At 46.5% G+C, this 576,716-nt stretch overlaps 1 protein-coding gene and 1 long non-coding RNA gene across 3 annotated transcripts; both read right to left on the bottom strand.

Moving 5' to 3' along the window:
* Nucleotides 1–112,440: 112,440 nt before the first annotated feature.
* Nucleotides 112,441–562,885, bottom strand: EPHB1 (EPH receptor B1). 2 transcript variants are annotated; one of them, XM_021069481.2, is made up of 16 exons: nucleotides 562,510–562,885; nucleotides 425,734–425,798; nucleotides 401,296–401,977; nucleotides 270,595–270,750; nucleotides 245,259–245,594; nucleotides 213,652–213,776; nucleotides 205,477–205,639; nucleotides 201,402–201,510; nucleotides 200,493–200,557; nucleotides 186,959–187,081; nucleotides 173,961–174,208; nucleotides 164,592–164,807; nucleotides 126,543–126,692; nucleotides 119,046–119,239; nucleotides 117,783–117,938; nucleotides 112,441–113,923 (listed from the first exon to the last, which is right to left on the bottom strand). In XM_021069481.2, the coding sequence occupies exons 1-16, from the start codon at nucleotides 562,565–562,567 to the stop codon at nucleotides 113,815–113,817; spliced, it is 2,955 nt and encodes a 984-aa protein (XP_020925140.1). In that variant the 5' UTR covers nucleotides 562,568–562,885; the 3' UTR covers nucleotides 112,441–113,814. The 2 variants fall into 2 exon arrangements, with proteins under 2 accessions (XP_020925140.1, XP_084843407.1); XM_084987281.1 differs by lacking the exon at nucleotides 562,510–562,885 and adding an exon at nucleotides 506,234–506,310.
* LOC146397463 (uncharacterized) lies at nucleotides 446,308–453,209 on the bottom strand. Its single transcript, XR_014822537.1, has 2 exons — nucleotides 452,487–453,209; nucleotides 446,308–450,848 (listed from the first exon to the last, which is right to left on the bottom strand). It is a non-coding gene; the product is annotated as an uncharacterized LOC146397463 (long non-coding RNA).
* Nucleotides 562,886–576,716: the final 13,831 nt, after the last annotated feature.

Here is a 576,716-nt window from a genome sequence, read left to right as displayed (position 1 = left end):
CAGGGACATTTTACCTAGGAGGAAAAATTGAGGGTATGCTTAGTCCTGAAATGCCACAATTCCTTTTTCGACTTGAGGCATCGTCTCCTTTCAGTTGCAAAGGTTCCGAGGAGGAGTAATACACTAAGCCGTGGGAATCATTTACTCTTTGGAATAAATGCGTTTCTCAGTAGTCTACAGAGAATACTTTTTGGCCAGGAAAGCTAAAAAGGCATATGGAGTGAGAGGAAATGGCTAAGCCTAGAAAATGTCATCACAGTCAATCCCAGGAACCAACACAGGGCAACTGGCTCAGCGCACCAGGAAAGTTGTAATCGGGCAGGTGGAATTCCATTGGCTCACAACAGCCCTTGTGGGAAAGCAGGGAGACCCATGAGACTTGGCTTAAGGCTTCCCAACTCCTTGGCTGGTTTGAACGAAATTGGAACAAAAATCAGAACCCTGGACAACTCAGAGGGACCACAACATGCCCCAATAAAGACCATTTCCAGGCTGCTGGCTACTGACCTCAGACATGTAGACTTTCTAATTAGAAAGGAAGGAGTGTATAAACTTGGTAACTATAGGGCCCCTCTCCTTAATGGGAAGCAGATAACATTCACATATTTTGAGAAACAGATCATGCTGTACTTGTCTGTTCATCTATACATCCCAAAGCATACATCTACTAATCAATTTCTACATGTAGATCTTTTGATGAGGACAATGCAAAGATGCACATAAGACATGATCCCACTCTTCAAAAAGATCATCTGGGCAGGAGAGAGAAAGATAATTTTAGGCAAATAATTAAAATGCTATTTGAAAATTCCATAATAGTAAATTATATGAAATAGCTGGAGAACATAGCAGAAGGAATAAAAAATTTTGTACACAATTTTTTTATTCTATATCAGGATACAGGCAAACTGAAACATTGGTGACAAGTGTTCTAAAATCAGTGCATTTTTGGGTGAGGAATAAGTGCCTTCTTTCTCACATGTGCTTTTTAAAAATTGCTAGAAGTAAAGAAGGTTTCAGAAGGGCTTGGCATCTGCACAAATGTCCTGATGTTGGTGTGAAGGAGATGTGTTTTGCTGTGGTTTTGAGATGAAAGAATATTCCACATTAACATAAAAAATATTTTGTGAATTAGACTACCTATACAAAGAAGAGAATGCCAACAAAATCATATGAATATGATTTCTCTTCTGCTTGGGAACTTGTCAAAGTGTCATTGATGCTGATGAGGAAGGGATCCCAGTAGTATCCCTGCATTCTCTCACTTGGGGACATGGAGCCTGAGACCTCAATAGGACCTGTTTCATTTACCTACAACCATGATTCCGGCTGACATTTGTAGCACGAGGATGTGTGACCACATCTGTAATAATTTGTGTGCCCCCCATAATAGTTTCCAAGTTCTTTCTTTCTTTTTTTTCTTTGCTTTTTTAGGGCTACACCCATGGCATATGGAGGTTCCCAGGCTAGGGTTCACATTGGAGATACAGCTGCCAGCCTATGCCACAGCCACAGCAATGCAAGATCTGAGCCATGCCTGTGACCTACACCACAGCTCACGGCAATGGTGAGCTCATGACCTGGGTTAAGGAGTGAGGCCCAGTGAGCGAGGCCAGGGATCAAACCTGCAACCTCAAGGTTACTAGTTGGATTCATTTCTGCTGAGCCACAAGAAGAACTCCTCAAGTTATTTCTGTAACAACATTACTCTCACTCATTCAGATTTGAGTTTTTCCCCAGGGGCCTGGAAGGGGGTGAGTTTACATCTCCAGAAGGGATTTTGCATAGGCTGCCACCTTTCTTATATCTGCCATATCTTTCCTACTATGAAGACCATTGTGACTGAGCAGCTAATTGTCATGGCTCACACAGGGAAGGTTCTGCTGGAGATGGATGGTACTGTGCTGCTTCTTCTCCGGGTGTAAATAGTTGACATCTCAATGATAGTGCTTAGATTCAGTCAGTCAGGATTCTTCTATTAAAAGAATTTTTTAAAATGTTAGGCATTAATTAACTTACTCCATAGGAGGTGAATAAGTTTGAGGTTTTGATGGGGTGTCGAGAGAAGTAGAATGGTGAGGCACAGATTGGTGCCTTTGAACGGGAGTTGTCATTAATTGTTACTTGACCTAAGGTTTTCCTCTCATCCTCTAGGAATCCCTTCTACACTCTTTTCAGCTCCTGCCTTTCAGCTTTCAACTCCATGAACCTCTGGCCCATGTTCTTTCTGGCTTGGCTTTTTCTTGGGTTGGGGTCTCTGTTTCCTTGTCTCTCCCTGAGTTTCTTTGCTTGTTTTTTTTTAATTTCTGCTTTTGTTTTTTGTTTTGTTTTGTTTTGTTTTTTGGCCATGCCCATGGCCTGTGGAAGTTCCTGGCCTAGGGATCAAACCCAAGGCATAGAAGTGACCCGAGCCACTGAAGTGGCAAAGCTGGATCTTTAACCTCCCTGAGCCCAGGGAACTCCTCCCGAGTCCTGGTTTTTACTTTTTACAGCTGCACCTGTGGCTTATGGATTTTCCTGGGCTAGGGGTCAAATCAGAGCTGCAGCTGCACCCTACAACACCATAGCCATGGCAGTGCCATGTCAAAGCCACATCTGTGAATTATACCACAGCTTGTGGCAATGCTGGATACTTAACCCACTGAGCAAGGCCAGGGGTTGAACCCACATCCTCACAGAGACAACTTTGGGTCCTTAACTTGCTGAACTACAATGGGAACTCCCTGACTCCTTTTAACAGACAACTGACTTCTTGTTTCCTTTCCTCTTGTGGTCAGAGCACAAAGAAAAATCTCGTGGCTCACAGTCTGGTCTCCTTCTAATGGTTGTGGTTCCCTGATGACTGGGTCCTGAGACCCAGAAGGCTCTGCTCTCTGCCCTCTGCCCCACTCCCTCCACTCGCCTGCCCTGCCTTTTCTGATGAGCAGACTCCTCACACCCACTAAAGGCTCAGCCTCGGAGCAGGCAGCCTGCAGGATTGTACAGCCTTCCTCTGACAGCCCTTTTCTTAAAGAAGCCAAACTCTTTTGGCCTTTCCAAAATTTAAAAGATATCTTAAATATGCCAGAGCATGTGTTAAACAGGGCTACAGAGTAGTTTTCATATATCCAAGTTACTCTCTTTCCTGGGCCTGCCAACATTTCCATTTCAGGCTTGTGCGATTAAAAAGAATAATTTGAAAATATGTCAAAACGTTACCTTTTCCATCCTGGCTCTGCGTGCCGATCACTTAGGGGTGGACTCTGTGATTCCTGGGCCAGTTCTCTTCTCGCATGGATTACACCCTTTGTATACTCACTGGAGGTGGGGGGTGTTCAGGACACACTCAGGGCAGTCTCTGTGATTTTAGTAAAGGACTAGAGTCAGAATTGAATACAGGAAGAATATGAACCATGGACTAAAATCAGGTTTTCCTTATAATCCATGAAGGAGGCATGATGGCTGCTAAAGGGAATTGAGGGAGAGAAGTCCGGCTTTTGAGTGCTGGGTACCCCCTATGCCTATTCTCCCTTTAGACCTTCATTCATGATGATGCTTTCCCATCACACACACACTCACAGCCCCTCACACACCAAGACACACCCTCACCTCCTCTCACCCCACTCCTGACACAGATGCACCCACAAATTTACCCACAATCACACACAGATGTACATGCAAACATACAACTCTCTCTCCCTCTCACACACGCACAAGACATACACACACATTTATACACATAATCCTTCTTAAAGAGTGATCCAGAGGGCAAGGTATAGTTCTTGAGTAGAAGGGAGTGGCAGGGACCCTTGACTGAGCATAAGAAGACTTGGTGCACTGCTTGACCTTGAAAGACTTTTCACTCCATTGGGGCCTCAGTTTCCCACCTGGACCACATGATGCAGGAGTTTGTGCCAGCCCCAGGGCAGGCAGGAGGAGAATTGCTCTTTCTCAGGATGTGCTCCCACCACTCCTACACGGAGGGCTTCTTGGAAACCAAAGAATGATGCTGAACTGATTAATGAGGGGACAGAGATGAATCCGGCTCAGCTTTCTCAAGTTAATGATTTTGTAACCTGCTGTGCTGGTCTGGCACCTTCAGACCAGTACTCAGGTTGGCTTTCTGTTGGTCTTTTCCAGGTGTCTGAATAATTCCCTTTGACAAGGTGTCCATCCCTTTTTTCATTCCCTGGGCCTCCAGGGGTGGCACAGGGGGCCAGGTTCACACTGACGCAAGGCTGCCACTGGGGCTGCAAACACCAGAGAAGCAAATCACCTTGGGGCACTGACTTTAGAGCAAGAGATGATCTCTCAAGGCCCAAGATGCACGCAGTCGCTCCCCTTTTCACATCACTTTGCCACAAGCGATGCGCATTCACACCTATTAATTACTTCATTTGGTTCTACAAGAGCTCTAAAAAGAAGAGGGTTCGAATATTCTTATTGCAATTTTTGATAAAAGGTTAAGTGACTTGCCTTACGGTCATGGCTAATGAGGAGCAGAGGTGAGACTGCACATGGGTTCTTCTGATTGACAGATTTGGGCCTTTCCTGGAGCTTTTTATCATCTCTTAAGAATGTAGTTGTCTGGGGAGTTCCTGTCGTGGCACAGTGGTTAATGAATCCGACTAGGAACCTTGAGGTTGCGGGTTCGGTCCCCGCCCTTGCTCAGTGGGTTAACATCCGGCATTGCCGTGAGCTGTGGTGTAGTTTGCAGATGCGGCTCGGATCCAGCGTTGCTGTGGCTCTGGTGTAGGCCGGTGGCTGCAGCTCCAATTCAGCCCCTAGCCGGGGAACCTCCATATGCCGCGGGAGTGGCCCAAGAAATAGCAAAAAAAAAAAAAAAAAAAAAAAATGTAGTTGTCTGGGATCACCTTGCGTGGTGAAGGGACTCGTATTGTCAGGATGGGGGATGGGAATCTAGCTTGTTGGCTGGATCCCCAGGGGGATGTGTGGTCTGGGGACCCCCAAGTTTTGTCATTCTGAGGATGGAGCAGGCTTGGTGGGGTAAGGAAGCTGGGAGGAAGGGAAGCAAATTGTTTTGTGATGCTGAGGGCTGATGGAATTCTATTATTTTTTCTCTCTCTCCTTTGGCTTCTTCATGGCATATGGAGTTCCCAGGCCAGGGATCAGACCAGAGCCTAAGTTGCACAATGCAGGATCCTTAATGCACTGTGTCAAGCTGGGGATCAAACCTGTGTCCTAGAGCTCTAGAGGCTCTACTGATCTTGTTGGGCCACAGCAGGAACTCCTTAGCTTGGAATTCTGTGTGATGCTAGATTCAGCCTCTAATCACTCTCAATCTTGGTCTCTTCACTTGCTCATGAGGCAAATGAAGCCTGGACTAGCCATTCCCCCATGCATGTTCATGAACACATGTGTGTGCACATATGCACACGTATTAGCTGAGAAGGTACTGTTTGGGAAAACCCTCATAATGCTTATGAGTGGTTGTGTTAATTAGCTTTGCTTTTGTTGTTGTTGTTTTTTTTTTTTTGTCTTCTTGCCTTTTCTAGGGCCGTTTTCCGCGGCATAAGGAGGTTCCCAGGCTAGGGGTCTAATCAGAGCTGCCGGCCTATGCCAGAGCCACAGCAATGAGGGATCCGAGCCGCGTCTGCAACCTACACCACAGCTCACAGCAATGCCGGATCTTTAACCCACTGAGAAAGGCCAGGGATCGAACCTGTAATCTCATGGTTCCTAGTTGGATTTGTTAACCACTGCGCCACAATGGGAACTCCAGCTTTCATTTTGAAGACAAATAGCCCTGATTTATCAGGCGCTTGCAACTATCAAGCACTTTTTTCTTACTGACTTTCCATATGGGGCTGCACTTGGGGTAGCTCTGTTGGCTTCTGAGGGTTGGACTGAGCTGGGCTCTGCATTCAGTCTGCAGGGCAGCCACTCTCTGGGACAGGCAGTTCTCGGGGGTGGGGAGAGTCAGAACAAAAAGGGCAGAGCCAAATCCCAAGTGTATTGAAAACATGCTCAGATATGAGCTATATCCTCATCCACACTTGCATTTCGTTAGCAAGTCTCTTGGGGTGGGGATTATATACTCTGCCTTCAGCAAACCATGGCCTGGGTGGAGAGGGAGTGAATAACTGTCAACACGTAAGACAGTTTAGCACCGGGGTCATGATTCTGCCCATGGTTGCAGGACCCAGAGGTTGAATCAAGCTCTCCATTGTCTGGTCCAGTGATGATCTTTTAGTCTGAGTGGCTTCAGTGCCATCCTGGCACTTTTGCAGCTGCCTCTGTCTCAGTGTATCTTTCAGACTTTCCCTGTTTTCCATTTTCTGCTCAAGTCTCAAAGGATGGCTGTTCCTCCAGGGCCCATGCAATATGAATGTAGATAGGGAGAGACAGCCCTAAATCTCAGCAGCTTTCTTGAGTGCCTATCACTCAGCATGGCCTGGATCAAGGCACTCATGCTTCTCTCCTGCAAGAGGGACCCCTTCAAGGTGAGAGACCATAGACAGAAGAAAGGGGACCAGCAAAGGGAAAGGGGACCAGACAGGGAAATGGCAAGACTTCAGAGACTTTTAAGGATTCCAGTAAGAGGAAGGAAAATGGGGTCAGTGTGAGTTCTCTTGCCCCCTCTTTCAGGGACATGGTCCTTCAGGATAGGAGGAGGCCCCATGGCCTGACCCCCACTGCATGTGGTTATGGAAGGAGGCCTGAGCTGGCCCATGTCCAGAGCACAGTGAGAGATCATGGGTTGGAGGCTCAGAATTTTGTAACCAGCCTCACCCTTGGGTGGCCCTTGTGATCCCTTCAGTGGACTCCATCATTACCATTGTCACCATCTTATCATCATCACTGTCATCACTAGGCATGTCACTGAACAAACCTTTACCCCATACCCAACACTGTCATTTCAAGAGCATGTATTGAGGGCTTCCTGTGGGCTGGACCCATGTCTGAGAATATGTTGAGGGATAAGCCCCAGGTCCTGACCTGAAGAACTCACTGTCCGCAACATAAGGCAGATGTATGAACCAAACCTTATGTACCAACAGAGGCCCCTCAGAGATGTACCTGCATCATCTTGGGGGTGCAGACAACAGGCTCTCTTCTTTAGCTGCCTTGTTTTTTTTTTTTTTTTTTCAATAATGATAACAACAACAAGAATATCTGGAGCACTCTAGTCCCTATAAACAACCCTTATGATAACAGTCTGGACAGTGGAGCAGCTTGAGAGAGAGAGTCTTGGAAGTCTGGCTCTGCTACTGTTTGAACCCACATGAGTTATTTAACTTTGCTGAGCCTCACTTCATCAATCAGGACAATAATACCTTCTTTTCAGGAGTTTTGTAAGGATTAGGCCAAAATGTTCCCATTGCCTTGTTCAGTCTCTGGATGATCTTTGGATAGTATCTACCTTCAAAGTGCTATTGATTCTAAATTTGATCACTTCACACCAACCTCCTGGTGGCATCCTTTGCTAGTTAGGTGAATACTAGGTGCTTCAACAAACAAACCTCTTGATTATAGTCATTTAATACAATAAAAGAGGATGTGCCCCCTCCTACTAGAGTTTAACACAAGTGGTCACGATTGGCAAGAAGCTTTCTTTGTGGAGGCCTCAGGAACCCACACCACCTCCATCCTGCGGCCCTCCCCTCCCCTCCCCAGACTCTTCATTGCTTACGAAAGGTGGACAAAGAGATGGAGGAGACAGTGCATTGCCTCCTAACTGCCTTGCCCAGGAGCAAAACACATCACCTCTATGTATATTTCATTGACAAAAAAAGTCAATGGGCAGCCCAATCTGTGAAGGAAGCTGGGAAATACAGTTTCTGTGAACCAAGGATGGACAAGGTCCATCCTTGTGCCACACACCAAGGTTGTGCCGCACACCATTTCTCCCTCAGCCTACTGCAAACGGTCCCCCCGAGCATTCTCTCACCCCAGGGAAGGTGATCTCCATTCAATAATCAGAGGGATCTTTTAAAACTGTGAGTGATGTTAATGCTATGTACCCATGTAAATCCCTTCAAGTCTAGACCCCTGGTCTCACCTCCTATTACTCTGCTTTTCATGGCACTTCAGCCCCACAGGTCTTTCTGTACCCAGAGCTTGATGGAATTATAATAACTCAGGGCATTTGCACTTGTGGTCCCCTTGGCCTGTGACAAACTTCCCACTTCCTCTTTCAGTCAGTTCTCTGATAAAACACTCCCCCCTCAGAGCACCTGGTTTGACCACTCAACTATCCCTCATTTAAAATAAATTATATTAGAAAATATTAAAAACAAAAAAAGTTTCAGAAAACAGTAGGATTATACTACCATCCAGCTTTATGAAGCCTTACTATATATAGGAGTTTATTAAAATGAGGATTTCTGTGACTCAATTTTGACCCAAAGACCAATATCTTGAGTGCCAAGTGGCCGCATATTCTAAAACAATTTGATAGCATTAACTGGTCAGCTGCCTCCAGTTTCTAGAATGAGCTGATGCTGGAGAGGCCAAAAGGGAGAATTCCTTTGGAGGGGGTGGGTGGAGTGGCGTGGCATGTCCCCTCCCCTGTCTGAGGAAGAAGAGAGGGACTGTCTTTCTCCCTTTCACCTAAGAGATGGAACCTTAGAAGAACTGACCAGAGAGTCTGTCCAATGTCCACTGGAGTGAGGAACCCCAGGAATGGAGAAGCCTGAGGAGAAAGAACAAAGGGATGAGGCCTGTGAGTGGAGAGAGCTCCAGAGCCAGGTGTAGGGCAGGTGCAGTGGGTGAGGGTGAGGTCCTCTTGGTCAGAGGTTGGTCTGAGGAAGGGAGCAGGTGTGGGCCCCACTCAAGAGGGTCGCTGTGGAAGCTCATGCTTCCTGGCACTGAGCTGGGACAGAGGCTTGCTGCAGGACTGGGGAGCATGGCTTCCTCCACTGCTAAAATCTAATGGGATTGGGTACTCTGGCCACAGCAGCCAGAGTAATGCTGGATCCAAGCTGCATCTGTGACCTACACCACAGCTCATGGCAATACCAGATCCCCAACCCACTGAGCGAGGCCACAGATTGAACCATGTCCTCACGGATACTAGTCAGCTTTATTACCACTGAGCCACTATGGGGACTCCCAGGCCCACATTTTAAAGGGTTGTATAGCAGTGGGATGGGCTGCCTCCACTAGAACATGCCCCCCCACCCCAGCCATGTGCACACAGCTGGTCCCCACATGTGTCTCTGCAGGATGCTGAGAGAATGAGTGACCCAAGCCCTTCTGCTCCTGATTTCTGCCCCTGTGGCAGTGTATTTCTGCTCAGTGCAGAGTATTTCCTTTCCCCACACCGACGCCACACTCCACCTCCGGAAGAGTATACTTACTCAATCCATTAACACTGGACTTGGCCTACCTTTGGCCAATAGAATGTGAGCAGACTTCCAGCATGCTAGTTCTAAACAGAAGCTTTTAGAGAGATTGTCAGTCTGCTTTTTCTGCCTCAAGAATATTGACTGTGGTTATGGGGGTGCCCTTTATCTTGGGTCCTAGAATGAAAAGACATGGACACAGTCACAGCTCATGACCACAGCTATGAACATACAACACAAGGAAGATATGATAGTTGCTATAAGTGCCAACTAAAAACTGGTGCTCACTATGTGGTTCTATAAGAACAAAGTTACTAGCCAGTGCAGTTGCTGGCCTACAATACAACTTTGAAAGGAATTTAGGGCAGGGATTAGGAATGAAGCACCCTATACTCTGGGGGGAAAAATGGCAGAATAGACCTTTAGATAAATATTTTGAAGAGAAGAATTTTATGAACCCGGTTTCTTGCATCTCCTCATATCTAGAAAAGCACAAAAATGATTAATGGAGACATCTGCTCCTTGAGACTAGCAGCCACCTTCTGCCAAAATGTACGCTTGATTGCATGCATCCCCCCACTTCCTCAAATCACATATATACTGACCTCCTCCTTTACCTACTCAGAGCAGTTTCTCAGAACTATCTGAGAGGCCATCTCCCAGGTTATAGTCCTCATTTGGCCCCAAATAAAACTTAACTCACACTGTGCAATTTTTTTTTCAGTTGATATAAACCTCTGAGATTTTAAGGTTGTTTCACAGTTTCATCTGTGTTTCACTGCTTCAACCAAAAGCCGATACTAGCCTTCTACAAATGATATTTTTTGATGTTCACCTGAGCCTCCTGCATGACCTGTAGTATATAGGGTCAGGGCATAAGGAAACTGATATGGACTGAGGGTTTATATCTTCTCAGAATTTGTATGCCGAACCTCTAATTCCCAGTGTGAGAATATCTGGAGGTGAGACCTTTTGGAGGTAATAGGTTTAGATTAGGTCATGAGGTCAGGACCCCCACAATGGGATTGGTGCCCTTTTAAGAAGAGGAATAGATTTCCCTCTCTTGATTTCCCCCATCCCCTCCCCACACATGCACACAGGAAAAACTATGTGAGTACATAGAGAGAAAGTAGCAGCCTTATAAGCCAGGAAGCAAGTTCTCATCAGAAACCAAATATGCTTATATCCGTATCTTGGACTTCTCAGACTCCACACTGAGAAATACGTATCTATTGTGACTTTTAGCCCTCCTGCCTATGGTACTTTGCTATGGAAGTCCAGCAGAAGAAGACAATAATTGGACTGAAAAGTGAGGTGCTGCTGTAACAGATTCCCTGCAAAGTGGAAGCAGCTTTGGAACAGGGTAATGGATGGAAACTGGAAGAGCTTTGAAGTGCATGCTAGAAAAACCCAATAGTGCTAGGAAGGGATTTTAATGATGACTCTGGCGAGAATGCATAAAGAAAAGAGGAGAGCTATAGAGAAAGCTTCCACTTTCTTAGAGAATCCATAAGGAATCATGTATAGAATGTTGGAAAAAACATGGACAATAAAGGCCTTTCCGATGAGGCCTCAAACGGAAATGAGGAACACGTTATTGAACAGTGGGCAAAAGGTGATCCTTATTATAAAGTGGCAAAAACCCCACCAAATTGTGTTTGTGTCCTAGTGTTTTGTGGAAGGTAGAACTTGTGAGCAACAAAATTGGGTAGTAAGCTGAAGACGTTTCTAAACAAAGCATTGAAGGAGAGGCTTGGTGCCTTCTGACAGCTTATAGTAAAGTGCAAGAAGAGAGAAGTGAAAGGAAGAAGGAATTGTTGAACAGAAAGGAAACCAGGACTTAAATATTTGGGAAATTCCCGGCCTACGCGTATTGAAACAAAACAAAACAAAAAAGAGAAATCACGTCTGGAAGAGAATGCTAAGGTGTAGCTCACCAATAAAGAGGTTAGTGTGGGTGTGAACCAGTGACCCAGTCAGCCATTTCCACAGAAGCCAGGAATAGACATGGAATTATAACTGTAGAAATATTGCAGGCTGGGACTAAAAGGAACAGAGACAATAGGAGAGAACAAAGAAGGGTGCAAACATGCTATTTCTCAAGAGAAGGGAAGAAAGACATCCAGGGTGATTCAGAGATGCTCAGAGTTGCCACTCCCAACAAAGTAGGGGGTTGGGGGTGGGCAGGGCTACTTCTTCCCTGGTGTAAAATGGGAGGCACCTCTCCGGTTTGGAGGGCCAGTACCTCAGGAGCAGAGACATCCCCAAGAACCACATGTACAGCAGCCCACTGAACTGAAGGGATGGGACCACCTGCCAAGCTGTGGGGGTGATGCTGTTACTCCTGCGGGCCAGGAGGGCAGAACATCAAACAAAAGAGAGTTATTCTTGAGCCTTGAGATCTCATGGAACCCATTTGCCTTGTTAAGTTTAGGACTTGCTTGGGACCTATCATCCCCTTTCTCCTTCAGATTTTTCCCTTTTGGACCAAGAATGGCTATCCTATACCTGTCTCATCATTGCAATTTGGAAATACATAGCTGGAAATACATAACTGGTCTGGCTTTGCGGGTTCACGGCTTGAGAATGTTTTGCCTCAGGATGAATTGTACCTCAAGTCTAATTCATATCTGATTTAGATGATTTTTTAAATTAAAGTATAACTGATTTATAGTGCTGTGTCAATTTCTGCTGTACAGCATAGTGACTCAGTAATACATACATATACATATTCTTTTTTTCATACTCTCTTCCATCATGTTCTAATCTCTTGGGATAGAATATGATTTAGATAATATTTAGACAGAATTTTGGACTTATTTATTTATTTTTATCTTTTGGTCTTTTTGTCTTTGTGTGTGTGTGTGTGTGTGTGTGTGTGTGTTTAGGGCCGCACCCGTGGCATATGGAGGTTCCCAGGCTAGGGGTCCCATCAGAGCTGTAGCTAGTGGCCTATGCCACAGCCACAGCAATGTGGGATCCGAACCATGTCTGCAACCTACACCACAGCTCATGGCAATGCTAGATCCTTAACCCACTGAGCAATGCCAGGGATCAAACCTGTGTCCTCATGGATGCTAGTCAGGTTTGCTAACTGCTGAGCCACGACAGGAACTCCAAGATAGAACTTTGGACTTTAGACTTTGGAGTTGGTAGTGGAACAAGTTAAGACTTTTGAGGCTGATTAGATAGAAAAAAAAATTTTTTTTGCATGCAAGAAAGACGTGCATTTGGGAAGACCAGGAGCAGGATGTTATAGATTGAATATTTATGTCTTTCCATTTTCATATGTTGAAGCCCTACCCCCAATGTTATGATATTAGGAGGTGAGGACTTTGGTGGGTAATTACATTTAGATGAGGCCATGAGGGCAGGTTCCTTATAATGGGATCAGTGGTCTTATGAGGAGAAACCAGACAGCCAGCTCCTCTCTCCCTCATGTGAAGATATAGCAAGAAGATGGTGATCTGCAAGCCAGGAAGAGGTATCCTCCAGAAAATGAATTGGCCAGATTCCCTGCCTGTGGGAATTCCAAGCCTCCAGAACTGTGTTATTTAAGCTACTGAGTCTATGGTATTTTGTTGTAATAACCTAAAAATACTAATACATAACCTAAGGGCTAGATAAGGGAGGACATTTTAGTTATAGAGTTTCCACAAATACGCTTTAACAGATAGAAGAAATTCCTTTCATTTTTGGAGTGTGCCAAGAGTGTTTATCATGACTAGGAAAATGAATAAACAAACTGTGGTATTTTCACACAATAGAATGCTACTCAGCAAATACAAAAATAAATAAATAAATAAATCTCAAAAGCATACTGAGGAAAAGAAAACAAATTCAAAAAATACCTACTGTATGATGTTATTTTTATGTAGTTTAAGAATAGTTCAAGCTAATCTCTGATAATAGAAACTGAATAGCTGTTGCCACTGGGTGTGGGGATTGACCGGAAAGGGGCATGAAGAAAATTTCTGGAGTGATGGAAATGTTCTCTATTCTGTTCTGGATGTTGGTTAGCTACATCGTTGTCAGATATTATTGATAAATTATTATTTGTATGCATGTTTGCAGTTTGATTACCATGTTGTTCAGCTTTGGTTTTCTTTGTAGTTAATTCTATTTGCAATTTACAGTGCTTCTTTCATTGAAGCTTGATGTCAGTTGCCACGTTTGAAAACTCTCAGTCCTTATATTCTCAAATAGTTGTTTCTGTCCCATTTTCTTTCTCTTCTTCTGAAACCACAATTACACACAGGTTAGGGTGGAGCAGGCCAAAGGTGGACTCCCTCAGGAAAAGCTGTCTTGGTGTATTTTCAGCCCAATTCCTCCTGTGTCCTTGGTAAGCTCACATACCTTCAGCTCTCCATCCCACTGCTGCAGAGCCTTGTTTCCAGATAGCCTCTCAAAATTTGTTTCAAGTGTAAAGACTCAAAATATGAGTCTCTCCTCCCTGTCCCATGGAAATTCTGCCTTCTGCATTGTAGTAAGAAGTCCTTATGCCTCAGAGACATTGTGACCCTGAGAGGTGTAAGTACACTGGCAGACTTTCAGACACTCTGACCCAAGAAAAAAGCTTGCAGGCAATTCGCCTTTCTCCTTTAAAATCTAGTTTAACTGGGGTCAATAAAAAATATTTATACACATTTCTATAGTTTAAGAAGTAGACCCCTATATAGTTTGAATAAGTCAATGCTTAGAGAACATAAACATAAGTATCCCTATTTTGCAGATGTGGAAGTTTAGGTTCAGATTGCCTGCCATGGGCTGAGTGCCTTGGAAACATTATCTCATTGACTTATCACAAGACCTGCGGGATGAAAATCATCCTCAACCCGCTCACTTGGTGGAGAGCTGAGTTCGTTCTGGGAGCTAATGCAGAAATCATGACTTTCCATCACACCTCTTTTCCTTAGCGTTGTAGGGTTGGTGAATGATTCTAGTCAAGACATAGAGTAAGAGTTTTCTAACACAAATATTCCTTCCTTCCTTTTCTGCATTTTGTCCAGTTATATATTTATTAAAATTATTACTTTATTATAATTTAAATAAAATTCCTCCAGTATTTATTTATTAAAATAGCAGTATAAGAATAAAGAAAAGAAAACAAAGAGAAAGAAAGGAAAAGAAAAGAAATTTATACACTATAAATCAACTATTTTAACTTTCCTATGTCTCCTTTTGGTCTTTATCCACATTCCTTCATATTTTATGTTGCTGTGATCCTACCCCAGTTATCACCTTGGATTCTGCTCTCTTCATCTGGTGTCATGTCATGGGCATTTCTCCAGGTTGTTATGCGGTCCTTGATATAACCATGCTCGATATAACCAAGGATGTAGGTTGTGTTGGTATGGTCCCCGAACATTCTCTGCTCCTCTCCCCCCATTCCACTTCTCCATAGCCTCTCGACAGCAGAACCTCAGACTTCAAGATGAAGGCTCTATGCCCCTCCACATGTTTTGAAGGGAGTGAGATGCGAAGAAGTCTCTTTTATTAAAAATTCAAACTTGAGCATCAAATAAGAAATGAAATGCATGCTGTTAAAGCAGTGATTTTTAAGGGCTGCTCATCAACAGGTGAGTCTGTGTAAATCCCTGCTTAAAACTGCTGTATTGAAGTCCAAGAGGAAATAGAAGGTAACGACTTTCTAATGCTGTCATTTGCCTGGACATTCAGCAGGGATGCCAATTTCTTTTAAGAGAAAATTTCAGCAGGAATCAATTTTTCTAAATCAAATTCAAGGGTCACTGATTGTTAAGGCAACCATAGGTACACTAATGATGCTATTTATAGTTTGCTTAATATGTATGCATAATAAGAGAAAATTATTTATAGAGATGATGAATTTAATATTGGGAGTGAAGCAGATTTACAGCCTGGAAAATGTAATTGCTTTTTGATATCAATTAAAGGACTATTTCCAAAATCAATAAGAATTTTAAAGAATAGCATGAGCCTGAATGAATGATAAGTAACTTGGAAGCAATTTTAAAACCTTACAGTGAACAATTCTCTTGAGCCCCATGAAGGGCTTTATGGGCCTTTGAGGAATAAGGTAAGATTTTTTTTAAAAACTTCCATTGATTCGAAATGAAAGCAAAGCTTGCACACACCACTGAACTGCCACTTTTGTCGCTACATAAAGCCATGTTGGACATGGAGCTCTGGGAGTGATGAATCAGAGGGAGTGAGAAAACCTGGGAGTTGGTGCCTTATGGGCTGGAGCCAGACGAAGAAACATCTGCCAACCCTGGGGCAGGGATCAAGGTCTGCCCTGGGGGGAGCCCCAAAGCTCCAGAGCTGAGCATTGGAAGATGGGAAGTCTAAGAGATGCCAAAGGATCAAAGGCATCCAATTTTATCACTCCACAGACATCTATCGTGCATCTACTGATCTACTGATGCGTGGAAGGAGGAGACACCTTGAAAAGCTTTGCAGAGACAGTGATGAATCAGAAAAGGTTTTGATCTAGAGGGGTTCATGGACTAGGCCGATGTGCAGACAGCAGCAGGATGATATAATGTTTGTTTCCATTGGTGGAGAACTTTGTGATGGGCAGTGCACCAAGCACTTGGCATCCACTGTCTTATTCAGTCCTCACAAGAAGACCCCACTTTACAGACTAAAAAACAGAGACAACAAGGTTATATAACTTTCCCAAAGTCACCTAGTTGGCAAGTTGCAAGAGCTGGAAATCGAACCCAAGAATTCTGCTTTGGTTAAAGGTACTAGCACTGTTTCCAGTAAAGTTTGAGTCCTGGACTTGCTCTTAAAGGGCTCCCTCATAGATTCACTCAAACTGATAACCAGTACAAAGCTCCAGACTTAAAAGCACATGAGTAGGTGAATGGGACCCACTTACTAATCATGAAGTATCTGCTAGAGAGGAGAGAGCCAACACTTTGGGTTCTCCCTGGGGACTGAGACACTAGTGGAAGCCAGTTTTGCAATCTCAGGCTACATTGCTGATTCCAGTGCCAGAAACTGCTATTTTGGAATCTCCCTCTAACTCTTTAGTGCCAGTGGGCCTGCCCTGTTGAGAGACCACCCATCTCTGTGCCTCAGCTGGGCCTCACAGCCAGTTGGGGTGATAGTCCCACCTATCAGCACACTGAAGTTATCTCAGGTGCTCCTCAAAGCCAGGCTGGGGGCCACTCCTGCCCACCAGTGCCTCTCAGCAGCCACAATAAGGCCCTGCACTAAGTCTGGGGCTAACCCCATCCACCATCATGCTGCAGAGCAGCCTCAGCCCTGCCACAAGAGGATGCATGCAGCCTACAAAGGGGTGCTCCTTGAACACCTGGCTCTTGTGATTCCATACAAATTTTAGAATTATTTGTTCTACTTCTGAAAAATATGCTATTAATATTTTGATAGAAATTGCATTAAATCTGTAGATTTCTTTGGGTATTATGCATATTTTAATAATATTAATTCTTCTAATCTATAAGCATGGAATATCTTTTCATTTGTCTGCATCTTAATTTATTTCATCAATGTCTTACAGTTTTGGCTGTACAGGTCTTTCACCACCTTGGTTAAATTTATTTTTAAGTATTTTATTCTTTTTGATACAGTTCTCAATAGAATTGTTTTCTTAATTTATCTCTCTAGTTCATTACTAGTTTTTACAAATGCCACAGATTTCTACATACTGATATTCTATCCAGTGACTTTACTGATTCATTTATTAGTTGTAAGAGTTTTTGGTAGACTCTTTAGAGTTTTCTATATGTAGTATCCTGTCATCTGCAAATAGTGAGAAATTTTCTTCCTTTTTTTTTTTTCAATTCAGATGCATTTTATTTCTTTATTTTCTTTTCTTGCCTAATTGCTATGGCTAGGACTTCCCATACTATGTTGAATAAAAGTGGTGAGAAAGAGCATCCTCGTCTTGTTCCTGATCTTAGAGGAAAACTTTTCAGTTTTTTACTGTTGGAACATGATGTTAACTGTGGGTTTGTCTTATATGGCTTTTAACATTTTACTGTACATTATCTCTTGAAATTTTTAAAATCATAAATGGATGTTTAATTTTTGTCAAGTGCCTTTTTCTGTATATATTTTCTTAATCATATGATTTTTATTCTTCATTTTGTTAATATAACAGGTTGATTAATTTGTGGATGTTGAGCCATCTTTGCATTCTGGAATAAATCCCAATTTATTGTGTTGTGTGATTCTTTAAATGTATTTTTGGATTTGGTTTTCTACATTTTGTTGAGGATTTTTTCATCTATGTCTATCAAGGATATTGACCTATAATTTTCTCTCCCCTCCTCCCTTTTTTTGTGATGTCCTTGTCTGGTTTTGTGCCAGGGTAATAATGGCCTTGTAAAGTGTGTTTGGAAGGTTTCCATCCTCTTCAATTTTTTGAAAGAGTTTTAAAAGAATAGGTATTAAATGCTCTTTGAATGTTTTGTAGAATTTGCTGGTGAAGCTGCTTGGTCCTGGGCTTTTGTTTGTTCACTTCAGTATTATTTACATTAGTCAACATATGGACATGACCTAAGGGTTCATCAATGAGTAAATGGATAAAAGAAAATATGGTATATATACACAATGAGATAGAACTCAGCCACAAAAATATGAAGTTTTGTTGTTTGCAAAAACACTACTCGACCTTGAAGATATTATGCGACGCGAATAAGTCAGATGGAGAAAGAAAAATACCATATGATTTCATTCATTTGTGGAACCTCAGAAAAAAAACAAATGAATAAACAAAGTGAAATAAAAACAAACTCATAGATACAGAGATCAGAATAGTGGTTGCTAGAGAGGAAGATGGTTGAAGAATGAGCAAGAGTGAAGAAGACTAACAATGGCAACGGGCGATAACTAGATTTGTAGTGATCAATTTGTAGTGCTTATAAGTTTCAAATTAAAATTCTGTACCCCTAAAAGTACTATTTTTTTCAAATTGCCTGATTCTCAGTTGGGCACTAGGTCAGGAATCTGAAGGTAGGTTATTAGTTCTGCTACTTCCTCTCTGTGTAACTAACAATGGGAAAATTTCTCAACCTTGCTGAAAATTAGTTTCCCTATTTGTCAAATGAGGATGTAATACCTATGTATAATGTTTGTTGTGAGGTTTAATAGGCAATACTGAATTTAAAGTGACTGGTATGGGGCTTCACATAAAATTAGGCTAAATAGTTCTAAGTATCTATATCTATATTAGTATCTATGTCCATATGTACATTTATCTTTATCTTTTGATATTTGTCCTCACAACATGTGAATCCTAGTTGCCATGACAAAAACAAGTACATGGATACTTCTTAAAAAAAAAAACAAAAGATTTGTGGCAACCCTACATGGAGCAAGTCCCTCAGTGCCATTTTTTTCCAACAGCATTTGCTCACTTTGTGTTTCTGCATCATATTTTGGTAAGTCGTGCACAATTTCAAACTTTTTCATTATTATTATATTTGTTCTTGTGATCTGTGATCAGTAGTCTTTGGTGTTACTGCTGTAATTGATTTCCAGTGCCACAAACTATGTCCACATAAGATGGCTAACTCCATAGATATTGTGTGTGTTCTGCCTGCTCTCTCTTCCTCTCCTCAGGGTTTCCTACTCCCTGAGACATAAAAATATTAAAATTTGGCCAATTAACTACCCTACAGTGGCCTCTAAGTGTTCAAGTGAAAGGAAGAGTGCACATCTCTCACTTTAAATCAAAGGCTAGATGTGATTAAGTTTAGTGAGGAGAGCATGTTGAAAGCCCAGGTGGATGGAAAACTAGCCCTTTTGTACCAAACAGCCAAGTTGTTAATATAAAGGAAAGGTTTTTTAAGAAAATTAAAAGTGCTATACTAGTGAACACAAAAATGATAAGAAAATGAAAAGTCATATTGCTGATATGGTGAGTTTTAGTCTAGATAGAAGAGCAAATCAGCCACAACATTCCCTGAGCCAAAGCTTAATCCAGAGCAAGGCTTTAATTTTCTTCAACTCTATGAAGGCTGAGAGACATGAGGAAACTGCAGAAGAAAAGTTTGAAGCTAGCAGAGCTTGGTTCATGAGGTTTAAGGAAATAAACCATAACATAAAAAATGCAAGGAAGTAGCAAGTGCTGATATAGAAGCTGCAGCAAATTATTCAGAAGATCTAACTAAGATCATTAATGAATGTGGCTACAATAAATAATGGATTTTAAATGTAGACCAAATAGCCTTCTATTGGAAGAAGATGTCATCCAGGACTTTCATAACTGGAGAGAAGTCAATGCTTGATGCCAAAATTTCAAAGAATTGGCTGACTCTCTTAGGGGATAATGAAGCCGGTGGCTTTAACTTGAAGCCAATGTTATTTTAACATTCCAAAAATCTAGGGCCCTTAAGAATTATGCTACATCTATTCTTCTTGTGTTTTAGAAATGGAATAACAAAGCCTGGATGACAGCACATCTGTTTACAACATGGTTTAGTGAATATTTTAAGCCAACTGGTGAGACCTGCTGCTCAGAAAAAAAAAAAAAAAAAAAGTCTTTTCAAAATGTTACTGCCCATTGACAATGCACCTGGTCACTTAAGAGTTCTATGGAGACTGACAACAAGAATCATGTTGTTTTCATGCTTGCTAATGCAATATTCATTCCACAGATCATGGATCAAGTACTCATTTTGACTTTCAAGTTTTGCTATTTAAGAAATACATTTTATAAGGCTATAGCTACCATAAATAGTGATTTCTCTGATGGGTTCGGGCAAAGGCAATTAAAAACCTCTTGGAAAGGATTCACCATTTAGCTGTCATTAAGAACATTGGTGATTCAAACAGAAATTTAGAGCAAGCTGAGTCCAACTCTCATGAATGACTTTGAGGGGTTCAGGACTTTGGTGGAAAAAGTAGTTGAGGGATGTGGTGGAAATAGCAAGAGAACTAGAATTAGAAGTGGAGTCTGTAGATGTAATTGAATTGCTACCATCTCATGATAAAACTTGAACAGATGAGGAGTTGCTTCTTATGGATGAGCAAAGAGAGTGGTTTCTTGAAATGGAATCTACTCCTGGTGATGGTGCTGTGAGGATTGCTGAAAAGACAACAAAGTATTTAGAATGGACATAAACTTAGTTTATAAAGGAGCAGTGTTTGTGAGGATTGACTCCAATTTTGAAAGACGTTGTACTGTGGGTAAAATGCTATCAGATAGCAATGCAGTCTACAGAAAAATCATTCATGTGGCAAACTTAACGGTCATCTTATTTTAAGACATTTCCATAGCCACCCCAACCTTCAGCAACCACTATTATCAACTGAGGTAGAGAATCATAAGGTCAAACAGACTTGTAACCAGGGGACCCCCAAGAGAGTATCTGGTTCAGGATACTGAATGGTATTTGATTCTCAGTTAAGCATGTTTCCTAGCACACCACATTTTAGTGTGTGGCATCGAATCCATTTCCAATGAAAAATTTTTTAAAAAATATTAAGAAAGTAGACATGTGTCCTGATTAGGTAATTGATCGTGGAATAAGTATGCCAAAGCCTGAATCTTAGCTCCATTACCAACTACCTATGAGAGTTTGCTCAGCTTAGTAGACTTGGCTGTGCCTTCGTTGTTTCAACTTTAAAATAGAAATAATAATTACACCTAAAAATTCTTGGGATTAAATGGGAGAATATATGTACATCTCATGCTTGTTCCATAGGAAGTGCTTCCCCCTCAAAATGTCCATTAATATTGACATCAAAGCATTGCTAAGTTGCAACAGGCAGCTTACATCTTCCAATAGGTCATCAACACAATCAGTATGGCCACTAGCCCAGCCAAAAAGTGTGTGGACAACAGTCTGGAATTTCCAGCTAGAGGGTTTGGTCTATATTCTGTTTTCCTTGTGGGCTTTCAGAACAGAACTCCCATTGATTTGCAACAAATTTAGATAAATTATATTGGTTCAGACATCGATCATATGTGAGTGCTGGCTTGTCTTCCATTACAATGTTGCCAGGAAGAAATCAGCATCATCTTGGGAAGGAGGAGGTACAGAAGGATCAATCTCAACATAGCTGCAAAGAAAACCTAAGAAACAAGCTAGGCTGTAGAGAGCCTCACTGATCTGAGAGTCGATATAGCAAAGTGATTGGATTCTGGAGGCACTGTCGGAAAGTCATCTTGCTTTTCTGCATCAGATACCTCATTTGTGAAATGGGGACAATTATAATACCTAATACACGGGTTTGTTGTGAAGATAAAATACATGTGCATATAAAGCATTTAGAAGCTAATAAATGCTAAATACTCTTCAGATATTATTGGTAATACATGGATCAAGCATAGTAAGTGTAAAACCAGCTCCAGAGAGGTAGGGGTGCGAGAGGAGAGAATGAGAATTTTTGCTTCTTCATCTCTGATTTCTCTCACCATTCTAGTAACATCCCTTTATGTTAGTTCATTTCCTTGCAGAAAGCATTTCCTGAGGGCCAGCTATGTGCCAAGCAGTGTGCACGATTCTGCAGAAGACCCACAAGGAAGAGCAGGGGGTATCAGGCCTCATTTCCAGGAGCTCTAGGGAACTCTGCATCTGAAAGAAGACACTTTATGCAGTGTGTCTTTGTTTTACACTTGGTTTTGCACTAGCTCAGGCAAGGAGAAAGCAGAGGCTGGATATACATGCTGCTCTAAGCAACAATCCAGGATGATGTGAGGGCATTTCAAGTTATCAGAAGCAAAGTCAAGGTGTTTGTCCTAGTGTGATAAATGGAGGTGTGTGTATGTGTGTGAGGAGACCAATCTGGCTAGAAATGGAAGGTTCAATTTAAGGGGCTGCTATAGTAACTATGTGGGTTGGGCAGAGATTCAGCCAGTGCCCAAAGTAAAATCATACTGGTCATTAAAGTACTGAAATCTGCCCATGCACTGTCAACAGCCTGGGAAAGCCTGTCCCCCCAAGAAGTTCCCCAAACTCAGAACTAAAAATTAATGCCCCACACTACAGGGCTTCCTCTAGGGCCAGCCTGCTCTAGCACAATGGCCAGTGACCAACTTTGATTGGTCAATGGAAGATTACCCTAATTTTCAGTTTACAGAGGATTTCAAGGGCCAGGCTGGGAAGATTGTGCTTTATTCTAGAGACCACAGAGACACACTGCCAGTCTTCTGTCCTTAAAATTCCCTTTGTCCTGCAAAGACTCAGCAGAAAAATGCCTCCTGCTGCAAAGGAATGTGCCTAATCCACACTCAGCAAAATATATTTGCTCTTTCCAGTTGGTTTCCTATCTGGGCCTGATAGCCACACCGTTGATGCCCACAACTGAGGTCCCCACACCAGCACAGGACAACACAGATGCTCAGTTCTCTTCATCATGATCCTGACTTTGCCACCATGGTTGCTGAGATCCATCCTTTGCCCAATCCATTTGTTGTCACTTTGGATCTGCCTCTGCTTTTTGCTTTCCCTGTACAAATAGTTTGTCTTGCTAATTCTTTTTCAAAAATGTCTGTTGTGTGTTTCTTTGTCTCCCCATCCTAAGGGCTGCCCATCTCCCTGTCTGGTGCCCTTCAAAACTCTTGACCAGTTAGCCCATTCCCTGCGGCTCCATATGCCGCGGGAGCGGCCCAAAGAAATAGCAAAAAAAAAAAAAAAAAAACTCTTGACCAGTTAGCCCATTCCCTGCGGCTGAAAGCTCTCTTAGCATCTGCCAGTTTGATCCTGTCTTCTAACCTCCCTCTGTGGGCAGAGACAGTGTGTCTGTGTTGGGGGCTGTGGGCTCATAGGGAGGGAGTGCAGATACTTGTTTGTCCTAAGGTGACACACCTGTTGGTGAGAAGGACATCTCCAGGGAAGCGCTGATGCACCAGAGAATGGCTTGGGCCAATTGGGAAAGCTTCCTTGAGGACAAATTGGAAATTGATTTCTAATACTTTTAAATTAAGAAAGGAAAGTGCTCCTTGTTTTCTTTAAATAAGTCTGGGTAATTTCATCAAGGAGGATGATTATATTGGAAATTTTGATTGATTCAGAAACATCATTATTTCAGTTCAGAAATATACAAAATTACATTGGTTAAAACAATCATTTTCGTATCTTGCATTTAAACAGATTATAGGATTCTTTGTTCTCTTCTCTGTAGATGGTTATTGAGCAAAACCTGGATCTCCCAGCTGCTTGATTTGCTTCTTTTCAGATTCAAGGCACACAAATGGTTGTATTTTTTTTCTCCTCAGCATTTCAGGGCCAAGGGGGTTGAAGAAGTCCAAAGTAGAGATTTCTGGCAAATCCTCTGAAGAACCACAGAAAGGATGATCAGAAACCATCTTCCAGATAAACAGAGGATCCAGGAAGAAGATGAGGATGTATCACAAGTTTGCCTTTTTATTGACCAAGCCTGAAGTTTTGTGATTGTATACTGATGGCCTCTGAATCCCCCCACCCCCCACAACCCAGTTCTCATCATCTGAATTCTGTTTGAGCCTCTTACAAGCATTTTAAGCTAGTCTTCCTATATTGGCTCTTGTTTTTTCCTATATGCTAACCATGTTACCTCAACCTTACAAACTCCTTGAGGTCTTAGATGCTCTATTCAATCTAGATACCCAAAGAAGAGGTCCACAGGCTCCCCCATGACCATTTATTCATTGGCATTTACACTAATGGGAAATGACCCTTTTTGAAGGGACTCAATCCAAAGAAATTTGTTCTATGGGTTGAACCACCATGGGCAACAAATAAAATGACTGCCTGCTTTGCTGCAATTATATTGTTGTCTTTGCATAAATGGATGACTGAGGGTATGACACCACATGTCCATCACCTTGGAAAGTCAGCATTGGTAATCTGGATAAGGTGCCAAGGAGACATAACTGGGTGCTCCAGGGGAGAGACTGCTCAGGGCAGAGGAAGGGAGGCAGGATAGCATTTCTGTTAAGCACTCAAGACTTCAGGCTGCTGGCATTTGAATCTTGATTCTGCCCTGGATTTTCTGCATGAAATTGGCAAAGTTTTTATACATACTTTTGCCTTATATTAAGCAATCAAAAATGGTGCTGAGAACAGAGAATGCAAAATATGGAAGTTATTGCTGGAATGTCCCCCTTGCAGAAGGTAACTGTGATCAAATCTGCTAGCTTGCAGAAACTGGTTTTTCTGTTACTTTTGTGAAACCACTTCATATCCCTTTTAACAAGCCCCACTAAAGTCTGTTTTGATGTGTTGAAACATGAGTTTTAGCAGAAGCCCTGTTTTTAGAGGTGTGGTGGTACAGGAAAGGGCTGTAGATTGGGAGCCAGGAGGCAGACATGCCTCTGGAGCCCTGGGCACCCTTTCCTGGCAACCACAGTTCTCTAAGATCCAATTGCCTTCACCTGTTAAACCATCACCACAATTAAAGTAACAACAAGGAGTTCCCCTCATGGCTCAGTGGTTAATGAATCTGACCAACATCCATGAGGACGTAGGTTGGATCCCTGGCCTCACTCAGTGAGTTAAAGATCTGGCCTTACTGTGAGCTGTGGTGTAGATCGCAGGTATGGCTTGGATCCTGTGTTGCTGTGGCTATGGTATAGGCCAGCATCCACAGCTCCAATTTGATCCCTAGCCCGGGAACCTCCATATGCCCCAGGTGCAGCCCTAAACTAAAGAGCAAGAACAAACAAACAAACAAAAACCCAACAAAATTTGCATCATCACCAAAATTTATTTTCTCCCTCTTTATAATCTATTTCTTCCTCTGTTCTTATCCCTCAGGCAACTACAAATCTGCTTCATGTCACTAGATGTAGATTATTTTGCATTGTCTAGGATTTTATATAAGTGAAATTATCCATATTCACTCTTCTTTTAATCTGGCTTCTTTCATTCAACATAATTATTTTGTGATTTCAGCCCTGTTGTTGTGTGTATGAACAATTTATTAGTTTTTATTGCTGAATAGTATTTCATTGTGTGGGTGTATTACATTTGTTTAACAACTATTCGTGGATAGACATTTGGGTTGTTTCCAGTTTTTTGGTTATTTTATTTTATTTATTTATTTATTTATTTGGCTTTTGTCTTTTTGAGGGCCGCACCCTCCGCATATGGAGGTTCCCAGGCTAAGGGTCAAATCGGAGCTGTAGCTGCCCGCCTACGCCACAGCCACAGCAATGTGGGATCCAAGCCACACCTGCGATCTATACCACAGCTCACGGCAATGCCGGATCCTTAACCCATGTCTGGCGAGGCCAGACATCAAACCCTTGTCCTCATAGATATTAGTCAGGTTTGTTAACCACTGAGCCACAATGGGAACTCCCTTGGTTATTTTAAATAAAGCTACCATGAACATTTATATATAAGTCTATGTATATTTTCATTTCTCTTGGGTAAATACCGAGGGATAGGAAGACTGGGTCGTATGGTATCAGTACATTTAACTTTTTAAGAAACTGCCAAACTATTTTATTCCCACACATGGTGCATGAGACTTTCAGTTCCTCCACATTGTGTCCAACACTGGCATGGTCAGTCTTTCAATTTCAGCCCTTTTAATGAGTGGCTAGTGGTATTTCACTGAGAATTTGATTTGCATTTCCTTGATGATTAATGATGTTTAGCATCTTCTCATATGCTTATTGTCCATTTGCATATCTTCTTTGTTGAAGTGACTTCACATTTTTGCCCTTTTTCTTATTGGTTTGTAAGAGCTCTTTATGTAATCTGGATTCAAGTTCTTTGTTATATGTGTTGTGAATATTTTCTCCCAGTAAGTGGCTTGGCTTTTTGTTTTCTTGATGTCTTTCAGAGGGTAGAAAGTTTTGATTTTGCTTAGTCTGATTTTGTCACTTTTTCTTTTATGGGTCATGAATTTTATCCTTTAAATATCATTTGCATATCCCACGATCATAAAGATATCTTATATTTTCTTCTAGAAATGTTGTACTTTTGGGCTTTACACTCAGGTCTTTGATTTTTTTTTTAAGGATTTTTATTTTTTTCCATTATAGTTGGTTTACAGTGTTGTGTCAATTTCTACTGTACAGCAAAGTGACCCAGTCACACACACACATATATATATATATATACATTCTTTTTCTCACATTATCCTCCATCACGTTCCATTGTAAGTGATTAGATATAGTTTCCTATGCTACCCAGCAGGATCTCATTGTTTCAAATTAATTATTTTGTATAGTGTGAGGGTAAGATAAACATTTAATACACTTTTTACCACATAACTCTCTGGACATCATTTCCAAAATGCTTTCCTTTCCCAACTGAATTGCCTTAACAACTTGTCATAAATCAGTTTGATCAAATATGTATATTGTATTTCTATGCTATCTATTCTGTTCCTTTGAACTATATATCTATCTTTCCACCAATATCAAACTGTCTTGATGACTGAATCTTGATCATTGAAATGAGGTAAGTCCTCCAATGTTGTTCTTTTAAAAAATTGCTTTAGTTATACTATGTATTTTGCATTTCCATACAAATTTTAGAGTTTATATGAATTTATATAGAATTTCCATATACATTTTAGCTTGCCAACTTCTACAAAAATGCCTGTTGGATTTCAATTGAGATTACATTGAATATGGGGAGAACAGTCTTGCAATGATATTGAATCTTCTAATTCACAGAATAAAGCTATATCTTTTTCTATTTATTTAGGTCTCTTAATTTCTCTTAGCAATGTTTTGTAGTTTCAGGGTAGAGTTTTTGGACCACTTTGTTAGACTTATTCCTACATATTCAATATTTTTTTATGTCACTCTAAATGGATTTTTAATGAACATTGTTCATTGCAGCGCTGTTTACAATAGTCCAAGATATGTAAACAACCTAAATGTCCATAGACACAGGATTGGATAAAGAAGATGTTGTACATATATACAATGGGAAATTACTTGCCATAAAAAAGATAGAAATAATGCCATTTGCAGCAGCATGGATGGACCTAGAGATTATCACATTAAGTGAAGTAAGCCAGACAAAGATGAATATTATGAGATCACAAATATGTGGAATCTAGTAAAAATAATACAAAAGAATTTATTTATAAAACAGAAAAAAACTCATAGATTTTGAAATTAAATTAAGGTATACTAAAGGGAAAACCATGTGGTATAAATTGGGAGGAAGGTATTAATAAACACACAGTATTATATATAAAATTGGAATTTACATTTTGGCTCAGTGGGTTAAGAATCCAACTAGTATCCATAAGGATGCAGGCTGGATCCCTGGCCTTGCTCAGTGGGTTAAGGATCTGGTGTTGCCCTGAGATACGGTGTAGGTTGCAGATGAGGCTCAGATTCCGCATTGCTGTAGCTGTGGTGAAGGCTGGTGGCTGTAACTCTGATTTGACCCCCTAGCCTGGGAACTTCCATATGAAGGGGGTGTGGCCCTAAAAAAAAAATCAACAAAACTACTCTTTGCCCATTAACCTTATAGCCTTACAAGCTTGCTAGATTCATTAATTAATTTTAGTACTCATTTTTTTAGCTTCCCTGGTATTTTCTACATGAACAATATCATTTGCAAATAGGGAGAGTCCTACTTCTTTCTTTCCAGTCCTTCCAGTATTGGTTTTATTTGCCTGCCTTAGTACAATAGCTAGAACCTCCAGAGAAATGTGAGTAGATGTGTTGAGGGTGGGAATTCTTGCCTTGTCCCTTGCTTAGGAGGTAAAATATTCAAACTTTTACCATTAAGTATGATCATTAGCTGTTAGTTGTCTGTTTTTGCTTTGTTTTTAGATATAGAAGCCTAGGTTGAAAAGGTTCTTTTTTAGTCCTAGTTTGATAAGAGTTGTTTTTTAAATCATGAATGGGTGTTTAATTTTGTCAAATTCTTTTTCACACTAATAAATTAACTTTGTATTTTTCTCCTTTTATTTGATTAATATGGTACATCTTGTCACTTAATTTGCACAAGTTAAACTAAACTAGCATTCTTGGAATAAGTCCTACTTGGTTATAATGCATTTTCCTTTTTATATATCATTGGCTTCGGCTTGCTACTATTTTGCTAAGCATCTTTGCTATCTCAATATTCATGAGAGATATTGGTCTGCAATTTTCTTTTCTTTGTCACATATTTGTTAGGTTTTGGAATTGAAGTTGTGCTGACCTAAGAAGAGGAGTTAGGCATCAATCCTTTTTTCCCTATTTTTTAAAAAACTTGCATAATATTAGTATTACTTCTTTTCTTCATTGTTTTGTAGAATTTATCAGGGAAACTGTCTGCATTAGTTTCTTGTTGCTATTGTAGCAAATAACCACAAACTTAATGACTTAAAATTACACAAATCTATTATCTTACAGTTTTGGAGGCCAGAGCCTGAAATGGCTCTCACTGGGTTACATTCAAGCTTTCTGGAGACAGATTCTAAGGAAGAATTTATTTTCTTGCCTTTTCCTGCTTTTAGATGCTGCCTGCATCCTTTGGCTCATGGCCTTTTCCATTTTCAATATCTACAGTGGCCAGTTGAGTCTTTCTAGGTTGACTCTCTCTGACTCAGCCTACCTTATTCACATTTAAGGACCCTGTGATTACATTGGGCCCATCGGACTGATCCAGGCTACTCTCTACCTTAAGGTCAGCTGATTAGAAACATTAATACCATCTACTGTCTTTTGCTATAAAATACTCACAAATTATAGAGATTAGGTTATATACATCTTTGGAAAGTCATTGTTCTGTTTACTGTACCATACCATCTCAACCTGGAGTTTTCTTTGTGAGATGGATTTAATTTTTTTTTCAATTTCTTTAATAGGTATAGCAATATTCAGCTTTTCTGAAAGTCAAAAGTCAATTTTGGTAAGTTGTCTTTTTCAAAAAAATTCTCTGTTAACACCTAAATTGTCAGATATAGGCCTAAATTTGTTCATAGTATTCTCTTGTTATTCTTTTCATGTATGTGGCATCTATGATGATAAATCCTTTTCATCTTGGTGATGTATGTTCTTTCTCTTTTTTGCTTGATCTATTTAGAGCTTGTTAATTTTTTAAAAAAATTTCTAAGAACCAGGAGTTCCTGTCGTGGCGCAGTGGTTAACGAATCCGACTGGGAATCATGAGGTTGTGGGTTCGGTCCCTGCCCTTGCTCAGTGGGTTAAGGATCCGGCATTGCCGTGAGCTGTGGTGTAGGTTGCAGACACGGCTCGGATCCCTCGTTGCTGTGGCTCTGGCGTAGGCCAGTGGCTACAGCTCCGATTCGACCCCTAGCCTGGGAACCTCCATATGCCGCGGGAGCGGCCCAAAGAAATAGCAAAAAAAAAAAAAAAAAAAGACAAAAAAGAAAAATTTCTAAGAACCAGCTTTTTGCTATGTTAATTTTCTTTACTGTCTGCCTGCATTTTATTCCATTAATTTCTACTCTAAGACTTTATTCTCTTCCTTTTACTAACTTTAAGTTTACCTTGCTCTTCTTTCTCTAGTTTCTTAAGTGGAAATACTAGAGAATTAATGTTAAGTCTTTCTTTCCAAGTACAGTTTTACTACATGTGACAAATTTTGATGTGTTTTATTTCTGTTGTTTTTCAGAAAGATCATTGCATTCATTGGATGCTATAAATCCCCTGTCTCCTTAAGATACTTCTTAAAAAAGAATTTGAGACAAGGGTATTGCTGCACCCCAAAGTGATTTTGGAATGCAACCACTCCCTTGACCTTGAAAAAGAATACTGCTCTAGACCAGAATCCTTAGATCAGCTATTTCTATTTTCTTACCCCCAATATCTCTTTTTCGAGGGAAAGAATTGTGTAATTGTTTCAAGTCTCCTCCAGTTACTGAACCTCTAAGCTCAAGTTGGCCAGAAATAACATCTTGAATAAACTGTTACCTCTCTTCTAACTGGGAAGAATTATCCGAATCAGCTTTACTGGCGTCTCCTGCACACATATGTCTCCGGCTCAGCTGGGACTGACTGTTTCTCCTGGTACCTATTCGGACTGTTTCACTGTGCTAAATTGGGATGCACATGGGCTTCTAGAGTATGCATGTACTGGGAGAAGATGATGCAAAATAGAATCCACAGGGGGCGGAACTTGCTAAGTAGGTAAGGTAGAAAGAAGGAGAAAACATGTAGGGCCAGAAGTAAGTTTCTGGGTTTTATCACAACTCCTCATAGTAAGGAGAAGATAGAACAAGTCCTTTCTTCTCTCTGAGTCTGTCCTGCCAAGAGTGTGGGTGTTGTGATCCATAGAGCAGAGTGTGGACGTGAAAGTCCCTTACAGGCTATAATGTGCTGGGGTGACTGTGGTCTGGCATTGCTCTCTGCTTTAAGCACCCCACTCCTTGGCCCTTATTTCTCCAGCAGCTCTTGCTTTTTTCTTTCCTTCAGGCTGGTTTCATGAGTTTGTGATCCATCCAGCTGCCCAGGGCCCCACACTCAGAATGACCTGCATGTGGTTTAATACTCTGTGTCACTGTCTTGAAATTCTTAATGATTTGCAGTAAAGGGTCCCCAATTTTTATTTTGTACAGAGCTGTGCGAATTCTGTAGCTGATCCTGTTTACCTAGAAAGTACCTTGAAGACAAGGTAGTCACCTGGCAAGTAAAAGGGCCATGGCAAGACTCTGGAGGCAGATCTCCTCAATAGTTACAGACACAGCCAGGTGCAATGGTGGGTGGTGTGTCACATTTCCCTGTCTCACTAAAACAATTTTCAGCAGATCCTCCCCCACCCCCCCACATCCTTGTAAGGAGAAAATTTTGAAGGCTAAATCATATTTACCCGAATATTCCTCACCATACACCTGTCCCACCAGCTCCCCCAGTACTCATTCACATCCAGCAACCCAAGAATCAATAGCATCCATATGGTGCATCCTCTATAAATGAAAGCTCTTTTAATTAGTGATGGGACACCTCAAATAATTTCAGCAGATGCTTCCATTTCATGCAAACAGGCACATGTCTTTGCAATTGGGCAATATTGTTCTAATTATATCATAGCCTGCAGCCCAACTGGGCATGTCTCTGAGACAGGCTTTCTGAGGAAGATTACGTGGGTGGGGGGAGATCTATTTTGTTCACTCTCCCACACATACACACACACTGTGATATCTCCTTTCAATATTTAATGTTTGTTAACTGTTTTTTGTTTTGTTGTGTTTTTCACTATTTTGCTTTCCAAGTACTTTCCACAGTCAGGAGGAATGGGAAGGACATAATTATTTGGCACTAGAATGGATGAGGGGAGGAGGCGCTAGGATTTTCCTTATTTTTATAATTTTCCTAAAAAGCCTGGGTCTACTTCAAGGAGGTTGCAGAATAGGCACTGTGATGCAGAGGTTCCTTTTGTTCTCCCTGATCCTGGGATTCTTGTGGCAGAGATGGCAGAGCTGTTTGCTATCATTAAAATTCCCCTAAGAGGGATGGAAGAGCATGTGGTCTCTGAGCAGACCGGGTTTCTATCTGGAGGCATCAGCATGGTGTGTGTAGTTCTTGGCATCCAGCACAAGAGGGACCAGTAGGCTTGTCATGCTTGGGAAGGGGCACTGTCTGACTGTGAGATGCTGGTGGCAGTTGTTCACTAAATATTTTCAGCTCACCATCCACCTTCTGAGCACATAGTAGAACCATGCTTCTGTCTTTCTTTGAGGGATTCTCTGTGCTGTGCTTCTATATATCCTTCCATATGGGGCTGTGTTGTTGACCTTAGCCAATGAAATATAGGCTTGTGTTCCTTACAAGGGGAAGGCTTCAAGAGCCAGACATTCTCAGTGGTCACAGAAGCACATGTCAAGATGAAGCTGTCACCCTGAGTCCCTGAGTGTCTAATCAAAGCAAAACCCTCCTGTGAGCCTAAGACACTTGTGTTACACCACTGAGATTTTGAATTTTTTTTTTGATTTAGCAAAATTTGGTCTGTTCTGACTAATAAAATAGTGACTAGATAATAGGGCTAACCCAGGTTCACTCTCTGGGATGAGGAAAAGAGGGATTCTTGGAGGAACAATCTGGAGGTTGGCAGTCCAGAAACAAGCAAGAGAGGATCTACTGATGTATACCCATCTTGGGAGCACTTTTCTCTTGTTCTGGTACATAGGCATAGCCGACCATGAGACTCAGGCTATTTCAGGTGCAAGAAAGAGCAGCTAAACTCTGGCACATTGAGGAGCAGGCTGAATGAACTATGGGTGAGGCTATCTCAGGAGATCTTGATGTCTCCAGGCAGACCTGTTAACTTCATCCCTCCCGGTGACCTATTGTCCTATCACCAGGACTTATCCTTTGCACTTTGGCCCAGCACTCAGGCCAGCCTGTGTTGAGGTGCCCCCAAGGACAGATGGAGGAGGCACCCAGATGTCTCCATCTGGTAGTGGTGTCCTGAGGATGGCTTAGCTTTTTTCCCCTTCCTCTCTATTGTATAGGTCCAGGATTTCTCAATGAAGAGTCTACCATAGGCTAACTGGCTTTCCTGGACAACCTCTGAAGACCCCCCCAGGGCCCAAGGAAAGCTCAAGGTTAAACTTTCCCACTCCTGCCTGCCTCACCTGATGTTTCTCTGGGAACCACCATTAGTGAAGGCTCTGCTTATAGAAAACACGATCTGGGCCTCAAACAACCAAATGAACAAGAGACTATTTTGAGCATCTCTCCATCTGTAAGATGGGGAGCCTTGTGGTTTTTTAAAATCAAAGCAGGATGTAAACAAAAATGAAAAAAAAAGAAGGAAAGGCAAGTTTCTTTATTCAAACTTCTTCAACCACATACTTCAATCTGTTTTATTACCAAGATAGTAAAATAATGGGGTTAAATTTAGATAAAAGTAAAGAGACAGAGTGACTTTTATTTTTAGTAGTGCATAATACATTTAAAATGCTGTTTCTGGGTAAATACTTTAGGCTGGGTCTCACCTCACCCAAAGGGCTTCATGTTCTGTCCACTCACCATGTTGAGAGAATAGGTCTTCTGAAGTCTGGGTACCACCCATCAGCATCTGATCGGTATCTTCTCCACTCTCACTTAGGTGTACTGAGAGTTGCTGTAAAAAGGAGCCCAGAAGCCGCCTTCAGTCTTGCTCAGAGGCAGAGGGCTGGATGAGATGACTTCCCAGTGTATCTTCTAGCCTCAATGTATAATGCATTGTTAGGATAAAAAGCAGGAAACTATAGGATTTGAACTTCCACACCTTTTCTCTCTCCTACCTGAGGTGGCATTCAAAGGAGATAAGTTGGGCAATAACACAAGTGATTAAAAATATTTGGCAGCTGTAGAGTGTGGACACACAAAAATACTAATGGTTTCAGGACAGCATGGACACATTTTGCACTCACTTTCTCACTGTCTGGTGTAGGAGACAGACAAATATATTTCAAAACAGTGATCAGGGCTGTGTAAGACGTGTGTAGCTGCTATGTGTGTGCTGATGGAGCAAGGGGTTCTGCTTTATTGGATGAATGGACTTCAATCTGAATATTGGAAGAAAGTGGAAATTAAGTGACGAGAGTGAGAGGGGGCAACATTCTTGGTATCTGCAAGTGATTTCCACTGCCAGGTTGGGGTCCTGGCAGGAAAATGGCAGGAGGGGAAGCTGGAGTGAGCCAGAAGTCAGGTACAAAGGCTCGCTATGCCAGGGAGGGAAACAGATTTCCTTATGAAATAGTGGGAGGCTGGGGAAAGATTTTAAGCAGGGGAGAGAGGCATGCAAGACGAGAGATCTCTCTCACCAGCTCTGGATGGAGAATGGCTGGAGGACAGCAGCACTGGAAGAGGCAATCCTGTGGGAAGCTCCTTAACTAGACCAGATGAGAGATGGCTACGCCTGGGGGTGGGGCAGGGAAGCAGGACAGAATCTGGGGATCTAGGGTAAAGGATAAGCCCATTCTTATGCCTTTTCCATTTCTCAGGGAGGAAACACACCCAAGTAGTAAGCCTGCCTGTGTTGAGCTGGGTTTGCTTGAGATTCAGTTCAGTTGGACTTAATTGGTTTTTTTAATGTTTTAAAAAATATATTGAGGTATAGTTGATTTACAATGTTGTGTTAATTTCTGCTATACAGCAAAGTGATTCAGTTGTACGTGTGTGTGTGTGTGTGTGTATATATATATATATATATATATATATATATATATATATATTCTTTTTCACATTCTTTTCTATTATGGTTTATCACAGGATATTGAATATAGTTCCCTCCACTGGCGGAATGTTAAATGCCCCACTCCCACTCACTCTCTGAGCAGTGAGTTACCCTCAACTGAAAGGGCCTCCTACTGTCTGTGGCTATTCCCAGTGCCCTCAAGAGTGTCTCCCAGAGATGGCTGCTATGCTGCTCTGATGCTCTGGGCTTCAGCTCTGCATCACAGCTGCCACTCTTCGGTCCTGTCCATAGGATCACCCTTCCCAGCTCCAGGATGCCTGGTCAGCCACCTGGAGGAAGCAGCAAAGGGTGGCGCCACATGAATGAGTCTAAGCTTCCTGAAGGAAGCTGGATTCCCATCCTGATGTACCACAACTCTTCCTCACCCTGGGCCCTGCTTTTCATTGCAGGGTGATGGGGAGCTCATGCTCTCTCAATGTCTTCTAGTAGAGTGATTCTGATGTCTTCTAGTAGAGTGCATCTGAATTTTCTTGGGCTTGTTAAAACACAGATGGCTGGGCCCCACCCCTAGAGAGAGAAAGACTCTGATCCATTAGGTCTGGAGGTGGGGTGGTGGTAGCAAGGACTGAGAATCTGCCTTTCTAACAAGTTCCCGGGTTATGCTGATGCTGCTGGTGTGGGACCAGATTTTGAGAACCATGTTTTTCCTCCCCAGTCCTCTGGGTTGCTCAGCCCTTTAAAACAGAGAAAATAGAACTGCCCTATTTCAGCTGGTGCATGCGGGATCCAGGTGGACTTTTGCACAAGGAGGCTCAGATGCATGCTCCTGGCTAGAGGCCTCTCTGGGAGAGGCTGGAGAGGCTGGGAAATCGGTGTGCAGTCAGTGCAGACGTGAGCCCTAGGATCCCTGGGGCCAACCTGCAGAGCTGTGTGGCCACTCTGCCTTTTCCCACTCCTCCATTCCCTATTCAGTCTCCTCTCTCCTGATATGTGGGGAAATCAATGCCTGCAATGTATAAGAAAAGCCATCGAATTGCCCTTACCTGCCACCAGGTGACACCTGATATTGATTGAGCTTATGAAAGTGATTCACAGGTTTGCTGAAGCCTGGAAAAGATCAAATGTTATGAGCCTCATGATCCCATCTTCCTTCTCTGCTCTCAGCTAGCACTAGAGGAGGTAATTGGGAAATAATAGACCGAAGGAGCTTTTTTGGTGTGCTCACAAGGAGAACAAAATACGGGAGAATCATTTCATTGGGAGAGAAGGGATTCTAGTATCATTCGTTTTTATTTAGGGCAGTTATCTCTTTAAGTGCAGCATCCCCCAGACTTGACCATTATAGAACAGCATTTTTAACACAGCCAGTAAATCAAAGAAAAAATGACTGTGGATGGAAGCTTTCTATGGATGTTCTGATGCTAATGCACCAGGCAGGTCTCTGAAGGCTGGAAGTGCTGGTGTCTGCCAAGGGTTTATGTTGGGACAGCCCAGCCCCATGGAGGGCACTCTCTCTTTTCAGTTGGGTAATAAGACAAATATAGACTAGCTTGTAACTTAAGTCAATTTCAACATCTCTGTGTCTTTATTCACAATAATAATTATAAACTTAACTTTAAGAGTTGCTGTGCAGACTGAAACAATGAAAAGCAGCTAGTGCCAGGCAACAAGTGTTGGGTGTTATTGTTGTATTGTTAGGGCATTAAAAGTAATAGCACTGGAAATAGCTGTGATAGCGAAAGGTCAGGATATCCATTTATTGAATGCTGTGGCACCACAGTGATCTGTCATCTCCACACCATTTTGTCTTCTTGGATACACCAGGACACCACATGTCCCAGGTCCCTCTGCAATTAATTGAGAATAATGTGCCAGAATTCTGACCAGTGGGATGCAGGTGGAAATGATGTCATTAGCTTGTTCCCAGCTCGCATTTTCAAACATTTTACAAAATCCTTCCAGCCTTTCTTTCCTTGCTGTATTGAACTTGAGATCACATATTCTGTGTGTTTTAGCTACAAGATGGATGAGGGTTACTGGACCTGTGTTAAAATTTATCTACGTAATAAATAATGTCTTTTCATGTTAAGACCCTTGGACTTGTGACTTTGTTACTGCAGCATTGCTTATACTATCCTGACAAACACAAATGTCTATTATGTATGCAACTGTAAATTAGACACAAGAGTACTATGACCTTATCGAATCTTCACAAAAGCACTGCAAGTCTGCTGGTCCCACTCACCTCTCAGCTTACTGCCTCAATTCTGCAATGCAAAAAGTATATACTATACTATAGTGAGCTGCAATCGTTGAGAAAGAAGAATTTCTAAAACTGGCCCCTGTCTTGTCTAGAATTTCTATTTTTTTATTTGTACAAGATGGGTCTGTCTTCATTTAACCATTATGGAATTTCATGCTCATAATCATGCAGGTTCCATAATAGGATCTCTGTTGATACTTCATGATTGTTGTATCTTATTTCTAGACTGTTCTTTTTATCATTTTGTGTAATTATTCTTCACTCCTATTGTTACAATATACAATATCTTGAGTGAAGTTACTATTGCAACATTAACTTTCTTTTGTTTATAATTTGATTACATGCTGTTATTGGATAGGCCTTCGCTAACTAACAATAAAATAGTATTCGCAGTTAGTCCATAGTACCCATATCTTGTATTTATATATTATATGGGTTTATTTGTTCATTGTTTATGGCCAATTTCTCCTCACCATAAGAATATAGGTAAATACAAGTGAGGTTTTCATAGATTCATATGCAGCTTAAATTGTAGAGAGATCTCTTACATTTTGCCCAGTTTTCCCCAACATTTTGCAGTTCTGTGGGATCATATCACAATCAAAATATTTACATTGATACAATACACAAATTTTATTCAGATTTCCCTGGTTTTACTTGTACTCATGTATGTGCATGTGTGTGTGTGCAAGTGTATGTGTGTATTTGTGAATTGAGTTCAATAGAATTTTATCATTTGTGTAGGCTTGTATATCTACCACCACAATTGAGATTCTAAACTGTTCCAACACCACAGGGATTCCTCTGTAGCCCTTTAATAAATACCTGTTTTCCATCTATACCCCTCCCCCTACAACCTATAATCTATGATCCATTTCTAAAATTTTGTGATTTCAAAAATGTTATAGGAGTTCCCGTCATGGCTCAGTGGTTAACGAATCTGACTAGGAACCATGAGGTTGCAGGTTCGATCCCTGGCCTCGCTCAGTGGGTTAAGGATCTGGCGTTGCCGTGAGCTGTGGTGTAGGTCGCAGACTCGGCTCGGATCCAGAGTTGCTGTGGCTCTGGCGTAGGTCAGCAGCTACAGTCTGATTAGACCCCTAGCCTGGGAACCTCCATGTGCGGCAGTTGCGGCCCTTTTAGAAAAGACAAAAGACAAAAAAAAAAAAAAAAGATGTTATAGAAACAGAATCATACCATGTAACCACACAGTATGAGGTTACTTTTTCCTTAAAGTGACACTCACATAGCATAACATAAAATTATCCATTTTAAAGTGCACAATCCAGTTGTATTAATAAACTTACAATGTGCAACCATTATCTCCACAAGATTCAAAACATTTTCGTTATTCCAAAAGGAAACACAACCCTACTGAGCAGTGACTACCCAAAGCCTCTCCCCAGAGCCCCTGGCAACCACTAATCCACTTCATGTCTCTCTATATTTACCTATTTTGGATATTTTGTATAAATGAAATCATACAATATGTGACATTTTGTATCTGGCTTCTTTCACTTAGCATAATGTTTTTGAGGTTCATTCATGTTGTAACATGTATTCTTCATTCCTTTTAATGGTGACAGATCATATTTTTATTCATCCATTTATCAGTTGTTGGATATTTGTGTTATTTCCACCTTTTGGTTATTGTGGATAATGCTGCCTGTGGCTATCCATGCCCAAGTTTTTGTTTGAATACCTTTTTTTCTCTTCTTTGGGGTATATATCCAGGTGTGGAGCTGCAGGGTGATATGATAATTCTACATTTAACTCTTTGAGGACGTGTAAAATTATTTTGATTAGCAGCTGTACCATTTCCACCAGCAATATACATTCTCTACATCTTCACCAGCACTTGCTATTTCTGCTTTTTGATTATAGTCACTTTAGTGGGTGTGAAGTGGTACCTCATTGCGGTGTTGATTTGCATTTCTCTAATGACTAATGATGATGAGCATTTTTTCATGTACATGTTGGCCATCTGTATATCTTTTTTGGAGAGACATGATGTCTAATTCAAGTCACTTGCCCATTTTTTAACTGAGTTTTTTTTTATCATTTTCTTTGTATATTTTATGTAGTAGAAACTTATCATATATATGATTTGAAAATATGTTCTTCCATTATGTAGATTTTCTTTTCATTTTCTTGACAATGTCTTTTGCGTCATAAAAATTTTTAATTCTGCTGATGTCCAATTTATTTATTTTTCTTTTGTTGCTTGTTCTTTTGGTGTCATATCTAATTATTCATTGCCAAATCTGAGATTGTAAAGATTTATCCCTTAAATGTGCCTACATTACTTGGCCTGGCACCTTTTGCCACATTCAAAGCCAGCAATGTAACATCTTCTTTCCTCTCTGGCCTCTGCTTCTATCCTTACATCTTATCTCTCTGATTGTGATCACCCTACCTCCTTATAATGAGGACCCTTTCCAGAAACTCCAAGAATCCTTCTTTTTTTTTTTTAATTTTCTTTCAGTTTAAGAAAATTTCTTCAGTCAGTCTCTAAAGATATGTCTGCTAACGACAAATTTAAAAAATTTCCTTTGAGAATATTTTTGTTTCTTTTTTATTTCTGAAGGATAATTTCAACAGATATTACATTTGCAGTAACAATTCTTTTTCTTCAGTACTTCAAAAGTACTGTGCTACTTCTTTCTGATATCCATGGTTTCAGATGAAAAATCTACTGTCGTTCAAATGGGTGTTCTCTTGCAGATAATATTTTCTTTCCCTCTGACAGTTTTCAAGGTTTTTTCCCTTTATCTTTACTTTTAGAATGTTTAATTATGATGCATCTTGGCATAGATTTATTTGGGTTTATCCTTTTTCAGCTTTACTTAGCATCTTGATCTGTAGGTTTGTGTCTGTCACCAAATTAGAAAAGTTTTCAGCCATGATTTCTTCAAAAACTCAGCCTCTCTCTCTCTCTACACCTGGGGTGGCAGTCACCAAGTTTTGGGTTTAGTATGCAGGTCTTGGCTTACCTTTGTTGGCTGTGGTTCCAAAAACAAACTAATGAGTTAAAGCCTTTGTAGTGTTATTTTGGTCTGCAGAGTGTATCTAGTCTCACTGATCTTCCCACTGGTCCTTGATGGTGCTGCCTTAGAGGGGAAGAAGGAGATTTCTCAGGTAGATCACCATGTGGCTCTGGGTCAGGGAGGGAGGGATATAATGGAATCCCCTACAAATTTCCCCCTCACCCTTCACTTTCTCACTCACTTTCCATTCCCAGGTGTCTATGGGTTGATGAGGAAAGTCTTGGGCTCAAGGGGACAAAGAATCTTCCTAGATCAAGATGCCTCCTGCAACTGTGTCTCTCTTGCTGGCTCTACTGGTCCACTTCTCATAGCTCTTCATGGAAAAGAGGAAACTCGGGCCTGGGGAGGAAAAAGAATGCCCAATAAATTTCCCTTGTAAGTTGTGTTGGGCTCACCTGACATTATCAGAGAGATTCCTGTTGGATCCAGGGGAAGAATGAACTTACTTGGGTTGCCTTCTACTACAGGGTGGGGGACTTGGAAATGCCTGGTCTGGATAGCCTTCCTATGTTGTGTGGGGGGATGTAAGATGCTCTGTGTTGTTCTTCTAGTCTTAAAGCCTCAAACCAATTCACATTTTTCTTACCATCTTTCAGAGTTCTTCTTTGGTGGTCTTGTGCTCCGTTTCCAGGGTTAATAGCTGTGCTTAGCATGTAGGAGATAGGAAAACAGGTTTATATCATTATGTCTTGACTGGAAATGACTTCACCATTTTTCTTTGAAGATTTCCTCATCTTCATTGACTTTGCCCTCTCCTACTGGAAGTCCTAGTAAATGCATTTGGAACTCTGTTTTCTTCTTTCACTTTAAAAAAAAAAATACTTTTTTATTCTCCATCTCTGTCTTTTTGCCGTGGTAGACTTCTTTATCTTCATCCACTATTTTGGTTTTCATTTATGTTCATTCATTTTTTTCAGCCCTGCTATTTAGTTTTTATTTCAGTTTTCAGAATTCTAATTTTCAGTAGTTCTTTCCCCCCCATTACTCTTTTTAAATGTTTCCTCAAATGATTCTAAGTATTCGAGTAAGAAGTACAATATTTAAATTGCATTCTTTCCATTGATTTCTTTAATGTTCTTTTGGTTCATTTTGACTTCTTCTTTCATGTTGTTGATTTTCTGTAAAGTCCTTAAAGGCCTTGTGATCCCTGGCTGAATTTTCATGTTTATGAGTCTAAATAAGACAAAGATATTTGGTACAGATGGTGCACAGGGGGCACTTTGCCACATATACAAGGCCTTTGCAGGGGGAGGGGAGGATGCTGATGTTGATCTTGAGCAAACAAGCAGGCTCATGATTCCCATCACTACCTGAATACATTGTTTTTGACCCTTGTCACAGCACTTGACTGTATTTTGCTCTGCCTCCATTTCTTTTTCTTTTTTGCCTTAATTTTTGGCCACCCCATGGCATACAGAGTTCCTGGGCCAGGGATCAGATCTGAGCTTCAGTTGAGACCTATGCCACTGCTCCTACAATGCTAAGTCTTTTAACCCACTGTGCTGGGCCCGCATTGAACCTGCACCCCAGGGCTCCAGAGATACCGGGGACCCTATTGCATCACAGAGGGAATTTCTCTGCCTCCATTTCTGTTTGTTGGTCTGCCCAGGAGGTTGGGAGATGCCCATTCTCTCCTCTCCACTTCCTCCAACACCCACACTGTGGCAGCAGGTCAACCAGGTACAGATCTTCTTTGTGACTCAGGAAGGCATAGGGCCAACTAACCTGGGAATCATACCCGAGCCGGTGCTAGTGGAGAGAGGGGTGAAGTTATGCAGATAGATCCATTGGGTGTGCAAAGAAAAGTTAGAACTTTTACTGACAAGAATTTTATCTCAAATATGAAAGACAATAAAGCTTATTAATGTTAACATGTGAATTGTCATTCCTGAGTAAGCCTAAGAGTTCCTTAATCCACTTATTTGCTTGTTTGATTGTCTTGTGATGAATTGCAGTTTATATCTTCTTGGTTAAGGAGATTTATGGATAATACATTCCATTTAAAAAAATCTAATCCTTTCAAAATGGTTAAGTGATTAGAAATTCTGGTATAGGAAATGTGAATCAAAACCAATCTTAAAAAATGCCAATGCTAGTAAACAACTTGAGAATAGCAAAGATGATACAACTAACTTTTATTGACTACATTATCTGATGAAAATGATGATGATTTTTATGAGATCTGATGGGAATTTTATCCCCAAAGTTCAAACTGTCATGAAGACCACTTGGGAGATGAATTGTCACTCAGGATCACTAGTGATTAATCTCATCTAAATATAAATTGTGCTGAGATATTCGCTAATGATATAGTATATGCATATAGTTTATAAATAAATAAATTCACATAAACTGTGGATGTGTGCTTAAGTTTTTTTAAGTGAAAAGAGTATGTGGCTCAAGACAATTCGGAAACCATTACTGTAGATAGTCCTCCACCTAATGATTCTGATTATCATGCCACAGCCAAATGCAAGCTGGGAGACCCTCTGGGGCTTCCCTAGGAGGTGCAGCACTTGCTACTGCTAGAGTCTTCCCCTAATGGTTTTGAGTTGCAACCATCCAGTCACATCTGTTTTTCCATTGCCCATAAATTTTTTATCATTTCTGTTCCATCAATGACATTCTTCCTTATAATTAAGGCACCCATGGATTTATTCTTTTTTGTCAAATTTTTTGACAGTTTTGTAGGATCCTGATGGAGGAGAGGACAATACATATGTATCAACCACTGTCCCAAATCTGAAGCCAAAATGTTGCTATTGAACTCAGAGAATAAGATATTCCCTATTGAATGAGTTTCTTTTTATTTCCTGTTGGTCTTTATTAAAACAAAAGTAAAAACAAACCAAGCAGCCTGACTCAGGAATTAGGGGATAGAGCATGCAAGCTTAGATTTTGTAATGCCGTGGGGGACTCTTAGGGCTTGATGTGCCTTCAGCATGTTGTCCAAGGGGAAGGTGAGATTGGAGGAAGGAAGAACAGGTTGTTATTATCATGGGGTGTTTTACTTAAAGGGAAATAGAAAGGACTGTTTCTTTCCATCTAGGAAAACTTCTACCAGCATGGAGCTAACCTCAGAATCAGAATCAAGCATCCACCACCCACCCCTATGCAGAATGCAACGTGCCACCTCCTGGTGCCCTTCCCTGCTTAGGTCCTTGGGGGCTCCTAGATTTGCTTTAAATGGGGGAGGATGTTTCTTTACAAGACCTTCCTATTGCTTAACTTTATGATGCACACACTCTTTTCTAAATATGTCATGTTGCACATTCAACATGAAAATGAATTTAAATTAATTGGGTTTGAGATTCCTTTTTGGAGAATTTCATGAGGCCCTTTGAAATAACAGAAGTGTCACAAACATGAGTTGGGAAGCAGATATCAGGTACAAAGAGTATCTTCCAGAGGAAGATACACTTGTCAAAAAGGTATTTTTTTCCCCCTGCAGTGACAGGTGGCTCTGACAGCTCTGGTTTGTCAGCAGGCAGACACATGAGGATGAGGGGATCAAAAATGAAAGACGCCAGTGAAAATAATTCCTTCTGTGGCTGTGAAGTGATCATGACATTGCTGTATCATAACGCAGCACCGAAGACAGAATCAAATTGAGATCTCTCAAACTGTAGAAGAAAATGTTACCTGATAATGCCCTTTCTCCAGCCCTTTCTATATTTACTGGTGTCCCCTGAGGGTGAATGGGAAGGGCAGGTCTGAGTTGACTTGTCCATGTCCATGGATTTCTGGAGATTGGAGGCAGACAGGGTGTGGTTGTCAGGTTTGTGTCTTGGAGAGAATTGTCCTGGGATGCTGGATGACGAAGCACGCAATGGGGCTGGGGGTGGAGGGGTGGGGTGGGGTGGGGAGTGGAGGGGAGGGTAAGGTAAGCTGTAGGGAGTACCTGGGGCCCAGCACCAGGGGGAGACCTACTTTCCAAATCAGAAGGCACCAATACCTCCATAGGATGGTCCATCTGTACTAAGGCCCTTTCCTATCTTCTAAGGGTTGCAGATGATAGGAAATGTGTTCATTTTCTTAGGAAAGAAGGTCTTAGAGAAATATTTTCTCCTCAAGTGTTCTGGAAATAGCTGATGGCTACTCCAGTTACTTTCCCAAATGAATAGAGGCTGAGGGTATAGCTGAGAACATAGCCAGCCACAGAGTCCTGAATGAGTTAACCTAGATGCTGGGTGCTTCTTTCATCAACAAGCTGTAATGATGAAAAAGCAACTTCCTGCTAGGTCTGAGCTGAGGTAGCTGTGACCAAGGGCCAAAGAGGGCCTTTGCAGGGTCAAGCTCAGAATGTGGGTGAGCAGAGGAGGCAAGGGTTATGGTGGAAATAGATGGGTTCCTGGATGGATCCCAAATGCCTGCTCCTTTATGTGATCTACTAAGGCTCTGCTTCCGAAGATTTTCAGAACATTTGGAAAAAACAACTGTGCATAAATTGTACTAGTTCATGTGGCAATGAGTGTCCTAAACTCTCCATCTACAGTGGGTGGACATTCTTTTTTTTTTAATACCTTCAAATTTAAGGCTTGCTCTACTAGTCTCCTGCTGTGGAGTTTGGGGGGAATTTTATATTCACCCAAACAGTGAATATTTTTGGAAAACCTGTCATGTTTGCATGCTTGCTGCCTATTAGTAACTGTGGGCTACCACATCTGGCCTCAGCTATCAAGTCATCATTTTACCTGTCAATTGAAAAATATAGGGTTTTCTCCAAAGCCCTGCTAAACTGATACTTTAAAAAATAATAGATATACACCTTCAAGGACAAAGAGATTGTAAAAGGAGTAGCACCAACTACTTTGGAAGCTGGATTGCAGATGTGCAAGTTACATTTGACTTAGCATAAAGAAAGCTGAATCTGAAGGCCGCCATGGGGAGAGCGGCAAAGCAAACCAGTTTCCAACCCCAAGCTCTCAAAAGGTTCAGGGCTTTCTTGGTCCTGGTAAACCTAGGAGTGGGAATGAAAATGATCCTAGGGAGTTCCCCTCGTGGCTTAGCAGGAATGAATCTGACTAGTATCCATGAGGATGCGGGTTTGATCCCTGGCTTCGCTCAGTGAGTTAAGGATCTCATGTTGCCATGAGCTGTACAGTAGTTCCAAGACATGGCTCAGATCCCATGTTGCTGTGTGCTGTGGCTGTGTGTAGGCTGGCAGCTGCAGCTCTGATTCAAACCCTAGCCTGGGAACTTCCATATGCGATGGATGCAGCTGAAAAAAAAGAAAGAAAGAAGAAAATATTACTAAAATCAGGACTCATATGGTTCTAGATCTTATCACCTCCAGGAAGGTGGGCAACTGCCCCTCTCCACCCTTCCAGAATACTTACTGGAGGCTTGTTTTCTGGAGAGAGAAGAGAGGGTCTCTGCCTTGGAGGCATCAGACATATATGAAGGCAAAGCCACCATAAGGAAAGATAAGGGAGGGCTTCCATGCAAGCTTGTATACTGAAAATGTTGAGATTGCCCACCCCTGCTCACTCTCGGGTCCCAGGAATCTGGCAGCCAGATTTGAACTTCCGGGAAAGAGATCAGAAGAATTTCTTTGAGGAATATGACCAGTCTAAGAGGACAGACATAAAGATAGTGCAATTGAAGCTTCCCCAAGAAAATTTCAACCAGCACATATGCCTACATGCAACATTCACAACAGGGAAGGACTAATCACTTACACAGAGCTTCCAACTGGACTTTTCAATTTGCTAACCTTAAACATAGGTGGACAATTAAGGATCACTGGAAAACTAAAGAGGTCCTCGACTTAAAACATAGACATCAAAACAAGTGTGAGAAAAAGCAACTTGGATGAAATGCAGGAATAAGACAAGTTTACTCAGCCATAAAAAAGAATGAAATAATGCCATGTGCAGCAACATAGATGAACCACTACTTATCATGCTAAGCAAAGTTAGACAATGAAAGACAAATATCATGTGATATCACTTATGTATGGAATCTTAAGAAAGGGATACAAATGAACTTATTTGCAGAACAGAAATAGACTCACAGACTGAAAACAAACTTATGGTTACCAAAAGGGACAGGTTGGGGAGAGAGACGGACTTGGGGTTTGGGATTGGCGTATACACACTGTGGTATATGGAATGATTGGCCAATGGAAACCTACTATATAGCACAGGGAACTCTACCCAATATTCTGTAATAATCTGAAGAAAGAATCTGAACAAGAATGATTATATGTATATATATAATTGAATCACTTTGCTGTATAGCAGAAATTATCACAATATTGTAAGTCAAATATGCTTCAATAAAACTTTAAAAAATATGAAAAAAGAAAGGCTTAAAAAAGATCTATCATTAATATCATATGATAATAAATATATTATATCCATGAAACAAAGAAGAGAAGGCTGTAAGCATTAAATTCAGGGAGCAAAAACATAACCTAAATATATAAAATATGATGATAAGTGTGAAAAACCCAATAGGAGGATTGGAAGTTAAAGATATCTCCCAGAAAGTACACACAAGATGAAAACAAAATGAAAAAAGAGAGACGTAGTCAAGGAGAAAAAATGGGACATTTGGGGGATGTTTCAGACATCCAAAATCTATATAATAGGAATTCCTAAAAGAAAGAACAGAGAAAATGGAAGGAAGGTACTTATCAACAATGAAATTAAGGACACTTCCCAGAATTGAAGGGCCTGTGTTTCCCAATTAAAAAGACCAACTGAGTGACCAGCAAAAAATAGAGCCACATCTCATCATCATGGCCACCATTGTTATCTATAATAATGAACAAATACATGTGATTATTTGTAGCAAAGGATAATAGGCAGAGCAGAACTTTAATCCCTGAGAGAAGAGCTGGCCCAAGTTCACTGGTTTTCTCTCTGGGGATACTTTCCCTACAACAGTGGGGAGAGGCAGAGGGACCATTATGTCACTGACCTGAGGAGGCAGACATGGAGGCTTGAAGCTGCTGACATGCTTGGAAGGGTGGCTATGAACACACAGAGACCTGAAATGCTCAGCAGGGAATAGATGCTTCAGGACAAAAGCTGAACAGATGTGCCTGAGACCCCACCGTGCTGTGAGACATTCAAATTTCAACTGAATCAGTATGAAGAGTCTTTATTATAACTTTAGAATGTTCCAGAAACCCGTAAAAAGCCACATCTTAGCTATAAATACCACACACATTGTAAGAAAGAAAAAAATACATTAATAAAAACATAGAAATCCATAACAAAATATTAGCAAATTGGATACAGCCCTATATAAAAACAGTGATGCACTTTAGCCAAGTGAGACTTATCCCAGGAATGCAAGTTGGGTTAACATTTCAAAAATTATGTAATTTAACACATTAACAAAATAAAGGGGATGTGATTACTTCCATAGATACAGAAAGCATATTTAACAAAATCCAACAACTATTCATGATAAAAATTCTCAGAAACTAGGAAAAGAAAATTGTCCCAATCAAATGAGGGGCATCTGGTAAAAATATCCCACAACCAAACATTGTACTTGATGAAGTTTTCAACACTTTCTGGCTAAGATTTATGTCAAGGCAAGGACAGTCTCTCTCATTACTTGTATTCAACATTTTATTGGAGGTTCTTCCATTGTAATAAGACAAGACATAGAAATAAAGTTACAAGGATGTGAACCAAGAAGCAAAACTGCCTTTATCCACAGATAATGTTATTGTTCAGGTATAAATCTTATAGAATCCACACGCCAAGAAAACCTACAGAATCTAGTTTATGAAGTTGGCAAAGTACAAAGTATAAAGTCAATACAGGATGCAAATGAACATCTACATAATAGTAGTGAACAATTAAAAAGTGAAATCATTAGCATAATGCATACACAATAGTCTAAACTTCAAGACATGATAGACAAATGACAAATAAATCGAGAATAGATACATAGGTGATAGATAATAGGTTGCTTACACAGATAGAAGGTATTACAGGATAGGGAAAAATAGATTGCAGGGATGCATGTGAATGTTTCTCCTGTGAACAGAACAACATCTGTTCCACCCTACTTTTGTCATCCTAATAAAAGTCACCTCTATCTACCCAGTGGTGATGCCTGGACGTCATTCCTGATCGTGCTTCTCTTTCATGCACCACACCCAAATAGGCACCAAGCTCTGGTAATGCTTCCTTCAAAGGCAACTTTAACCTGTCCACTTCTCTCTGTCCCAGCTGCAATCACTGCAGTCCCAGCCATTGTCATTTCTCACTGAGACTTCCTCCAGAGTCGTTTTCCCAAATCCAATACATTTTCCAGAGGGTAATCATAGTGATCTTGTTAAAAAGTAAATGGATGATGCCCCCCACTCTGCTGAACATCCTTTAAAGGCTTCCAGTTGCCTTGAAACCATCCAAACTACCAGATATACTACCTGAGGTGGAGAGAAAGTCATGTTCCATGCTCCAGCAGCCATTCCATACCTCCCATTGGGTAAGCCCTGCCATAGGCCACTGGACACTGAGGATGGGAAACACCACCTGCAGAAGGCAGAATCCCTCTGCCTCCACCTCCATGATGCAAAATATCAGGGGAAAGGTAGGAATGGATCTGCCAGTACCCAGGCCCAGGATCAACTTGAACTAGACAGGTCAGGGGATGACTTCAGACTGAGCCCTGAAGGATGAGAAAAAGTAACAATGTGAATAACGAGGGGGCACAGGCTTGGGGCCGGGAGAACAGCACTGGCAACTACTCAGGTGCAGAAAAGATGAACTGTGCTGTGTTTGGAAAATTAAAAGAAAGGCTGCATATGTGAGATGTGGTGAGTGAGGGGCAGAAAGACTAGAATGAGGCCATAGGGAAAGGCACGGGGGCTGATGATACAGGGCCTCACCAACCATGGTGTAGCATCCGTGCTTGCTTTTTGCAGCACCGTCTGATGGACATCCATCTAGGCAGAAGAAAGATTCTTTCTGGCTGTTGTGTGAGAGGAATTGAACGGGGTCACACCAGGAGGCAGGGAGACCCAGGGGAGGCTGTCGCAGCTATACCAGCAGGTGGCAGTGGGGATGCAGGGAACTGGGTGGAGTCCAGGTACATTTACTTTCCCCCTTTGCCAAATGACGGCTGGAGGGGCCAACACTTCCAGGCATCTTAGTCTAAGACACCTTCTCTCCAGGCAGTGTTCCTTGATTGCTGAGACTCTTTCCTCCTCTTCCTGAGAGCTGTGGGATTGGAGTTGGGGTAGCTGTTGGCCCTAAAAATCCTTATGATTCATTCCTCCTTCCTTGGAATTTCCTGCCTGCCTGAGCCTCTTCTTCCAAAAACTGGAGCAAAATTCACCCCAAGCCAGAGACCACCCAAGCTGATTGTGCACAAAGTAAGTAGACTTAGGGGAGGGAAACAGAGACAAGGACTGGGTCTCCAGTAATTTGGATGGCTTTTGAGGCAATTGGAAGCCTGGACCATGATTCACTCATCTCCTTAAATTCCAGCCTGTGCTGCCTGTTTTCCAGCCCATTTCCTCTTCTCTGTGAGGAACTGGTAGAGGTAATGGCCCCTTCCAGCCCCCTTCTGGGCATGTGTAATTCACACACAAAGGGCAAAGTCAGGGAGAGCAGCCCTTCTGCCTCTTGTGTCTGTCGGTGCAGCTCAGTCTTGACCCAGCTCTGACTAGGCACCTTTTCATCCATTCAGCCTTCCCAGCCCCCCGGAAGGGCAAAGGCAATCTACTCATCAGGCTCACTGACCCATTTCTTGAGCCGGGTTCTACATCTGCTCTGTTTTTCCAGGTCCAGGCTTCTTCTCTGGGAAGAGCATCTACTGGGTTTTAAGGGAAGTGACTTCTAAAGTCAGGGGAAGTTCCAGGTGCATCACAGAAGACTTGCGACAGAGTTGGGTTATTACAGCTGAGGAATTAGGCCAATTTGAGCTCACAAAGGGCTCAACTCATTTGCATATTCTGTTTGCATACCAAGCATATACTGGTCATCTTTGTGCCTGTCTCTGTTCTAAGTACGTAGGGAACAGAAATTAATCTCAAGGCAGGTCCTCATCTTCACACTTTATCTGGAAGAATAAGCCCCTCATTCATTCAGCAACAAGCAAGGTCTTTCCCGCTTAGAAAGGCATCCTGCACTGCCTATGCCTCATCCTAACTTCTTGGTGGCTCTACCAGCAATAAGGATTTAGAGGAACTTCGGGAAACTGCCAAAGCTATTTTGGGTGGGTGAGTGAAGAGGCAAATCTTCGTCAGGCAAAAATTAGGCTCCTACCCTAATCTGACAGAATTCTCCCATGAGAAGCTCCTTACAACATTCCCAAGAAATGTCTGGCCATGTACCCTCAACTCTTCCACCTGTAGCATCAGATTTACTCTCGTCCAGATTTTTCCATTCTGTGCTTGGGCAGTTCTGTCATAAAGTTCTGTCTTTCTTTTTTTTAATTGGTCATGCCCATAGCATATGGATGGTCCCTGGCCAGGGGTGTGACATAACAGCAAGAAGAGCCACTGCAGTGACAAAATCGGATCTTTAATCCATTGTGCCACAGAATTCCATAAAGTTCTGTCTCGTACTGAGCACAGACTTGCCTCCACATACCATGATAGTTCTGTCTTCCTAGCTGACTCAGAATAAACTACCTCCTCCTCTGCATGTGGTGCTGAGGGGAAGGCTTGTCTCAGGAGCCTTCTGAATGTTTTCTGGGCTCAGCCACCCCTTTCTTCCAATTCTCCTTCTTAAGGCTTGATGATGCTTTCCCTCATCATCCTGGGGTTTCCTATGTCCATGTGCTCTGTGATGGGGTCAGAGCCCAGAAGCAAACCCAGCACCCTAGGTTGAGGAAGAGTTCTCATCTGAGTTCACTGGGGTCATCAACCCCCCCACCCCACCACCCATGGCAGGCATTCTGTTATTTCACCTCTCTGTATCTCACTTTCCTGATCCATCAGAGGAAGATAAAATTAGTACTAACCTCATAGGGTTACTTGAGGGTTAAAGCAGATAATCCATGTAAAGCACTGAACACACTGACTAAATGTGGTTCATTAACCTAGCTTGGGTCACCTCTGGAGCCTGAGAGAAAGATCTGAGGTCAAGGAACATATTTTGGGAAGAGGTGGCAGGAAATAGGAATGGGGGAATGGGAGGTCCACCTGCAGGTCCTGGTTAAGATTGAAACAAGAGGGAGGTAGGGCCCATACATGGGTATGTCCTTGAGTTGGTCACCACTATTGCTAACTAGGACTCAGTCCTGTTGGAATCCTCTGCAAAGCCGTTTATCTTGTCATCGTCCATCTGAGAGATGGAAGAGAGGAGAATTCAAGGTTGCCCATTGGCCAAAGATGGCCTTCTTGTGTGCTAATTTCCTCACACTTTCTGATTGCATGTGGAAGTGCCACCAGGTTCCCCAAATGTCTTTCACTGAGGAATCTGAGAATCCCTCCAAAACAACAGGGACAATGTGCAGGGGAACCAAGGTACTATCAGGTTAGACTTACATAAAAGCGCTTGCAGGAAGTGTCCAATATCTGGTGCTCAATAAACCTGTGTTCTTTTCCTACTGATTACCCTCATCACAATTAATGCAAGCCCAAGGTCACACTCACTCTTTGTCAGCCACATGCTGGTCTTGGTCATAGCGTTAGCACAGAACCAGGTTTCCCTAATAACAGAGCTCCACAAAATGACCTCTACTGTCACTTGGCACCAACCTCACACAAATTGCACACTCAGCACAGCAATCTGAGTCCCTCTCCTGTAGACTTTCTTCCTGACCCCAAGGTCTCCTGAAGGTCTCTTTCTAAATCTGAGTTTCCTAATCTACAAAATGGGTGGTCGGGGGTGTATCTCAGAGCTTTTTCCCTAGTTGGAGGAAAGGGCTTTTCTGAGGTGCCAGCAACTGTCTGCCCTCAAAGATGGAGCAGTGGTCCTCATTTGCAAGTGGTCGCCAGAGGACACAGAAGAGGTCCTTGATAGCCTTTCTGAAATGTGGGGAGAATGAATAATAAGCATCAGCCCTGTAGCTGCATAGGTGCACACCAAGGGAATACTACAGAGATAAGGATTTCAGGAAGGGGTTATGGCCCCAAGGCAGGCCACTCCCTCCTCAATGTGGGTGAGAAAGATGGCGGCCAGTGGGAGGATGGACTATGCCCTCCCCTCCCTATTTCAAGTCCCCCACACACACACACCTTGGGGCCTAAGCCAGGCTTACCATGATGAAGGGCAAATCTAAAGTTGAAATCTAAACTGGTGACCAGAAAGCCCCAAAGTGTCCAAGATACTTGAAAGATGGAGGGAAAAAATTCAAAAGGAATTTCCCAGTGGCCCAGTGGGTTAAGAATTTGCTGTGGCTGCTGTGGCTTGGGTTGCAGCTGTGGCATGAGTTAGATCCTTGGCTTGGGAACTTCTGCATGCTGCCGGCACAGCCAAATACATGTATATATTTGCTTTGCCCAATCTCCCCTTCCCATATATATATGAGGAAGATTGAAAGGGGAGATTGGGCAAAGCACAACTGGAGATAGGAGGAAAACCTCTTCTTGTATGTGCCCTGCAGAGTTCAGACAGTTCAATTAGCCAGTTACATTTGTGGAACTGGGTAGCAGAGTGGACCATTGCAGGGCCAGTTCACAGCACGCCTCTGACTCTGACTTACTTTCCTACAAAATGGTCCACAGAGAGGAGATGTTCAGGGCTGCCTTCCTGCCCATATCAGAATGTCCTGTTTGACTGTCTTCATTCCTTCCCTGGAAATGATGCTGAATAAGAATCAGATAGAGCCTCTGTCTCCAACTTTTCTGTAATTTCACCCAGGAAGGCGACTGGCCAGGGTGGGGTAATTACCCCTGGCCTTCCCATCTGTGCTGGAGAGGAAGCCTGGCACTCAGCCATGGGTGCTCTGATCTGTGCTCCAGGCAAAGGAGCTCCTGACAAGCATGCTGACACTTCCATTGCTCTCATGCCAGCAAGAGGCACAACTTTAATTAAACGAGGTTGCTTAAAACTGCAGCAGAAGAGCTGGGGTTCAGACTGCCTCTTCTCTCCTATGATATCACCCTGCTTGCGGCCCCTCTTTTTCCTCTGCTCCAGGCTAATCTTCTCTTGGCAGGCAGCTGCCCTTCTTCACTGCGGACCACTGAAATTTCTTTCTTTTTTCTCTCTTTCTTTTTTTATTTTACATTTTTTATTAAAGTATAGTTGATTTACAATGTAGTGCCAATTTCTACTCTCCAGCAAAGTGACCCAGTCATACACACACACACACACACACACACTCTTCGAAATTTCTCTGACTTCTGCTTTCAAAGGCCTTTGCAAAAATAAACTCTGGGACCAAATCCGGTGGTGGGGGGAGGCAGAAAGAACTTCCTGCCTGTGGGTTGCCCCTTTGGGAAGAGGGATTTCTTTCTGTACCTTTTCTGGTTTGCCCCCTACCTCTGTCTGATTGCGTATAATAAGAGTAGGAAATGTGACAATCCAACTGAGCTTTGCATGTTGTCTAAGAGGTATTGAATTTGGGCATATTCTGTAGACATGGGGACAACCTAGGGGGAAAATAAGCCAGGTCTCCCAGCAGCCATATTGCTATGATGTGGGCCTGAAGGGGCTCCTCCAAGGTTGAATTTAGGGGAAAGCTTGTTTCTTCAGGGCTTTGGGGACCTCAGGCTCAAGCTGCTTCCTCATCACAATTACTGGGAATGGGAAGGGACAGAGGGCTGGGAGGAGGGCATGGTCATATTTCCATATAAGTCTGGCCAAGTTCCAGTTGGTTGACCTCCTGGGCATTACAACCAAGCACTCCTTCTACATGGCCATTCGCTGGCCATTGGCATTAAGACCGGAGCTTTCCGTATTGAGTTGTTTTAAAAGAGGGGTCTCTCTTTGCTTGGAGGTGCAGGTGTCCTTTTCCCTTTAAGTAGGAGATTGTTATTCTGCTCTGGCTTCTTGAAGTTGATCTTCTGTAGGCTGCCATATTTAAAGGAAGGAGAAAGAAAAACCGAATAAATAATCTCACCGTACTTGATAGCTAGGTGTCAGAGATGGATAGAGGGAGATAAGGGCCTATTCCTGGTGACTTATTCTTGGTACGAAATTTATCAGGACGGGGAGGAAAGCCTTGGAGAGAATGTTTAATCAGAGGGAGCAGTGAACGATGGACAGTCTCATTACATCCGCCTTCTGCAGTGTGATCCTCAGGAACAGAGAACACAGTGCCTTCGTCTGCCCCTCTTAACGGTTTTTAATTTTTCAATGCATTAAAATTCTTTTTAAATAAGTGACGAGTTCTGAAGGTTTTTTTTTTTTTTTTTTTTAATAACTCTGACTTGACTAAAAGTTGGATTGAGAATGTCTCTCTCTCTCTCTTTTTTTCTGGAAATTTTCTCCAGCCTTTGAAGTACTCCCAACTATATTCTCCCTTCAGAGAGAAAATGGTTGTTTTGAAAGTTGCCTTTTAAGCAGCAATGCTGTTTTTTCTCTGCTGAGAGCTGCTCTTGTGCACTTCAAAAGCAGAGCATGTCAGCCTTCTCCACCCTGTTTCTCTCCTTTGAAGTAAGTGTGGGGGCAGCCACTGTCTCTTAATCACACTCTCTGGCATTTCCATGGCACTTTACAGTTTCCAAAGCTCTCTCACAGCCATTTTCTTATTTGATCGTCACCACAACCCCTGAGGTAGGCAGGGCAGGTGTCTTTATCCCCATTTTACAGATGAGAAACCTAGGGCTTAGAGGGATGGAGATTTGTCCCAATGTGACGTGAATCACAAAATAGAGGAGACTGGACCAGTGTTGAGCCTTTGGTGGCTACATCAGGGCTCTTTCTTTCTTTCAAGGGCCATGCCTGTAGCATATGGAAGTTCCCAGGCTAGGCATTGAATTGGAGCTGTAGCTGCCAGTCTACACCACAGGCACAGCCATGCCAGACCTGAGACACCTCTGTGACCTATACTGCAGCTCACAGCAAAGCTGGATACTTAACCCACTGAATGGGGCCAAGGACCAAACCTACATCCTCATGGATACTAGTCAGGTTCATTACCACTGAGCCACAATGGGAACTCCTACATTAGGGGTCTTTCTCCCAAACTACCCCACCTTGCCCTGTTGGCATTTGGGGGACCAGGGGCTGAGAAGCTGGGGGTGATGGAGATATCTGACATTGGCTCTGCCCAGCATAGGAGAGGTGTGTGTTCCCTGAGGATTTCTGTGCCCAGTTCTGGAGACTGTGTAGGAACAGAGCCCCATGAAGCCTTCTCCTGCTGCAATAGAGCAAAACGAAGTCAGGAATAAAGCTGAGCATTGGCAGATCTTGCCCCCAGCTCCCACGCTCCATAAATTCCCACAGCTGTGGCTCCTTCTCCCCAACCTCTGGATTCAGCCCAAGCCTGGCCCTGGGAGTAGGAACATCGGATGCTCTGGCTCAGAAGCTGCTGCTCTGACCAGCGCGTGATGACTTCGTCTTTCAGTGACTGAACTGCAGCTCATTTTGAAACTACTCAGTATATCACTAGTTTTTGTTCACAGCTTAAATCCTATGTCTCAGGCAGAATTTAAGTCAGAAATCAAGCTTCCACAGCAAGGAGGCATCTCTTTTACTTGTACATCCAGTACACTGAGACTGATGGAAATGTCTTTGAATGTAGACGCTCCAAACTCAAGACTCTTCTTTTGTTAATTTCATGGACTGGTTTGCCCAACAAACACTGTGTATGCAGCGCCTCCCTGAGACTTGGCAGAGAAAGGAGTGAGTCCATTTGCATTGGACTTTGGCTTGGGGCGGCAGGCGGGGGGGAGATGCCAGGATGGGCACGAGCCCAGGTGCTGTGGTCATCCTCCATCCAGAACTGAGAGTCAGTAAAGGCTTCTCAGGGAAGGAAAGGCCAGATCTGGCTCCTGAAATGTGAGTAGATGTAAGCCAGGCAAGATGGCATAGGAAAGGGCGAAGGGAGGGAGCAGTCAGGGAGGACATTCTTGGAGGAAGAAACAGCACAGAGAAATGTCAGGAGGTGCGGCAAAGGTGCACTCGGGGCTGAGAGTAGCTCAGGGTGACTAGAGCATAGAGTTTGGGGAAGAAGTGAGAGGTAATACGTGTGAGGGCTTAGTCATCAAGGAGCACATTAAAAATCTTGGACTTCATCCCAAAGTCAATGTGCAGCTTTAATATGGACTTTTAAACAGGATAACGTCATGCTCAAATTTGCATTTTGGAAAGATCATTCTAGTTGCAGTCTGGAGAATCTAGCACAGACATACAGAGACACAAACTTTCCCATAGGCCTGCTCAAGACATAGGCAATTTGAAAGAGACCATCGGAACAGCCCGTGAGTTTCTCATTTTCCTGGATCCCCCTAAGTTCTGTACTCTATCCAGCAAGATCATCAAAAACCAAAATGCTTGGCTTGGGCTGTTTTAGTTCCCCCATGACATGCTATTGCAGACCTGGAATTTACTGATATTGTCTTTAGACAAGAACTATCCATCTGGAAAAATGCTCTGTGTTTTTGTCAGACTGAAGTTGACATTATCCATCAAGTAATCAATATCGTTTATTTGAGGATCCTCCCTTTTATTTATTAAAATTTTTTCACATCTTTTTTTTATTGAATGAAAGATTCTTTAAATATCTCTATAGTGCTTTACAGTTTTCTAAGTTTCACACACATGATTTCATATAATAACCCTCCCTTTCGGGAGTGTCCTTTTTAGAATGTTGTTTTGTTCAGCATCAAGAAAAATGTTCAACATGGCTTTCCTATATAATACAGGGTCATAAAATTACCTCTGGACTGTTGGGAAGGTTGACTGTGGCCACACATGTGATGATCCTTGGATTCTCTTCAGTAATAAATAGCATGTCATAATTTCTCATGTTTTATACACAACCTTTAATTCTAGGCAGTGGTAGATAGATGTGGGTTAGGAGCAAGGTACCAAATCTGAGCTCAAATTCTGGCTCAGCTGAGACAATGGACCAGGTATTTATTTAATTGCTACGAACCACTGCTCTTTTATGTCTAAATCTTGGAGACTAACACTCATTCCATTGAATTATTGAGATAAGTAAATGAAATAATACATGGAGAGTGTCTGCCACATAGGAGGTGCTGACTGAATATTGAAGGAATGAATATCTTTACGCAAACAGACCTGTGGACTTCATTTCACCTGAGTGTGAGGACCATGTAAATCAGCTTCTTTCCCTTTCCTTCTTTACTGCCAGGAAACTCAGAGTTCATTCAGGCTTCAACTACAGACTTATGCCAGCATTTATTCTTATTTTTTTTTTCAGATTTCTATTTGTTTTCATTTTGCATCATTCTACTTTGTATGTCTTTATGCTTTATATCCACCTCAAATACACTTTTGAAGCTTGCATATTTAGGTATATTACAGGTTAACTAAATAAATTTATTTTTTTATCAGCACCATGTTAGTAAGAGGGGGCACCTGGATTTTATCCCTCTATGGAGAATTGATTTATGCCCTGGTTTTTGACTGCAAGCTCAAAATCCAGCCTTGGCTAGAAATGTAATGTAGAAAGAGACATCCATCTTATAACAGATCCTACTCTTTGGTGTAATTCTCTGGAATAATGTGTTAAGTAAATACCAAAAGCAATGGCACACACTTTCTAACAAAAAGGGAGGATATGGTTGATGACATGGAAGTATTCAGCGATAATTCTGGTTTCAGGCAAAGCTTGATCAGGGTTCGTATAATGTCACAAGGACAGAGACTATCTCTGTCTTAGCTCTGCCCTCCATGTGTTGACATTGTGCTTTAGCAGAAACAGACCAACTGAACAGACCAATCACTAGAAATGAAATTGAAGAGGTCATAAAATCACTCCCTACAAATAAAAGCCCAGGACCAGATGGCTTCACAGGTGAATTCTATCAAACATATAAAGAGGAATTGGTGCCCATCCTCCTTAAACTCTTTCAAAAGGTTGAAGAAGAAGGAATACTCCCAAAGACATTCTATGAGGCCACCATCACCCTCATTCCAAAACCAGGCAGAGATACCACCAAAAAAGAAAACTATCGCCCAATATCATTGATGAATATAGATGCAAAACTTCTCAACAAAATCTTAGCCAACCGAATCCAACAACATATCAAAAAAATTATACACCATGACCAGGTTGGGTTCATCCCAGGTTCACAAGGATGGTTCAACATACGCAAATCAATCAACATCATACACCACATTAACAAAAAAAAAGTCAAAAATCATATGATCATCTCAATAGATGCAGAAAAAGCATTTGACAAAGTTCAACATCCATTCATGATCAAGACCCTCGCCAAAGTGGGTATAGAGGGAACATTCCTGAATATAATCAAAGCCATTTATGATAAACCCACAGCAAATATAATCCTCAATGGGGAAAAACTGAAAGCCTTCTCACTCAAATCTGGAACAAGACAGGGATGCCCACTCTCACCACTGCTCTTCAACATCGTTTTGGAAGTCTTAGCCACAGCAATTAGACAAACAAAAGAAATCAAAGGCATCCATATAGGAAGAGAAGAGATCAAACTGTCACTGTATGCAGATGACATGATTCTATACATAGAAAACCCTAAGGACTCAACCCCAAAACTCCTTGAACTGATTAATAAATTCAGCAAAGTGGCAGGATATAAGATTAACATTCAGAAGTCAGTTGCATTTCTGTATACCAGCAATGAAACATTAGAAAAGGAATACAAAAAAATGATACCTTTTAAAATTGTACCTCACAAAATCAAATACCTCGGAATACACCTAACCAAAGAGGTAAAGGACCTATATGCCGAGAACTATAAAACCTTAATCAAAGAAATCAAAGAAGATGTAAAAAAATGGAAAGACATTGTGCTTTGACTCAGGATGTGCTTTGTGCTTTATGCAAGATGCACCAGGGGCTCCACTGCACAAATTTTCAGGATCAGTTTTAAGCTTCTTTCCACCCTTGTTCCAGAAAACTTAGGAATGTCTTCAAGCATCTCATTCACTCTGATAGATTTTGTTGTGTTGCCTTTTAGTTTTTTTGTTCTTTCTCATTGTGACCAGTGTGATGTGATACTCTGATTGGCTTATGCCCTTCTATGCCTCACCTCTAGATCTGGAAGTGGATCATTTTCTCTAACTGGCATGGATTGAGAATGAGAAAAAATGTGGATTCCAGAAAATTTAATGTTGCTTTTTTTCTAGGAGAAAGTGGAAGGCTGCTGTGTGATAAAAGGGATAAAGGAAAATAAGCTGGGACCAGACCAGGATCAGCTGCTCATCTGCTGTACCTCACCTACAGGACAATTTCTTCATACTTTGCTCTGTGATGCTGGGGCTGAGACCCTGAAAATTCTACTTCCCAGGTTTCCTTGGTAATGGGTTTCCTATTAAGTTTCTGCCAGTGGGAGGCCCTAGCAGAAGACTGGAAAAGAGAAGAGTGAAAAGAGAACATCTTTTGGTTTTCAAGTTTCCTTCATCTTCCCTCAAATAACAGCAGAAGGTTGGCTCCAGCCCCAGCTCCTTTTGGCCCTTCCAGAATCATTCTTGCCTGAGCCATTGCCTCTAGTTATTCACCTTCATTGTTTCTGGACATATATCTAGAGGCAGATTACATGTTCCAGAGTTCAGGTGCAAAGTCTGTCCCAGAGGGAAATAGCTGATATGCCCAGATAACTGCACCATTTTGATAATTTACATAAGCAGAGACCTGGAAAATAGTCTGAGGATGATATATAAGGTGATAGAGCAAGAAGGATTGTCTGTAATAGTGGATCAGGCTGAATTTATCTATATGGTTCTTGGTTAGTCGACTGAAACCTGAACTTAGTGATGCTGAGATGCTCAAACTTCCCTGGCATAATAGAGAGGAAAGTCAAAATGCATAAGAAATAAGAATATTAAGGTGGATTTATCTTGTGCAGACTCACTCCTAGCCTCACTAAGTCCACTGAAAGGTCCAGGTTGTACTTCCTTTACTAAAGTATTGAGAATAGCATTAGTGAGGGGACATCCAAAATCTTGAATAGCTCTGTTGTGGCCATCTGCAGGCTGGGAGGTGCTACCTCTGAGGTGGTTTTCCTGATTTCTAGAAGTAGCAGAAACCACGTGATAACACCAAATTTCCAGAGACAAAGTGGACAGAATGACCATAAAGGAGCAACAAGGATGAAATGCTTATCATCATTTGAACAGTTTTAAACCTGCAGGTATTTTTGGCAGTGGCTAGTTGATCACAATGCCCCAAGGAATGAAATATATAGGCAGTCTTGGAGTTTCCATTGTGGCTCAGTGGTAATGAACCTGACTAGTATCTACGAGGACTCGGGTTTGATCCCTGGCTTTGCTCAGTGCATTAAGGACCTGGCATTACCGTGAGCTGTGGTGTAGGCTGCAGATGCAGCTCGGATCCTGCCTTGCTAGGGCTGTAGTGGAGGCTGGCAGCTATAGCCTGATTTGATCCCTAGCTTGGGAACTTCTATGTGCCATGGGTGTGGCACTATACAGACAAAAAAAAAAAAAGAAAAAAAGAAAGGAAGGAAGGAAGACAGATATGAGCAGCCTAGTAGAATGTTACTTAGTTGATGAAATAGGAAAAATGACCATGTGCTGGTCAGAAATTTGGCGAGAGATGCCAGGATGGAGGATACAGGTTTCCCACCCAGCTTCAAAGCCTAAGTCAAGTCACAGACCAGAGCCCTTGATGGCAAGGAAGACTGAGTTTTCTGGAGACAAGTCCCTGCAACCACCATGTCTGCCTCCACAAATTCTCCAAAGGGATAGGAAGCCATTTCCTAGGATGACTGTACACAGGTTAATGGGTAAGATCAAGATCTTTCAGGAATTTCAGACCTGGGTCTGATTAAATATTAATCATTAGGTACTAATATTAAAGTGGAGCCTATGGAGGTTTGGTGACAAATTGAGCCCAATTCTATCTTGTAGTAATCAGATGATCTGTAGAGCCTCCTTGTGTTTATTTTCCTGGTTCTTCTACATAAAATTGGAATAGTCATATTCAGCAGCCACTCAAATTGAAAATGAGCAGGGCCCTGTGGGGCTCCTTGGCACAAAAACCTTTCTGTATACCCTGTTTCTTGTTTTTAGGAAATAGACCCCACTCAGCCTCCATGACCTTCCCTGAGTTCCAAAGGGCAGGTGCAAACAGTTGTTAATCAAGGAAGGAGGGGGATGCAGAGACAAGGAAGGAGCAGTCAAGAAACAGTAGTGTAGCCTTGGGGCAGGGTCCTGGTTTTTCCTCGAGGAATGCACATGACAGTATCTTTGAGTTCTTCTGAAGACCTAAACCCCCAACAAATTAACTACCTGATGAAGCATTCTTCACTCCCAGACCACCAGAACCAGTCCCAGGGACACTAAACACCAATACAAGCTTGGTCCACCCTGATGCTTATCTGCAACCCAATTTTCCACTCCAAGAAAATTTAAAAATATTTCCTATTCTCTCCCAGAGGTGGGCACTGGCTTTAGGGCATTAGCCTGCTGTGGCCTCCTTTGCCTGGCAAAAAAATAGAACTAATTTTTTTCTTCCTTCACCCAGAACTCTGTCTTGGAGTTTCTATTGAGCACCAGTGGACAGGAGCCAAGTTTTGGCAACAAAATCCCCTCAATGACCACTGATCCAAGAAAAAAAACTCTTTTTGTAGGAAAGGCCAAACAGAAGCCTCTGGAACCTACCCCCTCCATTCGGATAGTAAACCCAAGGCAAAACCATACATCAAGGTAAACTGCAAAGATAAGTACCACTGTTAAAAGACCTGAAAGATGCAGGGGGGGTGATTTTTCTCAGATCTCATCAAATTTGGTCACAGGGCTTGTGCAGGAGGTAGATGGATCTTGGGGAGAGACTGCAGAGGATTGTAAACTTAATTATGTGCTGACACCAATTACGGCAGCTGTTCCAGATGTGGAATCTCTCCTGGAACAAATCAACACAACCCCTGGAAGCTATTACACAGCTATTCATATAGCAAATGCTTTTAGCACCGTATCGGTTTACATGGGCTGCAAGAAGTGGTTCTCTTTCACCTGGCTGGGGCCGCATTACACCTTCCTGGATGCCCTCAGACTATGCCAATGCTCCTATTCTTTGCCATCTAATCCAGAGAGATTAGTCATCTTGGCGTTCTACAGAATGGTCACTGCCTAATATCAGAAAGTACCTGGGAAGTTTTAGTAAGATACACTGGTTCCAGAGGATAAGAGATAAATCCCATACCATTTCAAAGGCCTATAACTTCAGGGACCAGTCTAGATCTCCTATGATCTAAGTCATCTCCAACAGAGCCTTCAATGTAGAGGACAAGTATTTGCACCTTATACCACCTACCACTAAGAAGAGCAACATTTTTCAGACTTCTTTGAATATTGGAGGGAACATGGACCTCATTTGAGTATGATGTTCAGACTTATTTATCAAGTGAATTGAAAGTTTTTAAGAGGGTCTCAGAGAAAGACGAAACTCTGCATAAAGTCCAGGCTTCAGGGCAAATTACTCTGATACTTGGTCCCTATGACCCATCAGATCCTACGTCACACAAATTTTCTGAAGCTCTCTGTGTCTATTGGCAAAAATCATTGTGGAGAACCTTAGGATTTTGCAAAAAAACTCATCTGTTTTCTATAGACAAGTATTCCTTTGAAAAATAGTGCTGGGCCCTGGGAGTGCTTGAATGTGTGACTCCAAGTGATCTGAGCTTCTCATTTTAAGTTGAATATTAATGGACCTGTCAAGTCATAAGGTTAGGCATGCATACACTTAGGTCTCCTTGGTTGTAACTGTGCAGTGTGACCTCCTCTACCTGTGGTAGCTGATGGCAGAGTATTTAACCTATCGTATTCTGGAAGTGATAAGCAGCAAGGGGGGAGGGGGAGGGGACTGGCTTCAGGGCACACCAATCAGCAGTGTCTGCCACTGGCAAAACTAGTCATCGTCTGTTTCTGGTGACAGAAACTGCCTCGTGAGACCCACCCCCGCTGGGAATACTACACTATGTTTAGACAAAAGATGGTGGCCATCTTTTTCTGCTTCCAGAGACAAAAATAAGTTCACATCATCTAAAAGCTATCAGAATGGGTACAGAGCACAGATAATTTTTAGGTTATTGGTAATTTTGTGAGGCATTGGGACATTTCTTACAGTCTGATTCTTGTGTTAAAGTCTCTGAAAGAGAGTTAAGTAGGCTTGGGTCAATAAAGAGGTTGTACAACTTGGGCCAAGTTTGATTTCTGTCTGTGGTGTAAACAGATGATGACAAGATCAATAAATTCTCCCAGGTCTTAGGTTATCTTTCCTTGTGTTTCCAATTAGAGGAAACGAACCTCACAGAGTATTTCCAATTGAAGTATCCAGGCCTCTGGTTTTTCTAAGACAGAGCTGGCACAAAATTGATGTGCTGATGTTGCTAAAATTTGGGGGAGCCAAGGATTACCCTCTTAAGATTTATTAAATAGACCTGGGGCCAAACTTACCCAATTATCTGGATTAAAGTGTTTTGCAAGAATCATGGTCTACAACCCAGTGAAATTTTAAGGAAATCCGAGATTCAGAATTCATCTTAAAAGCTTTCCTCTTTGGCTCCGGGCAGTTCATTGGATGTTGTGTCATCACTGGGAGAATTCTGTATCCCATTTGACATGGCATGGGTATCACATTGCTGCAGATGTGGAAACTACTGCTCACCCAGACATCCTACATGACCACTTCTTCAGAGGCCTTGCCATAGGCTACCTTTTTTGTGTGCATGTGTGGCAATATTTTAGTAATTTTTAAAAAGTAATTAGAGTATAATATATGTATACTAAAAATCAATAATGATAAATGTCCAGTTTGGTGAATTTTTTATCATCTGGACATGTGCATGTAACCTGCACCCAGATCAAGAATGAAAATGCTTCCTTCCTATCAACACTTCCTCTTCCAAAAGTGACAAGTCTCTTGATTTTTTTCAATGTTTATTGAGATACAATTGACATATAACAATGGATAAGTTTAAGGTGTACAACATGATGATTTGATATATGTACCCATTGCAAAACATCACCGCACTAAGTTTTAACATCCATCACCTCATGTAGTAACAGTTTTTTCCTTATGATGAGAACTTTTAAGATCTACTCTCTAGAAATTCCCATTGTGGCTCATTGAGTTAAGAACCTAATATAGTGTCCATGAGGATGCTGGTTCAATCCCTGGCCTCACTCAGTAGGTTAAGGATTCAACATTACCACAAGCTGCTGCCATAGGTTGCAGATGTGGCTTAGATGTGGCATTGCTCCGGCCATGGCATAAGCCTACTGCTGCAACTCTAATTCACCCCCATCCCAGAAACTTCCATATGCTGCAGGTGCAGCTCTAAAATAGAAAAAAAAAAATATCTTCTCTCAGAAATTTTCAAATATGCAATATAGTATTTTTAACAATAGTGATTATGCTGTACATTATATCCCCAGAATTATCTATCTTATGACTGGAGGTTTGTTCCTTTTGACCACCTTCACCCATTTCCTCTACCACCTACTTCCTGCCTCTGGCATCTCTCAATCTGATCTCTGTTTTTATGAATTTTATTATTTTAAAATTCCATCTATAAATGAGATCACACAGTATTTGTCTTCATCTGTCTGACTTATTTCACGTAGCATAATGCCCTCAGGACCCATCTATGTTGGCACAAGTGTCAGGGTTTCCTTTTCTATGGCTGAGTAGTATTTCATTGTATATATAGATACCACATCTTCTTCATCCATTCATCTGTTGATGGACACTCTCATGACTTTTAACAACATACATGCGATCCGCCTGCTTTTGAAATTTATGTAAATAGAATCATAGAGCATGTTGTCCTTTGTGCCTGATGTGGTATTTCACTCAGTGTTACGAGCTGGGATTCATCCGTGTCGACACACTTAGTTGGAGTTCATTCATTCTCATTGAAGTGCAGTATTCCATTGAATGCCTACACCACTATTACTCTCTATTCTTCTGTTAATGGTCCTGGAGGTAGTTTCAAGTTTCAGGCTATCATGCACAGTGTTGCTATGAATAATGTACGTGGTCTTGATGAATTTATGGATGTTTCTGTTGGATGAAATTGCTGTGTCATGGAGTAGACGTCTGTTCTGTTTTAGCAGACACAAGCTGCTTCTTTCCCAGAATTGACCGGCTAGGCCTCCCTCTGAAAGCGGTTGGATCTCTGGCTTTTTCAGGGGAAAAAGAGCTTCTGATACAATGTGTAATGAGTTCATGGCATCCTCTGACAAGCCTCTCCAAAGGTTCCATGTTGCTGATTTTCCTTGAGATATATATATATCTATCTCCTAGAAATTCTCATTTAACCAATATTTTACCAATTATGTTTGGGACAGTCACAGTGCAGTAGAAGCCAAGCACTACTAAGTGCTTAACCTATTTTCCTCCATTACAGTTCTTATCTAGGCTCTGCGGAAGATTTGCTTGCTTTATAGGTTGAAAAACCCATGACTGGGGAGGGGAATGGTGGAGCAAGTAGGGAGACCCGAGACAGTTAACTTGCCCCTCTCTGTCAGCTGATATTGTTTCTGAACTTGTTCTCATACCTGGCTTCCACAAATTTAGAATTTACTAAAAATGGAAAGATGCATTTCATAACTCTTCTCCCAACCTGCTGTTCTCTGTCACCAGAGACAGCGTGAGAAGGCTGCTGCTGGAGATTTAAAGCCTAAAACTATTTGAAGAGCTACAAAGTGTCATCAAAAGAGTAAACCAGCGAGTTCCCGCTGTGGTGCCTTGGAAATGAATCTGACTAGTAACCATGAGGATGTGGGTTTGATCCCTGGCTTCACTCAGTGGATTAAGGATCTGGCATTACCGTGAGCTGTGGTGCAGGTTGCAGATGTGGCTCAGATCCCACATCGCTGTGCCTGTGGCATAGGCCTGCGACTGCAGGCCTGATTTGACCCCTAGCCTGGAGACTTCCATGTGCTGCAGGTGTGGCATAAAAAAGAAAAAAGAAACGAAAAAAAAAGTTGGGGTTGATGTGAGGCCCTACCCTGTAGTAAGATGGGCATTTGGTCATGATGAGATGTGGCTTCTGGTCACACAAACAGATCTCTGGAGACTCACAGGCCTGTTACCAAGAACAGTTGTCAATATTCTTTCAGGCTGAAATGTGGAGTTGTATGGGCACTTGCCTTTCAAAGTATAGCGCTCCCTAGAGCACCATCCTCCTTATGCTGTGTCGAGGGGGAGGGTGCATATCATCTGTGGAGCAAGCTTTCACACTCACAGGGGGCAGATTGGATCCTGTCAGTGAACTTGGGGGCTGGGGGGTGGGGTTCAGTGCTCCCAAGAGAGGCTACTGCTGGTAAAGTGTTGAAAGGGTTTCTTGAGTGAAACCCTCTTGCCAAGTTGTGCTCAGGGGGTTCATCCAGGGAGGTTGTTAATTCTACCTGGTACAAATAGAGAATGATATCTTTCCTGACTATGACCTTCCAGCAGGGATGGAAAAGAGAAAAACAATTGGTGCCCCTTCATCTAGGGAAGAATCCCACCTGGCCTGTGTCCCTTCTCTGTGCTCCTGTAATGCTTGAGAAACCTGTCCCCGAGTGATGGCAGGAGAATCTGGAATGCTGATGAAGGGAAGCTCAGAGGACTTCCTTCTGGGCAGGGCCAGAATGAGTGGTCCAGCGGTCCCCATGTCTAAGGCCGCAGAGATGCAAACCTCTCCTCCTCTAGACAGAGGGCCACCTCATTGCCAGGCAGCCTTGCCCCCCATCTCCCTCTATCACTGGCCCAGTGGGAGGAGTCCTTGGGAGAAAGGGCTGCATGGCCTTAAGCTGGGTTAGTGGTCAAGACCACTCTATATGGACAATTGTTTCTTCCCCTTCTGCTGCTAACAAATTCTGACTCTTCCCAGGATTGGACACATGCTCAAGCTGGATCAATATTGTATCCTATCCTGGGAAATATAATTGTGGGGCAAAGGAAGAAGGGTGTCAGATGTCATCTGAGAAGGACCCCTAGTTCCTGCTGCTGCCAAGATGCATAGAACAGCCCCATTCCTGAAATCCCAAGTTCCAAGGCCAGCTTTTCTCTCCTCAGGATCCTTCCAATTAATCACTCACATAGACTCCCTTCTTTCTTTTTTTTTTCCCCCTAATAAGTCAGTCAGAATTGGTTTCTGTTGTTGCAGCAAAATCCTGGCCGATACAGAAATTGGTTCCAGAAATTAGTTGTTGGCAGCAGACACTCAGGGCATGTGGAATCAGTCATGGGCCTGAATGGAAGGCGTAAGTATACAGAGAAGGAGCAGCTATTAGGTCACCTGTTGAGCTCACCTGAGATACAATGAGCTCAGTGAGGGTGCAAGCATTAGGTACCAATGCCCCTTCCATAGAGCATGTAAGGGATGGGACACAGACATGATGGGTCCTTGGCAGGGCATCTGATGGCATAAGCAAGTGTCCTAACATGAGCTCCTCAGAAATAGGTCCTTAAAATAAATCATTTCCCATCCATGGATGTTGGGCTGAAGCACCTTTAAAAATTCCAAATATTGAGTCTTCCTGTGAATGAGTTTCCCTTAGTTCACCATTTCATGAACCAGGGGCATGGAGGAGGGGGCTTGTGACACTGGCATGGGGACCTCTGAGCACTGGAGGACTTGAAGACTCTGCCTCTGCAAACCCTTCTGAAATACTAGTCCACTCTGCCCCCACCCTTGCCTGTAGTTGTGGCTAACACTCTGCCCCCACCTCACTGTTGCTCTCTGGATAGGTAGGAGTTGGACTCAACATGGCCTGGGGTAGGGGTAGGGGATGAAATGAGTAATCAGAACACAAAAGAAAAGGTTATGCCTGGAAGTAATTGTAGCTCCATCATCTGGGGTAACTTGGGGCATACATTTTGAGAGTTAACTAATGAGAGTAAAATATAATTTGAAATGTGGCAGACTCTATTGTCATAGGTGAGCCCATCAGACGCTGTACCTGCTGTGTGCCTGCTTGGACAGCCAGCTGGATTCCTGCAATTGGATGCTCTCATTAGTGAAAATTTCTCCAGAAGACCAGCCCATGCTGGGTGGAACCAGAAGGCCAGAAATCTCTGCAGTGATGCAGAGAAGGAAATTCAAAGATTCACTCTCTTGCTCTCTCCCTTGACAGGGCCCCAAAGACTCTTATATTGCCTCTGCCTTGAGGAAGAGATGGCAAGGGAAATGCCAAAACCTTTTTTAAATGCTCTGCTTATAGTTCCCTCTGGGCTAAGAATCCTGTGGATAGGGCTCACTCAAGGTGGGTCCTTTGTATCCTTGGGGATGGAAAAATCTTAGAATAGCATGGCCCAGGGCATAGCTAGAGGCAAAACAGTTTGGGTTCTCATAATAGACAGTTTGTGAGTGAGGAGTTGGAACTCAGCGCAGGATCTTACACACAGTGATAACTAGCTGTGATCAGTCAATGATGCACCCCAGTGTCTGTATTGCTCAGGTCAGGCTAGGCTGTGCTGCAGTAACAAATAGCTCCTGTAACCTCCATTGCTGGGATAACAAAGATTTAAATCTCTCACTCAACACCATTTTCCACTGGGGCTCCTCTGAGGAGGGGCCTGGGAAGGGGTGCACTCCTCATGGTTTTATATGGGCCCAAGTGGATGCAGTAGCCACTATGTCAAATGATGCTGGTCACACCCAGGAGAGAGAGATCTGGAGGGTCTCGCACAGCCTCAAAGGAGGGATGAATATGATTTCTCACTGAGTAGAAGTAGTCACACTGTCCCACCCAACCAATAGGAAGCCAGGAAATGCAGACTACTGCATACTTCAAAGTGGCTAGCAGAAAATAATTGGGAAACAAAATTAATTCTGACTACCCTCCTATCCACTTGACTATCACATACCACCTATGACACCATGAGAATGTTCTCTGTGGACTTTACATAACAATGGGAAAAAAAATGAGAGCTTGACCCTCTGGTGACCAATAGTATCTGTCAGTACCACCAAGAAGTGAGTGTATCTCCAACTCAGAGAAATGAAACACCACCAGAAAATGTAAGTCTTCCCTGCAAGCCAGCTCTGTCTGAAGGGTCGATGAGCTGAGGTGAGGGTCTGCATGGCTCCTGACAGTAGCTGCAGGCTTGTGTGGGTGGTTAGAGTGTGTGATTTTGTTCATACCCTTTAAGAGGGGAGTTTCTGTGTCCACGGCCCTCTAACTCTCCCATGCACGGTTTCGCTGGCTTCCCAGAAGGAGCTTCAGAGTCCCATTTTCCTGGTACAGAATTCCCAGGCCTGGGAAGCCTGATGTGAGGCTTGGACCCCTCGTTCTTTGGGGTGAACCTCTGTGATTATGATAGTCCTCCCATTTGTGGGCACCTACCTGGGTGTGTGGGTCTGGACTATATTGAGTCTCTGTCCCTCTTACCCAGCTCATTATGGTTCCTTCTTTACATCTTAAGTTGTGGGAAATATTTTCTGCTAGTTTTCAGATGGTTCTAAGTGTTGCTCTGTAAATAGCTCGTGGGCCAATGGGAGGAGGTGAGCTCAGGGTCTTCCTACTCTGTCATCTTCTGTACCTCCCTTCTTTCATCAGGGCACACCTATACTCTATCAAGGTCTGGGTACTGGCAGAAAAAAAAGACAAAAACAAAAACCATCTTCCCTGGATACAACTTCTCAGCAAAGGTTTCATGGATAAGGATGATTCCTATTCATGCATTTCTTAGTTTACCCCTCACTCATTAGTTGACCCTCAGCCTGTGGGGCCCCTTCCCAGTGCCAGGCCCTCACTACTTTTATATGACTATGAATATTCCTTGCCTTCCTGAACCATGGTCACCTTTAGTTGTTACAGCAGAGGTCTGCTCTCAGGGAAGAAGTCTGATGAGAATCAGGCCCCATGTCCAGGCCAGGGGTCCCAACTCATGGTAGCAAAGGTGGCTTCTCTGTCTCCTGGATGGATATATTGGGATTATCTCAGAGCCAGGCAGGGTGGAGGAGGGCATCAGGACCAATGCTGGGATTCAGACTTCTAATTTCCTGCCCAGGGGATGGGGAGCCATTAGAGATTTTTGAAGAAGGAGCAGAGAGATCTAGATTGGTGACTTGACTCCTGATGGCCAAATCCTGGGTTGCTTGCTCTTGGTAGTGAGGTAATTGTCCTCTGAGCCTGCTAAGGACTTTGGCGTGACATGGCATGGAGCATGTTTTCTGGCCTGAAGGTCCCCTTGATAAGGCTCAGACTGCTGTCACACCATTCATACTCCAGACCTAGGGAGAAGAGCCTGGCACAGTGAATGTAGAGCTCAGGGCAGCCTGCAGGAAGGTCATGACATTGTGGCATGTGCTGTCAGCCAGCTCTTGAGTGGCACCCACTCAGGGTAAGAAACAGAAATGGCTGTTCCAGGTCAATTGGAGATTGATTTACTTGGCATGTCCGTGTTATATGTCTATTGGATTTCCACAGATGGCTGATCTTCAGTTGATATCACACTGGACAGAAGGAGAGTGATGAGATGGGCTGCCTGCTCAAATCCTGGCTCCTGCAGCCCTCCTTCATAACTGGACTGTTTAACCCTTGCAGGTAGGCACTGCCCTGCCAGTCTCAGGGACCACATTATTCTCCAGGCAGGTGCCCTGTAAGGAGCTGGGGATCTGTGGCCTGTTGGTTTGGGATTCCAACAATCTGGTTGTGGTACTGTCTCAAGTGTCCTGAATTACAAAGCAGAGGCATTCATCCCTTTTCTAGGATCAGATTGTCTCTTTATCTTCTTTTGACCCCAGAGTCACTAAACTTATCCTGTATGGTACACCCCTACCTCTGGGATCCAGCTCCTCCTGACCTATGGCAGGCCCTGTTTGACCTCAAGTCTCCCAGAGATTTGTCCTTCTTTGAGTCTACGTGTGGGACACTTAGATTTCTCAGATTTTGTCTTCTCATCCTTTGCCTTCCTCTGACCCCCACTGGCAAGTTCCATTCCATCCCTGGACCTAGCCATTAATATCCCTAAATGCCTTTCACACCTTCTAGGGTCCCTTATTGCTCCATACCTGAACACCCATTCCCTATCTTCATGTTAAATGTCTATCCAGACTACATCTTAGAATGCTATACCTACTGGACATAAGCTTATCCCTCTCCGCCCTCAGGATCTAGGCTCCCAGATCCTACTGGGTGGGTTCAGTGCTACCTTCTGGTCTCTTTCCACTGTATACTTTCTGGCAGATATCGAAGAGACCTCCTCCTACCCAATGTTGCCTGCATTGACTCCATGCTCTACTGGGCTTGTGCTGTGCTCTGTGTCTGTGGGTTGGGACTGAATGATATGGCCAGCCCTCTAGACAATTAAGATGCCAGCTTTATATGGGCCAGCTGGGGAAGGGCACCATTTACTGCTCTGAAGGTACCAAGAGGGACCATATTTTATGCTGAAAGAGCTGGGCATGTGCTTCTGGGTTGTAAGGGGTACTTTGATGGTATCCCAGAAGGGTGAAGACCATCCGGTAGGAAGGGCTAGAGCAACAAGTTCTCAAATATTGACTCTTATTTTGTAACTGACTACCTAATGTCATGTTACAAACATTTATAGAACATCTACTGTGTTAAAAACAAACAAGACTGTCCTGACCATGGGGAGGGTTGTGGTGACATCCTGAGCATCACGAAGCAAGCCTCATTCCAAACTTATGGCCTGGTTTTAGCAACATGAAGTAGAACTCAGGATTTATGTTTGGGCTGGAAGTAGACATTGGAAATCAGATCACCTGAAACCAGGTGGAGGTGGTGTCAACTATAAGAGATATTGAAAAGAGAAGCAGAACCTTGGGGGTGAGAATCTGAGTGGACTGCTTTCACTAGCCCTCCCACTGGAGACTCACCATCTCTAGGAGGCTGGCAGTGGTAGAGCAGTGACAAGTATGGCTTTTGAATGCAGATGGACCTGAGTTACAGACCCACCTCCATCACTTACTAGGTTTATGATTTGGGCAATTTATCTAATCTCTCTATCCCGTAGTTTCCTCACTCGTAAAGTAAAAACTCAAATACTTGGATTATAGGAATTAATTGAGAAAATATATGCAAAAAGCTAGAGTGCCTAGAACACAATAAATTCTCAGTCAATAGTATCCATTCAGTTTACTATGTTTTCCACCTTAGGTGATTGATATTTGTTTTATTCAAGAAAGAGGTAATTTCCTTTGACTATCCTGCCAGGTCAATCTTCTGTTGCTGGATACTTGGACAGGATCCATCCTAGGGCCTGAGGATGGATCCAGTCTCTGGGTCCTGGTCAACCTACTGTTTGATCCTTCCCTTCATCCAGCAGGCCTCAGCTCTAGAAGATACCAGAGACCAAACCATGCACACAGAGTATGCAAGATCTTATTTTTATCCTGTCTTTCCCTTGAAGATGTCTTGATAATGCAGGTGAACTCTGCCAGAAGAGTTATATGATCTAAAGAGCTATGTGAATTTCTAGTTAAAGAAAACAATAATGTAAATGAATGTGTGGGTTGAGAGGGGTAGGGACACAGTGAAATAAAGTCTCTAGCAAACAGTGGAAAGATCAGTCTGGTCTCTATCTCCCTCCCAATGTCAACAAAGAGTTTGGTTTTACAGGTCCAGCTTCATTCTCTTTATGCATCCAAGTTGGACCTTATGTAATCTATCCCAATCAATACTAATTAGATGTACATGTGAACCATCATTTTCACACCCTCTCTTCTTTTATCCAGATTAAGTATTTAATTGTCTGATAAGGGTGTTTGTAAGATAATCAAAGGGAGGGAGATCAGAGGGAGGCCAGAAAGGGCTGAGAACCTGACAATGAGTGAGGACAAGGGAAGGCCAGCTGGCGAGCCCCCAAACCCCTCCATCCCCCATGGCTGTGAGTCCACCACCAAGATTCAAGGCACAGTTCCACCTGGCCAAGTTCAGCTCCAGATCCCTTCAGGTTGAATTGGGGATCCCTCTCCTCTCCTTTCTTTTTTCTCTTCTCCTTCCCCTTGTGAAATAAACTGAATAGAAGTCTTCCACGGTATGTCCCACTGCTACAGGTGCCTCATGTTCATTCATTGACTAAATGTTCTTCAGGAGCCAAGGATATTGGTTGTGTCAAGGTGAGTAGCTTTGAGCTGAGGTCTTTGTATGTTATGATCATATTGAGCACAGGGGAGGATACAAGGTATGCTCAAGAAATGTCTTCCATTGATTTACTTAATGTTCCTGACTTTGGCCTTGAGAAAATGGTCATCATTTCTCACATCTTCATGAAAAAGAAGGCCTGCCCCATGAGTTGGTGTCCTGTTATGATGGCTGGGTGCACACCATGTGCCAGGCCCTGTGCTGGGGTGTCCACACTGCTATTTTCCTTTCTCCTTCCTGATCATTCATTGCCCTCCACTTTCATCCAGAGACACGGTCGTTCAACAGGATTTCTTTTTTTTTTTTTTTTTTTTTTTTTTTGACTGAGAACCAGCTCTCACTGTGGGGCACTGGGAATACAAGACAAACAGATAAAAATCAAATATCCTCTCTCAGACTCACAACCAGAAGATAAACATGTGAAAGACAGGCCACCTTACCCACCCCCACCCCAGGGCAAGGCAGATAGTGTGGGGTACTGGCTTCCTGTCTTCATGTCTCTGTCATTCACAGCAGCATCTGTCAACCATTAGTAGTGTGGTCTCTTGCTTTCCTGATACCATCTTCTCATTCTAGCATCTCAGGTGTCACAGGGAAGGATATTTGTCTCCAGCTCTAATTCTTCAAAGCATCTCACTTACCTTGCACCCAGTTTGTCTTGTAGCAAATGTGATGGACAGAAGAGGAAAAGGCTCTGCCTGGTAGGTTTTGTTTGGTGCTGAGAAGAAGGGGGATGGGTCTCACTGGAGAGAGTGCTGTCTCTCTGGACAAAAGTGGTCCTGCTGTCAGATGGCATTGACAGAGGGTCTCTCCTAAAACAATCCCTCTTCCAGGACAGACTCTGAGACTCTCGACCCTCCTCCCACTCTGGCTTCCTGGGGTTGGCTCCAATCAGAGTTTGGGCTGTCCTGCTTATCCCCTGATGGCCTTCCCCCTCTTTCCTTTGCCCTTCAGAAGTCGCCTCAGGACCCCAACGATGTGCGGCTTCCAGGCAGAACAGGGACAGGAAATCTGGTGCTCTTCCGCTCCCACAGAAGTACAGCTGTTCCTGCTCAGTGGTTAGAGAGCCAGGCCCACCACCTCGGGAGAGGAGAGAACTTAGGCACCACTGACTTCTGCCAGCGGGACGATGAGATGTCTATATCCCACTGAAGGACAAGCCCAGATCTTTCCCGGCCACGTGGTGAGCAAAAATCTGTCACTGAAGTCTGCTGCCTTGGCAGTCTCCAGGCTGCAAGTTCATGGACAGACCAAGAGCCAGGAAACGAGTTAGCAAGCAGCACGGCAGCAGGCTGACTTGAAGAGTCTGGCACCTAGAAGAATGAGGAGGCAGAACCATCCAGCCACAAGGCAGGGCCTCACTACACACATTCAGGGCAGAAAGCTCAGCAAGACCTGGGAACCAGAGGGACATGAAGGATAGAGCGGGGACTCCAGGGTTCCTCTGTGATGGCATTCAGAGGCTTGTCTCCTCTGGATGTGCCCTTCAAGCTGCCACTGCATGTGAGGACATCATCCCTGCCATGCCTATGCTTTGCTGAAGGGTGCCAGCTTTGTCACTGTGGTCACTGGCCAAGCCAGTGTTAGTCCCCAGACCACCAGAGCTGCAGAGATCAGCAGAAAGTTCTTCTTTATATTGATGGAAATTTTTCCTCCCCACGAACTCTACCTCTTAGTCTGAATTCTAAAGTTCCAGAAAATTGGGCTTCTCCCTTATGTGACACTCTTCCAAGTATTTGAAGGCTTTCAAGAGTTATAGCAAGAGTTTCTGTTGTAGCTCAGCAGGTTAAGAACCCAATCCAGTGTTCACGAGGTTGTAGTTTGATCCCTGGCATCGCTCAGTGGGTCAAGGATTTAGCAATGCCCTGAGCTGTAGCTTATCCCTAAGACGTGCCTCTGAGCTGATGTCACTCTGGCTGTGGTGTAGGCAGACTGCTGCAGCTCCAGTTCTACCCTAGCCCATGAAGGACCATATGCTTCAGGAGAAGCCCTAAATGGAAAAAAAAAGGTCACGGCATCCATAGGATCCAGGCATGTTACCCCCTTGTTTCTCTGAAGACTGTTTTTAAACCCCTCATAATCCTCCTATTTTCACTGGATGTTCACAACTTGATACTCAAAGTGCAGTCCACAGACCAATAATTTCACATCCCCTGGGGGCCTATAAGACAGGCTGGATCTTGGATCACAGCCTAGGCTTCCTGAATTAGAAACTGCCTCTGAACAGGTTTTCCAGGTAGTTTACATACACATTAAACTTCGAGAAATACAGGAAACACTGACTAAGAGCATCTTCAGAGCAACACATAAGGTTCGTACGTAAGCTCTATGGCAAATGACAGAAGAAAGATTAATTACATTGTAACGTTTAGCCTATGAGATATGATGCATAGAAAATATGTAGAAACTACAAGGATGTGTTAATAATAATAATCGGCCTTGCTCAGTGGGTTAAGGATCCGGCGTTGCCGTGAGCTGTGGCGTATGTCGCAGACGCGGCTCAGATCCTGTGTTGCTGTGGCTGTGGTTCAGGCTGGCCGCGACGGCTCTGATTAGACCCCTAGCCTGGGAACCTCCATATGCCACAGGAGCAGCTGAAGAAAAGGCAAAAAGACAAATAATAATAATAACAATGATAACATTGAAAGAGAGAGTTGACTACATACACCTCCGATCCGATTCTGTTTAAAGCATACTAGTGGCTACCTTCTTGAATTGTCATTAAAACCCCACAAGGTAGACAACATAGTTATTTCCATTTGAAAAGTGATGAAAGAGGTCCAGAGAGGCTAACTTGCCCACAGACATACAGCTAGAGCCCAGACAGTTTAGTTCCAAAGGAACTGTGCCTGACCACTGCTAAAGTTGAATGATAAAGCCACATATATAGAGTTGGGTAGAAGCTATGGCCACAACTATGCACATATAGCCTGAGTATGCTCTAGTGCTGTGACCTCGTGTTACCGTAATAAAGCAGTGTGTGCCAAAAAGAACACGGTTTTGTCCAGGCCCAGCAGTATTTCTATCATCTCACTGACATTTTCTTTCAATTTAAACAATGTTTACAATACAAAAATAATATAGTCATGGTATAAAAAAAAATCATACACATAAAAGGATAGAAAATAAAAAGTAAAGCGCTCCTCCCCCATAGCCTTTCTTTACTTAGAGATAATCACTCTTAGCAGTTTCTTGTATATCTTTCCAGAAAATGTGTTCTTCAGTTAAAATAATGAATACACACACACACACACACAAACACACACACACACAGGTACATATATAACATGCACACAATCTACTCTTAGCTTGGCTACATTTGTTAAACAGCCTTGCAATTGGCTCCTGTTTTATTTATGATGAATTGGAACACTCATATCTTTCGCACATGAAGTGTTACTAAGTTTTCATCTCTCCATCTTGTACAGTTTTTTTTTCTCACCTAAATGTAGGATATTTTATGTCTTTTAACTGAGTTTCATGTAGCTGGTTGTGTTCTAGCATCCCAGCAAATTAAATCCTTTTTTTTTTTTTACTTCTGAATCTAAAGCATGGAAGCTTTCTCCTTCATAAGTCTAGTAAGTATACCCTGATTTTCCTGGTCTGAGAAAACAACTGCATGGCTGCAGGGCGAGGGGAGCAAAGGGATGGTTTATGAGGGTCACTATATTGACAATGAAATGTACCAAAAAGGCACCAAATGTTAGCAATGGATATTTCCAGATGGTGGGTATTTTTCTATAGTTTCCAAATGTTTAATGATGAGCATGGGTTATTCTGTCATTAAAAAAATAAATAAAAGCTGCAATTTTATAGATTCTACCTTTTGTTTTATTGTCTTTATCATTTTATTGTTTCTACCTTTTCACTGTCTTCCTGAAAGAGCTGCTAGACCCATTCCTTCTCCTGGGACACTTTGTTGTGGCTCCAGTTGACACTGGGCTTGACCACATGACTTGCTATGGCTGATAGGATGTTACCTAGTGTGATATGAGCAGAGGTATCAACTTGTCTCTGCGGTTTGTTTGCCACTTGTGCTTCTGCAGCCCACCATCCACCATGAGAAGAGCATGCCCTAGGTAGCTGCTAGTCCCAGATTTGAGAGCACATGGGGCAGATGTCAACCTGGTCCATAACCTAAGGCAGAAATCCTCATTCCCCCATCAACCGAGAGAACATTGATTGAGAAAAATAAATATAACTGGGGGAGTTTTTAAAATATATAGCACAATTACAGTAATAAATGACCAGGAGGGACAATCAGCTCCTCCAGATAGTGGGTGTGTCCTGACAATAGTTACCCACCCCCTCCAGCTGTTTTGACTATGCCCTCCTTACTTTGTGCCTCCCACTAGCCACTTCAACTTATGCTCACCCATTCTTAGCTTTAAGTCACCTGCCTCCAACCATCACCTGCATGGCAGGTAAGGAGGTGGAAGCCATGCTTCCTGGCTTGTCCTAACATTCTTTTCTACAAAAGTTTCTGTTCTGTAGAGTAGAAAGGGCTCTGGTCTACACCTTAATTATGAGTTGTTGTGAGGTCTACAGCTTAATTATTGCTATGAGTCTAATGGTGTCCCTTCAAAATTCACTTGTTGAAGTCCTATTCCCCCCGCCCTGCACCTCAGAATGTGACCTTATTTGAAAATAGAGTCATTGCATTTGTTAGTTAAGATGAGGTCATAGTGAAGCAGGGAGGTTCCCTGAACCATTATGACTAGAGCCCTTAAAAAAGGAGAATTTAGACATTGAGATAGAGACACGCAGGGAGAATGCCACGTAAACCTGAAGGCAGAGATCAGGGTGATGCTTCTAAAAGCTAAGGACTGTCAACCATCGCCAGCAGACCATCAGAAGAGGAGACAATTACAAAACAGATCCTTCCTCACAGCCTCAGGATGAAGCTACCCTGCCAAAATCTTGATCTCAGACTCCCAGCCTCTAGAAATGTGAGACAATAAATTTCCATTGTTTAAGCCTCCCAGTTTGAGGTACTTTCTATGGCAGCACCAGGAAACTAATACATGAGGACACCTCATATTCTGCACCGGATTACAATGTGCAGGTTTTTCTTTATCATTCAGCAATTCTCCTACACCAGCGGGGTGTCCTACAATTCAATCCAACTCTGTCACTATCTGTCTGGAGATAAGGGCTTATCTTATAAGACTGTCCCATCCCCCAACTTCAGACACCAGTCATAACTCCAGGGTGTCACCTGGGCTTCCTGGGGACATGTGAGGTCTCAAGAGCCCCCTCCTTGTGTTCCCTTCATTTGCTAGAGCAGCTCACAGAACTCAGAGAAACATTTAACTTACTGGATTGCTGGTTTATTATAAAAGGTTATATTTCAGGCACAGCCAGAAGGAAGAAATACGTAGCACAAATGAGGAAAGGCACGGCCCTCCCATGCCCTCTCAAAACTCATCACTCTCCCAGCACCTCCATGTGTTCACCAAACCAGAAGTTCTCCAAACCCCATCTTCTTTGTTTTTATGGAGACTTTATTACATGGGCATGACTGATTAAATCATTGGCCTGTGGTGATTGATTCAACCCCCAGCCTATCTCCCCTCCCAGAGGGGCTCCTGTCAACCCTCCCCACCTTGGGAAGTGTTTTCTGAAAGTCACCTCATTAACATGGCAAAAGATGTCTTTATTACTCTCATCATAGGAAAATTCCTAGAGTTTTAGGCATTCTGTGCCAGGCATGGCAATAAAGACTAAATATACATCTCTTATTATAAATTACATGTCACACCGCAGTCAAGCTCTCTGTTCCTTTCAACACCCTTGGAAGTAAAATGTTGCACTCCAATCCCTGCCCCTAGCATCTGGGTCTGGCTGACCTGGAGGGTGAGTGAGCAGATGAGATGTCCTCTCTCTTCTCCTCCTCCTTCAGAACCAGTCCTTTCCCCACACAGGATGCAGGGCCAAAGCCACCCTCACCCCTACCCTGCTCCTTACACTCAGGAACTCAATGCTGGAGTCCAGCATCTATTGCCAACTCCCTCACTGTGCTTCTAGTGACTGTCTTTCTGCTAAATGAATCCTAATATCTCTCCGCAGGCCCCATGTGGATACATTGATAACCCTGTCAATAAAGACAGGGCTAACTACCCCTCCTGTCTACTGTGTTGCCATATAAGCCCATGACCCTACCCATTAGAAGTGACCATTCAACCAGAAGCTGGCCTGCCTTCCAGCTCAGTACTCCATCCACCACATGGCTAATCATGAAGGAACAATCAGATAGAGATACCTGACAGCCCCCAAATACAAGTACCTGTGGGATGCCCTTAATCTGTCAGTGAGCTTATCAAATGTAAAATAAATGAAGTTCAAATCTGAACGTCAGAAAATTAGCACTGAAAAGAACCTAGACCTCGTCAAGCTCAAACTTCCATTTCATTGGTGAGGAACTTGAAGCCCCGGGGGGAAGTGACTCAGACAAAGTGAGTTCTTGGCAAAGCCAGGACTAGCATACTGATTTTCCACTTCAGTTTTCATAAAACCACATTAAGGAGGTTTGTTTTTTGTTTGTTTGTTTGTTTGTTTGTTTTTAATCTGCGAGGGCTCTAATTGATCGCAGTTTCCCTTACTAATTTTCCCTGATCATCGGTTTAATAAACTATTTCACATTTTTTATTACAGAAGCAAACATGCACATTGTGAAACAATTTCACATTGTACAGTAGAGCCGGCTATGGAAAACGATTACCCTTGTTCTCCTTCACTTCCAACACACATGTCTCTCTCCCCTGGGTTAGCCACTCATAACCTCTCCTGCCTTTAGTATGTCAGATGGTTATTTATCCCTGTGTCACTAAATAACCTGCTTATCCTCTTGCAATTGTCCAAACTTCAGTCAGTGTTAATTTTAGATTCTATTTTTTTTAATCTCAACTTCAGATGTTATCTACTAGCCACAATATATGGAGAAGAAATTAACATCCATTTCCTCCCTGTGCCATTTACATGGACAAAGTTGGTAACATTTATTTTTATTCTGTAAACATAATTCAGTCCTTTTAGCATTTATCCATAAGTTAATTCCAAAAGTAAATACATATATCACTTAACATACACGAATGTGTAAATAGTATTCAATGCAGATCCCAATATTGTATTTTTCCTCTTCTTAATTATTAAGGAAGCCTCATCAGAATGTAAAAGCTAAGTGCTTTATCTTCCCTGACACCCCCTTCAATGCATAATCATACTTCATTTCTTTCTTTTTTTTTTTAATCTTTTTAAGGCCACACCCAAGACATATGGAGTTTCCCAGGTTAGTGGTCGAATCGGAGCTGTAGCCACTGGCCTACCCCACAGCCACAGCAACACGGGATCCAAGCTGTATCTGCGAACTATACCATGCTGACCGCAAGGCAGGATCCTTAACTCACTGAGCGAGGCCAGGGATCAAACCTGCGTCATCATAGATGCTAGTCAGATTCATTTCCACTGAGCCATGTGGGGAACTCTGTCCCTCTTTTTAATGTGTATTAGAGACAGAACCATGTTTTCCTTAGGTACACTTTCAGTCTTCCTAGATATCATAACTGAGATTCTTTTCACGTTTGAAGATCTTTAAGAGCCTTAGTCATGCTATTGATTGAATAAAATCTTCCTTTTTCTTCAGAACATTCTTTGTGGAAATCCTCGATGCTCCTGTTTTTATGTGACTGGTTAGGTTCTAGGATGGCCGTTATCTCATTTTGGGAATCCATGTTTTCCTTTTATTTCCCTTTTGGTATCTGGAATACATCCTTGAGTTTTTGTTTCAGAAAATACATGTGGGTGGAATTTAAAATTTTTGAGTTTTGGAATGCCTGAATTGTCTTTATTTCACTCTCATACTTGATTGGTCATAGAGATTGGCATGGGATTTTAGATTCCAATTATTCCCCTCAGAATTTTGAAGGAGTGTCTCCTTTGTCTTCTAGAACCCGTTGTTGCATATGAGATGTCTGGATCAGTTTAATTTTTCTCCTTTTGAGGTCATCTCTTTGTTTCCTTCTTGGAAGTTTTAGGATTTTCTCTTCTGTTTGGAGTTCAGAAATATCACTAAGATTTCTCTCAACATGAGCTTTTTTTTGCAGTAATCCCTGTTGGGATTTGGTCATGTCTTCCAATTGGAAGAATTGCTTCTTTAGTTTCAGGACATTTTCTACTAATACTTCCTTGATAATTTGCTATTATCATTTTCCCCCAGTTTTCTCTTTTAAATATTTTCTTTCTGAATATTAGAACAGCTACATCTGTCTTCCAGTGCCTGAACTTTCAATTAATATTTTTCACTTTATTCTATGTTTTGTGATATTAACATAACTTTATTTGCCAGAGGACCAACTTCGTCTTCAGCTGTGCACTTAATATTCAGAACGCAATTTAATTTGTTATTTTTGCAATTGTATTTGACTACTAAGAACATTTTTGTTTTCTGATTGCACTTTTTAAATTATCCAATTCTTCTTCTAGAGATATAATTTCTATTAAATTGCTGTTAAGTATACTAATAAGCGTTATTATTAGGCACACAATATTCTGAACTTTGCTCTTTTTCACCTCGTATTTTATTTTGGCAATTGTTGTATGTCAGCCCCCACAGGGTTATTTCAATTCTTTTTCATAACTACATTGTATCTCACTTTATATGTTATATTTGTGTAACTCATTAACTAGTGTCCCAATATGGGATATCTGGCTTTAAAATAAAGAATTGATATTACACAAACAATTTTGCTGTTATTTTCTTTGTATGAATGTCTTCATGCATATGGAGTATTATATTGGTGGAATAAATTCCAAGTTATAACAAGTGCTGATATATAGTATGTAAAGCATGGTGACTATAGTTAATAATGCTGTATTACATAGTTGAAAGTAGCTAGGAAAGTGATTTTTGAGAGTTCTCATCACAAGAAAAAAATGGTTGTAAATAAGTATGGTGATGGATAGTAACTGGATTTAATGCAGTGATCATTTTGCCGTGTACACTAATGTTGAATCATTACACTGTAACCTGAAATAAATATAATTCTGGGTCAACTATATCTCAATTTAAAATAAGAATTGGCACCTAAACAGCATGCTAAGTAAATAAACAGTGCTAAGCTGAAGTGTATATGCACTGCTCATTTTGATTTGAATTGTCAAAACTTCATCCACTGAATTTACCTAATAGAGTCCACCAAAGAGTGAAGAGAGTTCTGTGTCCTACCCCTTTCCCAACAAAGTATGCTGTCAGACTTGACCCACTTCATCCATGAAAAATGGTATCTTAGCATAATTTAATTTTGATTTTTATTATTATGAGTGATATAGATCAAATTCTTGTATGCTCAAAGTCTTACAATTTAATTTCTATTAACTGTTTATTTAAACCTGGACTGTAGAAGTTCCCACTGTGGCACAGTGGAAATAAATCTGACTAGTATCCATGAGGATGAGGGTTCAATCCCTGGCCCCAGTCAGTGGGTCAGGGATCCAGCATTGCTGTGAGCTGTGGTATAGGTTACAGATGTGGCTCGTATCCCACGTTGCTTTGGCTGTGTAGCTGTAGCTCCAATTTGGCCCCTAGCCTGGGAACTTTCATATGCTGCAGGTGCAGCCCTGAAAAGCGAACAAAACCAACACAACCAACAAAAACACATGGACTGTATATCTATTAAGTTATTGATATTTTAAAGTTTAATGTGTTGCAGGAATTTGTATTTTGCTATCATGTGATTTAAAAGCATTTATTTAGATAATATTTGTGGAGTTTTTCCATCCTAAAATTCCAATAAACTTTTCAAATTTAAAATAGTTTCAGGAGTTCCCGTCATGGCTCAGCAGAAATGAATCCAACTAGGAACCATGAGGTTGCCAGTTTGATCCTTGCCCTCACTCAGTGTGTTAAGGATCCAGTGTTGCCATGAGCTGTGGTGTAGGTTGCAGATGAGGCATTGTGTGGCTCTGGTTTAGGCTGGCAGCTATAGCTCCGATTAGACCCCTAGCCTGGGAACCTCCATATGCTGTGGGTATGCCCCCCCCCCAAAAAAGAGTGGTTTCAGATTAAAAAAATAAAAACTCCTGAAGGTAGTATAGTTTCCACATATCCCATCCTAGCTTCTCCTATTATTATCATCTTAGGTTAGCATGGTTTAATTGTAGCAATTGATTAATCAATATTAACATATTATTATTAACTAAAGTCCATACTTCACTACTCAGATTTTCCTTAGTTTTTATCTAATGTCCTTTTCCTGTTCCAGGATCCTATCACGTTACATTTAGTCATCTCACCTCCCTACTCTCCTCTTAGTCAGTTTCTCAGACTTTCCTTATTTCTGATGACCTTGACAGTTTTGAGGAGTGCTGGTCTAGTACTTTATATAACATCCTTAAGTTAAGATTTGCCTGATGTTTTTCTCAGAATTAGACTGAGAGGAAGACCAAAAAGGTTAAGTACCATTCTCCTCACATCATGTAGAGTGAACATACTGTAAACATGACTTATTCCTGTTGATGTTCACCTTGATCACCTGACAGAGGCAGTCAGCTTTCTCCGATGTCTACTTACTCTTTCTTCTCCTTTCTATCCTTTACCCTTTGGAAGGAAGTCGCTATGTGCAACCCACACCTAAGGAGTTGGGACTTAAGGCACTTTCTTGAAACTGAGTATCTCCATGAATTATTGAGAATTCTGCATGGCAGATTTGTCTCTTCTCCCACTATTTATAATTTATGTAGGCATGTACATAGTTGTTTATTTATTTAGTCATTTATTTATTTATGTCCATATGGACTCATGAATATCTATTTTATACTTTGGTTTATAACCCAATACTACTTTATTTTGTTGCTCCAATTGTTTTGCTTTGGCTATTGGGAGTTTTTTAGCTGCCTCCTGTGTCCCTTTGGCACACACACATCATTGTGCGTATATGATTTTTTAAGCACATCCGTACTACAAGATGCTCCTGGCTCATCTTGTATATTTCTAGTCCCAGTTCTAGAAGAAACCATTTATCTAAAGAGCCCTATTCCTTTCACTGGAGAATAATATCACAAACCAAGGTGTGGTTTCTCAGTGTACTCATTTTTATTGAAATGTCATTGCTTCTAGGCCAGATAGAGCAAGGAACATACTAACCCATATATATACCTATAGCGATAAATATTTCCATATATAACCTTCTGAATCTATATTAAGCTAAACATGAGTTGACATCGATACCTTCAGCTATAACCCAGCACCACCTGGATCTTTCTAGCGTCCTTTCTTGCCTATCAGTAAAATCCTACTCTAACAGCGAGAACCCTGGCTCCTACCATCTGTCATCCAATTAATTAATTGTTCAATTCCAATATTCACGTATATAGTGTACCCAGAATTATTTAATAGTACTCCATGGGGAAACAACTTTATCAGAGTGCAGTGTTGAGGTGCATGTCCTTTTGCTTTTAGTCTTACAGATTCTACTCCTTTCCAAAATTCCTTAGTTTAGCACCTTTCCCCTCACCCTCCTCAGTGAAGATGTTCCATGCATTTGTAATACAGCTGGCTTCTTTCATCACATTCTACTATTCATCCTCACGCCTCCCTCCAAACTCCTAAATGATTTAAAAAAATTTTGCATATGTTAAGTTTTACTCTTTGTGTTTTAGAATTCTACGGGTTTTGGCAAATGTATAGTGTCATATAGCTGCTATTATAATATGTTTTTTGGGGGCACCAGCAAATTATGCTCAGAGCTTGAGATTGTCTTTGCCAATATTTTATTTAACACAGGTTCACTGTGAGAATTATAATAATTTCACAGGCCAATAGCATGCAGAATAATATCTCTTAATAAGCCAATAAATAAGATGCTCCAAGCAAATGTTAGCTTAATTACTATTGTTCCAAGCAAGGGAAAATGAAAGGAATAAAGTCCAAATTAAGTGAAGGTTTGCCTTTTCTAGAGTTTTAGTTTCTCAGGAGAAAAGGTTTTGCTGAAGTCCAGCCCAGTACAAAAATAAAAGTCCCTTGTTGCTAGAGCATGTTGCTAGGGAACAGCAGTTTTGATGGCTCGCCTGATCTTTGAGAGCTGCTGTGAGCTTTGCTGCACTGCCAATAAAGAAGTAACCCTTATGAGAACATAAGAAAATGCCCCTTCTGTTTCTGAGGCCACTGCACAGTTTAACACCACTGCCAACCAAAAAGAGAGTTGTTTGGCCATGGCAGGAGCAAGTGTCTCTAGATCTTCAGAGAGCAGATCAGTAAAAGGTAGTTTTCCTCTGACTGAAACTCTAGGATATTCTGTAAAAACTCTCAGTATTTATCATCTAAATGTCCCCTCTTCATAGTGCTTCTTTATCTGCTAAACCCCATGTAGGGCCCCTCAGTAGCTGAGCTACTAAAAGCTTACCAAGGATAACAGATTACTTGACGAAATCCTGATGCAACTTTATTCATTTTTATATCAAAACAACTTTACTCTTAAAAACTGCTCTTTTTAGTTTTTATCATAAACAAGTGGATTAAAACAACTTTACTTAAATCATAAACAAGTGGATTTGAAATCATGCCAAGCCAATACACAACACAGTGTCATACACAATAGTTTCACTAAAGAAGATGAGTAAAACAAAAATGGTGGCATCAGCACTTTCATCCTTGGTGAAACTGCCACAAGACCCGTGTCCAAAAACCTCTGGCACGTGCTTTAAATTAGACCATGAATCTCTTTCTCATAAGAGCTGAGTGCTTTCCAAGCTTCTGCCACTGTAATGGGACTCAGAGAGAATGAATTTGTGTGTGAACCCTTCAAGACTGAAGTCTTGATTTTCCCACAGATCTCTGGTTCCCCCAGATGTCATCCCCACTGGTTTTCAAAGCTAGATGTTATGGGGACTCCTCTTCTTGATCTAAGTCCCTCAGGCTTATGGCCCATATGTGGGGCTTGGACCCCTGGCTCCTCAGGGGAGAACATCTGAAATTTTTATAATTTTCTGGCCTGTGGGACTCCACACCAAGGGTGAGGGTTCTGACAAGACTGCATCTCTGCCCCACCTACCTGTCTTAAAGTGATCTTTTCTTTGCATCCTTAGTTGCAGAAAATCTGTTCTGCTTGTATTCAGATCATTCTCAGATAGTTGTTCTATATATAGTTGTGGTTTTGGTGTGACCATGGGAAGAGATGAACTTAGGCTCTTTCTACTTTGGCATCTTGATCCAGACTTCTCATATACAAAATTTTTACATGAATTCTGTGACTATTTCACCATTCTCTTTTCTGTTCCACTCATAGATGTTCCAGTCATGTCAACGGCATGCTATTTAATTACCCCTATATTTATAAAATATTTTACCATATAGAAGACTGAGTTTTCCTCACTTTTATCTTTCACAATTTTCTTAGAGATGCTCACATGATTATTTTCCCTCAACATATGATTCAACTTATTCTCCTTCAAAAATAATCTACTGTTTTTATAGGGATCAAAATTAAATATATATATTAAATTAAGGCTAAGTGAACTCTTTGTAATATTGATTTCTCTCTTCAGAATATGATAGACTTTCATTATGAAAATCTTATCTTGTGTCTTTCAATGGTATTTTTAAAGTAACCCTCATGTTATTCAATAATCACATTAAATGCAAATGGTGTACTACCCTAATTACACAGTGGAATTGTCAAATTGGATAAGAAATAAGGCCCAAGTATTTGCTGCCTCTAAGACATGCACTTTAAATATAAAGACACGAAAGATGGAAAAAAATGAAAAGATGGAAAATGATATAGTATGCTAACATTAATTAGAATAAGAACATTACCAGAGATAAAGAAGGGCATTTCACAATAATAAAGGTATCAATGCATCAAAAGAACATAACAAACCTAAATGTTTATGCCCCAGTAACAGAGCTTCAAAATACACAAACAAAATCTGACAAATTACACAGAGAAATAGATAAGCCCAGCCCTTATTGCTGGAAATTTCAATACTCCTCGCTTAATAATTGATGGAAGAAGCAAATAGAAAACTAGATATAGGAGATTTGCCCAACACTGTCAACCAACTTGGCCTACTTGGCATTCATTGTTCACTCACCCAACAACAGCATAATACAACTTTTGTTCAAATACACACGAACTTTTAACAATGATAGATGGTATTATGGACCACAAAATAAGTCTCAATAGATTTAAAAAGATTGAAATGATTAAAATTTCGCCTTTGACCAAAACCAAAGTTACATTAGGAATCAGTAAAAGGACAATATCTAAAAAATTCCCAAATATTTGAAAGTAAATAGCATACTTTCAAAAACTCATGGATCAAAGAAAAAAAATCTAAAAAAGAAAAGAAAATATCCCAAATTAGCTTCCATCTCTAGAAATTAGAAAAAAAGAGCAAATTAAATTTAAGTAGAAGAAACAAAATAATAAAGATCAAAGTGGAAGTCAATAAAAGAGAAAGCAGAAAAACAGAAATCAATAACAACAAAAGTTTTTTCAGAAGATCAAAAAAATTGATAGACCTTTAACCAGACAGATTATAAAACAGAGAAGACCCTAATTATCAATGCCAGAAAGAAATATTCAACAAAACAGATTCTATAGCTATAAAAAAAGTTTTTTGTTTTGTTTTTTGTCTTTTTGCCATTTCTTGGGCTGCTTGCTCCCTCGGGGCACATGGAGGTTCCCAGGCTAGGGGTCGAATTGGAGCTGTAGCCACAGGCCTATGCCAGAGCCACGGCAACGCGGGATTCGAGCTGCGCCTGCGACCTACACCACAGCTCACAGCAACACTGGATCCTTAACCCACTGAGCAAGGGCAGGGATCGAACCCGCAACCTCATGGTTCCTAGTCAGATTCGTTAACCACTGAGCCACCATGGGAACTCCTAAAAAAAGTTTTTAAAGGAATATTATAGAGAATTTTATAGCAATAAAAAATTTTAAAACATTTGAAATGGCAAATTTCCTTTAAATACACAAACTGCCAAAGCTTTCTCAAGAAGTAGATAACCTGAATATCCCTTTATTATTAAAGAATTGAATATATAACTAAATCCCTTCCCACAAAGTACCCCAGGCCTAGTTCACATCAATAGGGAATTCCACCAAACCTCATGAAGAAAAATACCAACTCTGTACAAATGCTTTTTGAATATTTTAGGTGAAGAAAAACTTTCTAACAAATTCTATGTGGCCAGCATTACACTAATACCAAAACGAGACAAGGACATTATAAGAAGAATAACAGCAGACTAATATTTCTTATGGACATTCATGCAAAAATCCTTAACTAAGCTTTAGCAACATGTATACATAAAAATGATAATACACTCTGACCAAATTGTATTTATGTGAAGCTAGTTTAATACTAGCATATTGGAGTTCCCGTCGTGGTGCAGTGGTTAACGAATCCGACTAGGAACCATGAGGTTGCGGGTTCAATCCCTGCCCTTGCTCAGTGGGTTAACGATCCGGCGTTGCCGTGAGCTGTGGTGTAGGTTGCAGACGCGGCTCGGATCCCGCGTTGCTGTGGCTCTGGCGTAGGCCAGTGGCTCCAACTCCGATTCGACCCCTAGCCTGGGAACCTCCATATGCCGCGGGAGCGGCCCAAGAAATAGCAACAATAACAACAACAACAACAACAATAACAAAGAAAGACAAAAGACAAAAAAAAAAAATACTAGCATATTAATTGATACAATTGACCATATAACAATCTAAATAAAAAAGGGAAAAACATGGTCATCTCAATGGATGCAGAAAAAGCATTTGACAAAACTCAGTTATCTGTTCATCAAACTAGAAAAAGATGTGAACTCCCTAATCTAAGAAAAGGTGTCTAGAAAAACACCACAGTGAATACCATATATAGTGTGAAAGATTGACTGCTTTTCCCCCAAGATCAGGAACAAGGCAAGGAGTTCTGCTCTCTTCTCATCACCTTTATTTAACATTTTTCTGAGGTTCCAGTCAGGCCAATAAGAAAAAAAAAAATGAATGAAAGAAAAGCATCTAGATTGGAATGGAAGGAATAAAATTGTCTTTATTTGCAGATAACATGAATGTTTATGTAAGACATTCTAAAAGATGTACAAAGAAGCTCCTAGAAATAAAAAATAAATTTAGCAAGTTCAGTATTTAAAAAAATTCTATTTCTATGTACCAGAGATAAACACTTGAACATATAAATTAAATAGTTTCACTTACAATAGCATCATCAACACAAAATATTAATAAAATAGGAAGTTCCCACTGTGGCACAGTGGATTAAGAATCCAACTGCAATGGCTTGGGTCACTGCAGAGGCATGGGTTCAATACCTGGCCTAGGGCAGTGGGTTAATGGATCCAGCATTGCTGCTTGGATTCAGTCCCTGGCCTGGAAACTTATACATGCCATGGGTGCATCCATAAAATACATACTCACACACATATGTGTATATATACACACACACATATATATATCCCAATATTTGTATGTAGAAACTATATAACATTCATAAAAGCTATCAAATAAGTGAGACAGGCTAGGTCCTGGGACATAGGACAATTTGCTGCAGTGGCTGTAGTGCTTGTACCTAGATAAATACCTCCTTGAGCAACAAAATACAAAAAAAAAAAAAAAACCTGTAAGGGACTAAAAATAACTCTGTGCATGTACAGTTGGGGCAAATTATAGACAAGATACAAAAAAACCCCTAAAAACCCAACTCCTACTTCTGAAGTACAAGGAGAAAAAGCAGGGAACTGTATATGCCCCCTGCAGACCCCCTAACCCACCCCTCTGACCAGACCCTGGACCCACCCCTATCCCCACTCCATATAAGGAACCAGCTCACCACCCCCTCTTAAGGAGCTAGAAAGCAAGCAATCAAAGGTGCAAGGGAAACATTTTCTTGTTTTCACCCCCTCTCTGCTGCAGCAGGGGCCCCAAAAAGCCTTGTCTGAATTTCTCGCCTGGACTCTTATCAATTTTTTTTGATTAAGGAAGGCCAATAACCCAGATTGGTAACAGAAGCACTAAATAAATGGAGAGATATACTTATAAAACTGTAAATTGATTGCAACCCCATTCAAAATATCAAAAGGCATTTTTGTAGAAATCAGAAATCTGATTCTAAAATATATATGGGAAAGTAAAGAAATTTTAAAACAATTTTCAAAAGAACATGGAGAATACTACTGCATCATTTTCACACTTGCCACTAAATACAACAATTGAGTGACATATTTGTGAAAGATTTGTCATACTGATTAATGAAACAGAATAGAGATAGCAGAATTAGGTTCAAATAAACACAATCAATTAATTTTCACTGAAGTTCCCATTGTAACTTAATAGATAAAAGATGGTGTTTTCAGCAAATATTGATGGAACGTTTAGCTATCCACATGTAAAAAGAAAAAAAAACTACACTCATACAAAGACAACACAAAATGGATCATAAGCCTAAATATAAAATGATAAACTATAACTATAACAGGGAACACATTAAAGATAATTTTTTTTACTTTCAGTTAAGCAAATCTTTACTAAAGAACACACAAAAATACAAACTATAAAACTAAAAAAAGATAAATTGAATTTAATTAAAATTTAAAATTTAGTTTCTTTGGATGTTAAGAAAATGAGAAGCCTTGGACTGGAGGAAAACAGGTGGGAAAAAAAAGTAAAAGTCTGATAAAAGAAGTCTACTCAGAATATAAAAGAATTCTCTTAACAAGAAAAAAAATTTTAAGAATGAAAAAATATTTAAACATTTGCTTCACTGAATAAGACATACAAAATGATAAATAAGCACATGAAAATGTGCTTGATGTCATTAATCATTAGAGAAATGTAAGTGAAATGTATAATGGAATATTACTGAACAATTATTAGAATAACTAAAACACAAAAAAATCCATGTCAAGTGTGAGGATGTGAAGTAATATTTTCATCCATTGCCTCTAGAAATGAAAAAATGATACAAATCACTTAGGGAAACCATAGTCAGTTTTTGAATAAAGTAAAGCTTGAATGTACTTTATGGCCCAAGAATCTTCTTCAAACTAATTACTCAAAAGGAATGAAAACATATTTTCACACAAGGACCTGTATGTGGAGGTTTATAGCATATTTATTCACAATAGTAAAAAACTGGAAACAGTCCAAATTTCCATCAACTGGTGAATGGATAAAGAAATCAGTGTCCATACAATGGAATGCTACTCGGCATTAAAAATAAATAGAATACTGATACATGCAATGCCATGGGCAAATCTCAAAAGCATTGTGCTAAGCGAAAGAAACCAGACCCAAATGACTATATTTTTTATGATTCCATTTATATAGCACTCTGGAAAAGGCAAAATGATAGAGACCCAAGTCTGATCAGTGGTTGCTGGGGGCTGTGGATGGAGGGAAGAAATTGATGACAAAGAAGTGTAAGGGAACTCTGGGGCGGTGATAAAATATTCTGTACTGATTGTGGTGGTCATTACATGACCTATATATTTTTCACAACTCATAGGACTGTACACCTCAAAAAGGTGAATATTATGTAAATTATACTTATTGAGACATTCTTCTCCATGGATTTCTTGCAGGTCTTATGGGTAGGGCAATGTCGCCCTTTGTTCTGGACTATTTTTTTCAAGAATGTTTCCATAGCAAATAGCCTTGGGAGAGCCTCTAGAGCAATATGCAGGCATGCTTACTGTCTGGTATAATAAAAATATCTCCCTCTGGAGCAAAAAGAAAACTTATTGTTGAGTAAGTTTAGGGTTTTTCTTGTGCATTGCAACACTCTGCATGTGTTAGTGTCATCCGGCCCAAGTCATGCCTCCCTGTGGGAACTGGGAACCAAGGAACAATTCCAAAAATTACGATATTCTAGTTACCACTATTTCTATGGTAATACCCTGTCCTTCATTTCTGACCCAGGATTCTGGTTAGAATAGCATTCATGAAACAGTGGCAGGGTAACTTGTTAGCTTACAAATAGAGTAAAATTTCTGACCCTTCACAGTTTTGACACTTTCAGAAAACCAAAGTGTATGTTCAACCAAAGCGAGTGTTCAACCAGGCAATAAATTGTCCTCCACTTCATTGCCTATTAATGAGATGGGACTGGGGAGGAATTGCAGATCAAATACTAGGAAATAGGTTCAAAGATAGCAGCATGAACTAGGCCTTGGATGTTACAAGTCTCCTCCAGAGGGGGGACTTTGCTAGTCCAGTGGTCAGCTTCAAGTTCACCCTATTGTCATAACAGATACTAAGATTTTTCCTGAGGGCAGCTGGCTGAAGGTTCAGTCTCTAGTAGATAACAGTTACAAAAACACCTACATACACTGAGAATGAAAGGAGAGAAATTTGTGACCACGATGTGCAGCAAACTAGACCTTTGGCTTATTCATTTGGGAGATGTGGGATGTAGGATACTTATTAAGGACAAATGGGAACAGCTGGTTCATCTTAGGGCTCAGGCCTCTACTGCAGTCTGTTATGTCAATTGCAGGTCCATTTCAAGGTAGCAATAAAAGGTTCAGAGTTGGGTTTTGTTGTTGTTGTCTGTTTCTTTGTTTTGCAGAAGGTACCAGTTGCCATAAGGGAATTTTCCTTAAATCAGACAAACTCCCCTGGAAAATTCTAAATGAGGTATTGACTAATATTCAGAGTTTTAGTGCCCTGGATTGGGTTTACAATAATGAAAGCGATCCAATGCAGAATGAGAAACTGAACCCAAAAAATCTAGATAAATGCTTGCTGTCAGCCCTACCGCCCTGGAAAATCCCCCAGCCCTTATGTGGAGATTGAATAAGAACTTAGGAGGTGTTAGTAATGGGAAATGATGCCCCAGATTAATGTAGGCTCCCCAGTGAAGGGTACCACTGTGGGAGCCAAGCCCAAGCCAGCCAGATGGCACACACCCCATGGCCCCAGTGGGAAATCATTGTGACTGTAACTGCTGAGTCAAGAGCTTCCCAAGGATGAAATAGAGGGTGTTAGCCATGAGGACTTCACCATTCCATGTAGTTTTGAAAAGGCTGAAACCAATGGAAGTTTGTTTGTTGGAGCTGAGCACAGCTGCTACATTGCTCAAAATGGAAAGTAAATGTGCCTTGCTTACTGGTGTGGAGTCACACTCTCCCCAGTGCACTAGTTTCATCTGTACTGCTCTATCTCAGTTATTTAAGTAGAAAGATGATCAGACATGAGGCTGAGATCTCCTGTACCCAGAAATCCTGAAGGCAATATGCCCCTGTCTGCACATGTAGGGAACTTCAGGGGGGGAAAAGATTCAAATTTGCATGGCTCTGTTGCCCATGTCAACATCATGCCCATTGTCAGGATGTAGTTAATGGAGTTTGAGCAAGGTTCAGAGTAGAGGAAGGTAGTTAATGTGATTTTTGTGGTTGGAACCATCAGGCCATTAAATGTACTGTGGTAGTGGAATCCACTGCTGAATGTGTAATTGACATTGATGTTTTACATGCATATATGTGAATGCTCATCAAGTCCAGAGGAGAGTCTCCTGGTCAGAAGAGAAGTGCTCACTGAACGCTTAGTATTCCCCATGGGTGCCTAAAGTGCACTGTGATTTGCCAGAGGTGAATGAGTCAAATTTTAGCAAGAGTGTCTCTGCTTCCTGATGTCCAAATCTCTCATTACGTAAATAATGTCCTGTTCATTGCCAGGACAGAAGCCTGGATCTCTGTGATTCCGACTGAAATATGATCACTCTCTGAGATGGTCAGTAAACCCTGTGACAAAATTAAAACACTGCTCTCTGAGTAAAGTTTCTTGGGACTATGTGGATGGATACACAATGTTCAAGTGCACCCCTTTTGAAAAGTATCTATTAGCTTGCCTTTGTGAAAAGTGAATCATTGATCATGAAGTCCTTGTGACCCCGATCAAAGATTAACAAATCCAGGAGTGCCCAACAAACCTCACTTGTCAAATGGAAAGAGTATATTCAAGTCCTCAGCCAGGTTGGCCCAACAGCATCTTGGATTTACATGAAAAATGTCAGCTAGCTCTTTGGCAGAACTTCATCTCCTATTCTACTACTTTGGAAAACTACTTGAAAGTATGTACATATACCATGACCCATGATCTAGCAATCTAGATTCATACTAACAGAAATGCATACATGTGATGTTGAAAGACATGAACACCAAAACACATATGTGAGATATTAATAGCACAATTATAATAATCAGAAACTGGAAATAGCAATGGAGTAAATAAGCCAATGGAGATAATGGAGTAAATAAGAAAATTGTGATATATTCATACAAAGGAATATCATACAGCTATTAAAATGAACAAATTAAATTATGAAAACATGCATGAATTTCACAAGTATGGTTTGAGCTAAACAAATCAGACACAGAATAATATACACTATTATTCCATTTATATAAGGTTTAAAATGCAAAACAGTCTTTGGTTTCACAAGTCAGGAGATGGCTACCTGCTTTTTAATTTTGTTTTTGTTTTTTTGAAAAGCTGGGGGCATAGTGACTGGGAGGGAACTTGATGCTAGTGACTTCTTTATTTCCTCATCTGGGTGGTAGTTACATGGGTGAGTTTGCTTTATGAAAATTAATCAGGCTGCTGACTTATAATTTGGACAATTTTTCTTCTATATTATACCTTCACAAAAATAAATACTAAATAATCAGAGTTTTGAAAATAAAATGCTGAAAATCCTATCACAAATAGGCAACTATGTGAAATTATAACACACCAGATCACCAGTAAATTAAAAGCAAAACATGCCATGATGAAGTAGAGTTTACTTCAGGAAATCAAGTCTGGTTCAATATATTATCTCCTCTATAGATGCTAAAATGCATTTTAAGAAATAAAATATCTACTTAAAATAATAATTCTTAGTAAAACAAAGAAAGAAACTCCATTATTTGAATATCTATATAGTAGCAGCAACCAATATCACACTCCTTATTAAACAATAAAGACATTTCTATTCAAATGAGGGAAAAGATAAATACATCTGCCAATAGTATCACTGAATATTTTTCTAGAAGTTTCAGACAGTGCAATAAGGCAGGAAAACAAATTAAATTTAAAACATTGATAACATGTAATTAAACTCTCTTTTATTATAGAATGTATAAAAAACAAATGAAATACTAAATTCCATTGAAGAAATATCAAATAATAATGATACTTAGCATGCCAGGTAGATATAAAATATATATTAAAATTTGCAAGCATAATGAAAAAGAAAATTCCCTTGACTACAGCAAAACATAAATTATAGGAATTTTTAGCAAGAAATACATAGCATCTGTAAAAAAAATGTATAACACTTTGCTGAGGATTATAAAAGAACTTGATGAAAAGGAGATAAATGCCATATTTGTAAATTGGAAGATATATCTGGTAAAGGTGTCTACTCTTCCACATTAATTTAATATTTAGAACTATACCAATGAAAATACCAGTATTTTGGAACTTTACAGAATTACCTCATAATTCAACTGGAAAAATATACAGGTGAAAATAGTTATGAGAATTATGAATGTGAATAAGGATGGATGACCCATGTCACACAACATTAAAATGTGTAATGAGGCTGAGATAATTAAGATAGTGCTTTCCTGGAATAAGAGTTGGCAGACTAATAAAGCATCTCAGATGCCCAGAAACAGATATGTATATATGCATCTATACATACACACATGTGTATAGATCCAGTTTAAAGACAGGAGGGGAAATAAATGGGGAATAGGTTGGTTATCTCCATTGTTCCCAACCATAGGCAACCATTCTATTGTGCTCAATACAGATACTTTATCTATGCATGCTCTTGTAAAATAGGTATTACATTATATATCCATCCTAATTCTTGCTTTGCCTACTGAGTCCTATGATCTTAAAAATCTGTGCAGGGTGCTATATGAAGATCTAGTAGTCCATTACCTGGAACACAAGAAGTCCATGCTGTGCATTTAATACATTTTGGCTATCGGCTACTCAGCAATGGGCACCCAGATTGTCTTGATTTCTTACCATAAGACAGCTTCTGATAGAGCCCTTTGATGTTAGTCAACCAAGCGGGGAGATTTGAAATCATTTAGAATGGCTGTCTTCCCCTTGACTTCTTCATTACTGTTAAGGACTTGCATCTTCTCTTGGCCATGAGTTTTCTTTTTTCCAATGTGAGATCATTCTTCTTGGCAGAGATGCATATGTCCTTTCTGGAAACTGGTTAATACTTGGTGGGGATGGCTTTACTGTGCAGTCTGTACCTACTGGCTGTGGCAATGCTTTCATCTCCAGGGCTTGGCTCTGTGTCCCATATTTGATCAGCATTCCAACATCTAACTTTACCCACAGGGAGATACATAGGTTTTAGAAAACAATGTGTGTTTTAGGATCATTTCAGTAAGGATTTAGTCCCAGGTTTACAACCCACTTCCTTAACGAAACCATGCAGCCTTCCTAAGTTTCATCAGTTTTTACATCTAACTTTTTACAACAGTTAAATGCTAATAACAATACTGGGATGCATTAGGGCACAGTGAGGCATAAATGAGATTGCATATGGAAAGTCTATTTACTGTTCTAGAAGACATCAGACTGTTTTATTTTTTAACTCACCAAACCATAGATGCTGCAGTGGCATTGGCTTGCAGGACATCCGTCCTGGCTCACTTCCTTACCTCCTCAAGTATTTGCCCAAATCCCACCTTCTCAATGAATTCTGTCCTGATCACCATAATGAAAATTGCAAACTGCTCTTCTACTCTCCAACTTTTCCTTTTTCCACAGCACTTTCAACCTCAAAGGTGTCAGGTAATTTATTTATGTTTATGTTTATTGTTAATTGTCTGTCTCCCCTTGCTGGATTCTGTTGAAGACACAGATTTGTGTTGCTCATGGGCCCTAAGCACTTGGAAGTAGTGCCTGTTAGGAGTCCCTACTAAGTAAACATTCGATGAATGGTTACACTTAGCACTGCTAATTCAGAATAGTCCTGAGAGCCTACCTAAGGTGTTTTCATGGTGCCAGAACAGATGCTTGAGAAAGTCAGTCTTTGGAGAAGATAAACACATGACTGAGGTTGGGGTGGGGTCGAGGTTTCATAGTAGGAGTCTTTTTCGTAATCTCTACCTAGGAGATCAGAGATCCTTGCAGGGAGCAGCCAGGCAGAGTCACCTTTGCATGGAAAATGCATCTGATAACTGTCTATTGGCTGTTGTCTATTTGAGTTGTCTATTTGGAGTTGGCATGAACTTGTTAACTTTGAACATGGGGACATTCATGCCTTAGGCACAAAGAGCTCCCTGACCAAATGGGAAATATATTTGCTCTTTGTCCATTGCCCTGACAACTTGGAAAAAAGTTCAACTTTTACCTAAAATTCAGCCTAGAAGCTGATCCTTCTGATAACTGAAATGAAATGCTCATTGGAAGGCATTGTCAGAAATCCACGTGATCAAAGAAGACACACCATCCCCATTTTTCAGACCAGCGAAATGGCATTGCATCCCCCACCATGGTGTCAGAAGACTGGTACAGCTGTGGGTCAGAGTGACTTGGGGGGCAAGCTCCACTCAGGAACCACTGGGAAAGAGAGGTCCCAGGTATGAAGGCAGGTGTTGGTATCTGTGGAACCATCCATGGAACCATCACCTGTGGGCTATTTGAAAATGACAAGGAGCATATGAGTGGAGGGACAGACTCACTCCCACATTTCTCTTCTCTCTTAGGTGCTTCCTCCTTGTCCTTTACCGCCGTCGACTCCTCTTCCTTCCTCTCACCCCTCTTCACTGCTCTCCTCCCTTCCTTCCTCTGCCTAAGTTTCTCTGCTCTAGATCCATGGCCTCACAGCACCAGGACCACTTGGAAGCCTTATGAAAACACAGGTGATGGGGCCCATTCCTCAGAACTTCTAATCCATCACTTCTGAGCTAAAGCCTAAGAGCTCACATTTCTAATAAGTTCCCAGGTGTTGCAGCTGCTTCTGGTCTAGGGGCCACACTGTGAGAAGCTCTGACCTATTGCTTGTTTCCTCCTTACTCAACTTCTCACTGGGTTTCTCCATCTACCTCTACCTCCATCTCTTCTTTCTTATTGTCTTGGTCTCTCCTTTAATTCCTCACTATTCTCTCTGTCTGATGTTCTGAGGTCACTGAATTCTCTTTAGGAAAGTTAGAATCAGGAGAAGAGTAGAGAAGGAAGCCTCAGGTCCCATTACCCAGCACCCTGTATCTCAGGCTGGAACTCTCTCTCTTTCCTCTTCTCTCTGATGCTCTTTGCAAGCGCATGTGCTAAAGCCTCCCTCCCGGGGACACTCTGAGCGCCCTGGTTGGAACTAAAGCCCAGGTTCTTCCATATGGCAGACCTGTGCCTCTGTTCCTTTCTCCCACGGAGAATGCCTGGGAATCTTCAAAGAGCACAGACGTGGGGAAAGAGATGAGAGAAAGTGAATCCATTAAAAGGCGTAGAAGCTGACAGTTTCAAAAATAATGATCTGAGTTTCCTCTTATTTAAAACTACCCAGGTGCCCTGCTGCTTCCATTGCTGCTACAACTGACACTCAGCTACATTTGGAATTAAAAATACATAAGTGCTTTTTGAAAGAGCTGCTAATTTGAAGGTCATTAGCAGCCAAAACCATATTTCTTTGATTTATAAAGAAGGCATGTAATAAAGCTATTAATATTTACTCTCCTCCCAAACTCTGGCATACCAACTCACTCTAGTTTATGCTGCCTGCCTCACCTTGGCCCCATCAATGTACTCCCAGGTGGCCTTTGTATCCCCACACCTGCCCTGTACCTGACACCTGCCTGGTGGCCTCCAGCACTCAGAGGAGCCTGTGACTTGCAGTTGACTGGGATGGATGTAAATTGCCATTAGAGTTGGTGAAATGGCCCTGTCTTCCAGAAAGAGGGTACTTGCAGCTGTTAAACACTGATGGGTTCAGAGGCACTTGCTTCCATAATGAGGGTACTGGGGATAATTTCCCCTGCGGTCTGCAGCTTGTGTCCTCACTTGCCCTGGTCTATGTCACAGCAACCAGGCAGACATGCCTCCCCTGTGGATGCTGTGATGGGCAATAGTCATCTTAGCACTTGGGCCACCATCCCTGCACGTCTGGAGGGAGCCTTCCACACCTCAGGCAGCCCCCGCTAGGCTGGGGTGGTCCCAAATCCACATTGCTGTGACCCACTGTTCCCTGGACTCTTTTTTTTTTTTTTTTTTGCGTGCACTCCACTCTCCTGTGTTTCTCCGTCCCCTTGTGGCTTCAGAGGCACAGCTGGCCCCACTCCACCACCCTGCCTCCCAACTCCCTCTCCTCAGCTGTTTGTTTTATGAGAGAAATTACTAGAAGACCAGCCTGTCGGCAGTTTCCCTGCAAATCCTACTTGCAAAAGGAGGAGGGAGGTGGGGAGAAAAGCAGGTGGAGGGGGGAGGCAATGAGGCTGGGGGTTGTGGTTGCCATAGTGATGTAGAAATGGAACTGACAACTGAGAAGCTTCTACAGAGCAAAGGAGAAGGAGGGGAGGGTGACTAACGGGGCAAGGGGAGCAGCTGATCGATAGGCAGCTGCATAATGCAGGTTTGGAGGAAGGACGATGTGGAGAGAGGTCCCCGCCTAGGAGATCCTGCCAGAGCGCAGGGCTGAGATTAGAACACAGTTGCCAGGCCTAGAGCCAGAGAAGCAAGCAACACAGGGTCTGCAGAAATGCACCATTGTCACAGAGATCGCCTGGATGCCCTCCATCCTCAGGCAGCAGTGGGATGGCTCACCAGCCTTCTGTTGTGGATGAGGCGGAGCACTGGGTGGGCCAGGGGACCTCGCGATGCCTTCTAAAAAATCTGACATGTGGCAAATGAAAACACAGTGGTGCACTCTGCCTTAACTTTGCTTCTTTTCCCTAAGATTTATTCTTTCTCTCTCTCTCTCTTTTTTTTTAAAGTCATTTTGCACTTACTTACCCAATTTTCTCTCACTGCTCTTATTTCTTCTAATTACATGTGTAAAGCAGCTGGTTACGCCTGCCGCTCTGTGCGGACTGGGAAAAGGATGGTTTCCCCAGGGTGTATGAAGAGCTGTGAGTCTTAGTGAGCCCCGAGGAACACTCTCCAGGGGCACAGAGGCCACAGAGTGGGCTGATGGCTCTGAGAGTGGGACAGAGCACCCAGCCTCTGGGCCACCAGGGCCCTTTCCATCACCGCCAGTGACAGGGACCCAGCAGCGTGGGGCCGAGCTCCTCCAGCCGGCCTTTCTCTGGAACACATCTGCTGCCCTTTGCATGTCTGGAAGAGACCACTCTGTCTCCTGCCAGATTCCTCACCCAGGAGGGCAAACCTTCAGGCCTCCCCTACCCTCCTTCAGGATTCCTGCCCCAATGGAAGCACGTCTCACATCATTTGTGCCATTAGAGCAAAGACTGCCTGGCATTTATAGGGATTCTATACAGATGTGTGAGTCAATGAAGGTATGAATACATAAATAAATATGTATTGTTTTTACCTCGTAGAGGTTAGGGTTAGGGTTAGTCTAGCCATGAGTCTTCACGGCCACCACCCTCTCCCGCGTCATCAGCTTGGATGTCTCTCATGTGACTCCCTGATGGTTGCCTGGAGAAGATCTCATCATTTCATCATTTGCCTTAATCCCTAAAGAGACAGAGCCCAAGGTGGCCAACTGTTCCCTTTCTTGGTGCTTTAGTCTAGGACCACAATCACTTTAATACTGATCATGAGCATCTGCTTTTCACTACTCACAAGAATCTTCTGAGGAATGTGCTTTTTTTCCATCTTGCTGTACTGGGGGTGGCAACAAGCTGGGTTGCTGTAGGCCTGTAATATTCTACTGAAATGGGCTTTCAAGAACAACTTTAGCAGACCACCGATAAGATGGTCCCAGAATCAGGATTTAGTCGGTGAGGCTTTTACAAGTATTTTGGATTCCTGAACTTTGCCACAGCTTCTCTGATTCCAGCCACTACCCCTCCATTCACCTGAGGCAGGTTTCATCTAGGTTGGCCTGATTACAAAGTGAACTCTTTGTTATTTATTTATTTATTTATTTATTTATTTATTTATTTATTTGTTTTTGTCTTTTTAGGGCCACACTCAAGGCATATGGATGTTCCCAGGCTAGGAGTTGAATCAGAACCACAGCTGCTGGCCTGTGCCACAGCCACAGCAACATGGGATCCAAGCCGTGTCTGCAACCTACACCACAGCTCACGGCAACACCGGATCCTTAACCCACTAAGTGAGGCTGGGGATCAAACCCACGTCCTCATGGATGCTAGTCAGGTTCATTACCACTGAGCCACAATGGGAAGTCCCCCAAAACAAGAACTCTTAACTGCTAGTTAGACCAGGCTGGCCAAACTAAGGTCTGTGTACTACATGTGGTCCTCTACCTGCTTTTATAAATAAAGTTTTATTAGGACACAGTCACGCCCATTCATCTAAATATCACCTATGTGCTTTCACAATACAAGGGCAGAGTTGAACAGTTGTGAAAGACACCATATGAGCCTAAAATTGAAGTCAGTCAGACAATGAGATGCCAGTATCAAATGCTATCACTTACATGTGGAATCTAAAAAAAGGACACAATGAACTTCTTTGCAGAACAGCTACTGACTCACAGATTTTGAGAAACTTACATTTCCAAATAAGACAAGTTGGGGGTGGGAGATGCACTGAGGGTTTGGGATGGAAATGCTGTACACTTTGGGTGTGATGATTGTTGTACACCTATAAATGTAATAAAATTCATTAAAAAAAGGGAAAAAATTTACTCTCGGGCCCATTATGGAAAAATTCTATTATCTCCTGGATTAGATTTACTGCACTAGATTCTAGAAGAGATGCTGGATAATCTTGCTCTCTGGTTATCCTCAGGACTCAGAACACAAACAGTTAACTCAATCTCAGTGCCGTATGACAGTTTGCAAATAAGACCAAAGGAATGATGTTCATTCAAATGAAATCAGCTGTGCAGTTATGCCCCCTGGGCCAGACAAGTTAATGCTTGGCAAACTGCCCTCTCTGCGAAACATCCCAGCAGGAGCTGAGCCCCATGGTGGGAAAAAAACAATAAAAAAAAATTGTTAATTGTTAAATTGGATGTCAGAGAGAATATCTTTCAAAGTTGCAGTAGGCAGTTTGCATTTGGGAAATATCAGATTGCGAGTGAGACTGGAGGTCACCAGTAGGCAAAGGAGCCCTTCCCCCACTGAGCAGAGTGGATGCAAGGCTTGGTGCCATCTGCCCTGTTCTGCAGGGAGACCCATCACCAGGTGCCCTGCTTGGCTGCTGCATTTTCCTTTAGTGAAAGCACAAATAAAACTCTGGGAGCAGGGTGGTGTAAATATGGTTCTAAAGAGTTGTAGTCAACGTGGCCCAACCTTGAGCCTGCGGTGAAGTAACTTCAAGAATAATCAATGTAATCAATGAGTATCGTTGGTCCTTTAGTTTCCTTGGTTGGAAGCAACTGACGGCAAAAGTGCATGGATTCAATTATTAGTTCATTCATTCAACAGATTTACTGCGTGAGGACTTTGCCCCAGGCCTGCAGATTCAGCCATGAATAAGACATGCTCCCCAGTTTGGCAAAGTTCCCAGTCTGGGAGGGTGGGATACAGATGCATAGACAGGCCATGATACCACAGGGAGTGAACTTTATGATGGTGAGAAGCATGGGGAGCTGAGGATCCCCAGAAGGGAAGCCTCTGACCAGGCGGCAGGATTTGGGGATGCCTGGGCTGAGCCTCAAAGCATGGCCAGGATAGCCAGGTGAGAAGAGGCGGGCCAGGACATCGATCCAGCTTGGAATCCCAAAACAAGTGGCAGGGCCATGGGAATCAAGGAATGAGTATGATTGGAGGTGCCGGAGCAGGGGTTGGGAAATGTGAAGAAAAAAAAAAAAAATGAGGAGGATTCATAGGTTTCCAAAGTTCCATTTTTCTTTACTTTTCTTTCTTTCTTTTTCTTTTCTTTTCTTTCTTTTTTTTTTTTTCTTTTTTGACTACCCCATAGCGTACAGAATTCCTGGGCCAGGGATCAGATCCAGTTGCAGTCTCGACCCAAGCTGCAGCCTCAGCAATGCCGGATTCTTAATCCACTGTGCCGGGCCAGGGATTCAACCTGTGTCTCAGGTCTCCCAAGAGACTTCGGATCCCATTATGCCACAGCAGGAAACCCCAAATCTTCCATTTTTCAAGTCCCTCCTTTAATTTTTTTTTTTTACATAGCTACATATTAATTGTACTACCATTTTGTTACTATTTCTTCTTAAAACCAAGGCATGGTTTTACTTGAATAAATGTATTTTAAAAGGGAACTTCATGATATCTATGGAACAATGTAGTATGTATTTTATGCACTAGATACATTTTTCTTTTGTGTATGTTAAAATAAATGTATAACTATTATGATTTTAAAGAATCTGGACACATACAGCCTAAAACCCTCTTGCCTATTGAGGCACTCCTGGAAACCCAGCAAATTGACCCCCTGCAGATGGTGTTTCAGTCACAAGAAAATCTATGTATAGTTATTAACTGAAGAAAGCCTCTCAAGTGTATGGAAAGACCCAGAAATTGGGTTTTAATCCAAAGAAAATGTTCAGTTTAGCACAAGGAAGAGCAGGCCCCTGGCCTGTGAGAGAAGGCAACGTGCCTATGCAACATATTGAAGATGTTTCCAGAATTCAAACCTTGGTCCAGTATGACAGGCACCCTGGGAACCCACCCAGGAGCAAGGCAAAGCTCAGTTCCAACCTCAGCAAATACGCAAGGTGAAGGGCAGAAATGATGAAGATGACAGATACACGCAACTGTGAAGTTCACACAAACCTCACATCCACAAAGGGTAAGGATTGACCTTATCAGAGGCAAGAAACCTCTTTTACAGCAAATCTTGGGCACTGATTTGCTTTCTATTTTTAGGTTATAGAAATCTCTAGAAGCAAAATAAACTGCTAATAGGCAACATTTATGGCGCACTCCCTAAAAACCAGGAGTTGGATTGTATGATTTATAAGGGGGTCCTTCATTTCTTCCTTGTGAAAACCTCATGGGGTAAGTAACATGCTCCCCATTTTACAAACACAAAGGCTCATTGTGAAAATAAGCCACCTTTGTTGAGTGACAGGGCTGAACAATCAGAAGGAATTCCAGGAAGACTCCTAGCTCAAGTGGAAGTACACCTGTGATTCAGAGAACAACTCAGACATAACCTGGTTCAAATCCTGGTTCTTCATCGTGATCTTGAACAAGCTGCTTGAGCCTCACTAGTAAATGTATTTTCAAAATGGGTATAATAATAATACTGGTTGTATAAATACTTGGTGTGCCTGGCTCATGGTAAGTGCTCCAAAAAAAGTAGCAATTGCTATTACCAATTATGTAATTGAATTTGTGATTATTATTTTAGAGAACTTCTCAAGTGGCCATAATTCCGGCCTCACCCCAGGATTATCTCCTCTAATTAGCCGATTGAAAAATGCACTTTAAATTGTAAATGTAGGATACTCTCAGCTCTGACCCAGACCAAAACCTGGTATGGGAGCCCTAATCAGCTTATCTGCCTCTAAAAATCTCTTGGCAGTGGTCAGAGATCCCGGAGATGTCTAGGGTCACACGGGAAGCCCAGCTGGCGCGCCAGACTCTACTGGACTTAAGCATTGGGCACATGCGGTCTCTCCCTGCAGATCTCTCCTATAGCGGGCTGGGGTGCAGGGTTGGGCTGTCCTCAAGCCCTATTGCTGCAGTACAGCAGGTGGGGGTGGTGGGGATGACTCAGTCATCACAGAACCACAGGAATCCAGCCAAAGGTGGCTAATCGCTCAGAATTGGAAGCAGTGTGTCCGGTGTGTACAGCTTAGACATGGGACACTTTCTGAGGAGGTCTTCATTTCCTGGCCATGCCCCTAACATGGACAGATAGAGCCCTGAGCTCACACGCCACCACCCACCTGCTCATTCAACAGAGGCCATAGCACCTGAACAGGTAGAGATGGCTGTTCATACTGTGGATCTTGTCCCATGGTAGGAAAGCTCCTTAGAGGACAGCCTCGCCTCCCTGCCTAGTTTCATTGTTTCCCTCCCATGTGAATGCTGGGGAGGCCACCAATGAAGAGCCCCCAAACACAGGCCAAGCTTGAGTGGAAAAACCAAGGGTCCTCCCCGACCCATCTGACCAGTCTTCCTAGCTACTCTGCTAATGGGCAGCGCTGCCTCCTGCCTTCCCTTGTCTGCTGGCTGCCTGTCTCTCCATGGGGTCCCCAAGCAGACTTCTCTTTGACCTGCTGAACTGTGATTTTCCCCTTTGCATAGTTTACAAAGGCTCTGCTCACTTTCTGACTTCATGGTATCTACCCAGCCCTCTGCAAAGCCCCCAGAGCCCAGCAGCAGTCTCATGCAGGTTGGTTGAATAAATGAGTAGAATCCTGCTTTGATATTACCTGGCTCTGCCCCCATCCCCCATTCTAGTTCCTGGGAGTCTGGGGTCTTGACCCTGGGCTCTGCCCTGTGACTGAGACCCTAACCCTGAAGTATAGATATCCCAATCCCTCTGCCTGCCCATCTGTCCAGTTGTCTGGCCCTTCTACTTATTAGGATGTTCGTGAACTTCCCCTAGACCTCCCAGTGCTGATCTCTGCATGCCAGGGTGACTACCTGTAGCATCTCACTACCATCCTAGCTGAGCCTGTCTCCCTGGGCACCCCTTCCATTCTCTGTTGCTAACACTCTCTTATCCAATGCCCAGAGCTTATCTATTTCTTGACCTCAATCACCCCAAATTCTCCTTCCTTCAAGTGGGTTTAGTCCCCCTGAGCCTGGCCATGCCCTGCCTCCCATAAGTACGTATTATATGCTGGCCCAAGGCAGGGTGCTGGAGACACACAGATGAATACAACCCATTCCCTGCTCCCTGGGAGCCCACAGACTAGGAAATGAGTTAGTTGGGTTGAATATGACAGAAGTGAGGACAGTTGTTTAGAAGATGAGAAGGAGGTGAGTGACTATGAAGTCTCCACCACCCTCACAAGACCTGTGACAGACGTCGGAGGTGGGGGCCTGGTGGGCTCACAGGCTGGGGAGGGGAAGGGATTCTAGCACAGGCACGGCCGTGAGTGCAGACGTAGAGGTGGAAGGGGCACAGCAGAAAGCAGGCGCTGTGGTGGGAAGCTTGGCTGGAGAGTTGGTCACGGGCCTCCCAGCCGCGATCAGGAATTTGGGCTTTATCCCTTTGGTGGTGGGGTGCCCCTGAGGGGTATTAAGAGGGGCCTGGGATGATCCATGTGCATTGCCCACCAGATCTTCTCATTGGCCCATCATCTATTTCATCTGCAAGGACGTGCTGGCCTTGTCGCTCTAGCATCACGACTGCGAGGCCCATGGGTTCAATCCTGGCTCTTTGGCGGTCTGCACAAGAGGCTGCAGGGACTGTTACATGATTAGATTGGGAGGAGATGGGAAGGTGAGCTGGAGTTCTGCTAGGAATTCACATCATTTCTCATTTCATTCAACTTCTAATCTGAATTAGAGTGGCTGCATTTGCAGCCACAGCCCCCGTCCAGCTGTACCCCTGTCTTCTTGGGCCTGATCATTTTCACGAGCCTCCTTCTCATCTTCTCTCCCCATGGATTTCTTTTCATCAGCTTTTAAATGTGCTCGAAAATTTCCCACTAAAAAATAACAGCCAAAGGGAGCCTCGTCCAGCTACTTCCTTATTTTTCTTCTCCCTTTCAAAGTCAAGCTTCTTAGAAGATTGTGATGACTCTCTTTTCAAGCCAGCCAGCATCTTCTGCTACCAGCTCTGCTGATGCTACCTTTACCAAGGTCACCCCTGACCTCCTGCAGCCAAACTCATAGGCAGTTTTCAACCCTGGCCTTACATTAGCCTCCTTGGCAGCACTGGGCACTGGGGCTGCTCTTTTCTCCCTGAGAGATTCCTTTGGCTCCACAGACTTTCCCTCATGTTCTGGTTTTTATTTTGGCTCCTGGAGGGGCTTCATCCAGACCCTTGTGAGCCTCCCTTTGCTGGGACAGATTTATTTTATTTTATTTATTTTATTTTATTTTATTTTATTTTATTTTATTTTATTTTATTTTATTTTATTTTATTTTATTTTATTTTATTTTATTTTATTATCTTTGCTTTTTTAGGGCCGCACCCGCTGGATATGGAGGTTCCCAAGCTAGGGGTCAAATCAGAGCTACAGCTGCCACCTACACCACAGCCACAGCAACTCAGGATCTGAGCTGCTTTGGTGACCTAAACCACAGTTCACGGCAATGCTGGATTCTTAACCCACTGAGCAAGGCCAGGGATTGAACCTGCATCCTCATGGATACTAGTTGGATTGATTTCCACTGCACCATGATGAGAACTATTTTATTTTATTATTTTATTTTATTTTATTACTTTATTTTATTTTTTTTTTTTGCATTTTTATGGCTGCACCTAAAATCTTTTAAATAGCACCATTCCACATTCACCTACTCTTCTTCCCACTCTCACATTCTCATGCAGGAGGCTCTTACTTCCCGTGCCTTTGATGACCATCTAGCCAAAGGATGGCTCCCAAACTCCATCTTCATCCTAGATCTCTTTGCTGAATTATGAATTCCTGTGTCCAGTGGCCCACCAGGAACCGATATTTATATTGTTACCTTCCTCCCCATATCTTCTTCCTTTTGAATCCCTTATTTCAATATCAAAATCCACTCAGATGCCCAAACCATAAACTTGGTGTCATCCTCAACTCCTCCTTCCCTGCCCTGCTGACAGACAATCCACCTCCACCTTCTGCTGGTTGAATCGATCCACTTCTCTCCATCCCTAATGCTAATCCACACCCCCAGCCAGGCCCCCATCATCTCTTGCCTATGTTGTTACACCAGCCTCCTAGCCAGGCTCCCAGAGTTGAATCTATTTCCTTAACTCCATTCTCCATTTTGTGCCCAAAGTGATTATTGAAAACAGAGTTCCCTTGCCTCAACCCACTTTCCACCAATGGTATTCAGAACAGATTCCTATGTCCTATAAGACCTTTCATGATCTAGCCCTTGCCTACTCCTCCAGGCACCCACACCCAGCATCTTGTTCTCCAGCCCTGTGGAACCGCCTGTGATCCCACATACTTTAATCCTCGCTGCTCCCTCCTCCTACAACACTAGTTCCATCACTAACATCTTCCTCTTCCCAATTTGAGAAGTCCTTTCACTCCTCGGGGAACCTTTAGCAGATCCCCCTCAAGAATGCCTTCTCTGACCCCCTAGGACAATGGCAGTGCCCTTCTCTGGGACCCGATAGCCATGTTTATTCATTTCCCCACCGACATTATTTACAAAGATGAGTTCTGCACTAGAGGTGGTAGCTGGAATTTGTCGTCCTATTTTATGTCAGAAAGCCATTTCCACAGCTACGGTAGTTCATAATGTACATGCCAAGATGAGTTTGCAGATCAGAAAAGGCAATTGAAGCCATATTAGAGTGAAGAGAACCTCTCTCTTTTAGGAGAACAGCATAGCATGGCTCAGCATCTCAGTAGCTTAGAAGTGGCTTATCTGCCCATCATGTTGTTTAGTTTTCTTATTTCAATGTATTTTCTCCTGGTGAATGGGGGGCGGGGTGTAGAAAATCTTGGAGCAAGCGTGGCTTTAGAAAGATAAAACAGCTCTTGGAAGAAGGTCTCAGTGTGCAGAGAGTGGCAATGATGCAAATAAAGTTTCCCTGGCCCAGAAGTCCTGTCCTTTCTCTCTGCCCAGCTGGACATCATCCTGGAGGAAGCGCAGCCTTGTTCTGCTTTCAGAAGGATGTGCTGCTCACTGTGCTTCACTGCCCTTCTGATTTGCCTCTCCTGTCCCGGGGAAGGTGCCGCTTTCATTTCTGCATCTCGGGAACTTTGCACAGTGACTGACACTCGGTGGGAGGCTGCTTTCCCGGCTGGTGCTCTGGGAAAGTTCATGACATCACATTAAAGATGCAGAGTTGAAAAGAAGTGTGTTAAACTTTAAGAAACTAAAATTAGAAGAGCCTACAATTGATCACAGTTAAGCGTGAGGAAGATTCCAACCAAATATCTAGGGATTAATTTCTTTTAAAAGCACATTGTTTAAGGTCATGCACCTCTGTAGGTGACGTATGACATGTTAGACTTTCTCAACTCCAACTTACTTAAGTCATCAAATAGGTTTTGGGCAACTTCTTTGTGTGAGGCAGCGTGTTGGGTGCCGGGCACAGAGGTGAATAGGATGAGCCCTGTGTCCCCTCTCACGCTGGGGACCACTGGAAGATTCTCTCTGGGAATGCCATGTGCCAATCATGACTCCCAGCAACAGAGCCTGTGATGACATGGTCAGCCCAGGAAGGTACAGGTGTGGCAGGGAAGGCGTGAAGGGCTCTTCTTTTCTCTCAGGTGCATGGTCCAGGTCTACCTGCTATTGCCCATGGGGCTGTCCATCCCACCCACCCCAAATCAGGGTCTGCAGAACACATTGTCCCCCACAGTCACCCCCAGGTGCTCTCTGTGAGGGACCAGGAGTTTGTTCTCAAACTTCAGTGCACCTCTTCTGTTCTCTGGAAAATTGCGTCTCAAGAGACCCCTTGCTGGTGAATACTTTGCCATTTGACCCGATCAACTTGAATGACCTTCCAGTGTGAACTTCCTCCATCTGATGACCGTTATGTGACCTCAGTCATTCCCCCCCACCACCATCCCCCAGGCCCATCGATCTTTTAGACAATACAAAACCTCTGGCTCTTTTTGAAAATGACCCTGTGACTCCTCTATGAACTGAAAGGTGTGGCAGTGAACGAAGGGCCCCCTTTGACAGGGATCTTAAGTGCCCTCAGAGCCTTCCTGCTGGCAGTGAGCACTGGATGGTGCCTGCTTGCTGCTGGGGCCCCGTCACACAGCACTTCTCCCTTGCTTCACTTTCTGGGGAATTAATCATGCTGAGTCGCGTGAAACCAGAGCCGCCATCATTTCAAAAATGATAATGAGGGCCCCAGGCCAGCTCACAAAGGCCTTCATAGACCAGACATAGCTGTTAACATCGTTGTTAATTGATGCTTCATGGGTTCTCACTCTCCGGCCTGTCTTGTTCTTCCTGCCCCCCATCATTCCTGGAGTCCTAGTTCTCAATCCTCACTGGTTTCAGTTCTCTTCAGAAATGGATAGTCAAGGGAAACTTTGAATCCTCATTTGATTTAAATTCTCCTAGGAGTTCTTGATGTGAAGCAAGTGACTGGCACTGCACATAACTTGAGGAGAGATACAGGGAGGTGGAAGGAGGCCTATGATCTTCGTAGTATGGGCGCCTGTTCAAATCTCAGAACTTCAGTTATTTTCAGATGATGCCGCAAGCACATACTCTATAGATTTATCTACTCTTTATCCATCATCCCTATATCCCAGTACAGGAGAGGAGCGGGGAGAGGGCACAGGGAGGTAAGTCATAGTCTCCAAAGCTTTTCCCCAAATCGCCTTCATTCCTATTATTCCTGATCAGAAACACTAATTAAGCATCTCCCACCTGCCTCCTATGTTGTCCCCACCCCCATGACACTTGGTGGCTGCAGGTGTGCCTGGCAGAGGTCCCCTGAGAGCCCTAGCCTGGGCTGCACAGCACAGCTGTAGATTCTATCTCTTCAGCCTGGCTCTCAGGGCCCCAGGCCACTGACCACCATGCAAAGTGCACCTTTGAGAAAGGGTCTGAGGAGTTCCCTGGTAGCACAGTGAGTTAAGAATTGGCATTCTCACTGCTGTGTCCAGGGTTGCTGCTGTGGCATGGGTTCGACCTCTGGCTCAGGAACTTGCACATGAGTGGCCAAAAAGAAAAAAAAAAAACTTTACAAGAAGAGAAAAGATCTGAATTAGAACTAATTCTCGGCAAGATGATGAGGCAGCCTGTCTAACTGAAATTCAGGGGGTGGGATCTTGCTGCTAGCAGCCTTTTCCCCAGAGTGCTCTTTTGAGGGTGTGAGTGAAGTCCCCTGGGGCCAAAGCGCCCATGGGCACAGATGCCTCATGCAGGAGACCAGTCTCTCCCATCCCTCAAGCCCATGAGTGTGAGTGAGTGTCCATTCCCTTCTTCCCGGGTAGCTCGAGAACCTCGCTGCCTATACCTGAGTCAAGGGTTTTATGTCACTAACTGTTAGGAAGTTAGGTTAGCACAGATGCGGTCCCTGGACCAGCAGCATCAGCACCACCAGACACAGGAGAGAATGTCAGCACCACGAGACATTCTTGGGTTCCCCTCCTGAGATCTACTGAACTGGCAAGAGTGGGATGTATGTTTCAACACACCCTCCAGATGATGCTGACACACAACCCAGTGTAAGCCCTGCTGGAATGAAAGTTAAGAGCACGAGTCACAGAGCCTGAGCCAGGCTCCACCACCGTGTGATCTAGGATAGGTCTTTCTCTTTCAGTTTCCTCACCTGGGAACAGGGGACCATAAAGCATCTGCTAAGAGTTCATACAGGTAAAACACTCAGAAACGTCCCTGGCACGGACAGTCTGCCCTGGAGTAGCCACCACCCACTGACTATACACATGTGGAAACTGAGGTCCACCCCGTGCTCAGAGGGAATGCACAGGGTCTCACTCATCACAAACACACTGCACTGGGGGCGGTGGAGGGGACCAGCCTGGCCTGTGAAGCCTTGCTCGGCATCTCCAAGGAAGAGGGGTGTCCAGACTTGATGATGAAGACCTAGCCTTAAAGCACCCTGGCCTTTAGGCTTTCTCCTTGTGTACTTTGAGTTCTTTCTCTCTTTTGTGGACAAACCTAACCAAAGGATGTGACATGGCCTTAGCTTAACCTTGCTTTGTCCATAGCCAGAAGGTGGACTGGCCTTGGTGGAGGCACAGTGAGGATTTCAAGGCTGCCTGAGGAATTTGGTGACCAATTAGAATTCATTCCCATGGAAAACTTATAGTAGATTTGCTGAATTGCCTAGGTTTGTAAAACATGGCATGGATTGAGGTCTTTGGGGTATTTAGCAAATTGTGCATGGAACTGGGAAGCTGTTAATAAGGGAAGTTTTCTCTTCTACATGCTACATGGCTGGAGGGGGGCCCTTTGCCACCATATACCAACCTGCCAACAGTTCTGTCCCTCTTCTCTCGCCCCCTCTAAGCAAAGAGTGGGGCTTTAAGATGGGGCTCCCCTGCATCAGAGCTGTACCTGCAAACCTATGAGCCTCTTTGAAGGGGCCTCAGAAGGTAAGAATCTGGCCAAGTACAAAGTCACCTGGGTATAGGGAAAAAGCCTCCTTTCACCTTAAATACTTGTGAAAAAAGCAACATAACTACTTTCCCTGCCTCACACACCCTCCTCTGACTGTGTGTTCGAAGACCCTCCCAGCACGCAGCCTAGAATAGTCTTGAGTTGTGTTCACAAAATCAGCCTGGATATGACCTTCCCAATGCAATGTGTAAACTGGGCTCAGGGCAGACCATGTACCTGTATTACTGGTGATTATATTTATTTGCCAGTGACTTCCTATGCCACTTATTTGAAGCCTGGGAGCCTGCTATTTATTTAGTTCTTCCTTTGGGTGACAGCGGGGAGGGTGAGCGCACATACGCTGCTTCTCAGGAGCCCCGAGGTCCAGGATGTACTCCCTCCGTTCCCTATCAGGGGACGAAGGGTGGTTGTTAAGGATTCTCCCATCGAGGAGGGGTGGTGGTGGGACTCACTGGCGTCTGGGAACACACACTCTGACACCGTTCTATGTAAACCCGGACATGCTTCTGCTCATTTTAATTAGACAGATAAAATTAGCAAGGAGATTAAGGTCAAAGGAGAAATTAAAAATATTTAAATGTTAGGTGGAATTTACAAAAGTGAATTGAACGATGAGGTACAGGAAGGAATGCAGAGAAACACAGACATATCTGAAACATTCCTCGGATGCCACGCGGCTTCAGCCAGTCCCCAGACTGGGAGGAAGAACTCTCCGCCGCAACCTCTTGCCTTGCAGATTCCAGGGATGTGGAAGAACATTATCCAGAAACACCTTCCTTCTCCTTCTCTTCAGATGTTACCACGAATAATAATGATCAGTCAGTGTCATTCTACAATGGCCCACACTGCATCCAATTCAAATGACTCACCTGTTTCCTGTCTGAACTCACAAGCTCTCCAGAGTTTTTTTTTTCCCCCTTTTCATTTGATTTTTCTCCCTACTCTCTCTCTCGCCATGAAGCCAATAGGCCAATTGGGCCAACCGGAAAACCAAACCAACAACTCGCCCGGGCCCCTTTGAATTTTCCAGGGGCAATGACCTCCCAATTCTTTCTTGTTTGCATCTGTTATGGACAAGCAGTCATTTTATAACACAGACATACATAGGCGTGCCCTTGCACACGGAAACAGGTTTTTCTTTTTTTTTTCTTTTTTCTTTTTTTTTCCAATTTGTGGTTTCTTTCTCCTTTTTGCAGAAAATGCAAACAAAAGAAAAACAAGGTTTTCAATTGAAGGTACATCTCTTCTTCAATATGAAGACATTAATTGAATTGGTTGGATCCCCCATGCAGTGGTCAGCAAAGTCCTTTGGCAACTGACAGAACATCTGGAGACGCAGGAGCTGGGGTTTGTTTGAAGAAACTTCCCTACACGAGTCATGAGCAAAGGGAAATGGATGTGGGAGAAGGGAGCGGACTCTTGGGGAGGAGGACAGAAGGAGAAAAGAAAAGAACGTCATTGGTGAGGAAGAAAATGGGAAACTGCCTCTGTTTCTTCCCTTTACCTCCTTTCCTTTCTTCCTGTCGGTGCATGACTCCAGCCCGCTGAGGGTGCAGGCTGAGTTCACTCTTGGTCCCCCGATGCATATTGTTTTCTCTTCACTTCCTCTGAGCATATCGCCTTTTCATATTTTTATTATTACATAGTTGGTTTCCCATGGCGTCTTAAATGTGTGTCTGTCGCTGAGAAACAAAGACTGCCTCTTAGGAACAGGTCCAGTTTATTCTTCATGGATGAGAATGCATTTCTCAGCTGAGAGGCCAGTCTCTCCCAAACATTCCACGGTGGTCCATCTCTGGTTTTCCCTTGAGCCTGGTCCTTTTCCTTCCTCTCCTCCCCACGGGAAACAAGAGTTCTCAGGCCATTGCCGTTGGCGACTGACTCATCTGGACCCTCATAGACAGAATGCTGTTCAAGATCTTCTTCTGATGACCTGCCAAGGTGACCCCTATTCTCAGGAGGTCTCTAGGAGGGAAAAGCCACAAAAGAAGGCATTTTAGTGCTTTTCACAGATCAAAACTCATCTTTGAAGGCAAGCTTCTGATAATAGTGAGGTAGGCAAATAAAAGTGTGTTTAAAATCTGATGCACCCAAATTTACCTGAGTCTGGCAAACAACTAAATAGATAGTCTCTCTCTCTTTTTCTTTTTGGTCTTTTTGTCTTTTCTAGGGCTATACCTGCAGTATATGGAGGTTCCCAGACTAGGGGTCGAATCGGAGCTGTAGCTTCTGGCCTACGCCAGAGCCACAGCAACACAGGATCCGAGCCATGTCTGTGACCTACACCACAGCTCACAGCAATGCCGGATCCTTAACCCACGAGCGAGGCCAGGGATTGAACCTTTAACCTCACGGATACCAATCGGGGTTTGCTCACCACTAAGCCACAATGGGAACTCTCTTGTTCAATTTTACTTTCTTCAAGTAGTGGCCTCATCTCCAGGGCCCCCTCCAGCTTAGAGAACCCTGGAGGCACTGCACCTTGTTCCTTACCAGGGGGTTCTGGAGCAACCCTTTTATTGTTTCCATGACCCTTAGGTGGACTAGAACTTTCCTCTATCCTTTGTTAACACTGCATGCACACACTGTATGGGGCTTTGGTTAGTCTGTGAAGTTTCTGCCTAAATCAGTGATTGCCCACTGTGATTGAAAGATGTGGGGCTTGCCTAGTTTTCTGATGTTTTCCCCTGAGTTTCCATCTTCTGCCCTGTTTGAATTTTAATGTCATAAATTTTTAAGAAGGGTGATCTCAAAATAACTTTCAAATATCTGCCCAAGGAGGAATCCAAGGAGTATGTTTCAGATAGGGATTTGGACTGATTCATCTTTGAGCTCTGAGTCTTAATATGAACAAGTTCATGGCTTCTATTTGACTTTGGGAAGACCATGCATCTTTCTTTAGTTAATAATATAACGTTTCTTGAGTGATTCCCATGTGTCATATACTAACTCATTTATTTTCATGGAAGCATTTCATAAAAACTGCCAAACCACTCAAAGTCAATGACAACAATTTACCAGCAATCATTTCTCATGTGCGTTCTTCAGGTAGACAATAGACCAAGAGCTTCACATGGACTATTCCATTTACCTCTCACCACAAACCAGTGAGATGGGCACATTTAGAGACAAGGCAGGTAGGGCACAGAGAAGTTAAGTGACATACTCAAGATCACACAGCTAGTGGGCAGTGTGGAAACGGGGTTCACTTTCAGGATGGTCTGGTTCTCAGCATCCTTGAGGGCCGCTTTCAGAATTCTTCTAACTTCCTGACTGTATTCCCTCCAGAACCCCCATCCCAGGACAGCAGACCACTCTGCACACTGTGCAAGAGATCTGAGGGGAGGCCCCTTGTTGGACCTCCAATCACAATGTCTGGGCCCTCCTGACCCCCTCCTTTCAGCTGGCGATCATTCCCCTGAAGGCTGGAGCTGGTCTAGATTGTTAAATTGCGCACATCTTTTCTGCACTTTTGAAACGTATTCTTGGATTTTGAATTCACAAATTGCCCCACAATCTATTTAGTTACACATGTTCTTTTTCTGTCTTTTATCTCTCAAGAAGCAAATGAAATTGCTCCAGTAGTGTGTGGCCATCTTTTTTTTTTTTTTTTACTTTGAACTAAATCCCTTAATTTTCAGTTTCACTTTCCTTTTATTCTTGCCCTAGCTCTTTTTCGCATGGCTGTCCCTGGACTGAGGGAATTACTTCACTTGATTCCTTCAGTTTCTGGGGGATCAGGCAATGACCATCCCCATACTCAGCCACATGACAATGGGAAGCAGGTGCAGCCCTGCCTTCAGGAACCCCCACTCTGTCCTTTAATCCAGGCATTCATTTTAGCTCTGCAAGATGGGGAAGCTGGTTTCTCCACCAGTAAAGGCTTATTTTTAAATTTTTTTTTTTTTTTTTTTTTTTGCTTTTTAGGGCTGCACCGAAGGCATATGGAGGTTCCCAGGCTAGGGGTCAAATCGGAGCTACAGCTGCCAGCCTACACGACAGCCACAGCAACTCGAGATCTGAACCTCGTCTTCAACTTACACCATAGCTCATGGCAACACCGGATCCTTAACCCACTGAGCAAGGCCAGGGATTGAACCCACGTCCTCATGGATTGGTTTCCACGCACCACAGTGGGAATTCCTTATTTTTTTTATTTTTGATGTTTAATAATAATTCTAAATGTCAAGGACTTTCTTAGGCATCACCAGGAAATGAACTTAGGTTTGGAAAAATGAATTCTGCTATTTAGCAGGTCCAAGGCTAGAGGCTCATTCAAGCCATTTCCCTGGAGCAAGTGAGTTTCCATGATTCTGGCAAGAATATGCCTGACAGAAGCAAAGCTGGACTCCAGGAATATTGACTGCTGAGCAGGAGCCCCAGACAGATGCCAAGTATCAATAAACTGCCCCTCTGTGGCTCAACTGCTGGAGTGAATGATCCCCCCTCCCCTGAGACTCCCAATTGGCCCACCCCAGGACGGAGTCCCAGCACCTGGGACCGAGCCTGACATAGAACCGGTGGCAGTGTTTGTCAACTACCAGGCGGACTGACCGATGTGCTACCAGGCAAAGTGTGTGCCACAGGCCACAGGCCACCAGCCTCAGTACTGTTGGTATACACGGCAGCTGGGCAGCTGGTGAGGTCCCTGCTGGTGTGGGTTTGTGTGTGTGTGTGTGTGTGTGTGTGTTCAAAACTGGACCTTGCCAACTCTGGTTTAGTGGTTCTCAAACTTTGCTGCACATTCGAATCATCTGGGGAGTTTTAACTCCCTGTGTCCAGGTCTGACCACACACTAAATAAATCAGAAGATGTGACCATAGCAATCAGACCTCACTAGTTTAACGACTCCCAGATGACTCCGTGTGTGTGCAGCAAACTTCAGCCCCGGGTGGCCCTGGGAGGACAGGTGGGAGCCTATGGAGCCAGCAGTCAGGAAAGCAGGCTTCAGCCCCCACTTTGTCACCTCCTTTCTCCATCATTGACAGGAAGAAGTGGCACTAGATAGAGATTTCCCCAACTGCAGTTCCAAAAAACCCTGCCCTTCTGAACTATGGTTCCATGGCATTTAAGAATTTTACATGGGTTTCTTTATTTCAGGCTTTCTCCTGGCCTTTACAATGCTAATACTTGGAGGGAATCTCCAAGAGAGTGATAAAGTGCTCCGTGTTTCCCAAATTTATTTGACCAGGGATCTTTTTTTTCCAAGGAGAACCTATTAACATTTCTCGGAACCGGTGCTACCAGAACATTCTTGGGGAGATGATGGACTATCTGGGTCTTTAAGATCCTTTCTGGCTCTCCTCTTCTTCGAATAATTTTAGTTTTTTTATTCCTCTATGCTCCTGGGGTAGGGGCTGCAGATTGGAAAATAATCTGTGGGGGATGGAGACATAAGGCTTATTTACAAGTGCTATCGAAGTGCGGATGCAGGCTCCCCGAGCTTCGGAGCTCACTGCTGAATCAGGGCACCGCCTCTTCCTGCTATGTGGTTTAAAGTGCTGGCTGGCTGTGTTCTTTCCATCTGGATGCTCTCTTTGATGGGCTGAGTTTAAAAACTTAAATGGAGGAGAGACTCTCGGTGATTAGGCAGATGACATATGGCTGTGACTTTGAAGAACTCTCATTTGGGTCCCAGAGTGGAGCTGGGCCTCCCCTCCCCCGCTCCTCTGACTTTCCAAGTCACTTCCCCACCACGCCTGGTTCTATATTGAGGTAGTGCTCTGGGGATGAGGCCAGAAGGTGGAATTCGCACTGAGGGCCATCGCAGGGAGGGAGCCTCCAGCCCCCACCCTGACTGAACGAGGTGATTTCCATCACTTACTCGGATGTCATCTGGGTGACCAGCTGGAGGGAGGTGAAGCCGGCGGTGAGGAAGCTGTCCCTGTACTGGACCATTTTGATGGCACTAAGCCAGTCATCCACGGTGGTGAAGGCCGTGAAGTCTGGAATGGAGCGGTCGAGCAGGGGCTGGGAAGGCCTGTAAGACAGAAGGGAGCAGCTGACCCCACAGCTTCAGGGGGGCATGGGCAGAGCTGCATTCTGGGTGAATGGCAGACTTCACAGATCAGCAGCCCCAACGGGATGAGGATTAGGGGGGGAAACTTGGCCTGACCCTTCCTACCCTACACAATCCCGAGCTGGCATGGTTCTCAAGGCCAGGTGGCCAGTCCCCCCTGCCTCTGGGCTCTGTCCCTTGCCAGTCAGTGCAGAGAGGCAGACCGCACTCTGAAGGAGAGAGACGGACCACAACTCCTTTGTAAGCTGCAAACTAAGAGCTTCACAACACAGCAACACCAGATCTGAGCCACGTCTGCAACCTACACTGCAACTCACAGCAATGCTGGATCCTTAACCCACTGAGGGAGGCCAGGGATCGAACCCACATCCTCATGGATACTAGTTGGGTTCTTAACCTGCTGAGCCACAACAGAATCTCCTATCTTGTTTACTCTATATGGCCAGCAAGGGCACAGTGCTTAGTCCATAAGCACCCAATAAACTTTAATCAAAAGGATGAATTTACAAATGAGTTAACACTGCAGATGTAGATGAGTGATGTACAGCTGACAGTTGCTGACAGTAGCTGACAGTTCTGTGCATTTGCTCGTAACAAATCCAATTGCTGTGAATTTCTTTGTCCCACGGCAGTTAGGACCACTACCTGCTAATAGGTTGGCGGAGGTTCCAAGTCTGCAGCTCCATCTGCCTCATGCACTGGTGTGGTTAACTGAAAGGGTGGCTTCTGGGAACAGGACTGCCCAGAAGTGGGGTCTCATACCAATCAGATCAGATACACTCAACTACCACAAAGCCCAGTGCTCAGCCCAGCTGAGGCCAATGGAAGATAGAGACCCAGACAGGTATCTCAGTGTCTGGCTACAGCCCATGCTGGAGGGAGGGAATATTTCAGAGAGACAGAAAGAGGAAAAGGAAGGGAAGAGTCTTGAAACTCCTTCCATCAGTGGATAAGCTCAGCCGCCTCTTCCTTGCTCTCAGTTAGACTGAAGGCTGGTAGCATCCCTGTGGGCCCTGATTAACCGTGAGACCACCCACCCCTAGGACCCACCCTGCTCGCTAGACTCACACTGCGGTGATGGTTGCCACAGTCTTGAGACTTGCCGGGTTCCGGATCATCTTGTCCAGGGTGTTGACAATCTCTGCGAAGCGGGGCCGGCTGTTCCGGTCCTTCTGCCAACAGTCCAGCATGAGCTGGTGTAGAGCAGCTGGGCAGTCCATGGGTGGGGGCAGCCGGTAGTCCTGCTCAATAGCATTGATGACCTGCAGTGACACACATGGGAACGGGTGTGACTGGGTGAGAGTAACTGGCGGGTCATTCACAAATTAGACTCTGAGAATGGAGCCTCCTCCACCCGGGTGCGCTCATTCTGTGTGCCTGTATCTCAAACTATAATAGATCTTTCCCCCCTAGTCCGTGGGCTCCCAGAAGCAGGGTCTGCATCTTATTGCTCCTGTGTGTCCCAAGCACCTGGTGCAGGGCCTGACACACACTGGATCTCTGTAAATGTGTACTGAAGAATGAGCTGGTAGGAGTTCCCACTGTGGCTCAGTGGGTTAAGAACCTGACTAGCATCCAAGAGAACAAGGGTTAGATCCCTAGTCTCACTCAGTGGGTTAAGGATCTGGTGTTGCTCCAAGCTGCAGTGTAGGTCACAGATGTGGCTCAGATCTGGCAGTGTTGTGGCTGTGGCTGTGGCTGGCAGCTGTAGCTCTGATTCGACTCCTAGCCTTGGAATTGCCATATGCTGCAGGTGTGGCCCTAAAATGAAAAAAAGCAAAAAGAAAAGAAAAAAAAATGAGCTAGTGAATGGCTTGAGCCTTTCCTTCTTTGAGAGGCTTCTGGGCCCAACTCTGTTGCACTGGCAGCTAGTGGCACGAAACAATGGACGTGGGAAGCCTAGTGAACCTAGAGTTACAAAGGATGCTCACCAAAGCCCACTGTGGCCTCATCCTTTCATCCCTACAGGAAGAGGAAGGAAGGAAGGATTGGCATTTGTGGAGAGCCAACCTCATGCCAGAGGTATCTGTTTACTAAGCAGTATCTGTTTTCAGCATCATGAGGCAGCAAGAGGAATCAGGTTGAAGAGAATTTAGTCAAACAAACTGGTTCAGTACAACGATGACTGACAAAAGTGGAAGTAACAAGGTGATCCAACATGAATATCTCCAATCAGGTTTCGTTAATGTTTGCAGACTCCAGGGGATCATTTTGTAAAAATTTTTGGATCTTTAAGTACTTTTTCTGTTTCTCAGATTGTTGTACTTTTTTTTTTTATCTTTTACTTCTTAGTTTCCAATTCACTTAAGTCAACTATGCCTCCTCTGTGCTTTTTGTAATAGCACAAATAATTGTTAACGACCCAGTGCTAAACATAAATTTATTATGGAACATTCATAACACAATGGAAGGCCTGGAATACAATGCAGGCCTTAAGATGTTGCAAAAATGTACCTATTGAAATGGAAATATGCTCACATTGTAGTATTAGGCAAAAGAGCAGGCTGCCTAAGTGCAGGTATGCTGTACTCTTGCTTTCGTTAAAAAAAAAAAAAAAACAGGAATCAAAACAAAAACCAATAATTACATACATGCATAGAAAAGGCTTGGGATGGATATATACCAAGGAGCTAATGGTGGTTGCCTCTCAGCAGATAGAAACATGAATGCCCTTTGTGTTTTGCTTTTTGTTTGTTTGTATGTTTATTTTCTGTAATAATTAGGCATTTATTTTACATTAGAATGAACAGTTAAAGCACCTTTAGTAGCAAAGGAAATCATTGCGAGCTCAGGGATTTTCAAATATTTTTGCCTCTACTTAAAAAAATGTCAGATTTATTTCAACTGATTATTCTTTTTTTAACTTTGTAAATTGGTCAGAAAGTGAATATTCTCAATCGCTTTACATTTGTACAATTTCTGTGCACAGGATACAGGGCATGATATGGGGCATGAGATAATATAATAACCTGAGGTCATTAGAGATAATCAAGGTGTATTATTCCTTCTATTCGAAGTGGCAGAAAAACAACCATACAAACTGTATCAATATTAGCTACTTTATAAAAAAAATAAACGGCCCCTGAGAACATGTACTTTGGAATAATACGTTGTACCACCAACAAATGTTGATCTTGGCCAGACTGCTGTCAATCAAATTACCTGCTGTCCTCTAAGGAGGGTATTTTAGCCCTATTTTCCCCGGGAGGAAATGGATGCACAAGCAGGGAAGTCATTGACCTGAGGGCACACAGCTAGTAAGGGACAGCTGAGAAATCACAGAGATACCTGAGTTTATGAGCTTAAGTTCGGAATACCCTGAAGCCCCCTTTTCCTAGGCTCTGTGGGGGTGTCGTGGGAACCTCAGCTTGGAGAGCAGTCTTTAGAGCTGTTGACTGCCTTTGCGGTAGGAAACAGGGGTGTGGAGCTAAACCCCATAATCCACGAGGATGAGTAGCTGAGTTTATAAACTGGCACCTTTTCTAGCTCCTTCCAGGCAGTCAGATTGAGGGGCCCTGTCACAGAGTCCCTACACAACATGGAGACAAGTGAGGTTACCTTTGACCTCTTTCTGGATTGCCTAAGGACACGTTAGGTGGGACCAGCAGGAGGGGCCGGTGTCCAAATTCACCTTCTCGTGGGGTTAGGGGTTCCCACAGTCTTCCAGTGCGGGGAAGCTCATGTTCCCCTAAACTTCTGCCATCGCTGCTCAAATTATCTGATGGCCAGAGCCCAAAATACTAATGCCCACCCCCCGACAAGATTCCTTTCCCCTCTGCCCATAAGAAGAAGAAGGAGCACTGGAGGCCGGGTCCTTCTGTGGGGACACAGTTCCGTGGTGGGACCAGCTCACCCAAGCATTTCTGACAGTTCCGTGGTGGGACCAGCTCACCCAAGCATTTCTGGCAGAGCCTCAAAACACAAGGAACCCAGGAAGGCATGGACTCTTCTGCCTGTGAGCTTTAGACTGGATACCACTTGGCCACTTTTCCCTCATCTCCTCTGCAAGCCACCTCACTGGAGTTTCTGCAAGACCATTCTGGCATTTTTTTTCTGTATTTCCTCATCTTTCTGGTGCACTGACTTTCTTTCTCTCTCTCTCTCTCTCTCTTTTTTTTTTTACTTTTTTTTTATAGTTGATTTACAATGTTCTGCCAATTTCTGTGACCCAGTTATATATACATATACATTCTTTTTCTCACAATTATCCTCCATCCTGATGACTTTCTTTTAAAAAGGACATCAAAGAGCCACTGATTCCTTCTCCCTGAAGGAGCACAACCCCATGCGATGTGCTGGTGACAGCGTGTCATTGCCACTGGGGGCACAGTCCTCGGAAGTCTAGTTTCAAATCCTAGTTCCATTTCATATTAGCTCCAGAAACTTGGGAAAGTCACTTGACTTTCTAAAACTGCACAGATGGGGTTGTTAAAAGGATTAAGTGACACAATGAGGCAATGAGGGGTGAACATCACCCATGTGAATCACAGGAAGAATTCCATTGTCACATGGAGGCTGTCACTGCTGCCAGGGGAGGTCTTCTCTGCAGAGTGTTGCTCTCCTGCTGCCACAGCCACTTGGAGGTTCAGGAAGATACTGTTTAAAAAGCACCAAGCATGTAGTGGGGACTTGTTGAATGCTACATCCCTAAAGTTCATCTTTCAGGACAGAGGCTAGGAGAATCTTCTCCCATAATCTTGTTTACAAAATGAGACTTGATTCCTTTTGCTATTTCTTCTACATAAATTGACTGCTATTACTCAAGTTGATACTTGGGGGCATTGATGCTTTTTGCACATTTGGAAAAAAAAAAAAAAAGGTTTACCCTCATACCAAGTCATTACTTGGTACAGGTAGCATTTACCTTCTCAGATCTTTCTTTGAAGCACTGTGCCTTTGGAGATGTTCATTCTCTCCTTAAGGATCTGGGTGATTTCTAAAGGTTCTAAGCATATATCACTTATAATCAAATTAAAACATCATTATTTCAAAAAAGCAATTGTGGTCCTCTAATGGGGCTTTGCTATCATTGCTTGTCTCTCCTGCTTGATGGGCAGGTGTGAAGAAAACAGGAAGGAGGTGGGAGAAACACTTTTCAGTCCAAACGCCAGTGAGTGCATCTAAATTTTGTGAAAAGACCCTGAGGTTGTGGGCAGAGGGTGTCCTAATGAGCAGAATTGAAAAAAATCAGAGCGAGGAGTTCCTGTTGTGGCTCAGTGGTAACGAACCCAATTAGTATCCATGAGGTTGCAGGTTCAATTCCTGGCTCTGCTCAGTGGGTTAAGGATTTGGCATTGCCATGAGCTGTGGTGTAGGTGGCAGAGGCAGCTCGGATATGGCATTGCTGCGACTGTGGTGCAGGCCAGCAGCTGCAGCTCTGAGTGGACCCCTTGTCTGGGAACATCCAAAAAAAGAAAAAGAAAAAAAGAAAGAAAAATCGGAGTGAGTCCTGGGTCCCTCTCCTTGGACCATGACAGGATGAGATAAATGGGTCTTGAAAAGACTGGAGATTAAATTGAGATCAGATGGTGTTTCCAGAGAGAAGGGGACATGGTGGTATTATCCAGGGTGAGGAACTGTCACGGGGCAGAATTGACTTACTTTGAAAGGTCTGCGGCACCTCTCTGGGCCATCTGAAGGCCAGTGTGAGCAAAGATCCTGGGGCCCCAGGAGACAGGGACAGGGTAGGGTGAGGCCTGCTCTCCCATACCTTGAGAAGGCAGGTGTGGGGCTGGGGGGAATCTAGGAGCAGGTGGTCTGATCCCAGTTGCCTCCCCAGAGCTGGGGGGGAGGGTGGGGAAAGGCCGGAACTCCTCCAGGAAAGGAGCAGAGGCCCTCCCTTTTTTTCCCTCCTGTCCCCAGCAGGGCTCCTGGCTGTTCCCAGACAAGTGCTTCCCATTAGTGAGATGGGCGGTGGGCGGGCTTCCTTGACCTTCTGCGAGGAGAGTGAAGTGGAGGAGCTCAGAGCTGTGGAGGAACCAGGGCAGAGGGGGTTAAGCTGAGCTCTGATGTTTCAATAAAACCACAGCTCCTCTCCACAGACACTGCCACTCTCATTATCTCTGTCAATCAGATCCAAGCAGTAGAACTTCCAAGTTCTCTCTCTGGCTGACAAACTCTCTGTACATGTTCAAAGACCTTCCTGGGCTCCGGAAGCCCAATTACCAGCACTCTGACTTGTCTCTGCAATTCTCTTTCTTAAAGCCTTTCAATTGTCATCTGTAAAATCCTTTACTGCCACCACCTCAGTGGTTTCTGATGAGTCGGGCTATAGCCTGAGCTGCTGGGAGCCCCTCCTGTCGCTCTGCCAGGCCAGGTCATAAGATGCCTTCTGAATGGGCAAAAATCACCCTCTGCCTTCCACAGAGAGAGAAATGGTACTCGGGACACACTGACTGGCTTTATTTTAGAGAAATCCAACAAAATTCAAATAAGCTGCTACTTTGCAGATGTTCTTATTCCCTCTGAGTCCCAGCTCAAGCAATAAATATCTGCAAGATGTCCTTACCTGCCCCCCCCAAATATTCCCACAGCCCCATGCCTGTGCCACTGGGCTGTAAACCCCCCAAGAATAAAGCCAGCAAGCACAATGCTTAGTCACAGTTAACGGATACTGAGTGTTTGTTGAATAAATGATTTGGGAATTCTGAAAGTCTAATATCAGAAACTGCATTTGTTTTCAGCATAGGTGAATGCCTTTGCGGAGAATATCTTGAATGTCAAAGCTTGCCTGTCAGACAGTTTCATAATCCATTCTATGTGTGCGGAATTGTTCTTAATCGGATTACAGTCTCTGGGCAGGACAAAATGGATCTGCTGTTTCCAGCTAACGTTTGTCCCTCATCTAGCTGGTGGTACAGACGGAACCAGGGTGCACTTGATTCTGTGAAAGCAGTCTCGGCATCAATTCTGACACTTACAGATTTGACATGCTATAGGAGCAGAGGCAAAGCATGGATAATCAGAGAAAATAGGGGATCTAGACGCCACACATGGTTGGCATCGGGACCTGGTTATGGATGCAGCCATTTCACCTGCTCTGGGCTGAAGCCGTTCTGCCCACGGGAGCAGGAGGCACTCATACCAGGACCCAGCTCCTCTCTCCTCTCCCAGGTCTCCAACTTTCTCAACCTTCTGAGCCAACAGCCATGGCTGGAAACCTCTGGCTTGATAGAAGGGCTGGGGACAGACTTCTTCAGTTTACTGGTGTCTCAGAGCCTACCCACCATAGAAATGCTTACAAGTGGCTGCTTTCCCCATCTGGGCTGGGCCAGCCCTGCTTCTTCTTGCTTGGAAGTTGGGAAAGATAATAACTTCCCCCTACCCAAGATGAAGGAAGGAGCAAGCTGAGAACAGAGGTTTTGCAGGCATTGCAAACTGTAATCCTCTCAGCTCCAAGAGAAGGTCATATAGTCAGATAACAAAAGAGGAGTGGGAATTCCCACTATGGCTTGGCAGGTTAAGAACCTGACTGGTATCCATGCAGATGTGGGTTCCATCCCTGGCCTCACTCAGTGGGTTAAGGATCCAGCGTTGCCGTGAGCTGTGGTGTAGGTAGCAGATGTGGCTCAGATCCTGTGTTGCTGTGGCTGTGGTGTAGGCTGGAAGCTACAGATCCAATTCAACCCTTAGCCTGGGAACTTCCATATGCCACAAGTGTAGCCCTAAAAAGACAAAAAAAAAAAAACCCAAAAACCACAGAAAAGAAAAAAAAAAAGGAGTGGTCCTGGGGGAACAGCCCAGGGTGCAAGGCAGGGGTGAAATTCCAGGTAGTACTGGACCTTATCAAAGCAAATCATCCTCTAAAGGCTTTCCACCTTTTAGTAATTATGGAGCAAAGGGTCCCATCTGGAACACTCCCAAAACACCTCTGTTTAAAGCATCTCAGAGGACCCTTCTCTTTCCTTTCTGCCTTTCTCTTGTGGGTCGCTGAAAGGGTGTTGATGACCTCCGTTGCGACAGGTCCCCTCCTGAGGCCCGTCTGTATCTGCCTGGCTTTGGGACTCTCCCTCAGCACCTCCTTCACTGACAGGTGACACGGGCTCCCAGAAGAGCAGATTCTCAGGAAAGAAGCACCCCTTACAATTAACTCCTCTCTTGAAAGCTGAAAGGTGCGAGTCCCCAGAAGCTGCAGCTGACTCAACACAGCTCATCGGTCAGAGCAGAGCAGCTAGAAGCCAGGTTCTGACCAGGGCTGCTTCCCCTCCATCACACACAGTGACAGAGGGCACATAGGCTGGTGCTCTGGAGAGGGGCAGAATTCCCTGATTAACTTCGGGCCTGATCTATTCATGGTTCATGGCCATTCAGAACCAGCCCATTGTCTCCTGGGTTGGCCTGGGCACCTTACAGGCTTTGGGGTCATGGGGAGCATCGCATCTCCCTGCTGGGCTCTTTGATTAGCTCAACCATTGGTGCCATGGGATCCCTGTATCCCCTGCCCTGGACACCTCACATTCACATTCTGAAGCCTCGAGAAGAAAACAGAGAGATGGGTTTGGAAGGCCACGGGCCATGGGACCCCTAGGGTGGGGCTTGTGGTAGCCAGGTGCCGCTGACACTCACATCTTGGTTGGACATATCCCAGTAGGGTCTCTCTCCAAACGACATGACTTCCCACATGACGATCCCGTAGCTCCAGACATCGCTGGCGGACGTGAACTTGCGGTAGGCGATGGCCTCTGGAGCCGTCCATCTCACCGGGATCTTGCCTCCCTGGAGGAAGGAGAAGACTGGTCAGCCCAATAGTTGGGTTCCTAGTCGACGGTGGTGAGAATAAACTGGGCACACGTGTCCTTCCAGCCCCACCCCCATGTCTCGTGAATTAGGATAGTCAGCAGGGCAGTCAGTGTCCCCGTGCAGGGCGATCTGCGGGGCTGAGCCGTCTCAGGTCAGGTGTGGTCACAGGGCACCACATGAGAAGTGGTGCCTGGGGCTGCAGCTGCATTTGCCCCCTGGCTCCCTACATCCTGGTTCTAATGTCACTGTGGGTGGGAGAAGTAAGTGAAACCAGCATAAAAGCACTGCCACAGGGAAGTCCATGAGATCAGCCACGTGAGCCTGACAGGTGGGTGTGGCAATACCGTCCCCCAGTGTTGCACACATCATGAAGCAAAACAAGTAAAAAAAGAAGGCAGTGACCAGTGACGAGCAATACCTCCTGGAACCACCCCCCCCCCCCCGACTGCAGGATCACACTGTATCGCTCCCTCTGCCCCCCTTGCCTGTGCCCCACCCCGGGGAACAGTTTTCCGTATTCTGCAGCCTGCAGGCAGCCCTGGCTGCCTGGGTTTAACAGTTTCAGTGCTGAGAGATGCAAGCTCTCCTCCCAGCCCTTCTGTGCAGGTCGGCATTGGAGCTGCAGATACGCTTTTCCAAAGAGCCGCTCTTAGGTTTGTTTCTCGGTCTGTCTTGCCCTCCGACCCTACACTGGCGGTTTCCAACTTGGCTCTCTGCTTGGCCCTTGGTTTGTCTGCCAGACCTTGACCTGTTTTGTTCACCTAAGGGATTGATGTCCAGCCATCCATTCATTCATTCATCCGCCCTGTTAACAAACAGGCCCTGAGCACCACTTTGTGCCAGGCCCCCTCTCTGAGAAGCTGGTGTCCCAGAGCCGAGCTGGCCAGGGGCCCTGCCTTCAAGCTGCACAGGGTGTGGGGAGGCAGACCAGAAAACAGAAACTTAAGACGTATTGTTAGCAAGACGGAAAGTGATGAGGGTGAGGCCAAAGGGGATCCAGGGTGTTCTGAGAGCCAGAAGAGACTCCTTAACACAGGAAGGGGTTAGGGAAGATGGCCAGCAGCAGTCAGAGGCGGCAGTTTCCCTTTGGCCAGGTATGGATACCTGTACTATCCTTTTCTACCTGTGTGACCTCTCTGTGCCTCCATTTCTCATTGGAAAAATGGGGGTAAAGGATTGCACTTCCATAGTGGGTTGTGGTGAGGATAAGTGGATTACTACCAATCTAGTGTGGGAGAAAGGCCTGGCATACTGGGTCCATGATGTACACGTGGTAACTAGTTAATCAGGCAGAGTGCGGGGAGGAGGGACGCCCAGGCCGCAAGGAGCATGTGCGGATGCTGGGGTAATGGAGAGAATGGCAACTGCCAGCAAAGTGGGCCCAGGACTGCAGGAGCACAGAATTTTGAAGGAGGAAGTAAAGAGAGGCCGACAGAGAGCAGGGCATGCTCTGCAGTACACTGATGCCACTCCTGGGGGTAGAGTTCATCCTTCTCCAGAGTAAATATCATCCTCATTTTCAATTCTTCACGCCAAATACCGGACTTCACTCCCAATGCCTGGGCTCTGCCTCCATAATGCATGAGACCTGCGGCTCCCTTCCTCCCTCCCCTTCTCAGCTGCCTCCTGCCTTGGCTGAAGGAGGCTATTTTTACACTGACCGTCCTCACGATCTGTTCAAATCACCAGAGATACATGTTGGACTTTAGCAAAAATACCTTAAAAATGTACAAGTGGTTAATCTGAGCACAAGTGAGAGAAACAGGAGCCAAGTGCAAAGTGTATTTTTATCTGGTTTCCTACCCGGGGTCTGGGAGGAAGAAAGGCGATCTGGCCCCGACCTCCCCAGGCACACATCCAGCTTTCTGCAAAGAAGACAGCCCTGATTTCCCCGGGGACGGTGGCAGGCTTTTGTGGTGGGAGACATCCTTAGCTCAAATGCCAGCAACGTGACAAATGCCTGGAGGGCAGGCTGGGGCTGCGGAGGCAACAGGATACTCTGTTCTCACCATCCCCCAGAACATGAATGAATTGACTGGTTTTATCTCCTCAGTACCATGGCTGGGAAGAGAGGTGGAAAATTCAGCCAGTGAACCAGGAGCTGCCAAACACCTGAGGCCAGTGTCCGACAGCTCAGGGACCCCATGCTGTGTGTCCCCCATGAGGGGAAGGGGAGTTGCCACACATGGGGCTTCCCTAGAGGAGAGGGGTTTCTGGTCTCTCAGTATACCTGGGTTATGAGGCAGGAGAGGATAGGATTTTAATTAGTGTGAGAGTGTGTGTGTGGGGGGGGCGGGCAGACAGAAAACTTGGCCATGTGGGTCTGTCAGTAAGAGTTAGGATTTATCTTTTGTGTCTGTTTGTGTCAGAGAGAGGGGCAGGGGAGGCAAAAGTGTGTGGTTCTTCTGCATCTCAAAGAGGCGATCTGGGAGTCTGAAGGTGTCCTCTCTGCCAAGTCTCGAGCAGACCCCAGGGGCTGCCAGTGACAGCTGTTGAGCCCTCCCTCCTGGATGTCAAGCGGCGGTGCCAGGCCCGCTGGCGAGGCGCCTGGGCCCTCCTGCCACCTTGCGCTGTTGGGCCTCGCTGAACACAGAGTTTGGCCTGTCACCACCCTGCCTCCATCCCAGCAGGTGGCAGAGCATTTGAGAAGAGCAGCCCCAGACAGGCAGGTGACAGCTTGTCATGAGCGGCTCTCCACCAAGAGAGCAGGGGACGCTGACCTCTGAGGCAGCCAGGGGGGCACAGGGATGGGTGCTTCCTTCCTGGCAGTTTTAGTTTCCTCTCAGCTTTTCAAACATCCTATCATCGGCATTGTCTTCTGACCATCAGAGGTAATTATGGTGACGATCATTTAACCCGTTTTCAATTATGTGAAAGGAAATCTACTAACGGAGAGCATGGTGACCAGCCCCACGCAGGGGATTCAAAGAAAAGGAAGTGGGAGGGTGTTGCAGCCACCAGGGCTTCTGCTAGTCTGGACCGGAAAGCCCAAGGTCAAGGTATTCCTGTGACAGCAGAGGGTTCTGAGGGTCCTGGCTCTCACCAATGCAGGTGTGAGGAAGCGGCACAGGGAAGGAGCGAGCAGTTTGCTCTGTTGGATGGGAGGAAGCCTTGGGGGAGAATTCCCAGGGGGTGGAGAACAGGTGAGGCTCCCTGGAAGGAACCTCCACCCATGTGGGAAGAGGGGCTGACACTGGGCCTGAGGAGAGCATTGTCCTCTGCACTGGTTTCTTCAAGCACCAGATGACTTGATGCCCTGAGGGATGCTGAGGGCATAGGTCTGCCTTCTGCGGGAACCAGGTTCCCCCAGAGCTGCGGCAGGGGTCACTGGTGGGATGCGGGGAAGGGAGAAGGGGAGAGGAGGGAGGAGAATCCCATGGACATCAGTGTACCTCAGACACCGACCTTTCAGGTAAAGCTTGTCAGTCTTCGAAAGTCTGGCATCTCCAAAAGTTTACTTCAGAACAGTCGTGCCTTAACTCAGGTGTGAGACAAACCACAGAGATTGTGTGTGCAAGTGTGTAATTCAATAAATTAGGAGACAATGTCTGGCAGCAGATTAATTCTAACCCAGTCATCTTCAAGGTCACCTGCTAAGAACCCCCACCCACACCTGCCGCAAGGAGTGATACCAACATGTAGAAGGTTTCAGCATAGAGGTACTTTAGACCCTCAGCCTTAGCCAGCCTGCAACACGCATCTCTGCAGCCCCCATTCTGCTGGAAACCCTGCTGGAAACCTGGCAGAGATAAGACAGCCCCACTGTCAAGGAGCAATGGAAACCTCCAATGCCACCTGGACAACTCACTGCCTTGTCACTGTCACATTAGACAGGTACAGCTCATAGCATTGGTTCTAGAACCCACCCATGTATGGAGCTTTCCAGGCTGAAGCCTGAGCATAGGACTGATTTCCTTTGCTAGTTACTTATCCTAGAGATGCCCATAAGGGTGACACTTCTGTGAGTCTGCATTGTGACAGACTCTTCTTCACCATCATGCGTGAGATGAAGCCTCAGCGGAGATATAACAGGAATCCAGACACTCATGAATATTGAATATTGTGATCATGGAATCACTGGAATCATGCCGCATGAGGAATCCCCTTGAAGGGATAGGTTTATGACTGAGAATATCATACGATGGCTCTGAATTTCATAATGTCCACTGTCAAACAGGTTTATAATATATAAAACATACTGGGGTTGTTTTTTTTTCTTTTCTCTCTCTCTTTTTTTTTTTTTTGTCTTTTTGCCATTTCTTGGGCCGCTCCCACAGCAGATGGAGGTTCCCAGGCTAGGGGTCTAATCAGAGCTGTAGCCGCTGGCCTACGCCACAGCCACAGCAATGCGAGATCCTGGCCACGTCTGCAACCTACACCACAGCTCATGGCAACGCCGGATCCTTAACCCGCTGAGCAAGGCCATGGATAGAACCCGAAACCTCATGGTTCCTAGTCTGATTTGTTAACCACTGTGCCATGACGGGAACTCCATACTGGGGTTGTTCTGAAGATCCAATATGAGATATGTGTAAATCACTCAGGATAGTATTACCATTAACCAGGAATTTATGTTTGTGAGTTGAATTGTCTCCCTGCAAAAGGTATGTTCAAGTTCTAGCCTCCTGTACCAGGACACGTGACCTTATTTGGAAATCTGGTCTTTGGGGATGTAACTGGAACTACAGAACCAGCCCCAAACTGGCCTGATCCTATTTCTAACAAGTTCCTGAGCTGTTCTGCAGAGACGACAGAACAAAACCACAAGTTGTGCTGCCAAAGCATACACAAGGAGAGAAGTTTGATCCTAAATAACACTTAGAACCAAAGTTTCTCCATGCCCACAGAACAAAAGCATCAGAACATAACCCGAACCTAAATGCCAGAACATTTTCAGAAGCTAAGGCTTCGATGCCCAGGAGACCCAGTGCTGAGCCCCCATTACCACACCTTACCATCAAATGCTAAGTTCCAAAGTCCTCCAATCAAACCCTGCCCTGCCAGCACTTCCAGATACCATCCCTCCTTCCCTAACTCATAAAACTGTAACAGAATCCCAGATCAGGGAGACAGATTGGAGAGCCTTGTCTTCTACCTCCTTGCCAGTCAACCCTACAATCAAGCATTTTCTTTTCTTAAATGCTGGTGCCACAGTATTGGCTTCTACGCATTTCAGGCAGTAAGCCCTTTGCTCAGTAACATAACCAAGTAAGATGAGGTCATTACTGGATTAAAGAAGGACCTAAATCCAATCACTGATGTCTTTAGAAGAAGGTCATAAAGACATGGAGACATGGAGAGACTATCAGGTAGGAAAAAGTACCAAGTGAAAATGGGGGCAAAGATTGGATAGATGTATCTACAAGCCAAGGAATGGTACAGATTGACAGCAGCCACCAGAAATGAGGAGAGAGGCATGGACCAGATTCTTTCCTGGGGTCCTTGGAGAGAGCAGGACCCAGCCAACACCTTGATTTTTGGACTTCCAGCCTTAAGAACTGGGAGAGGAAAAAAAAAAAACAAAACCTGCTGTTTAAAATCACCTCTTTTGTGGTCCTTTGCTGCAGCAGCCCTAGGAAGCAAATATGTCAAGTACGTACAATTTTACCAGACACTAGTTTAAGAATACTGTTGTTAAATTCTCAGGTGGCAGACCCATAAGCTACTATTAGGAGGCAGTGGGATTTGAGAGTGAGAGAAACTTCTAATATTTAGGTAGAATCCTAGCAGGTAAACCACAGGGCTTCTGTAATATTTCCCCAGTGCTGTTGCTCAGACCCAGACCAATCTACTCCTTGAAGGACTGCCCTTTGCTTAGCAATGTGAGTGGTGTGTGTGTGTTGTGGGGGGATACTTTGAAGGACAAGAACATGGCACTTCCACTGATAGAACAATGAGGATGCCTGTCAGAAGGAATCTCTGATGATGATGCTGGGGCCATATCACAACTCCTACTGGAGAGGCACGACATTCCTGAAGGAGAATCAACCTTCACTCCACCAGCCATGTCCACACACAGACCCAGCTGGCCAGTCCAGGCCTGGGTAGCCATATCTGAATTGCACAATGCTAGCTGAAGGCATGTCAATATCCCTTTCTTTGGCATACCCAGAACACCTAGCCTATGTTGCTCAAGCTTGGCTATCCACTGGAATCACTCTAGGGAAGGGCATTATTATTATTATTATTATTATTATTATTAATGCAATGGGTGCTCTAACTTATTTAGAATTTGTGGGAGCAGTGCCCAAGCATCGGTAAGTTGGACCACGCTTCAGGTGATTCTAATGTGCAGTCATTCAAACCTAATGTTTTATTTATTACCATGCTAAGTCACAACCACTGGCCTGCAGCCCTGGTTCTCAAATTTGAGTGTGTATCCGAATCTCCTGAAACCTTGTTTAAACACATGTCACAGGGCCCTAACCCGGACCTTCCCATGTGCAAGTTCTGGGATTGGCTTGGAGAATTTACATTTCTAACAGATTCCCAGTGTGGTTCCTATACTTTAAGACCCATTGGCATAGATCAATCTGGCATAAGTCATGGATTGAGTGAGGTCTCATCTCAGATCCCAATTCTGGTCATTGCTAATGGTGGGGTTGAGAAGAATTCTGAGGCTTCATCTGAGGTCAGCAAAGGAGAATGCCGTGACTGGTAATGAATGATGCCTGCCACAGGTGAGAGGATGAGTGGCTGGATATATGACAAGTATTTGCCTCACTGCCCCAATCCCCAAAAGGTCTTAAAATGATGAGGAAAAAAAAAAAAAGCCATGAGCTGGCTTCTTCAAAGTTTCTGTCAAGTGGCCCAAAGGAAATGGAGGGAGAGTTGGGGTGAAGTTCACATCACATACAACAAGTGTCCTTCTGGAGTGGCAGGCTGAACACTCCCCTTGGAGCAGGGACCGTCCTGACCATGTGCTTGACCAGCCTTGGTGAGGCATCTGTCTGTGAAGGGCTCCACACAGCCCTCTGTGGTCAGTTCAGACACAGATGGCCCTGCTCTCAGGGTGCACCCATGGGACATCTGCTCCTCTGGTTCCCCAGTCACTGTCCACTGCCTTGGAGCCAGAGATCTAACATGATTCTAAGTGTTAAACTAAGAAGGTATTTTGGGAGGAATGTCTCTATTTAAAAGCCCTCTCAAAGTACGCTGACCCATTTTCCCCAACCTAATCAGCAAAGTGATTTTTCCACATAAGACCCATATCAGCTATACGAAGGAAAAGAAGTTTCTGCCTAAAAGGTTATCTTTCTCTGAGCACTACCAGCTTCTAACAGCCAGTGGAAATGGCTTCTGGCTGCTGGATTGCAACTGAGTCTATATAATAAAGAGGCTGTTCCTAGTTCCCCAGGATGCCAGGAATTTGCATGAAAACAGTCTCTCCATCTTCTGAGAGAGTTCATCTGGCCCCACTGCTTATTTCTTTCCAGAAGCCACAATCTTGATAGTGACACTGTGATTTATTACCATGCTAAGGATTATGATGCAACACACAGAGAATTAGAACTTTTAGGTGGGAAACAGACTGCGGGAACAGGTGAGCGTTTGGAAAGGTTGGTCTTATTTGTCATGCAAATGGCACAAGGAACAGAGAAAGGGGCTGAGAGAAAAGACAACCCAAAAAGACACACTGCCTTGGCTGCAGACAAAATTGTTTCTAAATAGAATGTTTTTCAAAGCTTTTCTTGAAGCATTAGCTGCTCCTCCAAAATGAATGACACAATGTATTTCGTACCAGTAATAAAATATGTGATTTGAATAGCTACAAATGGAGAGATTTACAGTCGGTGGGGTCCGCACTGCCTCTCCCCTGAGCTTTGTGAACGCTGAAACCCTTCTGTGAGATGCTGCGCAAGGTAATTGCAGCCCAAACATCATTTTCCAGCAGCGAGAGAAAGGCCTATTTGGACATAAATTAACTAAAAATATGCGGATGGTAGTGTGTGTTTCATGTGTGAAGAACAGAAAGGCCACTTGGTGACGTTTCCCAGCTGGGGAAAAAAAAAAAAAAGCCCTGTTCTTCAACCAAGCAGACGTTGTTTCTCTGTACAATACTGTCAGGGCAAACAGCTGTCTTTTACTACCCACCCCCAAAAGAGCCCCTGATGGCTGAGATGTGGGCATTTAATTATATTTTTTATCACACATTATTTCTCGAGTTTATAATTAAAAAGACAGGGTGAAGAGACAAGGGCTAAAAATTCACTGGCTGCCTTCATTCATTTGACAAGAGGTGGGGAGTGGGTACCTTCTGGGCAAAGGCCAGGGTCCCTAGAGGGAAAGGGAACAATACCACTTCTGGCCTGAAGAGGGCGCGGCACAGGCACTCTCGCCATGGTAATAGGCAGAGATGGTGAGGCTTGATCTCTCCTAGTGCAGTCCCAAAACTCAGGCCTAGTTTTCAATGCTGCTGAAACGTCTGTCCTGCAGAATGTTTGGATTAACTGGTCCAATGGGCTTTAGATTCTCTACACTTTGCCTACCCAGAGGGGGACTGTTGGTCCCCTGGGGAGGGAGCCAGTTCCTCTCAAGGATCCACTAAGCCAGGATGAGTCTGCCCTGCTGCTGAAACCAAAATACTCCCAATCCCAAGGAAGTGGGCAGGAGGGTGAACCCCTAGGCCCTCAGAATGGCCAGGTTGGCGGCGAGGACCGGGAAACAGGGGTGGGTGGGTTGAAGAGGAGGCTAGACGGTCACCCTGCTCTCTACCCTTCCTTTTCTGGGCCAGTCCAGTGTGCATCGATTGCTTCTCTGAACAGGGCAGGGATTGTGCTTTTTTCGGAGCTGCCACTGGAGCCACCATCACCACAGCTTCACTGCTGCCCCTCAGCCCCACGCCTACCCTCAGGGACCATAGTTCTCCTGCCCTTTTCTAGTCTGTTTGCCTCACCAGTGACCCCTGGGCTCTCCCAACTGTCTTCAAGTCTCTGTGGCTCCTGTCTCTGTCAACAGGCCGTGACAGCTCCCCCACCTTTGCCCCAAATGTCTCCCCCATGGCCCTCAGGCACCCACTCTTCTCCCATCCCATTCCCGCCCCGTGCTCAGTGACATTCAGGGCTTCCTGCCACTCTGAGGTAGGGCTGCACCTCCCACAGCAATGTGGCAGGGCTCCTGACAGTGAGCAGTGAGAGGTGGGGGTGCCCAGTCGAGTGGCTGCTCTGTCTGCACAGCCAACCTGGGGACCTCTACCAGCTCTGTGGGAACCTGGGGATTTGTTCCTTGTCCTCACTGAGCTGACTAAGGCCTTTGATGTTTGCCCACCTCTTCTGTGAGCATCTGACAGACTGTGGCAACCCATTTTCACAGGTTTCCTAGGTCTATTCCTTATTCGAAGGGTGATTTTTGGTGCCTCACCCATGTCCACTAGCCATGCTTCTAGACTCTCTTCCTGCCCCCACCCTCCAACAGCTATTTTAAAATAATCAGTCACATTAACTAGCTTAAGTTCTTCTGGCCTCCTGAACTGCACTCCCTTCTTGGCACGGCATCTCTCTCAAAGAATCCCAGCAGTTATAACCAAGTCACTTAACCACTCTGTCTTACCGTCTCCACCTGCCAATAGGGATAATAATGCTTAATTATCTCAGAGGGGCGTACAAGGCGCTGCTAGCTGATGCTGGCAGACGGTGAGATGTGTGAGCCAGCCTCCTCTGCCTGCCTCCCGGCGGGAGCCCTCTTTCCAGGCCGCCTGTCCTCTCCGGTAGCAGTGGATGGAGGTCAGGGAGGGCAGGGCCAGCCCCAAAGACCATTCGGGAAGGCCAGCTCCTTCCTGAGTCCCCTCTTCACTAGTCATGTGAACCAGGGGGAGTGAGGAGGGCGGCTGTGGGTTCTCACCTGATAGAAAGTGGAAGCAGCACTTGAAACTGGTCCTTCGATTTCCAGTCTCGTGCTACCTTTTCCTTATAGCAGATAATGGAAAAGAAGTTGGAAAGATAAATGAAGATAAATGTCCCTGTGTATGGCAAGCAGGGACATCTTTTCTTTCCCAAGGAGGGAGGGGAAGGACTGGCTTCTGTTTTCCTTTGATGGAGTGCGAGCCCCAAACTCTCAGCCAATGGTCCCATCCCACCTGTGCCATCATCACCCCCAGACTGTCTAAGTCCTTATCAAGTCTGGGGCTAAACAGGACCATGTGAGTCTACCTCATTTTTGATGTTTGGGGAAATTTGTTGAGACATAAGAATGCTAGAGTGTATCTCATAGTGAGATAAGGGGGAAGAAAGATATATTTAAAAAAAAAATAATAAAGTATTTGGAGTTCCTGTCGTGGCACAGTGGTTAACGAATCTGACTAGGAACCATGAGGATGCGGGTTCAGTCCCTGCCCTTGCTCAGTGGGTTAAGGATCCGGCGTTGCTGTGAGCTGTGGTGTCGGTTGCAGACACGGCTCGGATCCCACGTTGCTGTGGCTCTGGCGTAGGCCGGAGGCTACAACTCCGATTTGACCCCTAGCCTGGAAACCTCCATATGCCGCGGCAGCAGCCCAAAGAAATAGCAAAAAGACAAAATAAATAAATAAATAAATAAAATTAAAAAATAAAGTATTAACAAGCACAGTGTACTGTCTGGGATTATGTTAAGAAGATGAACGATCCTGTGTTGAGGGAGGGGCTGGGGATGTGGGAAAATCTCACAGACTGAGGGGGGAGCATACGTTGGCAAAAAGTTTGGAGAACTGAACTTTTTCTACCAATATTTAAATTGTGCAGTTCTTCACGTCACCATGAGGGGCAGGTGGACATCATGGGCTCAGCTGTGGTAGCCTGAGAAGGACACACCATCATTTATGTGATGCATAATGCATAATCGGGGTCTAATCATGAGGAGAGACCACACACCCCAAATAAGGAAGCTTCTTTTTTAAAAAGGGGGGCAATGTTCTTTAAAAATGTCAATGCTGTAAAACACAAAGAAAGGCTGTGAAAATGTTCCAGATTAAAAGAGACTTTATCAACATGACAGTGAAATGCAATATCTGATCCTGGATTGGATCTTCTACTAGAAAGAAAAAGTGCTAAAAAGGACATCTGGGGGTCAGTGAACAGTTAAAATACAGACAGTAGATCTGATAGTAGTATTTTATCCATGTTAAATTACTGAAGTTGATAACCGTACTGTTACAGTTATTAAGAGAATATCCCTATTCATAGGAAATTCATAGGAAATACAGAAATACACACTGAAGTATGTGGGATACTTCATGGGGCTAAAAAGCCATGATGTCTTCCAAGAGTTTACGAAGACATTTCTAAAATCTTGGAAAAAACCTTTTTTTTTTTTTTTTTTGCTTTTTAGGGCTGTACTTACGGCATATGGAGGTTTCCACGCTAGGGGTCAAATTGGAGCTGGAGCCATGGGCCTACACCACAGCCACAGCAACTCCAGATCTGAGCTGTGTTTGCAACCTACCCCACAGCTCATGGCAATGCCAGATCCTTAACCCTCTGAGCAAGGTCAGAGATAGAATCTGTGTCATCACGGATACTAGTCAGATTCATTTCTGCTGAGCCACAACGGGAACTCCCTGTATCATTCTTATTCTTGGAACTTTTCTTTATGTTTGACATTACTTTAAAAAAAGTTAAATGTGCAAATTCTTTGGCCCAGGAATTTCTTTTCCTGAAATTAATTATACAGATCTATACAAGTGTACAGAGGCATTTATATAAGAATATTCACTGAAGCATTGTTTGAAATAATACAACATCAGAAGCTGTCTAGATGGCTATCAAAGAGAGCTTGTTAGATAGTTTCTATAGTTCATTCATACAAAGGATGCTTGAGAAAGAATCAGAGAAACTTACAGGGGCAGCATCAAAAGGTTTTCAAAGGCAGGAAGTAAGGTACAAAGAGGGGAAAAGGTCATATTCATGATACATTGTTAAGTAACAAAGCAAAGTGATGAGCATATTGGTATGCATAGTATGAGAACATAAAAATATAGGTAAATACACACACACGCAGTAAAGCTGGGAAGGAAACCCCAACCTATTCATGACAGTGACTTCGGACATTTGGGAAGAAAGAGTCTGTTTCACTTTCTACTTTAAACACACTTTAATTTTTTAATGTTTTTAAACATTGCTTTTATAAATAAAACCAAAATACTTTAAAACAGTGGCATTCTACAGACTTCTCTGGGTGCCTGTCTTGGATTGGCTGATGTTTCAAGTTGGACCAATGAGCCCTTTCTCCCTACCTGAAATCCATCCATCTTCCCCTGGTATGAGGGGAGGGAGTGGGGGTTATGATGAACATAAGCCTGGTGAGTGGGGCTGGTGATAAAAGCCACTAAGAGCCACAGGGGAAGGGTCAAGTCTCAATTGGAAGAGCAGGAATTGAAGGGTATCTTTCTCCTGCTTTGAAGAGCCCACTGCTTTGGGCCAGTCATCTTGCTCCCTGGGCTCCTGCTACATTTAACATCGACCAGTCTCCTACGCGGCATTTCCACTCTTCAGAGACCTGTATGTCACTCATTAATTCATCTCTTAGTTCATTCCACAAACATTTATTGAGCCCCATGCAAAAGCTCAGGGATGCTATAATAAAAGAAGAAGGCAGGCCAGCTATTGGGAGTGGAGAATGCAGAGCTGGGTGAGACCATGAGGCAGGTAGCAGAGGCCTTGAAGAGCCACTGGGCAGCATGGAGGAGGACATTGATGTCAAAGCAGCTGTGAAATCAGGCTAGTAAGAGCCGCATTGAGAGCATGGTGGTGGCTGGACTGTGAGCTGAGCTGCCCATGCTTGTTCCTAACTTCTCATTCCTTTGGCCAAGTACTACAGAACTTGCTTGGGGTGTGCTGGGACCCCAGCTTGATTTAGACTTTATCAATACTCCTTGCATCTTATCTGTCCTCTCTCAGGACTAATCTATTTTCTGATCTACTTTAAGATTTAGGCTATATTTCCCCATTCCTTAGAAAACCAACTCCTAGAGATCCTCCCACACTGCAGACTTAGCTTTCTTCCACCTTGGTGGGTCTAGATGCCTGGTCTTTGCCTCCCTGCCTGTCCTGCTTGGGCCCAAAGGAGCCCAAGGATGGGCTGGCTGTATGGCAGTCCCAAAAAGGCAGCTGGATTCTTCAAAGTGGGAAGGCGAGACCCATCAGTGTTTGCCTCTTCAAGCCTGGATTTGACCCTTTCGCCATGGCACTTAGTGGCGGTTATCACCAGTTTCACTCACTAGACTTTGGACCTTCCTAATCTTGCCATAGTCTTGAAGCTCTGCCTAGAACTGCAGAGCCTTTGTTTCAGAATTATGAGTATGGGAGCATCTCCTGCTGAAGACTAAGAGTCTCTCTTTTCAGAGAGTTCAGAACTCATTGTATCTGGGTTTGGTGAATGCTAAGCCATTCTAAAACAGTTTTCATTTCCATTAAGTTCATGCTCTCCCAAGGCCATGGAACCCACTGTTTTGTAGAAGCCCCAAAGTTTCAGGAATAATCCTCAACTAGAAGTCAAGAGAAGCCCTGGCAGGTTGACCAGATTGGTGGCCTCTGCCCGTGGTAAGCAGAGCTTTCTCATTTGGGCTTGGTGGAGGGTGCCCTGGTGGTTCTACATCCTGCAGGAGTATTTCAGTATCTCCCAAGGCCTCTCATACATTCACATTTCTGACCCCTCCAGGGTTGTATTTTACTACCTGTGGCAAAGGCTGGGTGAGTTTAGGACAGGCGGAAGGCAGGGCATCCTAGCTTTGGAAGAGAGTAGGCAGGAGGCCAAGAAGCAGGAATTAACGAGCCAGCATATTTATGGGACAGACTGAAATTTGTCTGCTTCCCCCATCTTCTGCCCCTCCCCCCAAGTAAACTAGATGATTTAGATCAACGGTATGGGCAACGTGAAGAGTGATTGGGACAAGACCAGCCTGAAAGGTCACAGCCTAAAACAGGGATTGGCAACCTGGGAACAGATAAGAATCTTAATGTTTTGGGCAAAGGTCATTCCAAAATTTCCCTGGCAAAAATCATAGAGAACGTGATCTTCAGAAAGTTACTAGGTCAAGTTTCTAAGCAAGACAAAAGAACATTTGATTGTGTTATGGAACTATCATCCAAATGTTCCCATGTCAGTGATGACAAGCACTGGCCTGGTAGCTGGAGCTGGAAAAGGTCATTTTGCAGCCATGGTAATATAGACTGGTTCAGACAGGAATCATCAAAGGATGCTAAAACTGGGGGTAGGGGATTTCGATGAATAACAGGATATTTGCATGGTCTGACTGTCTTCCCCACAGGCTGCTTAACAGTTACAATAGAAAAAATACAATATATATATGCATGTAAATATACACTGGATAAGTTGGAGAAAAGCTTGAACAGGTGATCAAAATCAGTAAGTCCAGTCAAGGGGCAAATGGACATCAAGAATCTTGAGATATGACACCCCAGAAATCACTTACTACACTATATACCCACTATAGAACCTGAACCTAATTGTGAGGACCACCAGAAAACTCCAAAAGGAAGAATATTCCATCAATGAAAAAAAAGGGAAGGTATTCTTAAAAAAAAAAAAAAAAAAAGTGTCAGTGTCATCAAAGACAAAGACAGTGGAACTATTCCACATTGAAGGAGACTGAAAAAAACCACGAGGACTAAGACCTGACCCTAGATGGCATTTCCTGGAGGGTAGTCACTTCTCATAGAGACTGGTTTGGAAAAAAATTAAAAATATTGCGTTTGGAATGGATTAGCAATGAGATCCTGCTGTGTAGCACTGGGAACTACATCTAGTCACTTATGATGGAGCATGACAATGTGAGAAAAAAGAATGTGTACATGTATGTGTAACTGGGTCACCTTGCTGTATGGTAGAAAAAAAATTGTATTGGGGAAATAACAATAAAAAAAGAAAAGAAAAAATCTTAGCCATGGTATAAAGGTCTTCAATAAATTGGGGGGGGGAGATTTTATCCAAATAAAAATTTCTTAAGATGCTCCTTTTCAAATGACTGGGTAACCCAAAGGACCAAATAATGGCTTTGCCTTTTGAAGCTGTTCTTACAGAGAAGACAATGAGGAGAGTCCCAAGCATTTATATTATGGCTTCAAACAGAGGCAGTGAAGAAAATGCAATATGGACAATATTCTAGCTTTGAAGCTCCCAAAAATGTAAAAAAATTTCCCCAAATCTTCCTTAAAGACCAATACTTGGCATGATCTGTAGAGTCTCTTCTAGGCCTAGAAAAAGTACAGTGGTGGCACAGAAATATTGACCTCATAAAATGACCCACTGTCATCACACTTGATGACCTATAGTCCTTAAATATTGCCCTTGTAGTGGTAAAACCCTTGTTTGAAAGGAAACCTTGGTAAATGTTCAGCTTTAAGCAGAAAAGAGAGGAGCTGTTGTAGTTGGAATAGGATGAGGTCTGGAGCTGGGATGGGTCTCCCCATCTCCCCGGCGGTGCTCCAACCCAATTCCTATAAACTCTAGGATGTGAAGCTGATGTTATTGACCTCATGGGTTGAAATGCATTCCAGTGACTCTCATTTTTCCTTTCCTTTGATTCACATATATACTCTAATGTAATTACTTTAATTTTGATTTTATTAACAATTTAAAAAATAATCTCTGTCTCAAATCGTTAGGCCTAATACAGACTGGTTCAGACAGGAATCATCAATGGATGCTGAAACTGGGGGTAGGGGATTTTGATGAATAACAGGATATTTGCATAGCCAACTATTTATTACATGACCATCCTAATAAAAATAGCCAGCACTGGTAAATGAAAAGATGCATTTTCACCAGGATGTCAGTCATTCAATCTTTTGCAACCAAAACTCTGGATTTTGTGCTTCTTCCTCGCTATATAGGTTATACAAGTATATAGGTTCTAGGGAATACTCCCATCTTAAAGAGATCAGTTTCATTAACCTAAAAATATCTGACCCAGAGGATAGACTTCTTTGTCCAAAAAAATTATAATTTAACATAAAGGACATGCTTTCGCAGTATCCTTATCTTTATTCTCAGTTTCACCAGGAAATATAGTGGTTCTGGAAACCACTACACCAGCCACTATTTCCACTAATGAAAGGTCTTGCTGGCAATGTTCAACTTTTTTTCTTAAGGTCTTACGATGCTAAGGCTTTCTCTGTAATTTTAAGAAATCTTGCCCCTAATGCTTTATGATAGATACACCCCAGGAAAAGACCATATGAGAACCATAGGACTTACACATTATACAGATGTCATTCCCCCATTTACCAACCATATATTGAATGGGTTTGCATTGAGGAAATATGCACTATAAGACCAGGCTATATCTCTATTTCCATTTTTATGAAGAACCTCAGAGGAGGCAAGAGCAAATGGCCTTGTCTCAAGAATCCACTGGGTGCCAATTGCTTTGCTGGGCACTTTACGTATTTGATATCTTCAAATTTTCACAATCATTCTAAGAAGTAGGTTCTTATCCCCATTTTACAGATTAGAAAACTGAGGCTTATAAACCAAGTAAATACCTCACCTGGCTTATATAATGTATTAGTAGCAGAGCTTGGGTTTATATTTCAGGCTCATTGCCATCCAAGTTTGTGCTCTTTATGTTACATTGATTACATTTTAATGCAAGATCCTACCACGTGCATTATTAACTAATCCCATTCACTGCTAACTACATTTGGCATGTCATATATGGGAACAGATTTCCCTCCTCCTATCAGATAAAAGCATTTCACTGAGATCCAGGATGCTTTATTCTATTTCGTCAGCTTTTACAATAACTTTTATTTTGTTACATTTTACAGGACTTCAGAAAATTATTAAAGCACTTTCAATACAATATTTTTCCTTTGATCTCTACAATAGTCATGTGATATAGACCGAGTATAATATCCTATTCCTGTTCAATGAATAATGGAATGGAGCTTCAGAGAGGTAAAGTGAGTTTTACCCTAAGTTAGTAATTGGCAGTGCCAGGGCTCAAACCAAGCTTTCTGGCTAGAAATTCAGCCTTGTCCTTGTAAATGCTGAGGGAACCACCTTCAGAATTACCTACTGTGAAGTCCTACATTGAACTGTCTATCATTAGAGGTATTGGACCAAGTTATACTACATGTTTTGAAATGTGATGAAAACATTGAAAAATAAAGTAAGGAAGGAACAAGTTTACTGTGTTTGTCATTGAAGATAATGATTACTGGTAGGATAATGCAGATCAAAAGCCAATATAAATAACCAACAAAAAATGAATAATAGGTTTTAAACAATGTTGTCATTACTCACTAAAACAATTTTCTAATACTGAGAACAATTGTAGAATACTAATCAGTATTTTAGAATAATAGAACCATAGCATGTGTAATAGGGGGAAAAAAGTAATTTAGGAGGAACATAAAGCATTTTTTAAATAATTTACTTTATCACTTTTTTTGGTTTGTTTTTAGGGCCGCACCTGTGGCATGTAGAAGTTCCCAGGCTAGGGGTCAAACTGGAGCGGCACTGCTGGCCTACACCACAGCCACAGCCACGCGGGATCTGAGCTGTGCCTGCCTGCAACACCGGATGAGATCCTTAACCCATTGAATGAGGCCAGGGATCAAGTCTGCATCCACATGGATACTATTTGCGGTTTGGAACCCATTGAGCCACAACGTGAACTCCTACTTTTATCCTTTTTAAAAAATTTGTATTTATTTTCTAATAATGATTTGCTATCCTTTTTTAAAAATTAGAGTTGATTTACAAAAAATATCTTAAAGTGATACTTAAGGAATCGGCTCCTCCCCATGCCCAGGCCTTTGCGTCTCCCTCCCCTTTCCTATCCCACCCCTCCTGCCTCAACATTTCCTGGCCAAACCTCTGCCCTTCTAATTCCTCAGGGTAGAATATCTAACTACAAAGCCATTTTATACCATTTTATTGGGGATGTTTTTTTGAAAGCATACGAATTTACATTGCTTGGGAATTGGGGATAGGGTCTCCATGGACTTTCTGCCATCCTCTGATTCCTGAAGTGAGCCAAATGCCATTCAAAGGAGAAATTTTAAAAAATGGTGAGGCCTTGGGGAGATGGGAGGGAGTGAGATGGACTGGGAGTCTGGGGTTAGTATATGCAAACTATTACATTTAGAATGGATAAGCAATGAGGTTCTGCTATACAGCACAGGGAACTATATCCAATCTCTTGGGATAGACCAGGATGGGGGGTGATATGAGATAAAGAATGTTTATATATGTATGACTAGATACACTTTGCTGTCTAGCAGAAATTGGCAAAACATTGTAAATCATCTGTACTTTGAGAGAAAGAAAGAAAAGAAGGAAGGGAGGAAGAAAGGAAGGAAGGAAAGAAAGAAAGAAAGAAAGAAAGAAAGAAAGAAAGAAAGAAAGAAAGAAAGAAAGAAAGAAAGAAAGAAAGAAAGAAAGAAAGAAAGAAAGAAAGGAAGGAAGGAAGGAAGAAAAAAGGAAGGAAGGAAGAAAGAAAGAAAGGAAGGAAGGAAGGAAGAAAGAAGAAAGGAAGGAAGGAAGAAAGAAAGAAAGAAAGAAAAAGAAAGAAAGAAAGGAAGGAAGGAAGGAAGAAAAAAGGAAGGAAGGAAGAAAGAAAGAAAGGAAGGAAGGAAGGAAGAAAGAAGAAAGGAAGGAAGGAAGAAAGAAAGAAAGAAAGAAAGAAAAAGAAAGGGGAGTTCCTATCATGATGCAAAAGAAACGAATCCGACTAGGAACCATGAGGTTTCGGGTTGTCCCCTGGCCTCGCTCAGTGGGTTAAGGATCCAGCATTGCTATGGCTGTGATGTAGGCTGGCAGCTGTAGCTCCGATTAAATCCCTAGGCTGGGAGCCTCCATATGCTGCGGGTGTGGCCCTAAAAAGACCAAAAAAAAAAAAAAAAAAGAAAAAAAAAAGATATGATGAGGGCTAAAGTCAAGGCCTCATGGCCACTCCTGGCTAAGTCATGGGCCATAGCTCTGGGCTGTGTGCCTAAAACACGCACCTCTGATGGACATGAAGTAAGAAAATGTGTATGGACGAAAGCGTCTTGGCTAGTCTGGCATTGAGTGGCAGGATGTGAGGCTGCCAGGTCAGGCCCAGGCACAACTGGGCTGAGGCTTTGCATTTTGATAGAAAACTCTCAGAAGGTTAATGAATAGAAGGTCACCCTTGCTCTTGTCACCTGGGTCATTTCCCCTCACCTCTTCCCACTGCTCCGCTCCTTGGCCAACAAGAGATGAGAGGAACAAAGTCCTGACAGGTCACTTTGAAAAGAGAGTCATTGCTGACCAAGGAAAAAAATATCCGCCTCCAAGAAAGAAAAGAGCTGGCCAGGAAGAGAGACGAGCAGCTTGCAACTCAGGAGCATAATCCATGGGCTTTGAACTTCTCTTTATGCCATTTTTTCCCCTTGTATCAAACACCCAGATGGCATGTGTTTCTCTAAGTGAGCAATATTAGTAGAAGAAGTTCTACACGGATCTTTTCACTGAATCTTCTTTTCCTGTTTTGTACTCTCTCGCTTTCTCACAGGGAAAGGGTTTACTTGAATGCTTTTGTGGGAGGATTAAAATAAAATCTTCACCTCTCAAATCTGTTCCGCATACACCCCCTGCGGCTAGAGCATCTGCAAAAAAAGAGCGGGAGCAGAGTGGCCTTTGAGCAGTTCCCCGCCCCCTGCTCTTTGCCTTCCTCACTCTGCTCTCTTTCTCTTGCTTACACTCTGACTCACTCTTCCTTTTACCTCTGGAGCTGTAAATTCCACTGGAAGAGAGTTCCTTGGCTGCCTTCAGATTCTAAAATTCAGCTTTCCCAGAGGAGGTGTAATAGGATCAGCCATGATAAGGCTGCTTTTGAGCTCCTGGGGTCTTGAGAAAAATCACTCTTGTTTCGGGATGCTCCTCAGAGGGCTGGGTGGAAGGGCTTGGTTTCACTTCCTTGGATAAACAACTTGCCTTCTAGAGATTCACTAGACTCGGAAGCCTCTTTTCTTTTTCGGAGTTCCTGTCGTGGTGCAGTGGAAACAAATCCGACTAGGAACCATGAGGTTGTGGGTTCGATCCCTGGCCTCGCTCAGTGGGTTAAGGATCGGGCGTTGCCATGAGCTGTGGTGTAGGTCACAGAGGTGGCTTGGATCCTGAGTTGCTGTGGCTCTGGCATAGGCCAGTGACTACAGCTCCGATTAGACCCCTAGCCTGGGAACCCCCATATGCTGCAGGTGTGGCCCTGGAAAAAAAAAAAGAGAGAAGCCTCTTTTCACGAGGAGGGTCTGCTTTGTGCAGGGTTCACAGGTCAAGCTCTATTAGGTCCTGAAAGTTCTATTAAGCTGGGTGCAAGGAATGAGCCCCCCTACCCCCTGTATCAACTTCCAATGATGCAGAGGACTCCTGCAGAACCAGAGGGAGATTTGCAAAGACACTGGAATCTCCTTCTTATAAAAACACCAGTCATTGGATTTAGGGTCTACCCTAATCCAGTGTGATCCCATCTTAAATTGAGTATATCTGCAAAGACCCTTTTTCCAAATAAGGTCACACTCACAGGTATAGGAGTTAGAACTTCAGTGTGACTTCTGGGGGAGGATACAATTCAACTTGTAACAGGGTCCTTCAAGGGCGAATACACCATGGTTTCATTAGCCTTCACACCCTCTTCCCCAAACCAGTCAAATCAGCTTGTTTACAACCTGGAGCACCCCAGTGAGTACACTTCTTTCTGACCTCTTCCATTCTGATCAAAATGTTACCTTCCTTGGGGAACACCCTCAGCCTCTAAACCCTTATAACCTTATCCATTTACCCATCCATCCTCCTTCCTCCCATCCATCCTATCAACAATGACTAAGTACCCAGCTTTGCCACCTCGTTCACTCGCCTCCAACTTGTCCGGGAAGCTACTCCACCGTCTTCCTCCCTCTCAGCTAAAAGCCACCTCCCTTTTCTCTAAGCAATGGCTCCAAACTTCTTTACTATGCACCCAGTCTGGAAAGTAAGCTTACATCTCATTGAATGATTTACAGATACTACTGCCAATCAACATAGTAAATACAAATACTGTTTAACTTACTTCTCTGGCAGAGGCCCTTGGCTATTGCAAGGAATCAATGATTGATTGGTTCACTGGCTTCTTGACTGACCTTTTGGGACCTCAGTTGAGAAGATGAACTCTGGCTCACCACCCTCTGCTGGGGGGCGGGGGGAATCAATCCAGGTGCCCTCACGGTTCAACCCGCCATCGCTTCCCAGGGCCCCCCTCAGCCTGCACCCTGAGGACCTGGGTCAGGGTCTCATTTCTGGTTCCTCCCCTCTTCCTCCTTCCTGGAGCTCACAGGATGGAGCAAAGCTACTTTGGGCCCACTCTGCTGCTCACACAGTCCTAGCCCTCCATGCTGACTCACTTCTCTTGCCATTTCCTGCAACGTCCCCTTTGAAAGCTTTTTCTATGGGGCAGCTGCTTCTCCCGCATCCGTGCTTATGTTCCCTGACACCCTCCTCTCCTCCATGCCCCTAGATGAGGAAGGAGGCTCTGCGTCCAGCTCTGGGAAGGTTCCCATGGGGTCCTGGCAGCACTCTTTCCCAAATGAATGCTTTTCCATTCCTGAAGTTTAGCCCAGAGGTTCCTTCCTCGGGGTATGTTATACATGCTTGATATATGCTTCTCCTTGGCACCTAACACTTGTAATAACAGCACCTAACAATTGTAATTACATAGTTAAGAGTGTAGTTATTTGAAGTCCATCTTTTTTGCTAGGAAGGAAATTCAAGGAGCTCGGGAAGCATCTGTTTTGTTCGTTGCTGCACTTTGCACTGAGTAGATGCCTAATAAATGCATATTGGTTGAGAATGGCCAGTAGAAGCTTTGCATGAGCCTGCGCCCAGGTGGCAGACCCTCCTGTCTGATGACAGGCATGGTGAAAGGCACACAGGGAGGAGGGCTTTGCCTTCCTGACCCCACACACCAGGCACAGAGTGAAGAGAGGTACTGGCCGAGAAACCTGACCTGGGCCTTGCTCCCGTCCTCAGGGTATTAGCTGGCTCAGGCTCTGAAATCCCATCCTGATCCCACTCATGCTAATAATACACTGGCCTTACTAATAATAATTACACTGAGTCTTTTTCAAAAGGGCACTTCAGTCAGGGTTTGATATCCCTAACCGAGCATCTGGTGACAAAGTGATCCAGGGAGAGGTACTAGTGGAAGGGGAGGCAAGGCTGCTGGGAGAAGAATGATGTGAGCAGCAGAGCAGGGGCTAGAGCAGCGTCTGAATGATTCTTCTCTCAGCTTAATTAATGCTACAGGAGAATGTCCAGGGGATTGGGGCCTGGTTTTATTCTGGCTGCAATTAAAGGGTTCCCCCTCTTTTCTTTACTTTATTCCTGTGCACTTTCCCATCCACCCAAGAGAGAGTCTGTTCCTCCAGCTCAATGATTGAAAGAAGAGCGAGAAATCATAATTTGAAAACGGCCTCGTGAGGGAAGCTAGGGATCAGATAAGGAGGAGACTGTATGATTTAAATGTAAAAACCACCAAGAACGGTGGGGGGCGGGGAGAAGTGAAGCTGAGCCTGGGTCGCTGGACAGAAAGCCAGCAAACCTTTCTCACTCCGGAAAGACCAAGTTCCCAGCCTGAGCCCAAAGCCTCAGGCAGAGGGATCTTCCCAATAGCATCTCCTTTTAGTTCGTCTTAATTTTACTGAAGCAGAGTTGATCTACAATGTTGTGTTAATTTCTGCGGTACAGCAAAGTGATTCAGCCATACATATGCACACATCCATTCCCATGTAGGTTATCACAGAACATCGAGTAGACAGCTTCTGCACCTGAGGCTGCAAAGTGCAGACAGAGGGGACTCTCTTCGGAAGGCCTGCAGGAAGGATTATCTCTGAGATAATTTTATGCTTTCTTTGCACCTTGTGAATTTTAAGTACATTATAAAGGAAAAAAAAAAAACCAAAACCTAAAACGAGCACTCTAGCAGTGGAATTCACTTCTCTGTGGTAATGAAAGGAAATGAAAAGGAACAAAATAATGCCATTTGCAGCAACGTGCATGGAACTAGAGACTCTCATACTAAGCGAAGTAAGTCAGAAAGAGAAAGACAAATACCATATGATATCACTTATATCTGGAATCTAATATATGGCACAAATGAACCTTTCCACAGAAAAGAAAATCGTGGACATGGAGAAGAGAACTGTGGTTGCCAAGGGGAGGGGGAGGGAGTGGGATGAACTGGGAATTTGGGGTTAATAGATGCAAAGTATTGCCTTTGGAATGGGTGAGCAATGAGATCCTGTTGTATAGTACTGGGAACTATATCTAGTCACTTGTGATGGAGCATGATAATGGGAGAAAAAAGAATGTATACATGTATAGGTGACTGGGTCACCTTGCCATGCAGTAGAAAATTGACAGAACACTGTAAACCAGCTATAATGGAAAAAAATAAAAATCACTATAGAAGTAAGAAAAAAAAGAAAAGCCCAGCCCTTACTCCACGTGACTGGGAGGGTCTGTGTCCGCATGCACCGGTCTTAAGGAAGCCCTGGCTGCCCACATGTTCCTCTGTGTATCTCTGACCTTGCTTTTGTATCTATGTGTTTGGACTGCACTATACCTGCCCGTGCACACTAGGTGTTCGATGCTGGTGGGAGCCACTCACTGCAGGCTTTAGGGAAGGCTTGCAGAAGCTTTCCTGTCTTTACCATGGAGTCCACCTACCGTTTGTCACCCAGGAGGGCTAGAGTCAGCACTGCTGGCTCCTGATGGAACAGAACATCTGGGCAGCCCAGACAGGGAGATGGCTGTGCCCCCCCAGGCTCTGCCCTCAGTTCCCTGATGGCTCAAGGAACAGTGATGTAGGTTGGCTACTCCTCCAGGGTGTGTCAAAGCAGAGGGGGGTCTCCGACTGTGGCACCCACTTCTCCGGTGCAGGTGGGGCTCAGGACCTGGCATGGGGAGGGGGGAGGGTCCCCAAAAGTGAGGTAATGACCCCCTTGGTCTTCTCTCTGTGGATCTCCTCTTTGAACATTTTCCAAGCAACTTCCCCGAGGGGTTAAAAAAAAAAAGACTCTCCAGCCCAGACATGGGTGAGCCCCTCAGGCATCCTGAATGACCTTCTTTCCTTAAGCCCTTATTTACTCATAGAAGATGGAGGCTAAGCAAACATAATGAAAGAAGCCCCCTCTGAATTGAACTCCCGTTTACTGGGCAGCCAGTAACAGTGTCAATGAAGATGACTGAGGTGGTAATGCATCTGTGTTTGATGCTATGTCATAGAAGAATCTCAAGACGGAGGGTGATCATCCATCTGTCCCCGACTCCTTAACACCCAATCCCAGAATCTTCAGGGCTGATATAAGCTTTGCTTTTTTTTAACCAAGAGAGTTGATGGATAGGGAGGGGTGTTCAGGCTCTGGGCCATTGGGCTATTAAGGGGAGTGAAGTAGCAGAATCAGATGGAGGTTCCCAGATGCTGCTTTGGGGCTCTGTGGCAGGGACACAAACTGGTGCTGTGCCTTCCCTGCCTCCCCAGACATGGGTGACGCTGGGCCAGAGGCTTGGGGACTCCAGCCCCTGCAAAGACAAGTTGCCGAGTGTGGCCCCAGGACCTGCTCACTTCCCTGGGCTTGGGAAGGGAGAAGGAGTTCCAGGATGGCTGAAAATACGTTCTCTTCTCCAGTCTGAAAGGATGGGGACTTAGTGTCAGATTTACTTCAATTATTGAAAAATAACTGACATTTCTTGCAATGCAGGTTTATGAGGAAAGTTATGCTCCCTAAAATACTTGCAATGCAGTCATTCTACAAGTGAGGTCCAGGACTAGTGGGATCTGTACTATCTGGGTTCTCATGTAAAATACACATTCTTGGGCTTCACCTCAGACCTGCTGATCAGAAATTTGGGGGTGAGGCCCAGGAATCTGTGCTTTCCTAGACCTCTGGGGAATTCTGGGCCACAAGGAGGGGTGAGAACCCCAGGTTTCAACGGACACAATAATCTTAGTAGCCTTTTCCCCCTGCTTTTCTCCTGAGAAATTTTTTTTTTTAATTTTTTAAATTATAGTTGAGGAGTTTCCGTCGTGGTGCAGTGGTTAACGAATCCGACTAGGAACCATGAGGTTGCGGGTTCGGTCCCTGCCCTTGCTCAGTGGGTTAACGATCCAGCATTGCCGTGAGCTGTGGTGCAGGTTGCAGACACGGCTCGAATCCTGCGTTGCTGTGGCTCTGGCGTAGGCCGGTGGCTACAGCTCTGATTGGACCCCTAGCCTGGGAACCTCCATATGCCACGGGAGCGGCCCAAGAAACAGCAAAAAAAAAAAAAAAAGAAAGAAAAAGAAAACATAAAAAATTATAGTTGATTTACAATGCTCTGTCAATTTCTGCTGCACAGTAAAGTGACCCAGTTGTGTGTGTATGTGTGTGTGTATTTGTATATATATGAATATATACATTCTTTTTATCAAAGTGTGCTATACAGCAGGATCTCATTGCTTATCCACTCCAAATGCAATAGTTTGCATCGACTAACCCCAAATTCCCAGTCCTAAGACGTTTTCTTCAAAAGTCTCCCGTGGTGATCCTGTCATGAGGGCCTTAGGTTTTCCTTTGTGAATGAATATCAGCTTTTCCTGGGCTTCTGGAAGCTCTCTGCTTCATTGTTTTCTGTTTTGCAGTGACTCAGAAGAGGGAAAGTCATGATCTTTTTTCACCCATGCACCTGGCTGCCTCTTGCCCTGGGGTATGGACTCTGAGAGCCTAGAAATGCCAGTGGCAGCACCTATGACAATCACAGATGCTGTAACAAGGGCAGAACTCGGATTAGGGGTTGTTTTCAATTTATCATGGGGCGTCTTATGGATCTTAGAGTTCTTATATCTTAGAGCTGAGGAGACCAAAGGCCAAACTTATAGAGTTTACTTTGATCCAAATCCCGAGTCTGCCTGCCATGTTTGAAGAACAATTCTGCCACGCCTGGGAGGGAGAGAGCTCTAAAGAGGGTCTTTCTGCCTTCTTCCCAGCCCATGTTGCTGTAGACACAGGCAGCATGATATCATGGAGTAAAGGGCAAATTATTTTGTGAAAGGAAAGGCCCCACACACTACAGCCCAGATTCAGTTGTGGCTAGAATTGATGCTCTCTTCTTAAAGCGCAGTGAGGATTGGGGCTACCTCTGAGACAATAATTTGTGGGAGTAACAGAGGAGGGCAAGACCAGGGTCCTGCCTTCATGGTGATGGGGTGACTGAAATTCATCACAGGGGGATGAGAGCCCCTGCAGAATGTATGTGGAGCAGACCTGGTTTCCCCTGGCAGGTTCAGGAGGAGCCAGGGGGCCAGTTGCCCCCAGAGATCACCCTGGGGGACAGGCTGACCCTTGTCCCACAGGGAGAATGGACCCTCCATGTCCAGTGCCCCAGAGCAGCTCAGAAAATGAGTCTGATGCAGGTGGGGCAGATTCTTGAGGCAGGGGAGCAGCTGAGTGGTCCCTGAGCTGGTCCAGGCAGTCATTGTGGGAAGCGATGGTGGCAACAGGCAGCACCAGAGATCAAGAAAGGACGAGGTGCAGCTGGGGAGGGGCTGAGAAGATGAAGGCTGTTTCCTGCCAAGAGGGGCAGATGCCCAAGGTCTGTTTGCAGTTCGCAGAGGGGGACAGAGTGGGCAGAGAACATCAGCAGACTTTAGAAGAGAGAAACGAAGAGGAGGGAGGGACTGGCTGGCTCAGAAGGAAGTGAGCCTCAGAAGCAGCAGAAAAACAAAACAAAACAAAACAAAAAAACACTGGGTGTGAGAGGAGCCAGGGGCTGAGACAAGAGGGCTGAGAGGCAGGAGGAGCAAAGGGGAGGGGGCTGGAGGAGATCAGAGATGCATTGAGGACAGAGTGCACTTCCTGATGAAACAGGAAGGCCTGCAGGGAGCGGGGTGGAGGGAGGCATGGGCAAGGCCAGAGACTTCTTAGAGAGACAGCCTGGGGCTCCAAAGGATGGGAAAGTTGACACTACTTTAGCAGAAGGAACCTGGCTGAATACTAAGAAGCAAAGATTTTGCTCACAAAGGGACTGGATGAGGCCTCTTCCTACCGATCACAAAAGAAAGCAAGGCACGCTGGAGCAGAGCTTTGGTCTTAACGGGCAGAAAGAGGCCATGCAGAGGGTTTGTGAGACCCCACTGGGGCTCCGTCCATCTGTGTGAGCTGAGAAAGGGTGAAGGTCAGGTATGGGAATGTGTATGTGAGCCCCAAGTGCAAAGAGCCAGCCAAAGATGTGACACGTTCCCTGATATGGTGCCATTTTCCCTCTTGGTGACAGGAGACAGGACCAGCAATAACCAGAACGTGATCTGTGACATCAGACACTGAGAACTGGTCTGTGACACAGCATGGTGCTACGGACTAAATGTGTGTGTCCTTTTGAAATTCCTGTGTGGAAGCTCTAACCCCCAATGTGATGGTATTTTAAGGATCACTCCCCCCACCCCCTCCGAGGGGGTTAGTATCCCGAGAGGAAAAAGAGAGACCGAAGCTTGCTTGCTCTCTGTCTCTGTCTCCGCCTCTCACAGCCTCAAGAGCACCGAGCAAGGTGGTGGCCATCTGCAAACCAGCAAGAAGGCTCTCACCAGAAACTAAGTTTGCCGGCACCTTGATCTTGGACTTCCCAGCCTCCAGTTTCTCCAAAACTGTGAAAACGAAATGTCTGCTATTTAATCCACCACGTCTATGATATTTGGTCATAGCTGCCTGCGCAAACTAAGACACATGGAAGTGTTATTTGGATCACCCATAACGGTCCTCAGACATACACCTGCCAAAAAGGAAGTTGTGTAAACGGTACAGATGTTAGAGCCCAGCCGAGCCCAGAGATCTGTCTCTTTGCCATGTTAGCAGCAGTTCAGAACGCCTCTTATTTTAATGGGTTTATTCCAGTCATCAGAAAGCACAAAGAGCAAATTCTATCCGTTCATTATTCCAGGAGTCTGATGGGAAGGAAATGCTCCTGGGGCTAGAAATACCAATTTAAAACTGAGAAGGAAGACCTGGGGGGAAGCAGGGTAGAGAATTAAGACAGAATAAGAGACGAAGGCAGAGGGCCTAGTAGGAAAAACTAGAAAATTATAATAGCTATTACTGAGGTCTTCACTTATAAAGTCAAACAAGATGTATCATAAGATGATGATGTTTAAAAGATTTTGAAAGAACTGCATGAATAGAGGATTTAAGATGGAGGATTTAAGAGCTGTTTCGTGGTACGGCTGATTAAGGGTAATACGCTCAAGTTCCACTTGTGTGGAAGAGTATGCTTCTAACGGATAGACTCTCCCACAAATAACAAAAAAATACAAGAGAAGAGACAAAAGAAGAAGAGGAAAGAAAACAAAGTAGAAAATACCTGAAGGTTCCAGAAACTGAGCAGCCCAGATGTGAGTTTTACCTTTTGCAGTTTTTTTTTTTTTTTGTCTTTTTGCCATTTCTTGGGCTGCTCCTTCGGCATATGGAGGTTTCTAGGCTAGGGGTTGAATCAGAGCTGTAGCCACTGGCCTACACCAGAGCCACAGCAACGCAGGATCTGAGCCGAGTCTGCAAACTACACCACAGCTCACAGCAATGCCAGATCGTTAACCTACTGAGCAAGGGTAGGGATCGAACCTGCAACCTCATGGTTCCTAGTCGGATTCGTTAACCACTGCGCCACGACGGGAACTCCAACCTTTTGCAGTTTTGCCCTGGGCGCAGCTGTACTCACTGCAGTCCAGGCAGCAGCTAAAACTGAAAATCCTGCTGTGTAGCACTGGGAACTATGTCTGGTCACTTGTGATGGAGCATGATAATGTGAGAAAAATTAATGTACACATGTATGTGTAACTGGGTCACCATGGAGTACAATAAAAAAAAATAATGTATTGGGGAAATTTAAAAAAAAAATTAAAAAAAGAAAGAAAATCACACTATCTTTCTGATTGGAAAAACCAGATAATCAGGCCTGCCTGAAAGTTGAGGAAGAATCCCTGGACACAAGAGAACCAGAGAAATGGAATTCTAAGTTCTGAGTAGGAACTTTTCCCAGTTCTCTGGCTGCCTCCTGAATCCTGCAAGTATAAGAGAGACTGAAAACTACAGGAAGGGAAATCTGAGCTGGTGCTCATCGCAGACCTGACAGAGTCTGCAGTTTGAGTACAACGTGCAAATTTCCTGCTAAATCAAAAACATCAACACTGTTTGGATCAGCACAGCAGAATTCAGAATCTCTACGTCACATATATAACATTCACAACACATGAAATCCAAAACTGCTAGCCATACAAGGATCCAGAGAAATGTGATCTGTTCTTATGGGGGGAAGAAAAATGCCAAACTCAGGATGACCCAGACTTAAAATAGCAGCTATTATGGCTATTGTCAACAGGGTAAAGAAACATATGCTTATGAGGAATAAAAAGTAAGACATCTCAGCTGAGAATTAGAAATTATAAAAGAAAGATTAATAGCAAAGTATAGAGCTAAAAACCACAACATCAAAAAATAAAGTCTCTTGAGAGATTTTTTTTTTTTAGCAGAACGGAGATGGCAGATTAAATAACCGATGAATTTAAAAACAGATCTGAGGAAGGGAGAAGAAAAAAAAAGGGAAAATAATGAACCAAGCCTCCAAAGCCTGTGGGACAATTTCACAAGTTCTACACATTTGTAATTGTAGTCCTAGAAGGAGGGGAAAGGGATAGGAAATAATAGTTGAAGAATTGTAGCTGAAGTATTCCCAAATAATAGTGAAAGACATAAATTTACAGATTTAAGAAGCTTAGAGAGTCTCAAACAGAATAAATTGGGAGATAAAAACATGACCAGGCATATCATAGCCAAGCTGAAAACCACAGATAATGAGAAAATCTTGAAGGTCACTGTGTGTGTGTGTGTGTGTGTGTATCAGAACAATGGTTTAAATAACTGTGGGACTCCTCATCAGAAACCACGGCAACAGGAAGACAATGAAACAACATCTTTAAAGTGCTGAAAGAAAAAATTATAAACCTGGAATTATATATCCAGCAAAAAATATCTTTCAGCAATGAGTGCAAAATACAGACATTTCTCTGATAAAGAAAAACTTAGAGAATGTGTTGCCCAAAGACCTGCCTGACAAGAGATATTAAAGCAAGTTTTTCAGACTAAAGGAATCCTTGGGTCTTAAAGAATGAAGGAAGAGCAGGAGAGAGAGTAACTATTTTGAGTTACTATAAAACATTTTCCTCTTGATATCTTTAAAATATATATGAATGCCTAAAGAAATAACTATAAGATCATCTTATGGTTGATGTCAGTGGAGGTAACACATGCAACAGTTATAAAGGGCAGCATGGATGGGGTGGTCTATAGACCTGTACCTTTTGATTATATTGTTTCTGCATTTTACATAAAGGGGTACAATATCAATCCCAAGAAAACTGTGTAAAACTAAAAAATAAAAAGCATCATACATAATACATACATACATACATACATACCTAAATTCTAGAGTAACCACGAAAAAAAAATGTAAAGAAGTGGAGCTGCAAAAGGTCAACAGATAAATAAAAGTTAATAGCCTATCTACTTCTGCCTGAAGATGGGGTGGGGGATGCAATAGGGCCTGGCTTTGGTGTGCATAGCTGAAAGGCCAGTAGAGTCAATTGTCAAAGATGACAGCTAAGTTGGACTCTAAAAATCATCCTTTGCTGGGTCTTTGTGAGGAAAGGGGAAAAATGACAGAGAAACAGGCTTTCTGGGACAACCCAAATGACCCAAATTGGGTAGGAAGTCAGGGACACTATGGGGCCAGAGAGGGAGCCATGGTGTCCTGAGCACTGGACTCAGAGTCAGGAGACCCAGACTGGAGGGCCAAAGCTGCACAGACAAGCTAAGTGACCAAGTAACTCATGTGACCACTCTGGGCCTCAGACTCCTGTTCTGCAAAGTGAGGGGGTAGGATTTACAGCAAATTCTTAGTAAATACTTCTCTGGAGAAAAAGGTAGCTGGGTATAACCATGCTTCCTACTCAATTAATTTATATACATTGTATTGGTCAATGTTGGGCTGCTTCATGCTCATAATGAAGCCCTTTGTCCAATCTATCCTCCCCCAAGTCAAGTACACTTATGCCCCTTGTTTTTATTCTTATCTTTATGCTAATGACTCCTAAGTATACATCTTCATTTGGACTTCTCCTCCATGCTCCAAAGCCATACATCCAGCTGCCTATTCAGCAGCCCTACTTAGATATCCTACCAGCACATAAAAACCAAAATGTTCTATACTAGCGTCTTTCAAAATTTTGTATCAGAGTCACTTGGGAAATCTTGATAACAATCCAAAGGTCCAGATCCTCTTCTACTTCAATGAGTCTGTGCCTCTATGTTCCTTATTATCTCTCCAGGTAAATCTACACTCACTAAAATTTGAGAAAGACTACTTTAAATCCACAATTTACTCCCAACCCATCTATTTCTCCAATTGGTTCCTTTCCAACATCCCCATTTTCAGAGATTGGTACCAACATTCCTCCAGAGACGCAGGCCAGATACTGTGTGTCATCCTTATACCTCTCTCATCCTCACCCTTAAGCCTCACCCACTATCAAGTCTTTTCCATGTTTCTCCCCTGATCCCTCTGGGCTTCATTCACTTCCCACTGCCCATAGCTTCCTGATACATCCTGCTTCTACTGTTGCCTCTCCCATCTGTCTTCCATATTTCAGCCAGAGTAATTTTTTTTAATATTTTATTTTGGAGTTACCCCTATGGTGCAAAGGGATCTGCAGCATTTCTGTAGCACCAGGATGCAGATTCAATCCCCAGCCCGACACAGTGGGTTAAAGGATCTGGTGTTGCCACAGCTATAACACAGGTCATGACTGCAACTTGAATCTTATTCCTGGCCCGGGAAATCCATATGACATGGGGCAGCCAAAAAAGAAAAAAAGTTTTGTTTTTTTTTTACTTTGAGACAGTTTCAATCTCTAGAAAAATTTCAAGAATACTACAAAGAATGCCTATACACTCTTCACCCTGATACTCCATTCCAACTCTTAACAATTATCACAGAAATAACCCCTCAAGGACCATATACATTACCAAGTTATCATGCCTCTTAAAGTCCTTCAATCTGAAACAACTGCCAGGCTGTATAACTTCCCTGACCTTGGAATTTTTAGACCATAGGTTAAGTATTTGATAGAATGTATCTCAATTTTAGTTAGTCTGATGTTTCCTCAGGATAAGACCTAGGTTATACATTTTCAATAGAGTATCTGAAATGCTATGTTCTTTTACTGCATCCTCTCAAGCAGCACAGTGTCTACTGGGCCTACTATTGGTGGTGTAAACTCTAATCATTTGATTCAGACAGTGTTATAAAACTTCTCTCTAAGGTTACTTTTGTCCCTTTTGCCATAAATATTTTGGGGGAAATACGTTGAGGCTATGTAAAATCCCCATCTTTTCCCAGTATTGGTGTCTATTGATGTCTCTTAACTATTAACCTAATGGTCACCAAATAATGATTTTTTAGTTACATCATTCTTTACACTATGGGAAAAGCTTTATCATCTCTTCATTTATTTATCCATTTATATTCATATCAGTGTGGACTCCATAGTTCCTAACCTATTCAATAGGTTATAGTCTGTTACCATCATTAAATATTTTGAGGTTCAAATTATCCCTATTTGGACATTGAGAAGCCCTTCAAGCTGGGTATTTTTTTTTTTTTTGGACATATTCCCACCATTCGTGGAATGATTTATACTCCTGGAACAAAAAGATATATTAGGCTCATCTCACACTTTCCCTGCCCAAGGTCTGGAAGAGGCCATTTCTCCAATGAGTCCTAGTTGCTTTTAGTATAGAAGAGGATATAGAATCCAAGATCTGAATGCCAGGTGTACTCTTTGCTACACGGGTGTCATTGCTTTGAGGCACTCTCAGCTCATGTTTATTTCCCAATCCCTTTATATATTGAAAACCACAAGTCCACATCAATCCCTCCAGTTCCAGTTTAATACCACATAATTCCTTCTAGTTTTCATGCTTTCCATATTTGTACTTCCTTTCAAAAGTTCCTGTTATCTCCAACAGAGTTTTCAATATCCCTGTATATAGTCAATCGCCCAATCTCACTGGGTTTCCAGCCCCCTCCCATGTGGGTCTCAAGCTCTACTAGGGGCTTACCTCCATAGCTCAGGATGTCCTACCTCAGTTGGGTCTGCCATATAACTTTTTTGTGAAAGAAAGAAGGAAGAAAACCAACAAAAGTTTTTTATTTGTTTGTTTTGTTTATAAAGAAGGGAGGGATTGGAAAGGAAAAGCAAGAGAAAAAAAGAACTGGTTATTTTTAGAAAATCCAAGTCCATCACCTTTGGGTCATGTGTGTGCATCTGTGTGTATCTGCTACTGCACTCCCCCACCTCCAACCTGCTGAGTGATTTCCCATTGCTCTAAGGCTGTAAATTTCATCACAAAGGTCTTAGGAGGCCCTGCCTGATGTAACTACTGCTGAGTTCTTTGGTCACTTTCCCTTTCTTTCTCCAAATGCCAAGCACAGGGGTCCTCTCTCAGCTCCTCTAAAATTCCTCCTTCCCTCTTGCCACAGGACCTTTATATGTGCTGCTTATGTTTCTCAGTGCTCTAATTTGCCCCATTTGTTTGAGTGACTTACTCTTCAGATCTTCACTGGAGCACCTTCTCCTCCTCCAGAAGCCTCCTTAATTCCCCTAGATCTATTTAGAGCATTTTTCTTATTTATTATTTTCTTCATGTTCCCACAGAACACGGTGGCACTTATCTCAACTGGCAATTAAACACTTATTGGGGTATGTGTGCAATTAATCTTCCCTTTCCTATTCAATTGTGAGTCATGTCAGAACAGTAATGCTATCTCTTTTCAATCTTAATTGTGCCTCTAGCTTATGGTCCAGGGCTGGCACATCCTAGCTGATCCATAAGTATTTTCATGTAAATAAATTGCATTTTTAGAAACATAAATAGTTTAATCAGCAAACATGGTAATTTTCTTTATTTTGAATAAAAGGGAAAACATGGAATATTAATTTGATAAAATGTGGAGTATCCTGAAAGCTCTCGGGTTTAGGAGTTTATAAGTTTTATCATTTAGAAGAAACACTTACAAAATCACATCAAATGAGCTAAATAATATGTATAGGAAAATAATACAGGGAAATTTTCAACTATGAAATTGTCAATGGAAGGCATATACAGATTGCATATTTGGTTCAGATTATTATTTAGGTGACTCAGGGTCATTAGAATGTTAGTCCTTCCAAGTGTTGAAAAAAATTCCATTCAAAATCCATATGTGAATGTGTATGTATGTGTGCGTGTTTTGGAGCCAGAAAAAGCGATCTTAAATTGCACTTGTAAGAAAAGATATTTGAAAAGAGCCACGAATTTTTTTTTTTTTTGTCTTTTTGCTATTTCTTTGGGCCACTCCCGCGGCATATGGAGGTTCCCAGGCTAGGGGTCGAATCGGAGCTGTAGCCACTGGCCTATGCCAGAGCCACAGCGACGTGGGATCTGAGCCGTGTCTGCAACCTACACCACAGCTCACGGCAACGCCAGATCGTTAACCCACTGAGCAAGGGCAGGGACTGAACCCGCAACCTCATGGTTCCTAGTCAGATTCGTTAACCACTGCGCCACGACGGGAACTCCCAGAATTTTTTTTTTTTAAAAAAAGAAAAATAACTTATTTTACCCAAATAATAAAATTCTTGCTAAAATTATTATAATTGGAACAATACACATAGTAAAGTTTTTGATGAAGTTATAATCAGAACAATATAGTTGGGCATGAGAATAAATAAATAGATCAGTGGAGCAGAATTGAGAAGCAAAATATAGTTTATGTAAAGAACTTAATATGTGACAAGGATGACATGTGAATCACTAAAATATGGAAGATATCTTTAATAAATAATGCCAACATAATTATCTATTCACCTGTATAAAAACAAGGTAAGAAGATATGTCCAAGCCCATATTCAAAAGCATATTTGAGAACAGCTCTGGTGTCTATCAACAAGAGAATGGATAAACACTGGAATGCAACAATAAATAAGAAGGAACTACTTCTGCACACAGCAATATGAAAGAATCTCACCCACAGAATGCTAAGGAAAGCAGTCAAACATGAAGAGCATCTTGATTCCACAGGCCAAACTAATCTATGGTTGAAGAAAAAATCAGAAGAATAGATGCCTCTGGCTGTGGGGTGGGGGCAGGACATGAGGGAACTACCTGCTATGGTGACAATATTCTATATTTTGGTAGGATTTGAAGTTACACAGTTGTATGCATTTGTTAAAAGTCTGTAAATGTATAGAATATTTACGTACTTCTTTATATGCAAATTTTACCTAAATCAAGGAAAGAACTATAAACAAATATTTAACTCTCATTAAAGATATGTATGCTGAAGTATTTAGGGGTGATATGTGCTAACATCTGCAACTTACCTGAAAATGTATCAATAAACCAGGATGGAGTGACAAATAGAGGGAGGGGCTAGATGGATAGTTATATGATAAAGTCAACACAGCAGGATATTAATTCTAGAATCCATGTGATGAGAATAAGCTGTCTTTTGCAAAATTCTACGAGGTTCTCTGCACACTTGCAATTTTTTAAAATAAAAGCTTGGGAAAAATAAATTTCAAGTCTACTAAGTATGTAGATAAAGAACAAACACCCAAATAAAACAGTACAGAAAACTGGACAGTGTTTTTAACTTTGAAGTAAAGAGAACTCTTAGGATAAACCAGAAAATCCCATGAGTAGAGGAAAATATATAAAAGAATATTAACCACTTTTTGCAAGCCAAAAGATACCATAAACAATATCAAAAGGAAAACGGTATTCTTTTGAACACAAAAAGGGATTGTCAGGGAGTTTGGGGTTGGTAGATGCAAGCTATTACATTTAGAATGGACAAGCAATGAGGTCCTACTGTGTAGCACAGGGAACTATATCCAATCCCTTGGGATAGAGCATGATGGAAGATAGTATGAGAAAAAGAAAGTGTGTGTGTGTGTGTGTGTGTGTGTGTGTGTGTGTGTCTATGACTGGGTCACCACGCTGTACAGCAGAAATTGGCACAACACTGCAAATCAACTATAATAAAAAATAAATAAGTTTAAAAAGCTGACTAAAAGAGATTGAATTTTTTGTACAAAAAAAAGAGGAGGAATTAATTGTATCCTATATAGCAGATGAAGGGTTAAAATTTCTACTGTAAAAAAGAATTCCTGTAAATTTCTAAATAACCAGAAAATAACCCAACAGAAAAATAGCTAAAGACAGGTACAGTAATTAACAAAGGGGGAAACATGAATCCCAGTAACTGTATTAAAAGGTGGTAATATCTCTAGAAGTCAGTTGAAAGTGAAAATTAAAACAAGATGAGGTATGATTTTTCATCGTTGGATTGGCAAAGTTTTAAATATGGATTATTTCCAGTATTGGTGGGGATATTGGAAGAGGGGCACCACACATCTCTTCCAGGGTGTGAATGTTTGCAACCTTTCAGAATGTTTACAACCTGGAGTAAAAAATGCCCAAGAAACACACAAGACACTGAGTGTCTTGTGTAGACAAGTACTATAGACATAGTATTATCCCAGTTTTATAACATAAAAATGTTCAAATTTTTGAACAGAGAACAATATGAAAGCAGACACATCAACTGTTGAAGCTAATGCTTCAGGAGAGGGATTGGTAAATTATAGCCTAAGTACAAAATTGGGTTGGTCACCTGGTCTTTTACAGCTCATGGGCTAAAAATGGAGTTCATGAATTTTTAAGGGGTTACATTTTAAATGATTATATAATCATGTACCTAATATCCTCATTTGGCCTCTTAGCCAGCAAAGCCTAAAATATTTACTATATTGCCTTTTAGGGAAAGTTTACCAACCCTTGCTTCAAGGGACTTATAGTTTATTATTCTTTTCCTCTTCTCTGCATTGTTTTGATTTTTATAATAGTCACATATTGCTTTCGCAAGCTTAAGGAATGGAGGTAATTAGGTAGGCAGATCAATCAGTCTGGATGGTGTTGGGAATGGACATAAGGAGAGGAAGGGAAACCAGGGAGACTAATTAGGAAGCTAGTGTGTAACAGTCCAGGTAAAAGAGAATGATGCTTTGGAATAGGATGGGGACACAGTAGAGATGTAAAGAAAGGGACAGCCTTTATAGAAACCAATAGAAGTTGCTGAGGTATTGGACATGGATGACGAGGCACAGAGAAAAATCAAGACTGATTCCTAGGTTGCAGTCAGGAATTGAACGGTGCAACCACTGGGATGGAGAGATAAGGAAGGGGAAATTGGAGAGTAAACACAGAACTCTATCTTGGACCTGTGAAAGTTCTGAAGGGAATTGTGCAAACTAGGTTTTTGGACACAGATGTTTAGAGCTATTTGGGCTGTAGAGGAGAGGCTGAGCAAGCGATACACATTTAAGAGTACTCATCATGTAGGTGGAGCTTTTTGGAAGCTATGGAGAAGAGGAGATGAGGACTAGAAGTCTGCCTGGTGACTTCAGTGCTCAACCCAATCAGAACCTGCTCCCTGCGTACAGATGTCTCAGATGCTACTATTTAAAGGTTTGGATCCCCCCAAACCATTCTTTTCAAAAGGTCCTCTCCCATGCGCCAAGGAATAGAATGGCTTCAGAGGAGACACTGACCCTTACGCTATGCCCCACCGCTTGCCTAGACAACCAGCTACTATTGTTTCTCCTGGATGAGTGGTCTGCCAGGCACCTGGCTCCCCCAGGGGAGAGATGAGTTCTGGTCCCAGTCACTCCCAGAGTGCCCTGTGAAGGGTCCCACCGTCTACAGCCACCTCTCACTCATGTCATGGTTTGACCTGAGAAGACCCAGAAGGACTCACCAAGGAGCTGGTGTAGGTGGGGTCTGAGGTGTCATCCTGGAGGTAGCGGGAAAGGCCAAAGTCAGACACTTTGCACACCAGGTTACTGTTGACCAGAATGTTCCTCGCAGCCAGGTCCCGGTGCACGTAGTTCATCTCAGCCAGGTACTTCATGCCCGCAGCGATGCCCCTGAGCATCCCCACCAGCTGGATCACCGTGAACTGTCCATCATTTTGCTGTCAGAAGACACCAAGGGCATCCAGATCAAGACGGGGTTGTAGTGCTTCAAAGCCCAGGTACTGGGGCCCCACCACCTGTCACCTCTTGGCCAAGCTGCTCCCTGCCTCCTCCCACTCCCATTCTCATCCCTCCCCTCGATTGCTCTTCTCTCTTCTCCTTGCCAAGCCTTGTGACTCTCATCTCCAAATTACCTCTCAAAGCCACCCACTTCTCTGCACCTCCACTGCCACCATTCTAACCAAGTCGTCATCCGGCACCTGTAACACTTCCCTCCATCTGCCCCCACAGTCCATGCTCTAACCTCAGAGCCACCCTTGTGAGACATAAATCAGGCCGTGTCGGTCGCTGGCTCAAAGCTCTCTAATGGCCTCCCATTGCATTAAGGGAGAGCTCCAAACTCCTCAGTGTGGCCCCCGAGGCCCCATGGGATCAGCTACCACCTCACCTTATGCCACTCTGTTCCTCACGCCTATGCTAAAGCCACAGTGACTGGGGACTTTGAAGTCCTCTCCCAGGCCAAGCCCTTCCTGCCTCAGGGCTCTTACACATGCCATTTCCTCTGCTCCCCCCGGCCCCCACAATCAATACCTCCTTGTTTCAGGTCTCCGCTTAAAGGTCACTTCCTCAGAGAGGGCGTCTCTGCAACCAGCCCCCTCCCCCAAACATAATTAGCACTTTCTTAGTACTATCTTTCAGTGCATGCTCTTATTTTCCTTCTTAGCATGTATCATAAGTTTTGGCTCTGTGTGTCTGTCTGTCTATCTCTGCTGCTTGACTCTAAGCTCTTTAAGAAAAGAACCCTCTGTCTTGCAGTCCTCACAGCAACCCCAGTGCTGAGAAAAAAAATCACATAGACAGAAAAGCTCCATAAACATATGCTGGATGAATGACTAGTACATCTCTTCCTGTCCCCAGAATTAAATGTTTAAGGCATCTTCCTCAACACCGGGATACCCACACCTGCCTCGGAAGGTTGGGTGGTCAGGAGGAGCGCATGCGCTGTGTCTGGCTCAAGGACCCTCTCAGGGTATGGAGGCTCTTGCTGCCCCTCCTCCTGCCAATCTGAAGTGCCACCTTCTCTCCAATCACAGTTTCTTACCTGGATGTCCTCCCTCTTCCATTGTTAGATGACAGGCTCTTCAGTGAATGAATCTGTGCCTTCCTTCACCTCCCACAAGCCCCCGAGTCTGGGCTCTGCACTCACTGATTATATCAGTGGACCCTGAACCATGATACCAAGAACACATTTCCAAACTGGTCCAGCCCCCATTCTCCCTACAGGGCTTTGAATTGAGCCTGGCCCAGGCATTGAGATGCTCTGAATGGGGGAGAGGAGGGAGGGGGTAGGACACTTTGGGCAAGTCTAGTAACTGCTGAGCACAGGCTTTGTGCAAGGCAGTTCTTCCCTGTGCTCTAGGGTCTTCCCATGAAGGGCAGGAAGCATAAACAGAGTGAGAAGCTCCTATTTATTGAACACATTCTGATTGTGAGATGGTACACAATGCACTCACATGCATTATCTCACCGATACAGATGAGACACATCATTTATGTATGTGCACCTGCAAAAGTATTTTCTAGGCAAAGATAAGTAAGGAAAAGTAGAAGAGCCATTATAAAAAATATACTACTTATTAAGGAAAGGCCCAAGATCTAACAATGATAGTGTGGATTGTTGAAGATTCTGTTTCTGGTACAAGATGGCAAGCCTGGGGGTTGGTTCTGCCCCCTGGTCAACTGAAAGAGTGGAGCAAACTGATACTCCCTCCACTCCTTCCTGAGTCCCGCCCCCAAACCCACTTCCTCTCAGGAGAATTTGACACACTCCAAGTTTCAAATTCTCACGCAAACCTTAACCACCTCTCAATCTGCCCAGAATGCTTCCTCTGCAATTTTTGCTTCTAACCAACTCCGAAAGCAAGTGCAGAGCTGCTTTTTGGAAAATGATTGGTTTTCAGCACATGGTGCCCATCTGCCAGAGCTGGATGTGCTGTGAAGGATGCAAATCTTTCTCACTAATGAACTTCACTCAACACCTCCTTGAGAAGCTAGTCCGGCTTTCCCCAGCACCGTCATTTCTCTAAGTAGGTCTCTGGGGACCTGCCTCCCCAGAAAGTTGTCATGCAACTTTCATGCATTAGAAAATGTATTTCAGCCACAAGTCACAAGAGTCGGATTTCTTCAATTCAGTTTGTTACTTCTCCTCTGTAAGTGGAGACAACGATGTGGTTAAAAACAAATGTCTCCCTAAAACGCCCACTTGTAGGTAGATGTTGGGGAGGGCACTGGTGGTGGCTGAAAACAGCTTTGCCAAGAGCAGGGTTGAAAGCATTTGCAAATTTGTATCTATGTTTCTACTTTAAGTCATTAAAGGCTTGGTTAGGTTGCTTCATTTTCTGCTTTATTTCAATATTTAGATCAGTCATCTTATAGTTTCCGGGGTCGACAAAGGACAAGATTTGGTTAAAAGTCCAGCCTTTGCAGCTAGATGGACCAGGGTGGATCTAATCTCCATCTCTTCCCAGCTGCATCCTCTTGGACACGTTATTTAACCTTCTGAGCAATGATTCCTACATCTGCCAAATAAGAACAGAGTGCCCATTCTTCCTGAGAGGTGGGACTCAAGGTTAAATGAGATAATAAAGGTGAAGGGCTTGGTTCAGTGTCCCGTGAATACTAAGACAGCAGTAATGATTGCTGGAATTATCAGCAAGGCCATAATGCCTCACAAATCAGATCTCGCATGAACCCCAGATGCCTGGTAAGAGATGGGGGCACTTTAGGCCAGGACTGTAGGTTCCTGCTGACTTCCTGGGTGTGTGGAGCAGACATCCTAGACTACTGCCCTGAGAGTCTAGTTCACAGGGCACTCTGAGCTCAACAGGTTGGCATCTGTAACCTAACCACCCCCATTCTAACTGTAATAGGACCTAGTGATGCAGGCCTGGAGTTTGGATCAATTAATTTACAGGCTTTGATTTCTTCCCTCACTTGGCTTTTGGATGGCAAGTCATACTTCATGGAATTTGTTTTCATCCTTAAAACTGGTTCTGTGGAGTAGGCAAGGTGAGCAATATTATATTATTTTCATAGAGAAGATAAAGGAACCCCAGACAATTTAAGTGGTCAACCTTAAATCACTCTGTGTGATTCTGATTTATAACACAAATCTTTGTCCAAACGGCAAATTGTTTCTCCACTGACATTCCATCTTTGATCAATTGGTAGTGGCTGTCTTAAATGCTATGTGGAGAATTTTGTGTATAAGCTTCAGAGGAAGAAATGCCATGATTGATTAATGATGTCTGCCATGGCCATAGAAATGGAAGGTAGAGGTGTGTCCCAGTGCCTTTTCTGCTGGAATATGCTGACTTTGCAACACATTTTCATTAGGGTCTGCAGGGGAATCACATGTCATGGTAAGAGAGAGTCATACCTGTTGAATTCACATCTTGCTGAAACTTAAAGATAGAAACATAATAAGATTTTCTCATATATTGAGCTGTTTCATATTCTGTTCATTGTCATAAACTCTTTAAAAAGAAATTTCAGAGATATATGCATCAGTGTACAAAGATAAACAAGATAGGGAAAAAAAAACTAGGAAGTTTCTTAGGGGAGAGGATGTGGTTTTGTGCTGAGCACATGGTAAAAACACAGTTCAGAGGCGTATAAGCTGGGTGAAGTGATTTAAACTTTCCTCCCTTCATGCAGTGCTTTCTGCTGAAATTGCTTTTCTGCAAATTCACTGAAGCCACTCGCTGGCCCTTTTATTAGACAGGAAGGATTTAGGTATTTCAACTTCCATTGACAAACCCACTTCAGGAAATGAAACCCTTATTTGATTTGTTTGAAGGGAATGAATCATAAGTTTTTTTTTTTTTTTTTTTAAAGAGCACTTTCAAGATTATCCAGCTCAGTGCCTTTAGTTTATAGATTGGGAATTTGAGTTAACAGATTTGCTCAAGACCACAGGGTGACTCATAGCAGAGCCCAAAGCAGGACCTTGGTCTCAGATCTTCCAACCTGGAGTTCTCTTCCAAAAAACTGGCTTGCAGTCCTCTGGCTCCAGCCCACGAAAGAGATCCCCAGGAATGATAAATGTCCCCATTTTACATTGCTCTGTGACTCCCAAGAGTCTTCCAGTTATGACCATCTATGATTTAATTGGGAGTAGCCACAAGGCCAAGCCTCAGCCACAAAGGCCTTATGGAGCATTTGACCTTGTTGGCCAAAGCGTAAAGCATTGAGGAGAGCTTCAGGGTTTATGCCTAAGATTATGTAAAAGCTACCAGATTGAATCCTCTGAATCTGAGTGCCAAGAAGGTTATATTTAATTATGGACTTGCATGCTACACAATCTATGGCACAGACCTTTTTTTTTTTTAATGGATAATAATGAACCTCCAGAATGTGTGGTGAAAGAACAGCAGTGTGTCTAATCCCTGCGGAATGTGAGAGATCCCAAGTCCTGCAACAGGAGAGACATATACTGTCTGATGTGCTCACCACACCAGATGCCCAGAGCCTCTAAGACACTGACCCAGAGCGGGTGTCGTGGCTGTGCTCCAAAGCTGCCATGTCCAGTGTGAAAGGACCAGTTGGGGGCGGGGAGGGAACAGGTGTGGAAACTGAGGACTAGCCCTTTTACCTTTCTCCTCTTAATGGTGATCTTAAAACTATACTACCTCCCAGAAGATGGACCCTGCAGAACTGAGCTGATGACCCACTTTTCAATTTTATCAAGCAGCAGATACATCAATTAATGCTGCTATGCTCCAGGGTTTGGTAGTAAGGCTGAAATTAAATTTATAGATTACCTGCCTCCATGTGGCGCAGGGAGTCAGACATGCTTCATTTCCACCCCCTCCTGGCGCTGCCTGCTCCAGCCGCTCCCTTCTTGTCATCCTTTACCCTCTCTTTCCCTGTGCTCCTCTCTCGCCCCTAGCTTTTCTCTCACCACCTGGGCCATGTCGTCATGAAAAATACTGGTGTCCAACCTGCCCCCATGGCCTGTTCTCTCCCAATGGAAATAGGTCCGTGCAGAGCAGCAGCCCAGGGTCTTGATATCCCCAGGCTCCTGAGAATGTGTCCCTGTTGCCCTGCACGTTCTAGGGAGAGAGTCGATCACAGTCCCCTCTATCACAGAGTCTCTGTGAAGCACAGAAGGTGGCCGGCAGCAAATAGATGACTCCTGAAAGGGTCTGAAGGCTGGCTCCAGGAAAGACTTTCTCTCCTAACATTGCTGCCTCTTCAAGCTTTTTGAAATTGTTTTATTAGAGTACAGCTGCTTTACAATGCTGTGTTTGTTTCAGGTGTGCAGCAGAGTGATTCAGTTGTACATATACATATATTCATTCTTTTTCAGATTCTTTTCCCATATAGGTTATTACCGAGTACTGAGTATAGTTCCCTGTGCTAAACAATACATCCTTGTTACTTACCTATTTTATATATAGTAGTGTATACCCCAATGTTTCCCCTTTGGGGAACCATAAGTTTGGTTTTGAAAACTTTGAGTCTGTTTCTATTTTGTAAATAAGTTCTTTCGTATCTTTTTTTAAACTAGATTCCACATATGTGATATCATGTGCTATTCGTCCTTCTCTGACTTTCTTCACCTAGTATGATCATCTCTCGGTCCATCCATGTAGCTGTAATGGCATTATTTCATTCCTTTTATGGCTGAGTAATATTCCTTTTGATTTCCCCTTTTGTAACCATAAGTTTGTTTTTTTTAATTTGTGAATCTATTCGGGTTTTATAAATAAGTTCATTTGGGCAGTCCTATTGTGGCACAGTGGAAACGAATCTGACTAGTACCCACGAGGACAGGGGTTTGATCCCTGAACTTGCTCAGTGGGTCGGGAATCCAGCATTGCCATGAGCTGTGGTGTAGGCTGCAGACACAGCTTGGATCCCATGTTGCTGTGGCTGTGGTGTAGGCCAACAGCTGTGGCTCTGATTCTTGGAACTTCCACATGCCATGGATGTGACCCTAAAAGGCCAAAAAAAAAAAAAAAAAGTTCATTGGTATCTTTTTTTTTTCTCTTTATGGCTACACCTGGTTGCATATGTAAGTTCCCAGGCTAACAGTATGCAGCTTCAGGCCTATGCCAAAACCATTGCAACACTAGATCTGAGCTGCAACTGTGACCTATGCCACAGTTATGGCAATGCCGGTGTATTAAGGATTAACATACTGAGCAAGGCCAGGATTGAACCCGCATCCTCACAAAGACAATGTTGGGTCCTTAACCTACTGAGCCACAACAGGAACTCCCATTTGTATCATTTTTATAAGAGTCCACACATAAGTGATATCATATGTTACTTGTCTTTCTCTGTCTGTCCTAGTCACATCTATCTGGCTGTCTGCATGATATCTGTGATCATAAAAGAATGCCCCCAAGAGGGCATGGTCCATGCGCTGCTCTGGTACGAGAGGTCTGGCTACAAGCACAAGAGACCATGTATGCTCAGGATATTCTGTCTCTCCTGCTATGCCCAAAAGCTTGAAGAAATGATTCCTCGAGTCTTTCATTCAGCTAGCATTTACCAGGTGCTCACTATGTTGGTGCTGGGGTTTCAAAATACAAAGCATAGGGAGTTCCTGTCATAGCTCAGTGGTAATGAACCTGACTGGTATCCATGAGGATGCAGGTTTGATCCCTGGCCTCACTCAGTGAGTTAAGGATACTGCATTGCTGTGGCTGTGGTGTAGGCTGGCAGCTGCAGCCCCAATTCAACCCCAGCCTGGGAACTTCCAAATGCTGCAGGTGAGGTCCTGAAAAGAAAAAAAAAATATATATATATATATATATACACACACACACATGTATAAAAGCTAACTGATGCCCTCAAGGAGGCTGTACCAGGCCAAGTACATGGTCCCCATAATATATATCCATTGCTCCTCCCCACCGAACAAAAGCTGGCTAACAACCCAGACGAAGCATCAAGTGTGCTCCCTCCACAAAGGTGGCTTCAGTATGTGCAGATGCAACTTCTAGACAAGTCCCCAGAAACCTTTCAGCACTGCAGCCCCCAAGCTCTGCTTCTGAGCACTGGAGCCACCAAGCAGCTGCTGACAGATTACCAAACAGTCCATACTGACCTTAGCCTCTGAATACAGTTCCACTGTTCTGTCAGCCTACCTGCCTGTTCCTGACCTGTCTAGCAAATTCCTCCTTCTCCAATATCAGGGAAATTCTCCCTCCTCTTTGAAGCCTTCCCTGGCTTGCTCGGGAAGGCTTCAGTTTTTCTTTATGTGAAACCTTTGTACTCCATGCAGGGAAACAAAGTCTGGTCTAGGCACATAATTGCTGGAAGCTTTGGGCACTGAGGAACCTGAGGGCAGGGGTGCCTATGCAGGCTGTATCCTCTAAGATGGATAGAATAGAACCACCTATGCCCTACATTTAAGAAGATGGGTTGCTGTTCCCCATCAAAATGTGGGGCATGTTTGTTCCCTTTAAATCTGGGCAGGTGATCACTGTGGTTGAAGGATGCTATGTGACTTCCAGGCTAGGTTACTACACTGACAGCCTCTGCCTTCTACTCTCGGGATGCTTATTCTGGGTACCCAAGAGGAGGCTGTAGCTGGCCAGGTACAGAGATGCCAGCTAATACCCAGCATCAACCATGAGACCAAGGAGTGAAGGAGCCTTTGGGCGATTCCCAGCTTAGCCCTGGAGCTGCTCTCGATGACTACTCATGGGACAGAGAGGTCCTCACAGAGCCCTGCCCAAACTGCAGATTTATGAGCAAGGCAAACTGTCACTGTGCTAAGCCACAGAAGTCTTGGGGTGATTTGTTCTGTAGCATTACAGCAGTGTCTCTCAGCTCTATAGGTCCAGCTCCCAGCACAGGACATGACCAGAGCAGTCACCTCATGAATGTTTCAATGACTGGCTCTATGAATGGTCCTTTGATCTGCAGCCACAGCTGGCTTTGGTAGCTTTGGTAACATGCATAGCCTGCTACTTGGTATTGCCAGGAAGCTCTTGCTCAGAAGGCCCCGCCGCATTCTGTGATGCTGCCCCCTACAACCTCTGCTCCCAGGCTCCCTCGCTGAGCCTTTGGTCCAAGGGAGACCTAGCTCCCCGGCCTTGCTCAGACAGCTCCCACTCCCAGACATGAGCACTGTGGGGGTGCTCACTCACCCCTTCTCTGAGTAGCTCTGTGATATCCCATAGGAATGAAAGTGCTTCCATTGTGGTTCCATCTTGGCATGTTCTGACCATAATCTTTTACAGATCTCCCAGCCATGGGCCTTCAGGGACCCCCACCTCTGCTGCATGTTGGTTGGAAGCTGCAGTCCTTCATCCACCCCAGGAAATACCTGTGGGCGCTTGTGACACACTCTTCCCCTGTCCTGCCCAGAAGTGCCTCCTCAGAGGCCAGGTGGCCCAGGCATCAGAAAAGGACAACCTGTTTCATCTCTGAACAGCAAACAAAGAGAGCTGGCTGGGATGGTGCCATGCTGGAGGAAAGGCTGTGATGGCCACTGGTGTCTGCATGAGCCACGCAAGACAGCATAGCAGCTGAAAATCTCACCGATCTCTGTGATCCGTGCAGATGCTGATGGCCATTCTTCATCCTCCTCTGCTCATTTCTACTCATCCAACAAGCACTTATCAAGGCCCTGCTCCATTCCAAGGTGTCCACAGGCTCTGCTTTGTTCTTTCCTTTTAGCAACGAGTCTGTTAACCTTGTTAACATCTCCCACGCCCTCCCACATGTCACTGGGGATTCCTTTTGTGTGTGTGTGTGTGTGTCTTTTTGCCATTTCTTGGGCCTCTCCCACAGCATATGGAGGGTCCCAGGATAGGGATCCAATCGGAGCTGTAGCCACCGGCCTATGCCAGAGCCACAGCAACGCCGGATCCGAGCCATGTCTGTGACCTACACCACAGCTCATGGCAACGCCGGATCCTTAACCCACTGAGCAAGGCCAGAAATCGAACCTGCAACCTCATGGTCCCTAGTTGGATTCGTTAACCACTGTGCCATGACGGGAACTCCTCACTGGGGATTCTTGAGCGGCAGGTTGTCCTCCCTCAGACACTTCTCCCCAGCCCCGCCACTGTTCCCCACAGCCACCAGCACCAGCATCATCCATGCCCCTCCCGTGCTCACTGCCCTTACCCTGAGGAAAGAATCCAAAGCGCCGTTTTCCATGAACTCCGTGATGATCATGACGGGCCGGCTCTTGGTGACCACACCCTCCAGGCGAATGATGTTGGGATGGTCAAACTGGCCCATGATGCTTGCCTCACTCAGAAAGTCCCGACGCTGCTTCTCCGAATACCCGGCCTTCAGCGTCTTAATGGCCACATAGATTTCCCTTTTGCCCGGAAGTTTCAAGCGCCCCTTGTACACCTCTCCGAACTCTCCTGCAACAAGAATGCAATTATTATCTGCTTCCTTCTCAGTCTATGGCACCATGAGGGGGAAGGGAGGCAGCTTTTTGAGAATAATCGTGTTTCAAGCAGAATGGTGATTAAAGTGGCAGAAAGGAAATAGGGTTCTCTAATTATAACTGTGATGTCTTGGCTCTGATCAGTTCATGGCAAACACAGAAAAGACACCCAAAGATGCTCTTTACCTGGGATCTTAGACGGCCTGGGTAACTAACGTGAAATTTCAGACTCTCTATGAGTTTGTTTTTCCCCATGTTTGGTTTTTCATCTGTGTCCCAGCTGAACAATTGAAATGAAATGGTCAGTTTCACTGTGGCAGAATCATAACTCAATTTTAGCAGAGCCTGGCGCAAGAATGTGCAGGGGCTTGGGGACATGCTCGGGTACTTTAGTCCTCTGAATGAGATGTATAGCGTTTATGTTCCTACATTACCCTGAAAGGCTTTGTGTCTGTTGGGTCCCTTGGAAGACAGACATGGAGGAGGCAGGAAGGGAAGTTAGCAGACACCGTGCAGAATAAAGGGGAGAAGAAGCAGGACTGCCAGAGCCCCAGATCATGGTGCAGATCTGACATTATGAAAAGAAAGGAGGAAGCAGGAATGGGAGAGGAGAGGCCCAGATGCAATGCAGATCTGGCTGATGCAGACCTGAAGTCTCATCCCATCCAGCAGGGAGCTCCAGAGTAAAGAGCGCCTGTTCCAGAAAGGCCCAGGCCCCAGCTTCCCACCGTGCTCAGTCACTGGCTGTTGCCAAAGAGCTAAGCCCCTGTGGGGAAGCGGAGACAGATCCCGAAGGTGCTGCAGCTGGAGGCTGGCAGCGACCTGCACTTCTGGCAGCAGAATAGCAAATGGTTTTTCCAAGCACACACGAGCCACACACCTCCACGGGTGCCACAGCACTGAAACATTTCTGCAGTGAAATCACCCAGCGTAAAAACAATTCTGGTGACACTATTTCACAGCTGCTTAAAAAATCTGTTGCATCCCGTTAAATGTGCTTTCAAAAGTTATCTTATGATTTAACTTGGTTTTGTAACTTTGGTTCTTTCGTGAAGCAGTTTCACATCTACTTGTAAGTGTATCACTGAAACGGGTGTCAAGGGCCTGATAGGAGAAACATGGCTTTCTGCTGGGAAAACTTTCTTTTTCACTTTCAGCTTCTGGAAGAAGATGATGGAGCAAACTGTGAGCGATCGGATAAATTACTGGCCACATTAGAAAAGCAAGATAACATCTGTGATTTGGTTGGGTGTTTCCTGTATTTTTCTACTACATGGATTGGACGGTAGTTGCAGGAAAGGGCTTTGGATGCAAAACTGCTCCAGAGTCAAGGGAGCTTGTTACAATCCAGGGCCAGAGTAGAAGTTGGCTTAAACACCATTAGGAAGATTTCAACATAGACCTACGATTGATAGCATGTGTGATATTGGGTTTTGACCTTTAATTACAACTGTTTGAGGTCAGACCAAGTCTCATTCACGTCTGTAGCTTGCACACCCCACTGCAGTATCTGGTATGAGGCAGGCATGACAATAAAAGCTGGGGCATCATATTTACTACTATTTGTTTGGCTTTCACTTTTCCCATCCTTGGGTTATAAATTGTTGGAGGCTCTAGCCCTGTTGTGTACAAAGGAAACAGAACTACCAGTATTTACTTTTTTACAAAAGGATATCCTTCTATAGCCAAACTCCCTATGACCATAACAGGGGGAGGGGGGGTGATGATTAGAAATGGGACATCCATCCTGTGGAAGGCCATAAGCTAATGAAAATTAAGAGAAGAGTGAAATGTATTGACTTCAAAAAATGTCCACATTACATTTCTCAGTGAAAAGGAAATGAAGAGCAAGTTATAGAATGTGATCCGTAGTATATGCCTATGTAGGAGGTGCATGTGTATGCCAAAAAAAATTATGGAAAAAATTCACAGCAACTTTATTTTCAGCTTCATATTTTTTAAAAATAGCTATAAGCTATACTAGAATGGCAGGGATAGAAGTGGGGAAGTACAGATTGGTAAACATAGTTACTTCTGTGTTGTTTAAATTGTTACAATAAGCATTGGTTTTGTAGCTGGAAGGAGTAAACTTTAAAGTACTAAATAACAATCACTTGTCCTCTATGTGTGTGCTTGTATATGTATATATATCTGTGTAAAGTATGTGTGTATGTATGCATACCTATATGTGTATATACATGTGTATATATGTCTATATGAATCTGTGCATGTACTGTATATATGTGTCTATATGCCTGTGTGTAAATACTGTATATGTGCATGTATCTACATGCATGAGTGCATATATTGTATATCTGCATGTCTATAGGCATGCGTGTATATACTGTATATCTGCATGAGTCTATAGGCATAAGTGCATATATTGTATATCTGCATGTCTATAGGCATGCGTGTATATACTGTATATCTGCATGAGTCTATAGGCATAAGTGCATATATTGTATATATGCATGTGCCTACATGATTGTGCATATGTTGTGTATATGCATGTCTCTATATGCATATGTCTATATACTATATATATGGGTATGTCTATATGCACATGTGCACATACTATGTATATGGATTTGTCTCTCTATATGTGTATGGACATATATATACATATGTGTGTGTGGATATATATGGAATCCATCTCTCTGACACCTCAACCTAGTAGGTATTCAATAACTATGAGCTGAATGAACAAAAATTGCATATTTAATAAGCATACTAATTGAAGAATATCAGTACATCTTTTTTGTTGTCATACTAATGAGTTCTATTTTCTTTTAGTAAAAAGACCCAATTGAGAGTTGGAGAAAGTATGCTAATATTTCTTCGTGGGGGAGATGATGCACTAATATGTATTGACCACTTACTATATGCCAGGCACTGTGTTGGGATCTTTGCGTGTCTTGTCTCATTAATCTTCACAACACCTTCATGAACAGGGCATTACTATGCCCATCTTACTAATAAGAGAGTGGAGGCACAAAGAAAACATAACTCCAAACCCTACTTCTGTGAGTCAGAGGCAGGGATGCCATCTGTGCCCATTGATTTTCCTGCCATGCAACCTCTCAGAAGGTATGTTTAGTTAGCCATGCCACAGGGAACAGAGGTGGGTGGGTGTGAAGTCACAATGCAGAGACTACTATGCCCCAACTGTGCAGGTCCTAATCGCTCATAGGCAGTTACTATCACAGCAACTCAGGAACTAGAGAATAGCAAACATGGTGGAACTACCTTACAAATGTCATATTCGTGGAAAGTTCCTGTCTAGCTAGTCAGGAGAATATTTAGAATACTTAGGAATCAGTATAGTTATCAATTTCTACATCAGTCTGGGGAGTTTGTAAAAGTGCTCTAGGTGAATATGCTATTCCCCCACCCCCCAACCCAAGCACTCTAGTTGAGGACTTCCATTCTATACCAGTGGTTCCCAAAGTTGGCTGCCCACTGCAGTGACCTGGGGGACTTCAAAGTACAGAAGCCTGGGTCCTACCTCCAGGAATTCTAATTAGTTGGTCAGGGTGCAGCCTGGGCATGGACATATTTAAAAGCTGCCTATAGGATCAGCTACATAATTTGCAGGCCCTGGTGCCAAATGAAAATGCAGGACTCCTTGTTCAAAATTTATTACAAATTCCAAGACTGTGATAACCGAGCATTAAACTAAGCCTGAACCTTCAGGAGCATGGGGCCCCTGTGCAATTGCACTGCTCACAGGCCCATGAAGCTAGGCCTGGCTGCCCCGGTGGTTCTGAGGGGCAGCCAAGGTGGAGAGCCATAGGTCTAAAGTACCCATGCGTATTTCAAATGGATTAGGGAACAGCCAAAGGCCCTGGAGAATCATGAATTCTACTCTCCACCCTTGAATTCTCTTGAAAGCAGTGCTTGCATACAAGCTGCCTCTCACTGCACAGGGCCTGACACATGTGGGCTTTGTAGACGTGAGCAGGGAGAAAGAAGAGAAGGAAGGAAGAAACAGGTGAAGATGTGGCTTTTTTCCATCTGCAAAGAACAGCTCAGGCCACATACATTCCTTTCCTAATTGACAGGTGTCATGTCATTGTTTAATCTTTGTGGTTGATTGGGCTTCAGGTGCAGTGCTCCTAGTTCTTTCGCTCTAAATTATATCCTCTGTAGGGGTCTTATCATATCGTTTTTAGAAATTATAAAATGGGAATTCCTGCTATGTGGCAGCGGGTTAAGGATCAGGTGTTGCTGCAGCTATGGCTCAGATTTGATCACTTGGCTCAAGGACTTCCATATGTCTAGGGTGTGGCCAAAAAAAAAAAAGAAGTTATAAAATAAAAATGTGCTCTCTTGACAGGATTTTTGGGGCAGTGAAATTACTCTATAGGAAACTATAATGGTGGATACACATCATTATTCATTTGTCCAAACCCACAAAATGTACGACATTAAGAGTGAACCTTAACTATGAACCGTGGGTGATAATTGTGTATCAATGTAGGTTCGTCATTTATAACACTGTGTTATTTGTTCCATTCTGCTGGGGGATGTTGATAATGGGGAGGAGGCTATGCCTGTGTGGGGAAGGGAGTATGTAGAAATCCCTTTACTTTCCACTCCATTTTGCCATGAACCTAAACCTTCCCTAAAAAAGAGAGTCTTTTTTTTCAAAAAGCGCCCTCCTTGTGTAGGGAGAGATGGGTTCTGTGTGTCACAGCTCTCGGAAATCTGTTCCATAATCATTGGAAAGCAGTGGCTTCAAGAATGGTGATCTGTAAAAATAGCTCCTTTTCTAGGTCTGACAAAGAAATGATTTCTTATTCTCCAAGTGCCGAAGTTTGTAAGCCACCACCTGCAAAGGAAGTCACTTAATCTACAGTCCTCACTTGGAGGCTGGGCTCCACCTGTGCAGCTGGGGCAAACTCTGGCCAGAAGAAGAAACCCTGGACAAGGAAGCTCAAGTCTATGCCAGCTCCCGCCCCCTGTCCCCCTACCCCACCCCTGCCCCTGACTTCAGGTGAGGCACTTCCCTGGTTCAGCCTCGTAGGACAAAAAGAAATGATCAACTGTAGGGCCTTCCTCATAGGGTGTGGGGTCTGTGAGAAAGTGTTTTGTAACTACACACTGTTGAAGACACGGGTGGGTGGTGGTTTTTTGTGTGGTTTTTTTTTTTTGTTTTTGTTTTTTTGTTTTTTGTTTTGGCTTTTTGCCTTTTCTAGGGCTGCTTCCCACGGCATATGGAAGTTCCCAGGCTCAGGGTCTAATCGGAGCTGTAGCCACCGGCCTAGGCTGGAACCACAGCAATGGGAGATCCGAGCCACATCTGCAATGTACACCACAGCTCATGGCCATGCCAGATCCCCAACCCACTGAGCAAGGGCAGGGATCGAACCCACAACCCCGTGGTTCCTAGTCGGATTGGTTAACCACTGCGCCACGATGGGAACTCTGGGTGGTGGTTTTAAAAAGACAAGCCAAGGATGGGGAGTGGGGATAGGGGTGGGCATAGAGAGTTCGGGGTAGACAGTGGGAGCAGGGGAGGGGGAGGAGCATGGGGTGGGAAGTGGGCAATGGGTACTAGAAAAAAGAGGAAAACTAGGCTTCTGCAGCCTAGTAGGACTTGAAGGAGGCTGATCCAAAACACAGCAGAACATCTTGTTGGGGGGGGGTCGTCCCCCTGCCAGGTGTCTGGGCATGGAGGTTTCTCCAGGTTGGCCCAGGGCACTAAAGTCTGGGGGCTCTAGCCCCCCAGCACCCTCACAGGCTCCTAGGGAATGGATGTCAATAGGCCATTATTAGTAACAAAAAGAAAACCAAGGCCTTGTGTCACTTGCAATCTGACTACTGTCACCTGTGATCTTTGACTTTGAGTTCAAATATTATGCTCTGGGAACTACTTTTGCTTTTTGGACACCTTTCCTATAATTAGGAACAGAACTTGAGGTCTGTGGTGCTTTGATTTGCTATCATCTGAACTCTAAAGAGATTCCTTTTACATGAGCTCCAAATCATGGCCATCCATTTTTGTCTTTTTTTTTTTTTCCTTTTTAGGGTTGGCTAGGGGTTGAATCGGAGCTACAGCTGCAGGCCTATACCACAGCCACAGCAACACTAGGTCTGAGCCACATCTGTGACCTATGCCACAGATTGAAGCAATGCCAGCTCCTTAACCCACTGAGTGAGGCTGGGGATCAAACCCACATCCTTATGGATACTAACTGGGTTCTTAACCCACTGAGCCACAATGGTAACTCCCATTTTTCATCTTTTTAATAGAATTCTTAATATTTAGAAAGTATTTTCAACAAATCAGGTATTCATATCATATGTAAAATAGATACTTATAGGAAATGACTGGGTAGTGGTAATGGTTGGTTCTTTCTATGCAGCTCCTTGACAGTAATTTCAGGCAACCTACTTTTGGTCTGGCTGGACTGTGATTGGCATGCATCTTTGCAGCTGAACTTGGACCCGCTCCTCTCGGCTAGGACCCAGCTCTAGTTTCGGGCCAGTTTAGTGCCAGGGGCTCTTTGCAGTGGTTCTCAAATTGTGGTTCCTGCCCAAGAGCATCAGCATCACCTGGGGACTTGTTAGTAAATGCAGATTTTGGAGCCCTTCCTATACCTACTCGATAGGAAGCTCAGTAGGTCAGGCCCACTGACTTGGGTTTTAACTGGCCCTAGGTGATTCTGATGGCTTGCTCCAGTTTGAGAACAGTGGCCCCCAAGGCTGTCAGGTGAGGGTTATTTAGCCAATTCCTGTTCTCGCCCTCCTAGACAGCTACTGAAATGATTAAATGATTCCCTACAAGTTTCAGCTCATTGCCAGGTGCTCTTTCCTACCTTCTTTGACAAAGTGAGGAAGAGAGAAAAATTGGTTCAGCAGCATTAAATGCCTCAACTATTATATATAAAATCAGAAGGAAAGAATTTTCAATTTTTGAAAATGAAACATTCAACCTGCCAGCAGGTATTTCAAGCAGTAGCTGTTGGCTATGTGCATCGTGGATCTACACACTACTTCACTCTTTTTTTTTAGCAGCAGCATTTTGAAGTCACAAACTGCCTTAGGGGTGGAAAAGGGAAAGCAGAGCTTCTCGTTACTAATTCAAGCTTCCACTAGAAGAGAAAATTTTAAAGAATTAATTTAAACTAGGTTTCAAAGTATGATTTCCAGCAAGTTTTAACACACTCGCCTGTGTGTGCAAGATAGGTTATGGCTAAACAAGGGTTAGTTAAAACCAAGACAGGCATTCCACCACCTCTTGACCCTGAACCCAGGACAGACATTACTAATGGATCATAAACCTATTTCTCCTTCTCAGAAAAACTCTGCACGTACCCATGCCCAGGCTGCTGGAGTTGGTAGAGTCAGGGAATCTAATTAATAGCCATGGTGCCTACAACACTTAATACCTTGATGGGATAGCAAACTAGTTTTCTCTTTTCCCAAAGCTTTTTTGCGGTCATTAGAAAACCACACACCTAGATATTACTTATTATTTTCTTAGCATAAGCAAGCGATGTAATTAAAAATGCTAAATATCTTGGCTCTCATTACTCTCCTTCTTAAGGTAATAACTGATCATATTAGAATAGGAGGACTGGAGAATGGGACAGAAATATTCTAAGAAGACCAGGCTCTTCCCAGGGAATTTGGGACATCTTTGTGGCACCGCTGTATGGGCATACTGAGTTCTAGGAGAGTATCATTCCCAGCCAAGAGGCTTGGGTATTCCAAACAGTTAGATACAGTTTGCAATGTCTCTATAAACTTAACTGCTCTCTTCCAGAACAGTAATGAAAATGGTAGATAGTGTGGGAGTGACATTTATCAGACTAAGATCAACCATATCTAGGTTTCAATTCTTGCTCTATGATTAATTCAACAGGCAATACGGCTTTTAGCAAGCTGATACCCTACCCGTTCACATATGCATGCAGGCATACATGCATGCACACACACACACATGCATGCACACACACACACAACTGCTAACTCACAGGGCTAAAATGGTTATTATGAGAGTTAAATTGGACAATACTTATAAAGTATGTACATGAAGACTCCAAAGAGTGCATGCCAGCTATACAAATTATAATTACTGATGACATCTGCTTAATTTGCTTTTCTAGAAATTCTCCTTGCTATGACTCATACCCTCATGCTGACCATCCTCACTCTGAAGGAGCCCAAGAGAGTCAGTCTGGCAGGTGACTTTCTACCAAATCATTCCCAAGAAACCCATCCTCTTCTTCAAAAAGAGGTGGTGGGCCTTGCTGGCCCCATTCCATATTCCATCTCTATACATCCCAAATTCCCTTTCCTTACCTAGTCCTCTCCCAGTAAACCTCCTTCTCCTTCACAATAAGCCAATGGTGGAAATGTTAAATTGGCAGCTGCTGGAGTCAGGAAAGGATGTGTTAATTCATTAAAATGCAGTTGGCATGTTTCCTCTTGGTGACATCTCCTGGTGACAACTCTACCTAGATTTTCATGCATATGTCATACTAGGAGCTGCTACATACAGTTGTGTAGGTTGCTCATTGCACAACCAAGGAGCACCATTAATGCTGTAGGGCTCTACTATACATGGAGGCTCTGGTTTATGCTCTGGGCATGTCTACAGATCAAACTGATCAGAATTAAGCAGTAGATTAGAACTTCATGAGTCAACTGATGTTGACTATGAATGACTCCTGTTAGTCAGATTCATGGTTAGAAAGAACTGACATTCTCCAAAGACAACAGATGGCCTCCTGCCCTCTCTAAAGAGACTTCAACAATTCCCATATGCAAAGAAAAGAGGAGGGGTCAGCCTTCCTCATTCCATTAGGCTTTTTTCAGAGCATTGAATGACTCATGATCTCATGTGACCTCTCTAGTTTCTCTCCATTCTCCCAGACTCAACCCCCTTCTCCTAATTCTTATACCTGATAAGGTTTTCCCTCAAGTACATTCAACTGTATGCAACAAATATTTATTTGAGCATCTGAGTACCACATACCAGGCTAGGCATGGGACTAACACAAGCACTAAAGTTTTACCACCCCCATGGAACTTTGAGCATGATGATAAAAGAGGGGCACTAAACAAATAATTACATAATGAGTAATGAGCTAATTATATAGTTGACCCCTAGATAACATGGGTTTAAACTGCATGGGTCCACTTACATGAAAACTTTTTTTTTTGATAAATAGGTAATATGTGTTTGGTTGAATCCAGAGATGTAGAACCATGGATATGGAGAACTGACTATAAAGTTAGGCTCAAATTTTCAACTGTGCAGGGGTGAGGGGTGGTGTTGGTGCCCCTAACCCCTATATTGTTCAAGGGTCATATATATATGCATTTACACACTGCAGAGTTTACTTCCTTACTGCCCTAGATCCCAGCATCTGCCACCCCAAGCCATCTCTACATTTCCAAGCTCCATAACTGATTTTCATGCCTTGGAGTTCCTATCCACCCTTTCCCATCAGCCCTTCCAGTCCAATCTAAACACTGCATCTATCAGATTCATCTCCCCCACCCCTCATTTCCACCATCAAGCCCTTATTCCTCCTGTCCAGGGCTGCATGGTCTCTGGCCCCTCCTCTTAGCTCTCGGTCACCTCCCCTCCTCTCTTGGGGTGGGACTGCATCTGTATTGGGTAATAACACATCAAACTGGTACTGTTAGGTGTTACGTGTGTTTTTCAGCAGCCGCCACAGTCGCAGGCATGAAATCAATGTTTGGTGAATGAGGATCTTTTTGAATTCTCAAACTAACCCTTCTTACAACAGACACAGCCCTCTCCTCTGGGTCTAAACTCAGCGAGAATGGGCCAGTTCCTCTGCAACCTCTTTGAAATTATCTTGCACATTCCGGAAGGCCAGAGTGTGCTGGTAAGCGTCCAACTACCAGCTCCAGAAAACAAAGATACAAGACCCTTGATTTGTAGAATGTGCCAAGTCTCATGGTGTAAACACTCCCCCTATGGCTGATGTCAAACCACCAACACGATATCACTGGAAAAAGATGCACATGACTGGCTCTCAAGAGGCAGCGTGAACTAGCTCCAGCACACCACTGCTGGGAGATCATGGTCATTTCTCTCCTTAAGTCATTTAATTTTTCCTCTTTGGTCTCATCCACTCATGAGTTTGACAAAAACTTACTTTTTCTATTAGTGTCCATCCTTGAAAGCTCAAGCCAAAGGTGGTTTCCTTTGTGAAGTCTTCCTGATCTCCCCCACTCACTCCCAGAACTCACTCTGTATTGACCCCACACATTAGACATGCCTGGGGGGTGGGCTGTGTGGAAGGGTGAGTGTGTTATGGGTCTGTTTCTCACCAAGACTGTCAGACCTCTGAGCGGGAGAGTGTCTGTTCATCTCTGGGACTCTACATACAGCACATGAAAAGTACACAAGAATAAGAGTTTGTTGAGGGAAGGAGGGAGGGAATAGAACGAAGGAAGGGGAATTGACTTTGAATCTTCTTCTCATGTTGTGTCACCATTTTGCCCCCTGCCGGAATCTGTCAGGTGGCTAAGGGAAATATTGCCAATTACGTTACATAAACATTAATGCATGAAATTCTTTTTTTTTTAACTCATTCTTTTTTTTTTTTTAACTTGACCTTCACACCAGCTCCTTGAGCACAAAGTGAAGTCAGTCTCAGTGAGGCAGGGTGTGGGAGAAGCTGGAGTGGTGACAGAGAGAAAGAATCGGAGGACAGGGAGAGATTAACTCCAGCCAGGAGTATCTCCTATTGAAACTGCATCAAGTTACACGTAGTGAATTCATAGCCACAGGGATTAGCTCTGTAATTTATGAATTGAGAATAGATGGGTGTCTGGTAGAGGATGGTCAGCAGCAACTTGGCAGAAGTCTTCATCCCAAGCTGATGGGCCTCTTAGAAACTGTGAAATGTCTCAATTCCTCCCCAGGACCAGGTGAGCCATGGTGAGGATGGAGCCCTCTCTGAGCAGAATGCACAAACAGGGCAGCATCGGCAAAGGCTACACAGAGATGGCGGGTGAAGGATGGAGCAGGGCCACAGACAGTCTCTTTATAGGCATCTGGCAGTTAGTTGCAATTCCCTGGCAGGATCATAAAGGGAAAAGGTTCTTTACTCCTCCTCTGACAAAGGTATGATGGGGGCTATGTACTCTCAGGGATGAAATACAGTTCAGAACTCATTGCTCTAAGCACATGACATGAATGACAACATTAAAATCACTAAAACCATCCCCACATGACATAACAGAAACGAACAATGTGGAGAAACAGGGTGAGGGGCTGAAAGCCCTCCCCGTAGCACGCTTCCAAGTTTACTGGAGAGATCTTAGCCCCTACGAGTGATCAAGTTTACCTGGGATCCAGCCTTCCAAGGCATGATCCTTAGGTCTGCCAGCAACTACAGGGGAAGAGAAAATTATCTGCACAGAAGTGAAAGCTGTGATTCAGTAACATATTTCATGAAAGTCAATAGGAAATCTGTATAGACTCATGTAGATTAGATTATGGTCAGCCAGCTGGAACTCATGAGGGGCTGATAGGAAAAGAGTGGTTTGTCCAGACCAGGAGAGTTCCAGCACCCACCACAGTGATGCCACAAGGTTGGAGCTCTTTAAGAGGAAACCCAGAGCATGAACACAGTGGCTTAATGGAGCAAGCTTTCAAATGTGACTTCCAATTTCACAGATGGTTTTTTGGCCCCTCAGTGTATTAAGAGAGGCAATGAATGGAAGAAGGGTGACTTTCCCCCTAAAGATTATATATGGAGTGGCTGTCTGGAAGATTTCATTAAACATATTTTATGGAGTTAAAATATTATTCAAAGAGGCAATCCCATAGCTCTCCAAATATTGACATGAAAAAGCATTTCCAGACGTAGGAACTACAAAGAAGAATAGAGCATATGAGTGAAGAGAGCCTGAACAATGGCTAATACAATTTAAAGAAGAGAAGACAAAGTTAGCAAGAGGACACAAAGCAAACACACCTTTTAAGAAGATACAGAAAAGACAGCAGAGGGGGCAGTAAAGAGATCACTTCCAAAGAAATGATATTTGGGGCTATTTTATTCATTTACATTAATAAGGTTGGAGCCATTGCCCAAATGACTCAATGACTGATCCTTCAAAGGAAGGTGAACATTTTAGATTAGTCTTTAAGTAAAATTTCCTGAGAGCATCTCAGGCAGTTACTTCTCTTTTGAGCTGGGTTTCTATTCCAATGCAGTGGGATGGATGATAGCACACATTTCTTGGGAGTGAAATTTGTCTCATGTTATCAACCATATCATAGATCTTTTGCAGAAAATGTGGCTACGGGTAGACTTTCTTTAGGGAACAGTGGTCCCTCTTCAGTCCATCATGGTCTGTCTCCAAACCCACTGAAAATGAGGGGAAAAGATCTTAACCCAAAGCTATGGAGAATTGGTGTCAGTGAGTGGGATGCTAGGTCCAGCCTCTAAAAATTTCTATTCTTATCAAAATCTTCTCAACTGATTCTTCTCATCTTTATGGTCCATTTCCAGAGCTACTTCTGCATCTTTTAAAACTAGAGCTGACTTCTCTGCACCACCAAATAAACTTGGACACCATGTAAAGATCTCCCAAAGATCCCTAGACACACACTGTAGATAGCTTAGATGCATCCTCTGGGGAAAAAGATGGTAGAGAAGACCCAGAGTGGTGGGCAGGGGATATTTGGACATAAAGAGAGCAGAAACAAGGGAGGGGAGAGCCATACCTGCTCCGATGACCTCTTCGATTTTCACAAAAGAGACATCAATCTCCTTGGCAAACTCCCGGACAGCTTCATTGGGGTCCTCATAAGTGAAGGGGTCAATGTAGATCTTCATCCCTGGGGAGCCTTTTTGGAGGAGATAAGCAGGGTTAACATCCCAAAGAGGACATGGTGGTCATTAAGTCCTGGCTGATGTCTCCAGCGGTAAGGCTGTGGCTGGGGGTGGGGTGGGGGGCGTCTCTCCTACACCTCAGGCTGCCTCTCTCCTTGCTTGACTTCCCCATCTCCCCTCCCTCTGGGCCACGCTAGCCTGGTTCTCTGTCCTCTAACTTCTCCTCCATATTTTCTTCTGTTTTTGAGCTCTTGATGAAATGTGGAGCAGATTACTTATAAGTGACAGATCGGGACCAGTTCCCACACCAGGCGCTCACAGAAGGCAAAGAAGCTGATTGATGCCAACCAAATGCATTAGTGGAAAAGTGGTGGTAAAATGGTAGGGTAGATATCAATATTTATCAACTTGACAACTTTCATGAGTGGAAGCCACCTTTAAGGTTATAACTGACGGCTGGGTCCAGGGCTGGAAGAGGGATGAGGGTGGATTATATCTTTTTTTTAAAAAAAAGGAATTGCTATTAGAAAAATCTCAAGATAGGAGTGCCAAGCCAGTATACCAGAAGAGAAAATGGGAAGAGAACAGCATAGAAAACACTGAGAGAGAAAAGAGCAAAGTCTGCATAGAAAAAAATGAGGTGGAAAGAAAAACGGTAATTGAACCCCCATGCCTTTAGACACACTGAAGTATGAAAAGTGAATAAAATGGTGAATGAGAAATACATAAAGGAATATGGACTTTGTCACTGATGTTTACAGTGGCAAGATAAATAGGTGTGCATGGGGACAAAACAGAGAATTGTCACTGCAGGAAATAATGCATGCAAAAAGTGGAGGAGAGGGGACACAAAAAGGAAATGGAAACCCAGAAACAAATGGATTCATCACGACGTCATTTTTCACCATGGTGGATGTGTCATTAAGGCAAGTATGGAGATTGTTTTCCTCGGGGGTGGTGTGCTGGGAGGTGGGCTTCTAAAGCTGAACAGCACAATCTTGCATTGCACCCATGTGGAGAGGAGCTCTTTTCCCTGTGGCTGATGCTGTCTGGTTCGTGGATGAGGCAGGTCAGCAGGGCAGGCAGGTGTGGAAAAGCGAAAGCACTGTGTCCACAGCTGGGAGGCTTGGGGCTGAACTTCAGGTTCCCCAAGCTCTGTCCTCTCAGAGCATACTCCCCACTGTGCTTCTTCTCCGTGATGCTCCCAGCCCTGAGTGAACGGCCTATTTTTGACGGTGACTCTACAACTCCCCCAAACAAATGCTGCCCTGCTCACCAATTCAGGCCAGAAGACAATCCAGAGGAAGAAGGCAGATGCAGCAAACAACTAAAGGGGGATGTGTTTTTAAAGCCAAAGAGAGCCAAGTGCCCCATCCAGAGGAATTGTTTTTTGTTTTTTATTTTTTGTTTTTTTTTCTGAAAGCTGGCTTATTCCCAGCCATGAAAGAAAACCATCCCAAGTGCACTAGGAGGCAGATTGCTCTATGGCAGTCTACATATCCTAGAATGCTCTCGGAAACCTTGGGGGTGACAATTTTGACTTTGGAACCTGCTGAGTGAATTTAGGACAAAGCTAATCCTAATCTTTATAACAGAAGGTGAATGGAGAGAGAATGAGAAGGGGGGAGGAGACTGTACTTTAATAACAATGGACAAAGGGGAAAATAGAGCTGGGGTTCATCTCTTTCTCTTTTGGTACAGATAAAAAGTCAACGGCTGAAACCAGATAGGAAGCCTACCAACTCAGGCCAGCATCTCCAGGCAATCTCACTTTGGATTTTCCCCAGATGCAACAACTTGAGACAAGGTTTAGAAAGAAGTGGTTTCCCTGAGAGGCGATCCCAAGGAGCACTGGCAGACGGGTGGGGAAGTGAATAGGAAAGGAAGGCAGCCTCTGAAAGGTGTGCCCTCAATGCTTTGGGGGATTGACACAGGCTTAACCCCCAGCTCCCCTGGAAAGCTCTGGTAGCCAGTGCAGGTACCACATGCTTCAGAGTTCACCCACCCTAGAGTGGAGGGAGCTAGAGGACCACCACACAATTCCCATCAGTCGTTGGTTGGGGGCCGCTTGGCCTGCTGTGCAGGTGGGCGGGGAAGCCCCAGGACCAGAGAGGCACTTCGGGGAAGAAAGGAAGATGCTGCAGATGGAAGCCGACCATGATGTAAGTGCAGGAAACAGAAGACCCACTCGAAAAGCCAAAAGGGAAGCTAGTGTCAACAACCTGTGACTTTTCCCCAATTCTTGGCTGAGACAAGGGAGGTTGAGAACACACAGGCTGAGATCCAGAGGTGAGAACAGAACCCTAAAGCCTCTTACTGGCTGGGCATTTCACAGCGAGAGCACATTCATCTCATAACAATTTCTCCTCCGCCAGCAGTGGAACAAACCGCTTCCTCCCCGGGTGGCTGTGATATTAAAGCCCGTACTGCAAGTGATATGCCTAACACAGTGCCTGCCTGACGTACAGGAAGGGTTCACAAGCTGATCCGCTCATGCGCATTATCAGTAAACTGTTCTAGGAAGTGTTGGGGGGGGGGGATAAGGAAGTGGGGGGTGGGGAAGGGGGCAGGGGGGAATGTAAGCCGCTTAAGGTTATATTAGTTACTTCACTACTACTTTGTTATTTTGGATCAAGGGCTTTTAAACGATGTATGCTAAGCTCTCCTACAGGAACTCTTCCATGGAAACTAATTAAACCATCTAGAATGTGCTGTAATGAATGGTGTGCAAGTAAAGACATATGTAAGGATGAATGAGGACGGATTCTGAGTTAATGAGCTCCACAGATATTGGGCTGATCAGTGCTGCAAAGGAGCTATTCCCGGAAGGGAGAGGCTCATCTCTCGATAGTGCCAGGATTCATGTAGGCCACTGGCATCCAAACAAGTGCGCCTACGTGGGAGAGAGCTCACACTCTAATGACCGCGGAGGTTGTTCATGGGCGGGTGTGCTACCTTGCTGGTTTGTGGAATTAAGGAGTGTGTGTGTAGGTATGAGTGTGTGTATGGATGGATGGATGTTAGCATGTGTATATGTGCCTATGTGCGCGAGTGTACAAATGTGTGACTGTGTATACGTGTGCATGTGTGTGTGTGCATATGTGTGAATGTACACATATGTCTATGTGTATCCGTGTGTGCACATGTATAAATGTGTGCATATAAGCATGGGTGTGTGTGCATGCGCATGTGCACACGTGATGTCTCGACTGCTACTCTGGGCTGAGGGCTTTGGTCATCATGGAAGCCTTTCACAGAAAGGCCAAGGATGCAGCACGGAGCCCAGGGGTGGTGATGCAATGCCAATTTAGAACATCCTGCATCTATGCAGCAGTAAGAATCTGAACTTGTCTTCTCTGAAATTGAGGATATCATTGTTAGACTGGGGAAGGGAAAGTGAAATCAGAAGTCTAACAAATGGCTCAAACCAAGTGCTTTTCCTCTGATGGGGGTCTGATAGGGCTGGCCTAGGAGTGGCCCTGGCCTTGACTCCTCTGCCTGGGTGCAGGTCCCTACATCCTGAGTCTGAAGAGTGACTTGGCCACACACGTACTCTAATACTCCCCCTGCATCCACCTCATCTCAAGCTGACACATTTCTCCAGATCTCTCTCCTGCATCACAGCTAGCCTTTTTCAAGTCCTAGAAGATGATGAGGAAAAAAAATGCCTTTAGCTAGGCAGAACAGGTCATTTGTCTTTTGGCTCATTTTGTGTTTCTGCATAAATCCTGCATCAGCCTGTTCCTGCTCCCACTTGCCAGTGAGCAGTTTTTAATTATCAGGGAAATGGTATTTAGTGCAATGAATCACCAGACAGTGAACAAGGAATTCTAGTCAGCTGTGGAGTCAGGCAGAGCCAAACATTTGGAGACAGGGCTCAGAAAATGTTCTCAGATTGTGAGTGTTGGGGAAATATTATTAATGGCAGTTATAATAATATCAGATGTAATATAGCTCTATAATGTAAGACATTTAATAATGTTCTGTACTATGCTTCATGTTATTATATGTTTATATATTTAGAATAGTTTCTTATTATTTTCATTATTTTTAACCTGAGTTACATTCTTTAGGCATAAGAGTGGTATGCACAGGTCTAAATTTTAACTGATGGTGCCAAGAGAAGGAGAAGAAATCTTGAATTTTATGATCTTCCAGTTTAGTAATTTCTATTGAAAGCTGATTTGCAGATATGTTTGTTCTCTGATCTCAAAACTCGTTTATGTTATGGCCAGGGTCACAGCCTGGACTGCTAAAGCTATAAAGGACCATAGTCCCAGGAGATTTGCAAAATCTTAAACATGAACCAAAGCTTTAAAGATAATAAATATGGGGAGAAATGACTTAGCCAATAGCCAGAGCCTTCCTGCATGGCATGGAGCAGTCCTTGAAACAGAAGATTCCCTGGCCATTGTCAGAGACTCTGGATTGGGAGATTAGGGTGCTTTTAAAAGGGAAAAGGCCTCGACAAATTCTGGGGATGCTGGCATACTGTGGGGTGTATCTAAAAAGTCAGCTTAGAGTTCCCATTGTGGCTCAGTGGGTTAGGAAACTGACATTGTGTCCATGAGGATGTGGGTTCCATCCCTGGCCTACTCAGTGGGTTAAGGATCCAGTGTTGCTGTGAGCTGTGGCATAGGCCTGCAGCTGCAGCTCTGACTTGATATCTAGGCTGGGAACTTCCATACATCGCAGGTGTGGCCTAAAACAAAGAATAAAAATAAAAATAAATAATAAAAAAGTCGGGTAGGAGTTCCCGCCATGGCATAGCACAAACGAATCTAAGAACCATGAGGTTGCGGGTTCAATCTCTGGCCTTGCTCAGTGGGTTAAGGATCCAGCGTTGCCATGAGCTGTGGTGTATGTCACAGGTGTGACTCGGATCTGGCATTGCTGTGGCTATGGTGTAGGCTGGCAGCTGCAGCTCCAATTTGACCCATAGCCTGGGAACCTCCATGTGCCGCAGGTGCAGCCCTAAAAAGCCAAAAAAAAAAAAAGTTGGGTAGACACGTTTCTAAGTGCCAGGGTCTCAAGGCAGACTAGAATGGGCCGGAGAAAGACCAGCTATGAACAGGAGGTGACATCTGGGTATTAAAAGCTGAAGGAGACGATGGAACGCTGCCATCTCAGCCCTCTCACGCATTCAGAAAGTGTGAAATCAGTACCATGGACAGCTTCTTGATCCCATGAGGGAGTCTTCAAGGTGCCTGGAAGAGCCCAGTGCCTTTCTGCTGGTGGAGGATTCCTAGAATCCCACAGCAGGGTCTGGAGAGCTAGTGCATTAATTAGGTTGTTTTCAGTCACTGACATCTCATGTTCCAGCAGGTCTGATGGAGCCCATGGGCAAGGGGGAAGGCTGCCTCTTCATTCCCCATTCTGGAGCCAAGGCAGCCTTCGTCATATTCATGACTCACCTAAATTTGGTCCAGATATCTAAGCACAAGAAGGAAGCTGTTTAGGGATACGCACGTAAATTCTGGTCCCTGGGAGGAACCTCATCTAGTCCTTTGCCTTAGATCATTGATTGCCCCTCGTTTTCTTAGTGCTAACCATACACCCAACTAGAACTGCACCAGGGACCATGGGAGCTACAGGGAAAATAAAGCTCGTGGGGTTCTCAGATCATTGAGACATGAAATAACTGTGGAACAATGCTGGAGAGTCCAGAATGAGGACCCCACAACCTGAAGCAAGCTGTAAGTGCTGTAGAAACCTTAGAAGGTAGAGAACTATGGATGTCAGGCTTCAAGGTCAGAGTCCTGGAAGGACAGGTCACGTGGTCCTCCACTGCACTGGGGGAAGCCTGGAGTGTCATGAGGCACAGCTCAGAGACAGACCTACCATTGGACAAGCAAGGAGAGAGTGGCCAGCTTGAGTGTGGAAAGAAGTAGAGTTTGAGGCAGAACAGTGCTGACACACTAGCACAGGAGGGCCTTGACTACCACCAAAGGCATTGGGATTGATGCCACTGGACACAGAGCTGCAACTATTCCAACAGCAGGGAAGGGACATGCTGGGAGCAAGGCATCAGGGAGTTCATTTTGCTGGCAGCCTGCAGCATTCCCGTGCATTGTTGTGAGGAAGGGCTTGGAGGCTGAGAAAATAGCTCTGAGGTCATTGCAGTCACTAAGGTGCAAGATGACCGTTTTCAACCAGAGTGCCACAATGACAATAGCAGAAGAGACAAGAGAAATTTCAAAGGAAGAAATGATGGCACCTGGTGAGCAGTTAAAGCTGAGAAATTAAGGCAGGACCAGAAGAATCTAAATCAATGCCAAGACTTCCAGAATCAAGTGGTACTATTAACCAGGTGATGGACTTTGGGAAGGAAACCTACAGTCAGGGAAGTTTGCACATGCAGTTTTAGACTCTGGTTGCATCCATGCAATGTGCAAGTGTCTAGAAGTCAGTCCCCAGACTCAGAATGGAAGGAGTTGGAAGACTGGATCTGGCATTGCGGATGTGGGTTGGGCACATAGGAGTGGTAGCTGAGGCTGTTGATGAGAAGGCTGAAGACTGGGCAGTCTCTTAGGGCAAATCTACTAGACAGAGTTTGCTTCACCTGCTTCTTGGGGCCAAGGCCAGGACAGTGGGTTACTGTCTTTTTCCGTGAAAGAATGGAGTTCATGGGTGCCCAGCCAAGGCCAGAGGAAGAATCCAAGAAGGGGAGTCCTAGGGCAGGCAACAGGGCTGATGGAAAAGCACTGAACTGGAGGAAGCGCTCCTTTCAACATTTTGTTTGGAGGTTTCAAGATTTGTCCTTAAAACTACAGGTATTGCCAAATATGTGTCTCTATGACAAAGCAAGGGAACCACAGGTTACTTGCTTTGAGGAATGTATTTCAGGAAAAAGAGATAACATCTCCCTGCTTCTTGAGTATCAATGACCAGGGCAGGAAGGTTCTTCCAGGCAAGGCCCACTGTCAGGCAACCTGATGGCAACAGCCCAGGAGCTGGGAACTCAGAGAGTTAACCTGGTTTCTAGAGGTTCTGGCTTAGAGCCAGCAGCAGACACACGGGTGAAGCCAGCTCATTAAATTGATTTGACATTTAATAAGCACCCACTGAACACTCGGCCACCTTTTGCACCTGGGGGCCTGTCCTCTTCTTCCCATAGGCCCTCATTCACTCATGCTTAGTTATAAAGCTCCTGGTGCCTCCAGAAGAGGCAGCCCAAATGGCCACATTCTCTCTCCCTTCTCCAGGCACTCCTGTCTCTACCCTCATGTCCAAGGTGATTTAGATGGTCTTATGTAGTTTGGAGATGCCACCCACAGTCAAAAAAGCTGGGTGTAAAATCTAGCTGAGTTTCTGGGTTGAAGCAAGTCCAGCGTCCTACCTACAAGCAGGAATCTGCTCTACAACATCCTTTACTGATGTTGCAGGTGGGTCTGCAAGAGCAGAGAGCTCACCCCACTGTGCACAAAGCAGCCTGTCTCTGAGTTGGCAGGTCCAGTTGTAGGGGGTGTTCTTACTAGCACTGGGAACTATATCTAGTCACTTATTATGAAGCATGATAATGTGAGAAAAAAGAATGTATACATGTATGGGTGACTGGGTCACCTTGCTGTATAGTAGAAAATTGACAGAACACTGTAAACCAGCTATAATAGAAAAAATAAAAATCATTATAAAAAAAAAGTCTGCCTGCTCTGATCTCTCACTCACAAAACAGCATCTCCTTTCCTTGACACCATGATGGGCTCATGCTCATGACCCCTCTGGGTTCCTGTCTGCTTTTCTCCAGCACCAAATCAGCTGGTGTCTCTGAGGTGACACATCAGGACTTGGCACACTTCATGGTCAGGTGCTTGGCTGACAAAGTCCTTCACGAGATGGGGTCCTCAGAAGCAAGAATATCCCTTTAGATGTGTTCTCGCCAGCACAGAAGACAGCGTGTTGGTGTATTACCTCCTCTGATCTCAGCTTAATTGTGACCACAGAGTCAGACTAACCTGAGTTGAGAACCTTATTTGGCAAATCACTAATTCCAAGATTCCAGATAGGCTACTGGATTTCTCTGAGGCTTTGTTTCCTTACATGCAAAATCTACTTCTTGGGACAGTTATAAGGATTAAATTAATTTAAAGTTACTGTGCTTAGCACTATAAGTGCTCAAAATTGGAGGGTTTTGGTAGTATTATTCTGCATTAGTAACAGGGATTGGCTTTTTTTAACAGCTATTTATCACTCCTATTAAACATGTGATCCACTAAATACCTCAACTTTTTCAGACAAACAGACAGCAAGCCAAATCTCCTCCTCTTTGTGCTGCTTTATTTTTGTTTTAACCTAAACACTAGATTCTAGATTTATCCCTCTAACATTTTGTCTTGCAGATTTCAAATTAGCATTCAAAGCTGTTATATAGCCCTGAATTTTGCTTCTGTCTTCCATGGTATTACTTTTGCTACCCAACTGTTACGTACAAACTTGATAAGCATCCCTAGGCTTGCACCTGACTTCTGAATTTAAAAAACAATCAAACAAACAGGAGATTGAATAGGACAAGAACTAGAATAAAAAATGGTGACTTCCCTTCTGGCTGACAGAGTCACTTACCCTCTTTCTTTTGGAATGAAGACTGGCTTGAACGCACTTTGCAATGCTTTCCCTTAAGATTATCATTTTTTTTTCTTTTTAAATAGATAGTTTATTTACCCCAAAGTTTCAACCCTGATATTGAAGGCTGGAAATTATCAAATATTTTTGCCAAAATAAAAATCCATTACATATACAATTCCTCCTGAATTTACTAAATGCATAACTCTAGCAAGTGAGATGAGGTCCCTATAACTTTTCTTTCCTTCCTTCCTTCCTGCTTCCCCCTCTTCCTTCCTGTCTTTCTTTTTTTCTTTTTATGGCTGCACCTGCAATATATGGAAGTTCCTAGGCCAAGGGTCAAATCAGAGCTTCATTTGCCAGCCTACACCACAGACACAGTAGCACCAGATCCGAGCCACAGCTGTGATCTACGCCATGGCTTGCAGCAACACCAGATCCTTAGCCCACCAAGCGAGGCCAGGGATTGAACTCACATCCTCACAGATCCCATCCCATCCACAGTAGGAATTCTCCCCACAACTTTTCCTAATAAAACTGTGTTCATTCCCAATGATCACTGAGTTTATTAGTTTTAAATGCCCAGAACCCATCTGCTTTCCAGTCTCTTCAAGCATCTGGCTGGGATCAAGCTCACACTCCTATTCTGTAGTCCCCATGTTCTCTCCTCTTGTGCTATGTGAAAATTAGAGTGTTTTCCAGTCTTACAGTCTTTGGACACATCTCCCATTTGTTTTTGCTTTTCTCAAAGTTTAACAAAAGTAACTGTGATTGTATCTGCAGTTGCCTATAATATGGAGATAATTCTGTGGGGGATGCTTTCTGAAAGCCCTTGACCCCTCACCAAGCCCTTACCTTCTTCTCTCCCCACCCTGCACACTCCATCCAGCTCAGAAATCCATGCAGCATCAACTACCATCAAGTGCATAGTTATCCAAGCCCCATAAGAGCCTGGTAACATTTTCCAAATGTAGAATCAACTGGAACTTTTCTAAAGATAGATTCCCCAGCCTACCCTAGCCCACCTGGATCATCCCATCCAGGCAATTTTTAGTCAGCCAGCACCTTTTGAGAACAGCCCACAGAAACCACAAGAACACACCGTCTGTTTGCCTCTTCCTGGACATGGGAAACCCATACTCCCACCCATGAACATGAACCCCAGGCTCCCAGGCTCTTCATCCCCACATCTAGCACCACATCCATGCACTTTCTCTTTCCTACCTGCCTTCCCTCTGGTCTCTTTCATCCAAATCCAAATCCCCCTTAACAAGCCTGTTCTCTGTGCTCAAGGCTCAGAGTGAGGACATAAGCCAGTCCCCTAAAGAGGACCTGGCCTTCTCAAATTGACCACATCTGCCATGCATCAGGGCTAGAGAAAGTATTATATTTGCCAACATTTCTGTTATCACCTTCAGCCTTTGCATCAGCTTGAAAGGTGGGTCTGGGAAGGCAGGGGGCCGCCAGCCTCTGTATGGTACCCTATGTGCTTTCTGCATGGGCAGGTGTCGTCTCAGGCACAGATGAGTGAGGCTGGGAGCCAGTGCAGGTTTTCTATCCTTCCCAGGGCAGAAGGTACTTAGATCTCCAGCTTACCACCCACACCCCACTGTGAGGTACATGCATGTAGGTGGCCCAGGAATGGCAACTTGTACACATTCAGATCAGGCATTATCCATATTTCTGCCTCCTGCAGTAGATCCCAGAGTGGGGACTCAACAAACTGCCAACCAGGACTCCTGGCATCAGCCCTCACCCCGTTTTGACGTGCTCCTAACCTCCAGGCACCTTAAGCCTCTGTGATAGGGAAAGATCCCAGGTTCAGCAGTCAGGTTGAGAGGGAGTGCAGTCTACTTCCGCCACCCATGAGCTGTCAGGACATGGCAACATCATCTCACCTCTTAGATAAGTGCCTTCCACCTAGAGTGGTTCTCAGGCTCGGAGACGGTCAGATGAGCGGCCAGAATAAAGTTCCCAATGCAGGGCACAGAGGAGGCTTTCCCTAACTAACCACTCCTACCCTCCCTGTCTCAGGCCAGGTCGGTCCTCCAAGAGACCCTTGAGTTTCCTCTTCTGCTATACGTGTGCCGAGTCCTCCCCCAGCTCCATGGCCCCTTGACTGTGATTCTCCAGCAGTAATAGCTTTACTCAGAGTGACGGATGTCCACGGGAGAAAATGCACTAATGCAATCCGATGAGGGAGGCTGTGGGTTTAGAGAACCTGAGTGCAAAGAGGAGCCAGGTTTCAGGAAATGGATGAAAAGAAAACGGTTATGAATAGAAAGAAAGCGCATTTATAAAAGGAGAGGTGATTTTAAAAAGAAGGCAGACTTCTAAGGCTGTTGAGGGAGTCCACTCTGGTCCCTGAAGAACCCTGCAGCCCAGAGTCCCTGGGATGGAGATGGCACAGCCTGTCAACACTGGGTCCTCAGCCATCCTCTCTGGTTGCAGCAAGGCCACTGCTACTGCAGACTGGGTGGTAGGTGTTCTGTGGACCCTGAGAACCAGGGAAAACCTCCTTCTATTGGCCTTAGCGGTGACAGAGTCCCCCATAAGAAAGCTGTGAGCACCTTGTGAGCAAACCTCTGTGCATGTGGGTGCCATGTGGTGGCCCAGCAAAGCCAGCACCTCCAGAGCAGGAGAATGGTCAGATCTCAGGTTGAAGTGGCCAAAAAAGCAGCCATTTGCACTCCTACCTGATGCTTAGGTTCTCTATGTACCCAGACTAAGGGGTGGTCACGATGCTTAGCTTGCCTGCCTTTAAAAAAGGAAGCTTCCTCCTAGGGCATCCTGTCCTCACCTTTGGGCACCTCTACATTTCTAGTCTTCAAAATTGCAGTCCTTTTTTTTTATGGCCACACCTTTGGCATTTGGAAGTTCCCAGCCTACAGGCTGAATCAGAGCTGCAGCTGCCAGCCTATGCTACAGCCACAGCAATGCTGGATCCGAGCTGCATCTGCTATCTACACCAGATCCTTAGCCCACTGAACAAAGTCAGGGATTGAACCTGCATCCTCATGGACACTGTGTTGGGTTCTTAACCCGCTGAACCACAACAGGAATGCCAAATTCCTCCTTTTGAACCCAACATACAGTCTTCTGCTTTCAGGCTGGGCCATCTTTAAATGTTTCATTCAAAGAGTTCAGAGGATGCCAAATCCAAAATAGACCTATGGTGGCTCTCATCATGGGCAGGAGCAGGCCCAGAGCAGAATCCTGAGAGGTAGAGGCAGGGAAGCAGGGAAGTAGAGGAAAGCCCTCCAGGTAATTCTGATGCACCCTAGAGGGGGCACCTTAATTTAAGAATCATATGAAGATTGGAGTCTCTGTCTTCCAGCTCAGGAAGCCAAGGCCCTGGCTGGAAGAGCAAACGCACAGGTTGATAAAAGTGAAAGCACCTGTAAATTTTGCAGTGAGGCATAGAGTCAGGACACAGGAAAGGAGAGAGAACATATTAAGATTTCCCCTCTAAAAACAGTGATGTTCAAATGGGAGCCCAGGTGACACCACCCCTCCTCCGGCAAAAAGAAAGCAGGGGAAATGGGACTCTTACGTATTGCAAGAGCTGGGTCTGTAGCCTTACAAGAGGGCTGCTCTCTCAACACTCCCCATTTGGCTACTGCTGGGTAGAGGGGCTGCCTGGACCCCCTTGAGTGAGTCTCCACCCACAGCTCCTTCCCAGCAATGACTTCAGAACAGCTTAGAGCCCAGCTGCCAGGGGCTTGGGACTCTACAAACCCTTGGCAGGTTCTTCATCTTGAATTGATAGATCCTGAGCAACAAAGACTGATTTACAGGGTGGCCATTGTGCAGCCTCAGCCAGCACTGGCCTTGGCCATGTGAGAACAGGACAGGTTACTGAGTGAGCATCCTGGCATCGCTCTCTTGCTTTGGGGAACCTTGGATGAGAACTTTTGCCTTGGAGCCCATTTCTGCTCCCAGAACCGCCCATCCAGTGAAGGCCTGCTTAAGGTGTGTGTGGGCTCAGCCTGCTTTTCCTGCTCACCCACCCAGGGAACAGGAAGATGGGGCTGGCACAGCCACAGCAGGGCTAAGCTGGGATGTGGCTCATGGAAGAAGCCTGGGGCAGAGAGGGCACAGCATACAGTGTTGGGGAAGGTTTTTGAGGGCATCTGTGAAATTCAAAAGGACCTACATAGAAACAGGACACGTCTGCTGTAAGGATCCAAGCATTCTGCTTTCTGGAGGTAGGTGGCCTGACTGACCACCTGGGACCCTTTCGGATCCTGCAACGTTGTAATTACATAGATTGAAGAATAGCTCTGACACAGGACTGTACATTGGCGAGGGGACATTTTAGTTATGGAACTATTACATATGGGTTTTGGAGAAAAAGAGAATAGATAACAAGAGAGAAAAACTTTTAAAGGCACTGCTTAAAAGAAAACACTTGGGAGCAAACCCAACACTTGGGCCTCTTGGGCTCTGCTATCTTTTTAATTCCCTACATTCATGTTCTCTGGCTTATCTGTGAATTTGGTTAACACATCCCCCAGCTGCTCCATAGGATAAGATAAGGCAGAAGATGTTAATAGAGAACCCTCCATCTTTTCCCACTGAGTCTGATTTCAGGATTCATTGACTTGCTAAACTCAATCTTCTCCTTGCATGACATGTCCTCTACGGGCTTATCAATGCAGAAGATCATCTACCTGCCAGGCATCCAATGAGTGCCGATGATGGGCGGGCACAGATGGCTTTGGCCCCTGGGGACTGAGGGGCTGGGTTCTGGGGGCTGGGAGGGGGCTTGTGGTTGGGACCTGCCAGTCTGGCTATAAGGAGGACCCCGAGCACTCGCGTGGTTCTCCAGGGCTTGGGCAGTGGGCGTCTGCATCTACTCACCTCGGCCTGTGCTGTAATGCTGGAGTTTATCGCTGTACACAGCCTCTTTGCTGTAAGCCCGTTTCCTGTGGATACAAGGGAGAGACGGTCTCTTAGCCAGGGTGCTCCCCCATCTCTTTGCTCCTGGACCTCCACCCAGGCCTCCTGTCCTGACAGGGGCTCCCCTGGGCATCTCCTGGAACTGGGAATTGCAGCTCTCACTTTAAGTGGAGCTCCTGTCATGTCTGGCTTGACCACCACTCCGGGCAGCATTCAGATCAAGGTCTTTCAGAGGCCAGGCAGGGCTATGGGTCTCCATCAGAGCATGGTGCAGAGGCTCTGGAGGATGCCTATTAACACTCTGGGCCGCACTGCGGGACTTCTGGAGGGGAGGCGGGGGCGGGCAGCTACAGGGCTGTGCACAGCAGAAACTGGGCTAAGCACCCAAGGCAGCAGCAACAGTATTAAAAATTCACAAGGCCTTCAGGGCCTGCTCTCCTGCAGGACTCAGTGTTTCTCTTTCCTCCTCAGCTCCCCTCCCGCCCACCTGCCTTGTGCCCTGTGCCAAGCGCCCTGGATCCCTAGCGAGTGGATGGGCTGCTGCACAGGGCATGATGTTCTAGTGGATCAAATGCAATTTTGTCACTATCACTCCAAAAAAACCATCCCGTGGAGGGGGGCTAAACATCTTGGCTAAAATGAGCATTTCAGGAAGAATGCTCAGAGCTTTGCCCAGCTCTTAGAGAGGATTTTATCTGGGGCACAGAGAAAAATAAATGATTTGGAGAATTTGAGGCTGCCTGTGGATGGAGATGGCGTGATGACTGTGGTGACTTTGTCCCCAAATGGCCAGCCCTGTCCAGTCTGAAGGACCTGGGAGGGGTCCACGGGTGGGGCTTCCTGCAGGAAGGGGTGGTGCAGATGGCCTACCTGCTGCAAACGATGGAGATGGCCACCAAGGACACGACGAACACGACCCCGGCTGCAGCCGAGCCAGCAATCAGGGGCAACTGCTCCCGCAGCTCAGACTTGTAGTCCTCTAGGTGAGAAAGAGGCATGAGAACCTTCCTGTATTCCCTGTGCTGATTCTCAGGGATGACACCAAAGATATCAGATGGAGAGATTAGAGAGGGAGAGGGAGAGGGAGACTCTATGCTGCAGAGATGTAAGCCTGACCCAAACTAAATCCCAAATAAAAATAGCCCAAACCAGTAGTTGCAAACTATTACATTTAGAATGGATAAGCAATGAGGTCCTGCTGTATAGCACAGGGAACTATGTCTAATCATGTGCTAGAACTTGATAGAAGATAATATGAGAAAAGAATATATATATACATGTATATATATACGTATATATATACATGTATATATATACGTATATATATACATGTATATATATACGTATATATATACACACATATAAAACTAGGTCACTTTGCTATGCAGCAGTAATTGACAGAACATTGCGAATCAACTATAATAAACAATTTTTTAAAATAACCAAAACCAAATGACAATGACAACAATAAAAGCAAAATAGCAGTGACAGAGAGGATCTCAGAACTGAGAGCTCGTGACATTGGTCCCAGAGCAGAGGTGACTCTGGTCTACATGCCCTCATTCGCAAGGTCTCTCAAAGGTCTGTCAGCCACGCTAAGGACGTGTCTAAGAAGGGGAATGGAAACCACTGCTGAAGCATCTTCTCAAACACAGAGCTGCTGAGGTGCCGCACAGTCAACAGATGCACTGAGCAGATATTGAAGAGCATCTGCTGCCAGCCAGCACCACGCCCAGTGCTGCAGAGGATAAAGAAAGGCTGAGAAATGACCCAGCAACCTCAAACTCACATTCAAGAAGGATGGGGTCCAGGCTTCTGCCAGTGTTAGCCCCAGGCTGTATGATGAGGGAAGGGGGTGCCCACAGGCCAATGGCACTCACCCAAACCCTGGCTCTACGACAGGGGAGCTTGGTGAGTTTGGACAAAGCATTTAGTCCCTCTGACTCTCAGACTCCTTATCTGCTAAAATAAACACTTTTTAGTCAAATCTTGTAAGACATATTTCCCAGTGTCTGACCTACCATATTTGGTGCTCCGAATACAAATTCTTTTTTCCTAAATCCATATAAGCCATTTGGCCCAGAGAGCTATCACTGTGGTGATTCTCTCATTTGATGTCAAGGAGCCATTATCAAATATTCAAGACTGAGGCAGACGGAAGTCAAGCTTTGTATGTTGTGTTCTAAGTAGGGTCGCTGGGTATAGCAAATAAAAATACAGGATGGCCAGTTAAATGTGAATTCCAGAGAAACAAATAATATTTTAATCTGAGTATGGTGCAAATATTGCACAGGAGACAATGAGGCTAAAACATGACGTGTTGTTTATCCAAGATATCACTGGAGCTCCCTTATGAATTAGTGGGTTAAGGATCAGCTATTGCCACTGCAGTGGCTTGAGTCACTGCTGGGGTGTAGGTAGGATCCCTGGCCATAAACTTCCACGTGCCCTGGCTGTAGCCAAAACAAAAAAAGAGACTGACATTTAACCGGCCATCTTGTATTTTATCTGGCCATCTTAATGATAACTCCTCTTGAAGTGAAGCTCCCCGTGCCCTGCTTCAGAATCACTCGAGCCCGATTGTTAGACCTGACCTGGGCCCCTCCTCTGAATCAGAATCAGAATCTCAGAGTGAACAGCAGGATATCTGTGTGTTTGCCAGGCACCCCAGTGTTTGGGACCCATCCCTCAGCTCAGTGGGTGGGGGATAAGACTTCAAAAGACAAGGATGTTGTTCTCGAAGCTTCCCACTCTGAAGAAATCAATTTTAAAGACTGAAGGTAGAATTTTAGTTTCCCTCCACTGGAGTGCTTTTTGTAACATGCGTGTTTTTTAAAAAAAATTTAATTGGGAAAAACAATGCAAGGAACCATAGGGAAGAGAGTTCATATGAATTAAAAACTTCCTAAGCCATGTGACCTTCAGCCTGTCAAACTGATTTCTAGAGAGTCAGAGGGTCTGAGAATCAACATCCTTGAGTTTAGAAATCTGCTTCTCCACCCGCAGAGTTGAAGGATGGTTCTCAAACACCAGGGCTCGTAATCACCCAGAGTGCTTGGTAAACATGTAGATATTCTGCTGTAGGAACAGGGTAAAAAAGTGAGGCAGCCAAGTCAAAGGTTAGCAGGTGGCAGCTCCAAGCGGCCTGGGACCACAGCAGCTCTGCCCCATGTAGAGGTCACCTGCCCAAAGCATGGTCACTGACCCTGGACAGGATCCCACGGGTCCTCTATGGCCCAATGACCCAATCGTTAACCAACCTTCAGACTCACCTTTGTGCCGCAGGAAGGCCTAAAGCCTCAGTGAATATAATTACTACTGATGTGTGAACCTCACTCATTAAGACAAATACTCTGGAATTTGGCCACTTACCAGAACTCTCTTCCATCCAGCCCCTCTTGGGTTTACAAAACTTAACTGCCAAATGTAAAAGGAATCGCCTTCTTGGGAGAAATCTGTTACTTCTTGATTTGTCTAGCGGAATTGCCAAGAGACCAGCGCTCAGAGCATTGTAAGTTTGGAGCTTTTAATCCTGTGTACCTCCTGATGCCAAAATGCCCATAAATCTAGATTGGTAAGCGAGGTGCAAAGAAGGGAGCAGAGTCCTTCAGGAGCAGAATATAGCCTGTGTTCTTTTCACACCAGCAGTGTTATTAATTTGGATAAACTGGTCACCTTTCTACCCTAGCTCACCATCCTCAAAACATAAGCCCAAACTCACCTAAAATAAAAGCAGAACCGGCTGCAAACTCTAATCCTACAGAGAGGCCAGACCGCTCACATCAAAGCATCCAGGCATAGGTCACTGGGAAGTGGTGAGCTCTGCCCAGGGTGGCAAGCCCCCAGCTTAGGGCAGAGTTTTCACACTAGAATACCCACCAGAACTGGCTTCTCAGACATGTTTTCAGGAGAAAATGGATATTATAATTTTTATATGAATTCATAAGATTTTTAAATCTTACCGATGATGGTTCAAATTGTTTAAAAATAAAATATGAGTCAATACAAAACCTCGAGCCTCATCAAGTACCTCCGCAGAGAGCACTGGCCTAAAATAAAACATTATGTAAGGGCAGAGTGTTTTCTATGTAATTTAAGTACTAAAGGAAAAGTGAAAGGCTTTCAATTTGGGAAGCGGAGAATAGAATGACATTTGAGAACCTGTCAGGAAACAGCTCGTCAATGAACAAATAAATATAGGTAGGTAGATAGAGATTAGATAGATAGATAGATAGATAGATAGATAGATAGATAGATAGATAGATAGGGGAATCCATTCACTGTGTTAAGTGGCTAATGTAGAGACAGACACCCATACATCATGCTGAGTTTAAAGGGAAATAAGATTTTCATAACAATCGAGGGGGGTGGTCTCAGAGCAGGGGGATGGGAGGGACTTAATAAAGCCCAGAGATGGAAGTATTTTTGACAGATTGTATGACTTTGGGGATAAGCTGGAGAACAATGGCTGTGGTTCTATCTGGAGACACCTCAGGAGGACTCACTAGAGGTCACATATGAAGCTGCTTCAAATATTCTGAGAAGCCTGCTGCAGCCACTCCTCAAACTGGGTGTCTCCATTGTCTCCCTGAAGCCCTTGGCTCATGCAAAGAGCCTATGTGCTTGGTTCTCAGCTGGGGGAACAGAGGAGTGATGTGGGAGTGAGGGTGAACCGATGGCCTTGGTTTCTGTGGAGGTCTCACTGTTCTGCAAACGCAGGCGGCCATGTGGGGATCTCTCTGCGCATTCGCACTATAGAGATGCTTCCAAGGCAACTGCCTAGTGAATGGGGTCTACAGTGTCCCACTGGGCGCAAACCCTCCCGAGGGAATTCCAGGGGAATCCAGTTAGCGGTTGGCATTCTGGCTGCGACCACAGCCCCCTGGGGTATTTCTCTCCTCCCCCAATTGCCTGCCCTGCACCAGGTCCCCAGCCTGCCCCTTACCGTCCGTCAGAGTCTGGAAGCACATTTTGCCACTGAACTTGCCGTAGCCGGCCACGGTGCGGGCGCGCACCTGGACCACGTACACCATGCCGGGCCGCAGGCCATCAATCCGTGCGGTGTTGGTCTGGCTCCTGGCCATGGAGGAGTTGAACTCGTTGTGTTCCTGCAAAATAGCAAGGTGAAGGGGTCAGCAGCATGCTCCTGAGCACAAGGGCCCCCTAAGTTCTCCATCCTGCAGATCTGCTAAAAGCTGTCCAGAGCCCTAGGACATCCTGGGAATGAAGACATGTTAGCCTAGACCTAAGGAATGACAAACCAGCTCTGGGCCACCGGGTGATGACGCTCTTCAGAGAGGGGACTGAGGGAGCTCCAGGGCCTGGCAAGGGGGTGCATGGACATTTTCTACTCCTTGCCCCTCTGGGCTTCAAAGCCAGAAAAAAAAAGCACATCCAGCTTTGCAGAACCCCTCTCATCTCTGACCTCAGCATAAACAAAGGGGACCACATTCACAGCCGGCCTGCCTCTCTTTTTCTTGCTTCTGCTGAGCCCTGGTCTTGTCTTGCCTCGCCTCACTCAAGATCTTCCTGTCATTCCTCACAATGGCTGTTCTAGATCTCTCCTTAAGGGACCTCAAGTCCTTAGACAAATGACTGTATCCAGTCCGCTGAAGAGCTTGAAGCCATTCAGAACTACCTCCCACACTGTTTCTGCCTTCACCTTGGTGTGTGTCTGTCTGTGCCCCCATCGTCCAAGTTCCTCTCCACCAGCATCTAAGGAGGGCATGCCCCTTCTCCCTGGAGACCAGAGCCTGTGTCCCCAACCCTCCCACTGCTCAGTGGGCCAGCCCCGTCCTCCTGTGTGTCACTATCTCCAGTATCTTCTGCCCTGCCCTCAACAGTCCCCGCTTCGTGCACACATAGGTCCTCTAGTGGGCACAGACCTTGCTTGTGTCTCCCTTTCCTCCGACTCTCCCACCATCATGAGTGCCCTTAAGGTGTCCTTGCTTTCCACTCTTCGCTGCTGATCTTGTGTAATATATGGTTTGCGCCTGGACTTTTGTAGCCTCTCATCTTTTTTTTCTGCCACTTCCTCCCTACCAAATCCAAACTTCTTTTGTGAACAAAGATCTCTGATTCCCTAAAAGTATTGTCATAGAAAGACAAAGCTCCTGAATCTCACCTCATTGGCCTTTCATAACAAAGTCAATTCCAGTCTCTCATATCCCCCTAACTTGCCACCTTGCTGCCCCTCCAGGTACCGCAGCCCTGGCCACCAGACCTTGCTCAGGCTGTTTTCCAGTCTGAAACACTTCTCTCCAGGGCTCCTCTACATTCTCTGTGTTTCTTAAGCATCCTTTTCTAAGGAAGCATCCCTTACCATTCCAGCCCAGGGACTGCCTTCACTACTGCCCTCCATTCTTCACCTTGCCCTCAGCACCTCCACATACAGCATCCCAGTCTCTAGTCATTTCCACGTGAGCACTGTGGAGAGGGTAGCTTATCCCCCGGTGTGCAGGCACACAAGTTTAGAGTCTGGTTCTGCCCCTGTTTGCGCTAGGAATCTTAGAGAAAACTGGTGATAGTAGTGAAAATAAAGATCTTGGGTCACCAAGAGGAAGCCCCAGGTCCCATGTGCAGGCCTAGGTCACTGTGACCAGTTTAGCTACAACAGTCTAAGAGGCCTGATGACTAATGAGCAGAGAGCTGATGACAAGAGGTCTACAAGCCACATCCTTAGTCAAGGGACAGAAGAAACATGGGGAGTCAAACCAGGACAAAAGAACAAAGTACAGTGATAAGAAATTACCAGTGTCCTAAAATATGTAAAAGCTCCCTTGCAAAGGCAGAGACGATGTGATGTGTGAGCATTCATTCATTTGGCCTGGCACTATACACGGGCTGCAGGTACCAGGGAATGGTCCTTGCCCTTGGGTACCCAACATCTTGTGGCAGGGGGCTGAAAATAAACAGGATGACAGCAGTGCTGACAGATTGGCTTGGCAGAGGGCAGCTCAGGGGGTCATGGGGAGCAGCAGAGGGTCCCCGAGCCCAGACTGAGAAGGTGTTTGGGAGGGGCTCAGAAAAAGGATGACATGAGTGAGTCATAAAAGATGAAAGAAATTCGCCCCACGGATGAGCGAGGAGAGTGAGAATGAAATAGAATCACCCCTGAGAACAGAATAAAACCTGCAAAGGTAAGGCTTAAAGGAGTTTAAGAGCCTATAAGTAAGTAAGTGGGCATCTCTGAAGTGTAAGTAGCATAGAGGGTAGCCATCAATGACCTGGAAGCAGTTGGAAGGAACTGCAGTTTATAGGCCAGATCAAAGAGCTGAAAGTTACAAAGAGGTCCATGCTAACCCTAAATGGGGCAATAGCCAGAGTTCCCGTCATGGCGCAGAGGAAACGAATCCAAGACTAGGAACCATGAGGTTGCGGGTTTGATCCCTGGCCTCGCTCAGTGGGTTAAGGATCCAGTGTTTCCATGAGCTGTGGTGTAGGTCACAGACGCGGCTTGGATCTGGCATTGCTGTGGCTTTGGCGTAGGCTGGCAGCTACAGCTCCAATTAGACCCCTAGCCTGGGAACCTCCATATGCCGCAAGTGCTGCCTTCAAAAGACAAAAGACCAAAAAATAAAAATAAAAATAAAAATAAAAATAAAATAAATGGGGCGATAGCCATTGGCCTCTGTGAGGGATTAGCCATCCATCATTTGATCTATTCAAAAAGAAGGTGGATTCCCCCTCCCCTTTACCACCAGTCAAGATTCAGCAGAAAGAAGAAGGTGGCCCACTCTAGAACAGCTGTCGTCTAAAACTTCTGTCATCACCATCTTGACACACCGGAAGCCTAAAACCATGAAAATCATAGTCTACCTTGGGAATTGGGTCAAAATCCCATTGCTGCAAAATCCAGGTGGCTGCCTGAATTCTCTGGTTTTACTGGAATCAGATGCAAGTATTCACTGCTTGAAATAAGGGAAGCATCACCTGGGTAGCTCTTTTACTGAAAAATGTGTTTTGGTGTGTATTGGCATTTGGATTGTGAGGACCAGACATCAACCCATAATCACTTTATAGTCCATACATCCTTCAAGAAGTCCAGTGATTAAAATCCTTGATCCTCTCAAAACCATTAATCAACCTCAGGTGAATGAGTGAGAATGAAGAACAGGGGGGGTTTTCTTTTTTTTTTTTTTTTCTTGGTTGCTTATGACTGATTTGATAAGCATGTGGGAGACAGAGGACAGACAGGCTGTGGCTGTGGAGGGCAGAGACGACATCTCATTTCTCCATCTCCAACATGCTTCACAGGGCTCACCCTGCCTGGATGCCCCACACCTCGGTGCTAAATGAATGAATAAAAAGCACTATTCGGACCAGTTATCTGAACCCATCGATCCGATACAAGATAGCACCAAGGTCTGAAAGGGTTCCTATGAGAAAATGATCCTAAATTTGAAGGGTAGAAATTCCCAAGGCTAAAGCAGCCCATTCTAGCTCAGACAGTTATTATGAAGGGCGAGTGCACATCTCAACGCTTAATCATCGAGACAGCTGAGAGCAGATGTAGATGTTCCCGCCTCGGTTTGCCTACAAGCGCTGATGCCGGGAGTGAAAAGTGCTACAAGACAGTAAACAAGAGAGCATGATGAATGGAAACGTATTAAAATGGGGAAGGAGATGAACATGGGAGAGGCCCTGGGAGTGTCATCAGCTCGATGGCATCTGAGCTCTCTATTAATGAGCTGTTGGAGGAAGCAAAAGCCTCATTGATTCTATTCACAGCGCTGAAATTGAAAGGAGTCCCAAGCACAAACTGAGAGGATGATGTGGTCAGGAGACCCAGGGAGGGTTTTGGGGACTTGGAAAACTATACTCTATGGCCAGCTACCTGTTTTTATAAATAAAATTTTATTGGATCCCAGACATGCCCATCTATTGACATCTGTTGCCCATGGCTGCTTTCCTGCTACAAAGGCAGAGTTGAATTGTTGGGATCAACTATATGGCCTGCAGGCCTAAAATATTTACTACCTGGTCCTCTTCAAAGAATGGTGCTGACTCTTTAGAAGAAGTGGCACAGGATGGAGGAATGATGGGTTTTGTTTCTTTAGACTGATTCCAGGACATTTGCTGAGCTAAGTTCTATTTGTGTTTGCATCTTCTAAAGACCAGGATTCCACAGCCTTGTGGAATCAGGTAGGCAAATCATTCTGTTTACAAGCATTTGGATTGAAAATGAAGATATAATCTCTTACTTCAGGGAGCAAGCTAACTTTGAGATCCTCAGCATCAATACAATTGCATCCAGTCCTATACTGAGCTCAGAAATACACTGAAATATAATAGAAATAAATAAATCTCTATAGTTCTAGTTCTGTGCTTCCCTCATTGTGACTTGTGTGGTCAAAGGCAAGTCATTGAATCTTTCTGTGACTTAGCTAGTACCATCATCCATACATTGGTTACAGCGGGCTTTGAAGTATCTTTTATTTCTTTTGAGGATCAGAATGGATACATCTGTGAATATCTGGCATATAACAGGTACTCAATCTATGATGAATTATTATCATTGTGGTTATTATTTCAAAATACCCTCACAAGGTAATGTCTTTTCTTTGGAGAGACTGGAGATGGTCAAGGCAACATAATGGATTGTACAGTCAAGCACTTTCTAAGTGAGGGAGAGTCCTCTCATAATGTACTGAATGGTAACCAACACTTGGGCTTGGTTCCTAAGGGAAGCGTTCTATCCTCTGGGACGATGATATGCTTCACTGAGTTGTGAAAGCCTCCTCAGGCCCTGAGCTGCTCTGCATGTGTGTCTGTTAATAATTAGTGCAAATTACTGAGATGTAGGGACAGGGCCTAAAATGGGAGAATAAGTTCCTTCATGGCCTCAGAAGTTGAGGTTAATTACAGTTTGTCCAGGGGCTTGCAGGTACGAGGGAAAACCTGTAGAGGAGTCAGATATGGTTTAGGAAACAAGAAGCCAGGGACACAAGCAAGAGCTCACTGATGGGCTGAGAAGGGCTGACTGCCCTTGACTATAGAGCCAAGGGCAGGCACCCTGGGACAGAGGGAGAAGAGCTCCATGATGGGCTCAGAACTGAAACCATGAGATCCATCCCAGGGTGCCTGCCCTTGGCTCTATAGACAAGGAGGAGCCAGTGGTTTCTATGCATCCAGCCCCTTCCCAGCAGCCCCAGGCTGCAGGGCAAAGAGCCCAGACTATAGACTCCCTTGCTAGCTGTGTGACCTGGGCAAGTTGGTTTTGTTTGTTTTTTAACATATCTGTGTACCTGTTTCTTTAACCATAACAGCCATACCAATATTTAACACTCTGGGTTGTGAGGGGGAAAGAAGATGATGTTTAGAAAGCCCCTAGCACCCAACATGGGCACACTAGGGAGAAATGATTATTACTTTACTGATATGAGCTATAAGGCTTAAAGTTCATGTGCATGGGGGAAGGGGGCTGCGTGGGACATCACTGGTGATTCTGACATCACACTGTATACCAGCCACACATGCTAGTCTATTGAACTGCTAGGTCAACTTTGGTGATGAAATGAGGCTATGTGATCGATGGGTCAGATGGGTCCCAAACACTTTTTGCTTGGTCCAACATTTACCTTTTAACTGTTTTAAAAAAATATCTAGCAAATAAGGGCCCCTAATTCAAAGCTGGATGGATATAGTGGTTGCTTATGAATCCAGACAGTGTAAATTACCCCCAATTCCCTCAATTATCAGAATCAACTGTCTACAAAACCTAGCATCCTCTAAATGAGTAGAAAGTGGCCTAACCTTCACCTCGACTGCAAGTTCGGCTGTAATGGCGAAAGGGCACGCCTCCTTGCAGGCTAGATTGGTGTTCCATCTGGCTTCCCACTTTCAGGGAGGTCAACGGGTACCATTTTACAAATGTGAAAACTGACCCAGAGTGACTCAGTAATGGGCCCACGGCCATGTGGCCATCAGTTACAGAGGCTCCTGCATCCCAGAGGAGTCGTTATTTCACTGTTTAACACTTCCTCCGTGTTGGAGGCTGCAGGTCTCCATCCTTGAGCTTGTTCTTATTTCCACTAACCCACTGGATGATCCCACCCAGGCTCGGGGCTTTCACACCAAGGACACACAGACAACTTTCAAATGGTCATCTCTGGCATGGTCCTCTCCCTGGAACTCCAGGCGTGTACATCTGGCTGCCTCCTCTGCATCCCCATTTCAGACATGGGGGTGATAAACCATCTCAGACATGGGGCTGAACTGTGGCCCCTTCCCTCACCCCAGACATGCTCTGCCCATACTAATCCTCTTCTTAGTCAGGGGTAGGTCCAAATTTCCAGTGACTCAGGCCCAAACCCTCCTACATCCAAAATCTAATATGTCAGAAATCCTATTGGTTTTGTCTTGAGTTTATATATATAGAAATCAACTATGTGACACCAGCCCTCTGCTTCCACTCTGATTCAAGCCACCCTTGTCCTTGTCTTGGATGATTATAATCTAGCAGGTTGATTTTCAATGGAAAAGCCCAAATGATCCTTTTAAAAATGTGAGTCAGATTTTGTTCCTGCTCTGCTCCAAACCCTGCTATGGATTCCCATCTCACTCAGCAGAAAAGCTCAAGTTCTTAGGCCTAGCATGAGTGCCTCCTCTGATTACCTCTCCCCTGTCTACTATTTTCCCATGGCTTGTATGAGTCCAGTCATGCTGGTCTCCTTCCTGCTCCTTGAACCCACAGTCCTGATCCTGCCTCCAGGCCATTGCACAGGCTCTCTATTCCCCAGATACGGGCTTTGCAAGACCCTTACCTCCTTTAGGGCTTTACTTAGAACTTACCTTCTCCAAGAGCCTCACCTTACGATTCTAATTATTCCTGCAGCTCACTCTTCTCCCAAACCTGATCCTCTTGATCCCATTTACCTTGATCTCCTTTCTTCCTTTACACTCTTCATTTTCTTTTCTTTTTTTGTCTTTTCTAGGGCCATACTCATGGCATACAGAGGTTCCCAGGCTAGGGGTCCAATCGGAGCTGTAGCTGCCGGCCTACACCAGAGCCACAGCAACGTGAGATGCAAGCCGCGTCTGTGACCTACACCACAGCTCGCAGCAACACGGGATCCTTAACCCACTGAGCCAGGCCAACGATCGAACCCACAACCTCATGGTTCCTAGTTGGATTCATTTCCACCGTGCCATGATAGGAACTCCCTACACTCTTCATTTTCTAACATACAATAGGATAGCCTTATTTGTTATGTTCATTCTTCATTGCCTATCTCCTTCTATTGGAAAGTAAGCTTTTGGAGGACAGGAATCCTTATTTTGATCACTAATATATCCTAGAATAATACCTGCCAAATAGCAGGCATTTAAGAAATACTTGCTGAACAAATAAATCAATAGATCTGGTGTTTGCACAAATATTGTATTGGGTCAGTATAGAAAGCACCGTATTTTCCTGGGGTTGTGCAACTGCTACAGTTCACCATGGTGGAAGGAAGGCCCTGCTTTCCCCACAGCCAGGGGTCAGCTCCACAGGGCACCATTTCCCTTTTTTCTGGAAGAACATGGCCTGCAGTAGCCCCCAGAAGCAGCTGCAAAACAGCAGCCAAGGAAGATAATGTATAAATCTCTATTCCTATTCATTTTGATCTCATCCTTTTGCATTTCCATTTAAACATTTTAAACCACCATACATACATCACTGCAGAGGTCCATGCATATGATTTATAAATAAGCAATCTTATATTGGAGGTACCTGATGAAAAACCTTGACAAATACTAGTTTACAAAACCACAAATTCTTTAGAAAGTTCAGGGGACACCTGCGGGGTTGGTAGCAGCTGCATTAGTAGAGCAAGCACATGACTAAGAGAATGGGATTGGTCCTGTCCATCCGTGACAACCCAGCGAGCTGTCCAAAAAGCAGGATGAGGGGTTGGAAGGTTCTCTCCTGAGTTGGTACAGAACGTACCTGGACTTTGGAGGCCTTTACTGGGGCACACCTTGGGAGTTCTCTCAGGGAGACTCTGGCCTCCATCACTAGATCTCCTCACCCCGCAGGACCCCCTCCAGCCTGGCTCCTTGTGCCCTCAGCTGGTCACCACCCACAGAACAGTGATTGGCCCTGAGTCTTGCAAGCCTGCAGGCAGGGATGGCTCACCTTTTCGTAGTACCGAATCTCATAGTCCAGGATGATGCCATTGGGCTGCTCCGGCTGTGGCCATGACAAGGTGATGCTCCTCATGGTGGCGCTGACCTGGTGCATTATGGGAACAGTGGAAGGGGCTGCAGAGAGAGGAAGAGACAGGGCAGATGAACAGAGCTTTGACTGTACAAGAAATGCCGTCTCTCATCGGTAAGTAGGGAGAGAAACATCCTTGGGTTGGAGCCCTGCCCTTTCTTTCTCATCAACTGAACTGGACTTACAGAATATCCTGTGGGTTTTGCAGAATGAATGGGGTTTTGATACCAAAGGAGAGAAAAGGTGATGGTTTAGGACAAGTGAACATGTGAGAGGGCAGGGGCTGGAGTGGACAGGGTGTTTTCCAGGCAGGAAGGAGAAAGGCTTGACAGAAACAAGAGGAGGTTGGCAGAATCACAGAAAACAGTGTGGCTGGGGGAAGCCGCAGCCAGACATGGAGGGTGGGACCAGCACGACAAGTCCAGGCTTCAGGCAGTGGGACAGAGGAGCGATGGTTTTTGAGGTGATGGTGTTGAAGGAACCTCAGCCTTGCAGGAATGGGTTGAGCCATCACAGAGAAGAGAACCTGGAGGCAAAGGATGAGAGTGAGAGAGGGGAGCTGGCCAGGGCAGAATTGCTGAGTGGTGGAAAGGAACATTCTGGCAAACATCTCCTTCTGAGACTGTGTGGAAGTTGCTGCTGCATTGCAAAAGGAGGAGGGGAGACATCTTTCAAAAAGACAAGAAAACAGACTGACAGAGTTCTTTTAGACTTCTGTCAGAGTTTTCCAAATGAGGGCACTTGCTATCAAGATCTCCCCAATATAAATGGAGAAATGATACACAAACCAAACATTTGGAAACAGAATAATAATTTCAAAATCTGTGAAGTGCATCTGAAATCTCTGTTTAAAAGGAATATTATTTATTTCCCAATTCAACATTTTTCACACAGGGTAAGTAAAATGAAAACAGTCTGGAAATAATAAATGAGGGTTGTCTGTCTAGGGGAAGAGGCAGGTTAATGGATGAGGCTGCCGTCTGCGCTCTGGCTCAGGGGCTGTTCCCGTTTAGCCCTGGTACTTCTGCAGTGATGAAGGTCGTTTGCTCACACGAACTCCACTTCACAAGGCTTTCTCTGGGGACCGTGGCTGAGTGACATTTTCTCTCCTGGATTTAACTTAACAGATTCCCCTCCAAGAACTGAAATTACAGAGCATGGCTCTCAGGTCACAGAGGGTCCCGAATTCTCCATGTTCGTGGACTCTCAGATGAGTCGTGACTAGGTGAGCCACCAGGGTCAGGGTGAAGAGGCAGAGCACTTCTTCTGAAGATGCTCATTGTCCAGGGGAGCATAAGGAAAGCCCAATGTGAGAGGTGCTGTGATGAGCCCTTAGAAGCAGAGTGTCTGCTTGGGACTTTGCTCAGTTCTCATTAGAGACTTTGTGATGGCTGTGAAAATGCACCTCTCAGAGCTCCGATTCTGGGGAGCACAAATGACGAATGGCCCCAGATCTGCATTCTGTGATCCATCACTGCATCCACTCAGAGCCCGCTTCCCACATGCTGCTCCTAGCCAATGACTCAGAAAGGCAGTCCTGACGCTTCTGATGGGCAACTTCTGCTCAAACTTTGCCCATTGGACTTCCCAAGACATCCTTATAACTCACGGCAGTCTAAGACTCTTCCCATCCCATCCTTACTCCTTTTCTCTCTCCTTCAGAGGGATCAGACCTTCACTTGGGCTGTGGCTCCTCCTCTGGTGTCCATTTCCTTTGCACATATAATCCCATTGGCATCTGCTTCATGGAGGACCTGAACTGATGCAGTCCTGAATCCCCCATCAAGTATTCTCTTCCTGGTCCTGCTGCATCCCCAGGGATGGAAGGATCACTGACTCTAGAAACCGCTGCATCTCAGCTGATTAGCTCTCACCAATTTTCGCATCTTCCTTATCCATACCTGAAATATGTCTTCTTCCTACTGATCTCAGTTCTGCCAAGTGAGGTAACATAGACTGTTCCCTCTTCCACGGAATGGCTTGTCAAATAGCTAAGGAATCTAGTTAGGTCTCCCCTGAGTTTTTTCCCGCTGCAAAGAATGGCTGGCTACTATGAACATTTCTCCCATGATGTGCTGCTACCCGAGGTGGCTTTTTTCCAAATGAGGCTCATGTTATCTAAAGTTCTTTAGGCATGAGGCCCAGAGGTGAACCCTATCCTCTCACTGCTGTTTTAACAACAAAGATTAGAGTGAAACTGGAGTTCCTGTTGTGGCTCAGTGGAAATGAATCTGACTAGCATCCATGAGGATGCAGGTTCGATTTCTGGCCTCATGCAGTGGGTTAAGAATCCAGTGTTGCCATGAGCTAGAGTGTAGGTCACAGATGTGGCTTGGATCTGGTGTTGCTGTGGCACAGGCCAGTGGCTATAGCTCCAATTCAGCCCATAGCCTGGGAACCTTCATATGCCGCAGGTGTGGCCCTAAAAAGACAAGACGAAAAAAAAAAAAAAAGATGAGAGTGAAACTAATAACTACCATGATCTATGTACTATACAACTATTAATGTAAACATTAGCTGTTGCTTCCAGAACATGCCCCTGCTATTTGATTTTGAAGCCACAGTCAATATAACCTTAGGTTTTCCCATGGCATTTTTCTCATCTTTTTTCAATAGAGTTCACTTTGGGTTTTGACTACAGGGGTTGACATGGATCTATGTACCTCAATGGTATCAAATTTGGCTTATTCTAGTAAGTTTAAATCATTTTTGATGATGACTCAACCATCAAGTACATCTTCTCTTGCTCCCAATGTTCTACCATGGCTCAAATCCATTAACTAACTATTTAAATAAACATTTATTGAGTATCTGTCCTGTGCCAATCATCATTCTAAGTTCTAGAGATCCCATAGTGAACAGTGTAAAATTTCTTGCCTTTATAGAGGAATTCTAATGGAGGGATTAAAAGAGACTAGACATAATAAATAAACGAATTACAAGGTATGTTAAAAAATATTAGCTACAATGGGAAAAAATAGAGCAGAGGAGAAGGGATGCAGAACACCAAAATGTAAGAGGCCAGCTGTGGGGAGGTTGCAATTCTAAATCATATGGTCAGCTAGGCCTTTCCTGAGAAGTAGGTGCAGGAGCACAGCAGGGATGGAGCCAGGTGGATGGAGAAGAGCCTATAAGAGAGACAGAGATCCGAGCAAAGGTTCAGGGCCTTTGCAGGGCAATAGCAAAGAGCCAGTGGAACTGGTGCACAGATGAAGCCACAGATGGGAGGGCCTCAAAGGACCCTTGAGGACCCAAGAGGATGTTGGCTACTACTGAGTGAGATGGGGACCTGTGGGATGGTCACCAAGAGGGGCGTGACCTCATGTGAGTTACATGTTACCAGTATCACCCTCTGCTGTATCACGAATGGAGTGCAGGGGCTGTGAGAAAGCTGAAAGAACTGTCCTAATGCTGTGGCACTAATCTGGCTGGAAGATCATGGGAATGTATACCAGGCTCAGAGCAGTGGAGGTGGCGAGAGGGAAAGGGGGTCATATTCTGAAAATACTTAGAATATCTCAATGGATGTGGGATGAAATGAAAGTGCCAATTGGCTCCAAGTTTTCTGGTCTGAACAGCTGGAAAAGTGGGGCTGCCACCAGCTGAGATCAGGGGAGACATAGGTACCAGAAGTTTAAGAGGAAAGAACAGGTGTTCCACTTCGGACCTGCTCCTTTTCAGACGTCCTGGATGGCCCAGAGTAGAGGCTGAGTAGGCAAATGCGTGGAGAAGAGGTCCAGACTGGAGATATAAATTTTAAGTCTTTGAATGTATTTCAGAGATACTAAAATTCATATTTCATAGATCCTGAAAGCACCAAAAATGACCGAGATCACCAAGAGAAGGCACAGAAGGGAATATATAATATAAGATTCAGGAAATGAGGGGAAAGCCGCCAAGGGGCCCGAGAAAGAAAGGCCAGTGAGGTGGAAGGAGAACCAGAGTCTGATCGCCTAGAAATCTGGAGGCCATCAGCGCCTCCAGGAGGACAGAGTATGTGGGATGCCTGCCAATGCTGAGTCACTAAAAGGAAACTAGAAAAAGTGTGGATTTAGTACGGCTGGATGGGTAACTGGGTGGCAGGTTGGGGACTTATTTTTTTCCTGAGACCTGTGTGCACTGTGCAGAGCCCCGGGAGAGGATGAAGACACTTCAGGGAAGGTAATGCAGCGCTCTTGAGTCAGTTGGGATGGTTTGAGATCCTGCTGGGCCCATCAGGATGGGGAAGAATGGTCCCCCTTGATCATCGCTTCCCCACTGCCCCCGAGACTCCAGCGCACTGAAAGGACTGCCCTTTCAGGCCTGTGTGGAAACACGATTCTATTTACATGTTGTTAATCACGTCAGTGCTGTGTAGGTTTTCAGGATCCTTCTGTCTCGAAAGCTGAAGCATTATGTTTTAAAAATTGGAAAGATTAATCCCAACGGCCTGTGGCTTTTGATGGGCTTGGTTCTTTTCTTTGCCTCTAAAACTAGGAGAGCCATGATTCAAAACTCAATATATTTGCCAACCACTGTGCCAGGCCCCTGCTCTAATCGCAGGGGACAGAAGGACAAGTAAGAAAGTCACAGCCACACCTGAAGGTCTAGGTTGGGGTCAAATGGCAAAGAGGTAATCACAGGACAAGGTGATCCAGAGGCAATGGATCCACGAGAGGAAGGCTCCTGTTATATTGATGGCAAGGACCTCCCAGCGGCCAATCCTCAGCACACGGATCCAGGAGAAGCTGCCAGAGGGTGACAGTCACCACCACAACATTTCTCAGGCTTATGGCAGTGACACCTTAATCACAAGCCCCATGGCAGGCTGTTCATCCTCATACAGGTCACTCTACATGTCTTACATTTTCATTGAGATGGGATTTTGCACAGGGGGGAGAGCAAGAAAGTATTACTTTTCCTCCCTGAAGATCAAGCGAAGCTGCCGTTTGGTGCTCTGCCGTCGGCAATCACCTAACCTACAGTGACAAATTTGCTTTTCTTTTTCCTCCTCCAATGACAAATGCCACTTCTAAATCCAGTGTCTTCCATGCTATGAAACCCTCAGACAAAACAAAAGGAAAAAAAAAGGAGTTCTCTTGCGATGCAGCAGGTTAAGGACCCAATGATGTCACTGCAGCAGCTCAGGTGGCTGCTGTGGTGCGGGTTGAATCTCTGGCCTGGGAACTTCTGCATGTCATGAGTGTGCCCTCTCCCAAATATATATATATATATAGTCAAAATAAAAAAAGAGCTCAGGTATCCACTCAAACATCAACTTCTTCCAGCAAAACTAAAGTAGATTAAGGAGGAATGGAGCCCAAGACCCCAGGGGGTGCTGAGACCTAGTGGACCAGCTGCATAGGACTGCCAGCTCCAGGCAGGACCCCCTGCAGCCCAGAAAAGCTGCAACAAGCCTGGCCGAATCGGGAAAAGATCTCAAACGGTCTTTCTGAATCGGGCTGCCCTGGGGAGGAGCCTCTTGAGTCTCCAAGGGCCCTGCTACCCGCCCAAGACCCCAAGGGGTGCTGAGACCTAGTGGACCAGCTGCATAGGACTGCCAGCTCCAGGCAGGACCCCCTGCAGCCCAGAAAAGCTGCAACAAGCCTGGCCGACTTGGGAAAAGATCTCAGACGGTCTTTCTGAGTCGGGCTGTCCTGGGGAGGAGCCTCTTGAGTCTCCAAGGGCCCTGCTACCCGCCCAAGACCCCAAGGGGTGCTGAGACCTAGTGGACCAGCTGCATAGGACTGCCAGCTCCAGGCAGGACCCCCTGCAGCCCAGAAAAGCTGCAACAAGCCTGGAGGAATCGGGAAAAGATCTCAGACGGTCTTTCTGAGTCGGGCTGCCCTGGGGAGGAACCTCTTGAGTCTCCAAGGGCCCTGCTACCCGCCCAAGACCCCAGGGGGTGCTGAGAACCAAGTGAAATCTGCTACCATCGTGGGGTGGACCTCCCAGTCCTGTCTGCCCTCAGGAAGTCCTCCTTTGCTTCAAAGAAACACTGTTAGTCCCATCAACACTCCAGAAAAGCCACACTGCCTCAAAAAAAGATTGACCAACAACGACAGCCCTCAGGAAATATTCCAGGGCAGTGACAAGGCAAACACTACCCGATAACGGAGAGTACAACTCCCTCAGGAGAAAGAAGACAACAAGCAAGATGAAGAAGCTGAGAAACCACCCCCAGTCAAACCAACAGGAGAACTCACCTAAAACAGTCAACAATGAAACTGATCTCTGCAGTCTGACAGACCTGGAGTTCAAAAGAGAAATAGTGAAAATACTGAAGGAATTAAGAGAAGATATGAACAGCAATGCAGATACCCTCAGAAAGGAGCTAGAAAATATAAGGAGGAGCCAAGAAAAACTAGAACATTCATTTGCAGAGATGCAAACTGAACTAGGGGCAGTAAAAACCAGAATGAATAATGCAGAAGAACGAATCAGTGATATGGAAGATAGAATAATGGAAATCACTCAATCTGGTCAACAGACAGAAAACCGAATCAAAAAACTGGAAAGCAATATAAGAGACCTATGGGATAATATAAAACGGGCCAATCTACGCATAATAGGAATTCCAGAAGGAGTAGAAAAAGATAAGGGAATGGAAAATATATTTGAAGAAATTATCGCTGGAAACTTCCCAAATCTAAAGGATACTGGATTCAAGATACAAGAAGCACAGAGGGCCCCAAACAAACTGAACCCAAACAGACCCACACCAAGACACATCATAATAAAAATGGCAAAAGTTAGTGATAAAGAGAGGATCCTAAAGGCAGCAAGAGAAAAACAGAATGTTACCTACAAGGGAACCCCCATAAGAATATCAGCTGATTTCTCTACAGAAACACTACAGGCCAGGAGGGAATGGCAAGAGATATTTAAAGTGCTCAAAGGAAAAAATATGCAACCTAGAATACTTTATCCAGCAAGAATATCATTTAAAATAGAAGGGGAAATAAAAATTTTTCCCAACAAACAAAAACTTAAAGAATACAGCAACACAAAACCCAGGTTAAAGGAAATTTTGAAAGGGCTTCTCTAAACCAAAAAGAAAGGAAGGAAAGGGAAGAAAAAAGAAAAGAAAAAAAAAAAAAAAAAGAAGAAGAAGAAGAGGAAGAACTAGGATTGAGGAAACCGTAATCAGAGAGCAGTCACTCAAATAAGCCAGCATACAGATTTAATCATGAACATGCTTCAAACAAAATAAAATTAAAAAGAAAAAAATAAAAGAGTCATCAAAACCATAAAATGTGGGCAAGGGATGTTAGGAGGTAAATAATCCTTTTTGTTTGCATGTATGTCTCTCTTCTTAATTTTAATATAATAATGAAGTGTTTGAACTTACAGGACCATCAGGCTAAAACACACAATTATGGGAAGGGGTTAGCATACTTAAAAAACAGGGCAACCACAAGCCAAAACCAAATATTGCATTTGCAAAAAATGAAAAAAAAAATACACTCAAGCAGATAATAACAGGAGACCATCCAACCAAAAAAAAAAAAAAAAAAAAAAAAAAAAGAATGGAGAACCATAGAATCAACTGGAACACGAGGATCAAATGGCAATAAATAATCATCTATCAATTATCACCTTAAATGTCAATGGACTGAATGCCCCAATCAAAAGACACAGAGTGGCTGAGTGGATAAAAAGGCAAAAACCTTCAATATGCTGCCTACAAGAAACTCACCTTAGGACAAAAGATACATATAGATTGAAAGTGAAAGGCTGGGGAAAAGTATTTCATGCCAATAGACATGACAGAAAAGCAGGAGTTGCAACGCTCATATCAGACAAAATAGACTTTAAAACAAAAGACATAAAGAAAGACAAAGAAGGACACTATTTAATGATTAAGGGATCCATCCAAGGAGAGGATGTTACTATCGTCAACATATATGCCCCAAATACAGGAGCACCCAGATACACACAACAAATATTAACAGACATAAAGGGAGATATTGATGAGAATACAATCATAGTAGGAGACCTAAATACCCCCCTCACATCAATGGACAGATCCTCTAGACAGAAAACCAATAAAGCAACAGAGATCCTAAAGGAAACAATAGAAAAGTTAGATTTAATTGACATCTTCAGGACACTACATCCAAAAAAATCAGAATACACATTCTTCTCAAATGCTCATGGAACATTCTCAAGAATCGACCACATATTGGGACATAAAGCGAATCTCAATAAATTTAGGAGCATAGAAATTATCTCAAGTATCTTCTCTGACCACAATGCCATGAAATTAGAAATCAACCATGGGAAAAGGAAAGAGAAAAAACCTACTCCATGGAGACTAAACAACATGCTACTAAAAAACCAATGGGTCAATGAGGAAATCAAGAAGGAAATTAAAAACTATCTTGAAACAAATGATAATGAAGACACAACCTCTCAAAATCTATGGGATGCTGCGAAAGCAGTGCTCAGAGGGAAATTTATAGCAATCCAGGCCTTTCTCAAAAAAGAAGAAAGATCCCAAATTGACAACTTAACCCTCCACCTAAATGAATTAGAAAAAGAAGAACAAAGAAGTCCTAAAGTCAGCAGAAGGAAGGAAATTGTAAAGATCAAAGAAGAAATCAATAAAATAGAGACTCAAAAAACAATAGAGAAAATTAATAAAACCAAGAGCTGGTTCTTTGAAAAGGTGAACAAAATTGATAAACCCCTGGCCAGACTCACTAAAAAGAGGAGAGAAAGAACCCAAATCACCAAAATTATAAATGAAAAAGGAGAAATCACAACGGATACAGCAGAAATACAAAAAACCATAAGAGAATACTATGAACAACTATATGGCAATAAGTTTGACAATCTGGAAGAAATGGACAATTTTCTAGAATCTTACAGCCTGCCAAAACTGAATCAAGCAGAAACAGACCAACTGAACAGACCAATCACCAGAAATGAAATTGAAGAGGTCATAAAATCACTCCCTACAAATAAAAGCCCAGGACCAGATGGCTTCACAGGTGAATTTTATCAAACATATAAAGAGGAATTGGTGCCCATCCTCCTTAAACTCTTTCAAAAGGTTGAAGAAGAAGGAAAACTCCCAAAGACATTCTATGAGGCCACCATCACCCTCATTCCAAAACCAGGCAGAGATACCACCAAAAAAGAAAACTATCGCCCAATATCATTGATGAATATAGATGCAAAAATTCTCAACAAAATCTTAGCCAACCGAATCCAACAACATATCAAAAAAATTATACACCATGACCAGGTTGGGTTCATCCCAGGTTCACAAGGATGGTTCAACATACGCAAATCAATCAACATCATACACCACATTAACAAAAAAAAAGTCAAAAATCATATGATCATCTCAATAGATGCAGAAAAAGCATTTGACAAAGTTCAACATCCATTCATGATCAAGACCCTCGCTAAAGTGGGTATAGAGGGAACATTCCTGAATATAATCAAAGCCATTTATGATAAACCCACAGCAAATATAATCCTCAATGGGGAAAAACTGAAAGCCTTCTCACTCAAATCTGGAACAAGACAGGGATGCCCACTCTCACCACTGCTCTTCAACATCGTTTTGGAAGTCTTAGCCACAGCAATTAGACAAACAAAAGAAATCAAAGGCATCCATATAGGAAGAGAAGAGATCAAACTGTCACTGTATGCAGATGACATGATTCTATACCTAGAAAACCCTAAGGACTCAACCCCAAAACTCCTTGAACTGATTAATAAATTCAGCAAAGTGGCAGGATATAAGATTAACATTCAGAAGTCAGTTGCATTTCTGTATACCAGCAACGAAACATTAGAAAAGGAATACAAAAATACGATACCTTTTAAAATTGTACCTCACAAAATCAAATACCTTGGAATACACCTGACCAAGGAGGAAAAGGACCTATATGCCGAGAACTATAAAACTTTAATCAAAGAAATCAAAGAAGATGTAAAAAAATGGAAAGATATTCCATGTTCCTGGATTGGAAAAATCAATATTGTGAAAATGGCCATCCTACCCAAAGCAATCTACAGATTCAATGCAATCCCTATCAAATTACCCATGACATTGTTCACAGAACTAGAACAAACAATCCAAACATTTATATGGAACCACAAAAGACCCAGAATCGCCAAAGCAATCCTGAGAAACAAAAACCAAGCAGGAGGCATCACTCTCCCAGACTTCAAGAAATACTACAAAGCCACAGTCATCAAAACAGTGTGGTACTGGTATCAAAACAGACAGACAGACCAATGGAACAGAATAGAGAATCTGGAAATTAACCCTGACACCTATGGTCAATTAATCTTTGACAAGGGAGGCAAGAACATAAAATGGGAAAAGGAAAGTCTATTCAGCAAGCATTGCTGGGAAACCTGGACAGCTGTATGCAAAGCAATGAAACTAGAACACACCCTCACACCATGCACAAAAATAAACTCCAAATGGCTGAAAGACCTAAATATACGACAGGACACCATCAAACTCCTAGAAGAAAACATAGGCAAAACACTCTCTGACATCAACATCATGAATATTTTCTCAGGTCAGTCTCCCAAAGCAATAGAAATTAGAGCAAAAATAAACCCATGGGACCTCATCAAACTGAAAAGCTTTTGCACAGCAAAGGAAACCCAAAAGAAAACAAAAAGACAACTTACAGAATGGGAGAAAATAGTTTCAAATGATGCAACTGACAAGGGCTTAATCTCTAGAATATATAAACAACTTATACAACTCAACAGCAAAAAAACCAATCAATCAATGGAAAAATGGGCAAAAGACCTGAATAGACATTTCTCCAAAGAAGATATACAGATGGCCAGCAAACACATGAAAAAATGCTCAACATCGCTGATTATAAGAGAAATGCAAATCAAAACTACCATGAGATACCACCTCACACCAGTCAGAATGGCCATCATTAATAAATCCACAAATAACAAGTGCTGGAGGGGCTGTGGAGAAAAGGGAACCCTCCTGCACTGTTGGTGGGAATGTAAACTGGTACAGCCACTATGGAGAACAGTTTGGAGATACCTTAGAAATCTATACATAGAACTTCCATATGACCCTGCAATCCCACTCTTGGGCATCTATCCGGACAAAGCTCTACTTAAAAGAGACACATGCAGCCGCATGTTCATTGCAGCACTATTCACAATAGCCAGGACATGGAAACAATCCAAATGTCCATCGACAGAGGATTGGATTCGGAAGATGTGGTATATATACACGATGGAATACTACTCAGCCATAAAAAAGGATGACATCATGCCATTTGCAGCAACATGGATGGAACTAGAGAATCTCATCCTGAGTGAAATGAGCCAGAAAGACAAAGACAAATACCATATGACATCACTTATAACTGGAATCTAATATCCAGCACAAATGAACATCTCCTCAGAAAAGAAAATCATGAACTTGGAGAAGAGACTTGTGGTTGCCTGATGGGAGGGGGAGGGAGTGGGAGGGATCGGGAGCTTGGGCTTATCAGTCACAACGTAGAATAGATTTACAAGGAGATCCCGCTGAATAGCATTGAGAACTATGTCTAGATACTCATGTTGCAACAGAAGAAATGGTGGGGGAAAAACTGTAATTGTAATGTATACATGTAAGGATAACCTGACCCCCTTGCTGTACAGTGGGAAAATAAAATTAAAAAAAAAAAATAAAAAAAAAAAATAAAAAAAAAAAAAAAGGAGGAATGGAGAGGCTAATTGCAAGCAGCAGCCCCCTGAACACCAGGGCTGGAACAGGACGTTCTGGCCAGCTGTCCTTCCTCCATAAACCTGCATCCTCAGATGAATGGTTTCCCTGAATGCTTGAAGGAATCTCTCTCTCGTGAGCACACAGAAGAACAGTTTGACTAAATTAAACATGCTACAGAGAGAAGGAAAAGAAAATTATTGAAATTTTAGCAAATAAACAAATAGAGACCTTTCTTTAGAAAAAGTAAAGTTGAATTAGTTTCGAGGCTATTTGTTTGTTTGCTGTTGTTGTTTTTTGTCTTTTTAGGGCCGCACCCATGGCATATGGAAGTTCCCAGGCTGGGGGTTGAATCAGAGCTACAGCTGCCAGCCTATGCCACAGCCACAGCAATACCAGATCTGAGCTGCATCTGCGACCTACACCACATACAGCTCACGGCAATGCCGGATCCTTAACTCACTGAGTGAGACCAGGGATCAAACCTGTGGCCTCATGGATGTTAGCCGGGTTCATTACCACTGAGCCATGATAGGAACTCCTGTTTAGGAGCTATTTGGGATGAAGGTTCTGAAGGATCAGGAAAGATGCGTTTGGCCTAAAGAGGCGGTGCTCCAAAAACCCAAACATAATCAAAATTGTCCTGTACTCCTTGTTAGCAAAATAAGAGGCTGATACCACAGGAAGCCAGGATTCAAAGAGAAGAGAGAGGAAGCAATGTCAAGTGTCCTGTCAGGCACTGAGGAAAATCAACGAGGGTTCAAACAGAATCAGAACCAGGAGCGTCTGAAAGAGCATCGACAGCCAGTGATAAGAGGCCCTTTAAATGTGTCAGAAGCAGAGGCTTCAATGTCATTGGTCAAGGGTCTCAGGGATAGAGAGAATGCAAAGACAGGCTGAGCAAGTGAGTCCTTTGTCTCTGTTTTTCCCAAGGAAGACTTTGGGGAAAACTTAGTCCCAAATTGCTTTTGAAGCAGACAGATCTCAGATAGGATATCACATATAACAGAGAGAGCGCACGGAATGTTCTTGCCGGAGCTGACAAATGAGATGTGGATAAATTGCTGGGACAGGATGGCCCCAGCTGCAGGTTGCGAAAAGAACTCACAGGTGATATGGGACAAGCATCAGCCCAAACTGGTCACAGGTCACTGCCAGTGGCATCATGGATGGGGCCGGGTGGACGACTGGGCAGCCCTCCATTTGTAAGGTGGGCTCCAAAGGAGATCATCAGGCCTGCACCCCTGTGAGTCAGGCTAGGTCTGGGAGGGTGGGGTGCATCTTGGAAGTTAATATAATGACCCTAAATCTGGACCCTAGAATCTTAACTATGGAGCCTCGATTTCTTATCTCGGATTCTCCCGGACCATACATTTTATGTTTATGACATTCCTTGACCCTTTAATTTGATTACTGACTAAGTCAAGTTCAGAGGTTTCTCTTACCTATTCTGTTTTCCTTATTTGATGGGGGCATTTTCCCCTAGCAATTAAGCATCTCAGACTCCAAAATGTGTGAACAAATTGACGCTTTTTTCCCCAGGACAACGACTAAGTTCTAAAGCATTATCTTTGCTTATTAAAAATTACTTCCTAATATCTTCATTGATTTTTGTGTCAAAAAATTCTTTCAACAGCGATCACCGTAATCCATTGGGGGTTATAATAAATGATGTCAAAATCTTTTATTTAAGGCTTCAAAAATATTTATCTGTAATTTTGAAGAAAAATAATAGCAAAATGCATACATTCAAAATTAAGTTGATCTATCGGAGTAAAATGTTTGAAGAGGTTATAAAAATATGGCATCTGGATTTTCAGGGTCCAGCAAATCTCATTTAAAGGGGAAAACAGTGTTGCTTCTACAGGTGGAAATCATGTCAGGGATAGCTTTGCTATGGGGCCACCCTGCACCTTCCCTAGAGCAGGGGTGCAGGTCACAGCTGAGTCCCCTCTACCTGGGCTCAGGTAACAAGTCCAGTAAGTATCCTGGAAGACAAATGGCTTCTCCAGTTAGGGGCTTTCCTATCTGAACATCCCGAGGAGGCTTTATGGAAAGGGAAGCCCGTTGCCTCCCTCACGATAGCTCAAGCTGGGCAGTGTAGGGGAAAGGTTTACAGGGCGGGGTGGGGGAGGTCCTCACAGTGATCTCTCGGTGATGCAGCAGCCCCAGCCTAAACAGTGTGTATCTGAGGTTTATCCCCACTTCCACCATCGTGGCACTACTGTTTCTAAGACAAACACGCGTTACTTCATGGGTTGTGTCCACGTTTTGACTCTTGTGAATAATGCTGCCAAGGACATTCATGGACCCATGTTTGCATTTTTCTTGAATATATATGGAGGAACTGCTGGATCATATGAGCTTTTTTTTTTTTAGTTTTTTTTTAATGATTTTTATTTTTTCCATTATACTTGGTTTACCGTGTTCTGTCAATTTCTACTGTATAGCAAAGTGACCCAATCACTCTCTCTCTCACACACACACACACACACATTCTTTTTCTCACATTATTCCCCATCATGTTGCACCATAAGTGACTAGATATAGTTCCCTGTGCTATACAGCAGGATCTCATTGCTTATCCATGGATCATATGTTAAAGCTAACCTCTTCTATTCTTTCCAGAATAGTATTTCCCAGCCAAATCATCCTTGGACTTACCACCTTCAGTCTATATCGCAGACCCTAGCTATGAGGAAAACAGGCGGCTTGTGGTGGAAAAGAAGAGTAAGGAGCCTGGGGTCCTAGCCTAGGGTGGGAGGACTCAGCAAAAATGGAGAAGGGCTGTGCTCAGGGCCCTACAGATGCTGCAAAGAGACATGGGTTCCTAGTCTGGCTCTGCCATCTGTTTGTTGTATGATCTTGGGTTAAGATTACTTAACATCTTTGGACCTCAGATTCTTCCGCTGTAAAACAGGACTATGAACCCTGATGTTATGAGACTCTTGGGTGTTCTGAGGCTGTGTGGTCCATTGCTTCTTCCAATTAGATCCAGTCTGCCAGGCCATGGGACTTGGCAACCACCCCAATGTCTCCTTGTGGGTCCAACCCTGCTCATAGATGCAAATCCATCCCTGGACATAGTTCCCCAAGGTAAATATGAAAACCACAATCCAGTGACGAGCCTTGGGTATTTGTTTGATAAACTTGAGGGGATAAATAAACATGTAAACCCAGTCAGAGTGGAGCGGTGAATAACAATGGGCTTGGAGAAAGGGCAGGCTAAGAGCTGGGTTCCCCGGAGGTTGGTGTGATAAATGCTCCAGAAGAGAGATGGTTTCCGGCAACATCTCACAACGACCTCAAGTTTTTCTGGGAAGTAATCTAGGGAATAAATGATGGGTGCCTTGTCCTTGAAGACAAGGGGAGACTGTGACTGTGGGGAGGGGATCAGTCATGCCCTCTGATGGTGTGACTCAGGCCCACGCATCACGGATGTTCCCTGGGCTCTGTGTCCACCTTCCTCCTGGTCTGGCCACCTGCATCACCTTACACCTTATAGCTTGTCCCAACTCCCTTGTCCACCTCCAGGCCTTCTTTTTTTTTTTCTTTATAGGGCCGCACCTTAGGCATATGGAAATTCCCAGGCTAAGGGTTGAATTGGAGCTGCAGGTGCCAGCCTATGCCACAGCCATGGCAATACCGGATCCAAGCTGCACCTGTGACCTACACCACTGCTGTGGCAACACTGGATCCTTAATCCACTGAGCAAGGCCAGGGATCGAACCGACATCCTTATGGATACTGTGTAATGTTCTTAACCCACTGAGCCACAACGGGAACTCCCTGGGCCTCTTTAAAGTATACTGCAGCCAGACTAACCATCCCCAAGCTCATTTTACCCACTTCCCCTGATGCTCAACAACCTTCAATGGCTCCCCATTGGGAAATAATCTCAGCTCGTTCTCTAACATTTCACAATGTGGCAGCCACTGGCCAGTCCAGGCTACCTCCCACTGTTCCCTCTCAGGAACCCGCTGCTCTCATCTTGCCAGGTCCCAGCAGAACTCAGTTTTGGGGATCTCATCTTGCAGGACCACCCTCTATGGTCATCCTTCTCCATAACCCCACCAGCCTTCAAAGGTCATCAGGCCACAGGCTGCTCTGGCTTAGCTGCACCAGATCATGCCCATCAGAGTGCGCTTGCCCTCCTCCCCACTCAAAGTCCTTATTATAATTTTTTTTTTTTTTGGTCTTTTTTAGGACCATACACGGGGCATATGGAAGTTCCCAGGCTAGGGGTTGAATTGGAGCTCCAGCTGCTGGCCTACGCCACAGCCACAGTAATACCAGATCTGAGTTGCATCTGGGACCTACACCGCAGTTCACGGCAACGCCGGATCCTTAACCCACTGAGTGAGGCCAGGGATCAAACCTTCATCCTCATGGTTACTAGTCAGATTCGTTTCCACTGCACCACAACAGGAACTCCTCAAAGTCCTTATTTTTAATAACTCTCACTGGGCTATAACTGCCACCTTGGGACACGGTGTCTTGGGATCTAACTTTCTAGATGCTCATCTCTGCTCTCCATCACGAAATAAACTCTTTAGGGCATCAGTCCTATTTTTAGAGTCTTCCTACTGTTTTCAGTCAAAGTTTGCCCTTTCCTAGAATGATTTCGGGCTTTTCCCCAAAGGCGCTGCAAGTAAAAGGGGTCAGAAAATCACATAATTGCTCCAAACATGGGCATTGGCCTTTAAAGGAGAAAGATGTGGAGGTAGGGAAGGTGGGATTTTGTGATTCTGCAGCCTGTACCAGGGAAGGACTACAGAGTGGGTCTGAATATAGCAGTCCCAGGAGAATGGGGATGCGTGGGCTTCTAGAAGGTGGAGGCAGAAACTGGGGAGGCTGGGGCCCTTCCCATCTCACTGGGATGTTGCAGCTGAAATGTCAGCCTAATAGGAATGTTTTTCCAATTTCTTTTCTTCTTCTTTTTTGTCTTTTTAGGGCCACACCTGCAGCATATGGAAGTTCCCAGGCTAGGGGTCAAATCGGAGCTGCAGCTGCCAGCCTACGGCCACAACCATAGCAATACCAGACCCAAGATGCATCTGTGACCTACACCACAGCTCATGGCAAGGCCAGATCCTTAACCCACTAAGGGAGGCCAGGGATCGAAACTGCATCCTCATGGATACTAGTTGGGTTCGTTACCACTGAGCCATGATGGGAACTCCTAACTTCTTTTCTTTTTAAGTGGTGGAATCCTTTCTCCCAAGAAAAGATTCCTTGGAGCACCAAGTGTGAAACAGAACAAAGTGTACTGCTCTGGGTGAATCAGAAGCAGGGGTGTCAGAACCCCAGGGCCAGTCCATTCCCTGTCTCCCCAGCCCAGACTCTGCAATGTTCACCAAGAGATCCAAAACTGCTGGACAGCCTCCAGAAGTCCTCTTGAGTCCTCAGATGAATGTCTGTGAATTCTGTGAATTCCTAAAAGGCATGAAGGGTGATGAGGATGGGAGTGAGGAGTTGGTGGGGGGGGGTACTTTTTTCCTTACATGAAACACATCCTCAGAAAAATCCCCCAAATCAGTATTTAAATGTCAGCTAAAGATCAGGCCTAGTAATATTGATGACAAAGAAGAATTTGCACATGGGTGAATTGCGCAAATTATGGATTGTGCATAGAAGAATCCTGTTTCTTCTGACATTCCTATTCTAGGAAATAACTTTGTTGAGAAAATATTGCTTGGATAACAGGACGGGGAGTTTGAGGTTGGTAGGTGCAAACTATTACATTTAGAATGGATAAGCAATGAGGTCCTACTGTACAGCACAGGGAACTATATTCAGTCTCTTGGGATAGAACATGATGAAGATTGTATGAGAAAAAGAATGTGTGTGTGCATGTGTATGTATACACACACACGCATATATATATACGCACACACATGCATGAGACCGGTCACTAGGCTGTACAGCAGAAATTGGCACAACACTATAAATCAAGTATACTTTAATAAAAAAAAGTCATTTCATTGCACAAATATGCCTGAATTTTACATTAGGAAGCCTAACTCATTAAATATTTTTGGTGCAGTAACAATTCTGGTCAAAGTAGATTAAACAAATAAGCAATTAGTTTGGAGACTGGGTATGAATACAAAAGCAGAATTCATTACTTTTCTGTTTTCCCCTGGTGTGGACATTTGCTTCTTTGCTTTTGCTCTGGGCTATGCCTTGAGACGACCTTGACACCTGCTTCCAATCTCCCTCTCTACCTTGAGTAACCTGGGGACAGAGGATAGCTTTGGTGGGTGGCATCAGTTCAAGACTTATGTAGAATATTGGCTGAGACTCATCAATGGGCTCAATGGAGTGGGAGTGGGAGGGAGAGTGAGAGCTTCCAGCCTGGGTGGCCAGGTCAGCTCCACACTCCCAGAGAGGCACCTCTTTCCCTGGTCCATCCACTAAGGGTTTGGTTCTAAGCCAAGGGTAGGCATGTAACAGTGGGGACTGGAGGATGGGGCTGCTCTGGGCATGAGGGTTTACAGCAGATAAATATTACCTGTGATGTGGGGTAGGCTTTTTATTAGGATCTTCTACCTGACCTGGCTAGCTCTCAAAATGTGCTCCCAGATTAGCATCTCCTGGGAACTGGTAAGAAATGCAGAATCCTGAGCCCCACAGCCAACCTGCTAAATCAGAAACCCTGGAAGAGGGGCCCAACAATCCAAGTTTTAACAAGCTCTCTGGGGGATTGCGATGCCAGCTCAAGTTTGAAAACAGTTTGCCTAGAAATCTAAAACCAGAATGTTAAATTTTATTTTTTAATGGTTGCCTTGTGATTTTATTTCTCCAATGACATTAGATATCCATTAAATAATTTTTTTATTAAAGTATAGTTGACTTACAGTGTTGTACCAATTTCTGCTGTACAGCAAAGTGACCCAGTTATACATATATACACACACACACACACACACACACACACACACACACACACACACATTCTTTTTTTCATATTATCTTCCATCATGATCTTTTCCCAGAGATTGGATATAGTTCCCTGTGCTATACAGTAGGACCTCATTGCTTATCCATTCTAAATGTAATAGTTTGCACCTACCAACTCCAAAGTCCTAGTCCATCCCACTCCTTCCCCATTCCCTTTGGCAACCATAAGTCTGTTCTCCATGCCTGTCAGTCTTTTTCGGTTTTGTAGATACATTCATTAGTGCAATATTTTAGATTCCGCAGATAAGTGATATCATATGGTATTTGCCTTTGTATTTCTGACTTACTTTACTTAGTATGTTAATCTTGAGTTGCATCCATGTTGCTGCAAATAGAATTAGTTCATTCTTTTTTATGACTGAGTAGTATTCCATTAGTGTGTGTGTGTGTGTGTGTGTGTGTGTGTGTGTGTGTGTGTGTATCACATCTTGGTTTTTTTTTTTTCATTTTTTTTAATTGAAGTATAGTTGGTTCGCAGTGTCATGCCAATTTCTTCTGTACGGCAAAGTGACCCAGTTATACATAAATATATAAAATCCTCTTCTTATCTTCCATCATGCTCTATCTCCAGAAACTGGATATAGTTCTCTGTGCTGTACAGTAGGACTTCATTGCTTAGCCACAGAATGTCAAATTTTAAAAGGACATCCGAAGTTATTCAGTTTTCTGTCAATTCTTATAATTTATAGATTATAGCACTGAGGCCAGAGAGAGAAAGTGGCTTCCCTGTGTCCCCAGCAGGCTAGCGCAGAGAGTGCAATAGCCTGGATCCTATCCCTGAGACTGATGTGGGCTCCCTCTAACCCCCTCAACACTCAGCACCCAGGCTTTTCTGAGCCTATGGAGGATGCCTAGCTTGGGGAGGGTGTGCAGTCAAGGTCACAGCATTCATGGATGGACACTGCTCTCTGGGACTCCACAGAGGGGGACATATGCAGAGCCCTGGAGGAGGATGAGGCAGTCTGCCTTATGTGGTCCTGGGGTCCCTCTGCCCTTTAGGTCATGCTTGCCTGGCACTTTCCCACTGCTCCATCCTCCTGATCATGGAACCAGAAGGTACACCAGAATAAGGCAGTGAACCTGAATGCTGTAGGAGGCTGTGAAGGGGTGTGTGAGCAATGGGGGTTCCTGCCAGGTGGTGCCATCCTAGGCAGGGACACCAGGGTGGCCTTGAGGGCCATAGCTCTGCCTTTTACAGGCTTGTCAGCCTTCCTGGTGTGGGGCCAGAGTGCTGGCATCTCTGGTTTGTTGAATGTTTGTTCACAGAAGGCAGTTCCAGCTCTGAAGAGGCCACAGCAGAGAGCAAAGGACAGCTGGGGTGCCCAGTTACTCCCTGGCTCTCACCCACATGTGTTTTGCAGGGCACCTAGCACCACCACCCAAAGCCTGACATCATGGCCACCCACACCAGGCAGGGGAGCTATGCCAGCAGCCACTGTGACCAGCCTCCCTGGGTCTGGAGGTCTGTTTTCTGCCCTTAGGGCTGAGAGCCCTGCTCCTGCAGGCAGGTTTCCATGTGCAATGCCCAGCTGTGAGCCCCTCTGCACACCACCATCCCCAAAACCTTCCAGGCCTCCTTCCCCTTGACCCTGACTTCCTCCTCCACCAGCTTGAACACCCCAGCCCCAGGCCCTGCAAAACCACTGCTCAAGAATCAGGAAACCACCCGGCTCTTCCCAGAACCTCCATGCCTGCCTTGAGGAACAGCAGCATCCCCACAGATACCTTTGCCCTGCAGTTCTTTCAAGTGTGGCAGGTTGTGACTTTACACCCAGCACACCTCAGGGTCAGAAGGGGCCTGTGTCCTCCTCGTGCCCATCCACCACGGCTCAGCATCTCCTGAACTTTCAGTACCAATACCCTTCAACTGGGCTGTTGCTTCCTCCCTGAGCTTAGGGCGGCTATGTGCTCCCTTCCACCATCACGCCCTACCTTACTGACGCTTGGGCTTCTGTCTCTGTCTTCTCAGTCTGAGCCTTTCCCTCCCATGGGTGCCTCCAACGTCCACCTGAACAGCACACACTCACTTCCGCAGCCCCCACAATTCCTCCATGTCCGTCCCTTCCTGCCAGACAGGTGGACATGGTGGCCCCACCTGAATTTGCTCAATTTTCAAAACCACATAGTCAAGCACTTTTTTTGGCTGTGCCTGCAGCATGCAAAAATTCCCTGGTGAGGGATTGAACCTGCCCCACAGCAGTGACCTTAGCCACTGCAGTGCCAACACCAGATCCTTAATCCTCTGAGCCACCAGGAAACTCACCCAAGCACTCTTCTTGAAGGCAAGCATCCTGCCCACGGCAACCTTTGATGAATCCACTGCAACTCTTGGCCTCATGTGACCTTCTTGGCCTCTGCTTCCTCCCAGTGCAAAGCCCCCTCTAAATTTATACCCACATCATCCAGCTCAGGTTCTATTTTGCAATAGTGTCATTGACAATACTCCCCCTTAACCTCAGGCATGAGTTGCCTTTATCTTTCCAACCAGCAAAACTCAAATAGCGAGAGACCCACCATCCTCTTCCTCTAGGGTCTTCTCTGAGCAGCCAGGCACTGCTGAGAAGGCCACGGAGCAGGGCAAATGGGCGGTTTTGTAAATATAAGATCACCAACTTCAAATGAGCCTTCAAAACATTTTCTGGACATGCTGGATTTCTCTGGTCAATTCCATCTCCCATTCTCTGTAATGGACTGCCACATATTTTTTATCCTCCTGCAACCTTTAACCCCAATGCCTCCTCTGTCACTCTCAGCGACCAAGCTTATCTCTCACCTACAGAGAAGATAAAAGCCTGAGTGTCCAACTGCATATTTAATACCTCGATGTGGGTACTCAAAATCTTCACAAATCACACATGCGCAGAACCGAACCCAGCCTCCCCTGGGAACACCCCACTACCACCCGGCATGTTGCCCACGTATTTTCAAACCATCCGCTCATTCTCCTGCTTTGGTTTCTTTGTTTTCCATGTTAACTGTTTGTAAGAGAGCCCTAGGAAAGCTGCTTATCAAGCCAGACTTCCAGGGCCCCCACCGCAGAGCTGTGGGCCTGTGGGAACACGGTTCACCTATGCCTCTCAGGAGGCACCCACTCACCGTCCCTAAGCCCACCTCCCTGCTGAACTGCAGCATCTCCTTGGCAGCCTCAAGGCTGCCTGTCTGTGCCTTGAACCTCAATGACGCTCCTGCAAAGCCACTTGCCCTCCTGGTCCTCACTCCCTTCTAGGGCATCAGATGAGCCCGCAGACACCCGGAGGTCCTGTCTCCACCCAGCCCCCGACAGCCCCACTCCTCACAAGCTTCCCTCCCCACATGCAGACTTCTTCCTGCAAACAAATGCCAGCTGCTGGGTTACGGGTGCCACCAGACTGTGTACATTATATCAGGCTGGCTTGGGCATCCAGGGACAGAGGACACCATGCCCAGGTGCAGGTATTACTCAAGCAGTGAGACTTGGTCTTTTGCCTTGGGAGCCCTCAGTCTATCAGGAGAAATACAGCCTAAGCACACAAACAACTCGTGCGTATTCAAGAACTCCTTGTGCCGGCCTTATAGCTAGTACAGCTCAGAGAAGGACAATACACACATCAGGGTTTTCAATGGGGTGGATGAGGCCCCAGGGGCATGAATGGAGGCTTGTTCCCTGAGCTCTTCCAGAGAGATAAAGCATCTGCCCTGTCCAGAAGAAAGAAAGAAGGGAAGATAGGAAGAAAGAAGGAAGGGAGGGTAGGAGGAAGAAAGGAGAGAAAGAAAGAAGGAAGGAAAGAAAGGAAGGAAGGAAGGAAGAAGGGAGGGAGAAAGGAAGGGAAGAAGGAAGGAAGGGAGGAAAAAAAAGAAAGGAAGAAGAAACACACATTTCAAATGCCCAGGGCTCAATTCTATAGCTGATGTTGTCCTGAGACTCAGCTCTCAAGGGGAAACTGATCCCAAGGCCTGGGGGGCTGGCAAAGAGTCCCCCTTGCACTGGAAAATACTTGTAGTCCAGCATTGCTTTTATTTATCCAGAACATTTAATGTGCCTTTTTTCCCCATCTTTCACATCCGCTCAGAGAAGATGTTAATTTTCTGAAATTAAACACTTAGCTTGATTACTGTTTTGTTAATTGCTGCATTCAAAAACCCCTGGTGCTCCTGCCTGTTTAACATGGATGGTGCTGTGAAAATGATAGGCGCGGAGCTGGCGTGCAGGTGGACAGACAGCAGAGCTGGAATGCCACTCTGTTACCCCTACTTGTGCCTGCTCCAGCAGCTGGGGCCCCGCCTTCAGGGGAAGGGGAGCCCGAGCCTGAGCAGAGTGTCTCCCACAGGGCCGTGTTTTAGGAGGACAGTGCACCCAGGAAGTCCAGTCTCACCAACATCTGGGAGAACATCTGGGTGGTCTTAAGCACCTGCCCAGAGATGCCTGAGGAAGGGAAGACCACCGAGAGAGCACAAAGCCACACCAATGGCTGATGCCTGACATGAGTTTATTTAATAACTTAGTAACTCATTCATTTGAACATTTCTTTTTTATTTTTCTTTTTATGGCAGCATCTGCAGCATATAGAAGTTCCCAGGCTAGGGGTCAAATCAGAACTGCAGCTGCCAGCCTTCCCCACAACCACAGCCACACCAGATCTGAGATGCATCTGGGACCTGCTGCGATGTTGGATCTTTAACCCACTGACCAAGGCCAGGGATCGAACCCACATCTTCATAGAGACAACGTCAGGATCTTAACCTGCTTGAGCCACAATGGGCTCACAATGAACATTTCATAAATGCGGTGATTTCAGGCAGCCAGCTAGACACTAGGGAACATCAGCCTCTCAGATGGGTCCAGGACGCCCTCTCACAGACCTGACATTTGTCAGAGGAGCGAGGAGCAGACACTTCACTGGACTCCTCCCTCCCACCCCCTGTGCCTTGGCTGCGAGGCCAACAGAAACCATCTCGTAATCCAACAAGAGGTTCCCTCGGTAATGAGGGTGATAACAATCTCACTTGGACTTTGAACAGGGGAGGGAATTTAGTCCATCTCATTGCCAGCAGCCCTGTTTTCACTTAACAAGCCATGTACTTAGAATGTCTTGCCCAAGATGGAGTAAAATGAACAACTAGGTCCCCGGAGCCCACGGGGCCCTCCAGTCATCCTCAGAGCAACACAGCTGTTCTCAGGCTGCTAGCATCACCAGTCGCTGCTCAGGACCTGGAACAGGGAGCGTTCCTACGTCCAACTACTGGGTGGCCCAGCACGTGATGGCTATCCATGAGAAGTTCAAGTTGGTCAGGCAGGGAAGGTGAAGCTATCCCACCCAGTGTAGCAAAAACTGCCCTGGATTGAAATGCTCTGTGGCAATGGCATGTGGTCATACCCTAACTTTTGCAAAGTGAGAGCTGGCACCATAGCAGGTTGTGGTACCCAGAGCCCAGCTAAGGACTCCATGGGTGACTTTCTGGGCCTCTGATCCCAGTCTCAGTGAGTGCTAGGGAACAGAAGGTAAGCTCCCCCAGGCATAGGCTCTTGTCTGTGCTGTTTGCCCCGTGTTCCTTGTGCCTGGAGCCGTGAATAACACACAGAAGGTCTTGATAAATATTTGCTGAGTGAGTGGGAGCCCCTAGAAGCAGGAGCCAATGAGTCAGCATGTGGAAAACAGTCACAAAGACTGGTGAATGACTGAATACATTTCCAAAGTTAATGCGCTTAAACACACACACACACACACACACACACACACACATCCTTTGAATGGGGTTGAATCTCACTGTGTTTCCCCGAGTGCATCAGGGCTCATAGGAACATCCTAAGACCAAGCTTTCCTTCTAGGAGCCACAGAGGAGGAAGACTTGGTCCCCTGGCTGACCTGGAAGAATCACCTGCCCATCTGTGGACCACCAGGATGTATTCTGATCACTACACATCAAGCAAACATTTATATACCAAAGCTTATAGGCAGGGACTAAAGACCTGGCAAATATTTATCCAGGCTCAGCGCCTAGGGCTGTGTGTCCCATCCCTCATGAAGCTCAGGTAGGTTGGAAAGTCTGATTCTCTGCAGAGGCCACCATCTAGTGGAGAACCCAAAGCTGCCTGCAGTGGAAGGTCATGACTCTGGTGAAGGGCAATGCTACTGCTGACCTGCTCAGCTCATCAGACAACAATCCCTGTTTGCAAAGGGTGGGACCTCTCCGAGGCTGCTTGGAAGTTCCTTCTCAAGGCCGGGACTGAACAAACAATAAAAACAACACTTTGGGAATTAACAATGAGAAAAAAGCAATGAAGTAGACTATGAAACTGAATTAAGAGCAGTAAAATTTTCATTTACTTATGTTTTTTAACTTTTCCTTATTGACTTCAATGAAAGTTTTCTTTAAAGTCATTCCCATCTTTTTGAAGTTCTGACTTAATCTTTTCTCTGCTCTAGAGCGAATTTCACCTGCTAATTTCCAATGAGACCAGCCCTTAAAAATGAACTAGATTCAACATCTGGATCTTAACGCTCTAAATTTTTACAGGCAGTGGTGTAATATTGTTTTAATATTTAATTTTGAGATTTACATAATATCTTTCCTCCAAAGAGCTCAATATATTGCAATATCATAAAATTCCTTTTCCTCTTCAAAGATTATTCTTTATGCATGCAAATACTATATTTAACCAAGGAATAATGCAAATTAGGGGATTGTTCAGAGGAATTGGTGAGCTAGGTAATTCGTTTGTGGGAAAAGCACCGTCTCTGAGTGACTTTAATTGTGTAGGAACTTCAAGATGCCTTAAAAATGGACAAACGGCAGGGGCTTGTGACAATTAACACAGCAGTGAAGTATTTTTTAAACAAAATTAAGTAACGGCTTGTGCGTGGGTTGCGGGCGCAGTGGCTGTTTGCATTCCGCATGGATCGGCACAGCAGGCCATACATGAGCTGTGTGCAATATAAACGTCAAATATAAATGCTGCCGACGCGTCATGCAAGTAAGGTGCAAGCGCTGCTTCCCCAAACATACAATAAAGAGAGACCGCCAGGCTCCTTGGGAGGCAGCAAGAGCCTGTGCCGGTGCATACATTCTGTTCCATTCCTGCTCTCTTCATTAACTCCCCAGGACGCAGATTTCACTGCTCTCCTTTCTGCTGTCTACTTCCTCCGGGAAGAATGGGTCAACTGATATCTGCCATTTATCTGATCTAGATGACATCAGTCCCAAACAAAGAGCCCGGGGGCCTTGGAAGTAAACAGCCTAGGGGGAAAAAAAAAAAAAGTCCAGCAAATTGCTCTCAGGTTCAGGACACATTCTCAGCAATGATGCTTATCTCCCAGTCCATCACATGGTTTGCAAAGTGATTTTCTATCCCCTGTCTCATTTGCTGGTCACATAGCACTAGGAAGCAGGTGTCATTATTCCCACCTTACAGTTGAGAAAGGAGGGATCATGGCAATTCAAGACCCTTGCAGAAGTCACATGAGGAGCAGAAAGAGGAACCAACCCCAGGACTCCCCTCCCCCCTGCACTGCTGCCACCGGGAGTCAGGGAAGATGACTGCCCCATGGTGCAACACAGCACACGCACCATTCAAGCTTGGGTAAATCAGATTAGCCCTCTGAATCAGGGGTTGCGAACCACAGCCAAAAGGCCAAATGCAGAATTGGATTTGCCTGGCTCTCAAGTGTTTTGAAATTTTCTAATTAGTTGTCAACATTTTAAATCTGGATTTTCAGCTTTGAAGGTCTGGCAGCACTTGCTGGCGCTGAGTCGGGGGCAGCTCCAGGGGAGCACTTGCTGGCGTTGCCCAGGTTCACTTCCCTGTGGTCCCCACCACACCCGGTGGCCTGACTCCTGGCCCTGCTGTGCTCCTCTCCATTTACCTGCCTGGCCTCACGGGTCTTCGAGTATGTTCTCTTTGGCTTAGATGGTCCCGAATTTACTGACTTTATTTTATCACACTCCAAGTTGACTTTATAGATGGGCTGGGCTGATTTGTCTTATTTATTTTTTCCAAGATTTCCTCGGAGGTCCTCTTTCCCAGCTCTGACATTCTGAGTCTAGTTGGCAGAAAAGAGAGGTAAAGTTTGTCATTCACTTTAATGCTCCCTGACAGCCAGATGATCCGGCCATCAGTCTGAACCTGGGGCCAGGTGCCAGAGAGTGACTGCAGGAGTTAGTGGTGATAACAACCTCTCCGCAGATCTCTTGGCCACTGGAACAGAGAGAGTTCCACCTGATCTGGTCTATTTTAAACTCCAGGCAGCTGTATTCAGTGCAAGACTGCATCCCTAAGGACCTCACGTAAATCTGAGCTTGCATAATTCATGACCATCCCTGACCAAAGATGATGGACATTTTTTTGACAGCTAAAGTGGCCCAGCTATGTGGCAATAGCTTAGAGGGAGCTTATGACTTACACGGCTCACCATAATGCGATTTTTGATCAGTCTGAGGATAAAATGGCCACAAACCTGAGTATGAAACCCAGAAACATCATTTCGCAAATTGGGAGATGCTGAGTACATTCCAAAAGCACTCTGACCCTGGTTTCTTCAAATGACCCAAATCATTTTTGTAAAGAACTCTGAAGGGGGTTGGCACATGGGAAGTGCTCAAAAATGGTAGGACTTTGCCCCTGCCTACAGGCTGGGTGGGGATCCTATCCTGATACTCACCAAGTGATACAGGATCTTTGAGCAGTCTGACTGTATATCTGACTGGAGTCATCACAAAAGGAGATGAAAGCTCTCTGGAACTCGGGATTCAAAAGACCCTTTGGCATCCACCCCCATTGTGCTTATTTCTGAAGGAAGAACTATATGTAATGTGTGCCCAATGGACCACAAAATGACTACAAAATCTCCTTAGATCACAACCCTGGGGCCAAGAGAAGCCTACTGGTGACTTTCTCTGACAAACTAATGCCTACAACCATAAGCCTTTTTGTCGGGCACCAAATCAGCTAAGATGAGCTGCCGGCCTCCATGGGGCAGGACTCACAAGAGCAACATGATGCAGCATCAATGATGCACATCAGGAAAGAAGAAAGAAAAGCATGACATTCTGCCTCTGCTGCACAGTGAGGATGGTGCGCCCAGCCACAGATGTGGTCCAGAGCTCCTCAATAAAGGACGGACCAGTCCAGAGCACTGAGCAGCCTCCCAGCAAAGAGTCTGATGTTCAGATCAAGTCCAGAATCCTTGGCAGCCAATTTGTCCACCCGCCTCATGTGACCCTTACATCCGTTGTCAGGATCCAATTCACCTTGGGAACAACTTGTACCCCTGGACAAACGCACACCTATCTCCCATCTCCACTCAGAGAGAGAAGGAAGCCTTTAGTGTGTTAGTACTACAGAGAAAATTGTGGAAGGATAACCAGGCTGCATACTGGGGTCCCCTCCTCTCAGTAGGATGGCATTGGTTGGCTCTGAAAAACCTCTGTACCCAGAAGCTATGACATGGAGTGCCAGAGGGACTGGCCACCTCTTAGGGAAAGAAACAGAAGGCAGAAACAGAATGGATGTGTAACTGACCCTTTTCTAATCCTCAATTTCCCAAGCCCCTTTGAGTCTCTGCTTCTTTATCAGAAGAATGGGAGCAATAATGCACAATTCACAGGGTAATTACAAAGATCAAATGAGTCCGCACATTCCAAAATCTGCTATCAACTCAAAAGAAACACAAGCATGAGGTGTTAACTATAACTATAACTCACCTGCTCTTCCTTTGGGACCCAATCAATAGCCCTCCACTCTTTTCAGTTTGGGCTGCTCCAGACACAGAATAGATAATAAATGCTTAGCAGTTGACTTAATGATTGATTCCAGGACTGCTCTTGGTCAAATTCTTTACCTGCCATCTACCTACTCATGACCCAAACAGCAAGACAGGTGTGGCCACAGGAACTGAGAGGGGGCACACTATCCTGCCCTCAGGATGGGGGGCAGGGTCAACCTGGATCTCACCCAGAGGGAGATAGCTCAGGGGTGCCCTGGGAAGGGGACAGACATGTCCTGACTTCTTGGTGATACAGAGGTTCATTCCCCTTCATCCCTTAATGGACCTACCTGAGTCATTAAGGTTTTATGATGCCTCTCATTTAGTTTCCCTTTCAGTTCTGATAAAATGTGGAGCTTCCATTCATGTTTCTAAACTCTTCTTGCAGAGGTACAGGCCTAAGTGTTGCTTTGGAAAGTTCTCTTTTTAAACAAATGATCTCTTGATTGAAAGTAAATACTCAGGAGCTCCTGTTGTGTCTCAGTGGGTTAAGAATCTGACTAGTATCCAACCAAGGATGCATGTTCGACCCCCACCCTCACTCAGTGGGTTAAGATCCAGCATTGCTTCGAACTTCAGCGGAGGTCACAGATGTAGCTTGCACCTGGTGTTGCTGTGTCTGTGGCACAGGCCTGTACCTGCAGCTCCAATTCAACCCCTAGCCTGGGAATGTCCACATGTTGCAGGTGCAGCCTTAAAAGAATGGAAGGAAGGAAGGAAGGAAGGAAGAGAAAGAAAGAAAGAAAGAAAGAAAGAAAGAAAGAAAGAAAGAAAGAAAGAAAGAAAGAAAGAAAGAAAGAGAAAATATGTATTCACCTGTGACTCACCACAGCAGGACCATGGCACCATGCTCCTCAGAGATCCATAGTCCCCAGATGAGAAACCACTGGTTAACCTGACCTTGATTTTTATAATAATCTTGTGCCATCAAGAAGCAGCAGCAACCTTATCTCATTAACTGTAAACTTTCTGATACCCAAATTCCAGAATTTCCCAAGAGAAACCATAGACTGGATGGTGACAATGGGGCTGGGACCCCCAGATCAGGGAAGATTAAGAATAAAGGGCCCCTCAGAGGGGGAACAGTGGGCATGAGAGATGCTCCTGGAGTGGCAAATGGGTGAGGACAAAAAGAAATGTTTGTAATATTGGGAGTGCAGGGTCCCTGGTAGGAGCCCTGGTCCCTCGGCCCCACTACAGCCTGGGAAAGTGCAGATGGCAAGATGAGCAGATGGGCAGGTTCGGGAATAGCAGGGTGAGGAAAGGGAGGGGCAGAAATCAAAGCAAACCAATATAAGTGGCAGGTTTGTTCACACATGCTTCGAGAGGGAGAAAAGACAGCCAAGCCCAGTGTAACATGACAGCCTGGCAGGATTATTATTCCCAGAAGCTGGGACACTAAAATATTTCAGCCAGTTTTCTGCCTTAAACTCTCCAAGGGAAATACTGCTAACAAAGGCTGCCCATGTTCCGTGCTCACCATGAGACAAAAATTACCATTCTCTTCTCTTTGGCTAAGACAGGCTGTCACAACCTTTGTCTCCATGGCACCAGGGCTGTGGTCACCAGCTGGAGGCTTCCACACTTCCACTCTTATTTTCTCACCACACACGTATGCATGTAAACACGTGACCACACCGATACATACAAACAGGAACACACACACACACATATGCGCGCGCGCACACACACACTCACAGCAACAACGCAGCCATCTGGACAGCCACGCTCTCCTATGACACCTTTTTTTCTTCTCAGTTCTGACAGCTTAAACCTAAGAATCATCTGCCATCAAAGATGCCTGGTATTAAGAGAGGCAGGGCGAGTCTGAGGATGGGGAGGGGCGGGGTGGGAAAGGAGGGAGAAGGCTAGAAGAGGTCCAGAACTGGAAGCTACGTGGAGGGAGAGAATGCAAAGAAAAACGTGCAAGAGAAGCGCTTGACTCCTTCGAGCCCACTAACAAGCTGCCCTTTTAGAATTTGTTGATTGAGAAAAATCCACAATTCCAAAAAAGATCATGGTCCACTGCCCACAACCCCCATCACTGCCTACAGATCTCGTGAAGTCCACTTCCCCCCTGCACCCCCTTACATCTTCACCCCAGGAGAGAGATTGCTCATTTATCAGTAACTCCTTTGGTATTGACTGCACGTGGACAGCACGCGATCCTTAGAACACACCACCTTGCAGCTCTGTACTTTGTGTCTATGCCCTGGAAATCCATAAGCTAATGAGTTTCATGGGAAGAACCATGGCATTCAAGTATCACTGTAACCCTCCCCGTGTCCAAGCCACAGCTTCACCCACAGTAGATGCCAAATGACTGTCCCTTAATAATGAGTGCATAAATAAATAAATGAGTGAGTGCATGAATGGACTGGTTAAATGGACATAAAAAGAAATGGGTCGTTGCAAGAGGTGTGAAAAGTAATAAAGGGAAAAGGTCAGGAGAACAAAAGATATAGAGATAAAGACAGGAACATGTGTTCTGGGCTGTGCACGCCACAGGAGGTACTGGCCATCGGCGTGATCTATTACCAACTAGCTGAAGTCTCCGTAACCACGGAGCATTCATCTGAGCAAGCTGTAAAGAGAATGCATGCTTGAATCACATGAGTTTAATTGAAAAATAATATATGGAGGCAGTACTGACTATCACGTGATTTCCAGGAAGTTTCTTTCACTGGGTTTTCTACTAAAGAAGGCACTGGGGTTCTCAAGATGGTACATCCATCCCCTCATCCCCTGACCCACCCATCTCTCCATGTGACCATCCATTTACCACCCATCTGCCTATCTGTCCTTCCATCCCTCCAAGGACAGGTGTTGCATCCCAGCTGGATGTGCAGAGCACTGGGTCCTACTCTGGTTTGGAGCTACATCTTTGCTTTGGTACGGCGTCAAGATAATCCCTTAGAATCCAGTTCACTCTCGGAAGTGAAACTCCACACCCATTTCCTCCATGGTCACACATGCCCATCGCCTGATCCCTCCCCGCCAGGGAGGAGGTCCGAGGGCAGACGAACAGCATGGGTGCAGCTGCAGCTTGGTTCCTGCACAGAGACGGCAACGAGCCAGCCCAAAAGACCAGACGGCAGAGAGAGCGCTGAAGACTCCGGACTTACCAGCTTGGTTTGTGGTGATGTTGACAGAGACGTGCTGCGGGGGGAAGGGACTCTTGCTGGACACCCCATTGACGGCCTGGATGTCGAAGGTGTAGGGGGTGTGGGCCCACAGGCTGCTGATGGAGACGCGGCACTCGGTCAGGCCCAGCTGCCTGGGCACAAACTCCACATTGTCGTCACAGCGGGAGCAGCTCCGGCGGTCCGCCCGGCACTTTTTACAGATGATGTTGTAGGTCACATCATCCCTCCCACCGGTCTCCCGAGGAGGGTGCCACTCCAGAATGATGGATGTCTCGTTGACGATGGAGATGACGTTGCGGGGGCCGGAGGGGACACCTGAAGGGAGACCAGGACTCGGTGAGGTTAGGTGGAAGCTTTCTTGCCCAGCATTTCTCTATCTGCCTTTGGTATGTTCCCATCCTCATCACATACACCATCCCCTCTCGTCCCTCAACCCCAAATTTCCACGCTCCAATTCATTCTGAGAAAAAAAAAATAATAGAGATGAACACCCATCCCCAAATCCCCTTTTAGTCATCACCTCTTGGGCTTTCCTTCTTTGAATCATTATGTGCCAAGGGAGAGGGGGATGGAGGACCTGGGTGCAAGCCCTTTTGTTCTCAAGACCTAGCTGCATCCCCCAGCAGGCTTTAGCATCAATAACATGCATGTATAGCGGGCACTTCTTGGATTCCTTGTCTCTCCTTAATTGGTTTGGAACTCAAGAGTAAAGGGTTGGAATGACCCCCTTAAGCCCCAACATATCCCAGCATCCAGCATAAGATCTCACCCAATCTGGGATCTCTGTGGTGTGCGCACAGCAGTGGGAGCATTTCTCTGTAGGACAGGCTGCCAGAACATCTGGAGGGATGAATATTCACATTGCACAAGCCTGAGTGCATGAAGACCCAAGCCAGGTTAGGTGGGAGATTCCCTTGGCCACCATTTTTGACCCCATGACATGAGAAGAGCACAGGGGTTTCCCAAAAACTCTGCTAGCTCCTTTGCAGGCATTTAATCCCTCCAAGAACCCTATTGGGAAGATAGGATAATTAACTACATTTTAGAGCAACACTGAGAATGGGAACTGGCTGTAGATCATGTGGTCTCTGAGAATCAGAGTCAGTAAGGACACCACGCCTGCTTGATTCCAAAGTTCACAGTCTTCACTAGAGCCCTGTGATGCCTGCTAGTGAAGCTATCTTCTCCTACCATGTGAAAATCTGGCCTTACACTAATAAGGCACTCCAAATGTTGGTGGTCAGATGTGTTTGTGGATAACAGGAGATCTGAACAGACTGACTTTCTTACGAGCCAGCCAGGCTCACTGGAACTCAAGGAGGACGAGGCTGAAATACCTTTCTGGCAAAGGCTGAAATGTCTTGTTGCAAAGAAAGCCTGCTACCTAGTAGGAAGGCAAAATGTTGCTGAATTAATGGCCGCAGTCCTGAGCACCTGGAGATTAAATTGGAAGGTCTCCTTCCCAAGAACAGAACAGATCATAGAGTCAGGTGCCCAGGCTGAGCTCTGCTTATCCTCAGTATCTCCCTAATGGACATGCACCCTGCCTGGAAGCCCCACTTCTAAACGGCAGGTCTGCTGGAGCCGCTGCTCTGGATAGTAATGCATTCAGCATTAACGCACGTGACCGTCGCCAGATGAACGAAGACATGTGTAAAGCGGTTCATGCTGGGGACAGGAATCAAATGCCAACACACAAAACGAGGGAATAACAACAAGGTCGGGGGGCACCTGGGAAGGATTCTGTGTTGAATCAGTCAACAGCAAGCAGCTAGAGCAGAAAGCAAATACGAAATCGGATTCTATTAAAACATGAAAGAAAATCAGTACTGTACTATAGAAAGCCCATTAAGGCCTGAGCTAAAGCACGACTTTCATGCACGCCTGTGACAGGGCAGGATTCATGAAGCATTTTTACTCAAGTCTTGCAAACAGCATTCAAGAATTCCCCACCTATTTGCCCAGAAATAAACATCCATCTCTTTCCGAAACAGCACACAGCAAGTCCTGGGCAGGCAGTTGGGACTGCCCTAGGTGGGCTTTTACTGGGCCTGGCTAGTGTCATCTGACACAGCACTATTCATTAGTGTCCATATTGGCTGGTGCCTGGCTTAGACATGTCTGTTTTCTCAGAATGATGAGACTCAGACCACAAGTTCCCAGTGGTCAAGGCCATTGTTGCTTATCTCACTGTCACAGCAGAGAGCCCAGCCTCAGCCACAGCCCACTGTTTCTCATACTCATAATGATTATATTCACCGAGCACTTACTGTACACCAGGCATGGGGTAAATCCTTTAACCATGTTATCTGCCTGCATCCTCGGACATCTTAAGGTTATCACTCAGAATGCAGCTTTAGGAGTTCCCACTGTGGATCAGCAGTACCAAACCCGACCAGTATCCATGAGGATGCAATTCTGATCCCTGGCCCTGCTCAGTGGGTTAAGGATTGGGCATTGCCCTGAGCTGTGGTGTAGGCCAGCAGCTACATCTCTGATTGGACCCCTATCCTGAGAACCTCCATATGCTGCAGGTGCAGCCCTAAAAAGACAGACAGACAGACAGCAAACAGCTTTAGGTAAAGGGGCAGAGAGAGATGGGTGACCACCCACCTCTCCCATCCTTTGGAGACCTTCTCCACATCAATTACCTCCACTTTCCCTTGAACTTCAACTTCATCCTCTCCCCTGACTCCACCTTCTCCATATGAACTTGCATAAGTCATTGCCATTTTAAAACTAAAACGCAGTCGCCTGGTGTTTCTTTGTTCATATTATGTGTCCTCGCTTCATTCTCCAGCCAAGCTTTCTCAAAGTAGAGTCATCCTTGCGGGCTGTCCTCTCTCCCTATTCAGCCAACTGCAGCCTGATTATTCTCCCTCGCTCCTCTGCCACACTGGCTTTTTTTTTTTTTTGCCTCCTACTTGACAAATCCAGGGAACAAAATTAGGTCCTTACTCTCCTGAAACCCTGTGTTGTCACCAACCAGAACCATGTTGGGGAGCCCGACACATGGGCTGTCAGCTCATCTCCCTTTTCTTGGATCTTTTCCTTCCTCTCTCCCCTCCACCCCACATCAATGAGTCTTGCCTATTCAATTCTCCGACTTCTCTTTGCATCTCTCCCATCCATTCCCTTCTGCCAGGATGTGAGTTCCAAAATGGACAGGGGATCTTAGCACTTTCTGCTCTCACCCCAGTTATACAAAGCTTTACCCTCCTTTCTGTGACCTTTGAGTCCCCACGTGGTCTTGCTGTTCTTGATCTCATCTCTGGCCACTTGGCCCTTAATCCTCACATTGTGACCAACAAGAAGATTCCTGTGTTGCCCTGTGCATGCTAAATTCTCTTCACATCCTGGGCCTCTGCACTGCATTCTCTCTTCTGTCAGGAATTCTTTTCCGTCGATCAACTTGATGAGCTCCTACTCACCCTTCCAGATCCAGCACTCATTCCACCAGGAGTCTTCCCTGATGCTCACAGTCACAAACCACCTCCCCACCCCCGCCTTGGGGCTTCCATAAGCCCATTTCCAGACACCCAACTCAGAATCCACCATTGCACTGCAATGGGCTCTTCCTCTGTGTCCTCACCATGCTGTGGTCTCCTGGGTAACAGGGGCTGGTGGCTGCTTTATCTATGTGATTCTCATGGCCAACAGTTTGCCTGGGAGGCCCCAATCTACCAGTTCTCAACCTCTGCTCAGCGTGCAAGGTTTCAGGTCCTGTGTGTGCACTCTGTGCCAGCATGATGGAGGATGCCCTGTTGTGGGGCCGAGGGAGGATGCAGTAGCAGCAGCAGTAAGGACCCTGCTTGTTACTCTGGGTGGTAGAAGCTTTGGTGACAAAAAGGTGGCAGATGAAGAGCTGGTTTGGAGTGGTCTGAGCTCTGTCCTGAACCATCAGTGTCCATGGTAGCTGAAGAGACTCATTCTGGCCAATACTTTCTCCATGTTCATTTTCTTGCCACTCAAAAAGAAAAGCAGTGGGTTTCCAGGAAGAGTTTCTCATGTTTATTTAGAAATGGCCTTCATGTGAAGCTGCCACCTCTCATCTATGACTGTGCCCAGAGCTAATGCATCTGTGGAGCATGAACGGGGGTCGGTGGGAGCCTGGCTGCTGAACCCAGGGCTGCACACATCTGAATCCATTCCTCCCACGGAGCAGGAACTGACATTAATGGCCTTGCCTGGAGAGTGGACTCGCATAGCTAGGACAACCTGAGCATGTGCCTTGTCTCAGAAGCCAGCACAGAGCCTGGGCTCACAGCATGTATTTGTGGAGGTGGTGCAAGACTAAACCCCACTCATTATTCATTCATTCACTCGCTCGCTCCTTCAACAAACACTCCCTGCACTGTTTTGGGTACTTGAAAGATAGGAAAAAGCAGCCGAGCTCCTGCTCCCATAGAGCTTACATGATTTAAAAAAAAAAAAAAAAAACTGATAGGAAAGAAGGAAACACAGAGAAAGAAGATGGTTTCAGATGATAAGAATAAGTGCCAGGAAATAAAGCAGCCCCCAGGCTCAGATTACCTCCCTGCAATTACCTCCCTTTTCCCACGAGGCCTCTTCCAGGCCAGGCAAGCCAGGCCCAGTGTCTGGGTAGCTAAAACAATGATGGCCCCAAGTCTGTGCTCCATTGGCCTGATGACAAGGGTACATTCCTGCAGGTAGGCAGCTGGGACTCTCCTGTGCCTCAACAGAGTGATCAGAGCAGGGCTGGCCTCTGAATCAACCTCCCTAGAGGAAGTAACAGGGCCACTTGCTTCCCATCTAGGCTTCACTCCTGGGGTTTAGGGTACTGCCCCTGCAGAGAGCATTTGTTTACACCAGGGTCCCCAGCAACATCCTCAGGAAGGAGTCCCATGGAGATCAGTGAGCAAAAAGTTTAAAGGCGGAGTGGAGAGGGAAGCCACAGGGAGAAGAAAATCGGCTTTCTCTGTCCTCAGAAGCCCTTGGGAAGTACACTGGTAGGGCTCAGAGCCAGGGTCTCCTTGTCTAAGCTCCCTGCTCTCACGTCTGCGTCCTCGTTTTTCTTAATTATATACAGACAGGCTTTTTGAAGCCTCTCTGATCTGTTGCCACGGTTACTACTGATGAAAGCTTCCTGCTAAAAGGGCTAGGAAAACTCAGTCCTTTTAAAGGATGGGAAAACTGCTGAGCTGTGATTCTCTGTCTGGGTGGGAGGAACACAGTGGATTCTGGGTTATGGGGATGGGTCTCCAGTGTCTTTCAGGAGGTGCCTGAGAGGATGGGTCAGCCCACATGAAGCTGGGACTGCAAAGAATTAAGCAAAAATGATCTTTCTAGAGCCATGGGACTAGCCCAAGTGTTGTCATATTGAGAAAGAATCTCCTGCTTCTTAATGTGCTTTGGGCCAGATGATTTTTTTTTTTTTTTAAGAATCAAGATACTGGGTGGGAGGGAGAGAGGAGGTGAGTTTATTTGTAGGCATAAAGCTGAAAATAAGAGCACTCTTGAGTAATCAAAGGGAAAATCTGCTGAAGATAGGTAAGCCCTGAAAGCCAGTTCCTTTATCAGGAATCTTAATAAAGCCAATATCCTGGTTTCAGAATTTAGATGTGATTTTCTGGCTTGTCCAAGGTACAGAGCTGGCAGTGTCCAGCTAAGTGCACATGGCTGCAGCCAGGGTTTGTGTCCCTGGACCCCTCCCCACAAGGACCAGGTGAGGGTAACTACAACAATGAGGCAATGCTCTCCTGGGAGACCCCTCACGGAGGCTGGAACTGGCTGCTCTGCATCAGGCCAGAGGTGGGTTCCTCCCTTTTGTATGCATGACCCCTTGGAGAGTCTGATGAAAGCAACCAAGCTTTTCCTGAGAAAAAGGAACATGTACCTGAACATGTGCATGTTTTCAGAGACCCCCAGGGGCTCTCTGAAACCAACCAATGAACACTTTAAAGGTCACACCAGCTAAGGAAAAAATATTTCTTGTTGGAAAACCATTGGAAGGTGAATTTCTAAGACTTAATGGTCTCATCTAAAAGGAGGTAGTTTTGAGGATTTAATGAGATAATGAGTCCAAAGGGTTTATCTGTGTGGCTGGTATACAGAAAAACTCAGTTAAATGTCAGCTGCTATTATTAGTAGTATTGTTATTATTGGATGGTCTGGAACCCTGACTTGCTCATCCAACTAAGACTAATCTAATTCAGCCACTTGTTCCTTGAGCAGAGGCCCTGATGCCCAGAACTGTGCTGAGAGCCATGAAGATATAGAGGTTAGAGCCCATATGCTGGGGAACCTATATGCTTATCAATGAATCAAGACTCCTCATTAATGGAATACTGGGAATTGTGGACACATACAGTTGAGGGTCAAAGCAAGGGTTTCAGACATAGAGTTACAGATGGTAATGGAAAGTTAAGATTAATGCAGAAAAAAATATTCAGAGATGGTATCTGGTATCTTGCCCACAAGATTGGGGCTGTATTTATGGAAAACACCTTGAAGTTTATCTGCTCTAGTCTATACTCTTTAGGCCACCTAACCTGTGCAACTACACCCTAGTTAGAGCCCTAGTCTTGGATACGGGGTCGTGTCTCTAGGATGTTCCAGCTCTTTTTACCTCCTGGACTCAACGCCTGTATGCACTTCTACATCTGCTTCCTGGCCTCCTGAGAGGTGGTCTAGCTTTGACATGGTATCTGTTATTGCTTGTTCTCCTTCCCCTCCTTTGCTTCTACAGCAACCTCTGTCCTCTACTCAATCTTTATTTAGGAGAAAGCATTGAGATAGGGTCTACAAATGAGCCAGCAAGAACATTGGATACTCAAGACTCATGCCTATTATGGGACAAAAGAATGCAGAGGTAGTGTTCTCATTGTGGAGAAAAATCAGGATTTTAGTTTGGAGAACTAACCTCATCTTTCAAGGTGAGTTGAAGGTTAGGAGGGGATAGAGTAGGAGATCAGAAAATAGCATCAGGGATAGGGGATGGCCAAAAGAAAACTGTGTTGTGAGGGGCCAGAAGAACACATGAGGGGAGAGGTCCAGGACTGGTTATCAAAAATGACAGTACTATCAAGACATCTCTTTACACACTGCTCACCGTGACATAGATACTTAAAGGAACCATGTATGAGTTGACTGGAAGACTTCCTAGAGAAGGGAAAAGGTCTTTGAGGTTTTATGGAGAAATAGATAGGAGTCAAGGACAAGAGGCAAACACATAAACAGGGGCTGTGGAGATCTGAAGAGGTCTTCTATGAAGGCAAAATAGGCAGGAAACCAAGTCAGGCTTGTTGTAATGCCTTTGCCCTCAATATACCACATAGAGCTAAAAATAAGATGGGTTGAAGGGTTCACATAAGCCATAAAAGGAAAAGTTTGCAACTGTCAGAAAGATAGTTGAGTTGCCAAATAAACATGAGATAAGCTTCATGTTCTGTTGCAGTTCCTTCTTTGGTAATTTGTTAATGGAAAACAATGTCAAAACAAAAACCTCTGCTTATTCTCTCTGTCCGCCATGTGTAGCTTTGACATTCAGCCTACGTTGAGCGCGCTCTCTCTCTCTGCATTTGCTTTCCCTCCTGAGGCACCAATTCCTCTTCCACCATTCCTCCACTAGGTGTAGACTTCCTGGGAGATACTGGACAAGAATGACCACTGTGCTAGAGAAAAGGGTTGTGAGGCCATGCACTGTGCTTGTTCAGCACCTTGGAGAGGGGCATGAGCCAGAGAGCTCCTACCTCTTTCACTGGGGTTCCCTGGATAGGAGTGGACAGTTTCTAAAGATTCTCTGTCAGGCACCAATAACACCACAATAACAGTGGCTGGTGACAGAAGGGGTTGTAAGGTCTTATCATTCGGGAGTGGGGACCATATCAGAAAATCAAGAGTAAGTTATCAAGGACTTGGTAGAAAGCAGTGTCATCAAGTAGAAAGATTGCTGAGGCATCCTTTGCTCAACAGGGAAGCTTAAGAGGGGCTTGAGATCTTTTGGAAAAACAGACCAAGGGTTGTCCTTAATTTGTGAGTGATGAGCAACAGACAATTGGAACACTATTTTGCTCACTATGAGGATGGAAGTGCCTGAAGTTTTGAGGTGTCTTTTCAAAAGAGGGAGTTGTCCTCAAGGTCAGAGGCACAGGGCTAGAAATCTGAGTCATGTCTGTCCCACTGCAAGCTCAGGCATCCTTGCTACCCTCCTCAAGTGTAGGCTGTCCCCACTGAGACAAGGAGAAGGTCAGAAATGTGGGGAAATCATGTTGCTTACTTTTCCTTGCTGCCCTGGGATCCCAACATTCCCAGAGACAATATTATGTCACCTTTTGAAGCAGTTTAAAATGAACCCTAGGGACATAGCTTTCCTATGGACAGACACCTGTGCCATCTGCAGAGATGTTGGAAGGACAAGGCTTTGACTTGGTGGAACTTGTTTGCTTCCTGCCACTGAGTGAGTGATTAATTTTGGTAGTTTGCCTAGAATAGACTCCTACAAAGATCATCTGAAAGATCAGAGAAATGACTATGGTTTCCATTTTAGTGGGGTTCTGTATGGAATTTTATTTTTTACTTTTTTTTGTCTTTTTAGAGCCACACCCGAGGCATATGGAGATTCCCAGGCTAGGGGTCTAATTGGAGCTGTAGCTGTCAGCCTACACCACAGCCACAGAAACACCAGATCAAAGTTGTGTCTGCGACCTACACCACAGCTCATGGCAATGCCAGATCCTTAACCCACTGAGTGAAACCAGGGATCAAACCTGCATCCTTATGGATGCTAGTTGGGTTCATTACCCTGAGTCACAATAGGAACTCCTGCATGGAATTTTGAATTGCACTTTAAGAGCAAACCCTACATGCAAAGTACTATCTTAGGCATTTTCATACACTGCTTAATGAAATCTCATTTTCCTAATATCCTATGAGGTAGAAACTATTAGCCCCATTTTACACATAAGGAAACTGTAGCTCAGAGACAATAAATAACTTGCCTAAATCATGTGGAAGGTGAGTGCCAGAATCAAGACTTGAGCATGGACCTGGATGGTTCCAAAGCATAGCCTTAACAACTCTTCCACCCAAGGTACAGGCACCTAATGGTGCAAGGCACAGGTGAGATGCAAATGCAGCCAGGTGCTGGGGGATAGGAGGTAATCTCCCATGGAAGCAGGAGAGAACCTGCTTCTGAACCGTTTCAGTAGCTTCCCTGTAGAAACAAAGCGACAGTGGTTCCAGGGCTGTGCTGAGCACGTCTGTGTGTGTTACTCATTAGGGTCTTGGAAACACTGGGCCTGTACTCAGGCAATTCTCCTAATCATAACAGTTTAGGGATAAGAAGAAATGACTAGTCAAAACAAGGAGGGACCCTGCTGAGAGGGATTCCAGGAGCATCAAAGGACCCAGTGTTGCACGTTTCACCAAACACCAGTGTTTGTAGAAAGTACTTCTTGTTTTTCCTGCTTCAATGGAGCTAATTATCTGGGAGAGAAGGGCTGGGTTTAACTTTCTTGGAAAAAAGACAGCCCCTCTATCTGACCTAAGCGGAAGCCTGCGCATCTGGGTTTCCGAGGAACTGCAGGAAACCTGGAGCATGGCTGAGGTCCTGCACCCCAAGAAGGAAGCAGCGTGTCTCAATAGGAAAGGCTTATAGCCATCTTGCATGCTGCCTGTGCAAGGGAATGACAAGAGGTGGAATCTTCTATTTGTGGCCCAAGGCGAGGCCAGAGAAAGGGAGGCTTGGACTGACCCATACCCCACCCCCGCAGATTCCTTGGGGCCATTTCAAGACAAGGAGAGCAACAGGTCATGGCATCTTAAAGATATGATCTTCAAGACCTCCTTCCTGGGCCTGAAATGAGTCCTTGGAGCTTTCTGAATTGGTACAAGATTCAAAAAGAAAGAAATCGAGGCTGAGTGCTAGCTTTGTGACCTTAGGCAGGTCACTTACTCTCTCTGAGCCTAATCCTTCATGGATTCTTGACTGATCAATCCATCTGTGTTATTGAGACCTGTATGTAAGACACTGTGCTATGCCCCATATGTAAGATCATAGTCTTAAAAGTTCATTGGCATCTACCCTGAGGAGCTCAAAGTCTTCAGAGGAGGTGGGCACCTGCATAGCAGCCACACAAACCACTGACTGACAAGGCTGGTGGAGAGCCCACCCTCTTCCCACTGATGGTGGAATCAAACAGAATACATGATGAAGGAGTCAGTGTATCTTAGTGTACTCTAAAGGCATAAAAGACTGACTGCTATAGTTACCCAGGAATCTCTGCCTATCCATTCACCTTCTACCAGAGAAAGAGTGACCCCATGCACACCTGTACAGTGAATGGAAGACACTGTCCAGAACATTTGACCTGAAAGCCCCCTGAAGCAAGAAGACATTGTCCTGCCTAGCGATTCTGAGGCCCCATGCAGACCCTCGCTATGGGATCTACATTCCCAGGCCCTGCTCATGGCTCTCTGACTCAGGTGATCCCCTCAGAGAAACATTTCCCATAAGTCTTCCTGCTGAAAGATCCATACAAGAAGCCACATCCTGCCAAGGCAGGCTCCAAAGTGTCTGCTATCATTAGAGGCAACAGTCTAAGCCAGAGTCTTCTTGAAGTCAAAGAACACTGGGACATACTTCGGTCTTTGGCACCACAAAAGGATAAACCCTCCTTGGGCAGAGCCGCCCACAGAGCTACCTGTTCAGGCATGTCATTTCTAATTGATACAAACTTAGACCCTGAACCATCCCAAACCACTTGTTTGATTCCACATATCCTGACACAGTCCAGAGCCTGGTGATTCCCCCCAGGCTGGGGTGCGTGTGGAGATGGAGATCTGGATAGAAATCCAGGACAAAGAAACTGATGCTATGTCTCTTTAGATATGGTTGGCAGCCACTGGATCAAGGTCTGTCAAGCATGAGGGTCACATGAAGAATGGAAGCCTTACAGATAAAATACTGTCAGCACACAGCACACAGCTGACCATGAACTCTCAGATACTACGTACTTTGGACGGAAGGATGCAGATTTCCAAGGTAGATTCTAAAAGAAGATAACCATCTGGACCAGACAGGACAAGCCCCTGCTGTGTATGGGGAGTGGAGTAGGGCAGTGGTAGCTGGGATGTAGCCTCAAAGCTACTGCACAATCAGCAGTCTTATCTCTCCTCCGTCTGCAGAGAGTGGTACCCATGAAGGAGTCCTGCATCTTCACAGTGCTTCAGAAATGACCAAAAGTCCCCCCCCCCCAACTGTGTGACAAAATTTTTCCAGTTGTCATAATTCTTCATCATTTTTAGAAGGTGTACAGCAGAACGACATCAAGATAACAGCTGGGAAGGGACTATGAGTTACATAGTCATGGATTATTCATTTAATTTTCCCTGGAAATACACAGAAGAATCTTCCTGGCACTGTCATATGTGGTTCTAAAAGAGTCTTGTGCTGCTTCTTTCTAGGTACAGAGAAAATGCCCAGGTTCCAAAGGCAACAATTAAAGGTCAAGGGGAAAAAAAGAGAAATTGAAAAGGGCAGGTATACCTCCCAAAAAGGCTCAGGTCATCCCAAATCAAGCCCTGACTCTGACATCATAGACACACTCATTCTTGGCCTGGGAAGGAACCTTGCAGGTCACAACATGTCCCTAGTGGTGAATGCCCTTCATAGTCCCTACTTGATTGACCAGCCTCTGTTTGATTCCTCTAGTGATAGTAAGCTCACTATTCTCACCATCAGGGAGTCATCTGCTAACAATACTCATAACCGGTTTGAAAATGTAACAAAAAGAGTCACCTATTCACAATAGCTGCAAACCCCATAAAATTTGTAGAATTAAATCTCACAAGGCCTATGTAACCCTTGTAAGACAACTATAAACTTTATTTAAGCGCACAATAGAGGATTGAACACATGATCCTAAATGAACAGATACATATCATAAGGTGGCAGTTTTCTCCAAAGTAATCCATAGATTCAATGCTATCCCAACCCCAGTTTCACAGGATTGTTTAATGAGTTGTGCCAAGCTGATTTCAAAGTTCATCTTGAAGGCAAAAATGCTTAAGAATGGGCAACACCTTTTGACAACGAATAATATGTATAGACTTGGTTTACCAATTATTGAAACATACTATAAAGCTACTACCTCTGGAACAGCTTAGAAGTGGTGCCAGGAAAGACTAAACAATCAATGGGAAGGAATAAAGATGTATGGGCACTGAGTATGGAATAAAAGAGGCCAAATGTTAGTGAACATTTGGACAATTAAGGTGGAGTTGATGTGATGTTATTTTTAATAAGAGAAATAAGAATAACAATATCACATCTTATACAAAAATAAATTTTGGATGGAAGAAGGAGCTAAAAATAAACACTACACGAAGAATTAAAATAAAATATGAGAGTGTTTTTATACTATATAGTGGGAAGGACGTACACAAAATCCAGGCCAAAAGGCAATATGCAAATCCCCAACACCAGAAAGAAAAGGATTTGAGCTCAAAAATGAAAAACCTTGGAGTTCCCTGGTGGCCTAGGGATTAAGTATCAGGTGGTGTCACTGCTGTGGCTCAGGTTTGATTCCTGACCCGGGAACTTCTGCATGCCATGGGCATGGCCGAAAAATTGAAAAACCTTAATAATGAGGAAAAACTGTAATCATAAATAGAGTTAAAAATATGTGGAGGGCTGGGGGATGCAAATGTCATATATACTTAATAGGCATCTAGAAATCGATTTTTAAAAATAGAAAAAGGGCAAGAGTTATAAACTGTCAATTCCAGAAGACAAGATAAATTGGTCAAGAAATGTATGAAAAATACATACTAATTCAGAATGAGGAAAACACCAGTCGAAATTACTAGGCGGTCAGTCAAATTGCCAAAAGCCAGAAGTCTTGATAACTTCTAGCTGGGCCAGGGTGTGGAGAAGCAAGATATACATCACCAGTAGGGGTGCAACTTGGTTGGGTCCTCTGGGGAAGCACTTTGGTAGTATTGATTGGCTTTCGGAGTCTACGTGCCCAGCAGCCCAGCAGTTCTATTTAGAGGTGAATTTCCTCCACAAATACAGGCTTATGTGCCTCCAAGGTATGTCTGAGCATTTTCATGGCGGTTTTGCTTATACGAGCCCAAGTACCCACCAATGGAGGATGGCATGACAAAGCAGGTGGCTGTGGCTCCATGCCCCAACCCCCGACACCCCCATGCAATGTGGTGCACAGCCTTCCTTGTGCAGGCACAGGGGGTGCAGACACGGTGCAGGCTAACCTCGTCAGAGCTTCATGACACCCTTTCAGGGGCAGGAACATGAGCCTGCCCTTCACTTAGGTTCATGGAGAGAGTGAATTCTCACCCAACCCACAGGTCCTCCTCTTCTGGCCAGGAGACAGCATGCTCTGTAGGGGAACAGAGCAGCTCTCTGTCTCTGCTCACCGAGCACTGGCAGGGTTTGGTGATGGCCATGGCTTCCCACTGGCCACCTGCCACCCACTCCCCAACCACCCATCTTCTGCGCATGTCTGGTCCAGCAGAGCCAGCTAGCACCAAGCTGCATCTCACTACACAGCCGCCATGTGGGCCTCATTTGACTCCACACTGTTGAGCATCCTTTATTGTCATGTCCAAGGTGAGCAGAGCTTAGAGGTAACCCAGATGAGCTGCTCAAAAGGTCACCTTGGCAATCTCCTTGCATGTCTAAGCCCCCAGCCACGAGGGGCTGGGGGAAGCAACACACCATTACTACCACTGCCCTGACCTTCTCTCTATAGGATGGGGAGGGGGGACAGAGTGACCTTTGTGTCCAAGTGGCTTCTGGTCCTCTGCCTATCAATCTGTGAGACAAGCCATCCTTCTTAATGTGGCTTCAGAATCAGAGCACCTTGAATGAATGGGACAGAGTTGGTCTCTGGCACAAGCTGGAGGCAGTCCTGGCCCTTCCACAGCTGACTTCAAACTGCAGCCTTCTCTTCCTCTACAAAGCCATCCATGGTCATTTTATCCACTGGGGAGTCCAGCCTTTAAGCCCATAGCCTACACCCTATCATAACAGTTCCCAGGTGTCTGGCTCTGACTAGACACTTTACAGCCAATTGTGTGGAAAGTTTCTCAGAAGAACAATGTGGAGTTTCAAAATAAATCACTCAAAGTGCTGGTGTCCTGGTCCTATGCCACACATAATTCAGAGACTACAAGACCCATTTCTTTCCACTTCACCCAACTTCCCACACAGTTCAGAAGCCCTCTTGGCAGGCATCACTAGCACCTCTTTGTACATTTCCAGTTGAGGTAGATCACTAATTACTCAGGTGGCTTTGCTCTCCTGGACGGTGTTCAGAATTTACCTTTATGGTAAGTTGAGAGTGGCTCCCTTCTAAATCTTTGATGGGGATCAAAGACAGCTGGGACCCCTGGTCTTTGTCTCACCCAAGTGAAGCCAGCAGTGACATTTGTGGGTCTATGGCTCTAGGTGCCTTTCTGTGTCCACATATGTTACCATACTAGGAAATCTGGAAGATCACAGCCCTGGTTCAGGAAAAGGTTGGCTAGTACCAGATATCCAAGATGGTAATTGGAGGGTCAGGGAATAAAGATAGGGTGGAGCCGGGGACCCCGTCCAGTGTAATGGAGATGAGGGTGGGTTCTGAACCAAGCCACTGGACAGGGTGAATGATCAGTAATGGACATACAGTGGGTCCATAAGGGTTCTAGGACTGAGTGGAAGGGTGGCCTTGAAAGGTGATGGCAAAGAGGACACTGGCTGCAGGACTAAGAGTGAGTCCCAGACACAACCCCACTGTGGGTCCTGGGCTTGGCTTCTGGTATCAGAATTAGATCAGGATCTGATTCTGGGTTACACGGAGGAAAAGGTGGGGGGGGGCTAGAGATCCAGCTGTGACTATAGCCACAGCTGGAGACTGCCTATAAGGAGCTGGGGACCAGGATGGTCTTCACGGGTGATACCTGGATTTGTGATCACAACATGCGTGATGGGGGTGGAGACAGGGGTGAAGGTGTCCAGCCAGCCTAGGATGGCTCTCCAGGAGCAAATGCTCTAAAAATGGCCATTTCCCTCCAACCTGTTTTCTGTTCTTTCTGTGCAATTCAGATATGACTCAAAACAAAGACGACAATTTATTGAGTGCTTACCATATGTCTGACACTGAGTTAGGTATACACATCATCACAACTTGCACAATAAAAAAAAAAAAATACCTTCACGTTATGGAAAAGAAACAGAGGTTCAGTAACCAAGGCAATGGAGGAGTGGTGCCAAGGGTCAACTCTGGTCTACCTGCTCCCGATAGCAGGGTTCTCACCACCTGGCTGTGTTGGGCATCTACTGTGTAAGGCCACAGAGGGGATACAAAATCAGATCAGCACATCAGGAGCTTCCAGTCCAGTGGACAGAGAAAGCCCTACATATGAACAGATCTGAATAAAATATTCAGAGCATGCATCTTCTTTCCTGGGGATGAGGGAAGATGCTGGCAGAAGACAGAAGATGTACAGTCTTGTGCCTCTGACTTTCTTCTCCTCTGAGGAGGAGAATTGGAGCAGAGAAGATTTAAGAACCATGAGCTACAGTTGCCATCAAGTTCCAGCATCCATCCCAGACCAGCTCCGTCTGGGACCAGGGCCTGCAAATTAGACATCAGAGCCATCGCCTGAAGGCCACCACGGATTCTTCACAACAGAAGGTCCAAGAATCATGAAGAATACAGCTTTGTTCTGATTTTCAAAACAGAGAAGAAAGTAGATTAAATAAATAGATGTTACCTCACCCTCCTACACACACATTTCTGAAACTTCATAGTTAAATCAGTGCTTTGTGAGCCTCAAGGAAACAGTGACAAAAACCAGCATGGGTCTCAAATTTAAGTCAGGCCACATGACATTATTTCTTTGTTTAAAAGCTTATGAGCCTTTAGAGGGAAAGAGTATAGAGAGTATACCTAGATTTCAATAATGGTAACTGAAAAAAGTCCACAGACTCTTGGGTACCAAAGGAAGAAACGTTAGCTAGGCAATAATTCCAGTGCCTGAACTTTAGTTGCTTTGAAAATAGCACAAAAGTAGGATGGGCAACTCTAATAATAGTCATAAAATAAAAGAGCTTACTTTTACTGAATGCCAAACACAGTTCTCAATAGTATTACTACACTTATACCCTTGACGACACAGTCAGCAGACACTCATGCTATACCCACCTTATGAATGAGGAAAGGAAGTCACAGAGAGCCATGTCCTAAGCCCCACATCACACAGCTGGCAAGTGGCAGGGCAGTTCTTGGACCCAGACACTGGAGCACAAACATCAGAGCCCACACTCTTGACCAGTCATGCCAATGCTTACCACTTGAAATCAGTTTTCAAAATCATCTCTACTTGGAAGAGCATGGTGCCCAAATTCACAAGGCAAATGTCTGAAGTTACATGTTTAGGTACCAAAAAGGAAAGACTTGAGTGGGGCATTTTCTGATGGGACAGGAAAAAAAGCTTTGAATATTTAGGGGTCCAAAAAGGCTGGTTGGAGCCCAGGGTGTGAGAACCTGCAACCAAAGTGGACCATCAGCATATCCCAGCTACAGGAGAAAATCCATCAAGTATCCACTGGACATGGTGAGGGGGTGAGGATTACATGTTTCATTCTGTCTGCTGTATCTTGGGGGGTTTTTTTGGGTGTGTATCTTTTTAGGGCCACACTTGAGGCATATGCAGGTATCCAGGCTAGGGGTTCAATGAGAACTGTAGCCACTGGCCTAAGCCACAGCCACAGCAACACAGGATCCGAGCCATGTCTGTGACCTACACCACAGCTCACAGCAATGCCAGATCCTTAACCCACTGGGTGAGGCCAGGCATGGAACCTGTACCTTCATGGATGCTAGTCAGATCTGTTTCCACTGAGCCACGACAGGAACTCCTCTGACTGCTGTATTCTGAGTTGTATTGATAAATGTGAGAGATTCAGAAAAGGCCAGCCAGGACACTGAGGTTCAGGAATCATATGTGTTGGGGAGTAGATAACATAACAGATGTTTGTCCCCCAGTGGTTGATTAATGAAGATGAGAAGGTTGTTAAGCATTGGAACCCCTGGTTCCACCTGCCGGACCAGGTCCTCAATGATGGGCCAGCAGTGAGGAGGGGAGGGAGGCAGTGCCGATCCAAGGTCCAGAAGATCTCTCTTACATGACGGGTGATGGTGCCTAGCAGTGGGGGGGAGCCACCCTGCAAAGCCCATCAGCTGTCCATCACCACAAATATTCAGAAAACTAAAAATGGAATGACCACCCCTCAGGGTTGCTGGAGAGAGAAGGCTGACACTGAGGGGGTGTTTAGGTGGCAGGACCTGTGAAGCTGCTCTGAGTGTTAATCATCTGTGACTCCAAATGGCCCTTCAGATGAAAAGCTGAAAGGGAAACGTTTGCACCTGGGCCTGGCTATTAGCTTAAAACTTCAAGCTATATGATGCCCCCTAAGTGTTATCCCCACTTGGGTCGAATAACTGTGAAAATAAATTGTAAATTACAGAAGTGTGAAAGCCCATGTATACAGGCAGTGCTGACCCTTCTGGAAACAGCAGTGACAGTTATAAATAGCTTTCCACTTGCCGTCACACTCCCTCAATTCTGCGCCCAGGTGTATACACGATCCGAATCCAGGCACTCTGAGAAACCGCTCACTTCAGGACTCTTGTTCATCTGTGACCCCTGTTGGAATTTCACCTCCAAGAAAACACAGATTGTCTCCCCTTCCAAAAGCACAAATGATATATTTTTATTTATTTATTTATTTATGGTCTTTATTTGTCTTTTTAGGGCTTCACCCACAGCATATGGAGGGTCCCAGGATAGGGGTTTAACCAGAGCTGTAGTCACCGGCCTATGTCAGAGCCACAGCAACGTGGGATCTGAGCCACATCTGCAACCTACACCACAGCTCACAGCAACGCCAGATCCTTAACCCACTGAGCGAGGCCAGGGATCGAACCTGCAACCTCATGGTTCCTAGTTGGATTTGTTTCCACTGCGCCACAACGGGAACTCCACAAATGATATATTTTTAGTTGTAGTGTAGATCACAAACAGGGCAAAACCAAGCAGCTCCTTTGCGTACAGAAAGAGGCACACAGTGGATCTTTTGCTAAAGCCCTAGTCAGGAACCAGTGAGGCTAACCTTTAGTAAAGCAACTTCCTCTTTTAATAGGTTGCAACTCCCAGATGAAGATATGAATGCTTTTGAAAAGTATTTAAAATCATCCCCTAATATGTTGGCATGGATACTAGTGAGCAAGCAGTCCCCAGTTGATAACACTGGATTTCTGTGCCCTGCAGTGTGTTTGTCACCCCACACGGCTCGGCTCCAACCACTCAGGAGAGAAAATGGAATGAAACTGAGCCAGAGCAGATGGAAGAGGTTCTGAGAGCTAGTGAAATCTCCCTTTGAAACACTTGAACACAGACACACACTCACATATTCACACTCACATCTCACCGACCCCTCCTCTTCCTCAGGCGTGTGTTCACAGTCCCTCGCTGTCGCTCTGTCTCTCTCTCCCCAGCCTGGTACATAAGACATTGATGAGGAGGGGCAAGCCCTGTGGTTCCAGTCTGAAGGAATTCACTCAATGGCTTTTCTACCCAGGAGTCATAAAGCAGAGGACAAAGAAACATGACCTAATTCTAAAGCAATGCTCTCCAACTTTAGCAAGCTTCAGAATCACCTGGAGGGCTTGTTAAAACTCAGCTCTCTGCGTCCTCCCATGCCCCGCTCCCCATCCCCAGAGTTTCTCATTCAAACTCTGAGAATTTGTATTTCTAACAAGTTCCCTGGTGACACTCAGGCTGCTTGTCCAAGGACTGCATTTAAAAACCACTGCTATAAAGGAAACCATCACTGGCTATCTTGTCAAGCATGAGCCAGTAGGACCCCAAGGCTGGTGGGAGGAGATTCTGATCTGATGTCCTTACGGACTTTTCACAATGGCACAAATGCCATAAGACCCGGAAGCAGAGGACGTCCTTCTTTCTCTGTCATCCCAAGTCCCTTTCCATCCTCTGGGGTCTGGTACTGTCTTCCCCATTCCCTACCCCCCACCCCCACAGCCTGCCTGGAAAGATCAGGGTCTGGGCAATGCCACATTCCTGGGCAGATCATACAAGGAGCACATCCCCTGCATCATAGGGATCCTCCTGTTGCCCTGAGATGGTTGGGGTGAGGGAGGGGAAAAGCTGCAAGCCACTTTAAGGTTGAAACAGGAGCTTAAGGAGAGAAACGGGAGTAGGCAGAGATGGGAGAAGAAAGAATGGATTCTTATCCTTATCTGTGGGTGATGGCTTTAAGAGAGTAAGAGCAAATCACCATCATTGCCATGACCATCTGCAACATTCCCCTAAGAGCTTCCAAATCGCAGCCCTCCCTGCGTGTGAGGTCGCAGTCCTGGAGGCAGACACACCCAAGTTTCCATCGGGGCTTCCCTGACATCCCATCTTTTAATTCTCACAAGTTCCTCATTTGAGTTCCATCCTGTCCTGTTCTGCTGATGACAAGCCCCTGTTCACAGAGTCATCACATGCCCCAGGTCATACACCTTCGGGGTCCACACCCAAAGCACCTGCCTTGCTGCTCCGTGGCTTCCCGGCCACCTCTCTGAGTCAGAAGAAAGGTCAGGGGTGGTCTCTGGGGGACCCCAGAGGGCTGGCTGCCAACATGCCCCCTCATGGGAGGGGATGATAGGCAGGGCCAGGGACAAGGCAGTGACCTCCAGAGCCCCTTCTTCACTCCACTTCTACGATCAAAACTACAGAGAGAAACCCATTGTGTTTGAAGAAGAAATGAAGAAAGAAGACAAGCACTAGCTTGCCTTTGTGATCCATCAAAGTTCTCCCATGAGGGTGACAGGGGAAAAAAAGGGTTCCTGTGGTCAGACATGTAACAAGGTAATTATTTTTACACCAATCCTTTCACATAGTTTTTCACAGACAGCAATTTTATAAGGCATAATTATCTATTTTCACCTGCTTCATAAATTCCCCCTTTCCATCTCGTCGCCCCGTAAATAGAAATTATTTTAAACTAAAGACATGCCTTTTGGTTTCACATAGCTATGCATTTCCTCATGGATTCCTCGTTGCCATCTCTCTCTGGCCAGCCCTGCCTGTCACACTTCTAGGACCATCAGACCCTCCTGTGAAAAAGCATGTTTGACCCTGGGCAGTCACTGAGCCCCTGATCCCTGAGAACTGAGAGCCCATCTCTTGGCTGCCACTCCTGCCCAGCTTCTCAGCATCTCTCAGTCCTGGAGGACAGGGACCAGCAGCACCTGGAGTCTGTGATGCTCTATCTGCCTCTTCCTCCTTCTCCCACAGCACATCTGCTCCCAGTGGCCATCACCTTCTCATCTGTTTCCATCGGGATCTCCAGGCCAAAGTGAACAGTGACTGTGATCTGAGCCACACATGGATTCTGCTGTGACACTTGGGGCAGGCGTCAAACTTGTACTCCCCCTGAGGACGTCACTTTTATTTTCAGATCTCCTATCACACTGGAAGCCTCCATATCTGCTGCAATCTTCACACTTTCCAGGGATGTAACCAAAGCAAGTTCTAACACTGAGAATTTACTACAAACCAGGCACTGTGCCAAAGACTCCATGATACGATTTTGCTTAATCCTCATAACAACCAGAGAGGCATACATTAGTATGAGGTCAGGAGAGGAAAATAACAGCATGGAAGAAAGTTAAGAGATTAGCTCACGGTCACAGAGATGGTGAGAGACAGAGTCAAGGTCCGAACTTTTGTCTGTGACGCGCCAAGCCCACCTTCCCAATGCTACATGCAATTTGATGACTCGATCAGCTGTCACGGGACCCACTCAAGGCTGGGGTGGTTTGGGATGCCAGGACTCCCAGGGGGCCTCGGGGCCTCTGTGCAGTGGCCCAGCAGCAGGAGGAAGGTGGCAAGCTAAAGGTCAGAAAACCTGAAGTTCACAGTTGGCTCCTCAGCCCACACCTTCCCAACCACTCCCAGCTGGTGGGGCTGCACCTTCCCCTTGACCTCGCCTCCTGCTCGCTGCTATAAGTAGCCTTTTGGTGACTCCTCCTCATGAAAGGTGGTCCTCACTGTGTGTTCCACATAGCCTGGCTTCTTTCAGAGGGTTTCATTCTTATTAGCAGGGAGGAGTGGGGTCAACTGTGACCTGCCTCTAACGATCCCCCCAGCTTCCACCCATCCCACCCACGGCTTAGGCTGTCCCTCTGTCTCTGTGGGCAGCCCCGACATGCATTTTAAGTCCTTTCATCAGCCTTCTGTGTCTTCCCTTCCCTCCCTCCAGAGTGTGCCAGGGGACAAGGCCTCCTCCTGAACATGAGCCGGACAAGGGGGACAGTTGGTCAGGTACTTCTATGGCAGATCCAGAAAGCCAGGCCTGGCAGAGGTGTGAGGAGGAGGATGTAAGAGGCGAGCTGGGTGTCCACAGATCAGGAGCAATAACATTTCACACTCAAACCCAGAGCTCCCTCCACCCACCTCCTCTGGCTTTACTTGGCACCCATACCAGCCCCTTTGACCCGGCCTTGGGGTGCACCCAAGTCCTTGCTGAATCCCCAGACCTTGTCAAGGTTGAAGCTAGACACATAGGGCTGCCAGGGGCTCTCAGAGGTCAAGGAGATGCCAGGATCTCCCAGAAGGTGAAAAAGAAAATGAAGAAACACCCGCCCAGGGCTACAAAAGTTATCTGCATTCTAAATGTTTAGGTTAATTTAGAATAAATTAATGTTTTGAATGCTATTAAAAATACAATGAATATATATGTGCTCATTTCACAAGATTAGCATGATTCATTAAAAACATTAGTTTTTAGAGCACTATAGCTATTTTAGCTTTGTAAAGGAGCACATTTTAAATCATACGATTCATCATCAAATTTTCAATATAGCCTGTGAATGCTTACTGATAGATAGGGCCTCATTTAAAGTTGGTGGCAGCAGGCCACACCTGAGGCCCTTCCAGAATGAGGCATAGACTCTTGGATGCTTGCAATACTGTGTCCCCTTTTTCTGACACCCACAGGACCTAGACACTGTAGATCCTCACTGTCCTGTGCATTTCAGGACGGAGACCCCTTTGCCTGGGTCCTCCTGGGTCATCATTGTCTCCTGCTCAGATGGATAGAGGGATGCACTTGCAAAGCAGACAAGCGCACATGCCCTCCATCCGCAGCCTCTCTCAGCTGGCTGGACCCATGCTGACCGCTTGCTTGCTCCCCGTGCAGAACTAGTCAGGCCCCCAAACCACAGGGCAGGGCTCTGCCTGGCCTCAACAGCTCCAGATATGCTCCTTGTATTTGAAAAATTATTTACTGTGGTGATGTGTGATGCCTTTTTAAGAGAACAGATGGCACCTCCAATTAGAATGCTTTAAAAGGAAACCCTAATGAGATTATAAAAGCCAACAAATTGACTTTTTCATACAGTACTTCCCTGGCACGCAATAAATCAAATATATAATGAGGCTCAATAAAATAATGGGTTTATTTACACTTGTTTTGCCTAGCATTGTGCTGCCGCCCAGCCCGGCCTCCAGGTCCTCTCACTAAGTGCTTGTCCCTGCAAGCAGGGCCCAGGAGCTGGACAGTACATCCCCGAGCCATTCTTGGCCTGACTGCCACAGACAAGTGTGGCTCTGATTTGGCAATTTCAGGTCTGACCCTAGCGTTCTAGTTCTGGAGGTGAAAGAGCACAGGCTGTGTACGGAGTGTGGTGACAGCCCAGGTGAGTCTAGCATTCACCCCTACTCTTGGTAAGATGGGGAGACTGTGGTTGGACGTAGTGGGTGGGAAGGTGTGCTTAACTCAGAGCTGGCTGGACCAAGACAGGAGAGAAAAGCCTCAGAGGTTTGATTTCAATGAGGTAAACTCCAGATACGGGTAGGCAGAGCAGGTGCAGAGTGAAGGCTCTGGGACATTCCATTTTATACCAGGAACAGTCCTACTGGCTCAAGTGCATCAGGTGGGTGGTAGAGAGGTAGATGGGAGATATCAGGTGAAGGGTAGATGGAGAGGAGCTATACAGCAAGGAGCTCCACATCAGCATTCTGAGCCTCTGGCCATTGGCCTACCTTCTCTCTAGGTGACCTTATTCAGAGGCTGGATGGATTTACAGGGTGTGTCTGCTGAGGTGGAAAGCTGAGGGCTCAAACTTTTATCTGCATGAGTTTATCTGCACAGGGAGCCTGGCCAGTGAGACAGACTGCATGAGCAGCAGTCGAAGGGAATGTTTTCAAGAGGGAAGATGTGAGATCCTGAGTGTATGCTTTGGCAATTGTGGAAACTGGTCCTTGGTCTGGATATCTAGAGAGCAGAGATTCAGCATTCTCTTTTTTTAACCAGCCAAACCTGTGGCATGTGGAAGTTTCTAGGCTAGGGGTCAAATCGGAGCTATAGTTGAGGTCTACGTCACAGCCACGGCAACACAGGATCCAAGCCACATCCGAAACCTTTGCTGCATTTTGCTGCAACAGTGGATCCTGAACCCACTGAGCAAGGCCAGGGATTGAACCCACATCTTCATGGTCACTTTGTTGGGTTTTTAACCCACTAAGCTACAACAGGAACCCCTTCTAAAAAGTACATGAAATATTACTTCTTAGGCTCACAGAGATCCACAGGGGAAAAATTAGTAGAGGGATACCACGACACAAAGACAGGGACTCTAGTCAGCAGAAATAGCATCATTTCTGTTCATACCAATCCACCAGAAAGGGAAGCCTCAGAAAAAATCAGTTTACAAGATTTCCTCAGTTCAAATCTATAAGCATTGATTGACCTGAGGACCTTCATTTATAAGACACTTTCATTCTTCTTTATCCTGCAAAGTTTATACACACTGTGAGGCTAGAACTAAGAAATTCTTCTACCCAGAATTCAGTCATTTTTTTTCTGCCCAACAAATTGCAAGGGTGTATGAAATGTTCCCTCTGTACACTTCTATGCTGGCAGTGGGAGGAAGGAGTTTGGTCAGAGGAGGTGGAGGGAAACTCCTTGCTCGCAGGAATCCAGGCGATGGCATCCAACACAGAAGAAAGTTCTAGAATAATTAGAGGTTAACCTGGAGCACAGACTTCTGAATGCAAGAGGAATACTGGAAAGAAAAAGCATCCCTGTATCAGGGCTGCAGCACTTAGGAGAGGAGAGGCAAGTTCTCAAAAGTGCTGTGCAGGGAGAGTAGTCCTTCCCCCCCATCCCCTACCATGACTGTGGATTATGACGGAGAAGAGTGGGAGGAAATTCTCCCCTCCCCCATCCCCATCCTTCTCCAGGGAGTGGAACTGCCCCCCCTCCACTTTTGATAGGATGACTGCCCTTCCCTCTACTGCAAAGGGTGGGAGAGTGATGGAGCTGATGCACTAGCCCCAGACCCTAGAATCTCTGCCCCAGAGATGCATGCTGTGGCCAGGACTCTGGTCATGTCATTTGGCAGAGGTATGGATGCAGCCTACAAGGCATTGGAAGGGACACAGATAGATGAGTATATGGACCTGGCATACAAGAACCTTCATATGGTACCAAAAAGGCAAGTACAGAATGCTTTGACATTTTTTTCCTTTTTCCTTTTTTTTTTTTTTTTTTTTTTTTTTTTAGGGCTGCACCTGCAGCATATAAAAGTTCCCAGGCTAGGGGTCGAATCAGAGCTGTAGCTGCTGGCCTACCCCACAGCCACAGCAAGGTGGGATCCAAGCTACATCTGAGACATACACCACAGCTCATGGCTATGCCAGATCCTTAACCCACTGAGCAAGGCCAGGGATTGAACCCACATCTTCATGGATCCTAGATGGGTTCGTTACCACTGAGCCATGACGGGAACTCCCTGATTTGACAACTTAAACGATGATGAGAATACTGAGAGGATCTTGATCAGAGAGATACAGGAAGCCCAGTAAAAAGAGGATACCCTCAGCTGTCAGAACCAGAGGGCCTTCTTGGAGGAGGTGATTGGAAGAGTTACAAAGAGTTATTGCAACGTCCTGGTGCATCTTGATTCTGCACTCAAAAAACTCTCCAGTTGGCATTTTGAAGATGTTGTCTTGTTTGAGGGATGGGAGGGAAGGGCCTCCCATCTGGGAGGAGGGAGCAAAGAAAGAACATCATCTTGAGCCTGTAGTGCTCAGAGAGAGGCCCTGCCTGCCAAGCACGGGAGCTGTCCGTTTCAGCACCATAGCCAGCATTTCTGCCTTGTACCACTGCAACCGGAGGATGGGGTCTTAAGTCTCCCCTGCCCCAGGCCTACCACTTGCACTGTCAGGAAATCAAACTCCCCAACCCAGAGCCCCTACAACAACTTACTAGTGCATGCCACGTCCGGGGGGTCAAAATCCGCTCGGTAATAGCCAGTCCGGCAGGTGCAGATGGGAGATGCCTCCGAAGGGGATCGGCTGTTGGAGGGGCAGTGGGAACAGCCCTCAGCTTCTTGGCTGGCCTTGAACATCCCTGCAGGGCAGGCTGGAACACAAAAAGATCATCTTAGAATTCATGAAGGAGGAACATTCAGAGGCCCTTCCTTGGAACTGGCAAATGAAACATTCTACCCCTTAAAAAGGACACTGAGATAACCCCTTGCACAAAGTGAGCATTTCAGATTAAGAAAACCTGTACTTAACACTACCAAGTCTTCAAACATCCTTAGTGAAATGTACCTTCCAGGTACCAATGGCCTCTCTTCCTTTAAAAATATGAATAATGATTCTTCCCTTTCAGGTATCTCAAGAGATTTAATTGAGAAAATGAACCTAATGTGTAGCTCAGTGTCTGAGACATGAGTGCCCTATAAGTGGTTATTCCCTCCCTCTTCCACCTGGTTAACAGCCAGGGCCTTACTCTGAGCCAGTCACTGAAGGAATTTCACCCAGTCCAGACGCAAAGAGGTTCTGGTTGACAATCAACTGGACCCATAGTTCTTAAATGCCATTTTGCAAAAAACACATGAAGGACACTGTGAACTATGTTAACACTTGTTATGAATGATAGTAAGGGGCTGAAATTCATGAGTTATTCTTCAAGAAGAAATTAAAATGATTTCAAGGTTACTGGCTTAACAACATCATTCTCCCTTAATTGCATTTTGAAATGCTTCGGTGGGGTGGGGGGCATTTGCAAGCAGTGCACCAGGGAATGTGTCACGCACTTGGTGCTATTTATCATACACATGACAATGGAGAAGGCTGGAAATACCTGGAACAGTCCTATGCCCACTAGAGCTGCCCTGAGAGATGAGGCATTTATTCTCATTTTTCCATGGGGTCAGCCTGAGAAGAGCTATGCCCCTTCTAGGCCATCCCTCAAACTTTTACCTTGCCTTGTCTACAGAGAATCTTGACTCCAGACATCTGGTCTCCATCTTGCTGATACTTCTGAAAAAAAATGTCCCTGCCTGCCCTGTTTCCCTGAGGCCCTTCCTCACTATCTCAGCTCCTGACTCTTCTGGTCCCTGAGAAACCTGCTCTGGCTCATCCGCCTTTGAAACCAGGTAAAACTTACTGCATGGTCAGCTCACTTGGCTTCCTTATATACTTCACTAATTCATTCAACAAACATTTGCTGTGATCCTGCTGAGCACCTGATCCAGAGAATTTTGAGAACACAGCCTACACTCGAGGAGCTCTTAATCCAACGTAGTCATACAATTGCAGTACAGTGTAGAGAAGTACCACTATAAAGGTTTCTACTTATACAAAGCTCATCTTCCTAGACACACTGTTCCCTCCTGGAATGTGCAGAACACTCTTTAATAGTAGCAGTAGCCACCATCTGTTAGGATTCTTGTTAAGTGCTTTACATGAGTGACTCTATGGGGTAGCTGTTCTTAGCTCCACTTTGATAATGAGTAAATTGGGACACGGAGAGGTTAAAGAGTTGCCTGGGATCACACAATGGGAGAAATAATAGCGACAATATGCATATAAACTATATGAAAAATACCCACATCTTTTCTACCAAGACAAGAAGGAAGAATGGTTTCCTCTGCTGGGTAAGTTTTCTCACTCAGCAAAGGATCACTTGAAATGAAAGACAGGGTTTCAGTCACTCTGGAAGTGTCCTGGGGCAGTAGCTTGTCTTGAATAGGAGCCAGTTTTGGAAGTGGAATGTTCTGGAATGGCATACCTCAAGAGTGCTCCGTGGGGTCCCAGTCCTTCAGATTGTTAGCACCTGTTGCTTACAAAAGGGTTCTGTGGTCAGATATTTTGGAAATGTGATTTAAAAAGTTAATCTCATTTTTTAAATTACAGAATTTTTCAGAACTTCCAAAAATGGGATTAGAATGCCGGGGTTGTTCACTAAGAAGACCTATTTTGTAGGGCATCCTGGGATTCAAGCAGCATGGAAAACACTAGGGTAAATGTTATCTAGATCCCACAATCAGCTTCCTAAAGATTTCTGTTGCAACCTATGTAAAAACGGGCCATTTGCCACCCATTTCAACACATTCAAAAGAAACTTCTCAGTAGGAAGAAAAATTTATTAAAGGCTCAACAAATAAAACACCAAAAGGAAAACCCTGAATGCCACACCCAAAGAAAGTGTCCTAGACTTTGGCTTGCCGATCGGTCTTTCCAAGCCCACTCAGTAAAGTCTCTCCCTCCATTCCTTTCCTCCTCTCTCTCTTTCTTTCCATAGCTCTTCTTTATCGCCTGTGAGAAGCACCTGGCCCTTTTCTTTGTAAGTCACCCAGCCATGCCGGGCTCCAGTCCGTTCTAGAGCTGGAGATCACAGAGAAGTCCTAAGCCTGTGTTGCCCAAACCCAGCAGCAGCTCTTTCCCTGGAAGGTGGGGGAAGGGAATGTGGTGATTCTCAAACATTCACTGGAGCCCTGCCACGTGTAATTTTCTTAATGTACCAGCCCAAGAGAAACAAGGTGTTTTCACTTTCTTTCCAGCACCTAAAAGCCTCCTTGCTTTACATTTAATAAGTTAACAGCATAAACAACCCTCCTGATAGCCCCAAGTAGTAGAGAGATTTAGAAAGTGCCTCCTTCGGAGCTTTCTGATGGAGGAAGACAGAACTGGGTATCTCTAGACTCTGACAGCCACAAAGGGAGGGGATGAAGGAGGGCAGGGCCAAGCTGCATTCAAAGACAGAGAAGCTCAGAGAAAGACTGGTCTGAAAGATCCTGGGAGGGGGTAGACTCCATCCTCCCCAGGGTGCTGAGCACTGAGCAGTGATCAAAGAGTCCTGGGTCTGACTCCTGGCTCAGCTGGTGCCTAGCTGGGTGTCCATGGACAAATTACTTTAAGCTTCAACTTACTCATGTGCCTAAAGAATCCATAAAAAAGAAATTCAACACTTCTCAGGACAACTCCCAGACGTCATAAAAATGTACTAAGTTCAAATATGAAAATATACCCAAGCTCAGTGAGTGTTAAATGATGTTAATTCCTCTCTACCGCCACTTACCCAGTCCCTTTTGAAAAATAAGCTTTTTTTGTGTGCAGAAACTTTTTGAATTCAGGGTTAGAATATAAGTCTAGAGTCCCAAAGTGGGTAAATACATTTTGGAACCAAATGGAAGAATGTTTTCCTGCACAGATTATTTCTGTTTTACATAATGGACGAATCATTATATCTGTAAAACATATCTTACCAATAATTACGTAATGGATGAATGTCATTAATATTCAGATTTCATAAGTTAATATTTATTAAAATCTATGTCGAGGCATTCCTTAATTTATAAAGAAGCAATATTCCTAGGTTCATTTATTGAAGTGTCAGATTGTAAGCACACTTGGGCTATATTTTCTCATAGAACTAATGCTTTAAATAATGGTTTAAAGTGCCAGGCTAGGCCACAAAGCCTTTTTAACTCATCTTGTATCAGACACCACTAATAAGAAAGAGAAGTTAATAATATTGTTATTTTATTAGAAATTTAGCAGAGAAAAATAAATAAGAAAATTGTGCCACCCCCAGAGGAAAAGCAGCTGTAATTAGAGGTGATACATGGAGCTTCTGGGTAGGTTCTAACAAAGAATATTTAGACCAAGGGACGCAAAAGCAAGAGCCTCAGCCCAGAGAAGTCACCTGAGTATATAAAGCAGTTGGAAATAACAGTGGAGAATGGCAGGGGCTCTGGCAGCTTGGAGACCTCACACCTGCCTGAAGGCTCACAAAATAATAATTAAATACTGTGATCGCCTGAACAAGCACATAGCCATACTTTCAAGCAATTTAGAGGTGAATGACACAGTTATTTGCTTTAATATCATTAAAAAACTCAGAGACTATCTCTTGATTTAAAATCATGGTCTGCATTATCACTACAGTCATGACCCTCTCATTCAGCAAATGTTTGTAGGAGATCTAGGTGAGCTTTGGCGCCTTGCTAGAAGAATGGAGCAAAGCACAAGGGGTGGGGGGTACAGACTTTGGGAAGGAGGGAGGCAGACAATGGAATGCTGGCTGATTCCCATAAGGCATCATCTGTGTTATATGCATGTGTACCCAGGGTTGGGGCAGGGTGGGGGAACAGGTAAGGTGGGATGTGCATCATTTGGAGGATCCTTCATTAGGAGACAAGGAGCAGAAGAAACATTTTCTGTGGCCACTAGGAAGTGAGAGTCAGGAGAGGCAAAGACAAAGCTGGAAGGGAAGAGGTAGAAGAACAGGAGAGGTGGGAAGGGAAATTAGGGCAGAGTGCCCAGCCCCATCTCAGCTGGACGGTTCCATGACTATTCCCAGAGATGGGTGGGAAAGAAGGAGCTGTAGGCACTTTGCCATGTGCTCCCATTAGACCTTTGTCTGCGGGACACCTGTGACTTGGAGGGTTGCACATTTCTGACACCAGCGAAGCCCAGATTGCTTTGTTTCCTTAAGAAAAGGGGGTTTACTTCCCTCCATTGCAGGGGATCACAGTTCAGACAGGTGATACGTGGAACTTTCGGGTGGCAACCCCCCCCCCCCCACACACACACACATACCACTTTCCCTGCCCCTGACTTTGGCAGATAGGTAGAAACAAGACACAGGTACCAGGTCCCTAAGTGTGTGTGTATTTTCCATTTCCTAAGCAAAACACGTAGCATTTCTCTCCCCCTTCAAGTGACAAGGGACTGGTACACGTGACCTCTAGCTGATACCCAGAAGGTCACCTTGAAACGCCCACCCAACTTCTCAGAGCCTCAGAGACGTAACAAATTACCTAGTGCTTACAATGCTCTCGAGAACCCCCACCCCTCCCATCCCCGCACGCAGCCTTCCAGTGACACTAAATCCATCACCTACAGTACTATTACTTTATAAAGAAACAGATTAAGTGTCTCATAAACAGTGCAGTGATTGAGATAATGGAAAGCGCCTCTCGTCCCCATCTGCAGCATCAGGTTATGAAGCATTTCCAAGCAGCCAGGAAGAGGAAATTAATAGAAGCAAGAGGGAATAACCACTTTTATGCAATTTCCTCAGGAGATAGTGGACCATCTAATCTTTATTGGAGCCCTTTAACCTGTCACTCAGCACTCACCAGAGCCTCTTTAGCTCTCACAATTTTTCTTGATATCCAAGGGAGATAAAATGGAAACCTCATAACATTATTTTATAATTTTTGTACGTGGAGGGTGTGTACATTACCTCTGCCCCTCCCCCTCCCACTGAGGGCTCACAAAACAACATTTTTATGCAGCAGGAATGTGGGAGAGCTTAACTATTCCTGGTGCATGGTCCAGGGGGTCACAGCTTCCCTGCAGGAAGGAAATCTCTCCTTGCATTTTAAATGCGCTGCTTCTCTCCACCACCGCCTTCTGTCCTTGCTTTTTCTTTTTAATAATCTGATTACTTCTCCTGATCTAATTTTTTTCCCCCAAATGAGTTTGCAAAGGTTCATGCCAATGAATATTCATTCCTTGCTTAAGAACCTGGTGCCGCTTTCTCAAGGCAGGTGCAGCTCAGCAGCTGGCTCGGGAGGTGTGCCTACCTCATGGGGTGACAGCCAGAGGGGTGAGGTGCGTGCTCTTGGCTGGGAAGAAAGAGGTTCACAGCCCTGAGCTCACTGCCTCTCAACCTCCCCTTCATCTCCACACAATGCTTCTGCTCTGGACGACAGGCAAAGGAGCTGAGGGCTCTGGGCAGCTGCTGAGATGCCAGGGATAGGCGTGGTGGGCAGGGCGGGGCGGGGTGGGAATAAGAGCTTCCTGCCTGGCTTTCCAACAGCTCTGCCCATAGGTCTGTGGCCTCTCACTGAGCCAGGTATTTACAGTCAGGCCCGTGGCCCAGTGTCTCCCTCAAATTCACATTATGGGGGCCGACACCAGGGTTTCTTGACTCGGGAACTACAGGCTCGAAGCTCCCGGGAAAGAGGCATGCTGGGCTTCCCTCCCTATGCTCATCAGCATTCTCTGCTTTTCCCAGAAACAGGTCTCCCTGAACAACCCCATGACATCCTAGTGGAAGCCGGGGCCTTGTGAAACTTCCAGCTCCCCTCACACTCAGGGAAGTATGTTGAGAAAACTGACAGTGGAGAAGTAATTTCCAGGTTCGCATGCGTGCGTCCATCCTGGTATTGCACTAGTTTGAAAGTTCTCTGAAGGCTGGTGCTAGGTCTGGCCACCTTAGCACTTTCCTCTGCCTGGTACCGCACACGCCTTACGTGTAGACATATGCATTTCGTGGCTGGTTGAACTGAAAGTTCACAGAAGGCCTGCTTAGCGAGACCCAAAGATAAAAGCTGTGATTTAAAAAAATAACAACAATGATAATATGATGTTCATATTGCAGGGTAAGAGGTGACAAGCACTCTCACACAAAGTGTGGAGTCTTAAAGCTTTTCTGTATTAAGACCTTCAAGATGTCCAAAGCTTTGTTTCAACAATTCTACCTCTAAAGACTCATGCTAAAGAAAAAGCAAGGCCATGTGGAAAAAGATCTATGTTAATGGATGTTGACACCATTGTTATTTATAAGGCAGAGAAAGAAAGGAAGGAAGGAAAAAAGGAAAGAAGAAAAAAAAACTTAAAAGTCAAATAATAGGTTATTCATTAAATAAATTATGGAACATTCATATAATGTACTACTACACAGTCATTAAAATTATGTCATGTAACAACATTTTTTTGGAAAAAATTTTACAATAGATTTGAAACTATATAGAGTATGAACATCATTATACACATACATACACACACACATATGCACATATATACATATACACATTATATATATATATATATGTGTGTGTGTGTGTGTGTGTGTGCATATGTGTGTGTGTGTGTATATATGCACTGAAATAAACCATAAGCACCAAAATAAAAACCAAGCAGTGGTGGCATTACCGATGATGATTTTGTGCTTTTCTATAACTTCCCAATGTTTTGCATCGTGTATACAGGACTCCAGAAATCAAAGAAAATCTCAAGCACTACATTTTTAAATTTAGAGGAGGACATAAAAGCATGGATGCCACCTCCAACCCTGAGGTGCTGAGATGAGCAGGGCAGGTCAGAGTGGGCTGCTTACATCAGAGGTGGAGACGCCCTGCTCCAGAGGTCTTTGGAGGAAGGGAAGAGTAAAGGGGAGCTGGGAAGGCTACCGGGAGATGGGGGAACATGTACAGGCCTTGAAGGACAGACTGGTAAAAGTTGATGCAGAAAGGGGAGGGTGAGGCAAGTGGAAAAGAGTGCCCTAAACCTCAGAGAGGGAAAGCAGGACCCACGATGGCCTGGGGGACCTGTGGGGAGTTATAGAGGCTTCCAGGAACACGCAGCATCCATGGGGCCACGGCAGGAGATGAGCCGGGGCATTAACGTCTATGATGACCTGCACACATGAGGCCAGGTGGGTCTCCAGTCCCTTCCTCCACGGGGCCTGGTGCCAGCTGTAATGGCTGTGCAGAGGGAACACTTAGCTGTGTCATACACTCATATCACTCTTGGTGACACTTGCTGAAATTGATGAATGCTGCAGGCACCATGACACAGATGAGACTAACTTCCAGTGCTATTAGGCTGCTCACGCTGCAGCAGCAGCAGGAAGCCCAGAAGACATCAATCAGCGTGAAAGTCGTTAAAGATGTGGGGTCAGGGTCAGGGGCGTTTTGCTGTGGTGAAATGGGGAGATCGCTGGTCAGGATGGAAGGATGACAGACAAAAGGGCGGTGTCCCAAGGGGGAGGGGCAGACACTTAGGTCCTTGTCACTGATTACAGCTTATCCCTAGGCAACAGCCGGGCACAGCACAGCCTAGGCCAGATTCAGGGAGAGAGGCTGGGCTGGGCCTCGGAACCCCTCAGCAGGAAGTTCAAGGCTGCATCCTGCAAGTGTGGTCCAAGGTCATTGTGGTTGGAGAGCACAGAGCAGACCCAGGGATTTTCTAATGACCTAGGACAGTGATTCTCAAACTGTGGCCTCCAGACCAGCAGCAGCCGCATCACCCTGTGAAACTGCAGAAATGCAAAGTCTCAGACCCACTCCAAACCCACTGAACCAGAAATTCTGGGTAAGGGCAGTGATCCGAGTGTTAACAAGCCCTCCAGGAGATTCTCAGGCAGCTCTGATTTGAGAACTGCTGCTCTAGACCAGCTGGGAGAGTGGAAACATAAAGGCCATGGCCTCGAGGTCTGTGAAATTTGCCACCTCATGATTGTGTGATCTTATGCTGAGACCTCGGCACCTTCTTCTAGAAAAAGGGGTGCTAGGGTAACTTCCTTCTCATAGTTGGGGCAACCCCCAACCTCGGCACCTTCTTCTAGAAAAAGGGGTGCTAGGGTAACTTCCTTCTCATAGTCTTGTGAAGATCAGTGTAATATATGCAGACTTTCTGGAAGTAGCATCTCCTCAATAATTAGCAACTGGATGTTTTCTGCAAGGAGCCAGGCTGCAGATTTGCACCCATCATTCATTGTAAAGTATTTAAACTGGTCATTCAATATATACCTGGAAGTCACTGATGGATGTAACATTTGGGGGGAAAAATCAGATTCTTATTTCTGAAAGATCATACTGGCTGCTGGGAAGAGAATAAATTGGAGGAGAGGAGAGGGTTGGGGGTGACGCAGAGCCCAGAAAGAGGGATAAACATCAGGAGGGGATAGGAGCAGAGTCAAGAGTCCTTTAGAAGAGGATGATCTGGCCGTTGATTGGGGATCACTCATTCACTCCACAGGATATGGGGAACCCCTTAGGGGTGCCAGGCTCTGGGCAGGTGACCGGTTGTCTGGCTTGTACTGATGCCAGAAAGCCCACCCCCCATACTTCATCCACGAGGGCCGGGCATTTTCCTCTTCCTTGAGTTCTCTTCTAAACCCTATACCCTGGCAGTGGGTTCACTGTCCCTATATCTTTGAGGGCATTAAGAGTGACATTAGAAAAGGGAGGAGCGGGGGAGGTACGGTGGGAGCTCCTCCTGGAATTGGCTAGGTCTGCTCTCCAAGTCTGTCTCCTAACAGGGCTGGAGGAGCCCACATACCCAGAAGGATCCTTCAGACTCCGGGAATCCTTTAAGACTTTACAATGGGGTGGGAAGGGGCCTCTAGTCAGGGGTCCAGCCTCCATCTACTCGATGTCACTGGACCCAGAAGGAGCAGTGCTACCTGAGCGCCTTCCCAACAGGCCACCTGGACCACCAGCGGTTTCTGGGAGCCCCATGAAGCCACTTCCTAAGCTTTAGCCCAACAGAACCCTTTCCCTTTTCTGTGCATGTCTCATTCATCCAACAAGCATTTGGGAAGTGCTCTGAGTTAGGTATAAGACAATCATTTTCTTTATATTGGGAAGGAAGAGGGCTATTGCTGAGGAGTGAGGGCCAACATGCAGGGAATCAGAAGGGGAGGGGGTGCCTAGAAGAGCCTGCAAACCAGAGTAGCAAGTGACCAGTGGGGATAAAGTTTGTATATGTAGGGCTCCAGGGCCAGAGCAAGGCCTTTTGAAGAGCCCACGTCACGGCCAGTTGGTGAAGGAGGTGGGTGAGCCCATGCTGGGTCGGGAGTGGGGGAAGGTCTGTCCTCGAGAGAAGTATCCCACCAGCAGCAGGACAGGCTTCCCATTTCCCTCTTCACCAGAGAGATGCTTCTCAGGGACCCTGGGACTCAACAAAGAGGAAGTGAGAGGCAGATCACTTTGGCTGCTCCAAAGGGCCTCAAGGTCCTCTATCCTGATCTAGCCCATTGGGCCAGCAGGGCTGCCAGGCATAGGCTTCTACTGCTCTGCCAGGGGAAGGGGAGGGCAGGGAATCCCCAGCTGTCCCCTCCCCAGGCCCCAACTCCACCCACGTCAGAGCCTGGCTGCCAGTGTTCTAAAAACACCATCAATCTGGTAGCTCTGGGCAGCAGGCAAGGGGGACATATGCTCGCAGTCAGCCTGCTTCCCATATTTTCGAACTGAAGTGTTTACCCTTTGAGAAAAAAAAAAAAAAAAAAAAAAAAAAAAAAAAAAAAAAAAAAAAAAAAACCTTATTTTTAAGTACTCCCCTGATAAAGACCTTGATGGATTCCCTTAAAAAAGAATTTATAACCAAGTCTTTGAGATAAATGAAGGTGACTTCTTGCTGTGTTTCTCAAGGCTGAACAATGATGAGAAGCCACCCAGGGCTCCTGGCCCTTTCCCATGGCCGGGGCAGGGGCTGGCCACCTGCAGGCACACAGATAGCCAGGTCTGGCGAGTCTCCACGCCCAGAAAAAGCACTCATGTCCTCTGCTTTCTCTGCTTTTCACAGAGCCAATGTGAAAAAACCAAAAACAACCATGTTCAGATGCATGACACAAATCTCATTTCCTCTCCAAAACCTGACAAGGCAAATAGTATTCTTATCTTAGGCCAGGTTGTTACTGTTTCCCCTTTTCCAAGCTTCCTCACTCCAGGGCTTTTTCGAGTCCACAAATCACTTGTAGTCAGAGTGGAAAAAGACTCTAGAAATACCCTAGAACAGGGTTAGCCAGTATAGCAATGCTCACCACCTCCCACGCCGCCCATGGCAGACATAGCAAATCAATCACAGCACTCATTGCCACTCAGCCCAGACCAGCGCTCAGAATCCTTAACACAACGCCCCAGGAAGCTGCTACCCACAGATCAAAGTTGGCACCTCCCAGATCATTGATGGGGAAACTAAGGCCCAGAGAAGGCAACGGATAACTGGGCCAGAGGGGCATGGTCTGCGGGGGAACCAGAACAAGCCATAGAGTCCACTACGCCTGCCTCATCAGGACGAGACAGCTGCAGCCCTGGGGTGGGGGTGGGGCAGTGCTCATCCCCATCCCTGCCCCTGCCTGTTTCAACTCCTTCTCCTTTTCATCTTTGAGGTCAGCCCCACAGCACAGCCTCCTCTCCAGCTGGGATGCTAGGGCACCTAATTATTCTCTCTGTGTGCATCCGGGGAAGAGCTGCATTATGTTTAAGTAAGTGTAGCTAAGAGGTGCCGCATCTCAAGAGAAGGTCAAGTGCTGCATATGTATAATATAAGATTAAGATTTTCCTCTTCTCTGGTGTACTTGATAAAATAATTTTGCTGTGACCTTTATAGAAACCCAGGAGTGGAAATGGGCCCAGTAGAATTTCCAGCTTCTCCCCAGGTCACAAAGTCATAAACACCAGAAATCTATCACACTGCTACACATCACTCAAGTGGGACAAGTGAGCTAAATAAATGATTTTCATTTTTCCATAATGACAGAGCAAAAGCACCGAGGCTGAAATTCTCAAGCTGGATTACCAGGCCTGTCTTGATGGAAGGACAGGAATCCACCCCCCCGCCCCCCGAGGCTTCCCTGGCCTGGCCTGGTGGCACCAAGAGTATGTCCTAGGCCTCCTGTAGAATGTCCAAGAACTGGACCTGTCCAAGGTCCCAGAGCAGGTCAGTCAGGCCTGACTGGCTCTGTCACACTCTGGCCAGGAGGGTGCGCTGGGCCCGGTCTCAGCTCTTAAATTGCAGTGACAGTGGGTATACCACATGGCAAGTCCACGAGTCACCTCTGAAAAAGGGAAGTGGCTGTGAGTAATAATTAACATTGTAATAATAAGGTTATTTCGGTCCCAGAAGATTCTCCAAGCAGGAGCGAACATGACATTTATCCAAAAGGCTGAAGGCAGAGAGATTCGGCAGAATAGGTGTTGACCCCTGACCTTTGCTCAGGAACCTCACCAAATCTGAAGTAGCCTCTGACCAGGGAAATGGGGCCCACGGATTCTGGAATAAGGAGGATGCCAGCCAAGGCACTGGACCTCTGGAGGCCAGGGTGTGGCCCAGTGGCTGTTATAAATCAGAACAGTTGGAAGAGGGCTCCCCCAGCAGGAGGGGCAGAAAAAGGGTGAAGAGTTGTGTTCTCTTCAAGTGTCCATTTATTCCCAGGGGCTGAGAGGTCACTGCCAGAGTGCCCTGCATCCTCCCTGTTTGCAGTTCCAGCAAGTACATTAGCATCACCAACTGCCTTCAGGTTTGTCAGTGAAACACGACGAAGGGGGAAGCCTGCAGCCATGATCAGATGTGTGAAGGGTACACTGAGCACTGAGTCTAAGGGTACACTTAGATCTCAGGGCACAGCCAGGGGAAGCCGAGAGAGCTGGTCCTCTGACAGCATCACAAGAAAGTGGGAGGGCCCAGGGAAGGAGCAGCAGGGAGGACCCCAGGGAGGACCAGGAAGGAGGAGAGGGGAGAGTGGGGGCAGGCCCCACTGAGCCATTTGGGACAGCAGACTGGTTTCCTTCCCCAAGGACCACAGGAGCCCAGCTGGACAGGAGGCCAGTACCTGGCCCCTCTGCTGCAGAGGAAGGGGCCTGCTCTTACTTGCCCACCCTTTGCCTGCCAGCCTTTGGGACAAAAGGCCTATTATGAGATACCAGCCTGTCCTGCAGAGCACAGTCCAGGAGTGATACTGGGCGCTCTCCTCCCATCCCCGGTACCCTTCTAAGGCAAGGTCTGTGGGTCCTCAAGCTGAACTCCACTGGCTGAAATTGGCTACAAAGTTACATCAGTGTTAATAGTAATACTGTTAACAATACCAGTAATCAGTATTTTAATAGCATTTATTTAAGGCCAGGTATGCAGTTGTTCAGCGTGACCTCATTTCATACTCATATGTGTGAGTCTCTTAAGACATATGCTATTATTAGTCCCATTTTGCACATCAGGAAACTGAGGCTTTAACAGGGTCAGCAGCTTGTCCCAGGCCCCACAGCCAGTGGTGAGGCCAGGAACTGAACATGAGCTGCCTGACTCCAGAGACATGACAGCTCATTGATTGGAATGCTTTCAAATCAAGCAAATGTTCTTGCCATCAACAAAAACTAGTGCGTATCATGTTAAATACAAACTATACAAATGTGACCTCATGGAGAAAAAGTACCAGCTTCTCAGTTACAGGAGCCAAGCTCTATCATCTTTTTGAGGCTCAGTTTCCTCATCTGTAAAAATGGAAGAGCACTGGTCCCTATTTCATACAGTTGTTTTGGTCATTGAATGAGACCATGAATATAAAATGTTTGGTATAGTACCTAGCATGTAATAACTACTCAGTTAAAAGTCACTATTAATATTTTTTTTCAGGGCCGCGCCTGTGGCATATGGAGGTTTCCACACTAGAGGTCGAATGGGAGCTGTGGCTGCCAGCCTACAAATTCAGGATCCAAGCCATGTCTGCAACCTACACCACAGTGGATCCTCAACCCACTGAGCGAGTGGGTTGAGGACACAAACTTGTGTCTTCATGCATGCTAATCAGATTCATTTCCACAGAGCCACGAGAGGAACTCCTGAAAAGTCACTATTAATATAATTCTAGTATAAAATTATAATGTGTCATCACCTTGCTAATATTTTATATTTTTTCAAGGCAACATTTGTCCCATCACAGGGAACATTCCCATCAAGGGTTAATAATGCATGGGCCTTGGCTTGAATTGCTATAATAAAAAGAAGCATATGTGGCATCTGGGCAGTGACTGTCAAGATAGAAAGCTAGCTCTTCTTCCCTCATTCTTCATTCTTGCTGGCTGCAGAGTAGACATGATGGTTGAAACTCACGCAGCCATCCGGGGCTAAGAGGTACTACTAAGGACATCAGAGCAACACGTTTGAATACACCTGGGTCTCTAATACCAGGCCATGGAGTACCCTACCAGCCTGGATCTATTCTACATGATGGGAAACAAATCTCTGTATCTGAAAAACCAAATTACCTTACCTGTTTTCTTTCTCATAGACAAATGTAATCCAAACATACCATTTCCTTCAATGAAACTTTGGAAGAATAAGAATCACTCCCATTTCACTGGCAATGACATTGAGGCTCAGAGAGGTAAAACAACTTGCCTGATATTTCACAGCTAGTCTGTGGTGGGGCAGAATTCAAACCAGGGATGCCTGGCTTCAAAGTTGATGCCCTTCCCAATTATCCACCAAGGTAACTTATTCGTGGGGGTGGCAGCATTCTGTATCTGCAAGCATGAGCTCAGAGGCTTGAAAATGACATGTTCAAGTGCCCATGAGTTCAGATGAGATGCTTGGGAAAGGGACAAGATGTATTGCTTTTCTTCTCACTGAAGGCATCTTGCCCTACTTTCCCTGCCTCTAGAGGGAGGTGGAAAAACCCAGCTAAGGTCTACGTCAGTCTATGTCGAATGCTGGCTCTGAGCCCTCTGAGTCCCTGCCTGCCTGGATTCCTGACCAGATGCAAAAAAGGTGACGTAGGCATGTGGTTTGTTGGGCATTGTGCAGACACCGACACTGAAAGGCAAATTCACCCTCCCCGTGGCATCGGGTGGGCAGAGGGAAATGAAGGGAGCGTTAATGAAGGGACTGGCTGATTTTCCAGAGGATGAGCAGGCAGCTCAGCAGCAGGTTAGGGGGAAGGGCGTGGTGAGCATTCACTGGCACTACCTACTCCTACCTCTAGTGGGCGCCAACTTCCTAGAACATAAGTGGTTTGCTATGGACAGGACATATAAGGCACCTAGAATTATTGTTTACTACAACCCAGTTCAAAGACACCAAAGGAGACTTTCACCCTTATGCCCACTCCTGGATAACTTCAGGATGGAATAGAAGTACAGAAGCAGCTGGCCTGCTGTCCACCAGCATCAGGGGCACAGAACAGTGAGTGCCAAGGAAACTGCATGCATTGAAGGCTGGATTTCACCATCATCAGGCTAATAATCATTATAATCCTATGAAACTTCATTACTGAATTCCCCCTTTACCATTTCAAGACGTAACACTCATTTGTTAATAACCAAGATAAAGGGCCATAAAACAATATTGCTCCCATGTAACACGTCTTTCTCCTTGCTCTCAATAAGATTCTCGAATGTCATCAGAGGAATGTAAGCGCTTCACCAAGATGTGTCAATTATTTCAAGATGACAGATATTCGATTCCCAAATTCATCAGTGGGGGCTGAAAATGTATTGGTTCATCAAGCAAAGCACATTTCTGGAAGTGCTCTCACCATTTGGGAATCAGATAATCATTGCAATACCAACACCTTGACTTTCTAATGGAGTTTTTTCAAGGAGCTAAAGGGCTTCAACACATTCCCCACCAACCCACTCTCAAATTCATCTTCTTTGTAGGCTTCTGAAATAGTGAAAGCCCTGGTTTTATTCCTCCCAGTTTGCAGAAGAAAGAAACTCCAATTCTCAACTCAGAAGCTGAGTGACTTACATAAACAGGGCATATTGGAGGCAAAGGAAAGACAGGCAGCAGTTCTTTCACTTTGGGGCTCCAATCACTTGACTACACAGTTTGAGAAACATCACTCCTCAGATCCAGGCCCTGACCCGGCTGCTGAAGATACAGAGCAGAGTAAGCTAGAGTCCCCATTCTCAAGGAACGGTAGCCTAATGAAAGAACAAAATGCTAAGAGTGGTTATAAAATAGCATGATTAATGGAAAAAGAGAAGCATATATAGAAGTGGGGAGATAAGAGGCAATCCCCTCTCAATGTTAGCTGGAAGAGACAGGAGGGCTTTGGAGAAGATGAAAGCCAATCTGGGTTTTGATGCATGAATAGGAGTTTACTAGGTTGATAAAATTAAGGAAGGCATTCAGGCAAAGGCAATGGCATGTGCACAGGTATGATGGTGGGGAAAGAGTCAAGGATGTTTAGTAGCTTGCTAGTGTCCTTGTTGCAGGCCCATCACCAACCTAATGAATGAGAAGACTTTGTCTTCATGGGGAGAGAGATCAGTTGTTCCAGATAGGCTGGGATTTGTCTTGGGCAGGGAGAGAAGGTTGCCCTGAGTCTTGAAATAAGTAGGAATAATAGCTATGTTTCGGGACACCCCACCCTCATCCTCCAATACTTAGTCTCTCTTGATAAATGCCTGCCTGTTCCTCACTGCCTTCTTGTCCCGCCTCCTTCCAACCTAACAGAGCTAATCAAAGAACCTCTTGGACCTGGCTGACTCTGGCTAGTGGGGTATGGGTGTCTCAGCCCTGAACGGGGCTGCCCAGACTTGCTAATCCTGAGACAAGCACCTTTCTAATGCCCAGAACCCACCTGTCTGCATTCTCAGGGCCTTCTCTTGTCCAGAACAGAAAAACAAAAGGGCAAAAGGGCCCTTCTGAGGAAGGAGAATTAGTAGGTGCAGTGGACTTCCCTGTCAAATTCATATGTTGAAGACCTAACCCCCGATGCAATGAGAACTTGGAGGTCGGGCCTTTGGAAGGTAATGGGGATTGAACTAGGTCATGAGAGTGAGGCCCCCTTCATGTCTCTGTCTCTCTCTGTCTCTGTCTCTCTGCCAGCAACAAAGACAGGGCAAGTGAGGACTTAGCGGGAAAAAGGCCCACAAGCCAGAAAGCAGGTGCTCACCAGATCCTGAATCTGCCGGCACCTTGATCTTGGACTTCCCAGCCTCCAGAACTGGGAGTAACACATGTCTGTGGTTTAAGGTCCTGGATCTGTGGCATGGCATTATAGCAGTCCCTGCTCAGACAGCAGGAAGTGCCTCCCTTCTCTCCCAGGCCCTGGCCTTTCCTCCAGGCGCAGGCTGATTCCTGTCTCCTATGGAGGCCTCCTCTCTGCTCCAAATCAGTCTCCCCTCCCATCCTTCCCAGGCAGGGCCCAGTGTGGATTTATGATTTAATTTGTGTGTATGGCACTAAGGAATGATTTCTGGGCTGGTCACTTAAGAAATGATTAAAGACTGTCATTTCGAACCCACAGCACTCCCTGGGGGAGGGGAAGTGGCGTGAGTCAGAAGGAGGTGTCAGTAAAGTGCTGAGATGGACTTGTGACAGGGGAGGCCAGTGGCCCCAGGGAGAAGGAGGCAGGAGGGCGGGGGCCCAGATGCCTCGTTTCTGTTTCTGCAGTTTCTGCATTTCTGCTGTTGCGGGGGTGGGGGGGAGGATGTGCTGGGAAGCCCTGGACCATGCGCATAGGACCAGGTGAGCTCAGTCCCCCATCAGATACTCCTGATGCGATCTTGGTCCCAACCAGCAGATGCCATCCGAGGCAGGTGCAGCCCAAGCTCCCCTCCTCCTCAGCATCTTTACAACCTTGGAGCAATAAACCTGGGCCTAAAGGTGCCTGAGCGTGAAAGAAGAAAACAACTCATGAAGGTCTCCATCCTCCAGAAGCTTTCTGTGCACTGACACAAACCGGAAACCCGCATGCAGGAACTCTAAATCACCCTGACGTTTCTTCCTAGCGAACGGCCAAACGTCACACTGTACCAATTTATGAGGTGGGGCTGTAAAGTTCTGAGAGCAGGTAATAAGCTTGGGAAGACGCATTCCACTTCCCTCGAGGAATTCCTCAAAGTCAGGGCTGTTCTCAGCACCTCCTCGGGTTCATCAACCCGGCCAGCCACTTGAAAACACAACTGAGCCCTGGCCCCACTGCTCATGGCTGCACATTCAACATGGGGCCCAGGATGCCACAGGAGGAGGGAAAGGGCCAGCAAAATTCACCAAGTGTTGACCCTGAACCCCGAGGTTCCAGAACCTGTTCCTAAACTCTTGCTGCCTGTGAGATCATGGGCAAAACCCACTGTCGCTTCTCTGGGCCTCAGTGGCCTCATCTGTGAAATGGGGACATAGGGGATAAAAACAGCTCCTCATCTTTGCTGTTGATTAGCGAGGCTTGATTTCATGTGAATTACAGCTTCCCACAGCTGCTAACCTGAGCCTTTGGAACATTCATCACGGTAAATGCCTTTGATTTTCGTAAGCTCTTTGTATTCTGAATAGCAAAAAACAGCTCGGAGGGCACGTTCTCATTCATGTTTTACAGCATCTCTCAGCAGAAAGTGACAGGGACAAAGAGGTCTCTGGGGAGGAAAGGGAGGAATCTCAGGCCAGCTCTGTAGCTGATGAGTGAGTCTCCTCTCCGGACTGCACTGACCCCTTTGGTGAATGCAATGGTTAAAATGGATTCAGTGACCCACCGATTATTAAGCCGGGGGTCCCACATGATATGAAAGCAAGCAAGCAGCAGCCTCAGCCACAAGGAACTCATGCAAACCCTGATCTGGAGGACTTCTCCCATTTCTATGCAGCGAATCCAACCCCAAGCACGGTTGCTCCCGGCTGTACCCGTGGGTCAGCTAGGGGCAACCAGAAATTAAAGGCCGTGCTCACCCAGCATGTCGAAGGCGAGGTGGAGACTCAGCTCATCTGGATTCAGGCCTCCTCGAGAGATTTTCCCATTAGTCTGCAGGGCTTCTCCATCAATAATGATACCAACCGTAATGAAGATAAATATTTTGCAATGAACTGTCGCTTTTTCACATGGGAAAAAGCTATTCAAATTAAAGGCATTTTGCACTCTCCCTTTCCCTCTCTCTCCTTCCATTTTCTTGGCGTATCTCTGAGCCCAAAAAACAAACAAACAAACAAACAAACAAAAAAACAAAAACAAAAACAGAGAGAGAGAGAGAGAGAAGAAGAAAGAATATCTATTCCTGAAAAGGGAGAGAGAGGACCATCCAGCACAGATTTTACTCATCACCTAGACTCGCTATTTCACAGTTCTGCTGCCACAAATACGACCCTATGTGGGTGTTCATTGAATTGCCATCATCACCTGCTCCTCAGAGGTGAGGGGGCCCCAGGATGGGACTGGGGACCCTGGAGACCAGGGCTGCAAGGACTGCTCCGGGCTTCCTAGGAAGCAAGGGAAGGAGCCAGGAGGACAGACGTGATGGACACACTTGGCCTTTATCATCATTATTATTTTTCAATGCACCGTCTTTAATTAAACTGACCCATGTAGCGCTAACGTGCCTGCTACATACAATTATAAGCTCCAATTAAAGAAATAGGAGAACAGCATGGGGAAGCCTCATCACCAGCTGTGCCCTTCCCCAAGCTCCGGAGAAGATGCTCCTTGTGATGAAAATGAACCCCACTCCCATCCCGCACTCACTCTCAGCCCTCGTTCTACCGGGATCAGAACCTTGGTTTCTTCCTCTCTTCTGTATTTGCAACCCCTGTCTCTGGGACTCATCCTGTGGATTGCCCACAAGCAGATGTCCCATCGTCTGGTACCTCCCTAACCCCCCTTCCCTTTGCCCACGTCACTTGTCACCACATCCTGTCATCTCTACATTCCGAGCTATTGTCAAATCTCCCAATTTCTGTCGCTACCGTGGTTCAGGCCCTTGTCTTGTCATGAGCTCCCTGATTCTCCCAGGCTGCTGCTTGCCTCCCCTGTACACCTGCCAGAGAAAGCTTCCAGTACCAGGCATCCGAATTGATGCCACTTTCCAGTCTAAAACCTCCGAGGGCGCCTCTAACTTGGCAATAATGTCCTGTGCCTGGTGGTGGCTTTTCCACAGCCCCCCAAGATCAGTGGCCCTGCTTACTCTTCTAGGGATGGGGGCTGCTGGAGGAGCCCCCATCCCTGTGTCAGAGCTGCTCAGGGCCTCCTCCTCCTGAAAGCACCATATCCTCTGCCCTTGTTTAGACTTCTGTGTGCCCATCCCAGGTGTGATGGTTCACCTGCCCTCCTCTTTCACCGAGCTGCTCCCAATACTCTGTGTATCTTGGCCTGTCGCCACCTAAACAGCACTCACATACTCGTGCTGAATGGACAAAAACGTGGGTATAGGCAAGACAAACTTTAAAGAACTCAGACTATTTTTTTTACTTTTTCCTGCTACATGACTTTCTACCTTCCAAGGCATTGCTAACACAAACCCCACTTTCTGCAGGTTATTCTCACCCATCCCTGTACCTGAAACATTCCCGTTCCCTCCAGCTTAGCTCACATGCCACCCTATCCATGACAGGGCCCCTCATTTCCTAGCTGACATGAACATCTCCTCCCACAAGGCCTCCTTAGCATCATCTGTGCATGCGCGTCCTGTCTGTCTTGTGTTATAGTGCAGGATATGAAGTCAGGGGCTCCAGGGATCCCAGGGAGGGATCCCAGCCCCATCTCCTACCAGCTGTGTGACCACAGCCAAGTCACTACCTCTCTAAGGCCCGGGCTCCCCATTTGTAAATTAAAAAGAATAATAGTTCCTACCTGCTAGAATAATAATAGTATATAATGATAGTGCATAACAATAATGGTACCTACTTGTACTGTTAGCCAGTAAATGTGATGATCCATGTAGAATGGTTTGTGTTCTAAGCAATCAAAAGAGTTAGCTCATCACCATCTTCCTCCTCACTGCCACCACCATCACAACCATCATTTGGTCTCTCTCACTAAACAGTGCATTTCCGAGGGCACAGGCTATATGCAGGTCATCTTTCTGTATCCAAAGACCTGCACAGCCCAGACGGCAGCTTCAGATACTAGCTGAATAAGACTGTCCTTCTATCCCTATTGGCTCTTAGGCTCTCCTGTCTATTCATGGTGATCCTGCAGCCCTCCTCCTATGGAAATCCCTGGCTTTCTCCAAGCTCTTCTCTTGGCCCTGAGCCAGTCTTAGGGGTCCTCAGGGGGTGGTGTACGTTTTCCTGTAACTCTGAGTCCTGCCTCGGCTACAGTAGCCCATGCTGGGGAGAGCTTGCATTTAGCAGGCAGCACCTCCCCGACTGGGCCTCCTGCTCAGATCTCCCCAGTCCTGCTGCTGCTCCATCTGCCTGGAGGGGAGGCCCTCAGGCCTCACCTCTCCTCCCCTTCCCTCCCCCAGAAGCTGTGCAGCTCTGAGCTCTCTGCCCACAGCAAATTGTAGGTGCCTTCTGAGCCCCTGGCCCCCATCTCCCTGATGTTGGCCCTGCCTTTTTTTTTCTTTTATTGGCTGGGTCAGCTGGCATGTGGAAGTTGCTGGGCCAGGGATCAAACCCCTGCTACAGTAGTGACCTGAGCCACCGCAATGACAACACTGGATCCGTAACCTGTTGTTCCATGAGGGAACATGTGACCACTGCCTTTTAACTCTTAAAGGGGTCAGATCGTCAGATCCCCAACTTGATGGATGGTCTGATGGACAATCAGTCCCCACTCCACCTCCAACCTTCCCTGCTCCCCTCAGGCTCACAGGGGCTGGAAGCAGGGGAACTACATTTCCCAGAATGCTGTCCTGTGGGGTCCAGATTAGAGCCCACCAATGAGAGGCCCTCCTACCAGATATGGGATTTGGGTGGGAGGAAGCAGCTAGGATACAGCTCTTGGGCAGCGATGGGGAGCAGCCTATGGATTTTGACAGAGGTGAAGTTTTCTGGTAACCTCCAGGTGTTTTCCATGCACTTGCCTCTGCGCTAGGGGCAGCTGTGACGTTTGCCAACGTCATCTTCCAGGTACCGACTTCCTAGATGTTAGTGGCCAACCCAAGAGCACTCAATGGGCTGCCCGACTTCTGTCTCCCATCTCTTTCAAGGGTATTGTAAGCACCTATATTCCTATATCAAATCTGATTCTACTTGAAATACCTGGGGTACTTCTATATCAACTCCCTTCTCTTGCCCATACACAGCTTTCTTCTAAAATAGGTTGAAATCACTCTTCCCAAAGCCCTCCTTTTATGCCACACACTCTGAGAACTTGTGAGGAGCGTGTTCAAAGGTACTAGGAATACGCAATTCCTCAAAGGCTTCATGTGCTTTTCTGATGATGGTGGAGGGAGTGGCGTGGATCCCTGGGCACTCCTCCCTCTCCTCTACTCCTCCTGATTCTTCCCCTCACTTTTCTCATGGGAGAGAGGATGGAGATTTGGAGTAGAAGATGCCCGACTGAAGTGGAAGAGATTGGATGTAAGGCAAAGTCACCACCAAATACACAGTCATTATGTACCAGGCACTATCCTAGATACTGTACAGAAATCATCTGATTGTGTCATTTAATCCTCAGAACACTATAGCAACTGTGAACAATAATAACAGCCAGTGGCCATAGTGGGCAAGGACTCAATCTGGGTATCGCACTCAGGACTCAGCTGCCTTGTCATGTTCAGTTGTCCCCCCAGCCCATGAAGTAGGGGCTATCATTCCCCCTTTTAATAGATGTGGAAACCAAGCTGCAGTGAGGTTACATAGCTCCAGCCAGGAGCTGTAAATGACAGAATCAAAATTCAACCCAGGTCTGTGCTTCTGCTGCACCTGATCCAAGCTGAGGAAAGGTGAGGTTTGCAGCTTCAGACCATGACCTACCACTGGTTTTCACTGGCCCTAAAATTCTTAAGTGGCCAAGTTGTCCTGCTGGCACCCACCTCCCTGAGTTCTCACACTTGCTGCCCCCTCCCCTTTCCCAGACTGTCTAAACATGGCTTAACCTCTGAAGGCTCTGCCTCTGCCCCAGTCCAAGTGGCCCCAGGGCTAATTTGATTGAAGCAATTTACGTTTTCTTGCAAAGAAAGTTTGAGTTTTCCCAGAAACAATTTCCTTTAGAATCCAATTAACCCTGTAAGTACAAGCAACAGGAGTTTGGGGCAAGTGGTTTCGGCTCATCTTGCCCCCTGCCCTCTATGCTTTCTTCCTTGGCCCCAGATCCCCCCTTCTGAAGTCTGGCTGAGGGCTACTCTACTGTGAAGCCCTCCTCTGAGCCCAAGATCTCATCCCATTCACGACCCCACACCAGGACCAGGATTCGCAGTTAACACCTCATCTGTCATGAGCTTCCTCTCTCTCACCCCTCCCTTTCCCACCCTTGCAAGTAACTCCCCACCCTTCAAGGACAGTGCAAAGCAGTAGCCAGGGCTGCCTCAGTGATCAACTTCCACCAGCTCCCTAAAGCCACCCCCAATAAAGAGGATCTCTGTTAAAACAGTGTGCATGCCTCACAGATACAGAAATCAGGGGGCATCTCTCAACCTATTTTGTGCCCTGGACCCCTTTGGACATATGTAGGTGAGTGGGGGGTGGCCATTTCTACTCAGGTGCTCCTGTTGTCCCCCAAGCTTGAAGAAGATAGCTGGGGTGATGGTTGACAGGAGAGAGAGGCAAAGATGCAGTGAAAGTGACTTGTGTCGGATGCCACTGCACAGCCTCTGAGAGAGGGTACACAGTGATGGCAATTAGCATACACACAGCCACACATGCACAAATTGCAGAACCATTATTTTGTAATTTCCATAACGAGGCCTTTGGAATAACAATCAAACTGAAAGGAAAGGGAAGATGAACAGCCCTGAGGGAGCTCAAGACTGCTCTGCCAAGGGCCTCCCCACCCAGCTCTCCACCACCACTATCTAAATGAATGGCTGGTCTCCAGGAGGAGGGAAGCTGATTGAGGCCTTCTCTTTCATGGGGTTTGTGGGCAGAGTCTTTCAGAGGCCTTGCTCTAATGGGGTCATGGAATATGTGGCAGCAGCAGCAGGCAGAAGTCTCACATGGCACCAATTAATTAGAGGCTTGGCTGCCCTTTGGAGAGACACATGGGACTTTGGGTGGAAGTTTGGGTCCCCGTCGGATAGGGGAGCATGAATTTCACTTGATGGAGGCATGGGTCCCAATTGGTTGGAGGAATGGTTCCCGACTGGATGGAAGCACAGGTCCCAACCAGATGGGGAGGCCTGGGTCCCATCTGGATGGAAGCATGAGCCCATAAGCACGTTATCATCATTCTGCAGGGGAAGAGCTCAATCATCAACTCATTGCAGCCTTCTAGGCCATCACTGCCCAAGCACAAGAGAGACATCAATTTTCTTTTTTCTTTTCTTTCTTTTTTTTTTTTTCCTTTTTGTCTTTCTTTTTTTGCTCTTTTTAGGGCTGTATTTGCAGCATATGGAAGTTCCCAGGCTAGGGGCTGAATCAGAGCTGCAGCTGCCAGTCTACACCACAGCCACAGCAATGCTAGATCAGAGCTGCATCTGCGGCCTACACCACAGCTCAAAGCAACACTGGATCCTTAACTGACTGAGCAAGGCCAGGGGTAATACCTGCATCCTCATGAATGCTAGTTGAGTTAGTGAACTGCTGAGCCACAACGGAAGTCCTACCTTTCTAAGATGTCATAAAGGGTAACCCTTTAGTGGTTGGGTGGTTGGTTTTTAAGCTTATGCCTATGGCTCCCCACCTGGCAAAGTCAACCCCAAAAAGCCTTAGCTGTCCTAGAGCATCCTACCTCCAGTTCCAGGTTATAGCCCCGAGATGGGCCTCCTGGACTGTCCAGCCTCTCCTGTGTGCACCCATCATCCAAAGGTCTTTATGTTTGCCCATATCCCACACGCTGCTCCTTCAGCTCCCTCAGTCCAGTTCGCTCCTTCTACTACATCTTTCCCTTCTTTCGGTTTGGGATCATTTCACAAGTCTACACCCAGCCATCTCTTGCCCCATTGAGGTACAATGGAAAGCAAGCATGCCCGTCAGAGGAAATTCCTCCCAGGATGATGGAGAAGGAGGGAGGGATGGCTGATACCAGAACTGGGAGGGGGAAGGGCTGTGAAGGTTGAGGAGATGCGGAGAGCAGGAAGGCACTCATACTCCCTGCTGGAGGAAGGGATGGCACTTTTGAGAGAAGGGGTGGTAAGCTGAGTGACTCAGGGTTGGGCTGCAGAGTTGCCAAGGGCTGCCTCTCCTGCAGGGGGCAGTAGAAGGTCCTCAGGATTCAGCTCAGTGGGCTGGACCGGGTGGGGTCTGCACCTTCCCTGGGGGCTGCACCCACTCTCCCCTTCTCTACCCTCATGAGGTGGTCCTTTTTGCAAAGTACATTCTGGACATTCTGGAGTCTACCGCTCGCCTTTCTTCATTTTTTTTTTTCAAACAGCTCATAAAGCTGTTTGAAGTATTATTAACAAACCATAAAATTCACTGTAAGTGGACAGTTCAGTAATTTTTAGTGAACATCTAAAGTTGTGCAACAATCACCCCAATCTAATTTTAGAACTCTTTGGTCACCCCCAAAAGTTCCCTCATGCCCATATGCAGTTAATAACTGCTCCCCCCCCCCCCCCAACCCTGGGCAGCAATAGATCTAATTTCTATCTACAGATTGCTTTTTCTAGCTATATCATGAATTCAATCTATATTTTCCTTGCATCTGGCTTATTTCACTCAGCATAATGTTTTTGAAGTTTATCCATACTGTAGCATATATGAATACTTCATTCCTATATATTCATGAATAATGTTCCATCGTATGGATCTATCACAATTTGTCTATCTATTCACCAGTTAATAGGCATCTGCATAATTTCCACTATTTGGTGATTCATAAATAATGCTGCTATGAACATGTATACCCAAGTCATTGTTTCCATATGTTTCCATTCTCTTGGATAGAAATTAGGAATGGAATTTTTGGGTCATATGGTAAATTTATGTTTAACTTAAGGAATGGCCAAACTATTTTCCAAAGAGGCTGTGTAATTTACAACCCCACCAGTTATGTGCAAGGGGTTCATTCTGTAAATTTAAAATTTCAAATTACAGACATGCTAGTGGGTATGAAGTGGTAGCTTACTGAGGTTTTGATTTGAATTTCCCTTCTGACTGATGATGTTGAGCATCTTTTCACGTACATAATAGTCATTTTTATATATTCTTTTCTGAACTGCCTATTCAAATCTTTTGCTCATTTTTAATTGAGTTTTTGACTTATTGAGTTTTAAGAGTTCTATATATTCTGAATATGAGTCCTTTAACAGATATACAATACACAGATATTTTCTTCCAACCTGTGCATGATTGGTAATTATCTTTGTGGTATCTTTTGAAGAGCAAAAGTTTTAATCATGATGAAATCCAATTGATTGATTTTTCTCTCTTATAAATTGTACTTTCAGAATCAGATCAAAGAAATCTTTTAAGGTCACAAAATATTTTCCTAGAAGTTTTATAGTTCTGGTTTTTCCATTTAGGTCTATGATCCATTTTGAGTTGCTATTTGTGTATGGTGTGAGGTAAGGGTCTAAGTTCATTTTTCTTGAGTATGCATATAACTATCCCACCACTGTACCTTCTTTCTAAGTGGACATCAGGAGCCTACCTCTTGGGATGCTGTTCAACCACCAATGTGACTGTCCATCCATCATTACCAGATGCCTCAAATAGGAGGAAAGTAACACTGGCTATAAGGTGCCAAGGAGAAAGCCCCAGTACTCCTCAACAGGCAAGCCCCTTACAGGGTGAAGAGGATACCTCTCCCCTCCTAGTGACCTATCCACTGTTTACACTCAGGCTGATGACAATGATGGAGAAGAACTGTGAAGATGATGGGGGTGGAAGCAGGACAGCAGCCTTCCTACCATAGAGGGTAGCAAGAGTGCACTGGATATTGGCACTCACCATCTGCCTCTATAAGGACAAAATCATGAGCTGCTGCAACTCCTGACCTTCAACACCCCCTGAAAGAGTTCAGGGTGGAAATCAGGAGTGAGGCAATCTGTGCTCGGGGTAAACTGACAGGACAGACCTTCAAATACTTGGATATTTTCAGGAGAATTTATGAGTCCAATTCTTGCATCTCCTCATATCTAAAAAACACTAAAATCCTTCATGGTGATATCTGCTCCTCATGACTAGCAATAAACTTCATGAGACTAGCAGCAACTTTCTGCAAAATGTGTGCTTGATTGCATGTACCTCCCCTTTCACCAAAATCACAGATACACTAACATGCGCCCCACCTCTTGGAGTGATTTCTCAGAGCTATCTGAAATGCTAACTCCCAGGCTATAGTCCTCATTTTGCCTCAAATAAAACTAAACTCACAGCTCTCAAGTTGTGCATTTTATTTTTTAGTCAGCAGAAGCTGCCATACCCCCTAATTAGCCAAATCCTTGCCCTTGGCTAATAAAAAGCCCCTAGCTATTGGCAGCTAGTGTTGGGAAGCAGGAGAGAGTCTCTACATACCTCCTCAGGTCCATATGGGCATCAGATAAACTGATCTTCTCTCTGGGGGCCAGCGACACATGCTGCTGACCGAGATGGGAAAATGTGGGCCCTGCGATTGGAGGACAAGGACACAGACAACATCAGAAAGCTCACGGAATGCAGGCTATTGGGGCCCATACAAATGACCCCTGCAGCAGACTAAAGGAGAATTGCAGTGGACCCTCTGGCACTCCAGATGTCTGAATTCCAGATGAGTAGAGCCACCAGGGCAACTGGCAAGGCTGCCTCCTCTGGGAGGGCTGAGGGCCAGGGGACAGGGGAGATGGACTGAGGGTATGTATGTAGTGGCTCTGACAGCAAGTGCAGCATCGATGGGGGGATGGCTCAGGCATCAAATCACCATGCTCCAGGAACCATACTTTGAAAACAGCTTTCTTCATCCAGCACCTAGCCTTCCTTCCTTCAGAGACCCCCAAACATTCCCAGAAATCTCTGCTAACCTGCTAGGCACCCTGTGCTCCCCCCCTCCACCCCCCCCCCCCAATCTAGAAAGCTTTTAAAGAAAACAGCACATAGAGTGGCACCTGTATTCCAGCCATGGCTCCTTTTGAGCTGCCAGCTGAAATACACGTGATGGGCTCTCTCTCTTTATCTGTGGGTCCCACAAGACTCTGCTGCTGCCTCACTCGCCCTCTCTGATGCTGACATGCACTGAGGAAGACAGAGAGCCCTCAAAATGTAAGGGCTGGAAAGAGCCTTGGTAATGACTTGGTGCTCCCTCTACATGGTCAGATTCAGAAACTGAGACTCAGGGGAGAAGATTGGCCCAAGCCCCCAGCACAGGAGCCTGGACCAGGTCTGATCAGGGTCACGGCCCCTGGGCCAGCATCTTCCCAGGTGAGAAACACATCAGTGGGTTTTGATAATGAAGTGATTTAAGATCTAACTGAAAGCATTTTGTTCAGTAGTAGATGGATAAGCACATTTCTAAAGGCAGAGGCTGTGTAGTATGTATTTAGTTAAACCCTAAAGGACTAAGTAAATCATTAAGGAACAGAGTTACCCCTAAAGGAAAATCATCCAGTGGTTTTGCATATAAAACCTGGGACTAGAAAGTCTGGAAAGAAAGAACTGAAAACCTATAGAAAGCTCTAAATTTGCATTTGCTCAATTCATTAATTCAACAAATATCTGTTGATTGAAATGCATTATGCATGGTTAAATCTAAGAGCTCATGATAATATTTAAAATGAAAATCCTCATCAGTCAACTTTGGAGGATATAGGGACCAGCTCATTATTTTGAAAATTGACAAAGAGAAAGAATTTTATCTGCCTTTCCTATACAAACTACACCTCAGGGTAACCAAATCATAATGAGAGTAAGTTTCTTCTTATAAAGGTATTTCAGCTAATACATGCAGGAAGAAAGACAGAATAATATTCACATTTTGTCAAGTCTAATGAAATACTGGATCTGAGCAATGATAAACCCCACCTCGAACATCACGGGGAGACAGCCAGACTCAATGTGCCTCCTGACAGAAGAATATGAGGCTGAAATATCCTTTCCAAAAAAAGCAAACCTCAACCTTATCAAGCCTCAAGTACAGTTTACAGAAAACGCAGGGGCCAGAGCAATGTGTCAAACAACTTTAGGGAACGCAATCACAAACCTAGATCATGGGACACTGTACAGGACAAGCTACTTGGTGTCTTCAACAAATAGATTTCAAGAACAAGAGAGTTGGAGGGATTAAAATACACTAAAAGACATTATAAACAACTGCAATTTAAAGACCGTCTTTAGAGCTTAATTCAAACAACAACAGGAGTTCCTATTATGGCTCATCAGGTTAAAAACCCACCTACTGTCAATGAGGATGCCAGTTCGATCCCTAGTCTGCTCAGTGGGTTAAGGTTCTGGCATTGCCACCAGCTGTGGCGTAGGTCACAACAGATGTGGCTCAGATCCCTCGTTGCTGTGGTTATGGCTGTGGTGTAGGTCGGCAGCTGCAGCTCTGATTTGATCCCTAGCCTGGGAACTTCCATACCCTGTAGGTGTGGCCCTGAAAAAGAAAACAACAACAAAAACTTTTTTTTTTTTAAAAAAAAAAAAAAAAAAAAAAAGGAAGACATTCAGGGAACTTTCAAAACTTTCTGAATACGATATTAAGGAATTGTAAATTTCGTGAGATATGATATTGGTATTGTGGTTATTTTTGCTAAAGAACCCCTATCTTTTAGAGATACACACTGAAATATTTATAGATAAACTTGGATTTTTGCTTCAACATAGGGGGACAAATGAAAACAGATTGGCTCTGGGTTGATACTTGTTGAAGCTTGAGTGATGGGTAGAAGTGGGTTCATTATCCCATTATTTTTACTTTTGTGCATATTTAAAACTTTCTGTTACAAACATTCAAAACACATTCTCTACTAGGTGACAGTGCGGAGGACGCAACAGTGAACCAGTGAGAAAATAAAGCTGTTCTCATGGGATTCATGGGGCTTCCATTCTAGTGAGGGCAGAAGGGAAGGAAGAGACAGACAATAAATAAACACATGCATAAGACAATTTCATACAACAAGAAATGCCTTGAAGACAACAGGGAAAATTAAGGTTGAAGAGATGGAGCATGCAGGGTGCTTTAGACAGAACCAGGCACACAAAAGATCAGGGGACTTAGCTTTCTAAGCAAAAGGAGTGGAAAGTGCCAAAGGCCCTAGAATGGCTGAAGGCTGTTTGGGAGGTGGGAAGGCTTGGGTGGCTGCAGCACAGGGGGCCTGGATGGAGCAGAAGAGGACACATCAGAGAGTAGCGTGGGGTTAAGTCCCAGAGGGCTGGAAAGGAATTTGGTTTTATGACGAAAGACAATAATGGTTTTATGGGAGTTCCCTGGGGGCCTGGCAGTTAAGGATCTTGGCAGTGTCACTGCTGTGGCGTGGACTCAGTCCCTGGCCCAGGATTTCCTCATGCCTCGGATGTGGCCCAAAAAAGATAATGATGGTCTTATTAAGGAAAAGACAGCAATGATGGACCGGGCCGGGCTCTGCCGCAGAGACAGAGCAAAGCGAAGACTGCAGCACTTTCTCAAGGTAGAGCTGATAGACCCTACGGGCGGACTGGAAGCAGGACTGGGGAAGATGCTGAGGAGAGAAATCAAGAATGATCTACCTAACTTATTCGATTTCACCGCTGGATCTGAGGCGATGCCATCTATTGAGATGTTGAAAAGTAGAGAGCAATTGGTGTGAAGGAAAAAAGCAAAAGTTCTGTGTGGGCGGCATTGAGTTTGAAATGCCTCTTAGCCATCCAGGGGGAGATGTCAAGCCAGCAGGTGAATATATGATTCTCAAAGAGCGCAGGTCTGGCTAGAGATGTAAATTTGGGGGTCATTAGCATATAGATGGTATTTAGAGCTATGAGGCTTTTCACTCATTACCAAAATAAAGCACTAAGGGGAGCCCCCACTCGCTGCTTACTGAAGACATCTCTGGAACCCAGATGAAATGGTGTTAGAACAGAAAGAGGTGTCAAAGGGCTTTAAACTGTCAACCCCAGGGCCCAGCTTACAAGGCTCCACACATTCCAGTCCAGCACGTTATCTCTTCACATCCCCACAGCTCCCCTTCATAAACTCTGAAGAAGCCACACAAACCCTTCCTCTGTCTCAGCACATGCACCTCCTACCTCCTTTAAGGACTCCTTTTTTTTTTTTTTTTTAATTGCAGCACTCACAGCATATGGAAACTCCCCCAGGCGGGCCAGGACTGAATCCGAGCAGTCAGCTGCAACCTACAGCACAGCTGCAGCAACTGCAGCAACTTGAGATCCTCTAACCCACTGCACCGGGGATTGAACTGGTGCCTCTGCCTCAACCCGAGCCTCTGCAGTTGGATTCTTAACCCACTGAACCATGCAGGAATTCCCTTTAAGGACTCTTTTAAAAAAACCATTTCATTCTTAAAGGCCTTCTGTCCCTTCAGACCTGGCGGGAATGATCTTTCTTTCTCTGAATTGACGTTAGGCTGCACCTGCCTTTCTCTGAGATGCTTCCACTCTCAGCCCTCTACTGTGGTCAAGCGGGCAGCCTGCCTCAGCCAGACTGTGATGTCCACAGGAGCAGAGACTGTGTCGGCCTTACCTCTGTATCCCAGCACACAGGGGATAGATGTTTGGAACACGCATCTCCTTAGTGGTGCTTCCGATGAAGGACTGTCTATTGTTGAAGGTTTAAAACCTTGTGCCAGGGCAACAGAGAAAGCGGGGATGGGAGCAAATCTCCCTGGCCTTTGAGGAGGATCCTATGTAAGGAAGTAGCCCAGCTCACTCCCTAAATGCCCCCAGCTGTGTGGGAGGAAAGGCAACATGGACCAGGCAGACCACCCTCTGACCCTACTGGCCATACTTACGCTGTGGTACAATGCACACGTGGCCATGGGCAGCATTTTTGACTCTGTGCAGAATCAGAGCTGATGGTCTGATGTCTCTGTCCATCTACCTGTCTCAGGTAGAGAATCCCTCTCCCAAGCCCCAGACGTGCCTCTCACCTGTCATCTACACCATGATTCTCAATGCATACTTTAGGTGTACAAAACAATGCAAACATTCGTCTCAAACTGCCAAACCAGGGAGGTAAATAGAACGTAAAAGGGATCTAACATAAAATCATTACTGAATAAATAAGAATTCAGTTAACCACTGTATTGGGTATAGTTTTGCCTTCATTACTACCTCTACCTTCCCCATTGCGAATCCCTCACAAGAGTGAGCAAGTGACCTGGGCTGATGAAAAGAGGAAGGTCACCTGGAACCATGGCCTCACCAGTCTCTTCCTTACCTCCTAGGGCCCAGGGACTCTTTCTCAAACTCTAGGGCTCAGCCTCCCAGTGGCCTGGCCAGTTCTCCTGCCAGTAACGCTGGTGGCTGAGCCCAGAGATGCCTGGATTTCCACCTTGGACATGATAAAAGGTCAAAACCCCACTGATCTGGAACAGATCAGATGAATTATGGGGTTCCTTGACTGCCCAGGTCCAACAGAGGAATGCAGGCAGCCCTGAATGTCAGACCAGCCAGGAGTGAAGATCTGAATGCTTTATCTGCTGCCCAGATAAAGCTGGCCATAACCAGGCCAGCTTGAGCACTGTTTTGGGCACCCCAGAGGATAAAGCATCCTCTGGGAGGCAAAATACTAAGTGCCAGGTAGGACAGAGTGACATCTGACCCACATAGCATCACACACAGATAGAAGTCCAGCTCCATGACTGTCATTTAATTTTTATTATGTGAAACTGGCAGAATTCATTTTTCAAAAGCTCTTTCACAGTTAAACTAATTTGGGAAATCCTGCACAGCACATCTCCCTCCTACAGATTCAGGCTAGATGTTCCCAGAAAGACTCTGGAAAGTGCCATAGTAAAGAGACCTATTTGTGTTCAATCTAGTGTTTCTCAGTCATTCAACCACACAGCCATCATCTCTCATATTTCTACGGTATGCACTTGAGGAGATGTTATTCAATATCTCCATGATCAAACCATTCTAACTTTCTGAAAATATCACGTCAATGGGATTCGAGCAATCCTCAGAATCTTTAATACAAGGTCACCAATGTCATGTTTTGAGCAAAAACTGGAGGCTCAGAGTGGTTCACTGAGTGGCCTGGGATCACACAGCTGGTTAGAGTAGAACTACAAAGGGGACCCAGAGCTCCAAAACCAGGCCAGTGCTTGAGCTCCAGGAGGACAGACATGAGAAAGCACAGCAGGCCTGAGCCCACTGAACTTGAGTCAGCCTCAGTCTCACCTGCCAGGCCTTACCCAGCTCTGAGGCCCCCTCACTAGCACATCTGTGTCCATCTGGCCTTCCTCATCAGAAGAGTCAATGCACGTCCCTGCCCCAGGACAGCCCTATTGGCCTCTCACGCTGCTGGAGGTCCTACTCTGAATGGTCTTCCCTGGGCTTCTAGGTTCTTCTCCATTCACCCATAAGAGGCAGGACGCCTGACATATGAGTAGCAGAGATCCCTTAGAAAACCCTGTTCAGGAGTTCCTGTTGTGGTGCAGCAGAAATGAATCTGACTAGGATCCATGAGGATGCAGGTTCAATCCCTGGCCTCACTCAATGCACTAAGGATCCAGTGATGCTGTGAGCTGTAGCCCGCATATCTGCAGGTCGCAGATATGGCTTGGATCCAGCATTGCTATGGCTGTGGCATTGGTCGGCAGCTGTAGCTCCAATTCAACCCATAGCCTGAGAAAGTCCAGAAAAGAAAAGAAAAGAAAACCCTTGCTCAGGACTTGTAAAACTAGTGACTCACAAGAAGGCAAGAAGGCTCAGATTTGCCACCCCAGAACATAAGAAGGTTATTTATTTATTTTTTCAATTGAATTGATTGTCTTAAAAGAGTGTGCCATGAAAATTAACTCAAATGAAAGATCTAAATGAGCTGAAACTATAAAATTCTTATAAGAAAATATAGATATAAATCTTTAAGATTCTGGATTTAGGTAATGGTTTCTTAACTGTGACACCAAATACACAAACAGCAAAGAGAAATAATAAGTAAATTGGATTTCATCAAAATTAAGCTTTTGTATTTTAAAGGATACTATTTAAAAAGTGAAAAAAGAAAACATGGAATGGGAGAAAATATTTGCAAATTATATATCTGAGAAGGGACTAGTGTTCAGAATCTATAAATACTCTTACAATTCAACCATAAAGAGAAAAATAACCCAATTTTAAAATAGGCAGATGAATTTGAATAGACATGTCTCTGAACATGTACCAATAGCCCCAATAAACACATGAAAGATGCTCATTAAGATCAGTTAGTAGGGAAATATATCTTAAAACTACAGTGAGGTACCCCTTCATATCCACTAGGATGGCTACAATCAAAAAAGATGGGCAGTAACAAGCGTAGGTAAGGATGTAGAGAAACTGGAATCCTCATACATCGTTGGTGGGAACGTCAAATGGTGCAGCTATTTTGTAGAACAGTTCCGCAGCTGTTTCAAAAACTAAACAGAGAGTTAGCCCATGACCTAGAATTTTCAATCCCAAACCCAAGAGAACTGCAAGACCTATGTCCATGCAAAAACTTGTGCACGAATGCTTGTTGTTATTCATAACAGCTAAAAAATAGAAACAACCCAATATTCATCAATCGATGAACAGATAAAACATGGGGTAGCCATACAATGAAATATTATTGTCATAAAAAAAGAATGAAGTAGTGATACAGGCTATACCTGGAGAACCTTGAGAACATCATGCTGAGTGAAATAAGCCAGTTACAAAAGACCACCCATCACATGATCCTATTTACATGGAATGTCCTGAATAGGCAAGTCCACAGAGACAGAAAGTAAATTAGTGGTGGTCAGGGGCTGGGAGGAGGGGAGAATAACTGCTAATGGGTATGAACTTATTTAGGGAGTGGTGAAAATGTTATGGAATAAGATAGTGGTGATGGTTGCACAACTTTGATAATACACTAAAAATCATATTAAAGGGTGCATTTTATGGTACACGAACTACTTCAATATTAAGAGAGAGAGAGAAGAGTTCCCATTGTGGCTCAGCAGGTTAAGAACCTGACATAGTCTCTGCGAGGATGTGGGTTTGATCCCTGGCCTCACTCAGTGGGCTCAGGATCTGGCATTGCCACAAGCTGCGGCATAGGTCGCAGATTCAGCTGGATACGTTGTTGCTGTGGCTGTGGGGGAGGCCGGCAGCTACAGCTCCGATTCCTGGGACTTCCATATGCCACAGGTGTAACCCTAAAAAGAGAAAGAGAGAGAGAAGAGACGTGTACAGGTAGGCCCATCCTTCCCCATGGCCTTGTCCCTGGCTCTGCCGGCATAGGCACAAACTGGTTCTCATCTTATGCAGGAGACTACTGAAGCCCAAAGGACACAGGGACTGGCTGGCACAAGGTCACATGTCAGCAGTGGCAGGGCTGGAACCAGAGCCCCACATCTCAGAGCCTCTAAAGTCCTATTCAACTTCCCTAAGCATTTGAAGCCTTAGAATGCTATTTGCCATAAAATATATAGTCTGGGTTTTTTTTATATCTATATCATGATTTTTCTTTTTTTCTATTATAGTTGGTTTACAGTGTTCTGTCAATTTTCTACTGTACAGCAAGGTGACCCCGTTACACATACATGTGTAGATTCTTTCTTCTCACATTATCCTGCTTATAGTCTGTTGTTTTTAATGTCTGCATGATCATCACCCTCATCCATGCTCGTTAGGAAGCAAATGTCCATTACACCTAAAACAGGTACAACCCTTCCCACCCACATGACAGAAGCTGCCCAAACCCCCACGAGTGCTTCACCTCCTTCTCTCCCACCACCCTCCTCCTTTCCTCCCCTTTCCACCCCCTCCTCTCTCTTCTCTGCTCCCCTTTCGAGTTGTTTCAAGCAGGCAGGTGTTCGCTCCTCAAGTAGTGGCCAATTCGGAGACCTCCCTGGAATGGGGTGAGCTGGCAGGAATCAGCCCTATAAGGGAAGAGTGACCCGGGTCATCATCTCCAGATAACATGGGACTTCAGACACTCTCAGGTGACACCTGAATTCTAAATGTCAGCTTAGCTGTGATGCAGTAAATGACCGCGTGTACTCCAAGAGGCCACCTTCTGTAATAAACGTTTTCCTCCTTCAGAAGTAAACCTTGTAGAGAAGCGGAGCATCAGTCCCATAGTTTGATCTCAGAATGGAATTTAGACAGAAGAATCCACTGCCCTACGGACCAACCTGATTCACCACACATAGAAGGTACATGAAAAATATTTGCTGATACGATTTGCTTGATAATATCCATAAGGACCGGTGCAGGAACTTAAGTGAGGAGCCTCGCTTAAGAACAAATTGCTCCTCCCAAACTGCATTCTGGGAGGTGTCATCAGGTATGCTGAGAGAAGCTTCCTGCACTCAAATTAGTTGAGAAAGTTCATACTGCATCCCCCCTGTGAGAGACTAAAGAAGCTCAGGAATGTGAAAGCTCTCAGGAGCCTGCAGAGAAGAACCCTCCCATGTGCTCTGCATGGTTCTGACTGAGGACCCTGTTGCACAGAGCCCCGTGTCAGCAGAAGGAACGGGATGTAGGCAGGAGGTGCCATGGCTGAGCCAAGGGCACTGCAGGGCAGCCAGTGCAGAAGGGGCAACTTCCAGTGCTGGGGATGGGCGAGCAGTGGTAGCAGAGAAGGTATTTTTGGTCACTAGGCTGATGCATGAGGACAGGATGAGAAGGTTGGTGGGAGGAACTTCAGGGCTGTAGACTGACAGCTGCCCCCAGGAACTTCACGCAGGCAGAGGCCCAGAGATGCTGCACGGACTATGTTTATACATCAGCAGGAGAGCTGTACCCAGGAGATCTGGGACGGCAGTGAAGGAAGGCTAGCAAAGATGCCCCCTGTTGTGGCTGGGCCCTCCTCTCCAGGGTGTAGAGTAGCCACGGGCAGCAGGGGAGGGGGTGGGGGGAGAGGGGGGCAGAACCCACTACCTGGCCAGGTGGGCCACCCTACAATTCCCTCTCACAGCATGCTCCAGCAGCGGCAGGGGTGGATGTCACTGTTGCCACCAGGGCATTTCTTCATTTCATTCACCTTTTGCCATGTTCATCGAGTGAGATTAAGAGCAGAGGAATGAGGGAGACAGCCAGGCAAACAGAATGCACCAGCCCAAACCCAGAAGCTCGGGGCTCCAACGCTCAGCATGGAGTGGCTTTTTGGTGGCTTCATTCCTCTCCCCCGAGCATCCCCATCTGGGCTCATCCACCATCTCCCTGACTCCCATGCCCCCGACTTGGGCGTGATCCCCCTCAACACAAGCCCCGTCTCACCCCAGAGAACACGATCAGCTTTGGAGGGGCTGCCTCCTGGGCAGAATCCCAATGTTTCGCTATCTGATTGCTCTCTACAGCTGATCAAATGTGATTTTCCAGCTGAGAGAGAAAAATAAACTCATTCAAAGAAGGGAGATAAAAGTGAAGCATCCTAAAAGACAAAGCCTGCACACAATATCTGAGCAGGTGGGGCTCAGCCCCACAGCCAAGGATGTATGGGGTTTTCCATAAAGGTAGCCAAGGACATGATTTAGGCATCCCAACTGACATGTGTGTACTGACATATACAGTATCTGTGTATGTACAGACATACGCATGGTGCACGTATGTCAAGGAATCTGATTTGGAGTTTGGAAAATGTGGTCAACACACTCAGAAAACCTGCTAGGAAGAGAGTGACTCAAGCCCTTGGGGAGAGAGAAGCAGTGGATAGCACCTCTGAAGAGCTGGGCAAGGGAGCCAGCCAGGCTCAGACTCCCCAATCCCGTGGATAGAAGGCAGGATGGGGAGAGCAGGGATTGGGGCTGACAAGCATCTCTGATGAGATGACAGAGCAGAGAATGTGGTCCTCAGTGGGTCCAGGAGGGTGGTTTGAGGAATGTGTGGTTCTGGGGGTTGGAAGATTTGGGGTCTTGAGGACTTGCTGACCCCATTGGTAAGCCATTCCAGAGCCTCTTCAAAGGGGAAGAGAAGAGTAGAGTGGGAAGAGAGAGGGACAGGAGGAAGAAGATGGGAGAGACAATCGAACTGTCCCAGGGGCAGGGTGGGAACGAGCTGGCTGGCCTCAGCGCGTGATGCTGAGGGCTCACGGGCTTCCCCCATGGTTCCTGCTCTCCACCCTTCTGTCGGCCCCCAAGCCCCTCCAGCCTGTGACCTCTTGCTCTTTGGCCCCCTCTCCTATAAGCCTTCCTCATCCAGGGACTCTTGCTGGGAAGGACCGTCTCCCAAGATATCCTGGCTGCACGTGGCCCCTGGCACCCATCTGTGTGGTCAGGACACCTCTGAGCCTGCACCAGCTCCTTGTCCAACCCCTGCCTTACCTGCTCCTGGGATCAGAGGCAGCAGGAGGGATGTGGCAATGATGTGTGTGGAGTCTGATGACTTCCCCAAGGTACCCAGTAACTGCCCCCTTGGGGAGTGGGTGTCACTGAGCCAGTCCAGAGCGGACTTCCAATCTCACCACTCTGCAGAGTGGATGTCCTTTTCTTTGCCCATATGAGAGAGGCTGGTCCCTGGGGGGCTGGTACTTGGGTAGGAATCTTCTTGCAGCCCAGCCGCAGCGCTTGGGGCTCACATCCTCTCTTTCTGCCCAGGTTTCTCCTGTCCCCTGCTTGCCAGCAGCCCTGCTCCCAGGGCCCAGCCTCCACCACACACATAGCCCGCTCCTCACCCACAGCCCCCCTGCCAGCCTGCAAGGGCTCTGAGAAACCTCAAGCATCTCTGTGTGGCAAATGCATTTGGAAGCATGAAATCTGTTGGAAATCTAATGAGACCAGAGGAGAATAGAAAGATAGACGGGAACTTCTTCCTCCCAGTTCTGGATTTGATGCTGCCATCTCCTGTCTGCCTGGAGGTTGCCCTGCCTTTGTTCAGAAGTGCCTCAGGGCACCATCAGCACACCTGACTTAGTCTCCTTGCCAGCTCCGGCCCTTCTGAGGAGATCTGCTGCCTCAGGAGGTAGAACACAGAGCATCAAATACAGGGCGCACTCTGGGAAAAGCCGAGCAAGGCTGCTGTGTGTGAAGTGTCTGCAGAGCCTCTGTAGCCGGGGGGTGAGCAGGGCAGCCCTCCTGTGTTTCATGGTAGGTGCCTGCCCTGTGCAGGCTTTGGAGGCAAGGGGTCCAGCCCAATGCTCCACAGTGATGCGCAGGCTTCCTGGTACCATGGTCACCTGACCTGGGCTTGGAAGTGACACCACTCTTTCTCCAGGGAGTGAGCACCTGATGAGGTGGTTGTCAGCTCTGGGACAGAGGACACAAGGAAGAGCTGTGGGCTGGGCCAGGGGCCGTGTGAGAGACAGCCTGGGTGGAAGGGCCCTGGGAAGATGTTGTGTGGTTCCTGCTTCCCTGTCTTCCAGGCGCCCTGATGGAGAAGCAGGCAGCCCTTCTGTAGACCCGTGCTGAGGAGGCGTCACCATAGAGATGACAAGCACCGGCCAAGTCACCGACTGCATGACCTCGTCCACGTGGACAAGTCTCAGTCACCTCATCTCTTTGTACTTTAGTGTTCTCATCTTTAAAAAGTGCCAATTGAGATAGCAATTCCGTGAGGCTGCTTCAGAAGCAACCAGGCAGCGCTTAGCACAGGGGCTGGCCCGTGGGAATGTATGGGGGAGGTGAGCCAGTACTATGGTGGAGTCTTCCCTAAATATATGCCCCAAAAGACAGACAGAGAGCTAGGTGCAATATGTTCTTTGAAGTGTTATGCATCATCATTTTATGAAAAGCAGATACAAAACAAATGTCCGACATTACTGAAATTGTTTTCTATATGATATTATACCCAAAGGTAGACAGCCAAATGGACAGCCATTAAAAAGAAGGTTCATGATTTTTTTTTTTTTGTCAAATATTTGGACTAGACTGTTAGGTACAAAATGATCATAAACCAGATAATGAGGCTACAAATTAAACATACCAAAATTTTAACAGAATCATGGGTACTATTTTGCCTACTTTTTAGTATGCTTAACTTCTCAAATTTTTGACAGTAGGCATCTGTTAATTACAGAGTCATCGCTCAGTCTCTATGGGAGATCAGTTCCCGGACCCCCACAGATATAAGAATCTGTGGCTTCTCAAGTCCCTTATATAAAATGATGTAGTATTTGCATAACCAATGCACATCCTCCCGTATATTTTACATCACCTTTAGATTATGTATAACTCCTAGTACAATGTGAATGCTATGTAAATAGTTGTAAATACATTGTAAATGCTATGTAAATAGTTGCCTGTGAGTGGCAAATTCAAGTTTTGCTTTTTGAAACTTTCTGGAATTTTTGTTTTGTTTTATTTTGGATCCATGGTTGACTGAATCCATGGAGACAGAACCTGAGGAGGGCCAACTGCATATGGAAATATTTAATTTCCTTAAACAAAAAAATGAAAAGTGAGAGCCAGAGGAATATTCTGTAGGACGTAAGGCCTAAGGAGGCATAAGGGAAGGAGATGCACCAGGACAAATGGATGCGTTTGGAAGAAGCAACTCTAAAATCAGGAAAACACCCAGAAAGGAAAGGATGAAACTCATGCAGAGAAACAGAAAATTGAATCTACAAGAATTTGGAGTTTATGAGGAATAAATATGTAGTGTTTGTGGAAATTGTGTTGCATCTGGAAAAAAGAACAATAAATATGTATATAAGGTAAATCTGTTATAATAAATCTATGCAAGATCCAGTGAGCTAACGTCCATGACAGCTAGTATTGTGAGAGGTCTCAGGCTCCCCACGGGTGATCGGGGTCTACGACAATGGTGGGTCAAGCTGGCCATGCTCTGAGGCTGTCATCCTCCTTTACTTCATTCTCCCCAGGGCAGAGCGAAGCAAGAAGTACAGTGTACAGTACACCGCCCTGCACCCTTTCTAGCATCTACCTGAGCTCTCTGAATTTTCCTCTTCACACCTGGCTTCCCAGATCTCTGAAGACATTACATCCCATCTTTCAATTCACTCTTGTTCTGCTCCAGTTCTAATCCAAGCCCCACTCCTCTGGAACAGACCCCGAATTTAAGGGCACAAAAGGACAAGGATGATTATTTAATAGAAACACATGGTGTGCTAGGTACTGTGCAGAGAAATAGGGGCATAGCAGTGGATGAGACAGATGTAGTCTCCTGGATGTTAACTTAACATCAAGGTACCTTGTGCCAGATCAGACCCAGAGTAGATGCCTCAAGCCTTGAAAGAATAAGTGGGATAAGAGAAAGAGAACCAGAACCAATAAGGGGTGTGTGTGTGTGTGTGTGTGTGTGTGTAGGGAGAGATTTTAAGGAACTGGCTGATGCAACTGTGGATCTGGCAAGTCCAGAATATGCAGAATAGGTCAGCAGTCTGAACATCCAGGAAAGAGTTACAATTCAAGTCCAAAGGCAGTGTACTGGCAAAATTCCCTCCTCTTTAGGGGGTGTCAGTCTATTTTTTTCAAATGTGGGCTGTCAGTTGATTAGATGAGGCCCACCCACATTATGGAGAGTAATCTGTTTTACTCAAAGTCTACTGATTTAAATGTTAATAATTTCATCTAAAGAAATTCTTCACAGAGACATCTAGAATAATGTTTGACCAAGTATCTGGACACCATGGCCTAGCCAAGATGACACAGTAAATTAACCATCAGATTAAACTTACAATTTTATAGATGAGTAAAAAGCCAATCATGGGAGACACAATGGCTTGGCTACATAGCCGACAGAGCCTAAACCTAAGTCAGCCCACTGTCTAAGCAACTTCCCTCTTCCACTCCACACCTCTTAAGTCAAAAGCAATTTTTTTTTCCTTTTTCTCTTTTCCTACCTAGCTTTTTTCTCAAACCCAGAGAAGAGCTTATTCTAGAACTTATTCAAACTCCAAGGCCATCTTGGGAGTTCCCATCATGGCTCAGTGGTAACAAACCCAACTAGTATCCATGAGGATGGTGGTTTGATCCCTGGCCTCACTCAGTGGGTTAAAGGGTCCAGTGTTGCCTTGAGCTTCAGTGTAGGTCACAGACACAGCTCTGATCCTGCATTGCTGTGGCTGTGGTGTAGGCTGGCAGCTGTAGCTCCAATTCGACCCCTAACCAGGAAGGCTCCATATGCTGCAGGTGAGGCCCTAAAAAACAAACAAACAAACAAACAAAAAACTCCAAGGCCTTCCTGAAGGAGCTCCATATCATTCTGATAAGTTTCCCAGAATTTCCAAAAATATTCAATCAACACACACCAGAGATGTTCAGAGATGTTCAATTCAGCCTCTGACCTGTTATCTTTTTACATAACCCCAGTCTGATGTTTGCTGTGACCAGGGTTGAATACTGACCAGCTCTCTCTGCAAGGATCAGGAATTTTTTCCTAACTTCTTACCTAGGACCTAATCCTCCCTTCCCAAACAGACTAACTCTATCCCAGCAAAGCCATGTGTTAAACTATTAGATTGTTTCATATAAAATTTCTGATATTTGACCTAGGAAAGAGCATTTTCCTAGATTCAAGGGAAAATGAGCTCATCTTTTCTTAGTCGGGCCTCACCTTCCTCAGTGTCCTCTTCTCTGTGAAGAGAGACTCTCCCCTTCCTCGGTGGACAGGAATGAAAGATGCTGTTATTAAAAACAATCTAAAGCGATTTGAGAAGTGACAGCATCTCTTAGAGCAATGAGGTAATGCATCCAGCCAGCCTCCTCTGCCGTTTAACTTCCTGACAGGAGGCACGGAATGTGAACAAATTGATTGTCCTGTACAAAGTCAAGTAAATAAATAGCAATGCTTAATGCAATCATTTTCCATATTGCCTCATCAAAACCCACGCAGTCAAAGCCATTTATGAATTACGTAGGTCCCTCCCGTTGTCATCTCTTCAGTGCGTTGCTTTCAAAGACGCCTGCAGGTGGGGAGAAATAGGAGAGCAGGTGCTAATCAATCTTGAAGCTATGATCAGAAACCATTTAGAAAGATGACAGCTTTTGCTTGAGCCATTCCTAAATTTCTAAGAGGAAACCTCCAAGGGCTGAAGTCATTAATGGGATGATAGGAAAGAGGCTGGTGGGAGAGCAGTTCAGTTATTACTACAGAAGAACCACCTTGGTGCCTTTGTCTACCTTATTTTTCAAAGTAAAAGTAAATAAACTTTGGGAAGAGGCGAAGGTGGGAAGCACCCAGGCCCAGAGTAATGGTGGGTCAGAAGGAAAGGGGCCCCCCAGTCTAGCTTGTTGAACTTCCTCTTTTCTTTCCTTCTGGCCATTCTCAAAGTTAAGACAACAGAGCCCCAGAAAAATCAAGGATAAAAAGACCCAAACAAGTGTTCCCATTGTGGCTCAGAAGTAATGAACCCAACTAGTGTCCGTAAGGACATGAGTTGGAGCTGGCATTGCTGTGGCTGTGGTGTAGGCTGGAAGCTGCAGCTCTGATTCGACCCCTAATCAGGGAACTTCCTTATGCCACAGCTGTGGCCCTAAAAAGACCCCCGCCCCCCCAAAAAAGACCCAAACATGACCAGTAGTTGGATATTAAGAGTTATTCTATCAGCAATTATATGTGGATCAGAGCTTCTGAGGCAAATCCTCATGAATGAGGTGAGGCCCAAAGCTGCAAGAAGCAGAAACCATGCCCCAGTAAGCAAAAGCCACTCACTTCCCGATGCAGAAAGTTTGGGCCCCAGGAAGACAGTGCCCCCAGCACTGATTATTAATCTGCAGTATAAAGACAAAAATAGGAAAAGTGCAATACGTTTTAATAAAGATAAATTCATTTGAACTGAAAAGACTGTCCCTTATTATTATGTCCTTACCACTTTGAGGGGTGGGGTTAAAAGGTCTCCTTTTTGACAGGATTAACAATGGCTGTAGGTGGTCATTACGTTTTTGGTGGTTTCACAGGAAAACCACATCTAACTCAAAAGCTAGGCTATAAAGTCAGCACATAAGACAAAAGCCCTATAGTCTAATTCTCTTTTTTTTTTTTTGACTTTTCTTGAGCCGCTCCCAAGGCATATGGAGGTTCCCAGGCTAGGGGTTGAATCGGAGCTACATCCGCCAGCCTACACTACAGCCACAGCAACGCGGGATCCGAGCCGTGTCTGCAACCTACACCACAGCTCACGGCAATGTCAGATCCTTAATCCACTGAGCAAGGCCAGGGATTGAACCCACACTCTCATGGTTCCTAGTTGGATTCGTAAACCACTGCACCATGACGGGAACTCCCTATAGTCTAATTCTTGAAAGCCTCTCCATTCGCCTTCCCCGGTGGCCCCACATCCATGATGGCATGTGTGCGTCCTGCATTATTCCCTCCACTTCATTCTTAGTCAACACTCTGGATCAGCTTGACTGCAAGTAACACACACCCACTGCACAGGAGCTTAGACTGCAAAGGGAGCACGTTGGCTACAAAGATTAAAACAGAGGGGGGTGAGTCCCTTGGGGTACTTGTCCTGAGGGACTATGGGCTGCTCCCAGCAAAAAGACATTGCACACTCAGGGACCAGCCAGCTTTTGTCTCATCTCAGGTTTCCGAGCAGAAAGAGCCCTTAGAGCACAAAGTTCAGAAGTCCAGCAGTTAACCTGTGAGCCCTGAATCCCTCAAGGCAGGAGGCACGCCTTGCCTCTGTCCTCACAGAGAACCTGGCACAAAGCTGATGCTCAGCACCATTTGATCAATGAAAGAAGGGATGAAGGGCCTGTTCATGCTTCTCTAATGTTGTGAAAGACTTTAAAATACAGCTCCCCTTAAGTACCTGACACTCCTCCCATTCAGAGGTGGGGTCTATGTCCCCACCCTTAAATCTGGGTCTTATGACTTAGGAGCTGACAATGATGGAGGCTCTGCTATGCCAGTTTCCAAACAGAGGCATTAAGAAATTCCCAGCAGCTTTCAAGTCCTGTCTCTTGGGACACTTCCTCTTGGAACGCCGCCACCATGCTGTGAGGAAGCCCGGGCACATGAGGCAGAAAGGTGTTTTCTGGACAACAGCCCCAGGTGAGTTCTCAGTTGACAGCAGACCTGTAGGACCAGAAGCCTTTTCGATGATCCCAGCTCAACATCATCTAACTGTAACTGCACAAGAAAAGGTGAGGAAGACAGGCCCAGCGAAGCCCAGAAAACTCCTAGATCTGCGAGAAACAGTAATAAAATGGTTGTTGCTGGTTTTAGCCAAAACATTTGCTACACAATTGTCAAGGCACATTAAGTGGCTTAAAGATGTGGCCAAAGTTAAAGATTTATGCAAGGAGATGCTTTTCAAGATAGGCAAAGATCTCAAGGAGACGGCCCCTCTCTCATTCAGCTGCTAAAGGCTAAGTGTAGTCCAGTGGTGGGGTAGGAGGACTGGAAGGCAGTGCTTGTAGACCAGGCTGCTCCATTTAGATCCCAAAGGAGTCAATGGACCATGATGGTCAGAGGCACCTTCTCCAGAGTAATAAAAGATGGTCTGCAAGGAAGTATCTGCAGGGCTAGATCTCCAACTCGTTGGGTCCTCAAACGTAGAAACACGTGCTTAGCAACCAAACCCACAGAGGAAGGACGCAGGAGTGACCCGGCTATTTGGTTGGGCATGTGAGCTATTCCATCATCTCCTGAGAAAAGCGCTCACGTGAAGAGACACAAAGCTGGGAGAAGCAGATGCCAAAGTGGCCTCATAATCAAGGGGCCTATAGCCCCGGTGTGGAGCCCAGGAGCATAGTGCCCGCCACCCAACAAGTGTGACTAGATCCCTCCGTGTACATGGAGTGGTGGATGGGGTGACACATGTTAGCCATTCTGCTCCCTATGTTCCAAGGCAACAGCTCCAAACCCAAGGTCATGGGCCCTTGGCAAGAGGAGAGACTTCCTAAGACTCAAAGGGAGACTCAGAGGACAAATTAAAGGAGGCTTCTTTCCCTCCCTCCCTGAGACCTCCATCTGTAGACCTGCCCACCCTTCCTAGCACCTCTGACCTTGCCCTCCACTGACCCATACAGAGAACAATCTTCAGCTTCCCCAGGCTCCCTCTTCAAGCCTCACTCCACTGTCTACTTCTTCACCTCGACAGTGTAGGTTGCTATCTGCTGTCTCCACTGCCTAGTCACGCCCTGGGTAACCATGGAATAGCCATCTTCCATTTAGTGCTGGGTTCTCAGCACTATTGACATTGGGGGCCAAATAATTCTTTTTTTGGGGAGGGCCCCACCCTGCCCTGTGCATGATGGGATGTTTAACAGCATCATCTCTAGCCACTATTTGCCCACACACCCTCCAGCTGCAATAATCAAAAGCCAAATGTTCCCAAGGAGGCAAGAGGGAAAAAGATTATTGCCTCTTCCTTTTTTTGTTTGTTTGTTTGTTTTTGCCTTTTTAGGGCCACACCCACGGCATATGGAGGTTCCCAGGCTAGGGGTCCAATCAGAGCTGCAGCCTCCGGCCTATACCAGAGCCATAGCAACGCGGGATCCAAGCCATGTCTGCAACCTACACCATAGCTTATGGCAATACTGGATCCTTAACCCATTGAGCAAGGCCAGAGATCAAACCCGCAACCTCGTGGTTCCTAGTCGGATTCATTAACCACTGAGCCACGACAGGAACTCCTATTGCCTCTTCCATTTAAGAAGCACTGGACTAGAGTAAAAAGAGGCTTCCTTGAGGGTGTGAGGGAATGTTTGTTAAGAGAAGGAATAGGTGAACAGGGGATGAAGGGAAGGGAGGGAGGGAGGATGGGAGGGAGCGGGGAGGGAGGAAAGAGGGAGGAAGGAAGTTAATCAGTATACTGGAGAGGAAGGGAAAGTGCCCTGGAGAGCCCTCGGCACAGAAAACTGAGAGCTGTAGGCAGAGAAGAGTTAATAGGTCAGGCAGTCCTATTGAGGCCCTGAATCCTCAAGGAACTTCTGCTGGCTGCACAGTTTCCAATTAAGGAGAAGACTTGTAGATACCCATGGACCTTTAATAAGGGTCACAGGAATGGGGCCTCAGATAAGCCAGGATGAATTCAGAGTGGGGCACAGGAAGCTCAGATACCTGTCTGCCCAGGCGCTGATTCATTCCCTTTGTCAAACTGTGGTTTGGAATGACAGCTACTCACCTTCTGCTTCCCCAGCTGCCATCTGCAAAGGTTACCTGCTCTAATTTGCCCAGCTTTTCTCCTCACTCCTCATCTCTCTGAGCTGTCACTTCTCTCTCTCCCTTCATTGGGGCCTCTTTTGGAGTTCACTGGACTGCTGTGTGCAGGCCTTGGGGAAGACAGGACCAGGGGACCTATAGGGTTAAAGGTCAGCATACTTCTATCAAGAAGGGAGAAGCAGGCAGAAGGCCCAAAGCTGGTTGTACACCATCCTTCCTGGGCCTCCTGGGTCTCTCTGCTGTCTCTCCAACTCAGCCACACTCTCGACCCTGAGCTTGGGGCCCCAGCATGTGAACAAGGGCTGGGCTGTGGGCAAGGACATAGTCCAGTATGATGTGAAATAGTCTAGGCTTCCCTGTCTTCTAAAATGAGACTAGATCCCGCTTATCAAGTGTCTAGGCATTGCTGCGAAGCATCTTATGCATTATCATCTTCCATCATCTGCCAGCAACCCCAGCAGTGAGACTTCTCATTTCCATTTTACAGGGGAATGAAAACCCCAGAGGATGGGGCCCCCTTTCCAGACTTCCTGACTCAGGGGGTCTGGGCTGGGGCCCAGGAATTGGTATTTCTCAACTGGAGGATGAATGGCTTAGACTGGAAATCAAATAATCTTTTTTTTTTTTTTTTTTTGTCTTATGTCTTTTTAGGGCCGCACCCAAGGCACATGGAGGTTCCCAGGCTAGGGGTCCAATTGGAGCTGCAGCTGCCTGACTACACCACAGTCACAGCAACGTGGGATCTGAGCCGCATCTGCGACATATGCCAAGCTCACAGCAACACCTGATCCTTGACCCACCGAGCTAGGTCAGGGATCGAACCCATGTCTTCATAGATCTTAGCAGGGTTCATGAATGCTGAGCCATGACAGGAGCTCCCAGGACATTCTTAAGGGAAACTGGCATTTTCTGTTGGTTTGAGTGACTTAGTAAAAGACAGAATGATCACTAGTACACTTTGGTGCTACTGCTTTAATTCTTGCTAAGGCAAGAATTAAGACTCTCTGCTTCATAATCAGGTAGATCCAAATTTTACCCACCATCTGTGCAAATATCAAAACAGTGAAATAGATACAGGGCACATACGCTTTATTATCAAAACAGTTCTAACCTTGAAGACCCCCTAAAAGCATCCTCCGGGGGTCCACAGAGCACACTCTGAGACACTCTGTGCTGCAGAAGAATTCAATTCCACTTCTGAATCATCTCCTGGACAAACTACCTGTCCTATTCATGATCAGCCTTGCTTCTGGGATGCCTCAAGAGATTAGATACATCAAGAAAAGAAAACACAAAGGGTGAAAATGTAAAGGGAAAAACATAGTCTTTTCTATAATGCATGAGTTAAATATACAGTTGAATTAATCAGGCAGCTTAATTTAGCTTAAAAGCCATCACTTTTAAAACAACGAAATGTGTTAAGACACTACAGACCTAATTAATATGTTTTCTAATAATAATCAGTCCCATTTTTTAAACATTTACTAAGGGACAGGCATTGTGCTGAGACCTTTGCCTATGTTATACTGTTTGCTCTTTCCAACAGCCCTATGTAACAAATATAATGATCTCCATCTGCAGGCCAGGAAACTAAGGCTCAGGGAGGTGAAGCAGCGTGCCCGGTATTAAAGAGCAGTAAATAAGTAAGCAGAATTGTGATGATGAACTTGGTTCTATCGGACCAGGAAGCTAATGGTCTCAGCCTCTCTGAGCTGCAGCATGGCTACCAGTGGGCTGAGCTGATGTTGCTGTGCCGCTTGCCCAGGGCTAAATGCTGGCCTGCATCCACAGGGACTGCATCCACAGGACAGGCACAGCTGCTGTCCTCCAGGAAAGTACGGCTCTGCCACATCTGCAAACCCTCAGGAAGTGCTCCTGCCATCCCACCACCTCCATCGTCTTCTTTGTTATAGCAGCCATGGTGGCACCAAACACCATGCACAAACTCATGACATCTTGGGGAACTTACATAACTATAGCAGAACCCCCACCCCTTTTATTAAATGAGTGGTTTGAAAGCGAGACAAATCCGTTTGAGTTAGAATCCATTTCCTGATAAATTCACTGCTCAGGACATTCAATCTACTTGCTAATCTGTGACTGTCCTACCGTTCTCAGGACAAGCCCTGTCCTGACAGTCAGCCTGGAGAGAGTGGAGTGCTGGGGAGACTCCAGGGCAAGGCTAGATCATTGGGAAGCCAACCAACAAGCTGAGGCCTCAGTGCTCCCCCTCGCTGTCCTTCTCCCCACCCCCACCCCAGCTTCCAGGAATTTGCAGGTCAACCTCTCCCACTTCTTCTTCCCCAGGTACTAACTCGGGAAAGGACCTGTGGAGCACAGTCCGAGGTACCAGGGGCCAATCAGCCTCAAGGCACCATCAGTGCCAAAAGCAGCTTCATTTCTACAGATGCAAAAGCCTTCTGCCTAAGGAATGCATCTTGGGAATTCCTGGTATGGAGATAGAGCAGCACCTGACATGGGAGAGAGTGGGGAGTCTTTAGGACGTCCCCAAACAGCCATGGAGAAGATTCCTCCCCAGACAGGGGGGTCAGTGAGACCTTCTCCCAACAGGCCAGTCAAGGGAGACAGTGTGAAGGGGCTGGGAGAGGGAGATGGGAGAGCTGGTGCTGGAGAGGGTCTTTACTCTAGGCTCTGGCATCATGGAGGGGTTGACACTCTGAGATGGGTAACTGGGCACAACAAGAGCCCCGTTCTAGCCTTGATTAAGCCTGAGCCTGGTTAACTAACAGTTAAAAGACCAGAGAGAAAAGTGTTATGCTCTATTTAAGGGGCACAGATATTCCACATTCTCTTTGATATGAGAGTAGGATGTAAATAAGAAAATAAAATCCTAGGTGTTAACTTCTTTAACTGGAATTCAATGGCCCAGCATTTGCTGTTTGCTCACGTGCTTAAAGAAGAGCCATGAGTGGATGAGTCAGGAGGTTTTTAGTGATCAGCTGAAGAATACACTGGCTGTTTGGACAGACCAGATAATAAGGCAGCACCTTGCCTACCTGGGGCCACTGACCTTGGTCAAGTGAATTCCTCAAGAGCAAACAGTCAGCTCAAGCTGCCTTAAAATCTCAGCAAAATCAGCTCAGTATACAAGACTCAACCACCACCGCAGGACAGGCCATCTCCTCAGGCTGGCTGGCCTGCGGGATTGAGCAAGATGCCCACCCAACTGGCCCTGAATTTCAGACAAGTAACAAGTAATTTTTTCAGCATAATTATGTCCCAAATTTTGCATTGGATATACTTATCCTAAAAACTCTTTATTTGTGAGAAGGTCCCTTTGGGACATACTTACACTAAAAAGTTATTTATTCTTTATCTGAAATTTGAATGTACTGGGCATGGTATCTGGCCATCTTCATTCTCATGGTCTCAGATCTTGGGCTTCAGATTTTCACCTCTTTGCCCATGGAGTCTGGAGCTGCCTTTTTCCTTTTAGAGGGTAGACCTGCTTGGGCTGTGAGCAGGATAAGACCACGGGGTTCCTTATACAAGACAAGTTGGAATACCTGCATTTAAGAAACCCCACTGGAGGAACTAGTTCTATAGGAAGGCAAAGAGCTCCAGCATCACAGCCAGCATTTCTGCGGCTACAGAAGGTTCCCCAGGTATTTTGTGCTTCTCAACACGCCAGTGGTTCTGGGCCACACAGGTAAACTCTGAGGGACCGCATTATGGGGTGTGTGGTGGGGAGTAGAGGTGGGGGTGGGAATTGGGGAATGATATAGGGCCAGGAGCTCTTCTCTCCAGGGCAGAGACAAGGAGGGAAGCAATGGGAATTGAGGCTCCAGAGCTCTAAGCAATTCAACCAACACACCCATCATTACCTCCTGGGGGGTGGGTTGGTCCCTGCTCCCCTTGTGTTCAGAGACCCGGGAAGGGGCCCCAGGTTATGGAACACATCCCTTACCAGCAGGGACTGTCTCCATACAAAAGAAAATCCTTTCTGAGGGGAGTCATTACATAAAGTCCCGGCTGAGCCTTTCCTAAGGGGCTCCGGGCCTTCTGAGCTGGACGCTCACTAATCCCCATAAAATTCCAGTGTAGTAAGAAGGGGAAGGAATTATAGATGTAAAATTGTTATCAGGAGGGTTCAGGCGGATTTCTCCTCATCCACTTCCTCTATCTCCTCCTCCTCCTTGTCATGCTATTAAGAATAATGCCTGGTGCATGGAGAGTGCTTTACAGTTTAGGAAGAGCCTCCCATGCATTAGCTCAGAGCTGGGCAGACCAGTGCCGAGCTGGGCTGTGACATGATGCCCTGAGGCTCCCGCTTTGGGGCTCCACACAGCCATGCTTGAGGGACTGAACAATCAATTAGCTCTTTCTCCTCCCTTTGACACATGCTCACGTGTGCACAGGCATACAGGCATGCCTTGTAGATGCAAGTGTGTCTTATCCCTAAGCCCAATGTCATCCCTGCACTCCTGGCAGGTCGGGACATGGGCTTCCAGCTCAACAAATGCCCCCTGTACCCAGGGCTCAGCATCTCTGGGTGGCCCTTCCCTACCATTACCTCAGGTCCCCAAGAGGAAAAGCCAGGAAGTTCTTGGGACAACCCATGGTATGTGAGGGAGTTATTCTCCAAATGCCCCTGCCTAATGGAATTCTGATTTGCTGGTAAAGTATTCAAAGGAGAGCTTGGATTTATTGCACTCCTACTATAAGCCAGGCCCTGTGTACCATACTGTGGTGTATGCTTCGCAGTTCTTCTGAAGGAAAGCAGTGTCATCCAGTTTTACAGAGGTTGGAACTCAAGTTTCTGAGAGGATCAGTGTTTGTCTAAGGTTACACAGCCAGAAAGATGTCACAACTGGGATTCAAATCTAGGAAGTCAGACTCCGAATTCATATTTTTATGATCTGTTGAGTTTGGGGGGGTCAGGAATTTAGAGAGAGGTTGGTGGGGTCATTCTTGGGCTCCAAGTGGCATTAGGCAGGGTTCCTCATGATAGGGATGGAGTAGGCATAGGTAGTTATAGAAGTCCCGATAAAGGACCATATTTAGAGAGGGAAACTTAGGGGACATTAGGAGATCACTGTAAGTTAATAACTGCTCAAGAAAGCCATCAGCACAAGGCAGGCTTGCTGGACTAGTGGAAGCATGAGAATTGCCACGGGTCCTTGGGTGGGGGTGGGATGAGGCCTGCATTCAGATTCAGCCCAAGGGCAAGAGTTTGAGGACCACCTTTCTGAGGATTTGAATACACACCTTACCAGATACCAAGGAGGAGCTGCTACTCTCAGAAAGCAAGAGGCGGGCTTTTCCAACCCCCACTCCCCTTGGATGATAAAACTGTGGCCCACCGGATCCTGGGGCAGAGCTTCTGTGCCTGCCTGTTTGCATCTCTCATGAGTATCCTATCTTAATAAATCTATTTCTTGCCTATCACTTTGTCTCTTGCTGAATTCCTTCTGCGAGGAGACATGAAGAACCTGAACCTCAGTGAGTCCAGACACAGGGTGAGTGATTCTAATTTAAAACTGTTTAAGTCCCAATCTGGGTTTAAGTCTCAGTCTGCGTTTAGGCCAGGTTTGAGTCCCGGCACATGGGTTCAAGTTCCAATCTGGGTTTAGGCCGGGTTCAAGTCCTGGCATGTGGGTTCAAGTCCTAATCTGTGTTCTGGCTAGGTTCAGGCCATTAATCCTGTCAGTTTCACTTAGCGGTATTCAGCTGGTGATTGGGTGGGACAGGAGGGTCTGAGATGGCCTAACTGACATGTCTGGCACCAGGGCAGGGCTGGCTGGGCTCAGCTGGACCCATTTCTCACACCCTGAAGTATCTGGGCCTACCCATGCCCTCTCTCTCAGGGTGCTGAACTGTTACATGGCAGCTCACAGCACCAAGAAGCATGGAGAGAGAAACACACACTCTTAAAGGCAAGGCCTGGAAGTGTCAAAGGGTCACTTTTTCTGATCTCTATTGGTCAAAGTAGTCACAGCCCCTCCCAGCTTCCAGGGGAAGGTAAATGGGTCCCAGCTCTTCATGGAATGAGTGCCAGAGAATTCGCTGTCATCTCTCTTCCCCACAGTTGCTAAGTAAACCCACAGATGGACTTGGTCAGGCTGCCCCACAAAGCTACACCTGGCCAACTTGACCCTCACACCTTATGGTCAAGGTCATGGGAGGAGCATGCTTGCAGGAAGGGACAGCCTGAGATGGGAGTGAATGCTCTGGGGCTGGTAGGCTAGGAAATCTCAGACTAGTGGGCCTAAACAATGACTGTAATTTCTTTTTTTAAATAAAAGGGGTAAGAGTTGAAATGGGGCACAATACCAAAAAAGTATTCTAATGCTAACTGCAGAATTCCTGCAACTTTTCTTCATAAATCACTCAAGAGGTCATAGGTTAAGGAGGTAGAGCAAACCTGGCCTGATGAAACACACCATTCAAGCCACACAGATGAATCAGGACCCACTCCAGGCAGATACCATAGAACATCTAGGAAATATGAAATCCACATGGCAACCTCATACCTCTTGGCTTGCTCTGTGATGAGACTTTTATCTCAAGTGGACCTGAGATATAATGTAAATTTTTACCTTGTTCATTCACTCTTTTTTTGGCGGTGGGGTAGGGGGCCCACACTTGTGGCGTATGGAAGTTCCCAGGCTCGCGGTCAGATCAGAGCTACATCTGCTGGCCTATGTCACAGCCACAGCAATGTGGGATCCAAGCTGCATCTTCAACTTAAACCACAGTTCAGGGCAATGCCGGATCCTTAACCCACTGATCAAGGCCAGGGACTGAACCTGAGTCCTCATGATACTAGTCGGGTTCGTTGCTGCTGAGCCACATGGGAACTCCTGTTTGCTCTCGTTCAACAAAATCAGCATTGATGGGGGTTAGAGATGGAACTATCCCTGTCCCAAAGACAAGTCACCTAAACTCTCTGAACCTCAGTCTCTTATTAATAAAATGGACTTGGTCTACTTGTTTCTGAATCTCAATATTTTTATGTTGGCAGCTAGTGTCAATGACACTTATGGATTTAAAAGCCAAATCCATGCAAAACCAGTCATTTTCTCCCTTACAAATCCAACAAGAGCCGTTCCACACAAAACATTTATCCTCAAGGGGGCACCACCCTAGAGGTTGAACACTCTCCAGTTTTCAAGGCCAAGACCACAGAAAATTCTATCAAATCCTCCCCAGAGGCCAGATACTCATCCCACCAGGCCTCCTGTCTCATGCAGATTTGAAACAAAGAGCAGAGTTTTCATTTTCAGTATGCATCTGGGGTGAGGAGATTGAGTTCTGAGGGATTTGCTGCATCTCACTTCTGGGCCTGAGCAGCACCTCTGGGTCCTCAGCACATGCTAATTCCTATGCTATGGGTGTGAGCCTGGCTGTATCCCAGGTCAGGATGCTGCTTGTATCTTAGAGTGTCTGGCCCCAGAAGATCAACCTTCCATTTCTCCATGGTCTGGGTACCATCCCAGGTACCTGGGCCACTCACTCAGCCTGGTATTCCACTCCCCAGCACACTGTCTTTGTGGCTACTGCGCATCCAGCCCGGGTGCCCACCCCACAAACCCCCACGACCCTGGATCCCGGCCATGTCAGTCTATTGCTGTACCATGGGTAGATCTGAACCATGGCTTCCAAATTTGGGTTTCTTCACCTGACTGCCTGGCATCAGCACAACCTGCTATTTCTGAAGTTTGGGGGGACCTGCTGCATAGCACAGAGAATTCTACCCAGTATTCTGAAATAATCTATGTGGGAAAAGAATCTGAGAAAGAATAGATATGTGTATATATACAACTGGGTCACTTTGTTGCACAGAAGAAATTATCACAGCCTTGTAAATTAACTATACTTCAATGAAACTTAAAAAAACAACAAAAATATTTCTTTTGAAGTTTCCTAAATAGAAGCTCCCATCGTGGCGCAATGGAAACAAATCCGACTGGGAACCACGAGGTCGCGGGTCCTATCCCTGGCCTCACTCAGTGGGTTAAGGATCTGGCATTGCCATGAGCTGTGGTGCAGGTCGAAGGTGCAGCTCGGACCCCAAGTTGCTGTAGCTGTGGTGTAGGCCAGAGCTATAGCTCTGATTGGACTCCTAGGCTGGGAACCTAGCCTAAAAAAACTAAATAAATAAATAAATAAAGTTTCCTAAATAGACACCCTTTTGATCGGAGAGGTGAAGATACCTCTCCTAAGTTCAGATATGTCTTCAGGGCAAGGGGGGCTAGGACACCCCCCACCAGTTATACTGTCACAGTGGCTGTTAGGAGCACCCTGCACGGGTCTGAGGGGGGAAATCATGGTGAAGACAGCACCATCTGAGACGTGAAAGGCTGCAGGGCACACATCTCCCACAACCTCAGGGCATGGAGATCTGTGCGCTGCAGAGTCCCCACTGGTAAAAATGGTAAAAATGGCACAGAATGGCAAAGCGGTGAGGGGCCTGCAGCCTCACAGGCCATCAGGGCCTGCCCCCTCCATTCTGGCCAGTGTGGACACGTGTGTGCTGATTCCACCCTTTCCTGATTACAGCTCTCCCTGTCAAATTCAAGCACACCCTAGCAGCTAGGTCAGACTGGCCTCAGACACTCCCTGTCCCTTTTCTGTATGATGTGGGTCTGAGGCTCTGATCCTACAGGGGCCATGCTCCGCCAGCCTCGCCATGCTGTTTATGCTGCAAGCTTTGCCTGCCTTCCCCACCCACCAACTTTGGGCTCCCAGGGATCAGAAGAAGCTTCTCACCTGTCCTCAGCCTTTAGCCCATAGCCTGGCAGCAACTGGGGTGGGGTGCTCCTCAGTGGGCATACATGGCATCAGTGAATGGATGGAGACAGGGGTGGATAGAAGGAGGATAGATGGAGAGAGAGGTAAATAAATATTAACACTTAAGGGGAGTTCCACGCCTTCCTGGCCCTCCTTTCCTCACATTTGTGGACCTGCCCAGACTAGAAACTTTGACAAGTCCCATGAGCCAACCTCCCTAAGGACCAATTTTCTCTTCTTGATGGTACAGCAGAGTGCTGGCATGTTATACACAGGCCTCCAGGGGGCCAGTCACTGACCCCTGCCACCAGCTTATAGGCTTTGGATGGTCTATAGTTCATGCCTCATGGAGATGTCTGCCGTGGCAGGAGATTCTAAAATAACACCTCAAGGCCAATGGACATGAGGTGTCCATCCTGCTCAGCCTTCCCTAGCCACAGGAGCCAGATCCCTGTGATGGGGTATGAGAGGGGCTGCACTGGCCCATGGTGGGAGGGTCCCAAGTGAAGCCACACCCCACGCACAGAACCTGCTGGATTTTAACCTCCTTCTCTAATTACCCAAGGATGTGCTCCCTAGGATGTACTTTAAGAATACAAAACCCCTTAATTAAAGGTAATTCACTTCCCAATTCCATTTACAGCTGTGCATAATTATTGTAAATACTGGCCTGGAATAGGAGAAAGTTCTTCTCCTCCCTGTGCAATTCTAGCTTCAGCATCTGTGGAACCAGGTGGCAAAACCCAACTCCGCGGTAAGAAGCCAGGCCCTGTCACTGGGAAAGGGCAGCAGACAAGGGTTGTGGACAAGAGAAACCACAGACCCCTGCCAAGGGCAACCCAGGCATCCCTGAGCCTCCCCGAGGAGTGCAGGGGATGGATGCACAGCAAATGCCCACTCTGTGGGGGCAGCAAAAACCTAAGGCTCAGGCCACAGGGTTCCAAACCCTGGTGGAATTAGAAGAATGAGCCCAAAACGTGGCCCTGGTAACGGCCATGAGCAGGCAGCAGGTCGGGGCTGTGCCCACAGAAGATGGCTCCAGCCCATGGAACATGCAAGTGCTCGGCCTCCTTCTTGGGCTTCCATACTCAGGGGGCGGGGGGTGCTCCCTCTGTCCCTCCTTGGCTCTGCTCGGCAGCCTCCCCTTGTCCTGCTTTCTTCCTGCCCTAAGTCTATTTAGATCCTACAGGCAGGGTGCATCCCACAGAGCCACCTCCGTGACATTTTGAAGTGCCCCTGGTGATGAAAGGTAGCACTTACAAGCCAGCTACAGGGCTGGGATACCCCCCTCATCTGCTTGCATAGTCACAAGCCCCCCACCAACCTCCTCTAGTGACCTTCTAAAGCCGCTGCCAGGGGCCACAACAGCTGCCTTGACTGGATCACCTGGGCTTGCATGCAGAGCTCTCTGGGCAAAGCTACTTGGCAAGAGCCACGTGCCCAGGGATCCCTGTGGCCTTAACCGGGGGCTGAACCTTGTCCAGGCATTAAAGCTATGGCTTCAGGACAATGCACCTCCCCAGGTCGCCAGGTCTTGCACCAACTCCCAGCCTCCAGCTCTTCCCCAGGCAGACAGCGCCGGCCACTCACGGGTTCCAGGCTTGGCTGCAAACACAGCCAGGAGCCTTCAGTCCCTGCAACAGAAGTCCCAGATTGAGCCTTCGGTGCCAGGCCTCCCGTGTGAGCCCCTTCCAGGCAGACCTGGCTGTACTTCCCAGCCTGCCTGCCCCTTGCCCTCCCCAGACAGGAGGTACATATTTTATCTCCAGTGGACCATGAAGGTCTGTAAGAGGCAGGCTGATTTATCAAAGACACAGTCATACAGTTGAAATTGTGTCAATATATCTTTGCATAGTGGATTCTGAAGGATGCCCCCTATTTCTCTGGTAAATCATACACATTTAAAGTTCCCAAATGCCTAAATATATATTTATCCAGTAAATCAGCTCGGTTTTGAAGTGGCTCATTTCTTTCCTGCAGGAATACAGGATACAGTTGCTAACCTTGTTTTTCTTTCCTTCTCCAAGTTAAAAAAAAAAAAAAGAGGAGCAGAGAAATGAAATTCTGAATAATGAATGTTTAAATATTGACGAAGGTTTGACACTAATGGTGTGAGGGAGAGCATGCAGCACAACTGCTTCTCTGCAGCAGGATCTTCAAAGGGAGGCGTTCTGCCAAAACCTTTCAGGTCCCTTCCAGCAACTAAACTCAGAATCTGAGACACATTATTGAGTGCCGGGGTGGCGGGGGGGACAAGGCGGAGAGCACCCTGGACTTGGATGGAAACTTCTTGATGCAACAGGAAAGGACTGGTGATTTATTCGTCTTCATTTCCTGATTCCTTCTTTCAACTCACTTGAAAACAATTTATTCAGAAACAGCAGTTTCTTATATATATATATTTTTAAAGATACCACCCTAACTCTAGCTCACTCCTATCTCCCTACAAGGATGTGTGTGAAATCCTTAATGCTGGCCCCAGTGCAAAGCAAGTTCTTGATCAATGGTGGTTCCTCTCCTAGAACCTCCAGACCCTTGTGTAGATTGTGATTTTACAACCAGGTGCTCCATGAAGCTGGCAACAATCTCCTCACTGTATAGTTAAGAGAGTGGAAGCCGAGTGAGTCAAAGAAAGCAGCTGTCCCACGGGATTCCTGCAGAGTCAGGCAGCCTTTGATTCTCGGGACTCTAGTGGCCGTAATGATGGAAGGTCCTGAGAGCTGACCTTTCCCCAAGGGACACATACTGCCCTGCCCACAAACTGAGCTTTGACCTTGAGGTCTCTGAGTCTATCCCTCTACTTTTAAGCTAAATTCACAGCAAACAATCCCAGAATCTACCCTGATTGTCACATTGCAGGAAAGGAATTCCCCTGCAGTGCCCTATCCCAGCACAAACTGAACCCTGCAGCAAAGCCCGGGGCTCTTACTCCTTCCTGGTGTTCTCTTCAGTTTCTTCTCCCCTGTCCCAATGTGCTAGTCAGTCTTCAGGCATATGGACTTTGCTCCAAAGTCACCCACATTCAAATCTCTAATTCAAACAAACACATTTTCTCTTTGCTACCTCCTGGAGCCCCAGGAAATCACAATAAGCAGTAAAAAAGGGGTAATCTCTTCATGAACAGGGAGCTCTTGGAAAGATTCAGCACACAAAGGTCTATATATTTTTGGAGGGAGGAGTGGACATTGAATTCGAGGAATGGCCACAGTGTCCAGCCCTCAAGTGGGACCATGTGAGCTGTTGGGTCACTGGAATGTCTCAGAGGCACAGTTCCCTGAAGGTAGAAGTAAAGTATGAAGGCAGAGATGTCCCTGCTGCAACCAAACAGATAAATGACTGATCAGGGGACTGGAGAAATCATGTCTTGAGAAATTGAGGGCAGTTGAGGAAAGTTCTCTGGGAGTTCCTGTTGTGGCTTAGTGGTAACAAACCCAGCTAGTATCCACAAGGATTCGAGTTCGATCCCTGGCCCTATTCAGTGGGTTAAGAATCTGGTGTTGCTGTGAGCCGCGGTGTAGGTTGCAGACATGGCTCAGATCTGGTGTTGCTGTGGCTGTGGCATAGGCCGGCAGCTATAGCTCTGATTCAACCCCTAGCCTGGGAACTTCCATATGCTATGAGTGTAGCCCTAAAAAAAAAAAAGAGAGAGGAAAAAAAAAAAAAAAAGATCTCTGGATACTGACCCCAGTGAATTGATCATCTTCCAACAGACCACCTGACAGTTTTACCCATCCATCACAAGCCCCAGCCACCGACATGGAGCATCTGACCAGCTTTCAGTGCCACACACTAAAATATGAACAGATGGCCTAGATATTTAGATACAATTTTTGAGCCTTCAACACGAGATAGAAAAACCTACAAACAAAAAGGGCATTCAGAAGAAAAAGAAGCAAAGCAGAGAATTGGAAGAAAATGTCTAAAATTGAAATAAATATCCTCAGAAAGATGGGAAGATATACTCATGAAAAAAAAGGACAGGGTGTTATGAAAAGAAATAGGCCTTAGAAAATAAAAAGAAAAAAAAAACAGTAAAACGATTGTATAATGAAAATAAGGAAATCACCCACACAGGAAAGCAAAAAACTAGAGATAAAAAAATAGGAAAAAAAGATTATAAAAAGATGATCCATCAAGGATGTCTTCTTCATATCTAACTAATGAGAGTTTCAGTAAAAGATGACTGATAAAATGGATAGAAAGAAATGATCAAAAAACACTAGGATAAATTTTACCAGAACCAAAAAATCAGAATCCGAATTAAAATATTCATGGAGTTCCCATTGTGGCTCAGTGGTTAATGAACCTGGCTAGCATCCATGAGGATGTGGGTTTGATCCCTGACCTCGCTCAGTGGGTTAAGGATCCAGTGTTGCCGTGAGCTGCAGTGTAGGTCACAGATGCAGCTCAGATCCTGAGTTGCTGTGGCTGTGGCGTAGGCTGGCAGCTACAGCTCCAACTGGACCCCTAGCCTAGGAACCTCCATAGGCCGCCAGTGCAGCCCTAAAAGACAAAAAGACAAAATAAATAAATTAATTGATTGATTTAATTAAATTAAATATTTATGGAGCGCATAGGCAATGAATATTAAACAAAAAACAAACATGAAATTTCATAGTCCCAGAGATATAAGCAGATATTATAAGCTTCCAAGGAGGGAAAGCAAACAAAGCAAAATAAGGAAAATCAGAATGTTATTGGACATCTCAATAGCATCAGTGACACAAAGAGGCCAAATCAACATCTTCAAATGGTTTCTAACCTAGAATTCATACCCAGCCAATCCATCAAGTGCAAGAGTAGAATCATCTTTCAGACAAAACACTTGCCTCCCAAGCACACTTTTTCAATAGAAATTTCTGAAGGATGTACTCAAGCTAAACAAGAGAGTAAACCGATAAAGGTGAAGACATAAGACACTGGAAACAGGAGAGGCAGTGAATGAAAGTTGCAAAAAAAAGTCCTAAGATGCCAATTGCACAGTAGAACAGGAGAGCAAGCTTTAAGCCGGAGAATGGAGGATTTCAGGAAGGATTTGGGAGATCATCTGAATCTTCTGAACTTTGGGAAAGTAAAGTAGATTATTATTGGATCTATTTGATCTTGTGGGAAAAACATAGATAATATGTAGAAAATTCAATAAATGAAAAAAATGAGGTAATTATTAATCCCACATTTCATAAAAAGTGTATGAGAAAGAAAATAGCCATGTAACTAGGTTCAACATTGAAAAATGGTGGCATACATTGTAACTCAACTATACTTTCATAAAAATATAATAAAAGCTAAAAAAGAAAAAAAATGGTGGCCTAGCTGTGATAATGTAAACATGATACAGATTTAACCAAAAAGTTATCCAAATAGATTAACAAAATACACAACTATACATTCTGTTTACACACATATAGATACCTCAAAGTTAGATGTATACAACCAAAATATTATAGATATATAAAAGAGTGATGGATATTAACAAAATAAGACAAGGTGAAGGATGTAGAGAGGGACAAAATAAGCGAGGCAAGTCCTCAGCACACCCAGAGGGCAAGTCAAGAGACAATGTCTAAATTGATGTCAATAAATAGCATTATAATCATATAATTCAAAACGTGGACATTTATATAAGAACCAGATCAAAGCGTCAGAGAACAGGATGGGGTGGGGGATATGAGCAGAAGACTGGTATTTTCTCACTTTGGTACTAATTGAATTGTTTAATCCATTTACTTTGATAAAAATTTAAAAATTAATTTTTATAAAATAACCTATTTCCACAAGTAGACCAGATACAATGTGGGGGAGAAGGTGCCAGTCCACCCCCGCCTCCCAGTGTAGGATGGGGGGATGGGGCGGGGGGGCGGGTAAGTGACAAGGGAGCCCCTGAAACACATGTTCCACGCTGGTTGGGGCTGACACGCTTCTTAAATTCTGGCAACAACCATCCTTGTTTCTAAACCACGAGTTGAAAGGTTTCAAAGAAGGTGGCTTTAGCAGATTAGTTGGAACTTTCCCTCTCTGGGATTAAAATAGAAGTAAAAGTCGTATTTTCACAACTAGAGCCTCACCAGGGCCCTGTTTTCATTCCACTGCACAGTGTGTGACATGAAAATAAACAATCCTGGAAAGGAGGTGTTTCTGTGTTTTTCCTGAGTCTCCGGAGATGAAGTTGGGCAGAGGGTACACAGCCAAAGCATTTTCACACCAAGCCTCGACTGAATCTCACACGTCTTTGCATTTAGAGGGGATTTTCATCACTGCCTGATTTCAGAACCGACTAGGTATAGACCACAAGCTGATAACGCAGCCCAGCGATCTCAGCCAGCATGTGTGGCTTGAATCTAGGTGTCCTCGGGTCTGGAACTGCTGAGCATGGATTGAAGTTCACAGAGGGACCATTCTTCAATGTGGTCCTCAATAAAGGACTTCATCAGGCATCCCAAATGACAACCTGAACCAGTAACATAGTCCCCCCCAAACACCAACATATGTACTCAAAGCAATTCTCCTAAGAAACAAGAATTCTTTTTGAAAGAGTCTGAGTATAAAAACGCAGAGCGAGAAAATTCACAACAAGGGAGAATGGTGTAAAATAGTCACGGGCCAGCAATGCCTGACAGTTTCTCCCAAATTCCCGCCAAAAGACCAGTAAAAACTAGACAAGGAAAAACTCAAAAGCTACTACGTTAACCACAATTTGATACGGTGCTAAGACGGAGAGATTTCTACCAATTATAAAGCCACGGGGCAGTACTGAAAAAAACAAACCGAGGCACACACATATTTTTTGCTTGACTTAGGGCCCAATTAAAGTAAGATGGGAAAGACACTCTGTTCCTGTGCCTGAGTTCAAAACCCAAGTTCACAGCACCCTCAGCTCCAGAGAGTCTCACAGGGGTAATTTGGCCCCCTAGGGAACAGTCACAATGTCTGGTAACATTTGGGGCTCTTCCAACTTGAGGAGAGGGGACACTCCTGACATCTAGTGGGTAGAGGCCAAGGAGGCTGCTGAACATCTTATGATGTACTGGATGGCTCCCCAAACAAGGATTACATGGACCAATATGTCAAGAAAGAGAAAAACTACTGTACTGTATAGCATATATATATATATAGGGCTGCACCTACAGCATACAGAAGTTCCCCAGCCAGGAATCATGGCTCGACACAATGACAATGATCCTTAACCTACTGAGCCACTAGGGAACTACTGGGGGATATATCTTAAAGCAACAAGAATACCTATTTCCCCATCATACCTAACCTCACACACACACACACACACACACACATACGCAATACACACCTTAATACATTATGTTTGAAGGCCCTGATATTGCTATCTAAAAGGACATTTTGAAAAAAATCTACAAGTACTCAGGCAAGAGAAAAGCAAAAGAAAACAAAAATGAGATCATTATAAAGGACTAGCCTCAGACCACCTCTGCAATATCGCAAAGGCAAGAACTGAAAACTGGAAACAACACCATCCACTGAGTTTTGCAGAAAATGGTTGTGCCCGTGAAATTTTATACTCAACCAATACATCGTCTCAATGTGGAGCAACAGAGACATTTCAAGATAAGCATGAACTCTAAAATAATAACATGTAAGGTGTAGAAAAGAAAATATTACTTGAAAATACACTTCACCTGACTGAATGATGAATCAAGAATTTAGGAACGGGTGAGCTGGAGGTGAGTGATAAAACCCATTTAAATGCAAACTTCTCTGTATGATCATTGTAAATAATGAGAGTGAGAGAAAACAAATAACATAACTACTAAGAAAAGGGGCTATAACCACAAACACACAGTGGTTTCTTCTAGTACAAAATAATCTCTCTGGAGTTCCCATTGTGGCTCAGTGGGTTAAGAACCTGCCTAGCATCCATGAAGATGTGGGTTCACCATGGCCAACTAAGGTTTATTCTAAAAATTGAAAATAGAATTTTTACATTTTTATTAATATCAATCAAAACCTAATATCAATTGAGCAACAAGGAAAACAGTATGTTTATCTCAAAACATACTGGCTATATTCTTCTTTACTATTCTTTCACAAAAGTATACCCTATTTTTCTTCTTAGTTTTCTCCTTTAAACCTATACCATTCTAATAATGAAACAACTAAAGTCAGTTCCAGTAAAATTAAGAAGAAAATGAGTTTGTTCCCTCTCACTAATGCTTTACTTCTGGAAGATCAGGGCAAGGCCATAAGAAATGAAACAGATGGAGTTCCCATCGGGGCTCAGTGGTTAACGAACCCAACTAGCATCCATGAGGATGCGGGTTTGATCCCTGGCCTCACTCAGTGGGTTAAGGATCCAGCGTTGCCGTGAGCTGTGGCGTAGGTCGTAGGGGTGGCTCAGATCCCATGTTGCTGTGGCTCTGGTGTAGGCTGGAGGCTGCAGCTCTGATTCAACTTCCATATGCCACGGGTGCAGCCCTGAAAAGCAAATAATAATAATAACGCAGAAGTTTAAAACATGACTAATGAAGTTACTAGAAGCTGTCTGATGGGAAAATGGCATTGTTCCAGAGAAGAGAAGGAGATTTGATCCCAAAAAATTCTAAGATCTTCTGGTAAAATGAATGGGCAAAGGAATTAAGAAAATCTGTAAAAAGAAGAATAAAAAGAGGTGGATTTATCTAACTAGACTGTACCCTATTTTACAGCTGTTAGAACTGGAAAGCCCTGCTGTAATCTTGGATAAACAGAGCAATGCAACTGAACAGTATTGAAATAGACCTAAGTACATTTAAGGACTTAATAAATTACAAAGAAGCAGTACAAGTAAATGGGCTAGAAATGCACCGGGACAATTGGCTATTGGGAAAAAAAATTAAATTAGACTCTCACCCTATTACTATTTACTGAAATACATGCCAGGTGGATTGAAGAGTTGGTATAAAAACTAAAGCCATTTAAAACAGGACTACATCCATATATTACTTTGAGATTTAATTATTCTAATGCTTTAATGAAGCAGTTAAAAAAAAAAAAACCAAAACACTAACAGAAAATATAGTTGTAAATTTAGCTGAAGGATATTTTAAGTGTAAAAGTCCTAGAGACAAAGAAGGTAGATCACAGAAGGAAAGCTCCAACATTCACTACATAAAAATTTAAACCTCTATTAAAAATCATAAGCAAAATTGAACGGTACATTGAGTTACTGAGACATAGTACAATCTTGAAAACATTCGGCTAAATGAAAGAAGCTGGTTACAAAAGACCATGTACCGTACGTTTTCTTTTATATGAAATGTCCAGAATAGGCAAAGCCATAGAGACAGAAAGATTAGTGGTTGTTAGAGCGGGGGACAAAGGAAATGGAGGTGAAACAGGGAGTTTTTGCTGATGGGGGGATGGGGTTTCTTTTTAGGATGATGAAAATGTCCTGAAACTTATTGTGGTGATGGGTTACACAACTCTATGAATATTCTAAAAGCGATTGACTTGTATATTTTAATGGGGTGAACTGTACGGTATGTGAATTACATCTCAGTAAAGCTGTTATGAAAAAAATTAATGGCAAATAACCAACTGCAAGGAATATTTGGAATGTGTTTGGGAAAAGATTAATAATCTTGATATATATAGGGGACATTTTAATAAGTAAAATGGTGACAGCCTGTTGCACAATTGAGCAAAATCAATGAACAAACAATAAATGACTAAGAAACTAATGGACACTGTCTACTGCATCAACTTAGCAGAGATTTAAGGAATAGTAACGTTCTGTGTAGAAGAAGGTGCCAGAACAAAGACATTCTCATCTATCTCAGCAAAGCCTGGAGACCCTGTTAGAAAGCAACTTGAGCAAAAGCACTCAGCTCCATCAACCAAATCACATGCTCTTTAGTCCATGTCTAGGAATCTGTCCTCAAGAAATAAGCAGTGCCCAAGGATTTATGTATGAGGATGTTCACAGCATCAGTATTTGTGGATATTCATAACATCCACAAATTAGGATGATCATAAGTGCTCAAAAAGGGAGAAATGGTTAAATAAATTATGGATCAGCCACAAGACTGAATATTATGCAGCCATTAAAAATGATGTTTTCAAATAAATTTAATGACAGGGAAAATGATCACAATGTAATGTTCGGTGGATGAAGGATATAAAACTGCTTACAATATGACCCCATACACACACAATGCTGGAATGAAATACACCAAAAGGCTGGCATAAATGATCTCCGGATGGTGGCATTCCGGGTGATTTTCATTTTCCTTTTTATTTCCTGTATCTTCCACGTTTTCTACAATAGGCATATTTTATTACTATAATTCAAAAATCAAAAACGATATTTTTCGGGAATATCCAGCTACGGGCAAGTCTTGGGCCAGAAGAATGAATAACTGCAATGTAATTTCCTTAAAAGCTGGTGTCTGCTTTGCACCCACACCACCTCTGGGCAGGGGAGGCAGTTTTAAAGGCCCACCCACCTTCCTCCAGGCAGCTCCATCCTGCTAGACCAGCTTGGCTGTCTCAGACTGTACAGACTGCTATAACAAAACATCACAGACTTATAAACAACAGAACTTTATTTCTCACAGTCCTGGAGCCTAGAAATCTGAGATCAGGGTGCCAGCATGGCTGGGTAGGAGCGCTCTTCTGAGGTGGCCTTCTCATGGCATGCTCATGTAGCCAAAGGGGTGCAGGAACTCTCTGGATCCACTTTTTTTTTTTTTGTCTTTTTAGGGCCACACCGATGGCATACAGAAGTTCCCAGGCTAGAGGTCAAATCTGAGTTGAAGCTGCCCACCTACACCACAGCCACAGCCACGACGGATCTGAGCCACATCTGCAACCTACACCACAGCTCACGGCAATGCTAAATCCTTAATGCACCAAGCAAGGTCAGGAATTGAACCCACTTCCTCATGGATACTAGTCAGATTGCTTCTGCTGCACCACAACAGGAACTCCCTGGATCCACTTTTAAGCCACTCATTCCATTCATGAGGGTCCCACCCTCATGATCGAATCACCTCTCAAAGGCCCCACCTCCTAAGACCATTGCCTCAGGTGTCAGGATTTCAACACATGATTTTAGGGCGGAGGACGCAGACATTCAGACCACAGCACTGACTGTGGAGCTGTTCCCTGCTCCAGTCACCTAGGTTCTTATCTCTGGGGGGCTGAGTCTCTTAAAGAAGAAGAAAGCTGACGACATCAACAATGATGCCTCTGAAGGTCTTTTCATCCAAAGCGGTATTATTCTAACAAGAAACATATTAAAGGCTAAACTCCAGTGGAAGTAAATGTCTCATAATTAAAGAAAACATGAGATCTATATCCATATCTATTCCATTGTATATAACTGGGATGTGTGTGTGTGTGTGTGTGTGTGTGTGTGTGTGTGTGTGCGCGCGCGCACGCGTGTGTGTGTGTATTCATTCTATCATATGATGGAACATTATTCAACCGTAAAACAAAAAATAGATCCTGCCAGTTGAGGCGACATGGATGAACCTGGAGGACCTTATGCCAATGAGCCAGTCCCAGGAAGACAATATTGCATCATCTTATTTATGGTGGACCATCTACCTAAAAGCCAAACTCATAGTAACAGAGAGTAGAATGGTAGTCACCAGAGGTTGGGGCAGGGGGAATAGGGAGATAGAAGTAAAATGGTGGTTGCCAAGGGCTGGGAGATGGGGGTCATAGGAAGCTATTGTTTAATGGATGTAGAGTTTTAACTGCAAAATGAAAAGAGTTCTGGAGATGGAGGGTGTTGATGGTTGCACAACAGTATGAAATGAGCTTAGTTACACGGAACTACTTTAAATTAGTCACGATGGTAAAGTTTAAACTGTTAGTATTTTACCACAATTTTTAAAAGAATGTCTTTGGAGAACAGACTTGTGGTTGCCAAGGGGGACAGGAGAGGGAGGGGCATGGACTGGGAGTTTGGGGTTAGTAGGTGCAAACTAGTACATTTAGAATGGATAAGCAATGAGGTCCTGCTGTGCAGCACAGGGAACTCTATCCAGTCTCTTGGGAGAGACCATGATGGAAGATAGTATGAGAAAGGGAGTGAATATATAAGTATGACAGGGTCACTTTGCTGGACAAAAGAAATTGGCACAACACTATAAATCAACTATACTCTAATATTTTTTAAAATTTATGTTGAATATCATGTCTGTGGAAGAAATGGGGTGAAATCCCCACTCAGCACCCTCCCAAGCCTGCCGCTGTGGTCAACCCCTCAGATGCTAGAGTTGAAGGCTGGAATGCAGGGAGGGCCATCTGGGGTCTCTCTGTATTTTCCAACACTGTACACAACTCGTCTGGGCAGCCAGCAATGGTTAAGCCTTGGTAGAAAGGCAAGGTCACTCTGAACATACAGGTCTCAGGCAGACTTGCCCAAACCTGCCTCAGTCCCCCTGGCCCTGCTGCCTCTCCAGGGCATTGCTTCAGCCTGGAATTTCTTTTCTTTTTTTTCGTTTTGTCTTTTTAGGGTGCACCTGCACTATATGGAGATTCCCAGGCTAGGTGTCCAATTGGAGCTGTAGCTGCCAGCCTACACCACAGCCACAGCAATGCCAGATCCGAGCTGCATCTGTGACCTACACCACAGCTCATGGCAACGCCAGGTCCTTAACCCACTGAGAAAGGCCAGGATGGAAACTGCATCCTCATGGATACTAGTCAGATTCGTTTCTTCTAAGCCACGACAGGACCAACACCCTCAGCCCAGAATTTCTAACCCTCAGTCTCCATCAGCTGGCAAGACTCACTCCTGTCCAGCACTGAGGAGGAAATGAGATCATGACGCAAAGTGCTGTCACATGGTGTCACTCAAAAAGCATTAAGAAATTGGTCTGTCAAGGATATAATCCCTGCATTTATTCAGCAGCTATTAGGCAAACTCAATAAAATAGTACGCCGTTTGTTCCTGTGCAGCTCACGGACCAGCACGTCCTAGAAAAAGGCAGATCAGCAGTAGCAAGACATGGAGGGCAGAGTAGTCACAGTGCTAGCAGAGGTTTTAGGAATCTGCTAAATGGAGGAAGGTGACATCTGAGCCCAGTCACTGAAGAAGGGGAGGAAGGCTGCTACAGTGGGAACTCAAGTATCAGCAAGGTCCCCTAGGCAGGGAGAGTGTCAGATGGGCTGTCTAGGCCACACCCGCAGAGAGCCACCTGAGGAGATCAGAGCTTGCTCAGCACCCCAACAAGGCAGCTGAAAGGCCTTGCTGGTCACTCATCAGCACCATCTCTCAGAGGACCCACGCCTTCTGGATCTAAGTTGGGCAGAGTGTGGGGAGGATGGGGCTGATTACTGCCTGTCTGGAAGTGCCAGTGCCCTCGTGATGGGGGCTTCACAAAACCTGCTCATCTGTCCCGGCATGGTTTAAGCACATCTCCCACCTCACTGCTCCTCCTCCTTCTCTTGTCTCCTACCCTCCAGGACTCCCATCACACCCCATCTCATAGCCCAGACACCACGGATACCCCTGTCAAAGATGGCAGTCAGACAACCTTAATTTATCTAAGTGTATGAGGCTCCCTCCTGTGTCCATTCATTCATTCATTCATTCAACAAACACATACTGACTGACTCAGTAAGCCAGAGCTTGGGGTGCCACAGCAAAAGACTAAGTCCTTGACCCCAACCTAGTCAGCTTCTAGTAGAAGAGACAGACAAAAGCAAAGTCCAAGGTCCCTGAACTCGGGCAGGGAAGGCCAGTCCTGCAGAGATGTGACAGCAGGAGGCCACCTGGAAAGGCAGTGAATGGTGGTTCCTCCAACTCTGTGGGGAGCCCCCAGGAGCTGAGGACACCTGAACAGTTGGCAGCAGTCACACAAAGTCCCCACTTGGCCTCCCCGGCTGATGCCACCTGATAAGCACCGAATCTAAGATTAATCGGAAGGCTCTGCTGCCCGGGAAACAATAATTTATTCTCTCTCACTCTCTCTCTCTCACACACATTATTTGCAATCCTTTGTTCTGGGTTTCCTACACATTTAATTACCTCAGGATAAATCTGATTTCCCCTCTTGGCAAATCTGTCTTTTGTTTCCTTTTAATTTCCCTTCTTTTCACGTTACATTTGACAAAGTTAGGAGAGACGCTGAGAAGGATGCACATGGGATGGGGGCGGGGGCTGCTGCAAGAGCATCGTGGCCACGAAGAGCTCTGCACCAGAGCCATAAATTAGGAGAGGTGCCCTGGACTTTTATTTAATTCAATAACAAATACTTACATAAAAATAACTTATTTTCATTCTGAGAGGGGAAGGCCTAAATTGAAACAATCTTTCCCAGCCTGCCTGGGGAAAAAGTCTGCCAATTCTGCCCCCTCCACCCCTTCCAGCTCCAGGCCTTCGGCCGACGCTCAGAGAAAAGGGGAGTCAGGTGCTGGCCAAAGGCCAGGCCAGGGGAGAGCCGTCTGGGCATCTCTGGCATGAGAACATACTTGTGGCTGGAGTCCTGAGAAGGAAGCATGGCAGACATTCTGAAGGGAAAGAAACAGAATGGACAGGGAGATGGCCATGCTTATCTGGTGAAGTTCCTATTCTGACCTGAGAGAAGACAGGAAGAGCTATTGGCTCCCCTGGGAGGGAGGACGCTGCCCCCCAGGATTCTGGGCTGGGGCCCCCACCTGACTGTCAGGCCTTGGGCAGGGCGGGACTCTAGGCTTGATTCTGCCTGTCACTCCTGGGTTGGGTGGCCATGGGAGGGACAAAAGGCCTTTCTCAGCCTCAGTCCCCTAAGGGCTTCCCCTTCCAATGACTTGACAGCAACCAGCCCCCCACGCATACTGGCCAGGGTAGTGGTTGTCGTGGTTATAAGTATTATTATTTCACGTCATCTGCTCCCCCTCTCCAAACTCTCCAGTGCTTCTCCGCACTTAGAGGGGGAATCCACTTCAGCCCAAGCGCAGTTCTCTGCAAAGGCTGTTGCACTGGCAAGTCATGATCCAGAAGAAAGTCGGAAACCACCCGATCCACTGAGCCAGCTCCTTGGGTGAGAAGCCATGTGCACCAGCATTATGGGTGCTATTATTTTCATATCTGTGCTTTATTGGGAAACAGGGAAGGCTGACTGGAAGGATTTCAGGGGGACCAGGACCTCTCTTTTTCAGTATAGTTTTAAGCCATGGCAACAAGCCCACTTCAGAGTGAAGGCCCTTTGGTCTCCTAAATTGTCCCCACCTTGACTCATTTAGGATGGGACATGACTGTGCTAAACTGGAGAGGTGTCATTTCTGTTTGACAGAAAGGAAAGATGAGAACAATCTAGGAGCCCCGTACCACCTAACCTGGGCCTACTTCCCCGACCTCATCTCCATCACTCTCCCCTTCCCACTGCTGCAGCCACGCTGGCTGGTCCTTGACCTTGTCAAGAGTGTCCTACCCCAGGGCCTTTGTACTTGCTGAAATGCTCTTGCTGGAGCCTCTGCCTGGAAAGGTTGGCTTCTCATTTTTCTGTCCTCAGATTGTATATCACCTCCTCAGAGAGGCCTTCTAGGATTAACCATCTAAAGCAGCCTCAGACCCAAGCACTCTCTCTCCTTTCTTCCCAGGCTTTGTCTTTTTTGTCTTGAGCGACAATTTTTTTTTTCTTTTGCTTTTTAGGGCAGCACCCATGGCATCTGGGGGTTCCCAGGCTAGGGGTCAAATCAGAGCTGTAGCCCCTGGCCTACACCACAGCCACAGTAAGGTAGGGTCTGAGCCACGTCTGTGACCTGCACCACAGCTCACGGCAACACTAGATCCTTGACCCACTGAGCGAGGCCAGGGATCAAACCTGCATCCTTATGGATACTAGTCGGATTTGTTTCCACTGCCCACAAAGAGAATTCCTTGAGTTACAATTTTTGTGGATCTCGTGCTAAGCCCCTGCCCCTTCCCCAGAAAAGAGGTGGGCTGTAGGGGGATGGAATTGAGACTAAAAGGGCCTGCTTCCCCCACTGCTTTTCTCGGGGGCATGGCCAAAGGGCAGATCCATTAAAAACAAACAAAAAAAGCAAGAATAATTTATGCCATAAATAATTTATGCTCTTGCTGTAACATCTATCAAAGTTGTGACTATTTGGGGCAGAACTCAAGAGTCCAGGCCCCACTCCCAGGCTCTCAACTCAGCCCCACCAGTCACAGAACCACCAGCCAAGCTCACCACTTCTTGCTCATTTCTACTCTGACCTAAGCCTTCCTAACCTTTGGTGGTTCCATCTTGAGGGTTATCCCAGAAAAAAAGAGCTCCAATGGTGCTTTTTAACCTGGAAGCTCTTGGAATCACCTGGAAAGATTTTAAAAATACTATTGCCACCCCCAAGTGGGCCAATTCAGTCAGAATAGCAGGAGAGAGGCAGGGCTGAGGCCAGCATTGGAAAGCTCCCCAGGCTGCTCTCAAGTTCAACCAAATTAAGAACTCGCAGATCAGCGCTTAGGGACCAGTGCTACCTTTCACCAGGGAAAGGTCCCTGCTTGCCCTTGGGGGCTGGCAAAGGCCAGCACAGAAACTGGCAGATGCAAGCTATGGCCCTGCCCTCAGGGGAATGCTGTCAGGCTCCAGGCCCAAACAGGATGGCTACGCAAAAAAAATGAGAAGTCAGGAGTTCCCATCATGGCATAGTGGAAATGAATCTGACTAGGAACCATGAGGTTTCGGGTTCAATCCCTGGCCTGGCTCAGTGGGTTAAGGATCCAGTGTTGCCATGAGCTGTGGTGTAGGTCACAGACAGGACTCAGATCCGGCATTGCTGTGGCTGTGGCACCCCCAAACACATAAACACCTAGCAGCCCAGTGTGTCTTCACCCCTAAAGACAGAGGGTAAATCTGTAATTGGCTGTAACCAGCAAGTCTCCCCCTCTTGAGGTCTATTAAATAAGAAGAAAGGAAAATATAAACCAAAACTAGAAGAAATAGCCATAAGGACCCATGAAAGACTGGGTGATTTTTGCCTGTATGAAAGCTGGGCTCCGGGCGAGTTGCCACTGTTGAATGCCAGGACCTGACCTCACACTCCACAAAGGCTGGCCGGGCACCTGCTTGGTGCATGAATGGCACCACATGCTCCCACCAGGAAGGCAGTCTTCCAACAGGGCCCATCTGGAACGTGATCTGGGGGCTGGACAGGCATGTCTCCTCCACCAGTGCATAAGCTCCCTGAGGGCACATCTCCTAGTGTTTAGCACAGTGCCTGACACCAGCCCACATTTGTAGCCTTTTACTGAATTATGAATGGGCATTTCTCCATAAGTAGGGTCTTCCTGCTCAAAGCAGCATTCACCTAAGAAACACCGCCAGCTCGAAACTCAGCACCACTCTTGTATCAGTGAGGCTTTCCGGTTGCAAGCAACAGAGACCGAACATGGTTCAATGAAAGAAACAGCAAAGAGAGGCAACCTTTTGGAAAGTTATGAGTCAGTGCTCAGAATCATCAGAAAGGCTGGGCAGGAGACAAGGCAGGCTGGGAAGGTCTGGACCTGCCTAGACTTTCCCAATGCCCCCCACCCCGCCGCACCCACCCTCCCAACACCAGATACAAATGCATCTGCTGGGACTTAATGCTGTGGCAAATGTCCCAAGTCTCCTGAATCTCCAAGTTGCACTCTTAAAAGTCAAAGCTGGAGTTCCTATTGTGGCTCAGCAGGTTAAGAACCCAACATAATGTCTGTGAGGATGTACGTTCACTCCCTCACTCAGTGGGTTAAGGATCCAGTGTTGCCATGAGCTGCGCTGTAAGTTGCAGATGTGGGTCAAATCCAGCATTGCTATGGCTTTGGTGTAGGCCGGCAGTTGCTACTCTGATTTGCCCCCTAGCCTGGAAACTTACATATGCTGCAGGTGTGGCCATAAAAAGAAAAAAAGTCAATTCTTTAGCAAGAAGCATCTAGATTGCTAGGATGAAGTCTGGTGTCCATGTCCTAACTCCCCAGAGATGGAAGAAAGACCACCTGGCCCTTCAGATTTCCTAAGACTCTGAAAGTGTCACCACACCATCCCCCTTCAAGCAAGAAGGCATTCTGAGTCCCACCCCACCCCCACACCCCCACCAGACAGGTGTCCACCACAAGATGGAATCCCATATTCAATTTTCAGGATGACTTCAGTCCATCAGGTTTTTTTTTTTTTTTTGGTGGGGGGGGGGGTCATACCTGCAGCATTTGGACGTTCCCAGGCTAGGGGTCAAATCAGAGCTGCAGCCGCTAGCCACAGCCACAGCCACGCAGGATCCGAGTCACGCCTGCGACCTACACTTCAGCTCACAACAACACCAGATCCTTAATTCACTGAGCAGGGCTGGGGTCAAACCCACATCCTCATGGTTACTAGTCAGGTTCATGACTTTTGAGCCACAGTGGGAACTCCTTCCATCAGCCTTTTAAAACTAGCTGAATTGAAGTAGGAATAAGCTCTCTTGCTTGATGTGTAATTGAGTCAGTTTTACAATCTAATGTGTACACCATGCTTAATCTACAGCCAGGAGGAAACGGCGGCATCTGTAACTTTAGCCGCTGGTTACCTGGGGAGGCTGGGGACACTGTCTGGGGGAGACTTTGGGAAGAAGATTAAGAGAACTGGGATGTTTTCAAGCTAGAGGCTGGTGATGGGTGGTGGGAGGGATAGTCGAAATCTCAGTTGGAGGCTGAGGTCTGGACAAAGTTACTTTTCTTTCCTAGTGGAATTTAGCCTCAGGGTTCTCAGCCCGATGGCTGACACCTCCTCCTTTCCCCCTCCCTGCTCTCACCCTCAGGGTATCTAAATCTGCTGCCAGCTCTCCCAGATGTGTCCTCTGGTGCATGGATGCTGCAGCATGCTGTGGTGATTCAGTGGGTTGGGCTGCACTTCCCAGTGCCTGCCATCTGCGCATGGTCCATCCTCACCAAGGGCACGTGCTAATCTCACAGCCGTTCCAATAAGGAGGGTGAACATTGCATTCCTGGGGGGTGGGGACCACAGGGATGGACCATACATGCCTTTGCATCTGGGGTAAACCTTGGTACCTTCATCACTCCCCTAATAACTGTTACTAAGGTCCTAAGATGGCGGGGCGGGAGGGGGAGTTATCATCACCTGTTTCATAGTTTTACATAGAAACACGGTTGGGTCTGTGACTCCCACTTCTGTGCACGACCTTAATGGATACAGCTGAAGATGCTTTGGGGCTGAAGGGCCTTCACTCTGACACGGCCAGGTGCTGCACCTATTACAATGCCTATTACAGTCCACCTTGAGACTGTGCTGAAGAAAGAGGTTCTGGTCACCCTGAAGTCCTTCCAGCCAGCCTTCCCCATTTCCCAGTAAAGCAGATATGCAAACAATAGGGCACACAATGACAATGCATATGGCTTTCACTCAAGGAGCTGGGTCAGGGGATCCAGTTGTTTCAGACTTTCCCCTGGTTCACCGTTTGCCAATAAAACAGCCTTTGCAGAGAAATGAGTTGAGAAGCTTGGACCAAAGCTTACTCACCCTGTGAGGGAGCTGGTTTGGGGCAGCCCCAGAAATGAGCAGCTCCAGCTATGGGAACCAGGGCAGCAGGGACAGAGCGCCAGGCACCTGTTGGCCAGGTGTCCACCCATTAGCCATGTTAATTAGAAAAAAAAGAAGAAGAAAGCCAATTAAACGTGAAACAAATCGAACCTCATCCTGACCCCGGCTTAGGCAGAAAGGTAGAGGAAAGCGAAGCTGTTTCTGAAGCCTCTGTCCTCCCACGTATATTGAGCTAAATGCAGAAAGGAAAAGGGCTTTCCCTTGTAGGAAGAGAAGAAAGATCAGCCTTCATTAAAACTAAGAAACAACCACCACTACAAACTGCATAGTCAAAAATGCAGAGATTTGGAAGAATACTGAAAGCTCACACAAACCTCCTTAGACTTTGGGCAAGACCTTGAATTTTCCCAAGGAAATGTGACATCCTGAAAGATGTGCTCCAGTGACATGAGAGCAGAAGGTAAGGGAACCTGTGAAATAGCCTGAGGGGGTTCCTCTCTCTCTGTCTCTGCCTCTTCCCGGCCACATCTCCAGTGTTCTGGGCTAGGACTCCTGGTTGAGGGAAACTTCCAGAAGAAAGTGTGCAGGAGACAGGGGGAAGTGGCCTCAGTGGGTCACAGCGCACAGCCCCAAAGAAAAAAGGCACGTCCTATGCACCTACCAACAATGCTTCGGTGCAGTGGTACTCTGTAGAAGAGACTTCAGAGCAGAGCACAGACCACTCTAAAGCAGACAGGATAAAGGCCTCCTGAATTAAAGGCTTGATATTACCACCTGAAAAAGTCAAAATGCATGCCAGGATCAAAGCAAGACACATCCTGGTGTATCACCAGACCTCAAGGATAAAGAAGAAATCCTCTAGACATCCAGGTGGAAAAAGGCAAATCACCTTAAAAAGGTAAAAATCAGGAATTCCCATTATGGCTCAGTGGGTTAAAGACCACGACATTTTCTCTGTGATGATGCAGGTTCAATCCCTGGCCTCGATAGGTGGGTTAAGGAACCGGTGCTGCGGTGGCTGTGGTATAGGCCGCAGCAATTTGACCCCTGGCCTGAGAACGTCCATATGCCACAGGTGCAGCTGTAAAAAAATTAAATTAAATTAAAATAAAATTTAAATTAAAAAAAGGTAAAAATCAAGCTCACCCTAAACTGACCACAGTAATATTCAATGTCAAAAGACAGTGAATATGTCTACAATTCTGAGCAAAGGAATGTGTCACCCATATATTTTTAAAGCTTGGCAGCTTGCTCCCCACCCCATATACACAATTAGGCCAGAGGACCCAAGCATTTTCAACAATGCCACATTTCAGGGAACGCAGAACCAAGGAGCTATGGGGTGGAGGCAGGGGGCGGGGAGGGGTAATTAGAGATCACAAGATGGAATCTGGTCAGCTTCGAAGTAAATAAAACATTTTAGAACCTGTCCATCGAAGTGTGGTTCTTGCAACAGCAACATGAGTACCATAAGGGAGCTCGTTAGAAATACAGACCCCATGGGAGTTCCCGTCATGGCTCAGTGGAAACAAATCCGACTAGGAACCATGAAGTTGCGGGTTCCATCCCTGGCCCTGCTCAGTGGGTTAAGGATCCGGCGTTGCCGTGAGCTGTGGTGTAGGTCGCAGATGTGGCTTGGATCCTGTATTGCTGTGGCTGTGGCTGTGGCACAGGCCGGCAGCTGTAGCTCCCATTAGACCCCTAGCCTGGGAACCTCCATATGCTGTGGGTGCGGCCCTAAAAAAAAAAGAAAAAAAAAAAAGAAAGAAATACAGACCCCACCTCACACTTATAGCACCAGCATCTGCCTTTTAACCAAGTCCCCAAGTGATTCATATGCACTTTAAGGTTTGGAGGTCACTGCTCTGGAATACAGAATTGCCAATGAAGGTCAGGCAATGGCAGGCGAGCAGAGGAAAGTAAGGTAATGCACCTGGGCACGACAGCACAGAACAGAATGCAAATGCTACAAACCTTGTTTTTGTTTTTGTGTTTTTATGCTTTTCAGGGGTCCAATTAGAGCTACAGCTGCAGGCCTCCACCACAGCCACAGCAACATCAGATCTGAGCCGCGTCTGTGACCTACACCACAGTTCACGGCAACACCGGATCCTTCACCCACTGAGCAGGGCCAGGGATTGAACCTGAAACCACATGGATCTTAGTCGGATTCGTTTCTGCTGCACCAAGAGGGGAACTCCACTACAGATCTTGTTGATGTAAAAATAGTAACAAGAGAAATTCACAGTTGGGGGATTGGGGGGGAAGGTGGCAGGAGATCAAGAGACACTGCAAAATTTTAAAATTGGGAATAAATATCATCTTCCTCCCAAATAAATAAATAACTACAGAAAATTCTTTCAGCAATTGAAATAACTTGGACAGAAGGAAACTATTTCTCAACTTCAGTAATTTTTGAAGTTTCATTTTAATTTTTTGTCTATTAAATTCAAATCAAACATATTGCTTTTAATTTAAAAATGTGTACAGTAAGATTCTATTTTTGTAAAGGTGTTTCAATTTACCTAATTAGCTATCACTCTATCAGAGAGAGAGAGCTGTGATAATGTTCACCAAATGTTAATGGTGGAAATTGAAGTAATTTCTTTTTTCTTTTCTTTTCTTTTTTTTTTTTTTTGGTACTTTTGTATATTACTTGGTTGAAAAAACAAATAATGGGTTTGGATCAATTTCACAAAAAAAGTTCTTAAAAAACATAAAAACATAATCAGAAAGGCCTGTCTTTGTTTTAAATAGCAGATTTGTGATGTTCTAATTAGTACTTAGATTGTATAAATCCTAAGGAAAAAAATAATTAAAACGAGGCTAAAATAAGTCAAATTGGGAGATAAGCTGGCAAAAATTTAACTATTCCAGGTCCACAAAATACTGCTCTTTCATTACCAGGATGTTAGAAAAACCTTGCTGTCTGTTACAAAGCTTCTCTGGCAGTTTGCAAATGTTCTGAATCTCTCCATGGTTCTGGTCCCCAAGCCAAGCCAGTGCCTGCAGCTTTGTCTGTGGCCAATCCTAGGTGTGGTCAGTCCCTGACTGAGCTCCCTGAGGTCTGCCTTTGCTTCTCTGTCCTCTGCTGCTCTCTGCGCCTCTAACATTCAAATACAGGAGAGCTTGCAGGTTGCATCACCGTACCTGCACAATAAAACACCCAGAGCTTTAAGAAATGACTGTGAGCCATATCCTAGACCACTGGTTCTTAAATTCTGATGACGATCAAAATCAGCCCAAGAAAAGTGGGTAAAAATGTAACAGCCTGGGCCCTATCCTCTTTCAAGGCTTTTGGGGGTCCTGTGTGCTTTGGCAGCTCTGCAGGTGATCCTGATCCCCCCTCAAAAGAGACTGAATCAGGCTCTGCAGATGGGCTGGGGCACTGGCAAACATCCAAGGTCCCCAGGAGATTCTGAGGGCAGCTGGGGCTGAGACCCACTGCCCTCGCATCTGCTCCCAGATCTAATGAAGGATATGGGTTTACACTGCTTCCCTTCCCCAGGTAAACAGGGCTCTGTGACTCTGCAACAGAGCATGACAGAAAGCAAGTCCATCCCCTGTGGACCACGCCCATCCAGTGGAGAGGCTGCCACACTAAATGCACTTACCTTGTGGACACCCAGGCTGTGACTTAAGTGTCCCCATCTCAAGACGTCCTGAACATTTACATATAAAAGTAACTACACTGAAGTTATCTTTTAGATCATGGATGAAGCAACTAAAGACCAAGGCATCAGTTGATGCCAGAGCTCACCCTCTACCCGGATCTCCCACTGTCCCTGTACTATTCCCACTCAAGCTAGGAAATGCCACCACACATTCAGAACATGGTGAGATGCCTTTTGAGACAACTTGTCATAGCAGTCACTTTTACCTCTCATAGTTGGCTAAAAGAGGATTCCACAGGATCTGCTGAGCCTAGAGAGATTGCCCTGAGGTCTGGAGTTCCTGGAATTAGCAGTCCTCTTTCTAGAAATGCACCCTTTGGAACCCATTAAACAAGATGATGGAAGTTCCCACTGTGGGGCAACTCAGGTTGCTGCGGAGGCACAGGTTCAATCCCCGGCCTGGTGTGGCCATATAAAACAAAAACAAAAAACAAAAAACCATACAATATGATGGAGACTGAGCTTTCCAAGGCCATAGAGTGAAGCGGTTAAGAGCATAGACTCTAGAGCCAACATATATGGCTTTAATCCCTGGAAGTAGGACTCAGGATAAATTATTTAACCATTCTGTACAATGGGGATAATAATTACACCTGCCTCCTAAGATAAAAAATATACCTGGCTCCTAGGATTTCATGAGAATGAAATGAGCTCACCTGTGCATAGGACAGTGTCTGATGCACTGTAAGTACTGCATATACACTTGTTATTCCTCTTCTCACATCGTACCTACATGTCCGAATGCAACCACTCTTCTCTCCTCTTTCAGTTCCACATACTGAGCCAATGCTTTGGCCCAAGTGCCCTCCACTTCCACTGTACATCCTGCTTCTTCCTTGGTAGTCAGGACTCAGGTACTAATAGTAGCTTTCCCATTTTGTCCCCCACCTCTTCCCACTGTCCCACTTATCCTGCTATCAGTAGAGCATTTGAGGTCTTCATGATTTTGCCATAGACGTGATGCTTGGCAGAGACCTCGGCCATCCCATTAGTAATAATTCTGTTAAATGACTGTATCCCATCAGCCTTGAGAAATGGGATGCCATCACCTGACGCTGCCCTTGGTCCCGACCTAATCAACATTTTAATCCATAAAGTGGAAGGAAAATATTTAAGAGAATGTATATCAAATCAGGAAGTGACAGAAAGCTGGAAGAAATGACTAAAATGCTGGTGAGTGAGTTAAGATTCACTCAGATTGATCATGGGGGTTTGGAATTCTGGACTGAAGCCAAGAGAAGGTGCTCTGCAGACAGGACAAATGTACATTATAAATCAAGGAGCTTTGACTCTGGAGCTCAGTATGTGAAGAAGATCAAGGCATGCCAAGGAACTACATGCTTCCAGCACTGATCCAGGATAGGCTGCATGCCAGAAAGGACCAGCCCACTGGCCTCTGAATTGAGAAGTTTCCTTCCTAAGAACTCTACACTGTTGTGGGAGCCACAGAATAATAAGAATATTAACGACTAGAATTTGCAGATAATTCATGTATTCATGGATCCATTCGCCATCATTTATTTCAGGCTTTTCCTTTGCAAATACCTGGCCCAAGAGCTACTCAAAGAAGGACTACACTTGTCTGGTTCTTCAGAAGATCTAAGATTATGGGCTGGAAAACCAGGAAGTGCATTTGATGGAGTATGACCTTTCTAAGAATCAGAGAGAAAGAGCTTGTGGTCACTAGCTGGGTACAGAGACTCTCTCAAGGCTGGGAAGGGAGCATTACAAGGACTCTCTGTTTTGAGGAGCTGAACCTGCGAGATCCTCTTCCAAGGTGTCATTCCATGGTTCTGTGAATCACGTGATAGAGCTGAGACAGCAAGTAGAAGGAGACAGGGGATGGGGTAAAAGAGGCAGAAATTCTTCTTTCTCACCCAGTCAGGCCAGCCTCTCTTGTGCCTCCAGGCTGCTCCTGACCTGTTTCCTTCTTGACCTGGGACCAAGGTGACTCCTGACCTTTGGAGCCTCTGACACTCACCACATGTGTGGCATAACCCCCTGAGAGAAACGCCACTTAATCCACATGGGACACCATATTTCAGCTGTTCAGGTGGCAAAGATCAAACTGCTTGATATCAGACTGTGGCTGGGATCAAACCAACCTTGTATCTCATGAGTCAGAGCATGACCTAGTCCAGTCTTTTAAAAGAAAATTTGGCATCATATATCAAAATTTACAATGCCCACACTCCATCTGTATAACTCCATTTCTAGAACTGCATCATATAGATTTACTTGTGTTCCTACAGGGTCCCCTAGGATGTTCACTGCAGCACTTTTTTCTTTCTTTTTTGCTTTAGGCTTCAGTCACATAGTCCTATGTTTCCTAGCTTTCTATTTTTCTATGGTCATTTCTTTTTATGGTGACAAAGTATACATAACATGGTAATTTTCATTTGTACAACAAAAGTATAATTTAGTTGCATTAAAATACATTGACAATATTGCACAACCATCACTACTATCTCTACCTAAAACATCTGCATCATCCCCAACACAAAACTTTGTATCCATTACACAATAATGCCCCATTCACCTCTCCCCTCCCCCCCAAACCTCTATTCTCTTTTATCCTTATGAATTTGCCTATTCTATGTATCTCATATAAATGAAATCATAAACATTTGTCCTTCTGTGTGCAGCTTCTTTTACTTCACATACTGTTTTCAAGATCTATCCACACTGTAGTTTGTATCAACATTTTATTCCTTTTTATGAAAACAGTCCAGTATATGGATATACCACATTTTGTTTATCCATTCAGCTCCTAATGGACTCTTGGGTTGTTTCTACCTTTTGGCTATTGTGTCAGTGGAAAACAGTGCTCTAAGTGTTTTTGTACAAATATATGTTTGAGCCCCTGATTTCAATTCTTTTTTGCAGCATTCTTTTCAATGGTTAAAAAAAATGGAAATAGCCAGAATAACTCTCAGAATAACTATTAATAGGGGATTAGTTAAATAAATTATTATATATACACACAAGAACACTATGCGACCCTTTAGAATGAGGCAGGATTATGAGTCTTGGTATGGAATTATCTACAAGGTGTATTATTATATCAAAGAAGAAGAAGGATGATGGGGCGGGGCAGAGGAGGGAAAGGAAGCGGGGGAGGCAAAGGAGGAGCAGAAGCACAGGCAGCCATGTGGCAGAAGGAAATGAAGGCATGCCTGATTTACAGACTATCTCTGAAAGGGTCCATGGCATCAAGCAGAGCAGTACTTTGGGAGGCCACTGGGCCCGGGATCAGCAGTGAAGGAAGGCTTACCTTCTCTTTCCTGTATGCCTTCTGTCCTGTTGCAATAACAAACTGAATGTTTTGCCTTCTGAAAACTAATCAATATGGTTTTTTAATTGGCATGTGTTCAGAGCCCGAGTTTGGTCACGGGTCCAGCAGAAGCCGGGGAGGTGTGACGGGGGGAGGCTGTAGAACAGCCCTGGCAAATGTAAGAAAAGGACCATCTGACACCTGTCACTTCTAGCCCCAGAAACAAGGCAGCGGCTGCCCCATCTTCAAACACTGAGCTCCTATCAAAAGCCTCTCCAGAGCCTGTAGCCTCCCACATTCAATCCCTCTGTTGCTTCTTTTCTTTCTCCTCTCACTAGAAAAGTAACTTTGACAGCTGCAAGGTGAAGGATATGGGCTCACCTTGCCAGAAAGAGAGGCCATAGGGGTGAGGCTTCAAAGCTGCAGGGACACCCTGCCCTGAGGAGGGTGATGCTCCATCCAGAGAGCCTCTGCCACTCTCCTGCAGGCCACATGTGTCGAGAGGGTGTCTGCTCAGAGCCAGCAGAACAGACCTCACAGGATGATAATCAAATCATATTTGAAAATGAGATGAGGAGGGGAGTCAGAACAAAAGCCTGTGAAAAGAAAAATAAGGTGAAAGTTGCCAAAATTGGTGCTCTGTATTCTAAGGCCTTCCTGGCTCCTAGCAGGGTTTGAGATTAGTGTTGATAATAGCCTCACCATAGGACCACAAAAAATCAATGCAACTGGAACCGAGGCAGGATCCATTTATCTTCTTGGGGCAAAATAGAAGGTGTGATTTTTAAAAGACAAATTATCCCGAATGCGTGTAATTGATGTGCGTACACAGAACCATGCAAGGAAGGCCAAGTGCACACAACTGCACAATATCAGGCATTATTCTCATCAAGAGTTCCTTGTAACAATGCCAGCCCTAGGGCACGGTTCAAGTACTCTGGAGAGTAGTACTAGGAATTGCATTCTAGAATATGCTGCATTATTTTTACATGGCTAATTATTTGTTTGAAAGGGCATTGAAGAATACAAAAAGGAAAAGGCAATTTGCAGGTCCTGCTTTGTAATAAAAGGACTTGGTTGAGACAGGCCTCCATCCAACCCTCTGCTTCTCCCTTAAATGGACTGTCTACCCATCTGATGAAAAATCGTCCCCTTTAGTTTCAAGTCCTTTATTTCTGTGTTTCCTTCATTGAGTTATACATACACTCTCATGGGCAGGGATGGAGGCCTGATGGCCTCCATGGTACGAGTATCTGAGATTCTCAAACATGCTGAATTAATTAGTCAGTTAGATAGTTAATTGAGATCTTGTTTTTCAACCCAAGAAAGGCTATCATAAGCACAAGTCCAAGCTGTTCACAACCAGCTTTCTGGTCTAGCTGACAGTGCTAAGCCAGCCCAGTTGAAGGGTTCCAGTTACTCCTTGAGGAGGTACATTAGCAGAGAGGGCTCGGGGCAGGGGCACAGAGGGTATGAGGGGAACCACCACCCGGTGTCTGGAGATCAGGGGACCCAGACGGACACCTCTACAGAGGTGTTCCTATGTGTGTGCAGCCCACTTATTTGGACTTGTCATCTCTGGAGCTAAGTATGGAGCAATACCCCACAGCACTTGAAAGTTAAGGAAAAGAGGCTTGTGGTCCAGGGAGAGCCTCCCTCCTTGCTTAAAGCCACTTCCTGAAAGCTTTCCTCAAGCTTTCGAGAAAGGCAGTCAGTGCCAGCCCAGGGCACAAGGCCACCTGAAGCAAGATGCTTTCAAGGCTCTCTTGGGGTGCCCAAGAGCATGTCTAAAGGCTTCTTCTGCCCCTGGGCTGGGCCTACAGGCTGCCGGGGAACACTTTCATCTTCTTTTTTTCTACACCAGTCATGGCTGTGCCTTGCCCCTCCCCCTGTCCTAGGAGGTGGGAGAAGACAGCCTGGCCTCCTTAAGGGATCTCTTATCTCCATCCCAGCCCCACCCAAAAAGCCTCCTGCACCTCCCTTGCCCAGGAGCCTCCTGGCCACAGTCAAGGGCAGCCATGGCCTTGCCTCCCGGAGTTCTCAGACCAGCCTTCCCTCCACACATCTGACTCCCTCCTCTTCAACTCCATCTCAGACTAGCTTTTTCTCTTATTCCTCCTCTGTCTTGCAAATTGCTCTTTCTCATCACAAGCTCCTTCCCAGAGGATATCAAGCTGATCAGATCTTCCCCATTCCAACAACAGCAACAACAGTAACCAAAACAAAAAAACCCTTCTGGCATGCTGATTTCCCCTCAAGAAATTTCCCCCTTTTTCTCTGCTTCTTTTCCTTTTTTCTTTTCAAATCTGTCTGAACTGCTTCCACTTCCTCAACCTATGCAGCCTTCCATCTAGAGAAGGGCCTCTCTCCATCACGCTTGCTTACTTTTGCAACTAAAGGTTACCTGGCATCACCTCTTGCCCTCCATCCCTGACCAGCGCCCCCCCACCTGCCCCAAGCCTTCTCCCAACTGCCCTATGCTTCCTTTCTGGCTTATTTTCCCCTTCCTGCTGCTGCCCTGTCCCTCAAAGCCCAGGGTTCGGTCTCCCTCTCTCTCCAATCTCTTCCTTGGCAATCATAGCCCAGTTTAATTCAAAAAATATCTATTAAATACTACGCACAAGACTCTGTGTTAGACACTGTTGATGCAGTGGTGAATTTTAATTCTTTCCAAAAGCTGACAGACAAATGGGGCGGGGGTAGTGAGGGGAAAAGGGTGTAGACAGATAAATAAATGATTTCGCACACTATATTAAGACGACTTGCTGGTGCAAAGTGGGGATAGCAGCCCAAGGCATGTGCATTTTTTTCAGTAAAATGATTATGATGTCAGAGAAATGTTGAAAACTCACAACAACCTTTCTTCAATCTAATAACTGATGGATAATCCGGTGTCAGGAGTGGGGAGGGGAGGCTCTGCATCAGGGCTGGATTGAGAAAATGCACCAGGTTTAGGATGGGCTCATTGACTGACTCTACTGCCTGCAACAGGGCTGCCTGAGAAAAAATTTAAGGTCCACCACTGTCCCTGTCCAAGAGACCCAAGGATATGACCAGCAAGGAACTGGGCTATGCTGGGAGACAAGGAAGTTTTCATTTCACCCCTGACTCTCTTCCCTTTCCAGAAAACAGCCACACAAAGCATAGCTATCCAAGGCCTGGGAGTGACATCAAGTGTCTGAGTGCTGTGGTCTGAGGGGAAGAGCATTTGTGGGAAGGGGCAAGGAGATAATACCCAGAAGTGATGGAGGCAGGCAACTGTGCTTTTCCCCTATCACATCAGACTAGAAGAACCAAAACCAGATGCTGCAGGTCCAAGGAATTTGCAAACTGAGCAGAGCAGAGAAGCAACATGGGAAGCATTTTAGATGTGAGAAACTGACAGGGGCCCCCACACAACCATCTCCAGAGCTGATGCAGACACAGGAGGAGAATGAAGTCACCAGGAAGTGGGGGAACACAGAGTCCCAGGATGGGCCTCTCGCCCAGTCTACACAACCTCACCAAGTCGCACCAAAGCCCATCGTGTTTTAAAGTTCAAGGTAAAACACCGCATACCACAAGAATGGGAACCTCTTTCTGTAGAGTCAGAGGAAGAGTGTGCCTCTAAAAATGAGATGCTGCAGAATTCAGAAGAAAAATTCAGGAAACGATTTACTTTTTCAGGAGTTTATAAGAATGCTTGGCTTCTAAAAGAGAGGAGCAGAAAGTCACAAGAAAGGGGCAACAGCAGGATGAGATGAAAAGGAGGATGCATTCAAAATGAGAGACTAGCAAAGAAACTGAAAATGCAAAAGGAGAGTAGCAGTAAAGCTTCAGGATGTCAAGTCAGAAAACAAATGTGAGAGAAATTAAGACAATGTGGCAGAAGGTGAAAGATCTAGCAAATAGAGAATGAAGAACCACATGTAGATAATGAGGACTCTGAAAATAGAATCCACAACAAAGGAAGCAGAAGAGAAAGGAAAGATATAGTGTAATAAATTGTTACCAAGCTGAAGATAAAGGCCTGTGTGTACAGACAGATGGGCCTCACCAGGCAAAGCCAGTGAAAAGAGACCCTGTACACATCATGGAAAATAATAATGTTGAAAAGAGAAAGGCTGCTCATAGGTGAATAAGGTGGCTTCAGACATCTCAGTGACACGGGACAGACCTCAGGGCAGAGAAACACATGGGCCGTGATGGAGAGGACCTTTCCAATTGGGGGAAAAGAGTGAATTACTCAGGGAATGAGGCAGAGGCACAAGTTAGCTCTTCGAAAATAAGCCAAATTCCTCCTTTATGTCAACCCCTCCCCAAAAAAATGAATCCCTACTGGATTAAATTTTTAGGAGTTCCCGTCATGGCTCAGTGGAAATGAATCAGACTAGGATCCATGAGGATGCAGGTTCAATCCCTGGCCTCACTCAGTGGGTTAAGGATCTGGCATTGCTGTGAGCTGCGGTGTAGGTTGCAGACACTGCTCAGATCTGGCGTTGTTGTGGCTGTGGCGCAGGCCAGTGGCTACAGCTCTGATTTGACCCCTAGCTTGGGAATCTCCATATGCCATGGGTGTGGCCCTAAAAATAAAAAAGACAAAAAAATATTTAAATGAAAAAATGAGCCATAAAAGTAATACGGTAAGGCACAGATGAATATTCACACAACTTTAGAGTAAGGAAGAACTTTCAAAGAAGGAACCAAAGGAAAAAGCACTTAGGAGAAAAACTGATAGACTGAAGTACATAAAAATTTTAGGGTTTGCTGCAAAAGTACAGTTCTAAAACTAATTACAAATTTAGGAAAAATGAAATATATATGACAAAGGTTCATATCCCTCAATCAATAGAAAAATGGGTAAGGAATAAAAACAGGCAATTCCCAAAAGAAGAAATACGAATATTTAGACCAATGGAAAATCACATTTAAAAATCTAAAAATAACTACATCTTATCATTTTCAGCTCTCAGACTAATATAGGATCAAAAGAACTACAATGACCATTGTTGTCAATCAGAAGCAGAGCGAGGGGGTCACTAATGAGCGGCCAGTGTACAAAGGGTACATCACCACAACATGTCTGAATGGCAACTGGGTTTTATCAAAAAACTTACAAATGGGAAAAAGCTTAATCCCAAAACCTTATATCATCCATTAAGTTATAAAAAAATATGTGAACAAGAACCTCATTAGATATTGTTTATAACAGCCAGAGAAAAAATTAAAATGACCAAGATGTCTTAGTTTAGTGAAATAAGTATCCAGATTTAATTTACGGCAAGTGTTAACATGAATACATAGGCTGCCACTGATATGAAGGAGGGAAACATTTTATTACTTAAAAAAAGTCAGAAAAGTATATGGTACTGTGTGTGTGTGTGTGTGTGTGTGTGTGTGTGTGTTTTCTAGAGCCCCACTCACAGCATATGGAGATTCTCAGGCTAGGGGTCTAATCAGAGCTATAGTTGCCAGCCTACACCACAGCCACAGCAATGCCAGATCTGAGTCATGTCTGTGACCTACACCACAGCTCACAGCAGTGCCAGATCCTTAACCCTCTGAGCAGGGCCAGGGATCGAACCTGCCACCTCATGGTTCCTAGTCAGATTCGTTTCTGCTGCACCACGATGACGGGAACCCCAATGGCACCATTTTTGATGAAAGACATACACACACAGACATACACACTACACCAAAATATCAGCAGTAGTTAACGTCAAGATTACAGGAGATTTTTTCCTTTATGTTTATTTGTATTTCTACTTTTTTTTTTTGCCATGGACATGAATTATGTATGAATTTTTTTCAAATTTGCTTTAAAACACAATTAAAATGCTGAAGAGTACATTCACTGGGTCATGTGATAAGCACCCAAATGATTTTGTAAGAAACTGTGATGTTCTTTTCCAGAGTGGTTGTACCACTTTACACTCCCACTGGCAATGTATGAGTGATGCGGTTTCTCCACAACCTTGCCAGTATTTGGTATTATCACTATTTTTAATTTTAGCTATTTTGAGAGATACGTAGTGACAGCTCATTGGGGTTTTCAGTGGTATGTCCCTAATAGCTAATGATGTTGAACACCTTTTCATGTGCTGTTGGCCATCTGTAGAAAAATGAAAACTTATGTTTATACAGAAACCCATACATGAATGTTCATAGAAGCTTTATCTGTAATTGCCCCAAACTGGAAACAAACCAGATGTCTCTCAACGGGTGAATAGTTAAACAAACTACAGTTCAGTTGTCCCTCAGAGGATTGGTTCCAGGACTCTTGTGGACACCAAAATACCCAGATGTTCAAACCTCTTACATAAAATGGTCTAGTATTTCATATAACCTACACAAAGTATCCTCTCGGGTACTTTAAATTATCTCTAGATTACTTATAATACCTAATATATTGTAAATGTCATGCATATAGTTGCTGGTGCATAGAAAATTCATTTTGTTTTGGGGAACTTTCTGGAATTTGTGTTTGTTTCCAAATAGTTTTGATCCACAGTTGGTCTAATGTGCAAATGTGTAGAATCCACAGACACGGAGCGCTTACTGTACATCAGCATTATGGAACACTAATCAGCAACAAAAAGGAATATTTGGCACGTACAACTTGGATGAAACACAATGAAAGAATGCTAAGTGAGAAAAGCCAACCTCTAAAGGTTACACGGTATGATTCCATTTATATGGCATTCCTAAAAAGACAAAATTATAAAGATGGAGAACAGATTGGTTGCCAGGGGTGAAGGAGGAAGAGAAAAGGAGTTGGCTATGGTTATAAAATTCTATCACAGGGACACTTGTGATAAACTGTTCTATATCTGACTGTGGAGATGGTCATACAATTCTACACATGTCATTAAAATGAACAGATCTAAATACACCCACACACACACAAGTGAGTGCATGTAAAACATGAAATCTGAATAAGCTAATAGATTGCATCAATGTTAATTTCTGCATGTGACATTGCACTACAGTTATGCAAGATGTTACCACCTGAGGGAACTGAATGAAGGGCACATGGATCTCTCTGTATTATTTCTAACAACTGTATAAGAATCTATAATTATCTCAAAATAAAATGAAAAATTTTAAATATGGGACATAAAACTATACAATGAATCTACAATAAGATACAAGCTAAGACACAGCTATGTAAAGAGCAATATGAACACTGGAGGTTGGGGGATGGGAGCACACAAAGATTCAGGGAGGCCTTCCTGGAGGAGGCTGACCGAGGAGTCTGAAAGGACTGTAAGCAGCAAGCACATTCCTCGTCATGAAACAACAGGAGTTGGGGGTGCATTCTGAGAGCCTGTGATGATTACCTCTGAAGCTTCAAAAGCCTGATGCAGAGGGATAAGAAGCAGGGCAGACTGGGAGAGAGAATGCCCCAAGAGGGCCAAGATTTTTCCCCACTTTGTCATATTGTTTCATTTATTTATCATGTCATACATTTATCTACTCATTCATTCATTTGTTCATGTGCCAGACACTGCACCAGGCCCTTGGGAAAAATGATAAATAAAAGACCATCTGTGTCCACCCCACCCCACCCCACCCCAGGCAAGGTCTTGGTGGGGAGACAGGCAAACAGAAAAATGCAAAAAACGCTATGGGATGAAGGGCTATGACAGGCTCTGCACAGACTGCGTAGGGAAAGGACCCTTAAGCCCAGAGGGCTACGTGGAAGAGGTGGATCTGGACTAAAACCTGAAGGATCAGTGACAGAAATCCAAAGGAGCAGGAGGTGGGGAAAGACAGCCTTCTAGGTAAAAGGCATCAATGGCTTGGACAAAAGTCCAGGGGTGAGAATGTGTGTCCTAGTTGGGGCAACCATGGAAGTAAATGTGGCTGGACTGCTCATTAAAACCAAGATCTCACAGCACTGGAATGTCATGCTCAGGAGCTGGACTGACTCTTGACGGGATGGAGGAGCCACTGAACTCTTTTTTTTTTTTATGGGAGACGCTCATGATCAGAATGGAGCTGTAAGAAGACCATGCTGAGAACAGCGAGGGAAATCAACTGGGGCAGAGCAGGGAACCGCAGCCCCTGTCCATGCTCCAGGTCACCCCTGCACAGCCCCCCAGAACACTCACACAGCTCCCTGGGCCCCTGTGCTGTGGTCAGCGCACGCCCCCTCGGGCAGCACATAGCACCATGGTTTATGGAGTTCCGAGCTCCCGGGGCCAGGCTCTCTCCCATCCCGATCAATTGCTCCCTGTCACAAGCTGATCTTGCTCCAGTTCTTTACTTTCTGGATCATAAAGTTGTCCTCTGTGTGACTTAGGAGGCTCTCTGGTGCTGGGCATTTATAACCCAGAGATACCTATGCAGTCAGCAGCCCCCATTAGCGTGTGCTTGACAATTTAGCTGTCCCCTCCGAGGCCAGGGTTAGATCTATCTGTTTCCCCGGGTCTTACTCCCCTGGCATCTGGATGAGACTGGATGGCTTCCCAGGCTCTGCTCTGGCGGCAAGGGCTGCCAGTAGCCTGTGCTGCTGTAGCATCCAAAGAGACAGAGCAAGAACTGCAGACAGGCCCCCTGGCAGTGGGGAACAGGGCACAGCACCCCTTCCGGCGAGGCAGGCATCTTTCTGGACCTCGATGTTCCCGTCGGGAAGAAATACTATCTGGCAAGAGGCTTTTAGAAAAGGACACAGGACCAGGGGCTAAGGGAACGGGGGAGCAAGGAGCCCACTAGTCAGCTCCATGTGGTGAGAAACAAGAAATCCCCAGGCAGGGCTGGAAGCACACCCCTCGACGGTGGTATTCAGGGACGACGGCAGCAGGGCCAGGGTGGCTTAGATCAGGAGGGGTGGGATTGGAGAGTTGGGGGAAGAAGAGAGCTTGTGATCTGCTGTCTCATTTCAGGTGGCGGGACAGACAAGACAGGTCTGTCCTCCAGAGCTCAGAGCATGGAGCGGGTGGGACAAGGCTCCACACTCTCCCCATCTGACCCTCAACACTCTGTTTCCTGTAGGAAGCCGAGGCAGAGGCTGTGGGCACAAGGGATTTTGGCGGTATTTACTTGGCAGCCCAGGGGCCAGTAAAGAGCCTTCCATGGGGGCTACTCATCCTATGCTATGCTCAAAGTCTCAGATAGCTTCTGGCACTGAGGAGATGCTCAGTCAACACTCGTGGGATGTCTGTCTTGGTTTAACTCCTTTGTCTCCAAGAATAAGAACACTAACGAGCTGCTGCTGTTCTTCAGAACCCTGACCAGAAGCCTGGGCAATGCTGTCCTTGGACCAGAGGGAAGTTTGGAGCCCAGCGTGTTGCATAGGGCTGCCTCCCTCAGAGGCATCACCAAGCTCCCACAAGCATATAGCCTCAAAGGGAGATTCCCTCGGGGCCAGGTCCTGAGAGCAGATCCTGACCTTCAATCTCACCGCAGGACAGCCCCCCTAGCTCCCTGCACCAGCCCTCGGGTGCTGGGCTTATGTCCGAGGACCAGAAATCACAGGCTTCTAAGGGTGAGCGTCTCATGGGAGGACCCGACATTGAGCTCATTTACTGTGTGACCTTTAAAAAAAAATGACAAAGGAAAGGCAGTTTTTTCCACACAGGTGACCTGGGATTACAGTTTCCAAAATGCAGCTAGAGAAAGTGGAGGCTGAGTCATGGGGAGAAAAGGATCACTAAATAAACAGCCCCAGAAAGGGGCCACCTTCCAGACGGACGCCACAAGGGCAGCCCTGAAGGATTTTATCTGTTCACCTTGCCTGAGAGAAGAGGGACCCTCACCCTGGGGATCGGAGAGCTGTGCAAATAGCAGGGTCACAGCCTGCGTAAGGGACCTCTTAGGGCTCCTTGAGGTTGTGGCATCTGAACTGAGGTCTGACTTAGGGAATCAGGAAGAAAAGGAGCTGCGATCCACGTGGAGGGATCAATGGGGGGGTCAAGGGGGGAAGGTGGTTTGCCCTGGGGTGATGGGTAAGGCAGGTAGACCACGCAGGTCTCTGGGGCCAGTTCAGTCCAACTGGTGAGTTAGGGTTCTGAGAATTCCCTCCAGACCCCTTCATCTTCAGAGTTGGAAAGGAAGAGGCTAAAAGAGTGACTTTTTTTTTTTTTTTTTTTCTTTTCAAGGCTCACAACACCCTTACAGAAAAAAAAAAAAAAAAAAAAAAAAAAAAAAAGCTTCAGAGCTCCACTCTGAAGCAGGAAAACAATTCAAATGTGCAGGTTTTAGCCCTATGACCACCTCAAACTCAAGGAAGACCAGCCCTGGTTAGAAGCACTGAGGGATAGTACATGCCATGCCTCCCTCAGAGATGGTGCACAGGCCCGGCTGAGTGTTCCTCCTCCCTCAGGGACAGAAAGGTGGAGGGAGGAATAACCAGGTGCTTAAACTGTAGCTTAGGAGTGAAGACAAGTGTGCCCAAGGCAAGGGGGGAAGTCACCCTTCCCCATCAGAGAACCCGGAGGTCTGCTCAGAGCTTCCTCTGTGAAGTGCGAACATGATGAGAAATGAAGGGCAGGGCAAATATGCAAAGGCATTACTAATCCTATTAAAAAGAAGAAGAAGAAAAGAAATTCAGAAACATAGCACATAAAAGAAACAGGAAAAAGAACCCAGTGTGGAAGAAAATCTAGTCCAAGAAATAGAAGAAAAGTACTCATAAGGACTCATTTTCAGAATTCAATAATAGTTCAAAACCAGCTGAAAAAATAACAACCACCACCCCAAAATTTACAAGAGGCGATTGCAGAGTTAAAGACACAAGTTCTGGATGAAAATAATAATTTTAGGAAGTGAATAAACAAAGCAGAATATGGCTACAGAATTGATAGAGTTTAAGACTGAACAACGGACAGAGTAAATCCATTAAAAAGAAGTGCTGAGCTCAAAATACTCTATGGAGGACAACTGGTATTCCTAAACTAGAGGCCTCAGCAAAAAAAAAAAAAAAAAAAAAAAAGATATTCCATATTCAAGACACCTAAGACCTAACAGAAAATAATTTCCTAAAAATGAAGAAATCATCAGCTAGGTCAAAAGCATGGCCTAGCGAAGCTGTTGAACTTCAAAGATAAGGCAGTGCTCTGCCGGCAGACAAGAGCAAGTCACCTCTCAAGGGAGCACAGTGCAGCCACAGGCTTGGCAGGAGTGACCTTCCATTCACAGGCAGAGAGCCCTTCTGGGGGAAAAACTGCCTAATGAAATTCAATCAACCAAGAGATAAATCAAAATAATGAATTCAGTATAGAGAAATTGTGATGAAACCATGGGGAGTTGTTACAGTCTTTTACATACAGAAATAGGGAGTTCCTATTGTGGCTCAGCAGGTTACAAATGCAACTGGTATCCATGAGGATGTGGGTTCAATCCCAGGCCTTGCTCAGTGGGTTAAGGATCCAACGTTGCTGTAAGCTGTGGTATATAGGTCACGGCTTGGATCCCACATTGCTGCGGCTATGGTGTAGGCTGGCAGCATCAATTCAACCCCTAGCCTGGGGACTTCCATATGCCAAAACAAAAACAAAAACAAATAAAATAAATGTAGAAATAAAATAAAAATATTCTGAAGTTGTTAGGAACCATAAAATGAAAAAAAAATTAAAAATTAACAAAAATTATGGAGGCGGGAGGCAGGGAAAGGGAAAGAAATACAAGTAAGAAATAGAAATAGGCCAACTTCCCATTTTTAAAAGAAAGGGGTCAATTGTTACTATTTAAAATTGAAATATCAAGTTCAGAATAATGATTCAAAACATTTTTATAATATGTTTTCTTAATCTGAAGAGAAACTTTCAGGAAATATATTTTCTGGTGAAGAAATATTCATCAATGGAGCAATTTCCTCTGGTCTATATTAGTTTATTTTTCTTCAGTTACATTTAAACTAAATTAAATTAATGTTTTCAAGCTTACCGTTATCACAGTTTCCTAAAGTTAGGTTCATACTCTCTAACTTTCTAGCTATAATGAAGATAGGTTACAGAGACATATCTAAACTGGTATTGACCTAAATTTAACAATCGTAGTTTCTGAAATTTTTGAGTCATTTTTTACTTTCCTCATTATACTATTTTTTTTGGCTTCTGTGAAATGTTTATATAAATATGCAATATTTTCATAAAAACAAAAAGTCTCTTTTCTTAAAAACGTCAGACACAAAAAGAATATCAATAATATGTGCATACATTAAAATAATAGTTCATGATTTCCGTGTTAGTAATTCCCATTTACCAGCTCCTATTTGCTCAAAACACTTTCAGAATCTCCCTCTCCGCAGTTTGGAAAAGGCATTTGTAATTTTCCCACTCTAGTGCAATAAATGCACACGCTGATTTACGTCTTTTGGTCCTACCTTGTCCTTTAATCAAATAGTCAGAACCTTTCTAATTGATGTCAAGTGACATCATTGCTTCCACTGGGGTGCCAGAGACACACAGGAAGTGGGAAGTTTGAAATGTTTTCAGGAATCTATTTAATTTACTCAGAAGACCTCCACAAGTGTCTAATCCCTCAGTCTGCTTATGAACCTGGACGGAGAGACAGCCATAGTTCCTCAGCCCCTGGCCTTGAACTTGGATTCCAGATGAGGCAATATCCCAATACCCACCCCATCTTCCTCTGTGAGCCTTGCCCACTGCTCCGTCTTCCACCCACTCTCTCTTTTCTTCTGCTGCCAGTTCCTCTATTTCTAAAGTATCCCCAACAGCAGTGACTCAAAACCTGAGTATCCTGAAGAGAAATTCTCAAAGTGTACAGAAGTAAATCCAGGGATACCAGAATTTCATAAAAAGAGAATCTGTGTTTGGGAAGGGATTACTGTAGACACACATCCCTGTAAGTAATACAGGTACAAACCACGTGGATCTGGATACCTGAATCCCTATACCACCTATCTGTCAGGGCCACCCCAGCCAGCATCCATTAGCAACAAGGAGGGTGGAGGCGGGCATCTTCCAGTATTGATAGTGCGCTTTTCAGTCTAATAGTGCATTCTTTCACATGGTCGCTCTTATTAGGGCAGTTAGCACTTCAAGACACAATTTATAGAACTTGACAGGGATTCATTCTGCTCATGTTTATTCATTTGATTAGGCTAACTGCTCCTCTTGGAAAAAATAGACTTAAGCTGTTCTAGGAATATGTTTACACACATTAAGCCGAAGACAAAGAGATGCCAACTACTCTTCATGTATCTGTTCATCAGATCCCATTAACATCTCTCCAGTTCTTGCCTACTCTGGGCCCAGGACTTTCTACTCGCTTTCTCTTCCTACCGTAACAGTCCCTCTAGGCTGGCAGGCACCTCTTAACACAGAGCCTTGTACCCTGGCTCAGAAAGCCGGAGCTACTGCTGGCTTAGACTGAAGAGCAAGGACTTGGACTGCCCTCCAATCTCAGGGTAAAGCAAGTGCCTTAATGGATTCCAGCTCAGACTCTGGAACAAAGCCAAGCACTGTAATTTCTGCTCAACCTTGGACAAGCTAGTCATAATTCCGGGATTCAAGGTCCTCCTTGGCAAAATGGAGCTGACAAAAGTACATACCCCAAAGGGTTGCTGTATCAGTCTGCTGGGGCTGACATAACAGAATGGCACAGACTGGTCCCTGAAAGATCAGACATTTGTACTCTCACGGTTTTGGATGCCGGAAGTCTTAAGTCAGGGTGCCAGCAGGATTGGCTTCTGGTGAGAGCTCTCCCCTCAGCTTGCTGTGGGCACCCTCTCACGGTGTCCTACATGGCCTTCTCTCTGTGCATACATGGAGAGCCAGCTCTGGTGTCTCTTCTTCTTAGAAGAGCCCCGCCCTTATGAGCTCATTTAACCTTCCTCCCCTTGTCAAAGCCCAATTTCCAAACGCAGTCATAATGGAGGTCAGAGCATCAGTATTTGAAATTTGTCGGGACGCAATTCAGTCCCTAATAATTGTAGGGATGATTAGATGAGTTAATGCATGTGGTGTGCTTAGGTAGGGTGGTGCTTATCCATACAATATGCCTATTAATTTGACCAATTATTATTATGATTGATATCATTGTTTTCAAAACACTGAGTCATCAAAGACTAACATTTGAAGAATAGCAGGCATCCAGTATTTCACAGTTCCCTCTAGGAGAGTATCTTGCTGAGTGGTACCAAGTAAGAAAGAACACTACCCAATATTTTGTGATATTCTATGTGGGAAAAGAATCTGAAAGAGAATGGATATGTGTATACGTATGACTGACTCACGCTGTCGTGCAGCAGAAATTATCACAACTTTGTACATCAGCTATATCTCAATAAAACTTTAAAAGAAAAATAAAAAAGAAAAGAAAATAAAGGGAGTGTCCTTCACCCTCAGAGCAGATTAGACCAGCTATGCCCACACTCGGATGAGCCAAAGATGAGAAAGCTGTATGAACCTAAGAGGGCTTGATGTAATGTAGTGAGATTTTCACCAAGATGAAAGTGTCATAAGATTAAATTTTTAAATGTTTAAGTGCTGAGAGTTTATCCCTCTGATGTGGGGAAACACATAGTTAGGCTGTCTCAAGACTGTGATGACACATTATGTTGAAGAGAAAGGGGCTGATCCCTCTTTGTCCTTTTCTTGGTGGACAGAAATGATGCACCAGTGATGGAAAACAAACTTGTTTTTGTTTGGGCAGTGTGTGTGTGTGTGTCTCTGTGTGTGTTTAGTATACTTAATGGGGAGCTCATATTAGTAATCTGATATTTTGGGGATCATTTTCAGTCTAAAAGTCTGGAGCCCATGGCCTGGACTGTGGTCCCACTTGAACTGAAAAATCAGAGTTCTCTGTCCCCAACCCCCACTTTCCAGGTAGGTGAGTTGGACGGTGACCTTACTTGGCTCCCAAGTGCCCTCGCTGCTACTGTCAGCCGGTCCCTCAGGCTAATGTCCGCATTCACCCACATTCACCTGCACATTGGCCAGGATGCTAAACGCTCTACATGCAGACACTTATCAAGGCATGTGTTTATTTGTGAGTACCGGCAATTAAGCAAGTCTCGTTTAGGCTGCACTGCATCTGACAAGAATGAGTTTAAAGGAACCATCTAAGAGATAAAGCACCCCGAGTCAACTGAACTAAATTCACTGAGCACTGGCACCACTTTTCCCAAATGAAAAAGATGGTTTCGTGGAATCATCATGAGGGGCCTCCAGCACTCACATTCTTTAATTATCTGGAAAACAGTCACTGCCCATGATTGCGGCATGAATCTGAGGAGTCAGTGTTTGAATGATCACATCCTGACCTGATGTGTCAGGCCTGCATGTATAATCTAAAGCAACGAGTGAAACGCAGACGTCTTTAGTTGTGCCTCACTTGCAAGCTGCTGCAGTGAAATCCATGTCCAAGGGCTATGATCTGGGCGAGCACGTTTTCTGCTTAGCAGGCACCATGCGTGACTCCTGACCTCTGGCTGCCCAGCGGCCTCACGGCCACTGGCTGTCATGACTGAGCCAATGAATCAGGCTTGAACCACCCCGATCTCAGAATTACGAGGTCCTGGAAGCCAAAGCCGGCAGGCAGCCCTGACTAAGCCATCGTGGATACGGGCAGGTGTACTGGGAAGAAAGTAGCCTCAATAAAGTAAAAATAAGAACAACAATAACAACCCGAGCAACCTGAGTGCTAATATTCGGCTAGAATGGTTTGCTCTGGTTCTATTTAAAATGATAAGCATTTACTCATCTCATTTAATCCTCCCTACCATCCTGTCAAATAGGCTCTAGCATCATCCCATTTTATAGACAAGAAATCTGAGGCACAAGAAGAAAGTGGTAAATTAGGTGGAAAAGTCCTTGTTTCTGGCTCAAGAAATCAGAATCTCTGCAGAAAGAAGGCAAAAGTGAGCCAACTCAACTCAAGGCCGAATGAAGCCATCTTTAATTGCTCCAGTGCATACCCTTGAACCCCTCCAAGGGGCAGGTGGAGGAGCCCAGGGGTCAAGCTAAGTCCTGTAGGGCCATCCACGGGAAGGGGCCCAGAGGACGAACCCAAGAGTCAGACTGGGAAGCCAGGTTTAGTCATGCAATAAAAAGGACTCAACGGAAAATGTGACACCAGGGTTGTGGGCACCCAGGTCCGGCTTCCCCTGGGGGTAAACTCTGGGAATCACAAAGGCCGGGTGGTCCCTACCAGGCTCTGGGTCCTTCCACGGAGACCACCCATGCTCCCTGACCCTGGCCACAGGGTGGAGTGTGACAGGACTGTTCTCCGTCTGCTACCCCATCTCTTCCTTGGCCTCAGGCCCCAGCCTCGCACTCTCCTCTTTGGCCTCTGGTGGCACACCCAACGCTGCAGGACACTAAGCTGTCCCTTTTGGAGGCTCTCCCCCCACAACTCCCTTGGGGCCCCTCACCCCTGGAACCTGCAGGGAGCTCATCAACACAGCACGCAAGGCTCTGTGGAGGCATGTGGGCTGGGAGCTCCCAATGCTCTGGAGCTTACAGGGCCAGGACACTCCCCTCTCTGCTGCCTGGAAGTAGCCGATCTCCCAAACCTCCCAGGGAGGCTTCTTGGGGAGCTTGATATTCCGCTCTGTGGCCCATTCCCCCTGTGGTGCTGCCTCAGCCTCTTCTTGGCCATCATTCTCCTCTTGGGCTCTGCCTTGTCCCACTTCTCTGTTCCATGAAGCTGTGGAGAGGAGCTCTCTGAGGGCCATAGTCAGTGCTGTTCTCGAGCGGGCTGGGCCTTGGTAGGGAGGGGAAGGAGGCCCAGCTGCAGGGCGCTCCCAAGGCACCCACCCAGAAGCTGGCCCGTGCTCTGAAGAGGGTCACATCCAGCCCTCACATCCCACCAGCAGCGGGGAGACAGAGGCTCAGACACAGGGGGTGGAGCTCAGAGCCAAGAGTTCTGCTCTCGTTCCTGCTTCTTCAGCCCCTTTGGACTACCTGAGAGTCACCCACTCCCTGAAGGGCACAGAGTGGATTCTTCACCAAGCAAGTCCACAAGTGAAGTCACAGTCACCTAACCCTCAGGACATCGTGGGAGTCCACCAGGACAATGAGGGAGGGGGTCACCGCCACTCCGCAAATGAATTGCTGTGGCCAAGGGTACAGTGGTTAGAAGTTGGGGGCGGGATGCACAACATTGCAGGGGGTTCCAGGTTCCTAAATGCTTGCCCAGACTTCCATCAAACTGTCCCTGAGATGTTGCATCACTGCCTAGTCAAAGGGTCCTAGGAGAGGAAGCCACCGTCTGCAGGCTGTTTAGGAAAGCCCTTCAGAGAAGTGATGCCCAGGCCCCCAGCATGGAGGGTCTGCATCCCAGCATCCAGCTAATCCTCTGCATTGCACGGGGGGCGGGGGGGGGCGCGCAGGCAAGCGGCCCACACCCTAAGCTTCCTCCTCCCTGCAGAGCCTCCCAGGAGCTCCGCTCTGCACCTCTACTCCCCTCCTCACTTGGAAAGCAGCTTTCCCGCCCCCCCCGCCCCCCGCTTGGTCCCCTCCCCCGAAAAGATGCTCTGACCAGTGGATGCGCTTGAACCCAGAGGGTGAGAGGAAATCAGCGCTGAGCCCCACTGAGCCCTGGAGGGAACTGAAGAGGTGGGTACTTTACATCTGCAATTAGTCACACACACAGAACGGTGCTCACAACTAGTTGCACCTGCAAGTGGTTAATTGCTAAAGAGCAAATGCAATTAGGTGCTTACACATCATCTCCAGACCACGAGCCACCAACACAGGCGTCACAAGTGTAGGCATGGTCATACCCAGGTGCAGGTGCACACAAGTGATTATGCATAGGTTTGCACACAGGGGCACACCCACATACACAGGAGTGCACACACAAAGGAGCAAACACAGAAGAAAGCAATTTGACCCTCTGGGTCGGAGCCTGAAAGACACTAAGGGGAGCCTTTTAATTAAATGCCAAGAAACTGCATTAGAAGAATCTAGGTTAACCCAAGCCTTGTATCGATATAGAGGACACAGTCTAAGGCTCCCGCACCAGATAAGAGCAGCTTGGGACTGCAGATTGTTCTTTTGATAAAGCCTGAGCAATCGTGGGAAACAAATTGGTCCTAGCACACGGTGCCAGGCTGCAGAAAGGCCGCTGCTTTCAGGCCTCAAGGACCGCTGTTGATCCTGATGTAAACCGTTATTTAACTGCAGACGACAGAGGCGAGCCATAATTGTGATATTCACGGATTTTTTTTTTTAAATCTCAAAATATCGCTTTGGAAAGTAACACACACAATCAGAGAGTGACCTTTAAAAATTCCGTTTAATGCCTCCTTTGTAGCCCTTTCCTCCTTCTTCCAGTTCCTCTGAGCTGTGATACTGAGTTGTCATATTTTTCAAAAATATTTCCTTTTCAGCAGCCGAGTGAGGAGGAATACATCTGTGTATTTAATTGTAGTCGGTTCAGATGTGGTAGACTGGAGAACCTCTTCAGCGGTAATGAGATGCGCTGAGGCGAGGAATTGGGAGACTGATGGGCGAGCCTGTGATCAGTGATGATCAGGTTATAAGAGCAGCAACACCGACCTCCAGGAGCCCCTGAGACCCACCCCACCTCCGCCACAGGAAAAGCGCCTTTGCCTGCCTTCTGAACAGAGCTATGTCACCTCGCCAACAAGACCATCACTCTAGGAGTTCCCTCATGGCCTAGTGGTTGAGGATCCAGCATTGTTACTGCTGTGGTATGGGTTTGATCCCTGGCTTGGGAACTTCCACATGCCACAGGCACAGCCAAAAATAAAAAAACAATAAAAAATAAAATGATAGGCAACTGGCACACACCAAGTAAACATTAAAAAAAGGACTATTGCTCTATGTCAAGAGCATCAACCCCACCCCCTCCTTGTTCCTTTCTTCCCTTTCCTTCATTTCTTTCCTTTCTTCTTTCCCTCCTTGCTTTCCTCCCTCCTTCCTTAATTCATCAAAAAGGACTCAAGGAGTTCCCCAATGGCTCAGTAGGTTAAGGATCTGGTATTGCCACTGTTGTGGCTCAGCTTGCTCCTGTAATTTCCATATGTTGCAGGTACAACCCAAAAAAAAAATATATATATATATATGAATGATCTGAAATCACTGAAAATGATCCTTGCCTTCTAATTATTCATGGTACAACTGCAGAGAATAAACGTTGCTGTTTCCAGGACTCTGATTCAGAGAAAAAAAAATGCATAAGCATTAAAAACAGGTGTAATGTAGCCACTGAAGAGTAAAGACTTGGACTTGGCCCAAATTTATTTATGTATTTGTTTTTAAGAATGAACATACCTCTTTATTTATCTCCAGCAAATATCTAAGAGAAAATTTTCTGTGTATTAGGGTGGTATAGGCTGAAATTTACAAGAAACAGCCAAAAAAAGTTTTCCAACCTGGTTGGTAGGTTTTAGAATCCTACAGGACTAAACGCCTACCAAGTTTCTCCACAGGCCTTGGGCCCAAATTTAAACCTCAACTCTGCCACCTGGTAGCTGTGCGACCTTAGACAAGTGACTTAACCCCTGGAAGGTTGAATTTATTCATTTGTAAATGTGCATAACCTAGCCAACCACTCAAAATTGTAGTGAGAGTTAAATTAAACACTTAGTGAAGTGTCCGGCTTATTGCAACGGCTCAATAATAATAATGAAACAAGATTATTGTTATACTTAACCATCAATAACATATTGTTGAGGAAGGATTCATTGATACTAGCTGTCTTTATGGGGAGTCTAGCTATAGCCTGAAAGAGCTGGATAGATTTTGAACAACTCCAGCAAGATTAGAGACTTCTCCAGAAAACCCTTTCATCTCCATATGCTTAGCACCTGAAGCCATACCTGGCATGGGACAGGTGCTCACTAAACATGAGATGGGTATATGGATGGTTTGCAGGCAGGCATGCAGGCATGAATGAAAATGCGGAGAAGAGGGAAAGGACGTTATGAAGACAGAACACAGATACTGCTTTGAGGAGACCGTTTTTATCGTCATGTAGCAACCAGTGCGATTTGCCACTTCTTCCAGCTCTCTGTGTTCCAGGGACATGGCAAGATTGTGCTTCCTAGTCCTTTGTGCGGTGAGGCCACAAATCTAGTTTTGGCCATGGAGTTGTAGATGGAAGTAATGTGTGTCACTTCCAGGCCAAGGCATTGAATTGTCAATGTAAGACCTGCTAAAGTTCCTTTTCCCTCTGACAGATGACTCTCAATGGCAGGGAACACAATCATTGCCAACCCCTGTTGAAATACACTATGAGGGGGAAATCAACATGTGTTGTTTTAAACCACTAAGATTTGGGGAGTGTTTGTTACTGCCATATAACTAGCCTAGACTGACTGATACAGGCATGATGGCTCATGAGAATCTAAGGACAGAATCTGGTGTGGCTCGAGTGCTGGCGAGGGGACCACCACGTGGGACATGGGATAAGAAAGCTCATTTGTGACCACCTTTGACTACCAAAGCAGCTGGCCAACATGTTTCCCAGGGATCCTAATGCATCAGGGATGCCCCGGCAGGACAAGGATGACCCTCCAAGGTCGCATATCCTGCCAGTCCCATGCTTATCTCCTTGGTCCAAATTTGATGGAGGAGAACCCTTGGAGCTCATATATAAAGTGCTTTGAATTTCCAGGAAGTGGCTCTTTGTGCAGTCATCTCTTGGGGAGACTTTTAATCCCTTTGCCCCCAAGGCTTATGCCAGATGAGTTATCTTCCCTCCAAACTGATATGGTTTAGGAGCAGCAGGCAGAGGAACCTCAAACCACACAGTCCTTAAGCCCCTGGCCTAGTGTGGTGCCCGGTGACCCACCTAATGTACACTGAGCGTTTATGCCAGCAGAGTGTGGCAAGGGCCACCTCTTCTCTGGCATAAAGAAGATGTGCCTGGTCCAACCCAAGAGAACTAAAGGGGACAATTTAGAAGACCTGTCTTCTCATGTGGATGGAGAAATGAAAGGTATTAGCATTGTCCATTGCTAGCAAGTCTCTTTAGAGGCTACCTTCTCATCCTCTTTCTTCCAGATAACAACGAACTCAGATGGATTCAAGCAGAAGAGAACTAGTCTGTTGTGGTTTTAAAAACATGGATGTGAATTCTTGACATCCCTCCCATGGACAGCTCTCCTAGGATCTACATCCCTTGGTCTTGAATCTGGGTGACTTGTGACTTCTTTCACCAGTGGGACAGAGCAGAAGGGATGACGTGTGACTTCCAAGACTAGGTCCTAAAAGCCAAGGGGCTTCTGTGTTCTTCACTCAAACACTCTAAAAACCCTGAACCACCCTGTAAAAAGTCTAATTGCCCTGAGGCTGCCATGCTATGACGAAGCCCAGACCACATGGAGAGGGCACCTAGTTTGTGAAGGCTCTGGACGAGCTCTAGGACTCTCAGCTGAGTTCTGCCTTTCTATGAGACATGTAAGTGAAGATGCCTCCAGAATATTCCATCTCCCAGCCATTCAAGGCTCCCAGCTGAGGCCCCAGCCAAGGTGGAGCAGAGGCAACCCATGCCTGTTGCGCCCCATCCAAATGCCTGAACCAGAGAATCTGCGGGTGTAATAAAAGCGGTTACTGTTTTATGCAACCACTGAGGTGGTTGCTATGTATGTAGCAAGAGGTAAGCAAAACATGATTCTGCCCATTAAGATCCTGGCAGTGCAATGTGGGGCTAACCCAAATAACTTTTGCATTCAGACATCAAAATGACCATGAAAAAAATATATGTTTATAACAAAAGAGTCTGGGCTCAAATGCCATCTATAACCACACACTGACAGATTGGTCTTGGGCTGGTCATTCAAACACTTGAGTTTACATTTTTTTCCTTCTACAAAATGGGACTAATAATGATCACAGTAATAACCTCCTCAAAAAGCACTCCCTGCTGCTGTCAAGAGAGTGAAAAAGGCCCTTTCCAAAATGTCTGCTTGAGGTAAAGAACATAATCTTAAGCTATTGATGGAAAATAGTATGAGTTACACACATGCATGCATGCACGTGTGTGCGTGCACGTGCGCGCACACACACACACACACACACACACTACTGGTTGCCCCTTTCTGAAGACAATGGATGCCTTTTGAACAAAAGTCTAAAGTTACAGAGAGAACTGAAACACATCAATCTGGTTGGTTTTTTTTTCCCCTTGCTTTATTTAAACATACTCCTTTACCAAAGTTTTAAAATTACACAATAGCTTCCAAAGATCTAATCACTAGATTTCTCTTCTTAAGATTCCAGGTTAAAAATACCTTAAACACACTGCTTCTGTCAGTCAAATCCTCATGTAGAAGATACTGTGCCATTCTAAATATAAGTTGAGAAGAGTTATTTCCCCCAAGGAAAAATCCTCCAACATCTTGATTTTGTTTCCTTGAGGGCTTTGACAAGCTATATCATGGGCCCAGAAATTCATAGTTAGTCTAGCTTCTAGATCCCAGGCACAAGGTCCCTATCCCCACCCTCCTTGGGGGAGGAAGCCAGGCAGGCTGGTTCTGCTTTACTCCCCTGAAGCCAAGCGGCAGCAGCGTCCACTGCCCAGCACATTATTGGTTATCTCCCACACCATTCTCTCATTCATTCATTCATTCATTCTGCACATGCATAATGAGTCTCTGTAATACCAGCACTGGGCTGAGTGAGGAGCCACAGAAGTGACCTGGGGCTGTTGTACCCTTAGGGAGTTCACAATCTCACAAGAGGACCAGGAGAGAGAACACGCAGCCTGTGCCATGTGATGCATGCTACCAGAGTCAATGCTTACAAAGCACTGGGGACACAGAGCAAGAGCTGCTGACAAGCCTCTGGGAGGTGAGACAGGAAGGCCTGGTAAGGAAAGGCCATCTGAGCAGACCTGAGCTGATCAATCAGAGACAGAGAAGGGAAATCCAGGAAGAAGAAAGAGTATCTAAGTAACACTGAAGAACAGACTAAATTCTGGGAACCCCTGAGTATGGTTTGGCCAGAAGTTTGAGGTGGAGCCCGGGGACATAGGTCTGGAGACAAGTCAGGGGTGAAACTTCTAGTTGCCTGGGTGCTAAGCAGGGATGGGGTGCATCAGATTTTATCCTGGAAGTGATGGAGAGACCTAAAGAGCTGTGTTTGCTCAGGTGGCCGAGACCAGCTTTATTTTGGAGAAGACCCCCGAGGCAGCCATGTGGAAAAGGCACTGAGGGGCCAGGACAGGAGGCAGGCTGACCAGAGAGGACCCAACTGCACTAGAATAGGGGCCAAGGAGAGAAAGGAAAGATCATTAGCAGCAGAATTGACAGAACTTGGTAACTCAATGGCTGGGGGCGAGGAGAAGGTTCTGTCCTGGGAGGAGGGAAAATCTTGGGCCTCTCATTGTTGAAGCTCTAGAAGCAGCCCCCTGCCTCTTCAGAGGGGTCAATTCAGCCATGGGCTGATGTGTAAGCAGAACAGGGATGCCCAGCTCCTTCAGTATCAATCATGCTGTCTGAGGATCCCCCAAAAGGGCCTGGACATAGTGGGAAGAAACAAAGAGGATGGGGAAGATGATGGGCAAGTCTCCTTTGATCCCTTCTTCTGCGGGTAGAACCATCCCACCGGCCCTGCCTGGGGAGGCTGGGGGCTCTGTTCCCCAGCCTGAAGATTTACCCTGTTCACTGGGGTTAGGCCTCTACCCTTATTCCTCCTGTGGATGACCCAGGGGGCGTCTTGGGAGAATGGAAAACCCACCCTGCCCATGGTGGGCGTGAGACGGGGAGCGGCTAAGAAAGTGAGGGGGAGACGGGGAGCAGGGAGAGTCGCTGAGAACAACCCTGGTGGGAAGCACCCCCCATGCAAAACAAACTGGGGTATCTCACCCCAGGAGCAAAGTGTGGACCCGTAATCTTAGGAAAACTGAACATGCTCAGGATGATAGTGAGAAACTGGGGAGGAGGACACGAGATGGGGAGGGACCAGAGGCTGTCCCTGTCACTGACGGAGAGTCTGCCAGAAATATTTGGATCTTCATTATCTTTCCTGAAAGGAAAACCTGAAAAGGAGGGAACAGGTATTTGGGGGCATCAGCAGGGTGTGGGCCCCAGAGGGATGAGGAGCATGCAGGATGTGGCCCTCCCCTGTGCCAGGATGAATCTCCTGTAGCTTCCACTCCTTCTCCTGGCCAGGAGCTGGGGATTTTCTGAGACTCTCTCTTCCACACCCCAGGCCACTTATGGTGACCGTGCCTGTGACATGAGGCACATGCCGAAAGTCCACACACACGTTTCCTTTAGTGTAAGATGTGGCCTTAACAGCTCCAAACACCTCAGCTCCTCTCCTTCTGAAAGTAGGAACACAGATGAAGCAGCCACAAAGACAGGCTGTCTGTCTTAAAATACAAGGATGCTTCAGATTCTTAATTTTGACAAATTTGGTCTCAGGTAGAAAGGAATGCCCTCCAGGACCTACATTCTCAAGAAGAAGGCAGGGCCCCAGGGTTCAAGGCTACATAGCCTCCATCTACTGAAAGGCAGATTTATCTGGGCAACTGACTGTTCTTAGTAGGACTGTTGTTTTTCTTAGAGTTTTGGCTGTAGAGTTCCCATGTGTTGATGACAAGCTCTCATCTTTCTTTTCCTTGAGGCTCAGGTACTGCATGGTACAACTTTAGGGAACTACACGCGGCATTCCAGAAGAATGCCTGGGCCCTGGAGAGCATCATGGGTACCCAGGAGGAGATGGCGTGACATTTGGAGTAAGTCACCTCTAAGCTGAAATCCAAAAACTGGGGAGAAGTTAGCCTGGTGAAGAAAAGGGCAAAATAGTTCTACAACAAAATCTATACAAGATCTAAAAGCTGGCAAGAAGACCAAAGGTTCAGTGGCATCTCAGGTTGGTTTGATCACCTTTCAACTTTCCTATGTATTATTCCTGCCTGATGTTGCCTTTACTGAGCCAGGTAAGGAAGCTGTTCTGCATTTGCCAGGGGCTGCCAGGTGGCAGTTCCCAGAGGGGCTGTTGCAGGGACCCAGCTGTGCCCTTGACCCCTTTTCCCTGCCCCTGTTCAGGAGCCAGGGTCAGCTGAGATGTGATTAGGCTACTGAGCTCATGGCTGCTTCCATAAAGCTTTGAACTCATGTGGGGAGGGGTGATCACAACTGTGGAACACAAGTAGGGGAAACAGGACAGAGCTGGTGACGACCAAACAGTCCAACCAGAGGACCCACCTCTGACCATGGGCGTCAGGACCTTCAGTTATAGATCATCTTACTTCCCTGCCTTTAATTTCCTGTCATCCAGTATCTTCATCTCTTCCCTTGATTCTGTTGGTTGATTTATATATACACAGCATCATTCCCAGGAAGATTTAACGCATCGTGCATGTGTGAACATACACATCCTCCAGGAGGGAGGATGCTGCCTTCCCCCAGCCCTCACTCTGCCCGCTTAGATCTATTATTCTATCTTTACAAATGTTTTTTTCAAACCCACTGCCCTTCCCTAACTGTATTCCTGTGATGTTGTCTTACCCATAAAGCAAGATGTGAATAATATGACCTGTGTCTGGAGGTTATGGGAGGATTGGATGAGAGGAGGCAGGCGGGGTCCTCAGCACAGGCATTGGATCATGTACCAACCTGTCTCTGATGCCAAAGCAGCAGGAGCCATGGCCTCACCAGCAACTCCTCCCCCACGGTCCTCCTCCCCTACCTGCCCCCACCCCAGCAGCCCACAGTATGACCACTTTGTCTTTGCTCATCTCTCTAGCTGCTCTTCAGCTTTATCCTCAGGTCCAGGCCAGTGTGCCAGGCCTCCCCTGCCCAGGGCTCTCTAGGGGAGGGCAGCCCTGACCCCAGCTTGTGAGATGTGATGTCTGAGGTCCCTGAGTTTTCTGAGTCTCCGGAAAAGAGTTTCTACCCTCAACTCCTAACTCAATAGCACAAAGTCAATGGCTTTTGAAATAGCTTTCTTCCTACGTTTAAAAATAAGATCATGAAAAGTGCCCCAGAAAAATCAATGCTGGCTTTTTAAAACTCCAAATCAATATGACGTGTGAAAGTTCTCATTAAGAGAGGGGTGGGGGCGGTCAGAGAAATAAGGAGCGGCAAGAAGGGAGAGATGGAGAGAGGGGAGGACAGAAAGAGAAACAGGGGGAGCTGCGTGGGGCTGGGGAGGCAGGAAGCACAGGGAGAAGGATGAAGGCAGAGAAGGAGGTACCAGGGCCTGAGCAGGTCTGGGAGGAAGTACTGAGAGGCCCTCCCCCTGCGAGAAACCAGGATAGAATGAGGAGGAGGAACCAGGAACAGGACTGGGACCCCTGAGGGGCTTACAGTCTGCTTTTGGTGCTTGCGGGGCAGAGGGACACATGGGCGATGTGCTGGGAAACGGTACAGACAGAAAAGTCAATTACTACGTCCAGTCGGCAATTGGAGCCAGAAATCAAAAACTTTACAAACGAGGCAGGAGTTGAGGCAGGCCCTGGAGGGTTGATGAGATTTAAAACGTGAACTCTTGGACCTGAAGCGGAGGGGGGCCAGCAGGCTACCAGCGAGAGCTGGAAAATAATAACAACGATTCATGTACACCAAATGCTCTCTGACAGCCAGCAGGGTCCTGAGCCCCTTGTAAGTACTAATTTGTTCAGTTCACACCACCACCCTAGGAAGTAGGGCGCCCATTTTACAGCTGAGGAAACGGAGGCATAGAGAGGTAAAGTAAGCCAGCCAAGGTCATACAGCTGGTAGGTGGTGGTGACAGAGTTCCAAGCTAGGTGAACTGCCCCCGGGGCGTCTACCTCTTAACCTTGGGGGCTGTGGTATCTGTGGTTATGAGTGTCTTTGGAAAGCCTGCCCAAGAACGTGCTCTTGCAGCAACAAGGAGCTATGAATTTGTGAGCAGAGGGGATGACGGAGCCAGTCTGGGGTTTAGGAGGATGAATCTGGAGATGGGGTGTACTCGGAGTACCCCAGTGGGGTTTGGTTAGAGGCCATGGCTGCTGGCAGGGTCTCCAACAGGAAGGCAGAGAGACGGGCTACCCCCTCCATCCCAGAAGCAGCTCTAAATCACCCCACAGTGCTCTCTGAGGACCATCCCCTCAGCCAAATCACCCACTCCCCACTGGCCTTCGGATCATCCTGCCTGCAGACATGTGTCTCTAATGTTTTGCCAGGTTAGACACTACTTCCCAGCGTCTCCCTAAAGTGATAAGATGTGCTCTCCTGATCAGGCCTTGGAGCCAGGAGCCACCATGCTTTCCTCGAGGATTTAGGATGTCACTGGGGGGACGGTCTCCACCCCAGGTTCTTTGACAACACCCACCCCACCACCCATCACTCCTGGGCATTTTAATTCTGCTCAGTTGATTCCTATTGAAAGACCAGAATACAGACAGGGACAGCTTCTGCTCTGTTCTCCACCAGACCTGCTGTGGGCTCGCCCAGAATAAAGGGAGCATTCTCGGCAGGCTGAGCCAGGCCTGGCCCAAGCCTTGGTCCATTCTGCACTTCACCGTCAGGCCCTCCTGCCCTGCTCCCCAGGGAAGGCAAGGATCAGTCATGCCAGCCAGAGAAATGCTCCTTCTGGGTGCCTGCTCTTGCAATGGACTGCAGACCTGGGTGCCAGGGCACACAGATGCCTGCGAGCAGCAGCGAGACCACAGGGGGTGCCGTGGGGGCGGGGCTCCTGCCAGATGACCGTGCCCAACACCGGAGGCAATAGAGCCACTTGGCCAGTCCCAGCTCAGTCACCTGACATCTGAATCAGACTGCAAATGGCTCTGTCCATGGAGCCCCCAGTGGGGCTATAAGAGGGAACAGGAAGAGGAGTTAAACCCCTAAAGATGGAGATGTAACTCAGGGCAGGCTGGGTGTGCAGGTGCTTGAGGGGCCTACCTCGGTCAGAGCTGCCCGACACCCAGACTCAGGGACTGAACCCGGCTGTCACAGGTCAGGTAGGAGGGCCACCTGGCCTCTCTCCCATTTGGGAACAGCCTCAAAGTCACAGAGACTGAAATGATGAGCCTATCACAACTTCAAAGTGTGTCCCATCGTCCAACCAGCCTGCCTCTAAGGCGCATGATCACATCTCTCAAACCCCTCAAGTATCTTCTCATAGCATAACATCGAGTATGGCAACTGTGGTGTTAAAAGCATTTAATTGTTGGGAGTTCCTGTCATGGCTCAGTGGGTTACGAACACTACTAACATGCATGAGGATGCAGGTTCGATCCCTGGCCTCACTCAGTGGGTTAAAGATCTGGCATTGCCATGAGCTGTGGTGTAGGTCATAGACATAGCTTGGGATCCCGAGTTGCTATGGTTGTAGGGCAGGCTGGCAGCTGCAGCTCTGATTTGACCCCTAACCTGGGAACTTCCATATGCCACGGGTGTGGCCCTAAAAAAGCAAAAAAAAAAAAAAAAAAAAAAATTTAAGTATTTATTTGTTGAATGCAAACACTTAAATCATACCACAAGCTTGGTAACCCAGTTGTGACATCAGCATACATAGATTCTCAAGACAGACCCAAAGATCCAGGCACTCTCTGTACAGCTAAGAGGCCCTACACCCAGCACTGACTCAAGGCAAGGATGCTCCAAAGGAGAGAAAGGGAAAGGGGCCCACAGGAAGAGGCAGCCTGTCCCGTCAGGGCTTCCTTGAGAGGAACCACAGGAGTCAGTGTGACCCAGGGAAAGGAAAGAAGTAATTCTTAGATACTTCCAGTTTCTGTTTCTGATCTGTAATTAAGACCTCCATTTAAGCCGGTAACACTTAAAAAAAAAAAAAAAAAAAAAAAAAAAAAGACAAAGGAAGACTTTTTAGCCAGCGCTGCTTGGGCTTCTTGTCTGTGAATTATTACAAGTGTTAATGGGCGTCTTCATTAAAGTATAATTTAAGAAATATTACAAGTTGGGTTCCCCCACCCTCACAAGTCCGATGACTCAAAATCAACAGCTCCTCCTACTAAACTGAAGCAAATTTATCAAAAGGCAAAATTAGACTACTTGGTCTATCCAGTGGTAGAAATGAGACAGAAATAGGAGCTAACGTGGGTTTGCTTTTCTGGGAACAAACATAGTATGTGACCAGATTCCAAACGGGGCAGGAGCTTTAGCTGCTGAGAGATCATCAGTGGGCAGGGCTTGCTGAACCAAAGGCACTTGGCCAGAATCCACTGGCCCAGCAGGTTCCACTCCCTGCAGGGGATGGTCTCTAGGGGGGCCAGTTCCTCTTCATCATGGAAAGGAAGGACCAGCTCCCTCTGGAGGTCCTTGCCATCCACCCCCACCTGCCAGGTCCCAAGGATGCTACCCTCCTATCCTGTTCCTAAATTAACATTCCCTTTAAGAACAGTGTTCAGGAGTTCCCATCATGGCTCAGCAGAAACAAATCTGGATACCATCCATAAGAATGCTGGTTTGATCCCAGGCCTCGCCCAGTGGGTTAAGGATCTGGTGTTGCTATGAACTACGGCATAGGCCGGCAGCTACAGCTCTGATTTGATCCCTAGCCTGGGAACCTCCATATGCCATAGGTGCAACCCTGAAAAGACAACAAAAAAAAAGAACAGTGTGCAAACACAACCTTGCAGGGCTCAGCCAGCCCCTTCCCCCGCATCCAGCCACACTGTGGCCCCGAGCCCCTCCTATAGAGAAATTCCAGAGCAGACCTCAGGGAGACACAAACACTCCTTCCACATGCCACTGGGGAGAGCGAATGATGTTGGGATCCAGGGTCGGAACAGCATGAAGAGGGGCTCCGTTACAGAAGGGGATCTGCTAAGCCCCCCATCCTGCTTATCTCATCCGTGCTTGTTTCTTCTGGCCTTTTTGTATCACCGAACCGTTTGCTTCTCAGATTACCTGGGCCTCCCCTTGATGAGTTAAGCCTCCTCCCTGGAACGGGAGCACCGTCAGCCAGGTGAAGCCTCCATTCCAGCCAACTCTGCCTCTAAACAGCTTCCCCCGTGGGCCCCCTGCCCTGCCAACCACCTCATCTCTGAGCAGCTTCTAACACCCAGGATGGAGGGCTGATTAGAATTTAAGATAATTTTCCCAGGGTGTTAGAGTGCTTTCATTCTTTCTTTCAAGGGGTATAAGGGTGAAAGCAGGATAAAGCTTAAGTTTCAAGGAACGAATACTTGAAGACATAGAGGAAAAATGGTTTCATTGCTTAAGTTCTTACTAGCCTCAAACAATAGGGTGGGCGGGCGGGTGAAAGAAGAGCTGGGGTGGAGTGTTCATTTTGACCAAGCCGTCTTACCTGATGAACATGCGAGGCAGGGCTCCGGACAGCCCACTTCTGATCTGATCTGGCCTGGAAGCTTCCACCGGCCACCTTTGCCTTCTCCCTCTGCAGCCATGTGCCCTAGGGGACCCCAGCCTCTTTGGCATCCAGTTCCTGTCAATCACTCTGGACACATTGGTTACAAAGCAGACCCCGGCCCCATACACTCTCAAACATCCCTGCCCTCATGTAGCTCACAGTCTAGTGGGGAAAGACAGACAACACACAAAATCAAGAAGTCAGTTGTATGCTATGTTAGAAATAAGTGCCTTGGAAAAAAAATAAAGTGAGGTAGGGGAGATGGGAGGGGGGCGGGGGGGATGGGGGGGGTGGTCTGTGCTGTGAGCACAGATGGTCAGGGAGTCCTGAGAGATAATATTCAAGTAAAGGCTTGGAGGATGTTGAAGGAGGTTGTTGGTGTTGGAACAACTGCACATCACAGGAAAATAATAATAAAATAACCTTCAACCCAAACCTCACACCTTCAACAAACACTAACTCAAAACAGAACCTGGATTTGAATGTAAAACACAAAACTATAAAACTTTTAGAAAGTAACATTCGGAGAAAACATTTGTGCCCTAGGGTTGGACAAAGAAGTACTGGACATGGCATCAAAAGTATAATCCTTATCCTGGACTAACTGAAAAAATAACTGGTTGGATAAATTGAAAAAAAAAAAACTGGATTAATTCTTCAGACAATGGAGTATTCTTCAACTCTCAAGAGAAATGAGCTGTCAGACTATGAAAAGGAAGTGGAGAAAGCTTAAATGCAGATGACTAAGTGAAAGGAGCCAGTCTGAAAAGGCTACGTACTGCATGATTGCAAGTGTACGTCGTTCTGGAAAAAGGCAAAATAATGGAGGCAGTAAAAATGATCAGCAGTTGCCACCAGGGAAGGGATGAAAAGGCAGAGCACAGATGATTTTGAGGGTGCTGAAAGTCCTCTGTATGTTACCACAATGATAGACATGTCATCATACATTGCATACCATTCTACAATGTATAATTATACATTATACATTTGTCCAAATCCACAGACAGTACGACACCAAGAGGAACTTTAATGTAAACTATGGACTTTGAGGGATTAAGATGTGTTAGTATAGATTCACCAACCATAAAAATGTACCACTCTGGGCAGGGATGTTGATAAGGGGGGAAGCTATGCGTGCATGAAAGCATACAGGAAATCTCTGTCCCTCCCTCTCAATTTGCTGTGAACCTAAAATTGCTCTAAAAACTAAAATCTCTACTAAAAAATGTTAATGGATAAACTGGATTTTATCAAAATTAAAAATATTTGCTTTATAAAAGACATCATTAAGAGAAAGAAGAGACAAGTTACAAATTGGAAAATATTTTCAAATCTCATGTTCAACAAAATGACTTGTATCCAAAATAATAAAGAAATCTCAGAACTCAAAAGTAAGAAAACAAACAAGCTAATTAAAACTTGGGCAAAACTGTTGAATAGACACTTCACCAAAGAGTATAAACAGATGGCAAATAAGCACATGAAAGATATTCAACATCATTTTCACTAGAGAAATGCAAATTAAAAACCACCATGAGATAGATACCATGACACTCCAATTAGAGTGACTAAAATAAAAAAATACTGACAATACCAAGAGCTGACAAGGATGCAGAGCAATTGCTGGTGGTCATGCAAAATGGTACAACCACTCTGAAAATCAGCCTGACAGTGACACATACAATTTCCATTTGACCTAGCAATCCCTCCCCTGGGTATGAACACTAGAGAAGTGAAAATGCATGTCTATACAAAAACCTGTACGTGAATGTTTATAGCAGCTATTTAACATCACCAACATTTGGAAACAATCCAAATGTTTTTCAGCAGCTGAGCAGGTAAACAAAGCGTGGTGCATCCATATAATGAATACCACTCAGTGATAAAAAGGAACAAAACACTGACATATCAGCAACTTAGATGAATTCACTGATTGAGTGAAAGATGCCAGTCTTAAAACGTTGGCATAGCCTATGGTTCCATTTTAAAAGGCAATATAATGGTGATGGAGAACATATCATTGACGCCAGGGGTGGGGGATGGGAGAGGCAGTGAGAATAAAGGGAAAGCATATGGCAGGTCTTCTGCATCCTAATTTTATGGTAGTTACACAAATCTACACGTATGTTAAAGTTCATAACACTGTCAAAATAAGTTTTCTGTAGGACAATTTTCTGTATGTATTTATTTTTATATTTTTATGTATTTATATTTTTATTGTGGCCATGCCCACAGCAAGAGGAAATTCCCATGCCGGAGAGCAAACCACTATACTACGGCAGCAACCCGAGCCACAGCAGTGGCCACACCAGATCCTTAACCTGCTGAGCCACCAGGGAACTCCTTTGTATGATCATTTTTTAAAATAAAATTTCAAGTTACCAAAAAAAGAAAGAAGAATCTTAAAAATTAATTTTTCATGACAAACTGGACAAAGTCATATTCATTTATGACTAGCTGGGAGACTTCTACCATCTTCAGTAAATCTTTTACTTTATTTTTTGTCTTTTTTTAGGGCTCACTCACAGCAAATGGAGGTTCCCAGGATAGCGGTCAAATCAGAACTACAGCTGCCAGCCTATACTACAGCCACAGCAACACAGGATCCAAGCCGTGTCTGCAACCTATACCACAGCTCACGGCAACACTGGATCCCTAACTCACTGAGCAAGGCCAGGGATCGAACCTGACCTCGTGGATACTAGTCAGATTCATTTCTGCTGAGCCACGATGGGAACTCTGATACTAAAATATTTTAGATACCCATGACCCAGATCTTAATATTTTAAGATTTTTTTAATAATTTTCTGGATCTCTATAAATATACCACATTCTTCCCATACTCTTCCCATGTCTCAAGAGATCCAGCATCACAGATAGATAAAAAATTATCCTTTGGCTTATTTAATAATAAAATGTTGATAATATCAACATCCATTTTTGAACCTTTGCAACATGCTAATCTGCAGGCAGATTCTCGTGGCGTCTTCACAGCAAGCCTGAGCCCAGTGTTGTAAAACCATTTAACACGGAGCAATCCCAGGCCCAGAGAGGTCATTCTGTTCGTGAACACAGAACCAGGACAAAACAACCCCAGCTGTCGCATGGGGATGTGGACTCAAGTGCTTGTTTTCTAGAAGAGTCCTTGGGTTGGGGTTAAGCTCGGTTAAGCGCCGAGCTTCTAGGGAAATGCATTGTGTGCTGGAGATGGTCCACCGCCTATGGACTCCAGCAAAACTCATTTTGAGATCTCATTCCGTCAGAGGACTTTCCCAATAGATTCCAATGGGGTCTCTCTTCTCAGGCGTAGCCATCACCTCCAATAGCCGCCAGTGGAAGAGAATGAGCTGGTTATATTGTCTTTTCTCTCCAAGCTCTATTTCCTTTTCCTTTCCTCCTCTCTGACTAGTTAGGACTGATACGTATCCCCAAGAGGCTGCCACTGTTCTCCTTTTCACTTATTTACATTCACAAGAAATCAGAAAGTGACCTCATTCTGTCCATGCACAGGGCACTGACGTCAAAACCTTTATGGATCTGCATCAAGTTCATCACCATATGGTGAGAGAAAGTGCATCTCTAGATGGGCCAAGGGGCCAGGTAACCCTCCTTCCCCATGACTGCCAGCTGGCCAAGCCGGTCCTCCCGGGCACCGCCAGGCCTTCAGAATGAGCCTGGCCTGGAAGGAAGCACGGGGCCACCCATCCTAAGCCATGGCAGAACTGCCAGGTAGGTGCTCCCCAGCCCTGACTGCTGTGGCATCTAGAACTTTCTGGGAGTCTGCAGTGGGTTGAGAGAGCTCAGGCTTGGGGCTGGGTCCTGTCCTAATACTGGCTGCTGTCTCCACCAGCACTTGAGCACCAAACATCAGAGCTGCTTGGCGCCAACTTAATGACATGAGGTCGGGAAAAGAAATCGCCCGAATCAAGAATAGGACTGGGTGAGAAAAAAGCCCTGACAGAAAGCCTTGATTTGTCAGAGGATATTTTCCAAGCTGGGGCTTCCTGATGACTCAGTGGCTCCCATATGAGGAAGCTCCCCTCTCAGCCAGCCCTGCGGGGGAAGTGAAGCCAGCGATCGCCGCCTCTCAATCAGCCTGAACAAAAACTACCAATAAAAGGATACACTTAAATGTCCTCCATACAGACACTATTTTTTACTGGACAAAGATGAGAAGGGCTAGGGTAGGTGGATGCCAGCCGTGGGAATTTAAAAGGAACTGTCATTTCTTCTTTATGAAATGGAAGGTTAAGACAAAACCCCTCTTGGCCATTCTGAAGAAGCAGCTTTGTTGCTTATTTGGTCAAAATATCCGCGCACCCCGCCTCCCCAAGCCCCTTCAGGGGCCCCCTTGCCTGGTCTGACTTGCCCAGGAGCCAGCCTCTCAGCGGCATTCCTCTTGCAGGATCACTCTCATTCTCTGGCCCTAATTAGCAACTGCTTTTTTTATTTCTGTATGCACGTTCAAAGACAGAGAGAGAGGGGGAGACTGAAAGGGAGAAAGCAAAGGTCTGTGTGAAAGGAGAGAGCAGCTGGCCTCTCCTTGGCTCCCTCTGTGTACCCAGGCCCCCGTGTTGGCAAACAGCATACAATGTCTGTCTACAGGGCCCTTTGTGGCCCAGAGGGAAGGGCAGGCACATAGCTATGGGCAGGAAAGGAGACCAGGGTGCAGGGGGGAGGCCAGAGGAGGGAGACGACCGACCCGACCTGGGGAACTGGATGGCAGGCCACTCTGCCTCCTCCTCCTGGGTCAGGAAGAAGTGGGGTATGATATCCAACTGACTCGTGAGCTGATGCTACCAGCTCTCTGGGGAGCACCTCCATTGCCCCCATGAATGTATATATATATGTATATAAAACTGAATCACTTTGCTATACAACAGAAATTAGCACAACGTTGTAAATGGGGGACATCCTCAGAGGGGAGGGGGCCTGTTGCTCCACTGGGACTGTTGGCTCCCATTTAGACTGGTGGGCAAGGAGGGAACAGGAAGTGCACCTTAATGGGATTCAGAGCAAAGGGGAGTGGAGAGGCCAACCTCCAAAGATGAAACACTCCCTCAAATAACTGAGTTCTCATCAGAGGAAATTCTGTGGTTAGTGGGCAGAGTAGGTGGGCAGATCCCCACTGAGGGGGAGGGCGCTCTCAGCCTGAAGGGTGGACTCTGGCATGTCAATTCCACATCGAACCGCTTTGGTTACTGGTTCTTAACTAGTAGCTGAACGGAAAGATTTAAAAGATGCTGGGGACAAAAGGAAGCTGGATGCAAAGTATCACATTCAGAATGGATAAGCAATGAGGATCTACTTACAGCACAGGAAACTATATCCAGTCTCTTGGAATAGAACATGATGGAAGATAGTATGAGAAAAAGAATGTATATGTATGTATATATATGTGTGCGTGTGTGTGTGTGTGTGTGTGTGAGTGACTGGGTCGCTATGCTATTATATAGCAGAAATTGACACAACACTGTAACTTAACTATACTCTAACAAAAATAAAATAAGAGAATTCTCCTAAGCCCAGAATAACCAAGAATGAGGCTGAAGAAGCTAAGAAGCAGCATATGCTCCAGGAAAGTAAAGAAATGAGCACCGAGAGGCAGACATTTTTTAAAAAGCTATTCTTCTTTTAAATAAATGATATTATTATCAACGTGTGGATTATGTATTAATATTTTGGGTATAGTGCAGGTGACTACATTCAACATCCTGTGATAACCCATAATGGAAAAGAATATGAAAAAGAATGTAGATATATATAACTGAATCACTTTGGTATACAGGAGAAATTAACACAACATTGTAAATCAACCATACTTCCATAAAATAAAATAAAATTTTAAAAAGTAATTTCTTTGACAAAAATCACCCTTGTAATATCTGCAACTGATTTCACTGATAAATATTGATTTCCCGTATCTCACCATATGAAAAAAAATTCATTTTTTCTTGCAGTTTGCATCTAAACAGTTTTCTAGGGAAAAACAATAAAAACAATGAATGGGGCTAGCCATCCGTTCATTAAAATTCTACCAATGAGATTGTGTTTTCTCTTTTCTCTCTTTTCAAGTCAAGTCCAGAGAGAAGACAGACAAGAGAATAGAATAAATGGAGGAAAAGAAAAGAAAGCACGGGAGAGACCAATTTGGCCAAAGACGCAAAGGGAAGACAAATGGAACCGTGAGAGAAGAGAAGCCCAAGTCACAAGGGCCTCCGCATTGGGATGAACACAGGCATGTGTGTAACGGACCCAGCAACCAAATAAGAAACCCTCCAATCGCCTAATTCCCAGAACAGGCACGCTTTCGCCAAGTTCACGATTTGGCAGAGTTCTTGCATATCCCATACAAACTCAATGAGAAGCTCTATCCATCTTGTGCAAAGAGCAGATTGTCATTTTCCACTTGAAACACACACGTCTCACTGACCTTATGTCCTCTGTCAAACTGACACATTATCACCAACTCTCAGCAAAGGGGTTTCATGATGTATGGGCTTGCGACCAGTCTGTTGATTTTCTTCTGTGTGTGGCTGTGTACGCACAACGTGTCACTCTATTGGACAACAGACAGACAAGGCCTCTGCCATCACCGGTTACCTCCTCCATCTGGTTCTGCCTTCGTCACCTCTCCGAGCGCACGCCTTGTCATCGGACTCACGCGCCGTTCCTGCCTGGTTTTTGTAGCATTTACATTACTTGATGCTGCTAAGATATTTTCCTAAACATCCTAACTCAAAGCCTTTCTTCCTCTCAGCTCACATCCTGTTTCCACCAATTTTGTTTTCAGTGTATTTTGTTTGCTTCTTGTGTAACAGATGGCACAGAGTAGGCATTCGGGACTCAGAAACGCATCAGTGGTGGCGCTGAGCATGGGGAGCTTGGGGAGGAAAAGAGGGAGGGCTGGACTGACCGGGGAGGAGGAGGGGTGTGTCTTGAAAGCATTCCTCCATGAGCACGGTCACTCCATGAGCCTCCTGGTTCATCCCGAGCCAGTGGGAAAATACAGATCAAACTATGATGGCTATTCTTTGGGTACCTTAGTGAAGGCTCCTATCTCAGGGCACATGCCACATGAAGCCACCAGCTCCCATCACAAATCACAAATCTGCCCCTAACCAAATCTTGCTCTTCTCCAACTGGGGGAGGAATACAGAATAACAGCGATGAACCAGGCCTCGGAGTGCTATGTTATATGACCTTGGCAAAGCTCCTGAGCTTCTCGGTGCTTCACTGGCTTCAACTGAAAAATGAGGAATGAGGATGATGGTATGTACCTCATAGGGCTATTGTGAGGATTTAAGAGATGATAGAGGAAAAGAATATAGCAGAGCATCTGGTGCAGAGTGAGTGCTCTATAAATGATAGCCATGCTGCATTAGTGCTTCGAGGCAAACTGGAAGCCAATCCAGAGAAGTTTGTTCCATACGCAGATTATAACCATCACCATGATCAATGGAACACAGGGCTGCCCTGCAACACACTAGAGCTGCTTTATTAGCCCAGGTAAACAGGGCAAGTCAGCAGTCTTTTGAACATCAGTCATTTGCATATTATCTTTATTGCTTTTTGCCATATCTACATGCCAAGTTTTTAATCTATTATAACTTACTGTTTTTCTTTAAGATGACTCACTCTTTTTTTGGACCACACCTGCAGAAGCTCCTGGGCCAGGGATTGAACTCCCTCCATCCATAACAGTGACTCAGCCTTAACCCACTGAGCCACCAGGGAATGCCTAAGCTGACTCACTTTTTTTTTTTTTTTTTTTTTTTTGGTCTTTTTAGGGCCACACCCGTGGCATATGGAGGTTCCCAGGCCTGCTCCACAGCCACAGCAATGCTGGATCCTTAACCCATTGAGCAAGGCCAGGGATCGAACTCACTTCCTCATGGATGCTAGTCTGATTCGTTTCCGCTGAGTCACAATGGGAACTCCAGCTGACTCACTCTTTAAGCAGCATGTATTTAAACAGGAAAGTGGTGAGAAAGGGAAAGAGAGAGGGAAGAAGGAAGAGGGGAAGGGGAAAGGAGAGAGGAGGAGAGAAGGGACATAGGGAAGAGGGGACAGGGAGGCTGAGGCCACTAAGAGTTAAAGACAAAGACCAAAAAGAGAGGGAGACAGTGGGTGGCAGCCTGGGGTGAAGACAATGCCCACTGGCAGAAATAGGCCTGAGGCTTCAGCAGGGCTGTGGGAAGGTGTGTGCTCAGGCCTGGGACATGGAGGCCTGGTCAGGGATGGGCAGATTCACAGCTGCCTGGGTAGGGGTGGCAGGTCTGGTGAGGATGGGGTGCTGCAAAGAGATGATGAGGAGGCTGGAGGAAGCGAGGACTGAGGGCTGGTGACTTAGGAAGGGGCTTCGGAGTGGGAGTCCCCTGGTGAGCTGAGCCCCAAGGCCTCAGAGGTAAACTGGGAGAGTCAAAGATAGGGATGTGGGTGGAGGGACCGGACCAAAGGCTGAGAGCTGAGAGATGCATGGGGCAGAGCAGGGCTGCAGGAGGGGGAACAGGGAGTTCAGAACAGGTCCTGGGCAGGAAAAGAAGGGTGGGAAAAACAAGCTGTGTTTCCCACCGAACCAAGCTGGGCTTGCCCCCCCGAGACTGGGCATTTTGGCCCTTCCACACCAGCACCAGCCCTTGTCCTGTCCCACCCGGGCCCCTTTCCCCACCACAGTTGAGGACATGCCAAAATAGGTGCACGGCATGTGCCAAAATGACCTGAAGTTAGAGACAGGTGGGGTGCAGGACAGGAGGGAGGGGACCAGAGCACCTGGAAGGGTAGACCACACCATGGATGTGCCAGCTCCAAGTGGACGGCCACGGGCAAACCCACCTGATGTCCTGCTGCAGCCTCTAGGAGTGCCTGCGTTTCAACGCCTCAACAGGGCAATGCAGGGAACTTTGCCATGTTCAATGCATCTCACAGCAAGATAAATGTAAACAGGAACCACAGTGGGATGCCAATTTTCATCTATCAGATGGGTAAAAATAAAAGCGATCGATATCTTACTATCTTGGCAAAGGTATGAGGAACAGGAACTCTTCTACATTGTCAATGGGAGCAAAACTCGGTAGAAAAAGGCTTTTTTTGAAGGACTATTTGGGGCTATCTATCAAAATTAAACATTTATATACTCTGATTCAGCACTTTTACTTCTAAGAATTTGCTGTATTCTCAGTTCTTGGAAAAATGCTTGGCACACAGAAAGTCCTCGATAAATATTCATTGAATAAATTAATTAATGAATTCATCTCACAGATATGCTCACACCCAAGTGCAAAGATGAATGCACAAGGATGCTTCTTGAAACATTGCTTAGAAATACCAAAAAAAAAACAAAAAACAAAAACAAACAAACAAAAAAAAACAGGAAGCAACTTATAGGTACATAAAGGAAGGACCAATTAAAGGTTCATGTGGCCAATGGGATAATACAATTATTGGAAAGAAAGAGGCAGATTCTAAGTCATACAACCAAACTACTGCTAACCTTCATGGGGACATAAAAGACAGTGGGTTGGGAGAGGGGGCCAGGTGAAAAACCCTGTACAGATGGGGAAAGGATTTGTTCATACTCTGAGTATGCAAATGCATGGACTCTCTTGTCAAGAGAATATCACACACTCCAACAGTGAGGGACCTGATGAGGACAGAGTCAGAGGGGAACTTACTTTTCATATGTCCCATCTGTTCAAAGCATTTAAAAAATAACAACAACAAGGAGTTCCCTTCATGGCTCAGCGGTTAACCAACCTGACTAGGACCCATGAGGATGCGGGTTCGATCCCTGGCCTTGCTCAGTGGGTTAAGGATCCTGTGTTGCTGTGTCGCAAATGTGGCTCGGATCTGGCATTGCTGTGGCTGTGGCGTAGGCCAGCAGCTGTGGCTCCAATTAGACCCCTAGCCTGGGAACCTCCATATGCTGAGGGTGTGGCCCTAAAAAGCAAAAGCAAAACAAAAGAAAACAAAAAAAACCAAAGACAAAAGGTAACTTGGGAAAAGGGAGGTCTGCATAAAAGTTCAGTTCCTAGGGACTAGTGAGGTGAGCCCCTGATTTGTTGCAATCCTGGAAAGAAGGGCTCAGAGATGAACCAGGAGGTCTGAGTGTCCCATCACTGGAGGTGTCTAAGAGCAGCCTAGGGACCAGGGGACCACTGTGGGAAGGCAAAGCACATGTCCCCTGGTGGGCTGGACTCACTGTCCGTAGAGGTCTCACCCAGCTGCAAGGGGCCACTCTCTATAGGACACTTGTGGTCCCCTTGCCCTCTGGATATTGCAAGCACTTTTTAAGAGCTAAGAATCTAGCATATCCTCAAACGTAAAATTGCTCCATCCGTGCGTATAAGTACACAGGGCTTGGCATCAGCAAGTGCCCAATAAGAACAAAGAATGAACGTGGGATACTCTGGATGAGGGACTCACGGGTGGAATCCAACCTGACTGAGGAAAGGAGAGGCCCAGAGCAGGCCTCAGTGGTCAGGAAGACCAGGTAACCGCAGCCTCCACTAGGGGTGCCCATAGGGTCAGTGAATGATTCCACACAGATGTCAGGGATAAGTCAGAAACCAAAGGGTCTGGCCCAGCCCTTCCCCTGAATTGGGTCCCACCCTTAATGAAAATTCTTGTTAGGGCTGGGTTTGGCCCTCGCTGGCCCTGAATTTCTGGCCCGTGATTCTAAGAAGCTTTCTGAGGCTCCCCAAGTGCCTCTCCCTCACCAGCCTTTCCAGGGCCCGATGTGGCTGAGCTGATTTCCTCCTGACCACTCAGGCCATGAGCATGCATGCACACACATGTGCACATGCATACACACACACGCACACAAGGGATGAGCCCAGCACAGCTGCAGCTGCACAGACTCCTGGCGTTCAGAAAAGCAGGATGCTCTCTGTCATATGGAATAGCTCCTCAGGCCCAGAGCAGACCAAGACAGACTCCTCTACACCAAGCTGCATGTCCCCGGGATTTGCCTGCCCTGCCTCATGAAATGACCCTTAAAGCAAAAGTGGAGGCCCCAGCTGCCTTACAGGTAACTGGTACTCCAGCTCTTAGCTCAGCCAGCAAGGGCAGTGTAGACAGGACATCTGCAGCAGAGACCCCTTCCCTAGGGAAAGGCTAGGGTACTCCTCTCACAATGTCCCTGCCACAGCCCTGTTGGCAAAATAAGGCTTTCTCATGGCGGTGGGCCTGGGTGTAGGATGCACCCCCATCCGCATTTTCAGGGACCCCGAGGTGACTCTTCTCAGGCTCTTTGCCCCACTGCTTTGAGAGAGAACTGAGATCCAGGAGCAAAGGGCACTGTTTACACAGCTTGTCAATGGCCCAAAGCCATGGAAACTGAATTCACACCAACAGAGGTCCCTGGGGCCCAACACTGAGGGACCCCACTCCAGGCAGGGCTCCAATGCAAGAGTTTTCATCTCCATGCTTCAAACTCTATAAAGTGGTCATTTTCCCCTCCAGGCAAGGAATTCTGTGCAGATGTGTGTGCTCAGATTCTGAAGACAGGGGCTGTCCATCTCCAGAGAGAGATGGGACAGGAAGCAAAGGGGGTGAGCCTGACCAGCCTGGATTCAGCCCTGGGGCCCATGCTGGTCTTGTACTGATTACAGAGCCACAACCAGGCCTCCAGCTCACAGCCCCACCACCCTACCCTCCCTGTCCTCTTCTGGAAGCACAAAACCTTAGACCTCATCTTTCCCAGAAAACAAGGAGTCACCCCCCACCCCTGAGACACTCTGCACCCTCTAGATGGTTCACAGGTAAGTCAACACGTCAGAGCATCTGGAGAGATGGTACTGCCCCTGGAGAGGTTAAAAGGAAGATGGGGAGGAGTTCCTATCATGGCTCAGTGGTAATGAACTTGATTAGTATCCAGGAGGACATGAGTTCGATCCCTGGCCTCCCTCAGTGGGTTAAGGATCCGGCATTGCCATGACCTGTTGTGTAGGTCACAGATGCAACTCGGATCCCGAGTTGCTGTGGCTGTGGTGTAGACCAGCAGCTGCAGCTCCGATTCAACCCCTAGCCTGGGAACTTCCACATGTTGCAGGTATGGCCCTAAAAAGACAAACAGAGAAAAAGAAGAAGAAAAAGGGGAGAGTCAGCATGGAGCCCTGTGCTGTAGGACGTGGCAATGTGTAACCACAGAGCACAGCTCCACGGAGCCCCTGGATCCAAGAAAAAACAAGGGACAATATAGACACAGAGAGTGCTCATGGAAGACCAGCTGAGAGAGGTTGACATATGTTGTGCTTCCAAGGACAGTTCATTTCAGCAAAAATCAGTCTCAGAAGGAGAGGTTGACAGTGGCCTCCCAGACCTGGGTTCTGATCCCACCTCTGACCTTACCCAGCAGGCCTTTCTAAACTGGTGCCCAGAGATGCTTTCTGGCTACCCTCTCTCCACAAATAAATGAGACAGTCAGAATAAAGCATCTCTCAGCATCCCATCCTCTCCCACCCCAGCTTGGGCATGGGTAGTTTCAGCCTCCATAGTTTTGCATGAGCCAATGATGGTGCCACAGTGCTGGCACCAGAGCCCCAGCTGGACTATTTGCCCCATGATGGCTCCACCACCCACATCACCTCAGCAATGTCCATATGGTGAATCTGTCATCATCTTTGATAATACATTAAGTCATGAACTTCCACCCAGGACAGTTCTCATGCTCAGAACATTTTCGATAATCTAGCGTTGACCTGGAAGAGTCATGATGGCTTGGTCAACATCAGTGGAATCTGGGTGCTTCTACCTGTCTTTCAAAGGCAGAAGGGGCAGTGTAGATCACATGGGGATTTGGAACCCAGAGCTGCCCGTCCCCCCACTCCCTTCACTGTCCCTAGCCGCCACCAGAGTCTAGGAGTGCACAGCCCTGCCCAGTGTTGCTAGAGCCGGTGAGGCAGCCGGCATCCTTCCAGCTCTGTTTGCTGTTGCTCACGCTGGTGTCACAGCCCATTACATCCAGCCAATTACATCGGAGTCCTCTCTGGAGGGCACTGGGCAGGGCCACCGCGGACGCCCGAGAGGTTTCTAAATGAAGTAGCCTGTTGGGAAATCCTATTACGGAGCTCATCTTACAGGGCTGCAGTGTTAATGGCCTTGTCCTGCCCCAGCCCTGAGCAGAGCAGGTCTCCCTAGGGCTTGGGAGGAGGGCCAGGCTGTGGCCTTCCTCTCACCAGCCAACAGCCGATAGATCAGAGAGCAGAGCAGAGAGGGCTCCTCAGTGCCCCTGAATGTGGCCACCAGCACAGTGCCACACACACACACACACACACACACATTTAGGCAGGCCCTCACCTTTTCTTTCAACACCCAGGATAGATAAGCAGGTGGAAACTCAGAGCTGGGGACCAGAAACCCTAAGGAAGGTGGAAAAAGGCCCCAGAACCCTTTTCTCCAAGCGGAGCTAAATTAAACACATTTTTCTTCCCCTTCGACTCCAGCAGATTTTCTGTCTCGGATCCCCCAGGCTAATAAATTGGCTCATCTCGGCTGCTGAGGTTGACAAAGGCGCCGAAACTGTTGAAAGGTTCAAAATGTCCCTTGGGGTTCCAGGGATGAAGGAATTCACATGTAGGTGTAAAATTACCAAGGAAAACATAGGGGTGGAGGAGGAATGAAGAAGCAGCCCTGGGGAGGGACAGGAAGAGTGGCTGAGGAGCAGGGCAGGACTGCATGGGCTGTCCACACGAGGTTACAGGACCCAGGGCAGGGCTTCGATGGATACCTGGGAGCAGGAGAGACACACAACGGGGGACTGCTCTGTTCTTCTCTAGGAGCTGCCAAGACCCTGACGACACCCGGGGTTGGAAAGATCTCACCTGGATTCCTGGTTGTGGGATGTATAGCCTCAGCCCCAACCCTGACTGGCCAGCCCTGAGCAGGGCGTGGGACTCCTGCAGCTTTGACCTTGCCCTTGAGGACCAACAGCATCCCTGCTGCTCTAAGGATGGTCCCGAGTGACTGGGTCCCAAGAGAAGGCTGCTTTTTTCTATCAGCCCCAGTCTTCCCCCAGATTTCTGCCCCTTTCCCCTGCCCAGAGCCCTTCTTAAGCGTTCTAGAAGCTGAGGTGCCACGTCTATAGTCTCTGGCCTTATCAGGGCACTGCACAGACCCTGTACAGCCCCAGCCACTACTCAAGGTCCAGGGATGCTCTAAGCATTTATCCCCCTGCCCGTTCCCACTGGTGAGCTCAGGCCCCGCAGCCCCAGCTGGCTCCTGCAGCCCCCATTTCCAGGCTCTTCTAGATCCCCCCAGGTCCACCCTTTCTACAAATCCCTTCAGGCACCTTCTGGCATCTTCTCCAGGACCCACATCTCCCAGACTCCAGCTACAGAGATGGTCCTGGTCTAGAACTTACACCCAGGGCTCTCTGCCCCAACCAGACCTACCCAGTGCAAGCTCAGTAGGGTGCATCCAGAGATGTCATTTTACAAAACCTTTCCGAGGGTTCACATGCCCATTGTGGGATCAAGAATCACTGCTTCAGAAGAGCAAACTTCTCTCTCAGGCCTAGGAAGCACCCCCTTCCCTACTCAGACCTTCAACTCACAAAGACCACCTCGTGGCAGGCTGCCTGCGCCTTGGCCTTTAAATGTGTGCTAACTGACCTACTGACCTGTCAAGGGACAGCGGATCACGCCATGTGCTGATCTCACTGGTCGCTGCTCAACAGTCATGGAGCTGGGCCTGGGCAGCTGCAGGGAGGTGATGAAGGGGTGCTCAGGACCCCTGCTGCCCTGTGTCTCTGGGTGGGGGTACCACACACCACCTTCACTCCTGAGTCTGATTCCCTTAATAATCCAAGTCAGATGGTGTGTTTTAGGGTTTCAGGGCCATGACACCAGGGCCATGACACCCAGCGAGGCCTAGAGAGCATCTTCATATCCATCACCCCACTTGATTTCCACATATCCTGTTAAGTAGGCAGAGAAGCAGGACTGTCACTGGAAAAGGACTTGAGCTAAAAACCACTCTGAAGTTCACAGCCCAGCTCCAATCTCTAGGACTGGCCTCTCACCCAGACACACTCAGTCCCCCTTTCATCCACCTGCATCCCCTATCAGTGACAGCACCACCAATGAAGGCCTCGGCACTGTGGGTCAGCAGGTGCCCTCTGCAGGGTGAGCCAAGGATGACTCGGATACCCACAGGAGCAGGAGGAAGGGAGGATAGCAGGGAGGCTATAGCATTGTCATTTCCTGAGCCCTGGCTGGGACTGGAGAGGCAGACTGATGAGGCAGCTCCTTCTGGAAGCTCCAGGAACTGTGTCTGGGAGGGAAAGTTAAGCCCCTGTAGAACACTCAGAAGTGGACACCCATCCAAGCCCCAGGGATGCAGTGCTCCAGCTAAGATCTGGCTGCCAGAGGCTCTCCCAGCACCTGGAACCCCTGTTTGGGCACCCATATGGGATACTAAAGCCCCCAAGCTTCTAACAGATAGATAAGAGGCTTCCCTGGCCAGGTTCCCCCTAGCGACTCTCAGTCTCAGCTCAGCCATCTTCCCCGGGGACCAACTTCAGCTGATGCAGTATTTCAGGCTCCACAGCATAGAAGGAGCTTGGCCCAGGGATAGTTAGGCTATAGGGATTCACAGAGAATCGACTCAGCCATCAACCTGAGCAGGGAAGGAATGGGGGTGGGTAAAGACAGGGCCATGATTTCTTATTAATCCTCAATTCTATGAGCATAAAACTTGAAGTCGGGCAGAGGAGCCATTTTCCTAGTAATTAACGATTTCAGAAAGATAAATGCATGATGGGGTCGGTCTCACTGGTGGGGTCAGCAGGCTCCTGTGATTCTGCCTGATCAGTCCTACCTAGGTGTGCAGAAAGGATGCATTCTGAACATGCCTTGGGCCACGGGGCCCTCTAGAAAGCGTGTGAGCTGCATGCCGCACATCCTGATGTGCAAGCTCCCCCCTCGGCTTCCTTTGCTCACCACCCCGTCCTCTCAGCACCCTCCCTCCTCACAACAGGAACAGCCCTAGGCCAGGACCGCTCTTGGCTGGCTGAGCTGCCTAATTAGTCTCCAGGTGCTTCTGCAAAACCCAGCAACTGGTCACCATGACTGACAGGGAGGGTTCAGCAGACGCAAAGCAAGTCAGACTAAGATTCTTGCCCATGATGAATGTCTGTCTTGCCAGAAAAACAATATAAAAGAGATTCTTTCTGCCACCCCATAGATTTGGCACATGCAAAGGCTCAGATTCAAATAGGCAGAAAAGAAAATTGATAAGATTAACAATTGATCAGTTAACCCAGGCTTCACCCCTTCAGGCTCTGGGGCATCAACTCTCAGGGCTCTGTTGGGAGAGAGTATCTTGCCTTCCTTCTCCAGTCCTACCAGGACAGCTGATGGAGACCCCACCCTTTCTCACCCACCATTTGCTGTTGCACTGACCATTCTCCATGCTCTTGGCCTCACCAGTATTGGCTGTACCATGCAGGCAACACCAGAACTGCTGTGAAGGGCCATGGTGCCCACCGGACAAGCACAGCATAAGCATCCAAAATGAATGGAGTACCTTACCTTGAGGATAAACCCCAGGGACCAGTTACAAATCTCTCATCCCCATCCAAAGGGTGCAGAGTCTTCCCAAGATCATCATCTATGCCCAATATCCCTTTACCCCCGCCTCCACCCTGCCCCGGGCAGCCCACTGTTGTGAGCCCTGGGGAGGGAGGTTGGGCTCTGCCAGCAAGCCCGGAGTTACCAGCAGAGCCAAGGATGAAGAATTTGGAGGAGGCATCTTAAAGTTCTTGAGACAAAAGAAAGGGGACTTCTCTGCCCTTCTAGAGCACTGATCTCAGCCAGGCTACTGGGCTACGGGACCCATGATGCCATGTGGCTTGCCACTCTCCATTCCTAGAAACACCGACAAAAATGCAGCTGCTCGTGCCTCTGAAATGGCAAAGTGATGGTGCCCTGGGCTCCTCATGTCCTCCAGCCTCCAATGAGTTTCCAACAAGCAGTTTGTGAAGTTAAGTCAGGTTCATAAGAGCTCTAGATTAGAAACATCCACCAAAGTCAGGAGGGGGCTGGGGTTGGATAGGGAGGATGGAAAGGAACCACTTGTATTTACCTATTTGTCCCCGTTGGCCCTCCTAGGACAACCACAGAAAGTAACTGACAAGCAGCAGGGACAGCGGTACCCCCCAAAAGACAAAAGTTCCAATTAGCCCCAAGAAATGAGAGCCCATTCCCAGAGTCCCAATTAAATCAGAACCAATCAATGTTTGCCCTGGTTCCTGACTCTCTGCACAGATAATAATGAGAAAAACGAAAGGGCCCCAGCCAGCAAGTGTGGTGTGGCAGCCCTTAGAAGCCTGGAGAAATCACCCGTGCTAGTGCAAGAGTGCCTGGCAGCTGCCGCATCTGTGCCTTTAAGAACTCAGCCTGGTGCCTGGGTCCCCGATGAGACCCTGACACATGCCCAGGAAGGCGACTCCTGCCCAACTCCAAGCTATGCAACAAAGAGGAGTGCCGTGGACCCAGGCTGGACTGGATTCATCACTGGAGCTGGCACTCTCTCCCCTGTGTTTCCACATCATCCATCATGGGTACCATAACCAAGAAATCCAATAAGGACACAAAGGCACAGCTCTCTGCTCTCAGCAGGCCTCAGAAAGGCTGCATGGATGCCCCAGTCCAGACAATTCGCCGAGTCCAAAGGATGCAGAGCTGGTGACATTAGTAACCCTGTGCCTGGTGCTTCATCTGTGGGTGCCTGGACAGTGAGGTTAGTGGGAAAGGAGACACACGAGGGGTGTTCGGGATGCTTAGACAGGGCAGAGGTGACAACAGGGGACAGCTGGCCTAAAGATCATAATGTAGAAAAAGGAGCAACAACAGATTCCACTTCATCCAAGTTGTCCCCAAAGGACACGACGAAACCCAGTTAAGGAGTTAGGGTCAAGGTAGTCACTTCTGAGGTCCTTGCTCTTGAAAGAACCTGAAACTTCAAAGGCCACATGCAAAAGATAAAGACAAAGGAAAACAGTCTTCTCTCTCCCAACTCTCGAATCCCTCATGTTCCATGTACTCGGGCAACAGATGAGCTGCGGACCCCTTAGACCCTTCTATTAACTCCCAGAGAAGACTGAGTCTTGAGCCAGTTCATTGTCACATATTGAACATGTGCTCTTCTGGGCTGAGGAGGGCCAATGTGAGCACATGGTACCCAGACACCCCCGACTGCAAAGTCGGCATCACTCTGAATCACTTTGAAGTGATGGTACTGTCCCACCCCTATTCCAACAGCTTCACCTCCTTCCAGGACATACTAATGCTGGGCCCCATCCATGACCCAAGCACCTGGCGCTGAGCCCCTGGAGGAAGACAGCCGAGCCAGGGGGCTTTGAGTTAATGAGCTCCATGGCTTCAAGAGCAAGCTGAGTGCTCTGGGAGCTGGACTAAAATGAACTAAAATATTTTCCAAATTCAGTCACTTCCCAATTACCCTTGAGTGCCTCGTCCATGACAACCCAAATAATCCATGCCTCAGAACAGAGAGCTGGACAGGATGCAGGGTGTGTGTGTGTGTGTGTGTGTGTGTGTGTGTGTGTGTGTGAGAGAGAGAGAGAGAGAGAGAGAGAGAGAGAAAGAGAAAGAGAAAGAGAATATGAGTGTCAATTTCCCCAGAGCTAAATATAACTGAACGGTTATTAAGTTGTTATCCAACGTTTGGAATCCTTCCCATCTCTTCCCCCACCATGAACACAAACAGTCTGGTTGGAGACAAATGGAATATCATCAGGCCTTGCCCTGGAGATGGAGGGTCCCCAGAGCTTTAGAAGAAGCCATTAGGCTCTTCTGTTTCTTTAGGATCCAGAGCTGGAGGTGGAAACCTGTGCAGACTCAGCCCTGCCCCAGGTGGACAGGAGGTAGAGGCCTCAAGAGCCCCAGGGCTTACCCTTGCAGGCCACGCTGTTCTCGGGCTCATAGCCAGGCTTGCAGGTGCAGCGCCCGATGGGCACCATCCACTCCCCATCCCCGTTGCAGTAGAGTTTGATGGGCACGTCCACTTCCTCTGCATTGGGGATGCATGTGCCCCGAGCAATCACCAGAGATGTGCTCTCTGCCCCAGTCATGGTCTCTGGGAACACCGCAAAATTTTGCACAATGCTGGGACACTTTTTGAAGAAGACACGGACAGACAGGAGAGACATACAGGCTCCATAATCCTGGAAGGCGAGGTAAAAACCATTCCGCGTGAGAGGTCCAAAGCTCCTGACTTCTGTGTTGACCTTCATCAACCTTCCCCCAAAGTCCACTTGGGAGAAGCTCTCGTCTGCAGCAATGGTGTCCACTTTGAGGTAGGGGGCCTCGGACCAGAAGGCCGACTTCTTGGTGGCAATGACGGAGTCAGTCTCATAGTAGTACAGGTTGAAGGTCTCCTTGCAGGAGCCTGGGACGTTGGGGAGGCTGCTGCAGTCTCTCACAGTGAAGCGCATCTCCGTGTAGATGCGATGGGCCCCCCGCCGGTTGATGAAGGTGGTGAGCAGCCAGTTGTTCTGGTTGGGCTCGAAGACATTGCACACCTGGTAGGTGCGGATGGTGTTCAGGTTTTCATCGTAGCCACTGACTTCTTCCCACTGATACCAAAGAGGCCAGGCACACACATGAAAAACACAAAATAGGGAGTGAGAAGACAGGGAGAGGCAGGGCAGACAAGAAGCCTGGCACTGGAGGGGGCCTTAAGAGCTCACCAGGCCAGCTGCTTGACTCAAGAAACAAACACGCCTAACCCTCACTTGCTTGTAAAGATCCCCTTATAAGGAGACTTCAGAAGACTGCTCTGTAGTCCATCCCCAAATATAACAGACCTCACCCTAGAATGCCTCGCTTCATCTAACCCACAACTCTCATGCTGTGACAGTGACGTGTTATATCCACAGCGATGACCTGCAACTCTTAGCCCCGTGAGAGGGGAGGGATTTTCATCCTCAATGCCACAGCCTCTGCTCTCAACAGGTCACTCCATGGATTACAGGTCTGATGACACGATACTCTAATCTGAGAAATCCTTATTTCTGATCCCAACTTCTTTACCATGGTGAAATTCCTTCATATCTCCGAAAAGTTTCTACAACAACTTTTGTTTTATAAGATCAATCTCTTTGAGAGTAGCCTGTGGAGCTGGTAATAGTAGAGGATGCTAAGAGGGATGCTTAATGAAGCAAATTAAGCTTCATTGTGTGAACATTTCAAGCAAAGATGTGATGGAGATTGTTTTTGTTTGTTTGTTTGTTTTGTCTTTCCTAGGACCGCACCTCCGGCATATGGAGGTTCCCAGGCTAGGGGTCCAATCAGAGCTACAGCTTCCAGCCTATGCCAGAGCCACAGCAATGCCAGATCTGAGCCACATCTGTGACCTACACCACAGCTCACGGAAACACCAGATCCTTAACCCACTGAGCAAGGCCAGGGATCAAACCTGCAACCTCATGGTTCCTAGTCAGATTCGTTAACCACTGAGCCATGATGGGAACTCCATGATGGAGACTGTTGATTACTTTCTTAAGGAGTAAGAAACGTTTCTTATTAAGGGGGACACAATTGTGATTCCTACTGGAAAAGCACACTCTCATTTTTAGCAGTCCTATAAATTGGAACAAGAGAAACAGTGCATTCATTAAGTGATGTCTCAATCTTCCCAAGAGTTCCCCATAGCACTAGATTATCATCCCCAATGCATAGGTTAAAAGACGTCATATAATTCACCTGTGGTCACACAGCCATAAGAGGAGATGGGGAAAAGAGGAGAGAGAAACAGGGGCTTTGAATGGCCAAAGAAATCTGCTGAGTAACTTTTTTCAGTAACAGACAATAAGGGGAAGGGGGTCTATAAAAGACAAGGCTTCTTTAACTGAGTTACTGAGGAATAGGGGCCAAAGAAGAGTTTCTGAGTCATTATTTCTTTATTTCTTCCTGTGCTGGGAAAGGAAGCAGTTGTCCGTACTGGGGAGCTCTCAGGACACTGACCTCAAGAAACAAGGGTCTTCCCAGGAGGTTCCAGTGGGCTTGCTAAAGAAGTGAAAAAGGAGCAGAAGAAATCCAGCTTCCTAAAGTGAAAATAGATTAAGATCCTTGACTGTTTAGTAGAAACCAGATAGTACCATTTCTTTAAATATTGTGCTAATTGCTTATTATTCACTGTGGAGCTGAAATATATCCATGAGAACTCTTTATGAAAAAGAGCTAAAAGCTAATCTCATGTGGATGGGAAACATGCTACGGTTTCTTCTTGCACAGAATGAAATCTCTGAGGAGCAAGAAGGCCAAGCCAAGGCTGTCCTTCTAACTTGCCCCAGGGCTTCTGAAGACTGGGTGTGGAGCTGAGGAAAGCTGGGTACATGGAGGGCTGGCCCCGCCCACGCACGCCTGTACCAGGACCCCATGGACACTCCTGCTGCCCAGGCACGAGGCACTAAACTCCTGTGCTGCTGCAGCCTAGCCAGGGCCCTTCTCCTCTAGCCCCTCACTGCACTCTCAGGGGTCTGCTTCCCTCCCCAGCCTGGTGGGCCCCTTTCCAGGATCTTTACACACAGCCAACCTCACCTGGCCTTGGCTTAACTGCTTATTGGATTTCAAGATGTTGAGTCACCACTTCTTATGCCTTCTTGAGCTTATGTTATGTTCTATTTAAATGTGTTTGTTAAAGTTATGTTCTGCTTGCCTGGTTTTTCCGAACCCAAAAGCAAATACATTAGGGAGAAGTCATTGCTGACGGTTGTTTTAGAGCAAATTTTCAGGCCTCGATCTCTTTCCAGGGCTGTCTCGAAATAACATTTTCTCAGTTGACCCCACATGACTTTTGAGGGAAGGACAGGTTTTTTTTTTGTTTTTTGGTTTGTTTCTGTTTTGTAATTGTTTAAACACAGCAGGTCTCAGGATCCATCATTTCATTGGGCTGTATGAGGTCTCAGCATGACCATGGGGTGCCTTTGTCTATGTAGGTGAAGTCTGAGGCCCCATTTAGGGTGGGGATATTGATCCACCCTAAGGCAGCCCTGCTGTGTGGGTGCAAGACACGAAGCCCACCTTTGGGGCCTTGCCTTAGCCCTGAGACTGTCACCACTAGTATTTTTTTTAAATAGTCAGAAGGAGGACTTACAACCTTGTGGAGCCAGCATATTAGGAACATTTATCTTAGAAAATGACACTGATTGGTATTATAAGACCCAACAGAGGTAACTGTTTCGAACATTAACCTCTCTGGGCCTCGGTTTTCTCATCTGTAAAATGAGGAATCATACTGGGTGACCTGGAGTCAGGAAATTCTACGGACTTAATTGATTCTGTGACAGCTCCTCAGAGAGCGATCAGAGCAAATTAGGGGGGATATGACTGTATATTCAAAGAGAAAGAGTAGAGAGAAATTGAGAGAAAGGAAAATAACTTCTCATTGTTTGGAACAAGGCCATGATGGAGTCTCTTTCTTTCCTTCTTTCATTTTTCTCCTGCCCACGGGTGCTATAGGGGTGGGAAACACAGCAATCAGAATGGGCTGGATCCTTAAAAAAAAAAAGAATGGGCTGAAGAAGGCACGAATGCTTTCCGAGCAAGTGACAATTAGGACTGGGGACCTTGAAAGAGAAGATTTGGGTAAATCGAGATGAGGGTGAAATAGCATTCCCAGCAGGGAGGAACAGACATTATTATTTGTTTATGATACTTGGAATCAGTGTCATTGCTTTATAGTTCTACCTCATTCATCCATCAGTGAAAAAAATACGTACTGAATGCCAACTTTATACCAGGCATTCCATTAGCCACTGGGGAGGCAGCAATACCAAGCTTATAATCTTGTGAGAGAAACAGAAATTAGACAAATGGTTATTAAAATAACTAAATTATTGCAATTGCGCTAACTGCTATGAGGGGAAATTTCAGGATGCCAAGAAGGGGAGTGTATCCAACACACAGAGGCGTGCCAGAGAAGACCCTCCAAGATGAGTGGGATGGATGGATAGAAGTGAGCCAGGAGAACTGTGCATCTGCTGTGGGCAGAAGAGGGGCAGGGAAGGGGCATCAAGGCCAGGAACAAGTGCAAAGGCCCCGTGGTGGGGAAATGTAGCCTGGAACTGATGAGGGATAAAACGTCATGAAAAGCTAGAGGTGGCTGGAAGGAAAGTGGGAGAGGGTGAGTCTTCCGGAGAACTTTGAATGGTATCTTGAGGATAACTAGAAAGCATTGGTGAGTTTTAGGGAGGAAAAAACTCAGAGCCAAGTTTTGTAAAAGATATCTCCGCTGTAAAGTATAGGCTGCTGGCAGTTCCATCATGGCTCAGGGGAAATGAATGAGACTAGTATCTATGAGGATGCAGGTTCAATCCCTGGCCTCACTCAGTAGGTTAATGATCTGGAGTTGCCGGGAGCTGTGGTGTAGGTCGAAGATGTGACTTGGATCTGGTGTTGCTGTGGCTATGGCATAGGCTGGCAGCTACAGCTCCGATCAGACCCCCAGCCTGAGAACCTCCATACTGAGGGTGCAGTCCTAAAAAGACAAATAGAAAAAAGTACAGACTGGGCTGGACCGAGTGCATGAGCGGAACAGCTGATGGTCATTGTCCTGGTCTAGGTGAGAGATGATGGTGAGTGGATCCAACTGGGGAAACTGAAAATATATCCTTCTCTTCTTCTTCTTCTTCTTCTTTTTTTTTTTTTAGGGCCGCCCCTGTAGCATATGGAAGTTCCCAGGCTAGGGATCCAATCAGAGCTGTAGCTGCCAGCCTGCGCCGCAGCCACGGCAACACCAGATCCTTTAACCCACTGAGCGACTGAACCTGCATCCTCATGGATACTAGTATGTTATCACTGAGCCACAATGGGAATGCCTGAAAATACATCTTGGTGTAGAGTCCCTAGGCTCTCATCCAGCTGAGTGTGGGTGGGGGTCAGAGAGAGGCTGGTTTGACCTGACCCAAGGGGCCCTGTGTGCCCTTGACACTCTTTCATGGATCAGTCCTACCTCCGCAACCAGGCTTTGAGGTCCCCTGTGTCCCCAGGCACATTGCTTCCCAGATCCTTACAACCAAGGAACTTCACTGGTGTTACATATACAAGCTCATTGGCATTCAGACCCAGTGTCTTTGACCCAAGGCCTGTGCTGACTCCAGTCCCAGGGAGCTGCTCCCACTGCACCACCGAAAGCAGATTTCCTAAAGGTCTCTGTTCAGTGGCAGCTTCTCAGCTTCCACTTCCAGGCATTTGACATCCTGCCTCCTGTGATCCTTTCTGAAATTATCTCCTCCCATTAAAACAACAAAACACCACCATTTGTTTATCAGATTGGCAAAAAATTTAAAAGATAAAATATCAAGTCTCGGGAAGAATGTCCAGAGAAGGCCACTCCCAAGCCTGTTGGTGACACTGTAACTGGCAGAATCTTTCAGATGTCAAATCAATAGTTTCTCTCAGCATTTAAAATGTTGGCCAAAACTCAGAAGGAAAAGGTGAATCATTTTTAAAAATTGTTATAATAGCTGCGTAGCCATCTGGAAAAAAAAATTTTTGCATCCATACTTCTGAAAAAAATTCCCAGTGAATCAAAAATTTAAACATTAAAAATGAAACCATAAAGATAAAGAAATCACAGAGACAGTATACGCATAGTAATTACAACATGAAACTCAGAAGCCATAAATGAACAGATTGATCAATTGAGCTCCATACAATTTTTTTTAATTAGCATTACAGAAATGGCCAAAATAAAATCAAAAGGAAAAAAAAAGAAAAGAAAACATGCTGGGGAAAAAACTCTTTGCCACTTAACACAGTAAAGTGTTAATTTCCCTTAATATATAAAGAAAATCACCAATAAAAAAATAGAAAAATGGGCAAAGGATATTAACACTGTTTACTGAAAGAAACAGATATAGCTCATACACATATGAAAAGATGCCAAATCTTATTTATTTTAACCAAAATGGCAATTAGCCACATTGCGGGTTTTTTTTTTTTTTTTTTTTTTTTTTTTTTGGTTTTTGGTCAAACATTAGAAAATACACTGCATTGGAAAAGGTGTAGGTGTCAGAGATAAGCAACCTAATCAATAGCTGGATGAAGGTCAAACTGGTATCATCTCTATGGACATTTAGGTTTTATTTATCAAAATCAGAACTGTATACATCCTTTGACCCAGCAATTCCAACTCTAGAATCGCCCCTCAGTTTGGTGCCCATCTGACTGTGGTCCTTGCTCCTCGGAGCTCTCAACTGGACTCTACTATGGTACCTAAGACCCTGTGTTAATGTCCATGAACGAGTGAACACATAAACAATATGCACAGCCACTGAAGATATGAAGTTGATGTGATGCAGCCATATGATGGAGTATTATTTAGAAATTTAAAAATAAGATGTACTGGTGCCTCTAAAATGTGATGCCCAGTGGAAGAAGCCAGACACAGAAGACCGCATATTCATCTCCATCAAACGTCCAGAAAAGGCAAATTTATAGACAGAATCGTGTGGTATTTTCCTGAGATCATGGATGGGAATGGAGAGTGATTGCAAATGGGCCTGAAGGCGCTTTTGCAGGGTGATGAGCATGTCCTACAATGGGATTGTGGTGGTGATGACTAAACTGTACGTTTACTAAAACTCACCAAATTGTCCACTTAGAATGGGTAAAGTTGATGATGTGTAACTAATACTTCGACAGAGCTTTTTCTGAAAAACACTCTTTGTTATCTGCTCCGGCCTACACCTCAGCACCTGATAATGCTGACCTGGTCTCTATTACCCACAAACAGTAGGCCCCCTGGCAACCCCACGCCCAATGTGTCACCGCAATTTGCCATTTCCTCCAGAACAATGTTCCTCTTATCTGGCCTCTCTCTTGCCTTCCACGGCCATGCACTAGGGCTGGCATTACCTCATGCCTGGACTCACGCCCTGGCTGGCTCTTTGGTCCGAGAGTAATGAGCAGACCAGGCAAGAGATGGCCAGGGCTCAAGCCAGGGCCATATTCTCTCACATCACTCAGAGATTGTGCCCATTTCTGCCCCTTGCTTGATGTTGCTGCTGGTGTTCTGACAATTTTTTTTTTTTCCTCTCCCACCACCATCCCATCTCAGCTTCTCCAAGACACAGAACTAGAGGATAACAATCTGGCTGGAAGTCACTATAGGTCATGTTGACCAAAACCTTTTGTTGACAAATGGACACACTGAGGCCCAGAGACATTCAACAGTTGGCCTGGAGTAAGGCAGCTGATGGGTGGCAGAGCGGAGCCCTCTCTGTAGCCTTTTTTGAGGGGGGGTTAGGTCTTATTTCCCCCAGGATGTCTTCCTAGCTTATAGTCAGCTACCATTTCCCCGAATGTCTCAAGTCTGCTTGAGCTTATTCCACACAATTTAGCATTTGATAATACACTGTTCTGAACTATTCGTTAATTGCTTCGGTTTCTGCTACCAGGCTGTGAGCTCCTTGAGGACAGGGAATTATGTTTTGACTAATTTATTAGCTCATGTCAGCAGCGAAATAATTCCAAGCATTTAGCTTTGCAATGCTGGGATCACACGACAACATTTTTACTGAGCAATGCTTGTGACGAGTGAACTCCACAGGTTTCTCTGGGCTCCACCCTCATTCTCCTCTCCTCCCCCTTTACATCCTGGATGATCTCAGCCACACACAAGGCTGCAACCACCAGGGCCTACATCGCTGGCCTCTCCCCAGTGCCCAGACTTGTTTATCCAGCTGCCTGCCGGATGTCTCTTGGTAACTTCTTGAGACTCACTGCCTTGCTCCTGGGGATTCTGCTACAGTCACAAATCTGTCCCCATCCTCCCTATGGACTTGCCCCCTAGTGGGCTAGACTATAGTCCGGCCTGATAGTCCCAGTGCCTAGCCCTCATTAAACACTGACAGGCTGAGGGAAGAAGCAGGGTCCAGGTCTATTCCTCGGCCTCTGGTCCTTGGCTGGGGACTTAGAGCCGGTGCCACCAGAGTAACTTGTCCCTGGGAGAAAAAGAACCAAAGCAGCCTTGCACAACCAGCAAGATAGTAACAGTCTTTGAAAGGACAAAATTATTGATGCCAATGGACCACCTGTCCTTGAGATAAACATAATAAAGAAAATAATGACACCCATTACAAAGTACTTGTTCAGGCTTTCAGATTGGGACTTTGATGTATGATAAAGAAGCCTGGGCGTTCAGCTTGTGGCTCAGCAAGTTAAGAATCCAACATATTGTCCCTGTGTCCATGAGGATGCAGACTGATTCCTGGCCTTGCCCAGTTGGTTAAGGATCAGGAATGGCTGTTGCTGTGGCTACGGCTTAGGCCAACAGCTGCAGCTCCGATTCAGCCCCTAGCCCTGGCACTTCCACATGCTGCAGGTGAGGCCATTAAAACAAACAAACAAAAATACCTATAGGTGCCTCCAAGATCTCAGTTTCTCAGACTGTCTAGTTGGAGTCAGAGCCTGCAGGTCTGTTGCTCTGGAGTAGCCTAGAATGCCTGTTGACATTTGCTGTCTGGCTGACTCTGTGTGTGTGTGTGTGTGTGTGTGTGTGTGTGTGTGTGTGTGTGTGTGTGTGTGTGTGTGTGTGGCCTTCTAGAAAGATGTATGATCACTGGCCCTTCCTTGAACTGCTGCAAGCTCGCTAGGCTGGCCCTGCTCCTTCCAGAATGCCTAGTAGCTACAGAGAGGCTGCATCATACTAACTCCAGAGAATAAGCCATTTCTCTAGCACCTGTCCAGGGAGGGGCGCTTGCTTGGGACACTGCTATTTAAGATGAGAACAGAAAGCACTGAAATTGATCTTTTGGGCGCCATTCGTCTAACAAGAGGTTATTCTGATTTGTTTCAAACCCAGCTTATTTAACTCATTTTTAAAATAAAGAAGTGAGCACCTACTACATCCCAAGGAGTAGCCTAGGTGTTGGTGACACAGCAGTGACTAAGAGACAAGGTTCCTTCCCCCATGGACCTGATAATGTAATGGAGCTAATCAGAACATGAATAAGTAAACAAAATAAAAATATAAAGTCAGAGAGCCTTAAGTACTACTGAGGAACAGGGAAGGGGCTAGCAAGTGACAGCTGGCACTGGGGTCATCAGAGGTTGCTTCTGGGCAAAGATTTGAATGCATGAACCTTGGATCAGGAGCCATCAGCCTGAAGGGCACATGGAGAAGGAGCATTTCAGACTCACGGAACAGGAGCAGACTCTCTGGAGCAGGAGTGTGCCTGGCCAGAGAAAGCCAGGAGGCCAGGATGGTGGGGGAGGAGGTGCAGCAGGGTGGGCAGTGGGGGAGGGATGGGTACAAGCAGACCCCACCTCTGCCAGTCACAGCTCTGCGACCACACACAACTTTCTCAGCTTCAGTTTCCCCATCTGGAAAATGCTGTTTACCTTGCAGAGTGTCACGAGGACTGAAAGATCCTGTAAGAAATCACCCTACCCTGAGCCTTTGCGAAACTACCATTCACTAAGTACCGAGTATCAGCCTTACATCAGCAGCCGTGGCATCACTGTTGTGTTAACCTCAGGATATTCCTTGGGCTGAAGCATCAGGGCGTGGATATCCTCTCCTCTACTTTAGATAAATATTCCTGCCCTTTGGTCAGCAGAACTCAGGGACTAAACATTGGTCTCCTCCCAGCCCCAGAGGGATAGCCAGCAGCCCCTCCCCGCCCCTCCCAGAATCTCCAGGGCTGCCTCTGGGCAGGTTTCAGCATGGGCCCCTTCTCTCAACCAAGCAATCTCTGGGTGGCGGTCAGCCACCAGCTCAGACCACAAGCAGACAAACATGGACACAGCTCAAAAGCTTTGGTCCCACTCACCTCTCTGTATTTGGGCACAAACTTTAGTTTGCAGGGACTTGCTATTCTGCGAACAGTCACCATCCCCAGGCCCTACAGGACCCTAACTTCGCTGGCACTGCCCAACCATGGGAAACCCAAAAAACCACTTTCAGGTCCCCAGTTAGAGATGGCTGCTCTCTGAACAAGAAGCCCACTGAGGCCCGGGCAGCACACAATGTCCCAGAGCCCACAGCCAGCTAGAGTCTTTGGGGCAGTACTTTGCTCAGGCAGGTCGGGAGCCACCAGCACCCATCTGCCGGGATCCCAAGGACACGCTCATGCATAGACAGTAAACTAAGCCTGAAAGAGCTCGGATATTAGACAAGCTCGAGGGCTAATTAAAATGTAAAATGTGGTCCGTGGGGCATAAATTGCTACAAGCCCAGAGGGATCTACCATTTAGTACACCAACCAAGCAAGGCAGCCGTTTGCTCAGGGGTTCCCCGGAGGGCTGCGAGCACCAGCTCACCTCCCAACAGGCTGCATTTGCCTCCCAGTTGTGCTGGGCTAGGAGGACAGGAGTGGCCCCTGTTCCCTACCACAGCCCTACATGTGGTGCACCAAGGAGCTGGGCGCCTGGCGTGGGGCTGCTTCTGAGAGCCCAGAGCCTCGAAAGGGCACAAAGCAATGGATTTTCTGAACCATTTATTTACCTACTCCCTGGGGTGCCTAAGAACAGGGGATGTGGGCGAGGGACACCGTGGGAATATGGAAAGAAGGAGAGGAAGGCAAATACACTTACTGTTTCCCAATGCAGTCTCTACAAGCCTCTACAAAAGCCTTCTGGAAACTTGGATAGTAGAAAAATGCAAGAAATACTGAGAAGTGGAGGTGGGGGTGAGAGAAATGGCCCCAAGCATGCAGACCTAGATTGCCTGGAAGGAGGGTTTTTGCCCTGACCAACAAAGGTCTGGGATTAAGAAGAATGGCCATCACCCTTTCTGACCCTGAACCCTAGAGGTCATGGGGACCCCTGGCTTAGGGCCATTCAATTCACAGAATCTAGAGTCAGCCAGACCCAGCCCTGTGACCACAGGCATTCCTTCCAAGCTCCCTGAGCCTCAGTTTCCTTGTCTCACAGGATACTTGGACACTTGGAGTACCTATCCCAACAGACGGCTGTGAGGATGAACCGTGATAATGCACATAAAGTACTTCAACCTGAACAAGAGACCCCTGCCAGCTGGCTGGCAATGGCTATCAGGCCTCCAGAGACACAGGCCCCTCTCTCTGAGCAGCAGGCATTTTTCCTGGAAAGCCTTGCTTTCCCTTCCATGATTGTGTGATCTGTGACTCTCTCTTGTCTGTCTAGTTGTCTGCACCTGTGCATCACTGGTGTGTGCACGTGTGTGCATATATATGTATGTGCATGCATGTCTGGGTGTGCATGTGTGGGTATAGTTTGGGACGCTGGTTGCAGTATATGCCCAACCGGTTAGCTCTGCCCACTCCCAGCCAGCGAGCACCCCTTGCTGCTCAGAGATCCCATGGCTAGGGGCCGTGGGAGCCACACTAAATAGAGGGCAAGGCCAGCAGGCCCGAGGTCCAGAGGGCTTGCATCTCTATATCCTGGCACATTTCACACCCAGGTCTCTGCCAGCCTGCCAGGAACAACACTGCAGGCTTGTGCCTCAGGAGGGGGCTCCTTGTCCACAGCACCCAGGCCCCTGTAACTTCCACCAGGCAGCGGCATTTGGTACCAGGCCCTGCCTGGAGTGGGGTCCTCAGCCATTATGACAGCTGCTGCTGCTGTTGACACTGAAACAGTGACAAATTCATCCTTCTGACAAGATCCCTTTAAATAATTCACAGGGAGCTGGGGATTAAGACACTGTTTCTCTCTGTCTCTGTTGAGATTTAAAACACCTCCAGCTGGGGTATTTAAAGAGCATATAATGGGCTGCCCCTCTCGGGTCTCCCCTCCCCCTTTCCTCCCCTTTCCCATTTCCCAAACTCACCCTCCCTGCCCTACCAGCCAGCCCCATAACAAGGAGGCCCAGAAAACAAGGAAGAAAAAAAAAAAGGAGGGAACCAGTGCTTGGCTGGTCACTATGGCAACGGTGGCAGGGTATTCAGCTGTCATTATCCCAGTGCCTCACACATGTGATTATCTTAAGCTGTCAATTGAATGTGGTCCTTGCTGCTGCCCAACAAGGCCTTGTCCAACAAGGCAGGGGCGGGAGCTGCAGGCCCCAGGCCCCAAGCCCCGCCGGCCTGGTATTGCTCTGCCCAGGCCTGAGCTCCATTGATGAGGAGCAGCTACCCCTGGGAGAGATTGATGGCATTTCCCTTCTGCTTGGAGGGCTTTCTCCTCACACTGCACAGCTGAGGCCAACACATTGGGTTACAGGCCGAGCAAATGGGCTCTTCATTCCATGGGTGCAGGGAGTTTTGACGGAGCATGGGACAGGCTGGCTGTGGCCAGCTGGAGCCATCCTGGAGACAAGAGAGCCAGCCACGTGGGAGGAAGAGACTGGCCTTCTTAGAGGAACTCCTGGCATCGTTCCCGTTCTCAAGAAGTAGGAAAATCCAATCTGGCCTGGGAAGGGGACACACTCCCCTCCATCCTGTCCCTTCCTCAGCTGTGGGAATTTGGCCACTGTGTGTGATCCACTTCGGGGGATCTTTTCCTGGGACTGTGGCTGTTGGAGCTTGGTCCTGGAAGGCCCCAGGAGAAGGACTCTGATCTCACACCTTTGTCTCCTGGACTTGATGTGCTCAGGCCAGCACGGCATGCAATGGGGCCACTGTCACTTGCACCTTGATTGCCCCAAATAGCACCAGCTCAGTCTGGCCTTTCCTGCACTTTCATCTTGTGATCAGTCCCCATGAATACGTGGCCAGCCACACTAAGTCCCCATCGCCTAAGGCACTGCCCACTTGGGTCCCCCATGGCTTGTTGCTTACAGTGACCTGTTTGCACCTAATAGCCAGCATAGAGCATTACTATTGACTGTTTCATTTTGAAGGCAGAGCTCTCACTCAGCAAGAGAAATCCAAATCTTGACACCAATGTCTTTCATGTTGGTTGTCTTTTGTGACACCAATAAGAATAGTGAGCACGATAGGAGATGCACAGAGATGAGGGTGTGCCATGACTAGACGCCCCCTTCCCCATTCTATCAGCAGAGCCCCTCAAATGCAAGAGGGGCTGGTCCAGCAGAGCTGACACAGGTCCACTGGATGGGAAACAGCAGCTCACAGAAGCCCCTTGCAACTCTCCCTTTTCTGGAGTCCTCAGTTCCTAAGCATCTGCCAGGGCCTGGGGGCAGGAGCTAACCACAGGCTCCTCCACCACGGCCTGGAGCCGGCCATCCCCAGGAACCCCCTGTGACCTCCTCTGGATCCCTGGCCAGACCTCACTTGCTCTCAGGAGCAGGGATCCCCCTAGACTTGCTATTCTCTGCCCGAAAACCCCCACACATCACTCAGTGCCTGCTCCGCCCCTCCTCACATAGCTTGCTTTACAAAGCCATTCCTGGGTGCTTGACAGGTGTGCATTTCACTGGCTCTCAGCTTTCGAGCCTACCCTTTCCCTTTGTATAAAACTGGGAAACTTCTGCCTCTCTTTGCCCCCTGTTCTCTGGTTTCCAAACAATATATGACCCTCAGAATCCCTTCCTCATCCTCATCCAGGGGCAGAAGTACAAGAATGAGCGCTGTGGTCAGAGGCCTGGGGTCAGTCTCAGTAAAAGCCCTAAGCAGGCCATGACTTTGGATAATTGCCCCCCCACCCCTGAGCCTCCGTGTCTGCTCTGTAAAATGGGAGAAAGACCCCCTAGCTTTCGAGGTCCTGGTGGGGATTCAGTGAGATGGTACAAGTGCCTGGATACAGCAGGCAGTTAATTAACAGTAATAGCAGTAGAAGTAGTTATCACGAGTCTTAATAATAGCACTGTCAGTAATAATAGGGTGCGCCCTCTGATGGTATTCGAGTGAGATCTGGAAAGCTGATCTTGCATCTCAGGGTCCCCCTCATTCATTCCCACCCCCATCCCATGCAGGTTAAGTCTCTCAGACAGGAGGCACTGCGACCACTAGTACTAGTCAGGGCAAGCAGTATTGTTGACTGAGCTTTGGAGCTTACCAAGAAGGTAAATACAATTTACACTGCTCAGCCAGTCTGTAAATAAGAACTAGTATTACACATGTGGTAGAGGCAGAAGATGGGCTCAGAGAAGTTAAAGAACTTTGAGGAAAATGGAATAAACCCAGCACATAAGCTTCCAAATCCTGGGCTTACTCCTTGAGGCTACTGGCAGTACCGTGGACTTAGGCCCAATGCTTCTTCTTGGGCTGTACCCGGAGGGAAGGCCGAAGGTGGCATCCTCAGGCTGTCCTGTTCCCACATAAGCTGGGCCCATCCTTCCAGAGCCAGGGGAGATTCTCCATCTATCTTCTCACCTGGACCCTCCCTCTCCACTCATTTTCCTCCTGCCCATCTTCTCCAGGCCTCTTAATTGGGCCTTACCTTCCCTCTAACGCCTCACCCTCCCCAGGAATATATTCCTGACCTTCAGCAAAGTCACCAGCAAGGAACTGTGAGTTCAGGCTGTCAGCACCCCCACAGACCCCATGCAGCTCCATCCCAGTCGGTGCCTGGGTCAGGAGCCCCATTTCCTTCCAGGGCCCCGGGCTTCAACCTGAGATGAGCTGTCACGAGGCAGCTGGTCTCGAGTTGACGTACCAGAGAGAGAAAGGTTTCCAGGGCCAGGACAAGGGGCACGGCTGGGGAACTGCCTTCCTGGAGAAGGTTTCAGAGAAAAGGAAAGACCCCTGTCTGTCCAGACAAAAGGGGGTGAAGCCTGCCTCCGATAGGGGAAGGGGGGTGGGGCTGGGTGACCCCGGGGGTTCCCTCCCAGAGTCTGCGGACAGAAATAGCTCCTGTCTGCTGATGAATGAGTCTGTGAGCCATTTCCAAGAGCAGGAAGATAAATCTGCCAGGCAGTATGGTTCTGGCGAAGCAGCACAACTCCCCAAGTTCTTTAACAGAGCGAGCGGGGGAAGCCTCTCTTCCCCCAGTGGATCTTCCTCTCCCCTCCACCCACATCCCTCCCCACCGCACACGTAACCGCAGGCCTTCCTGAAGGATGTCTGCAACCTATGTAATAATTAATATTCTCCTCAATGTAATAATTAATATTCTCCTCAGTGACCCAGCTCTAGACACCTCTCTGTCAAAGGCAGGTACATGTCCACACAAAAGGGCTCCTGTAAAAAGCTCTGTGACAAAGCAACCAGACATGATGAAGCCAGGCAGGATGGTGCCCTTGTCTGGCCTGCCTCACCTCCCCTGGGATCCACTAGCCTCGGCCAACCCGCCCCAAGGCGGTCACCCTTCCCAGAGTGGTGCCTGAGACCAGGGACTGCCTCCCCCCTCCCCAGGGCCCCACCTCTGTGGCTCAGTCCTGAGCCCCCAGGCCTTTGTCTATCACTGTCTCTGTCAAGCAGGTGATTTTAAACTTCCATTCCTAAAAGACAAGTATTATATATAAAAAAAAAAATGTTTTAAGTGCCTCGGGGTGTTTTGTTCCTCATTGCTTCATAAAAGTGACATTAATAGCCAGAAAAGAGCACTGCTGAGTGCAATTACAGAGGATGTTTCAGGTACGAAAGCTGTTTTGAGCCTGCTAATGTTTCCTAATTACAGACCTTTTGGTAGCGAGAGAAAAAGATAAAGGGTGGGTGGGAGGCCCTGGGTGGGAGCTCTGACTTATCTCAGGGGGTTACCTGAAGAGGGCAGGGGAGGGGTGGGAAGGAGAGAGGGAACAGGGCCCACCCCCTGGGAGGCAGGGCCCATCCCAGTACTAATTCCTGGGTAACAGCTCAGGGAAAGGATACCACCCCTGTCTTGAACTGTGAGAAACCTTTTATTTATGTTTTATTTTTTAATTTTTGCTTTTTTAGGGCCACACCTATGGCACATGGAAGTTCCCAGGCTAGGGGCTGAATTGGAGCTACAGCTGCTGGCCTTACACCACAGCCACAGCAATGCAGGATCCAAGCCACATCTGCAACCTACACCACAACTCATGGCAACACCAAATCTTTAACCCACTGAGTGGGGTCAGGGATCTAACCCACATCCTCATGGATACTAGTAAGGCGCATTGCCACTGAGCTATAATAGGAATTCCCAAGAAAGCTTTAGATACTGAGCCTGTATTCAGCAAACCCCCTAGCAATTGCAACTGGAAGTTCCTTTGGAAGCCACCCTCTGGAACCACGGCAGTGGCTGCATTTCCCTGGGACAGAAGGTACAGCGTGGTTGTCAGCAGGAAAGCAGGACGCCGGAGGTCAAAAGTCAGCGCTGGCACTTTCTAGCCATGTGACCAGAGGCAATTTAATAGCTGCTCTGTGCCTAGGTTTCCTCATCTGTAAAATGGGGCCTTTGTGAGGAGTGATGCATGCCTGGCTATAAAGCACATGGGGCCTGTGATACAGGATTAGATTTCATCTTTTCCTGCACAGCACCCATTCAGCTTTTCTGTACCCACTTTCTGATTCCTTCTGGAGAATTACATTCTTCAGGCCTTCAGTCCAAGGTTTCTGTGAAGCTCAGCATAACGAACCTGGGAGTACCACTCAGCACTTGGCTTCTTCTGGCTGCAGGGATTGGATCAGAGCAGGCATGGGAACCAAGCCGAGCCAGTCAGGCCTATTCAGAGATAATTCCATGGCTGCTGCTGGGGCACCAGGAGGAGGTGCTTGTTCTTCCCCAGGAAATGTAGATGGATAAGGTTGTAAGGGCTGGAGCCACTGCAGACTTCTTATGACCAAGAGGAGGCCCAGCACAAAGTCAACACCAGGAGGTAGAGAGAGGAGAAAGGGGGTAGAAAGAAAGAGAGAGATTGGTCCTAAGGATCTGGACCAGCCACACAGAAGCCACATCAGCCCCTGGACCATTCAGTTACATGAGCCAAGATACCTCCTTTAAAATTGACTTGTGCTTTTCCGGCCACCAGGAAGCTCTGACTGATACAAAAGTGACTCCCAGCAATTAGCGACCAGGTCAAAGGCCCTCAAGTCCCAGGCGGGGGTCCCAGTCTGAGAAAGGATGACCGACTCCATCCCCCTTTGCCCACCTGCCCCTGGCACGGCCGGAAATTCATATACCATACAACTCCATTCACAAAATCAATTTGCCCAGAGCTAAATGTCTCTCGGATTTGCCTAATTTAGCTCAGGCTTTTCTGACTTAATTAGCATGATTGAGTCATCAAAGGAAGAAGAGAGAAAATCCAGGCCTCCAGAGGGTGAGTACTATGCTAAGGCTTCCTGAGTGTTTACCCAGGAAAACTTTTTACTGACAAGGTTTCATATGCAGAACAGTTCCCATCCTCAGCCCGCTGATGAGAGGAGGCAGCGAGGACCAAAGGTGTCTGCATATGCCGCCCGAGATCCAGCAGGCGCAGAGCGGGATCAGGAGCTGGATCACTGGATGCCAAGGCCTGAAGCCTTCACTAGGCTTCATAAACTTCTCACCCATCAAACCAGATAAGTTTCAATTGATTTTGCTCGGCCTTAGAACAAATGGGGTGTTATTAGAGTGGGTTCTCTCCTGAACATGCAGTCCTTATTCCCACAATGTGGGCAGCCAGCAAGAGTGCCTGCATCTGACAGACCCAGGAGAGAAGAGGCAGCCAGGAAGGCCCCCATGTGAACAAGAAGTGGCCATACGTCCGGCCCCCTTGTGCCACTCCCATGGGTGTGCACCTTGCATGAGGAGTTAATTTTTCAGACACAGGTGTTCAAAGGAATGCTGTTTCCTTCACACTTGCCTCCCCGGAAGCTCTCCACTTAGTTAAATAATCGTCTCATCATTTAAGAGTTTTCCAGAACTCTGGGAACTGCCTTTAGGCATAAGATGAAATCAGTTCATTTAACTTCACACACACACACACACACACACACACACACACACACACACACACACATCACATACAAATACACACGTTACATATAAATATACAGATATATCACATAAAATGAACATACACAATACACACATAAAACACATACATACATGCACCTGTGTATACACACATGCAAACACACATATCACATATACATGGATAGCTGCACATGCACACACATGTACACACAGGTGCACACACACACACAGAGCACAGACACACACACAGCCTGAAGCCTCATTAGTTCTTTGGTTTTTTATTTTTGGCCATGCCCATGGCACATGGATGCTCCCCCACTTGGACTAAATCCGCACCACAGCAGCGACCTGAGATGCCGGAGAGACACCACCAGATCCTTAACCTACTACACCGCAAGAGAACTCCCTGAAGGCTCATCAGGCTTTGCTCCAAACTCCTTTTCTCTCTTTCCCCTATCAATCCCCACCCCTTTCCATGATGAAGATTTGCCAAGTTTATTTATTCCTTTATTAATTTTGCCTTTTAGGGCCACACCCAAGGCATATGGAAGTTCCTAGGCTGGGGTGGAATTGGAGCGGTAGCTGCCAGCCTACACCACAGCCACAGCAACGTGGGATTTGAGCCTCATCTGCAACGTACACCACAGCTCATGGCAATGCCAGATCCTTAACCCACTGAGCAAGGCCAGGGATCGAACTTGCATCCTCATGGATGCTAATCCTATTTGTTTCCGCTGAGCTATGACAGGCACTCCAAGATTTGCCAACTTTAAAGTAGTGAATAGAGCACATCACAGGCTGTGAGGGTGGTTCCAAAAGGCAACACAGATGGAGGTGGAGTCTGAAAGCTGGTGGAGTGCTCTTTGAAGAGAACTTGGGATCTGTAGATGTTCCCATTGGGGGCCACTCGTCCCACAGACACAGAAACATGCACACATAGAGGCTAGTGGCTGCCCAGGTGCAAACAGCCAGTGAGAAAAGTAAAACTTTGGCAAAACTCTGAGAAAATAAAAGGCCTTGCTTGGACTCCCAACAAACAAGGTGAATAAGCCTCACTATCAGAGGGACCCAGGCTTGCCTTCCTTACCCATCACAGCCAGCATCTGAAAGTGAAACCTTCCGGGGATGTCCTGGTCTCCTCTATCACACTCATCTCAGGAGAGGTGGCTCTCTTGGCATCCCTAATTAAGCTCTTTAAAAAAGATATTGCCAATCAATTGGGCATTAGGTTTGCCTACAACAAACATTTTATTGGGTTACAATAATTCTAAATTGAGCATCTCCTGAATTCAGAACTCTGCACTGGAGATGCAGGAAGGTACCTTGAATACTCTGGTCCTTCTTCATTGATTTGGCCAAAAAGCCTTTACTGGAGCCTGTTCCCCTGCTGGACCAGTGCTGAGCACTAGGGATAGAAACGAAGCCACTCCATCCTCTGGCTGGGAATTGGGGGTGGGAGAACATATGGATACAAGTTTCGCTCACAAAGTGATGGACAGTATCTTAGAAGTCAGCACCAAGCCCTCTGCTTTAGGAAGAGGCTCCCTAGCATAGGGTCCTGGTGTGGAGGGGCATCCAGGAGGGCTCCCTGAGGGAAGAGAATGGAGCTGACACCTGAGGGATGAAGGATGGAGAAGGATGCAGGGAGAGAGGGAGGGGGGAAATGAAAAGGGTGGAGAAGGCCAGGGAGCATCCAGAAAGAGGGGCAGACTTCAACCCCAAAGACCAGCACTTACAGAACTCTGCCAATGGCTGGCATGGCACTGAAAGCTGCCCACAGCACCTGTCTGAGTCCCCTGCTGCCCAGAGCTTCTAACGTCAAAAGGTCAGGACCTTTTTGGAGCAGGGCTGGAAACAAGAGTTTGGGAGGGGTCATTGAAGGCAGCCTGAGGGAGGAGGTGAGGTCAGCTGGCTCACGGGTGACAGATGACAGTCCCAGGATGCCCTTGGATGGTGCTCAACCCCTCCCAGGCATTTGTTACTTTATAAACTTATCTGTTACTTTCTCCCTATGCTCCCCAAGTGGCCTCTGATTCGGGTGAAACCTTAAGGCTTTCAATTAAGGCTGCAGTTAGAGTATAAAGCAACATTTCGCCTTTTGAGTATAAATACTTTCTGGTTTTGACATATAATATTATGATCCACTTTCCCACCATGTAACTGAAAATAATGTGTGGGCTATGTGTGGGTAGGCAGTCCAATGCCTTCCTACATCTGGCACTCTTCAAGTACAGCGGTGAAGAAACAGTGACCCCTTAAAGCAAAAGTCTCTTGGCCTCTCTCTGGGGAGCTCACCTCCCAGTCCATGCACTGTGGACAGGGTTCACTGCAATGCAAGCTGGGCCCCTGGAAGAAACATGAGGCAAATCTGTTCCCTAGAGACCCACAAGCTAGCACAGCAATGCCCACCTACCCTTCTCCATCGTAAGCATGCACAGTATCCTGACTGCAGGGCCAATCTGAGGCCTTTGCCCCTTTTCTGCAGTGACAGGGGCTGTGGGGGGGTGGATTCCTCCCCCACTGGATCCAGGAAGATGTGGACCACAGCCCACCCTCCTGGCTTCTCAAATGCCCAACTCCGGCCCCCTCCTTGGACCCCTTCATTATCCAGCAGTACTCTGTGTGTCTTAAATCCAAGCCCTGATTCAAAGCCAAGGGCTCCCATCCTCCTCCAGGCTCACGACTGGGCCCCTGTATTTTGAAACAATGGTTGGTCCCTCCTGGCTCCACTCTGATGCCTCCTGATGCCCTGCCACAAGATGCCAAGCCCCTCTCACTAATGTCCTCAGCTCCTGACCCTGCGGGCCCACCATTCTTGCACAACCATAAGTCAGGATGATTGGGTGTCACACCTCTCCGGGTCCAGCTGAACGAGGCCTGCAGATCAGGGCAGTCAAACGCACAGCCTGTAACCCCAGCCAGGCCCTTTACTCCAGCCACAACCCTTCCAAACAAGCCCAGCCACTCCCCAGCTCTCCAGCAGTAGCAGTTACTGCAAACCTCTTCCTCCCTCCTAAAAACCTGCTACTCAACACTCCCCAGCCCGACTCTCAGAACCGCGCCTCCAACCTTAGAAAGCAGACAGGAGGCTGAAAGACTCTTCTATTCTATGGCTATTCGGTAAAGACTTTTCTATTCTATGGCTTCAGTCACCTGAGTATCCTGAGTATCCCCAGCTCTCTGAAGGCACTCAGTCTCTGTTCTGCCATTTCAACAGAAAAGGAGCCCCATCCTCTGAAAGGCTGGTGCTCCCCCTATCACCCTGTTCCCTCCAGCCACAAGCTGCTGTCTCCACCTCCTCACCTCCCACTGACCCTTCAACACCCTGCTTTCTAGCTTCTACCCTGGTGCCTTCTGACACCATGTGCACAGGGTCCCTGTAACCAAGCCCAGTGCAAACATTCACCGCCCAGCAGCAGCTGCCACTTTTGCTCCCCTTCCCCCTCCACCCACCCACCCTTGGCTTCTATGAGAAGACCACCTCGTGGTTTTCTCCTGCCCCCCAGACACTCCTTCTCACCCCCTGTTCAGGCTCCTCTGTCTCTATTTGATACATCAGTCAGGTTACCCATGGCAAGTTCTCATCTCTCCTCCCCCCTGGGTTGCCTCCCATCCTGCCTCCCTGGGGCCACCTTCTCATTCCAATGCCCTTGAGTTAAATGCTCATGGCGCCCATCTCCAGGGTCCCCAGGGGCACTTAAGACTCATGGACTCAGCCTCTTTCTACCTGTGCACTCCTCCTCCTGCATCCCCCATCTCCAAGAATGACACCATCAGCCACTCACTTGTCCAAGCTGGGAAATTTGCACAAATATACATTGAGTCAAGTAGTGAACTAGGAGGCAGTTTCCAATAGCGAACAAACCCACAGAGTCATGGCCACCATGCAGGTCACAGTATGGTCACACTGGGAGAGGGGTAGGGATGGGTCCAACACTAACACAGAGATGCAAATCTGCAGCTGTGAAAAGGTCCCTGGACTAAAGCTCTCTGGCCCTGAGACGACCTGTGATGGGGACACCTAACGTGGTCGGGTTGCAAGGAAGATATATTGAGGATGGGCTGAGCAAGCAGAGGCCTGAATATGAGACAGGAAAGTCAAGAAGGACTTTGAGAATTCCTTGGTGGCCTAGTGATTAAGGATTTGGCACTGTCACTGCTGTGGCTTGGTTCGATCCCTGGCCCCAAGAACTTCAGCATGCCATGAGTGTGGCCAAACAAACTCACAAAAAAAGAAGTGCTCTGGTCCAGTTTGTACCTTTCATGATGTGCTAAGACGGAGTCCCTGGGTGCGGGTGGAGGGGAAGGAGAGGAGAGTGAAGTGCTCCGGCCACGCTGAGCAGCCAATGAAAGACGGGACAGGTGGCTATGTGAGCTGGGACAGGGACACAAATGCAGGGGTCACTGGTGTGTTCACAGATTCAGAGGCAACCGCCCAGGATGACAACAGAGGGAGTCAGGGCAAGGGCTTGGATGAAAGCATCATCCTCAATCCGCCCTCTCACCCAGGCCAAGGGCCAGCCTGACCCTCCTGCTGCTCGCCGGAAACCAGACAGACTCAGAGCCACTCAGGGCACCAGGAAAACTATCTGGCTGGGTGTCTCTTGGAGAAAAACATTGGGGAAAGACCACCAAGAATGGCTGGGAACCAGTGGAGGGCAAGCGGGGGGTAGCCCGGCCAGCTGCTGTCTCTAAAGGGCATCTCTTGACTTTGAACATTTTCCTAAAGGACACTCTTCCTCAGGAGAGGTGATCAGAAGTTTAAAGAAGACAGCAGTGTGTACAAAGATCAAAGGAACAAAGAACCATAAGTCACGTCGATACCTTGTGAGAAAACACGCAAGCCTTCAAACAATACCGTGAAAAGTAAAAGAGCGGCAAGGTTTTAAGGTCCTGGCCACTTGAAGAACGGCTGCCGCATTGGCTTTTCATAAAGCCCCTAGTGGGAGGGGAAAGAGTTTCCTGGTGGCCCACAGTGTTCCCAGCAGGATGTGCCCCTGCTCCCACCCCTGCTTCTGGAAACACAGCTCACCCCTGACCTTGACCTCCTTCCCCAAGTCCGGATGCCTGAACCTGGGCAGTGAAAGGGAGAACCCAGGGGAGAACGCAGGTGTGAGGAGCCTGCCCCTGGCCCTGAATCCCAACATCCCTCGGGCCAAAGTGGGTCTGTGAGGACTGGCTGTGATGCACACCCTGGGGTGGCAGAGTGGCCCCGGGCCCTGGGCTAGAGGTGACCAAGGGCAAGGAGGAGAGAGGAGGTGTGGGCAGATGAGGAGGCCTAGCCCACTCTGCCCCTGCCAACATCACACCCTTGCTGGCATCACAAGTATCCATACTCTCCTGCCCTCTCCCTTCATGATTAGGCCCCCAGCAAGCCAGGCACCTGAACCTCATTCCCACCCCCTTGTCCCCCCTCCCCCACAGTCCACCTGTGGCCCAATGATACCAATGCCTCCCTCTTAGCTTCACTCCAACTGTCCTGAGTATGCCATTTTAATTCAACTCCTTGGACCCATCCAAGAAGCTGCAAGAGCCTCCTCAGTGCCTTTCTCTCAACTGTTCCCTGCAGTCTTGTTAGCAAGGTTGACTATTTCATTCTCCTGTCCAGGGTCCATCTATTGCCAATAGGATATATACCCAAACTGCTAAGTCTGCATGGCAGTCACAGCTCCCCACACTGTGCCCTGGCCAGTCCTCACTCCAATGCCAACTCAACACCGCCCACTTCCTGCCATGGTCCAGACACACAGACTCTGGTCCTCTGATAGCTTTTCACAACGACCCCATTTTTTTTTTTTTTTTTTTTTGGCTGCCCTGAGGCACATGAAATTCCTGGGCCAGCCCAGAGGAATCACATCCAAGCCACAGCTGTGGCAGTGCTGGGTCTTCAACCCACCATGCTCCACCAGGGATCAAATCGGCAAGCCAGCGCTCCAGAGACACTGCCAATCCTGCTGCACCACAGTGGGGACTCCCATTCCTTTTAACCAGCTATTCTTTCTACTTGGAATAGCTTTCCAGACTTCCTGTTCACTACCTGTTCAAACTCCTACTCATTCTCCAAAACCCAGCTTGCATGCACCTTCTCCGTAAAGAAGAGAGATGCATTTCAGCTTATTCACGATCATGGTGGATCCCACAGGAAGCTGTGAGCTCCTCAAGGCTGTTTCGTCTTTGTAGCTACAGGGTGTGGCCAGGTGCATAAACACTGAATAATTGAATCCAGAACAGAGCTCTAAGGCAACGCCAGGTGAAAGGCCTTGACCTTTCTGAGTTCCGGCTCCTCCTCATGCCCTTGTCCTCTCTGCAGCCCAATGGGCATCATGGATCTCTGTCTGCCCCAGCACCACTGGCCTGAGCAACCAGCTATGGGCAGCCACTGGGCCCAGTTCCACATAGGCACAGCCCTGGTCACCTGGAGGGCACTCCAAGAGATGGTTTGCATCTCCAGACCAAGGAGCAGCCCAGGTCTGAGAGCCCCGCAGCTGCCTCTCTGTGGCGGGGCAGTGAACACAGCCGTCCCCACCTGCATGTCACCTCCCAAAGAGGCAACTCAAGCTCTGCTCCCATGACTACTCATCAGGATCGAAGGGTCGGTGTGGGGGGTGAGGGTGGGGGTGGGGGGTCCGATGCTCACCCCTGATGCAGGATTGGCAGTCCAGCCCAGCTCTGCAGTAGCCGTCCTGGTGTCCATTAAAGTTTCTGCAGATTAAAAAGAGAAAAAAGGTGAATCAGAAGGGTTACTGGACAGGGCCCTTATGTTCATGAAGTTATTTATGACTGTAAATGTCAGCCTTGCCAAGTCCAAGGCTCTGACAGGAGGAGAGGTCCTAGGAGGATACAACTCAAGGCAGAGCTGGGCACAGACCTCAGGTCTCCCGATGCTAAGTCTACCTGAATGACTCCAAGCTGCCCATGTGGCTAAAGTCATCTGCCCATTCATCCATCACTTTAATCCCCAAATGCAGCTTCTTCCCACATCACTTTACCTGCGGGCTCTTCCCCAGTCATGCCGACCTGGTAGCCAAATCGAATTCCTTCTTCAGGCCTTCCTCAGCTACCTCCTTTCGCCCTCTCTCTCCACACTGGGCTGCTTCTCCACCCTCCACCCTTATCTGGCCGCCTTCCCTTCTCCCTGCTCCTCTCCTCTGCTTCCCCTCAGGCATCCAGGTTGGCACCCTTGACCAATTTCCCCTCAACTGCTTTGGCCCCAACACTCAGCCTTTCTGCAGGTCCCTTTGCCTTTGGGCTCAGATACACAGTCACCCCCATGTCCAAGACTCTGCCGGGCACTCACCCTAAACAGAAATACACATCCCAGACTCCAGGGGCCTGCTGCCTTGTTACCAAGCCCTCTGGCCAGTAAGGAAAAAGTCAGACGCTCTACCTCAGCTCAGCTATGAGCTCCTGGGGGCCACCGGGGGGCTACAGTACACACACCAGGCACCACAGAGTGATCACAGAGTTGGTATTTATTACAACTCTTTCCTGGCAGATAGCAGAAAAATGTCTTGAACATAAGGCACCTTTTTTCGTTCTTTTCAATCTATTATTGACTGCTGTCTATTATTTCCACCTGTCAATGGAAACTGCTCTCCAAAGCCTAATCAGAGCTCTGATCAGCAAACCCAAAAGCCCCTTTGTTTTTGCTGTTTTTTTTTTTTTTTTTAACAGCTTTACTTGGGGAGAAATGACATGCAATAAACTGCACATAATAAAGCATCCAATTTGATACGTTTTGACATGTTTATATCCCTGAAACTATCTCCACGATCAAGAGAACATGGCCATCATTTCCAGAAGTTTCCTGTCCCTTTGTAATCCCTCCTTCCCTCTTTTGCCCCATCCTGTCACTGTCCCCAGGTGATGCCTACCTTCTATCACTATAAGTTAATGGGCATTTTCTAGAATTTTATATAAATGAAATTATATATTATATATTGCTTTCTTTCTTTCTTTCTTTTTTTTTTTTCTTTTTTAGGGCCACACCATGCCATATGCAAATCCCAAGATAGAGGTCAAGGTCGAATCTGAGCTACAACTGCTGGCCTACACCACAGCCACAGCAATGCAGGATCTGAGCCACGTCTGTGACCTACACCACAGCTCTCGGCGACACCAGAACCTTAGCCCACTGAGTGAGGCCAGGGATTGAATCCAGGTCCTCATGGATACTAGCTGTGTTCATTTCCACTGAGCCACAAAGGGAAGTCTATATACTGTTTTCTTAATCTGACTTCTTTCACTCAGCATCATGGTTTCAAGATTTGTCATGGTGTATGTATCAACGGTTCTACTACTGAGTAGTATTTCATCGCATGGAAAGATTGCATTTTGTCTGCTGTTCACCTGTCATTTCCAGTTTGGGGCTATAACATGAGAGTGTAAGAAAGTTCCGGTTCCTCCACATTCTCACCAAGACTTGGCAGGGTCACTCGTTTTTAATTTTGGTGATTTTAACAGATGTGCAGTGGTATCATTGTGATTTTAATTTTCACTTCTTTAATAAAGAATGATGTTAAGTATCTTTTTACATGATTGTCATCTATATCTTTCTTAGTGAAATATCTGTTTAGTATTCTTCCTTTTTTTTATGGCCACACCCACAGCATAAAGAAGTTCCCGGGCTAGGGGTTGAATTGGAGCTGCAGCTGCAGGTCTACATCACAGCCACGGCAACAGCAGATCTGAACTGCATCTGCCGCCTATGCAGCAGCATGTGGCAATGCTCAATCCTTAACCCACTGAGCAAGTACAGGGATTGAACTTGCATCCTTACAGAGACTGCTTCTGGTCCTTAACCTGCTGAGCCACAATGGGAACTCCTATTTTTTCCATTTTTAAATTGACTTGTTTGCCTCCTTATTACTGTGTTTAGAAAGTTCTTTATATATTCTGTATACAAGTCCTCTATCAAACATATGCTTTGTTAATTTTTTCTCCTACTCCGTGGCTCATCTTTTCATTCCTTTAAGAGTAGCTTTCAAAAAGCAGAACTTTTAAACCTTGGAGAGGTCTAATTTATTAATATTTTTCCCTGCTGTATAGCACTTGGAACTATATCTAGTCACTTATGATGGAGCATGAGAATGTGAGAAAAAGAATGTATTCATATATGTGTGACTGGGTCAGCTTGCTCTACAGTAGAAAATTGACAGAACACTGTAAACCAGCTATGATGGAAAAAATAAAAATCACTAAAAAAATATTTTTCGGAGTCCCTGTCATGGCACAGCAGAAACGAATCTGACTAGGAACCATGAAGTTGTGGGTTCGATCCCTGGCCTTGCTCAGTGGGATAAGGATCTGGCATTGTCGTGAGCTGTGGTGTAGGTCATAGACACGGCTTGGATCCTGCATTGCTGTGGCTCTGGTGTAGGCCGACAGCTGTAGCTCCAATTAGAGCCCTAGCCTGGGAATCTTCATATGTCATGGGCGCGGCCCTAAAAAGACAAAAGACCAAAAAAAGAAATTCTTTTATGATATGGTGTCATAGCTCAGAAATCTTTGCCTAACCCAAGATCACAAAGATTTTCCTCTTACTTAAGTCTATGATCTATTTTGAGTTAATTTTTGTATATGGCAGGGGCTATGGGTCAAATATAGAACTGTTTTTTGGGGGGTTATCCAGTATCCCAGAGGGACATCTTTTAAAATCACACATTGTGCTGTTTAAGCTAGTGGAGGTGTCTTCTGCACCTGAATTTCCTGGGGCATGTATCAAAGGACCAGGCACAGCACGCCTCAGCCGCACAGGTGCTCAGCAAACACGGGCACGGGAATTACATGTGATGTGCTGTTTTGGTTTCTCCCTCTTCTGTTTCCTTTTCTCCTGAGCATCCCTCCACCTCATGTGAACAGCCATTCTCTGTGCATGGCTCAGGCAGGAGATGAAAAGTCTGAATGCAGAAGGTTTGGGGCCCTCTAGGAAAAAGAAGGACTCCCGGCATACACCAAAGATTTGAGAAGAAACCCACTTTATGGGCAGGACTGAGAGGATGAAAATAGAGTGATAAATGAGAAGCCATGTTGGGCAAAGGGTTCCCTATACTCTCGTCTCCCAGGGCTCAATCCCAGAGGAGGAAGGGTGGGAGTCTGTCCACGTGATCAGGCTTTGCACACCCAGCACCCCATCCTGGAGTGACACCCCACCAGGCTGCCACAGCACAGACAGAGCAGAGGGAGCCTTTGCGCCAGAGCAGGTCTAATAAAGGGGACCCAGAACCATGACTCGGGATATGCATGGACTTATATAAGCAGGTCAGATGGAGTACAGGGTGTCTCGGGGTGCCAGTGTGGACAGGCGCTAGCAAGGCCAGAGAGGCACTGTCCTCACAGCCTGACACTCTCTAGCCTGCCTGCAATCCAGATAACGTTTCTGCCACCCCCGTGGATTGGAGGGGAGTAAAGCAAAAAAGGAAGCTGATCGTCTTCCCCTTTTGAGCTTGGACCTGGCTGGAGAGCCATGCCCCATGCATATGTGAAGGAATGCAGACATGGGAACAGACTTCTCAAGTTTGTTTTCTACTCCGATTCTTCTGACAGCTGGGAAGGCCGATCCCTGCATGGAGCAGCCCTCCCTCTCTCCCTCATCTCCACTTCACAGCACTAATAATGATCATAATGACACACCAAATTTACATAATACACTTCTCAGAAGGCACTCCATGAGGCCCTGTAGAAATTCATCTCCATGATTAAAATGCCTTCACCAAGTGGGCCCAGAAGCTGGCATCATGGAACCCATTTGGCAGAGTTGGGGCACCAGGGCCCAGAAAGGCACAGTGTCTCTTGCAGGGTCACACAGCCTCCCATCCTGATGCCCACAGCCTCAAATCTCAGCACGCCGCTCACCAGGCAGACCTGGGCATCTGCGGCTGCAGGGCTCTGCTGTGGCCCTGGGATGGGAGTCATGGCTCATAAAGCCAAGAAGCCCTCAAAGCCCCCAGAACAATGCATAATGCAATAATGATGTATATGGTGGCACTCCCAACCTCAGGTTCATGTTGAAGTGCAGCAAACAGGCAGAGGACATGGGCAGGGAGGGAAAGAGAGCCAAGAATCAAAAGCAGGAATTAGCCTTCACTCCTAAACTTTCCAAGGACTCATCTGCTCTGTTAACCCCATTAATACAATCTAGGACTTCATTATATTCATAGTTACCTACTCAAGGGCTATAACTGAATCTGTTTCTAAATAATGTGTTCCATCCACCCTCTCAGACAGAAGTTGCAGCAAGAGGAATCCATTTCTCAGCATCCTGCCCGATGTGGAAATGGAGGACCACAAAACCGTAAACCATCCACTCGATATGATTAAGGGCAGTTTCTTTTCTGGCACCGAGCGCTCCTGATGATGGCATTACACTCTGGTGGGGGCTGAATTAAAGTGATTTGAGGAGGTTTACATCTCCCTGGAGAAGAAGAGAGCACTCATTTGCATTTATAAAGCATATTGAGGGTTCTGGCAGAAAGTTATGGTGGAAGCACAATTAAATATTTACCATCACTTCTGCTCTCAAACAGTGGCATGGGGACCAAACCAGCTGGAGGTGCATGTGTTGCTCTCAGATCTGATGCCTACAGGGGACACGACTCTGAGAGCCACCCACACTGCTCACGCCCAGGGGAGGAAAGCTGGGGAAGGCACTCGGAGTGGAGAGAGGATGCTGGTGTGGGCAGGTGGAATCTGGGTCCTACATCCACTGCTTAGTGACCATCTTCCTTTCTCTGTCTTTCGCTCTCTCTCCCCCCTTCTTCCTCATTGGCAGTAGGGCTAGTGGTGCAAGGGACTGTAGGAGGACTTCCTGTGGTGCACAAAGCACCACAAAACAAATGCTTGTATAACTTAATCATTCCTGGCTATGAAAAGAATCTAATGACAGTATCTGCCAAATACCTATAAGATATCTGTAAGAAAAAGATGTTCAACATCACTAATTATTAGACAAATGTAAATCAAAACTACTATGAGGTACCACCTCACACCAGCCAGAATGGCCATCATCAAAAAATCTACATACGGAGTTCCCGTCGTGGCGCAGTGGTTAACGAATCTGACTAGGAACCATGAGGTTGCGGGTCGGTCCCTGCCCTTGCTCAGTGGGTTAACGATCCGGCGTTGCCGTGACCTGTGGTGTAGGTTGCAGACGCGGCTCGGATCCTGCGTTGCTGTGGCTCTGGAGTAGGCCGGTGGCTACAGCTCCGATTCAACCCCTAGCCTGGGAACCTCCATATGCCGCGGGAGCGGCCCAAGAAATAGCAACAACAACAACAACAAAAGACAAAAAAAAAAAAAAAAATCTACATACAATAAATGCTGGAGAGGGTGTGGAGAAAAGGGAACCCTCTTACATTGCTAGTGGGAATGTAAATTGGTGCAACCACTATGGAAAACAGTATGGAGATGCCTCAAAAAGCTAAAAATAGAATTACCATTTGATCCAACAACCCCTTCTGGGCATCTATCCAGAAAAAACCATGACTTGAAAAGGTACCTGTACTCATGTTCACTGCACCACTACATACAAGAGCCAAGACATGGAAACAACCTAAATGTCCATTGGCAGAGGAGTGGATAAAGAAGATGTGGTACGTATACACAATGGAATATTACTCAGCCACAGAAATGAATGAAATAATGGCATTTGCAGCAACATGGATGGACCTAGAAATAATCATGCTAAATGAAGTTAGTCAGACAGTGAGACACAAACGTCAGACAGTGAGACACAAACGTCATAGGCTATCACTGACGTGTGGAATCTAAAAAAAGGATACAATGAACTTCTTTGCAGAACAGATACTGACTCACAGACTTTGAAAAATTTATGGTTTCCAAAGGAGACAGGTTGGAGCAAGGAGGGATGGACTAGGGATTTGGGATGGAAATGCTGTAAAATTGGGTTGTTACGATCGTTGTAAAACTATAAATGTAATAAAATTCATTGAGTTTTAAAAGCTAAAAAAAAAAAGATATCTATAAGAATCAATGATAGATATCAAGGTAGATATCTCCTGATCTCTCGAACTACCAAAGACCAAAGAGTGACACAAGCAGAAGATATGGCAGTGAATCAGAGGGGTGGGTCCCCTGGAGGGACTCCTGGTCTAGTCCAGGAAGCGACAAGAGCACAGGCCCCCTGGGCATCCTATTCTGGCCGAGCCCATGAGGAGGAGGCTGGGAAACTCAGTGGAGTAGACACGGTTCTTTTCCACATGGGGAGTGCACAGGCCCATCCCTCAAAGAGAGACTCACATTGTGCACGAGCCAAGGCCATGCTGCAGCTTCCTGAACAGGGGTGGGCAGCCGTGGGAGGGAAGAACACAGATCTCCACCTGGCGCCTAGGACAGAGACGACACAGCAACTCCCAGAGGCAATCAGGGCCAGGCAGAGACTGGCTGATGTGAAGGAAGCGGAAGCCATCCCAAACCTAAGGGCGGGTGTGGGAGATGGAGCCGAGGGGAGGTTGCAACAGAAGACAGAAGGGGGCCTCTGGCAAGAGCTGGCTGGACTGGCAAGAACCCAGGAAGGCGGGGGCACGTGAGCAGCCTGGCTGAGAGACCCCGTTTTCCCAGAGAACAATTTCCCTGCAGTGGCTTCAATATGGAAACCCAACCATGAAGGGTTCTGGGTCCTGGGTGGAGGGGCCAGATCTGAGCACCCCTTGAACATGAAGAGGCAGCTGCTCTGCAGACGGTTCCGGTTTCTGTCTGGATTGGCACCTTGGGATGTATTGACATTTGGGATGAATTAGATGCCCATCATGGTGAAAGAGTGCTAAATAAACCCTCTCCTTACAGCTCTGCCACTCTTTTTGGAGAGACATTAATCAGACATTCAGCTGAAAATATTTACAATGTCCTTCCGTGATGGTTACAATATGCAACAACATACACAGATGGGATGGGGGCTTCCAGGCCTTCTCTGAGCGATGCCTCATGTGTATTTGATAAGGAGAGTCCATGGACCTTCCAAGCAGGGAAGGATAGCAGAGCCATGCAGTCACTGCTCTGTGAAGTGGCCCACAGGACTCCTGAAGCTGGAAGCCACAGAACAGAGGCCTCCCCGCATCCTGCTCCTATCCTGGAAATTCCAGGAGTTGGGGATCAGCCCACTATGCCCCACCCTCTCCCTCAGCCTACATGCAGGATCGGGATCCTCAGAAGAGGACTGAAATGTGGTTACATAAAGGGGTACTGGTCACTCCTTTGTCTGGGTCCCTCCTGTGGGCCCCGTGGGCTCTGTGCAGGCACCAGAGACAGAGTGGAGAAAGAGACATGCCAGCCCTCAGAGAGCTTGCAGGCAAGTGGGAAAACAGACATTAATCAAATTATCGTGCAGCTAAATCTGCAATTTCAGCCACAGTAAATAGCAGGAAGGGGAATCCCAGGGACACTTGTGAACACTGAATAAAATGACAGGTGTGTAGAGCCCAGCACACAGCTGACACTTCCTCCTTCCTTCCCCAGACACACACTCACACCCCTGTGCTAGGGTCGAGTCCACAGTGGCAGGTATGGGATATATAGGAAATGGTCTCCCTGTGCCTGGATCCACAGCGAGCTGGTGCCCACAGAGTGCCAGACAGCCCTGACCATGGTGAGGCCATCAGCCTTTCCAAGGGCTCCCCGTGCTGCCCTCCAGACCTGGACTCATCAGAGAGAAACAGAGCACTTCCGGGAGCTCACATCCTCCAGCTCCCACCCCAGGCTTTTGCAGTGACCACCTGTCCCTACCCTGCTCCATCCATCACAGCAAATCCAGCCCAGCCTCACTGTAGACGCCTCGGGGACCTCTTTCCCCAGACTCCCAAGGGCTGCATCCTGTCTTCGCACACCCCGCTCACTGGGCCAGCCAGCTCTGTTGGCCCAGAACGCCCCATGATGTCCACGATAATCCTCAAGTGGTCTACCTCCCCCAATCCTCAGCCCTGATACAGCTGCCAAGCCCCAACCTCACACCTGCCCAGACCTCCTGCTGCCAGTGGAGACTAGCCTCTCTGTAATCTCATCTCTATCCTTCTGAATTGTCCTCAAATCACGTCCTGGACCAGAGGAGGGAGGGGCTTTGCCAGCTCTGGGTTTGGGGATGGCCCTGGTTCAGTGGGAACCATTGAAGGCACCAGCCAGCCTCAGGGACTCATGCATTGACACGACTGGGCCCAGCGCAACCATAGCGTGATGTGAGAAAGTATTCCAGGAGTTCCCGGTATGGCTCAGCAGAAATGAATCTGACTAGTATCCATGAGGACGCAGGTTCAATCCCTGGACTTGCTCAGTGGGTTAAGGATCTGCTGTTGCTATGAACTGCGGTGTAGGTTGCAGACGCAGCTCGGATCTGACATTGCTGCGGCTGTGGCGTGGGCTGGCAGCTATAGCTCCAATTCGACCCCTAGCCTGGGAACCTCCACATGCCATGGGCATGACCCTAAAAAGAAAGAAAGAAGGAAAGAAAGGAAAGTCTTCCAAGTGGGCCTTTCACATCCTATCCCACGTTCCCACCCATCCAAATCTTCTCTGTCCCTGCCCCTCCACACTTTCCCACTTCCCTTTCCTGGAGCCCATTGTGAAACCTCAGAGGCATTTGGCTTTGACTCTTCATTCTCCCTCAGTCTCCCATCAAATCATTCTCTGTGCCACAGTGACTCTTCTTCCCTGTGGGCTCCTTTCCATTCCCAGCAACCATTCTGAGTCCAGGGCTTCAGCCCTGCACCTTGCGACCCTAGCAGCCCCCTCCAGCTGGTGTCTGGGCAGAAGGCCCATCTGCACCACTCTCCATGCAGCTGCCCTATTCAGCTCCTGCTGTCAATGTACACAGTTTGAAGGCAATGTGGCTACACTAAGCAAAGGCTGATCGAATCTCAGGTCCTCTGATCCTCCAGTGATGTCACCTCCAAGAATCTACCCAAAGAGAATAATTCCAAAGGAAAAGAAAACCTGAGCTCTCTATTGGGAAGCTGTTCATTACGGCATTAGCTAGAATGTGAGAACACTAGAACCAGCCTATCCATAGCGGAAGGATGTGCAGGATGGCCAAGTTCTCGGTCATGCCCCTGGAGTGTTATGATGACAATGTCATCAGGACATCAGGACGTCAGCAACAAAACATAGAGTAGGAAACAGAACCATGCCTGTCCCACAAATGCAACTCTTTTCACCCACCTTCTAAAAATATAATACCCTTTTCATGCCACTCTCACTCCCCTCCTTTATGATTCTCAAAGTGTCTCCACTGCCAAGATATGCCACAAACTTCTGGCCTTCATGAACCTTCTGATCCAGGACCACCTTTTCCAAATTGGTCTTCAATTCCCCCAAAGGAAACCCATCACCTCCCATCCCCCCCAACTTGTGTTCTGACAGGTCCTCCTGTCTGGAATGGCTTTTTCCTCTTCTCCATCTGAAATCTGGTTGGAATCTTTCCTCCCCAAGTACATCAAAAGTACCTTGAGAAGGCAGAGCTGTGACTTCTAACCCATAGAGGTTTACTATATGCCTGAGACAGCAGAAATGCTCAGTAACCCTGGAGGCCTGGGTTCAAGTCCCCGCGCCACAACCAACAAGCAATCAAGTCATGTCTGAGCACCAAAGCCTGATTTTCACAGGGAGCGGTATCGCTCCTGCATCTGTGAGCCAGGGAGACCAGGCCTGAAAAGATGCTCTGTATGTTCTTAAGAACACTCACCGGAATAACATGTATTCACTGTCTCTGCCAAGTGTAAAATGCTAGGTGAAGAGAAGCTGTTATTACACAAATCTCCATTGACTGATGTGTAATAGTGGCCGGTGAGAAAGAGAAAAAGCCTGAGTAAACCGAATGAGCCAGTCCAGCCCATCTGCTGAATGACGGACTGATTGAGTGAGTCAGAACAGACATTTAAATTATAAATACAAACTGTAAAATTTGCTCTTTTAAAGGACACACACATTAATGCAGTCCTCCCCACCACACCCTTCTCCTTCTGTTTCTTTTATTTTCTAAGGTGCAATTAACTATCATAAATAAAAAGAAGCCACATCTTAGATGGGTCACAGCACAGAGATATGCCTCCAGCAGTTGGGAGGGGCTCTAGGTCTGGTCTTGGTTCCCAGGTGGCAGAGCCCATGAATAAGCCAGGATGGCCCAGAGACACGGTTTTGATGTCCCTCCCTCCTAGCGAGGCTCTGGGGCAGCAGACCAGAGCTTGGGGACCTGATTGGGTCTGTTCAGCTGCAAAGGGCTGGGGACAAGCCTCAGAAGGGCTGCCTTCTCTGCCCAGCCCAGCTCGGACTTGGTACCTGGGTTGGGAGGGTCCCTCTCCTCTGGCCTCAGCAGGTCCCTTCTGACTCCCAGTCTCCAGACTGAGTGATCTCTAAGAAACATGACCAGAAACAAAAAGGAACCTCTGGAGACTGGATGGATCCCACTTCTTCCTGACTCCCCAGGTCCTATGGTGACTTAGCAGTGTACACATCTGTTCCCTGCAAATGTTATTTACTAATAAAATAGGGAAGTCCTTTAGACGATGTGTTCATTTCCTGGGGCTGCTGTAGCAAAGTGCCACAACCTGGGAGGCTCCAAACAATAGCTCTGGAGGTTCAAAGTCCAAAATCAGGATATTGGCCGGGCCATGCTCCCTCTGAAGCCTGAAGGGTAGAAGTTTACTTGCCTTTTCCAGCTTCTGGGGTCTTACTGATGATCTTTGGCTTTCCTTGCTTTTCAGCTGCATCATTCCACTCTTTGCCTTCAAGGTCACAGGGTGTCACCCGTGTGTCCCTATCTTCGTGTGACTATCTTATAAGGACACCAGTCTTGTTTGGTTAAGGCCCTGCCCCTACTTTAGTCTGACTCATCTTAACTAATTACATCCACAATGACCCTGTTTCCAAATAATGTCATCCTGGAAGGCGCTGGAGGTTAGGACACCCTCTATTTTTTTTTTCTTGAGTGGACACAAGTGAACCCATGACAGGAGGGTGGGACACCAGGAAATACCACTGTCGAACTTCCTCCCACAAATACGTAGCCATGTGCTGGGCGCTTAGGAGACACAGACACAAAGAAGGTCGGGTGCCTCTTTCAAAGCCGCATATTCGATTAGGCAATGGTAGGTCTTCATTAGCTGCTCCTGATCCATTTGCCATCCGCCCCCCCCAACCCTGCTCCATCCCTGGAGGCAGGCCTGCAGAGACACGTGGACTGGGCTCCCTGCTTAGGAGCCTGGGGTGGCTGGGATGGGAGGCTGGAGGGTAGGGGTGCTAATCCGTGGCTGCCCCCAGCCGAGCCACAGAGGGTGGTGGCCCTCTTCCACTGCCTGGCCCTGGTCACAAGGCCTCTCTCCTTGTCTTTCAGGCCTAGTGTGCTAAAAAGCTCCCCATTGCCGCAAATTTCACCTTTCTCTAACTCCATTCAAACCTTTGCAAACAGCCCCCTCCTTAATCTCCCATCCGTCACCTCTTTGGACCGTGCCATCTGTATCTCCAGGTTCCTGGTGATACTAGGGGCTTAGGTCAGTGGCCCGTGGTGGGCAGCACCTCATCTCCTGTACCCTCCCTGCCACATCCTGCAGCATTGAATACAGGAGGCAGCCACCTGCCAGAGTGGCCATGTCCTGACCTCACTGGACTCAGATTAGATAGACCTGGGTGTGAGTCCCAGTCCCACATTATCCAGTTATATGACCTTGAATAAGTCACTTAGATCCCTAAGGCTCATGCTTGGCCATCCATTAAATGAAGATAATAATGTCCATATGACAAGGCATTTGTGGGGAGCCAATGAGACAAACACTTTACCAAATGCTTAACTGCACAAATACTTGACAAGCGAAAGCTGGTCAGCTAACAGGAGGCACCGTCAGGCCCCGTGTTTGGTTCTTAGCTGTACCCTACAAGATGAGCTAGGTCCTCTCTGTCTCCAACCCTAAGGCCCACTCTGAAGGGTGGGCTTCGGTGCCCATCCCCCATCCCACTGCGGCCCCAGCCCCAGCAGTCTCAGTTGATTGAAAAGCCACACCCTAACTTCTCTCCAACACCCCCTGCCCAACCACCAACACTTGATGCAGCCTCCTTCAGCCCAGTATACTATGCATGGGGGACCTGGGACAGGGCCTGCAGCCTCAGCAAGAGTATACCACATGCCCATCCCATAGGCTGCCCCTGATGACCAGCTGCCCCCTATGAGACCCCATCTGGGTCTAAAGGGAAGGGTGACAACAAAGGAGCCTAAATAGCCAAGTGGCTCCCCTGCCCCCATACACCTTCTAAGGCCCAGGGAGCAGCGGCTGATGCCCACCCAGGGCTTGCGGGCTTGCTAGCACGTAGGGCTCCAGCCAGGGCTCTGCTCTAGATGAATAGGCCACATCCCAAACCCTCCTCTCTTGGACTGAGTCTAGAGACATTCTGGATTCACTAAAGATGAACATCAGTGTAGGGGCCCTGGACTGGGATGGGGACCCACCCCACCCCCACCCCCATCCCCACAGCGTGTGAAGTGTGGTGGGAGACAGTCAGGGTCTCACACATCACACGCTTCATGGACTGTCTATTCATGAGGCCACAGCGCACCAGCAGCCTTGGCTACCGAGAGCACAGGTCCCTTGGCTTAGACACTTCATGGCCTCATTCTTCAAATATATAGTCAAAGAATCTCTGGTTTGGGAGCAATGGTACTGGGCAGCGGTTTTCTCTCTTACCTACAGTCTCATGTGCCACAGACGGTGCTCCCTCTGGGGATGCCACCAACAACTGAAGGCAAGTGTCCCTCCTTGCACCCAGAGCCCTTGAGAAGGGGTCAGCAAGCAGCTCAACCACCTTGGAGGTGTCCCAAGGGGACAAGGTCAGGGACAGAACTTCAGAACAATGGCAGGGCCTGTCCTGTGGCCTCCCCGAGAGTGTGCTCCTCATCGTCCTGATGTATCAGGCCTGAAGGGCTCATTCTTCACAATGAAAGGATTTCAATAGTGTTCTTGCTCAACTGGGGCTGGAAGCTCAGGGCTGGGCCCCACCCCACCCTCAGGAGACTGTTCTTGTGCAAGGCTGGTACCAGGACTGTCCCTGCACCCCCAGCACAACCGCCATGCCCCTCACAGCCTCGCAGCCTGCTCTCATCCTGTGTACTCTCTGCCACTAAGGGGACAACCTGACCCTTAGCATGATTTATATGCTTATGTCCACATATGGTTCCTTGATGGACAAGGGGACCTGGGCTGTAAGAATTGATAGCTGCTCTCCAACAAAGGAGAAGCCCTGAGCAAGTGAGACTAGATACAGGAACAACGAAATGGGGAGTCCAAAAGCCTTCCATTTCAGGCACAAAATGCCAAAGAGCCAGCCTTTCTTCTGCCTGATTCCTTCATCTGCCTTCCTTTCCTTCTATCTTGGTCCCCTTTCCCTTTCTGATATCTGTATTCCCTGATCCTTCAAGATGGGCAGACACCCTCTCAAATACATGATGTGCACCCTTTTTATGTCTAAAAATCTGCCACAGCCAGAGAACCAAAAAGAAAAGTAGGTCTCAGAGTTCCTGTCGTGGCTCAGTGGTTAACAAATCCGACTAGAAACCTTGAGGTTGCGGATTCAATCCCTAGCCTTGCTCAGTGGGTTAAGGATCTGATCCGGCGTTACTGTGAGCTGTGGCGTAGGTCGCAGACATGGCTCGGATTCCGCATTGCCGTGGCTGTGGTGTAGGCCAGCAGCTACAGCTCTGATTAGACCCCTAGCCTGGGAGCCTCCATATGCTGCCGGAGTGGCCCTAGAAAAGGCAAAGACAAAAAAAAAAAAAAAAAGGAGGTCTCATCGCTCCTGGCTGGGCATCTCTGGTTCTCTCCAGCTTCAAAGACCCGTAGGCAGAAGCCAAACTGGCCAGATTGGGTCAGTGGGCACAGACAAGGTGGGCCTCCAAGGTGGATTTCCAACCCAGACATGACAGCTGGCAGCCCCAGCCATGCCCAGGTCATCAGGCATCAGTGGGGCCTTTATCCAGCCTTGCAACATCCTGCCCAAGCCCTCACTCCTCCTGCCCCATCTTCCTCCCAATACCAACAGCAGTGCATTCCAACAACCTCATAGTATTGCTGTGGTTGGGGGACATCCTTTAAATCAATGTCCCAGCACATGGATAGTGCAGGCCTGGCCAGGAACCCACTGCTCAGGGCTACACCTATTTGCATTTTTGTGGGATGAGTCAAAGACCCATTAAAATTGAGAAGCCTGGCATTTTCCAGTCTCCCAGCACCATGAATTCGAAGGGAGATTAAATCTGTTTGCCCCAGCCGTTCTTTCAGACCTGAGAGTTGATGCCAATGGCACACAGGTAAGAATCATGCATAATAAGCCCGCTGCCTCCCCGCTCCTTATGGGCACCAGGAGGGCCTCTCACTTTCCGGGGGATGCAGGCACTCAGGGGGCATCAATCACCCTGGGGAAGAGCAGGGAGGAGAGGCTGCACGCCCATGCAAAATGACTCTCTGCTGCCCTAATGAAGGCCAGCGATGGATGGTGGCCCGAGCTCGTTAATCAGAAGGAACACACTGCCGTCTGCCTCTCCCTTCCAGGCCCTCCCCCACCCTCATCCTGAACTGATCTGTGGCACAGTAACTCTCAGATGTCACTGGCCCTAGGGCCCCTGCACCTGTAGCAGCCAGAGAGCCAGGGGCCCCTGGAGGGTATGTGGGTGGGGCTTGGGGATGTGCCAGGGGCAGGGCAACCAGTCAGAGAAAGCAGGCCTGGGGCTGATAGGTAGGCCCTGGGGTTCTCCTAGACCAGACTCAGGCTACTGAGTCCTGAGGGGCCACTAGAGCTTAAGTGACCCCTTGGGGCTGCACCTCCCCCCAGATGCATGAACATCCTCTTCCAAGTATCTGCCATCCTTAGCATGGCCATGCAGAGGCTGCAGCTGCTCCATGGTACCGCTCTCCTGGCACTCAGCCTGCATGCCCAGCCCATCATCCACCCAGGGGTCTCACTCTCCTCTCTCCAGAGAGCCGGGCTCAGTCCAGAAAGGCCTGGAGCGATCAGTCCCACCTCATCATTGCTCACCCAAGGAGCCTGGGTGGAGAGTATGCAGGCTCCCATCACATGCTGATGGCAGACCCCTGGTCAGCTGTCTCCTGGTCAGTTCCCTCTGACAACTGATGTGTAGACAGCCTCTCTTCTCCGTATCTCACTTTAGCTGGTTGCTAAATGGGAACAATTCCATAAACTGTAGCTGAGGGTGGTATTCTAAGACCCTGGAGTAAACGGGAGGCATCTGTGTTGTGACATGGCATTTAACCAGTCCCCAAAGCCTGACAGCTCTGGGAGTGGGACAGTTCCTGCCCTGGGAGATTTCAGACCCCAGACTTCCCCCTGCTGCCCCCCTTCCTGTTTCAGAAGGCAGGTCAGGCAGGCACTCCTAGCCAGACCTGCTAGGAGGTGAGCAGGACTCTGCTTGCTGCCAGTCCTGGAAACCCAGCAGAACCCCGCTAAGGCCAACAAGGGAGCCCTGCTTGAGAGGGTAAACCCCCCTGGAGACATTTCTGCACGAAGGTGTGCATTGTAAGAGTTTGCAAGCCTCGGGAAAGACACTAATGGTATTGTGACTCTTTGGGGTCTCAGGAAACGCTGGATGCCAGGAGCCAGTCAATGCTATTGATTGAGAAACACAAATAGAAGCCTTCCCAGGGTGCTCTCCAGATGTCTTGGTGATGATAGAGAGTTCTCAGGAGCATGAATGCCAGGCAGGGCAGGACAGGCTTTTCCTGACAAGGAGACACAAAATGGCAAAAGGAGGCATCCGTGGAGTTCCAAGGGCAGCATCGGTGGGGCCTTGGGCATCACCCCATTGGCCACCACCACCACTCGGCTGGACGAGGTCATCGTTATGACCTCACAGAAGGGACCAGAGCGAGCCCTTCCTCGGCAAGCTCCTCTCCTGGGATCTGTTATTGGTGGCCTGTTGCTCCCATCACCATCACACAGTTGACAATAGCCAAGTGCTGTGGTAGGGCAGACTCAGAGCCCAGGACAGACGGGCCATTCCAAGCAGTTCAAAGTCAATCCCACTGGACAGGGGAATGATGAAAGGCAGAGAGTGACTGAGGCTGCACTGAGGGTGACTCTGGACCAAGGTGAGCAGTGATGGGTGGCTTTCACATCATCAGGGAGGCTTCTGGAAGAAGAGTGATGGGGCCTCTACCTTGTAGCCCATAGCCTTTGAACCTTGGGCCTGGCACACAGCAGGGCTGGACACCTCAGCAGGGTCCCCATCCATGGTTGTGAGCAAAGTGCAGAGGGCCCATGGAGGAGAGGGACATCACTCACAGAGCCTATGGGATTCTGGGCCTGGGAAATGTCAGGAATCAGCCCAGAAGGCTGGCTACAGAGCTGGGTGCCCATGGGGTGAGCTACATCCTGGAGGGAGGAGAGGGGCGATGGCTGGGTGATCAGGCCTCCCAGAGAGGGTGAGAGGCACTGCGGCTGGGCCTTGGCGAGCTCGAGGGATTTGGTGGGGTGGAGAGTCCTGTGTGATGAGGACATATTCTTTCTCAAAGGCTCCTGCCTGAGAGGAAGCAGAAACACAGTTCCTGATCTCTTGACAACAGGCAGGCAGGGCACCCAGAAGTCACCTCCTCCTCTTAGGGGCTAGAAGCTCACAGGCAGGGTGGCTCATGGACTTGGACTTGCATTCTCCCTGCTGGGATGAGGCAAATGTATCCTTGAGGGGCTGGAGCCTCAGGACTCTCCACTGTGATTTTCTGGCCAAAACTGACTTCGGGAGAAAATGATGCCTATATTTCTCCTCCTTTTGAACTGAGAAAAGATGAAGTTCAGTGGCTCAGGATCTGAAGCGCTGTTCCCTGCCCTCCAGTGTGGACCCGATGACCAGTCCGGACTTCATCGGCCCACTCACTTCACTTTCTGCCTGTCCAAACGCAGTCGGGGTCTAGCCCCCAATCCAGGCACTGCTCTCAGTTCAAACCTCTCAAAGGTGTGAAAGACAAGACTCCAGAGGCTTGGTACACTCCTCCTGCCCAAGTTCCAGCCTCTGATACAGCACCCTCACCAGTCGCTGAGTCAATCTAGGCTTGCATACCTCCCAAGATGGGCCACTCACTACCTGTCCAGACTGGCCCTTTTCTTTCAGACAGTCCAAACCATCAGAAGCCTGGCTCCCGCGATTCCCTTTCTTTGCCTCTGAAAGGGTCCCCACAGAACTAGCTGCTCCCCTTTCTACATGGCAGCCCTTCAGAGACTGTGGGGCAGGACCTGCGAAGTTTTCTCCTTCCCAGTGCCACGCTCCTAGCTCCATCAGCTCTCCTGCCAGCCCCCATCACCTCTGTCAGGTCTGGGCATCACTGGAGTGGGGAGGGAGCTGTCATTGCCCTGGTGGGCACATCGTACTTCTCTCCTCATCTCCTTGTTGATTCTTTTAGGAATCCCAATGAGCACGCAAGGGTCTCCCTAGGAGAAACAGGCTCTTCAGAGCTCTGAATCCATCACCAGCTCCCCTTGTGAGTCTCTTCCTCTTTGCCCTGGCCTCCATCCCCCTGGCCCTCTCACTCCCCTCTCCTGCTTCCTCTGCCTCCCCCATCCTGTTTCCCTTCTCCTCCCGCTCCTCCCTCTTTGTGATGTGGTCACTGTTTAATAGGGTGTTTCTGGGCTGAATAGTATTTGCAGCTCTGGCCAGGAATACATCCGGCCTTTCCCAGCCCCGCCCCTGTCCTCAGGGCACTGGTGGAGGTCTAGGGAGAGCTGGGCCCAGACAATGGGCCAACAGATTCACTTGAGAACTCACAAAAGCCCCATTTCCCTTCACGTAGTGCAGAGTGACAGACTCAGAGTGACAAATCCCTTCCCTATGAGCTGACTGAATAGGATGATGTGGTACCCTGAGCACAGAGGCTGGAGCCCTGGGCCCCAGAGGGCCGACGGGAAGGGCCAGAGCTCACAGAGCTGCAGCCTCCCAGGGCTTGGCACAGGAGTCACTGGGAATACCAGCACGTCCATCCCTCGACACACGGGGGCTTCTAGATGGGCCCTACGTCCTGCGTTTTGATTCTAGGAGATGAGGGCTTGCAAAAAGGAAGGCAGGATGTGAAACTCACTGTACTCCAGGCTTCCTAAGGGGAGGAGATGTGCTGGGTGGGGTGGGGTTGGGCAGACATAGAGCACTGGCTGGGACATTGCTTCAAGGCCAGCTGAACGGATCAAGGACTGAATCAGCGGGGGAATAAGGTCCTAGCCTACAGCATCTCAGGGGAGAGGATGCTTCTCTGGAACACACAGACCCCTAACTCTCTGTCAGGAAACCCTGAATTGAGGGCTATGGACATACATGCTGAATGTCTGCAGAGAAGGACCAGATTCGTGCACACTGGCGGGGAGGGCGCATGTGCAAGGTGCCTTGCATGTGCAAGGGTGGGCGTGGACAACTATTTCTCGCTCTCCAAAAACACTCACTTGGTGAAATGTGGACATGTTTCAAGACATCTTTTTTTTGGTCTTTTTGGGGCCGTACCTGCAGCATATGGAAGTTCCCAGGCTAGGGGTCTAATCGGAGCTGTAGCCACAAACCTACGCCAGAGACACATCAATGCCAGATCCGAGCCGCGTCTGCGACCTACACCACAGCTTATGGTAACACGGGATCCTTAACCCACTGAGCAAGGCCAGGGATTGAACCTGCAACCTCATGGCTCCTAGTCGGATTTGTTTCCGCTGTGCCACGACGGGAACACCTATTATTTTTTTTAATTGAGTGATGCAACCCAGGGTACATTCTCTCTTCTAAGATGTCTATTCTCTTTACCTTCTTTTTTTTTTTTTTTGCCATTTCTTGGGCCGCTCCTGCGGCATATGGAGATTCCGAGGCTAGGGATCGAATCAGAGCTGCAGCTGCTGGCCTACACCACAGCCACAGCAACGCAGGATCCAAGCCACGTCTGCAACCTACACCACAGCTCACAGCAATGCCAGATCTTTAACCCACAGAGCAAGGCCAGGGATCGAACCTGAAACCTCATGGTTCCTAGTCAGATTCATTAACCACTGAGCCACGACGGGAACTCCTCTTTACCTTCTCTTGATTGCCATCACCAGTCTTACTGGCTGGCTTTCTTGGGAAGGAGGAGGGCTACCTTTTCCCCACATGACAAGAGTTCCTCTATTGGACATAATAGAATATAATGATAATAAATGGCAAATAGCAAAGGAACCGTGTCCTTCCTAGCAAGTTGCTTGATGCTGGGATTCAAGTTCACACTTCAGTAAAATGACATGGAACTTCACTCTACAAGAGTCAAAACACAATCTGAAATTTGGAAATGGCCAGAGATAATGAGCCGTGTTTTCTTTATGTTTCAATAAGCAATTTGGGTCCATCTATCCTTCCTTTCGAATAGCAATGCCAAGCTTTACTTATCAGCAGAGGAAAATACACACCTGCCTCCTTCAGAGGACCCCTGCCTTGTTATCCAGGCTGCAGCTCAGACAGCACTGAAGTCATGAGACACTGGTTCTAATCCAGGCCATGTGGATAAAAGCAGCGGGGCCTAGGCAACCCACATAAACTCTCTGAGCCCCAGATTTCTCACAGGTAACATGGATACAATACACTTTTTTCTCAAGGAAACATGAAGATCAAATGAAATGCTATTTGTAGAATGTCTATTACTATACCTAGCCAATAATAATCACTTATCAATATTACCTGTTATTCCTTTTAAACAAGTGGATAAAAAACTATGCTTTTATGAAGGGTGTGATTCTGTGTTTAGACTCTCTCTCTTCTTTTTTTTTTTTTTTGGCATGTAGATGTCCAGTTGTTCCAGAACTCTTCGTTGAAGAGATTTTGTTGTTGTTGTTGTTCCATTGTGTTACCTTTGTTCCTTTATCAAAGGTCAGTTGACTATCTTCCTATAGGTCTATTCCAGGCTCTCTATTCCGTTCCACTGATCTATTTCTCTATTCTATAAGTCAACGTCACACTATCTTGATTACTGTAGCTTTATAGTAAGTCTTGAAGCTGGGGTGGTATCAATCCTCCAACTTGGTTCTTCTCCTTCAACATTGTCCTGGCGCTTCTGGGTATTTTGCCTCTCGTAGACACTTGAGAATCACTTTGTCAATAGTCACAAAATACTTGCTTGGATTTTGATTGGGATTGCATTGAATCTACGATCAAGTTGGGAAAAATTGACATCTGGGCACTATTAAATCTTCCTATCCACGAATATGGAACATCTCTCCATTTATTTGTTTTTTTGATTTCATTCCTCAGTTTTATAATTTTCCTTCTATAGCTCTTGTACATATTTTGTCAGATTTAGACTTAACTATTTCATTTTGAGCAGAGCCAACATATGCTTTTTATAAATTGTCCTGTCTAGACCTTATAAATGTTTTCACAGACATCATCACATTTCAGAAGACTATTACTCAATAAGCATTAGCCCTCATCAAACTTTCTGAGCCCCAGCTTGAGATCTTGTTACACAAACCGAACATAATACCATAATTGAATGGGTTTCAGCCTGCATTCCCCTAGACCGATACAGGTGACACAACATCTTGGCTAGAAAGAAACACAGCTCTAGGGCAAGTGCTCCAGCACAGCCCAGGCCAGGAGTCCACCCTCCCAGGTGGCCTTAGTTTACACTGGCCCTCAGGAACTGCACTGCTAGGATGTGCTGCAACAGCCTCTACGGGCAGCCAGCAAACTTTCTGTAAAGGTGCAGATAGTAACTACTTTAGGCACTGTGGGCTCTAAGGTTTCTGTTGCAGCTATTCACCTCTGCCATTGCAACCTAAAAGCAGGCTGCAGGCTACTGTTTGCTCACCTTTCATCTAGATGGGCAAAGGCTCTGGCATGGACAAAAGGGCTGACAAAATGTGTTCAGTGATGTCTACACTTTTTCTTGTAATTTCTAATCAAAAAATTCATTACTTTAACATACAATAACACATCTTTCCAGCCATCAGCAAACCTACAAACTTCACGGAAGCCTTTGTGACCTTCAGAACACCAGGGACCCTGGGAATGTTCGTGAATGAAAACACAATTACATAAGGTTTCTATCCACAGGGAGTCTTAGCAAAGTGTATCTAAGGAAGATGACTGTCCTCTTGGGCTAACTGGTTCCTACCAGATTTGGGTGGGAATTTGAGTTCTTCCTAGAGGATCTGAAAGGAAACAGGAGAAACACATAAGCCTCATTCACCACTAATGAATTGGCAGAGGACCAATGTATAATGCATAATGAATATGTTTGTCAGCTGGGAGTCTGGGGACCTGACACATAATGGAAACGTGTCACCACAGGGGCACTCCGAAGGGCCCTGGGCTCAGGGAAGAGTCTTCTCTGATCTGATGGGACCATGATCAGAGGCATGAGGAAGGAGACGGGAGAAAATGCAGCTCAGCTAAACCAAGAGGCAGAAGTGGAGAAGTGAGCAGATGGGTAGAAGGGACTTCAGAAGGGGAGCCAACAGCAAGATGCTGGCTCAAGACAGGGCTGCCCAGGAATGATGGGGTGGTGTCAGGGCTCCATCTGCCTCCAACAGTCTACAGGGCAGCTGGGAGGAAATGCAGACAGCAAAGCCCCTGGCACCAGGGAGGGTCAGTCCATGTCTGGCCAGACCTCACAAGCAGGGGAGGGCTGGGATCAACACAGTCGCTCCTCAGAGTCTCCAGCTCAAGAGTCAGCTCTAAGCATCACTGTGTGGCAGAGGCACATGGCTCTCTCCAAAACTCCTCCTGCAGTGAAGGGAAACTGGTGGGTCCTTGAAGGTTAGACAATGGCCAAGAGACAGTAAAACCATGGTGAGTCCTCTCCGTGCCTGGCTTATGTTACTGCGAACGGCTGTGATGAGCACATGGCTGGGGCTCCTGGGTGAGGAAGCCAGGACCCCAACCACAGCTCCAGTAGGGAGGAGCAACGGCCAGCATAATGGGCTGAGTTGGATCCCCCTAAATATAGGCCCAAGTCTCATCCTGTAGTACCTGTGAACGTGACCTTATCTGCAGATGTAATTAGGATCTTGAGCTGAGATCATCCTGGATTTAGGATGGGCCTTAAATCCAATGACTGGTGTTCTTATAAGAGAAAAGAGAGAATGAGGTCTGACACACAGAGATCTGTAGGGGAGAAGGTTGTATGAGCACAGATGCAGGCACCACACTTCTGCAGCAACAACTAAGGAGCAATCCCCAGGAGCTGCTCCCTCAGAACCTCTAGGAGGAAGCTCCCTGCTGACACCTTGGTTTTAGACTTCTGGCCTCCAGAACAGTGAGAGAATAAATTTCCATTGTTTTGAGCCCTCCGTGTGTGTGGTGGTTTTTGTTTTGTTTTGTTTTAATAGCAGCCCTAGGAAGCTAATCCAGCTGGGAATAGCATGCCCTTCCATGATCACAGAGGCCTGGTCTGTCTTGCTCGCCCTATGTCCTCAGCTCCAGGCTCACTGTAAATAGACTGCCTGCTCTGGGCTTGGCTGCAGACAGAAGGTCCCCGGGCCTGAGGATGAGACAAGGAATGAGTGGTCAGCCAGCCGAGGCACTGGCCTGAAGGTTGTAGCCTTTTCTGGCCGGGCTTGGGAGGCCCTGAGCTCAGGGGCACTGAGGCAGTGGAGTAAGCAAGGGTGGCAGGAGTTCAAGGGTCCACTGGAAACAGTGGCCAGGTTCTTGGCAAGCTGTGACCCTGGGCTTGAGGCTGTGCCCCTTGTCACCACAATCTCCAAAAGCATCCTTGGAACCAACTGGTACAGATTATCAGGGCTTGGGGGAGGACAGAGGAACAGGTAGTCAGGGAAGGCTTCCTGCAGGAGGCAGAGGATAAGTACAGCTTGGTATGCAAAGGGTTGGGGTGGGAAGAGAAATGAGAGGATGGAGGGCTTGGAGCAATATTTCCCTAAGAGGAATTTGCGGAAGTGGTGAAAGAGAAAATGTTTCAGGGAGAAAATAGGTAAGTGTGTTCAAATCTGTCAGGGATGTTAGTTAAGCCAGTGTTGTCACCGTGAGGCTCTTCAGACTTGAGGGTGAAGGGTGAAGGGGCAAGCTGAGAAGGGGGCTCCAGAGACAAACACAATCCTCAGGAGCTGCCACTGGATTAGCGCTCCGGCTGCCAAGGAGAGGGACAGTAAATGGACAGAGGATGTGGCCCCGGCAGGGCCAGGTAAGTGTCAGCTGGTAGGACCATCCTCATCATCCTCAGCCTTCCTCCCACATCACTCAGGAGCTGGGCGTGAAATGGGGGTGGGGGCAGGTCTAGGGTGGATAAGATCCTGGAAGGGCAAAGGACCCCTCACACATGAACCCAGGCAACTCCGTCTTCTCTAGTGAGGAGGAAAACTTCCTAATTAAAAAAGAAGGCAAGACGACGGCACAGACTGTGTTTACCTTCATTTTATGTCCTTTACGACGAGCTTAATGACAATGTTCCACTTTGGTACAACTACAGTGCCCCTAAACAGCACATCGATCCTGATTCGGTTTATTTGAAGCTCACTCCTGGGTGGGAATCACCTGCCCCAGCTCCCCAAACTGTGCACAAAGAGAAGGCAGCGGGACATGGAGAGGATAGGCAGCCGCCCCCCTGCCTGAGGTAGCCCCTTCACTACCCCTGAGCCCAGCATCACCACCTCCCGCCTCCCCATTCTCAGAGCAGCATCTGCTCCAAAGATTCCTGCTTCCCAGCACCCACATCTGGGGCTCTGGAATTCTCCCTGCTCCTGGCCAGAGCACGCCCCCAGATAGTATGGAGCATAGTGTCTGTCCCCTCCCTCCCTGCCCCCCGCCCTGGGCCAAACTGATTGGTCCTGTAAAGCCACCCATCACACTCTGCCTTTGCTCGGCTCTCTCCCTTTGCCCCCACTTAAGCATCTTTACCCAGCAGCTGGTCTCCACATATATGCTGAACTGATGGATAAAGTTTGTATGTTTCCCAAAGCAGAACTCTGCTCTCCTACCTAGTGGCAGGGTAGCCAGGACCACCCAGGGTGAAAACAGGCATGTTAGACGCATGGAGGGCCACTGGAGGGCCGGGTGGAAGGTGAGGCGGGGCAGCAGCTGCCGTGGGCACAACCTGTTTAGGACCCCTGCAAGACAGTGCAAACGCACAGAGATCAAAAGTGTTGGCCTCCGAGAGTGGTTCCTGGGCTCCCTCAGCCAGCACTTTCCATGCTCCAAAGAGGAAGCCAGCAGAGCCCTGGTGGCTTCTCAACTTCCTCCCCCTGCAACTTACAGAGTATTTGAAAAGATACCCTCCCCAGGGAGGTGGTCTTTCTGGAGTGACTGGAGGACCAGGCAGACCCTTCTGAGGGATTGGTCTCACCCACCCACCACCAAGATGCCCCCACTCACCTTCAATGTAGCCTGAGGGACTGCTAGGTACCAAAAAACATAGCCCCATCATTACTTTGGCAGATTCAGTGCCTATGGAGTTCACATCTCTCAAAGTGCAGCCCTGCAACTGGGGACGGGGCATCTGCCACCAGGTGCGAAGCTCCCTCCCCACAAAGGCCTGGGTTAAAGCAGAGAGGTGCAAAAGCGAAGCATGGCTGACCAAGACAAGCAAATTTTTGTAAAAAATAAGCCTCCTTGAGAGCTTTGCTGGTTGAGCAAACGGCTTAAACACTGTATTTAGGTGCCTTTTTTTAAATTTTTATTTTTTGGTCTTTTGTCTTTTGAGGGCCACACCAGTGGTTAGGGTTGCATCGGAGATGTAGCCTCAGACCTACGCCACAGTCACAGCAACGCTGGATCCTTAACCCACTGAGCGAGGCCAGAGATCAAACCTGCATCCTCATGGATACTAGTCAGATTCATTTCCACTAAGCCATGACAGGAACTCCTGTATTTAGATGTCTTAAGGCAATTTTTCAAGTTTGTGTTCCTCCCATCGCGTCTGATGCCTTCCCTGACTACCCCCCAAGGGTGATCAGAATTCACCTCCTTACCCCTGTGCTTGGCACCCACAGAGGCTAGCTTGGGTTTGCACTCTCAAACCTCTCTGCCATAGCCCCTCCATCTGGAGGAAAGTCTCCAGACATGACCTTTCCCCCACAAAGAGAGTCCAAACAGACCCCTAACTCAGCAAGTGTAAAGGCCCAACAACTGTGGGCCCTCCTCCCCATAGGCTCTGGGGGGATGTCCCACCCCTGGAGCTCACCCTTTTCCTGAAGCCCCCTCCTTCCCCTCCCCTCGCCTGAAGCTGCCTTCCTTCACAAACTGCCTCAGCAAGATGAAAGGGGGACTGTGTCCCTTAAACAGAAGAGAATATTTTGAACAGAGAATTAACAGCAAATTAAACTGGTTTCATTGTACTCATTCATGCACAAAATGAGTGTGGGAGTTAAACTGAGAAAAACCAAACGGGCGATGCACTGCGATAATCAGAGGGCAGAATTGCAACGCAGAAGGCAGCGATCATCATGGGAGGAAAGAGCCAAGCAGTAGGGCTCGTCATTGGTCAGGAGCCCAGCAGTCTTCCCACGCTGGGATGTTGCAGAGGCCTGTCCCATTTCAGGCAGACACACCCCCCTGAAAATGCCCTCCCCTCCCAGACGGCCCCTTTCTGGAGAACTGTGCTGGCTCTCGGAGCAGCAGCAGCTGCCTGCACTGCCTGTGCACTTAATCAAAAATAGTCCAGGGGCAACCAATAAGGGCCCACAATCCTCTAGTCTTTTCTTTCCCAGGCACATTTGGCTGCGCTGGGGTCGAGGAGGAACTGCTCAGCACGGGAGTTACCGAGTGAGCCCATCAGTCACCTGGGGATTCTTCAGGACCAGGATGAGCAGCAACAGAATGATAACCAGCTGGGCCCCACAAATCTCTTTTCTGCCAACTCTATCTGGTTAATCTATTATCTGATTCCCATCTCTGGTGGGTCCCTGGGCCCCTCCCTTTGCAGAGGCCCTCCTCATCAGCCTCCTCCCTAGAAATAAACCTGGTACAGGTGCACATAACCGGCAGGGGTGGGAGGGGAGTGCCCAGGAGTGGGAGGATCCTGGCCTACAGTCCCCAGGACCTTCTGAGAAAAGGATTCTCAGAAAGGGAAAATCAGGGTGTTCTGTGTTTTTGTTTGTTTGTTTTTGGCCTCGGCATGCAGCAGCTGGATGTGGGATCTCAGTTCCCAGACCAAGGACTGAACCCAGGCCGGAGCAGTGAAAGCACTGAATCCTAACCACTAGACCACCAGGGAACTCCCTGACTTCATTTTTTTTTTTTTTTTTTTTTTTTTTTGTCTTTTTGCTATTTCTTGGGCCGCTCCAGTGGCATATGGAGGTTCCCAGGCTAGGGGTCTAATCGGAGCTTCAGCCACCGGCCTACGCCAGAGCCACAGCAACACGGGATCCGAGCCGCGTCTGCAACCTACACCACAGCTCACGGCAACGCCGGATTGTTAACCCACTGAGCAAGGGCAGGGATCGAACCCGCAACCTCATGGTTCCTAGTCGGATTCGTCAACCACTGCGCCACGACGGGAACTCCCCTGACTTCATTTTTAATTATGAGGGATGCCCTTAAATGTGATGATATTCACATAGATGCTGACACATGCCGGGCCATGGGGCAAGCTGGGGTTTCCTTCCTGGTCAGACGGCTGAAGAGGCTCGGAGAGGGAGTACATGAAGTCGCAGCTATTTACTGCCCCTCCCTTCCCCCACACACTTACCCTTGCTCTTCCAGCACCAGCAGGACCCATCTGGACGGCCAGAACTATGAGCTGCAGGGGTACCTGGGATGCAGGGGCCCAGACTGGAGCCACAGGCAGATGGCCCAGAGTCTCACCTGTCCTAACCAGCTCCCACAAGGCACGTGATCACCCTCAGCTTGGCAGAAAGCAGCCCAGAACTCCAAGTGGAGTGCCTGCATTTCTATTTCTGTTTCTTTTTAATACATAAAAGAAGATGAAAGAAAAAACTAAGCTTTGGTTATGCTGAATGTATATACAGATGAACCCTAACACCCTTGCTTGGGGCATGGTCAGGGTCCCGCGTCACAGGCAGCTTCCGAGGTGTCCTGGGAGCAGCGTGGGAGGGCAGCACATGGGAGGATGGCCCGCGTGCCCTAATTGTGCATCTTCAGCGTGACGTACTGGCGAGGGGCATTTACAGCTTATATGATCTGGTTTAGACCAAACCAATCCTTACAATGGCGGAGTAAGTGGCTTTAAAAGATCTGTGAAGAACACACAAGTTTACCACTGCAAGCAGACAAGCAGATGTAAGCCCACCAGCTTGGCGGATGCTTCCCCTACCGCTGGTAACAGATCTTCATCAGCTGCACGAAGCGCTAAAAGCCATGATAGTCTAATGGGATCTGACAAGAAATGGGCCAAAAACATCAAATAATCAAGAAGACTATTTGAAATATGGATCTATATCCACCACCGTGAATGATGAACCTCTCCCGGAGTGTATATTTTGCCTTGCTCTACCAGTTAATGAGATTAAAAAACCATTTTAATCATCGCAAGATACTTTAAAATATTGTTTATTTCATCTTTATCTGATTTTTAATAACTTTTATTTCATTGCATACATTAAAATGCAGGGAATATATGAGTACAGTAGCACACACGTATTCACTAAATACATAAATATACAAGTACTGGGGTGCATGATCTATGACAGAGCTGTGATTCTGGAAGTTTGAAGACTACCCCCCATCTCAGTGGGTGGTACCCGCCTCTTGCCAAAGACTGAAGCCAAAACCCTGACCCCCTCCTAGACCTCTGACTCCTCTCTCTCACCTGCTTTGTCTACCACCTTGTCTCTGTGTTTATTCTCTGAACACCTTCCAGTAAGTCCTTATGCCTCCATCCCCACTGCCATCACCCCACCCAGGCCAGCCCCCTCTCTTCCGGACCACGGCATCAGCCCCCAGCTGCTGTATCACCTCTTTTCTTGCACCTCCCGAATGCATTCTCCATCTTGCCAATGGGTCAGGCTTCCTAAGATGCACATCTGATCCTACCACTCTCTGACCCAGAAGCTTTTCATCACTTCCCACGGACCTCAGGGGCAAGTCCAAGCTGCATCCCTCCTCCTCCACACTGTCATCATCACCATCGTCATGATCACCGATAGCATCTATTGAGTTGCTTCTATTTGCCAGATGCTGGTGCTAAAGGTTTTCCATGGGCTCTTTTAATCCCCACAGTCTTTCAGGAGGTAATCATGGATATTGGGTCCACTCTACAGATGAGGGGCCCAAGTTCCCACAGCTCTGCTTTGTTCTCTTTCACCACACCGCCCACCTCCCAGCTCCTCAGGGTGGCTCAATCTGAGGTGTCCTCTTTTCATGATCCCCTCACCCACTTCCCTGGTTTATTCAACAAAAAAATTACATGAAAAAATAAAAAGGTAGGGGAACCTATGCTTTCGGAGGGAGGTGAGACACAAGTCAACCAGAGTAAATGTATGTCTCTCATTTGGATGCTGATCTGAACAAACCAACTGTAAAAACAGGACACCAGGGTCATTTGAATGCTGACTGGCTATTTGATAACACTAAGGATTCTGTGCTGATTTTGGTAGATGTGATAATGGTGTCATGGTTATGTTACAGAATGAAAACATGCACCTATTCATGTAAAAATGCAAATCATGTTTATTAAAGTCAGGATACATAAGATGAAATGATGAAAGCTTTTTAAAAAGCAGATTGTCCTCTGAGCCTCCAGTTATGTCTCAAGTACTCATAGAAACTTTCAGAGAATTCCAGAAATTACCCATCAGACCAGTCACCACCCTTTCACATAACGATGTCATTACGTCATTATAGTCATTCTTCCCCTTGTTGCTGCAGTTACAAGCTTCATGAGGACAGAAATGTGTCTTTTGGTTAGTGTTGGGTCCTCTAGACACACATTAGTCACACACACACACACACACACACACACACATATCCCCCCAACTTCTACGCACACTGGCAAGTACCTCGACCCATACACAAACACACCCGTCCTCCGTCCACCAGTGTTCTTCCCTCCTCACCTGCCCAAGTCCACCTCCCTCTGGGCCCTGTGAGCACAAGCTCTTTCTTCTTCGGGAGGCTCCATGACATCCTGGAAGCCCCCAGTCCAGGTCCCTCCAGAATGGGTTTGACATGTCCTGACTTCTCTGGGTCCCCTCCACACACCTCTGCTCCCAATAACCCACGCTTGCACACATACCCGCCACCAGGGTCTTCCTCCTTCATGACACGTTCACCCTGCCTCTTCCTGCTTTAAAATTCTTCTGAGGGTAGCAGCGTCACTCAGCTACTTTCAGAAGTGAACAGCCAATACACACACACACAGTGCAAGGTCCACAGGCCGATCTAAAGATGCACAGAGTACGACCGATCCCTGGTCCCAAAGGTCTCGGCTTCTCAGCCAGAATGAGCTGAATTACAGCCACCATGTCTGAGCACCTCCTACACACTCTACCTGCATCACCTCCCTTGATTCTCACAGCAGCCTGTGCAACAGGCTCTCCTATCATTTTTCTATAGAGAGAGAAATGGAGGCCCAAAGATGAAACATCAGAACTTAATTCCACCCTAATTCCAACCAGCGTCTAACCCCCAAGTCCATTCACCTCCAATGTGTTCATCGGCTTAGACACGCGTCACCTCCAGGACCCACCCAGCCTATGTCCTGCTACTCCTGGCCTTGGGTACACCAAGCTCTGGGTCCATCAGCCTCCCCACCGCCGCAAAAACTCCCCAGGTTTGGTTGTGACTTCCTGCCACCGCCCAGCTGTGCCCCACGGCAGACAGCCCTTCCTCTCAATAAGCTCAAAACCTGGAGTTCCTGTCATAGCTCAGTGGTTAACAAATCCGACTAGGAACCATGAGGTTGCGGGTATGATCCCTGGCCTCACTCAGTGGGTTAAGGATCTGGTGCTGCCGTGAGCTGTGGAGTAGGTCCCAGATGCAGCTTGGATCCCATGTTGCTGCTGTGGTGTAGGCCAGCGGCTACAGCTCCAATTAGACCCCTAACCTGGGAACCTCCATATGCTGTGGATGCGGCCCTAGAAAAGACAAAAAAACAAAAAGCTCTAAATCTAGTGTGTGCTTTGGGTGGTTGAAAAATAAAGAAGAGATCAACTTTAGAATGTAATAAACACTATCCCTGGAAAGATCTCTAGTCTGCCTGACAAAAAAAGGTGCTTAAGTTGGGGTTTAGCACATGCGTAGGAGTGAGCTGGTCAAAGACGTGTGGAATGGCATTCGAGGCAAGGGGAAGAGCACAGGCAAAGGCACTGAGGCAGGCAAGAGTGAAATGCTTGGGTGGTGGGGGCTGGTCAACAAGTTGCCTGGTGTGGAATCTCAGATACACGGCCAAGATGAACATCCCAGGCCAGCCTCTTTAGGAGCAGTCTCGACCTCTGCCTACCACACCCAGCAGAAACGTTGCATACAAAGAATCTGAAAAAAGAATGCGTGTATGTGTGTGTGTGTGTGTGTGTGTGTGTGTGTGTGTGTGTGTGTGTGTGTAAATGAGTCACCTTGCTGTACACCTGAAACCAACACAACATTGTAAATCAACTATACTTCAATGATAATAAAAAGGATGTTCCATAAGCCCTGTGGCTGAGGATGATGATAAAGATGAGGAGGAGGAGTTTCCTGAGTGCCTATCAGTTAAAGGATCTGGTGTTGTCACTGCTGTGGCTCAGGACAACACTGTGGCGAGGGTTTGACCCCTGGCTGGGGAAGTTCTGCATGCCACAAAATAAAAAATTAAAAAAAATGATGATGATGATGATGCTGATGCTGAAATGAATGCAACAGGGATCCGAGGGATCTTTCCTATTCCTAACCCCTGGCAAGTGTCTGTATACACCCCAAGTGATGTGAAGACCCCACGGCCCCTTCTCACGCTCCACTCCACTGACCAACATGCTGGGAATTCAGGAAACTGCTACCCTACATGGTCCCCACCACCCCACTGTCTTGGGGGACGGGTTCAGATCAGAATTCGGTGCACTGTTAGGCCGAAGCTCCCACCCAAGTGCAGCAGAGGTTTAATCCCCACGAAGAAGAGAATCAACACTGTGCTCGCAGGCCTGGAGACAGAGCTCACAAAGGCCAGAGCCACCTCCTGAGAAGACCTGGGACTTCCAGCTTGAAAATGAAATGGCACACAAGAGGGGGCGGACGCTTCCAGTCCTGAGCAGCCGTTGTTTCCTCAACAAGCAAGCAGACCCCACACAGACCCTGTTCTCCTCCACAGATGGGCGCCTGGAAAACACAGAGTCGCTTCCAAACTACAGATTGTGCCGAAGCCCCATATCACCTGCTCGAGGCAGACTCCGCCGGCGTCACTCATCTGAAGTCTCCTGGGAGTCAGAGCATTCGGGCTGGCCCACCACCAACTCCAGAGAGAAGCCGGAACGGTGCCATTAAGTGGGGGCTGATGGTTAGAGGATGGGTCAGTGGGAGGGAGGGACCTGCCGAGACAGGGCTGCCCGTCTCACAAGCCTGGCTTCTCCCCGATCCCCGCCATCAGCACACCTGCTGCGTGATGAAGCCATTTTTCCCACCTGAGAAGGGGGCTGATTCTGAAGCCCATGAATAGGATGAAACCTGGACTATTGAGAGTTTGATGGTAAAAGTGTAACTTAGAGGAGTTGGGCATGAAGCCGATAAACCAGGATGACAGATGCATTGCCTGCAGGCAGCCCCACCTCTTTTCTTGGCCAGGACAGACACAGCCAGTGCCCCAGGCAGCTGACCAGCCAAGTCACAACCCTCCCCACCCACCACAGCCCATCCTGCTGCCACCCCAGTCCATACCAGCTGGCACAGGTGATAACATCGATTTGCCTTCTCAGGGTTAATCAGCAGAGCCTCAAGCCACAAATCCCTGAGGGATGTTTCAGAGCAGAAATATAGGAGTGTCACAGCCTCGGGCCAGCCCATTGCCCAAATGCAGTCTGGGCACCATGAGAAGAGAAGGGAAGTTGCTCTAAAACCCCTCCCTTCTTCACAGCACAAGACCCAGCTGCCCGAGCAGGAAGAGGTTTCCCCAGGGAGGATGGGCAGACACACTCCAGGACTGGGGCCCGAGCCAACCCCAGGCTTTCCCAGCCGACCATTCATCCATTATCCATTCAGTGCAGCAGGAGGAGGGGGGCTGGAAACTTCAGAGCAGGTGGTCAGGGGAGGCCACCCACTCCTGACACACCCCTGTGGGTTCCGGGTGAGTTGTGCTCAATGAGACTAGAGGCACTTTCAGGCAAAGGAAACTGAAAGTGCCCGAAGACTGGCACCCTTATGCCTGAGGACCATTAGGGACATGCTGCTTTGCTGGCCTGCTCTTCCAGGGTGGCCACCCTCCCTGCAGGGCTGCTGCTGCTCCAGCCCTCCTCCCTTTGTCCCTGGCCTGAGTCCCAGGGGGCTAGGGAGTGGCTAGGATGGAGCACCTTCCCTTCAAGACACTGCAGTCCCCCCACCACTCCCCGGGCCAAAGAGAGGTTGGAATCTTCTAGATTCCTAAGGATGATGAACTGAACTGACCAAGAAGCAAATTTTTCTTTAGGAATAAACACGATAGGGGGGCTGGGTGTGCCCTGGGTCTCCCAACTTACACCTGGCTGTGAGAGTCACCGAGTTCCTCTGCCCTTACCCTTTCTGGAAAAACCCTCCGAGGCACAGTCATCTCACCAAAGGACTGGAGTCCTCCTCCAGCCACCCTGGGTGGCCTTGTGCCCCCACAGTCCTTTGGTGATGGGACAGGTACCACGTTTGGAGAGCAACATTCACCCAGAGGGAACTTTCTGCCGGGGCTGATCCTTCACCGGCCCCTACGCCTTTGAATCAGGACAGGAGGGGCTCTCTGGAGCCTTCAGGACATGGCTCTGTAATCAGATTTCCACCTCTGTCAATGCCAAACTCATGGTGCTTTCTAGCACGTCTGCCGAGTGGGGCTGCCCTCTGAGCCTGACACCCCAGGGCACTACTTACTCCCAATGAGCAAAGCACCCAAGACACTGGAGGACAGAGGATGTGGGATGGAGGAGGTGGACCCCATGGAGACCTGCAGTGGAGACCAGCCGGCACAGGCTCTGACTGGAGGAAACCACTAAGTCAATTGGCAAGAAGAAAGGTGAGCAGTGGCATGCCAGTGGGAGCAGAAATGATGTCATCACCACCATCACCATCATCACCATCAGCACCACCATCATCACCACCATCATCTCCACCACACCATCAACTGTTACTGGATGCTTAAGATGTGCCAGGTGTGGTCCCAGCGCCTGTGCTGGTCCTCGACTTTGCGCTAGCTCCTGTGATTGCCTCCCTTCACTAAGTGGACCACTCGCATCCAACAGACCAGGTTATGGGAGAGAGCATGCCAGGATGGAAGAGAACTGGCTGGAGAAGAAGATCAGCATCCAGCAAAGGCAAAGCAATCCCAGACTCAGCATCTCTGAGCTGACTTCTGCAGGAAGGACACAGAGGACCATTTGAGGTCTGGGCGCTCTGCCTGGCATCTCAGAGCTTCTTTCCCTGGCCTCTATACACCATATGCCTGACCTGGTGAGCCACTCAGAGGGCTCTTTCTACAGCTCCCTGGGGATTCCAGAAATTCCAGAAAGGCTACAACTCTCCCAGACTGGCTACATGGAAGAAAGCTGGCCAAGGAGTCAAAAAGAAGATTCCAGTTCCTTGCTTTCCCCCAACCCCTACCTCATCTTCAAGCCTTGTTTGCCTGTGCCAGGGATGGTTGGCACCAGCTGCAGAAACTGGGACCAAAGAGAAAGGTACAGGGTGACCTTATGGAGCTCCTTTCATTCTGGCTTTGAACAGTCCTTATGGTCCCTATGGCCCTGCCCATTCCTTCCACAATGCAGAAGATAAACCTGACGTGTTCTTCTATCAGCCCACCTTCTCTAGCTGTTTCAACCTGAAAAGAAACTTAAGCTGCCCTTCTTAATATTCGGTGGCTTTTCCTCTTAAAGCTTATAAACGACGAATTCACTTTTGCTTACAAGAGTACTAGAAAGATATTTGAGCATGCTTAATGGGAAAAGTGCATGTTTTCTGATTCTGCAACTGCATACAAAAGGTCCTAGCACCGTATTTTACCTTCCTGCTGCTTCCCAGCCTAGAAAATTTCCACTTCAAAGCTGGGGCTTTCTTATTTTCTTTGTGGAAAAAACGCATTGGTAACAGCGATTATTCTCTCCAAGCTCACCCTCTGCCTGTGCGTGATCAGGAAAGGAAGGAAGGGCAGGCCCCCACTCTCCAATATGTGCCTTCTGTGCTGGGCACTGAGGCCAGGCCCCGTGTCCATCTGGACCCTGATTCTCTGTCGCTGGGAAAACATGTTTAATTCACCGGGTATCCAGTGAACCACCAAATGCAAAGTGAGAAGATAAAATATGGGCAGGTTGGGTCTCTGTGGATGTCAATTGCAGGAGGGTGGGGCAAGCTTCGCAGGAAAAAGCAAGGCAGCCCCAGAGGGCCACAGGGAGGAGGCAGAAGCAAGCAGAGGGCATTAGGGCTCTTCCCATGCAGACTCCTAGTTTGCATTAATTTTCTTTAAATGACACCTTTTAAGCTGCAAATCTCCAGAAGAAAGGGGGATGATTATTACAGCAGAAGAGCTGGCTATGCATTAAGGAGTGAAAAGCCTGTTTCTCCTGCAGAAGCCCAAGGCTGGAGGCTGTCACTCCTTTCAGAGGCTGGAGATTTACTGAACTCGAACCAGAAAAAGGGAGGCCCTCCCATAACAGCCACGGTTCCTCACTCCCAGAGACAAAGAGAAAATGAAAAATGAGAGGGAAAAATACCAGTTAGGGGAATAAAACCATCAGAAGGGAAGGTCTTCCAGGAACAAAGCACTTGGCTTGTCAACATACCTCTGCAGATGGGAGATGACTGCAGGAGAAGGCAGGGGAGATGTACCTTCCACGACTCGTGCATCCTCAAACGCTGAACCAAGGCGTCAGTCTCCAGGAGCCCATGGCAGGGACTTTGGGGACAGAGGCTGACTCTTCTGCCACCAGAGCTCTGGCTCCGAACAGAATTCCCCTTCATTCTTTCACAACCTGATGACATTTGCCAGAACCCAAGACCCAAACCAATAAGCCTGGGCTTCAAAAACAGCAGGAAAAAGGATAACACAGAAAAGCAGACTCTCAGAGAGGAAACGCAACCCCTCCTGGAGGCTAGCAGTAGATTATACCACCTTCTGAAAGAAGGCTTCTAGCCTGAGAAGCTTTGGACTCTGAATTTTTTGGCACTTCTGCTTCAAAAAGTTTAAGGGGGAGTTCCCGTCGTGGCGCAGTGGTTAACAAATCCGACTAGGAACCATGAGGTTGCAGGTTCGGTCCCTGCCCTTGCTCAGTGGGTTGACGATCCGGCGTTGCTGTGAGCTGTGGTGTAGGTTGCAGACGCGGCTCGGATCCCGCGTTGCTGTGGCTCTGGCATAGGCTGGTGGCTACAGCTCCGATTTGACCCCTAGCATGGGAACCTCCAAATGCTGCAGGTACAGCCCTAAAAAACAAACAAATCAAACTGTGTTACTAGAGGGGGGCCTCAGATGAGGAAATCAAGGTTCCAGAGAGAAAATGGAGACGGGGAATATGGTCTCAAGGCAGCACAGTGAGTCAGGTCCTCCCAAATCTGAGGCCTCGCTGCCAGGCCGCCCCGCCTTCTGCAAGGGGTGACTCCAGGCAGGGACACCTCAGGATGAAATTACCCATCGTTCAATGAACACACAGTGAGCCCCACGTGCACTGGCTCCAGGAGTCCCCTGCTGGAGGGAACTGAGCCTCTTCCTGAGCTCTGGCTTCATGAGAGGAGAAACCAGCAGGGGCTCAACTCAGAAAGAAGAGAAATAAAGGATGGGGGAGAGGGTGGGAATCAGAGGAAGCAAATGTGAGGGAAAATGCACACTTCCAGGCGAACATCTCCCACCAGCCCAGTGAAGAAAAGATGCTATTGCTCTTGGTACTGCTTCCTTCCTCCCCCACTCCCTCCCTCCTCCTTCCCTCCCTCCCCTCCTTCTTTCCTTCCTCAATTCAGCCCACAGGTACTTAGGGAGCAGCACCTGGTCTGCAGATAAAGCCCCAAACAAACATATCAGGCTGGAGCCTGACCCTAGACAGCCTATGATCTGGGGAGATAGGGAGACATCCCACAAGGAGTGGCCCAAATACCCATGTCATGATCTTTGCACACAGTGACACAGTGGGGAGGATGCCAGTGGGTGGAATAGACAAGAGGACCTAGCTCAACACGGGGGACTGGGGAATGAGAACATTTGCTGGAAGAAGCAGCTCTGGGACAGAAAGAGGGATGGGGCAAAGGGGCCCGATGAAGGACAGGGGGCTGATGCCTGATATGATGCAGCAGGCAGAGCAGGGGTGGGTCCAGAGCCCTGGGGTGAGGGGTCCAGCACTTCTGAGCAAGTGAAAGGCTCCTGTGGGCATCTTCGTGGGGGAGGGGTGTGCCATTGCTCTAGAGAGAGTTGGGGGAAGACAAGGCAGGCTGGGCCCCAGGCCACATTCAGATGTTCTTTGTTGGGATTTATGGTTTGCTTGTTTTTCTACGTATTCTCAGTGCTGGGCGAAACTGCTCAAGTGTTTGAGGCCGAGCCGCCCATGAAAGGATTTGTTCACTCCTCGTTTCAGTGAACATAGTTTAGCTTTACACTTTTTATGTGCATTCTGGATGCAAACAACAAAGGTTTCACAGGCCTACACTTGCTAATTACTCAACCAATTAAGTCTGTAATCAGGACGATCTCTAGGCTCCCTGAGACCACTGGTACTCAGGACCACGCTATGGGGATGTGACCCATCCTAGAGACATCTCTTCCTAGATTCTCGCAACTTAATAAGGTCTCAGATGGATGACTTGAGATTTTTCATTATATTTGGCTAGAAGAAGATGCAGAGGGCTGAGATGGTGTGTGTGAGCTTGTGCCTTTGTGCAGGCTGCAGGCATCCTCTGTTTGCAAGGGGCTTGACCCAGGCTGCACAAGTGGCGGTGAACGAGCCGGGGCTCAGCAAAGCAATCCATTTATTATAATTCTACTGAGAAGAGGCCCAGTAAATCAAAGAGACAACCTGACTGCAAACAAATTACACACCAAGAGATAGGATGGAGGGAGGGAGGGCAGAGCGGAGTGGTAACCAATAGGGGAAAGTGAGAATAAAAAGGAAGGAGACAGAAAGCCAGGGAATAGAGACCTAAAGAGATGCCTGGTGTCTGAAAGAAATAAAAATGGAGCCTAATTTGTCCATCAGAAAGAAAAAGCAAAAGAAAAGCATCCTACCAAGAGTGATCCCATTTGCTGGCCACCCCCAACTTATCAACCTTTGACTTAAAAAACCAACTGCCCTTTGTTCTCCCAAGGGGTCACCTAGGGAGTGATTGATGGGTAGTTAGTTTCTCCAGAGCAAAAGCACTGAGTTCTCTTTTCTCATGCAAATAGAGAGGGGGCCCCTTCTCAAAACAGAGTTAACCTGTTCCTGGTACCCCAGCTGCACTTAGGCCTAAGTATCCTCCAGAAGCAACTGCCCTTTTGGAGGTGAAGATGCTCTTGTTGGGCCAAGGTTGGAAAGGATGGGCTTCTGAGGAAGGTTCCAGCATGGAACTCAGTCCAGGTTCCTGTCACCAGAATATGACAAGTGGTGAGCAGCTGTGGCTGGGGCTGCCACCCCCACACCCCTGGTAGGGTCATTACACAGTAAGTGGGCTTCAACTATCACTTTTTTTTTTTTTAAAGGATGGACTTTTTAATTTAACTTAATTTAATTTTAATTTTTTTGGCTGGACCCACGGCATGCTTAAGATCCCAGGCAGGGACTGAACCTGCACCAGAGCAGTGATCCAAGCTGCTGCAGTGACAACATCAGATCCTTAACCCCTGTGCACAAGGGAACTCCCTTATAACAACTATCAACTTAGTTTCTCTGGGAAAACAGACCCCTAGATCCAAATGCCTCTCTTACAAACTCAATCTTGAAAGAAAAAAAAAAAAAAAAGCTGCTCGAAAAGCTACAAAGTGCTTCTACTGAAAGCAGTAAGCAGAGCAGATAGAAGGTTGGGAAAAGGTCTGCTTAGATAATGGGTTACACCAAGTTCTCCAAAACACATTTCTATGGTAAAAAAAAAAAAAAAAAAAAAAAAAAAAACTGAAGAATAAAATGAGCTATAACAAGGAGTTTCTGTCTTGGCTCAGTGGTAACAAATCTGACTAGTATCCATGAGGACGAAGGTTCGATCCCTGGTCTCACTCAGTGGGTTAAGGATCCAGCTTTGCAGTGAGCTGTGGTGTAGGTCGTGGATGCAGCTCAGATCCATGTTGCTATGGCTGTGGTGCAGGCCAGCAGCTGCAGCTCTGATTTGACCCCTAGTTTGGGAACCTCCATATGCTGTGCATGCAGATGCGGTTGGGATCTGGCATTGCTGTGGCTGTGGTGTAGGCCAGCCGCTGCAACTCTGATTCAACCCCTAGCCTGGGAACTTCCATATGCCTTGGGTGAGGTCCTAAAAAGCCAAAAAAAAAAAAAACAAAAACAAAACAAAACAAAAAAAAAACAAAACCTGAGCTATAACAGCAGGCTGTGATCCATGGTCATTCCCAGGGACTCTAAATAGACTCTTCCTATCAAGATGCCATCCTCCCTGTGACACGACTATGCAGATCACCTCTAGAAGGCCAAAGGTCTGTGGAACACCTGGGGACCCAAATAACCATAAGAAGTGCCTCTTAGTGTAAATGCTGAGGCTGCCATGAGGACTCTAACAGCCAGACCCCACAGAATGCTTCAGACATAGCTGCCTATACCCAGGCAGGCCTGGAAAATCAATCTTGTTTATGAATACCAGAGTAAAAACCCTAAATAAATTAGAATCCAGCAACACACGGAAGGACCAAGTGGGGTTTACTACAAAGCAAGAACGGTTCAAGATTAAAGAATCCAAAACATAATTTAGCCCGACTACTAGATCCAGGCATTATTTAAGTATCTCAATGGACACTGAGGAGGCAATAGATAATACTCAACCCTCATTCTTGATTTTTTAAAAACTCATGATAACATGGAGATAGATGGATATTTTCTGCCATGAAGACATAGACTATTCTCAGATACAAAACACTTGATGGGAGAACACCAGATTGTCCCCATAAAAAATTAGAAACTGGGCAAAATGTCCAGATTTACCATATTATTAAGCAGTGTCATGGGGCAGTAAGCAGAACAATTAGTGTAGGAAACTAGGCGTATAAACTGGGAAGGAGAAAACAAACATGGTCACCGTTAGTAGGTATGATGATTGTATGCCAGGCACACCCAAGACCATCAACTTGCAATCTGCTCTAAATGGTAAAAGGATATGTTACCAAAGAAGTATCTAGAAAGAAATGATTTTGTTTTCTTGCTTTTTTAGGCCTGCAGGTGCGGCATACGGAAGTTCCTAGACGAGGGGTCGAATCAGAGCTGCAGCTGCAGGCCTACACCACAGCCACAGCCACACCAGATCTGAGCTGTGTCTTTGACCTACACCACAGCTCACAGCAATCCCAGATCCTTAACCCACTGAGTGGGGCCAGGGATTGAACCTGCATCCTTATGGATATTACTCAGGTTTGTTATCACTGAGCCACAATGGGAGCTCCTAGAAAGCAATGACTTTTATATTTATCAACAACCAAAAGAAAGATACAGTGGGAAAGAAAATTCTCATTTATAATAAAAAAAGGACAAAATACCTGGAGATATACTTTACAGATATATCCCATATTCTTGGATAAGAATTCTGAACATCACATAATGTTGGTTATCCTTGAATGGATCTATAAATGTAATCCAGTGCAACTGTTATTTATTCATATGTTCATTTAGCAATAGTTGAGTTAATTCTAAAGTTAAAACAGGAAAGCAAACAGGTACATTCACTTCAAAGAGCAGCTTGACTCTATCTAGGAGGCCTGAACAAGTCTACATCCTATAAACAAGTTATTCCATTTCTAGGTACGGATCCAAACAATCGCAGGGAAATTCTTAGAAATGCACAAGAATGTCAGTAAAAGTACTGTTTATAATGGTAGAAAAGTGTTTACAAGCGAAATGCCCTTCAAGAGGAAAATGAATAAATTATGGCATTTTCATACAATGAAATACCATATGCCTGTGGCAGTAATGGACTAGAGCAAGTCATCTCAACTTGGAAGAATCTCCCAAATACAACGCTGACTGGGGAGGGGGCAGCAAGACTCAGAAGGACACCAAGTATAATACCATTTATATAAAATTTACAAACATCTAAGCTATTGTCATGTTTAGGCCCACATACACAAACATCAAAAGTACATACAACTCATGGAAACAAAATCCACCAAACACAGTGGCCACCAGGTGGGAGGAGGGGCAGGGACTGGGTGGGATGGATGGCACTTCCTCCCCATTTGTAGGGGAAACTGAAAGATCTTCAGAAGCTTCGCAGTTGGTAGACCAGTTTGTAGACCACATTTACCTTTTTTTTTTTTTTTGTCTTTTTGTCTTTTCTGGGGCCACTCCTGCGGCATATGGAGGGTCCCAGGCTAGGGATCGAATCAGAGTTGTAGCTGCCAGCCTACACCAGAGCCACAGCAACGGGGGATCCAAGCCGCACCTGCAACCTACACCACAGCTCATGGCAACGCTGGATCCTCAACCCACTGAGCAAGGCCAGGGATCAAACCCACAACCTCATGGTTCCTAGTCGGATTTGTTAACCACTGCACCGTAACAGGAACTCCTAATTTTCTTTTTTATTAAAGGTTGCATTATCGTTCATATTCTTTATAGATCTGCAACATTTAACAAAAAAAATTTGGGGAGTTTCCCATCACGACTCAGCGGAAACAAATCTGACTAGTATCCATGAGGATGCAGGTTCGATCCCAGGCCTCACTCAGTGGGTTAATGATCCTGTGCTGCTGTGAGCTATGGTGTAGGTCACAGACATGGCTTGGATCCTACATTGTTGTGGCTGTGGTGTTGGCTAGCAGTTACAGCTCCGATTCAACCCCTAGCCTGGGAACCTCCAGATGCCATGGCTGCAGCTCTAAAAAGACAAAAAATAAAATAAAAAATAAAAAATAAAAAAACATTTGAGTACAAGATAAACAAGAATAGCCAGGAAAACTTTAATAAAAGAACAAGAAAGGACAACAGTCCTACCACATAATAAAACAGACTATCATGCCACAGCCAGTAAAAACAGTGTGGTACTAGAATTAAAAGAGGTAGATTGCTGGAATAATACACAAAGTTTCGAAATAGTCCCAACTTTCTTTTTCCAGAGGGCTACCTACTTGTTCTAACACAACAGTTTCTGTGTGGTAATGCTTCGCACACTTTTTCACCCAAGAACCCCTCGTGACAGGATGATGATGAACAGGGACCTGAAGGTCTGGGACCACAGCTCAAAGTGGCCCATCAGGGGGACAAAACTTCCCTGAAGACTCAAGCTTTATTGTGGCAGTAAAGGCAGAATTGCAATTTACTCAAAAATGCATGCTTTTTCATAACCCCCGGCCCAGACCACCGTCTTCTCAGGCCTGGCATCTTGCACCTGCCCCTCATTGGACCCTCTGCCCAGTTTCCTCTCTTGCCATCCTTATCAATGGCTAGAAGGATTTTTTTTTTAATTTTTCTTTTGTTTTTCTTTTTAGAGCAGCAGGTGCAGCATGTGGAAGTTCCCAGGCTAAAGGTCAAACTGGAGCTATAGCTGCTGGCCTACACCACAGCCACAGCAATGCAGGATCCAAAACCCACTGAGCAAGGCCAGAGATCCAACCTGCATCTGGTACTAGTCAGGTCCATTACTGCAAAGCCATGATGAGAACTCCCAGCTAGAGGGATCTTTTAAACATGAAAACTATATCCATGCACTCTCCTGCTTAAAACGTTCCTGCAACATCCCATCGACCTCAGTGGAAAATCTAAATTCCTCGCCAGGACATACGAGCAACTCTTAAGGGCTCTACCTCAGCCCACCTCTCGAGCATTCAGACTCTATACTCAGTGCCCACCAACTAACCTTCTCTCTGCAAGTGGAATCGGCCAAACTGCTCCCCTCAGAATTTTTGCACTGTCCTCCTTCTCCTTCTAGAACATTCTTTGAAGCTCCAGGAAAGCAGAGATTTTCATCTGCCTCGTTTATGGCTGCATCTCCATTCCTAGTACAGTGCCTGGATGGAGTGCCCCTCCAAATATGTGTGAATAAGCAAATTACACGTGGGTAACACTGACACTCTAGGAAGATAGGCTTTATTTCTGAAAAAGAAGGGTATCTTTTCCTAGCAGGGACTTGCAGATATGGGCCACAGCAGATCACAGGATGCTTTTACCATGGGTCTTTAGGATCCCAAAGTCTCCCTCTCCCTCACAGCATCGAGCTCACAGATGAGACATTCCTGGGTGGTCTCCCCCACCACATAAAGCATCCCCCGTGCTGGGCAAGCCTCAGGGGGGCCCTGGGGGCCTGCACTCTGGCTGTCTGCAGGGAAAGGCTGTCCTCAAGGATGCACAGGAGGTGGGACCTTCCACACTACCCCTCAGCCAGAGCTCCCAGCAGGCAGAGCTCAAGTCCTCCCCTGGCACAAAATCCTGTCCTTGGAAAAGCTCTCACACTACCCTTAGCCCAAAGCAGCAGGGGAACTAGTCAACACAAATTCAGGCAAGGAAGCCCCTGAAAGCCAGACGCAAACTCCTCCAAGGTGGAAAATATGACCCATGTTCTCCGAAATGGCATTTCTGTTTGATGAGTCTCCCAAAATGGATATAGTCCTTTTCTGCTTAAAAAGACCTCTAAATCCTCCATGGATATGATCTCATTAATCTTCAACTTTTTATTAACTTTTGAAATGGATCATCCTGCAGAGTTAAAACAACAAAAACTTGATTATCCTTTGCCATCACTCCCCACATAACCTCTTTGCATTACTCAGACATGTAATGAGTTGTTTTGCAGCTAACATCCAAAGACGTAAATGAAATAAACACTTCCTATTCGTTCCTAGGCAAATGTCACTCCTCTTCTGGCTGTCCTTTGTCCCAAACCTGGTGCAGTAGACGGCTATAATATCAGCTTCCAGGGAACCTCGCCTCCCTGTGCCCAGGCCTCTTGTCATGTGACTTTGCCATCCCTTCCCTTCATAGATGGTGTCACTTCTCCACCTTCTTGAAGTCAGGCTGTCCCTGAGGCTTGTCCTGACCGACATTATGAGTGGAAGTGACATGTGAATTCAGCAGCTCAGGAGTCCTGGCCCCAAGGACTTCCACTCCTGTCCTCGTACCATGAAGACGCCCAGCAGAACCTCCGACGGCCTGCACCAACTGCCAGATATAAGAATGATGCTCCTTTAGAGGCCCCTACCCTCCAGCAAAATGCAGCTGCAGGAATGAGCCCAAGTAAAACCAGAAGAGAAACACCCAGCCAATCCTCAGAACTATGAAAAAAACATTCGCTGTTAAGTGTCTTAAACCATTTCATTGGGGTGGGGGGGTTTCTATGCAGCAATGGAGAATGGTTGTGCTGGGTCTGTTGACTCACGAGTCTGTGTCTCGATCGCTCTCTCTCTCTTTTTTCCTATTTCTCAATTTCCTACCAGGTGAGCTCATTGCCTGGAAAGGAGCATCCCTTCAAGTTGTATGACTTTGTCTCTCATGCCACCCACACAGGACCACCTCGTAGATTCAGTGCTGTTTCCAGAAGAGCTGTCATCCTCCTGTTTGTTGGCAGGGCAGCACCTCCTAAAAGACTTCAGAAGCATCCTAGTAGTGATGGGACATGCCCTTCCCTGAATGAGTTCCTGGATCCAAGACAGGGAAAGACTGCTCCCCCGCTCCTTTACCGGGAAGGAGTTTGAAGCTCTGCCATCTCTGCAATAGCTAGGCCTGCTGGCTTGACCTAGCTGCTCCCAAGCTTTCCCAAACTTTGGAAGCCTTGGAGCCCTCCTTTCTTACATTATCAATTAGGTTCCACATAATTCCTTGGAGGCCATGTAAGGAAATTTGGTTAGGGGGTCCTAGAGGTACAGAACTGGAGAAGACCATCTAACTGCTTCCCACTGGTTAACTGTCCTCAAACGCAGGGTTGCTTCCCAGATTTGTCAATACAAATAGGTGGCTATGGGCATATATATTTTTCTGAAAGGAATCACAAGAAACTTTTACCAGGAAAGTAAATACAGAACTACAATATGATCCAGCAATCCCACTCCTGGGTATATACCCAGACAAAACTTTCATTCAAAAAGATGCATGTACCCCTATGTTCAGAGCAGCACTACTCACAGTAACCAAGACATGGAAACAACCTAAATGTCCATTGACAGATGAATGGATTAAGACGATTTTTTTTTTTTTGGTTTTTTAGGGCTGTACCCATGGCATATGGAGATTGCCAGCCTAGGGGTCCAATCGGAGCATGGCAACACTGGATCCTTAACCCACTGAGCAAGGCCAGGGATTGAACCTGCGTCCTCATGGATGCCAGTTGGGTTTGTTAACCACCGAGCCATGATGGGAACTCCTGAATTAAGATGATTAACACACACATGCGCGCACACACACACACACACAATGGAATACTACTTAGCCATAAAAAAGAATGAAATAATGCCATTTGCAGCAATATGGATACAACTAGAAATTACCATGTCAAGTAAGTCAAAAAGAGACGACAGATACCATATGATATCACTCATATGAAGAATCAAAAATATGGCACAAATGAACCAATGTACAAAACAGAAACAGGAGTTCCCGTTGTAGCTCAGCAGAAACAAATCTGACTGGTATCCATGAGAACACAGGTTCTAACTCTTGCCTAACTCAGTAGCTTAAGGATCCAGTGTTTCCGTGAGCTGTGGTGTAGATTGCAGGTGCAGCTTGGATCTGGTGTTGCTGTGGCTGTGGTGTAGGCCGGCGGCTACAGCTGATTTGACCCCTAGCCTGGGAACCTCCATGTGCCACAGGTGAGGCCCTAAAAAAAAGAAAAAGAAAAAGAAAAAAAGAAACAGACTCATAGACATGGAGAACAGACTTGTGGCTGCCAAAGGGAAGCAGGGAGGGAATGGGTTGGACTGGGAGTTTGGGGCTGGTAGATGCAAAGTATCACATTTAGAATGGATAAGCAATGAGGTCCTGCTGTATATAGCACAGGAAACTGTATCCAGTCTCCTGGGGTAGACCATGATGGAAGATAATATGAGAAAAAGAATGTATATATTTGTGTGACTAAGTCACTTTGCTGTACAGTAGAAATAGACACAATATTGTAAATCAAATATACTTTCATTTAACAAAAGAAATAAACAGTTATCAGTGCTCATCAGTGAGGAAGGACATGGGGATGCAAATTGGAGAAAGAGGCTATCACTTTCATTCTGCGCTTTTTCTAACATTTTCCATGGTACTACTCCTTTGTTGCTGTTGTTGTTGTTGTCGTTTTAATGCCAACAGTTCACTGATGCCCTGTTCATTATTCTTCAATCTTTTATCCCTCTGTGTTTCATTCTGGATTAAAGTCTTCGAGTTCATGCATCTTTTCTGCAGTGCTTCATCTTCCTTCAATCCCTTCCAGTGTATTTCACATCTCAGATGTTCATCTCTAGATGTTCAATTTGGAAATTTTCTACATTTTCTTTATCTCTCCTTATCTCACTCACACATCCCTTTACCTTCTTGAAAAGCAGAAATAACTCTGCACCATTAGAATCCAAACCTTTGTCTTCAATTACTCAGATGAATTCCAAACAAAGCCACCCTTTCAGCCCTGCAATATGAGAATCACTGCATCCACTCCTTGTGTTTCCTCCAAGGGCTGATGTCAATTCCAGCATGCCTTTACTTATATAAGTGTTCAATACATGCATGCTGATTGATTGATTGCAGTTCCAAAGATCAGGTCTAAATAGATGGATTGCTCAATTTCTGTTCATTGGTCCAGCATCTCCCTTGTGCCCACACATGTCAGGTGTGGATACAGCACAGCTCAGCCCACTCAGTGGAGGAGACTTAGAGGCTTTCTCACTTAGATTATTCCAGTGCCCAGTACCTTGGCCTCTTAAAATGCAAAGATTCAATTTAGCCAAAGGAAATATGATCTGGGTCATTCAGATCTTTCGAAAGAAAATGGTCTTATTAACTCGTATCCTACTGCTTGTTTATGCTGATTTTTGATATTTTGTTTAACTAACAGGATGGTAGCCATTGCTCGCTCAGTCTTTGAACCCTAGCTAATTAAGACCCGCTGTACTCTCTGTCAAGAACAGACCACCTTCTGATCAAATGAACTTCTGAATCCCCAGGAACAGCATCTGAGCAACTTTGGTTTCAAGCATGTATTTTCAGAGCTAAGAGAAAGCTGACACTCATTTAGTTATAATACGCATATGTGCACGAAAGGTTTCTTTGAGGCTTCAGGAAGTAGTAGAAGTGTGATTGCTTATGAACTTAGAATTCTTCCAGCTGTGCCCTACCCAACAAGGAACATTCAAATCCTGGCTTCTCCACACGTTCACTGCCCTCTGACATGCTGCAGGGGACCACAGCCTCTGACACAGGAGGCTCAGCCAATGGAACACTGCTCGGGTGTTTGGACATCATGGCCCAGAAAACCAACCAGGGCCACAGGGCCTGACACACAGAAACCAGAATGGGAGGCAGCACAGGGCACTCAGCTCTAAAACGGATGAACCTGGGCTCAAATCCCATCTTCTCAGTACCTGTCAGCAGTGTGGCCCTTCAATTCATGGAGACTACATTTCTTCACCTCTTAAACCAGAGGAAAAAACAGTTTGTGAGTTGCCATGAGATGCTGCATGAAATGCATTTAACACAGCACCCAGCACAGAGAAGGTCCCTAAGGGCTACTCTCCCTGATCCCTTCCCCACTCCTTCAAGGAAGGGCAAATCCTATACTCTGAGCATCTCAGCACGACTGGGATCTGGTACAGCTGCTCCATGGTAACCAAAGGTTACTCAGGAAGGTCCAATCTCAGAATAGTCAGTGATCCCCTGGTCCACCCCCCAACCCCTAAACCTGACCCAATTCCTTTCATGAAAGAAGCTATGTCTGTCCATCCTTTATTTTTTGATGGCTAACTTAGTGTTCATGGCCAGCTGTGAAAAGCTACCCGAGGAATCCACTCCTCCAAAAATCTTAAATCAATAGCTTCTCCTTTCTAAGAGAGTTTCAAGTTGATCCTGCTTGCAATCTCAGAATTAAACGCAAGGATTAAGCAGGAACTTTCAAACGCAGTCCTTGACTCCCCCTCAATATTTCTGCCAGCAGGTTGTACAACCTCTGCTTGGGATGGAGCGCTCCCTACGTCCTAAGGCAGGACACTTCTTTTTAAGACAATCAGGGCCCAAATCAGAGAACTTTCTATCAGGAGGACCCTTTTCCTTGCAGTGACTCTCACGTCTGCCTCTGATGTGCCGTGTTTCTACAACATCTCTTCTTAGGACAGATTTCCAGTGTCTGCTCCTTGGAACAGACTATGGTTTGTTTCTCCTCCTTCAGAGTAGATGGAATAGTCCCTTCCAGGCCTAAAAGTCCTGATTGCAGAGGGAAAGAAGAGCTCCTGCTCCAGGTCTCCAATTCCATCATCTTAGGGATGCCCCTCTCCCCCCCCCTCCCCTGACATACAACACATTGTGTCTTCATGGTGAGTCTGTGTTATAGCCATCTGGACGGTGATGCTCCATAATTGGGAATTTTTTTATAGCTTTAATTATTTCCTCTGCTCTCTTTTCTTTTTCATATACAATGAATCACTCTGCTCCTGAGAGAGGAAAAATAAAAAGATTTTTGAAAGTTATGGCTGTAATTTCAATAGAAAGAGATTGGGCTTTGAGGAATATGAGCATTTGTTGTATTTTCTGAGTCCATTTTTCATCCCCGCTGGTTAATGAAGATGTTATTTCTCTCTTGCATTTCGGTTGTTAATTTCTGACAAGTGGGTTTTTTTAGTTATGGCTGGTTATACAGCTCTTGGTTCACCCCTCTTTTGTATATTTTATGAAATACTCAGTTCTTCATGATAGGATGAGGTTTGATTCTCCCCTGGCTGTGATTAATGGAGTTAGTATTTGGGGACCTAATTTATGTTTATATGATTCTCCTAGTGTTTCCATTTTCTTTTCTAATTATCCATTTTTCCCCATCTTTTTCCCTGAAATTAGTACTGAATTAGCTTGCCTCTGATTACAGTCTTGGATGCATCCCAAAGAATATTGTTGGACAGCTCCCCATTATCATTTCATTCCATGAATTCTTTGTTTGGTTTTTGCAATAAAGCTTTGTTAACCCTCCGTGAACCCTTCTTTTCATTTGCTCAGCCATCCTGGATGGGAAGCTGCTCCAGGCTACGGCCCAGTGTTAAGGCAGTCCCTCCCGCGTTCTCTGCTACTGCCTGCCAAGTCAAGCTCTTTTGAAAAAGTCAGAACTCCGGGGATTAAAAAAAGATCTATGCCTGTATTGTGGGGGGAGGGGGAGCTAATTTCAATTATTCATTTATTTACCATTCTCACGTGGATGACTGTTGGGGCAGCTCTAATGATGGGCATGAATCCATCATTGTCTGTTGCCAGGACTCCTGCCCCTGTAGGTCTTACTTAGTTTACAGAGAGGTCCCTTCTGACCTGGCGCCACAAATGGCTGATGCCCCGTCTCAGCCAGCAGGACTTGCCAGCAGGACTCTCCAGTGGCCCCGACAATCTGAGGCAGGTGGGGCCCCAGTGAGGTTGCTCTGGAATGGGGACACCTCTCACACATCTTCAACCAAGACACCTTTATTTCAAGTCAGCCTAGGGTCTGTATTTTGCTTGTTGGTGGGCTCTCCTTTCTGACAACTCCCTGCCCCTATCTGCCTGAATATACCTACATGCCCCATCCCACCATATACACATCTATCGACTATGTACCTGTTACACCCTTGACGCATTCATGCACATGTGAAACACACACCTGTCCACCTCTTCCCATGGAGCCTTTAGGGCCTCTGCCTCCCTGGCAGATGCTGTTTCCTACATTAGGGATGTTGCAACAAAGGCTCTGGACCACTGCTCATAAAAAGTCCTTGCTCAGGCAGCAAAAGCTCGGCTAGCCTGAATCCCCAACAGCAGAGGGCGCAAACCATTCTGACCAGGGCCCTTCTGCTTCTACCCTTGATCTGCCAATGTGAGTGTGGGAACGGCACTGTTCCAATGATGGACAACTTTTATCTTTTAACTGTATCCCAAGCCCCAGAATCCTCACCAATTTAATTCTCACACCACCCCTTCCTTTCGTAGATAAAGCAATAATATCTCTTCCTTCTCGAAAGAAGGACCAAGAAACCTGATTCCAAGCTACTTAACCTTCTAGCAGAGATGCATCGAGGACTCTCATCAGCGTTGAGTGCCGCCCAGCTCTGCCCTACAGCGCAGATGCTCACCCACCACAATTTCGCCCTGCTGAGCGCCAGCCGGGGTCTCCCAGGGGACCCAGGGAGATGAATCCTGGCTGAGCAGTGATATGGGCCTATCTGTCTGGCCTTGTGGTCCCTGGAGATGGGCCCTGAATGCCACACCCTCTGCAATGGCAGAAGCTATCTCTTGGCTGTGAGGAGGGCAACTGCAGTCTCTAGGAAGAGCCCCTGGCTGTCGTGCTGACATGCCTCCACCACCACCACCAGAAGGCCTGCCCTGGGAACCTTTCAGATGAGAAGGGTGGACAAAGCAGGAAGAGAAGAACCAGGCTTTACCTCCCATGGCAGCACCCAGCAGGTGCCCACTGCAGAGTGGACAAACCAGCCTCACCAAAGCCCCTTGCTGGCCTAAGGGACAGTTCATAATCCTAAAATGTCACCCAGGTGTCTTGAGGAAACACGCTTCCAAAAAAGACCTGGACCAAGGCTGCCCAGGTCTGTCCACACATATTCCTCACGTCTCCCAGTCACTCCTTCAATGGCTGGAGGGCAGCAATATCCTTGTCACCTTCAGTTCTGTGTTTACTGTCTGGCCAGATGCACACAGGCCAATTCAGACCAAGGCAGGGTGTTTCTTCCCACAAGGCCTCTTCCAGCCCTGGAGCAAAAGGCATAGTTGCCAGAAGCTAGGAACAAAGAATGAAGCATGGTGTCTGGGAAAGGCCAGAGGATAAACATAAAGGAACAAGAAGCCAGGCTGCTCAGAGAAGACCTTATAATTTGTTTTTCAGCTCTGAGACATTCTCTGGGGCATGCTGTTTTTTTCCAGCCTCATTGATATTGCTTCTCTACCAATCAGCCCCTACCAATACCTATTTCAGATTTGATTTTGCCTGCTACAGTGGCATCAGGATGGGTTTTGATATGAATCATTCCACAACTTAGTCCAAACTAGACTCCCTTCCTCTAAAGCTCAAGAAATTGGACAGATTCCGCCCCCCCCCACCAACTCCGCCCTCCCCAAATCTCCACCCTTTGCATTTCTTGACGGAGCCTTTGCTTGGTAAATGCTTGGGGCCTGGAATTGGGGTCTGATGTTGGTTTTCCAGGCTAAGCAGTGATCTAACGACTTTGGTTCCCCAAAGTCTTAAGTCCTGGGCTCTGCTCTCTGGCCAGTTCTGAGCACCGTGGATATATTACCCTATATGTGAGCCTTAGTCAAGCTTTCTGCAAAACGGGAGAGTTGGAGGGACCAGGTGAGGGGAGAGAGGCGGGCATCACTGTGACATTCAAAGCAATTTGAAGGTAGAGTCAAACACCAAACTAAATCATGCTGGATGGCTTAGGTAGAAACGCCTGCCCCTTTCAATTTCCTTCCCATCCTTCTGATCACCAAAAGGAAGAAAGTATCAGTTTGGGTGTGATATTTAACACCTCTTGAACATGTGGTCGTCAAAAACAAGAAAAAAAAATGGCTTTAGATTTTAGCTAAAGCTTAATACCTTTTTTTATTTGATTCATTTTGACAGTTACTTTCTGTTGCCTGTCTATGTCCAATTTTCCGTATATTAGATTGATTTAAACCTTCTTTTACAAATGAATGCATGTAGACTTTCAAAAAGTGAATCAACAATGGAACAACAGTGAATCAACAATAGTAAACTATTATGGCAAAAATTCACCATGGTTGGTGTGTGAAGAACAGAAATGGAGGAAATGCTGGGCTCTGTGGCCCTGGGTTGTCCCTTCTGCGCTCACCACCTAGACTCCCAGCTGGGAACCTATCCCTGTAACCACAGGTGTGATGAAGGAACCAAAGCCTCCCCTCCCACCAGCTCTCTGGAAGCCAAAGGGAGTCACAGCAGGGACTCGCTTCTTGCCACTCAGGGATGGCGATGCCAACCCCTGAGGTGTTTCCCTCCACCGACACAGTGGTTTTTCATTCCTGGGGTTTCCAGCTCCTCTTTGTTAACAACTTTAATATGAGCCGCCAACTCTCCCTGCCCCACATCTGGCTGATTCTCCATTAAGGACAGAGCAAATTTAAATTGGGAAGACAGACAATGAATTATTCAAAAACTGGGCCATTTTCTTAAGAAATTGCTTGAAGAACAGCCTGAAACTTGTTCTTAATTCATGATATACAAATATCCCTCAGAAAGATCAATGGAGACGGGGCCAGAGGGCTCTGCGGGAAGTCCCAGCCTTCCCAAGACCATCATCAGCTGGGGTGTGAAAACTGGCAATGCCACCATCACCTCTGCTGGGGGTGCTGGTGGTCGTCTCCATGCAGAGGCAGAGGGGAGGAGGGGCCTGCCTTCCCTCAGTCACACCCACCTCTGTGGGAACCACATGTGATTGTCCCAACCTGACCTGGCGGCTCTGAGGGCTGAGGCAGCTGGGGAGGGGCTCCTACTGCCCAAGGGAAAGAGGATCTCAGAATAGTGGGTCTTACCTAAACCACTGCCTGGTCAGGTGACACTGTCAGACTGGGCACAGTCTCCCCAGGGTCCCCAGGTAAGAGGGCTGCATGACGGGTCTGAAAGGCCACAGGTGACACACAGTCCCTGGCTCTCCCCTTACAATGGAGCCATCTCCCACACACAGGAAAGCACATATGAGTCAGGGAAAGTTGTTATAGGGAATAACCTTGAACCCTTACAATCTGTTAAAGAAGCAAACACATTATTCACAAACTTGGGGGGTTTGTCATCTACTACAATTTTCTTATGGTCTATCTGCTGACTGATGCTGACCCCGATTCTGGAGTTGGTGCCTTTGGAAAGGTGTGCTCCTGGGCGTGCTCAGCTAACTGTCAAAGGGGCTGGGGGATGTGGAGGCCTGAGGGTCAAAGGGGGATAAGAAGAGGTGCTCAATACAGAAGGAACATGGCTTCGGGGTGGGCCCTGGTCCCTGGGAGCTGGGGGGCTGAGGGCCAGGGGGCTGGTGGCTGAATTGATTCCTCCCCTACAAGGAAAGCACTGGCACCTGTGACATTGTACCACTCATTCCATCCTTGCTGGGCTCCATCAAGGCTAATGTTCTCCAGGTATCCTGTCCATGACAGGACACTCTCAGCCTATGAAGAAGTGGCCACCCAGTGGTGGATCTTATCAGACCACAGGACCCTCAGGATCTGGACGAGTGTCCACAGCAAAGGTCCACACCCACTACCATTAGCACAGTCCAGGACCATGACCTCAGGTACCAACGCACTCCAGACCTCTCAGTGGGGCTCCATTTGCGTGTGAGCATAGGGCTGGGCCTCAGTGGGCTCACAGGTACTGAGCCCCCATGGATGCAGGCCAGGGATCAGGTGATCAGGAGTCAGTGCTGAAGGGGACACCCACCCTGGCCTCAGGAAGCTCACAGTGCAGTGGGAGAAACAGCTGCATGAGCTAAAATCCCTTCCACTGTGATGACAGCAGCAAGGCACATGGGCAGCACACAATCCCCTGGGTGGTAGGAGCAGTCAGGGAAGGTATGCTGGAATCTTCTGGGCCTGCCGTCCAGCATTTCCACCCTTTACTTTAGTAAAAACACCAGACTCTGCTCTGGTCAATAGCTCCCTTCTGCTCTCAGTCCATGGGACTCAGGGACTCCTCACCCTGCCCCACCCGCCCCCAGCCACAAGGGATGGTCAGTCATGTTACCCAAACCACCAAGTGAGCCTCTGCTTAGGACCTTTTCAGGCATAACTATGGAGATGCATCCTGTCTGCATTTTAAGACTGGACTTGCCGATGGCCATCTTTGCCATCACTTTGGGGGCCTGCTTGAGAATGCTTCCACGGGGAGTTCTCGTCGTCATAGTGGCTCAGCAGTAACGAACCCAACTAGTAACCATGAGGATGGGGGTTTGATCCTTGGCCTCACTCAGTGAGTTAAGGATCCGGCGTTCCCATGAGCTATGGTGTAGGTCGCAGACACGGCTCAAATCCCAAGCTGCTGTGGCTGTGGTGTAGGCCAGCAACTGCAGCTCTGATTAGACCCCTAAGGGGCCCTAAAAAGCAAAGAAAAAAAAAAAGAAGAAGAAGAATGCATCCAGGGAAGAAGGGAAGATGGCAGAGCCATGAGATGAGAGAGATCTGGTCCTGATATTGCCCGAGCACCTGAAGCCAGAAAGTATGTAATTTTTCAGTTTTGTAAATCAATCAACTTCCTTTTCCTTGAAGCTTCTTTTTTTTTTTTTTTTTTTTTTTTTTTTGTCTTTTTGGGACTGCACTCACAGCATAGGGAGGTTCCCAGAGTAGGGGTCAAATCTGAGCTGTAGCAACCAAATCTGAGCCACGTCTGCGACCCATACCATGCCACCTCTGCCACAGCTCATGGCAACGCCAGATCCTTAACCCACTGAGCAAGGCCAGGGATTGAACCTCATGGATACTGGTCGGGTTTGTTAACCACTGAGCCACGAAAGGAACTCCATCCTTTTCCTTGAAACTATTTTGTGTTGAATTTCCATCCTGTGTATCCCTCCAAAGGCTGGACGCAAAACTGGCAAATGAAGAGGAAAGAGGAATGGAGGAAAAAGCAATTGCAGGTGGCCCAGCACCAGCCAATCAACTCTGGGAGCTTCCCCTGAGCTAGGGGAGGAAGGGGTGGGGAGGAGGAGCAAGGAGGATGGGTTGGAGGAGTGAGCAGAGGACAGCCCCAGAAGACCAGGGAGCCAGGATGCTTACCCTGCAGGGGCAAAGGAGCCCCAGACCATGAGCCCAGGGACAGGACGGTGCCTCCCATCCTTCTGCCCAGCTCCATGCCCAGCACAGAACTCAGGTACATCTCTTTTGTGAAAGCTGAGTTATGACCTGAAGGTTGTGGAGCAGGAAAAGGACAAGACCACGGGTGCAGTTTCCGAGAGCTCCCTCTGGAGGCCGTGTGGAGGATGGCGCAGTGGAGGCCAGGCTGGGTGCTGCGAGGCTAGTTCGGGGGCAGAGGCAATGGTCTCTGTTTCAGCAGGAGATGACAAAGGCTCAAAAGAGGCCCTATGGCCACTTCCCTGACCTGTTCCATTTTGGATGTCTTTAAAATTTTTGCTTTAAAGACCTGGGTGAAAGTAAGTACTAGAGAAGTGGAATAAAAATAGGTAAACATAATAATCATCTCACTTAGGTGTAGCGATCTACAGTGTTTCAAGCCCTCTCACAAACATTAGCTCATCACCACGTTGAGAGGTAGTTATTATCCACATTTTATAGACATGGAGACGAGAGCACAGAGGCGCCGAGGAGCTTGCTGTGGCTGTGGCAGCATCAGCGCGAGGGTTCAGGGAAGAACAGGTCTGCGGGGCTGTGGCCTCCAGGGTCCCCTGAGGGCCACCAGTACCCCCACTCCCTGAAGTTTCCTACAGGTCCCTCCCTTCTGCAAGAGACTGGGGCTGCGCCTCTCCAGACTGCCCACGTGCACCCTCTCCACTGCCAGCCGTGCCTCCATCTGCCCAAACTCGCCCTCCCAGCTGGCCTTCTGCTCCCCTCTGCCCGCCAACACAAGCCCTGGTGAGGGACCAGGCGGGCAGGTCAGCTGTTCCTGGCTGAGTCAAATGGAAAGGGATCAGGACAAGGCTCGGCTTCTCCCCAGGAGCCAGCAGAGCTACCTGCCGGAGTCCAAGCTGAGCTGCCCGCTTCCTTGCCCGGCATAACTGGGCAGGGAGGGCTTCCACTCTGGAAAGCTTTGTCCAGGTGTCACAAGGCCTGTGGGAGGCCGATCCCTTGGGAAGTGAGTTCCTAAGGATGCCAGGAGCCAAGCTCTGGGCAGACCCCCAGAAGTGATGCAAAAGCCTGGCCCGCTGGGCACCCAGGTCAGACAATGTTGTGGAAGGGGATGGAAGTAGACTGTCTCCCTCAGACAGGGACCCCTGAGCTCTCAGGAGGGTGCAGTGATGCAGGCTCAGTCAGCGACAGGGACAGGAGGGCAGGGGGCTCCAGTGACCCAGTGATGGTGGGAGCCCACATTCTATATCCAGGCCACCAGGTAACTACAAAATGAATTCAGCCCACACAATGCAGTGGGGAGGGAGGGTTCCTTCTGAAAACTCTCCAGCAAGAAAGAGGGACATTTCTCCACATTAGGAGCGATTTCTGTCTACTTTGAGCCGAGGAGTGCAGATAACCATGGGCCCAGAAGATATGCAACATAAAGTCCTACTGGGCCATCCAGGCCAGCCTGCTGCTCCAAAAGACAAGGACCTATGATTTCCATGCTGCCTACAAACTTTTTTGGGGGGTTGGAGGGGTAACTGTGTATAATGCTTTAAAAATCTGTTGCTAATTTTTTTTTTTGTCTTTTTGCCTTTTCTAGGGCCTCTCCTGCAGCATATGGAAGTTCCCAGGCTAGGGGTCAAATTGGAGCTGCAGCCGCCAGCCTACGCCAGAGCCACAGCAATGCGGGATCCAAGCCACATCTACGACCTACACCACAGCTCACGGCAATGCCGGATCCTTAACCCACTGAGCAAGGCCAGGGATTGAGCCCGCAACCTCATGGTTCCTAGTCGGATTCGTTAACCACTGTGCCACGAGGGGAACTCCTATTGCTAATGCTTAAAAAAAAAAAAAACAAAAACAAAAAAAACAAAGATTTCACATAAAAATCCCAATTTCTGGACCAAATTAAAGAACATCCAAAGATCTGGCCATGCCTGCTCCTGCTGGAGGGGAGAGCAGGGCTGGAGCAATCAGCTTGCAGCCACAGGCTGCCTGCCTGTCTGCCAGCATCGCCTGCCAGACCCTGCTGAGTACAAGCTTCTACCCAGAACCAACCCACAGAAGCGGCTGAATTTCTGCGCCTCTCAAAGTTTCTCCAGAGAGGGGGACTCCCCATCCTGCTTGCTCTGTCTCTGCTTAGAACCTCCCAGGCCCAGCTAAGTGACAAACCACTGCCCACCAACTTCCAAATAAAGGCTACTCTACCCCAACTGGAATCTGAGGTTGAGAGGAATCACCTCCCTTGTTCTTGTTTATTGCTGTTCTTCAGTCCACACTGGAGGCCCCTCCCTCACCCCGGAACCCACCTGGCCATCCCTCCTCAGGGCTGTCAAGAGACACAGATGCACAAAGGGGCCATCATTTAACCATCATCTTGGTGCCAGTCCAGCTCCTCCAGAAGGACAGCAGGCAGGCACTGCAGGACCATCTCCTGGTTGCAGAACAGGCCACAGTGAGCACAGCCTTGCGAACTGACAATAGCAGGTCATGAGTTCCCACTGCCATTCCTCAATGAATATATCCACTACTACTGCTGAGATGCAAACTAGATGAAAAGACAATTACTGTGGTCGGTTATTAGAATACAGATAAATTCAGTAGGAAGCCCCAAACCATCTGGGTGGCTGGGATGTGGCAAATACATCCCAGAAAAGTTTTCTCTTACTTGGGGTAAAGGTGACAAGGAGCAGCAGGGAAGCAGGAGAGAGGAGATGTCACTGCCCAGTCCCCATCGGCTCTGGGGCTCCTTCTTATCTCCTCCTCCCCTACTCTCGCTCCCTCTCTGCTCCCTCTCTCCAGGAGGGCATGAATTGGCTCCTGTTCCCTCCATCTCTGTCGCAGCACGGGTAGTTAAGCTGGCAGAATTCTAATTTAATGGTTCGGGTTTAAGGGTTAGGCTGAGAGAGAAAATTCCAGGTGCTGTGTCAATATCTAAAAATGTCATTTTCTGAATTACAGCTGAAACAAGAGCCATGTCAGGTCCATAAGGCGCTCCCCCGTCCATCCCCGTCAGCCACTGTCCCCAGTAGCTCAGGTTTTTCATTCCATCATCCATCCACTCAGCCAGCCTCTGCTGGGCTCTCTCTGGATGCCGGGTCCCGTGCTTATCCAGGGAGAGGGAAAATAGCGTGGTGCCTGCCTCACAGGACACCCAGTCTGGTGGGGGCGGCACATGGAATATTCTGGATGATAAGTGCCAGGATGGAGGAGAGCTGTGAGGTACTAATTTATGGAAAGACATTGAAGGAGCCTAAGCAGGGAGTGACATGATCACTCATGTAATTGAGTAAATTAGATGTCAAGAAAGCACCGTTCTGCCCACGATATTGTTAGTTGGATTGTAATACAACTGGCAGGCCCCGATGTAGCTTTCCTTTATTTATTGGAAATCTGTGGTGTGTAATGTGATAGGTTGGCCATAAAAACGTCTAATCGCCACATGTGAAATAGCCATGTCTTTCCGCTTTGCATGAAAATGGCAAATTCTGCTTAATGTTCCTGGACTCTTTTACAGCCTGATTAATTGTATTGGATCCAAATTATAAGGAAGAGAAGAGGGAGCAGCAGAGGGAACTAAGACTCTGAGAGCATGAGGCCCCTCCCTCGAGTGGGAATCATCTTTTAGATGTGCTGATAAGGGCCCAGGTAAACCACGTCAAGGCCACTTTGTGAGGCATCCTGGAGCCCCCTCAGTGGGGGGATTATGCGGTTCCTCCTAAGGAAGCAGAGGTGTTACCCAGAACCTAGCCATTCATCGTCAATTTATCCTGAGAAGGTGGCCTTTATCCTCAGAGGTCAGGGGAGGCTCAGAACAGACAGAGCGCCCCCCAGGAAAAACAGAGAGGTGGGAGAGGGCCAGAAAGTCAAGGATATTACAGCAGAAAGGGGCCATCCACGTGGGGATCAAGAGCAGATGCAGGCATCAGAGGGGGTGGAAGGGTGGTTTGGCAGACGGGGTGCCACCCCATGGTGACACGGCAGCCAATGCTTGCTGGCAAATAGCCACCCACATGGTGGTGGTCTGGGAAATTTCTTTTTTAATTTTGTTTTGTTTCTTTATTTCTGCACCCGTGGCGTGCAGAAGTTCTCGGACTCAGGATCGAACCTGTGCCACATCAGCGGCCCAAGCCACTGCACTGACAATGCCAGATCCTTAACCCACTGAGCCACACGGGAACTCCTGGTCTAGACTTTTTGCAGACACTGCCCTTTAGTTGTACTAAGAGTTTGATGCCATTAATTATATTAATATATCCAGCTGCTAGCCATCACAGGGCCACACGGATGTGATGTCCCTGTGAGGATAACCCGGAACTTTAGGAAAGCCACTACTCATTCTGCCCACTCCCCCACACACACTCACACTTGCTCCCTCACCTGCAGCTGCTGGGATAATGAGGATGATAATTATAAAGACTCCAGGGTCCGAACACAGTAACCCCTCTGCAGGAGTGCCCCTGAGCCTACTAAGAAACATCTTCCCAGGGGATTCCCAAACTTTCTCTTTGGGGAGAAGGTTTGTCCTGGAAAAAGTAGTATGACCTTGGAGAAGTGCATTGGAGCAGACCAAACTGGGTTTGAACTTCATCTCTGCCACTTACAAGCTTGGAGGAACTTAGGCAAGATAAGTGACTTTTTTTTTTTTTTTTTTTTTTTGTCTTTTTAGGGCCTCACCTGCAGCACATGGAGGTTCCCAGGGTAGGGGTCAAATCAGAGCTATAGCTGCCGGCCTACACCACAGCCACAGCCACAGCAACGCAGGATCTGAGCCGCATCTGAAATCTATACCACAGCTCAAGGCAAAGCCAGATTCTTCACCCACTGAGCGAGGCCAGAGATCGAACCCGCAACTTTATGGTTCCTAATCGGATTTGTTTCCACTGAGCCATGATGGAAACTCTGCTAGGTTATTATTAAAATGAGAAAAACACTTGTTTATGAATACACTCAATAATTATTTATGCAGAGCCTATAATGTCCCAGGCACTGTACTAGGCCCTGTTCAGAGCAGAATGCACACACAAATGGTTCCTGCTCAGTGTATGCAACTCCAGTTCATGGAGACTGTAGATCAGGAACCAAATAAATAAGATAATTTCAGATAATTACAAGAGCTACACAGATGATACAGCAAGATGGTATGATAATGGGGTATTATTTAACTATGGTGAGCTAGGAAGGCCTCTCCATGAAGCTGACGGGTGAGGAGGAGCCAGTCCTGGGAAGCCCTGAGGGAGACCATTCCAGGCAGAGGGATCAGCAACTGCAAAGGCCCAGAGGTAGGGACCAGCCTGCTCTGTTAAAGGGCCAGACAGGTCAGTGCAGCCTAAAGGATACTGTGGAGTAAGAGGCGGGGTTAAAGAAGTGGGTGAAGCTCAGAGCACGTGGGGACCTGAGGGCCATGGCACCAAGTTGGGGTCTTACTCTAAGTGCGATGGGAAGACACCAGGAGGTTTGAGTTGGAGACGGAGATCACTTGACCTACAAGGGGGGCAAAGGGACCAAGAGACCAAAGATGCTCAGGGGCGCGACCTGCTGGTGGAGGTGGAGAGAGAAGTGGACAGGTCCCAGAGGCACTTGGAAAGAGCCAGCAGAGTATGTGGGTGACCAAACGAGGGCCACGAGGGAAAAAGGTCCTTACAGATGACTCATGCATAGGGGCTATGACAACCAGGCAGCTCACAACGCCATTCACTGGGGTGTAAAGGCTGGTGGAGGAGCAGTACCACTTTGGACACTCGATGGCTGCAGAGGCTCTGAGACATCCTGGTGGAGAGATCCCAGGATAGAGAGGAATCATGCATTTGCAGTGAGGGGAGAGACTGGGCTGGAAATACATTTGGGGGTGGTGAGTGTCTGGGTGGTATTTTTTTATCTTTTTTTTTTTTTTTTTGCTGCCCCGGCATATAGAGTTCCTGGGCCAGGGATCAGATCCAAGTCACAGCTGCAAACTACACTGTAGCAACACTGGGCCAGGCCAAGGATCGAACCTGCATCCTGGGCTCTCAAAAGACACTGCCGATTCTGTTGTGCCACAGCAGGAACTCCAAGGCGGTATTTAAAGTCCCAGGCTTGGCCGAGCTCACCTTGGGAGCCTTGGATTACAAAGCGCAGTGCATTCAATAAAGGCAATAATAATAATGATCATAAATAATGAGCACAGTGAGGTGGCAGACCAACAACCCCACATCTATTTGATTTGCTCCCAGCAACTGAATCCACTTTGAACAAAGGACCTGGAGACCAACAGGGCTCAGCACCCTTGCCCCCGCCCCAGTGAAGTGGGTGGGGACCTTACCTGCTGAATTCCTCACGCCCTCAGTCTCCAGTTCAGAGAATTGGCCGAACTGGCCAAGTTGACTCATTTGTTCCTCAGATTATGAAAGGTACTCACCTGCCTAGACCCAGGAGCACACATGCAGTAACAGCCAGAAAGCAGCGATGCTATAAATAAGTCATGGGCTCCTTGTTAGACCCGGAGCTGCAATCATTACCCAGCTCCACGCGTTCCCTGAACTGCAGCTGGTTTAAAAGGTCGTTATCTGATATTGTTTTAGTAACTAGGTATTTCCATGGCCTCCCTCTGGCCTACGCGTTTCTAATCTCTGTTACATTATTAAGCTGAGGCCTTTCTCACCGTGGTGCAGGAGCCCACAATAAACGGTCACAGGCAACCCAACCGGGGGCAGGAGTGGGGGGCGTCCAAGCTATTAGAGGCAGCAGCAGGCCCGGTATATGGGCCACACCCTGCTGGGAGGAAAAGAGGGAGCTTTGGGGCCCCGCTCTGTCCCTTTTGTGCCATATAAACAAGACAAGTGCTTAACTTCCTTGAGATCAGTTTCTACGGCTCAAAACCAGGGAGACACACCTAAGAGGGAGTTGAGACTTCCTGTGTATTACTCTGCACTGGGAACTGGCCGATTCTTCTTTTTTTTTTAATTTAATTTTTTATTTTTCTTTTTACGGCCACACCTGCAGGATATGGAAGTTCTCGGGCTAGGGGGTCAACTCAGAGATGCACCTGCCAGCCTATACACCACAGCCATGGCAACCCCGGATCTGAGCCCAGTCTGTGACCTAAGCCGCAACTTGAGGCAACACCAGATCCTTAACCCACTGAACAAGGCCAGGGATTGAACGTGAATCCTCACAGACACCATGTTGGGTCCTTACCCCCTGAGCCACAACTGGAACTCCTTAATTTAATTCTGTAATTGAAGTATGGATGCTTTACAATGTTGTGTTAGCTTCAGGTGTACAGCAAGGTGATTCAGTTATATATATACATATATACATATACATACATATGTGTGTGTGTGTGTATATATATATATATATATATATATAGGCATATACGCTTTTTCAGATTATTACAAAACATTGAGTACAGGTCCCTGTGCTATAGGTCCTTGTTGGTAATGCTGATTCTTATTTCATTTAATCCTCAAAACAGTCTGTGTCGTTGGTATCCCCATCCCCATTTTATTGATGAGGCTCGTTAGACCAGCTCTGTGTATGACTGGGGTGTTCTGAGGCTGGGTTGTCCTGGCACATTGCAGCAGAGGTCAGGCTGTCCGTTAGAAGATGCCAGCCTCTGCCTAAGATCCTGACTCTGGTGGGACTCAAAATCTGTTGTGACTTCCTGCATCCCTGAGCAAAGGAGTCAATGCCCTCCCTGGCCTTCCTGGGTGGACAACCCCTTCTGAATACTCCTCAAGTGACCCAAGGGGAAACACTCCATGAACTAGGCTTCCCCCTGCTTTGCTTTGGAACCTGGACCACCCCGAGGGCATACACATAGAGTGAGCAGGATGCTTTCCTAACATCCCCATCCTGCCATCGCCAGCTCTGCTATGGATATCCTCCTCACTCAGATTGGATGCCCACAGACCCTGGACATCTGGTTTGTACATGGACTGAAGTCATTCTGTCTCTCTCTGGACTGCTGCCTCTCCTTGGGAGGTCAGAGCAACCTTCCTCTCCCACCTGCCCCATATGGGCCCCGCTCACTCTCTCAACATCCACAACTGGCCCAGCTATGCCAGTCTTCCAAGAGCAACCTTGAGTGGTGGTAACTCTCTTTATTGACCTTATCTGACCCGCCCACTTAACCTAATCTTCCTATTCACTCTGTCAAATGCATGGACCCAGTGCTCATGGCCCTATGACAGTACAAGGAGGCTTATGCACTGTACCCCAAAAGTTACCCAGAACTCTTGCCCAGAGTCTACTGTGTCTATCCCCAAACCTGTTTGCTAGTTGCATTTCTGGCTATAAATACTTAATCAAATATTGATAAACCAATGAAGTATAAATGTGAAGATGAAGGGCTGTTGCTCGAAGGTTTTTTGGGTTTTTTTGTTTTTTTTTTTTTTTGTTTTTTTTGTTTTTTGTTTTTTTTTTTTTTTTTGTCTTTTTAGGGCCGCACCTGAGGCATATGGAGGTTCTCACGCTAGGGGTCAAATCGGATCCATAACCAGTAGTGTACGCCAGAGCCCCAGCAGTGCAGGATCCAAGACCTGTCTACGATCTGCACGACAGCTCACGCCATTGCTGGATCCTTAACCCACTGAGTGAGGCCAGGGATCAAACCTGCATCCTCATGGATGCTACTCAGATTCGTTATTGCTGAGCCACAACGGCAACTTCTGTCGCTCTAAGTTGAATGCTCTGGAAAGACACAATGAATGCAAGTTGCTGGAAAAATAAATGTTCACTTTTTGGACAGAATAAGAGGAAACTAAAAGATCAGAAACAAAATATCACTGAAAAGCTAGCAGATTTTGCGCTCAACATAATTTAGGGTCTTAAAGTCCTTGCTCCATTACAAGAGGCCAGAAGTGGACACTGTAGAGGGTGTAGTCTTAGAGAGAGTGGAAGGGTCTCTGAGCACTCAGCCGACCTCAGTGAGTGGTTCAAGGTCCAGCACAGCCTTAACCACCCCTCCCCCGGGGGCTATGCAAGGGCTCTTCCTAGAACTACAGGAACAAAGACTCTTGCACTTCCCACGGAGTTCATCCTGGAAGGCTGTCATCCAGCAGCGGCCTGCAACCATCACCATAAGACTGTACCAAAAGGGTGTGAGAATGGCATTTGCCCAGCGGCAGAGGGGACAGGGAAAGCAGCTCATGACACGGCTTGACCTTCCTGGTCCACCGAGAAAGTCAATACATTCCTCATCTGCTCAAGCCAAGTTGGGCTGGGCTTTCCACCCCTGCCTTGCTGTTTCTCCTCTGGGAACACCCTTCCAGCCCGGCTCTCTAGACCTCTCCTTGTTCTCCATCATTAAGCTGACACTAGGTAACATATCCAATCCTTCCGACACTCCTGGGAAGTAAGGACCCCTGTGAGGAAACCCTGGCCCTGGGGTGTGAAGTGACTCCCTCAAGGCTACGCCACTTAAAAGGAAGAGGCAAGACCTGAACCTACCTAATCATCCCTCCAGTGAGAGTTCATCAAACCCAGGAGGCCCATGGCCCCCATGCACCAAGTGGCCACCAGGGGCACAGGACGGCTGAGGGCCCAGCGTGAGAGCAGGGCTGCTCTGAGGCCTCATTATTTTCCCATCAGGAAGTCTGACACAAAACTTCTGTTATTAATCAGGTCACAGGTGTATCACATCCAACTGTTTAGCAGTCCATTTTCCTCACTATCTGCTAAACGACTTGAGCCAAGAACATATCCTATCCCTATACGTATCCCTAGAACCTGACGCATACTAGATGCTCAATAAATGGCTAGTGAACCTAACTGCACAAGTCAAGCCCATTTCTCACAGTCCACTCCCAAAGCCTTGCCCCATAACTTCTTCTGCAAGAACCAAGTCACCATAGACTCTGCCTGATGTGTTTTTGTTTTTTGGGTTTTTTTGGGTGGGGGAGGTCTTTTTAGGGCCACACCCAAGGCATATGGAAGTTCCCAGGCTAGGGGTCAAATTGGAGCTATAGCTGCCAGCCTACGCCACAGTCACAGCAGTGCAGGAGCCAAGCCTTGCCTGCAACCTACACCACAGCTCACGGCAACGCCGGATCTTTAACCCGCTGAGCGAGGCTAGGGATCGAACCTGCATCCTCATGGATGCTAGTCAGATTTGTTTCCTCTGAACCATAACGGAAACTCCCTGCATGATGTGTCTGAAGATAAGCCCACCCCTGTCCTGGCTTCAGCCTTGGGCTTCCCCTCTCCCTTCTCACCCTCTGCATCCATTTTCCTCCCCAGTACAGGGCAGAAGCGCCACATTCCTGGAGACCTACATCGCACCTTACAGCCACAACACGCAGGAGGCAGCTGACTTTCCAAGACACTCTGCCTGCCATGAGCGTGAAGTACCAGCCAGTGAGCACGGCCGCCTTTATGTAATGGCCTTAGGGTCCAAACAGCTGAGCTTCACACGCAGGTGATTAATTGACGGAAAATGGTAAGCGTCTCTGCTCAGTTATGCTTTTTAAGTTAAAATATAAGTCTTTGTTAAAACAGCCAAGCCGGAGATCCTAATAGCATTAATCATGTCCACATTTAAAAATCTGATACATAATTTAAGAACAAGAGGCAAAGAAAGATAAGCACTTAAGTACAATTTGGTATCTTTTCATTAAACCTTAACTCATCAATCAACTCGTCTAACCCTAGTCTTCTCTCCTGGCTACAGCAGAATCCCTCCTTCAAGCCTCCCTGAATTTCATGTTTAGAGACCACGTCTTTACTTACTGTCCTCAGTGGACACCCTCTGCTGGTTCCGGTCCTCCCCCAGTGCCCACAGCTCCCTTTCCACTACAGGCTGAAGGGACAGTTGCGGACAGAGCCCAAGGGAAAGGAACTCCGACACGTGGTGCCCTCAGAAGCCCTGGGAGATCAGCCCCCTCTCCATTCAACACCCCTCCTCACTCTCAGTCCAGGGCCCAACATGAAGCGACACGTTCCAGTGCTCCCCAGTGGAGCAGCCCCCAGGACCTGGTCTCTGGTCACCTAGTTGCGCCCCACTCCCTCGTCAATGATGTCGTTCATCCTTCCACCTGCGTGAGTCACCATCTCTGCTTCTACCAAGTTTGGGCCAAACTCTTGACCTCCGTCCCAAGCTTGAGATGAACTATCAGGGAATCAGGGCCAAGCAAAATGGGATCCCCTAGCCCTGCATCCTAGTCGGATCTGAAAGTCCAGTCCTGGACCAGTCAAGCATCTTTTCCCCCAGGACTCCTCCCCATCCCACTTTGCACCACCAGGCTTGAAGTAGAGTCTTCTAACCTCTGAGACCGAGTCAGCTTTCAAAGTCTGTTGCCTCCTCCTTCCCAAGGTCCCTGGTGCCACTCACTCCCTTCCACCTGCCACTCTTCCCAACCCAGGCCCTTGGCTGCTTGCTGGAGCTTCAGCAGCAGCTTCCTAGCTGGCCCTGCCCAGCTCCAGCTCACTCCCTCCTCCTCCCAGGTACTTCCTGATGAATTTCACAGTGCCCCACTGGGGCCCCACCATTCTCTCTGCTCCCACTGTCCAATGCTGCTGCTGTTACCTGGACAGAGGGGGTTGGGACAAACATAGGCAGAATACGAGAGGGCGCATAAGATGCCCCCTGACAAAATAGATACATACATACACCTATAACCTGGACAAACATCAACATCAACACGTGGTATCTTCCGAGGGAGACCAAAGATCTCCGTCCAGATAGAATCAGTTAGATTTTTTTTTTTAATCTCTTTTGGTTACCTCGAGGCATACGGAAGTTCCCAGGTTAGGAATCAGATCTGAGCCACAGTTGTGACCTACAGAGCAACTCTGGCCACGTGGAATCCTTAACCCACTGTTCCAGGCAGGGGATGGAGCCTACGTCCCAGCACTGCAGAAATGCCGCCGATTCCATGGTGGCACCATGAGAATTCCTCAACTATAATTAAATTGAAGGTATTCATAAGGCCAATGAAGGAATGTGCCCCACAAGGGAGACTAAACTGTGACCCTTCCAGCACTGCCTGCCACCCCGACCCCATTACACACACATGTTCATTGCATATGTTCTCAGTGGAAAGGATCAGCCCCCAAGTATTCAGTGATACATCAGGGCTGGTGTTCCATAGCCCCAGGGTGGCCTGTGCAGCTCAGATTCTTGATGCCAAAGGCCTTTTTTTTTTTTTCCTTTTATGAACCCCACTCCCACCCCCCACGCCCCTGGCAGCACATGGAAGTTTTCCCAGATTAGGGGTTGAATGGGAGCTGCAGCTGCCAATCTACACCACAGCCACAGCAACGCCAGATCCAAGCTGCATCTGTGGCCTATGCCGCAGCTTGGGGCAACACCAGATCCTTAACCCACTGGGTGAGGCCAGGGATTGAACTAGCATCCTCTTGTACACTATTGTTGGGTTCTTAACCCACTGAGCCACAATGAGAACTCCCTAAAGGGCTTCAGATGCTGGTTTTCTGCCCCTTTGGAGCTGCCCACGGGAAGGTGGGTACTAGCCAGAGGACTTGGGTATCCTCGCCCCTTGATGGCTCCACTCCCAGGATAATGAACGACAGGGCAGAGTTTAAATATGAGTCTCTGGGAGCCTGGAGAACATCATAGTGCCCCGGAGAGAGGGCTATGTCCTCCATATGCTGATGAAAACAAGTGTTCAAGTCTGCAGCCCTAAGATCATGGTGGCAAAGTGCCAGGTAAATGTTGCCCTGTGAAGTCTTGGCTGAATACTCTGCCAGCTGCCCAGGGATCTTCCTTGGCCCTGGAAACCTAAACTAAATCAGCATGGGCTTTGGAGTGGACAGACCAGGCCCCACCTCCATCCTCAATTCTACCCCAGCACTGGCCAACTCCTCAAGACCCCTGCAGGGATGATCCTAGGATCCTAGAAACTTCAGGGAGCTTGACCAGCAGGCTGGACAGCAGGCAGCAGATACTGGACATGAGACAAATGGTCCTTGCCTGCAGACAGCTCTCCTGAGTCCTGGGCCCTCTCCAGCTCAGCCCGAAGAAGTAAAAAGCCCCACTTGGTCGAGGCTACAGCGATCAATATCCCTTGGGTGGTGCTTTTTTTCTTTTCAGGGCCACACTTGCAGCATATGGATGTTCCCAGGCTAGGCGTCCAATCCAAGCTGCAGCTGCTGGCCTACACCACAACCACAGCAATGCAGGATCCGAGCTGCATCTTCGACCCACACTGCAGTTTGCGGCAACACCGGATCCTTAGCACACTGAGCAAGGCCAGGGATCAAACCCACATGCTCAAAGAGACAACTTCCTGTCCTTAACCCACTCAGCCACAATGGGAACTCCTAGTGATGCTTTTTTTGACATATGCAATTGCATTCAAAATGTTAGACTTTGAAAGTTAAATTTCTAACTCCTTCTCACCTTACTTCATGCTTTATATCTAGAAAGAGGGAGGGATAAAGGAGGGAGACAGAGAATTCGTATTCTCTGACTGCTGGTCCACTCCATCCCAACCTCTGGCCCATCTGCCTGGGTCTCGGATGTGAGGTCTGGACCAGTGGCCTCTGCTCGTTCTCTGCTTGGGCCTGGAACCGTCCCTGGTTCTGTCTTAGCTCAGAGTGAACCCCATCCCTGTCCCACTAACCATGGGGTACCTATTTTAATAGGCTCTGTGGCAAATCTCCTCCCACCCATTCTGACTTCACTGTTCCTTTATGCATCTGTTATGTTGAACCTTGTGCAATTGCCAATATTCCTTTATTTTGACCCTTAATAATGGCAGTTTCATGTGATTTGACCCAATACAAGCAAGGATGAATATAGAATCTAATTAACCCCCCTTTTTTACTCAAAAGGCAACATACTAAACACGCTGTTTTGCATCTTGTTGTTTGAGTTAATGTATCTTGGCAATCTTTTCAACTTAGGTAATTGAGAGCTTCTCTCTCCTTTTTTTTAACACCTGCAGAGTATTCTTCCATTGTCTGGATGTTCCATTAGTTATTCAGCCAGTCCCATAATGATGGACATTTGAGTTGTTTCCAATCTCCTGCTATTATAAACAATAGAGCAAAGAATTATCTGGAGCATCGCTTTGTACAAGTATACCTGTAAGATAAATCCCTAGAAATGGAATTTCCAGAAACTTCTCCAAGGGGAATGTCCCTATAGGAACATCAGGGTCAATCAGTGTATATATCTGTAATTGATAGATACTGCCAAAATGCTTTCATCAGGAATGTGCTGGAGATCCCGTCATGGCGCAGCAGAAACCAACCAGACTAGGAACCATGAGGTTGCAGGTTCGATCCCTGGCCTTGCTCAGTGGGTTAAGAATCCAGCATTGCCATGAGCTGTGGTGTAGGTCATAGACATGGCTCAGGTCTGGCGTTGCTGTGGCTGTGGTGTAGGCCAGAACTATAGCTCCAATTGGACCCCTAGCCTGAGAACCTCCATGTACCATAGGGGTAGTCCTAAAAGGCAAAAAAAAAAAAAATGTGTTAACTGACACTCCCACTAGTGATTCAGGAGAGTTTCCAGATCAGTGACCCTTACCATCTTCCTTGAGATCAGTGTTTTCCAAAGTGCAGATTGTGACTCATTGCTGGGTCATGAAATCAATATCATGGGTGGAAATCAGTATTTTTTAATGAAATAGAATAGAGTAGCTTATTATCAAATCAAGAAGAAGGACATAGAAAATACCACGTTGATTTGCATGTAGAAAGGTTAAGCAGTGTTTGGGAAATTTTTGTTTCAGAGATGACATAGGTAGACATAGACATACAAATAGATACAGATAACCAGAAAACTAGGCCCTCCCTGCCCACACACACACACAATACATACATACACAGATGTGCAAGATGAGGTCTAGATGTCTTTTTTTTTTACTATAGGTCATGGTTGAAAATTGTTTAAAGTCTTAGGTCCTGAACCTTTTCAAGAATTCAAGGAAAGGCGTTCCCATCATAACTCAGTGGTACGAATCTAACTAGTATCCATGAGGATGCGGGTTTGATCCCTGGCCTCGCTGTGAGCTGTGAGCCCTGGTGTAGGTCATAGGCACCACTCGGATCCCGTGTTGCTATGGCTGTGCAATAGCAATAGGCCAGCAGCTGCAGTTCTGATTCAACCCCTAGCCTGGGAATCTCCATATTGTCTCAGGTGCAGTCCTTAAAAAAGCAAAAGAAAAAAAAGAATCCGAGAAAAACTATAGAAATTCTTCCCAGAAGATGCACCAACACACACAATATCTCAAATCTCTGACCTTGCAGAGACCCAAGCAGGGACCCTAAAGCTGGAGCCTTGGCCATAACCATGGGAACCCCTAGAACAGGCCAGTGGGTTATTTATCCTCCCAGCCCCTGTGGCCAGCCCAACTGGCAGCAAGGTGTTCTGCAAATACATGCTGCCCTGAGGAAACGAACAAGCCATCCTGACACATCCCCTTCACGGCTCCCTCTCCTTTGCGGCCGTGGCAAGACTCTCCTCAACCTGCCGTTCTGTTCTGGTTCCTATGAAAGCAGGACAAAAGCACGGGAAAAAGGCTTCAGAGAGTGAATAATGATTTCTCCCCTTTGAGTCCACTGATTCCTTTTTCATGCTGAACCCGTGGCTCAAGAGAGAAATAGAGGAAGAGGGATGTGGGGAAGAGGAGAAGGGTGATGGGCAAATTAGGAGGAAAGGGACAGTCTGTCAGGGCCTGAGACAAGCTTTAGAAAAGGCCAGGGGAATAAGAAGGGTGGCAGGGACATTCTGGGACAGGAGCCTGTGTGCAGGGATCTCCAGACAATTCGAGGACAGGTGAGCAGGTGGAAGTGGAGGGAAGGAAGCGGCCAGCCCTTTTGTGAAGCAGAGCGCATCCTAACAGCTGGGGATGAGGGCCCAGGTCTTTGTGACCCCTCTCCTGCCCCCAGCACTGCGCAGCACAGTCCAGAACCCATGAATCAGGGGGGGTTAACAGAGGAGGTGAACAGAACTTTCCACAAAAGCAACAAGCTGCAATGGGGCTTGGAAGAGGGCCAGGTGGAGGCAAATAAAAAGCTGGTGCTGAGGTGTGGGGTCAAAGCTGCGCCATCTTCTCTGCTGTTCGTGTGTGTGTGTGTGTGTGTGTGTGTGTGTGTGTGTGTGTGTGTCTTTTTAGGGCCACACCCACAGCATACGGATGTTCCCAGCCTAGGCGTCAAATCAGAGCTGTAGCTGCCGCTGGCCTATGCCACAGCCACAGCAATGCCAGATCCAAGCCACATCTGCGACCTACAGCACAGCTCATGGCAACGCTGGATCCTTCACCCCCTGAGCAAGGCCAGGAATCGAACCTGTGTCCTCATGGATGCTAGTCACATTCGTTTCTGCTGAGCCACAACGGGAACTCCTTCTCTGCTGTTCTTGAGAGGAGAGGATGCACTTCTTTCCCCAAAGCATCTCTCTAGTGAGATGCTTCATCCAGCCCCAAGTAGAGATGCTGTGATCTCCCCTAGCACTGTCCCTGAGCCCCACTTCCCAACCACTGCCACCTGCTTCCCGTGAAAGCTAATGTATGCCTGGAAAGGGCAGGCAACCCCAGTGTCCACTTCCATTATCTGCTTTCCCTCCCTGAGGATGCAGTCTGGGGAGCAGGATGCTGGACACTGGACACGACAGGGTGTCAATACCATAGACCTGCCTCTCCTGGTCTGTGCCTTAGACATGACACTGAGTAAGGAGATACCATCTTAGAATGAAGGAACAGTTCTCTGCAGGGAATGTCACACCTGTTCTATTTCCAGGCCCTGAGGCTAAAGAGCAAATTGTGGAGTTTCTTTCCCCAGGCTTGCTCCAGGAGCCCTGCAACAACAGCTACTCTTCCTCGGAACCAAAGATAATAAAAGACCGTTAAGTCTTTAAAGACCCAACACAAATATTGATTCTCCCTTTACCTAATTTCTTCCTTCTTTTGTTCCTGGTGAAGCTTGCTGCCACTTACGAGTACTGGGCTTAAAAGACAAGCACACATGAGGTTATCGATTTTCTCCTAAGAACTCCCCTGCTCTTGAAGTGGGCTCACATCAGGCAGGCGGGGTTCAGGTTATGGCAGGTGAGGCATGCTGGCCAGACACCAGAGGGGCCCTGCCACTCACTGACACTTTGTTCCTGTCAAGACAGAACTCTTCCTTCGAAGAGTAATATAAAATTCTGGAAGCATGAATTGATGACTCTAAAAATTAGTGGATAATAAAAAGACAAGTGAAGGGCCATCGCTACCCTTAAAAAACATGCAGTCTCCTATATAAGAAATATGTAACTTGTTATTTATTAACTTATACCCTGACTTGTACAGAGGAATGGAGATGGCCATGCACATGGCTGTGCAATATGATGCAAGACAGGCGGATGGAAGTCAACAGACCAACTTAAGAGGAGCAGCAAGAAGATACGTCTCGCTGGGCCTTGAGGAGCGGGTAGCTAGGAATAGCTTTAGAAAAACATGTTATTACTTCCAGCAACCTGTCGGTGAGCTGGGAGACTGGAGTGGCTCAACAGAGAGCCCCTGTGCACACAGGCATGGTGGGAGATGAGGAAGATGGGCAGGAAGTCATGAATGCCAGGTCCGCTAGGTCAGGGAAGCCTAGGGGCCACCCCACCTGCTGTTCAGGAGCTGCTAGAGCAAAGCCACACACACACACACACACACACACACACACACACGTGCACACATTATTTCTCAGAGCCACACTACCAAGGAAAAAAAATGGGCGGGGCTTTGGGTTAAGGTGACTCTGTCAGGTATGGCCTGTGAAGCCCTGTGTGTGACCTGCACCCCTTCCTACTCTGCGCCCCATGAGGCCCACCTCTGCTCCACTCCTATGCAGTCAGCACCCGGTAAAGAAGCCAGAGGGTCACCAACTTTGCCATAGGGTCCAACCAGAGGGAGGTTGTGTGTCCAGGGCCCAAAACCAGCATTCCGCTTCCTGCTCCCCACACCTCGTGCCACAGCAGCATGTCCAACCAACCCTCCAAGCGCCCCGTGACGAAGGCTGGTGCTCCCAGACCACAGGGCCATATCAGCTGCTGCTTGTGGGAAGCACTTTAATTAGTGTTCTATTTTAATTGATGATATGTTTTAATTGGTATTTTGCTTTAATTAAAGTTTGATTCTAATTGAGGTTTTTCGTGTTTTTTTTTTTTTTTTGAGTTCACAAGTTTCAAGTAAAAGAAAATAATAGCCTGTCCAGAAAAATAAATCTAAGACAAACAGGCCAGTATCCCCAGGGGAAGAACTGTCGTTAAGACAGGTGTAAGCCTATTTTAGGGTTCCAGAGAGACTGACTTTGGACATCCGTGGGGTACACACCTCTCACCTCATTGGGCTTAACTTAAACTGCTCTTCCTCCCCCAGAGAGCTTCTCTCAGACCTCACCCCCCTGCCAGACACCCAGGAGGCTTTGACCGTGAACCCCACAGCCCTCTGCACTAGACCACATGCTCCCAGCAGGCAGGGGAGGCCCAGAGCAAACCTATGACTTCCTGCTCTCCACCCGTGCTGCTCTCCTCACCCATGCTGCTCAGGGGGATCCGAGAATCTGAGAATTGCCTCTGTACGCGGGAGGAGCGCTGAGGCCAAAGGGACCAATGCAAGGAATCCCTCTGGAGCCAAGCCTGTGCCCCCAGGAGGCTGACAAGTTCATGATTTTGGGGGCTCCTCTTCGGCCTCCAAAGTGAGCACCCATGTCAGACACTGGGCAGAAGCCCAGGGACAATATTACACATGGGCTATTCTCTGAGCCTGGCAGAGGCTGCACACATCTTTCATACTTCTGGGGGGGTGGTTTCTCCTATTTCCCCCCATCCCCTGTCCCTTCCCTTACTCCTCCACACACCTGCTTTCCAGGGCGACTTCCTTTTCTGGATTTGCCATGGTTCTCCTCACCCTGAAATCTCTTTGCCTCGTCCAGCTGGTTTTACCTCGTCTCTAATTTTGGCTGCTGAAACTCTCAGGGAGATGGTCTCCAGCTGGAGGCCCACAGCCTCTCCCCCAATTCCTTCCTCACCCCCTCATGGGGATTCTGCCCCACTGTGCCCAGAGACAAGCCTGCCAAAGCCTCCTCTTCTTTCCACACCCTGGGCCGGTTGTCTGGGCCACATCCATATGCATTCCACTCGACTGCTTTCTCCTTAAACGCCCTGACTCTTGACGACTCGAGAATGACATTATCATCCTGCTGTTCCATCTCTTGCTTTTTTCCTGGCCCCCGGGCTCCCTCTGCTCCTTAGACCCTGATGGGTTCAGCACATATTTGCTTCCTCCAGCCCAGCCCCATTCCTCACCATACTCGCTCCATTTAGCCCCACAACTGCAGCATCTGCAAACCTGGCCGGGCCCTCTCACACTGTTCTGAGCCACCAATTTCCTCCATGCCCTCTCCTAGTCACTGTATGGCCATGGCCAGGAAAGTCCTTCTCTGGGATATACCAAAAGTAAAACAAAACATGGAGCAATCACATGCAAATTGAGAAGTGAGCCTTGTAGTACTACTTTTCACTTTTTTTTTTTTTAATGAGAGTTGCAATGTTTAATTCAGGTTCTCTCTTGTTTTTCTGTTTGTTTGTTTGTTTGTTTGTTTGTTAATTTTTTTGCTTTTTTGCAACATAGGCAGTATACGGGAATTCCTGGGCCAGGGATTGAACCTACACCACACAGCAGCAACCAGAGCCACAGCAGTGAGAATGCAGGAGCCTCAACCTGCTAGGCCATCAGAGAACTCCCTACTTTTTACTTATTTAATTTGGGGGTGAGCTAAGGTGCGTGAGGAAATGACTAGCAGAGGGTCTCGTGTCACTCACAGTGACACTGCCAAGCAACCTTTTGGAAAGCACTAAGTGGGCTTGGTTCTGACTCCAGGGTTAGTTTGAAAGTCCACAGCATCAAAACTGCCCTTGAGCATCCCTGAGGAAGGCACCGTGCTGGACGCCACCACATCCTTCTTCCCGGGAACAGATGGCCCTTCCTTTGGCTAGGTACCAAATGCAGCAGTTGGTGTACACTTAGGTGCCAGAGAACACGAAAACCATGAAACTAACATGAGAGTCTTCATCAAAGGTGTGGCTCCCAGAATGGGAGGTTGGAAGAAGGAAAGCTGGCCCAGGGGTCAGCAGAGCCCCATGTACCCCTTCCTCTGTGTGTGTGTGCGTGTATGTGTGTGTCTCCACCCCTTCAGTTTTGTTAGAGTTCAATTCTGGTCACTTAAATGTGCATATGATGCAACTCTGCCCTTTCAACAGCTATAAGTGTTCAAAAATAATCCATTCTTCTGAGTTTAGCAAAAGAAAGAAAAAGCAACATGCAGAAAAAAAAGCCAAATACATGATATACTTATTTTCAGTTTCACAAAACAGGAAAATGGTTAAATATGATATGGTCACTTGACAGACTACTACAAAAGCCATTGAAAAGGAAAAATTATAGATATTATGTAAAGCACGAGAAATGAACATTAAATGTGCATACATCTGTACACAGATTGGAAGGGGAATCACCGAAAAACAATGAATTTAGTGATCTGGTAATATAAAGCATTATTTTTTAAAAGGGAAAGTTTGCAACCAAATGCTTGTTAATTGAATGAATGATTGCATTGGGGTAGGAGAAATTTAAATTCCTAATAGTGCAGCTGGCAGGCTCCATGGCAACAGAAGTCAGGAGCTTGAGGGTCAGAATAAGAAGCTATGAAACCTGTGATGGGCCACTGCAGCCTCTAGCAGAAGGCTCAGCGGGGGCTCTGCCAAGGGGCTGGGGCACCAGGATTCACAGACTAGGACCCTGGGATGGGCCCTCTAAGAGATCACAAGTCTCAGACCACTGGACCAGATCAGAGCCCAGACCTGCCACATACCTTCAACAGAATGGTCTAGAACAAGCTGGACAACTTCTCCCACCCTTCAACTAAACTTCCTGCAGGAAGACTGGGTGGAAAGTATGGCCCAAAGCGAGTTTCCCTTATGCCTTCTGGCTGCAACCACCACCAGGGGTTGTGTTCGAGAAGCATTTTCTCTGTTGGTTGGCAACCATCATTTGATGAGGCCTGGGAGGAGCAATTAGGGAGCAAGGGAAGAGAAAAGATCTCACACCACACATCCTGGGGCAGAGCCTATAACAGCTAACTAAAAGTCACCATGGAAAAGGACACATGCCTGGGAGATCCAGGTTGTTCTTGTGCCCTCATACGTGGGCGTGAAAAATAAAAGCCCACCAAACCAGAGGGGACACCTCCCCACATTCCTCCTGCCCTCTGCCCCTGGGTCCCAGCCCCTGTGACTGTGCGGCGAGCAGCTTGCCCCCCAAGTGGCTGGAAGCAGGATGAGCTAGACTTCGCCCTAGGATTCCCACTGCATGGTGGGAAGGGCCCCGGAGTTGTCATAAGTGCCTCCAGGGGAGCTGCCAAGGCAGGCTGGGCTTTGGGGACCTGCTGGAGGGATGTCCTGGCCAGAGGGTCTGGCCAACTGGTCCTGGCTCTGTCACCGACTCTGTGTTCACTTCCCCTCTCTGTGCTGCCTCAGTTTCCTCAATAGTCAGATGCATGGGCGTGACCAGCTCCTGAGGGTCCTTTTTCAATCAAGAGTCAATCATTTCATGCTGGTATTTCTAGCAGCCTTTCCGGAGCAGAGGCGCTTTCCTGTGCCCCTTTCTGGAAGTGATTTTTGGGTCAGGTTACATAAGCTCCAGGCTGCCTTAATTTATGTCGAGGCTGCTCTGGGGGCCACTGATGGGAACAGATTTTAAATCATCCCTTTGCCATGATGAGTGCAAACACACCATCACTTTCGTGCCTAACAACACTAGCCATCAATGAAACTCCATATTTAGCAGATGTTCAGCAGTAATTACCTGGACATCAGATACATTCTCCTGTTTAATTACTCCGCTATGGTACCCCAGATGCCCTCCCACGTGCTCCTACCCCAAGGGCTCACATAAACACACTCAAAACATCGTCCTTGATTCTGACCCGTTAGGGACCCAAATAAGCATTGGGGTAGTAACAGGACAGGTTTCTGAGGCCCCAAGCCAAGGAGTCCACGTCACCCTGATCTAGAGGAACACCCTGGAGGTGACAACAGGGATGATGATGTTGATGGGACCAAAAGCTTGCCATTGAGAACAGGAGAAAGTTGCCAATCTGAAGCTGTTCTGTAAAAGTTAGGTGGGGGGCATGGCACCAGCAAAGGTCCCCGGACGGCTTCCAAGAAGACTGTTAAAATAGTACCACCTTTTTTTAAATTTTATTTATTTATTTATTTATTTTTGTCTTTTTGCTATTTCTTGGGCCGCTCCTGCGGCATATGGAGGTTCCCAGGCTAGGGGTCCAATCGGAGCTGTAGCCACCGGCCTACGCCAGAGCCACAGCAACGCAGGATCCGAGGCGTGTCTGCAACCTACACCACAGCTCACGGCAACGCTGGGTCCTTAACCCACTGAGCAAGGGCAGGGACTGAACTCGCAACCTCATGGTTCCTAGTCGGATTCGTTAACCACTGCGCCACGACGGGAACTCCAAAATAGTACCACCTTTTGTGAGCTCACTCTCAACTGCAGTAACAGGGGCTGACTCAGGCCAACAGCATTCACAAAGAGTAATGCATAACCAGGATGCTGATGTGCTGCTTTCAAATGAAGTCAGTACCTGTCCAGGTAGCCTGAATACCTATGCTGGCTCACCAGTGCACTCCTGCCTGTGGACAAGGAACCTAGAGAGTCACATGATCCAACAGGTACTTTGGAACTGATGATAGAATTTAAATACTCAGTAGCATCTGGTGGGCAGGCTCTGCCTTCACTTCTACCCTGGGCACGAAGAAACATCATTCCTAGACGTGCTTGGGGCGGACACCACCAGTCTGTTTCTGTGCGGGACAGAACCCCCATCATCACAGTGCTTGTCAGATCCAACATCTCTGCCCTCGGCCCAGGGACCCATGCCGAGCTGGCATCCACACAGAGGTCGGCGCGGAGTGGATCGGAGCCCAGCACTGACCCTAGGGGCTGACAGCCTCAGCTGGTCAGTCGGCCATGACCAACTGAAAAGGTGGATCTCACCAAGCAAAATGCCTGCATCAAGAGGAGGGAGCAAGACCTGCAAGGATGTGAGAGGAGCAGGAGGCAGGGCTGGGCAAGCCGGGAGGACAGAGGGACTCAGAGGGAGGGAAAGGGACTAAGAAAAGACAGAGGACATATGCCAGCGGGGAACAGACAGGGGACAGGTGCTGAGAAACTCAGAGTCACTGCTGGCTCTCCCAGGAGCCCCTCCAGGGAGCTCACCCCCCCCACCCCCTCCTGTGGGTGGTACACTTGGCTTCCCCTGGTTTTTTGGCACCAGATCCCCACTGCAACCCCCAGCCCAGGAACTGGACCTAAGGGTAACCCTGAAAGGATACATTCTTTCTTTAGATGCATTTTACAGCCCTAGAAATTCACATAGCTCAGGGAGAGGTACAAAAATCACAACTTTCCTTTTAAAAAAAAAAAAAAAAAAAAAACATTCCTCCATGTCTAGGAGTTCCCATTGTGGCTCAGTGGTTAATGAATCCAACTAGAAACCATGACGTTGCGGGTTCGATCCCTGGCCTTGCTCAGTGGGTTAAGAATCTGGCATTGCCATGAGCTGTGGTGCAGGTTGCAGACGTGGCTCGGATCCCGAGTTTCTGTGGCTGTGGCGCAGGACGGCGGCTACAGCTCTGATTGGACCCCTAGCCTGGGAACCTCCATATGCCACAGGAGCAGCCCAAGAAATTGCAAAAAGACAAAAAAAAAAAAAAAAAAAAAACCTTCCTCCATGTCTAAAACAGTGTTGTACAGCAGAAATATAATAAATCACAACATATGTCATTTTAAATTTCATGGGTGACTTTCTTCCAGTCTTACTGTGGGATCCAATGGGTACCTTTGAATTTCTTTCAGGGTGTTCAAAATTACCACCAGAACCTGAGGCAACCTTCCCAGAACAACTTCACCCACAAGGCAGGTGTAGCACCCCCATCCAGGACCTCTGTTTTCTGGGGAGCCCCCTGAGGTCTTCTCTAGATTTTTCTGCAGGCCTTGCCTCATTCTAGGTTTTAAAGTTTCCCTGGAAGTCTCTGCTTTAAATCATATATTTTATTTTATTTATAACCCACTCTATTTCAGAAGATTTAAGATGGGCTTACAGGAATTATGTAAAATACTCTAAGATATATAAGTAACCAAGGAACCTATTACTCATTGCTATTTTTTAAAGTTACCAAACACAATGTATAATGTAGTGAAATTGTTGTCTGAACATTGTGCATGTGTGTGTACATGTGTGCACACCTGTGTATTGTGTGCTCCTGCGTATACAGGAGACAAGTAAGCCACACACAAAATTGAACAGATTGCCACAAGGAGGGGCTGGGGATTACAACTGACTCCATTCTCTTCTTTAGAGTTTTCTATGTTTTCTTCACTTTTGTAGAGCATCTCTACTTGTTTCATATTAAGGGGAAAAAGCAAAGGAAAAATCTCTAAAGAAAAACAGGTGAGAAGAAAAAGCCAAATCAAGAGCAAAGGCATAAATTGGAGCCCTCCGTGAGGCTAAAAGAACTCATTTTCCTTGGCCAAGCCACATATTAAAGCTGGATTTTCTAGCAGTTGATGGATGAGGAAAACCTGATCAGTTACACGGGTCACAGGGTCCACAGGACATAAACAAAATGATTGCTCAGAAAAGCCCGCTGTGCTTGATGTGGAGGCCTGAGGCCAATACCTCCCAAGGGCCCCCACAAGGACACCGAGTAATGAAATGAACGCCGCCAACCACACCCTCACGATAAACACCACCAAGACCTTCCAGTGCTGTTCTTCCAGAGCCCCTGGATGCAGACTGAGAGCACCTCGCCAGGCAGCAGCGCAGTAAAGGCCACTCCTTGAGGAGCGGACACCACGAGGCCAGGTTCAGGGGAGTTCCGACTCAGTCCAGAGGGACACGTTAGAAGATCAATATGAGCACAGATCACTGTGCTGAGAGCACCTCCCAGGCTCATCTCAGCTCTGCTCATTCCTAAGGTCAAAAGGCTGACTGCTTAGGCCTCTGCCTCCAAGAAGCTGCAGGCACCCAGCCGTTCATCCCACGCTTATTCACTGAGCACCTACTGGGCACTCTTACCACACAGTTCCTCCCAGTAACCCCAGGTCCGTCACATACCTGGAGCCCTGAGCCAGCCCCACCTGTCATCGGCTTGGGGCCTTTAGCAAGACAAATGCCATTTTTACTACACAAGGGCCTGAGGTTAACCTCTGGGTCAGGAGAGGAACAGATGCACCTGCTTGTACACCAACAGGGTTCACAGCAGGTAGCAGCCACACTTGGGGAAAGGAGTCCGAGGCTGAATATGGGCTCATGGGAAGGGCTCCACGGTGGAGGGGCTCTGGGCTATGAACAGGCTTTGCGGAGACATGCTGTCATTTCCATAAGGAACACATCGCCTATCTCCGCCCCACTTTAGTTCTGGGCCGGGCAGGGGCCTAAAGCCTTCTCCACCTCCCAGAAGCTTCTCTCTTCTCTGTTCTGAGAAGAAGCCAAGAACATGGCTGGGCCACAAGCTTCTGGGTGGGGAATTCACCATCTTTATACCCGTGGCTACCAACTGTCCACCTTGACCCCAGCCCACAGACCTCTCCTCGGAGCCCCTGATCCACACATCCCATCTCCTTGGCCAATGCCCTGGAATCCTCATAGGAAGCTCAATCTGTACTTAGCTGGCTTCCAGTCCGCCCCTTCTCGACAAGTGGCCTCACCATTCATGGACTGTAAAAGCCAGAACCTGGATGCTGCCTTTGACCACCCCCTTCCCTTACTTCCCACAGCCAACTCATCACCAAAAGCTGTTGATTTTTCAAACACACCCTCCATTTCCTCCCATTTCTAGCTGCATCGTTAGACTGCACAAACCTGTCACATGAACTGAGGGGTCCTCAGGGCACCCGTGGCCTCTGCTGGTCCTGTGGGGGCTGGCTGACCGGGGAAGCAAGGGCACCATGAGTCACTTCGGGGCGCCAGCACACACCCCCTCCTGGAATTCGGCCCTGTGCCTCCCTCCTCTCTCTTCCTCCCACAACACCAGCTCCCAGGTTTGCACTCACCTTTTCTTTCTCTTCCCTTTTCTCCTCTTCTGTTCCCACCTTCTATTCTGCTGCTCTCACTTCCACCCCTTGGCCTTGTCTATTTCTTGTCTATTTCTTTCCTCTCTCTCTCCCCGCCCCTCCCCTACAGCCTCTTCCTCTCTCACTGCCCCCTCCCCACCCCAGCCCTGCTCTTCTCCCCTTTTTCAGATGTTACAGGCACAGAAAGTCAGAGTTGGCAGTGACCTCACAGGCCCTCCCAATTTTACAGATGGGGAGCTGGAGGTGGGGGTGCTGAGGTGGTAAAGCCACGCAGCCAGGTATCCATGGGCAGCAGGGTCAGCTCTAAGACTCCAATATTCTCACCCCAGTACTGCCCCCAACTCACATTCCCTATTTCACTGATTTTCCTGGTCCCTGTCCTTTATCCCATGACTGTGGTCCTCTGCTAAAGTCAGGGCTGGTCATTCTTCCTACAACACAAGTCAATAAGCAGGGCACCTGGGTATGTCTCTTTGTCTCTCTCCCCATATTTGCCATATGCCCAGACACCTGCACTCAAAGTCTCCGAGGGGAGTGGGCTCACCCGCTACAAGCTTTTCATTCTGTTGCACTTGGATGCACCTACAAAACTCCTCTTCAAATCCCATCACATCACCACCAAGGACTGGCTGAAGTACCATGAAGAAGGTGGCTGAAGGAGATGTGGGGGGTGTGGTGAGGGACTGAGCGCCTGACCCTCTGCCCTTTTCTCCTGTAGCCCCATATGGTCTTGGCACAAGAGGGCTGCAGAAATCAAATAACATCTTCGGAACCCATCCAGATTTAACGGAGCCATCTGTGAAAATGCTGCTTGCCATGGAGGGAGGGGCAGAGTGCGCTGAGGCTGAAGATTTGGGGTGGAGGCAGACTGCCAGAGGCATGGGGCCATCGGAAGGAGGGGACCACTGAGGCAGGGCAGTGGCGAGAGGCGTGGGGCCATCGGAAGGAGGGGACCACTGAGGCAGGGCAGTGGCGAGAGGCGAGGGCAGGTGGATGACATCAGATGGCAGTGCACTGTCCCAGTGCCCTTAAAACAGGTAGGAAAACACCCCCGAAGCAGGTTAAATGCACAGCCACCTGCACAGGATGGAGGCGGGACCCATCATCTGAACTTGGACAGACTCTTACAGCCCTGGGGTTTTACTGAAAATCCACCCTTGGGCAGCATTTCTAAACAGACATGGAGCAAAAAAGGATGCATGAAGACCCAGGCTCCTCCTGCAGTCCACGGAAAACACATCCAGCCTCCCAGAGTCTGGCAGAGGCGATGGCTCAGCCCTGAGCACAGACGTAGCTACAAAAAGGTAAACGAAGATTACAATTTGTTTTTCAGATTTTCAAGATTTTCACCATTTTAGGATTTTCAGCCAACATAGTTTATTAAAAGTGTAACAAAGGAGACTCGATATTTATACCTTCCTTTGTAAGGCTTAGCATGTAAACAAATCTCAGATGCAAAACAACTATCCTCTGCCAGGCAGTGAAGAGTGACTGCAGTGCCCATGGGTCCGGGCACTGAGGACCATGAGCATGGTTTGGCCCCCGGAACTGGCAGGGAACCAAGGGACCAGACTGCAAAAGCCAAGACAGCCCGTGTGTACCTCGCCATGCAAACAAACACACTCAGAGTTCCTCCACCGAGGTGTGGGGTGTTGTCCTGGGGTGGAGGGTGACTATAGAAGGAATTTACAGAAGAAGGTGGGGAGGGACTGAAGAAAGTGGAGGGGATGGGGAGAGGGGGAGAGAAAGAGAGAAAGAGAAGGGAAAAGAGAGAAGAGGAAATAACCAATGTGGGGATGGAAGGAAGCTCAGGGGAGCAAAGCGGCAGTGGAGAGGGAAGGGTATGCCCAGTGCTGGGGACCCTTGGGAAATAGCGCATGAGGACTAGACAGTGAAGGAGACCTAAAGGAGACCTCGGAAATGCACCTCTCCAGAGACCTTAACCACTCTGGGAAACCTGTGGCTGAGAAGCTGGCACTGCATTAAGGTGCCAACTGTGGGCCCTGATGGGCTGCTTTGCTGTAGCCGGGATTCTCCTTTGCAGCCCAGGCCTGCCCAGCCCTGGGGGGCCCAGCACCCCCTTCTCTCTTTGGCTGGACCCAGCCAGACCCTGGGAGGACACAGAAGCAGCACCTTTCCTCCCAAACACGTTCGGGCTTTCAGCCAGGAGGAAACAGGGCGGTGATCCAGCAGGGAAGAGGGGAGAAAGGCAGTTCCTGATGGAGGCCCTGGGCCAAGGCGCATCCTTCCATTGTGATGCAATTTCCCTCCCAGCTGCTTCTGCAGGGCAGTCCCCAGGGCGAAGGGCACCAACCGGCCAGAGGGTCTGCTGCCACCGCTGGCCCTGCTCCATCCACAGGGAGACTGGCTGTGCTCCCTCATGTCCACAGGGCAGCCACAGGAGTGCCCCAGGGAAGAGAGAGTAGGGGGGATCGTGACCACCCCCCCATTCTAGACAAGCCAAGAATCCCAGCTATACAGGCACATCAATGTGGGCTGCCCCTTGATGCTTGAGCACCACTCCCAAAGCCCCCTGGGGCCAGTGGGAGCTGCCAGCACCAGACTCCCAAGTCCCTCCAGGCCCATGGTCCCTTCTCATCTCTGTGCCTGGGACATAAGCTGTCCCCTACCTCACAGTCCCCATTTCAGATTCCTGGCTGAGAGCAGTGAGGACCAGGCCAGAGGACCCCCAAGAAGACCAAGGGGTCCTCACCCCTGTAGGCCTCCCAGCCTCATTTCTCCTGGCCCCAAGCCAAGGACATCTCCCCAGGGACCCAATGTGGAGGACGCCCCTCTTTCAGAGCAGGTCTCCGCCAGTGGGCTGGTCCCCAGGTCTCGAAGCACGGAGGCCAGGCTGTCCATGAGGCTCTCCCGGGAGCTCCTCACTGCTTTGATGTGGAACAGCCATGACGAGGGCAATAGTAAGTGGTGGGAAGGAGCTGTAACACTGCTGTTTTAAATGACAGCCATTGTTCTCAGCAATTTTATGATCAAGGCAAAGAAAGAGGCCTTTTAAGAAATGATGTAGCACATTTAAGAAGCCCTAGAGGATTGGGGAAGGAATGAAGCGCTTCCAAAGAGGAGGCAGCTCCACGCTGGCAGCCTCGGCTCTGTCCCCTCCCCAGGGGACCGGGGCACAGCCCTCCAGCCCTCTGTGAGCACCCAGAGGCCAAGGCCACCCTGCTGCTGGGTGATGCCCAGAGCCAGGCCCAGCAGACCTAACCAGGTAGGTGGTGGGTCTCTTCCCAAGGCAGTGGTCCTTTTCCCCACAGTAGGGGCTCCGAGGTACAGAGCTCCAGGGGACATGTCCCTCCCCCCCTCCCCCACCCAGCAAAGGCAGCAATTATAACCCCAACAGGTGGGGTGATGGGCCATGAACCACAGGCCTTTTTGGCATCATCCCTCTGGGCTGCATCTCAGGAGGGAGGTGACAGCAGGTATGAATGGCTTCTGACCCCAGCTCTTCTAGCTGCCCTCAGGGTCCTCCTGCCTTCTCACAGTGCCCCCCGGGCCACCCACCCTCTCCAGAGATGGAGAGAGAGTTCTCCATCTCCAACCCCCAGAGGCACTGGCTGTCCACCTCCAAGGTCAACTGCTAAGGCTCTGCAGCCTTCTCCCTCCAAACGCTCCACCTCTGACTCTGGCCTGTCACCTTCCAGGACTTTCCCTCCTCTCTGCTTGTTGAGTAGAACCTCAGCTAGAATGTCCTCCTGCAAAAGCCAAAAAAACCCCTTCTCCATGAAGCCTCACAGCGGCCTCAATCTGAATCGGTGGTTCGCAAAGTGTGGCCATAGCACCAGCTCTGTTAACCCTCCGGGTGCTTCTGTCTATACTGTTCATCTGAGACTCATGCCTCCTGCCTTGTGCTAAGTGTGGCCTCTGCAGGGCACTGGGGCTGAGTCTTGCCTCTTTGGGCCTCTGCACAGTGCCTTGCAGAGATTCAACAAATATCTCTCATACTAAATTGAAAAGCAGGAGTTCCCATCGTGGCTCAGTGGTTAACAAATCCAAGGAGGAACCACAAGGTTGGGGGTTTGATACCTGGCCTTGCTCTGTGGGTTAAGGATATGGCGTTGCCATGAGCTGTGGTGTAGGTCACAGATGTGACTTGGATCCTGTGTTGCTGTGGCTGTGGCGTAGGCCGGCAGCTACAGCTCCGACTGGCTGGGGAACCTCTATATGCCACGGGTGCCACCCTAGAAAAAGGCAAAAAGACCAAAAAAAAAAAAAAGAAAAATAGAGGCCTGTGACTCCTGGACACATGCCCACTATGAAGACACCACCTCAAGTCACCAATGGCCTTCTTCTGCTTTCTCAATGAAGAACACATGAGATTTAGGAGGTTACAGATCTTAGAGGAGTTTCTGCCAAAAGAAGCCTCCCTCCCAGGTGACCGGTGCCTTGAAGTTTGGGTTGGCGAGTGGCAGCCGACTGCAGCAAGGAAGGGAAGCATAACAGTTTGTGATGGTTTCCTAAAAGTCCCCAGCACTATTATCATTTCATCAGCATCGCAACGGCAAGAAAAAGTTATTTCTATTTTAAATTGTCAATATTAATCTAATGCTGGAGATGAATGGAGTGGTGATGATAAATGGGGTGTTTAATAAAGATGAAAGCTCCAGCAGCCTAGGAGAAAACTTCCTTTGACTTAAAGTTATCGTCTTGATTAAAATTTCCATTTTATTATCCTAATCAGCAATCTTTGTTCAATGTGCTACAATTTCTATTTTCTCCACTTAGAGAGATAATTAACAACACTATAAACATATTAAAAGTAAAATGTTTATTACAATGGTGCTGTTACCCACATTTAACTTGTGTTTAGGAATGCTTTGTCGGGACACACCCCTGCCTCCAGGAAGCCTTCCAGGAACCACCCTCTGCTGGGAGCCTCATCTTGTTCATGAGGCCTCGGGGAACTGACAACCCCTTGTCCTGGCGACATGTTCCTGAGTTCAGCAGGTCTGTCAATTTAACTCCGTTTAATTTCATGCCATCCAATCTGACATCTCTTTGTGCAGAGACTGAAAACCACTATTCTCCATGATGGATGTATGACTGGGATCAAGTGCAGACACAGATGGGAAATGGAGGCAAGGAAAATACACAAATTTCTCCCAAGAAGTCTCCTCTGCATCTCTCTGGAAGGCAGAAGTTTCATTTAATGAAAGGTATTTAACAAGCAAACAGCCATGAGGCACCGATTATGAGCCAAGCTCAGTGGGAGGAGGCCCGGCGCCTCACAAGCCAGATCCTGAGTCTGGGCAGCGCACCAGGACACACAGCATCTCCAGGCCACAGTGGAAACTTGTTTAAGTCTGATTTTTTTTTTTTTTTTAAACACAACACTGATCCTTGTCCAGACACCGAATCTGATTCCCCATATGGGATGTCTGTTTCATATTCATACAATATCAAACACGCAAGCCAGGTTGCAATGGCCACCTCGGTCACACAAGGCCCTTCTGGTTCCCTTGTCTTGCCTTCTTCTCAACCTCCTTGTCTCAGGGCAGATCACCGACCTCATTTCATCCTCCACACAAGGCTGACTCTGCATTGGGAGTGGTCCTCCCTGCGGCCACCAGGAGTCCAGAAGGGCCACGAGGCAGCCCCTCCTGCAGAGGACTCTGGTTTAAAAGCACTTTGGCACAGCTCTCGCGCAACCTCTCCGAAGCCTGGTGAGGTAAGTGTAATATCCACATTTTACAGATGAAGAGGCCACTGGTGAGGTTGGATACCTTGCTCCAAGTCACACAGCTAACAGGCTAGTGGGAGCGCTGGCAGCATCCTAGTCCCAGCTGTCCCCTGGGGACCGAGCGCTCTAGCCTGCTCCTAGGATGAACGGCTATATCAGAAGCAGGAGGGGGACCCAGCCTCCCCAAGGGCTGCCGGGACAAACTCTCTCTGTCTGGGGCATGTTTTTCCATGATGTGTGTGTTTTAACCTAGGTCATTTCCGGGTATACTGGAGCTTTCCACAGGGAAGGGCACGTCCCCTTAATCAGCATGAACCAGCACACGCCCCCGACCCCCAGCAGACCGAGGCGACACTCGGGGAAAATGCAGGAAACGGCAATCCACACGGGCCCGGGGAAGGACCATTAATCTCCCTCCCCTGAAGGAAATGAAATCATTATGTCTGCAGCTACAGAATCCAAAAGAACAAATTTCCTGCCAGGATAATAAATGGATTCTTTTGTGTTCGCCTCGACTCCCGTCACATGACCCTCCCAGGCCATTCCTCATCCAGGTGACTTGGCTGAATAAATACCCAGAGGTTTCAGTTTCAACTTCCAAAATGGACCAGGGAGTGACCCACCAGAGCCCTCAGTCCGCCGCTCCAGTCTACCCTGACCCTCTCCTTCCACCAAGCCTTTCACAAGTGGGACCATCCCCTGCCCTCAGCCAGGAGCAGAAGCAACTCCGTGGGGAAGACAGAGGAAGAACCATCTCACACTGAACAGGCATTGCACAAGATGTACTTTGGAAACAACAATGAATAGTAATATGGGCTATAAAGTTCCCAGGGCTGGCCAGGAGCACAGGGGCGATGCTCCAATGATGTGCGTGGAGGGAACAGTGAAGGGCTTGGGAGGCTTTTGAAGGCAGCGTGATGGGCAAGCTGAGCGGCGCTGGGCTCCACTAACCTTCCCCTGAATGGGGCCCCGGAGCCCTGCCCTGGCAGGTCGCAACGTGCAAGCAATGAACCACTTCATAATGGGCTTCTGTTCAGACACAGCACTCGGCACTGGACTTCCAAAAGGGGCCTGTGTTTGCAAGGAAAAATTGTTTCTGGCTTAACACACAGTGGGAGCCATGGTGCCTGGTGAACAGACCCAAGGAAAACCTGTCCACTGCTCCTTGCCCTCCAGGACCCAAGCTTGTGCAAAGAGGTAACGCCTGAAGCAGAAAAGGAAATGCAAGTCTGGGGTGCAGGATGACAGCCCCTCTTCCTCAAGGATGCTGCCACCTCAGAAGAGCCTCTGTGGATGTGTAGAGAACCAACTATGATGATTCTGGATCCAAAAGCTTCTACCTCCTAAGTATGTGCATGTTGGAGGTGGGATGACATAGTTCCAGTCACTTAACAGAGGCAAGGGTGCCTCCTCTGTGACAAAGAGTGAGAGCTTGTTTGGGGTTTTTGTTGTTGTTTTTGTTGGCCACACCCACCTCAGGTGGAAGTTCCTGGGCCAGGGATCAAACCCATGTCACAGTCGCAGCCTGCGCCATAGCTGCTGCAATGCCAGATCCTTAACCCACAGCAACCTACAAGGGAACTCTCCGGAGGTACAAAAATGAGAGCTTGCTAAGCACTCCTGAACTCCACAAAAAAACCCTGACATGTAAGTGCTTTGCAGCAAAACAGTGGATAGAAATAATGAGTGTCTTGGCAGGAAAAGTAAAACTGTACCCCCTTACAGAAGCAGTGTGAGCAAATATATAACTACTACAGCTGGGGTTATCTCCCTTAGAATTGTACAGGATGAACAAAGTGCTAGGTAGTCTTGTCTCCACCCACAGGAGCTTCTGGGCTCTAACCAGAGAGCCTCAAAGCCATAGCATAGGGTCATGGACACCAGATCACCACCCCAATGTCACTCCTCTGGCCTATGTACCTGCAGCTCTTCACTCATGCCTGCCAGAGCTCATGTCTAGAGAATTATAAATTATCTATTTATATCTCTATCTTCTCTATTATAGGTGTTTCTCCAGAGCACATCTCCTGTCTCATCTATCTCTGCATAATCTGTAGAAAGATGGAGGGATGGTTGGATGAATTTATGGTTGGATGGATGGATGGATGGATGGATAACCCAGATGACTAAAGGCATATTATCTTCATCACTCCCACATCTCATGGGAAGAAATGAAATTAACAGTTACAAAACACTACTCCATGTTGGGTATTGTTCTAGGTGACTTCTACACTTTCTCTTATTTAATTCACACAACTATCCTAAGAAGTTAGTTTTACCTTTGACATTTTACAAATAAGAAACTAAGGAGAAGTAAGTTGAGGCACTGTACTTGAAAACCAAATCCAGGTCTGTATGAGTTCACATTCAGCATTCAAATGGATCAGCCCATTGATCCATTCTGTCAGTCTGTCAGCCATCTTTAAGATCATAAGTGCAACAAACACCTAATGGGAACCTGCTGTGTGCCAGGCATGGTGCCACTCACTGAGGATCCAAAGAAAAACCCAAAAGAGATTCAAATGGAGATAAGGAAGGAAGGAAACCCAAGCTCTCCAGTGACTCTGTCGCCAGGAAAAAGCTGATCACAGTTAAAAAATAAGCAACCTAGTAAAGATCCATGGTTGAGCAGAGGCAGGAGGTCAGCAAATCCTCTTTAAAAAAAAAAAAAAAAAAAAAAAGCAACTATAAAGCTGGGCAAAAGTGACAAAAACTACCATCTCAGCAATCTGAAAATTTGCCAAAGACAATCTGAGAAGTGTTTATGTTTCAAAGGCTGAACTTTGGGTAAGAACAGGGGGAATCTGTGGTATTCGTGCTTAGGGCTGCTCTCTCCTCCCACCCTCCCCCAAGCTGGGTTAACATGGTGGTTCTTCTTGGAAAGGAAAGGATATGAGAACAGCAGAGCTGTGGGGTCAAAAAGGACTTAGATTTTGAGTGGTTGCTGATGCCCACACCCAGCAGCACTATCCAGAGAAGTGAGGATCTTGGCAGGCAGGACTGTGGTCATGGTTAGGGCAAGCAAACACATGTGTCCAATGAAGACCACAGAGGACCCAAGATAGCCACAGAGTAGCCCTAAGACTGTGCTTGCTCATAAGAGAAGCAAAAGGACCCATTGGAAAGTCAAAGCTGCAGTAGATTTCAAAATGCCATGAACTTTGTGCTTTTTGACCACACACAGATCCATTCCAAATGACTGGAAGCTGAACCATCTCAAGCATTTGAGCACAACTTCTTCTTTAAGACCATAAGTGCAACAAACACCTAATGGGAACCTGCTGTGTGCCAGGTTCCCATTAATCACTGAAAGATGACTAAGCTACACAGACAGAGGGGCTACCCTGAGGAAGCAAGACTCCAACATAAAAACACAAATTTTAAATTAAAAACTGCATCAGCACAACTGATGAGAGGTCACACACTTCAGGAGAGACAGATTTAAGCTACGTAAGTTACAAAACAAACACATAAACAAAAACAGTAACAACAGCCTTTGGCAGAAAGAAAGAAGAAACCAGAGATGCTACATTATCAAAAATGTCCAGTTTTCAACAAAAAAAGTTATGACAGATCCAAAGGAAGAGGAAAATGTGACCCATACTCAAGAAAAAAGCAGTCCCCCAGTTCAACAAAAACTTTGAAGTAGTCATTAATATGTTTGAAAATAAAGGAAACCATATTCAAACATTTAGATAAGTGTGACAACATGAACAAAAAAACACCCCCATATTTTCACCAAAGAGACAGAAATTATAAAGAACAAACCAAGTGGAAATTCTGGAGATGAAAAGTGCAATAACTGAAATGAGAAACTTCCTAGAGGATCCTAACATAAAGTCTTCAAGTTGGAAAAAGGAAAAAAAAAATCAATGAACTTGAAGGAAGATCAATGGAAATTATACTATCTGAAGAACTCAGAAAGAAGATTAAAGTAAAAAGCAACAGAACCTCAGAAATCTGTTGGATAACATCAAGCATGCCAATACACACTTGATGAGACTTTCAGGAGAAGAAGAGTAAAAAGGACAGAAAAAGTGTGAAAAAAAATGGTTTAAAACTTTTGAATTTGATGAAAAACATTGATCTATACACAGGAAGCTCAATGAACCCAAAGTAGGATATGCATAAGGAGACTCCCACATAGATACATCATAGTCAAACTTTTAAAAGACAAAGAGAACATTTTGAATACAGCAAGAGAAAAATGATTTATTGCATACAGAGGAACATCAGGAACATTGATGTGATTAATACCTAATTCTTTTATGAAACAATGAATGCCCAAAGGCAGTGGAATGACAAAGTGTCAAAAGAAAAAAAAAATGAGTTCCCAAGGAGGCTCAGTGGTTAATGAATCTGACTAGGAACCATGAGGTTGCGGGTTCAATCCCTGGTCTTGCTCAGTGGGTTAAGGATCCGGTGTTGCCGTGAGCTGTGGTGTAGGTCACAGACTCGACTCAGATCCTGCACTGCTGTGGCTCTGGCATAGGCCGGTGGCTACAGCTCCAATTAGACCCCTAGCCTGGGAACCTCCATATGCTATGGGAGCAGCCCTAGAGAAAGCAAAAAAAGACCAAAAAAAAAAAAAAAAAAAAAACCTGTCAACATTTCTATACCCAGCAGAACTATCCCATAGTAACCAAAGGCAAAATAAAGATACTGTCAGCTAAACAAAGGCAGAGAGAATTCACTGCTAGCAAAACTGCCTCACAAAAAAATAGAGAAGGCTTGGGCATCTATCCGGACAAAACTCTACTTAAAAGAGACACGTGCACCCGCATGTTCATTGCAGCACTATTCACAATAGCCAAGACATGGAAACAACCCAAATGTCCATCGACAGAAGATGTGGTATATATACACAATGGAATACTACTCAGCCATAAAAAAGAATGACATAATGCCATTTGCAGCAACATGGATGGAGCTAGAGAATCTCATACTGAGTGAAATGAGCCAGAAAGACAAAGGCAAATACCATATGATATCACTTATAACTGGAATCTAATATCCAGCACAAATGAACATCTCCTCAGAAAAGAAAATCATGGACTTGGAGAAGAGACTTGTGGCTGCCTGATGGGAGGGGGAGGGAGTGGGAGGGATCGGGAGCTTGGGCTTATCAGACACAACTTAGAATAGATTTACAAGGAGATCCTGCTGAATAGCATTGAGAACTTTGTCTAGATACTCATTGCAACAGAAGAAAGGGTGGGGGGAAAATGTAATTGTAATGTATACATGTAAGGATAACCTGACCCCCTTGCTGTACAGTGGGAAAATAAAAAAAAAAAAAATAGAGAAGGATGTCATTCAGGATGGAAGGAAATGATACCAGAAGTAACATGAGAACAGGGGAAGAAACAGAAACTACTGGGAATGGCAAATACGTGGGTTAATATTAAAAACTCTACAAATATGGTTTTCCTTGTATCTTCTCTTAACACCTTTTTTTTTCCCCGTCTTTTCTAAAAGGGCTGCACCGGTGGCATATGGAGGTTCCCAGGCTAATATTTAATCTGAGCTGCTGCTGCCAGCCTATGCCAGAGCCACAGCAACACCAGATCCGAGCTGCATCTGTGACCTACACCACAGCTCATGGCAATACTGGATCCTTAACCCACTGATCGAAGGGATCGAACCCACAACCTCATGGTTCTGAGTCGGATTTGTTAACCACTGAGCCATGATGGGCACTTCTCTTAGCACCTTTTCAAAGCATAAGATTATATAAAGGAATCATTGTAACACTGTGTTATTGCACTTGTAACATCTACAGATGTAACAGATACATTAGTGGCAAAAAAAAAGAGAGAGAGAGAATCAAGCAGGTCACGAAAGATGTGTGGGATAGTAAGAGATGGAGCCGGTGGGGAAGGTACTGCAGGCAGAGAGAACTGAATGGGCAAAAGTGAGCAGCCAGGAAAGCCATGTCTGAGGAAGAGCCACCTGTCTGACTGGAGGGCCTAGAAGGTGAGGCTGAAAGAATCGGCTGTTGGTAGCAACTTAAGGAGACCCATTGGAAGCCAGGCTGAAGAAACAGGACTTTTTCCCCACTCAAAGGGAAAATAGAGGGCTTTTGGGTTTTGTTTTTAAATGAGGATAATTGATCTTTCCAATGAGTGCCTTGGGGAGGGTCTTCTGGCACTGAGGTGGTATAGGACCTGGATGGAGTGAGCCATGATGGGGTAGGCTTTGGATGGCATGGGGTGGAAGAGAGAGACTCAGATCAGAGAGGTCTCTTAGGAGCCCACCTAATGATATGAGATGATATCCATGGCATCCTCTTACTTTTATTCTCACCCCACCTCTCAGAGTCCCTGAAAATAAGCTCAGCAAGGTATAAAGCAACGAGGGAGACCCCGAGGTGTGGACAGCCCAAATGAATAAGCAAATAAGGGAACTCAAATCAATCCATACACAATGCCAGACACTCTGATAAGCACCTCAAATGCCCTCCAAGCCTAAAGGGAGATTTTATTAAACTCATTTTATAGAGAAGGAGACTGCGGACTCATGGGCCCGAGATCACAGACAGTTTGAGAAAAGGAAGATTCGGATGTGCATATGCCTGACTCTCTATGCATGCTCCTTTCACCCTCACCCACTCTCCCGTGAGAAGGTGGCCACTCCAAAGAGTCAGCTTTTTCAAACAAATAGGTGAAATAAGGAGAGGAGAGCTCTTTGAGCTAGAGTTGCCCCTGCCTCCTTCCAGAAATCTCTCATCTCACTGATCCCAAGCCTCCCCCAAAAAGCAAAACACCTGAGCTTATTAGCAATGCTCCCAGCTATCCCACACACTGACACAGGCCTGAAAAACAGCCTCCATCAAAAGGCAGCCTGAGGAACCAGCATTTAGAGAAGCAAGTTGGAGAAAGCTGCTGGGGACAGGATGCCCACTCCTCCAAAATGCCCAAGTTGGATCTGAACACTGTTGGGACCGGCAGAACACCTAATGGTGTTTTGGAGATGTCCTGGCCACTGCTTGCATCAGAGATCTTCCAGAAACCTGAAAAGGCCCAGGAGAGGCAGCAGTGACCATGAGCTCTGCCCCTTCTTGGCACACACATCCTACCCTGACCAGGTATAGGAAGATGTAGCCAAAGAATGGGGCTCTGAGAGCGTGGAAGACCAGGGAGGGAGCCAGTCCCCTGGAGGGAGCCCCGAGATGGGGCAGCCCATAGCGGTTCAACCCCTTGCCTCCCATCCTAATTAACACCTGCAATCGCCAGCCTGGTGACTGTGACCACAATACTAAGCTGATGAGGAGTTGAGGGCCGTGAGCCGCCAGGGTCACTAAAGTCCATTCCAGTGCCGGAAGCTTCAGGGAAGGGGTCCTAAAGGGTGGGGATTCAGATCTGCCACCAAAGGAGAGGCAGAAGGGACAGTCAGGGAACTGGCATTTGCAACATTGCACCAGTTCTGCACACTGTAAAACAGCATCCAGATTACAACTTTCTCACCAACTTCATAAAATACATTTTATTGGAATTGTTATGGTGCTCACTCAAACAACTTCATAAAATGTTTCCTCCTTATGAAGTGGATGCTCTTACACACACTCACTTGAAAGACATAAGTTCAATTGCCGAGGTCCATTTAATTAGACATGCACATCGAGAAACTATTTTTTAAAGGGAAAGGACTATTTATGGTGCTTTAATTTAGAGGTGTTTAATGCATCTGAGAGCTGGATTGATTTTATTTGGCCTGCACACCAACGTAAAAAGAAAAAGGTGCATTTTTGCCAACATTTAAAAATTGGGGATTATCCCAGGAAAATCCAGAAGATGAGGCAATGACCATGAAGCTAGATGAGGCGAGGGTTCATCTGTTCACATGGCTCCCATCAGGCAACCTCGGCTGGTTATGAACCCTGCGAGCTCCTAGCCGGCTTCTGGATTTGAGGTTCCTGCTTTTAAATGAACTGCAAACACTAACGGCATAGTCCACAACAGGCAACGCCCTGTGCCAAGCTCCATGGGAAACAGTACGACCTGGTCCCTGTATCCTAATGACTCATGCTACCTGGGAGACAGACAGACACACAGAAGTAACTGACCCAAAGAGTTTCAAGCAATAAGGGAGACAGCAAGTGGAGATAAGGAGATTTCTTAGGAAGAGACAGTGGGTTGCATAAAAAAATACCACTCCTGGAGTTCCCGCCATGGTGTAGCAGAAATGAATCTGACTAGGAGCCATGAGGTTGCAGGTTCTATCCCTGGCCTCGCCAGGATCTGGCATTGCCGTGAGCTGTGGTGTAGATTGCAGACACAGCTCAGATCTGGCGTTGCTGTGGTTGTGGCGTAGGCCGGCAGCTACAGCTCTGATTAGACCCCTAGCCTGGGAACCTCCATATGCTGTGAATGCGGCCCTAAAAGGAAAAATAAAAAATGAAAAGCAATACCACTCCTTGCCACTCCCAAATGAGTCCTAACCCATCCTGAGAGAATCCTCGACAAAGCAGAAGCACCTACAATCTTTCACTTGTTTGTTCACCAAAGGGTGTCCCAGAGCATATAGCAGAGTTACCTGGAAGCTTTTTCACCCCTATACAAACAGGTCCTACCATCTATGGAGTTGAGCTCCCTTTTGAGGGGTGAACTAATTATTTTGCTCTTACTGTTTTTAATAGAATCTGCCTGGGGGGAGAACGTTCACTTTTGTTTTCAAGCTTCAAAGTTAGCTGCCTGCAAAGAAGCTGCCCTTTTTTATATACTTCTCGTGTAATTAGGGTTCTCTGTTACCAGCTGGCAGTGGTTGCTCTGGGCTCGGCATCCAACTGGAAGACCCATGTTTTAACTTAGAACCAGCTACAACCATGAATTTTCCAGATACCTATTTTCAAAGGGCAAGGAAGGCTACATGTGATTGATTAGAAAATTCTATTAAGTGAAGGATTTTTTTTTTTTTAAGAGGAGAGCTCCAAGCAATTATTCTCCCATGACTTTCAAGTACAGCATGAGAGGATAAGGTTTTAAATTTGGGCAACACAGATGACAGATATTAGGGAGAATTGATTGAACAACAGGATGGCAACATTTTAGCATAAACTTCAAGGAGACTCTATAGAGGAGACATCCTGGAGATGTCCCCAAGAACTGAAATAAGCTCAGGAAAACTGTGAGAGCAAAAAGGCTAGGGCATGAAGGAAGCCAGGGTTTCCCCTTTTTGGCTCCGCATCAAACACACTTGAGACTCTAGCCAGATCAGCTAACGTCTCTGGGCTTAAGTCCCCTCATCTGTAAAAATAAATAAATAAATAAAAATTAAAAAAAAATAAAATGAGGGAGTAAATGATCTTCTGTGGCTTCCCTGACCTCAGCGCTCATAAATTTTCCACCTGTTTGTGGGGCATCTCCCAGATCCCAGCCTGGATCCTTCCTCCAGGATAACAACTCCTCTTTTCCCCCACCTGCAGGCAGAGCCAAATCTCAGGAGGCCAGCTGCATTCCAAGCTATGAGAAACCTGGCATGAGGGCACTGGGGGCAAGAGCGGGGCAGAAGCACAATCCAGGAAAGCAACTCCCTAAACACCCAAGTCGTAATGGCTAACTCTCCATCTCTGGGAGCCAGAGGAGAGCTTTCTTTGGTACTCTGTTCCTTTGACAAAGCCATGCTTTTGTAGGTTCGAGCAAGCAAGACCTGAAGAAGCCCCAGGCTAAAATAGCTTCTCTGCTCACCATAAGGGTCCAGCCCCGCCACATCACAGCTCACCAGCCCCACCTCTTCCTGGTTCCAACAAGGTCTGTACAGGAGGCCCGGATGCCCTCTCCCCTGCCATTTCTCAGGATAGCCAAGGGCATGCTGCAAAGCCCACCAGTTGCTGGTCATCCTTGCTTTCATATCAACAATATCTGTATCCACATGAACCAAGAAAGATGACGACTGGAGATCCTTTAGAAGTAAATCAGATTTTTAAAACATTTATTTATTTATTTATATTATTTATTTGTTTATTTTTTGCCTTACCCACAGCATGTGGAAGTTCCTGGGCCAGGGATCAAACCCACGCCATAGCAGTGACAATGTTGGATCTTTAACTCCTAAGCCACCAGGGAACTCCAAAACACCTTTTTTTAAAGAAAATTAACCCTGGAGTTCCCATCTTGGTGCAGCGGAAACGAATGTGACTAGGAACCACGAGGTTGAGGGTTCAATCCCTGGCCTCACTCAGTGGGTTAAGGATCCAGCGTTGCCATGAGCCGTGGTGTAGGTTGAAGACACGGCTTGGATCTGGTATTGTGGTGGCTGTGGCTCTGATTCAACCCCTAGCCTGGGACCCTCCAAATGCCGTGAGTGCGGACCTAAAAAGACAAAAGACAAAAAAAGAAAAAATTAACCCCAATTTTAAAAAGATTCATTTGCTTTTTTTCTAGCCAAAAAAGATATTCTAAAGCTCAAAGACATAATCAAGGAATAGATAATATACCTTTTAGTCACACATGCTTGAGAGAAGAGCTTATTTTAATCCTTTAAAAGAATATTTTACAAATAAATCTTGATGTATCCCTGACACACTGGTTGCCAGGATTCCTACAGCTGTGCTGGGGTCACACTCTATTTGCAGGGACACCTTGGCACCCAGCCACTTGAACAACTAGCTATCATCCTTTTTCAATACAAACTCTATGAGTCAGAGCTAAGAGTGGACACATTAAGAGGTAGATATTTGCTGATGAGTAATTTCAAATAGTTAAAGCCGTTTACCTAAATTCATCAGAATATTAAAATGAGAAACCGAGCTTTGAAAAACAGTAGCCTCTTCTCTAGATGAAGAAACAATGTCTTCTTTCTTTAGATAAATCTAAAGATTAGTCTCTCAGGAATTAGAAAAGCAGGCAGGCTCCTATTTCTTTTCCGGTCAATGAATTAACAGGAAGAAGAAGGTAAGCGGCTGCATAATGAGGACATTAAATTTATTATCTTGATTAAACTTAGGCTGGTTCATATTTACAGTTTTTTTCAAAGCCCACGTTTCAAAATCCTAACAATGCATGCACATGTTTTTGTTAAAATGTGCTTTTGTCAAATGTAAATAAATATTCATAATATATAAATATGCGGTTTTAATTAAACAAAATAGTTTCACTGCCTGTTACTTCTGTTGTACTCTATTTGCCTAATAAAGTATAAGTTTTTAAAATTCACCAAACATATATCATACTTCTGTTAGACCAGAGATGGTTTGCCTCTTAATTTACAAAGATCTGCTTCGATTTGTGTTTAATGAACTTCCTGAAAGATTACTACATTTTCCAATGCAAAATTAAAAATAGACAAATGAAGTAATTCCTAAAATGCACCTTTTAAAAAAAACTGCATCTGATTTATGAGAAACAAGGAGCTAAAATCCATTATTAAAATTTCCTTTTTAATTGAAAAAATTGAGTATAATAGATGTTGAAATCACACCTGGCATTGACCACTGTTAGCGAATCAACCTGAGAACAAATGGAGCCTGTGCCTTAGGGGATGCTCAGTGTGGTCAGTGTGGCCAAAAGGAGAAGGATGGCTGTACCTGGCAGGTGCCCAGTGGATAGCCCTCCCGGGGGGGGGGGGGGATCCCCCCACCCTCCCCATCTCCAGACAGTCTCTGCATCAACTTCCTCCTTCAGATCAAATGCCCACAGAAGAGCAAAGCCGCTGACTGTGGCACAGCCTTTCACTAAAACCTCATTTATGAGGAAGCCTGCTGACTCTCAGCAGAGCACTGGTACCTTCTGTATTTGGACCAAAACAGCTCCCACACTGCAGCCTCCTACCTGTGGCCAAAGGAGTCTACAGGACAGGGCGACAGGAACCCCAAGGATTTGATGAAAGGAATGATGATGATGTGGGGCCAAGAATGGGTGGAGTCCAGGGGGGTCCTGGAAACCTTGACACCACTTTGCAGCCCTCCACTGGGCCATCCTCCTTCCCCAGCCAGGCCCTTCCCTTTACAGAGCCCCAGGGGCCTGTCACCCCCAGCTCCATGGTCTGCCCCATCTGGCTGGATGAATCATGTGCAGAAATGGAAAGAACACAGGCTTTGGAGTCATTCAGTTCAAAGCTAGACTTTTGGCTCCTGCCACTTCTACTCACCTTGGGCATGTCACCTGGCCTCTCCGGGCCTCCAGATCCTCACCTCTAAAGAGCCGTGATCAAGAATCAAGACAGGAGTTCCATTGTAGCTCAGCAGAAATGAACCCAACTAGTATCTTTGAAGATGTGGATTTGATTCCTGGCCCTGCTCAATGGGTTAAGGATCTGGCATTGCAGTGAGCTGTGGTGTAGGTTGCAGATGTGGTTTGGATCTGGCATTGCTGTGACTGTGGTGTAGGCTGGCAGCCACAGCTCCAATTTGACCCCTAGCCTGGGAACCTCCATATGCCACAGCTGTGGCCCTAAAAAAAAAGAAAAAAACTCAAGACAATGTACAGAAAGACCAACCCAGTGCCCGGTGGTACTGTCAACAACAATGTCATGGTCACACATATTCATGTGTTCCCATGATCAAACCCCCTTCTGTGGGGCAAGAAGCAATCATTACAGGGGCTGGAATCTGAAATATACCACCGTTACATGCTTGTCTGGTCTGGGGAAAGGATCTCCAGTACTCTGTCCCTAGTCCAAGAGGGATGGACCTGGATTCTCCAGGGTGCTCATCACCTCCAACCAACATTGCACACCAGCCCCTCTCAGCTCAGGCCACAGCTCAGCCAAGGCACCGCCATCAGGAGTGACCCACCTACACAGGTGTCAGCACAGCTCTTCCCAGAGTCACCTGGCCTCTGACAGAATTGAGAACCCAAAGCCCAGACACCTCGTGGAAGCCAAGGAAAGGAGGCTGCCAACCCGTGCTGCATGTATCCAGCCAACCATGAGAGAGTGCTTCTAAATTACCCCCTGTTCACTTGACTGAGGAAGTAGCATTTGTTTTTATTTTCTAGGACAGACAGTCCATCACTCGCATGTGACAGAAATAAAGATAAATACCACCTATTGAACTTTAAATCAAAATGCTAATCCCAGGCTGACTTCTCTGTCAAGGTCTGACACTGAAGTAATTCAGCGGGCTTTGATTATGCCCCCAAATTAATGCTCTGGTGGAGATTATGCCTATTAATCATGGATTCTGACAATGTGGTTGTGGATGTTCCTCCAAGGGGTGACATCCAAAACTGTCTTGATGGCCAGGGGACCTTCGCCTGGGTATCCCCAGCTTGAAGATTATAAGGTGACCCCCAACTAGGAGGACCTGAAAAGACCACTTGATGTTTCCACTTGGGAAAAAGCCTCAAAAGGTAGCGTCATCCCTAAGAAAAAGCTAGAAGGTGACATGTTTGGAGCCTAAAACAATGGCAAATTCTGTCTTTCCTAAGGACCAAGCCAGAGAGGCATGGGGTGGCCAACAGGAGTCCAGCCAAAAACACCCCAGAAAGGACCACACCCACCCAGAAACCCCCAAATGACAAGCACTCACTTCCCAAAAGACCATCCATAGTCAAGAGTTTGGTTTGTGCGGAAAAAACAAAAACAAAAAACAAAGAGTTCTTGGCTCTGGAGATCTGCTAGAGGGGACAATGAGGAATCCACACTGGAGCATCATCTGCACAAAACCCGACCCCCTAAATCTCCCCTCAGTCTGAACCTCTCATTCGACACATATTTATCACCTACTATGTATCAGGCTCTATTCTAGGCATTTGGGATATGTCTGAACAAAACGGATCAAGATCCCTGCCACCCTGGGACTTGCATTCTGGGAGCCTAGATGCCCTCTGGTCCAGGCCTTCTCATCTCTGTGGAAAAGGCCATGGATGCCTTCTAGTTGGTCTCTTCTCTCTCAGCAGCTTCCCATCCATCACCCACACAACTTCGAGAGCAACTTTCTTAAATGTAAACTTGACCAAAGCTCTTCTTAGGCAAACCCTTGAGCCTAAGACTGAGAATATATATTTCTTATCAGGCTCTGGGCCAGGGGTAGGGATGGAGGGTGGTGCATAAACCTCCTCTACTTACCCTTCCAAATTCAGTTCACTTCAGAAATATGGGAAGATGGGAGAAGCTCAGCCCACACAGGGCTGCTCAGCCCCCTGGCCCACTCTTGTCTGTCCACTCAGCTGGGCACAGGCCACACCCCTGCTCTTCACCCATCAAACACCTCCTGCCCCTTCAAGATTCAGCTTTTGGCAGCTCCTCCAGCCAACCCCTCTGCTGGACCCCACAGGACACTTGGCCTCCCCTCCATCAGTGCTGGCATGCACCATCCCAAGTGGACAAGGCCCACTTACCCAGTCTCTGCCCATCCCTCCCACAAGATGGAACTCTAGAGTTCCTGTTGTGGCTCAGGGGTTAACAAACCTGACTAGTATCAATGAGAACTCAGGGTTGATCCCTGGCCTTGCTCAGTGGGTTAAGGATCTGGTGTTGCTGTGGCTGTGGTGTAGGCAGCAACTGCAGCTCTTGTTCAACCCCTAGTCTGGGAACCTCCATATGCTGTGGGTGTGACCCTAAAAAGCAAAAAAAAAAAAAAAAAAAAAGCTGAACTCCATTTAGCCTGAAATAGTGCTTTATACATTCTGTAGTCCCAGCACAGTGTCTGGAGCATATTAGGTGCTCAATGAAAATTTACTATCCTGAACCAATCATACCATAAAACCTAAACACCCTTTAGTACATTGTTTCCATGGAAAAACTGTGTTCCAGGTTTTGCCTGGCCTGTCAGGGACACGGCTTGCCCACTCACAGTCCCAATGACAAGAATACTGGTCCACTCAGCACACTCTATCCTGTGCTGTCCTTCCCATCAAGGAGCCTAAGGGGAGGTCACAGGGACAGTGTATGGCCTCTGGCTGATCACAGCTGAAAAGTCTGGTTGGGTTTGCCCCTGGAGCCTCATCATAGGCAAATGAGCACCCCAAAGGACTGCAGGAAGGTCTGTGTTGGGCCCCAGGACATCATCCCTGAGGCTGAGCAGAGACGACAGGGGATCAGGTCACCCTGGACATGCACACACTGCGGAAACTCAGACTCCCAATTGTAAAATGTCAAACCTCTCCCACAGAGAAAGAAATTCATTCATAAAGAACTTTTCAAAGAAGTTCTTAAAGACATTTTATACTTTTTCAAAGGAGTTTTCTTGGGGCACCATGGGTTTGGGATCTGGCATTGCTGAAGATGTAGCCCAGGTCACAACTGCGGCTCGGGTTCAGTCTGGCCTGGGAACTTCCCCATACTATGGGTGCAGCCAAAAAACCAACAGACTAGTATTACTGGCCACTGCGAAGGCATCCCCAATGCCAGTGCCTTCTAGAAGCAAGAGTCATATTGACCATATTTAAAGAGTCACATTGACCATATTTAAAGAGTCACATTAACCTTAGCTAATTAACCATATTTAACACTGACTTTCAGGGTTAGAAAGTTGTGACCCCTACAATTCTTCTCTGGCCTCTCTGATGATGTCAAGAAGAAAGTTTCATTTGGGCAACTCGTGTGTCATCAGGCCCTCTCCACCACTGGCCAAGTTCACTTTTTAAGGACTCAGGAGCAAGTTTGGGACTCAGAGTCAAAGGCTGGAGTTCAATAACATTGATGTCATGGTCCTTATGTTGACAGTCACTGGTAATTTGTGAAAAGTGAGACTCCTTTTCCCCTGAGAAGAGCAAAATCAAGTGTCCTTTTTGAAATACGTTTATTTAAGGTTTTAGGTGAACTGATTTAAGGAACTCGATTAAGCCATACGAGCACCCAAGGGGGCAAGGGGAGTCGTGACAGTAAGGCTCAGAGGGCCAGAGCTGGGGACAGAGGAGGGCCTCAGATTAACAGGGCAAATTCTCAGGGAGCCACAATGACTCAGACACTTCACATGAAGGTTTGAAGTTCAGTTGTCTCACGACCTGTCCCAGATTTCTTTTCAGCTTTGTTCTGTCTTGCTTTGCTCCCAGCCTGGTCTTTGCTGATGTTCACAAATGCCCTTGTTTACCTCAGATGAAGGCCGCCCACAGCTTGCCTAGCTCCATCCCGCCTGTCCGAACAGGGCTGCCAGATTCAACAAACCAAAAAAGAGTGGGTTAGCCAGTTAAATCTGAATTCCAGATGAATAAGATCATTTTTAGTCTAAGTATGTCCCGAACGTCACAGGCAATATGACAGTCACTGCAATCTGTGGGACATACGTATACCTTGTACTAAAAATGATGTACTGTTTCTCTGGACTCCAAATTGAACAGAGCATCCTATATTTTATCCTGCGACCCTACCACCTACCAGGATGCTGATCACTGTTGCCTTCACAATATGTTGGCACATGGGACAATTTAAGAAAGCACCGTTTGACATTTTCCTTCTCAGTGTAACAGCCCCAAATTCTTCCAAACATATCGCACAAACATTCAAAGAGGTAAGTTCTCCCACAATGCAGCTGAATCAAGGAAGAATACAGAGGAGTTCCTGTTGTGACTCAGTGGTAACGAATCCGACTAGTATCCATGAAGATGAGAAGATGAGGGTTTGGTTCCTGGCCTCACTTAGTAGGTTAAGGATCTGGGATTGCTATGAGCTGTGCTGTAGGTCACATTTGAGGCTTGGGTCCTACATTGCTGTGGCTGTGGCATAGGTCAGCATTTGTAGCTCCAATTCGACCCCTAGCCTGGGAATCTCCATATGCCGCAGGTGCGGGCCTTAAAAGACAAAACAGAAAGGAAGAATACACAACCTCCACTCCGGAAAATGAGGAACGCTCAAAATGTATTTCCTTTGTAATCGGGGGGAGAAGCCAATAAATGCTACAAATGGAAAAAAGCACTGGGCCAAGCCACAGCGGCCTGGAGGCAGAGAAGATGGGAGATGATTTTCCATGTGTGTAGAGGCAACATTTAAGAGAGCACAGGATGACAAAGAGTCGATTCAACTGCAGGGAAAACATCTTTGCAGAGGTGGAGGCAGCAAACTCCATGGGAACTACCATGGAGATGCTGGAAGGGAAGGAAGATATCTCAAAGGAGTATGATAAATTGCTGTTGCTTGTTCTGAAGGGACTTGAGTGAGGCTGTAAACCTGGGGAAGGGAAGTTGGAGAAGAGGAGGGTGGGACATGGTGGGAAGGCCTGGTCCCAGAGCATCTGCTGGATCCTGTATCTGCTCTGCTATGGGATCAGGCAGCAGGTCTAGAACTGCAGTGGCGGGGTCCAGCTCAACAGGCCACAGCTTCCCTTGTTAGAATCTGAAACCCTGCGGGCCCACTCCAGGTCTCCCAGCTGCTCCCCCAAACTCCAGGGAAGCCTAGAAGCCACACCTATAAGTGTCTTCAAACCTCTGCAAAGCTATCTGCCTGGATAGGACACGGGATCTCACTTTCGCCAACGCATCTACAGGGTATTGTCTCCTGCCCCAGAGGCCACTCTGGAGTTTCTCCATCAGAAAGGTTTAGGAGCAGTCTTCTAGCTGGGGATGCCAAGCTGTTTACAGAGAGCAGGAAGTCACTGTCTATTTCAAGAAAGGAGGGAGAGCTGATGGAAGTTAGGAGGATGTCTGCCTCCCCCTCATCACCATGCAAGTCCTTGCTGGCTTCTGCGAGCAGTGAGGAAGGAACTATTCCAGGCCTCTTCCCGAGCTTCTGGTGGTTTGCTGGCAATCCTTGGCCTCCCTTGGCTCACTGATGCATCACCCCGACCCCTGCCTCTTGTTCCCACGGCTCTCTCCCTGCACATGTGCATTGTCCGAACTGCCCCGCTTGACAAGGACACCAATCCTATTGGATTAGGGCCCCACCCTGTTCCAAGAGGACCCCATCTTAATTTAAATAATTACATCTACAACTGCCTATTTCCAAATAAGGTCATATTCTGGAGTCTTGGGGGTTGGGACTTTAGTCTTTTGGAGTGGGGACATAATTCAACCCATAACAAGGGTATAATGGGGTTCTTTGGACCAAAAACTTTTCTGTAGGTCTGAAATTATTTCAAAATAAAAAAAAAATGTTTTTAAGATAAATGGAAGGACTGAAGGGAAGCTGTTCCAAGGAGGAAAGCATTACAGGTGGAGCCCTCTCAGAGCTAGGGCTATAAAAGCCCACCAGGGAGGCATCTGCCAAGAAGCAACTTCCCAAGTCCCAGTGTCCCCTGGACAAAGAGAGCCTCCAACTTGCCACCCAAGGTAATGGACTCAGGTCCTTAGAATTGAGGTTCACTCAGGATTTGGGTCAAGAACACAAATTATTTTTTTCCCTCATCCAAACAAGTGTGTAGCAGATATACTTGCCCAGCATCTCAATAGATGGTAGTGGCGGTTAATTAGAAGATTGTTGCTGAACAAAGACAGCTAAGCAATTGTGTTTTGCACAGAATTTTATTCCTTAACTAGGATCTCTTAAAAATAGCACCCTCCATATAAGAGTTTTCTATTCATTCAAATCATATCTGAGAAACTCATCTCCACGGCAATACTCCACCAACTGCGGGGAGAAAGGGATCCCAGGAGATGGTAGGTGCTCCCCAGTTGGAGTGTGAGCTGGCTGATGGAGGGTCCCACTCATATCTCCTGCTTTCATACTTTCAGAGGCAGGACCCAGTGGCTATCCTGGATGGCACACCCCAGCGTTCCATCACAGGCCCATTCCTCTGCAGTATAGAAATTACTGGAGCAGCACCTTCCTAACCATCCCTGAGACGTATCATCGAACCAACCAAGTGTCCACACCCTAGTTCAGGCTCCACGTGTGCCCAGGACTGTGCTGACCAATCTCCAGGAAGCACCATCAACCCTGTCCCTGGCCCTAGCTTCCTTCTCCCTGGGGACAGCCTGCAGTCCCCAAGCCTCTCCCAGAGTCATGCACCAGCCTAAATGCCTTGCTGGTCACCCTGGAAAACCAGAAAGAGTGGAAACAGCACCAGAGAGGGCAGCAAATAGAATTTCCACTTCTAGCTATGCCCTCTAACCCACTGCATGACCCTGGGGGATTATTCAGCCTCTCGGGATCTTAGATTCCTGATCTATAAAATGATTAGATTGAGTCAGATGCCTGGAATGAATGCATTTTCAGGTATAGTGGCTCACCTGGGGACTAGGCTCCAAGAAGGTTCTAAGTGACAAGAAACTGAGCAAAAAGACAATGACCTCCCAGTCCAAAACGCCCCAATTATTTTAATTCCATTTGGGTGGCTGGGAGGGCCCTGCCAGACTTCTCATTATGGCTCTATATTCATCATAGGTCTCATCATAGGTCTATTAAGACCGCAGGATCTTTTTTGTTCCCATCCATACACGGTTAGTTTTGCCTCCATTCTTTGCTAGAGTGATTCTCACCAACTGTTCACCAGAAACCCCATATACCATGGAGATGCAAATTTTGCACATTAATTCCAACTTGGACATGATCTCTTTTCTTGAAAACTGTCCAAGTTGACAAGCAGACATCTTTCCTCAATGGGGTACCAAGCGAGAGAAAGCAGGATTCCAGGTCATAGGCCCTGAAGAGAGGAAGCTTCCAGGAGCCAGGTAGCCAAGAAGGCTTCCTTGGTCCAGGGAAGCATGAAACAGGCCAAGGGGTACAAGGGATTCAGATGGGAAGGGTGAAATACAGGAGCAGGAGCCAAACATAAGCAAAGAGACGCTGGTGGCACAGGCAATGCCCATTGGAGGAGCATCTCAACCAGAGCAGGAGGACTCACTGGATACAGATGGCTATTATCTGCCAGCTGGGGCCTGCTGCTCCCACTTTCCATTCTGTCCATGGTCTTTGTTTGCAATTTCACCCACCATTCAGACTGCCCCAACCCCCACCCCCAGTTGCCCAGGGGAAGGAATAATCTAGGGCCATCAGTGAATTGAAGCCCCCGCATGTGACCTAGAATGACTGCCAGGACTTGTGCAACAACTACCAAGAAGTGAATCTCCCTGTTTGCGTTGTAGTCGGGACAATGGACCTGCTGACTGTGATGGGGGAACAGGAGACCAACTCAGAGGAAGTGGGGCCAGAAGACAGAAACTGAAGCTCAATAGCACATGGTACCCAGCCAAGCCTGAAACCAGCATCATGCTGTACTTTGAGTCACATGGGTCAAGAAGGTGTGCGTATGTGTGTCCATACATGTTGGTTCTACTTACTGTCACTCAAAACCAAAATAACCAGAATGGAGGCAGCCATAAGCTCCCATCAGAGAGAAGAGAACGTACGAGACTAGGGTATGAGATAAACCTGGCCTCAGAGCTCAGCACAGCCACGTGCTGGCTGTGTGGGTTTGAATAAGATTCCACAAGCCTCAGGTCCTTCATCTACACAATGGACCCAAGAATTCATAAGCAAATGGATGCGAAAACACGGGCTCCTCCAATGTTGTCAGAATCTATGGCATTTATACAGGATGCCATGAAGACACTGCCTCACTCTGGGCAGAGAACTCCCTCTAAGGAAAACATGCTTTCCATTCATCATCCTGGGCTCTGTATCGGCTGGATGACAGAGGGAATGGGCCCCGGGAAGCCCAGTGTGTGACGCGCTCATCATGGGTGGGGAGGCCTCTTCACACCATGGACAGTGCCAGCTCGAGGGGCCAAGGAAGACGTTGCCTGCACCACCAAGACCATTCCCCTCTGAAAAATAAATGACCCTCACCCCCTTTCTTCAGGAAAGAGTCGAGAATTAACAATGAGCTCTCCAAACTACTTGGTACTCCCTGTGGAAAGCCACTCTATGACTATAAGGGGGTGATTAATTTTCTCTCTCTAAATGTCTCAGTATCATTTGCCAAAATGATGATTTATTATTTAGACAACCTTTATATTTCCAAGGGGCTTTATAATCATTTATAGCAGAGAATGAAATAAAAATGATCAGGGCCCTGAAAACCAGGGGCAGTTAGGAAACACACAAGGAAGTGGGGGTTATTTATTCAGAAGCAGAGAAGGCAGATGAAGGACAGAGCAAGGACTGTCAGTGATGTGGAGAGCGGCACTTCTCGGGAGAGGCCCGAACCTTCCCCCTACAGGATGAGGAGGAAAGAGATGGCACGGCATCTGGACTGACATGGCCTAGACATCAAGATGACAACAGGAAGAACTTCCTAGATGCATATGGTTCTAAGCTCTACACCGAAAACATTCTTTCATTGCCTTTGATGATATAATACTGCCTAGGGGGAAATGCAACTTAGACAATGCAGATACAGTCAAGGAAAGGCATTTCATTCAAGGAATGAGAGAGGTAGAAAACTGAGAGGGCAAATGCAATATTTCTTCAGGGGAAAGAAAAGGTGAACACTGTATCCACGAATCAAACCCCGGGGGAAGGTGGGGACTGGAGGATATGTACCTGCAGAGGAATCACGGAGGCCTCCTAGGATGATGGGTTGAGTAAGAGCCACCAAATGTACCTCCTTTCCTGCCTGAAAGTTTTCCTAGGCCACAAAATCATGCTGTATCTAGATTTCAGGAAAGCACTTCATGACATGGCGGATCTGATGGAGAAGGGTAGCCAAGACAAGTACAAATTGGTGGATTAACAGCTGGCAGAATAACAGAACCCAACGAGGGCCCCATGGAAGCAGCCTCTCCTGTGAGATTTCACAGGCTCAGTGCTCTCTGGCGTTCTTATCCGCCATTTGGATGAAACCCTGCAAGGGACATTCATCCAATCTCCATTGCTAGGAGGCTCAGCCAAAACCAACCAGATAAAATGAATGGTCTTGCCTGCCTTGACTCAAAACCATCCCATCAGAGCTGGAGCAGATCTGGCCTGATGGGCATTGACATTGCCAAACTGCAGACGAACAGCCAGGCTTATGGAGTTGACCGACAGCTGATCCCTACACCTCCAACAGGATTCATGGCAGGCAGGCAACTGACAGTCTCCTGGTTTTGAAGGTCAGACGCTTTGGACTCTAGGGCCCAACTCAGGGCCATCCACCCACCATGACAGTGATCACCGACCCCGGACCTGTCTGGGTTTCGTCTCACTTTGTTTTGAAGTCATTGCTTGTGTTCCTGTTACATTGTAAGAGTCACCATGGAAATGTAGTGGCTTGGGACAACCATGTCTCATTTCATGTCACAATCCTGCAGGTTGACTGGGCTCAGCAGGGTAGTTTTCACCAAAGGTCATTCAGAAGGTTGCAATCGGATGTTGGCAGAGGCTGCAGTCACCTGAAGCTCCACCAAGTTTGATGCCCAAGTGGCTTGGAGTACACCTGAGGCTGCCCCAGAGCACCTGCACGTGGCCTCTCCACGTAGCTTGGGCAACTTACAGCATGGCAACTGGGTTCCCAGCATGAGCATCCTAAGGGCTAGATTTCCCGGGCAGGTGGAAGCTGCAAGGATTCTAAAGACTTGGCTTTGGAAGGCCCATCACTTCTGCCACATTCCTTTTTCTTTTTTGGATGTTTTAGGGCCGCACCCACAGCATATGGAGGTTCCCAGGCTAGGGGTCCAATTGGAGCTGAAGCTGCCAGCCTTTACCACAGCTCACAGCAACACCAGATCCTTAACCCACTAATCAAGGCCAGGGATTGAACCTGCATCCTCACAGATGCTATTCAGATTAATTTCCACTGAGCCATGATGGGAAATCCCACTTCTGCCACTTTTTTTTGGTGGAGAAATTCACTGAGGCCAGTCCAGATTCCAGGGAAGGGGGACTTGATTCTACCCTGGCGCAGTCATACCGCCAAAGAGCTGTGAGATGGAAGTTGTGGTTATAGCCCTCTCTGAACCATAGAATCAGCCACAGATTTTAACAATGAGTCCAACTGGCAAGAGGATCCAGGGCTGTCATGTGTCACACAGTGGGAACCCCAGATCTAATGCCTTTCAGCCCCAGCATAATCAGCATCCCAGCTCTACCTCCCAGGTTCCTTCCAGAAACCCACCTGCCTCATAGCACTTGACCCCCGACTGGCCCTTCCTCAGTGCCATCCCCATCTTGTTATGCCATGGCAACAGGAATTAACAGTTTCCCCATGCTGGGCACACAAGGAGCCAACCACCACTTAATCTTCTGCAAGATCCCAGGATTCCAAAAACAAAGAGAAAAGAAAGAAAAAAGTATTGTCCTTTTTGCATATCAAAGAAAAACTTCAGGGAAATCATATTTGTTTTTCATTATTGTGTGAGTTTGCAAGCTAAAGCATTCAACGGTTCACCAAGCCCAAGTATTTGCTCCAAATATCAGTGTCTCCCTTTTCAAAAGCAGCAGCTGATGCTGGGGGTGGGTGGGGGAAAGGCCATCAGCATCCGTGCTAATGGATCATGTTTTACATTTTCCCCATGGTGGCTCCCCTGCCTGCTTGTCTCTCTGCTGTGCAGGCATCTGTCTGTGACATCATAGCCTGTTGCCATGAAAACTAGATGCTGTCACCAACTTCTGACTTCAGGCAACAAAATATCTTTGTGTTTACAATTTCCTGAGAAGACATCAGCATAGAAGTTTCCAAGTGTGATGGTCAATGAGAAATGCACTGGCTTCCAGGATTCTCTGGATTCCTACCGCTGATTGCCTCCAGAGAATAGTAGAAAGAACCTTGTCTGGAGCCCAGCAGAGGCTCTGCTGTCACCTTGGCCAAGCTAGGCCTTAGTTTCTTATCTGTAAAATGGGTATCTTCTTTTTTTTTTTTTTTCTTTTACGGGCCAGACCCATAGCACATGGAAGTTTCTGGGCCAGGAACTGAATCAGAACCACAGCTGCAACCTTAGCAGATCCTTTAACCCGCTTCACCAGGCCGGGGTTGGACCCACGCCTCTGCAGTGAGCTGAGCCACTGCAGTCAGATTCTTAACCCACCGTGCCACAGCGGAAACTCCTCTGTATCTTTGAAATGTACATGAGGATGCTTAGCCTCTGGGGTTACCTGTCACAGAGCCTTCAGTACGGCAAGCACCCAACAGACAAGGCTTCTCCTCCCAGAGACCCCAGAGCTCCAACCTAAAGAACCCATGTGTGAGTTCCCCTGTGACTTGGTGGTTAAGAACTTGGTGTTGTCACTGCTGTGGCGTGGGTTTGATTCCTGGCCTGAGAATCAGGCATGGCCAAAAAAAAACCCCAAAAAAAAAAAAAAAAAAAAAAAAAAAAAACCTGTGCAGCCTGATTCAGTGGGAGTCCTTGCAGACATTGGGGGCTGACAATGCAAGCTGAAAATTCTGAGCCATGAGAGGATCAGGATGTCACAAACTCTGCTGTCCTTCTGTCCCCTTCTGCTCTGTCTCCCTTCTTTCCCTATCCTCACTCTCTGATTTCCCCGAGTTCTGCCAGGTGGCTCTGCCCAGAAAGAGCCAAGGGAAGCAGGAGAAACTTACCTCAGTTCCACCCACCTCCTCCTCTCCTTTCCTTCCTCTCCCCTTCTTTCCTTCCCACACTCCATAATCCAGTGTGGATTATGTCCAGAAAGAGCTCTCGACCACCATCCTGGGGCACTCACCTTTCAGCCTGGGCAGCTCGATCTGAGAAGAACCCACCCAGCAGCTCTGAATGGAGGGGGTAGGCTCTTCAAGGGGCTTCCTTCCAGCTCAGAGACAAAGTCCCAGGAAGAGAGGGCTACAGGAATGGCCTGGTCTTCCCCATACCTTGCTCCTTCCAACCCCCAAGTGCAGAGGGACCTCCTGTTCCCTTTCCACTCTGCCCCGCCCCACAACCTTCCTGAAACCCATGGCTCACAGAAGACACTTCCCTTCTGGGAAAGCCTGTGGTTGATTTCTGGAAGCTTCTCTCTGATGTTACCTCCTCCATTAGGGGTCAGGTGAGTCACTGACATCAGTTCATACCTTCTCCTAAGAGATCGAATGGATTTTAAGCAAAAACAATTATCTGAGAGGCCACAGGCCCAGGTGCAAGCTAGGGGAACCTTCCAACACAGTGCTGGGCATTTGGAGGTACAGGGCACTAGTAAGCTGGCTGGTCCTGCTGGGGGCAAGGGGTGGCCCAATGCACCCCATCAAGGGTACTTCTGCTTCCCTCTTGGGGAAGATCCATCTGAGGTCAGGGCCAGGTCTTGCTGAGTCTGACCCCAGAGTGGACAGTCTGGGCCTGTTTTTGCAAAGCCCAAGCTCCAGTCTTCACTCCAATGCCTATGAACTATGCCAGCACTTCTGAGAAGGACACAAATCTCTTCCAAGGTGACTGGGGGAAAAAAATCTTTTAATAGTAACAGTATGCTATTTAAAAACAGGAGGGTCCCTAATGTAACTGAGATCTGTCGTCTTCGCAAAATGAGGCGAAATTAAAAAAAAAAAAAAAAAAAAAAAGGAATGTGCTTTGGCTCTGGATGGCTCATCGGAGCAAAGCAGGGAGAGGGTGGAGGGGTCTTGCTCACAAAGGACATGGAATGAGATCCTACAATTTAAGTAAGAATCATGGGCATTCCTTGAGTGGCATGGCAAGGTCCCGACTTTAGGGAGCAAATTCTTTTGCGAGAGAAATAAGAAAGGAAAATATGTATGTTGGTCAGTGCCCTGCCCCCACCACCCTGCAGACACCATCAGCTGTGACATCTCAGCTCACCTGCAGCCAGGTCCGAGTGAGGGACAGCCAGTGCTGGGGTGAGGGATGGCAGGGACCCAGGAGGCCTAGGCTGGAGGGTGTCTGTGGAGTCCGCCCACCTCTGGATGCAGCCCAGAAACCTCCCGTGTGGTGACACGGCTGGTGGGGACCAGGAGGCCAGGCCTCAGGATGGAGGCAGAGGGAGGGGAAGGGGGTGTCTGCCAAATGAAGCGCCCCTTTACACCAGGACCCAGTCCCCCAGTCCCCAGCAGAACAGGAATACATCCGTGCTCCTGCACCAGTTCCCAGACTGCACAAGGCCCCTGGTGACACCCCTTCCCCTGACATCTGCCCCATTTTAACACTGCCTTGACCTTTCCGTTTAACCAGTCTTCTCCTGGACACGCTGTCTGGGAGGGTCAGCCCCGCTCTGGGGCAGGGCCCCCAATTCTGACCTCCTGGTCTCCTTGCCTCCAACAGTCCCCAACACAGGGGGAAAAGGGACACTCAGAAGGGCCGGACCCCAGGATCAGGACAAAGAGCACCAGCTGCCCCCGGCCCCCAGCTCCACCAGCCCCACCCCAGGCTCTTTCTCACCAAGAGAAGCTCGGTTTCTATCTAGGCTTCTCATGCCCAAGAATCCTCAAAGGAGGAGGCCCAGGCGTCCACCTGGAAGAGTCCCAGAGCCCGGCTGTGGCCCCTCATCGCCTGTGGTTTGGAAAGGTCTGTCTTCTTCCGAACTGAGTCTTCTTGCAGTATGTGTGCCATCTGGCCTGCCAGGAGTTTAGGTTTTTGTATTTCACATTTTACCCTGACCATGTGTGTGTTTACCCTTTTCATCACTGTAAACTTTTCTCTCTGTTTTTGGTCTTTTTAGGGCCACACCCGTGGCATATGGAGGTTCCCAGGCCAGGGGTTTAATCAGAGCTCCAGCTGCCTACCTACACCACAGCCACAGCAACAAAGGATCTGAGCCAGATCTGTGACCTGCACCACAGCTCGTGGCAATGCCAGATCCTTAACCCACTGAGCGAGGCCAGGGATCGAACCCGAGTCCTCGTGGATACCAGTTGGGTTTGTTAGCACTGAGCCACAACGTGGGAAACTCCCACATCTTCTTAATTCTAATACTTTATCTTCATTTCTAAATCAGTCCTCCCTCTTCAAGCTTATCTGATTTTTGCTCCTTTTTCCCAGCAGCGGGAACAGCCAGTACAAATGTTCCGGGGTGGGAATTATGGGGAATGCCAGGAGGAGAGAAGGCAGTTGGCATGGGGGGCACACTGTAGGCAGCCAGACAAACATAAATAAATAAAAAGCAGCTACCAAGAACTTGCTGTTGAAGAAGTGCTTGGGTCCTGGTCTCTTAACTCTAAGTGGAATGATCTGGATAATGTGTTGCCTGTGATCAGAGAGCCCAGCCTCCATGATATGAAAAGTTACCCCAAGCATCTCTTCCTCCACTGCATAAAGGCAGCTGGTTTCTGGTCTAAGGGGATACTCTGTAAGCGCTTGGAGGGATGGAGCCTGGGGTGGGGGGAAGCGGGGGCTATGGGAGGAAGGGAGGGAGGAATGTTCTGAGCCCTCCTGGTGGAAAGGCCTCCCCGGAGAACAAGGGAACATCCGTCCCCAGACTACAGAGAGGCCAAGGTGTTGGTCCCCGAGGCCAAGGAGCAGAAGGGACTGATAGCCTGGCTGGAAATGGGGTGGAGGTGGGAGATTGGGGCAGATCTAGTCTTCAGAGACCAAGAGATGCTTAGTGGACAGCCTAGGAGCAGAGGGGGTCAGCCTCTAGGAGCAGGATAGAAGTGGGTCTGTTCCTGGGCTACTGAACAGGAGAGGTCCCCGAGACCTCCCCCAATGTGCACTGCTTCGCCTCCCTCAGACCGGGCATCCTGCTTGCTGGCCACCTATTCAGGGCACTGACTCACAAACAGGAGGCCCTGGCCCTCCAGGTCCAGGAAAGGAAGAGACACATACCAAATGGAAAACCCCGACTTCTTATGGAAATGATAAGCCAGAGGTGTGTTTCCTCCTCCCCCTTCCATTCCTCTGCATTCATGTACCAGCTCACCTCTGCCTATTCTCCTGTTCTCAGGCCTGGGACCTTGAGAGGTGTCTGTGAGCCTGGCTAGACGTGGAGGGGAGCCCCCCACCTGTTACCCCACCCTGCCACCCTGGGCTGCGTATGGGGTGTTGGACTTGATCCCCTCTAGGGGGAGGACCACTTGGCCAGCCTGGGCTAAGATGCTGACCTGCTCACCAGAATCAACTGCATCCACTGTTACAGGAGAGGTGATTTGCATCTCCAGAGTGCGGGCCAGTTCTGAGACAAAGCATCTCCCACACAGCAGCTCTAATTCCTACTCAACAACCTCTTACTGGAGACCCTGGGGGGTGGGGGGAGTTTGGCCCCCATCACTCCCATCAGACAGAAGATGAGATGACTTTCCAAGGTCACAGCAGCAAGTTCCCTGATTCTGACACCACCATCTCTGCCATGGAGGCACACCTCTAGCTTTAGGCCACGAGGGACCCCACACAGACCCCCTCACATGACAGGGAAACTAGTGCCACCCCGGACCCTTTGAACCCACCACACACACCCACCTCCAGCCCTCCATATTCCCTCCAGCTGAGCTATAAGCCAAGCTGGCCACAGGCTTAGGAACAGAGGTGCTAAGAGTATCAATGTATCCGGCCCTTTAAGGGATGAAAGAGCTGTGCAAACTCTTAGGTTGACTGATGAATATTAGACATTGAGAACATCAAGTGCAGAAGAGTGCTTTCTAGGACCCCAGTCTCTGGTGCAGGGGGTGGGGGGCGGCTGTAGGCAGACTGAGGCAGCAAACTTTATTTTGAAACAATTTTTTATTTACAAAAAAACAGGCAGCCAGCCCACAGACCAGAGTTTGGCGATTCGGTTTGTTTAAATATTGCATTAAAATATTTATCTTAGTTATCAAGTTTGGGGGTGCCCCCTTAAATTTTGCTTGCCTCATGCCTCTGACCCTAACCCTCGCCCTGTGCTTCCCTGTCCCCATAAACTTAAATCCAAGTCTAATGAGGATTTAAGGAAACAGGGAGGGAAAGGGAGCAGTGGGCCACAGCCCCTCTCCTTACTCTGTTTAGCCTTCCACTGACTGCTCACCTGGGGGCTGGTGATGAGGGAGGTTCTGCTGCCTGAGGCTGGGATTCCTGGTCAAGACATCCAGCTACTACCCCTCACCCCAGCACATGTAAGTATCCTCTTTCTAGAGACTACTGGAGCAGACTGGACAGAACCACACACCAGCAATGCAAGGTCCAGGCAAGGTCTCGGAAAGCAGAGTAAAGACTGAGGGTTCAGTCTCCCTGGAGGATGGGACCTAGAGGTTCTGTGTTAAATGAAAAGAGACAGTGGGAGGAAGTGACAATAAGGATGGCTAAGCAGGTTATCCCATGTACCTCCCACTACAATTTGAAGAGGTCAGCAGTGCCATCCCCACTTATCGGATGAATAAACTGAGGCACAGAGAGGTTAAGGTGCCCAAGATCCAAGATGGAATTCCAACTCAAGCTTATTTGACTCCAACACTCTACTAAAGTGCTTCAGAAAACAAAATTTAAAAATAATAACAATTCTATCTGTTCAGGAAGCAAGTTAGGAAAATCTGGGAGACAAGAAATAAAAGACCAGGTACAGAGGATAGAGTGGCTGGCCCTACCACTTAACCTTTGGCTGTTACCGCATTTTGCTGAGTCTCAATTCCCAGCCTCCCCCCCACCCCCAAAAAAGCACTGATAAATAAACATGGTAAAATATTAACAAGTGTTGCATCTAGGTGGTGGGCTACAAGACATGCACTGCGGTATAACTTTACTTTTGGAAATATTCATAATAAATTGGGAAAAAAAACAAACATCCCCAGGTCAAAATTGATATATGACCCCATCCAAAAAAAAGTCCCTGGCATGAAAATAGCAGAATAAAAATAGCTACATCAAACAGCTGCACCAACCCTCTCTTGGTGTTGTGAGAATATAAATTGGTTCAGCCTTTTTGGAGGGTAACTTGCAACATCCATCAAACTTTTAAACAACACGCCGTTTTTCAAAAAACTTTTTTATTTTTAAAACAATGGCCATCACACAGGAAAGTTGCATGAACAGAACAAGAGAGCCCCCACATGCCCTTACCCTAAGTCACCAATTTTTAACATTTTGCATGTTTGCCTTTTTATTCTCTTTCTACACGTGTATGTTATAAAAGAACAGAGTAGAACATACTCTGCATACATTTTTGTATTATGTATACATTTATTATAGGATATACATTCACTTGTGCTTTTTTCCCTGGGGTCCTCTGAGACTAGGATGCATACATTGAGAACAAGGATATTCTCTTTCTTGACCACAATACCATTGTCCAATTTGGAAATTTTTTTTTTTTTTTTTGTCTTTTATCTTTTTTAGGGCCGTACTGGCGGCATGTGCAGGTTCCCAGGCTAGGGGTCTAATTGGAGCTGTAGCCGCTACGCCAGATCCCGGCCGCATCTGCAACCTATACCACAGCTCATGCCAACGCCGGATCCTTAACCCACTGAGGAAGGCCAGGGATCGAACCCGCATCCTCATGGTTCTTAGTCGGATTTGTTTCCGCTGTGCCATGAGGGGAACTCCCAATCTGGAAATTTTAACATTGTTACGATATTTTCATCTAATGATACCCTTTCCCTTAATTTGGGGAGTTCATTGTCAGCTGTCCAAATATCATCCTTTAGAACAATTTTTTCCTGGTATAGGATCTAGTAAAGGATCATGTGTTATTTTTACTTGTCATATCCCGTTAGTCTTCATTCATCTGAAGCAATTCCTTGAAGTTTTAGAACCTGGGACTCCTGGTCAAGGCAGATCTGAATGCGGTCACTGCCAGGCAGGGCCTGAGATTCTGCCTTTCCAGCAAGCCCCAGGTAAGGCCCATGCCCTGGTTCACCCACCACACCCAAGTATGAGACTAGAGAAGACAGCTGTGAAAGGTGGTCCAGACCACTGCAAAAAGCATCTCGCTCGCCTCCAGGTGAACCTGTGTTGGCAGGGTCAGCTGGGCCTTGGGTCTCAGGATCCAACAGTGATGCTGAGCCCTCCCCACAGGAATATCTCCTGGGCTTTCCGGAGACAGGGTATGCAGGACAGAGGATCCCAGGTCACAGAACAGGCTTTTCTGCAGGATCTCCATTCCAGATGACTTTGGCCAAGGATAGGTCAAGCCTGGCTGGAAGGGAACCAATCCTACGCCTTGTCTCTTCTACCAGCACCAACCTTCTATTCCTCCTCCTTCAGGAAGCCATCCTGGTTACCCTAGCCACTCCATCTCTCCGTCTCCTGACCTCCTACAGCACCGACCATCTGGATGTGCCACTGAGCATTCACTTGACCATAACTGCTATTCCAGGACCTTGCCTTTCCTTTCCCATTGCCCATGCCTCCTCTTCTGCTGTTTATACCATAGTAAGCACCCTACTCTCCATTTCCACATGTCCAGGGTACAATTTATCCCTAAGTGTCCCTAAAACAAGTCTTCACCTTGGCTCTTTGTCTGAACCATCTTTAGGTCTCACGACCCAGCTCCAGGTGCACCAGTCTTGTCTTTAGATCTGGGTTTCCTATGCTGCTGTTGCTTTGTTTGATTTGAGTCCCTGGTTTTATCCTATGGAGGCACCAGCATCAGCGCCTCCCTGAGTGACCTGTGTAGTACGACAGGGACTTAGTCTATCCATCCACCCATCCATCATTTACCAAGTGCCTCCTCTGTGCCAGATCCTGGCCTGGATTCTGGGGGTCCCTTAGAGAACAAGGGTGCCTGCCCAGAGCCAGAAGTAATGGTGTATCAGCTGCATCTTTCCCTGTGGGCCTAAGAGGAGTTTGTCATCAATTCTTGATGACACCATGGAAGGCCTCTGCATCCTCATCATGTGTCACCTCCCCATGGTTACTGTGATCATTGATCATCATCATGCAAATACCCCAAACGCAGCCGAAGCACTTCCATCTCCCCTGGTGTTGAGAAGCCTGCACCTGTCATCGAAGGTTCAGAAATCAGCCAAAGTCATTCTCCAAGGATTGTATGCGGCACAAACTTGTGGGGCTGGGAAGCCTCTCAGGAGTGAGACCAGGAGAAAGGTGAGGAGATACCTGGGCAGCCCATGAAATGGGGCCAGCCTGAGAGACCAGGCACTCTGAGCAGCGCCAGACTGAACTTCACAGGCCATCCTATGAAGAAGAATCACCCTTTCTCCTTACAAAGGAAATTCCAAGTCAAAAGATCTCTGTAATAAGACCACCCTGGATAAGCAGGATGTTTGGGGATCTCTGCCTGATTGCTGCTGCTACCACAGGGGCCCTCCTGCAATGCTGGGCAGGAGCAGCATGTGGGCCCTTCCCCTTCAGAGCCAGGAATGTGGTGGAGACAGGCTTGGAACTTAGGGGTGACACACGGGAAATAAATACAGGGTAACACAATCCTGGATCAGGTGAACTGTGTTTTCCTGCAGAGGCTCCCACAGTCCCACAGCAAGAGCCCACTTTCCAAGGTCCTGGCTCCAGGCCGGGGAAGCGCTTCTTCCAAATAACTGACAGCCATGCTTGTCACCCCCCACCCCACCTCCAGGAATGAGACCCAGCAGATGCCACATCACAGCGACCCTGACAGACAGGGGGAGGTTCCTCCTCCTACCTCCAAACAACCAAACAAGCAGAGATGGACCCAGAACAGACAACCCAACCCCCCCAAAAAATGGACCACAGGAGTTCCCACTGTGCCTCAGCAAGTTAAGAACCTGACCTAGTGTCCATGAAGATGCGGGTTTCATCCCTGTCCTCACTCAGTGGGTTAAGGATCCAGCATCGCTGCAAGGTGCAGTGTAGGTCACTGATGTGGCTCAGATCCAATGTTGCTATGGCTGTGGTATAGACTGCAGCTGCTGCAGCTCCGATTGGACCCTCAGCTGGGGAACTTCCATATGCCACAGAGGCAGCCATAAAACCAAAAAAAAAAAAAAGACACAGCATTTCATCAAGGCTATGTTATGCATGAATGACTAAGAAACACGTGGAAAGCACAACCTGAGTCATTAAAGAATGCAAATGAAGACCACAGGACTACAGGATGCCATTCTGTACTCCCCCCCGCCCAGCATGGTTAAAATTTAAAAGATTTACAATAACAACTGCTGGTGAGGATCCACGCTGCTGACAGGAATACAAAATATTTGAAAAACAAATTGGCAGTCTCTTGCAAAGACAGCCACACATACACACACTCATCATGTTATCTAGCAATTCCACTCCTAGGGATTTACCCAAGAGCAATGAAAACCTATTTTTCATCCTGTGTCTTGACAAGGACACATATTCAAATGCTCACAGTAGGAGTTCCTGTTGTGGCACAGCAAAACGAATCTGGCTAGGAGCCAGGAGGTTGTGGGTTCGATCCCTGGCCTCGCTCAGTGGGTTAAGGATCCAGAGTTGCCGGGAGCGGTGGTGTAGGTGGCAGACGCAGCTTGGATCTGGCGTTGCTGTGGCTGTGGCGTAGGCCAGCAGAAACAGCTCCGATGAGACCCCTGGCCTGGGAACCTCCATATGCCACAGGTGCAGCCCTAAAAAGGCAAAAAAAAAAAAAAAAATTCATGGTAGCTTTATTCATAAAAGCCCAAAGCTAGAAATTAGAAGAGAATGGTCATCAGCCACTGAATGGATAAACACAGTACGTGTACTTACGTGATGGAGAAGCTACTCAGCAATAAAAAGGAAGGAACCACAGACATGGGGCAACATGGATGAATGTGAAATGCATTATGCTGAGGGAAAGAAGCCAGACTACACATGCTGAATTCCATGTGTATGGACTTCTAGAAAAGGCAGAACAGAGTCAGAAATCAGATAAAGGCAGAACAACAGAGTCAGAAATCAGATTAGTAGTTGCCAAAGGCCAAGGTGGGAGGGACAGAGACAAGGGATGACAACAAAGGGACATGAAGGTGATGAAAATGTTCTGTATCATGTTTGCACGGTGGCTGTGCACCCATATTCATCTGTTAAGTCCCATGGAATTGTTCACTTAAAATCTGCATGTAAACTATACCTCAAGAAAGTTTATTTATTTTAAAAAATGGGAGTTCCCATTGTGGCTCAGCGGATGAAGAACCCGACTGGTATCCATGAGGATGCAGGTTCAATCCCCAGCCTCACTCAGTGGGTGAAGGCTCCGGCAATGCCGCAAGCTTCAGTGTAGGTCGCAGATGCAGCTCAGATCTGGTGTTGCCGTGGCTATGACATAGGCCAGCAGCTGCAGCTCCAATTCAACCCCCAGCCTGGGAACGTTCATGTGCCACAGGTGCAGCCCTAAAAAGAAAGAAAAAAATTACTTAATTTTTTAAAAATAGAGAATGGACTGAAACTCAAGAAACTATTTTCAAATCTGGTGAATTCAGGGCTGACATTCAGTAGGTATGGGCTGGCACAGTAATGCTTCTTAAAATACTGAAGTCCTTCCCCACTTACTGGTAAATCACCACGGTCCGAGGCTTCTGGTTAGCCTCGTTCCCCAGACCTTCTCTGGACGCCCTGGACCGCCCCAGAACCCACAACTAGAGGTTAATACCAGCCAGCAGGGGATTTCCTGGACCAGCTAAGGTGGACATCCTTTCAACTGGCCGGTGCCCCTCTTGGTAAAAGTTACATGGAAAAGTAGATGATGCCAAGCTGTGCTCAAACTCAGCAGAGGGCTGGCTCACTTGCTGCCAGGCTTCTTTCGTTTAGATGGTGCATTCTAAACAAGGATGCAAAGTAATTCTTGGAGCAAGGTGGGGAGTTAAAAATCTTAGATCTTACAGTGGTGTGTGGCCCCTCAAAGGGCCTCAATACATAAAGAGATGTACAGTATATCTGGGTATTAACAGTTCACAGGGTATGGTAAGGGGTGGTCAGGAAAAAAATGTCCACATAGGCTCCTGGGAGCGGGAAGGACGGTGAGAATAAAATTGAGAAACATTGGTTTAGATGCAGAACTCTGTGACAGAGAGGGCTGTGACACCACAGAGCCAGCCCCAGTTCAAGTGTGGAGCTCCCATCTGATGGGACCTCCCTAGGCAATGTAACGGGTCCCCATCCTTGGCACAGGAGGTGTCCTGAGCCAGAGGATGTGAGAGGGTAAAGTGGCCACGGGAGTCCCTGTGATCCTTCTTTACAGGACACCCCATGTTGGGAAAGCCCGTCAGTCACTCTCCATCATACCAAAGCCTTTAAACCAACTCAACTCAGCACCCAGCCTAAGCCCCAGCCATCAGGAGGCTCCAACTAGGTCACATGGAGACCTACACAAGACAAGCACAAATCCAAGGACCTTCATCCTTTTCCTCTTGCCATCTTTGCTTCCAGAGCCCTTGATGGCAGGACTGCATACAGCACTTCGATGGTTTTCTGCCAGCATCAAGGAATGAAGACAACCTCCAAGTGAGAAGAAATGAAGCTCTGGAGCTGAGTCGCCCGCTCTGTCAAGCTCAGTCTGGCAAGAGCCTCCTTAGGCAAGGCCGGCTTTGTGCACTTACACATTATGACAATACTATAATTGTTCTTTCAGTCTTTTCCAGATATTTAATAACAATGTGAAGTGGGAGTTGCAAAGGTCAGCCCTACTGAAGAACAAGCTTTGGTCTTATTGTCCTTTTCTGAATAGTGTCTTCCATTTGCCAGCTGTTCCGCGTCAGTGAGCCCTGGTGCAAAAGGCCTGGTGCTGCTACAAAAGCAGCACCACCTACTCGGGAATATTTGAATTTGCTAACCAGTCGCCCTGCCACTGTCTAGCCATAGTTGCATAAATGCACACACAAGCACACACACACAGACACACACACACACAGACACACACACACACACACACACACCAGGCTTCCCCTCATGCCTCTAGCGCTACCCACAGCTACAAGCTGTGACAGAAAGAACACCAACCACCAAGAGCAGAGAAATGAGGTGATGGACACATTGAGCCTGTTCATTTGGAAAACCGCTCCCTCTGGTTAGGTGAGAAGTGAAATCTCTTAGGACCTCAGAAGAAGAGTCACATATCTATGTTTTTAAAAGCCTTACTTGGAGTTCCCGTCATGGCTCAGGGGTTAATGAATCCAACTAGGAACCATGAGGTTGCAGGTTCCACCCCTGCCCTTGCTCAGTGGGTTAAGGATCCAGCGTTGCCGTGAGCTGTGGTGTGGGTCGAAGACACGGCTTGGAACTGGCACTGCTGTGGCTCTGGCATAGGCCGGCAGCTACAGCTCCAATTTGACCCCTAGCCTGGGAACCTCCAAATGCTGCGGGTGTGGCCCTAGAAAAGACAAAAAGACAGAAAAAACAAAAACAAACAAACAAAAAAAAACCTTACTTGGAGTTCCCATTGTGGCTTAGTAGGCTAAGGACATGACGTTGTTTCTGTGAGGATATGGGTTTGGATCCCTGGCCTCACTCAGTGGGTTAAGGATCCAGCGTTGCCACAAGCTGTGGCACAGGTCGAAGATCGGCTTGGATCCAGTGTTGCTGTGATTGCGGTGTAGGCTGCAGCTGCAACTCCAATTCAACCCCTTGCCTGGGAACTTCCATATGCCACAGGTGTAGCTGTAAAAAGAAAAAAGGAGTTCCCGTTGTGGTGCAGCAGAACCATGAGATTGTGGGTTCTTGATCCCTGGCCTCACTCAGTGGGTTAAGGAACCGGCCTTGCCAGAGTTGTAGATGCGGCTCAGATCTGACGTTGCTGTGGCTGTGGTGTAGGCCGGCAGCTGTATCTCTGACTGGACCCCTGGCCTGGGAACCTCCATACGCTTCAGGTGCGGTCCCAAAAAGAAACAAAACAAAACAAAACTTTCTTTATATAATAGTGCGTATACATTATTCCCACCTCCCCAATTCTTCCCTCCCCTCAAATGATTTCAACCATAGTAATCATAAGATTGGGTTTAAAATCTGAGGAGTTTGTTTCTGTTCGATAAATACATTATTTTCTTTTTTTTTCTTTTTTTTTTTTTTTAAGTGCTGCACCTGTGGCATATGGAAAAAGTTCCCAGGCTAGGGGTCGAATTGGAGTTGCAGCTGCCAACCTACAGCCACAGCCACAGCAATGCAGGATCTGAACCGTATCTGCCACCTACATTCTGGCTTGTAGCAACACTCGATCCTTGACCCACCGAGCAAGGCCAGGGATTAAACCAGCATCCTCATGGATACTGGTCGGGTACTTAACCCACTGAGCCAAAACAGGAACTCCTAAACAAATGATATCATATGATATGTGTCTTTCTCTTTCTGACTTACTTCATTCAGTATAATAATCTCCAGACCCATCCATGGTGCTGCAAATGGCATTATCTCATTCTTTTTTATGGCTGAATAATATTCCACTGCAGATAATTAACGAGAGCCTACTCCACAGCACAGGAAAATCTACTCAATAGTTTGTAATAACCTATACGGGGAAAAAAGAATGGATATATTTATATGTATGACTGATTAGCTTTGCTGTACACCTGAAGCTAATACTACATTGTAAGTTGACTATACTCCAATAAAATTTTTATGAATAAATAAATAAATAAACCTTTCATTGAATGTATTCAGAAAGCTCCCAAGAGTTGGCAAATGGGAGTCACCCTTCTCAGGATGCAGCAGTGAGTGGAGCCAGGACTAGGAAATGGCAGTGCCCTGAGCTCCCATCCCACCTGAGCAGGTTCTGGGGCCTGCTCCCCCTTGTCATTTCAACTCACTGAGTCTCAGCCGCCAGATCTATAAAGCAGACCTAATCCACTGCCCGCTTGAAGACAGGTCTCTCCTCCAATGCTGAGATGTGTGGTTCTCTCCCGGAAGATCTCTATCAGAGGGCAATTTCCAGGAACCAAGTGGGTGCATTTCCAGCTCAAGAGTCTTAGAACTCTGCAGGCTCAGATGGGCACACAGGAGGAAGTACACTGTCACTCAGCACCAGAGGAACTGCATTGTCATTCAGAACCCAAGCGATGTTGTCAGTGAATGTGCCTCCTGTCTGGGCAGGGCTCCATTTGGTAACCCAGGTACCAGAGAAGAGGGCTATGTAGGCCTGGCAGTCTGTGTCAGAGAGCAGCTTTGTACCTAATCCTGAGGGGATGATAGTTGCTAAGGAACCATTGAGATGCAAATGAGTCGGCAAATACTTAGCAGCAAGATATCAGAAAAGGGTGGGGAGGGGCTGCGTTGAACAAGTTAGTCAGGTGAGTGAAGGGAAAATTACTTTCTTCTGATTGGAAAAAGAAAACCACGGGTTTTCATGCAGAGCAGCAGCATTGTGTTACCGTGTTTAAAAAAAAAAAAAAAAACTGTTCTTTTTCTGCTTGGCTGGGAGTAAAGCAAAGTTGGAGCCAAGAACACGGAACTTGGAAGGGCAAATGGAGTCTTCCTCTGATGAACTCTAAGCAGATGCTCACATCTCCAGAGAGAAAGAGACGACATCTAAGGTACGAAGAAAGAAGTCTTCAAAGGACTTTGAAGACCTGCCCTCTTTATAAAAGCCTGAAAACCCAGTCCAAAAAAAAGTACACAGAAAACTGTGACTTAATATTCTACTGACACAAGATGGAAATTCCTGGTGAGACTAAGCCACGATTGAGAATGGGGAACACGAGGGGAAAGAGCCAACTTACTATACCTATCAGTCTGCATTTCTTTCATTCTTGCTCCCCGCTGAGCCCCAATGTAAATACAATGGTTAGGTTAAGATGTGGTATCTGCATTGGAAGCCAGAGAGTTATAGTGAGGAGCACAGCCACTTACTCTTTGTTTTTTCATCTTGTTCCAAATAGGAGCCCTCCTGTTTCAGGGTCTAGTTGAGACACCCCAGTCTTAAAATCATCTTGCCTTAGGCCAAACACCCCTGCCATCTGCCAATGCATCACTTTGAGTTTGATTGATGCTGAGGAATACAGAAAACAGCCTCAAGAAAGAAGCTGTTGGCCCCGCCATCTCTAGGGCTCCCTTCCTGGGTTTTCCCTTTTCTATCACCTTCACTTCCTCCGGTTTTTCTCACATTTTCAACCAGGACCATCACAGCCACAGCCTTCCTCCTGCTGCCCCCAGAGTCCAGGTTCTTTCCTTTCCTGCACACGAGCTCTCCATCACGTCCCGGTGATTCAGGACAGGTGGAGGGGTGTTGAAGACTGTCGCCCTGTCGCTTCTTCTGGTAACAGCATTTCTGTAGCTCCCCTAACATTTCTATGGGGAGCCAGACCTCCCCCATCTCAGGTCTGGTGGTTCAGGCAGATCTAGGCTAATCCTCTGCCCCCAGATCCTGAGATGGGTAAGTCACGTGCCTCAAGCCTGGCTGACGAGGGCATTTCAATATCCTGGTGACAGAGCCTGGTTCATGGAGAGGCTTCAGACCCAAGGAAGGCAAGGAGATAATACTTCTAGGGCTTTTGCTGGAGCTGCTGGGAGTGGGGATTCATCTTTGCACTGAAGTTTCAAGAGGATGTGAGTTTGAGCTGCCAGCAGCCACATGACCATCTGGTGGGAGAGGCTACTGGAGAATGAAGTCAAGGTAGGTGACTGCTGATGATTCTCCATTGTCCCTCCAGGTCCCTCTCCACCTTTCTTTACCCTTTTCTGAGCCTCAGGAGATGGACGTCCATGGACCAGGCTTCCATGCCCTCTGCCTCCTTACAGAATTCAACCCATGGGAAGGCTGGCAGGTGATGAGAAAATGGAGGATAAAGAGCTGGGAGAATACCACACTCCTCCCTGGCCCCCAAGCTCCTTATGGATAGCAGTTGCATTCCTCTGTCTATGTCCACATCTCCTACCAGGAAGCCCTTTCTCAACACAGTTCTCACCTGGTTCTGATGGCACCAGTCCCTCCCCAGCCCGTCCTGGCCTTGGGGAGCCATGGCGTCCCACTACTGCCAGACCCTGGGTGCATCCCACCCTTTTTGGTTCCCTGATCCTGCTGGTACCTCTATAGTCTCTCCACCAAACACTCCTACATTAACCCTTTGAGAACACCATCTGTTTTCTACCAGGACCTTGGCTGACAGAGACACAAAGTTAAGGAAGGAAAAAATGGGAGGGAGTCCTAAGACAGGCTTGACAGCCCATCACACTCAAAGTGATGGCTTGACTATCATCACAGTCAAAGTTCCAAAAGTCCAGGAATAACAAGGGTCAGGAATCATTCCTTACCTATTGCCTTCCTCCGGTCTTAAGTACACATCTGTCTCTGCAACCAAGGATGTGGCTAATAAAATAGGTACAGCCCTTCCTGGAGAGCTCTGGAAGTCCACCTTCATGAGACAGAGAGTAGGAATGACCATCCATCTTGGTTTCTCATCCTTCTCCACTTCCATCTCTGTCCGACAAATTTCTACCCATCCTCCAAGAAGCTGCATCCTGTGTCTTTGTCTCTGACTCTCTTATACACACATTTCTGCCTCAGATCCTTCTCATTGGAAATATGACCCTCTCATGTGGTCTCTCCTAGCAGCTGATGTGTAGCTGTCACACCACAGCTGCAAGACTCCATCATATGTCTTATCACAGCGTATAGTCTACTGGGCTCTGTCCTCCCCACACACTCCCCTCTCCAGTCTGCTAATGGAGGAGCTCCTGGAAGGAAAGGCTATGTCTCCTTGACCTTCATATTTTGGTTTCATGTACATTTCTCCTGTGGATGCTCAGTAAATGCGTTCGGTATGAGTATTCATGAACCTGAGGCTCCCAAGCCAAGCTGTCAGATCTGTCCCTCTGTTCCCACTCCCCATTTGCATCTTAGAGAAATCTGGGCTCTCACATCTAGGAGCAGCTCAGCCCTCCCTGGACACCCCAGGATGGAGCTGTATCATCCCTCAAGGCAGCCTAACCCAGCTTGGTCCAGCTTGTCTGGAAAGAAATTCATAATCAAGCCAACACCCAACTCTCATGCAGAGCAAAGCCAAGCCTGCTTGGCAGGACCACCCTTCACATAGTCATGGAGAGAGGCCTTCCCTTCCCCACCCTCTCCCGTCATTTTCAGCTGCCCAAGCCTGCACCCATCACTCTCAATCACATCATCCTATTCACTCCAGGTACAGTACTTTCCTAAAATCATATTCTACATTATTTGTTTTCTTAATGACTGTCCCGCCACTAGGATGCTCTCAAGGGCCAGGGTCCCCTTCCATTGCTCCCTGTCTCATGTGTACTGCCTGGCACATAGTAGGAGGTTAACAAATGTATGTTAGATGTTGAATGAATGCGATACCATATCTCCTCCCTCTCCCCAGCGTGCCCCTAAGTCCTCTCTAGTCTTCTCTAAACATTTTTCTCCTACGACTTCTCCTAGGATGTTTTGGTTATCAATTGCTGCATAGGAGACCAATTCAAAACCTAGTAGTTTTAAACCATGACAACATTTATTTTGCTCACAAATCTATAGTTTGGACAGGGCTCTGTGAGGAAAGCCTGTCTCTTCCCACTTAGAGGCAGCAGGAATGGCTGGGAAGGTGGGGGCTGCAGCCATTGAAGACTCACTCACTCAGATATCTGGCATTGGATGCTGGCAGTGGGCTGGGATTTGAGCTAGGGCTGTGGCTAGAACATCCATATGTGGTCCCTCCAAGCTGCTTGGGCTTCCTCACAATATGGTGGCTGGATCACAAGGGCAAGCATCCCTTGTGAGAAAGAAAGCCAGGCAGAAGCTGTAGAGTCCTCTACAATCGCACTTCCAATGTTATGCCAGATCACTGCTGCCATATTCCATTCATCAGAATAGGCCAGGAGGCCAACCCATATTTAAAGAGAGAAGAATGAGGTTTCTTGTTGTGATGAAAAGAGTATCAAAATATTTGCAGACATGTTTTTAACTACCACATAGGACATGATGTCAAGTTTTAAATGTGTTCTGTTGATCTTTCCTTTCTTTGTATTCATTAACACAATACACATTTATTGCTGCTACCTATCTGCCAAAATGTACTTATGTGCTTCCTTGAAAATCAAGATAGTGTCCCATCCTTCAGGGGCTCACAGAGCTGTGGGGGTACCCACAGAAGTCAACACAGAACTATAGACCACTGCTGCTGTGTTCCCAAAGAGGGAGGCAGAGGTAGCTGCACTGGGTACCTGAAGGCCACCTAATCCAGCCTGAGGCTGGAAGGTAGGCTTCCAGGAGGAGGTGGCCACTGTGGCAAATTCTAAAGGCCAAGTTAGGCTTAGCCAAGAAAAGATCAGCAACAAATGCAACACAGGCAAAGCAAGCAGGTGCAGACCCAGAGGCACACGGCATCAGAAGGCTCAGGTGGGTCTCTGCACATATGAAGAAGAAGAAAAGGAGGTGCCCAGGGGGTGTGTACCTGTGCAGTGTGTGTGCATCTCTTCCTGTGTGGTGCAGGGAAGATGGAGCAGCAGAGGTGCTGCCTGTGGGAGGAGAGAGGGAAAGGGGGCCCCAGACTGAAGGAGCTGGAAGAGAGTCACACACCTTTGCCTTTTGCCAGAGCAAACCCAAATAGCAAGGTGTGTTCTGACATCCAAAGTATGGTCTGAACGGTACCCAGCATAGGCTCCTGGGCACCTGCCCACAACCCAGCAGATGCTCTGATACTAAGACCCTCTTCCTTGCCCCAAAGCTTACAGGTCCCACTCCACCCCAGCCCCGGACCACCTGGACAGACTGCCAAGGGTGCTGAGAACATCCTTGGATGGGCTCCCCTCCCAGACTTCCCCAGGGAGGGTCCTCCCTTCTCTTTCCCCCTTCCGAGCTTGCCACCCGACTCGAGCCTCAGTGAGAAAGCCAAGGGCAAAGGTCCCACCTTGATGTGCTGGAAAAATGGCAAGAGGAAAACAAGAGAACAATTAACTGCAGGGCCCAGCTGCCTCTTGCAGATAAGGCATTTTCTCCACTGCTACTGTCGATGAAGCTGTTTGCTATTATTCCTGTACATCCTGTGCAGCACTGTCCATAGGCCCAGCCCCAAGGGGGATGGGGCACCATCCAGTGAGACTAGGATGCAGAGGGGTTTCTCTCCCCCTCCTCCCACACGGCCTTCCACGCTCAAACCTAATGCTAAATCCCAGTGTCCTCCCCCGAATGTGGTAGAGCTGCACCTGTCCAGACAGACGGGAGCTGCCAGAGCAGCAGGAGTAACAGGGGTCTAAGCAGTGCAGGATGCAAAGGGCAGAAGCCAGGGCGGTCCCCAAAGGAGAACCCCGGCAGCTGGCTCTTCCTTCCTCTGGAAGGTGGGCCTGTGGCAGGAGCCCCAGGAAGCCCACAGCAACCTGCTCCCCCGCCCCCACCACCACCAAGAACCAGATGCCAAGCTGCAACCATCTAAGCAACACAATAAAGACAAGAGCCAGACGGACACGTGGGAAAAATAGAAAACCACTAATGACCAGAATGCAGGTCTGACTGGTGGGAGTACAAGGGAAAGAGCCATGCGCAAACAGGAAGATGCACACTGAGAAGGAAAAAGGTTTTCCTCCAGCTGGGAGCACAGGTGGGGACGTCCCAGAGAGCCAGAGGACAGCCTGGCCACAGGGACTGGGTCGTGGAGACTCAGAGCACTGTCTGGTACCTGGGACAGGACTTGGCAGGGCAGTGAACAAACAGCTTGTGTTTAATAAATGCTCCCCGACTGAATTCATGAGTAAGCAATATTCAAGGCAAAAGGCACTGGACTGGGAAGCTGAGGCCAATTTCAATTTGTCAAAATTTCGTTTTGAATCCTAGCTCTTGTGCCAGTAACTTACCTCTTGAAGCCTCAGCTTCCCCACCTGTAAAATGGGAAAAGGGGTGCTCTAATAGTAAAGGTGTGGAGATTGGCACGTGGTAAATAAATGAGTAAGAGAAGCTTAGCGGCCTGGCTCTAGCGCTAATAGGCTATAGGATTTCTGGAAGGTCTCTCCCCTTCCCTAAAACTTGCCTCTAGCCCTGCTCCGGAACATGTCGGGGCCCTGGGAACAAGTCTGACCCACGGCCCCACCCCAGGATCAGGCCCAGGGACCTCAGAAGCCAGCACCAGGTTACAGCCTGGGGCCCCTGCTCCCTCACCTGCCCCTCCCCTTCTGGCCACCTGTCGATGCCCATTTCTCTGTTCATTATCACCTCCACTGGGGGATGGAGAAGGTGGTTAAATTCAAATCAGTCATGTGTCACTTGCTGCCTCCAGGAAGCAGGAGGGGCGATCAGAGAGATGCAGGGCCTCAGGTGCAACCTGCGGGCAGAAATGAGTCCTGGTAATTCTCAGGAAATTTCCTATGTGTGTCTATGTTGGCCCAGGTCTGCTGCAGAGAACTCTGGGGGAACCTTCTACGAAGGAACAGAGCAGTCTTCTTGTGCAGCTGCTAATGGTGTCGTCTTCGGGCCCTGGGGTTTTCCCTGCCCTGGAGAGACACCTCTGCTGGGGACACAGTGGGGGTGGGGGGGAGTGGGGGGAGACAGGGCCTTTTGCACCACCTGTTCCCCCTCTAGCAGTTGAGCATCCTGATGACCCGGTTATGGGGAGCATTACAGTGCAGTGAAGGGCCCTAGAGTTTTGGCTCTGAATAACATTCCGTTCCACCTGGGGAGTGAGAGAGTGGGGCTGGGGGTAAGGTCTTCTTCCTGGATTTGGAAATGAAACTGCCTCTTTTACAAAGTCAGTGGCAAACATAAAAGCCAGTTGCACTGAGAGGCACCTTCCAGATGATTCTACCTGGGACCAGTGGAGACTGTGCCCCCAGTGCTGGACCAGGCCAATGAGAGGTCCTGAGAGCAAGGTCTTCTCGTGGAGGGCACCAGGCTAAGGCCCTTCTTGATTCGGCCAAGTTCACCCTCACTCATCTCTGAGCTGATGCTGCAGACCCCTGTCAGCCTAAGAGATCCACACCCCACTCACAATTAGCCAGGGGGTCACCATGCCCTTTACCTACACTCCCAAAACCCCAACTTTTACCACTGCTTCTACCCTGGGGTTTGATCCCACCCCAACCCCTGCTACCCTCTCCATCACAATGACCCCCCGCTTTAGCCTTTCAGCAATGAGAAAACTGGGGTACAGGAAGGGAGCCAGGTAACTGCACATCTGGTTGCTTCCTGCATCTCAGGTCAGATGGAAAGCAGTTTTCCATTAGCAAAGACAAACCAAGCCCACCATCCTCCCGGCCTTCCCTGCCAAGGGTGTGCCCTTCTCTCTAACCCCCAGAGGAGTGGGCAAACAAAGCCAGTGAGGTGGCTCAGCCATCAGGGGGCCTCTGATGGAGCAGGTGGCCCTGACCTGGCCACTCAAGGTCCCCTCCCCTGCCCCGCCCTGAGCACAAACATGCACCTGCCAACTATTGCTATAACTGAAATGGAATCCACCGAAAGGGCTGAGAAATTTCACATGCAAAATTGTGCTTTTAAATATGGAATCTCTCCCAGGGCGTTACTTTATTATTATAGTAATTTCCTCAGAAGGGCAAGCATCCAATGCTCTGTTTCTCTACCACCTTTGGAGACGTGGAAATCTGATAGAGATATTCAGGTTTGCTTAAGTGGCTAATGCAGAAGAGGGAGACATAAAGGGAGCTCTTCCAAGAAACGGGACTCTCGAAATCCAGGTACAGGGATGAGCTCTAGACAATCCGGCAGGGACCGGGAAGGGTCCCGTTTGCCCCCTCCGCTGATCCCAGAATTCATAGGGTGCCCAGGCCCACGTCCCATGGGGGCCCTTGTTTGCAATCATTTCCTCCTTGGGAGAACTGCCAGGGCAGCAAGGGGAACTAAGATGCTCCCAGTCCTTCTGCTAGATTCCCTATCAGAAGCAGTGCCACGGTGCAGCTCTGCAGCCCTGCCTCTGCATGTGTTCAACGGTGGGAATAGGGTGGGAAATGGGGAAGGAGGGACAGGAAGGGAGCTACAGGGAAACTAGTGCTTCCGCGGAAGTGCTGGGATCATCTGAACATTTCACCCATCTCTTCTCCCATGACCATGGAAACCTGGAGTCCCCAGTCATCAGCGAAATATCCAGTGGCCAGTGGCTGAATCAGCATTAGAATTCTTCCCGCCATGAATTCAGGCTGACCAGACCTTTCTTCATGCCAAGCCTACAAAAGTAGTGTTGTGAGTTGAAGTAGTTAGGAACATAGACTCCCCCCTAGAACCTGACTGCCTGCAAGCCACTTACTCGCTATGTGGCTTTATCAAATTATGGAACCCTCTGTACCTCAGTCTTCTCATTCAAAAAAGAAAAAAGAAAAAAAGAGGAAAGTGGGTGTTTTTTTGGTTTGTTGTTTGTTTTTTGTTTTTGTTTTTGTTTTGCTTTGTAGAGCCACACCCTCAGCATATGGAGGTTCCCAGGCTAGAGATGGAATTGGAGTTACAGCTGCTGGCCTATGATGCCACAGCCATAGCAATGTGGGATCTGAGCTATGTCTGCGACCTACATCACAGCTCACGGCAACGCCAGATCCATAACCCACTGAGCGATGCCAGCGAATGAACCTGCATCCCCATGGATCCTAGTCAGGTTCGTTAACTGCTGAGCCATGAAGGGAACTTCGGGAAAGGGAAGTTGGTAAATCTTTGCCCAATAGGGTTGTCTAAAGTTGACGTGAAAGTAAGTTACATCTAAAGACGACATGAAAGCAAGTTACGTAAAGCGCCTAGGACAGCACCTAGCGTTAAGTGTTAGCTATCATCCACAGTGCCCAAATCTACCGGTGCCAGGCTGTCTGCACCTGAATCCCTGGGGCCATTATTAAAAATGAAGATGCCCTGGTCACTCCAACTCAGAAACTGTAAATCAGATCGAGACCTGGATTTCTGACTGCAGCCTATTTTGAACCATTCCGTTAGGCAGAGTTTCTAGGAAGCACCTACAACAGGTTCCTCTCAGAGGCCAGGATACAGACTTTCAGGATCCACCCAGACCTACTGAACTTTGGGGGATAAAGTCCAGGGGTCTACAGCAAACTGTCCAGGTGCCATGAGGTTACCTGAAGCCTGAAAATCCTGACCTGAAACGACACTCCCCTCTGCTGCCTCCCAAAACTGCCTCCACCCCTTACTCATGCTGGCAACACTATGCTCCTGAACCTTGGGGTTTCCAAGAACTCTTGGGGATTTGCGAAGATGATTGTTTTGGTTTAATAACATGAATGTCTCTTTGACTTTAACGGCATCTTTATTTTTAAACCAGCACAGGGTCATCCTTATAACATATGTTACCTGTCCACCTTCTAAAGCTAGTGTGGGTGAGCATCACCAGCTGCTGGCTCTGCCGATGGATCCAGAAGATTTGGGCTGGGGCTGGGTCCTACCTCTGCAGTTATCTACACTGCAAAGACTCTTCTCAAGCCATGGTCCAGGGCTGTGTTACCCTACCTCACCAGCATTCCACTCCCTGGCTTTGGGGGTCCCTCTACAAACACTGAGTAATGGCAATCTTTGCACAACACGCAGGAAATAAAATCAGCTAATGGATAGAATTGTCTCAAATTTATTAAGTCAATTTATTGTCTCAAATTTTCTCTTCCAGACATTTAAAGAAAAAAAAAAAAAAAACACAAAACGAAACTTCAGCGCCTGCTACCACTTGCCGGCTCATACACACTCATGGATACCCAAAACAGATGCACACGTAGCAAACAAATATTAACAAAAAAATGCAGAAACAGGCAATCACCACCTGGCCTGATGGCTCGTTGTGGACATACAGGCTGAGGTTGGGAGTTATTGCCAGGAGCCTGTGATGGAGATTTCACTTCAAATGGTGGCATCCAATGCCCCTGCATTTCAAGGTGGAGTACCCCACAAAGGCATGTGGTACCTCAGGCACATATGTGTTCATACATTAGCAATGCCTTTGGAGAACTCACTATTTGTTAAGCCCTGAGAAATCTATCACCAAATCAGACACGTGCAGGTTCAAGACTGGCAAGCCCAGGATTTCACTCTACATCATAGAGCAGTTCTTCTGAGAGTGGTCAGGTCAGCAAGAGTGGAACACTGAGGCCACCTGCATCTGTATGGTCATCCATGGGTACTGGTGCTGGGCCTGTCCATGCCTCCTGATCCCTGCCTCCCGGAAGGGGCCAACGTGCTTAATCCAGGAAAACTCCACCCTGAGGGAGATGCCTCTGCTCCCAGCCCAACATGTTCCTGCAGAAACACCTCAAGAGAAGCCCAGGTCTCCACACCCTGACCTGAAAGGCATGGGTGAAAGGGCAGCTCAGAGAATGCAATCTACAGACACCAGCAGCCCATTCTCAACAAGGTCTCAGGTCCAGTGTGAAAAGACCTGGGCTCGAAGAGGCAGTCGTTTTCCCAGAGACAGAGAAAAGAGGCCTGGTGCCGGTTCCAAAAGTCCAGAGGCTGTCAGCAGCCCTGCCTCCTGGCCTGCCTGCTCCCCTCTAAAAATAGACTTTAAAAGCCCCAAGCTTTTCCCTGCAGTGCCATCCCTGTCCCCACAGAACAGAGCCACGGGCTGCAAGTGGGGAGGGATGCAGGGGAGGAAGGAAGAGATGTCTCCTTCAGCGTGGGTCTCCCACCCCCCAGGTCCATCAGCCCCTTCCTCCCACCCAGGCAAATGGTCTCATAGGGCCCTACCTGCTTCTGACTTAGGTGTCCCTATCAGGCCCATGGGCTGCCCCTATCCCTTTGTCCCTGCCTTGGCCTGGGCTGAGGACCCTGCCTGGTCTTGGAACTGCCTACCCTGTGTGACAAGACCCCTGTGGATTTCCACCAGAGACCCATGAAGGAAAGAAGATAGACCGACAGACACATGAGTGGCCAAACTAGAAAGAAGAGGCGCCCCCTGGCCACAGCAGTTTGAGAGGAATCTGCTATCTGTGTAGGCAGCTCATTGATCCACTTTTCTGATAATTATTCCTCACTCATCACAAACGGAATGACGCTGGCCCAGCCCAGCCAGGCAGGCGGGAAGGCGGCTCCGAGTGTGGAGAGGAGAAAATGAGCCTGCCTGTGCTCACGGAGGAGAGGAAGGCGTGAACAGTGTGTACTAGCCCTGTGCACTGAACAGGGACGCTGGGGCTGCTTGAATATTCTGCTGAATATGGCATTTCTTTTAACCCTTGCTGGAGAGGTATTCAACCCAGAAAGCCACGCTCTTCTGGCTAGGCCAATGCTGAAGTTTCCCCACAGACCCCACACACACGTGGGCCGCTCCAGTCGACCGCAAGACACCCTCCCAGAGCCGCTCCAGCCAACGGACCTGGAGGGCCAGCCGAGAGGGACCTAGGGCGAAACCGAACTCCACCAGATGCCTAGTGTGTTCCCATGCATTTGCCCTACAAACAATTTTGCTGGAATGCATGTGCCCTCCTTCAACGACGGAGACCCCACGCGGAGACCAGGCTCCTCAAGTGGGGCACCTATCTGCTCTCCCAAACTGAGCAAGCTGACCCTCCAGGGGGCGCGAAGAGGGATGGGCAGGACGCACCGCCCCAGCGCTGGAAAGTCCAGTCTGGCCTCGCCTATTCCAAATGCCCGCTCCCAGGTCGTCCTGACCGGTTTGGAAGTGTGCCTCGCTTGGCTTATCCTAATTCAACCGCTCCGGCGCTCGCCCCTCAATAAGCCAAATCTGAGCATCCCTTCTGCTGGGTGTTGATCGCGCTCCCCACCGCTCAAGTCCCTGCACGTTCCCCAAAGCAACCCCCTCCGCACAAAGACCCAGCAGCCAGAAAGGGCAGCGGCAGGCGGAGGGCAGACAAAAAGCCACCCTCAGAAAAGCAAGAGCGAGCTTTCTAGGCATTAATTGCCGCACCCCCGTGCCGCCACCAGAAAGAACATGGGATATGGTGGTCTTCATTATCTGGCCGGGGAATCTTAGCTCCGTCTCGGGACGAGACCCCAGCCTCGCTTCGAGAAGGACAACACCTTCCACCTTCCGTGGAGTCGGAGCGCTGAACCACTGGATTTGGGGGCCGAGGGAGGGCTCCCCGGGCGACAGTACTTGTCGGCCGAGGACCTGGGCGGCCCAGCGGAGCGAGCTCCCAGCTTGGAAGGCGGCGCGGGCGCTGGGGGCTGTGTGCCCTCGGGGTCCCTCCGTGGAGTTTCGCCTGCGCCGGACACTGGGGCTGCGAGCGGGCTGCCGCGTGCATCTCTCGCCAGAGTTGCTTCCATCCCGGCACTAAACTCTAGGTCGGGCGGTGTTTCGGGAGGGGGCTGCGGCCACCGTTCGGCTGCGAGGAGTAGGGCGGGGTAAGGGGGCGGGAGGAGGGAGCGGGGCAGGGATTTCCCACAGGGATTCGCGGGCGCTGCCGAGCGTTGGGCTCCCTGCGGCGCCAGGCTCTGTGCCCATGGAGCGCGCTTTCCCGGCCGCCGCGGAGGCACAGCCAAGGCTGAAGTAGCAGGAAAAATGTCCCTTCAGGTTGGCTCCCTTCCCGGGCCGAAGGAGATACTAGGCGAGTTTCGGCAGAACTGACCATCTACCCAACCCCACCCCCGTTCTCTGGCTCAAGTGGAACAAAGGTGTCCGCCTTGCCCCGACTGTTTCGGGAAAGATGCAGCTCGCAGCCTCTCGGACCACCAAGCTGTCCCCCAACAGCCCGGCCAGTGAACTCAACCCCTCTTATTCGGCGGCCACTTGCGGGGTACCAGGCAGGGCTTCTCCGGTCCCCGCCCGCAGCACCAGCCCGCCGAGCCCAGAGTGTTGGAGCCCGCGGACCCCGAACGGAGGAAAAGGAGAGGTGGCGCGCCGCTGCCTAAGCGCATCCTTGCTCGGGATAGGAAGGGAACAGACAGGCTCCTGCACTCCAGGGTCCGGACGGCCCCTGGCGCTCTGTCTTCCCCCCAACGCCCCGTTCCGCCGGAGCTAAGGAGCCTGCACCGCAATGCAGCGGGCTCCAAGCTCCCCGAGCCGAGGCTGTGAGAGACCAGGGCTGCCACGGAGCGCTGGGGCGCGGGAGCGACTGGGCTCCGCGAACCAGCTGCGGGAGCCGAGAGCCAGCCGGGGGCGCGCGGGTGGGTGCCGCCCCAGCCCCGCGCTCTGCCGCGGCCGACGCTCTCCAACAACCTGGCCCTCCGGTAGCGGGATGCCGGCGACGGGTACTAGCCAGAGAAACCCCGGGGATACAGCCTCCAACTTGCTCCGCGGAGGGTACGTTACCTTCCATTGCGGCCGCTGCGGATGCCAGGAGGAGCAGCAGCAGGCAATCCAGGGCCATCGCCGGCCGGCGGCCCCCAGGCGGAGCCCGAGCCGAGGCGGCCGCGCGGGGAGGGCGCCGCGTCCCGGGGCGCCGCTGCGCTCCCCGCCGGTGGCTTCTCCGTATCCTTTCGCGCTCTGGCCGGGACCGGACTCCCCGGAGCGCGGCGTGGGCGTGGGCGGGAGTGTGCGCGCGTGGGGCGGTGCGGGCGCGCGTGGGTGTGGGTGTGCATGTGTGTGTGTGTGTTTATGGGAGAGGTGGGTGTGTGCGTGCGGGTGTGTGAGAGAGAGGGAGAGAGGGTGAGGGAGTGCGAGCCGGGGAGAGCGCGCGAGTGCGTGTGCGTCCTGGTGTCACATTGCGAGCTACAGCCGAGCCTACGAGAGGACAGAGCCGGCCAGACTGACGGGGGAGGGCGCGGGATCCCCCACCATCAGCTCTCTCCCCACCCCTAACACCTCCTGTCCAATCAAGGAATCAAACCTGCAAAATTCCCCCGTCCAATCAGGCGCGAGCACCTCCTTACACTGGCATTGTTAGTTTAAGAAAAACTTTTGCTTGCAAGGCTGTGCGGGAGGGCTCAGAAGGCGCTGGGAGGGGTCCGGGCTCCCCCTGGTGGTGTTCTTGGAGAACTGCACCGGCCCGCCCCTGCTCTCCGCTCCCCGACCTAGGAGGCCTCAGGGAAGGCTCAGGCTGACGCCCTGCTCCTTACAGCCCACCAGGACTATAAATAATCAAATTTATCTTCCTTCATCCTCTCAGCGAGACATACCCTGACTTTCCTATTTAGTGAAACCCCACGGCACACGCCATCCCTCCTGTCTATAGCACTTCAACTAACACGATGTGTTTTTCACTAATCAATTTTTTTTTTCTTGTGGGTCTCCTCTTACTAGAATGGAGTCTTCATTCTTGGGATTCGTGTGTGCTTTGTTCAGCATGCAATGGCCAGTGCCTGGAACAGTGTCTGGCCCGTGGGAGATGGTGGCATGTTTCTATTGACTGCATGAATGAGGGTTAGAGAATTTGGGGGCTGCAGCCCAGGTGTGTGCAGGGCACTGCATATGCTTCCTGTCCAACTTGCTGCTGCTTTTATCTCCCAGAAGTCCCTGGCTGCCTTTAGTTTTTCACTTCTAAATGAGTTCTATGAACATCCACAGAGGGCTGGACCCCAGAAGTCAGGCAGGAGGGAGTAGTTACGCTACCCTCTCCAGAGGCAAAAGGCAGTCCGGCCAGTGGTGGCGGGCTCTGCGGGGTGAGGCACAGGGAAAGGCACCGGAACTGTGTAGGAAGTGTCAGAGGACTTCCAGAGGCAGCACTAGATGGACAGGCATTGTAGGCAGGAAGCATTCTCTGGCTCTGCACCCCAGCTCTGCTTTCTTGAGACAGTCAGGGATCCAGAGAATTTCAAGATCAAGGACCTTGGATCAAGGAGGCTGTGCAAGAGAAGTGTCCTCACCCCATCATCCCCACCCCATACCTAATGATGGTCTGGTCAGGGAGGAACTGTTAGATCACCCCCTTAAGGGTCTCCTCTTCCCACCAAGTCTTTCCCAGAGCTGTCAATGACTGCGCCGTGGGCAGATGTGATGACCCCTCCCCAGCTCTCCATCTTCCTCTTCCAGCTTTGCTCAATCTGTTTCCCACCCCAAATGTTGAGTCTCTCCTTTGCTGGGCCTGCTGCCCCTCAGTCATGGCCAGAGTCCACTCCCCATCCTGACACTGTCTTGTGTCCCCTACCCTGACTCAGGCTGCCTCCCTCACCCCTACCCTTCACCCCGCCCTGCCTCCACATCAGTCTCCTTAATGTGGTGCCAGCTGCCCACCACACCGCACCAAGTACGTCCCAATATCTCTGGAGCTGTCACCTGGGAATAACCCACTCCCAGCGACCCATGGTTCTCCAAACCTCTCAGCACCTTCTGATATCAGGGACCTGTTCTCCAGGGGCTCTTGCCTCAGTTTCCTTGGTTTCCACACTCCTCCTACCTGTCTTACCACTTCTTACTGTTCCCTCTTTGGCTCTCAGAGAGATTTCCCCCACTGGGCTCTGTCCTTGGAACCTCTGCTTGCTGGGTCCATGGACATGGACCGGCTCTTCTGCCTCCAGCCCTCCCCCAGGGATGGAGAGGTGGATGAGTATCAGTCTCCTTTCTGTCCTTTAGTCCATTACAGTCTTTAGAGAGGTGCTTCAGGAGTCCCCTCTGCCACAGCTTGCTCCAATGCCCTTGTCCTGAGCCTGTGACCCAGTCCCACTGCCAGCCCGCTGCCTTCCCCTAGGCCACCGGAGAGTCCCTGAATGGTCACCCAGCTCCCATGCCTTCCTCATTTCAACCCTTCTGCTGTCAAACCAATCTTTCCCAAGCCCAGCTTGATCTTTTCTCTTCCTAGCACAGAAACCTAATGATTCCTCACTGGCTGTGAAAGAAACACCAACCCATTTGCCACGTGGCATCCAGATTCCCCTGCAAACTCCCTGCAACCTATCTTCTCAGCCCGGACTCCACCAGCCTCCTCTAGGCTTAATCCCCTCACCATCCCCACCCCCAACCCAGGCTCTGCCTTCCTTGAACCTGGCTAGCCTCACACTCACCCACTTATTCCACACATATTTACAGGTATCTGCTATGAACCCAGCAGGCTCTGCTGGAGGCTGTGGGGACACAGACACGGGCCTTGATCTGAGGAAATTCATGATGTCACAGAGAAGGATGACAATAAAGAGGCAATGGCATGTCAGGTGGTGAGAAGGACTGGAGGATAAGCCAGGTAATAGCTAAAGGGCAATGGTGAGCAGTGAGACACCAGAGGAGTGACTTCTGTTTATTGAGCACCTGTTACATACAAGCACAGCCCCAGACAATTCCATGCAAACTGAAATGAAATGAGTTGAATTTCCTGCCCTCTGCCCTCTACTTCTCCCCAAAGCCCTCCTTTTCCAGGAAGCCTTAGTGTCCTTCAGCTGGTCCCTCTTACCCACAGCCCTATGTGGGTACAGAGGGCTCTTCCAGACCTGGCTCAAGGCGGAAGTGACCATTATCCACCTGCAAACCTCACTCCAGGGCGGACCCCAGGACACCACCAGCATAGGGATCCCAAGACCTCTACCAGGGTCTCTCAACCCGTGCCAGGAAAATAACACAAGAATCACCAACTTCATTATCTTCTGAGCCCCAAGGCTCACCCTGAGTTCCATCAGCCATGTGTGTGGCATCTATATCAGGTTTTGTTTGAAGGAAGCATTCTGTGGCAAGAAGAGAAGAAGGTAGGAGAAAAGCAAGAGAGGTTAGAGGGGAGGGTTGGGGCAACAGTGCACAGGTTCTAGGGCAATAGCCCTGATGATGATGCTGATGGTTCAGGTAAGAATAGCGTCAGTTTAGGGCTTTTGTTAATTTCCCTAATAACCAAGAGGATTGACTTTTCCTGAGCAAGTTAAATATTAATTTAGCCATGCAGCAGATTGATCTCTCTCTTGCAGTAAGTTATGCTCTGTAAATATCCCTGAAAGCACCATTGGCTTGAGATTCCAAGCCTGGGTGCCCATTTTCCCCAAAGCATCTCCTTGGCTGTTTTTTTTTTTTTTTTGTCTTGTTTTTTTTTCCACTCTGGTGTCAAATGCTCACTTGTTTTCTTGATTAATCGCCCAGCTATTTGATATCACTAAATCACTCCTTCGAAGTGACAGAAGCTGGCCTACAAGCCAGCAGCTGAAGGCTCTCAGGGACCCAAGGGTGACTTGACCATTTTGCCAGGGCTCAGAGGCCCTTCAGGCTGGAAGGTTGGGAGGCAGCCAACCAGGTCACCCCCACCTCAAAATAGTTTTGTATCTAAAAGATTGAAAAGCTTTTCTAGTGAAAGCAATTGCCTAACTTCCCTTCTACACATTACAAAATGGCCCTTCTAGAAAGTTTCTGCTTCACCTCAGATCTGCATGCGTATGTTGTAGTTTAAGCCTGTTTTCCTCATTCTGTTTAGTAAGGGGAGCACAGACGAGTCGCAACCCTCCTGAGGGTGACCACATGGGTGTCGTGTACGTGAGATATTAAGTTACTCCCTTATCCCATCTTTTTCTTTTTCAGCACTGCTTAACTGCAAAAATGAAAGGTTTAGTTATACACACCATGATCCAAGCTACCTTTCATTAGGTTCTTAAGCAACAAGACACATTTTTCTCAATTCTTTTAGGAGAGGCAGTTGGATCATTCACAAGTTCGTCTTTAAAATATTTTAGAAGAAATAATGGACAAATAACAAAAGCTTCCTCTCCCTCTTTTGTTCTTTCAGTGTTTATTGAGCAGGGATTCTGTGTTGGTTGCTTGCAAGGTGCTGGGGACCCACTGATGTCTGTGTCCCAAGCCCTCCTTTAAGGACCTCAGGGTCTCCCTAGGAAGACAGATGTCGAAATGCATGGTGGGACGTTCTGTCCAAAACGGCCTCTGGCCGAAGACTTCCAACACAGCTTCTCCCTGTTTCTCAGGAAAACACCCCAGCACATACAGACAACTGTGAAGACTGAGAGTAACAAGGGGGATGCACACTGACAGACACCCTAATTGCCGGGATGTGAGAGAAACTGACAATACTTATAAGGCAGATGAAGCTGGTTGGAGAAAAACCTATCAGGCACATGTGTGACATCTGCCAAGTTATCTTCTATAAGGAGAACTTTCTTTAAAGAAATAGATAGGAAGGTATGTGGTAATTCCCACCCTGTCAGTTCCTAACTCAGACACCCAGGATCTCTACTTACTGGAGAGTGGAGTAAATATCCATCACCATTATTGTTTCAGGTTCAAACCAAGTGAAGAACAGACAGGTTCCCCTGGCCATCCTCCTCCCTTCCCCTAGGTCTTCTTATACCCAGGAAAATTCCAAAAGGGAGCAAGACAATGGAATGGACAGATGGGCTGATGGAGACACAGTGCATTCTGGAGGGGAAGAAGAGTCAAGAGGCTGGAGGGAGAGTAATAACTGTGGGAGCAGTGCAAGTGCTCGGTGCGACGCCGCAGTCCGGGGCACCAGAAAATGAGGATGGCAGTTGGAGAAAAGGCCACCTCAGTGCAGCAGATACACTAGATGAAGCTTGCTGGCAACTGGCAAGTGAACATTGTCTGGTCCTCCCACTATAGGTCCAAAAAGATGGCTCAATCACCAAGCAAGCGAGAGAGGGAGGGCCCAAGGCCAGTGCACTCCCCCCGCTTAGCATGAAACAGGACTCTGAGTCCCTCCCTTCTCAAGAAGGAGTGAAAGGGGTCAAGAGAGTCCAGAGGCCTGTTAGAAACACTGTAAGATAAAGATCAGGGACAGCACCACTGAGACCCAGTGGGGGAATATCCCTGTTAAATTGATGCTCAAATGAACTTGCTTTCGGAACAGACACAGATTCACAGGCTTTGAAAAACTTATGGCTACCAAAGGGGACAGGTGGTAGGGAGGGATGGACTAGGGGGTTGGGGTTGGCATATGCGCAGTGAGGTATATGGTATGATTGGCTAATGGGGACCTGCTGTATAGCATAGGGAACTCTACTCAATATCCTGTGATAATCTATGTGGGAAAGAATCTGAAATGTGTGTACGTGTATAATTGAATCACTTTTTTTTGTACAGCAGAAAATATTACAACATTGTAAATCAACTATACTTCAAAAAATCTTTTAAAAATGGGGGAAAATGATTCTCTGCTCAGTCCAGAGACAGTTTCAGGAAGCCTCTTGGCATGCATGAAGACAAACTCCATGACAAAGGAAGAAGTTGACAATAAAATAAGCTAAATGGAAAAGGCAACAGAATGAGAGACAGGAGGAGAAAGAAAGGGGGGCGGGGAGAGAAGGGTTTTAAGGAAACGAAAACACAGGGTTAGAATTGAACTCTACATTGGTGGCAGCAAAGAGCAGCTTTGTTGCTGTAGAGCATTGACTGAGCAGGGTAGAAGACAAGTTGGAGAATCTTTCCCAGAATGCATGCAAAGTGGGCAAGAAAGGATAGACTTGAGAGAGAACACAAAACATGTAGAAGACAGAAGATGGAGGACCAGCATATGTAAAATCGTGTTGATGCCTGCAAGGGAATGGGAACCAAAAAATTTCCCCAGAAGCATTCTTGAAAGAGTTTAGCATTCCTAAAAGAAACAGCGGTGCAAATGCCATGAAAGTAATGGCAAAGTTATCTATTAAAAAAAAAAAAAAAGAAAGAAACTTTTCTAACTGGATAAAGTCCTGATAGTCACATCTAGGTAATGTTTTTGAACCATATGGATATTATTAAGAAATCTTACATCTATCCAAGGACACACATAGACACATAGCAAAATAGATGAGATTACCTACAGTTGGAATAAATATTATTAACTTCATAACACTAAATTCCAAAAGGAAAATGGAGCCAGAGTGATAGGCTTTGATGGGGGAAAATGTGTGACACAAAAAATATATTTTCCACAGGCTGAAAGCAGCAGACATTTTCAGTTATGTTTTCAAGTCTCAGAAAATTTGCAGCAGTTGAGAAAAATAAATTACTTGAAAAGAAATTCCAAATGAAAGAGATGAGGTTTGGCGGCAAGCATAAAGTCATTTAAAATAGAAGTCTAAATGTTTGTAAACTGCTTTTAAATTGAATTAAAATGTCAAAAGTAGTCTCAAATAAAGAATATACGTGTTGATAAAATACTAATTACAAACACCTAAATCCAATAGCACAAATTATATTACGACCAAAAGAAGGGGAATATTAGATGAGGGAACAAAACCATGTGAAATCCTTTGTTCACCTACGAAGGATTCAGTGGGTTTTTGTTTGTTTGTTTGTTTTATGCTTGGCCCTTCCAAATACTGAAGTTGGCTTTTGTTTTGTTTTGTTTTGTTTTTGTCTTTTTAGGGCCACACCCCCAGTATATGGAAGTTCCCAGGCTAGGGGTCAAGGCAGAGCTATAGCTGCTGGCCCACACCACAGCCACAGCAATGCAGGATCCGAGCCGTGTCTGTGACCTACACCACAGCTCATGGCAATGCTAGATCATTTACCCACTGAGTAAGGCCAAGGGATCAAACCTGCGTCCTCAGGGTTACTAGTTAGATTTGTTTTTCACTGAGCTACGATGGGAACTCCCTGAAGTTGGTTTAAAATAGTTAAAATTAGTTTAAAAACAATTTTAATAAAGTTTTCCACAAATATAATTTTTAAAAGTGTACATAACTTTGAAAACACTGGAGAAGGTAAAACTAAAATATAACCTGTATGGTTAAAAAGTGGAATTGAAAAATTATTAAATAAACCAAAGGTTAATTATTATTTAAACATAAGACGCCATCTCCACATCTTCACAGATGAAGCCCTGCCAAACATGAACTCACAATCTAAAATCACAGAACACATGAATGAATCCACCATATGCAAAATTCAGCAGACAGACAACAATAAAATAGGCTGCTATTATTTCAAGCTATCAGAGAAAGACTTAAATATCAAGATTTAAAATAAGAAACTACCAAAAAATGTATAGACTTGAGAGAGAACCGCATAGAATAGGGGAAAACTTAGAGACACTGAAATCTAAAACTATATAGATCGTCTTAAGAGATTAAATATGTTGAAGGGAAGTTTACTGAATTTCAAGTTAAATCTCAAAAAATTGGCTGTAATACAACACAGAAAAGTAAAGATATGTAAAACATTAAAAGAGGTTGAGGAATATGGGTGATGCATAAACAAGTCTACCAGAATTTTTTAAATACTTAGGAGGACACAATTAAGTAATAAGTGGAGGGAGGGGTAGGTAAGCAATATTAAGAGAAAATGGCAGATAATTTTCCAGAACTGATGGAAGAAATGTGTTTTTCAGATTTAGGAAGCATAGATTTAGGGAGTCCTAAGCCAAATAAACAAATATATTCATGCCTAGACAAATTGTATTGAAACTTTAGGATAGCAAAGACAGAAAAAAATCTTAAAAGTGGTCAGAAAGAAATGACAGTTACTTCAAGAAGTGACAATTAGTCTTCTCTCAGCAGTAAAATGTTAAGTTGCAGAAAGAAAATAAGTATGAACCTAAACTTTTGTATAATCTAAAATCCAATTTTCAGCTAAATTTGTATTCGAGATTGAACATAAAATAAAGGCATTTTAAAAGCAAGACTTAGGGCATTTACCTCCAAGATACTATCTCTGAAATCTGCTAAAAGAAATAGTTCAGGAATAGAGGAAATAGTTCAGAAGAGCAAAATAAGACGAAGGAAGCAATAATGTGGGTAAATCTGTGGAGTTTATATAAGCAGGATAACATTAAAATTCTGAATATAAACAGCATCTGAGATGGGACTTAAAAGCTAAACGTTTTTTAAAACCCTGTTGCCATTCTGCAGAAATGTCGTGGTGCAGCAGAAATGAATCTGCCTAGGAACCATGAGGTTGCGGGTTCGATCCCTGGCCTCACTCAGTGGGTTAAGGATGTGGTGTTGCCATGAGCTGTGGTGTAGCATACAGATGCGGCTGGGATCTGGTATGGCTGTGGTGTAGGCCGGCAGCTACAGCTCCAATTAGACCCCTAGCCTGGGATCTTCCATATGCCGCCGGTACAGCCCTAAAAAGACAAAAGACAAAAAAAAAAAAAAAAAAAAAACTTATTGCCATCCTGGAGGCAGATAGAGATGAATATAATTTTGGTCTTGTCTAGTCAGCCATGCTTTAAAATGTTATGGGTAACAAAAACTAAAACATCTTGGAATAAATCTAAAGAAACCTTTAAAAGGCCTGTATGGGAAAAATTATAAAAAATATATTAAAATTATAAAATTATAAAAATAATAATTTTATTAAAATTATAAAAATATATTAAAATGATTTTTTTAATTATGGGAAAAATTAAAGACTTAATTAAAGAATGCTTAAATAATGGGGGAGATATACCATGTTCATGGGTGAGAAAACTAATGGCAATTCTCCTCAATTTTTACAATAAATTCAATACAAATACAAGAAAAATATCCACAATATTTTTATAGAATTTGACAATTTGACCCTAAATTCAAAGGCAAAGGCAGGAACAACCAAGACAATTTTGAAGACCAAACAGAATGGAAGGCCTTGCCTGACCAGCTATCCATACCTATTATAAAGCTACCATAAATAAAATAATATAGAATTGATGTAGTGATTTAGGACCAATGTGTAGATGGAAAATCTACATCAAGGAAAGAATTATAAAGTACTAGGGAAGGATAAACCATGCAATAAATATTGCTGGGACAATTTGAGAAAAATAAAATTAGATTTTTTTTCTCACACCAAATACAATCCATTCCAGGTGGATTAAAAATAAACTTGAGGGCGTTCCCGTCATGGCACAGTGGTTAACGAATCCGACTAGGAACCATGAGGTTGCGGGTTCGATCCCTGCCCTTGCTCAGTGGGTTAAGGATGCGGCGTTGCCATGAGCTGTGGTGTAGGTCGCAGATGCAGCTTGGATCCCGCATTGCTGTGGCTCTGGTGTAGCTGGCAGCTACAGCTCCGATTCGACCCCTAGCCTGGGAACCTCCATATGCCACAGGAGCAGCCCAAGAAATGGCAAAAAGACAAAAAAAAAAAAAAAAAGTAGTAATAATAAACTTGAAAGGTAAAACTATAGGAGTAAACTTTAATGAAGTGCAGTGGGTAGAGGAGGGTTTCATAAACAAGACACAAAAAGCACAAATTACAAAAGAAAAGATAGATACATTTAATGAAATGTACATAAAATGAAATGCTTTAGTGCAAAAAGACACCATAAACATAGTTAAGACACACACTGGGAGAAAATGCAGGCAACCCATTTCATAAAGTAATTGTATCTAGAATATATAAGGAACTTCTACAAACCAAAAAGAAACATTTTAAAAAGTACTCCAGTGCTTGCTTTGACAGCATATTGGAACTGAAATTGGAATGATACACAAATTAGCATATCACCTGAAACAAAAATTCATCTTGTGTTCCGTATTTTTAAGCCAGACTTAAAAGGGCATATATTGTATGATTCCACTTATATGAAATATCTAGAGTGGCAAATTCATAAAGACAGCAAGTAGATGAGAGGTTAACAGGGGCTATAGGAAGGAGGTATGGGGAGTTACTGTTTAATGAGTAGAGTTTCTACTGGAGGTGATGAAAGGGTTTTGGAAATAGTGGTGATGGTTGCACAACATTGTGATTGTAATTAATGCCACTGACTTGTACACTTAAAATGATTAAAATGCAAATTTTGTATTATACATATTTGACTATCATTTTAAAAGTGCCCAATATTGAAGAGGGTGAAAAATTCGAGTAGACATTTCAGATAAAATGGAATATGAATGAGCTAGCCATATTGGGAGAGATGCACAACCTCATTTGCAAGTGAAAACAACACCAAGATAATACTTCTCACACATGGGTAGGCAAAAATAATACGGTCAGACAATTGCAGGGTTGGTATGATATGGAGCAACGGGAGCTTTCAGACATGGCCAATGGGAGCGTCAATTGGTTCAAACAGTTTGGGTAAGAATATGGCATCAGTGAAGTTTAACATGTGCTTCCTTATATATTAATTCAAGTGCAAGCTGCCATATGGTTAGATACTAACCATAAAACATTAACAGTCAGGTGGCTTAAACGTGAAGAAGTTTATTTCTCTCACACATATCATTCCTGAAGTCCTGCAGTTCTGATCAGCGGGACAACTCTGATCCTCATGGTCAGTCAGGTAGCTGGTTCTTTTTAAGTCACTGTTCTGCCACCCTCTAGGATTCCGTCATTTTCTGCAAAGTTGAAGTTGGGTCACCACCACACTTGGATGTTGGCTAGTGGGAAGAGAGATGAGAGCAGGGAGGCGGTGTACCCCTTGCCTCGAGGCTCTTGACCCCAAAGTAGCAGAATGGAATGCTGCTTAGGTTGCATTGGTGAAAACTCAGTCATATGGCCATACTTAACTAAAAGGGAGGCTGGGAGAGGTGTCTATGTGGACACCCTTTGCAAAGATGGGGAGAATGGATTTGGGTGGACAGTTGGTAGTGTCCACTGCACCCCAGGACTCAGCAATTTCACAGCTTGGTATACCTAGCAACACTCATGCATGTTTGCACCAGGAGACATGTGCAAGAAAGCTTAGAGGTGCATAACGCATCATAGGAAAAATCAGGAAAGAGCCCAAACGTTGATCACTGTAGGAAAAATAAATCATGGTATATTCACATATAGGAGCAAAAATGAATTACTGCTGCATAATTAGAAAGATCCTCTTATGGCGATATTAATATTCAGCTAAGTGGTAGGTATTAATATTTAAATTGTATGTGTATATATACACATATGTACATATACTCATTATATGTAAGCATTTACAGTAACAAATTTACTTCCTCAAAATGAACTAGATAGAATTTTTCACCCAACAGACTGGTGAAAACAAATGTCTGTTAATATTAGATGCAGGCAATGGTGTTCCCATTGTGGCTCAGTGAGTTAAGAACCCAACACAGTGTCCATGAGGATGTGGGTTCAATCCCTGGCCTCACTTAGTGGGTTAAGGATCTGGCATTGCCACAGCTGTGGTATAGGTCGCAGATGCAGCTTGGACCTGGTGTGGCTATGGCTGTGGCTGTGGCTTGCAGGTGCAGCTCTGATTTGACCCCTAGCCCTAGAACTTCCATATGCTATAGGTGCAGCTCTAAAAGGAAAAAAAAAAGTGTGTGTGTGTGTATGTATATATGTGTGTGTGTGTGTGTGTGTGTATGTACATACATAAATACAGGCAAGGATGTGGGCAGATAGTAATTATTTTAATTCTAAAAAATTCCAGTTTTATTCTTTATGGCAATTGGGGAGTATCTAAAAACCTTAAACAGGGCCTTCTTATGAACTCCAGTTTCACTGCTCAGCACTAATGCAGAGAAACAACCATGGAGGCACATAGAAGGCAATGTGCAGAGATGTTTGGTGCAGCAAATTTTAAAATAAAAAAATTGAGAGTAACCTGGATGCCATTAATTAAGGAAATGGCTAACTAAACTATAAGCCAGCTACTAATCCAGAGTAAAAAGGGTGATGGGAAACTATATGTGTTTAATGCACATAGATCTTCAAAACCCAGTGTTCTATGAAAAGGCGAGTTGCAAAACAAGTGGAATAAAGTAGTGTTATATCTCCCAGAAGGATGTGTCTATGCATTTTTTATTTGTTCTGAATTATCTCCAAAAAAGAATTTGCTGTTTTAAAAAAGCCTGTATGAGGAATTGTTGTTTTAAAATATTAAGTTTAAAAATGTTTTAAGACCAAGAAAGGATACTTGACCATCTAAATAAAACTTAATGAATAGATGAGGCAACTTCATCTACTCATTGGAAAACATTCATTGAGTGCATACAATTTGTCAGCATCTGGGATACAGCAATGCATTACAAGCAAAGTCCCTTCTTTGCAACATTCAATTATTTAAAGGATTGAATCTCCCCAAAAGTAAAACTTAGAAACCACAATAATTATCATTGCCATGTATTTTCATTAAGCAAACTCTCTGGGTTCTTGACTTTTTTTAAAGTGAGCCAACTGGACAAGTCCAGTAATTGTTCAAAGCCTTGGTTTACCCATCTGAAAAATGAGGTGAGTATATATCCCGTTCAAAAGTCAGCTAAAAGTCACTTGAGAGTGCAGAATCTGAACATTTTCTTTATGAAGTGCTATGTGTGGTTGATCAAGAAGAAGATATGAAGGCAATTTATCTTGCTCTTTACAGAGTCGAAGGTATGAAATGCTAATCATTATAACAAGAAATACAGTCCAGATCAAAATACTGTTAGATGATCACACAACTAATTGGAGAGTAAGGACCAAAGGGGACTTATTAATGGTAAAATCCACAAGTATTTTTCAAGGATATCAATGTGAAATGTGTGCCTTTTTTAACACCTACACCAAGGACTCAATAATGCAATAGAAAGCACACTGGTTAAATCCGTGTTTGTCACTTCTTGCCTTTTGAAATCTTCCTTTTGAAAAATTAGAAGTAAGTATGGCTGGTTTTTCTCACAAAACAGATGAGCTCAGATCCACACAGTGGGTGCTGATCTCATCATGTCTGAATGAGGTGGTCCTGGGGCCCCAAACAGAATCAGCATCGTTGTCATGGCTTGTCCTTCTGCCCCTCTTCCTACTGTTATTATGGATGGTTTCAAAGACCTTAAAAACACTGGCCTGGAAGTTCCTCCAGTGCCTCAAGCAAGTGGTCCCTATCTCTACCTCCTCTCTACAGCCACCAGCATCAGACACTGCCCCACTGCTATGATCTCCAACTTTGGAAATTCTCCTCCTGGACCAGGACCTCTCAGACCTCCATCACCATCCCTCCCCCTCCCCGACTCATCACTCCCCTTCAGCTTCACTGTGAAATCTCAGTCCTCAACCCCAAGCCAGCTGCCCTGCACTGTCAAGAACATCAGGTCCTCCTAGTTTCACTAGACTCCATGGTCTGGCCATTTTAACAAAGCTGGGCTTACTACTGGGCACTCTAGAATTGAGGCCTCCAAAGTGGTATGCATGTGGCTATTAAGCCCTTGATATGTGGCTAGTCCAAATTGAAATGTACTTTTGGCATAAAATATACAGAAACATATAGCAAGTTTCAAGGATTTAATATGAAAAAATATAAAATATCTCATTGATCATTTTTATATTGATTACATGTTGAAATGATCATTTGATACATCATAAGTTATATTGAAATGAATTCTACCTGTTTCTTTTTACCTTTTAAATGTTCATTAGAGAATATATAGCTTATATTTCTACCTTAACCAGATGATGACTAGAACTGTGGGAAACAGAATCTGGCTCTCTGGGGCCAGGGGTTGGCAAGGATTAGGTGGGTATCAAGACTACACAGAGGTGGGTTGTGGTACAAAGCATCCAGCAGGGCTAGGCTACCACACAGGAGAGACAAGTCAGAGACCCAGCCCCGAAAACACCCCAGACTAATAGATGGGGAGATGGCTTGCTGAGGAAGCAGCTGGCCATGTTGGTAATACCTGGCATTTGTGCCTTTTCAGCGATTAGGTCTCATTGTATAGATCTGATGCAGAGAAGAGAGTTTCAGGCAGGCAGAAAGCCCCGCATCCACAGCTGAATGAAAGTAAGAAGAAGAATACTGAAAAAGAGCGGCCAGG

The sequence above is a fragment of the Sus scrofa genome, chromosome 13, assembly GCF_054392235.1.
Source record: "Sus scrofa isolate SSC_HxYL_T2T_F1_AM1 chromosome 13, Sscrofa_HxYL_maternal_Yorkshire_Landrace_v2.0, whole genome shotgun sequence".
Classification (NCBI taxonomy): domain Eukaryota; kingdom Metazoa; phylum Chordata; class Mammalia; order Artiodactyla; family Suidae; genus Sus; species Sus scrofa.
This window is presented reverse-complemented; position numbering and strand designations above follow the sequence as displayed.

Coding starts and splice junctions, on each gene's coding strand:
- EPHB1 (XM_021069481.2), bottom strand. CDS start 562,567: ATGGCCCTGGATTGCCTGCTGCTGCTCCTCCTGGCATCCGCAGCGGCC. Junction 270,751..401,295: donor GAACAGCGTGGCCTGCAAGG/GTAAGCCCTGGG, acceptor TTTGTGTTCCAG/CCTGCCCTGCAGGGATGTTC. Junction 164,808..173,960: donor CTTTGGATTCTTTCCTCAGG/GTAAGGGCAGTG, acceptor GTCTTCTGACAG/CAAAATGATGGACAGTTCAC.